The sequence below is a fragment of the Dermochelys coriacea genome, chromosome 11, assembly GCF_009764565.3.
Source record: "Dermochelys coriacea isolate rDerCor1 chromosome 11, rDerCor1.pri.v4, whole genome shotgun sequence".
NCBI lineage: Eukaryota > Metazoa > Chordata > Testudines > Dermochelyidae > Dermochelys > Dermochelys coriacea.
This window is the reverse complement of record NC_050078.2, coordinates 78,815,968-79,281,181: the sequence shown is the minus strand read 5'-3', so window position 1 is coordinate 79,281,181 and position 465,214 is coordinate 78,815,968. Positions and strand designations below refer to the sequence as shown.

General features: G+C 44.8%; 1 protein-coding gene and 1 long non-coding RNA gene across 10 annotated transcripts; one reads left to right on the top strand and one right to left on the bottom strand.

Annotated features, from left to right (window-relative positions):
* Window positions 1-94,893: 94,893 nt before the first annotated feature.
* Window positions 94,894-372,875, bottom strand: ADARB1 (adenosine deaminase RNA specific B1). Of its 9 annotated transcripts, none has more exons than XM_038421053.2 (13): window positions 372,728-372,875; window positions 269,288-269,324; window positions 240,697-240,755; window positions 235,693-235,879; window positions 184,537-184,611; window positions 174,926-175,857; window positions 156,912-157,026; window positions 136,882-137,050; window positions 134,409-134,557; window positions 133,463-133,631; window positions 122,839-123,020; window positions 100,682-100,860; window positions 94,894-97,061 (listed from the first exon to the last, which is right to left on the bottom strand). In XM_038421053.2, exons 5-13 carry the CDS (start codon window positions 184,562-184,564, stop codon window positions 96,885-96,887), a joined length of 2,100 nt encoding a protein of 699 aa, XP_038276981.1. In that variant the 5' UTR covers window positions 184,565-184,611; window positions 235,693-235,879; window positions 240,697-240,755; window positions 269,288-269,324; window positions 372,728-372,875; the 3' UTR covers window positions 94,894-96,884. The 9 variants fall into 9 exon arrangements, with proteins under 9 accessions (XP_038276981.1, XP_038276979.1, XP_043361769.1 ...); XM_038421051.2 differs by having other exon boundaries at window positions 240,733-240,755; XM_043505834.1 differs by lacking the exon at window positions 235,693-235,879.
* Window positions 187,324-214,239, top strand: LOC119863188. The gene is made up of 2 exons (XR_006278142.1): window positions 187,324-187,461; window positions 213,900-214,239. It is a non-coding gene; the product is annotated as an uncharacterized LOC119863188 (long non-coding RNA).
* Window positions 372,876-465,214: the final 92,339 nt, after the last annotated feature.

Genomic DNA, 465,214 nt, shown 5'->3' with positions numbered 1-465,214 from the left:
AATCATCCCACCACCCCCATGGCCATGATTCTGGGAGCCACGATTCTGGGAGCTGCCCCTCCCCCCAAGCAGGCAGGGCCACCCGGAATGCAGGGACTTTAGGGGCTTCAGGGCCATGGGCTAAGGGGGGCCCGGGGCCCTGGCCTGCAGTTCTAAAGCCCCACTCGGAATGCGGCCCTGCGAGCACGGGCCGGGGGACTCAGGAGGAGCAGGGGCAGCTGCGCAGCCAGCAGCCGGAGAGAAGCGGCGCCTTCCCCTTCAAAGCCCCATGTCTTTCTGGCCGCTGGCTGCGCGGCTGCCCCTGCTCCTCCACCGGCCAGAGGACTCAGGGCCGTCCCCGCCTTTCTTTCCCCCTCCGGCGGCGCTCCTCCTGCTGCGCTCCCCAATCGATCATCTTGCATGCACCCCACTTTGGAGACCACTGCTGTAGAGCATAAATCCAGCCAAACTTTAGAGTCTAGTCCAATTGGCCTCATCTGCCAAACAACACCTCTGACCGTGCCATGAGCCCTCCCCACATCCTCCAGCATCCACAATAAAGGGCCAGCTTCTAATGTTAGGCTCGAGCCCACAATGACCCAGATGTGATAGTGCCATGCCCTGAGCCACAATGACATAGGCATCCAAATACCTGGGCTTTCAAAAGGCACGCATCCTCCTCTGAAAGGGCACCACTGCTGCTCAAACACACCCAGTCAGAGGGTTTGAGCTAGCGCAGACAGATTGCATGGCAACCATCACATTCTGTCTACAGCTTCAAGAGAACACAATGTCTTACAATGCCGCTGCGTCCTACTGAAAGCTCTGCAGGGGTTGTGTTCTATTTAGGTGCTCCAAGCTGTCCCTCTCAGCTTTGTGGAGACCACAGCATCCTTAATTGGACACGTCAGCTTCTGATCTGATATTTTGACTTTTTTACCTGTCAAGAGCTGACTCCACATTTGGGGCAAGGATACAACGATCTGTCACCAAATCAAAACCAGGAGAAAAGCTCCAGATGCCCCCATACATAGAGGGTTCTTTCCTTGGGCTCTTCCTCCTTTTTAAAAAACCCATCTTCCTATTCATGTTGACAAGGTCAGGGCAGTGAACCGAGACTCCTGTCATCCGGATTGCTGTCAGCACATCAGACATCTCTTCCAATTACATCCAGGTCAGCATGAAGGAGAAGCAGGGTGAGGCACTGAGCGCTGTTCTTCAGAATGTGCTGTACAAAAACATTTTGTTTCAACTCAGTCAAACAACATGTTATAGATTTTGCCACCCGATAACACACAGGACCTGGGGTGAGAGACAGGAATTGGCTGCTGCACTGAACCAGAGATGGCTCACTATGCAGTGATGATCTTCCACTTCTGGGGGCCTGACTCTGATTAGAGTCTGGGTGTGAACAGAGCCTCATGCTGGACAAAGAGTGGGCCTCTTTAGTATGGGCTCCCAATGGCACTGAGCTAGGACCACTGCACCAAGAAGACAATAACCATTTTTTGTTACCCCCTCCATTTCAGGAGGGGAGGGAAAGAGAAGCTAATTACAGGGACATTGAAAGATTTTTCTTTTCCTTTTTCCATTGGTGTTAAACTCTTACTGGCTCTGGCTAAGTTTTTCAAAAGTGACTGGTGATTTGGGGGGGGGGGGGCTTAGTTTTGGGGTTGCCTGCTTGAGAGGCCTCAAAGGGGGCTGATTTTCAAAATGTTTTGAGCAGACACCTTCTGAATATCAGGTACCTTTAAGATTTCTGCAGTTGGACACCCAAAATCACCAGTCATATTTTAAATTCTTGGCCCTAAACCACAACAGTTACCAGAGTCTCAATTTGAGTTATAGATTCCTACATATTATGGCCAGAAGGGAACATTATGATCATAGACTAAGGCCAGAAGGGACCATTGTGATCATCTAGTCCTATCTCCTGCACCTTGCAGGCCACAGAACCTCGCCCATCCACTCCTGTAATAGACTTCTAACCTCTGGCTGAGTTACTGAAGTCCTCAAATCATGGTTTAAAGACTTCAAGTAGCAGAGAATCCACCATTTACACTAGTTTAAACCTGCAAGTGACCCATGCCGCATAGGAAGGGAAAAAAAAATCCAGGGTCTCTGCCAATCTGACCTGGGGGAAAATTCCTTCCCAACCCCAAATAGGGCCATCATTTAGACCCTGAGCATGTGGGCAAGACACAGCAGCCAGACGCCGGAGAAAGAATTCTCTGCAGGAACTCAGAGCTTTCCCAATCTAGTATTTCATCTCCGGCTCTAACAGTCGCAGAGGGGCCACATGCCATCTTAGGCCATCTCATCATACCTCCCCCTCTACAAACTTATCAAACTTAGACTTGAAGCCAGTTAGTTTTTAAACCCCAATGCTTCCCTTGGAAGATTTTTCCAGAACTTCACTGTTGTGATGGTTAGAAACAGTCATCTAATTTCAAGGATAATGTTGTTGTTGGCCAGTTTATATTCATTTGTTCTTGTGTCCACGTTTGCACTTAACTTAATTCCTCTCCCGCCCTGGTGTTTATCCCTCTGATGTATTTACAGAGAGCAATCATATCTCCCCTCAGCCTTCTTCTGGTTAGGTTAAACAAGCCATGCTCTTTGAGTGACCTCTCATAAATTAGTCTCTCCATTACTCTGATCATCCTAGTAGCTCTTCTCTGCACCTGTTCCAGTTTGAATTCATTGTTCTTAAACATGGGAGACCAGGATTGCACTCGGTACTTAAGATGAGGTCTCACCAGTGCCTTGTATAATGGTACTAACGCTTCCCTGTCTCTACTGGAAATACCTCGCCTGATGCATCCTAGTATTGCATTAGTCTTTTCATGGCAACATCACATTTCCAGCTCATAGTCTTCCTTTGATCAGCCAATACACCCAGGTGTTTCTCCTCCTCTGTCGCTTCCAACTCACACGTCCCAAGCTTACAGCAAAAATTCTTTCCATTTCCATTTCTTTCCATTTCTATTACTCCAGTTTTCAAAGTCATCCAAATCTTCTTGTATAATATTCTGGTCCTCCTCAGTATTGACAATACCTCCCAAATGTGTCATCTGCAAATTGTATTACCACACTCCCACTTTTTGTGCCAAGGTCATGAATGAAAATGTTAAACAAGATTGGTCCCAAGATTGATCCCTGAGGAACTCCACTAGTAACCTCCCCGCAGCTTGACAGTTCACTTTTCAGTATGACCCGTTGTAGTCACCCCTTTAACCAATCCCGTATCTGCCTTTCAAGTCTCATATTAATCCCCATCTTCTTCAGTTTAACTAATCATTTCCCCCGTGGAACTGTATCAAATGTCTTACTGAAATCCAAGTAGATTAGCTTTTCTGCATTTCCTTTGTGTAAAAAAATCATCTATCTTCTCAAAGAAAGAGATCAGGTTGGTCTAGCACAATCTACCTTTTCTAAAACCATGTTGTATTTTATCCCAATTATTATTTTTCTCTGTCTTTTAACTATATTCTTTCAAAATTTGTTCCAAGACCTTGCATAAAGTTGAGGTCAAACTAACAGGCCCTGTTTCCTGGGTCACTTTTTTCCCCATTCTTAAAAATAGCTACTTGTTATGCTGTCTGGAGTGTCTCACAATTGTGAGTGGATACCTCAGGGCAGATGGTCAAAAACAGGGCAGACACCCCAAACTGGTGGTATGTTCTATAATTTGATTTCCCCAAGCCAGTAACAAATGGGAACTCCTGGATCGCTATACCAGTCTTCCCATGGAATCACACACATTCCCCTCAGACTCTCCAGTCTATCTTGCCACCCAGGCAAACTGGACTTAGTGATGAATGGTCACTTACACCAAAAATCAAACCATATTCTAGTTGTTTCCAGTCCCAAGAAACCAGTAACTTACCCTCAATCAATTGGTATGCTAGATCTTACACCAAAGACAATAGCTGTAGCCAATCCTGTAATAAACTATTTGAAGGTTAATTAACTAGGAAAAAGAAATGAGAGTTATTTACAGGACAAAGCAAGTAAACATACACATACAAACGAGTTACCATCTGAATCGTAAGAATGACAAAGTTGTAGAGATCTGTCAATGAGATAACTCCTGGGGATCTCTGCCTTTCAGTTTGGTTTCTTTGGCCCCATGAGAGTTCAAACACAAAGAGATGACAAATCTTCATGTCAAGTGTTTATTTTCCTCTTCCAGCATTCAAAGCAATGGGACAAGGACTCCTTCATATACTTCTCCAGGGTGGATGGGGCAATTAACAAACCTTTTGTCTTATAATGGCCCACTTAAATGTTGATAGACCTCCTGGATGGGTGGGCGGGGGTCATTCCCATGCCTGGGTTCTCAAGTTCAGCACCAACATTTTTAAAGTTGTAAAGCAAAACTTGTGTTATTTTCTTATAGCCTGGAGTACAGATAATACCAGTGAGATTAATGCACGCAGCCACTTATAAGCATTTCACAGTGTCTAGACACTAATACATTCTTATAAAACTAATAGCTATTCTAAGAAAAACTAACATACAGGTGAACTAGTTTGGTGTCTTGCTATGAATCTGTCAGTTCTTAGCTAATGCCTGCAATCTTGGCAAGAGCTGGCACCTGGTCTGCCAGCATCACAGACTATATTAGCAATTCTCCAGTCACAGGGTCTGACCTCCAAGTTTACAGATTCATTAAAAATCCTTGCTATTGGGCTTATAATTTAATGTGCCAGTTCCTTTAATATTCTTGGATGCAGATTATCCGGGAGGCCCTGATTTGGTCCCATGAAGATGTTTGAGTTTGACTTCCACCTCGGGTGTGGTAATTTCTGCTTCCATATCCCCATTTCCATTAGCTACCCTGTCACTGTCCCTAAGATCCTCATTACCCTTACTAAAAACTGAGGCAAAGTATTTGTTTTGGTGTTGGGCCATGCCTAGATTATCTATAATCTTCCCCCATCCTCAATTTTTAGGGGTTCTACTTCTTCTATCCTTATTTTCCTTTATACAGCCTTAGAATCTTTTACTATTGGTTTTAATCTCCTTTGCAAAGTCCAACTCTGCTTGGCTTTCAGCAAGTCTCACTTTTCCCCTACACTTTCTGACTGCCAAGAGGTAGCTTTCCTTGCTGATCCTTCCCACCTTCCATCACTTTTAAGTTTTCTGCTTTCTCTTAAGCACTTGTTTTGAGATGCTTGCTCATCAGTTTGGTCTGCAACCCTTCCCTATGAATTTTTCCCCTTGCTTGGGATGCAGGCTTCAGATCATTTCTGCAACTTTGACTTAAAGTAATTCCAAGCCTCTTCACCATTCAGATCCTTGAGTTCTTCAGCCCAGTCCACTTCCCTGGCTCCTTAAATTGGTTAACATTTGCCCTTTTGAAATCAGGGACCCTAGTTGCAGACCTATTTTTCTTTCTCTTTCCACTCAATTTAATCGGAATTAACTCATGATCACTTGAACTGGTTGTATAGGACAACCTTGGTTCTTCTATGAGGCCCTCCCTACTTACCAATATTAAATCTAAAACAGCATCACCTCTTGTTGGTTTGGTGACTATTTGGTGAAGAAATCTGTCAGCTAACACATCCAGGGAATATCTGGGCCCGGCCAGCAGTAGTAGCACATGTTCTCCAGTCTATAGCTGGTAAATTCAAGCTCCTAGAATCACATGATTCCCAGTAGCTTTTTATTTAATTAAAAATATTAAAGAGGTCCCTATCCATATCCAAGTCAGATCCTGTTGGAGACTCTAAGCACTATCCCATTGTGTGATGGGGTGTACTCCACACACTGGTCCTGAGAGAGCATAGCACAGGACAGAGAACTGCACCCCCATAGTTCCTCATCAAATCCATAACTTGTGATTGAACTTGAGCATATCTTTTAGAAAGGCCCCCAGTCTTGATCTCAAGACTCCAGGTGATGGAGAATTCACTATGTCCTTAGGTAAACTGTTCCAGTGGTTAAACACCCTCCCTGTTAAAACAGATACCTTATTTCTTCTCTGAATTGGGCATTCCAGACACTGGATCTTGTTCTGCCTTTGTCTGCTAGCTTAAAGAGGCCACTAACAAGTGAGCACCTTCGTTACGGTCCCACCTAGAGCCTGGCACGGGAGACACAGCACATTCACTCAGCAGAAGTGTTTCCTACTCCTGTATGTGCATTATCCCCAGGAGCTGCATGTGAGTCCCATGGCCACTGCAGTTACCCTTCTCTCCGTGGCATGGAGGATGTCCTCACAGCAGATGGAGTCAGCAGAGTGTGAGATCCTGCTCATGTCCTCAGGGGCCAAAGCATTTTAAAGGACCTCTTTCCCTTCCCATGAGTCAAGTCCTGCACACCTCCCACCCACCCTCATGCCCCCAACCCAATCGTAAAAGCTGGCTTTGCCCATGTCAATCAAACCCACCACTACCAGGCATTCAGAGCATGTTCCTCAGCTGTACTTCCCCTGGCTCAGCCAGTCACCTGCTGGGAGCAAGGTGTGTTAGCTCGCACCTGGTGAGTCTGATTTGCCCCTGACACAGCACCTGGGAATGTGGGTTGGGTGAGCCCTGTGTGGGCCAGGCCATGCCCACACGACCCACTCAGCCCCCTGTGCTCAGAATATTGGTGCTGTGATAACCAGCCCAGTCTGGAAAGGAACAAAGCTGAACGTGGCTGGTTAGCTCCTGACGCTGTTAGCCTGTGTAGCCAGCCAAAGGTCCCGTGGAGAGGCTGGAGCAGAGAAGAGGAATTGAACTCAGCCCTCTGAAGTGAGGCTGGTTTCTGAACCACCAAACCAGTCTTCCTCAGGAGACCCTCACAGCCAGAGCACAATGGTGAATCTGCCCTTTGGCTGCTAATGAGACCAGGCTGAGGGTGAAGTCGACTAAAAGAAGTACATTTAACTGGCATTCCTGCAAAAGGAAAAGTTTGTCTGAGTCATTTTAAGTGAGAATGAGCCACTTGAGAGAATTCTTGACTTTAGCTTGATTGAATGTGCAGTGCAGTTTTCCACCAAATGCATCCGATGAAGTGAGCTGTAGCTCACGAAAGCTTATGCTCTAATAAATTTGTTAGTCTCTAAGGTGCCACGGGTACTCCTTTTCTTTTTGCGAATACAGACTAACACGGCTGCTACTCTGAAACCAGTGCAGGGAAGTTAGCTTAGGACAGAATTTAACCCTGGCTGTTGCTCTGACAAGCACAAAGAGCAGAGGAGGTTGGTTTCTCAGTTTTCTCATAGCTAAACTTCATGCAGCTCAGGTTTGTTGTGTGGGAGCCAGCTATCAAATGTGTCCCATGCAGTGTGAGGTCATGGCATGAAGCAAGCACTGGCGAGCTCCCAGGAACTCAGCAGGAATCGAGCACAGCAGCTGGGTATCCACGGAGGCCCTTTGTACCTGTTTAACGTTGACCGCAACGGCCTGGCAACAGGCTCCTAATCTGGGGCTGGGACTCAAACCATGAGTTCTCTGCTCCACTCTGGGCAGAAGGATTTGGTTCAAGAGGATAACCGCAGAGGGACTCAGCAGGGTGGATCCAGTGGTAGGCCTGGGAAACACAGCTCTTTGCAGCTTCCAACAGCTACAGCTGACTTGTTCCCATGTCAGAAATGTGCTCCTGAGCTCTAGCTTCAACTTCCAGCCATGGGATCTCCTCTTGCCTTTCCCTCGAAGCTGACAATGCATCGGATAAAGCGGCAGGCCAGCCAACCTACACTGGTCCAGTCATTTACTGTATACTAGATCATCCCCATCCCCAGCTGAATGCCCCCTACCACCACCACATAGTCTTACCTGAAAAACCTTGGGGCTCCTTCAGTGCTCCCTCCCGAAGCAGGGGACTCTCTATGGATCCCCAGGATCATATGCTCCAGGAGAAGAGCAGCTGCAGCAGGCTCTGCTGTTTGTGTCACCCTCGTTAGTTGTCTGATAGTCTCTCAATCTTTGGGTTCAGTCTATTGCAGGTAACTGCAAGGCATTCATCAGAAATTACTTTCTTTAGGCTCAGTTATGGCTTTGCCACAAGCTCTGAGCCAGGGTCAGACTGAACGTCTGCTGCTCTGGGAGCTGGCCAGGAGCCACATTGCGAGGTCGGGCCAGCTTCACACAGCCACGTATGCTCCGAATGGCCTCTTTAGGCTCCCAAGTCCAACGTTTCAGAACCACTGACATTCTCCAACTCACTCAGCTTCTATCTAACCCTAGGCAGGCATCTACATTTCCATCATAACAGGTTTCAGAGTAGCAGCTGTGTTAGTCTGGAAATGTAAAAAAGAAAAGGAGTACTTGTGACACCTTAGAGACTAACAAATTTATTAGAGCATAAGCTTTTGTGAGCTACAGCCCACTTCATCGGATGCATCACGAAAGCTTATGCTCAAATAAATTTGTTAGTCTCTAAGGTGCCACAAGTACTCCTTTTCTTTTTTACATTTCCATTGATTGCCATTTGCCTATGTACTGCTGCTGCCTCGCTGCAATGGAGCTGCTTGGAGCCCTAGCACAAGCCAATGCCCCAAAGAGAGCTTCTCAAACTGTGGGAGGGGGACACCTGGGCCCGATCCTGTAGGGGTGTGCTGAGCACGCGTACGACCGGATACAGGGCAGGCCCTGCAGCTGGAGCCCTGGATGCAGGCCGCCGAGGGCGGGGGGGGGGGGTGGCACAGCAGCCACACACGACAGTGTGCCTGCATCTCCAAGATGTCTTCTAGACAGGTGTGTAGGACATAAGCCACCTGCCTGCTAGTCCCTGCTCCAGACCAGCTCTCTGCATGTGTCTCCCACGTTCCAGCCTGGCCATGCTGGGGTCTCAATGTTCTCTTGCGAGAAAGGTCTGACCTGGCATAGGCACCCAACTCCAGGAGAGGGCTCGGGGGAGAAGCCTGAGTCAGGGCAGGCACTTCCCCATGGCCCATTAATCAGGCACCTACAGGTGCAGGTCATAGATACTAAGGTCAGAAGGGACCATTCTGATCATCTAGTCTGACCTCCTGCACAGCGCAGGCCACAGAATCTCACCCACCCACTCCTATGAAAAACCTCACCCATGTCTGAGCTATTGAAGTCCTCAAATCGTGGTTTAAAGACTTCAAGGAGCAGAGAAGCCTCCCTCAAGTGACCCGTGCCCCATGCTACAGGTCAATGGGAGTTAGGCACCTACATAACTTTCCCACCCCTTTCTGTGCATTTCACACAAGCTAGCTTAGGCAGCTCCCCGCTCAGCGTGCTAGCTTCTCTTTCTGAGGTGCTCACCTCTCCCTAGGCATGGGATGGGGAGCCTGGGCACCTCCCCTGGGGTGGTAGCTTGCACTGGTGCAGGGCACTGAGGTCGGGCACTGCAATGCTCAGAGCTAGGCAAGCACAGAAATAATCTGAGTCAGTTCTTTTCAGGCGTGCTGGCCAGTGCTTTGTGAGGCAGAAGGGAGTCAAGACTCTGCTCACTCCCTGCCAACCTCATGGGTTGGGGGCTGTGCCCCATGGACGCTTGTGACAAGTGCAGGAGAATATGAAGTTGCTTCACACCCCTGTACTCCGTGTGCAGGTGCCTCAGAGCAACAGGATCCATGCTGCCCTCCAAGGACTTCAAAGAGTCTCTTGGAGGATCCCTTCAGTGTGCCAGACCCCCCTCAAGGGCTCCCACTTCTCCTTAAGGGTAGGCCACACAGCTCAGCACCTCTGAACTGAGCCTCAGGGTGCCAGCCCTCCTGCTTCACCCAGCGAGCTCTGCCCCGCTGAGACAGATGCCTGGTCAGAGACTTTTACACTCGGCAGGGACCAAGGCACCTCAGCAAGGATTGGCAGGGACACCCAGCCGCCCTTTCAGAACAGAGCGGGGTTTATAGTCCCCTGGAACACAGCATCGGGAAGGCCTTGGGCTAGCAAGACGCGCAAAGGGTAAAGCCAGGCCCCCCTTGAGCCAGGCTGTTCTAGGAACCATCTTGGTTTCCTTTCACTCTCTGTGCCTTTGTCTGTCAGTCCCAGGTGAGCCCTGTGGCTGTGAGCTCAGCTCTGGACCCAACACCTGTCCATAGGCACCGACTCCGTGGGTGCTCCAGGGCTGGCGCACGCATGGGAAAAAAATAGTGGATGCTCAGCACCCACCGACAGCCCCACGGATCAGCTCCTCCCCCTCCCCTCCAGTGCTTCCTGCCCGCTAGTGATCAGCTGTTCAGCGGTGTGCGGGAGGCACTGGGGGACGGGTTGGAGTGGGGGTGGGAAGAGGCTGGGTGGGATTGGAGCCTTGAAGGAAGGGGTGGAGGTGGGCGGGGCCTGGGGCAGAGCGGGGGTTGAGCACCTCCCGGGAACTGAGGAAGTCGGTGCCTCTGCACCTGATACCTTTTTCCTTTGCTCTCCAGCTTGGGGCCTTGCTCTGCTTCCCTGCAGAGAGTTGGGGGAAAATCTCCTTCCTCTTGTCTCTCAGTCGCTAGATACGAATGTCCCGGCCGTGCGGGTTTCCATTGTCCATTCCTGATCCTCCATTCACAGGGGAGACTTTAGTCAGTTTGCTGATGGCTCTGGTCCCCAGCCAGGCTGCTTCGTGAATCAGACACCTCATCCTTCCCCTTTTAACTCAGTGCCCAGCGGTGCAAAGCACAGAGGGAAACGGAGGGCACACAGGAATCATAAAAACATTCCCAAAGTTCCCACATTTATCAGAGCAGGCATGAAGCAAAGGGGACAAGATGGCCTCATGTGGCTAGCAAATACTTGTTTGAATGCTAAAACTCAGCACCACTGTCACACCCCTCTACCCTAGAGTCTGAATACTGAAATTAATAAGAAGTAACCCTTTGCTATGGGAAAACCACTGCCATTTTTTTGTAACCAGGTTCTGGGTTTAGTCCCTCTCTAAACAGCCTTACCGCCAGGTCTAGAAGAGAGTCAAAGGCACAGAGCACTTCAGGACCCTTCAGGAGAAAAGAGCTCTGATTTTGAAATATGTGCCATTAGGCAGCTAACGTGTGCATTCAATTAATGTGGAATTGGAGAGATTGCATATATAAAAGAATTTGTGCCTAGAGTTTTGAAAACATTTTTCAGAATAAGCCATTAGAAATATATGGTGGTTATTACTGTAACTGAAGGATAGAAAACCTGGAGGAGAGACAAAGGGTGAAAAGAGAGTGTAGGCTCAATTCATGCTGGAACAACCAGGTGCAGCTGCAGTGAAGTCACTTGATTTGCAACCGGTTCTGCCAGCAGCGAGTTTGGCCTAGTGTGTATGAAGGTGAAGGAGGACAGGGAGAGAACAAGAAGAAGGATCCTGGAACCAGAAAGAGAGAGAGAGAGAGAGAGAGGCGAGCGTGGCATTCTCACCTCACTTCTCTTCCCTGTGCTCCGGATTTCATACAGTCAAGACATCCCCATCTTTCTGATTCATGCTCTCCTTAGCCGGGTGCCTGGGCACTTTTTCAGAGAAGGTGGAGAGCAGCACACGCCCTAGGTGAGCATCCGTATCTGCATCACTCCACTGCTACCAGCAGAAAGCGCATATGTTGTGCTAATAGGCACGTATCCAGTTGACGGTCATTGTTTGTTTTCATTTAAACAATAATTTTCCTGTAGTATTCTGGGGAACAACGAAAGCAAGAGGAGGGCTCTGAACTGGAGCTAGAAACACAGGGATGGGAATGGGGCGTATTAAGCAGCTGCAAACTGCACTGACATGCCAACAGGGGAAGAAGGTTTGTATAATTTTTGGTGGTGCCCAGAACGGGTCCAAGTCCCAGCCCCCCACACCTGCCTTGTAAGCCAATATATATATATATATATATATATATATATATATATATATATTTAAAATAATGTAGACATGTGAGGGCTCTGGGGTGGGGCTGGGAATGAGGAGTTTGGGAGGGGCTTAGGCAGAGGTTTGGGTGTGGGGGTGAGGGCTGCGGGGTGGGGCCAGGGATGAGGTATTCACAGTGCAGGAGGGGGTTCAGGGCTGAGGCGGAGGGTTGGGGTGGGGGGGGTGAGGGCTCTGGCTGGGGGTGCAGGCTTTGGTTGCCCTCGCCCCGTGCCCCCACCAGCAGCAGTGAGCTCTGGGGGAGGGGCCCCCCTTTCCCCCCGACAACACACTCACCTCACACCACTGTCACTGCATGTGCTCCTAGTGCCCCTCTCCGGTCCAGGAAGCTCCCTCGCCTCCCCTGTGGGGGGTGCCGGGGGGAGTTGCCATTATGTGTGACCCTGCTGCCCCTCACTGTAGCCTCACTGCGGGTGGGGCTGGGGCTGCCCCTTGCCCAGCGTGGGGCAGGAGCGGTGACTGTAGGCGGGGGGGGGCCCCTGTGCTGGTGGAGGGTCCCACCGGAAAAGGGAAGGGTCCGTCCATCTGAGGTGGAAGGGCAGGATCAGGGCCAGCCTGCCCTGGCTCTAGTGGTTGGGGGGCGCTAGGGCCCTTGGCAGCAGTTGATGCTGGGAGCCGGGAGAGTGCAGCACAGAGCTGCAGGCTGCAGCCACGCTCGGGGGAGGCGTGCGGGGGCAGCAGGCAGGGCCGGGGGAGAGACCCAGCTCTGAACATTGGTGGAGCTGGGCTTCCAGGCCCTGAATATTGCTGGAGCCTGGGCACCATGGGCCCCTGTAACTCACCACCCCTGCATCCCAATAGAACTACTCATTAGCTCCCATGTGGCCACGGTGGCCCTGGGAAAGGTCATGTTTCCCTGCGTGCCTTACAGACTAGACTGCCAGGGAGGTAGAAGAGTCTTGCAGATGCATATGTCCAAAGCCGTAAGAACTTCTGTCGAATTCTTAGGCTGTCTGACAATTCTGTCATCTCTGATCTCGCAAGTTAGCAGCGAAGGCTGATTCATGACCCTGGCTCAGTGATTGTCTCTTTCTAGTTTTGTTCCTCTGGGGTTTTGTTTACTCTGTGCACTTTGTGAATATTTTTTAAGCAATTGCTAAGAAAATAGTATGGTAACCTAGCAATGTTGCTGTTGCATTAATCAGTATCGCAGCTTACAGTGCAATCATCTCTTTGCGGAGTTAGTCACTGCAATCCAGGCAATCAAAGGCTTTTAAAATATATTTTTTAATTTGACCTTGCAAGATGCATTGGTGGGGAGCTGGATAGTTGGGGGAGTGCATCCATCAAATATCTTGGGTAATCCATGTTTTTGCCTAAGCAGGGTAATAGCTAACAGATTCCTGTTGACTTCAAAGGAAGTCGGATAGGTCCCAGTCTCTATCCAGTCTCAGCATCCTTATGTAACCCTTTTGCCCGTCAGAGTTGGCAGCAACAAGGGCCGGGTTCAGTATCTAGGGGTTCCATTCCAATAACACAATGCAAAACCAGCTCGAGCCCCCACCCAGTGACCTGGGACAAATATATACCACCCACGCTGGGCGCCTCTAAGAGGCAATACTTCCTCTCTCACAAGCACAGAGTCTGAGTGTAGCAAAAAACCTTTTAATAACAGAGAGAAACAATGTGGCATTATGTTGGGAAAACACCACCAACAGGATTCATAACACAACCCATGAGCAAAAAACCCACCCCAAGCAAATTGGGGCATGTCCTTTCCCTTTGGGTCTTGAGTCCAGCAACCCAAAATCACCCAAAGTCCAATGACCCAAAAGTCTCTGTCCCTGGTCAGGGCAGCCCCAGAGTTCAAAAGTTTATCTGCAGAGTTTTACCTCCCAACCTGGGTGGAGATGGGCGGGGGGGGGGGGTAAAAGGGTACCTTACGTGGTCCAAAGCTGATTGCCCCACCCCTCCATGGGGCTCTGCTCTGCTAGTTGCCCCCATGAGCTGCTCCAGGCATCCGACAAACTGCTCTGCTCCACCAGCTGCTCTGCTCGCCGTCCCGCAAACTGCTCCACCATATATCTTCAGGCTCCCCCACTACTTAACACAACACTCAGCAATTTCAGCTCTTAGTAAGTTTAGCTCTTTTATGATTTCAGCTTGTAGTAAGGGAGCCTCACTGCTGGTGCACTATTAGCCCAAAGTGAATTCAGCTCAGCAGCCTGTAACTAGACTAATAATGGAATCAAAATTAGCTCTGATATTCCACAGAGGAGAGAGAGGAGGAAGTGCAATTAGTATGTAAGGCCCTTACCCCCCCAAGTATTAATGCCTGTCTCCAGCCCCTCCCTCTCTAGTCACTGGGTTTTGGAACCCATGACCCTTGCTTAGCGAGTGCTGCTTAGTTGATGGTGAGTCCCTCCATCATAACAAAAGGCCGAGTACAGTTCCACTGTCCTTGATTCACATATCAGGATAATAACAGTTTATTCCTGCCCCAATAACAGAGAAACTGGGACTCCTACAGCAGCCAAAGTGACCATCTAGGCAAGGGGTGTGTGTCTATGCAAATGAGATCAGCCCCTGAAGTTCTTTTCCTCAACCCACCATGACTCGCCACCAGCTGTCTGGGAAGAGCTCATTCTGATTCTGCTTACACTTACAACCTGACTTATTTTCCAGGTCCCTCTCTCTCGTTTTTAGAAGATCCTCTGTTCCTGCTCACCTCTACTGCAGCTTCAATGCCAGCAACCGCTTCCTCGCCAGGGGCAGCTTCACCCGTTTCGCCGACTGGCGGTTCATCCACCGCGCCCGGCTCAACTGTATCCCGCTCAACGGAGCCGTCCGCCACAGGAACCGAGACAAGCGTTGCAGGAAGTGTGGCTACTCCAACGAGACCCTGTCCCACGTCCTGTGCAGCTGCAAGCCCCACTCCAGAGCCTGGCAGCTGCACCACAACGCCATCCAGAACCGCCTAGTGAAAGCCATTGCACCGCGCCTGTGGGAGGTTGCCATGAACTCCATCATCCCTGGGACGGACAGCCAGCTGCGACCTGACGTGGTAGTCATAGATTCATAGATACTAAGGTCAGAAGGGACCACTCTGATCATCTAGTCCGACCTCCTGCACAGCGCAGGCCACAGAATGTCACCCACCACTCCTATGAAAAACCTCACCCATGTCTGAGCTATTGAAGTCCTCAAATCATGGTTCAAAACTTCAAGGAGCAGAGAAGCCTCCCTCCAGTCAACCATGCCCCATGCTACAGAGGAAGGCAAAAAAACCTCCAGGGCCTCTCCAATCTGCCCTGGAGGAAAACTCCCTCCCGACCCCAAACATGGCAATCAGCTAAACCCTGAGCACATGGGCAAGATTCACCAGCCAGATACTATAGAAAACTCTTTCCTGGGTAAATCAGATCCCATCCATCTAATATCCCATCTCAGGGGATTTGGCCTATTTACCCTGACTATTTAAAGATCAATTACTTACCAAAATCCCATTATCCCATCATACCATCTCCTCCATAAACTTATCAAGTAGAATCTTAAAGCCAGATAGATCTTTTCCCCCACTGCTTCCCTTGGAAGGTTATTCCAAAACTTCACTCCTCTGATGGTTAAAAACCTTCGTCTGATTTCAAGTCTAAACTTCCTGGTGGCCAGTTTATACCCATTTGTTCTTGTGTCCACATTGGTGCTGAGCTTAAATAATTCCTCTCCCTCTCCTATATTTATCCCTCTGATATATTTATAGAGAGCAATCATATCTCCCCTCAACCTTCTTTTAGTTAGGCTAAACAAGCCAAGCTCCTTAAGTCTCCTTTCATAAGACAAGTTTTCCATTCCTCGGATCATCCTAGTAGCCCTTCTCTGTACCTGCTCCAGTTTGAATTCATCCTTTTTAAACATGGGAGACCAGAACTGCACACAGTATTCTAGGTGAGGTCTCACCAGTGCCTTGTATAACGGTACTAAAACCTCCTTATCCCTACTGGAAATGCCTCTCCTGATGCATCCCAAAACCGCATTAGCTTTTTTCACAGCCATATCACATTGGCAGCTCATAGTCATCCTATGATCAACCAATACTCCAAGGTCCTTCTCCTCTTTCGTTACTTCTAATTGATGCATCCCCAACTTATAACTAAAATTCTTGTTATTAATCCCTAAATGCATAACCTTACACTTCTCACTATTAAATTTCATCCTATTACTATTACTCCAGTTTACAAGGTCATCCAGATCCTCCTGTATAATATCCCGATCCTTCTCCGAATTGGCAATACCTCCCAGCTTTGTATCATCTGCAAACTTTATTAGCACACTCCCACTTTTTGTGCCAAGGTCAGTAACAAAAAGATTAAATAAGATTGGTCCCAAAACCAATCCCTGAGGAACTCCACTGGTAACCTCCCTCCAACCTGACAGTTCGCCTTTCAGTAGGACCCGTTGCAGTCTCCCCTTTAACCAATTCCTTATCCACCTTTTGATGTTCATATTGATCCCCATCTTCTCCAATTTAACTAATAATTCCCCATGTGGCACGGTATCAAATGCCTTACTGAAATCTAGGTAAATTAGATCCACTGCATTTCCTTTATCTAAAAGTCTGTTACTTTTTCAAAAAAGGAGATTAGGTTGGTTTGGCACGATCTACCTTTTGTAAAACCATGTTGTATTTTGTCCCATTCACCATTGACTTCAATGTCCTTAACTAATTTCTCCTTCAAAATTTTTCCAGGACCTTGCATACTACAGATGTCAAACTAACTGGCCTGTAGTTACCCGGATCACTTTTTTTCCTTTCTTAAAAATAGGAACTATATTAGCAATTCTCCAATCATTCGGTACTATTCCTGAGTTTACAGATTCATTAAAAATTCTTGCTAATGGGCTTGCAATTTCAGGTGCCAATTCCTTTAATATTCTTGGATGAAGATTATCTGGGCCCCCCGATTTAGTCCCATTAAGCTGTTTCAGTTTCGCTTCTACCTCTGATATGGTATATCTACCTCTATATCCTCCTTCCCATTTGTCATGCTACCATTATCCCCAAGATCTCTTTAGCCTTATTAAAGACTGAGGCAAAGTATTTGTTTAGATATTGGGCCATGCCTAGATTATCTTTAACCTCCGCTCCATCCTCAGTGTTAAGCGGCCCCACTTCTTCCTTCTTAGTTTTCTTCTTATTTATATGGCTATAGAACCTTTTACTATTGGTTTTAATTCCCTTTGCAAGGTCCAACTCTACTCGACTTTTAGCCTCTCTGACTTTATCCCTACATCTTCTGACCTCAATTAGGTAGCTTTCCTTGCTGATCCCTCCCATCTTCCACTCCCTGTATGCTTTCTGCTTCTTCATAATCACCTCTCTAAGATGCTTGCTCATCCAGCTTGGTCTACAACTCCTGCCTATGAATTTTTTCCCCTTTCTTGGGATACAGGCTTCCGATAGCTTCTGCAGTTTTGATTTAAAGTAATCCCAGGCCTCAACTACCTTTAGATCCATAAGTTCTTCAGTCCAATCCACTTCCCTAACTAATTGCCTTAATTTTTGAAAGTCAGCCCTTTTGAAATCAAAAACCCTAGTTGCAGATTTATTTTTGTTAATCCTTCCATTTAGTTTGAACTGAATTAGCTCATGATCACTTGAGCCAAGATTGTCCCCTACAATCATTTCTTCTATGAGGTCCTCGCTACTCACCAAAATTAAATCTAGAATGGCATCCCCTCTAGTCGGTTCAGCAACTACTTGATGAAGGAATCCATCAGCTATCGCATCTAGGAAAATCTGAGCCCTATTATTATTACTAGCACTGGTCCTCCAGTCTATATCTGGGAAGTTAAAGTCTCCCATGATCACGCAGTTTCCATTAGTATTTACTTTATTAAAGACATTAAAAAGGGCTCTATCCATATCCAAATTAGATCCCGGAGGTCTATAGCACACCCCAAGCACTATCGTAGGAAAGGCTTTACTAGTTTTCTTCCCCAATGTAATTTTTGCCCAGACAGACTCTGTCTTATCCATTGCATCGCTTCTTATTTCTTTACATTCTAACTCATCGTTGATATACAATGCTACTCCACCCCCTTTACCTTTGTTTCTGTCTTTCCTAAACAGCACATACCCTTCAATACCTGTAGTCCAGTCATGACTACTCTTCCACCATGTTTCTGTTATCCCTATAATATCTGGTTTCACTTCCTGCACCAGTAGCTCTAGTTCCTCCATTTTGTTACCTAGACTCCTCGCATTGGTGTACAAACATCTTAATTTTTGCTGTTTGGCCTCGCTCACATTTTGTACCCTATTAGGCACAGTCATTCTACAGCCAGTATAACTTATTAGACTAGTATCCACACCGCCCTCGCTCCTTATATACATTCTCCTACCCATGGCTGTATCCTTTCTTACTTCATCTTCTTCCCTCTCAATGCTAAAATCTGGCATGGAGATTTTCTGGACATCTCCCATCCATCTCCCCCCAGTTCCTAGTTTAAAGCTCTCTTTATCAGTTGTGCCAGCCTCGATCCTAGAAGTCTATTTCCTTCCCTACTCAGATGAAGTCCATCCCGAGAGAACTGACCTCTGTCCGTGAATGCCTCCCAGTGGCCATACATCCCAAAGCCCTCCTTATAGCACCACTGCCTAAGCCATCTGTTGACAGTCATAATCTTGTCACACCTTTGTTGCCCTTCTCTAGGAACAGGAAGGATCCCGCTAAAGATCACCTGAGCCTCAATTTCCTTAAGCGTCTTCCCCAGCCTAGCATAGTCTCCCTTGATACTTTCCAGCGAGAATCTGGCTGTATCATTTGTTCCCACATGAAGGATAATTAGGGGATTCTTTCCCGCTCCCTTGAGGATCCTTTTCAACCTCAGGTCTACATCCCGTATCTTAGCACCCGGAAGACAGCACACCCTTCTATTCTCACGATCAGCTCTAGTTACAGGCCTGTCTATTCTTCTCAATAAGAGTCCCCGATCACATAGACCTGCCTTTTCCTGGTGACAGTGCTATTCTCCAGTCTCTCCCCTGTTCCCTCTGGCTGCAAGTTCTTTCCATTCCTATTTTCCCTTACAATTCTCTTCAACCCATCCTGTATCCTCCTGGGGCTCATATTTGGTGTAGTCTCCCTTGACTCTTCCCCTTTTTCTATAGGGCTAGCCTCTCTTCTCTTCTTCCTTACCCTTCCACCTTCAGCAACTACCTGCTGAGCCCCTTCTTCATTTTCCAACTCTGCAAACCTGTTCCTAAGCTCTATTTCTCCTGCACTAGCCTGTCTTTTTCTCTGCCTGGTTCTTTGAGTCACATGTTTCCACTGACCACTTTCCTCATCCAGTCTCCCCTCAAAATTCCCCAGCCCTGCTTCCATCTGCGAGTCTGAGCTTTTCCCTTCAGATACCTCATATCTTTGCTCCATCATCTGCTCAAACCCCTTCCTAAACTCAACCAGACTTTCCACCTGCATCTCCAAACCTCGGATCTTTTCCTCCATCAGCTCTATCAGACGGCATTTCATGCAGACAAAACTCTTACCGGTTCCCCCCTCCAGGATCATGTACATACCACAGCTTCCACATCCTGTCATCCTCAATGTGTCTTTCACTGCAGGAGTCACTCCCACAGCTTCCTCTGTATCTGTCATCTCCTTCCCACCTAAATCCTGTTAATCTGGGAAACACAAGCCACACCAAAAAGACCACACACCCCCCAGCAAAAGCAAACCCCAAACAAGCACCACAATACAAACTCCCCTGTTTAGAGCTCTGTTTGCTAGCTCCTGTGCCGCTGCAGCTGTCTGTGCCGCTGCCTGACTGGCTGGCTACCTTTATAGGGCCCCTAGTCAGAAGCCCCACCCCCTAAGCACGACGAGGACCAGAAAAAGATCATCCTCACCGACATTACGGTCTCCTTCGAGAACAGGACCCCGGCCTTCCACGAATCCCGAGCTCATAAGCTGGAAAAATATGCCCCCCTGGCCGACACCCTGAGAGTGAAGGGCTAGGAGGTGCAGATGGATGCTCTGATTGTCGGAGCCCTGGGCGCTTGGGACCCCTGCAACAAGCGTGTGCTGCGGATCTGCGGGATTGGTCGATGGTACGCATGGCTCATGCGGCACCAAATGGTCTCGGACACAATCCGATGGTCCAGGAATGTCTACATCGAACACATCACTGGCCACCGACAATATCAGGAGATGTGAGCCGGTACGACATCGTGCATCAACTATGGGAAAGGGACTGAGAGACTTTTTCCATTGGACCATATGAGCTGGAACCTTAAATCCCTGAACATTAAATCCCACCAAATGAGGGTAGATCCATCCACATCATTGTATCCGCTCATTATACTCCACAATGAACATAGCCATTATATGGACAAAATACCCCCATATCTCAATGTCTGCACTTTGACCCGTTAAACTTTTACCCCCAATCGGCGAGATCGCAGATTATGTATTCCTTACGCCACCCGCTCCTAAACTGAATTTTATACCCCTTGATAATCTGTACCTTATTCCCTGATAACCAGAAACTTCTATGCCTAAACTCTGTACCGTTTTCTTTTTACTTCAACATTATCTTAATAAAATTATTAAATCTCGTTCCATGCTATCCTGATTCTGGCATAGGCTCTGTTCCCACCTCAATTACCTACCTTCCTCCTCTATGGCTTCACCAATCGAGATGGTCAAAATTTTTCTGTTGAAACTGTTTTTTGACCAAAAAAACATGGGTTTTGGTTAAATGTCACTTTTTGTGACATGTCTGCTTGCTGTGGAAAACTTTGACATCAAAAACCGAATGCCTGAAAACCAAAAAGCTTTTAGTTTGCAACTGAAACCCCCAAAATATTGTTCAACACCCCAAAATTCCATTCAGAAATGCCCCATGGGAATTGTAGTTTTCCCCATTCTCCTCTGTGAGCTGGGTTCCAAGAAGGACTACACCTCTCATGCGGAATGTGGCCAGAGCCTCCCATGATGCACCACAGAGGCTCAGCGAAGTATCACGAGCACCAGCATCTTGCCCACAGAGGAGAATGGGGACAAGAAGCTATAGCTCCCAGGAGGTAGTGCAGCTGCATCTCTGGATAGAAATATTTGGTCTTCAGAGGAAAGTTTTCAATTCTTGGCCAATTTTTTTCTGCTTTTTTTTTTTTTTTTTTTTTAAATTTCATTGAAAATTCAAAAAATTTGGTGAAAATTTCAACAAAATCAAAATTTTTTAAAATGTTCATTGAAATATTCTGCGCTCCCCAGTCCTACGCCTGTTAACCCGATCATCTCTCTTATTCCTCTAGCCCATCTAACACAGCTCTGCCAGGACCCTCTTCCCTTCTCAGGGCTCTGACAATGCCGTTCCACTGCCAAAAAAGTACAACCCCTCTCCTGCTTATGGCTTTAATGTCTGTAATGTTCTGCCTCCTTTCTATCTTCTTTGTGCTGGCCACTGCTTACAAGTGGATTTGTCTCTCATGTTTTTTTAATGTTAGGCCAATTTTTCAAGACATTGTATGTCAAAACCAGACTGGTCTTTAAATAAGAAACAGCCCACTGTGAAGAATCCTGCTCCTCTCCCACTCAGGCCATTGAACATCACAGCACTGCCTGGAAGTCTGTCTGAAAGCTTGATCTACCAGCTAAAAAGCAGACATGAATATTTTAACATTGGCACTTGTAAGAGCTGCTGCTTGTAATTCACACTCCAGGGATTGCATGGATTTTTACTCCTGGGGGATGTTGTGTTATCTGCCTGCTAGCTACTCTCATGCTGCTGTTGTGTATGTTTTTGAATTTATAATTCAGTTTGGAAGTTTGAATATTATTCAAGAAAAGCCTGTTCAAGTTCTGTTTTAAAAGCTCTTTAAGACCGAGGAAGTTATGTTAAAAAGGAAAAGGAAAGGGTTAATGCTATTTTGAAGAAATCACAGGTAATAATCAGCGATCCGAAAGGTATTTTACAGCAGTTTGTGCTATCACAGCTGCCTTTCTGCAGAAGTGATGCCAAAGCAAGAATCCCTTGGAAATCCTGTAAGGTAGCTCTACCAATGTATTTATCTGAGAAACAGCTTGAGAGAAGCTGCACTAATAAGCGGGGGCACCTGTCCCCCAGAAGAAAACAAAACCATAAATGGTGCTGACATAATTACTCAAACACATGCCTTTGCATATACAACTCCATATGGCAGCAATGATCTCCAGACAATGGCATTAATGAGAGAAAACAGGAATGAAAACACATGACAAGATGCTGACCATGTGACTGACTACAGATATGGTAAAGACAGACTGCTGGTGAGATCTCAGCTTTGATCATGAGCACATCTGAAATGTGAAGGTGAATGCCAGGCAAGCTCGCCTTTTGTAACACGTTTCTTTTTCCTTGACTGGCCTGGGGAAAGTTGCTGATGGTACCGAGAGGGCTTGGAAGCATCTCTCTGATTTTGCCTGAAGGACAGGGATTATCCACTTTCTCCCATATTGCTACCTGGCACAGACCTGTGGGTCCAAGAACATCACAGCCATGGGTCCCTCCATGTTGTGGAGGGCATGGAAGACCAACCTGTTCATGGCAGTGGGGTCAGTACCTCTTAGACACAAGCTCCATGACTGACTGCTGCCTGAAGATGAGGGGTCTCCTGGGCTGAACCACCAATGAGATTCCTGGTTCAAGGAGGCCAGTACAGTGGCACGTGGTGTCGCTAGTTATTGATAAGTGACCAGGATGCTGTAGCGATTCACTAACCCCTGCTTACCTGTTAGCCCGGTACTTTCCCATGGGTGTCTCAGGAGCAATAGGCCTTAAGAAAGGGTGTTGGGGCAGTGCCTAGGCTAAGGTGCTGACATCCCAGTACCAGACCCTGGATCCCAGCTCAGTAAGAGGTTTAGGGGCCAGGTGGTGGGACATACAGATCCCACTCAGCACACTGTGTAAATGAGTCTATTACGCTTGGAATGTCACTCAGAGACCCCCCTAACTCGCCTTCTGTTTGCAGTGGTGTGAGCCTGGAGGCCAGGACCTGGTTACAGGTGTAGGTAAGTAAAAAGGCTCTGCTGACCCCAAAATGCTCCAGCCATTTCTGGGCACACATGAGGGCTGGGTTTTCGAAGTGCTTATCAACATACTGTAGTATTAAGCTGTGTCTTTCCCCAAGACTTGTCCCACTGCTTTCAGGGAGGAGAGCACTCATGCTACCGACCATGAGTCCTAGTGCCATGGGACATACCGTGACCCCAGGCCAAGTGGAAATAATTGCTTTTTCAGTTGGTCTTTCTACTCCAGAAAATCCAAATCTTCATCAAACTCACTAGCAGGTCAAACAAGCGCAAAGGGCCTGCATTAAAATGTAAGGGACTCTCCAGTGAATTACTCCTAAAGTCTGTTTATTTGGCTGAACTAGCAGTGTGCTTGTCTAAAATGCCTGCAGTGTCAAAGGACCCCGTGCCTGAACTCTTCAAATTCCGATAAACTCTGAACATGTATAGAAATAGCCCTGGCCAGCTCTCTGCTGTGCTTACAGGGGGCAGCGGGATCTCCTGTTTAACGTTGCCCAGAGATCTCCACTCCCCAGCTCCTCGTGTTTATGGCTCTGAGTGTCGTGTCTGGGAGCAGTGGGTTCTGGCCCAGGTGATGGTACTGGAGCTCGAGATGCCCTCAGCAGGCAGAGACAACACCCGGCCTTGGAAGCCCACGCTGGATGGACATGCTCAGTGCTTGACAATAGAGTGCTTTACGGACACGTCCATTCCAGACTTGCCTTGCTGAGCAGGCAGAAAGGGCTGGATCTAAATCCTGACACAACAACAAGCTGAGCCAAGAAGAGGGACAAACAGAAAGAAAGCGGCTTGGTCAGATGGTACATTCGTGCATAGCAATAACACTGGCGTAATGTCACCTTGGATAGCCACTGCTTGTGCCCTGAGAGGGAGAAAAACACACAGGGTGTGGAATATCCTCATCAGTCTAGCTCTGTCAGGGAGGACGTGCTATGAGAGCAGTGGGGTGCAGTGAGGAGGGGTCCTTGCTTTCCAGGAGTTGTGAGGGAGATGTCCCACTAACCAGCTTGAACCCCTTTAACCAAAGGTTTGTGTATGGAATTTCCTGGGTGTTTCATGTGATGGGAGTTGAAGGGGGTGCAGGCCATGGAAAGTGGGGGCAGGGTTAATATCTGCCCTAGAAACAGATTGTGGCTTCAGTCTCAGTGGACACAAAGAAACCAAGAGATGGTTGTCTTGGCTGGGGCAGCCTCACTTTCACATGGCAAGCAAAGCTCTCTTATGCCATATTTCAACTGAACCAAGCTCCCAAAAGAGAGACGTAGGGCAAGAGCCCCATCAAAATACCCTTTAGTCTGGGGAGAGGGCACAGATCTGGGAGATCAGGAGTAAAAAACACACACCTTCCACTCACTGCTCTTCCAATGTGTATGCATCTCCCAGCTCTTCTTACTGAGGAGGGACTTGCACCCCGAGGTGTGAGGGAAGAATCAGTCATGCAATTTTGCAAATAAGTTAACTAAGAAATTGCACATGGCCATTTCTGGGAGGGCTGGGACTAGAACCCGGCACGCTAATAGGGCAGACCCCACTTTCAGTCACACGGCCTCTCAGGAAAAATCTGCCACAGTTACATGCTTGACTATGTATGTGATAACTGTTATTACCACACTCAACTTCCAAAGACAAGGCACAAAACAGCATTCCTGACTCTGTCGCCACTCCCCAGCCACCAGCCCATCCTCCCCTCCACTCACCCATCCAGCCAGGAGTAGAACCCTGGAGTCCCAGAATTCTGCTCCTGTCTAGAGAACGGTTGTGAAATCCCCTGGCACAGTGTGTGTGGCATCCCTCGCTAGTGGCTGCGTGGTAATTGCTGTAACTGAAGTAATAGAGGTTTGGCCTTTCGAGGGGTCCAGGTTCATGCTCTGCTGCTGACCCACGTGGGGGCCTTACAGCTACACATGAGAGAACTGCAGCTCTCTCTCTCTCTCTCCCCGTTTGGAAACTTGTTTGTTTAATTTACATACTGAGGAAATATCCTTAAAGCAGATTTTATAATAAAACATGGTAATCTGTGAATGGTGGTGTGATGTGCAACACAACACGGGTGTGCCCCATATCTGCCACAGCTGCAGAGTAATTGGTTTGCAATGTTTCCAAAACCCCCTCAGCTTCACTTTGTATCTACACACTGCAAATGAACCCCTGGAAATGTGTAATGGACCCCATTTTCTTCCGTGCACATTCACATTATCCCCATCTTTATTTCCATTTTTTATTCTGTGTATGCGGTCTTCAAACATCAAACTGTTTTACGAAGTAATAATAAATAACCCAATAAACAGCTGCCCTACATTAAAAGTCTATTACAAAACTCTGGGTGGGTTCAGTGACTTTTCTGAGTTAGGATTTAAAAAGGCCTAGGGGAGCAGAAATATAAGTCTCCTGGAGCGTATGACCCTGTAACAGTGCACTGATGTGGCTTTCTGCATGCAATTTTTATAGACACCAGGTTCCACTAAGAGCGTTAAGGACAGTTCAGTCCTTAGACTCTTGTAATTTTAACACCATAAGAATCTGGAGGAATCAACCTACGAGTGACTCTCCCTCCCTTATGTGGTCATTTATTATTATTTTATTTTATTAGTGCTGATTGGTTGATTCTCAGAACAAAAAGGTACCAATCCAAAGGGCTGGGCATTACTTAAATAGCACCTGAAGCATCATGCCTTGTAAAGCATGCTGTCAGTCTCACCCCCTCAACAATATCCAATAATCAAATCAATTACCCAAACTCCCCAGTGCCCCAGACTGAATGCATACCCTTGCTATTTAATAGACCCCCCATTGTGTGGTGGAGCATGTGAATGAGCAGTGTTGGTGTGATGAGAGAGTACCTTTATTAGCGTCATTTCAGGGTATTGCCTTTGTTTTATTTTTCATGAAAGTTCACAGACTTTATTGCATATTAAATATGTTTCCATGCCTGGAAACAAAGATTCAGCCACTGTATCTATTTAATGGTTGTAGATAAGAGAAGCTGATGACAAATGTTGCCAGTGCACAGACAGTCCACTGGCACAGCCTCAGAAGATTAAAAAATGAGTAGCTTTTGGAGGACACCTGCTAAAACACTCTGCCATGCTCAGAAGGGAGTGCATTAGGAATGTCAACACTCTTCACAGCTTCCCTTACTCCAGCTCCCTCCTGCCATGTTCTCATCAGCGTGTGCATTCAATGATGATAATATGAGTCCCTTATGGATGGACAGATCCACCCCTCCTAAATCAGGGTGCACTCCATACATACCAGTATGTTACTGATGCCAGCCGAATACTGTATAGGAGAAACCCTGAAAGCAAAAAGAAAAGGAGTACCGGTGGCACCTTAGAGACTAACAAATTTATTAGAGCATAAGCTTTCGTGAGCTACAGCTCACTTCATCGGATGCATTTGGTGGAAAAAACAGAGGAGAGATTTATATACACACACACAGAGAACATGAAACAATGGGTTTATCATTGTTTATCTGAAGAAAATACTCACCAGCAACCACACACCACACAACAGAACCACTAACCCAGGAACCTATCCTTGCAACAAAGCCCGTTGCCAACTCTGTCCACATATCTATTCAGGGGACACCATCATAGGGCCTAATCACATCAGCCACACTATCAGAGGCTCGTTCACCTGCGCATCTACCAATGTGATATATGCCATCATGTGCCAGCAATGCCCCTCTGCCATGTACATTGGCCAAACTGGACAGTCTCTACATAAAAGAATGAATGGACATAAATCAGACGTAAAGAATTATAACATTCAAAAACCAGTTGGAGAACACTTCAATCTCTCTGGTCACTCGATCACAGACCTAAGAGTGGCTATACTTCAACAAAAAAGCTTCAAAAACAGACTCCAACGAGAGACTGCTGAATTGGAATTAATTTGCAAACTGGATACAATTAACTTAGACTTGAATAGAGACTGGGAATGGATGAGTCATTACACAAAGTAAAACTATTTCCCCATGGTATTTCTCCCTCCCACCCCACCCCCCACTGTTCCTCTGATATTCTTGTTAACTGCTGGAATTAGCCTACCTGCTTGTCACCATGAAAGGTTTTCCTCCTCCCCCCCCCCCCCCCCCCCCCCGCTGCTGGTGATGGCTTATCTTAAGTGATCACTCTCCTTACAGTGTGTATGATAAACCCATTGTTTCATGTTCTCTGTGTGTGTGTATATAAATCTCTCCTCTGTTTTTTCCACCAAATGCATCCGATGAAGTGAGCTGTAGCTCACGAAAGCTTATGCTCTAATAAATTTGTTAGTCTCTAAGGTGCCACCGGTACTCCTTTTCTTTTTGCGAATACAGACTAACACGGCTGCTACTCTGAAACCTGAAAGCAAAGATGCCTCTAGACTGGACTTTCAAAGGGCTCTGTTGATGAAACAGTTCAGTTCTTAGCTCACACATGTTAATTGTTCTGCAAGACACCGTTCCATCCATAGCATCAGAGAAGTCTAAATGTGCTGATACAATTGTTCAGTGTTTCATTCATTCAGGCCCCTGTCTGACTTTGTCCCTTCCTCCTGTGCTATCACCCAAGTGTCTTCAAACAGGTGGCATTTTTGATGAGAGTTTATTGCAGGGTGGCTGTGAGGCTGTGAAGAGTGTGACACTTCCTCTCAAAGGCAGCGGAGAAGGGGGAAGAGCAGATTTCCTTTGGCTGCAGAACACTTCCGCTGGTGCTCCTGCTCCTGGAGTTCCTTGGTTTGAAAAGCTGATGAATCTGCTCAGTCAGAGCTCCAGAGCCAGCTCTAGAAGTGAGACAAAGGAAACACTTTCTCAGCGGCTGTACATTGGCTTCAGTGGAGCTAAAGTGATTTACAATGTACGAACGGCCAGACTGGGTCAGACCAATGGTCCAAGTAGCCCAAGATCCTGTCTCCCAACAGTGGACAGTGTGAGATGCTTCAGAGGCAATGCAAAGAACAGAGCAATGATCCAGTGAGCCATTCCCTGTGGTCTAGTCCCAGCTTCTGGCTATCAGAAGTTTAGGGAATCCCAGAGCATGGGGTTGCATCCATGACCACCTTGGCTAATAGCCATTGATAGACCTATTTTCCATGAACTGATCTAGTTCTTTTTTTAACCCAGTTACACTTTTGGCCTTCACAATATCCCCTGGCAACAAGTTCCACAGATTTACTGGGCGTAGTGTGAAGAAATATGTCCTTAGTTTATTTTATACCTTCTACCTATTAATTTCATTGGCTGAGCCCTGGTTTTTGTGTTATGTGAAAGGGTGATTCACACTTCCTTATTCACAAAAAGAACAGGAGCACTTGTGGCACCTTACAGACTAACATAAGCTTTTGAGCTGTAGCTCACGAAAGCTTATGCTCAAATAAATTTGTTAGTCTCTAAGGTGCCACAAGTCCTCCTTTTCTTTTTGCAGACACAGACTAACACGGCTGCTACTCTGAAACTTCCTTATTCACTGTCTCAACACCATTCATGATTTTAGAGACCTCTATCATAACCCCCCTTTAGTCATCTCTTTTCTAAACTGAACGGACACACTCTTTTTAATCTCTCCTCATATGGAACCTGTTCTATACCCTTAATCATTTTTGTTCGTCTTCTCTGTAATTTTTCTAATTCTAATATAGCTTTTTTGAGACGGGGCAACCAGAACTGAATGCAGTATTCAAGGTGTGGGCAGATTATGGATTTGGATAGTAGCATAATGATATCTTCTTTCTTATTATTTATCCCTCTCCGAATGGTTCCCACCATTTTGTTCGCTTTTTTGACTGCTGCTGCACAGAGTGGTTGTTATCAGAGAACTTATCCACTATGACTCCAAGATCTTTTTTAAGTGGTAACAGCTAATTTAGACCCCCATCATTTTATATGGATAGTTGGGATTATGTTTTCCAATTTGCATTACTTTGCATTTATCAACATTGAATTTCATCTGCCATTTTGTTGCCCAACCATTCAGTTTTGGGAGATCCCTTTGTAACTCTTCACAGTCAGCTTTGGACTTAACTATATTGAGTAATTTTGTATCATCTGCAAACTTTGCCACCTCATTGTTTACCCCCTTTTCCAGATTGTTTATGGATATGTCGAACAGCACTGGTCCCAGTACAGACTCCCGGGGGGACTGAGCTATTTACCTCTCTCCACTGAGAAAACTGATTATTTATTCCTAACTTTTGTTTCCTATCTTTTAACCAGTTACTGATCTATGAGAAGATCTTCCCTCTTATCCCATGACAGCTTACTCTGTTAAAGAGCCTTTAGTGACATATGTCTGATAATTTTGTTCTTTATTATAGCTTCAGTCAGTTTGCCTGGTAAAGAAGTCAGACTTACTGGCCTGTGCTTGCCAGGATCACCTCTGGAGCCTTTTTTAAAAATCGGCAATACAGTTGCTTTCCTCCAGGCATCTCGTACAGAGGCTGATTTAAGAGCTAGGTTATGTACCACAGTTAGTAGTTCTGCAATTTCATATTTGAGTTCCTTCAGAGCTCTTGGGTGAATGGTATCTGGTCCTAGTGACTTATTGCTGTTTAATTTATCTCTTTGTTCCAAAACCTCGTCTATTAAAACCTCAGTCTGGGACTGGTCTTCAGATTTGTCACCTAAAAAGTTGGCTCAGGTGTGGGAATCTCCTTCATATCTCAGCTGTGAAGTCTGATGCAAAGAATTCATTTAGCTCCCCACAATGGCCTCGTCTTCCTTGCATGCTCATTTAGGACCTTAATCATACAGTGGCCCCTCTGATTTCTTTGGCAGGTTTCCTGCTTCTAATGTACTTAACTTTTTTTGCTGTTTAGAATCATAGAATCATAGAAGATCAGGGTTGGAAGGGACCCAGGCGGTCATCTAGTCCCACCTCCTGCTCAAAGCAGGACCAATGCCCAACTAAATCATCATTTAGTTTTTGTGTCTTTTGTTAGTTGCTCTTCAAATTCTTTTTTGGCCTGGCTAATTATACATTTACATTTGGCTTTCCAGAGTTTATGCTTTTTTTACTTTCCTCAATAGGATTTGACTTCCAGTTTTTGAAAGATCTCTATTTGTTTCTAACGGCTCTGTCTCTGTTTAGTGATGGTGGCATTTTTATCTATTTATTTATTTTGTCCTCTCACTGTTGGGTTTTTTTGTTTGTTTGTTTCTTTGTTTGTTTTGGCATTTACTTTTAGTTTGCGCCTCTATTATGGTATTTTTAAAAAGTTTCCGTGCAGCTTGCAGCCATTTCTCATTTGTGACTGTTCCTTTTAATTTCCATTTAACTAGCTTCCTCATTTTTGTGAAGTTCCCTTTTCTGAAGTTAAATGCTACTGTGATGGGTTTTTTGGTATTTCCCCTCTACAAGAATGTTAAATTTAAATGTGGGTGCTATTACCAAGTGGTTCACCTATATTCACCTCTTGGACCAGATCCTGTGCAACACTTAGGACTAAATCAAGAATTGCCTCTCCCCTTCTGGGTTCCAGGACTAGCAACTCCAAGAAGGAATCATTAATATAATCTCTGCTTCCCGTCCTGAGGTGACATGTACCCACTCAATATGGAGATAGTTGAAATTCCCCATTATTACATAAAAACGGCCAGACTGGGTCAGACCAAAGGTCCATCTAGTCCAGTATCTGTCTTCCAACAGTGGCCAATGCCAGGTGCCCCAGAGGGATTGAACAGAACAGATAATCATCAAGTGATCCATTCCCTGTCGCTCATTCCCAGCTTCTGGCAAAGAGGGGCTAGGGACACCATCCCTGCCCATCCTGGCTAATAGCCATTGATGGACCTGTCCTCCATGAAACCTATCCATGGACCTAACCTCCATTACTGGGTTTTTCTCTTTTTGAAGCCTCTCTAAACTCCTGGAGTATTTCACAATCACCATCCTGGTCAGTGGTCACTAGTATATTCCTATGGCTATACTCAAGCATGGATTTTTTTTCCCTTAGAGATTTTGTGGTCCAATTTGGTTTATTCAAGATTGTTATTACATTTGGCTCTATGCTTTCTTTCACATACAGTGCCACTTCCGCACCAGCCTGACCTACTTGGTCATTCCTATATATTTTGTACCCTCATATTACCATGTCCCATTGATTATCATAGTTCCACTAAGTCTCTGTGGTGCCTATTATATCAAAATCTGCATTTATCCGATTTCACCAGATGGGGATGTGGCCATGGTGTCCATTTAAAAACATTGAACGAGAAATGTTCCCTGTGAGAGAGATGTGAAAAACACAGCTGAGTGAAGTCAAAATCCCCTTGCTTTGCCCACTGAATGGCTGTAGGTTTCACCTTTCTCCATATTTAGAATCAAACCCTTCCCCCTCCCCCGGCTCACTGCTCCTCCCACCGCTGTGCCGTGCACTGCGTTAAGTTGAGGCCTCTTGTATGCATCTCTAGGAAGTGAAACAATGACACACCCGCCTTGTACCGTGGATCCCACAGTGGTGCCATCCAACTCCTCCCATTTCTGCCTCCTCCCTGCCTGCCTCCTATGCTTGGAGCTCCTGGCCAATCCCCCACCTTCTCTTAGTGGGTCACTTTTGCCACAGTGAGTGCAAGAAAAGAAACATTTAACATCCCCGCCAACCTGCTACCTCCTGTAGGATGCCTCCAGTGCAGCCTGTCTTCTTTATCTGTCTTCTGGACTGGGGCATGTCGAGCAAGTCCGCTCCGCTCTGAGCATACTGCAACACCTGACAATGAAGACCAAGGAATGTCATGTTTGATTAAAACCAGTTGGGGGGGATGACCTGGGATGTTGAAAAGTCAGATTAGGAATTGACCACATGGTGGCGAACGCATGAAGAAAAGGGCTGAAGCGAGTGGGGTGGGGACAAAGCCCCATTTTAACAAAAATCTCTGTAATCATTGTTGCATCCAAGAATGTAAAAAGAGCTGGATGAAAAACTCACTGGCCCATTAATGTTGATTTTCTATAACTCGGGGACGCATGGGAAGAAAGCAGCTGATGTGTCAATATTTTGGATATTAATAAAATGGGAAGACCCAGGTAATTATATGCCTGACATCAATTCTGGGCAAAATAATGGAGTGACCGATATGGGACTCAGTAAAGAATTACAAGAGAGTAATATAATTGAGGCCAGTCAATATGGGTTCATGGAAAATCTATCCAAACTAACTTGATATCTTTTTTTTATTAGATGACAAGTTTGGTAAGGGTAACAATGTTGATGTAATATACTTAGACTCCTGTAAGTTGTTGACTTGGTACCACCCACATTTTGATTAAAGAGCTAGAATGAAACAAAATGAACATGTCACCCATTAAATGGGTTCAAAACTGGCTAAGTGACAAGTCTCAAAATGTAATTGTAACTGGGGAATCATCATCAAGTGGGTATGTTTCTATTGGGATCCAGCCAGGATCAGTTATTGTCTCTACACTACTTAACATTTGTAGTCAATGACCTGGAACAAAAAATGAAATAATCAGTGATAAAAGTTGCAGAGGACACAAGGATTGGGAGAGAGGTTTTATATGTAAATGTATCCATCTAGGAACAAAAAGTATAGGCCATACTTAGAGGGACTCATGGGTGGCACGTGACTCCTACATTTGGGGAGGCTGGGTGCCCTTGGACCTGGGCTATAGACGACAAAATGAAATTCAACAAAGACACATGTAAGGTGCTACTGTGACGTTATCTGATTAAAATATGACCATAATGATCATTGTTGCAACCACTGATGTATATTTGCAACAAATATTGTACAAAAGGTTGGCAAGTAAAGTGTCTATAGAAAACTTATGAGTCACTGAATGTGATTATGCTATTTGTATGCATGCATCATTTTTGTATTTGAAGTTATGAGTATTGGCTCTATACCTGAATTTCAAATGTTTGCTCCTGGGGTAATACCCACAATAGTTAGACAGCATGTCTTGGAGGGACTATTCAAATTGGGTGGCTCATCAAGAAACACCGACAATGGACTGTCCTGCAAACCTGCTGTTTGAGGTGTAGGTAACGGCTTCTACTGTGTCCAAACCTTCATGCATGGACATGTGACTTTTCCATTTGACTTCAGCCACTGTCTTCTTACTGTACTTTTCCACAGTGAGAACAATGGGTTTCCCTCCACATGGCAGAAGATATAAAAGGCTCTGGAAACCCTCCATTTGCCTCTATCCTGCTCTGGCCTCTATGCTGTGTCAGTCTCTTTCCTTCCCAAGCCTCTGGACTATGAATTTATACTAATGGGAGCATTCTAACCAATGGAATGAAGACCTTACAATGATTTGGAAGCAGCCAGAGACTTGACTTAAACCAGCAGTTTATTCCATCACTGCTACAAGCCTGAACCAAGAACTTTGCAATTATTGTATGGATTTGATTCCTTTAACCAATCTTCACTCTCACCTTTCTTTCTTTTTGTTTTGTTCAACATCTTCATTAAAGATCAGGAGGATGGCGTGGATTGCACCCTCAGCATGTTCGCAGATGACACTAAGCTGGTGGGAGAGGTAGATATGCTGGAGGGTAGGGATAGGGTCCAGAGTGACCTAGACAAATAGGAGGATTGGGCTAAAAGAAATCTGATGAGGTTCAACAAGAACAAGTGCAGAGTCCTGCACTTAGGACAGAAGAATCCCATGCGCTGCTACAGGCTAGGGACCGACTGACTAAGTGGCAGTTCTGCATAAACGGACCTGAGGATTACAGTGGATGAGAAGTTGGATATGAGTCAGCAGTGTGCCCTTGTTGCCAAGAAGGCTAATGGCATATTTGGCTGCATTAGTAGGAGCACTGCCAGCAGGTGGAGAGAAGTGATTATTCCCCTCTATTCAGCACTGGTGAAGCCAGATCTGGAGTATTGAGTCAAGTTTTGGCCTCCCCCCCACTATAGAAAAGATGTGGACAAACTGGAGAGTGTCCAGCGGAGGGCAATGAAAATGATTAGGGGGCTGGGGCACATGATTTATGAGGAGAGGCTGAGGGAACTGGGCTTATTTAGTCTGCAAAAGAGAAGAATGAGGAGGGATTTGATAGCAGCCTTCAACTATCTGAAGGGGGGTTCCAAAGAGGATGGACCTAGACTGTTCTCAATGGTGACAGATGACAGAGCAAGGAGCAATGGTCTCAAGTTGCAGTGGGGGAGGTCTAGGTTGGATATTAGGAAACACTATTTCACTAGGAGGGTGGTGAAGCGCTGGAATGGGTTCCCTAGGGAGGTGGTGGAATCTCCTTCCTTAGAGGTTTTGAAAGGCCCAGCTTGACAAAGCCCTGGCTGGGATGATTTAATTGGAGATTGGTCCTGCTTTGAGCAGGGGATTGGACTAGATGACCTCCTGAGGTCTCTTCCAACCATAATCTTTTATGATTCTTTCTTTTATGAATAAACCTTTAGATTTATTGGCATCAGCGTGATTTCTGGGTAAGATCTGAGTCATATTGACCTGGGTGTGTGGCTGGCCTTTGGGATCAGAAGAACTTTTTATTTGATGAGACTGGTTGTAAAGAACCACTCATCTCTAAATCTAGTGTTTATGGTCGTGATATAAGAACTGGAATGCCCAAGGAAACTGCTTCTATGACTTCTTGTTAGCCAGTGTGGTGAAACAGAAGTTTGCTGGTCTGGTATATCCTATGGGGGATTAGCTACCAGTCTTGGGTGTTTCCGCCCTTTTTCTCAGCAGTTTGTCCTGAATTTGGCATCCTCAGTTGCGACCCACCGAGGCACTGTTACAGCTACACTAAGGGAAGAAAAACCCTAAGCACAAATACAGAATGGGGAGTAACTGGCTTGGCAGCAGCACTGCTGAGAAGTATCTGGGAGTAGTGGTGGATCACAGCCTCGACATGAGTCAGCAATGTGGTGCCGCTACAAGAAAAGCAAATGCCATAGGCCTAGCGTGCAAGTCACAGGACGTGATAGTAACCCCTCTACTTGGTGCTGGTTAGGCCTCCACTGGAGTACTGATTCCAATTTTGTCACCAATGTAGAGAAAGGATGTAGAGATGCTGGAAAGGATCCAGAGGCAAGCAACAAAGATGATGGAAGCGATGGAACACAAGCCATATGAGCAACGGCTGAAGGAACTGGGTATGTTTAGTTTGGAAAAGAGGAGATAAGGGGGGACATGATCATAGTCTTCAGATACTTGAAAGGCTGCCATAAAAAAGATGGAGAAAAGTTGTTCTCTTTTGCCACTGAGGGCAGGACAAGAGGCAATGGATTCAAACTACAGCAAAACAGATTTTTGATTAAATCTTAGGAAAAACATCCTAATTGTAATAACAATAGGACAATGGAACAGATTGTTCCTAGGTAGGTTGTGGAAGCTCCTTCACTGGACTTTTGCAAAAGTAGGCTGGAGCCATCTATCTTGGATGGAAAATTAGACCCAACAAATCCTGCATCTCGGCAAGGGGGTTAGGCTAGATGACCCTTGCGGTCCCTCCTAACCCTATGATTCTATAATTTTTCTCATATAGATCCAACCTTGTGAATAAACAATGTCAGCATCTTTTCAGTCTACCAAAAGCACATTCGCCTGTCATTCTGCACCTGCTGAGCTGGTAGGTAAATCATAATTCCTTGGTGCTGTTGAGGTGGCCGGTGTACATTTGATGAGCTGGAGAGCAAGGGTCCCCCAGGGTCACTATTGGTATTTCAACATCCGCAATAGTAATCCATCAGTTGGGAAAGAAAGTCCCTGCTTGTAGCTTTCTGAACAGTTCTGTGTCCTTAAAAACGTGCATATCACGCCCCTTCTGCAGCCACCCTGTCGCAAAGTGGTCCCGTGTCAAAATAGGGATACGCTTGCTGCCTGCTGCTTCACTGCAGTGCAAGACCCTCATTGATGCAGATCCATCCACTATGACTGTGGTTTTCAAACGTTTTGTACTGGTGACCCCATTCACACAGCGGGCCTCTGAGTGTGACTCCCACTTACAAATTAAGATGGGGTGGGGGTAATTTAATTTAATGAGAGCTCAGAGCTGTCAGCCCCACAGAGCTGATAGTTCATGACCCCCATGTAAACCTGTGCGACCTGTGGTGCTGGAACAGTTTTGTTGTGGGGGTGCTGAGCTGCATCCCTCTTACCTCTGTCCATGTGGGGGTCGCAGACAGGGGTAAGGTGGCTGAGGCTGGGGCCACAGCTGGGGCGGGTGCAAAGCCCGGGGCATGGGGCCGGCAGCCGGCACCCTGAGGCAGGCAGTGGAGCCCCCCGAGGCTGGCAGTGGAGCCCCTGGGCAGCAGCGGGGCCAGTGGCTGGGACCCCAGGCAGCAGGGGCACGGGGCTGGCGGCCGGGACACTGGGCACAAAACATGGGGGTGCTGCAGCACCCTCCCTGCGTCCCTACTTCCCGTGCCTACGCTTGTGACCCACTGAGGGGTCACGACCCCAAGTTTGAGAACACCTGCATACTACCCAGAGTCACAGTCCTGCTTAACAGGAGGCAATTAATGGCCCTGCACGCTTGTTTGACAGTGGCCACTGCAGTGGATTTTCTGATTGCTGAATGATTTCCGAGTGACTGGGAGCAACCTGGCATGGTAAGTTTCCACAGTGCAATTACCACTCGCTTCCCCACTGTCAGTGCAGCTTGCATTCCCATGCGACTGTGCTGGAGGGCTGGAAGAAGTGTGGCACACAGAGCCAGGAAGGTGACCTTGTGCATCCAAAAGTTCTGCAGCCACTGGTCACTATCCCGTACTTGCATGACAATGCAATCCCACCAGTCAATGCTTGTTTCTCAGGCCCAGAAGAGGCACTCCATCATCTGCATACGCTCTGTAAATGCCTTGGATGGTTCTCACTATGCCACACAGCAACCTGTCCTCCAAGAAATCACCATGTTCCCACTGAATTAATGATTCTTGCAGTGCTGCAAATACCAGAGGATCACGTGTCCTGTGCTTGCAACACTTATGCCTAGGATACGATTCTGTCACAGAGGTCATGGATTCCGTGACTTCCCAGGACCTCCATGACTTCTTCTGGGACAGGGCTGGAGCAGGTGTCAGCCCCGGGACTGCTGGAGCAGAGGCGGCCAGAACAGTGGCCGCGATTAGCCCCAGGGCGGCTCTCCGGCAGCCCCGGAACAGTGGTCGCCAGCCTGCTGGAGCAGTGGCTGGGGGGCAGAGTGCGCCGGAACTGCTGACCAGTGCCAGCCCCGGGGCAGCAGAGTAGCGGCTGCTGGAACAGTCCGAGGGCCGCTGGAGCAGTGGCTGGGGACAGAGTCAGCCCTCCTGGAGCTGGAGCAGCAGCGCTGAGCCCCTATAGCAGAAGCAGCGGCAGGGCTGGAGCAGCTGCAAACCTGGGCAGCTGTTTGTCCTCCCCAGGGTATTTTTGGTCAAAGTTAGGGAGAGGTCATGAGCGTCCATTAATTTTTGTTTCCTGCCTGTGACCTGTCCCTGACTTTGACTAGAAACACCGGTGACAGAAACTTCATTTATGAGAGCAGTGCAGAGCTGGGCAGGCCCCATGCATCTGTCCGAGGTGGCAGACAGCTGGGAGGGCCAGGCAGGTTTGTGGGATTTTGCAAAAAGGTGCATAGATGATGGGAGAGAGCTAATATTAGGGGATGGAGACCGTTGGACACTGGGAAGTTGACCCCATGCTCCCAGTCATCCCTGTGTGGCTTGTTTCGGCCTTGCCACACATTGTCAAAACGTCCCCAAAGCCAGGGTGCTGAACGGTGGCAGGTTGCACACTGGGGGACCTACCATGGTGCCCTGCACTCCGCATGGACACAAGCATTCCTGGCGAGTACGTGCGCCACCGACACAAGCCGCCAAGTTCACATCCGCACAAGCGTTGTACTAACTGCGGCGGCTGTATGCCGACATAATGTGTTGACCAAAGTTTGTAGCGTAGACATGGCCTCAGACCCTACTTGAGATTCTTTCCTTACACCCCAGTACTGAACTGGACATACAAAGACCCTGCCATGCCCCAAACCCTCAGCTAATGCCACGGCCAGGAAAATTCCTAAAATACAACGTGAAAGAATTGGCCCATAAAAGAGCCCTAGAGAAAGGAAACCTGAGCTGGACCAGCCATAAAGTGATGCTAGTTCCTGCCTATAGCTGGGACAGAGCTGAGAAAAGAGCCCTGCTCCAGAGGGCAAGGAAGCTGGCCAAGGAGAAAGGACTGCTCTGTTTTATCATCTTCCTGGCTGCTGGGCAGCTCCCTCTCTGCTCCAGGCCAGGGGAAGCAGCAAACAACATTGCCTCCATAGATTAAAATAGACAAATGTACATTGCCGAGGATTGACAGTTGCTAGTCAATAGTCACTGGCTTGTTGTCATCAGCGGTAAAGGGATCCAGAGAAGCGCCCACCTCAGTGAGTGTGTCCTAGCTTCTCAGTGGGACATGGGGAGACTGATTTGCCTAACAAACTATATGTAAGCAGAGTCAGGATGAGCTCTACCCAGACAGCTGGTGGCGAGTCATGGTGGGTTGTGGAAAAGAACTTCAGGGGCTGATCTCATTTGCATAGGCACATCCACCCCGCCTAGATAGTCACTTTGGCTGCTGTAGGAGCCCCAGTTTCTCTGTTATTGGGGCAGAAATAAACTGTTATTATCCTGATTATGTGAATCAAGGCAGTGGAACTGTACTCGGCCTTTTGTTATGATGGAGGGACTCACCATCAACTAAGCAGCACTAACTAGGCAAGGGTCATGGGTTCCAACGCCTAGTGAATAGAGAGAGGCTGGGGACAGGTATTAGTCCTGGGCTCTCTGGTAAGGGCCTTACATGCTAATTGTACTTCTTCCTCTCTCTACGGTGGAATATCAGAGCTAATTTTGATTCCATTAGTAGTCTAGTTACAGGTTGCTGAGCTGAATTCGCTTTAGGCTAATGGTGCACCAGCACTAGAGGCTCCCTTACTACAAGCTGAAATCACAAAACAGCTAAACTTATTAAGAGCTGAAATTGCTGAGTGTTGCGTTAAGTAGTGGGGGAGCCTGAAGATATATGGTAGAGCAGTTTGCGGGACGGCGAGCAGAGCAGCTGGTGGAGCAGAGCAGTTTGTTGGATACCTCGAGCAGCTCATGGGGGCAGCTGGCAGAGCGGAGCCCCATGGAGAGGTGGGGCAATCAGCTTTGGACCACGTAAAGTGCCCCTTAACCCCCCCGCCCATCTCCACCCAGGTTGGGAGGTAAAACTCTGCAGATAAACTTCTGAACTCTGGGGCTGCCCTGATCAGGGACAGAGACTTTTGGGTCATGGGACTTTTGGGACTTTGGGTGATTTTGGGTTGCTGGACTCAAGAACCAAAGGGAAAAGGCATGCCCCAATTTGCTTGGGGTGGGTTTTTTTGCTCATGTATTATGAATCCTTTTGGTGGTGTTTCCCCAACATAATGCCACATTGTTTTTCTCTGTTATTAAAAGGCTTTCTGCTACACTCAGACTATGTGCTTGCGAGAGGGGAAGTATTGCCTCTTGGAGGTGCCCAGCGGGGGTGGTATATATTTGTCCCAGGTCACTGAGTGGGGGCTCGAGCTGGTTTTGCATTGTGTTATTGGAATGGAACCCCTAGATACTGAACCCGGCCCTTGTTGCTGCCAACTCTGATGGGCAGAAGAGTTACATATACAAACCGGAGTTGGTCTGCTGTTAATCCGGATCTAGTGGCTCCATATCTAATCATGGTTGTGCAGTTTTGTGGTAATTAATAAATCAAGGTGAGATGTGTTTCTAAAAGACATGCTCCAGTTCAGACCAGGATGTGTGGGGCAGGTCTCTGGCCTGTGTTATACAGGGGTTCAGGCTACATGATCGCAATGGCCCCCTTTGGCCTTGGAATCTCTGAATCACGAGCAAACATGTCAGAAGCTAGTCCTTGGCTCTCCTAGAGCACTTTTTATTCCCATATCACAAAACAAGTTGCAAAGGAAGGTCAGTATCATTATCCCCATTTTACAGATGGGGAAACTGAGGCACTGAGCAGTGAGGTGGCCTGCCCATGGGAAAACAGCCATGCAGTGTCACGAGAGGGCGCCTTACTCTAGCAGGGGTTGTTTGCCACTCAGGATGGAACGATCTGCTAAAATCCAGTCTACCTGGCTATTCAGACTCATCCATTCCCTATTGCTTTACCTGCTGTGTATTTGGTCCCACACTTCAGTGCAGTGTCACTGCCCTGCAGACAGCGTGTACACGCTTAGCCCTGCCCAGCGTGACTCACACTAGGTCTGCGCTTACCTTAGTGTGCAGCCCCAGTACGACAAATGCACTGTCATGCCCTTCATAATAACCTGCCTGTAGATGGCCATTGACTTTTCAGTAGGACGCTCTGAGTGGCCATGTTAATAGAGAATGTTATGTCACCTGTGATGCTCCAAATGGGCTGTGGGAGACTCTGTCCAGCTTTTCTGGGAGCTGGGTCACTTCAGGCAGCTAAAGGGGATTCATAGATTCATAGATACTAAGGTCAGAAGGGACCATTCTGATCATCTAGTCCGACCTCCTGCACAGCGCAGGCCACAGAATCTCACCCACCCACTCTTATGAAAAACCTCACCCATGTCTGAGCTATTGAAGTCCTTAAATCATGGTTCAAAGACTTCAAGGAGCAGAGAAGCCTCCCTCAAGTCAACCATGCCCCATGCTACAGAGGAAGGCGAAAAACCTCCAGGGCCTCTCCAATCTGCCCTGGAGGAAAATTCCTTCCCAACCCCAAATATGGAGATCAGCTAAACCCTGAGCATATGGGCAAGATTCACCAGCCAGATACCCAGGAAAGAATTTTCTATAGTAACTCAGATCCCATCCATCTAATATCCCATCTCAGGGGATTTGGCCTATTTACCCTGACTATTTAAAGATCAATTACTTACCAAAATCCCATTATCCCATCATACCATCTCCTCCATAAACTTATCGAGTAGAATCTTAAAGCCAGATAGATCTTTTGCCCCCACTGCTTCCCTTGGAAGGCTATTCCAAAACTTCACTCCTCTGATGGTTAAAAACCTTCATCTGATTTCAAGTCTAAACTTCCTGGTGGCCAGTTTATACCCATTTGTTCTTGTGTCCACATTGGTGCTGAGCTTAAATAATTCCTCTCCCTCTCTGGTATTTATCCCTCTGATATATTTATAGAGAGCAATCATCTCTCCCCTCAACCTTCTTTTAGTTAGGCTAAACAAGCCAAGCTCCTTAAGTCTCCTTTCATAAGACAAGTTTTCCATTCCTCGGATCATCCTAGTAGCCCTTCTCTGTACCTGCTCCAGTTTGAATTCATCCTTTTTCAACATGGGAGACCAGAACTGCACACAGTATTCTAGGTGAGGTCTCACCAGTGCCTTGTATAACGGTACTAAAACCTCCTTATCCCTACTGGAAATGCCTCTCCTGATGCATCCCAAAACCGCATTAGCTTTTTTCACAGCCATATCACATTGGCAGCTCATAGTCATCCTATGATCAACCAATACTCCAAGGTCCTTCTCCTCTTCCATTACTTCTAATTGATGCGTCCCCAACTTACAGCTAAAATTCTTGTTATTAATCCCTAAATGCATAAATTTACACTTCTCACTATTAAATTTCATCCTATTACTATTACTTCAGTTTACAAGGTAATCCAGATCCTCCTGTATAATATCCCGATCCTTCTCCGAATTGGCAATACCTCCCATCTTTGTATCATCTGCAAACTTTATTAGCACACTCCCACTTTTTGTGCCAAGGTCAGTAATAAAAAGATTAAATAAGATTGGTCCCAAAACCGATCCCTGAGGAACTCCACTGGTAACCTCCCTCCAACCTGACAGTTCGCCTTTCAGTAGGACCCGTTGCAGTCTCCCCTTTAACCAATTCCTTATCCACCTTTTGATGTTCATATTGATCCCCATCTTCTCCAATTTAACTAATAATTCCCCATGTGGCACGGTATCAAATGCCTTACTGAAATCTAGGTAAATTAGATCCACTGCATTTCCTTTATCTAAAAAGTCTGTTACTTTTTCAAAAAAGGAGATTAGGTTGGTTTGGCACGATCTACCTTTTGTAAAACCATGTTGTATTTTGTCCCATTTACCATTGACTTCAATGTCCTTAACTAATTTCTCCTTCAAAATTTTTTCCAGGACCTTGCATACTACAGATGTCAAACTAACTGGCCTGTAGTTACCCGGATCACTTTTTTTTCCTTTCTTAAAAATAGGAACTATATTAGCAATTCTCCAATCATTCGGTACTATTCCTGAGTTTACAGATTCATTAAAATTCTTGCTAATGGGCTTGCAATTTCAGGTGCCAATTCCTTTAATATTCTTGGATGAAGATTATCTGGGCCCCCCGATTTAGTCCCATTAAGCTGTTTCAGTTTCGCTTCTACCTCTGATATGGTAATATCTACCTCTATATCCTCCTTCCCATTTGTCATGCTACCATTATCCCCAAGATCCTCTTTAGCCTTATTAAAGACTGAGGCAAAGTATTTGTTTAGATATTGGGCCATGCCTAGATTATCTTTAACCTCCACTCCATCCTCAGTGTTAAGCGGCCCCACTTCTTCCTTTTTAGTTTTCTTCTTATTTATATGGCTATAGAACCTTTTACTATTGGTTTTAATTCCCTTTGCAAGGTCCAACTCTACTCGACTTTTAGCCTGTCTCACTTGATCCCTACATGTTCTGACCTCAATTAGGTAGCTTTCCTTGCTGATCCCTCCCATCTTCCACTCCCTGTATGCTTTCTGCTTCTTCTTAATCACCTCTCTAAGATACTTGCTCATCCAGGTTGGTCTACAACTCCTTCATCCGATGAAGTGAGCTGTAGCTCACGAAAGCTTATGCTCTAACAAATTTGTTAGTCTCTAAGGTGCCACAAGTACTCCTTTTCTTTTTGCGAATACAGATTAACACGGCTGCTACTCTGAAACTCCTTCCTATGAATTTTTTCCCCTTTCTTGGGATACAGGCTTCCGATAGCTTCTGCAGTTTTGATTTAAAGTAATCCCAGGCCTCCTCTACCTTTAGATCCATAAGTTCTTCAGTCCAATCCATTTCCCTAACTAATTTCCTTAATTTTTGAAAGTCAGCCCTTTTGAAATCAAAAACCCTAGTTGCAGATTTATTTTTGTTAATCCTTCCATTTAGTTTGAACTGAATTAGCTCATGATCACTTGAGCCAAAGATTGTCCCCTACAACCATTTCTTCTATGAGGTCCTCGCTACTCACCAAAATTAAATCTAAAATGGCATCCCCTCTAGTCGGTTCAGCAACTACTTGATGAAGGAATCCATCAGCTATCGCATCTAGGAAAATCTGAGCCCTATTATTATTACTAGCACTGGTCCTCCAGTCTATATCTGGGAAGTTAAAGTCTCCCATGATCATGCAGTTTCCATTAGTATTTACTTTATTAAAGACATTAGAAAGGGCTGTATCCATATCCAAATTAGATCCCGGAGGTCTATAGCACACCCCAAGCACTATCGTAGGAGAGGCTTTACTAGTTTTCTTCCCCAATGTAATTTTTGCCCAGACGGACTCTGTCTTATCCATTGCATCACTTCTTATTTCTTTACATTCTACCTCATCATTGATATACAATGCTACTCCACCCCCTTTACCTTTGTTTCTGTCTTTCCTAAACAACACATACCCTTCAATACCTGTAGTCCAGTCATGACTACTATTCCACCATGTTTCTGTTATCCCTATAATATCTGGTTTCACTTTCTGCACCAGTAGCTCTAGTTCCTCCATTTTGTTACCTAGACTCCTCGCATTGGTGTACAAACATCTTAATTTTTGCTGTTTGGACTCGCTCACATTTTGTACCCTATTAGGCACAGTCATTCTACAGCCAGTATAACCTATTAGACTAGTATCCACACTGCCCTCGCTCCTTATATACATTCTCCTACCCACGGCTGTATCCATTCTTACTTCATCTTCTTCCCTCTCAATGCTAAAATCTGGCGTGGAGATTTTCTGGACATCTCCCATCCATCTCCCCCCAATTCCTAGTTTAAAGCTCTCTTTATCAGTTGTGCCAGTCTCGATCCTAGAAGTCTATTTCCTTCCCTACTCAGGGATCTGCCTGGACTGGTCAGGACAGCAAAGCACAGGCCACCTTGCTAAATATTTTCATTGCTACAGGTGATGGAGCTGGCCAAGCATTCACTCAGTTAACAGAATGCTGCAGTTTGATGCCTGTTACATTAGGAACAGTGAGTTTTGGAGAACTGCTGACCCCAAGCTTCCGAGTCAGGCATCAAAAAAATGAGCTTTACTTAAAATTCATGAGATTTTAAAATCTATGTTGTGGATGCTGTTTCTTTGCCTTCTGGTTTGTGAGCCTTGGGGGGGTGACATTGTCCAGCTTTGCTCCACAAACACAAGGGCTAGACACTTTTTAAAAATAAATGACCATTGCAATTTTCACCTAATCACAGGCCTCTGGGAGCTGGGGCTTTAAGTAAAACACCTGCTACTGAGCTTAAACACAGAAAGGAAAAGAAGGGAAGATATTGCTGGGGGATGAGAGAGGAGGGTGGAGTTGCTCTCCCTAGATTGTGTGGCCAGGAGCAGAATGCTGATCCCAGTATGGTGTTCGCCACGGCACGTGGTGAGAGCGACAGTCTGACACAGCCATCACCAAAGAATCAGAGCAAGGAGCTGGGCTGCCTTTGGTGGGCTTCCTGCTGCTCTGCTGGGGGGGAACAGGGCATTAGGGAAGGTTCTGAGGTGTGAAATGCGGAGATTGGCAGCCCTAGAGAATTCTTCTCTTTTTCACAGCAAAGACCAAGCATGGCCTTCTCCCCACTGATCTGCCTTAGCCATGGCCTGGAGCAACCACCCTCTAGAGGTGAAAATGTGTAGCCGCATATTGTCAAATGATGGTCTAATCAATCCTGTACCCCTGTGTGGGGAGAGCCCGTCAGGCTCTGTGATAGGTCTCAAGTAAGCACCACTGGGACCCACTTTTAGCCATTGCCTAGCCAGCTGGGATTTGAACCAGTGACTGGCCACTGAACCAGGCTGCTGGGAGGATGGAATTTACATAATGAAGACAGAAAACAAAGCCACTGATAAGGGCTGCCTGAGGCTGAACCCGCTTATTCTGGACCGAATTCTTTATGAAAAACCAGCTAATCTCTCCTTTTTAACCTTTTTCATTTTCCATTGTCTCTTCCTGTGCTGACACATTTAAACTTCTCCCCCAGTTCTGGCTCTCCAATGCTAAGTGGGAAAGGGCAGCTTCACCAGAGCATCCAGAAGGTCATGATGCAAATTGGGCCGGTTTAATTTTTTGCCTCATGAATAGAGACAGCAGTTTGATGTTCTAATGAGTCTGTCAACTTCAAAGGCCATTGACAGGCTTCAGCGGCAGGAACAGAGGCCTGACCTCCAAGATAAAGGTTTCCATTTTACTATAGCTCCTGCAGAGAAATTTTTTCCTTTCAGCATGAGAGCAATCTAGATAATTAATTTGGGCCATTTGTTCAGGGATAGACTGACATAACCAATTAACTTACAATACACCAGCTTTAAAGGCAGTCGTATGAGAATACTATGGTAGCAGGTGACCAGAAAAGGCGGAAACTCCCTCTGCGTGCGTTGGTCCCAGTCCCGGCAACTCTGCCTGGCCAGCAGTGGCTTGAGTAGACCCAGCAGGTAGTGCCAAGAAGAGGCTAAATAGAGGGTTCAGCTCAGAGACAATGGGACACATCTTCCACCTCCCCCCAACCCTGGGTCACGGGTGGAAATGACAATACAGCCTGCAGAGCAGCGGCAGTGCGACCCACAGAGCCCATAGCGGGCGCTCGCTTTGCCAGCCGTCTAGTTGCCAGTGAGAAGCGTGACAATCCCCCCCCTTGTACGGCAGCATTCCCACGATAGAACCGTGCCATAAAAGCAGGCATGGGCTAAATCCCTGGGCACTGAGTTTGCTACAGCACTGGGACCGCTGCAGGCTTCTCTCAAGCTAATAAACCAGTGTCTGTTGGGGATCGCTGCTGGGTGGGTGCAGTTGCTGGGCTAATGAGGCCGTTGATTAAGTAATTGGGAGGCTGTATTTGGGAGGAACTGGGCCATAAGAAGCGGGCTCAGGGAGGATGCTGGGGAGCAGTGTGGAAGTCTGCTGCTGTGTCCCATCTAGTACGCTCTGGAACTGAAGGTTCAGGGCACACGGGGAAAGGGAAAGAACCTGGGTGTGCGTGTGGCGTAGACCATACGAACAAACCAGGCAGGGTGCTTACGGGGAGGTGCCGGTTTACGGGGAGGTGCCGGGTTATGGGGAGGTGCCGGGTACCTCTGACAGCAGCTAAGTACCAGGGAGGGCGAAGAGTTAGTGAAGCTAACGGACAATGTTAACACAAGAACAAATGCAATAGCTGGTCATGAACATATTCTGGCTAGAAATGAGAAGGGGGTGTCTAACCACCACGGGGAGGGGGAGGGGGGCTGCAGCAGCCTCCCAGTAGGTGTTAACAAGCGAGGTGGACAGAGTAGTGAATAGAAAAGGAGGACTTGTGGCACCTTAGGGACTAACAAATTTATTTGAGCATACACTCTATGATTCTAGAGCACCCCCTGGGGCTGCCCTAATGCATACCGGCAGCAAAGCTGGCCACCCAGTCATCCTACAACTGAGCGGAGAGGAAGCCACCTAGCCCCCCCGTCCAGCTATGCAGTGCTGGCAGACCTGAGGGTCTGACCCATAGCATCTGACCCTCCCCCTCATGCTGCCATTCGCCATGGTGCAGGGTGGTGGAACGTGCCCCTGTGGGTGTAGCTGGGGAATTTGGATTCATGCTTTATTCCCGAAGTGCCCAACTCTGAAAAGCTCACAGGGCAGTGGAATTTCAGGCTCATGCAGCTCTTTCAGGTCAAGTTGGTTAGCGAGAAAGCTGCTGGTGAGTGTTGTGACGGTGCCCCCCGTAAGGCTTTATGGAAATATGCTTATGACTGTAGATCTGACATAACTGGAACATGTTCTATGCTACATAGGCCATGTGACATATCTCTGTAAAGGTTATGATCTACTGAATATATTCCTCCTATTTGTATGCATGCGTCATTTTTGTACTTGAAGTTATGAATAGTGGCTGTATACTTGCTTGATTTCTAAGTAACCTTTGTAAGGCATGTGGTCAGCTTCTTTAGAGAGGAATTTGCAAAGTTAAGTGCCCAATCAAGAAGCCACTTAAGGAACAATGGATCTTGGAATGCTCCAATCCACATAAAAAGTCTACTTAAGGACGTTCAAGGTAGCATGTGAACCATGGCTGCTACCTGTAGTTCTGAGTCATGCAGAAACATGTGACTGGCCCATGTGACTCCAAAACTCCATATTGTAGCTGGGATTCTACACTGGGGGAGGGAGGGAGGGGGTCCACCCACAAGAGAAAGTCTACTTAACCCTGAGGAGACCCCTCCATTTTGTCTTCAGCTGGCTAAAGAGAGAGCTTCTCCACCCCCAGAGATACCTGAAAGAAACTGGAACAAAGGACACTAACTACAGGGGGTGTGAGTGATTGCTGGACCCAGACTAGAAGAAGACTAGTCTGTAAAAGGAAGCTTACTGGGTGAGGATTTTATCTGTATTCAGTTTTATTACTGTACTAGACTTAGACTTGCATGTTTTTTTTTATTTTGCTTGGTAATTCACTTTGTTCTGTCAGTTACTACTTGGAACCACTTAAATCCTACTTTCTGCATTTACTAAAATCACTTTTTACTTATTAATTAACCCAGAGTATGTATTCATACCGGGGGGGGGGCAAACAGCTGTGCATATCTCTCTATCAGTGTTATAGAGGGCGAAAAATGTATGAGTTTACCCTGTATAAGCTTTATACAGGGTAAAATGGATTTATTTGGGGTTTGGACCCCATTGGGAATTGGCCATGTCAGTGTTAAAGACAAGAACACTTCTAAGCTGCTGTCGGTTAAGTCTGCAGCTTTGGGGCAAGTGGTTTAGACCCTGGGTATGTGTTGGAGCAGACTGGCTTGTCTGCCTCAACAAGACAGGGTGCTGGAGTCCCAAGTTGACACGGCAGGAAAGCAGAAGCAAAAGTAGTCTTGGCACATCAGGTAGCAGTTCCCAGGGGGTTTCTGTGATCTAACCCATCACAAGTATCTCTCCCCCACTTCCCATTGCCCCTAAAGTCAGAGGCTGATCTGATGCAGCCAGTGCACTGATGCTGCAAAGGGACCTGCACATGCACTCAGCCCCAAAGCCCGTTTCTGTGCCCGGCACTGCTAGCTGGAGTCTGCATGCATGCCCAGAGGGCAAGTGAGTTATGCACATCCCCGCTGGGCACTCCCGCTGCCATATTTCACACTACAATGGCTGAAAGATTCGCCTCTTTCCCGTTTTGTGCGTGGGAAAGGGACACTGCACAAAGCCAAGTAGAGACACACGTGGCTCCAGAAATGTCCAGATGTGGCTACTGGTGGCTTTTCAGAAGCTATTATTTTAAAAACATCGTCTTCCCACCTGCCCTCAGGCTCCTGTCACCCCTGGTGTCAACAGCCCATCTGCTGCCTGTAAGTCTAAGCTGCCAGGAAGTGACATTGCCTCCATGGCAAAAGCTTTAAACTTTAGTTTAATTTTTACAAATTTCTTTTAAAAAAAACCCCTAGGAAATGACACACACATTTAAAATGCTGTTATTTATGTGGCAAAGTCAAGCACTCAGAAGTGACGAAATGCCAGCTTTAAGGTTGCTGGTGCAAGTTTAATTCACCCCTCTCTTGCACGTGTTTATTACAAGGCAGTGTCTAATCACATGATCATATACGAATTTTTCCACAGGCCCTGCCTCATATAAGTGCTCAGGAGGATGAACACACAAGGGGCCAGAATTCTAGTTGTGCAATCAGCTGTAAATCTGGCATTTCCTAATGTTTGCGTGCATGACTTTCCAGCCTAAATAGCATTCCTTAAACATAGCTGTTGTATTGTGTAAAGACAAATAGACCTAGGAGAAGGGAAAGCTGGCACGGTTGGAACATGGGGTGGGTGAGAAAAAGAAGTGTTTAAAGCAGGTCAGTACTAAGCTAAGGGCGGACATCAGAGCTTTACGCAGGGAATTAACCGCGTTTGCGGAGACTCCAGCCCCGTAGCCAGTTGGTACCTAAAGTGCAATGAGTCACTGTTGCACCTCCAGGGAGGCACCTTCTCACTGTTAGGTCTTGAGGTCTGCCTCCGCGTAGTGTATCTGCTCTGCGGCTTCTCAAAGAACGAGTGAGACAGCGAGCGAATAGCCTTGCGCTGCATGGCTTGTTTTGGCTTGCCCTGGCCTGGCTTCCCTTTCACTAACACCAACGCTGGAGTGTCCTGCTGTGTCATGCCTTCAGTTCTTGGCTGTCCTTGCACAATCCCCAGCCTGCAGCTGTCACCATGTAGCCCTTCCAGCCATTCATCAGGGTGAAATCAAAACACCCCAGTGTAAACTGTACCGGAACTAACTCAGACGTTCGGGTGAAATCAGTCTCGTGGGGAAGAGTGGGAATGGGCTTGGTGGCAAGGCTCTCTGGCTGGCGTTCACTGCTGCTAACATGCCCTGGAATTGCTGGGCTGGTCCTATGGGTAAGCTGGGCGCAAAGGAGACTGCAGCAGAATGGACTTCCTTTGGCATCCCTGCTCCGATGCTGGTGGGCCTCCCCCTGCATGGGAGAGAGCTGTCGAGGGGTCAAAGCATCACGGAGAGCAGTGCAGTCAGCATGAAGAATGAGTTCAGGAAACAGCTTTGTCCAGCCACGCAGCAGCCGTGCCAGAGAAAACAGCAGCTGGTCGCGCAGGCATGCTGCACTGGCAAGCCGGGGGCGGGAGAGAAATACAAAGTGCCAAATGCTCAAAACTTTCATGGGCACCAGGTCTGTATAATTTTTGGTGGTGCCCAGAATAGGTCCAAGCAGAGCCATCTCATCCATGGGACAGACCGGGGCAACCGCCCCGGGCCCTGTGCTTTGGGAAGCCCCGTGCTCCAGGGGGATGCTGGGTCCAGGGCGGCCTAGGAGGTTAGCGGGGGACCCGGTGTCAGCAGCAGCGAGCAACCCAGCCCTAGCCCACCTCCCGCTGGCTCCTGGCGTTGCTTGGGGGAGGGGGCAGAAGCCGGAAACAGGTGGAGCGGGAGCTTGGGGTAAGGGGGGCAGTGGGGGTGGGACAGGGTCAGAGCTGGAGTGGGAAGAGGCAGGGCGGGCTGGGTCTGGGTCACTCACTGCTGCTGTAGCCAGGCCCCCCACAACCCATCCCAGGCTGGCTTGGGCCCCGCATCCCCCTGAAGTGAGGGGCCCCCCAAAGCACGGGGCTTGGGGTGATTGCCCTGGTCCGTCCTATGGAAGGGACGGCTCTGAAAATATAAGCCCAAACATTGGTGGAGCCGGGCCCACGTTCCTGAATATTGGTGGAGTACGGGCACCACGGGCCCATATAACTCACCGCCTGTGAAAACGTTTGATCCGACTGTCCATGTAACTGCTGGAAACCAGCCCGGGTGACAATGGAACCCACTGCATAGCATGCATTTCGTGGCTGCGCTCACCAGACTGTGCATAAACCCACCCTCCATAAACCTCATACAGAGACTAACTAGTTAGCTCCTTTTCAAACGATGAGACCAAGGTTTCAGAGACCATTTTTCCACGCCTGGATGCACACGCCAAATGGCTGCGCTAGGGCCTGAGACCCTAGCAGGGACATTCTAAGTCAGTCGAGGTCCAGCGGACCAGTGGGGCAATTGTTCCCTTGCAGGTTAGGAAAGCGACGGGTCTGGGAGTGAGGCATGCAGGTCTTCAGGGGAAGGAGCGGGTGCCTTACAGAAATTTCCCTCTTTCTGCCCCGGGGCAATAGTAGTATAGAGCTGATTGAAAACTGGAACACAATTTTGCAAACTAATGTGACCTTGTTTTCATTGCTCAGCAGTCAGAGACAGCCATTTCCCACAAACTTTTCAATAATGCCAATTTTTCACAAAAAAGTTTTGGTTTTTGAACTAAAAGGCCATTTTTGGATGAAAAAAAATCATTTTTCATGTATAACATTTCAACAAGCTCTGTAGTCTTTCTACAGTTCTATGTGTCCTGGTTGTTATAGGAAAGCAGAAGAGACAGGGCTGCAAAGCGGTGACTCTGGAAAAAAATGAGGGATCTTTGCTGCCAACCACCAGCCTCTGAGCTCCAGGGCAATGCTGTGGCCATGAGGGCGAATGCAAGGCTCAGATGTACATGCAAGGGAATAACACGTAGCAGTGAGAAGGTGCTGTTAGCTCAGCTATGGCCTTGGTTTTCATGTCCAGGTCTGGGATCCACACTGAGGATGTTGAAAAAATGGCATGGGCTCAGAGAAGAGCTACAAGAATGATTCACTGTCTGAAAAACCTGCCTTATGGTGAAAGGCTCAAGGAGCTCAGTCCAGTTGGTTTCAGTTAAGAGATGACTTGACCATGATCTATAAGTACATAAACAGTGAAAGGACTCTTTGATCTAGCAAAGAAAGGTTTTACATGAGCCAATGGCTGGAAGCTGAAATGAGCAGAGTTCGAACTAGAAATTTAACAATTAACCCTTGGAACAGACCACAAAGGGAGGTGGTGGATTCACTATCACTGGATACCTTAAATGAGATTGGATGCTTGCTATATGCTGCACTCTAGTTCACACACAAGTTATAGGCTGGGTGGTTCTGTGGCATGTGTCATGCAGGTGTCTGGTCACAGTGGTCACGTCTAGCCTTAAAAAAGAATTAAAAGCCACTGACACTGTACAGAGGTGAGTGTAAAACCCTGTAGTTATGTGGTGCCCACACTACACCCAGGGGCATTGCGACGGATTCCCAGCTAGCAGAATTGGCATAGTTGCACTGACTTCGTAGTGCTACACCAGCGGGGAGCAGCCCAGAAGTCCCAGCATCCTTCCTAGCTGAGCACTGGGCTGAGAAATTGTGGCTTCCAGCTGGGGGCCTTTCCCCTGCTTTTTGCCTCCGAAAACCCCCCCATCATGGACATTTCAAATCAGTTTGTTCATACAAATGTATTTAAGCAAAAACATTGAGTCATTGACATCACTCTCACAGATCTTGGGAGACAGGCCAATCCTTGCTTACAGACAGCCCCCCAATCTGAAGCAAATACTCATCAGCAACCACACACCACACAACAGAACCACTAACGCAGGAACCTATCCTTGCAACAAAGCCCGTTGCCAACTCTGTCCACATATCTATTCAGGGGACACCATCATAGGGACTAATCACATCAGCCACACTATCAGAGGCTCGTTCACCTGCGCATCCACCAATGTGATATATGTCATCATGTGCCAGCAATGCCCCTCTGCCATGTACATTGGCCAAACTGGACAGTCTCTACGTAAAAGAATGAATGGACACAAATCAAATGTCAAGAATTATAACATTCAAAAACCAGTTGGAGAACACTTCAATCTCTCTGGTCACTCGATTACAGACCTAAAAGTGGCAATTCTTCAACAAAAAAGCTTCAAAAACAGACTCCAACGAGAGACTGCTGAATTGGAATTAATTTGCAAACTGGATACAATTAACTTAGGCTTGAATAAAGACTGGGAGTGGATGGGTCATTACACAAAGAAAACTTTTCCCCCATGTTTATTTCCCCCCCCCCCCCCCCCACCGTTCCTCACACGTTCTTCTCAACTGCTGGAAATGGCCCACCTTGATTATCACTACAAAAGGTGTCCCTCCCACCCCCCAGCTCTCCTGCTGGTAATAGCTCACCTTACCTGATCACTCTTTTTATAGTGTGTATGGTAGCACCCATTGTTTCATGTTCTCTGTGTATATAAATCTCCCCACTGTATTTTCCACTGAATGCGTCCGATGAAGTGAGCTGTAGCTCACGAAAGCTTATGCTCAAATAAATTTGTTAGTCTCTAAGGTGCAACAAGTACTCCTTTTCTTTTGACTATTCCCTGGGGACCTTGCTGGGTATCTCATGGCCTTAGGTGCAGCCATCTGCTCCTTAGTTGAAGCTGAAGTTGTCACGGCTACATATTCTCCAGGCTTTTAACTTCCCCGTGTAGCATTTCTCCATTTCCTTCAGCCCTCTGTGCCAGGCGTCTTTATAGCTGCAGCACCTGCTCGATCAGCCAGCACTGAGAGTTTGCTGGTTTGTCCAGAGGATGGCAGTTAGCTGGGCATTAGCTGTACTTGTAACTTTGGCAAACTTCTGCCTGGAAAAGTGTCAGCTGTTCAGAAAAGCATGAAGTCGGTCCTGGCTGGTCCTGCACCATACACCTTCCTGTGCAGGCTCCGGCATGGGGCAGGCAATTGTGCTGAGCCAGGATTTTAAAAGGGTCCCTGACATGTTTTACTCCTTCCTAAGGCTCTTGCTGATTTCGGGGGGCAGACGGTGACACAACCCCCAGTCAAAGGCAGCTGAAGATTAGCATCAAATCCAGCATTTTCTGCAAGACAGAAGGTAAGTGTTGGGACTGAGTGGAAGTATTTGAGTGAGAGACATAATCCCCAGCCATGCAGACTCCCTGTCACCTCATCCTAGGCACAAACATCCACCTCTTCCCTCTCTTATTCGAAGGACAAGGACTCCACACTTCAAAAGTTTGTCATGGCATTTCCCTCCCTTTCTACCTTCTCCCCTTTCCCTCCCCAACCCCCATATGTCTCAGATCAGTTTCTCCTCTGAGCCTGGGTGCTATGGTTCTCCACACACAAACCGATCTTCTTGGCCAGTGATTTATTCTAAATTAAGAACAAAAATAACACCTGCATTAGAAAGCAAATAGTGCATGTATCTCCTCTGACAGCTGCCCTGAACTGAACGAAAAATAGCTGCCTGCCTGTGCAACCAGCAGACTCCTAGATATTTAGAGGTGTGCGGTGTAGCAGATTAATGACATTACAGTTACAGAGCTACATATAGTACATTGCAACATGAGATAGGAGTTATCAAACCTACAGCCAGTATCTTCAGTTCCTAGCATATCAGGGTTGGAAGGGACCTCAGGAGTTCATCTAGTCCAACCCCCTGCTCAAAGCAGTACCAATCCCCAGTTTTTGCCCCAGATCCCTAAATGGCCCCTCAAGGATTGTACTCACAACCCTGGGCTTAGCAGGCCAAGGGTCAAACCACTGAGCTATCCCCCCCTCAGTTAACTGAGCTGTCTGTAGTTACTGTAGCAGACACCTTATCATGTGTTACAGCATCACTTTTGCACAATATATTTTTGGTAACAGCTGGATAACAAGTCCTGACAGAGGCTGGTGTGCTGTCAACTTGCACCGTGAGAGTGTTCATCAGCCATTGAAATTTCTTCTGTCATAACGTCTGGCCAAATCATAAGGGCATCGATCAGCTGAGCTTACCATGGTGGTGAAATACACCAAGGACTGTTTTCCCCAATGGGTTTGGAATCCAATTAAAGTTGTGCCCATCAAGCCATTAATTTGCCCTGACACAGACATGGTGTCAAGGTTCCTTCCCCACTCTGAACTCTAGGGTACAGATGTGGGGACCTGCATGAAAACCCCCTAAGCTTTTTTTTTACCAGCTTAGGTTAAAACTTCCACAAGGTACAAACTATTTTACCTTTTGCCTTTGGACTTTATCACTGCCACCACCAAGTGTCTAACAAATATATAGCAGGGAAAGAGCCCGCTTGGAGACATCTTCCCCCAAAATATCCCTCCAAGCCCTACACCCACTTTCCTGGGGAAGGCTTGATAAAAATCCTCATCAATTTGTACAGGTGAACACAGACCCAAACCCTTGGATCTTAAGAACAATGAAAAAGCAATCAGGTTTTTAAAAGAAGACTTTTAATTAAAGAAAAAGTAAAAGCATCACCTCTGTAAAAATCAGGATGGTAAATATCTTACAGGGTAATTAGATTCAAAACATAGAGACTCCCTCTAGGCAAAACCTTAAGTTACAAAAAGACACAAAAACAGGAATATCCATTCCATTCAGCACAACTTATTTTCTCAGCCATTTAAAGGAACCAGAATCTAACGCATATCGAGCTAGATACTTACTAAGTTCTAGGACTCCATTCCTGTTCTGTCCCCGGCAAAAGCATCACACAGACAGACCCAGACCCTTTGTTTCTCCCCCCCCAGCTTTGAAAGTATCTTGTCTCCTCATTGGTCATTTTGGTCAGGTGCCAGCGAGTTTATCCTAGCTTCTTACCCCTTCACAGGTGAAAGGGTTTTTCTCTGGCCAGGAGGGATTTAAAGGTGTTTGCCCTTCCCTTTATATTTATGACACATTGTCTGTAAGTCTAATAAGAAAAGGAGTACTTGTGGCACCTTAGAGACTAACAAATTTATTAGAGCATAAGCTTTCGTGAGCTACAGCTCACTTCATCGGATGTAAGTCTAATGTGTCAGTCATAAGCCCTGTGACATAGAGCTGGTCACATGATTTAGGCAAAGATTTTGGGCTTCAGATATGGGGTTTTTTTGGTAGGTTTGTTCATTATACGTCATTTTTCAGACTAACGGCAGCCTCCGGGTGGGATATAGACAGTGTTTACAAGTACATGTAGGGCCCTACCAATTTCACAGCTGTGAAAACCATGTCACAAACCATTAAATAAGCCCTGCTCCATGAAATCTGATCTCCCCGACGTCAGCGAGGCTGGGGAGGGACAGGACTTGGCAGCCCCCACTCCACAGGCCGCACAGCGGTGAGGGTGGTCACTCTCACTCCTGCATGGCCGCAGCCCCAGGGCTGGGCTCTGGACTGCCGTCCCCTCCCTGCAGCTCTTGCTGGGGCTGGGGCCGCCCGGGCTGTGGGTTGCGCCCCCCCCCACAACTCCTGCCCAGGCTCAGGGCGCCCTAGTTCCAGGGCTTCTGCCCCCGCCCACACACAGCTCCTGCCGGGGCTTGCTCCCTCTCCCCCATGGCTCCTGCCGGGGCTGCTGCTTCCCCCTGCACCCCACTGCAGCTCCTTCCGGGGCTGGGGGCTGTCCGGGGTCCTGCCTGGGCTTGGAACTTGGGCTGGGGACTGTCACCCCCCACAGCTCCAGCCCCCGCAGCTCGTGCCCGGCTTGAGACTGCCCACCCCGAGCTCCAGGGTCTACCCCCTCCCCACCCCATGGCTCCAGCCAGAGTTCGGGGTGCCTGGGCTCAGGGCTGCTGTTTCCTATGGCTCCTGCCTAGGCTCTGGGCCTCCCAGGCTTGGGGCATCCCCCACCCCACAGCTCCTGCTGGGGGTTGAGGCATTTCTTTTTCAAACTGTCCGGGAGCCCTGGGCACAGGCCCTATGGGCCCATGAGTTAATCCACCACTGGCCCTGACTAGCAGCTAGGAGCCCCCACCTGTGTCGCTCCCAGCAGCGCTGGGGAGATCGGACCTATCTCCACCCCTGGGAGCCTCCTCCAGCTGCAGAAAACTCTGCAACTGCTTCCTTCAGTGCTGGGCTCTGAAGGCAGCACAGAAGTGAGTATGGCAAATCCTGCAGCCCCCCTACAACAGCTTTAGACCCTCCCCATGATCCCCTTTTGGATCAGGACCCCACGGTTACAACTCGGTGACATTTCAGATGTAAACATCTGCAATCATGAAAGTGACCAATTTTAAGACCCTGTGGCCGTGAAATTGACCAAAGCGAACTGGGAATTTGGTAGGGCCCTAAGTATGAGAGTAGCGAGGCTACTCACATGGTATTGTTTCTGTTCCCTGACTGGATAATAGTAACCGTAATAAAGTGGAAGTGGACAAGCCACTCGACTTCTGAGTCTCTTACGGTGGGCCGGGCAGCACAGGTGCCACCCTCGCACCAGTGCTAGCTAGCGTGGCGGAACTGGCTGGCTCCTGTCTTTGTTGCACTAGAACCTGGGCCAGTTGTACCCGTCTGTATCTTTGGCTACACATCAGGTCTGCTCATGCGTTGGGAGATCAGCCTGCTTGCCAGTTGATTCACAGCTGCATTTGATGTTTCTGTCACTTGTCGCACATGCAAGATGTGGTGAGGAATGGCTGTGCAGACCCCTGGATCTGCTGATTCACCGAAAAGGCCTGGCCCCACTGGAATCGTGGCTATGGAGCGCCCGCTGTGGGGCAAGCCAATGGCTGTGCCATGCCGTGCACGTGAGGAGGACGCCTAGTTTCACACAGGGCTATGCTTTACTTGATGTGCCTGAGTTTAGCATTGACATTCAACTCTGCTGGCTCAATCGTCTGGTTTGCCACTCCCACTTCCAGCTGAAACCAGTCTAGTTCGTAGTCACGCATTACAAGCCACACACAGGTCTGCTTTTCCACAAAGCCCTGGGCAAACCAAACATGGCTGGTACATTTGTGCAAAAGAGTGACTAGCAAGAGCTTCAGAATATGTCACATCGGATTTAATTTTCCAATTTGTCAAAATGAGTGTGCCTTGTTTCCCACCACGCTACTGGGCTCCGGGATTTTAAACACTGGTTCTCCACTGGTAAGGTAACTCCCTTTTCTTCATGTGCTAGTATATTTATGCCTCTCTCTGTAATTCTCACTCCATGCATCTGATGGAGTGGGTTCTAACCCACGAAAGCTTATGCTCAAATAAATCTGTTAGTCTTTAAGGTGCCACCAGACTCCTCATTGTTTTTGAGGGATTTTAAATGTTTGAAACCTGTGTAAACACTTTCATTTCTTGTTATTGTATAGATATGTGAAACTGACACTAACACTCATTTGCACAATGTGTCTTACTGCAGACACAGTAATACTCACATACCCATTAACTCTGGGGTGGAAATATTTACACCTCCAACATCTTTGAGACATGTGGACTATCAGTTCACATTTCCACTAATTTGCCAATTGTCTGGAAACTTCTTTGTTTCATTCATTATTTGTCAGATTTGATACCACAGAGCAAAGTCAGCAAGACACTAATTTCTTTGGCCCAACCCCAGCCCCTCCCACGGCTGATGCCTTTTGGAAAGATGCCCTGCTGCATATATTTTGTGTTGTACCAGACATAATAAGGTGTTGGCATGGAGGAAGTTAGTTATTACATGTTTATCCAAAGAGTTTCACACAGGGTCCTTGAAAAGCTGACCCAGCATGACTGTCTCAGAGGCTTTTACTCCATGCTCAGTTCTGTGTGAGCAGCCAAGGGCTGAAAAGACGGTTTTGGGTTTGGAGGGGAACAGGGCATGGGAGGAGCCGTGGTCAGGGGGATGGGGAGCGGAGCTCCCCCAGACAGCAAGGGAACACAATGCAGGAGACCGACTGGCAGAGCTCCGGTGGCCACCTTCCCAGACGCGGCGTATTGCTGCCGAGCACGTTCCACTGCTCCTCGTATGAGGCAATTTTGTGCCTTTTGCTCATTATGCAAGAAGGACCCAGACCAGAACGGTGGCTTCCAAATAACCGTGGTTACTAAATGGACACAACTACAGCGACACCCTGCCGCGCTGCGACATGGGACCACAGGGAGCCCAGCTCGGGGGCTCAGACTATTTAAAGGGATACTCCCCTCTTCTCATACATGACCCTCCTCCCCCATGCCTGTAAAATGACATACAAAGGATTAAAATATACAACACGCTGCAAAGCCCGTCTGAGAGATGGAGCTCAGCTCTGCACTGAAAGAAAAGGAGTACTTGTGGCACCTTAGAGACTAACAAATTTATTAGAGAATAAGCTTTCGTGAGCTACAGCTCACTTCATCGGATGCATTTGGTGTTTTTTTTTTCCACCAAATGCATCCGATGAAGTGAGCTGTAGCTCACGAAAGCTTATGCTCTAATAAATTTGTTAGTCTCTAAGGTGCCACAAGTACTCCTTTTCTTTTTGCGAATACAGACTAACACGGCTGCTACTCTGAGCTCTGCACTGGTTGCTCTTAGGGAGGCTAATGAAACCACCGTGTTCATGGGAACTCACTGCTCTCACTTTGCCTGGTTCATCTGGCTCTGCAATTGGCCATCCAAGGTGCAATATCTGGATCTAGAGATGAAAGGACTCAAGGTTGCCGCTGTCCTCTGTGTTAGCCCCCAGCTCCAGCCTGCATTGTAAGTGCACGTTCTCCCCAGGCATTTGTAGGCTATAGCAGTGAGGAATCTCCCCCAGCCAAACTGGGCCCAGTGCTAATTGGGAAAGGGGTTAGAAAGGCATCAAGGGCTTGTTCCTGCAAGGTGCTGATCACTTGACCTGCTCCAACCACCACTTCAGCAGAGGAGCTTCGAGCGTGTGAGGCATCCGAGTGAAGTCAGGGGGCTCTTGGTGTGCTGAGGGTTAAGCGTGTGACGACGATGAGCTTTGCTGGCACAGCCCCCAGGCAATGAAGTGGAAGAAAAGGGGTTCACTTGCCCTGCTCTGCTCACACAAAGGTGATGCCTATGGCTGGATTTCCTCAGTTTCAGGGAGCATGGCAAAGGGGCGGGAAATGCTCGCATTGCTGCACACAAGAACTGCCCACAGGGCAGTTTTAACAAGGGAAAGAACGCTCTAAGCCTCCTTTATAGGGGTCAGAGTAGCAGTCGTGTTAGTCTGTATCTGCAAAAAGAACAGGAATGGAGAGGGAAACTGGCTTGACATTTATTTCTGCTTATTTTAAAGCAAATTAAGCGACTCTCCCCTGTGTACGTTTCTGTGACTGCTAGAAAAAAACCTGCCGTACAGAGAGGAGAGCGGCAAGGGGAGCATTAGGGAGGAGTGAGCCCCAACGTCCATAGAAACCCGGAGCAAATTGCCACTGTCCTCATAGCTCATTTAGATTTTTTAACCCAGACCCTCTTTCTAGCCTGGACGTGCTGCTGACAGTCTCAAGAGACTCTGCGGGGCTTCAGGCATGTGTTTATTCACTCTGCCAAGACCAGTCTGGCCAGTGTGGTGTCTGCCTGCAATGGAAAAGCAGCAGGGGCCAGAAAGATAAAATGACTGACCCAATTGTCAGAGGGAGCCGGTGGCTCAGAGCTCGTCCAGCTCCAGGGCTGGCTGGGGACCAGAGAGCCCCCTGCAAACATGCTCTCCCCTCCTGGCTGCTCCATGAGAACACCATGCAGGGGAGAGATGTGCCAAGCCACGTGAATGAAATATTCCAAGACTGGCCCTGAGCCCCAAGAACCCGACTCTGCGGCTGGTCAATGTTGGGGCTGTTTTCCTCAGCATCTTACAGTCAGATGGCACAGCCAGTTTCCGACACCTGATTCCCTTTTCCTGCCCGTATCCAAGGTGTATGCTTGGTGATTCCTCTCCCCCTGGATTCTTAGTGGTGTGTGCATGCAGGGCACAGGGGAAGGATTGAAACCTGACCTGGGTGCCGATGCTGGAGAACAGTTGTCATCTGTCACTCATGCAGATAACGTTGGGCTGTCTCCAGCTCTGATACATGGCAAAGTGTGATAAGGAGTAAAGTATCAGAAATGTCACACTCTCAGCCCTGAGGGGCTCCAAGATGGCTGCTTTACAGGCAACAATTACTTCAAATCTCTCCCAAGGAAATGAAGTGACAAGCACTAGCCACCACAAAAGCTTATGCTCAAATATATTTATTAGTCTCTAAGGTGCCACAAGTCCTCCTTTACTTTTTGTGAATACAGACTAACACGGCTGCTACTCTGACATCTTGTACCAGCAAATCCTGTTTTATTCAGGACAAACACAATGCACAGGCACCTAGCAAACACGGTGAGAGCTGTTCAGAGAAATGCCACAAGACACGTTAAACTTTCCTCACCCCAGAGCCAATGGCTGGCACAGTCCCAGAGTGTGCGAGTCTGCACCCACTAAAAGCAGAAAACCCAACCTGTCACAAACAGACATGAAACCGATTGTTGAAAGAGGGATCCATTGAGCTGTGTAATCCCAGTCTACGCTACGGCAGTGCGGCAGGTCTGGTGATTCCGTTTGGTCTCATGCACTAGTGCCTCCACTTTAGGTAACCATTCTTTGTACTGGCTTTAAAAGTTACACTTGATTTGCTGTGTGACCTTGGGAAGATCAATCCCGCTCTGTGCCTCAGTTTCCCTATCTATTAGAGAGATAATATTAGCCTACTTCCTTAGTAGGGGGTGTTGTGGGATTAACTGCTTACTGTTTGCAGAGTGCTTGGTCTTCATAAAGAGCCATGGGCCAGGTTCTGATACACTCCCACTGCGTTGTACCTTAGCGCTCCACTCAATCCCTTCATTCAGTGGGGCTGTTTAAGGCCACTGCTCCATGTGGCTCTCAGAAGCTGATCTGTATAAATGCTGTGGTTTGCCCTTTCTCAGTCCAGCACCCTTTAAATAAACTGTTCACAAGCCCCACAGATGGCATTTTAAAATTCAGTACCCCACGGCTGCCCTGTCTGCTCTGGAGAGTGCAGCCAGGAGAGGGAGCCACTGCTGTAAAACAGATCCTGCCACAGGTTCTAGGTGCCACCCTGCAGTGGAGACAGGCCCTTTGCCAGTTGTTAAGCTGAAGATTTATGCACAAAGCTGAGGTGTCAGCTGATCAGTTCCTTCAAGGAACCAGACAAAGGATCCCGTTACCTGCCAGCAGGAGCCTCGTTCAGGCCACCAGAACACACTCAATCATAGGTAAAGTCCAGCTTTGTGCTTCACCCCCTACCCCACCATTACTGCCCTACCTCTGAGCCCCGCCATGGCCTTGCAAAGTCCCACCTGGCTCCCTGTAAGGGGGGAACCTCCAGGCCGCAGGAGTGAAGGCGGCAAATTGAATTGGACAATAAAGGCCGATGGGAACCTGAACGTTTTATTCTAATGACAAAAAGCAGCCGGCTGGGCCATGCCAGGGCCAGGGAGTGGAGTCGTGGCAATGGGAGCATGGAGGCTGCTTGCCTGTGCTGCCATGCATGCCTGGGGCAGGGGGGGTGGCCAGTTAGCTGACCAGAGGGGGTGGCTCTGGTTTCTTCATTGTACATGCTCCATTGCCAAGAAGCCTGCCGGCACGGCTGCCGTGCAGCTCTCCAGCTGGATCAGGTCAAGCTGGTTCGGCCATGGAGAGCACAAACAGCTCACTAGCATGGAGTGTTACACTTGTTCTTTCTTGCTGGGTTGTTTCCCTTATGCTTAAAGTCTTGGAGTCTCTAATGAGGCTCTTAAAAACCTATTTCCAGGAAGCATTTCTGCAGTGGGAGGCAGCCTGGAGCCTGGGCATGGGGTTCGGCCTTTGGACATGATGGAGAGAGAGGAAGGAGTTTGAGTGCCTGCTTTGCATCACTGCACATGTGACACCAGGTCCCAGCGTGCTGTGTTGGCAGCTGAGATTGGTCTTGAAACCTTGGGATCTTCAAGCACAGGCTGAGCTCTGCCAGCCCCACTGTAGCAGGCTTAACCTCAGTGTGTCCACTGGAGGGGGACAGAGCACCACAAGGCGTGGGTGTGGGTTACACACATCAGTGTGTCCACTGGAGGGGGACAGAGCACCACAAGGCGTGGGTGTGGGTTACACACATCAGTGTGTCCACTGGAGGGGGACAGAGCACCACAAGGCGTGGGTGTGAGTTACAGACATTTACACACTGTAAGTGAGATCTTCCCAGACAATGGAGGCATAACATTGGCTGCTTTCCCTGTGTGGCATGGATGGGTCTCTAAAACCCAAAGGGTCCTGATTGGCAAGTTCAGAAGTTCAGTGTCTGCTGCAGGGTGTTATGTCACTTCCCAGGGTACACAGGTGTGTGTGTGGGATCTGGCTGGGGGGTGTAGGCTCTGGGGATGAGGGGTTGGGGGTGCTGGAGGGTGCTCCGGGCTGGGACCAAGGGGTTCAGTGGGCAGGAGGTGGATCAGGGCTGGGGCAGTGGGTTGGGGGTTGGGAGGGGGCTGGGGGGCAGGCTCCGAGTGGCACTTTCCTCAAGCAGCTCCCGGCAGCAGCGGCATGTCCCCCTTCTGGCTCCTACGTGGTTCCCAACCAGTGGGAGCTGCGGGGGTGGTGCTTGGGGCGGGAGCAGCATGCAAAGTCCCCTGGCTGCCCCTACATGTAGGAACCGGAGGGGGGACATGCAGCTGCTTCTGGGAGCTGCGTGGAGCCACAGCATACGCAGAGCAGGGCAAGCCCCCAACCTCGCTCCCCAGCTGGAGCACCGGAACAGGACAAGCCCCGGACCCTTCCCCCTGGTGGAAGCTCGAGGGCCGGATTAAAATGTCTGAAGGGCCGGATGCGTCCCCCGGGTCATAGTTTGCCCACCCGTGGGTTACCTATAAAATAAAATCTAACATGCATTCTATAGCCTAAACTTAACGAACTAGCTGCCTCACGTCTAGCAGAGAAATGTTTGTAATGGAGAGAGCCGGAGACGGAGGCCTGAGGCCTGAGCTAAAGTAGTGGGCAAGCTTTGCTGATATAAGTCAGGCTGTGAGCACCGGGCAGGCCCTGCTGTAAAACATGCCTGGAAGCTCACAGAACCTGGCAAGAGCAGGGCTGCTACTGCAAGCACACACGTTCCTGGGAAGTGCCCGGGACAGGACACTCGCGCAAACGCATTTCAGAAGGGTGGTACCAGAGCACCCCATACCAAGTATGGCACAAACTACCCCCTCCAAAGATAACAGGGACACACTGACCCCTCCTAAAGAGAACGTCAGGGTGACTGAGAGGTGGATAGAGATGTTTTGATCAAACCAGCTTGTACAAGGAATGGGTGGTAACTAACCACGTCAGAGAGGTGATATGTCACTTGTTTGTATAGGTCTATAAAGACGTATCTCAGAGGGAGCGTCTCTGCCCAGCCGAGGGGGCCGGGGAAAGTTCTGCCACTCACTGAGCTGCATCCATTGTCACAGGCACACGTGTATTAAGTGTACTTGTAGCAATTATAGGCACTAATATCATGCTTCGTCGACAATAAACTCAACCGAGTTCCTTCGCTACTAACGGCACTGGGGCTATTGGGCAGTTCGATCGGAGCCTGTTGTCCGGGTTATCTGGCCAGAGCCAGTGCAGCCCGCAGAGAGCTCACACGCACAGCCAACGTCTGACGACAGCACTCACCCAAAGCCCACGCAGGGCTTGATGGCCCAGCCGGCTGTGACCCTCCTTCCCTGAGACATGCGTGCTGTCAGCTTAGCTCCTTGGTGAAGGACCCAGTGCGTTCCTCTGCACTCCCAGATATACCAGACCCATCCTCTGTCTTTATTCATAATCCCCTGCTGCTTGTTTCAGCCTGTAGATTTCCTGGCTTGTAGATTTCAGTCTCTTATTTAGCCCTGGCTCAGGATGCAAATAGGCCGACAGTGTGAGGCACACAAAGTCCAATACCCAAGCGGCTGGAGAGGGAGAACCTTTCTGAAGCACAACATCTCTCTTGGGTGGAGACCTGCATATCTCTCTCTCTCCCTCCTGAATGGAGATTTTAAGGCTGCATAGCTCCCTGCCTACACTGTGAATTCCCCAGAGAGGCAGACTGCCTAAAAGGCCAGTGCCTGCACTTTGCTTTCTGACCACGGGCTACGACCTGTGTATTGCCGCAGTTATAAGTTCCCACACAGCTCCTAAGCATGCACATCAATTCTTAAGCTAAAAGCATTACACAGAAAAGCATTTACATCATAAACCATCCTACACACATGCTAGAGATTACCCCAACTCCAGCTAGGGCTCTGGTAGGTCCAGTCCTTCAAAACACACAGCTGGGTCTGGCCCATGGTTACATGTTCAATCAGCTTAGATCCAGAGCCAGAATTGAGACTGGACCGATCAGCCATTCCTTTATAGAGTCTGGGCCATTGAGTGTGGTCTCACGTAACAAGTGATCAGCAGACACCGGGCACTCCCCTTAGGGCAGGTCTTGGAATAACCAGGGATGGGGAATCTGCACTCACCTCTGCCGAGGGATTCCCCAGGAAATCCTCTGGTCCCCAAAGACCACCTGCTATGGCACATTCTCAATAGAGACTTTTGAACTCCCAGGTCTCGGAGCTGTCACACCTCCCCCGCCCCAGGAGGTTACATACAATCCCAGACCACTATAATACACACACACGCACACAACGCAGTAAGGTCTTCCGCGGAGACTGCTGTCTCTGTCACACTGAGCAACAGCTGCCATGGCCGATAGTGCCTGCAAGGCCCTGTGGGCACTAGCCCCTAACTCAGGGTGAATGTGTAGTGAAAGCCAAAGGTGGGGTTTCAAAGGGAAAATCGCACCTAGACTCCCTCGTCTGCAGAGCAGCAAAGAGACTTTCCTCGAACATTCGTGAAGAAAAGCTGCTGTTTCTGCACCAGGACTTATTTCAGCCTCGGCTATTTTCGTGCAAACAGTCGAGTAAACGACAAGCTGGCGGGGAACAGAAAACCCGGATTTGCCTGGGCTGTATTAATGTGAGACGGGATCTGCAAACCCCCACAGGTTGTAAGACATGCAGAGAGGAGCACGAGTGTTGTGTCTGCCCCGTAATTCTACCCCAGGATACTCCTGCCCTGGGGCTCAGGCCCTGCGTAGTCAACTAAAACGCAAAGGCTCCTTCCTGCCACCTACTGGACGAGCATTGAGCGGCCCGCACAGCCCACGTTTGTTGACCCAGAACAGATGTTAAGACGACAACTCCCACCACGCGCTGACATTCCCTCTAGCTTTGGCTGCTCCCCCTGGCAAAGGCTGGAGTCTGTGGTGTATGGGCTCTGAGTTGCTCATGCCTCTTTATAGGAGCCTTGGACAGCCAATACCAACCACTGTCTCCATGAGAAAGTAGAGACACGGCATTTAGCTAGGACGCCAGTCTCAGGTTTGCATCTGGTGTGTGCGAACCATTAAGCAGAGGAGCACTGAGGCCGGGGAAAGCAGGGGAAGAGAGCAGAGGGACCGTGACACAAATAACCTTTTCAGTCAAAGAGAACCCAGGAGTAAAAATGCCATTATACATTTGAATTATGGCTGCTGCCAAAATGGAATCGGTAAGGCTCAAAATCCCAGGCTGCCTGATCCCAGTGGGTGAGAGCCGTAGGAAGCCTGCCATTTAATCCATTGTGCCTGGCACAACACTGCAGGGAGTGGTGAAGACGCACACCCCAGAGCCCACCTCCTGCTCTAGTCTTGTGCAGAGATCAGACTGGAGAGAGAAGAGCTGGCTAGTTGCAGGCTCGGTCTAGCACTGCAGAAAGGAATAAAGGAATCACACCCCCAGGGACGGATGGGTTGGTCACCTCTGACCTACAGGGCAGGAAATCTTGGGTCCTTTCTCACACTGAGGAGTGAGGCACCAAATACTGTCCTCCCAATACAGTACAGTGTGAAGGAAGAGCTACCCCCTTGAGAGGGTCAACTGAGTTCCCTGCACCTGTCTCCTGATGATACATACAAGACCCCACAGCACTTTTTTGAAAATCACTTGAGTCAAACCTATCCAGGCCCCATTCTCTCTTTCCAGGGGACCAGCGTGGTGCTGAGCATGTACCGGCACTCCTCTAGCCAGAAGAGACACTGGGCTGCCCAGGCTATCCAGAGCAAGGCCCTCTATTTCAGTAGGGTAACTGGGATCAGAATTTGGTTGCCAGTGTTTAATCTGTGTGGCCTTGCACCAGCTTTATGCTCCTCATCTTGTCCCCCCCAGCATAAATTAGAGCAGCCTTGCAGCTGCTCTAATTTGCACTGGCTTGTAACAGACCCCTAGAGGCTAAAGCCGAGCTCCTACATCCCACTGCAGTCAGTCCCTCACCATTTCCTGTGGGAACATAACTGAAACTTGGACTCTGATCACTTTTGCAAGTGCAGCTGAGCAACAGAACTGAGTATGCCTAAAATAATCCCCCCTCTCCTCCCACACACACTCCCCATTCCCCAGGTACTGTGCCCTGGGAGCTTTAGAAAGGCCAGATAGCGGAAAGGAAACACAAAAAATGGTCAAGCTGCAATTGCCAAAGCAGCTAAATGAAAGTACCAGAACTCCAGCCTCACTCTGGAGTCAAGCTCTGCCCTCCAGCGCAGGTGCTGGGCTACAGCAGCCATTAATGCGGGTCCTACAGAATCTGCACCCAGGCCTAGAGCTGCTGGGAATTCTTGCCCTTATGGCATAACTGCCTAGTGCCCACTGCAGGCTTCGTAATGCTGATCGTGGCCTATCACTTTGAAGCCTGCCTGGCCATCACAGGGCTTTAGACACTTCCCTTATTGTACCCATGAGTGCATGGAAAGGATTTCAACCCTGCCCGAGGTAGCACCAAATCAATTTACCTTAGAGGCATTATATGACAAACCAGGGCTTTGTATTTAATCTGCTACCATTATTGTAATAAAGCCATTGATCAGAGGCCGGGGCTGGGTGGGAAGTTACAAAAGAAGATGCAGCAGGAACAAAACCTCCTTCTTGTCTTCAATATATGGAACGGACGAACAATGAAAGCTTCTCGTTTCAGCCTGACGATTCTCGCTACCATCATCATTACAGTTCTCCACAGAGAGGTGAGGAAATGGGCTAATTGATTTTTAAATTCTCTGTGATTTGCAAGCAACTGGACTCAACCCCTTCTTCAGTCAGCTTTCCTAGAGACGCACGTAAGCAGCACAATTGCCCCTATGAACCCCTGTAGCACATCCGGGCAGAGGAAGGTAGATCAGAGTGGCACAAAGCATTTTAAGCACACGGAGAAGAGATTCCTCAGGTTTTGGACACAGATTCCACTGGTTTGAAAGAGAAGTATGATTGGCTCAGAACCAGTCACCTGTCCCCACTGGAGCAGGGCTCAGCTCCTCCTTCGGGATGGCGTTCCCAGAGCTGGAAGCTCCCAGTGACCCCAGGGCCAGTTTCCAAGGCCATTCAGCACCCTGCGTGCCCCAAGCATGCTGAACAATTCTGGGCTTGAATGTGGGTGCCAAGCCTTGGGAAACCAGGGGCTTAGCAGACAATCAGCCTGACAAAAACCATCCAAGTTGCACAAAATGGACCAGACTAGAGCAAGGGCCCTCTTGTTACACTGGCACCTGTGACGGATCATGCCAGGGGCGTGTTTGCTCCTTTACGTTTGCACACCACACCTGCCAAAGCCGAGTCTGGAGTGATTTCACAATGGCAACAGCTAGGGTGACAGGGCAGGTTCTGACAATGCCTCATCTTGTCCTCAGGGACGTTGCTGGAATATACATTGTGCCAGCTTTGGCCTGCTTGTTCGTGGGGACCAAAGCACTTCACATCACATGCCCATAGCTCTGTCCATCTTCACGTACCAGCCCCGGAGCACAATCCAGCCAGCTGCATGTTACCACACTGGCTGTGGTGCCCGAGGGCTTGTTTACACTGCAACTTAGCACGCAGCAGCTGGGGTCTAAATCTGCAGTACGCCAGCCTGCCGTGCACTAAGTGGCCATGTGGACCCTGCTCCCATGCATTCAGTGTCCCCAGCATGCTTCCACATACTCCTGCTTCAAATGGCAGCTCATCAAGGCACATTGGGACCTTCCAGTGTGAGGTAGCAGGCACGAGCCCAGCATCCGAATGTGCTGTGGAATCACACCCCAGCGTGGCACGCGTTCAGGCATGGCAGAGACGAACCTTCGGAAAACCAAGGCCACTGTAGGCCAGGACTACACTCGTGAGCTTACAGCAGCACAGCTGTACAGATGCAGCTGTGCGAGCGCTGGTGTAGCCGTGTTGTGCCGATGGGAGAGAGCTCTCCCAGTGGCACAATAAAACCACCTCAATGAGCGGCCCTAGCTGTGTTGGAAGGAGAGTGTGTGTGCTATACACACGAGCACTTACACTGGCAACACATATGTCGCTCGGGGGTGTATTTTCATACCCCTGAGTGATGTAAGTTCTGCTGACATAAGTGAGAATGTAGACACATGGCCTTATTTACCCACCAAAGCTATTACTCACCTCCACCAAGGATGACTGTGCAAAGATCTTTGCAGCTGGTTCTAGTCATGCTGCCGAGAGTGCTTCACGATGGTGAGTGCCAGCTGCAGGGCAGACTGTCAAAAGCAGGGCAGAGCCCCCAAACTGATGGCGTGCTCTGCAATTACATTTCACCAGCTCAGTAACAACTGCAAATTCCTGAAGCTCTACAACAGTTGTATGATGGAGTCACAGACAGTCCCTTGGGGCACTCCAGTCTATCTTGACTTATTCAGGTTGCCTCTGAACCCAAGACACCAGTCATAGTATCATAGAATAGAAGATTAGGGTTGGAAGGGACCTCAGGCAGTCATCTAGTCCAAACCCCTGCTCAAAGCAGGACCAACCAAACTAAATCAACTAAATCATCCCAGCCAGGGCTTTGTCAAACTTGACCTTAAAAACCTCTAAGGATGGAGATTCTACCACCTCCCCAGGGAACCCATTCCAGTGCTTCACCACCCTCGTAGTGAAATAGTGTTTCCTAATATCCAACCTAGACCTCCCCCACTGCAACTTGACACCATTGCTCCTTGTTCTGTCAGCTGCCATCATTGAGAACAGCCGAGCTCCATCTTCTTTGGAGCCCCCCTTCAGGTAGTTGAAGGCTGCTATTAAATCCCCCCTCACTCTTCTCTTCTGCAGACTAAATAAGCCCAGTTCCCTCAGTCTCTCCTTGTAATTCATGTGCCCCAGCCCCCTAATAATTTTCGTTCCCCTCTGCTGGACTCTCTCCAATTTGTCCACATCCTTTCTGTAGTGGTGGACCAAAACTGGACACAGTACTCCAGATGTGGCCTCACCAATGCTGAATAGAGCGGAATGATCACATCCCTCGATCTGCTGGCAATGCCCCTACTTATACAGCCCAAAATGCCGTTAGCCTTCTTGGCAACAAGGGCACGCTGTTGACTCCTATCCAGCTTCTCGTCCACTGTAACCACTAGGTCCTTTTCTGCAGAACTGCTGCCAAGCCATTCGGTCCCTAGTCTGTAGCGGTGCATGGGATTCTTCCATCCTAAGTGCAGGACACTGCACTTGTCCTTGTTGAACTTCATCAGGTTTCTTTTGGCCCAATCCTCTAATTTGTCTAGGTCCCTCTGTATCCTTTCCCTACTCTCCAGCGTATCTACCTCTCCTCCCAGTTTAGTGTCATCTGCAAACTTGCTGAGGGTGCAATCCATGCCATCCTCCAGATCATTAATGAAGATATTGAACAAAACCGGCCCGAGGACTGACCCTTGGGGCACTCTGCTTGATACCGGCTGCCAACTAGACATGGAGCCATTGATCACTACCCGTTGAGCCCGACAATCTAGCCAGCTTTCTATCCACCTTATCGTCCATTCATCCAGCCCATACTTCTTTAACTTGGAAGGGCAGCTAGACCACACCAGCCATTAACCCAGCCCTGTGTCCAGCCCTGCAGAGGTCCAGCATCAGCCATGCAAGGCCTGAGGAAGGGCCAGGGAGCTCCCTGCCAAAGGAGAGCAGGTAGAGGAAGCGGGTTTGAGATGGCACATGAGGGAGAGCGAGGGGACTCTTGGAGCAGTAGGAGCCTCTCCCCTGGGTAGGGGGGCACAACAGAAGATGAAGGGATGCAGAAGCTCTGGAGGCCAGGGTCTGGGAGATGGAGACAAGTCCATGGAAAGGGTGTTTCCCGCAGCGCCAGAACTGCAGGAAAGAAGCCGCGCAGTTCGGGTGGGAATCCCGCAGCCCGGCCAACCCTGAGCCTTCGGGGGGGATTATCCAACGGTGAGTCACTTCATCTGCATGACCCTGCCCTGGCTGTTTGCGGCTGAGCAAGCAGCTGCTGTTCTGTAGCCCAGGAAAGGTGCTGAGTTGGTGAAGAGCTCGACTGAGGCCACTTTGAGATGGTGCTCTGAACTGACCCGCCAAGCCGATGGAGGGGCGCCTGTCACCCGCCCTGCAGATCTCACTGGTCGCCTGGAGCAGCTCACAGACTCGGAGACCCTCTACCTCTCTTAGCAGGCTGCTCAGACACGCGCCTCAAGCTGCTACTCGTACTTCCCCAAACTCTTCCATCTTTTTTACCCTTCTCCACAAAGGGGTTGGAGACCATGGAAACCTGGCATAAGTCTGGCCATGGGGCTGTAGTCCTGAGCCTCGCCATGCACATAGAATTCAGCTTCTTCTCCTAGTTACTGGCTTAGAAACAAATCTTAATATGACTCAATCAATGTAAAGACGGAGTTTCTGGCAGCCGTGTACGTGACAGGGGCTCTGGAAGGGCCCAGCTAGCTCTGAGTACTTGGCAATGGTGCACTCAGCCGTCACGGGTCACTGGCCGCACTCCAGTCCAGGTGCTACTGACTGGCTGTTTGCTCACCTGTGTGAACTGATTCAGAGAACTGAGCAAGTGGAGTGTGAGAAATAAGGCTAAGGATCGAATGTGTGGCCCAGTCGGAGCACCAGAAGACAGGAGCTCCCTTTGCATGGCGAGTGATTGTGTTTAAAGAACACGGACGAGACGTGCATAATTCAGTCAATGTGTGAGGTAACATGAGCGCGTTACTGCTCCCAGCTGGACATTAACACCACCCAGCTGGTTGGGAGCTCGGGGACATGTCCCACAAAGGAGGATAAAAGCAAGGAGAAAGGGACAATAATCCTAGGGACAAAGACAAAGGAAGGAACAGAGTCATATATTTGAAGGGTAGAAGGACCAGGTTGAACTCCTGCATAACCTAGGCCAGAGGGTGTCACCCAGTGATTCTTGCTTCCAGCCCATCGCGGCTGTTTCAGTGTGCAGGGGAGAAGTCAGCATGTGCTATTGGGGCAGTTCAGGGCCCCACACAGGCCTCTAGGCTGCTCCAGAAGGAGGTGGAGCATCTGAGCCAAATGGCAACAGGCTGGAGCTACAGGACTCTGGGTTGGCGGTGGCAGGGCCAAGGACACACAGCTGTATGATGATGTGTCACCTCTTCGCTAAACGCAAGCGATTCTGAAGGACTCAGAGTGGGCTAGCTTCTCACTGGCAGAAAAGTGAGTGGCACAGAGACCTCCAGAGCACAGCCCCATTTCCTGGACTAATGTAAAGTACAGGAGTCTTGATTCAGGCAAAAGAGCCAATTCAAGCCACACAGTCCCTGTGCTTGTTGCCACAATCTGGCTGCAGCTACTGGTTCATGGGCATTTGTTTGGGCAATGATTTGTTCGTTTAGCCTAGAGCTGGTTGAAATCTTTTGTTGAAAAAAAGAAAAACCTTTCCTCAAAGATAAGTGGGGTTGTGTTGAAAATTGGCTTCATCTGGGGAAAAAGTGTCATTTTCAATGAAATCTTTGAACAGAAATTTCATTTCAGAGTGTTTTGCATTGAGATCTTCATTTAGTTTCAAATTTGGACAACTGAGATGTGCTTGAAGTTTCAAACTTTTGGATTTCCCCATTTCTGCACTGAATGCAACAGAACCAAGGACATCCAAGGCTTGTGCCTTGTTGGTTTTGCTGCTCTGTAACCTGTTCAAAAGGAGAGAAGTTCTGAAGAGTTCCAGCAGGGGAAAAGGCAGAGGAAAACGTGCCTGTCCTCCCACACACAACCCGCGCCTTCGTCATTTGGTGGTACTCACAGGTAAAAAAGGAGGAGAAAAGGAATAAAAATGAAAAATCATTCCCTGGGAGCTGGGAACTGTGTCAACTTGGGACTTTTTCACAAAGGTGTTTTCCCTTTTCTGACCAGTTCTTGGTTCACTTGTGCCATAGCAATTCCTACCTTTTTAGATTGTTAATTTGTGGTTTCTTTTCTGGCTATGTGTGAAGTTGCTCCGCAGACAATGAAAACAAAACAAACAAAGCAGTAAAGGGGTCACCCCTTTCCCTCTGGCAACATTATGACTTTCCTCTTCCAGGACTCCCTGTGTTATCATTGCCAAAGTCCCTTCCATTCCAGTCTTGAGGTGCGATGGTGTGCATAGCGCGTGGGAGCGTTACATTCCACAGCAATCAGGGGCCCAAGGTGGGGGATCGCCTGGCAGGTCTGCTGCTCTGCACCTTTTAAGGGTAAGATCTCAGCAACTGCTTCTTCCAAAACATACCTGGGGAAATGAAAAGACAAATGTGAAAGCCACGGAGCATGGGAGCGAATGCATCAGTGGGCCAGGGTGCTTTTCTTTAGCAGAACATTGCTATGATTTGCACTAGAGTCTCAATAATGTGGAACAGGTGTGTTTGCTGAGGGCATTGGCTAGGATGTAGAGGAAAGAGTTACACTGAAAGCTAATAAAATCCATGTCTGAGAAATTTATTGACAGGCTAGTAAATCCAGTCTCCTGTCTGAAGAAATAGCCAGACAGCGCAATTGTGGAGCTGTCCTATGTCTGCACATTTCTGCTAGGGTAACAAAATGCCATCTGTTTTCACGCAGGCCAGTCCTGTACGCCTCGCCACCACATTAGCTAACTAATGAACTCTGGATACTTCAAGAAACTGCCTGTGACAAAGTAAATCTCCTGTTTCTACTCAGGGCTACTGCAGAATGAACCAGTGTGGCTCCATGGCCCATCTGTTTGCCAAGTCTCTCCAAAAACATGCTCCTGGATTGTTTTAAACAATGGTTTCCTATTCGTCCTGTGCAGAGACTCCATTACGGCATAAAACACAGGATATCTCCATGCTCAGGAATGTCAGTGGAAATAGCCTCAAAGTCCTTGCTTGTTTTATATGTACTAGAGGGGGACAAAGCAATTTAGAGGAAGTAACCAAGTCACTTCCCCGCTGTCTTTCCCCACCCTCCCCCCACCCCGATCACAAGGTTTGGAGAAAGTTTGGTTTACTTTTTTGTATCTTTCCGTGTATCTCACTTCCACACAGGACTAGACGTGTGGGCTACTCCTCAGCTGGTGTCAGTCTGCCTGGTTCCATCGATGCCAGTGGTGCGATGACAATTTACACCAGCCAAGGATCTGGCCTTGAGCTACTAAAATGACCAACAAGAGACGATTCTTGATTCAGCCAAAGTCAGATGTGCTGGAAATCTGACAGGAAACCCTGTTCTTGTATAGCTTTTAGTCCAAGGCATTGTAATCCAGGCCCCTCCAAAGTTTCGGAGCTTTACCCACAGAAAACACAAGTTTACATCATTTCAGTTTCTTTCATATTTTTCTTGGTTTTCAGTTTTTGTTATTTTGGGCCTCATCATGGATTCTGTCAGAACCTCCATTGATTAGGTGCAGTGTAATGGGGGGGGGGGGGAAACAATGTATTGGGAAATGTACACAACATGCCAAACAACTGCCACAAATTCTTTATACCACCCATGCCATACCTGTCTGTATGTTATCATAAGTGCCTATAGTTAACGGTTGCCAAACCCTTACCTCTTCTCAGTTAAGTACGACTTTGCCAAACTTCAGCTATGCAGGCTGACATTTGCCAGGCTTGTTCTCTGCCTCCAATTGGAATTTTCTTAAAGGTTGCACAAAAACCCCCTTTTAGCCTTTTCTGAGAGCGAGGCTAGTGAAAAATAGGAAGCAAATCATCTATCTTTTTGTGAATGCCTCAGGAGTTTGGAGCAGGAACTTGAAATCTGGCGGAGGATAGTCCTGGAGTCAAAGGGACGCCTTTTACTGGCCTTATGAAAACATGTTCAGGTTATGAGACACAGGGAACCACCCCCCCCCCCCCCACCATTTTCACACACTCAGTAAAACTTCTTGGACACATGCTCAAATGCTCTGAAAACTCCAGCTGCACTTTGTATGCTCTCAAGCCCAATGGCGCCTCCTGGCTTTGCCTCCAAACAGCTGCACAGAATGACAGCCCCAAAGGCGACACTGCTGCCACAGGTCATCAAAACACCTTTGGCCTATGGGAAAGGTCACTGAGCTGAGAGTCTGCTATGGGAAAAAGTGTCCAATAAACATTTAAATACAATTTAAAAACTTTTTTTTAAACCAGACCATTAGACCTAATGCACCCGGAGCAACCGGCTTGCGGCACTAACACAGTGTGATGGCTTTGCCGGTAGATCTTCTATCCTCCCCTTGAGGAATCCTCTGTGCACTAGCTAATTGCACAGAGTATCTATATTTGTGTTATTCCGAACTAGTGACATTGCCTACTGCAAATGCTCGATTCACTATTGTCAGATATGCCTCAACTGGTTAAATCCAATCCCCGATTTTTCTCCCCAAGCAGAGGAGCCTCTTCTTCCTGTGGGCTAGATTCTGGCTGAATTTCAAACTCCAACCAGTTTGGTGACAGCTGTTTCTAGACAAAAAAGCGTGTGCTTGGAAATGCTCCAAGCCTGAGAAGTGTATTTGTGTTTGTTCAATATCAGAGGGGGGGCCGTGTTGGTCCGTATCCACAATAACAACAAGGAGTCCGGTGGCACCTTAAAGACTGGCAGATTTATTTGGGCATAAGCCATCGGATGCAACCGATGAAGTGGGCTCTAGCCCACGAAAGCTGACGCCCACATAAATCTGTTAGTCTTTAAGGTACCACAAGGACTCCTTGTTGTTTGTGTTTGTTACTTTCCCCTAACAAACTACTGAGCAGCGTGTGCCCAAAAGTTCCAAAGGGACCCTCCCTCCATGCACAAGCTAAGCCTGGCAAAGGGCGCACGCTGCCACATTTCATGAGTGGTGAGACATTTTGCAACTGTAACTCTCCTGGCCATGGCTCAGCTGCATTAACCTTCCCCCAGCACCCCCGGACACTGCAATGGACAAGGGCAGCTGACACCAGAGCATGTCCTGACAATGCAGCCCCATGAAGCCATGCGGCCTGGGATCCAGAGGTTGGGCAGGCACTGGGGAGCCAGCTCAGAGGCCCAGGGCTTCCACACCAATTGGCCTGCTGGGCTGGGGAGACCCTGGGCAAAACACAGGCATTAGGTAGGGCCCGGAGCTTAATTTGTAAGGAAAGAGGTGCCAGGGCTCGAGAAATTTTTTACTTTCATAACTGATGCGACAAATCCAGAGGGGCCAGGGCTCTGACCTGCCAGGCCCTGAAGAGCCAGGGCTCATTCCTGGCACAAATTAAGCACTGGGGGCCCTTAGGCTAAGGGTCTGAACCCTCCATTTATTCCAAACAAATACCCCCGCCCCAGCCATTGAAGTGGGGGCAAACACCACGAGGGGCATCTCACCACGTTTTCCTCCCCAGCTCAGTACCTATCAGTACCACACAAGGGCAATCAGGCCCTAGGGTCAGAGCAGGGCCAACCCTGAGGCTGGAAGTAGCAGAGGAGTTCGTAGCCAGATTCCAGGCCAGGATCAACACCAGGGTTCAGAGTCCGACTCAGGTTTCAGCATGCAGCTCAGGTGGCAAAGTCCAAATCAAGCCTTATCAAAGCCAGGAGCTCCAGAGCAGGACTAGCCATAGCAACTACATGAGAACCACACTGTTGCCTGGACAGTTCCTAGAATGCCCCTTGGGTTTATATAGGGTGGTGAGCCAATCAGTAGCTAGGGGGCTGTTGTCAGACCCCTGAGGCAGGACTTCCCTTGGGGCCGCGTCTACAGCGGAGCACAAATTAATTACAGCTGCTGTGGGGTGGTAGCTTGGAGTTGTCTGCTGCCTGGCAACTCAACAGCCCCAGGTCCTCGATCTGCAGGGCGTTACATTGCCCCAGCTGTCTAGACCTAGCAGAAGGGCCTGGTCACACTAACGTCGCCATCTTGTCAGTTTTAGGGTACTCCCTTGCTAGGTAGTCTTCATGCTGGCCAACGGTGTGCCAATCCTGCAGCAAGAAGCCCCAGCCGGACATGTTATCAGCACAGGAGGGAATGGATCCATCTAGGGTGTTTAACACTGAAGGCCAGAGAAATATGCTAATACTGCACACTGGAGATTTGCAAAGTCTGGAAATGAAATTCATTGTCTAGCTCTGCAAATTATAGTTTGATTTTGAGAGACTCCATAGGAAAGTGTGTAGAAGAAATAAATTAAAAGTTCCTATTGCACCCATGGAAAGAGACTTCATACAATATTCGCCAGTACAATCGATCATTAGAATCTGTTCACCTGCCTTTCCCACCAGGAGATCTGAGTTGCACATTTTTGCATATTCCTCATTAGGGAATTCACAGCCCAGTTTCCAGGGTTGTGTAAAAACAGCTTTGACCTTGGGAAACAGTAACATCCCCCATCCCAGCAGGGAATTTCTACAAGATTTTTATGGCCCTTGATGGATCTGGCTGCCTGCTGCAGACAAATCCAGTGTCATTACTGACCAGCCTCCTGCCCTCACTCCAGCTGGGGCTAGGGGGACCCACATATTAAACAAAGAAGAGAAGGAAAGACTATCTATGGTCAACTGACCGCTAAGGAGGGAAGGGCAGCTATCTCCAACCAAGGCCTGCGGGAGAAGAGCCCAGGTAACTATAAATACTGTGATGAGACTGAACATGGGTGATGTAAATGGGCTCTCAGGCAATGCACCCTAGCACTGAGGGCTGCTCGAGCATGGAAGAGTCTCCCAAAGAAAGTGGTGAAGGGCCCAGTCCTTGTGAAATGTAGAACTGGAGACTAAAAAGGCCACGCGTACTTAGGATAGGCCCTGGGAACAGCCTGAACTGGCCAGCAAGGGAAGGAGACCTAGGATGGGTATCTGCTCCCTTGGAGCAGTGCGGAGCCTGGTAATAGATGAGATCAGCAGCCCAGGGCCAGTTCCACCCCTTGCCTCAGACAGGGCCAGAATGGGCACGGCCGTTTATTTTTCCATTGGCTGGCAGTGGCAGGTAGCTCGTCCGAAGGCCTGGGAAAACCTGCAGCAAGTTCTAAAGACAATAACAATTCTGGTGTTTGCAAACAACAGACCCACGTGTAGCTCTTTGATATTGTAAAATGCTCTTTGACCAGAGAGTTTTTGCTCTGTTTGTCCAGTACCTACCTCAATGAGGCCCTGGTTCCTGCCCAGGGCTCCTAGTTCTTTTAGCATTATAATAATATGATTAGAACGATACATCTAATAGGATGCCTCCTCCTACAATAATGATGATGAGAATGATGGCGCTAGTTTGGACCATCTTTGCACTGGAGTAAACTCTGCACAAGGGCAGGACAAAGCTGACCTGGGAACAAAAACATTGGCAAAAAAGGTGTCTAAACTTGTTTTTTTCTCTCCTTTTCCCTCTGGCTAAGAAGAGTCTGGCTGTGCCCTCCCCCTTCCCCCCCCATGCCACACTGTGTAAACCCGACCAGAAAGACAGCTAAAAGCAAGGAACAACACCCAGTGCTGGAGAAAGTATGACCCTGGGCTGGGTCTGTGTTTCCCAGCAGTTAAACTACTATTTCAACTAGACACAGAAAGATGCTGCATTCTTGATCGTAATCCTTTTTCTAACTCTTTGTGTGCGTTTTCTCACAACAGAAACGGGACTGAACTTCAACAGCAGCTCCAGCCCACCGAAAGTCGACTCTTCCCCCCACTACAAGTTCCCTCAAGAGTTTGCCATCTGATCTGAGGACACAAGCAGGCCAGTATGGGCGGGAAAGGTGAAGAGAACCAAAGATATGATCCCATGGTCGCATGTCGCAATGGTTGGCGATTGTGCAGCTGGGCATGTGCTGATGGTTTCAGAGCCCTAAGTACTGTGAGGGAGACTGGCATCACCATTCACTCCCAGCTGGCACTGGCTGGGCAGGTGGCGAGTTGGGGCTTTTCTGTTAAACTCTGTTTTGTTGTTACCGCAGCCTCCAGCACCTCCTACACTCCATTGGGCTCTTCCGTCCTCCTGTTGCAACTGGTCTGACAAGCAATATTTGAGCTCTCTGGGGCAGGGACTGTCTGTTTCTTGCCTGCACACCTCCTAGTCCAATGGGTCCTGATCCTTGACTGGGGCTCCAAGGTGCTGCTGGAATAAAAGTAACATATAATGGTCCCGGGCGAAAGTAAACCACCTCCCAAAACATCCCCATCCTGCTGAGAAATCCAACCTGAAATGCCCCGTTAAAGTGATTCGTCCTCTCGGGTTGACAGGAGCTGTCACCAGGGAATGGAAAGAAAATCTGAACAGCCTTTTGCTTTTTCCTTCTGGTTTAAGATTGCCTCGCACTGCACACAGCAGCCCTGCCTCCTCTAGCAGGCTTGCTCCTATCCACTCTTGTAGGTCAAAAATATGTCATCATTTTTGTCCTTAATCTGCAAAACGATTTCCATTCTCGATGAAATATAAACAAACTGTCAGTTTAAATGAATTCCAGCAGCAGAGGGGCTTAGTTAAATGATGTGTCCCAGCTAATCCAGTTTGCTCCACTCCCTGCACAATTCCTGTGAGCAATTTCAGGATGCTTCAGTTTTTTTAAAGGGGAGGGAAAAGGCAACAGACAGTACAAATATGGAGAAGAAAACTGAGACACAAAAAGAATTTTCTTAATGGGTTTCTTCTCCATAGACTCGTCTACTCACTATTGATCAGTACTATCTTAAATTATCTTCTTTGTCACCAAGAACAAGCGTTTATTCATGACATTTTTTGCTGGTCTCCAATATACATACAGACAGGTAATCCTGGCGAGATTACTTTCTGTCTCATTTACGTAGCACAGGTGCAGGATGCTGATATGACACAGAGTCATGTCCCCAATGTGCCAAGTTTTGATCACCAGGTGGATGGAGCAGATAAGAATTATTAAGGTGTTGGGGAGCATAATACTTGGCAGGTGACAACATCTAACTTCTAATCACCAGTTCTCCTCAGAAATATTCCAAATGCTCTAATTTTGATGGTGTTTGCTTTTGCATGGTTTGAAACCTGGCACGTGCCTGGCCTTTGATTTCCCTGTATTAATGCTGGCTGTTTGTGAGGAAGGCTCAGAGTAACAGATAAGTGCCTCTTACAAAAAGCCTATTTCTAAAGGTGCATTACCAATACAGAGATCCCCTATCTCTCTCCTTCACCCAACCAGGAGCTAAGCTGATTAGCTTCTAGGCAAGAGGAAAAACAACTCGTGAATTGAAGGTCATCCTTCTCCGGCTTTGGTTAAACATGTCTGTCAACTCTCGAAATGCAAGCGTCTCTTTCTGCTTTGAGCTAATCTTCACCTCTCTTATCATCACAATAAAATAAACATAAATAAAATATATGGGAGTCCATCAACTTCAGTTAAAATCCTGACCCTTTATGGAACGTGCCCCATTCAGGAGGGTGAAATGCATCTCTGCATTCCTAAAAACCAGCCCTGGCAACAGAGCACGCCCTTTTATAGCAAATCTTCTTCACTGAGAAGTGCTTCTGCAGACCCTGGCTCTTAGGACTGTGCACCTCAGCCCAGAGAGGCTCAGACCCAGCTAGAAAGCGTGAGCCTCAGTGCTGCAGGCACATCTCTTTTTACCCTATACTGTACAGTTTGCACAGGGGAGACCAGCGTTTCTCAAACTGGGGGTCCTGATCCAAAAGGGAGTTGTAGGGTGATCAAAAGGTTGTTTTAGGGAGGATCGGAGCATTGCCACCCTTACTTCTGCGCTGACTTCAGAGCTGTGCGGCCGGAGAGCGGCAGGTACTGACTGAGGGCCCAGCTCTGCAGGCTGCAGCACAGAAGTAAGGGTGGCAACACCATACCATGCCACCCTTACTCTGCACTGGTGCTGGTGGTGGCTCTGCCCTCAGAACGGGGCTCCTGGCCAGCAGCTGCCACCCTCCAGCTGCCCAGCCCTGAAGGCAGCACCACCGCCAGCAGCAGTGCAAAAGTAAGGGTAGCAGCACCGCAACCCCCCCTACACTAACCTTGCAACCCCTCCCTACCAACTCCTTTTTGGGTCAGGACCCTACAATTACAATACTGTGACATTTCAGATTTAAATAGCTAAAATCATAAAATTTACGATTTTTAAAATCCCCTGACCATGAAATTGACCAAAACGGACCGTGAATTTGGCTGGGCCCTAACCATAGTGTTTGTTTCTACTTCCAGGGGTGACCCAGCCCCCAGCCCCATTCTGTGACCTGCCCATACTTCACTCCACTAATCTGTCTCAATATAGGTTACCTCGTAGGTCTGATCAGGAACGTTAGACAATTGGTGTGGCATTGTAGAAGGTGGGATTTCCAAGTCACAGAACAACCAGAGAGGGTATCCAGGGTGGAAATCTGGCCTCTAGCTCTTCCCTGTTGGCTGTTTGGTAGCACCACCCCAGAGGCCCTCGAGGTACGTTTAAAGAGCACATTTTCAGAAACTGGGGAAATGCAGACGAAACACGGATCCCTCCGAACTTCTGGGAGAACTGCTCTGGAATTTGTTTGAGCTCTGATGGTGAATGGGAAAAGGCAAACATTTCCCAGCATTTAAGAAATACAGGAGGAAATTGCCTTATCTCAGGTGAACAAAATAATGAACCAATATAGAGTCTCCATGAGAAAGTGAACAGTGACTCATGCTGCCACACGTGCACCTGAAATGACGCCCAGGGTGGCTGCCAAGGGTTTTTATGAAGGGTTTTTACGTTTTTTCTCTTTTACGAAGCTAGATTTACAAAGCTGTCATCACATTGACACCTGGGAAGAGACAAGGGAGAGGCAGAGCTTGGTTATCCAACTGGCCTCCTTGCACCCACCTTGCTCCCCTCGCCCCCTTGCTTTGTCTCCTGCCGAGACGGCTGTGGGCAAGTGAATGATGCAGGGGAGTGTGACTCTGGACACAGGTGTTGTGCGGACACGGACTTTCACATACCTGACTCAAACCCTGCGATTGTTTACCTCCAGCTAGCGCCCTGGCTGCCCCCTCCTGGGCTGGTCTCCCCTGGCCTGGAGAGAGCAGGAACCTCTCTCAGCTAGGGGTATGGCGTAGAGGACAGGCATCTTCAGTTACAGAGGAAGACCAGCCTGCTCCTAAGCAACCAGAGGAGCTAGCGAACAGGAGGGGGAACCAGGGGAGTTTTCCAAGGGACTTCTCCAGGTGAAGGAGGAGCGATGACGTGACCCTTGGGGTAAGTTTGTTGTGTGTGTGTTTGTGTTTGTTGTGGAGTGCTTGCTGCTGGACTGAAATAGACCGTGTGGTCTGTTTGTTTGGGGGACCGTGTGCTGACCGTGTGGGTGCTGAGCCTAGCAGCCTGCTAGGCAAGGCTGAGAGCTGAGAGCTTCTTAACGAGGCTGTGACCCCGAAGCCCTTTAGTACCCATCAGCCCTTAACCAGGGGGCGGGGTTACTCAGAGAGACCAGGGCTTTAAAAAGCCTGCTCCTAAGCCACCGGAGGAGCTAGTGAGCAGGAGCGGCTAACAGGGAACTTTTGCATGGGTGTTTACAGGGGGAATGGGGGGGGGCTAGATACACAGAACATTCCTTAAACTTATGCCACAAAACCCCTGATAAAAACAAACTTCAACAAAGGAGCTAACTTCAGGAGTAAAAAGAGAATGCAGGCAGAAGACCAGCAACAGAGTGGGGACTACCCAGTTTATTGCATCCAATGCAGCATGTAGGATTACCTGCCCTACGGGCAGGTGGTGTATGTGTGCATTCAGTGCAAGGAGCTCCTGGCCCTCAGAGACCATGTATAGGCTTTGGAGACCAGAGTGGCTGAGCTGGAGGAGCTGAGGGAGACAGAGAGGTACATAGATGAGACTTTCCGGGACACAGTAGAACGGTCCCACCCCCCGGGCTGACAGTCTCTGTGCTGTTGAGCAAGATGATAGTTTCAGGGAAGGAGAACATCCAACTGGAGCAGAGGGAAATGATTCCATAGTTGGGATCTCCCTTCCCGATGATGTTGTGGTATCCTCTCGCACTGAGGATACCTCTCTGGAGGGGGGAACTCCAGTTATTAGGAAGAGACAGGTATTAGTAATGGGAGATTCAATCATTAGAAACACAGATTGCTGGGTTTGCAATGACTGGGAGAACCGCATGGTGACTTGCCTGCCTGGTGCGAAGGTTGCGGATTTCTCAAGACATCTAGACAGACTTATGTGTAGTGCTGGGGAGGAGCCGGTGGTCGTGGTACATGTAGGTACGAGTGACATAGGGAAGGATAGGAGAGAGGTCCTGGAGGCCAAATTTTGGCTGCTAGGTAAGAGATTGAAGTCCAGGATCTCCATGGTCGCATTCTCTGAAATGCTTCCAGTCCACGCACAGGGCCAGTTAGACAGGCAGAACCGCAGGGTCTCAATGCGTGGATGAGGCAATGATGTAGGCAGGAGGGGTTTAGATTAATTAGGAACTGGGGAAACTCTTGGGAAAGGGGGAGCCTATACAGGAAGGATGGGCTCCACCTAAACCAAAATGGAACCAGATTGCTGGTGCTTAACATTAAAAAGGTCGTAGAGCAGTTTTTAAACTAAGGGCTGAGGGAAAGCCAGTAGGTGCAGAGGAGCACGTCATTTGGACAGAGACATCCCTTAGGGGAGGGTCTATTAATGGAGATTCTCTATGTCCTAGTAAGGAGGAGAGGATGGAAGATGATAAAATACAGGTAGGATCTGATGAGAAACAGTCAAATGAAAAAAAGTCTCATTCAATTATATCATGTAATGGGAGACAGCTAAAAAGTGACAAGTTTTTAAAGTGCTTATATACAAATGCTAGGAGTCTAAATAATAAACTAGAGTGGCTCATATTAAATGAGGATATTGATATAATAGGCATCACAGAAACTTGGTGGAATGGGGATAATCAACGGGACACAAAAAGAAAAGGAGTACTTTTGGCACCTTAGAGACTAACAAATTTATTTGAGCATAAGCTTTAGTGAGCTACAGCTCACTTCATCGGATGCACAACTGTTACGGGACACAGTAATACCAGGGTACAAAATATATCGGAAGCACAGAACAGGTCATGCTGGTGGGGGAGTGTCATTATATGTGAAAGAAAGCGTAGAATCAAATGAAGTAAAAATCTTAAATGAACCAAACTGTACCATAGAATCTTTATGGATAGTAATTCCATGCTCAAGTAATAATATAGCAGTAGGGATATATTACCGACAACCTGACCAGGATGGTGATAGTGACGGTGAAATGCTCAGGGAGATTAGAGAGGCTATTAAAATAAAAAACTCAGTAATAATGGGGGATTTCAACTATCCCCATATTGACAGGGTACATATCACGTAAGGACAGGATGCAGATAAAGTTTCTTGACACCTCAAATGACTGCTTCGTGGAGCAGCTAGTCCTGGAACCCACAAGAGGAGAGGCGATTCTTGATTTAGTCCTAAGTGGGCACAGGATCAGGTCCAACAGGTGAATAAAGCTGGACAGCTTGGTAATAGTGACCATAATATAATTAAATTTAACATCTCTGTGGCGGGGAAAACACCACAGCAGGCCAACACTGTAGCATTTAATTTCAGAAAGGGGAACTACACAAAAATGAGGAGGTTAGTGAAACAGAAATTAAAAGGTACAGCACCAAAAGTGAAATCCCTGCAAGCAGCATGAAAACTTTTTAAAGACAACATAATAGAGGCCCAAATTGAATAACATAGTAAGAGAACCAAAAGAGCGCCACGGTGACTAAACAACAAAATAAAAGAAGCACTGAGAGGCAAAAAGGCATCCTTTAAAAAGTGGAAGTTAAATCCTAGTGAGGAAAATAGAAAGGAGCATAAACTCTGGCAAGTGAAGTGTAAAAATGTAATTAAGGAAGTCCAAAAAAGAATATGAAGAAGAGCTAGCCCAAGACTCAAAAGTAATAGCAAAAAATGTTTTAACTACATCAGAAGCAGGAAGCCTGCTAAACAACCAGTGGGGCCCCTGGATGACGGAGCTGCTAAAGAAGCACTCCAGGACGATAAGGTCATTGCGGAGAAACAAAATGAATTCTTTGCATCAGTCTCCACAACTGAGGATGTGAGGGAGATTCTCTAACCTGAGCCATTCTTTTTAGGTGACAAATCTGAGGAACTATCCCAGATTGAGGTGTCATTAGGGGAGGTTTTGAAACAAATTGATAAATTAAACAGTAATAAGTCACCAGGACCAGATGGGATTCACCCAAGAGTTCTGAAGGAACTCAAATGTGAAATTGTACCAAATGACTGGAGGATAGCTAATGTGATGCCAATTTTTAAAAAGGGCTCCAGAGGTGATCCCAGCAGTTACAGGTCAGTAAACCTGACTTCAGTACCAAGCAAACTGGTTGAAACGATAGTAAAGAACAAAATCGTCAGACACATAGATGAACATAATTTGTTGGGGAAGAGTCAAGATGGTTTTTGTAAATGGAAATCATGCCTCACCAATCTACTAGAATTCTTTTGGGGGCCAACAAGGGGGATCCAGTGGCTATAGTGTACTTAGATTTTCAGAAAGTCTTTGACAAGGTCCCTCACGAAAGGCTCTTACGCAACATAATCTGCTAAGGGATAAGAGGGAAGGTGCTCTCATGGATTGGTAACTTGTTGAAAGATAGGAAACAAAGGGGAATGGAGAGAGGTAAATAGTGGTGTCCTCCAGGATTCTGTATTGGGATTAGTCCTATTCACTGTTCCCTCTAAGCTGTGGGCATGTGCGCGCACACAGATCCTAAACCGCGCGCACATGATGAAACCCCGCGCGCACAACAATTTGCACAGAAGAAATTTTTTGCTCACACGGCCTGTCAAAAATTAAAGGGAACGTTGGTCCTATTCAACACATTCATAACTGGAAAAGGAGTAAACAGCGAGGCGGCAAAATTTGCACATGATACAAAACTGCTCAAGATAGTTAAGTCCCAGGTAGACTGCAAAGAGCTACAAAAGGATCTCTCAAAACTGGGTGACTGGTAGTTGCCAACTTTCACGCAGTAAATAAGCACCCCCACCTTCACAGTAAGACAAAAATCAAGCTAATCCCATTTCAAAACAAGGCCAAAACAAGTCAATCCCTAAGAACCCCAACACTCTATCTGACTAGATCCCCCTGGTGTGCAGTCTGGGACTGTGGTGGGCCCCCTGTGCACCCCCGACTCACTCCCCTCCTTGCCTCCCACTTGCCCCTGCTTGCTGGGAGCCGATCAAAAAAAAAAGAAGCAACAAGCTACAACAAGCAATAAGCCACAAGCCAAAAACTAGCCAACAAGCAACTCACAAGCCAATTAAGCCAAAAACAAGACTAATTTCTGCTTTTTTTCCATGGGTTTGGCATGTCTGGTGATTGGGCAACAAAATGGCAGAAGAAATTCAATGTTGATAAATGCAAAGTCATACACATTAGAAAACATAATCCCAACTATACATATAAAATGGTGGGGCCTAAATTAGCTGTTACCACTCAAGAAAGAGATCTTGGAGTCACTGTGGATAGTTCTCTGAAAACATTCACTCAGTGTGCTGTGGCAGACAAAAAAGCGAACAGAATGTTGGGCATCATTAAGAAAGGAATAGATAATAAGACAGAAAATACCACATTGCCTCTATATAAATCTTGAATACTGCATGCAGATGTGGTCGCCCCATCTCAAAAAAGATACATTGCAATTGGAAAAGGTTCAGAAAGGGGCAACAAAAATTATTAGGGGTATGAAACAGCTGCCATATGAGGAGAGATTAATAGGACTCAGACTTTTCATCTTGGAAAAGAGATGACTAAGGGGGGATATTATAGAGGTCTGTAAAATCATGACTGGTGTGGAGAAAGTAGATAAGGAAGTGTTATTTACTCCTTATCATAACACAAGAACTAGGGGCCACCAAATGAAATTAAGAAGCAGCAGGCTTAAAACAAACAAAAGGAAGTATTTTTTCACACAATGCACAGTCAGCCTGTGGAACTCCTTGCCAGAGGATGTTGTGAAGACCAAGATTATAAAAGGGTTCAAAAAAGAACTAGATAAATTCATGGAGGATAGTTCCATCAATGGCTATTAGTCAGGATGGGCAGGGATGGTGTCCCTAGCCTCTGTTTGCCAGAAGCTGGGAATGAGAAACAGGGGATGAATCACTGGATGATTCCCTGTTCTGTTCATTCCCTCTGGGGCACCTGGCATTGGCCACTGTCGGAAGACAGGATACTGGGCTGGATGGACCTTTGGTCTGACTCACTGCGGCCATTCTTATGTCCAGTTAAAATAATACAAGCCAACACCTCTAAGATATGGCTGAGGGAGTAAGTACATTGAAACACTGCCGGAACCCCAGATGTTTTACACACTGCTTCATGAAGAGCTACTCCTGCTATTCTGGGGTGTGAGGGTTCACTGCTAAGGTCTAGGAGGAAGTCAAGTCTAGAGCACTTAAGGGAAAAACTGGAAAGTCAGATAGGGATTGGGCAGTAGCAATGCTATGCCATGCTGTGTGGAGACTTGGCTTCCCCCATCTCCCTCCATGGGCTGTCAGTGGGGCAGAGGCTGTGAATCCAGCTTCCGGGGGAATGACTGGGTAAATGCTGGGAGCAATCACAAACAGAACTCAAGGGCTGTAAATCCAGCCTTGCCCAGTGCTGAGCAAAGAAAGCCCATTGGGCCCCCCACAGGGATATGAAGGCAGGGGCAGAGAGGGGCCTAAGCAAAGCAAGCACATCTCATACAACCTACAAAATTATGCCTCTGCTTACAGAAGAATGAGAAGAAAATGGAGTTCGAAGAGCAATAACCTGTCTGCTCATATTTGGGTTTTAAGAATCATTAGGAGAAAGCTGACTGGGCTCTATGCAGCTGGTTCACACACTTCACTCTCCAAGAGCAAAACAGCAGAGAGGTGGGGCCGTGAGGGGTCCAGGGCTGGGCCAAAGGAGAGGCAGTGAGAGCAGAAAACCCAGGAAATCCTACACTCAAAAGGCAGTGCCACAATTGTGTGCTATTTACACACTTGCTTTAAGCCCGTGGGGTAGGTCTGAGCAGGCCTCTCACACAGCTCCAGCAGGACGTCCGTGCGACAGGGAAAGCTCACACGGGTCCTGTGGAGACACAGAATGTGTGTCAGCACAGGCTGACTAGTGCTGCAGTTGCTGTACCTGGCTGGCCAGCTGACAAAGCCACAGTCCAAAAGAAGGAAGAAAAACAAGCAGAGAGAAGCTGCTCCCTATAAAAATGATGGTGGGGCGCATGGCCCTGCAGGACCAAACCCCTGCATGGGGATTGGTTCAATTCTGGTCTCTTAGTGGGTGAAAGATTCCTGGTCTCTTAGTCTGAAATATTCCTGTCATTTATTATTCACACTGCAGCAGTGCCCCAGCCAGGCACCAGGGCTGCCCTGAGCCAGGTTTGGTCCGGTCAGAGCACAAGGAGGCTGACTCCCCTTACTGTACAAGGAGAGAGAACAGACACGGGGCGCACACAGCTGTCTCATCAGGACTATATGAGGTGTCTGTGCCGGAAGCTGCAGGGCGATGGACCAGGGCAGTGTGCAGATTCACTATTTTTAAATTGGTAATAGTGTCTATGCTCTGAGATCTACCCATGGTTCCCAGCACTCAGGTCCCTATGTATGCCTCTCTGCTCAGCTTATCCCCGTGGAAACGGCAGGGAGACGGGAGAAGTCTGGGGACAGTGCAGGTGAGGGCTGCAGCGTATAGTTTAGTAGTCATTGGTGATAAAGCTTTTCTCTGGGACGAGGGGGTGGCTCTCTGGGCCCTGAGGTTTGCAGGGTGCTCTCTGGGAGTGGCTGTTTCTGGAACACCATTGTTCAGGGTGACCCCTTGTCAGACTCATTGAGACTCACAGCAAGGGCTAATATTGTCTGCAAAGATGCTCGGCCCCATCCAGGAAAGAGTAAACCTGCCCTGGTGCTAGGGAGCTGGCCAAGCCCCCCGCCAGCCAGCCTCACTGGTGTGCTTGAAAGACAAAGGAAATTCACATGCAAAGACCTGTGCACAGGTGGAATTGAGGTCACTGTTGCTGCCCACCAGGGCCCTGTGTACCTCTGGAACACCGGAGCAGCAGGGATCCTGTGGGTGGGAGCAGCAGCTTGAACTCTGCCCCCTGAACCCTATGCCCGGTGGTGCCAACCTCAACTCCCCATGTATGTTGACGAAGTAACCAGCAATAAGTCCCCAGGACCAGATAGTATATCACCCAAGAGTTCTGGAGGGACTCAAATATGGAACTGCAGAACTACTGACTCTGGTATGTAATCAATGGCTGAAATCAGCCTCTGTACCAGATGACTGGCAGATAGGTAATAAGACAGCAAATGTCATAATGTCATGATATAAATCCATGGTACACCCACAGCATGCAGTTCTGGTGGTGCCATCTTAAAAAACTATATTCAAATTGGAAAAATTACAGAGAAGGGCAAGAAAAATGATGAAGGGGATGGAACAACTTCCACATGAGGCAAGATTCAAAAGACTGGGACTGTTCATTTTAGAAAAGAAATGACTATGAGGGGAAATCTCCATCCTTAGAGGTTTTTAAGGACCGGCTTGACAAAGCCCTGGCTGGGATGATTTAGTTGGTGTTGGTCCTGCTTTGAGCAAGGGGTTGGACTAGATGACCTCCTTGAGGTCCCTTCCCACCCTGATTTTCTATGATTCTATGATATGATAGAGGTCTCTAAAATTGTGACTGGTGTAGAGAAAGTGAATAAGGAAGTATTATTTACTCTTTCTCATAACACAAGAACCAGGAGTCACCTAATAAGACTAACAGGCAGCAGGTTTAAAACAATCAAAAGGAAGTATTTCTTTCACACCATGCACAGTCAGTCTGTGGAGCTGGTTGCCAGAAGATGGTGTGAAGGCCAAAAGTATAACTGGGTTTAAAAAAGAATTAGATAAGTTCATGGAGAATAGGTCCATCAATAGCTATTTAAGATGGTCAGGGCTGTGTCTCCATGCTCTAGATGTCCCTAAATCTCTGACTGCTAGATGCTGGGACTGGATGACAGGGGATGGATCACTTGATTATTGCTTTGTTCTGTTCATTTCCTCTGCATCATCTGGCACTGGCCACTTGTCGGAAGACAGGATCCTGGGCTAGATTTGCAGATCTGTGTGTGAGTTTCTCCCCTCCTTTTCTCAGTAATGCTTATACTTAAATTATTGTAATTAGGGTCAGCATGCCATTGGGGCACAGGGACAGTTCACACTTCTTACAGCTATTGTTTTAGGTTCTCTACAGATTATGGTTGTACACATCAAGGATATTGGTATGTACTTCGCATTTTCTGGTTTTCCTTGCAATCAGGGTAAGAGACATAGGGTTTGTCTAGATCTGGAAATTAACTGCAATAGCCCTGGGTGGACACACTTATTTTGGACTAAGAGTGCCCATTTCTGATTTAGTTTAATCCACTTCCATAGTGGATTTGGACATGGATTAAGCTAAATCAGAAAAAAGGCACTCTTATTCCAGAATCAGGGGGCACTGCTCTGGCATAGACATTTTAGTAAATTTCTACCTGTAAATAAGCCCTATTTTTTTGATTTTTTGTTTTAAGTGAAAGCTGAGATTACAGAGAACAAGATGGTAGCCTCAAAAAAAGTACTGGAATTGTTCTAGAGTATTCTTCATGATGTAACGAAGATAATAACAAGGTGTTGGAAGGACTCACTCAACATTTTGTGCTGGGCATGTTGGATCTACAGCTTCTGATAAGTGACACAGCTCTCTGATTGGGGTACATTTTTCTGACATGGATGATACCGATGTACAAATAATAATTTTTAGTATTTTATAACTTTGTGTTTTCAACTCTCTGTACAAATATTAATGAATTAAACAAAGCAAGGTAGTATGCAAAAGAGAATAATTAATTAGGATAGTCAGTGGAGTGTGCTTCTGTAGCACTACGGGCCGGAGTGGGGAGTGTTTGTAGCCCAAGGAAAATAACATTTCTATAGATACTGCTAAGGTCTAAGGAGGGATTAGGAAGGATGGAGAGGACACCCAAAAATAAACATTGTCATGAAAGTATTTGACAGTGCTTTTTTAATATCCCTTTATCAGTTAGTAAAGGCAGGCGTGTTGCCTTCACAACATCACAAAGTCAGAAATAGGGCAAGAGTAACTGCTTCATGCAAATAATGTAGAGCAATTTCTGTACATTGTATTTTAATCTTCTAACCATTTATCTGCTGACTGCAACTAGACTGGTCTGTGCATGATAATATTGAAAACATTTTAAAAAGCAACATGATGACATTTTGGGCTTCCTAGGCTACAGACTCTGTCACTCAAAGGTAAAAAAATCTTTAAAATGTCACATCTGCTGTCTCCAAATGGGCTAGATTGTTATGCACATAAATTACATTTCTTATATCTGTTTTATAGTTTCAGTAAAGAAAACTAAAACAAAACATGACCACTCACAAAAGCCTTCTGCTACACTGTTGGCATGATTAGCAGCCAGAGTACAAAACTGTCAGTACAGGGATTTCAAAATCAGTGTTGCTTTTGATATTTATTTAAATGATTTTGTTTTGCTTCATTATTAAAGTCAACAATATTTAAATGTATAGGATGAAATCCTGGACGCATTGAACTCAATGGGAGCTCTGCCATTGACTTCAATGGAGCCGGGATAACACCCATAATTTTCTTCTAGTTCTGTTGTCAGTACAGCTTATTCCGTCATTACAGAAGTAGTGGAGGAAAAAAAAAATCTTTACACAGTTTATAAAAGAGACAGGGCCAGATTTTCAAAGGTATTTTTGTACACTAATAGCACTTACCTCCTTTGATACATTTTGGGAGCTGACAGAACATGTAGAAATGGAATGTCACATCCTACAAGGCCATTTGTGCTTTTGGAAGAAAAACAAGAACTTCCTTCTATTTTGTCTGTTTCAGTCAGAAACTGATTAGGCAACAAATCTAGTGTTTGAAATCGAACCACCTTCCTCTGCCAGTTTCTGTGCTTGTCATAAAAGACTTCTGCCCAGCACAAACAGTGACAATCTGGGCTACTGAAATGTCAATTTTATGCAGAAGATTCAAAAGAAAATTTATTTTAAAAATTAACATCCTTAAAAAGTATATGGCAGAACTGTATAATAAAATTGTTCAAAATAAGCCCACAGGACCATCTGAATATAAATGCTGCCAGGCACATAACTATGAGAGCAGCTCTGGTTCCTTTCTTGCTTGTTTATCAGAAGGTGGAAGCCTGCTGAGAAATGTGCTATAATGTAAAGATGAGTGACACTGCATGATGGGCCAGATGATATATAAGAAAGCTGAATTCCTAATTTGGACAAATGAATTCCAAAATCAAGTTCCAGAGTTCTAGTCTTTGTGTTGTGGCTTCTGAGCTCCCACCAGCACAGAACACAGGCATTACCAGGTTGGGCTAGACCCAAGGTCCATCCAGTCCAGTATCCTGTCTCTGACAATGGGGAATACCAGGAAGGTGTAAAAACCCTGAGTAGCACAGGTGGGGTAATCTGACCCCCAAACCCTTTAGGGCTCATCCTAATTTGTAATTGGTTTAAGCTTTGAAGTATGAGATTTAATATCCCTTCCAAAATTGCTTAATGAATTATGATAATTCTGGATATTCAACAAGGACAAGTGCAGAGGCCTGCACTTAGGATGGAAGAATCCCATGCACTGCTACAGGCTGGGGGACTGACTGGCTAAGCGGCAGTTCTGCAGAAAAGAACCTGTGGATTACAGTGGATGAGAAACTGGATATGAGTCAATAGTGTGCCCTTGTTGCCGGGAAGGCTAACGGCATATAGGGTTGCATTAGTGTATATATACATAGTTGCCAGCAGATCGAGGAAAGTGATTATTCCCTTCTATTCAGCATTGGTGAGGCCACATCTGGAGTATTGCATCCAGTTTTGGGCCCCCCACTACAGAAAGGATGTGGACAAATTGGAGAGAGTCCAGCGGAGGGCAACAAAAATGATTAGGGGGCTGGGGCACATGACGTATGAGGAGAGGCTGAGGGAACTGGGCTTATTTAGTCTGCAGAAGAGAAGAGCGAGGGGGGATTTGATAGCAGCTTTTAACTACCTGAAGGGGAGGGGGGTTCCAAAGAGGATGGAGCTCGGCTGTTCTCAGTGGTGGCAGATGACAGAGCAAGGAGCAATGGTCTCAAGTTGCAATGGGGGAGGTCTAGGTTGGATATTAGGAAAAACTATTTCACTAGGAGGGTGGTGAAGCACTGGAATGGGTTCCCTAGGAAGGTGGTGGAATCTCCATCCTTAGAGGTTTTTAAGGCTCGGCTTGACAAAGACCTGGCTGGGATGATTTAATTGGGATTGGTCCTGCTTTGAGCAGGGGGTTGGATTAGATGACCTCTGAAGTCTCTTCCAACCCTAATCTTCTATGATATTCTTAATATGCATATAAATAAATAAATAAAAATCATACCACACTTATGTAGCACTTTTCATCATGTCCAGTCTATATCTGATTGGGATTGTATCCAAGTATTACTGTAAATTGCACCAAAAAACTTTCAGTTCAGCTTATATCATATGTTATAACGCTGCCTGTCTTTAAAAAAACAAAACCAAAAACCACACAGCGATTCAGAGACAGGATAAAACATTTTATACATTTTGTTTACATTTTATTTCTGTGGGCTCACTTTTATGTTTTAAATAACTTTAAACATTTTGATTCCCATCACATATCTGAATCACAGCTCACCTTCCCATTCAAAAAACTTCAGGATGATTTTCATAACAGACATTCTATTAAGATAAAAATGCAAAAAGACTTGAAAGTATCCCCTCGGAGTGAAAAAGCTTGCTTTGGTGAAAGGCAAAAAGATAATTTTCAATGTATGGAGAAACTTCAGCATATTATTTAGAAAGAAAGAAAGAAAGAAAGAAAGAAAGAAAGAAAGAAAGAAAGAAAGAAAGAAAGAAAGTTCCACTTCAGTTATGTGGCAACCTCAACTCAAAATGTCCCAAATTTTCCCCTGGTAAAAAAAAAAAAAAATGTCTTTGGGAGAGATGGGAAGAAAACAGTTTCCATGATGTCACCTTTACTCTTTCATTACTAACACTGTTAGCTGGGATCAGCAGCCCACAACTAATAATTTTATTCCTTCACCAGCAGAAAGTATATTTTTAGGTGGATAAAATACTTAACTTCAGAGCTGCATACTGGTAAAACAAAACACCAGTGATGCAGCTCTAAGGTGCCTGAAATTTCAGTCGTGAGTTGTTTTAGGTTTTAATGAGGACACAGGAGTGGTACCATGTAAAGATCTGCTGCTCCTCTGAGGGTTTCCCCCCATTAATTATTTTCTACCCTACAATAGTGTGTTTTGTACTATCTAGCATGAGGAAGATACTAAAACTGTCACCTGTGCAGGGAGTCCATTGTTGTACGTGTGTAAGTTGCACACTATTTAACTATCATAATTTTTATCACTAACTACGTTAAAGGATTGGGAGCTTTGTGGGAGGATAGGAAAGAGCTAGCATATTAATGTGAAGACAGTTTCTAACTTAAGGAACGCTGTATAGTATGATTCATCATCAACAAGTGACAGGAAATGTTCTATGGGTATTAAATCCTGAGCACAGACATAACCAAATGCTTCAAGTTTCACCTCCAGGTCCAAGTTCTTTTCCATACCCCTACAGAATATTTTTTTAAAAAAATCCCTACATTTACAGTGTTCTATGTTACTAACCTATTATCTTTTATTATAGCTAGAATGCCATTTGGAAAAACATCTTAAATTATATTTCTTCAAGTATTTATTAACTTTAAAGTTATTACTCATTTAAATTTTGTGACGAACCTGAGATATACACTTATATCAACTTAAAAAAAAACAAGAATTCCCAGGATTGCATAACAAGTCCTTGCTAAGATTAGCCACCACCATCATGACATACTAAATCGCACAGTGAAGATATTCAAGAAGACCATCCAACCTTTCAAAATAAATGCCAAGCTAAATGCTTGATAGAGAAAGGTCAACCCCAAATTTCAACAGCTGTTGGCAGCCATGTTGCCTTTATCCTCTGCAATCATTTAAAATTAAATGCATAAAAAGCCATCCATGCTTGATGATGGTGATCTGTAAAGAATATAGGAGTATTACAAAGAATACAAAGGCCAAGAATAAAAAGGGGCACAGAATGACAAAAGAGGGACATGGCAGAATTTAGCGGAATATAACAATCTCAAATACATCTTTTAGAGGAACACTCCCCCCCTCCCACAACTTCTGATTTTCACATATTACTGAACAAAAATGAATAAGCAGGTATGTGGAAAGCCATTGGCTCCCAGATGACGGATATGGGTTGCACATGATCCTGGAAAACATTTTTGAGAACCCTAGAACTATAATGAATGAGAACTCATTCCTCATATCAATCAAATGCTGCTCTTTTATCAAAAAGAATTCTGCATGGAACTCTCACTTATAGTTTCCATATACTCATAGTAAATTTGAATGTCTTAAAATGTATGCCTACAATAATACTTAAATATATTACTCACATTCAGGACTTCATCAATAAAATAATAATCATAATAATAATAATAACTGCCTGAACATCAAAATAAAATTTGAAGAAAGCTCAACTTTTGAATGAGAAATTTAAAAAGATTGGTAAAAACAGATTAAGATTGTAAAGTGAAATCATCAGTAGACAGAGTCCCTTAAAACAGAGATTTCATTTAATAAGTAAGACTAATTCCAAGAAAATCCACATGATTAGACCAGCTAGAAAATTCATAAATTGCTCTAATTTACAGTTCTCCCTCCACATTTTGGCTTCAATCCTGCAAATTTATGCACACATTTAATTTTGAGCAAATGAGCAGTTCCGTGGGTCTACTTATGCTTAACTTTAAGCAATTGCAAAAGAGTTTGCAGGTTCAGGGCCAAAGACATTTGCAAAGACAGATACAATGTAAATCTTGTGTTTTGAAAGAGCATGTACATTACTTGCCTTCACACATTCTGAATGTTTTTCCCCTACAAGAGTTTATTTTACACATTAATGTCTTGCTACTAAGACTCTAATTAGGAGGTTTAATACAATACTTCAGGCGACTTTTACTTGGTAATTTTTTTCACTTTGATTCATAATTGAGCAACAATGATTGCAGGACAGGGCATTTCCAGCACAGTCGTAATTGGCTGGAAAGAGTTTTTGCATCACTTTCCACAACACCCAGGAAGCTGCTACTCCCCAGGAAATGCCCTGTACTGAGGTAGTTACTGCTATTATCAACTAATTATTTTAAAAATAGGACTTAAAAATACTCTGAGGTGTTTTTCAGAATGTGTACACACAATATCTTTGATACACACATGTCACATCATGTATTTAGACATATTGGACATAACTAGAGAATTATACCTGGTATGCTGAGAAAAAGAGGATTTTTTCAATCCATTGTCAGCCTTCCATTTCACTTACAAATTGTTCTAAAAGTGCTGTCTATGCACCCATTGACTTAACAGACCTGGCAGTATTTTCCCTGCTATTTTTCATTTTCACATGTAGCATATGTGAAAATTTTAACATAAAGGAGCTTTTATAAATAAAATATCATTCTAAATATATACTAGAGCAAACAAAACTTAGAAATAAGACTTTTATAGATCATCATGTATGTGAAGCTACAGGCAATAAATCTTCAGGGGACACAACAGTCCAGTTATTAAGTCTCTGAAGACCACAAGAAAGAAGTTTAACAATACTTTCATCTTCAGTAGGCCTCTCATTTCTTTGAGAAAAACTGTAATTAATATTCTACGAATGGGTTATTTTTGGCAAAGCAGAATTATTTCCCCAAAACGAGCAACTGTTTTTCTGAAGTTGCCACATTACTGTTAATGTTATGGTGGTGTTCGCATGAGTTCCTGGGATATACAAACTGCCTACTTCTAAACAGGTTTTGTACACTACAGACTAAATTTCTTAACTTACAAATACTTATTTTTTGTTTCCAGTTTACAGCGGTAAAAAATGATGACTTTACAATGCATGTAAATGGGAGGTAAAGGTATTTTAAAAAACAGAATAAAAAGCTGTATGTTAAAAACCAGGTCACAGACTAATAAATACGTACATCAAAGACATGACGTTTTCAGCAGCTGGTTTTAAAGAGCAAGGAAGAAGGGAAAAGCTAGCTGTCCAAAATCCATTCTGGCTTTGTCACCTATATGCTCTGCAATTAAACTCCTGCAATTAAAAGAAAAACCAAGCTAACAGAAGAGCAGAAATTTGTAGCTTTTTTTGATTAAATTAAGCTACAGACTAAAAAAATGCAGTGTAAAACCTAATGCAATCTACTACATGTTTCATGCACTTGCTTATATTGCATTAAAAAAAGGAATTATTTCTAACCCAGAAAAATATGAGTCATCTGGTACTGTTAAAGACAGCCTTACTGCATTTTTTTCTACAGTAAAAGGATTTTCTAGAGAAGTAAACCAAAATGATTTTATAACAAAATATAGAATTATTGTAGCAACTTATCATTGACTTTCAATATTTGAGCAAAACATAACATCAATTTGCTAGTTAGTTTCAAAGTATTAAAAAATGCTTTGACAGCTGATGCCAGAAAACGATGCTGGACGCCAGGATTTCCAGAATGACCCCCTGTTCCAAAGTGATGTGCAGTCCATGAATTAGACAGTGAGAGAAAACTGATCCTGCTCTATTGGTTTCTCTACCCAGGCTCCAAGCCCTGCCTTCAGGAACGCTTTAAACAAACATTCTTTGGCAGTTTGATACTTAGTGGCCACCTGCTTAGTGTCATGGTACAGGTTCGGTTTGAGGATCTTTGCACGGAGGCTAGAAGAAAGCTGCACAAATAGAAAAAGAAAGAAAAGAAACCATTACACAAAGCCATTCCAGGAACCAGAATCAAGAAAAACGAGAGAATGAGTGCGGCAATTTGAAAGAATGACAAACACTGTATAGATAGATAGACAGAACGTTACTGTTGATTTGTATCCAACTACATATCACTTCACAGCTCGTAGTAAAACTATTGGTCCAGTGGGAACCCTAAGGATCTACTCATTTCTATTAGCACCTTGAAGGTCCAATTGAAACCATCATCATATTGCTTGATAGCAACTGGCTGCAATTCTCTTTGAAACCCACCCCTTCTACTCTTCATGGGACAGTTCCCACCCACCTTTGTGCAGAGGCTCCCCTGACAGCAGGGCTGGGGGAGGAAAGCAGTATTCCAGGGCCCTAGGCAGGAGATACACATACCCTGTGCAGCAGGGTGGAAGGCCTATGTGTAACCTCCTGTCATCCTCCCTTCCCCATGAAAGGGGGGTGCATTACAGCAGTACCAGCTGAAGTGGCTCTGCAGCTTTACAGAATAGATTAATAAGCGAAATACTGCACAGAAGCGCGCCAGAGCCTGCGGTTCTGCTGCTGCAGAATGTAGAGACTCTGCAGGAGCGGAACTTCCGTTAGCGTCATCTCAGGGAATTTCACCAGTTTTTGGTGAACCTAGATACTGGTGAACTGTTGCTCAGCAAAATCAGGGCTGTATTAATAACGTTTAGAGTTTTAGGTCAGAAGGGACCAACAGATCATCTAGATCATCCTAATCTGCCAAGATCGTCTGAAACCTCTGTCATTTGCCCTTGTACACTGATGCCTCTCCGTAACTCTTCACTGTGTAAAATACACGCTGGCCTTGGACAAAGGCACTTCTTGTGCTCAGTTGAAGCTTCAACCTAGCTGGACACAAATGCAGACTTCCTGAGAATCTTCTCCTGGGGATGTTGGGGCACCAATCCTCCTCCTTCAAACAGATAACTATAAGGCTGATGATGGTTACAGGAGAATCCCTTCCATTCCCCTCTTTAGGATTATTCATTATTACTTCTTATTCAAAGAGGTGAAAATGGTGCTTTGAAAACTTGTGTCAGATACTGGGGATAACTGGACCCGAGAAAGTCTCTCATCTTTTTCATTTTATTTTTGTTGTGTGAGGCAGTGGCAACTCTTTTCTGTGCTACAGGATGATATCTTCAGCAATTTGGACACAGCATTCTGCATTTTTCCCCAGATGTAGAATAAATACCATTAAGTATGGATAGGAAAGCATTTTCCACTGAACTGATGCTTGAAGCTATCAGTTTGTTTCTCATGTTCAGCCAACTATCCCATCTTTCATTAATGACAATATAATTCCTTTTGTTTTCCTTTTACTTTTTCCTGTGTTTCTTCACTTGCAGCATGCAGAAGTGGATCTGTGAGAATTTGTATCTGTCTGGAAGAGAACATCCAGGGTGAAGTGCTTTAATTGTTTCTTAAATTGTTCATTTTCTGTTATGCTAAAGGTGAAATTGTTAGCATAAAAGAAGGTTGCAACTTTCTTATTGAGTCCAAATCTGCACTTTGTTCAGTTGCTGTATAGCATAATCACTGACTGGTCTACTTTGGGATGTCAAAGAAGGACAGAGATTACTGTTGAAGAAGGCTTATGTTAAAAAGCTGCTGGAAAGACTGGAACAGAGATTTAAATTATCAGTGAGAATATGTGTAGATGGTGATGATAGCATCACATTTTCTCACTTGCACAATCAGTAAACTCATCAATGTTTTGCTCTTGCATTCAATGTAGTTTCCTTCAATGGCACATTTAATCTTCAAGAATCCAGAGAAAAATATTTTTTTGCATTTTCTGAGATAAGCACATATCCTTTCTATCTTGCTATTTTATACATTCGGCAATGTTTACCTTTTACCTTGGAAGAATTATCTGTTTTCATTACTTTATTCAATTGCTTGTTTCCTACCACCTCCCTCAGCATCAGCCAGTTAAATTAATGCACTTATGTCTGCTGATCTCTAAAGACTAATCAGCCCTTTGCAGCACTGACATTTAGAGTTTTCACATTTACTACAGTGAGACTGAGAAACAGCCACCTAGCGAATTCAGCACAGTGAAGACTGAAAACTAAGATGAGCTGGCCCAATGCATGTTATTAGGGACCTCACCTACTCTCTAGAAGTTTCTAAATTCTAGTGAACTAATACCTCATAATGTTTCACAACTTCTCCCAGTCCTCTCTAACCAACACCGAGTCATAGTGGATTCCACCCACTAGGCAGCACCCCTTTGTCAAGCCATCACTTGTGACCCCACCCATTCCCTGGACTATTATACAGTTCTACAACTTTATTACTGTTTCTTAATAGGTATCAACAAAAACCTTGATGTTCTCGTATCCTTTTTCACTTTTTAGAACAGATAAAGTCATTCACAGATTGAAATTAGAAACAAATGTTTTTAGTATCAAAAACGTTCATATATGTTCTGAAAATATTTCAGAGTGACACGTTAACAAAGTTGGGAGGGGAGGAAAAAAAACATTTAAACCTAATGGGTTATTATTTTTCTGAATAAGCCTTGTTTTTTCCCCAATAATCCTGCCTGCTCTACTGCCCTTAAAAAGACAAATGTCTTCCTTCCACATATTCTTGTGAGAAGGATCTCTGAACAGTGACAGGGGACTAAGAAGATGGCATGGGGTGAAAGTGAATGACAAGCTTATGCCACAATCTCAGCACCCAGCTGTCTATATTTCAGTATTTCAGTGCCTTGCCGCACTACAATAAGAAATGACAGACTCTAAAGGACTGTTATAGGAATACTGATTCTGCTGAAATGACTGGCTCAAGGTGCTATTTGCTTCTATCAATACAGATGCTTTGAAGAGAGGACCGGGGGAATCCTAAGGATCATGGTCTACTGCTTGTATCTTTCCATTTTTATAGAGTTTATCAACTATCATGAGGCAAAGAAACCCAAACTTTCAAAAAACAATTCTTTGACTTTTACCTGCACCTCCTGGGGAAGGCCAGGGGAAAAAACCTGGTTCCACTGAAGCCACTACCTTTGACTTCAATGGGGCTAGGATTTTACCCCACATGTACTCAAACAGGAATGCCTCTTCACACTAAACTACAGACCCCGCAGATGACAGACCCCACCTCTTATGTCAGGATGGTCTCAGGGTATGATCTGGCAAATCTTAGCTCTACTGGTTTTTAACCTTAGTGTTCTGTGTGCTGGGATCCGGAAGAGCTACTAAAAGAGACTATCTTGTCCAGTACATTAAAATTATAAGCAAAGCTCAAAGGAGTCAACATTTTTACTTTACTTAGTTCTAGAGGCAGTTAATTAGATCCTCACTTATACCTTTACACTAGAAATGACCATATTAAAGAAAATATGGAACAAGACTTCTCTCTTCCCCATTTTTACCCATGGTTCAGTTACACATCAATTACTAACTTTGAAAATGTTTTAGAGAAGGTTTTTTATATTCACTTGCAATAGCTACAATACAAGAAGACAGCACATTACAACCTTTTATTAGAAAGGTGTTTATGAGACTGAGCAAAATTGAAACCCAGCAGTAAAAAAACACTCCTATCTTTGGACATGTACCTTTGCATGAATACGCATCCAGCGACTGTACAAAGCGTGCTTACAAAGACGAGATGCACGACCCATCTCATCCTTGCCAGTTGTGGCATTAACAACTTCAAGACCAGTGTCTCCTACTGTCCAGTTTACACTGAAATTAGGTGCTTTTCCTGGCTGGCGGGCTTCTGCATTGCTAATACCTGAAAGGGAAGAGGTACACAATCATGAAAATGTGAAAATTCCTGCTTAGTTGTTTATAGATGAAGGAGTGATTGGGTAGTGCTATATAGATCATATTGTTAGGCATTCTTATAGCTGTGGCTCTAAAATACCATGATTTTCAACAGCTATCTGAGAATTTAGCCATGCACATTCCATTACTATTTATGGGGAATGTGCAGCTAAGATGTCATCTCCTGCTACCATGCTCAGTTGTGCATGATTGCTTTCTCAGAAATCTGAAAATCCATGCATGCTTGTCCTGGTGATGGTAGGGAAGTAAAGAGACTGTAGAAAGATCTGTAACAAGATCACATCAGACAGTAATACTGGAGCATCACAATGGTGCTAGGAATATAGTGCTGTTGCAGCTATCATAGATTCCAAGGCCAGAAGAAGCCACTATGATCATCTAGTCTGACCTGCGGTACAGCACAGGCCAGAGAACTTCCCCAAAGTAATTCGTAGAGCAGATCTCCTACTAAAACATCCAATCTTGATTTAAACATTGTCAATGATGGAGAATCCACCACAACCCTTGGGAAATTGTCCCAATGGTTAAGTACTCTCGCTATTAAAAATTTACGCCTTATTTCCAGTCTGAATTTGTCTAGCTTTAACTTCCAGCCATTGTATCATGTTAGACCTTTCTCTGCTAGGCTGAAGATCCCATTATTAAATATTTGTTCCCCACGTAGGTGTTTATAGACTGTAATCAAGTCACCCCTTAACCTTGTCTGTGTTGAGCTAAATAGCTTGAGTTCTTTGAGTCAATAAGGAGAGGTTACTCACCTTGTGCAGTAACTGGGGTTATTCAAGATGTGTGTCCCTGTGAGTGCTCCACTTCAGCTGTGCCTGCACCCTGCGTCTTTGATCATAGCAATGCCTCTTCAGCCCACGCATGCATCCTACACATTCTTGTGCCCTGCACTGATGTTATATGGGGCTGTGTGGGCCAACTCCCCTCAGTTCCTTCTCCAATTCAAAGTCCCAAAAGGGAGACACCGAAGCACAGGAGGAGGGTGAGTAGCAGGTCACCCACAGGAGCACATATCTCAAAGAACTCCAGCTACTGCACAAGGTGATTATCCTCTCCTCCTTCTCTGAGTATCATCCCTGTGGGTGCTCTGCTTCAGGTGTCTCCTAAGCAGTACCCTGCTAAGGATGCAGGTGTTTTGGAACAGAGTCCAATACAGAGGAGAGAACTGCATTGTCCAGAGCAGTGTCATATCTTGCAGCAAGCACCAAGGCATAATGGCTAGAAAAAGTATGAACAGAGGATTAAGTTGCCGCTCTATGAATGTCTGCAGTTGGTACATCCTTAATCAGGCTAGAGATGCAGATAGTGTTCTTGAATGTGCAATCACTCTCAAAGGGGTTGAAAATGAATTCAATTAAATAGATCTTAATACATCCAGAGGTCTACTTTGATAATCTCTGTTTTGAAATAACAGAATGCTTGTTTTGGTCCACAAAGGATACAAATAGTCTTGGAGATCTTCTAAAAGGTTTGGTCCGATCTAAGTAAAAAGCTAATGCCCTCCTGACATGTAGGGTATGGAACATGGCTTCTTGACTAGTCTGATGTGGCTTTAGGGGAAAAATAGGAGATGAATGATTAATTCATTCTGAGGACACCCAAGGTAAAAATCTTGGATGGGCCCATAGCACAACCTTCTCTCTGATGACTACCATAAATGGGGTGTGTATATGTCCGTTCTTTTGTTAGGATGGGGTGAAGAGTTTGATCGGCATCATGAATCAGTAGGCAAGGAGTGAACGGAAGCTGCCATGTAGGGTGAGAGGTGAGTCTGATTAGACAGAGAGACCAAACTTTTCATCGCCACATTGGTGCAATCAGTATGACTTTGGCCCGATCTTGTTGAGAACTTCTAGTAGTAACGGTGTCAGTGGATATGCATAAAGAAACCCATTTGTCCAGAAGATGGGAAAAGTGTCTCCTAGGGATTGGGGTTCAAGATCCCTTCTGCAGCAATACCTGATGCATTTTGTGTTGGCTGCTGTGGCAAACAGATCAACCTCTTGGAACCTCCAAGCTAAGAATATCTTGTGGAGGACTCGGGAGTTCATTCCCATTCTTTGCTGAGGTCATCAGCCACGGTGTTCTGAATACTTGGGAAATATGAAACTGAGTGGACTATCTGGTTGGATATGCACCAATTCTAGGAGTTTTATCACTTTGGTTCAGACATATGGGGAATGTGCTCCTCCCTTATGGTTGACATAATAGATGAATGCCATATTGTCTGTCCTTATCTTTATTGATTTGGATCTGATTAGCGGTAGAAAGTATAGGAAAGCATTTTTCCCTGCTATCGTTGAGTGACTGTAGAATGCATTGGGGGACAGCTATCTGCCTAAGCTGTACTTTCTTGGTTTGTAAACTGTTCAAATCCACCCCTGGAGGCCTCTTAGATGTAAGCCAGGGTGTTGCATTATGAAAATACAAGCTGTGTCCTAGCAGTTGAAGACAATAGCATACTGTTACTTGAGGACTGCCCTGAATTCTTGAGATAAGATTCATTAGTGCAAGCAATCTTCTGGAAGGGAGGTATGCTCTGCCTGTCAATTCATCCAGGGAAGCGCCTATGAAATATAGACACTGTAGACTTTGAGGTTGATTTGAAGGCTCAGGCTGTGAAACAGAGAACATGTCATCTTTGGTGTTGTCAACACTTCCTGATATGACCTGCCCCTGATCATCTAGAATTGTTGAGAATACTTTTGGGGCAGAAGATAGGCCAAAAGGGAGCACTCTGTAGTGGTAGTGCTCATTGCTGATTAGAAAATGAAGAAATCTCATGTGAAGGGTGAATAGTGACATGAAAATGTGCATACTCCAGGTTGAGAATCATGAACCACTCTCCTAACTCTAGTGAGGGAATTATTGCTAAAATGGTCACCATCCTGAACTTCTGTTGTTTTACCTATCTGTTTAGATACCTGAGGTCCAAAATTTGTCTCCACTCTCCATTCTTTTTGGGTATCAGGAAGTATTTTGAATAGACTCCCTTTCCCCTATGCTGTACCGGAACAGGTTTTATTGCTCTTAAATGTACAAGAAAGGCAATCTCTTGCACTAGCAATTGATCATGAGAAGGGTCCTTAAATAGGCCTGTGGAGGGGGAATGGGTGGAGGGATATATTTGAAATGGATAGCGTAATTGGATGTTATGGCTTCCAAAACCCATTGTCCAATGTTATACAATCCCATGAAGCTTGAAAATGGGAGAGGTGGCATCCAAAGACGATGTTACAGCTGTAAAAACTTGTCGATTGGGTGGTTGAGACTAGGGCTGTTGATTAATTGCAGTTAACTCATGCGATTAACTAAAAAAATTAATTGCAGTTTTAATCAATAGAATACCAACTGAAATTTATTAAATATTTTTTCACCTCATACCAGTACTGTAGTGCAGTCTCTTTATCGTGAAAGTGCAACTTACAAATGTAGATTTTTTTTGTTACATAACTGCACTCAAAAGAAAACAATGTAAAACTTTAGAGCCTACAAGCCCATTCAGTACTACTTCTTGTTCAGCCAATTGCTAAGACAAACAAGTTTGCATACCTTTACGGGAAATTATGTTGCCCGCTTCTTATTTACATCACTAGAAAGTGAGAACGGGCATTCGCATGGCACTTTTCTAGCCAGCATTGCAAGGTATTTACATGCCAGATATGCTAAACATTCATATGCCCCTTCATGCGTTGGTCACCATTCCAGAGGACATGCTTCCATGTTGATGACACTTGTTAAAAAAATAAGGCATTAATTAAATTTGTAACTGAACTCCTTGGGGGAGAATTGTATGTCTCTTGCTCTGTTTTACCCACATTCTGCCATATAGTTCATATTAGAACAGTCTCTGATGATGCCCCAGACCATATTGTTCATTGTATGAACACTTTCACTGCAGATTTGACAAAATGCAAAGAAGGTACCAATGTGAGATTTCTAAAGATAGCTACAGCACTTGATCCAAGGTTTAAGAATCTGAAATGCCTTCCAAAATCTGAGAGGGACGAGGTGTAGAGCATGCTTTCAGAAGTCTTAAAAGAGTAACACTCCAATGTGGAAACTACAGAACCCAAACCACCAAAAAAAGAAAATCAACCTTCGGCTGGTGGCATATGACTCAGATGATGAAAATGAACATGTGTCGGTCTGCACTGCTTTGGATTGTTATTGAGAAGAACCCGTCATCAGCATGGACGCATGTCCTCTGATGGTGGCTGAAGAGTGAAGGGACATATGAATCTTTAGCGAATGTGGCACGTAAATATCTTGCAACGCTGGCTACACCAGTGCCATGCGAATGCCTGTTCTCTTTTTCAGGTGGCACTGTAAACAAGAAACGGACAACATTATCTCCTGCAAATGTAAACAAACTTGTTTGTCTGAGTGATGGCTGAACAAGTAGTAGTACTGAGTGGGCTTGTAGGCTCTAAAGCAGGGGTGGGCAAATATGGCCTGAGGGCCACATCTGGCCCTCCAGATGTTTTAATCGGCCCTCAAGCTCCTGCTGGGGAGCAGGGCTTGTCCCGCTCTGGCACTCCAGCCGAGGAGCGAGGTCGAGGGCTTGCCCCACTCTGGCTCCTACCCTTAGGGCAGCCAGGAGGCTCTGCAGGCTGCACCCACCCCAAGCATCGCCCCCACAGCTCCCATTGGCTGGGAACCACGGCCAATGGGAGCTGCAGGGGCAGTACCTGCAGATGGGGCAATGTGCAGAGCTGCTTGGCTGCGCCTCTGCATAGGAGCAGAGACGGGACAGGCTGATGCTTCTGGGAGCTGCTTGAGGTAAGTGCTGCTCAGAGCCTGCACCCTTGACTGCACCCACATCCCAAACTCCTGCCCCAGCCCTGATCCCCCCTCCCACCCTCGAACCCCTTGGTCCCAGCCCAGAGCACCCTCCTGCACCCCCAACCCCTCATCCCCAGCCCCACCCCACAGCCTGCACCCCGAGTTGTAGCCCTCACCCCCACCTGCACCCCAACCCCCAATTTTATTAGCATTCATGACCCGCCATACAATTTCCATACGCAGATGTGGCCCTCAGGCCAAAAAGTTTGCCCACCCCTACTCTAAACTTTTACATATTTTTTTCAAATGCAGGGGGTTTTTTGTACATAATTCTACATTTGTAAGTTAAACTTTCCTGATAAAGAGGTTGTACTACAGTACTTGTATTAGGTGAATTGAAAAATACTATTTATTTTATTTTCACAGTGCAAATATTTGTAATAAAAAATATAAAGTGAGCACTGTGCACTTTGTATTCTGTATTTTAACTGAAATCAATATATTTAAAAATGTAGAAAACATCCAAAAATATTTAAATAAATGGTATTTTATTGTTTAATAACACAATTAATTGTATTTATTTTTTTAAATCATGTGATTAATTTTTTAAATTACTTGACAGCCCTAGCTGAGACTCAATCCATCAAAACTGTTGCTTGGAGAATGCACATGGATGAAAAATATCTGTGGCTGAATGAGGTTTCTTTTTAGAGTATGTTGGCCTGTTGGACAGGGGCTCAGCTGGTCTATGACAAGTTGAATATGGGGCTGGTGTGCTCTCTGTGCCATCTGAGACCTACTAAATCTCCTCTGATTTACAAGAATACAAATCCCTAAGGATCACAGTGTGTCCGTTAAAGTGTGGAGATATGTAACCATCGAGTCTGCACAGAGCTTACAACCATCAAAATGAAAAGGAGTACATGTGGCACCTTAGAGACTAACAAATTTATTTGAGCATAAGCTTTCATGAGCTACAGCTCACTTCATCGGATGCATTTGGTGGAAAATACAGTGGGGAGATTTATATACACACACAGAGAACATGAAACAATGGGTTTTATCATACACATTGTAAGGAGAGTGATCACTTAAGATGAGCTATTACCAGCGGGGGGGGGGGGGGAGGAGAAAATCCTTTTATGGTGATAATCAAAGTGGGCCATTTCCAGCAGTTAACAAGAACTTATGCTCAAATAAATTTATGCTTAGTTAGTCTCTAAGATGCCACAAGTACTCCTTTTCTTTTTGCGAATACAGACTAACACGGCTGCTACTCTGAAATCAACCATCAAAATAGAAGTCTTCAATGGTGCGCTGAACCCCTCTTGGGAAGCCCAAGAGCTGCAACCAAGACACTCTTCTTATCACCACTGGAGTGGATATAGATTGTGCTGCAGTATCTGCAGCATCCAAGGAGGCCTGGAGGGATGTCTTTGCCAGGAACTGATCCTGTTGTATAATCACCTTAAATTGGTTACAATGTTCCTCCGGCAGGTGCTCAATAAAATAAATATTTTTTTTGTAATTCAAATAGTCATATTTGGCCATGAGCACCTGATGATTTGTTATTCTGAACTGAAGTGTAGCTGAAGAGTAAGACTCCTGTGTAAGGGGTGGACTTGGAGCTATACTGTCTGGCTTGTTCATAAATGGACTTCATTTCCAGGGAATTCAGAGCTGGGTGCAAAAATGGAAACTATGATTCTCTGGCAGGGACAGAATGCTTTTTGCAGGTAGGCAGTGCGGTAGATGGGGATTGCCAAACAGTTTTAGCAGGCTCCATAAGAGCTTCATGGACCAGAGTGATAATCTTCATGGATGAGGAGGTATGTAAAGTATATAGCAGTTTATGGTGGGACTCCTGAACTTGCTCTAAAGGAATCTGCTGAATGTCAGCAATTTGCTTCATGAGTTCCTGAAACTACTTGAAGTCATCCACCCTAGAAGGTGATGGAGGCATCACAGCTTCATTAGGTGAGGAGGAGGAGGAAATACTAGTAAGAAGTGTCATCTCTTTATCCGCTCTTGCTTCCCAAAGGTCTCCTCCTCTGGCACAGGTGGTGGTAGAGGATGTTGAGGAGAATGGGCCCTTCTCTGCTCCCTCAAGTGGTGTGAAGATTGTGTTGCAAACTGTTGATGACAAAACACCCAAAAGATCCCAGCAAGACCACTTGGGGGGCGTGGCGGGGGAATGGCATAGATGGAGGTATTCACGTTGATGCCATTTGAGGTCTATTCTCCTCTAATATAACAGCTTGGAGGGAGAGAGATGAATCCTAGAATAGACAGGGGATCCCTCAACCAATATGAGAGTCTGGGGTGTCCTCTTCCACATACTACAAGGCAGGTGCGAGGGCTGGGGGGGGGGAAGATAGCTGTTCCATTTGCAAAGTAGATGCGGGTGAGTATGGTACTCTAGGAGCCAGAGAGGTGAGAGAATCTTGATGCTGATAAACCCCCAGCACTTGTTAACAGAGAAGATTCTGGCTCAGATGATACCAGCAGGCTTTTAGGGTACCTAAATTCTTGCGGTACTGATGGTATCAAATATTGGGTCGAGCATGGACCTGTGGAGGATGTCTTCAGTTGTGATGCAGCTGGTACCAGGCGGTTGGCATGGGAGTGAGCCAGCTCCAATTCCACTGCTACCACGGGTAGCTGAGCAGTCTTTGGTACCTCTGACTTTCTAGTTATCGATACGGAGTGTTGTTCCGGGATGGACTCAGAACTCTTCTCAACCGTGTCTCTGCCACTCTGGGTATGGTTACCCAAGCTATATTTGCCTATTCCAGTCATCCAGGACCTCCCCTGATCGCCGTGAGTTTTCAAAGATAATGGCCAATGGCTCTGCAATCACATCAGCCAACTCCCTCCGCACACTCGGGTGAATTAGATCCAGCCCCATAGACTTGTGCATGTCCAGCTTTTCTAAATAGTCTTTAACCTGTTTTTCAACCAGTGAGGGCTGCTCACCTCCTCCCCATACTGTGTTGCCCAGTGCAGCAGTCTGGGAGCTGACCCTTGTCTGTGAAGACTGAAGCCAAAAAACAAAAAACAAAAACAAAAACAAAAAAACGCATCGAGTACTTCAGCTTTTTCCACATCATCTCTCACTAGGTTGCCTTCCCCATTCAAAAACGGTCCCACACTTTCTCAGACCTTCTTCTTGTTGCTAACATACCTGTAGAAACCCTTCTTGTTACCCTTCACATCCCTTGCTAGCTGCAACTTCAATTGTGCCTTGGCCTTCCTGATTACATCCTGCATGCTTGAGCAATATTGTTATACTCCTCCCGAGTCATCTGTCCAAGTTTTCACTTCTTGTAAGTTTCCTTTTTGTGTTTAAGCTCACCGAAGATTTCACTGTTAAGCCAAGCTGGTCACCTGTCATATTTGTTCTTCTTTCTGCACATCAGGATAGTTTGTTCCTGCACACTCAATAAGACTTCTTTAAACTATGTCCAGCTCTCCTGCACTCCTTTCCCCCTCATATTAGCTTCCCAGAGGATCCTGCCCATCAGTTCCCTGTGGGAGTCAAAGTCTGCTTTTCTGAAGTCCAAGGTCCATATTCTGCTGCTCTCCTTTCTTCCTTTTGTGAGGATTCTGAACTCGACCCTCTCAGGGTCACTGCTGCCCAAGTTGTCACCCACTTCTATTTCCTCTACCAATTCTTCCATTTGTGAGCAGTAGGTCAAGAGGAGCATGGCCCCTAGTTGGTTCCTCCAGCATTTGCACCAGGAAGTTGTCCCCAAAACTCTCTGAAAACTTCCTGAATTGTCTGTGCAGTGCTGTATTGCTCTCCCAGCAGATGTCACCAACTTGTCACGGATATTTTTTAGTAAAAGTCATGGACAGGTCACAGGAAATAAAGGAAAATTCACGGAAGCCTGTGACCTCTCCCTGATTTTTACTAAAAATATCCATGACAAAATGGGGAGCCACTAGAAAGCTGCGGGAGCTGGCTGGGAGCACCAGGGGCCACCACGACGCATGGAGGCTCAGAGCTTCAGGGTCTCCCCGCTCTCGGTGGCTCAGAGCTGGCTGACACAGGCGGCAGAACTACTCGGAGCAAACACCAGGCATTTGCTCAAACTTCCTGTGAGTAAGAGGACTTTTCACTCCCTCCATTTCCCCATAAAAGACTGCAACTTGGAGGCACACACTGAACATGACAACTTCTAAATAGCTACAGTAATATGCTTCAGGAGCATAATAGATACTAGCAATTAAATAACATATCTTCCATACACATATCAACAGAGAAGGCCTACTGTTTCTTATGCTGCAAAGAGTGTGTAAACAACCATGCATAAGAACTATTGACTACTGTTAATTTAGCTTGCAGACATTATAAAAGGTCCCCAAAACAAGGTCCCTGCTTCCACTGACTTTGATGAGACCAGGATTAGGCCCAGAAACTTTTATACAGATCACAAATTTGATTATAAACTTACCTTCTAGATGTATCCATTATCTCCTGTCTCATGTTGGATACAAATCAATGATTCTTTTAACAAAATATTAAAAATTGGATTTTTATGTAAATAATATTTTTATTTACATTAATGTGCTATTTTAAAGAAAATTAACCTATTTAAAATTAAATTTGAAATTATGACCACCTATGTTAAGGTCTAAACGTATTATTATCTAGTGAAATCATTCATTTTAATGAAATAAAATAATATTCAAGCCTTACATGTTTGCTGCCAAAGTTTTAAATAAAGTCAAACCACTGAACTTGTGGAAGTCTCTAGCTAAGCACCTGAAACCACAGTTTGTTAAGTGCTAACCCAGCTTTTGATAGTACTAGCCTCTTCTGCAGGTACAGAGATTATCTGTAATCTCTGCAAGAGATAATATTGTCTGCATTTCAGTTACTCAACCAGTTCAGTTCAATACCTAGTTCATTCAAAGTTGAGCAAACAATTGGGGGTTGAAAAAGGACAAATGTTTATTTTCCTCTTCCAAACTATGAACAAAAATGAGGTGTGAGGGGATGAGTTCTACTGGTTCTAAAACTTTGAAGGACACAGTGACTGGACACAATCAGTTCAATTCACTAATTACAGATACTACTTCCTGTGTTTAATAAATCAGTTAGTTTTAAATGCAAAACATGTTTAATAAAAAAGTAAGTTTATGTACCCAGCACACGTGAGTTAGTTTTATTTAACTAATAATCAGTTTTAAAATGCTGTTTTTGGACATTTTAACTGAATTCCAATTTCTATCCAAATGCAGCTTGATACAAGTTACTAGGAAAAAAGTAATCATCTAGTAAATAAGACTTGTCTGTCATTCACCATTTTCTAACATAATAAAAACTGTAACACACACACACACACACACACACACACACACACACACACACACAGGTTAGCAAAAAGTAGTACCAATTTATACCAATCAATCCGAATCAACCTTACTTTAGGAAAATAAATGTAATAGTATAAATGCAATACAAGATTAAAATCTATGGTTTAAATCAAGGTTTCCTGCTTGCTGATTTAAATCATGACTGTAATCGGTGATTCAGGTCACTTTGCTTTAAACCAATCCATCCTGTTCTGTCAGCATTTTCAAAGCTCATTTCCACCATGCAATTCCCATTTCAAAACCCCTGTGAATCTTGCACAAACGTACACCTAAACTATAATTGAGCTTGTTTGGTAGTTTCTCTCAAGTGAAAAAGTCTTCAGTTCTGGGTCAGGTTCTAAGGTTTGCAAGTTCTTCATGCAAAAAAAACTTTAAAGCTGCTGCTTTAAATGCACCAATTCCAGAGCTGCATGGCTTCCTGACAGAGTGGGGATGATCTGGTCTGTTAACATGATGCACAGCTGTGGTGTTGTCTGTCAGCACCTGTATTACGGAACCCAGAAGAGGAGGCAGAAATGCTTGGCATACCAGACAGATAGCTCTGAGCAACAGGACATTTATATGGAGGCAGGATTCTTGAGACAACCACAGGCTCTGAATTTAAGACAATCTAGATGAGCTCTCCATCCCCGAGTAGAGCCACCAGTGTCTTGCTAGGTAGAAGTGCAAAGAACAGGTACTCTGTTGCACACCTGATGAGGGTCTTTCCATCACTTTAACGAGAGGAGGACTTTTTGCAGGACTGTGACCATCAAGTCCACGCAGTGTTTGCTGAGTGGATACACCGATTTCAACCACCTTCACATGAAACATAGATGAAGCCTAGCAAATGGCACCACATAGGTGCATGAGGCCATGTATCCTAAAAGTTTGAGGCATGTTTTCACTGGTGTTGTTAGGTGAGCTTGAAGTTGGTTGATAAGATCTACTATTGTTTGGAATCTCTCCTGTGAAAGGTAAGATCACGCCGCCCGGCAGGTTCGCAGTGCCCCTAGGCACGCTGTGCTCTGGCTCAGAGTCGGAATGGACTTTTCTCTGTTGACTCTGAGGTTCTGTGAGGTAGAGAGCTTTAGAATTAATTAAACGGAGTCAGTCACTTGTTGGGGTGATCTTCCACGAACCAGCCAGTCGTCGAGGTAAGGATAGACTTGGATTCTTTGTTTCTTTGGTTGAGCTGCCATGATTGCCAAGCACTTGGTGAATATCCTGTGTCCTGAACAAAGACTTAAGGGCAGGAACTTGTACTGGTAGTGAGATGACCCCACAAGGAAGCTGAGGTATTCCCTATGGGCTGGATGGATTGATATATGGATATATGCATCTTGCAGGCAGACATCTGTGAAACAATCCTGAGAATCTGATGAGGGGATTAGGGAAGCTAGAATCACCATCCTGAATTTGAAATGGCAGATGAAGGTGTTGAGATGTTGAAGGTCTGGGATAGGCTTCCAACCACCTTTTGTCTCTGGGATGAGAAATTAATGGAAATAAAATCTCTGCCCCTGAACTAAAGGGCACGTCCCTCCTCCAGTTGTAGAAGGGAGTCTACTTCTTTTCTGAACAGTCTCTTGTGAGTAGAGTCTTTCGAAAAGGATGGAAAAGGGGGGGAGGTGGTGGAGTAGACTGGAACCAAACACAATTCCCCTTGCTTATGATCTCCAAGATCCACCAGTCCAAGGTAATCCCAACCCAAGCTTCTAAAAATGAGAGTTGCCAAAGAGGGAGTTGAATGGAAAAAAGTTTCTCAGGTGGCCCTATCAGGTGCTCAACATTGCTCTCAAACATGCTGCCTGTTGGAAGCCCCAAACTGTGGAGCAGCAGAAGAATAGGCAGTGGGTAATTTATGATGGAATCTGTCTCTTCCTTGGTGGCTCTGAGATTCTCTAAGGGTGACAGCAACTGCACGTATATTCCTCCTCCACTGTCCACCAAGGGTACCCAACTCTAGGCTTCCAAATCCTCAGCCATCACCTCTTTTGGGCAGAGACCCACGTCTCTCTCCCTTCTGTGTGGGGTTTTTCCAGCTGCACAGTTCCCTATGTGCGCTGTGTTATTCCCAAGAAGCCAGAGTGCCTAAACAAGCCAGCATCTTGCTTCGCTTTCTCTTTCCGATGTTTTATTAATAGTGATTGGCAGCAGTTATAAGTTACCACACAGCCCTTGCTAAGCAAACACACTTATTCTTAAGGTGAAAACATTACAGATAAAAGATATAAAAAACAATAAAAAGGACTGAGACCCATGTTTATAAACTTACCAGAGACCTTCCCCCAACTCTAACAAGGACACTCATAGGAGTCGCCCCTTCCAACCTCACAAAGGGGTTTTTCTGTGCAAACAAGTTCGTAACAGCCTTGGCTCAGAACAAGCACAATCATGAATAGTTCCATCTTTCTTTTATATAGCTTGGGCCTTTGATCTTTAGATTCTAGGAACAGGTAATCAGGAGACAATGGTCCCTTCCCCTCAGGGTGTAGCTTCAAAAGGCTGGGTTTTTGCATAACTAGAGGTGGGAAATTTGTATTAATCTCCTAGAGATTTCCCAGGAAATCCACTTCATGCATATTGTCCCAAAATACCATTCTTGTCAGCCAGATTGTTCAATATAATCCTTTGATCATCCATGCCCACAATAATACATTAAAATACAATGGTTGACAAAGATACTTAAACTTAATTCTATAAAGTGTTTCAAGGATATTACAGGAAATTGACATATCTGTCACAGTAATATTGGTAGGGCTCTACCAAATTCACGGTCCATTTTGGTCAATTTCATGGTCACAGGATTTTAAAAAATCATATATTTCATGACTTCAGCTATTTAAATCTGAAATTTCATGGTGTTGTAATTGTAGGGGTCCTGACCCAAAAAGGAGTGGCGGCTGCAGGCCGGGACTCCAGCTCTGAAGGCAGAGCCACTGCCAGCAGCAGTGCAGATGTAAGGATGGCATGGTGTGGTATTGTCACCCTTACTTCTGCACTGTTGCCTGCAGAACTGGGCCCTCAGTAAGCAGCCACCACTGTCCGGCCCCCCAGCTCTGAAGGCAGCAGTGCAGAAGTAAAGGTGGCATGGTATGGTATTGGAACATAAAAACATAAGAATGGCCATACTGGGTCAGACCAAAGGTCCATCTAGCTCAATATCCTGTCTGCCGACAGTGGCCAGTGCCAGGTGCCCCAGAGGGAGTGAACAGAACAGGGAATCATCTAGTGATCCATCCCCTGTCAAGTGATGCCATGCTTACTTTGGTGCTGCTGCTGGCAAGCCGCTGCCTTCAGAGCTGGGCTCCCGGCCAACAGCTGCCGTTCTCCAGCCGCCCCGCTCTGAAGTCAGTGCAGAAATAAGGGTGGCAATACCGCGACCCCCCCTAAAATAAACTACTCTGAAACCTAAAATAAACTTGTAACCCCTTCTGGGTCAGGACCCCCAATTTGAGAAACGCTGGTCTCCCCCCATGAAATCTGTACAGTATAGGGTAAAAAGCACACAAAAGACTGGATTTCACGAGGCGAGACCAGATTTCACAATTCGTGATGTGTTTTTCATGGTCATGAATTTGGTAGCGCCCTAAATATTGGACAGGAGAGCACTGTCTTAAAGGACAGCTGCTAGCATGACGATTTCCTCATTGGGGTTGGGACATAAAGACCCAAAGATCATAGAGTCGCATATGAGTCCTTCAAGGAGTGGAGGGTCTCATCCACTCAGTTGTAAAAAAGTTCACTATCTGAAGTGGGGAAATTCTTAATTTTTACTTGGACCTCCCTGGGAATCCCAGAGGACTGGAGCCATAACAGCCTCTTCATAGCTTTTGTAGTGGCCACAGCGCATGGTGCAATGTCATACATGTCCAGAGTAGCCTATAATGAAGTGCAGATAGTCAGCTACTTCTCAGCTGTGACAGACTTCATCTCCCCCTGAAATTCCTTTCAGAGCTTGTCTATAAACTGAGATAACATGTCCCAGTTTAAATAGCCATATCTTGAGAGGGCGTATAGTATTAGCCACCTTCATCTGACGAACACACAGGCTGAATCTCTTAGCAGAGACTTGATACCTCCTGTCAGCAATTTTCAGTAGGGCTGGGATGGATGAAAATGGATGCCAAATATTTTTGCAGATGCCAGTAGACCTTTGTTAATGGGCACGGCAAGTCTCCCTGGTGTAGAACATCCAAGTGTGTGAGTTGCTTCTGTTAGACTCCTTCCTGAGGTATATCCACGGCCTCTACCATGCACTTCATCATGTCATGGAATATCTTGAATTCCCATATTGAGTTAGCATGAGTGGATTTACTGCAAGCTTCCGGGAGAAAGGCTGCACACCCCAGGCCAGCCAGTAAGGTCGCAGTGGTCACAGATATGAGTATTGTGGTGGAGGGCACATGGGGGGGGTACAAGGAAGATTGATTCTTATGAACTACTACCTGCATGGATTGCTCCCTACTATCCCCATCTCACTCCCAATAAGCTACCCCGGGAGGGGAAGGTGGACAGGTAGGAGATGAGTCTCTACTATGCCCAGCAGAAGACGGGGAAAAGGAATATGTTTCCTCCAGGGGAATGGACAGTTTAGTCAGGTGTGCCCCGTCTTAGCATAGGAGAGGTCAGTACCATATCAGTGACTCAAAAGCTAGTGGTGTGGATACCATCACTCTCCATCTCTCAAGGAGAGGTGACTCTGGTGTAGGGCCCACCGACAGTCACTCACACCACTTATATCTCAGGGCTGAGATATCTGGTGTCGAGGTAATACGCACTGTCACCGTGCCTCCGTGGGTCACAAATGAGAATACCACATTCAGGAGAAGCTGCTGGGGAGAAAAAGGGCAGGCAACCAAACTGGTGGTTATTCTTCCATGAGATATACCAAACCAGCAACAAAAGTAAATTTCTGTCTCACCATACTGGCTAACAAGAAGTCAGAAATGCAGCCTCCTTAGGTATTCCAGTCCTGGATTCAACACCCAGACATTAGACTTAATGATATGCAGTTATTTAAAACAAATTTAATTAAAAATAAAGGGTTCTTCTGATCCCAGAGGACCAGCCACATGCCCAGGTCAATATATAACTCAGATCTTACCCAATAATCATGCTGTTGCCAATCCTTTAGTATCTAACATCTAAAGGTTTATTTATAAAAACAAAGAAAGGTGAGAGTTAAAATTGGTTAAAGAAATCAAATAATTACAACAATTGCAAAGTTCTTGGATCAGGCTTGTAGCAGTGATGAAATAAACTGTTCACTTGTTAAGTCTCTGGTTGCTTCCAAATCACTGGAAGGTCCTCAGTCCCTTGTTAGTACAAGTTCATCATAGTCCAGAGGTTTGAGCAGGAAAGAGACCAAATGGAGATGTTTCCAGGGCCTTTTATAGCTTCTGCTAAGTGAAGGGAAACCCATTGTTCTAGTTTGTGGAAAATTACAGGTAACCAGATGGAGTTTGGAGTACTCTAGTTAGAACATCCTCAGGAAAGTCCATTAAGTGTAGATAGGCATCTTCCATGGTCCATTGTGAGTTAAGTGTTCTTTGATGGGCCATTCAACTTGACTACTTCCTTCACAATGTGCTGGCTAAATACCTTGCAGGTGTTACCAGAAGCAAACAAACACACTTGAAATTCAGGTATAGAGCCAATACTCATAACTTCAGATATAAAAATGATACAAATAGGATAATCATATTCAGCAAATCATAACTTTTCATAGACACCTTACTTGACATACTTTGTATAAGATTTGTTGCGATTATATAACAGTGATAGCAACAATGATCTACATGCCCATATTTTAATCAGATAACGTCACAGGCACCACAGAAACAGTTTGTACTCAGGTGAAAGGAATGAGGGCTACTATCACAGAGGCACTCATTTCTGGGCTTCTGGGTAAAAAGGTACTCGGTGCTAGGGTTGGTGCTGAAGGATCAGTGCTGTGCAGAGATTTACACAGTACTGTATGTGCTGACTTGGAAATTGGTACTGGGGTACCAGAAGGGGCCTCTTCAGGCTTTGGGCACTTGTCAGGTGTCTGATGACCCTTTTATCTCAGTTTATCAGAAGCCTGGGATGGCTCACCTTTGGAGCAGTGCTTCCTTCTGTCCCTGGAAGACATCGATGCTGATGTAGTGGCAGATGAACAGGGCTTCTAAGTTGTTGTTGCCTGGTAGTGCGAGATGAAATCACAGCTCTCCAGGACAGTTACAGTGAGAGACTGAACCAATGGCTGAGTCCTGGTTGTAGAACCTCCCATAGATTCCAAGAGTTCTAGTCTGACCTCCTGTATAACACAGGCCATAGGACTTTCTGGAATTAGTTCCTGTTTAAACTAGAGCAGATCTGTTGGAAAAATATCCAATCTTGATTTTAAATTTGCCAGGGATGGAGAATCCTTCACAACTCTCAGTAATTTATTCCAATGGTAAATTACCTTCACTGTTACAAAATGATCACAACTTCCAGTTGGAATTTGTCTAGCCTCAACTTCCAGCCATTGAATCTTGTTATTCTATTGTCTGATGAAAAGCCCATTATCAATTTTTTGTTTTCAATGTAGGCATTTATAAATTGTGATCATGTTACCCCTTAAACTTCTGTAATGCAGTGGCACTCACTTCTCACAAGTGCCCCCTGGCCGAGTGCATGTGTCCGCACTCTCTCTCTAATTACGGTAAGTCTTCGTCAACTCAGCCTCTGGCTGAATCACATACAGTCTGTGCAAAATACAATTCAACCCCCTTCTGGGGTAAACAGTCCAACAGGGTACTCTTTCAGTACCCCTCAGTTGCAATGTCTCTGTAGCCCTCCTTGGGGTTGCCTCACAATCAGTCCAATAGTCCCTTGGGCCTGCTATGGGGCCGTGTCCCTGGAGCTTTCTCCCTGGAGACTCTTCAACTCTCTGGGCTTTTCTGGCCTCAGCTCTCCAGCCAGGCCACTAAACAATTCAGTTCCCCTTTCAGGGTTATAAGACAGTTTTCCTGGGCCACTTCCTCATGGCCCCTTCCCCTTCTTCACCCTTACCTTAGGGCTTACAACTACCAAGTCCCAGAGACCAGCGACGGGCTCCTTCTTTGCTCACCGGGTCCCTACCAGCAACTGCTCTGCCTGTAGTTCTGTGGCTCCTTCAGCCAGCCAGGAACACCATCTATGCTCCTCCAGCTCCAGGCAACAACTGCCCTCTGTTCTGCAGTGCAGCTCCTTTGATATGGGCTTGGTGGTCCCTGAAAGGATACTCCCTGCAGCCTCTCTGATTGGCTGCTTTTCCCGCAGACACTCTTGGCAGTCTGGAGGACTTCTCTACTGCTCCTTTCTGGGATGGGGTGTGGTAGGACAACGAGGCCTCCAGCAGGGGGCCTCAGGGCCTGATACAACCCATCACACCTTCTCTTTGTTAAACTGAACAGATTGAGCTCCTTGAGTATACCACTGTAAAGCACGTTTTCTAATCCTTTAATCATTCTCATGACTCTTCTCTGAACCCTCTTCAATTTATCAACATCCTTCTTCAACTGCGAACGCCAGAACTGGACATGGTATTCCATTAGCCAAATACAGAGGTAAAACAACCTCCTTACCAGGGTTTCCTCTAATTTTTCCCATGCATGTGCGGAAGGAATTTTGTTACGTGCACCAATATGGAAGTAATGTGTCACACATCATCTCCATATAGGTGCACATAACAAAATTCATGTGGTGGGGGGTGGGACCAAGGGGTTTGGAGTGTGGGAGAGAGCTCAGGGCTGGGTCAGAGGGTGGGAGTGTGCGGGGTGAGGGCTCCGGCTGGTGCGTTCTGGGGTAGGGCAGGTGATGAGGGGCTCAGGGTTGGGTCAGAAGGTTGGGGTGCAGGTGTGTGAGGGCTCCAGATGGGGGTGTGGATGAGGGGCTCAGGGTAGGGGCAGAGGGTTGAGGTGGGCGGGTGAGGGCTCTGACTGCGGGCTCTGGGGTGGGGCCAGGGATGAGGGGGGGTTTGGGGTGCATGCTGCCCTGGGGCTACAGTGGGGAGAGAGGACTCCAGCTCTCTCTCTCCGCAGCAGCACCTGGGCTGGGGGGAAGAGGAGCCTCTCTCTGCCACGGCAGGTCCAGGCTGGGCTGGGTTGGGGCTGCGAGATAGCTGCCTCTTCTCCGCCTGTGGCAGGTCCAGGCCAGGCTGGAGCCATGGGATAGGCATCTCTTCCCCATCTCACGGCAGGTCTGGCTGGGCTGGGTTTGGGCTGGGGGAGGGCTGCCTGTTCCTCAGCTGCGGCAGGTCCTGTGTTGGGGGAGAATCATCTCTCCCTACTGCAGCCCTGAGCGCCTGCACGGCGCTTAATAGACTGCTGCGTGACTGCGTAACTTAGAGGGAACTTACCTCTTACTCCTACTCGAGATTCCCACCTAGACATTCGGGGATTGTATTCGTCCTTTTGGCCACAGCTTCACACTGGGAGCTCATGTTCAGATGATTAGCTATCATGACACCTAAGCCTTTTTCAGACTCACTGCTTCCCAGAATAGAATCCCCATTTTAGTGCCTGAAGAGATTTGTATTAATCTTTTTAGGAGGAACAGCTTCGGGCAGGTTTTCCTTGCTCTCTGAGTGTGGTTGGAAAAAGAGCAATAGACAACACATTGCTCTGGGATGTGTTCTTCTCTCAGGCACAGCAGACACCAGGAGTGCCCATTATTAATACTAATAGAAGAATCACATGAGGACCAGGTTTCAAATGCTGATGATTTGACTTTTGCCATAATGCTAGTACCACTGCGCAGAGTGGGAAGTCCTAGGTCAAAAACCTTATTTACTAAAGATGAATATAGTTGTATATATACTATGTAAATATTATATACAAAGCTAAGGAAAAATAACACAATGCTCAGAAAAAGTGAACACTGCAGTATTCCATCTTGCAGTCATGTGTGGTAAGAAGGAACTGAGGGATGGTTAGGACTGCACTTCCACTTATGATCTCAGTTGGGGGCTGGGGCGAGGGCACCTAGGTTGCAGATGTGGCCCCCATGGAGGCTGCTGGCAAAAGATCACAGAACACATGCACATCAAGAATGGAATCATGTGAACAGTCACTCAAAGAAGTTTCTGTTGCCAGTGGTTGTGCTCCCTAGTGAAGAAGTGCCTCACCTTCACGTTTTGTCTGGATGCAAACACGTCCACCTGGGGTAGCTCAATGTCCTGGATATCAACTGGGTTCAGGGGCCATTCCAATTTGTCTATTTGCTGATAGCTTAGTCAGTCCACTGTCATGTTCAGTGTATCTTTTATGTTGATTGCCTTCATGGAGGCTAAGTGAGCTTTTGCCCACAAGAGAATCTGTGTTGATTTACTATTTAAATCTGAGCTTCTTGTGCCTGCTTGTTGATTTATAAATACAATGGTCATGTTGTCTGAACCACAATGTGCTCCTTTCTCAGCTGATACTGGAAGACCAGAAGAGCCAACCTGACTGCTCTCAGTTTTTGGATGCTGACTCTCTGTGACTGCCCATGTTCCCCTGTGCTACAGTTCTGCAGGCGTCTCCTACATCCTGAAAGGCTGGGATCTGCAGTCAGGATTTTAGGGGTCCTAGTGGTGGACACAGTATCCACTGCATGGGCCTCTTGTTCCTACCAACTGAAGAAAAGGCACTCGAGACAGTACATTCAGGTTTAACCTTTCTGCTCACTAAATTTTCACAGCAGGCTCCTATGGATAAAGAAAGATCTTTATTTTTGACAACAATGCTGATTTCTAATGGTACAGCAGACAATGCAACTCAGTTTGATTCCAGCGTTCTCCAGCTATCCCTGCTAGCATTAAGTGAGAGTTAATACAAACTGTGTTTACCAGAAAGGTAGGTCAGAGAGTGAGTGAGGAGAGAAAACTCTATCACTAAAGAGATCATTCTGCCTCTGAAACAAACCACTATATTCTAGCTATCCAAAATACAACTGCAACCTTCATCCAACTGAGCAGGGGGGAGGCAGGATTGGGGTGCCTAGGTTTGCACAGCCCTATTCATCTGCACCTCCGGAGAGGAGGTTATTGGGAAAGGTGTGGACTAGCCAGTGGATCTGTGACTAAATCGATACACCATCTGAATCCAACTGTGCTGGGCTCTGAACACTGCTGCTGCCCCAAACAAAAGAAAATCCATGAATCTATTTAACTCATTTTCTTTTTGTGGTTTCACATCCAGTCTGAAAGGTATTTCTCTGAAAATGCTGTTCAAACAGCCTAGAAGATTTCAGACTTCTATCTATGAATAATAATGATAAAGTTGTGATAGGAGTCTTAAAACAGATAGAACTATTTTATGTCAGATACATGAAGATTGCCCTTAATATCTTACAGCTGGAATATACAGAGCTGAAAATGCACTAAATATTCTACAGAGAATATGACAACAAGCATTCCATCTCAAAAAAACTACAATCTAAATATGGAATCTGGCAGCAACTACAATTGTCAGTTATTATGGTCAAAACAATTGACTGTTTAGGATTTAGTGTGCTGTAACCACTAGTTATTAGTACATACTAATGTTTTTGGCAAGTCCATCATTTGACATTCTACTGTATCCTAAGCTATGTGACCCTTATTAACAAACTTTCATTGTAGCTAAATGGATAGTGGTTAATTTGATGTACCTGTTCCCATCCCTTATGGCTGTATGCAAAATTCAAGTAATTTGTTAAACATGCTTTAAAAATTATGCTTTTTCTGAAAAATAAACGAACACAGGCTAGAAACCAAGTGCTATAAAACAAAGCAGTATGAATAGCACTGGGGAAACACCCATTTGTGAGGGAAACATTTCACTTTTAAACTTGTCATGGCATTATTGTAATGAATAGAGACCTTAATTTTTAAAAGGCTTAAAAAATACCTTAACAGTTTCCTTTTAAATAGAGATGAATGTAGAATTGAAATCCTGCCATTCCGCTTAATCCTACTCAACAAAATTCTAAACAAAAAACAATATTCATGGACTTAAACAATATCTGGAACAAACAACTGCAACATTAGCTAATTACGGTAGCTGGAGATTATGAAACAGATCTGAGGAACAGAAATATGACAATCTATATAAAGGTAATCCTAAGGATGTGGTGTTGGGCTCCAAATGCAGTGTCTGTGCACCAAGCTATGAGGTGGAAGTGATATTATTATGGTAATTGGGCCATGCAGGCAAGTGGAGTGCCATGCTAACTGAAACATATACTGCAGCTAGCAGAGCTTGATGACAGGAAGAAAATGCAACCAATGGCAGCTGGGAAGTTTTCTCTGTCCATTTTGAGTTGATTATTGATCTAGGAATTGAGAAACAAATGTTTGTGTATCTTGGCACACTGCTAGCATGATAGAGATGGCTCAACAAATAACTCCAATGGCAAGAGCAGAAACACTGAAACCTCACACTATTCTGTGGGTGGGAAAGGAAGAGAGATTTCACCAAACCCAGGCTTTCATCTTTTCTAATGTATTGCTGGGGGACCTGCATTCTCAAAATAGCAGATAAATACAGCCACAGTAAATGGCTCATATAGAAGAGTTCACAGAAACTCCTGTTAGGGTCTTGTAACACACAAAGGGGGTCCTGTAATAGGAATTCTAGCTGTTTATAGCTTAATTTCAGGTTTGGGTCATAACTTCCTTGCTGTAATCACAAAGCAACTTGCTCACAGCACATAATTTGCAAAGGTTTGAGAATTGCAAAATTATGTTACTGTTGGAACAGATTCAGTTACCGTACAGCCTTCTCCATTAGATACTTGCCACTAAGTAAAGGTCTGTTGAGCGTATACAGAGGTGGTAGATCTTCTATCTCTGCTATCCGCTGGTATACTGCTCTGGATAGATGGTCCCCATGATATAAACTCCCCAAGATGATGCTAGAGAAGTAAATTGGCTCCACAAAGAGGCTAAGTAAGGATCCTTGAATACCCAACACGTTCCACCTAAGGGGAAGGAAAAAAAACACTTTCTTTTTAACAGAACAAGTAATCTCTACTAGAAACAAAAGGAGACAATCTCAATGGACTAGACTTTCAGTCTCCCCTCTTGCCCAGAGCCTGACTTTGTTGTAGCTGTGTACCCAGCCAGAGTTCCACACATGCCTGTGGAGCACATACTGGAATCCTGAACATCAGCAGGTGCTGCAATTCTGCGATATGGCAGCCAAGGGCCAATTTCAGAGGCAGAGTCCATGACTCTGGTTCCCCACTGCCATAGCTGGTGGGGCCTCTCCAAACATCCTAGTGTAGGGAGAGGGACGAGATCTATCCAGCTGAGTGAACGTCAGTCACACAGGACAGGATGAGAGCTCTTAGCTTGAAGTGAGCACTCATGTCTTCAAAACAGATCCGTCAGTGGGGAAGTCCCCTTTCCTAGGGTTGGGATGCAGGAGAGACAGGACACTTCCCAAAGATTCTCTTCCTCCCCATAAGAGACAATTCTGTCCCCTTCACCCACAAGTTGCCTTTTCTCTATTGCTGCTTTGAATGGATAACTGCAACTCCACAACTGCTGTGGTGTCTATGGGCTCTGCAAAAGGATTCTCTAATTTAGGAGCTCATACGCACACAGTCTTTGCCCCTTTCAGCAGCTTCACAGATTTTGACTGTGGAAGCCTTGTCTGCATTGGTCTGACCATCCTCAGGGTAGGTCAGGTTGGTATGGAACCAATATGTGCAGGAGTAAACTACCTTTTACACCCTTGTTCAAATACATCAGGGTTTAGATGACTGCCAAGCATTTAAAAGACTTTAAAATCCTCAATCCCCATTCTGGGGTATCTGGATCAGTCTCTGTCTTGCAGTGCACCTGCAAAATACTTCTGCCAACTTTAACCCTAATGGCCCCCGGGTGGATGAAGAAGCAGGGGAGGTACAATTTGGTGCCCTTGCATAAGAACTAGCTACAATTGCAGTTCTTGGGCTCATCTAAGCATGGGGCTTGTGGCGTTAGCCACCCTTCGTAAGGAGCCAGGAACAGTTGGGGCAGCAGAGGGAAGCACACACTTGAGGCACAGTACTTCTTTGAGCTCCAGCTGGGATGGCACAGCTCCACCACATTCTCAGCCCAGGCCAGAGATTACAGGACACAACTGAGCACATTACTAAAAAGCGTCAATGAAATCCTAAACTTATAACCCTGCGTAAGAACCTTGTAACAGTATTAAAAAACGCTCAAGGCAACAATCTACTTGCATGCCATTACTATAGTGAGGATGAACATGAAAACACCATATACCAGTTTACTCACCTGTCATTAAAAATGTTTGTCCCAAGTTACTGGGAGAGCAAGTAGCATTTTGCAGTAATGCAAAATGTGTAAGGGAAAGATTAAGGCATATTTTATATTATTTTTACATTATATTTGCCAGCCAAATATTGGAAAATAAAAATAAAGGAGAAAATTATTTCAAATCTATTTCATTAGTTTTAAAGCTAAACAAGGTTTACAACAGAATAACACTTTACATACACATTATATATAAAAGACTACATTAATGATCATCTTTATATGTGAGAAGTCAGTCACAATTTTAGAATCAGATCCACTGAGAACATTTCCAGACTTTACCAGAATTAGAATTTTGCTGGCACAAGCAGATATTTAGATGACCAAATACCTCACAATGGTTCTCCTTACCAATATTCCAATTGCCAAGGTGTTGCCTCAATATTTGCAGTATTCCTTATACCAAGTATGAGGAAGCATATGGACTACTGCAAATACAGAGGTAGCACTATTTAATAAAAAACTGGAATGAATTCAAGGGCAAACGATGTAAATTTCAGTCTTATAATGGCACCTGTAATCTATGTGCACTCAAATTAAGAACAGCTTCCACAAGCCCAGCCTATTACATTTAAATTTCAAAAATACTACCCAGGAAGACCAGAATGCATAGTGTGATCCTAACCCAAACCTTCCTGTGCACACCTCTGTGACCCTAACCAAAACCTTCCCCATGCCGCCTTTCTCCCTGCCTTTGTTAAGTATCTATAGTTTTTCAACTACAGAATTCGGGGACCCTACTCAGTGCAGAAGATGAAAACTAACATCTGTGCTGGTTTAAAAATTATATTGATTAAAGCAAAACTAAATCTCTTAAATATGTTTGTGCCTAGAAAACTAGATTCAAATTTGATTTTGATCACAACTAAAAATGATCATACTAGCCCCATCAGAATCACTTGTGGATACTTTTCAATACCACAAAATAATTGAGCAATTTTCTATGATTCAGGCATGCCTGGCTGTTTTTCTATTTGAGAAAAACATGGGACTTGAATGGAAATACTGTAGGTCATAACCAAGACACAATGACAGGGCTACGTAGGGAACGTTTTTACAGCCGATTTCCACGTTATACTTGCTTTTGAAGTTAATACTATTTGTTTTCACTCTCATTAGCACAAACATGACCTCGCGTATTAACATTTTCTCATTTTCTAAGTATACTATAGTATTATTTTTTAAAAGGGTCACGAACATCTTCTCAATGTTGTTTCATGGACATATACATTTAGGGCCCAGTAGGGTGTTGTGCAACCTCCAAAATTTTTTTGAAGTTAACAGGCCAAAATTCTCCCCTCATCTACATCCATCTACCAACATCTTCACTGCAAACAATGAGGTTACAAAGGTGGGAGAGCAAAATTTAGCCACAGAGTTTAGTAACCTCACAGGATGCATCATGTCCCTGCAGTATTATGGGGTCTATGAAAAGTGTTCTCTTCAAATCAATGTATAAAATATTAAGAGAAAGTGGCTGCCTCCAAACCAAATATAGGTGGCCTTGCACCTGATTTACAAACCAAACACAAACCTACCCCTCTCCCACCTGGCTTAAGAATACGTTTATAATAATAGGTTTATAATAATTGATTAGTGTTTCAATATTACATATTGCAATACGGAAGACACAAGATCTGGCCCAAGGGCACAGTGCTATATCTAGGGGTACTAGATGGCTCATGAAACTCTCTGGACTGGGTTTTCCAGCTGGACTAGCGGTGGTGCGGCCACAGGGTTCATATTTGTCCTGCTTCTGAGATCCCTCCATACCCTCTGGAAATCAGTCTCATGTTCAAGGTGTGCAAAAGAGAGTGCTGGCTCTTTCCTGCTATAGAGTGCCCATCTCACTGCCTTTGAAAAAACCCTTCTATGTGTCAGTCATTTTCTCAGCCCAAAGGCCAACAATTTCCAGTACAAATCTCTACTTCATTTAATATATAATTAAACTCCTACCAGCTGACTGTTGCTGTCAATGCAGTTGTTTCAAGGATTCAATCAGACAAGCAGTTAATATATATACAGAAATATACAACTGCTGTTGTATCACTGATGTTACAAATTAATTGTTTAAAAATTCTAATATTTACTCAGTTTGAAGGATTTTCTCTCTATGGCATGAATTTTGCAGAATTACCATATACATTCCTTTACCCTTTATTCAGAATGCACCTTTTATCTGTGCTACTAACATTGCCTCAGCATTACACACACGTTTGTACTTCTTGATTTTTTCTATTTTCAGTTTTTTCACATTTAATATGAGAGAAGGGAAACCACAGGTTCACATCAGAATCTTTCAAATAAGGAGAATCGTGGTTTCCCTGCTATGCTGTCAAATTTCCGCCTCAAACTAATATATGCTCATAGCCAAGTGGGCTGCAAGCGCTTGACATTTCTGAATGTATTTATTTAAACCGATTTCATCTCTGAACAGATGAGAGAGATAAATATATGTCTAATTCTGCATCAATACATGAGCACAGACTCTGCCAATGTACTTCTTGCTGTAATAAGAGGATGGGAATTTATGCTGCAATTTTTAAAAACTGATTATATAGTACACTTGTTATTTATATTACTCTGGAGCAACAACAGGAATGAGGGCGCGTAACTGTAGCTGATGACAAAGTATAATGTTCACAACTCTCTTCCTAACATCCTGTTATTTCTACAGTAATAGAAGTACACAAGGAACTGCTTTACGCAATTAAAATGCATATCCTTTAGAATGCGCAGTATCAGAGTTTATCTCAGGCATTCATTGTTTACAGGACCTCAGTCTAATGCCAAAACAGCACTGGTTGAACAATAAAATTATATTTACCATGGAATGAAAAACTTGACAAAAAGTGGTATTTTCCACTTTTATGCCCAAAGTTATTCTTATTCATATCATTTGTGAGATCAACAAAGGTGATCTATAAATGTGATAAATCTTTTGAAGCACTTGGAGGAGAGGAAGGTGATCAGCAACAGTCAACATGGATTCACCAAGGGCAAGTCATGCCTGACCAACCTGATTGCCTTCTATGATGAGATAACTGGTTCTGTGGATATGGGGAAAGCAATGGATGTGTTATATCTTGACTTTAGCAAAGCTTTTGATACCGTCTCCCACAGTATTCTTGCCAGCAAGTTAAAGAAGTATGGATTGGATGAATGGACTATAAGGTAGATAGAAAGCTGGCTAGATCGTCGGGCTCAACAGGCAGTGATCAATGGTTCGATGTCTAGACGGTATTAAGCGGTGTCCCAGGTCCTGGGGCTGGTTATGTTCAACATCTTCATTAATGATCTGGATGATGGGATGGATTGCACCCTCAGCAAGTTCACAGACGACACTAAGCTGGGGGGAGAGATAGATACGCTGAAGGGTAGGTATAGGGTCCAGAGTGACCTAGACAAATTGGAGGATTGGGCCAAAAGAAATCTGATGAGGTTCAACGAGGACAAGTGCAGAGTCCTGCACTTAGGATGGAAGAATCCCAGGCACTGCTACAGGCTGGGGACCAACTGGCTAAGTGGCAGTTCCGCAGAAAAGGACCTGGGGATTACAGTGGATGAGAAGCTGGATATGAGTCAACAGTGTGCCATGGTTGCCAAGAAGGCTAATGGCATATTGGGTTGCATTAGTAGGAGCGCTGCCAGCAGATCGAGGGAAGTGATTATTCCGCTCTATTCGGCACTGGTGAGGCCACATCTGGAGTACTGTGTCCAGTTTTGGTCCCCCCACTACAGAAAGGATGTAGACAAATTGGAGAGAGTCCAGTGGAGGGCAACACAAATGATCAGGGGGCTGGGGCACATGACTTATGAGGAGAGGCTGAGGGAACTCGGCTTGTTTGGTCTGCAGAAGAGTGAGGGGGGATTTGATCATATCGTACAACTACCTGAAGGGGGATTCCAGAGAGGATGGAGCTTGGCTGTTCTCCGTGGTGGCAGATGACAGAGCAAGGAGCAATGGTCTCAAGTTGCAGTGGGGGAGGTCTAGGTTGGATATTAGGAAACACTATTTCAGTAGGAGGGTGGTGAAGCACTGGAATGGATTACCTAGGGAGGTGGTGGAATCTCCATCCTTAGAGGCCTGGCTTGACAAAGCCCTGGCTGGGATGATTTAGTTGGTGTTTGGACTGGATGACCTCCTGAGGTCTCTTCCAATCCTAATCTTCTATGATTCTATCATAAGGGAAAGAGCCTAAAAATTATTTACTAGTAATTCTGTTTGTGATAGATACCTCTAAGCCTTATGGTGCCACCAACTGGGAAGCAAGGAGGTAAAGTGTTGTGAGCCCCCTACTCCTGATTATATAGGCCTCAGCCAGTCCCCATCACTCCTGTTAAAGAGACCTGCAGACTAAGAACAGGTACTGAGACAAATAATTCACAAACAAGCAATGGCACCAACCTCTGACAGGGTAGGAGGGTGGGATGCAGAATGGGAGAGAAGAAGATGACAAACAGAATTAATAGGAAGTAATATCCCCTTGCCATAAGTATCTATTTTCTTCTATCCTATGGCAGTGGATTAAAACCTAGACTGCAGACATCACATGCAGTAACTTCAAAAGGCAGGCCTTCCTTACTGTGAGACTACAAGACCCTGTGGCTGCTGGAGGTATCCTGAGAGCAGAGAGTATGCAAAGACATTCTTGCAGCCATCCAGATATAGGGGGATCAAGGAGAAAAATTCCCAGAAATATAACGTGTGAAAAGAGGGGTACCCCGATAATTAGCCTGGCAGGTGACAGAAGTCATCACAGGTAGACTGTCACAGTGGAACAGGATATAATAATTCAAGTACCAGGGGCTCCGACGGCAGAAGAGCAACATGAAAGGTGTAGCTTGAGAAGACTGATACTCAACCTGCATTGCTCCATGGACCAGTGACTCTGGGCTGGCTATCTGTTCACTGCATCAGCCCATTCCAAGAGTCTCATATTGGTGGGGAATACAGAAATGAGGGATGAAGAGAAGGCAGAAAGAAAGGGTGGATGGAGAATCCCACCAGTCCAGAGAGACAAACTGTTAGTGTAAAAACAAGGGTTCCTCCAGGGAATAGAAGGAGTGCCATGTGGGCAACAGGGAAGTTACAAGAGAAATAGGTCCTGAACTTACTCCACCTCTCAGTGCTTAACTCTCGCCATCATCAAAAGAAAGACACAAATACTTCCCTAAAAGAAAAGGAGTACTTGTGGCACCTTAGATACTAACAAATATATTAGAGCATAAGCTTTCGTGAGCTACAGCTCACTTCATCGGATGCTTTTGGTGGAAAAAACAGAGGGGAGATTGATATACACACACAGTGTGTGTACACAATCTCCCCTCTGTTTTTTCCACCAAATGCATCCGATGAAGTGAGCTATAGCTCACGAAAGCTTATGCTCTAATATATTTGTTAGTCTCTAAGGTGCCACAAGTCCTCCTTTTCTTTTTGCGAATACAGACTAACACGGCTGCTACTCTGAAATACTTCCGTTTCAGTCAGATCGTGAGGCCTGTCTCATCAGTATCTGTAAAGTCCTATTAGAACCTATAAGTTGATATTTGCAGACAAAAAACCTACATGAATATGCAGTTAAGGTGCAATGTATATATCTGTATTGTAAGGGTAAAAAACACTACCGGAATGTTTTAGTTATCCCAAAAGAAGTATCACAAACCCAGGAAATTCAGTGTTAAGGTTTCACTTAAAAGAAATGTAAACGTGTTACTGTATGGAAATGCACAGCGAAGGCACCCAAGCAACCTTAACACTGCAGTACAGTGCACCATGCAATAACCACATGATTACGATCAATCCATTGTAGTGACTGAGATCCCAGACTACATTAACCTGATTTTTAAAGACTCAGTTTTTTCATATCTTTTCCTATCATGGTGTCACTACAGGGTAGCATTAAAGTTGAGTGTCTTGGGTCGGAGCTCTGCTCTTTCACCCTCTCCTTCCAGCCTGAAGGAGAGTTCTCAAGATTTCTTGCCTCCTTTTCTTCTTTAGTGACCCTGCAACAGGGAAATAGAGTGAAAGAGGCAGTGGAAAGGAAAGAATAGGAGACTCAGGAGGAAAGGCAAACAACATTGGTTAGAGGATGTTCTGGCTGAGGCTAAGTGATCAAGGGCAGAGCTTCACAACTCTTTGATTCACAGTAGTGGGCATCATCATGCTGTTTGTCTCTTAATCTACTGATGTAGGATGACAGAGGATTGATATAGAACAATATGATCTTGTGAGAAGCATTCAAATACAAAAGAGTCTTTGGATGTTCAGATCTCCTTGGGAGGATATCTGTATGGAGCAAAGAGTTATCGAGTTTGGGAATGGAATATCTGCAGCTTGAGAGACTTGGGCAGGTGTAAGTGAGGTGAGCTAATTTTGATGAGTGGTGAGCCTAGCTCCCCACCATCCTAGAAGATGGTCAATGATCTGCATTGAGTTTGCAGCACTGACCACTCCAGATTCTTCATTGTGAAGACCGGAGAGAAGACAAGAATGGAGAGGATAAAAGCATGAATGAATAGTGGCACTTCCTAGAGGACTGCAGCATTCTTAACAGGCTCATAGCTGAGCCAGCCCAGCAGCAAGCTGCTACTGAGGGACCAGAGACAGAGGACAGGGCTGTGACACTGTAGCTTAGCTTAGAATATATAGAGGAAGCTGTTCAGGAGCCAGAAAGTTTAATCAGTGAGTTGCCTGTATGACCTTTTATGGGCAGAGTTATCTCAATAGTCTTTGCCAGACTAGAGGATTTATTATGCAAGTAAACTTTATCTTTACCAAAATACAAAACGTTTGAACACAATGTTATTTTTGTATCATTACTGGACAGTTTTTATGCATTAAATTATTTCAATAATGCAAATGGTGTCATATCTTTTGTAAAATCCCAATAAAAACCCAATGGCATCTGAAATTGGTTAGTAATGGTATGGTACTGAATACTGGAAATTGCATAGTAATAAACCCATTAAAAGTGAAATTGGCAGAACATGACTATACATGTAAACACTGGGCCTCCTTACTCCTCATACAGCATCCCCTCTATGTGTCTCATCTGCTTTCTTTAGTGACACTCAAATTTTTACTCTGGTTACCCCCATGAATTACAACTAGCTATGACAGGTTTCAGAGTAGCAGCCATGTTAGTCTGTATTCGCAAAAAGAAAAGGAGGACTTGTGGCACCTTAGAGACTAACAAATTTATTTATTTATTCATCGGATGCATCCGATGAAGTGAGCTGTAGCTCACGAAAGCTTATGCTCAAATAAATTTGTTAGTCTCTAAGGTGCCATAAGTACTCCTTTTCTTTTTGCAAACTAGCTATGAGAGACTGACCTGGATTCTGTTTTGCGTCACACAGAATCAACAAAATAGTCAAATGAATTCTGGCTGAATAATCTGTTTTTTTTTAACTCATGATGAATACAATACAGTTTTCATGTCTCAGATGCAGTTTACAGAGTTGGCAGTTAGGTATGTCACCTTGAATTGTAAGCTAGGAAATTTGCTTGGCCAGTCATTGTAAAGAATAAATAAGGAATGCACATGTCATTCTTATAGAATGCTCACGAAAGCTTATGGTCAAATAAATTTGTTAGTCTCTAAGGTGCCACAAGTACTCCCTTTCTTTTTGCGAATTTTTAGTGTGTAACTGTATTTTAATCAGTGGATATTCTGGAACCAGTATGGAATGAAGGTTTGTAAGTAGAGTAACATTTTCAAAATGGAGCTTTTGCGATCTCCCAATAGGTCCTGACTTATTCATAGAAGTTTAACATATAAAAGCATACTTTTCTCACACACTATAGGAACCCTGATAGTTCTCCCACAAGAACAGAGAATGGAGAATCAAGCAAGTAGACCTCTCTCTCTGGTTTTAATTCTCATACAATGCTTATACAGCACAGTGAATAGGTTCAACCCACTTTGTATTTTACAAATGTATTTAACAATATTTTAATCAATTAATCCTGGTTTGATAAAATGCATAAACTATTTTTTATTAAAAAAAATAAAAGGACATACATACACAATATCCTCAACTAAGAAAAGTTGCCATTTCTTTTGTGTGATTTGTGGGACCCTATGGGGTACTATGAAAATGTAGAGCTGATTTGAAAAGCTAGCTTGTCATTTTCCTGAAATTTCCCTGAGGTTGCTACACTTTTCAGAGGATACAACTGTTTAATTTGGGGGGCAATGGGTTGGTTGAGCTTGTTTGTTTACCTTCTAACAAAGTCTTTAACTAATGAAAGAGCACAATAATGAAAAAAATAAAAATAAATCAGTGTCACATTTTCACAAATGAAAACACTACTTTTATTAAAAAGTTTTCCAGTCATTAATTTTTTTTAAAAAGGTCACATTTAACTGTATCAACCAAGTAATAGGTTCTTAACTAACGATGTTTTGCCATTTAAAGTGATATTGTACATTTACATATGAAGTATATAGACATATATCTACAACACATTGGAATAGTCTATATTTTGATAAAAGTTGTATAGAAGTATGATTTACACAACATACTAATTAATTTTATATTTTGCCAATACCATATTATGTCTGATGAAAACTACATGTTTTAATAATAATATTATTCAAGATATTAACAATACAAAATGGTGCAGATATAACAAAGTAGCAAATTTAGTAAATTAGACTATATGGCACTCTATCACCTTGAAGAGAGAAAATATGCTTGTGGGATAAGTTTTGGTTGGAATAAATGATTCCTATTCTTCTTGGGCTTGAGCCTCACCACTGAAGCCAATGGGAATTTTGTCACTGACTTCAATGGGAGCAGAATCAGAGCATCTAATCTCATGCTGGGGGTCTAGACAAAAAGCTGGATCTACAACCTCTACATTCACCTCCTGGGTCAACTAATGAGTGACTCAGACAAGACACTGTCAACATGACATCTGAAGACAATGTAGAATTTCCATCCATCCAGATGTTCAGGCTATGCGAAAAGCAGATATTAAGTACACCCTCTAGCAACCTATGTTTTAGGATGCAAGCTGTAACCAGGTCCCCATTTCAGAATAAAACCAGAATAATAGGGAAGAGAAACCAGACACTTAATATCTTACCTAGCTATCTTGTCACTGCAAGACATAGTAAGCAGTCTCTCTCCCTGTAATACTCCGTCCCATGTCTGTATGGTAGTAGTAGATCGGACTGGAATTGTCCCTTCTCCAGATTCAATTTTTGTCCGTAGCTGTCCTCTTGCTTTACGGTTTGGATGTCTGTCTCCCTGATCTAAATGACAAAAATTGTTTTAAGTCAATTAAGAAACAACTGTACAGAAGCAGTGGCCATGAAATGAGTGAAGGCAATATATTTTTATGCTGATAACCATCTTGGAAAAGGTCACAAAGTTTGGTACCAATTTCTATTACTAATTTTAATTTAGCTACAGTATCAAATATCTTTCTTGTATACAATATTCTCCAAAATACATTTTCTATTAAACCAAGCTGTTCAGGAAAGAACATCTCAGATATAGTATTTAGTTCTGAAGTTCAGTTCTGGGCATTTCAGTGCTAGAATGAAATTAACAAATCAGTGTAGTTTAGCCATGTCGGCCCCAGGATATTAGAAAGACAAGGTGGATGAGGTAATATCTATTATTGGACCAGCTCTCTCACTGACAGATGATGGTCCAATAAAAGATTTTACCTCACTCACTTTGTCTCATTAACAAATCAGGAAGTTCAGAGAAGAGCAACAAAAATTATTAAAAGGCAGCAATAATGAGGAAACCCAATGAGTTCCATAAAGACACAAAGTGAGTTATTGGCTTATCCTTAACTGAACCCAGGATCTTCCCAGCTCTAGCTTCTGGCCCAAATGGCCAGTTTGTTTGTTTATATTTAGTTTAAAGTAAATGGTCCAGATTTTCAAGAAGAGATCTTTCTTCCCCCCCAAAAAATCCATATACAAAAGGCCAGAATTAAAATGACTGCTTACTTCTAATGTTACCATTTGTCTGTAATCAAATATATTCTAAGCAATTCTTTATAGCTAGAATCATACCCTCTTGTGCTGCTTCATGTGGTGAGAAAATCCTAGCATCTCCACATGGAGAGGTGCTGATATAGAGATGAAATTGCACATTTTCTTTCAGTTTAAATCCGCCTCGTTCAGACTTGATAAAGATGGATTTTTGTTGATCTTCTTTATTACTGGAATATAAACAAAGACGAGAACTTTGTGGATGTGGAAAAAGCTAATGTACTCAATGCTTTTTTTGCCTCTGTTTTCACTAACAAGGTCAGCTCCCAGACTGCTGTGCTGGGCATCACAAAACGGGGAAGAGATGGCCAGCCCTCTGTAGAGATAGAGGTGGTTAGGGACTATTTAGAAAAGCTGGACGTGCACAAGTCCATGGGGCCGGACGAATTGCATCCGAGAGTGCTGAAGGAATTGGCGGCTGTGATTGCAGAGCCCTTGGCCATTATCTTTGAAAACTCGTGGCGAACGGGGGAAGTCCCGGATGACTGGAAAAAGGCTAATGTAGTGCCCATCTTTAAAAAAGGGAAGAAGGAGGATCCTGGGAAGTACAGGCCAGTCAGCCTCACCTCAGTCCCTGGAAAAATCATGGAGCAGGTCCTCAAAGAATCAATCCTGAAGCACTTAGAGGAGAGGAAAGTGATCAGGAACAGTCAGCATGGATTCACCAAGGGAAGGTCATGCCTGACTAATCTAATCGCCTTTTATGATGAGATTACTGGTTCTGTGGATGAAGGGAAAGCAGTGGATGTATTGTTTCTTGACTTTAGCAAAGCTTTTGACACGGTCTCCCACAGCATTCTTGTCAGCAAGTTAAGGAAGTATGGGCCGGATGAATGCACTATAAGGTGGGTAGAAAGCTGGCTAGATTGTCGGGCTCAACGGGTAGTGATCAATGGCTCCATGTCTAGTTGGCAGCCGGTGTCAAGTGGAGTGCCCCAGGGGTCGGTCCTGGGGCCCGTTTTGTTCAATATCTTCATAATGATCTGGAGGATGGTGTGGATTGCACTCTCAGCAAATTTGCGGATGATACTAAACTGGGAGGAGTGGTAGATACGCTGGAGGGGAGGGATAGGATACAGAAGGACCTAGACAAATTGGAGGATTGGGCCAAAAGAAATCTAATGAGGTTCAATAAGGATAAGTGCAGGGTCCTGCACTTAGGATGGAAGAATCCAATGCACCGCTACAGACTAGGGACCGAATGGCTCGGCAGCAGTTCTGCGGAAAAGGACCTAGGGGTGACAGTGGACGAGAAGCTGGATATGAGTCAGCAGTGTGCCCTTGTTGCCAAGAAGGCCAATGGCATTTTGGGATGTATAAGTAGGGGCATAGCGAGCAGATCGAGGGACGTGATCGTTCCCCTCTATTCGACACTGGTGAGGCCTCATCTGGAGTACTGTGTCCAGTTTTGGGCCCCACACTACAAGAAGGATGTGGATAAATTGGAAAGAGTACAGCGAAGGGCAACAAAAATGATTAGGGGTCTAGAGCACATGACTTATGAGGAGAGGCTGAGGGAGCTGGGATTGTTTAGTCTGCAGAAGAGAAGAATGAGGGGGGATTTGATAGCTGCTTTCAACTACCTGAAAGGGGGTTTCAAAGAGGATGGCTCTAGACTGTTCTCAATGGTAGCAGATGACAGAACGAGGAGTAATGGTCTCAAGTTGCAATGGGGGAGGTTTAGATTGGATATTAGGAAAAACTTTTTCACTAAGAGGGTGGTGAAACACTGGAATGCGCTACCTAGGGAGGTGGTAGAATCTCCTTCCTTAGAGGTTTTTAAGGTCAGGCTTGACAAAGCCATGGCTAGGATGATTTAACTGGGACTTGGTCCTGCTTTGAGCAGGGGGTTGGACTAGATGACCTTCTGGGGTCCCTTCCAACCCTGATATTCTATGATTCTATGATTCTATGAACTGTAGTCAAAAACTGAAGAGAAACAAATGCAGGAGATTAAGCCCAGTCTAACTTACTATACATTAAAATTATTAACATATGGCATCAAATGTGTCACCTAAGCGTTATTACAAACCATACAGAAAGAAAAGAAGTTAGAAACAAGAAATAAAGAGTACCTGACATTGCCCAGTGAACTTATAAAACACCATTAGTAAATGAAACAAAATTATACATCTGCTAGTCCATTTGATGGCATTTTAATTTTATTTCCACTAATTCAAAGAACAGTTGAATAACTAAAATCTGTTTACACTTTGAAGAACAACATGATTAATTCATAACTCACTATTTCTGAACCATAATAAAAATATCAGAGTTCAATATAGTTATAGATATGCCTCCTTAAATGAGTGTTTTTTTGTTAAGCTCACACTTTATGACAGGGACCAGAGTTTTCAATTTAAAATGTCAGTAACTTCCCCTATTTTATATGATATATTTTTCAATGGGACTCCGTAGCTTTGTGTTATGATTCAAGTAATCATCAGATAGACACATGATGTTCATAGCACAATCTCAGCTTCCTTAAACTTACCTTACAAACAGCTCAAGTTGTGTGTAAAGAAATTTAAGCAGGCACCTGCGAGATATAATTTCTGCATGGCAATCATTTAATGCAAGACCACGGTCACTCATGTATTCTCCATTTATGCATTTTGTCCCTGTGGAAACACTTATAACCTGGGCATCCTTCACATCTGTACCTGGGAAACAAATTTCAGGAACAAAATGTAATTAAATGCACACAAATTTAATAACTAACTTTTCTTTTGGAATTCAAACATGTTTTTAAGAAAGAAAGTATTTTTCTTCAAACATTTTCTTTACAAAAAAAGCTTCAATCTGAAAGCGGAGGTTACTTACCTGGAACTGGAGGTTCTTCGAGATGCGTGGTCCCTTTCTGTATTCCACTGAGGGTAAGGTGCAAGCGAAGTGCCCACAGCCAGAGCTTTTCAAAGTAGTAATGTCCGTGGGTCCGTGCATGTGCCCTTACATTGCCTCATGGTTTCGACTAAGGTGGTAAAGGTCAGCAGGGCTGGCCTTCGGGGTGGGTGACCGCCCAGGTGCCGTGGTCAGGGAGCGCCATGCGCAGTGCAGAGGTGTGTGCTGCTGGTGGGAAGGGTAACACCCGGAACAGCGAGTGACAGCAGGGAGTCCTGCACATGGGTGAACTTTCAGGAGGCACAGGAGCATTGCCCCCCCCCCCAAATTCACAGAGGCAATGCGTGGGGGGTGCCCAGATTTCTTCCTGCTTCTCCCCATGGAGGAATGTGTTCGGGGGTGAGTGGTGACACATGGAGCGCTTGGTGTTGCTGCTGGGCTCCCTCCCCCCCGAATGTTCCTCTGGGCTGGGAGGGGGGGATGAGCAGCAACACCAGACGCTCTGTGCGTCCAGATCACTTTTCCCACCGGGGCTGTATAGCATCAGAAGCTGCTGTCCTGCCCTCCCCTTATGAAGCCCACATGGGGGAAGTGATCTGGACACAAGGAGCACCTAGCGCTGGAGGGGGTGCAGGGGACTGGGGAGAAGGGGCACAGGAGGGGAGTGCAGGGGACTGGAGAGAAGGGGCACAGGAGGGGAGTACAGGGGACTGGGGAGTAGGGGCACAGGAGGGGAGTGCAGGAGACTGGGGAGAAGGGGCACAGGAGGGGGTCCAGGGGACTAGGGGAGAAGGGGCACAGGAGGGGTTAAGGGAGAAGGGGTGCAGAAGGGTTTGGGGGAGAAGAGGCACAGGAGGGGAGTGCAGGGGTTAAGAGAGAAGGGGGTGCAGGAGGGGCTAGGGGAGAAGGGGTTATTCATTATGATAGTTATTACTGTGTATTTTACAAATAATTTCAGACATACGTTTCAGATTAGGTGCCTGAAATCACACACATATCAGCAAAAACAATGAGGAGTCCTTGTGGTACCTTAGAGTCTAACACATTTATTTGGGCATAAGCTTTCGTGGGCTATAACCCACTTCATCAGGTGCATGGAGTGGAAAATACTGTCCGCAAATCTATTCAAGGGACACCATCATAGGACCTAACCACATCAGCCACACCATCAGGGACTCGTTCACCTGCACATCTACCATGTACCTTGGACAAACCAGACAGTCTCTATGCAAAAGAATAAATGGTCACAAATCAGACATCAAGAATTGTAACATTCAAAAACCAGTAGGAGAGTACTTCAATCTTCCTGGACACTCAATAACAGATTTAAAAGTGGCCATTCTTCAACAAAAAAAGTTCAAAACCAGACTTCAAAGAGAAACTGCAGAACTTGAGTTAATTTGCAAACTTGACACCATCAAATTAGGCATGAATAAAGCCTGGGAATGGCTGGGTCATTACAAAAATAATTTTCCCTTCTTGTCATCTGTTGAGAATGGGCCACTTCCACCCTGATTGAATTGGCCTCGTTAGCACTGACCTCCAACTTGGTAAGGCAACGCTCATCTTTTCATGTGCTGTATTTTTATACCTGCCTCATGTATTTTCCACTCCATGCATCTGATGAAGTGGGTTATAGCCCACGAAAGCTTATGCCCAAATAAATTTGTTAGTCTCTAAGGTGCCACAAGGACTCCTCGTTGTGTTTGCTGATACAGACTAACATGACTACCTCTCTGAAACTTGTCAGTTTTATCAGTGACTACCATCTCTCAGCTTCTCTGCACTAGCACAAGATGAGTTCATCTCCCCCTAGGTCTGCTTAGGTTCTCTCCTTCCCTTACTATCTTCTTGGGAGATTGCAGAAACCTGCCAGCAGGAGCCAAAGATTTGATCCTGAAACCTTTACGCTGTAAGGAGTCCTTATTCATACACTTAATCCCATTTAACTCAGGAAGGTTCCAAGATCTGTCCCCAGCTCCTGCTGCAGCCCAGCAGTTCAGAGTTTTGGAGCAGCACTATATTTGTGTTGATTTGTCTGCAAACATTTTAATGTTTTGCTGCTGTCATGAGGAATAAAGAACGACCCTATGCTCTGCCATACCGTTTTTTTATCCCAAAGTAAAATCACATATGGCAGACTCCTGTTGGCTATATACAGCACATGTTGTGAGAGATAAAGCATGTTTTCTTGCTGATTCTGAGACAGAAATTGTAGATGTGTAATGCTGTTAAAGTTAGAATGTTAGAGTTTGCACAGCAACTACCCTACAAATTAATTCCTAATAAAGATAATTTCTTCAGAATAAGCACTGGAATCATCTTTTATAATACTGATTAGCCTAATCAAATATTTTTGTAAAGACTGTTTAATAGCAGACAATATATGTCCATGTCCAAATTTTATATCCTTTATGCCATGGTTTTTGCACTTGTTTATATATTGCTTTTTATTTTTTAGCTAACATAGAAGTTGCTAGGTGGTTGCTATACAATTATAACAAGAGAACCCAGGCGAACCAAGCGCTGTACTCTGTTTGACTGGTTATTGTGAATATATTTTTTAAGCCTTAATCTCTTGAGACTCCAGTTCCACAGCTACGGATCGTGGAAATTCCTGTAGTAGGTGTTGGAGTGCTCACCCTGTTTTACTGGAATTTGTGAAAGAGTGCACTTCTGTTTTAGATTACTTACCTCCCACTTTTTTTAAAATTACAAATACAAAAACAAAACAGGTAAAATAAGTCTTTATCCTATTTGTTTGTTTTAAAATATTAACTCTGCAATTACAGACCAGCAAGAAGGAAAGCTGATCTATAAATGATCCTTTCTCATGGCATTGTATTAAACCATCTGGACAGATTAGATATAAGAGACAACCTCTAGGAAGTAACGTCTTTTATGATGTACTGAAAGATTTGTTGTTCTGTATAGTGTTTTAAAGTTGAAACTCCCCCCCCCCCATCACGTGGTGTGACAGTGTGACAAATTTCTTGTAACAGCAGTTCTCTGGTTTTTTGCCTTCAGAGTTGGGTGGCCAGAGAATGGCGGCTGCTGGTCAGGCACCCAACTCTGAAGGCAGCACCGCCACCACTAGCAGCACAGAAGTAAGGGGGGAAATACACCATATACCACACATTGTTCTTTGTTCGTAAAAGGCCAGGGGCCCTACGTACATCAATGGAGTGGAGCTGCCATTTCTCATTTGAGGCGTGTGGTTTGGGAAAGAAAGCAGGCACGTGTGTGGGTTGGTTGTGGTGGAAGCAGGAAACCACCTTTGGTTGAAATTTAGGATGCAGGTGTATTGAGACCTTGTCTTTATGGAATGTAGTAAAAGGGAGGGTTTCCATCATAGCTACCAGTTCACCAACCCTCCTTGCAGGGGTAATGGTGACCAGAAAAGCTACTTTCATAGAAAGAAGAGAAAGGGGGCAAGAGGCCAAAAGTTCAAAGCGGGAGTTCATTAATGATGTGAGGACTAAGTTGAGGTTCCATTGAGGAGCGATAGTCTGGATGGATGGGTATTTGTGTACAAGGACCTTCCAGAATGTGGTAGTCAAGAGGTGGGTGAAGATGAAGTGCCCCTCCACGGGAGGGTGGAAGGCACTAATGGCTGCTTTGATGGAGTTGAGAGTGAGCACTAAGGTCTTGAGAGAGAGAAAATAGTCTAATAGCATGTGGATGCCCATGGCCTCGGGGTCAAGACTTCTATGTAGGGCCCAGGTAGTGAAACAGGTCCATTTGGCCTAGCAGGATCACCTTGTGGACTCCTTTCTGCTATTAGAGAGGATGACTCAGATTGTCTGTGAGCGTTGTATGGGCTGGATGAATGGACTATAAGATGGATAGAAAGTTCGCTAGATTGTCGGGCTCAATGGGTAGTGATCAATGGCTCCATGTCTAGTTGGAAGCCAATATCAAGTGGAGTGCCCCAAGGGTCGGTCCTCGGGCCAGTTTTGTTCAATATCTTCATAAATGATCTGGAGGATGCACTCTCACCAAGTTTGCAGATGGCACTAAACTGGGAGGAGAGGTAGATACGATGGAGGGTAGGGATAGGATACAGAGGGACCTAGACAAATTAGAGGATTGGGCCAAAAGAAATCTGATGAGCTTCAACAAGGACAAGTGCAGAGTCCTGCACTTAGGATGGAAGAATCCCATGCACCGCTACAGACTAGGGACCGAATGGCTCGGCAGCAGTTCTGCAGAAAAGGACCTAGGGGTTACAGTGGATGAGAAGCTGGATATGAGTCAACAGTGTGCCCTTGTTGCCAAGAAAGCCAATGGCATTTTGGGCTGTATAAGTAGGGGCATTGCCAGCAGATCGAAGGACGTGATCGTTCCCCTCTATTCGACATTGGTGAGGCCTCATCTGGAGTACTGTGTCCAGTTTTGGGCCCCACACTACAAGAAGGATGTGGAAAAATTGGAAAGAGTCTAGCGGAGGGCAACAAAAATGATTAGGGGACTGGAACACATGACTTATGAGGAGAGGCTGAGGGAACTGGAATTGTTTAGTCTGCGGAAGAGAAGAATGAGGGGGGATTTGATAGCTGCTTTCAACTACCCGAAAGGGGGTTCCAAAGAGGATGGATCTAGACTGTTCTCAGTGGTAGCAGATGACAGAACAAGGAGTAATGGTCTCAAGTTGCAGTGGGGGAGGTTTAGGGTTGATATTAGGAAAAACTTTTTCACTACGAGGGTGGTGAAACACTGGAATGTGTTACCTCCCTTTACCTAGGGAGGTGGTGGAAGCTCCTTCCTTAGAAGTTTTTAAGGTCAAGCTTGAGAAAGCCCTGGCTGGGATGATTTAGTTGGGGATTGGTCCTGCTTTGAGCAGGGGGTTGGACTAGATGACCTCCTAAAGTCCCTTCCAACCTTGAGATTCTATGATTCTATGATTCCTGCGTTAGGAGAGGCATCCATCCAAATACCACACTGTGAGATGAAGTGCCCTTGGTGCGCCATTGTGTTGCATGAATAGCTGTGGGAATGTTGGGAGCAGGAGTGATGGACACTGACATGTGAAGAAGAAGAGGAAACCAGAACTGGGGAGGCCAATATGGAGTAAACAGGATGACCGTCGCTCTCGCCCGTCAGAGTTTGTGCAGAACATGTGGCAATAGAGGGCACTATATTAAACCATAGCTGATCCGGTCCGACCAGTTGATGATCAGGGCGTCCCCTTGCAAGTGGACATTGAGTCCTCCCCTCAAACAGTACTGAATGCACTTGGTGCTGGTGAGATGCAAAGAGGTCCCTGATCAGGGTTTCTCGGTGGCTGAAAATGTCCGCACCTACCACATCATGCAATTCCCACTTGTGGTGGGTTACAAAGTTTCTGCTGAGAGCATTGGCAAGTACATTCTGAGCTCCCAGTAGGCAGACTGCCGACAGGAGGATATGATGTGAAATGCACCATTTCCAGACATGTACCAGTTCCACACATAGTGCTTGCGTGCCCCCTTGCCTGTTTATGTAGTAAACCGTAGTAGTGTTGTCTGACATAATGAGGACATGATGAGAAAAGATAGTTATTAAGAACATGTGGCATGCCTTGCGTACCTCTCAAAGTTCCAGGTTTCAGAGTAGCAGCCGTGTTAGTCTGTATTCGCAAAAAAGAAAAGGAGTACTTGTGGCACCTTAGAGACTAACAAATTTATTTGAGCATAAGCTTTCGTGAGCTACAGCTTACTTCATCAGATGCATTCGGTGGAAAATACAGTGGGGAGATTTATATACACACACAGAGAACATGAAACAATGGGTTTTATCATATACACTGTAAGGAGAGTGATCACTTAAGATGAGCCATTACCAGCAGGAAGGGGGGGGGAAGGAGGAAAACCTTTTGTGGTGATAATCAAGGTGGGCCAGTTAACAAGAACGTCTGAGGAACAATGGGGGGTGGGGTGGGGGGGAGAAATAACATGGGGAAATAGTTTTACTTTATGTAATGACCCACCCACTGCCAGTCTCTATTCAAGCCTAAATTAATTGTATCCAGTTTGCAAATTAATTCCAATTCAGCAGTCTCTCATTGGAGTTTGTTTTTGAAGTTTTTTGTTGAAGGATAGCCACTCTCAGGTCTGTAATCGTGTGACCGGAGAGATTAAAGTGTTCTCCGACTGGTTTTTGAATGTTATAATTCTTGACGTCTGATTTGTGTCCATTTATTCTTTTACGTAGAGACTGTCCAGTTTGACTAATGTACATGGCAGAGGGGCATTGCTGGCACATATCACATTGGTAGATGCGCAGGTGAATGAGCCTCTGATAGTGTGGCTAATGTGATTAGGCCCTATGATCGTGTCCCCTGAATAGATATGTGGACAGAGTTGGCAACGGGCTTTGTTGCAAGGATAGGTTCCTGGGTTAGTGGTTCTGTTGTGTGGTGTGTGGTTGCTGGTGAGTATTTGCTTCAGATTGGGGAGCTGTCTGTAAGCAAGGACTGGCCTGTCTCCCAAGATCTGTGAGAGTGATGGGTCGTCCTTCAGGATAGGTTGTAGATCCTTGATTATGCGTTGGAGAGGTTTTAGTTGGGGGCTGAAGGGGATGGCTAGTGGCGTTCTGTTATTTTCTTTGTTGGGCCTGTCCTGTAGTAGGTGACTTCTGGGTACTCTTCTGGCTCTGTCAATCTGTTTCTTCACTTCAGCAGGTGGGTATTGTAGTTGTAAGAATGCATGATAGAGATCTTATAGGTGTTTGTCTCTGTCTGAGGGATTGGAACAAATGCGGTTATATCGTAGAGCTTGGCTGTACACAATGGATCATGTGGTGTGATCTGGATGAAAGCTAGAGGCATGTAGGTAGGAATAGCGGTCAGTAGGTTTCTGTTATAGGGTGGTGTTTATGTGACCATCGCTTATTAGCACCGTAGTGTCCAGGAAGTGGATCTCTTGTGTGGACTGGTCCAGGCTGAGGTTGATGGTGGGATGGAAATTGTTGAAATCATGGTGGAATTCCTCAAGGGCTTCTTTTCCACGGGTCCAGATGATGAAGATGTCATCAATGTAGCGCAAGTAGAGTAGGGGCATTAGGGGATGAGAGCTGAGGAAGCGTTGTTCTAAGTCAGCCATAAAAATGTTGGCATACTGTGGGGCCATGCGGGTACCCATTGCAGTGCTGCTGATTTGAAGGTATACATTGTCCCCATATGTGAAATAGTTATGGATGAGGACAAAGTCACAAAGTTCAGTCACCAGATTAGCCGTGACATTATCGGGGATACTGTTCCTGATGGCTTGTAGTCCATCTTTGTGTGGAATGTTGGTGTAGAGGCTTCTACATCCATAGTGGCTAGGATGGTGTTTTTAGAAAGATTACCGATGGATTGTAGTTTCCTCAGGAAGTCAGTGGTGTCTCGAAGATAGCTGGGAGTGCTGGTAGCATAGGGCCTGAGGAGGGAGTCTACATAGCCAGACAATCCTGCTGTCCAGGATGTTGATGTGCATCCTGGCTTCCCGAGTGGTCCAAGTGCCTTGCATCCTGTGGTCTCCCTTGTGGGCACCCCAGCCTTTGAGTGATGCATCCATTATAATTGTAACACTTGTGGAGCATGGGCATATTGGAGCAAATGTGGAGTGGGTTTGACCACCATCAGAGGGAAGAGAGGAATTCTGGTAGAACATTGAGAATGGTGTCCATGGACTGGTGCATGGGAGAGTAGACTCCCTGCAGCAAGAGCTGGCGACAGACGAATCTCAGGCGAGCGAAGTGCATGACGTAGGTGCATGCTGCCATGTGACCGAGGAGGGAAAGGCAAGTTCTTCTGGCTGATACCAAGGGGCTGGAAGTTACTAAGGAGATCAGGTTCAGTAAGCTCAGGAATCTGTCTTTTGGGAGACAAGCGTGTGTGGAGACCATGCTGATGCATGCTCCTATGAATTCTAAAGATAGTGTAGGGTGTAAAGTTGATTTTTTCTGTGTTGATGCTTACTCCTAGGTTGAGAGGAATAGAAGGAGCTGGGATGCCAATTCAAGAGCTTCTGCTCTGGACCATGTCACCAGCAATCAATCATCTAGATAAAGGAAGAGAAGGACTCCTTGTTGTGAGAGGTGAGTCACTAAAAGGTATGAATTGCCGCAGGCGTGACCATGCGGAACTTCGATTTTCAAATGAATTGGCTGAGGTGTCGGAGATCCAAGATTGGTCTCCTTCCTCCCTTCTTCTTGGGTATGAGGAATTAGTTGGAGTAGAATCGTGTGCCCTAAAGGTCTGCAGGGACTGGCTCCATTGCTCCTCTTTGCAGGAGGAGTCGACCTCTATGGCAAGAATACATAGAATCATAGTATCTGTGACGGGGCAAGGCCAGATGGCTATGGAAGAGTAGTGGGAGATAGATATATTAGCTCCAGGCTAAACAAATCCCTGGAACCAGGATAAGTTAAATGGCAGGTGCTCCAGGTCAATTAAGACACCTGGGGCCAATTAAGAACTTTCCAGAAGGCAGGGAGAAGGCTATGTTGATTGGGACACCTGAAGCCAATCAGGGGCTGGCTGAAACTAGTTAAAAGCCTCCCAGTTAGTCAGGTGGGGGTGTATGTCAGGAGCTGTGGGAGGAAGTTGTGCAGTTGGAGAGGCTGAGTAGTACACACCATATCAGGCACAAGGAAGGAGGCCCTGAGGTAAGGGTGAAGTGGAGCTTGAGGAAGTGAGGGCTGCTGTGGGGGAAGTAGCCCAGGGAATTGTTCATGTCATGTTTATAAAAGGTCAGCTACCATAGCTGATACTATTAGGGTCCCTGGGCTGGAGCCTGGAGTAGAGGGTGGGCCCGGGCTCCCCACCCACCTTTGCCCCCTGATTAATCACTGAGACTGAGAGACAACAGAGACTGTGCAAGGAAGGATAACTTCTCCTCACCTCCCTCGCTGGCTTATGATGAAAATGGCTCAGTAAACTGTGATCCTTGTCTCTAAAGAAAGAAGGGTTACCTGGAGGGTCACAGGGAGCCTCTGAGGCTAGCAAAATCCGCCAGGAAACGCAGGACCCACGGATGCAAGGACAGAGCTTTGTCACATATCATAGAAGATTAGGGCTGGAAGAGACCTCAGGAGCCAGGGCTTTGTCAAGCCAGGCCTTAAAAACCTCTAAGGATGGAGATTGCACCACCTCCCTAGGTAACCCATTCGAGTACTTCACCACCCTCCTAACAGTGTTTTCTAATATCCAATCTAGACTCCCCCACCGCAACTTGAGACCATTGCTTCTTGTTCTTTCATCTGCCACCACTGAGAACAGCCGAGCTCCATCCTCTTTGGAACCCCCCTTCAAGTAGTTGAAGGCTGCTATCAAATCCCCCGTCATCCTTCTCTTCTGCAGCCTAAATAAGCCCAGTTCCCTCAGTCTCTCCTCGTAAGTGATGTGCCCCAGCCCCCTAATCATTTTTGTTGCCGTCCACTGGACTCTCTCTAATTTGTGCACATCCTTTCTGTAGTGGGGGGTCCAAAACTGGACACAATACTCCAGATGTAGCCTCACCAGTGCCGAATAGAGGGGAATAATCACTTCCCTCAATCTGCTGGCAATGCTCCTACTAATACAGCCCCATATGCCGTTAGGCTTCTTGGCAACAAGGGCACACTATTGACTCATATCTAGGTTCTCATCCACTGTAATCCCCAGGTCCTTTTCTGCAGAACTGCTGCTTAGCCAGCTGGTCCCCAGCCTGTAGCAATGCATGGGATTCTTCTGTCCTAAGTGCAGGACTCTGCACTTGTCTTTTTTGAACCTCATCAGATTTCTTTTGGCCCAATCCTCCAATTTGTCTAGGTCACACTGGACCCCATCCCTACCCTCCAACTTATCTACCTCTCCCCCCAGCTTAGTGTCATCCGCGAAGTTACTGAGGGTGCAATCCATCCCATCATCCAGATCATTAATGAAGATGTTGAACAAAACCGGCCCCAAGACAGACCCCTGGGGCACTCCGCTTAATACCAGCTGCCAACTAGACATCGAGCTGTTGATCACTATCCGTTGAGCCAGATAAGCTAGCCAGCTTTCTATCCACCTTATAGTCCATTCATCCAATCCACACTTTTTTAACTTGCTGGCAAGAATACTGTGGGAGACCGTATCATTAGATGGTACACTTTCCTCAGTTAGTACTGAACTAATATTCCAGCACAATGATAGCAGGCATGATGTTCTTGGAAATGCAATTTTTTGGATGAGATATAAAGTCAAGGTAACTCTGGTAACTTACACTGATGGAAGATCCCATGGCACTTACTGCAGGAATAAGGTGATATTCCTAGTGTCTTGGGGAAATTCGCAGCTTTGGTAATTATCAGAGATTTTTTAAAGCCTTTTGGCATAGCTTTGCATGGATATAGTGAACTTGAAGAGGTGGAATTTGTTCACATAGATTCATAGGGGTCAGCTCTTTCAGATTTGCTTTAGGTTCAAACCACATTTGAAATTTGATCCCAATGTTCCACAGCCTCAACTATACCCCAAGTGAATTCTGGAACTCAACCCAAAAGACCCTTTCCAGAATTCAGGAGATAGTAGGTCTTGCGGAGTAATCCTTTGGTGCCTCTTGAAGATCCTGGAAAGAGTGGGTGGGGAAAAACCATGCCAACTGCAGAAAGTTCTTTAAAGTAAGGGGACAAACTAAGGTTTGATAGGACAAGAGAGATGGAAGTGAGATGAGGGAATGAATCTACGCTGAAATTCCAAAACTCAGTCCAGTTTCATGAATCTTCTGGTACAGCCGGGAAAAGTTTTCCTTACAAAGAAGAGTGTTACCTAGTTTCAAGTTTCAATACAAATAACATACTTAGCCCAAGTGATTTAAAGTCAACAATTTTAGATGCCAATCCAGCAAACCATTCAAACAAGTGCTCAACTTTAAGCATGTGAGTAGTTCCATTTAAGTCAGCAAGACTATTACATGCTTTGTAGTTTTCCTTTGTTCTGTTGATGGATCACCACTTCAATGGGATTTCATGCAGGTCCATGGCTTCACTGGGATAAACCTCATTCCAGAATCAGGGTGCCTGGGAATACTGAATTAATTTGGTCTGATACTAGCCACACATGTGCGTTTTCACAAAACTGCCAAACTATTTGCCAAGCTCTGTGAAACAGAAGCTCAGAATGGGTGGAATGATTGTGCAGATTAGGCTTGAAAGGTACAGCACTCGCGCACACTCCGCTTGGCTGTAACCAGTACTTTAAGTCTCTGGATTTCATACAATTCTATTCATTCAGAATTTTTATAACATATTTTAAAATTAACCATACAGGGGGAAAACTTAAAGAATAGGGTCTAATATCAAGTTATTCATATGGAGCAAAATTTTATTATAACCTATTTTAGAAAGTAACCTTCTGTGGTATTTAGAGTGACTTCTTAGTAAAAAAGGGAGATTTCCTCTGGGACAGAGTGATAGAAAGCTAAGTTCCAGTTTGTAGAACTTGGCCCCATGGAGATAGATAGTATCATTTCTTCTTAGCATATGGCAACATGCCTCAGGTGGCACATGACCAGGATTCATCACCAGACTTGGTCCATCGTTTGGATTATTAGCTTTCCTTGCCTGGGTGGGCTACTGACGGGGAGGGTGAGATGAGTGCTGATCCATGCCCCCAGGTAGCATTTAAGAAGATCATGTCTGGTTTATTAATTAGTCTTACTATAAGGCACTGACCCATTAAAAGAAACTAGAAAGCATGCCTGGGAAGTAAAATAGGAGGACCACAAGGAAAATATAATTAGATTTTTAAAAATGCAACCGGCAAACCAGGTTTTTGAACAGTTAATCATTTTGAATAGCAAAACAGAGCTGTATAGCACATCCAAAGACTTGATTTCGGTATAATAACTTTGCACACTACAACTTAATATGCAAATTTAGCAAAATATCTTGTGTATTGTCTCTTAGGATGACAGTCTATGCTTTGGAAGAAATAAAAGACAACTGCATGAAAAATACAGAGAAAGGACAAAACACTAAACTCCTTTACTTAAGGTAAAAAATCATGGGCCACATTTTCATTTGTGATTTGGTTCCTTTGTAATGCTTGATTTATTGTAAAGGAACAAGGAACTGACCACATCTGGCAAACGACACCTGCTATGTTCCCAGAAGAGAGGAATTCTCACATACAGCCAGCAGAGCCAACTTCTATGCCAGCTGCTTCCATCTCTCCTCCATGTAGGGCAGCAGTTCTCAAACTGTGGGTCAGGTCGCCTAAGTGGTGTGTGACCCCATTTTAATGGGGTAGCCAGGGCTGATTGAGACTTGCTGGGGCCTGGGACCAGAGCTAAAGCCTGAGCTCCTCCACCCAGGGCAGAAGCTGAAGCCTGAGGGCTTCAACCCTGGACAGCAGAGCTTAGGTTACAGGCCCCCTGCCTGGGGCTAAAGACCTTGGGCTTGGGCTTTGGCCTCCCTGCCCGAGGCGGTGGGACTTGGACTTCGGCTTTGGCCCCCCTCCCGGGGTCATGTAGTAATTTTTGTTGTCAGAAGGGGGTCACGGTGCAAAGTTTGAGAACCCCTGAAGAGGGTATACGTCAAGGACGGGGAGAGGGAGAGATGGAGCTCTGGCAATTCACAGGTATTTGGTTCCTTAATCATAGTTAGTTTCTGTATGAGGTTAGGGCTGGATCAGCTTGAGAATTAGGCAACCATAAACCAGCTCCTTGATGGTCTTCCTGCATCAACTATATATCTTGGTGCAGCAGAGAATCTGACCCCATACTGTGATACAAACATATACGGTGCTCTGCATGGTTATTGCCTGGGAACATAATTGCTACCTGACCAAATACTTCTTAGAAACTCCTTATTGGATAGGTTTTATGACATATTACAGAATGTCCTTTGACATTCAGGACAGGTAGTTCCCCTATTTTTCATACATTCTGTTGAGTCTACCCCAGTTAGATTTTGTATTTAAAACCAGCCCAAAATAAAATGTATGTGGGAAAGGAAACAAAAAATAGCCCAAGCCAACCATCTAAAAGCCTTTAAATCAATCAGTGTAGAGCAGATACTCTGTTTGTTTTACCTGTTGTGTAATACGTAGACACATTGGGATTTTGTATATTACAACATTCAGTTTTAGTTTTTCTCCTTTATGAGGCTTGACTCTTTACTAATAATTCATAAAACTGGCAATAAAATGAATTTCAAAAGTGATCAGGACTGCAAAGGACATCTCTCATTCAAACTGACTAGATCCTTATACTGATAAGATGAGCAGAAAACAGAAGCTCAGACACTGATGGTACTTTGTATATACTTGGCAATGTTCTTGTTAGCTGAATCAGGAGATTCAGTGGTTGCAATTAAAATCTGTTCAGCTGCTGTTTGCAAGTAAGTAATTTTACTGCAGTAATCTCTGTATTAAGTACAAGTATACTTAAGAATCAGGTATACCACAATAACAATAACTAAACAAAATGCAAACTTGAAAAGATTTAAAAGGCAAACTGTACATGACCTAGTTTATGTATGAAATGTATTGTAGTATAATAAAAACAACAAGGAGTCCAATGGCACCTTAAAGACTAACAGATTTATTTGGGCATAAGCTTTTGTGGGTAAAAACCCCATTTCTTCAGATGCAAGTCTAATGATATATATGAATTTACCATCCTGATAATTATTTTCAGAGTGCATTTTAAAAGGTTTGTGTATTTTATAGAATGTGGTTTGTCTCAGAAGACTCACTTAACTTATCTGGAGATGGTGAAACAGCTCAGTGAAAAAGAGAGGTGTTTGCAGGAATAAGGAGAGGTTACTCACCTTGTGTAGAAACTGGAATTCTTTAAGATATGTGTCTCTCTAGGTGCTCCACTTCAGATGCGCATGCACCTCCACCTCCAACTGGAGATTTTTGATAGCAGTGCCAATTCAAGCCTGTGCCTGTGATTTACACCCCCTCTTGTCCTGTACCAAGGATATACAGAGTTGCATGGGCAAATCACCCTCAGTTCTTTTTCTACTGCAAAGTTCTGCAGAGGAATCTCCGATTCAGAGGGGACGAATGGAAGCAGTACAGCATCCATTGGGACACACATCTCAAAGAATTCCAGTTACTGCACAAGGCAAGTACCTCTCCTCCTTTGGAGAAACGACCCTATGCGTGCTCCAATTCAGGTGACTCCCAAACACTATCCCCACAGGGAAGAGAGAGCATTGTAGCAGAGTCTAATACTGAGAACACAACTGCACTGCCAATCGACATATCTGATCTAGTGGAATGAACAAAAGAATAGTGCGTGGAGACAATAGGTATTGAAGTTCAGGTTGCAGCTCTGCAAATTTAGCAACTAGAACATCTTCCAGTTATGCCACAGAAGTAGATTGCGACCTTGTAGAATGGGCTTACAATCTAGGAGGCTGAATATTGGCAGAATCATAACGTGAGATAGTAAGCCAAGAGATCCACCTCAAATCTTTGAGTGGAGATTGTGGATCCTTTGGATCTGTCTGCAACTGAAACAAACAGTCTGAGAGACTTTCTGAATGGTTTGGCTCTGTTCAGATAGAAGGCTAATGCCCTTCTGAAATCCAAGGTATGGAAGGCAGCTTCCAGCCTAGCCTGATGCGGTTTAGGGGAAAAAACTAAAGGTGAATGGTCTGATTAATATGAAATTCAGAAGACGCTTTAGGTAGAAACTTAGAATGTGGTCGAAATGAGACTTCTTCCTTGTAATATATTGTAAAGTGATGGGAGGATCTGCCGTTAAAGCCCCCAGTTCTCTGATGCTCTGGGCAGAAGCGATGGTCACCAAGAAAGCTTTTTTCATGGATAGTTGAAGCCGCACACATGTAACTAATGGCTCAAAGGGGTGTTTCATAAGGGAACTAATGAGAAAGTTCAAGTCCCATATCAGGATAGGTTCCTTAAGCTATGGAAAAAGATTAATCAGTGACGTGAGGAATCTTGATGTTGTGGGGTGAGCAAAAATTGAAAAACCTTTCACAGAAGTATCAATGTTGTTTCAGCTACCAAGAGAACCTTGATAGACATCATAGTAAGACCTGACCTTTTACATTCCAACAGGTAGCCAAGGATGGTGGAAAGACAAGAGCGAACAGGAAAAACTTGTTGATGGGTACACAGTGGGGAAATATCTTCCATTTCTGACAATAAGTATATCACACAGATACTTTTCTACTGTTTAACAATACCTGCTGTACCTCTTTTGAACAGGAAGTCTCTATTCCTAAGAACCACCCAGGAGCCATGCCTGCAACTTCCTGTTGGGATGAAGTGTCTGACCAGCATCCTGAGACAACAGGAAGCAACTGGTTGGAGTTCTCAGCAGTGGATGAGAGGTCAAATCAGGTAAGGATACCACACTTGTCTTGGCCAAGTTGATGCAATTAAAATGATGTTAGCCTTGTCCTTTTTGATCTTGTTCAGTACTTTCAAAAGCAATGGTGTGGGTGGGTATGCATAAAGGCAGCCCTTCATCCCTGAAATAAGGAAGGCATCTTCTAGTGACAGCTTGTATCTTTGTAACCTAGCACACCTGATTACAACTTCAGTGTTTCTAGGGATGCTTCAATTGAGTCCCACCCTGCCATGAAGAATTTTTTGCACTTTGTGTTGATGGTGGCGGCAAAGAGATCCACTTCTGGAAGCCCCACCTGGTTAGAAATATGCTGTTGAGGACTCGTGAGTCCAGGAGAAGTGCCTGCAGAGATTGTTGGCCATGGTGTTCTGTATACCTGGGAGGTAAGAAGCACAAATTCTAGAGTTTTATTCCTTTGGCACAAAGCAAGGAAGAGCATGCCCCACTCTGTTAATTGACGTACAACATGCAGCCCATGTTGTCTGTCATGACCTTGATAAATTTGACTCTCATCATTGGAACGAAATGAGTGCAAGCATTTCTGACTGTTTTCAATTCTAGAAGGTTGAAAAGGACACTCTTGAGAAGAACATTTATCCTGAATGCTGTGATACCCTAGATATGCTCCCCATCCCAAAAGGGACATATCTAATGTTATAATGATGGTAGTAGGAGGTTGCATGAAAGGGGCTCTTGCACATACTTTAAAGGGGTCCTTCCACCAACTGACTGAGTCCAAAACACAACGGGGAACAGACATATGTTTGTCTTGACTGGTTGTATGGCATATAAACTGCCTTGAGCCATCCCTGGAAGCACTGAAGATGTATCCAGGAGCGTTGGGTGACGAAGGTACAAGCTGCCATAACCTCTAATAGTTGGAGACAATTTCTTGCTGAGCTTTAACGACTTACCTGAACCTTTGAAATTAGATTTTTTAGGGTTGCGAACCTGTCCATTGTAAAATGAAGAAACCTGCTGTGAGAGGGGTGAATTGTGACATGAAAATACATGTCAAGGGTCACAAACCAATCCTTGGAATCTGAAGAAGGAATTATAGCTGCAAGGGTCATCATCCTGAATGTTTGTGGTTTCACTTAGTTGTTTAGATGCTTTAGACTAGAGCTAATATTGGTCTCCTTCTCCATTCTTTTTGGGACCCAGTAAGTACTTGTAATAGAAACCCTTTCTCCTGTGCTGGACTGGAGCTAGTTCTGTGGGCCCTAAGCATAGAAGAGAGGCAACTTTCTATCGCAGCAATTGATCATGAGATTGATCCCTGAAAAGGGATGAGGAAGGAGGGTAGGAGGGAAGGATGGAGATGAACTGGATGGAATAATCAGGCACTGTGACCTCCAAAACCCATTTGTTGGATATTATTCTCTCCCATGTAGGTTGGAAATGGGAAACACGGTATCCAAAAGGGAGGTGGGAAAGGAGGGTGAGACTGTAGGCTCTAGTAGAGTAGGTGATTACGAGTTTAAATCAAACCTTTCAAAGTGTGAAGAAACTCATCAGCAGACTCAGAGAACAGCTTGACACCATCAAAAGGAAGGTCCTCAACAGTACTCTGTACTTCCATAGAAAAGTTAGCCAATTGGAGCCAAGATGCTTGTCGCATCACAGTTGTGGTGGAAATGAACCAGGCTGCAGTATCAGCTGCATCTAAGAAGGCCTGCAATGATGTTCTTGTTGAGAGCTGACCTTCATTTATGATGGTTTTAAATTGCTCGTGATGCTCCTTTGGTAAATGCTCAGTAAAGCTGTTGAATTTATTGTAATTAATGAAGTCATAATTTGACATCCACTTTTTGTGGTTAGCAATTCTGAACTGTAATGTTGCTGAGGATTAACTCTTGTGACCGAAGCGATAACATCACTTCTGGTCCTTGTTTTAAGGGATAGACTTTGCATGTCTACCATGTTCTTTCACTGCTTCTCTGACCAAAGAATTTGGTGACAAGTGTAAAAAAGTCCCTCAAAGTCCCTGGCTGGAACACAGTATTTTTTGTCATCACTTTTACAACTATAGGGTGCTGTAGCTTGAGTCTGCCAGATGGTCTTAGCAGGCTCTAATAAAGCCTCATTCAAAGGAAGGGCCACATGTGACAAAACTGAAGTATGTAAGATGTCCAGGAGCTTATGAGTGTCTTGGACCTCCTCTACACGAATTTGAAGCATATCTGCAATGTCCTTCATCAGCTCCTAAAACTGTCTAAAATCATTTGCAATGGAAGATGGTGGAGGCATTACAGCCTCATCTGGCAATGATGAAGAAATATTTTTGTGAAGTGTTACCTCCTTGTCAGCCCTTGCCTCCTGCTCCTCAAAGTTCTACTCTAATGGCTCAAGTTGATGAGGTGGTAGCAAAGATGCAGGAGAATGCCTCTACCTGTGCTCTCTCTGAGAGGGACTTGGGACCTTTAAGAACTGTTAGTGATATAGGGCCCAGGGATCCCAATAAGGTCACTGGGAGGGCTTCAGAGCATAAGAGAAGGCACCCATCATTGGTCACACCAACTAAATTGGGGTCAAGGATGTCTGTCCCCAACAGTCTCTAAGTAGCAGATAGTTACTTGTAGAGTAAAGAGGAGATCCCTGAAATGAAACCTGAGTCAGAAGAATCATCCTCAATATATTTCAGAGAAGGTGATAACTTTCAACCTAGATGGTTGATGCCTGTGAAGCAGGAGGTCTTGATGAAAAATGTGAAGTCTGTAACACAGAAGATCATGGTACAGATAACTTTACGGTACCAGTAGGTAATGGAGACCCCAACATAAAAAGATCCCTTGACTATCTAACTCCTGTGGCAGTGATGATATGTGAAGGGGAGTTGAGAAGGATCCTGTGGAGACTGACAATGGTACCAAGGCAGGGACTTGTCTAGATTGCATCGATGCTGTGGGAACTAAATGCTTCCACTGAGTATGTTCAGACTCAGGCAGTAGCAATAGAGCAGTCAGTGACAGTGTATAGATACCAAAGATACAGTAGCGTCTGATGGTGCAGACTTCCTTGAAGTTGAATGTCTACTAGACTGGACATGACCAGCTGATGCTGAACAAGTTTTCAGCACCAAATCCAGCTTATTGTTAGTTTTCAGAGTAGCAGCCGTGTTAGTCTGTATTCGCAAAAAGAAAAGGAGTACTTGTGGCACCTTAGAGACTAACAAATTTATTTGAGCATAAGCTTTCGCGAAAGCTTATGCTCAAATAAATTTGTTAGTCTCTAAGGTGCCACAAGTACTCCTTTTCTTATTGTTAGAGTGGCTTTTAGAGGAAGACTTAGATGATTTCACGGTACTGGAACCACTGAAATTCTCAACAGTACAGCTTTCGGGACCTGAGGTCTCCAGAACAATTTTTTCGATTGGTGAACGAAACTTCTTAGTAGGAGACCTAACATTCCTGCTCCTCTTGTCAGAACACACAGTCTTACTGCACAAGCCTCTTGGTACCACAGATGCAGAAGCAGGTGCTGTATCCATCGAGGGTCTTGGTGACCAGGATCCAGAGGTAGAGGGGCACTAAATATGCTTGGAGATTTGTGTACGGGGGATTCTCAGAGCCCGGGTTGGTGGCCAGTCTTGCTCCATCATTAACAATTTCAATTTTATTTCTCTATTTTTACAAGATCTGCTTTTGCAGGAGAAGCAGATCTTATATTTGACTCATATATGGATGTCTCCCAAACAACGGAGGTGCCGAGATTGTCTGTCACTGACTAGGATAGCTTCCCAGCAGGAAAGACAGTGCTCAAAGCCTGGAGATCCTGGCATACCCCATATTCCAGAACAACCTCTCAAGCGGGGAAAGAACAAATGGGGAAAAACCAACAACAGACTCCCTGAACTAAATACTATAACTAAACTAAGAAACAGAAAAAACTATGTTTAACTAACTACATGTAAGTGAAGCAGGCATGCTTGATGTTCCATCTCAGGCTGAAGACAATCAAGAAGGAACTGAGTGCAGTTTGCCTTTGCAGCTCTATATATCCTCAGTACAGACCATGAGGATGTGCACAGAGTGTGCGTGGGCAGAAGGGGCACTGCTATTGAAAATCTCTGATAGAAAGCGACCGGTGACACATGCGCACCGAAGTGGAGCTCCTAAAGGGATATTACTTGAAGAAGAACTTTGCTGCAGTGCCTACAATAAAGACCTTGCAAAGGCTTGACTTTAGTTATTCTATTATTTACTCCATCATTATGATTATGCATTAAAAAATGTCCCAGAGCAGTTTGAGAAAAGAAAAATTAAGCGTAAAGACAAACGTTTTCTAACTATCTAGATATTTATATTGTGTCCATCACCGTGGCATCTGAACACTTAAAAGTAGTACTGATTAGGTTTTTTACCTGTTGTCATGACAATTCCAGCAAGAACTTTTCTACGTGCATGGGGAGATGTGAAATTATCAGTCAGATCACTGAATTTATCCACAACCAAGCGTGCAACAGCATCAGCTAAAACCTGCAGAATCACAGAAATACATGTTAGAGAGAATCAAACAAGAAACAACCATTAAATGTTGGCATTTAATATGATGGATGAAAAAAAATCATCCACACTGTTAATTTTTTATCCTCCACTGATTAGGGCCAAGATTTCCCAGTGTCCACTAACTCTTGGTGCCCTGCTTGAGATATCTAGCATCTGATTTTCCAGCATGCTGAGCAGAACACCTCCTAAAGACTTCAACTGGAGCTTTGGTTCTTGGACCCAAAACTGAAAACCTAAAAACTGAAAGACCGAAAAGTAGTGACAATTTTGAAAAATTGGGCCTGGATGAACAAAGAAATGGCAGAAAGATTCAATGCTTTTATCTCATCATACATCATTTCAAAGTCCTAAACAAGAGTCCATGCTTTTATCCTTGTATCTCCAAAATACTTAATTTCAGTGACCTAAACACTGGGCCTGAAAATAAGACCAAAATACAACAAAAATCGGTCATCTTGACCAACATATAAAAATATTTTATTACACCAGAAATAGTTATTTATTTTTCACAATTATAAAAATGTGCCCTTCCCTCAGCTTTAGGTGAATATACATTATTTTATTTTTTGTTTTATTACAAAAACATACAATTTTTAAATCGACAATTTCAACATAAAATTCAACGACGGCCATCGAAAATAAAGAAGTATTATCCCTTTAATCCTCAGGAAAGCCTGGAATAATAGAGAAGGCTTTGCAATTTGCCCTGAGTGTCAACAAACTTATGGTCTGTCAGACTGCGAGTGAAGACTAGTTGCAGATTTAAGGAAAACTCCTTGAAAATGACCTACCACCAGCTTGTTTAAATCTCGAGATTGTTAGTTCCAGCACCACAGCTGATCTCAACATATCATCATGTGAGGAGAGAAGCTGTCTTTAAGGTATCCAGAAAACACAGAATTTAGAGGTTTGTAAGTCAAAATCAACATCTTGAATTTCACCTGGAAACAAATTGGAAGCTAACGCTGACTATGGAACAATGATGCTATTTGTGAAAAATATTGCTAAATAAGTATAGTACAGCTTTTGGAAGTAGCTGAATAGTTTTCATATGTACAGTAATTCCACAGAATACAGTGCAGTAATCCAATCTGGAGATGAAAATGGCATAGAAGATTATGGAAGTTCCATGTTCAAAGAGAGTGCTTGAAACCTTCTAGCCAACCATGCAGTGGCAAAAAGGCATTCTTGGCCACAGCTACCACTTAGACATCCAGAAGCAGTAGAGGATGTAACAGGACCCACAAATTGTGAATCTGACCATGCAATGGTGAGCATGCTCTCCCAATTGAGAGAATGGATATAACCTCCATAATTTCTCTCATAGTGTTCTCCAGCCTACTATCATCATCATCTTTTCTTATACAGACAGACTGGGCCTTGGGAAGCTACCTCACATCTAAGCTACATCTTGGCTCGACACTGGGAAAGCAGACAGACCACATCATCAAGATGTGACAGAACAGAGAGAGAGAGTTGTTTATTATGGGCATATTGAAGACAATGCAGTTCTACTTCCACCTTATCTCACATAATGATCACATATACCCAACACACAAGGGGAGAGGTGAAGTAATGGAACCCTGAGGTCCCATCCATAAGAGAGCTCATGGGACTAAGAAGCCTTTGTCCACAACTACCCTGTGAGTTCTCTCAGGGAAGTTCAAAACCACTCAAGAGTTGTTCTCTCTACCCTAGACAGGGCCATTGGCATGTCATGAATACTTTATGGTCAACAGTACCAAAAGTTGCTGACAGATCTAAAAGAAAAAACATGAACACCTGAACATAATCAGATCTAACACCAGATTGTCATAGGTCAAGGAAACCAAAGGGCTCCAGACATTGTCAGAGTTGACTCACCACAACCCTTCTCAACAATCTTCCTTGGAAACTGAGTGATGAGAAATAATGTGACAATTAGCAGAATTCTCAATGCCTGTTTTCCTCCTGGCTGACTTTACTGGCCAAGGAGGACATGAGTCCAGCTTGCAGGCCATAACCCTAAGCTCTTTGAACTTTTCCAGAGTCTTGCTGAGTGGCGCTGGCTAAAACTCACAGAAAACTGCATTTGTTGCTAGCTTTAGTCCTGGTTCTGTCGTTATAGAGACTGACAATAAAGTCTGAACACCAGTAGTCATATATGCAAAGCAGAGGACAGGGATATATCAAGCAAATTTAAGGCCTACTTGTTATTTGTCCTTTTTGAAAACTAAACTTTTTCATATTTTTCACTGGCTATCCATTGCACATAAGGATTCAGTTATGAAGAATAATGACAATAGATTAAAACAAGATATCTAATACAACTATGGCTTCTTTTATGAAGAACAGGATTTGCTATTGAGACAGCTGGGCACATGCACAACGGAACTCGTCTCTGATTTGTTGCAGATCCTGTTCTTTGCAAAACCATTCAGCCAGCCCAGGAACTCTACTACTGAATTTCCTGAACAATTTCACAAAGACCAGGACCTTCTTTAAAATGTTCAGCCAACTCAGGTGGGGAGGCTCTTGTGCCAGCAGAACAATTTCATGATGAACAGGATACTTGCCAAAAAAACTCACTGATCTGTCTAAGATCCAGGTCTTTGACTATGTAGGTGTTCTCTGTTGAAAATCATCTTTTCTGACAAAACACAGATGCCACTGGGCTAGCAAAATCCATTCCCTGTGCACCATAATAGCCACTACTTTCAATACAGGAAGCACTACTGTGTGCAAATGACAAAAGATGGTGGTGTATTAATCTCATTAACTATGCAAAAATATTTCTGCATACTGTACCAGAGAATGGCAGTAGGCAACAGAGAACACATTCTCCAATGATCTGATTATGATGAATAATGCTTCCAATTTTTTCCTACTTTTTGTTCGTTAACAAAATAATTACATGATGCCAGAAAGACCTCCAAATAAACTCTCACCATATAAAAATGTCTATTATCTCCAGTGTTCAGTTTTTAAGCTACAAAAATCACAAGCTGCGGAATGTGAATTTTTCTGACCCATGTTAAATGATTCAAATTCAGAAACTCATGAACAGATTTTATGGAAGTTCCTCAGAAAATTTAAGCTTTACTCGAGGCCCAGCATTGAATCCAGACCAGAGTCCCAGTTCAGTTCTTAACCTCAAGAATACTGCCAAGTCAACAAACTGGGTCTCCTAGCTACAAAGCTGGAGATCTAGTTTTTAACATTACCATACCTAACCACCCAACCTGTCCCAAACCACAACTTGATGGATCTTCCAGAAAAACTTGGCTTGCAGTTGGAAACCACCAGCCAAAGGCATTTCATATGTGACAGGGTCAGGCCAGACGGCTACAGGAGAGTGCTGGAAGGCAGATATATTCGCCCCCGGATAAGCAGGTTCTTTTTCCCTTGGTAGCTGAACAGGGGTTATTCTAGGTTAATTATGACACCTGGGGCCAATCAAGAGCCTGCCAGAACCTGTTAAAAGCCTCCCCTCCAGACAGATAGGGGTGTGCGATAGGAGCTGAGGGAGGAAGGCGACCTACTGGATAGCTAGGCAGTGATGACACTGACAAGCATTAGGAGAGAAGCCACGCAGGTACAGAGGCAAAGGACCGGAGATCCCTGCCCTACAGGGAGGACGGCCCTTCTGGGCCCAGGAGGTCTGAGGGAAGAGACCCTGCCAGAGGGGAGAGATTGAGCTGGGTGTCTGGTCTGTTGCCACCATGCTTGGAGGGGCAACCAGAGACTGAGAGGCTCCCTGCGACTCCCCCTGTCACGGAGGCTGGGAGGAACCCTGCTCCGGCAGGGTGAGGACAGTAAACCCAGGGGCGTGTGGAAGATCCTGAGAGAAAAGAGGAATACCCCAGCCTGCTAAATGGAAGTGCAGGACCCACTGTGGCGGAGAAGAAGCTCTGGCACTCATACAGATGTTACGACAGAGCACAATACTGCTGGATGGAACTGTGCAATGGACTCCCCAAATATGGGCACGTCTCAATTCCCACACAAAGAACTTAGGCTTTAGCCTAGCTGGCGGAGCAGTCCCTAATCGTTGTGAAATATCTGCAAATCACAAAGATTTGTCTCTCCCCATATTAACAACTCAGACAAGGAAAGACAGCTAAGGCTGATGAAAAAGGGCTGAGTAACACTGCTTGTTCTTCATGCATATCATCTCTTGTCACATTCTACACTTGAAAAACATGGCCACTGTCACACCCTCTAAAAGTATCTAAACAGCAACCTCATTTCCTACTTTTGGTGGTTGTCTCCTCACGTACCATTGCACGAACGTGTAAGAACATCCCAAAGCAGCAACACAGTAGCAGGGGATAAAAAACGGTAAGTGATGACCCAGATAAGCAGCTAAGAAGAGCAGCAAATGGTAACGTAGGAAAGAAGGTCTAATGCAAATAATGGCACTGAGGGAGAACAGAGCAGCTGACACTTTAAATGTCTGAATCATACATTGTAATCTCTGCCCCCATGTACAGTATCTGCTGGGTACAGATAGAGCAAGGCCGTAATGAATCCTCTGATGAGTTGCACCAGCACTCAGCCTCTGTGAGACTGCAAAATGACAGCTAGCCTGTCATTCAACAGATAACCAGATTGAATCACATCAGTTCTCTCAAAATGTGAAAGGGTATTCCTTCCACAAACACACTGGTACTTTGGGGCTCCCTGTTGAGAGCTGTTTACCCAGGAAGCACTTTGTTACATACAATAGTCTCATCATGAGCTTGTTGTGCACTGATGAACACTACATGATCGGCACACATGTAGGTGCTCAGATACAAGTCAGGGCAAACAACGTCCACATCTACTGCTCAGTACCCTCAGCTGCCATACAAAGCTGGGAACCTTTCAATACATGTGGAAGGGCCATGCCTTTTTGGAAAAAAATGGCTATACCTTAAGACAACAGTTAGAAAAACAAACAAACAAACAAACAAAAAAGATCTAACCAGTAGAAAGGAAGAGGAAACAAAACTGAACGGGTTACAACTGGAATGGGCACTAAAGATCCTGAAGTCCCACTACACCTTTGAGAAGCCATGAACCACACATGCCACTGGCTGGGTGGGGAGCTGCCAGAGTGGTGTGTCTAAATCCACTATAGGAAGTGATTTTCCCACTGCCTTCTCTGTTACCTTGTGGTCCTCTATCGTATAATGTCATACTGTAGAATTTTTTTGTTTGTTATTGTGTGTTGCAATATGAACTAGTAGTCTGTATTTTTCTAACAGTGTTTCATTCTGTTTTAGAATCTGGAAAGTATATGGAATGTATTTCTGAATGTCACTATTTTTTCCCCACCCAGGTTAAGTCACACAAAAAGTAGTAAATTTGAGAATGTGTAAAAGTTCTCAGTTGTCAAGGTATTGCAGAGATCATGATGGAAACTGAAGAATGCTGTTGTGCAGACAGTATACTGAACTGTAAATCAATGAATTACCAAATAAATGATTTTGGTGTAGATCCACAGGAGCAGAACACATACCTCAATGGAGGGGAGTGGTGACAAAAACATGACTTCAAATACACATTGTGGGTCACATACAAAGAAAACAGTCAGATGTAAGGTAAAAAGGACAAAACAAAGAATTTGGAAAAGGGGACTGAGCCAAGAACCCCAGAAAACAGCAGCCATATGCAGTCACAGAGTTCATCAAGGCTCATGGATGTGAATAGTTGGCCCTTTGTGAAACGTTTTTTAAATTGCAGCATAAGATGCAGGCACTGATGGCTAAAAAGTAGCTGTGTGAGGGTTACGAGCAGCAGTGGCAGAGTGCAAAGATCATACACAATACTTTTAGCTTTCTAGGACTCCCTGACTGAGCACCACCCACTGAGACACACAGGACCTGCTCAGGGTTTGCTCAGCAGGATTTCTAAGCATTTAATGACTTTGCTTCAGAGACACAGAGTTCAGGACCCCACTCTGCTAGGCACTGTACAGACTTCAGACTACAGCCCCACAACCAAAGAGCTCACGATTCAATTTACATGTCACAGAGGATGGAACAGGTAGACAAAAAGATAAATGGAGTGGGGATGAATTGAATGGATGAGATGAATAAAAATGAATACAGTTTATTAGCGAAGCAGAAGTCAAAAGTCACCACTTGCCTGACCAGTGCCAGCTGGCAGTGATTTGTAGCCATCACAGCAGAGGTAAGTTTTAATGAGCTATTTATGAAAAGATAAAGTGACAACTTTATGAATTTTGACAGAAAGTTTTCTGCACGCACAGGGAGCTGTATGGGAGAAAGCCTGGAAGTGTTTGAGGGACAAGGGAATAATTAGACAACTGAAGCTGGCATTTTAGCAAAGTGAAGGCTGGGGTCAACAGCTCAATAAACTAGTAGATCTGTTAGACAGAATGGTGTCTATCGGTCTTAAAGACAAACACTTGCATTTTATGTGGTGGAGAGAAGGAGCCAGTGGAGAGAAATGAAGAGCCAGTGATGTGATCAGGGACGAGCCAAAAAAATGAAGAGAAGAAATTATTTAATTGCCTAAGCAATAATGCTAGGAGCCTGGTAATAAACAAGAAGAATGAGAATTGCTCATTTATGAGCACAAATTTGATCTAGTTGCCATTATTGAAACCTGGTGGGATGATTTGCATGATTGGAATACTAAAATCAGTGGTTACAACCTGCTTAGGAAGGATCAAGTAGACAAAAGAGGAGGGGACTTGCACGCTAGATCAAAATGGCATTACCTGTTTGTGAGTCACTAATAACTAGCAAGAAAATGCTTTTGAATGCTTATGGATAAATATCCTAACAGATAAAGCACAAGATGGGCTATTAGTTGGTGTCTGCTACAGACCCCAAATCACACTAGAGAACAGGATGATCAGCTCCTTATGCACCTATCTACAACGTGTAGGAAAAAAAGCTGCGTGATCATGGGGGACTTCAATTTGAGTGACATACACTGGAGGTCTCATGCTGCCAATACTAAAACATCCTTAGAATTTTTAAGTATTATCTATGACACGGATGGCCAAACTTACTGATACTCCGAGCTGCATCCAACAATTTCCAGAAGTTCGAGAGCTAGGACACACCTGCCGGAGCCTGCAGCTTCATCCCTGTGGGAGGCACCTGCCAGGGCTTGGGGCTTCATCCCCACTCCTGCTGAAGCCCCAAGCCCCACAGGGCTGAAGCCCTGAGAGCCCCTTCCCTTCTGCAAAACAGAGGCAACATGTGGGGGAGGCACGTGGGGTCATGATTTTGGCCAGGGTTTGCTAGTCCCACTCAGAGGACACAAAAATTGGGGGAGTGGTAAATAATGAAGAGAACAGGTCATTAAAACACAGTGATCAGGATTGGTTCGTCAGCTGGGTCAAGCAAACAATATGCATTTTAGTAGGCTAAATGGAAATGTACAAATCTACAAACAAGGAACGTAGGCCATATTTACAGGACAGGGGATTCTATCCTGGAAACCATTGACTCTGAAAAAGATTTGGGGTTTGTGATGGATAATCAACTAAGCATGAGCTCCCAGGGCTAATGAAATCCTTGGATGCATAAACAGGGGAATTTTAAGTAAGAGGAGAGAGGTTATTTTATGTCTGGTGAAATCACTGCTGGAACAAAATGTCCACAATTCAAGAAGGATGTTGATAAATAGGAGAGGGTTCAGGGAAGACACACAAGAATGATTGAAGGGTTAGAAAACATTCCTTATAGTGATCGACTTAAGAGCAAAATCGGTTTAGCTTAACACAGAGAAGGGAAGGAGCAGAGAGAGAGAACGTGGGGAATGAGCCAGGGTATATTTTGTAGTGGGAGAAAAGTGTAAAGACACTGAAGGTAAAGGATTTGCCAAGTGCTCGTAACTCTAGCCAGCTTATACTCTTCCTGCCTTCCATTGAGGACTATTTTCCTTGGCAAGTAGGGGATCTCATGTATGCATCTAGTCAGTCAGTTACATGTCTATGGTGATCCTGACTATTAGAATTCTCATCAATGGCTTCCCTCTGGAAAGGACCAAGGACTGAAAGACAGCACTTGACAGAATGATTTGCTTGTGATGTCTCCAGTCAATGATTCCCCGCTGAGGGAAGAAATACCTGCAGATGTCTCATATGGAAGATAATCCAATGAACTATATCTGAACAATAAGAGACCTAGAAGCTTGAAGGACCTGCCAGAATATGGTGGTAGAGGGAGCCAAACTGGATTTGATCCAGATCCCTGATTTGAGGAAGGGCTGAACCCAAAAACTAACATTGTGACACTCAATCTTTAGAAAGACAGAGGTTTAAAAGTGAGGAAGCTACCTAGAAATATACCAAAGACAAAATATAAACTATTAACATCTTTATAATAAGCATGGTAGCTATTTAATCACAGCTAGAAGACATGCAATCTTGTAAACAAAACAGAAAAAGGAAGGCAAGGAGGAAAAAAGTATGGTTAAATGGCAAAGAGGTAGGTTCAAGAAATGCCAACCAAAGTGAAGAGAGCAGTAAGGAACATAAAAAAGGCCCTACCAAATTCACGGCCATGAAAAACGTATCACGGACTGTGAAATCTGGTCACTCCCTGCGAAATTTGGTCTTTTGTGGGCTTTTACCCTATACTATACAGATTTCACAGAGGAGACCAGCATTTCTCAAACTGGGGGTTCTGACCCAAAAGGGCATTGCGGAGGGGCATCACAAAGTTATAAAGTATGGGGGTCGCAGTATTGCTACCCTCACTTCTCTGCTGCCTTCAGAGCTGTGCAGCTGCAGAGCGTCAAGTGTTGGCCGGGTACCCAGCTCTGAAGTCAGCATCCACCAGCAGCAGTGCAGAAATAAGAGTGGCAATACCATACCACACCACCCTTACTTCTGCGCTGGTGCTGGAGGCGGCTCTGCTTTCAGAACGGGGCTCCAGCAGCAGTGCAGAACTAAGGGTAGCAGTACCGCCACCCCCCCACAATAACCATGCAACCCCCTCCTCCCATTCCTTTTTGGGTCAGGAACCCTATAATTACAACACTGTGAAATTTCAGATTTAAATAGTTCAAATCATGAAATTTTACAATTTTAAAAATCCTATGACTGTGAAATTGACCAAAATGGACTGTGAATTTGGTAGGGCCCTAAACATAAACTCTGGCAAATAAAATCTAAACAGGAATTTAGAAAATAAAAGAGGGAATTTAGAGCATAAAAAGACAAGCAGAGAAAAACAAACAAGAAATTCCATTTCCTCAGCTCTTGCTTTCATGAAGTAGGTCTTCTGTGATGGCAATCCTGGACCAGGCTGATTTCCACTGCTATGAACTTGTTCTCTCATCCTTCAGTTTTTCCAACTTCCTAGCCAAGCACACTTCTCCGCCTGAAACCTCAGCTACGTATTCACCACTTCTAATTCTCTCCTTAAGCCCTTCTCCCTTAACTTCCCTGTCTGCTCAAGATCATACTGATTTTCTCAAAGATATACTGAGAAGGTGTGACGTTATCTGATTAAAATATGACCATGTAGATCATCGTTGCTACCACTGTTATATAATTGCAACAAATCTTATACAAGTAAGGTGTCAATAGAAAGGTTATTATTTGCTGAATATGATTATACTATTTATATACATGTACCATTTTTGTACCTGAAGTTATGAATACTATGTACCTGGATTTCAAATGTTTGCTCATGTAGTAACACCCACAAGGTATTTAGCCTGCACATCTTGAAGGAACTATTCAAGTTGAATTGCCCATCAAAGAACACTTACCTCACATTGGAAGACGCCTATCTACACTTAACGGACTTTCCTGTGAACACTCTAACTGGAGTATGGGGAATGGCCTCTACTATGACTAAGCGAAGGATGCATGGACTTGTGACTTGCCCATGTGATTCCAAACACCATCTTGTTACCTGTAACGTTCCACAGTGAGAACAATGGGTTTCCCTTCACTTGGGAGAAGCTATAAAAGGCCCTGGAAAAATGTCCATTTTGTTTCTTTCCTGCTCAAAGCTCTGGATTATGGTGAACTTGTACTAATGGGAGCATTCTAACCCCAGGACTGAGGACCTTCCCATGATTTGGAAGCAACCAGAGACTTAACAAGCCTGTAGCTTATTCCATCACTGCTACAAGCCTGATCCAAGAACTTTGCAATTATTGTATGTATGTGATTCCTTTAACCAGTTTTAACTCTCATCTTTCTTTCTTTCTTTCTTTCTTTCTTTCTTTCTTTCTTTCTTTCTTTCTTTCTTTCTTTCTTTCTTTCTTTCTTTCTTTCTTTCTTTCTTTCTTTCTTTCTATAAATAAACCTTTAGATATTAGATATTAAATGATTGGCAACAGTGTGGTTATTGGGTAAGATCTGAGTTATATATTGACCTGGGTATGTGGCTGCTCCTCTGGGATCAGAAGAACCCTTTTGTTTGATGAAATTGGTTTTAAATAACCACTCATCATTACATCTAGTGTCTGGGTTTTGAATCCAGGACTGGAATACTTAAGGAGGCTGCATTTCTGACTTCTTGTTAGCCAGTGTGGCGAGACAGAAGTTTACTTTTGTTGCTGGTTTGGTATATCTCATGGAAGAATAACCACCAGTTTTGGGGTCTGTCTGCCCTTTTTTTCCACCGGCTTGTCTTGAATTTGGTATTCTCAGTCATGACCCACGGATGCACGGAGACAGAAGCTTTGAAATGGCTACCACTTTCCCTCTTTCATCACTCTCTACTACTTCTCCTGTGTCACAGAAACCAAAGTTTGTTATCCACTTTCCTCCTCTTGTCCCACCTGCTTCAGTGACCCTATCCCACCCCATCTCCTGACATGACACCAGTTCTCATTTTCTCCCTCACGGTTCTCCACTTCTCCCTCTTTCCTGGGTGATTCCACTCTAAATACAAGCATTCTTCATTGTTCCTCACCTTAAAAAACACTCACCCAAGACACTGTTTCTCTCTCCAATTACCATTCTGTCTCCCTTCTTCTCTTTATCTCTAAGCTCATTGAAAGTGTTATCTATAACTACTATCTGGAATTTCGTTGCTCCAATTCCATCCTAGATTCTTTCCAATTTGGCCTCCACTTTCTATGCTTCACTGAAACTGCTGTCAGCAAAGTTTATAACATCCTTTTCATGGCCATTTTTCAGAACTAATATTTCACTCTCATCCTCCTTGATTGTCAGATGCCTTTGACACAGCTGTGCTCATCTGCAGATCTTGTTCTACTTCAACTTTGGTGACTTAGTCTTCTCATTTTCCTCTTACCTCTCTAATCACTCCTTCACTGTTCGATCTGGAAGATCCTCGATATTCCCCCCTCCAACCTTCAGTGGGGAGCCTTCCTCTTCTCCCTCCACATCTTACATGCATGTGATTTTGTTTAAAAAAACACTTCAGCTATCATCTTTATGTTGATGAATCACAAATCTACCTGTTTACTCTGAACCTGTATCTTTTCATTCTAAGTAAAATCTCTGCCTGTTTTTCTCTGTGGATCTTCAGCTGTCAGCATAAGGTCAACAAATTCCAAACTGAGCTTGTGATTAGTTCCCTGCCAAGCCCTCCCCTTCATCTCTTCCTCAGTTACTGTGGAGAAAACCACCATCATAACATCACCATGCTACCTATCACTCAGACCCATAGCCTGGGCTTCAGCTTTGACTCAGTCACCTCTCTAAGTTTACAAATCCAGGCTGTTTCTAAATCATATAGCTTCTTACTACATAACTTCTCTAAGATGTGGGCTTTGCTCTCCATCCGCACAAAAATAAACCTGTATTTAAATAAAAAGCCTGATTTGAATAAATATTATTTATAAAAACTACAAGAATCTGATCAAATTTTATCTACCCTGCTCATTGCCCAAGGTTAAGATTCACTGCTTGAGGATTAGAAACTTCCCCAATAGGCATGTTATTTTACAGCAGTCCATTATGGGATTTTAGACCTTCTGAAGCTTCTGGTATTGATCACTGGTAAGAGTTAGGATACCAAACTAGATGGATCGCTGATCTGATCAGGTATGGCAATTCCTATGTTCCTAATCAGGAAACAGTTTTATGTTACAGGTATATTCCCAGAAACAAGATCTCCATTACAAACAGCTCTTTTAGGGCACTACCTGCCCATCCAAAGCTTTGAAATTATGGAAATACCAAGCAGAGAGGGATATTCCACACATTTTACCTCCCAGACATCATTTTATCTGCTGCCTATATAAAATACTCAGACCACAACAGAAAAATGACTTGTATTTCCAACAGGGGGAGAGACACTATACTGGCCATATTTACCTGACTTGCAGATTAAAGTTAATGGAACTGTACACAAGACTAGCATCTGCACTGGAGTATATGTTTGCTGGATCAGGCTCTTAGATACATCAAGCTGCTCACAAATTTTCCATCTCTCTCTTTTGATCTTCATCATTAATTATACAGAAAGCTCTGCTGAGAGACTTGATGAAAGGTGCTGCTGAGTAATGTCTAACAAACTGAAAACCATAGGTCAGATTCTCAGCTAGTGCAAACCGGCACAGCTCCACTGAAGCTTCCTATTTTAACAGTATATGGAAAAATAAATATCCCATTTACACCCATTGACATCAATGAGACTTAAGGATGTGGGTAAATTTAAGCAAGTGCTGGAGAGCTTTAATGAATAAAGGCCATAGGTAGGATATGCTCTTCTAGATTGAGATGTCTGTGATTTCTTTAGTTACTCTAGGCAGAGAAAATTTACCACCACTCTCTTGGCTGATTACTAAAAGCAGATTTTCAATAATAAATAATAAATCAGAGCTAAAATGAGAGAGAGAGGGAGAGAGAGAGGGAGAGAGAGACTATTCTAACTGCACTGAAAGATCAACAGCATAGTTTTTGTAATACAAACAGAAACATTGACCGTTCCCTCATGCCTGCTCTCCACACTATTTCTGACCAAATACTTTTACCGGCAAATTGAATAAATATCTCGACAACACTGAAGAAATTAGGTAATTAGGTAGCTGTTCTGTCCATCAACATTTTTTAACAATCAATTAGAAAAGCCTACATAATTTCAAGAAACAAATAAAAGGACACAAATTATAGAAGTGTTCAGCATGATGTGAACATCCACACTGCTCTCAATGTAAGAATATCTGAAGAATTATGATTTTTATTTCTGTGTACTGCAGAATAATAATGCATAAAAGAAAAAACATAATGAAAACTCTTATGGTTAGCTATTTATTAACTGAGGACATTTGGGGGGTTCAGATATTTTTTGCAACAGCAAAGTATTAACTACAATTGAAGGCCATCTGTGTGCTGAAACGCAACACTAGTCAGACAAACAATACTTTCCTCCTATCTGATCAAGCCTCTGAAATGTGGACAATTACAAACACAAAACTTTTCATTTCACTGCATCATGAAATGTTCAATTCCTATAAGCCTAGGTCTTGGTGCTTGAACACATTCATTTCTTCTAGTATCAGATACCAAAACATATGCTCACAATTTTCAAATATCTAATAATGTTAGCTCCTTCACTTTGACCACAAAGATTTGACATTTTTGCCTTTTCAGGTAATCTCAACATATTAATCGCACATCTTAGAACTGCTGAGTTCTCCTCCATTCAATTCTCGTCAGCTCCAGTTGCTTACCAGTTCTACGGATTTATGATAAGCCATGCACTTTAAAGTTTCAAAGCTACCTATATCAACCTAAAGAGGCTGAAACATGTGTATTTTCTGACATGGAAATAAAGGTAATTTGAACAGCAAAAGATTTACACATCCTTCAGATATTTCCCTTTAGTCACTGCTTAGCCAAACAATACACATTTAATGCTTAGTATTTCCTGATAATTAGCTCCTCCATCTCCCTAATCATTTTCTTCTCTTCTCTAGAGTCTCTCCACTGGGTCACCATTTTTCTTGCAATAAGGAAGCAGAAATTAACTGTAATATACTAGATGCAGATGCCGCAGACCTGTACAGAGTAGGGACTATAACTTCCCAGCTCCATGATGAAATGGTGTCTCAGCTTATGTAGCCCAAACTGCATTCTCTTTTTTTACCCTGCTATCCTTCAGTGAAAATTCATTTCCATCCTGCTGTCCAGTAGTACTTATAAGTGTTTTTTGGCATGCCTGCTTTCACCCTTTCCTTGAACATCTGGTATCTGGATTGTTTTCACTTAGATATATTAGTTTCCAATTTCCCAATTTGATCATTTTATTATTTTCTGGCTGTTTTCTAATGTGTCTTGGCCCCTATATGTATTTTCTCTATCCTCAATAAAGTTGGCAACTCCTCCCAATTTAGAGTCATCTCCAGATTTAACATGCTATTTACCTGCTCTTCTAGACCAGTGGTTTCCAACTTTTTTTCTGGCAACCCAGTTGAAGAAAACTGTTGATGCCCATGACCCAACGGAGCTGGGGATGAGGGGTTTGGCATGTGGGAGGGGGCTCAGGACAGAGGCTTGGAGTGTGGGGGTGAGAGCTGCAGGGTAGGGCTGGGAATGAGGGGTTCAGGGTGTGGAGGTGGCTCTGGGCTGGGGCAGGGAGAGGGGGTGCAGGCTCTGGGCTGGGGATGAGGGGTTTGGGGTGCAGGAGGGGGCTCTGGGTTAGGGGGGCTCAGGGTTGGGGCAGGGGATTGGGGCGCAGGGTTGGGACACGGGCTTACCTCTGGCAGCTCCTGGCCAGCAGCACAGCCGGGGTGCAGACTCAGGCTTCCCACCTGTCCTGGCACCACGGACCATGTTGCACCCTGGAAGTGGCCAGCAGCAGGTCCAGCTCCTAGGCAGAGGCACGCAAGCGGCTCTGTGCAGTTCTCACCCGCAGGCACAACCCCCCAAGTTCCCATTGGCCGGGAACTGGCCAATGGGAATGCGGAGCCAATGCTTGGGGTGGGGTCAGCACGAGAAGCCCCTTGACCCCCCTGCCTAGGAGCCAGACCTGTTGCTGGCCGCTTCAAGGGTGCAGTGCGGTGTCAGAACACGTAGGGATTACTAATTCTTACTGGCTGGCCGCCAGGTACCTTGGGTGCTGAGCAAGGCGACCCAGGGCCTTGAAATCCACAATCTAGTACTGGGTTGCAACCCAATGTTTGAAAATTATTGGTCTAGACTATAAGTGAAAAAGTTAAATAAAGCATGACATAATACCAACACCTTAAATACCCCACTAGACATCTCCCAACATCTCAATAAAATATAATGGGCCCTGATGTAACTCCTTTGATTTCATAGAATTTTAAAATTAAATTCAAAACATGTAAATATCATAATACGCTGCAAACAAACTCAAAAGTGAAGAAATGCAATAGAGCTCAGATCAAAAGTCCATTGAAAGACTCTGACTTCAGAGGGCTTTGGATTTGCTCTTTTGTGAGGTATTAACAGTAATAGTAACTTGCCTACTTTACCCATATGTGGCAACTACTAGTTAAGCTGTTAAGGATTCAATTGAGCATTATACCACACCGCCAAGTCAGGGTGTTGAGGAGTTGCACTGCAATGAGGAGCTATGGAAGAGATTGCGTGTCAACCTGTTTTAACACGGCACAACAAACTCCTTTTTCTCTGTTGCTGAGCAGCTATATTGATCAGTGTGGGGACAGGGGACAAGGCCATGACCCTGCCTGCCTTGCTCCTTTTGGGTGGCTTGCGCCTACAGGACATTAGAAGGGAATACAGTTGTGACTGGTCCTTGAATTGAGGTCTGGGTAGGAGGAAGGAGCTCCTTGTGCACCTATATCCAACCTGGTTCTAAATGTACTTCAATATATACAATATGCACCATATGATCATGTTAATGGCACTATGGGCGGGTGGTGAACACTTCTGATATCGCTAAAAAGGCACAGTGGGCAAAGCAAAACATGATTTGGACAACAACTGGCCCCAGCCTGACTCCAATAAATATAGACTCTTGTGGGAAGCAAAAAGAAGGGGAAGCATGATGGCAATCAGAATGCCTTGAATAAGAACCATTGATTAATTACACTGTGTTTCCAATATGTTTGTTACTGATTGTTCAGTATGTAAAGCTCCTCAGTAATCTCACAAAAAGTAACAATGAGCTAATGTCTGTCCCTTGCAGTGATTCAATTCCCCAGCAAAGGCTAAGAGACTACTTGTGTCCCCCATACATATGTCTAAATTCTGACAAGCTAATAAGCTACTACTGCACTATGAAAGTACAGAAAATAATGGACTGAGAGGGGAGATAACGAAGTATGATATTTTCTCTATTTAACTTCATTAAACCATTCTAGTTCCTCTTGACCTTGGAAACAGAAACTGCTTATTTCAGAAGGATGGGATTCAAATGCCTTTCAGAATTTGTTAGAAGGAATCATCTGAAGGACAAATATTAACCTCTTTGTGATATTATTAAAGTAACTGTTATGTAATTAACTTTTCACAACAATGAAAACACTGGAAATTCTAATTTATGACACACATAATCTGAAGTTCAATGTTAAGTGAATTGCCATGATGAACAGTGTAAATATTTTCAAGAACAGTATACATTTCTAAATTCTGGTCAACGAGATTACAATTCTTGAGTCCCAGCAAACTACTGGCCACTCACACCCAGCTCCCAGCAAAACCCTTTCAGCACAATATACCTGCATCCAGTAGCCACAATCATCAGCATTATGAGGGGAAGAGATATCTGGTGCTTGTAGCATACCAACCTGGTCTCTGACTCAGCCAAGACTGCTCTTGGAGAGCACTTAGGGAGACAAGGTGGGTGAGGTCATATCTTTTATTGGACCAGCTTCAGTTGGTGAGAGAGACAAGCTTACACAGAGATCTTTGGGAAGAAGCTTGCCTCTCTCACCAACCGAAGTTGGTCCAATAAAAGATATGATCTCACCCACCTTGCTTCCCTAATATTCTACAACTACAACAATATTGCATAAAACAACAGGCAGACCATTCAAGCTTCTTCCTTACACAATAAGCACCACTAAAAAGGAAAGCTAAAATCTGTTCATAAAACCTGTCCTTTGGAACTGTTGGTATCTATCGTTATATAGTTTTTAAATACTTAATTTCATCTGTCCTGAAGGAAGCAGCTTATTATTTTCAAAACCTTGCTGGCCTAGAGGAAATAAGTTGAACTTTTAATGTCCAGGACTGTAGACTCTCTTTTAGCTTTCTCATTGATAGCTCAATAAAGGTACCTTTGCAGCCACAAAATGTTACTGGACTACTTTTGGTATGCTCAATACTTAGGATATCCTATTAGTTATTTTGTTAAAAATATTTATTTTACACATATTTTCGAAGGCAATTGTAAACTTCATTGTAACTGCTATAGTAGATTATTGCAAAGTCCATTTATAGCATAAATATTTCAAGATTTCTTTGGTCTTGTGTGTTGAAATTTTATCTTTTAGTCAAATAATCAAAATAAGGGACTCCTGTATTAACCTTATTTTCCCTCGTATTTTAACCTCTCCTTGACAACCACTATTCAACACCCTTCACTCTGAGCATTTGTTGCAGCTGAAAGTGATTTTCCTCTTTGGTAAAAGTTGTTTTCAGGTAGTCAAACAATCTGGAGCAATAAATCCTGACTTCAACTCACAATCGAGGCTTTGCAGCAGAACAAGAGACAAAACAATTGTTCCAAGATTCCCTTAACACCAACCACCACTAAACTAGAACTTGAATTGTATTACACTCCATGCAATTAAGATCAACAAAATCAACAATGTGGCATTTTTTCTTTCTAATTGAATAAAATGATTCCACACTGGTAGATCACTAGTGGAGAAATCACATAACGAAACAAATAGCATTAACACCAGAAATATTCTTCGAAAGGTTTAAAAAATGAGCAGCTGATATATTCTGGGAAACTGCCTAAACATATTAAAGAAAAATGTATAGATTTCTCACCTGTGGTAAATGTAATTGGAGACCCTCGCTGGGAATGGGCTGGCGAGATGGTGTCTGATCCAGCTGCATGTTAAATAAGGATGCAAGAGCTGACTGAGCAGCCCGAGCCTTTGCAAGCTTTTTGTTCCTTCCTGATCCTTCAAAAGTTTGACCATCCACTGCCACTGCCATCACAAAGTTCTTAGCATGGCTTTCTCCACTTTCTGAGAGAAACTCATACTTCAACCCTGGCCGCAGCTCATTCAGAATCATCACAGGGTTCTTTCCACTGGTGGATGGATATGGTGATGGTGTGGGAAGAGGGGACTGGATAAGACTACCGGCCACAGTGGATGAGGACATACTGTAGTCTATACTGGAGCTATAAGATCCATCTCCATTGGACCCCAAATAAAAGGAATTGTCAGTCTGAATTGGTGTTTCAAAACCATTGAAAAGTGTGTCTGGGAAGTCTGCTTGGTCAGATGTAAAGTCTGTGTTTACAGAGAGTGTTCTCCCCATTGCTAGGTGTGCTTCAGATGCATTTGGAAACTGAACAAAAGATCTCAAAGCCTTTTCAGCAGCATGAAGCTTTGCCTTCTTTTTTGTAGGGCCAGATCCCTCAAACACCTGTCCATTAACTTCAACTGCCATCACAAAAATAGGGGCATGAACTGGTCCTGTTTGGGATAGAAGCTTGTACTGTAAACCAGGTTTAATTTCATTCAGTTGCATCAGGGCATTCTTTGGCAAAACAGGCCCTGGTGTTTTCTTCCTCTTCTTAGGGCGGAACTTGGAGTGTCCATTGCTGCCCTCTTCCAATGGGCGTTTTCTGCTGCTGCTACCACCACCATTGGAGAGTTGAGACCCCTCCCCGGTATTTTGCACACTGCCATCCTTAGGTGGAACGTTGTCCATGTTGCGGTTTTCTTTAACATCAGTGCTGCTTGAACCTGTGGTGCCCAGAAAGAGTAACTTACAATGCCTTCGTTGCAGGATCTTGTAAATGCAAAATTTATAGATTCCTTTATCTATCTTTGTAACTGGAAGTGATGTGTGCTTATAGGTTTATGTCTTTGCAGGACAAACAGAAAACCATAATTTTAATAACCCAAGAAATATCAGGTGCAAGTCTGAGTTACAAATTATGCATTTGACATTTTTATTAATACTGGGATTAAAAATTTGCACCATTTTTATTTTGCAGTCAGATTACCTTTGAGACAAAAGGTCTATTTTTAAATTACTTTTGTTCTGAAAAATGTTCTAAACCCAGAAAGATTATTTATAATTTTAATCAACATTTTTGATACCTATATTTCAAAATCCTTCCATTAACAACTAATAAAAGGAACATTTAAGATGAGTACTAGTGAGATATAAATTTTCATATTAATTCAAACAACTTCACTTTTATTTAAGCTCATGTCGTGGCTCAAGTATGGCATCTTACATGATTTTTATTTATTTTAAAAAGAGAAGTTATATAAAATCTGAGTAATTTAATTAATTTAATAAAAATAACAAGCTCCTTTTGTAGGTTCACTGGTTTAAGAGTGCATAAATATTGTATATACCTTTTTCTTTTCATTTGCTTGAAACAACCCAACTTATATATCACCTATACAGATATTCAACTGTGTCCATTTTAACAATATTGCTCATTTAAATGACTAACTTCTGGTAACTGGGCACTTATCTAGAATTTAAATTTTCATACGAGAAGATTCCAACAAAAAACTAGAGCTTTTCACCCAACCACACTGACTTGTTAACAGCCTGAACCAACTCCCACTGAAGCAGTCAGACTCTTTCTTTCTTTTGACTTCAAAGGTAGTTAGATTAAACTGTAAACATGCACTGCGGAGTCGAATGAGCCAAACTCAGTGTCCATATTTATTCTTCTGATGTCAATCCTCAAAACTTGGAAGTAAAGTCTGTAATAGACATACTTCATCTCTACTCAGAATTCTGTTAAAAAAATCATGCTTAAATTATGTTGTTCCAGAAGAATAATATATATGGGTTTTGTGCTATCATCTAGCAAGAAATTTTATATTTATGATAGTCATTTACACACAACTTTATAATTCTTTTCAAAGGAAAAGCAATTGCTTTTATTTTAGACAGAGTTCCTATTCCAAACATCCCCCTTAAGACACAGCAATCCTTTATTAAGATAGTATTAGAAAGCAAGAAGATTTGTAATACATGTTCAGGTTAAACCTGACAAATTAATCATGTTGTACACTGATAATTATTCATGGAACTGATTTGTTTATATAAAAACAAATTAAATTATTAAATTACTTTAACAAAATATTTTGAAATTAGGAACTTGGGTGCTGATATCATACCATGAATTAGTTCTAAGAACTGTTCCTGCTGCAGCTTTTAAAGCCTAATTTTTGTTAGGTGAAGAAACCGCTGCAAATAAAGAGTTTGAATTTATACTAGTCTATGTAAATTAAAATGAAATTTTAGTAGTTTAAGAGTTTCTAGCCTTTCAGTTTTAAAGATTTCAACTATCTAGCAATATAATACACCCACAATGATAACAGATTATACAAATTAATCCAGAATTTAAACAAAACAAAGTGGAAATTTTCTTGCACTTTGATGGATTTCAAACTTTGCTTAATTTTCCCAAATACTGGTGTACACACACCACTTCACCCAGTTTACAAAGCTGATGGAATGGTTACTAAATTTTCATTTATAACATCCTCCAGCAAAAGCTCGATAGGTTACTCCTTTCGGTGCTCGAAAAGAATAAAAGATCAAAAGAAAGAGCCAAAGTAGAAACATACATGTTGTTAACAAACAGGTATTGGACAATAAAAATTGAACTGGCAAATATTGGCAAATAGCAGTAAAATAAATCTTCTTGGGGAACACTCATATTCCCAAATTACTAATAGTTTGATCATTAGAAACATGCTCTGGCAATTCATTTTATCAGAAAAGGATTTCTGAAGTTGAACCTCAAATAGTATTGTACACAGTATATATACTAGTGGATTATAATAGTCAACACAACATGTTAATTCATGAAGTTTTGTTTCTTTTATAATACTGTAGTACTGCGTTGAGGGAATTTAAGTAACATAATTTAATAAAACTACTTAACGAACAGTGAATGTGGCATCAGAAGTTCACTATGAAATGGTATAATTTGTAAACTAAAGGGAAATTATTAGATATAAAATATCAATCATGGCCTCCATCTATAAATTTCTTTTAATTAAGGGTTCTAAACCAGTAACAATAAGAAAAGACCAACTCCTTGAGGAAGTTGTGAAGGAGAATGCGGATCTAACTGTCTTTAATATTACAGTAGAACCTAAGAGTTAGAGACACCTCAGGCTCCAGGGAGGGGGATCCAGGCTTCTACCCCAAGGAAGCACCAGAGCTCAGGGAGTTAAACCTGTGGGGGAGTGCTGGGGCTTCAACCCTGTGGCTCCGCTCCTGGCTTTTGACCTGCAGGGGGTGCTGGGGCTTGGGGCTCCCTAAAAACTCTGCTCCTGGTTTCAGCTGGGGGGTGTGTGTGCCAGGGTTCGGGGCTTTAGCTATGAGGGAATCGCTGGGCCTGAAACTGACACTCCCCTCTAGCTAAAGCCCCGAGCCCTGGAGCCTCCCGTGGGGCTGAAGCTGGGAACAGAGCCACGGGGCTGAAACCCCGAGCCTCGGCGCCCCCCATGGAGATGAAGCCCTGAGCCCCAGTACACTCCACGGGTCAGAAGCCCTGAGCCCCGGTGCCCCCGAGAGCAAGAAACCTTGAGCCTCCCCACCCCCACCTGGAGCCCTGACCCCCTCCTCCATCCTGTGGCTGCAGACCTAACCCCCCCACCCCCATGGCAGAAGCCCTGAGTCCCATGGCTAAAATCCCAAAGCAGTACAGTAGTTGCTGGTTTTAATCTGTCTCCCCTGCTGCCTGATTTATTACTTCCTGTTCCACAGGGTGTCCGGCTGACTGGTAAGTCCGTAACTCTGGTGTTTGTATCTTTGAGGTTCTACTGTAATTTATTCTGGAAACAAAACCTTTTATATTTAAGTATTAATATTTATTTAAAGATTATGGATCAGATTTTGAAAAGAGCTAGGCTCCCATTTAGACCACTATATGAAGTAGTAAGCATTTCAAAAGCTCTCAGCCCACAGCTGCTCCTGATGTCCTAAATAGGAGCTTTTGAAAAGATGGTGACTTCATAAAGGTGCATAAATGGCAGCTGAGATCCTCTGAAAATCTAGCTATAAATTAACTCATTTGAATGTGAAACTAGTACTAAAACATGATGAAAAGAAATTGGTTTATAACCTGACATTAGATCTTGTGCTGCTGGTATCACAGTTTTCAACAAAATATCCATTAGAACCAGCAGCATGTTCAGAAATATCAATATCAACAACTTTACACTGCACTGAGCAAAATGGATACAACTTCTTTAAATCTGCTTTTGTGTTGAACAGGTGAATAGATGTCTACTTGAACCTCTCCTTGGTGAAGATACACACTCTTCCAGTGGTCACTTAACCACTAGGGTCAAGATTTTCAAAAAGTTAGACTCTAAACATGTATTTAAGCATCTACCTGATTTTCAAAAGTGCTGCACACCTCACAGCTCCCATTATGGTCAATGAGAGCTGTTTTGTGCTCAGCACTTTTGCAAACTAGTCTAAATATGGATTTAGATATCTGACTGCAGGATCCAACTTTTGGAAATCTTGGCCCCAGATAACTTGAGAGTGAGTCATTTCTCAGACAAGCTAATTTGTTTTATGTACACTAAAAAATATTCCAGGGTGGACAGGAGATTTCAGGCATTTTTGCAGTATCTGAGTTGGCAAAAATCATGTTTGATAGGATCAGCCATTGACATTGTCAGCAGAAGAAGAAACAAGTTTTGCCACTGAAATGTTCTTTTCCTGGAGCTTTACTAAGTCTAAGGCACCAGAATAAGGAAGTAAGGTGTGCTACAAAGAAAACAGTTACCTCTTTGAAGAGAGGAGGCATCTGTTACAAGTGTGCTTGTTTATATTTGAGAGTTTCCTGGTCAAAGACATAGTTAACAAATACATGCAGGTAAGGTTGGCCATTGGGGCAGTCTCCTCATCTGATGAGAAAGAATGATCTCTGTGTTCACAGAATCTCAGGGTTGGAAGGGACCTCAGGAGATCATCTAGTCCAAGCCCCTGCTCAGTGCAGGACCAATCCCCAATTTTTGCCCCAGATCCCTAAATGGCGCCCTCAAGGATTGAACTCACAACCCTGGGTTTAGCAGGTCAAAGCTCAAACCATTGAGCTATCCCTCCCTTGCCTAAATTTCACCCGGTTGGTTAAGGCACAGCTAGCAAAAATGTTGGCATCCTCTTTATTGCTGTTCTCATTAACTTTCTTGCGGAACTCTTAGCAAGGGCAACTTCCCTTGCAACAGGCGTGTTGAGACCAATTACACATGTGTGAGCACTCTCTGGATGAGTTTTGTGGGAAGAAACTTGAAAAAATGGAAAGAGATCAGTACAGCTGCAAGGGGATTCATCAACCTTAATGGTTCAAATTCAGAGTGTGCTGCAAGGCCTGTCTCTTCTCTCTCGGACACATACTGATGGGTAGGTCTGGGCAATGGGATGGATTTTGTGGGAAGAAGGGATTTTGAGGGGAGGTCAAATTATTTTTGATATTTTGATACTGTTGCAGGGTTATCTGGTTTTATACTGAGCTAATTGATGGGTCTTTTTATTATTATGAACATTTTTAAAAGATTGCCAAGGACACTCAGAGCATTGGATGGACTTAATGTGGAGCCGTAAAAAATTCAACTCAATAAAAAAATTATAACTGTTTCCACTGCTTCTGTTGTTATACCAACTTCTCCACACCTTCAATGCATAAAAGAAAAAAAGGCATTATACCCACTTTCACCTGAAATTCCAACAAGTGTTTTTTCAATTTTTTCCCTATTTTAGAAAAAATATATAACCATTGCATTAAAATTTTGCACAACCAATTTTATGTGAGTTTTAGTCTCTGCAGGTAAAATAAAGATTATAGCTGAAGGCTATGATATTGCATATGTCCACCTTCCTCTCCTGTCAAGATTTCCCTAAAAAGTAGTTCCACAAAATAAGATAAGCTTTAATAGCTAACTTCTGATACTACATGCTGCAGCTCCATGTGATTTATAGTGCAGAAAGATAGCGAATACTAATATTTGTAGAATTCAATGATAGATGGGCTGATTTTTTCTTAATTTAAAAGGTTATATTATCAAATTTATTTAGAAGAATTTTACCCTGCTTAATAAAATCCCTTCCCCATACACGCACACACTAAGGAGACATACAAATGCACAAAGACTCCTCTGTATCATACAAGACATCATCATCCAACTGTAACTGGCTGTATTTAGTTTCCCTTAGACATCCCTTGATTATACCATATGCCTCGTGCATCATCCTTGGTGCAGTGACATTTTTATATGACAAGATGAAAAGCTTATTGCATTTAACTGACTTCTCATTTTAATTAAAAAAGTTGTAGACATATTAAATATTTTGAATAAGGAAATTTACAGGACATCAATATAAAAAATAACATTTTCCTCAAACTCTACAAGGCCATTTTTATTTGTATTCAGGCATATTCAGTTAGAACATGCCTATTTAATTATGTAGTATTTTCTTTAATTCACTTGAACTATCAAAATTACATCTCTGACTTCTTTTAGTCCTTATTATGGGAGTGTCTTTTGGAAATTGTTGATCTTGTTCTCTACATAGCTTCCAGAGCACAGGTGAGGCTTAAAAAAAATAAATAAAAAGACAAACCCAATAGGAATGTGTCATGGCCTCCCTAGTTGCAAGGTAATAGTAAGGGATAAGGGTACAGGAATATTTATCTCTACTTACTGAAACTATTTTCCAGGAAAGTTCACAAACTTCAGCACTATGGGCTTCTAGTAGTTCTTACATGAGTGGAAAGGCAAAGGCATTGCTGCCATTTCCTATTTGTGCTGTTTGAATGAATTTTGGCTAATTGATCATTTTGTTGTTTTTAAATGTCTAGTTGATTCAGTTGTCTTCTCTACATTAAAATCTTCTGAATATGCAAGAAAATTTATGTAACCGGCTGCAAACACAGGCCAACCCAAGCTAGTATTTTAATTAAAGAAACACTGCCCATAAGAATGAATTTTAATAAAATGAAGTCATTTTACAACAGCCCAGCTTCTTGATTTCCCAATAAAAATGAGTCCCATGTAAAATTGTATCTTTCCCATACAAGGCCTTGCTGTATTGTTAGGATGTCATTACCTTTGTCAAAGAAAGGGTATGATATTACTTAGCTTTACAATTCAGGGACAGAATAAACAAATGCTCATGTTTAAACAGCATCGAACAATTTACAGTAAAGCATAGGAGATTTTCATGCACAGTACTTCAAGAGCAACACATATACACTACTTCATTATCATTCACAAAAAATAAGGAAGGTTAAAAGACCAAATACCTTTAAAATGAGATAACTGCATAATAATGTGGTGGCAGTATTTCTTTCTGTAGGTAATTAGGGCTCAACCCTGCACGAGGCTGAGTACTTTCACACTAATCCAACAATGCATTTAGACATGTGCTTAACTTTAAGCCCTTGCGGAGTTCCACTGAAGCCAAGGGGCTACTCATATCTAAAGCTACACATTTGCTTAAATGCTTTGCTAAATCTGAGCCAGAGCAAGACTAAACCGTTAATGAGAACAATCTGTTACTCTAAATAGCTGGGGACCAGAGCACTGTACAATTTTCTTCCTTTTCTTTCCTCCATTACTTGATTTCTCGCCTTATACGTTCCCTCTTTTTTGTTTCACAAACCCTTATATTTGATCTCCTTTATCCTCCCTCCCTCCATTCTCCTGTACCCCATGTCCTCACAATTCCTATCCCTTTCCCAGGTTTCCCAAACTCTCTTTCTTGCCCAATTTACCTAGTTTTCCCTCCCCCAGGTACACCCCAAAAGCAATAATGATCTCTGTTCCCTTCAAATCTCATTCCAGCTATCATAGAATCATAGAATATCAGGGTTGGAAGGGACCTCAGGCGGTCATCTAGTCCAACCCCCTGCTCAAAGCAGAACTAATCCCCAACTAAATCATCCCAGCCAGGGCTTTGTCAAGCCTAAAAAACTTTGAAGGAAGCAGATTCCACCACCTCCCTAGGTAACACATTCCAGTGTTTCACCACCCTCCTAGTGAAAAAGTTTTTCCTAATATCCAACCTAAACCTCCCCCACTGCAACTTGAGACCATTACTTCTTGTTCTGTCATCTGCTACCACTGAGAACAGTCTAGATCCATCCTCTTTGGAACCCCCTTTCAGGTAGTTGAAAGCAGCTATCAAATCCCCCCTCATTCTTCTCTTCCGCAGACTAAACAATCCCAGTTCCCTCAGCCTCTCCTCATAAGTCATGTGTTCCAGCCCCCTAATCATTTTTGTTGCCCTCCGCTGGACGTTTTCCAATTTTTCCACATCCTTCTTGTAGTGTGGGCCCAAAACTGGACACAGTTCTCCAGATGAGGCCTCACCAATGTCGAATAGAGGGGAACGATCACGTCCCTCGATCTGCTGGCAATGCCCTACTTATACAGCCCAAAATGCCATTGGCCTTCTTGGCAACAAGGGACACTGTTGACTCATATCCAGCTTCTCGTCCACTGTAACCCCTAGATCCTTTTCTGCAGAACTGCTGCCTAGCCACTCGGTCCCTAGTCTGTAGCAGGGCATGGGATTCTTCCGTCCTAAGTGCAGGACTCTGCACTTGTCCTTGTTGAGCCTCATCAGATTTCTTTTGGCCCAATCCTCTAATTTGTCTAGGTCCCTCTGTATCCTATCCCTACCCTCCAGCGTATCTACCTCTCCTCCCGGTTTAGTGTCATCTATTGCCTATTGATTGACTGGCCGCTACAGGCACACTCCTGGCGCACAAAGGCTCCGATCTTTAGGGAAGATAAGATCTCTGTTCAGCCTGTAATCTAGCTGGAAGACTGTAAGAGGCAGGAGCTCCTCTCTTACACTAAGCCAGACCTCATATGAGTTTAGGATAGTCCTGTAATCTCTACTTCCAGTTCTTCTGCAGGGTGGCATTTGGGGATATTAGGTAGAAAGTACATAGAGCTAGGTGTGTTGGGACATCTAGAAATGTTTTTTGTAGGAGACAGTATGCTAAACAGGGTACATGTGTGCATGTTGTATCAATACAGTATATCACCCCATATTTCTTCAGTGCAAATCCTACATGTATTAATTAATCATCATTACTTCACTGCAGGTTCAAAGTAGGAGAAAACAGGCTAAGAGGGAGCATGCTGTTTTGAAATACAAATATCTTTGACTATTAGTGATCATGGTATGAAGATCAAGTGAAGGGTAACTGGATTATGTGTTAATCAGAATGTATTTGAAAGCTTTCCCAGTACGGAAATTCTTTTTTAATGAACACAAGTATAAAGTGAACTATACACACACAGAAATTTCCTTTCATTGTATTCATATCGTTTCTGTATGCCCACCCAGCTGCAAGGAAAATGGCTCTTGCAGAAAGGACAATATTGTTTATTATGTAAATATACACATCTTACTCATATTTTCTTCATCATCTATATCCATAGTGAAATACTTTTGCAGATTTCTTGACTGGCGTAGACTGTTTCTATCTGAAAAATAGAGAGTGGGTGTTTTAAGTTTATATCACGTAAATCGCAAGAGCCCACATGATGAAGGCCTGGGACTAGCAGTCAAGAGACCGGGGTTGTTTCCACGGCTCCCCCACAATCACGTGCAATCAGGAACAACTCATTCCCCCTGTGTGTCTTTCCCCCACAGAAGGGTAATGCTATTTCTTGAGCTCAAAGATATGGAGATGCTAAGAATCCATTAATGTTTACAAGCATTTTTACATTTTCAGATGGCAGACTGTCTAGAAGAGCATACTGTTTTTAATCTAAAAAGAAAAGGAGTACTTGTGGCACCTTAGAGACTAACAAATTTATTAGAGCATAAGCTTAAGGTGCCACAAGTACTCCTTTTCTTTTTGCGAATACAGACTAACACGGCTGCTACTCTGAAACCTGTTTTTAATCTGTTGTACTTTCCCTGGTTCATATACTTACAAGATATAAACTATGCACTCTCACTGGAAAATGTGGTCATTTCCTTGTCTATTGCACCAACAGACTATTTTAAGCAATGTGATGAGTTAAAAGGTCACACGTGACCGCACCTCTGGAACCGGTTCAGTGGAGAGATGCTTCCCCTCCAGCAAGCCAGAAAAAAAAAGGACAAAGTCAAAATACTGGCAACTTGATGTTGCAGGTAACATCAAGAAAATCCAGGCAATTCATATGAAGGGTAGAGCAGGTGCTACTAATTAAAAGGACAGATCCTGGAAAGAGGGGGTTTGTGGTAAAGACTGGGTTTGGTTAGCCATTTGTCTACTTAAAGCCAGCCTTTGCTCCGACATCCTTCCAGAAGCTGTGCTGCTGAATAGCGATGGTGAAGACCATATCTGCAGGAGAGAGAAACAGATGGTGCTGTCTCTTCCTTACATGTGGACTGCCTGAATATCTTGGTGTGACTTGCAATACCTGAGGTTATGTTACAAGAATAATGGTCTGGATTTTCAGAAGTGTTGAGCACCCATTCAATTTAACAGGAGCAATGGATGCTCGGTGTCTTTGAAAATCAGGGAAGTCTATAGACATCACATTACAACAAGAGACAAGACCATTATAATACTACTACTTTGCACCTTTCTATGCTTTCCAGACATTTAATTATGCTAAAAAATCAGCACAAGACTCCCTTCCTCAGCACATTTCCCACACACTCGGCCAGTCCCCGACAGCTGGGCCTGGGCAGGCAGAGGAGGGGGTGGGCTGCCGCCACCTCCCCAGCTGGGCTCACTCACAGAGACCCTGAGGGGAATCAGCTGGCATGAGAAGCATCTCTGTACCACTCCCTCAGCTGCGTGCCCAGGCCCGGCTTCCCGGGGGAGGGGCTGAGCAAGTTGGAAGTGCCGGGGGTGGGGGGAGGCGCAGCAGCAGCAGGACAGAGCACCCCTCCCCTGCCAGCAGGCCGAGCATTTGGCTCAGCTACGACTGCTAGTAGCAAATATCTCAAATGGCTGAAGATCGGACACTGGATGGGAAGGGGTCTCAGTTACTACCGTGAATTCTTTCCCTGGTGACTAGCTCAGGGTCTAACTGATCACCATATTTGGGGTTGGGAAGGAATTTCCCCTCAGGTCAGATTGGCAGAGATCCTATTTTTGTTTCGACTTCCTCTGCAGCATGGGGCATGGGTCACTTGCTGGTTTGAAATGGAGTAAATGGTGAATTCTGTGGAACTTGAATTCTTTAAATCATACCACACTGTAGTGTAGACTTGTCCTATGAGTCTATAAGTAACCACAATTAAATGAAAAATTTGATAAAAATGGATTTCCATTTTGAATTCATACATTTTGTTTATAGTTTCAGCATACATCTGGACTGCATATGATGACTGTAGAGAATCCTAAGTAAAACCCCTACTTTTGTTAAAGACCGTAACTAACCTCGTTAGTGAATTTTTGTTTTAGGTGTATAACACATTTCTTGCAAACATTGATACAGGCACCTACCAAATGCATGTATTGATCAAATCAAAGAGGACACACATTTTTTTATAAAGGCAGGAAATGGAAATGCATGAATAATAAATATGGTTCCTTGTACTTCATCTTGAAAAAAAATCATGTGAAGCTCTCCATACAATGTTCACAGCTTTAAAATAAAAACAGTACAGACCATTAGGGAAAGGAGAAGGAGGAGGTTGGGAAGAGAAGAAAGTGAGTTGGATTTGTGAAAGGGAGAAGAGACTGAGGAAATTAGTCTTGTATAGAGAGGAGACACTAGGCATAGTGAGGAGAATGAAGTGGTTTGGAAGGAGAGGAATGAGAGACTGGAGGATTTGGGGGAGAAGGAGGACTATCACATTGATTAATGCAGTGTAACAACAAACAATAAAATAGCAAAAAAATCAAAATGAAGAGTAAGGTGGTTTGGGATAAGAGAGAGGAAAGACTGGTGAATGGGGGGAAAGAGAAGATAAAGGGAGTATGGGGCAGGGAAAGAGGTTGGAAAATGAGGCATTTTGAAAGGAGAGATTGGCAGATTTGCAGAGAAGAGGACAGTATGAGGGGTTTTGGTGGGAAAAGGAGAGAATGAGGTAAGTATGAGAGAAAGGAGAAGAGACTAGGGGAGTTTTAGGTGTTCCAGGAGACTGGGATGTGGAAGGAAGGAAAGTTTATAAAGAGGTGGTGATAGAGAGAAGGAGGAGTCATTAGAGGAGAAAATGGGGGGGGGGCGGAGAATTTCACTTAGAGCGAAGGCTGGAGGGGAAAGATAAGAGACTAGCATTTAGAGGTAGAGTGGAAACTTGGCAAGCTTTCTAAAGGCTGCTGCAGCAGAGGAAAGGAGCCACACTGCAATGGCACATAGCAAGAGAAATGAGAGGAGGCCACAGTAAGTGCTGACGGTCTTTTTTATTTTTAAAATGGAAATGGGGACAAAGTAACTTGCAATATTGGAACCTTTTACAGGTGGCAGGAAGGGGGGGGCAGTGGTTTCACAGGGCCACGTCCTTTCCTTCCAGCATTTGGGGCAGAATTCCTCTTCTGGGTGTGTTTGTGATAGCGTCGTCCTCACTTACTTGAAGGATGCTTTCCCCCCACTCCAAAACTGTCATTACATGCCATAGTTGCTAAACAGGGTGCATTTATATTAGATGTAGTATTACCACCGTGTGTCAGGCAGCCCGGAAGCAGGTCTACTAAACATGGGAACAGAGAGTGCTAACCCTTAAGCATCATGCAGCTTTTTAAGTGCCATCTTTAGTTAGATCCATTAAGTCAATTTTGGCCTGCACACTGGATTGAAGTCTTAAGTGGAAAAAAGTAACCAAAGGCCATCTTACTCTATCAGCATGTTGGGCTAGATTCAAAGGTCTATAGGTATTCCAATGCTGAGCAGTGAAACACCCAACTCCCAGGCACCGTGCTGCCGACTGCAATTCTCTGCAATAAGTTGAGTGCACAGGCTCCCTATGCATTATATGGGGAAAGCTCGGCACCTAAGAAAGGGATTCTCAGAAGCCAGCAACTGAGCAGGGAGCCGCCTAAACAAATCAGGAGTGAAATGCAGAGAAAAGGGCTGGGGCTTAGACTCAGATCCTCAGAGATATTTTGGTGCCTATCTCCTACTGATCTGAGCCTTTATGCACCTGACTTATGGGCTGACAGGAAATGCCTATCTCTGCTCAGGATTCTACGCCTTGAATCCTCTCCTGGAGTTAGGCACTTAAGCCAGGTCAGTCCATTCTCACAAAGAGAAAAAAACCCCACCACACACCCCAAAGACAGGGGGAGACAGTGAAATCCTACTGTATTGTAGCCAACAGCTCAGTGGTTAGAGTACTCCTGTGGGATGTGGGAGACTAAGTTTGAATCCCCACTCTACCTGAGTTAGAGCAGGAACTTGAATCCAGATCTCCCACATCCCAAGTGACTGCCCTTATGCTTGGGTATTTTGGGATGGGGCTATCTCCTCTATCCTGTTGAAGCTTTTCCACTTGGTATAAATAACTAAATATTCATTGGGCCAGAGGGAGACTCTGTAACACAGTAGCTAGGACATTTAGCAGGGATGTAAGAGAGTCAGATTCAAGTCCCTGCTCCAGTTAAAAAGTGATTACTAACCTGTTTTATCACAGTTGCTCTTTGAGATGTGCTACACATGTCCATTCCACTTTAGAAGTGAATGTGCCCAGTGAACCAGTCAGATTTTTCCCATAGCAGAACCTGCCAGGGCAGCGTATGCTGCTGCATGATTGTATAAAGGGTGGAATTGCCCCCAACCTCCCTCAGTACCAGAAAGACTCCAATATAGAGGGGAAGGAGAGTTGGTCATGAAGTGGACATTTGCAACACATCTCAAAGCACAGATTTTTTTTTCTTCAAGTAATTACACATGCTCATTCTACTTTAGGTGACTCACAGGCACTTCATACGGAGGTGGGTTTCGAAGTCTACCTGAACAAGGACTGAAGAACTACTTGTCCAAACTTGGCATCATCTCTGGAATGTGGAGATACAGTGTAATGAGTAGTAAAAGTATGCACTGATGACGAAGTTGCAGCTCTACAAAAGTCTGCTATAAGTACTTGAGCCAAAAACGCTGTAGAATTTGAAGATCTTGTAGAATGAGCTACCGTGATGTGACAAAGAGTGAATCTTCTGTAATATTGTCATGAATGACAGTAACTTACTTGACTAAGAATTGCTACCCAGTGGACACAATAGGGTTAATGACATAATATGTTGGATCACCTGACTGTCTGGGGTGGAATGAATGGGTCGTTTAAGGATTGGGTGAAACCAATCATATCAATGGAGTATCTGGAAAGACAATGGGAAACCCAAGGGCTGATCAAATAAATCCAACAGTGGGAAACCTGTCCTTTCATCCTGTCCACACCTGAGACAAACAGCTGGGATGACCACCTAAAAGACCTAGTCCTGTCCAAGTAAAAAGTCAACACCTTTCTAACATCCAAAGTATGGAGCCTCTCCTTTTCCTTATGAGAATGGGGCTTAGGAAAGAATGTTGGTAAGTATATGGCTTGACTGAGGTGAAATTCCAGAACTACTTTAGCCAGGAATTTTGGATGCAGACGTAAGAATACCTTGACCTGGAAAAAAAAAAACCTGTCAGGAGGGTCAGTCATCGACACACAGATCTCCGCCACCCTTTTAATGGAGGTAAGAGCTACCAAAAATGATATTTTCATAGAGAGATGCAGCATAGATTATGTACCCACTGGTTCAAAGGGCAGACCCAGCATCTTGTTAGCAACAGATTTAAGTCCCAGGCAAGAATGGGATCCATGACATGGGGGTATAATCTGTCCAGATCTTTTAAGAGTCTGATATTGGATTGGAAAATACTGAGTGAGCTATGATAGGAGGGTGGAAAGCTGGAGACAGCAATAAGGTGAACCCTGATGGAATTAATTGATAAGCTTTGTTGCTCCAGGTGGAACAGGTGGTCCAAAACATGTTGGACAGGGTTCAGGACCTGCAAAACACCAATCTGTGATCACACTCGTGATCTCTGCTGACCGATCTGCATAGGTGAGCCACCAAGCTGTTCTGAAAACCAAGACGATGAGAGATTGAGATGTATTGCACTGGTGATACAAAACTCCCAAAGATGTGTCGCCTCTTGATAGAGACCATCTGATTTGGTCCCTCCCACTCTGTTTATAGCGTTGTCCATGAGGACTTTCAGAGACTCTCCCTTGATGTGAGGGAGAAAAGCACGACAAGATAGATGAATACCTTACAACTCCAGTATGTTTATGTGGAGACTCAAATCCACAGCCCAGAGTTTGTAGGTTTCCTAGATGAGCTCCCCAACCTACAGAAGAAGTGCCTGTAACCAGAGCCAATGTGGGCAAGGGAGGGGTGAAGGGACCTCCCATACACAAGTTGGCTGGATCCACCAGTCCAAGGAGACTAGTAATCCTGTAGATATCTGAATCAGCAAGTCCAAGAGCTGATGAGCCAGGGAGCACACTGACTTTAACCAGCTATGCAACTTTCTAAGAAGTCTGGCATGCCAAACAACATAAGTACAGGAAACCATGTGCCCCAGTAGTCTGAGGCAGAGTTTCGTACTGTCGTGATTGGATAGGCTTTGAAATGTATGGAAATGTTTAACATTGTCTGGAAGCTGGCTTGAGGTAGGAGCGTCCTGGCTCCTATAGAATCCAGGGGCGCCCCTATAAATGTTATGCTCTGACTGGGTAGAAGACTTGTCCTTGTTGATCACTGAAGAGGGATCAGATCCTGCATAGACTGAGTTCTGCTTGGAGCCTGGATTTTCCTCATAATCAGCGAGTCATCCAGGTAAGGAAATATTTGCACCACTGCTTTCCTTAAGAATGTAGCCACTACTGCCATGAATTTTGTAAATATTTGCGGTGCAGCGGACAGGCCAAAGAGCAGGACTGTAAACTGATAATGGGTGTTGTTAACCAGAAACCTTAGGAATCTCCCATGGCTTTGATGGATTGTCACATGGAAATATGCAGCTTTCAAGTCAAGGGCAACATACAAGGCACTGGGATCCAGAGAGGGGTTAATGGAGGCTAGAATGATCATGTGAAGCCTTATTTCAGTGGCTCTCAACCTTTCCATATGACTGTACGTCTTTCAAAAATCTCATTTGTCTTGCACACCCCCAAGTTTCACCTCACTAAAAAACTACTTGCTTACAAAATCAGACATAACAATACGAAAGTGTCACAGGGCACTATTACTGAAAAATTGCTTACTTTCTCATTTTTTCCATATAATTATGAAATAAATCAATTGGAATATAAATATTGTTCTTACATTTCAGTGTATAGTATATAAAACAGTATAAACAAGTCATTGTTTGTATGAAATTTGAGTTTGTCCTGACTTCGCTAGTGCTTTTTATGTAGCCTGTCGTAAAACTAGGCAAGTATCTAGGTGTGTTTATGTACCCCCTGGAAGACCTCTGCATACCCCCAGAGGTACACATACCCTTGGTTGAGAACCACTGCCTTATTTTCTTTATACATTTGTTCAAATTCCGCAGGTCTAGGATGTGTCTGAATCCTTCTTTTGCCTTTGGAATCAGGATGTAATATGAATAGAAAACCTTTTGCATGGTGGAGAGGGGGAACTTTATAGCTCTCAAATGGAGGAGAGACGAGACCTCCTGGAGGAGGACAGCCTTGTGAGAGTTGTCCCTGAAGAGGGACAGGTGGAAATAAAATGCAGCGTGTATCCCTGTTCCACAGTGCAGAGAACACATTGAGCCGTGGTAATATTGGATCAAGCACAGAGGAAGTTGGACAACCTGCTTGAAAACACAGGAGGAGAAGCTACTAGGTAACAATCTGATACTCTGTCCTCGACAAGGCAGTCAAACAGACTGCTTGAGATTTCCAGGCTGTCTTGAATGACCCAGTGTAGAAGCAAACTGAGGAGGTGGAGGTCTTCCCCCGCATTCTGATTTTCTGGAGTGGTAAGGCTACATAGGTGGGAAAAGTGGGTATGTTTGGAGACATTGAGGAAATAATTGCTTTATTTTAGGGAAAGGACTGTAAATTCCCAATGATTTCAGTATAGCCCATGAATCCTTGCGACTACAGTGCATCTCATCCATCTTCTGCAATAAGAGTGTAGGACCTTCAAAGGAAAGATCTTGGACAGTCTGCTGGTCCTCCTGCAGGAGGCCCTACAATTGAATCTCTTTTAGACACAAACAACATGCAAGACCTGAAGGAGAGGCCAACACAATCTTCACACTTCCCTGTACTAACACAATAAGAGGAAAAAATATAGAGAGCAACAATCAAATGTATCTTTAAATATCAGTTTAATCTAATCTCTGCCCACCAATACTAAAGTGCATGAATCACAGTTGCATAGTTACTACATGCTGTTCCTACAGGACAGTGTTATCATTGACATATGCCTTAAGTGTACATTTCCTCTCCCTAACATGTTTCCATTTCTCTTAAGTTTAACCTTAAGTGTGATTTTCTTAAATTTGTTATGCTATCTAATTATCCCAAAAATACATTCCTGTAACATTTATATCATTAAGTTACTGATATGTACTCATAAGCATAATTCCTTCAGTTTTTGTTTGGGAATAACTAAATATATTTTTGAAGAGTTTTGGAAAGGATAGTGTAGCGGGGTAGACACCTGCTCCTGCCCTCAGGGGCTTAGAACAGCCCTGGAGAGGGCTGTGGCTGGGGACAAGAAGCCTGGGCTGATTGGGGAAGGCAGCAACAGCTGGGGCCATGCCCCAATCAGGCCCAGCTGGCCCCTATAAGAGGCTGTGAGCCAGGAGTCCAGACTCTCTCTGCCTGTAGAGAGAGAGAAGGGCCTGGCTGCTGGGGAGCCTAACCAAGTGCCTAGAGTGGAGCAGGGCTGGGGCCTGGAAACCCCCCAGGCTGTGGACTAGTTGAAGGCCAGTTAGGTACTGGGGTTGCAGGGGGCAGCCCACGGGTAGTCAGAAGTAGCAGGTCCAAACCCCCTTGCCTGTGATGAGGCTTATATACTGCAGTCAGCCTCAGTGAATGGGGGCTAGATAGTGACTGGGCAGTAGCCAAAGACTGAGGTGAAGTGGGGGTGGGGGTTCCCCTGGGTGGGAAGTGAGGGGTTACTGCTAGGGGGCAGCACCCTGGTGTACAAGAGGAACCCGCTCTGGGAGGGACAAGGGGGCCTGGTGTAAATGGGACACTGGCCTGCAGAGGGTGCTCCAAGGCTGGAATTAGAGCTAATTCCCAGGACACCAGCAGGAGTTGCCCCAGGGGTGAGTCCCACATGCTTATAGATAGAAACTCTCATGCTTCAGCAATTGCTGTACTGGGTCAGAAGAGTTTTCCATCTAGACCAGTATTCTGTCTCTAGCTGCGGCCAGTACCAGATGCTTGAGAGGATTTTTAGTAGAGAGGCCTAAAGCCCAAGAATTCCCCAAGGCTATGCTAAAAGAATTGTCATGCAAGACTCCCATAAAGTTTGGCAAGTTATGCTAAGAGAAAGATGATGGAAATGTATCAATTAAGACTCTTTATAGAGTAAAAAAATTAGTATGATATACTTTCACAACCTATTGTAAATTGTTTTCTGCTATGCTAAGTTGTAATTGAAATCACATGAAAGGGTATAAGAAAACGGAAATGGTTGAGGGGAATTTTGCTCACAGCACAGGTATATGAAAGATTTGTTTTTCACTATCTAAGCTCTATTGTAAATTGGTTAAAGTTGTTATGGTGGAAATCTGGAACATAATGGAAGATATAAGCTGTACTGTCAACAAGTTGACATATGTCAATGACTGGATGGTACCAGTCATGCAGTTATACCACAAACTGTAATACAAGGTAAACAAGTTACACATAAAGATCTGTGAAAGCATGACCAAAGTTGGGTTAAATTGAGTTTGCAGACTGGAGTCCAGATTGGTGTGGTAAACATCACCCCCTTTCCATAATGGGCTGTTATATTCTTTAGTTAGAGTTATCTGGCTTAATAAATTCAGTTAATCTTACTATCTGATGTCTCACTAATCAGTACTTTAATAGAACTCATTTTTTACAAGAAGGTGCAAGAACTATTGCAATATTCCCCAATGGTAGGAGTCTGGCAATTACTATGTTCTGAGTAAAATATAACTAAATAAAATACAGCCAATTAACAAATGCAAATATCTAGAAATGTAGTAAAGCTTCTGTGGATAAATAAGACTTGTTTCTCAGATCCTTCTACAAGCATGAAATATTTTAAAATATAAAAATAAAATATCTAATGACCTTTTGCATTCTACTAAAATATACACCAGGGGTCTCAAACACATGGCCCGTGGAGTTATTTGCTGCAGCCTGCCAAGCTCCCCCAGCTTCTCACCTCCCAGAGTTATTTCCTGTGGCTGCCAAGCTCCTCTCACCCGCCGCCCCCGTGCGCTGTGTCCCTACTTCTCTGCCTACCTCCAGGCGCTTCTCGCCGCCAAACAGTTGTTTGGCAATGCTTAGCACTTTCCAGGAGGGAGTGGGAGCCACGCTCAGGGAAGGAGGTGGTGCTGTTATCCTCAGATGAAACTGTTTCCTGAATGAGCTTCCCTGCTGTTGAAGCTTGCGTAGATTGTCTACCTACCCTCTCTGACACTGACATACCCCAGCTCTCTGAGTATTTCCTTTCTTTTAGCTGCCAAGAGAAAGATACCAATATTGCTTTGGCACTGGGACTATGTAGGACAGGGATGATGGGTCTCGTGGGCTCAGGAAAATAAGAAAATGCTGGACAGAACATGTGAAACTTAACCTCACAACAGTTTGTTTTTGCAAGAGACCATCATCCTGATAAGAGACATCAGAGCCCTGTTAGATGTGAATGGAGAATGGATGATATTGTGGTCACCAGCATCTGAAAAACTCTTATAGAAATAATCTTGTGTGGCATTTGGTATCTATGACTCTCCCCAGAATAAATACAGACTTCTTGGAGTTATTCCGTTCATGTCAGAGTTGACCAATCCGTGTTGCTCCAGAAAAGAATCAACTGTGAAAGAGCTGTTTTGTGTGCCTTCTGCAGGAAGGGTGCTCTGATGGACTAGTCATCTTGGAATGTTTATATAAGAACCCTTTTCTGCTCAATGAAAGCCACAATATTAGCTGGCACTTTGGCTAGGGTTAGGGGCAGATAGGCCAAAAGATAAAGCAACATACTGAGAATGTTGTTTGTTACATGTGAAGCTGAGATATCTCCTATGGGAGGATCATATAATATGTAGATAGATGTTCAGTTCAGCTGACTATAGAAAAATCCCCTTGGGAAATTGCTGCTTTAGTGGAAATTAGCATCTCCATCCTGAACTGTGATATAGAAGGAATCTGTTCAAAAATGTCAGATTGGCACTCCTCTGTCTTTGGAATGCATGGGCACTAGGAAGAGGATGAATTATAGTGCCAAGCCTTTGTGTTCCCTAGGAATTCAATTACCTCAATTTGAAACAGTTGATATATTGCAGACTTCCAACTGTGGTATCAGTTGGAGGAAGAAGGGGATCTACGTGACCATGGATTGGAGTTGCGTTCAGTCTAAGGACTAACGCAGGCTGGAACATGTCTGTTTAAAATTTATTCTGTATTGATCCAACACTTTGAAATTTCCTCCCACTTTCACCCCATTGGGGGAACCATATCAGACTGGGTAAGCATGCCTCCATGCTGCTTGATGGATGCAAAAGGTCTTCTTAAAGTAGACAGGTCTTCTCTGTCTCTCATGCCTTTTGGTGTGTTATTCAATAAGCTAGCTGGATACATCAGATACTGAGAAGACCTTCAAAGATTTTTATTTTATTTAAAAAGAGGTTTCCATGGCAGCTCTTTCTACAGGATCAGTGAAGAGCCTTTCCTCTCAGATATTTAGTGATGATCAGTATCTGCTTTTGTTGGGGATCAGCTTTCCATGGACCTTAGCCAAAGCTGGTGATGAGACAGATTTGAGCTTATTGCTTTTGCTCTAAATCTCGTGTTGTCCAAAGCTGATCTACCATGACAGCCGTCACTATGGAAATCTCTATCAAAATGGCTCCTAGTCAAAAGGATTTTATAATCTTGAATGGCAGAGCTGGCAATAGGGAATCTGATGCATGAAGGGCTGCTGAGGTAGCTTTATATTTTTTTAAATAAAAATGACTATTTCTTTAACAACTCATGAGGGTTGCACCCATTTCTGGGAATATAGCAAGGTCCTATTTATTTGTGTTTGTCTCACTTCCCCCTTCTCTCCCACTTCCTCTTATGTTCTTCTGGAGGAATAAAGAGTCCACCTGCTTTTCCTAAGAATGACTTCAAAATATTTCTCAACCCCCCTTCCCCCCCGATTCTGAGAATCTTCATCTGTGGACTCTGGGCCCAATTCAAAAAGCTACCTGTCCTCAAAGGAATATGTATATGAAGAGCCCTCTCTGCAGTTCCAAGGCCATTTCTTGAAAAGTTTGTATTATGAAGAATTGGAGGAGGACTAGAGTTCCCACACTTCTTGGTCCTAGCTTTACTAGAAACCAGACTTCGAAATGTCCTTTGTGTAGAAGTGACCCCTGTGGCCAAAATCTGTAGTATCCTCTCCTGATGCAAGTTACTCTCCTTTCCCAAGTTCTCAGATTCATTGGGGGGTGCGGGGGAGGAGGAGAAATGTTTGGTGGAGATTGAAGAAGTGGTAGGACACTTCCAGCCTTTGATGGGAGCAGGATCTGGGTATTAGCCTAATCAGCTGGGCATGGTGAGCATGCAGCATCCAGGTAGCCCAGGCATTTTTGCATCCTTTTTTTGTCAGCCAGCCTATTTCCTTGGTTGCCTGAGAGGTGAAGCTGCCTGAGCAACTTGCCAAGACATGTTGCACTGGAAGATGCTGCAGCCAACTACCTCAGTATTGAGAGATGTGTTTCCAGCAGGTTTGCTGGAGAGCCTCAGAGGTTATATAATAGCCCAGTAACCCTTAGAATTCAATACACTGAATATTAAGAATAAATAGGATCCGTTTCATAGAATCATAGAATCATAGAATATCAGGGTTGGAAGGGACCCCAGAAGGTCATCTAGTCCAACCCCCTGCTCAAAGCAGGACCAAGTCCCAGTTAAATCATCCCAGCCAGGGCTTTGTCAAGCCTGACCTTAAAAACCTCTAAGGAAGGAGATTCTACCACCTCCCTAGGTAACGCATTCCAGTGTTTCACCACCCTCTTAGTGAAAAAGTTTTTCCTAATATCCAATCTAAACCTCCCCCATTGCAACTTGAGACCATTACTCCTCGTTCTGTCATCTGCTACCATTGAGAACAGTCTAGAGCCATCCTCTTTGAAACCCCCTTTCAGGTAGTTGAAAGCAGCTATCAAATCCCCCCTCATTCTTCTCTTCTGCAGACTAAACAATCCCAGCTCCCTCAGCCTCTCCTCATAAGTCATGTGCTCTAGACCCCTAATCATTTTTGTTGCCCTTCGTTGTACTCTTTCCAATTTATCCACATCCTTCCTGTAGTGTGGGGCCCAAAACTGGACACAGTACTCCAGATGAGGCCTCACCAGTGTCGAATAGAGGGGAACGATCACGTCCCTCGATCTGCTCGCTATGCCCCTACTTATACATCCCAAAATGCCATTGGCCTTCTTGGCAACAAGGGCACACTGCTGACTCATATCCAGCTTCTCGTCCACTGTCACCCCTAGGTCCTTTTCCGCAGAACTGCTGCCGAGCCATTCGGTCCCTAGTCTGTAGCGGTGCATTGGATTCTTCCATCCTAAGTGCAGGACCCTGCACTTATCCTTATTGAACCTCATTAGATTTCTTTTGGCCCAATCCTCCAATTTGTCTAGGTCCTTCTGTATCCTATCCCTCCCCTCCAGCGTATCTACCACTCCTCCCAGTTTAGTATCATCCGCAAATTTGCTGAGAGTGCAATCCACACCATCCTCCAGATCATTTATGAAGATATTGAACAAAACGGGCCCCAGGACCGACCCCTGGGGCACTCCACTTGACACCGGCTGCCAACTAGACATGGAGCCATTGATCACTACCCGTTGAGCCCGACAATCTAGCCAGCTTTCTACCCACCTTATAGTGCATTCATCCAGCCCATACTTCCTTAACTTGCTGACAAGAATGCTGTGGGAGACCGTGTCAAAAGCTTTGCTAAAGTCAAGAAACAATACATCCACTGCTTTCCCTTCATCCACAGAACCAGTAATCTCATCATAAAAGGCGATTAGATTAGTCAGGCATGACCTTCCCTTGGTGAATCCATGCTGACTGTTCCTGATCACTTTCCTCTCCTCTAAGTGCTTCAGGATTGATTCTTTGAGGACCTGCTCCATGATTTTTCCAGGGACTGAGGTGAGGCTGACCGGCCTGTAGTTCCCAGGATCCTCCTTCTTCCCTTTTTTAAAGATGGGCACTACATTAGCCTTTTTCCAGTCATCCGGGACTTCCCCCGTTCGCCACGAGTTTTCAAAGATAATGGCCAAGGGCTCTGCAATCACAGCCGCCAATTCCTTCAGCACTCTCGGATGCAATTCGTCCGGCCCCATGGACTTGTGCACGTCCAGCTTTTCTAAATAGTCCCTAACCACCTCTATCTCTACAGAGGGCTGGCCATCTCTTCCCCATTTTGTGTTGCCCAGCACAGCAGTCTGGGAGCTGACCTTGTTAGTGAAAACAGAGGCAAAAAAAGCATTGAGTACATTAGCTTTTTCCACATCCTCTGTCACTAGCTTGCCTCCCTCATTCAGTAAGGGGCCCACACTTCCTTTGGCTTTCTTCTTGTTGCCAACATACCTGAAGAAACCCTTCTTGTTACTCTTGACATCTCTTGCTAGCTGCAGCTCCAGGTGCGATTTGGCCCTCCTGATATCTTTCCTACATGCCCGAGCAATATTTTTATACTCTTCCCTGGTCATATGTCCAACCTTCCACTTCTTGTAAGCTTCTTTTTTATGTTTAAGATCCGCTAGGATTTCACCATTAAGCCAAGCTGGTCGCCTGCCATATTTACTATTCTTTCCATTTGTTCTGGATTGTTTTCTTGTTGCTCTGAACAGAAGGTCTGGTGAAGCCTACTTATAGATGCTGGAGTCAGAATGAACTGGGTGGTTAGGTTTTTGGAGTGTGGCTTATTCCGCTTCCACGGAGCTATAAGTAAGGGTAATGAATGTAATGGATCTACAGACTTTCCTGCAAAAAAAGAATGACAAGAGTGCAAAAGAATGACAGTACCTAAGCAAGCTTTAGGGCCAAAACAGTCCTTTCTTTTGGTATGTTTTTCGCTCAATGGCTGTTTTTTATTTTTCAAGTTCCTAGAAAGTGGGGAAATCATACAAAGGTCTCAAAGCAATAGAATAATTAATATTGTGCATCAAAATGTATTACAAATGAAGCATATCACATAAATATATCAATGAAGAGACAAATGCATTCCTTGGCAAGAGAGTTATTAAGCTTTTAAATCAAGAAGCTGATAGTTTAGATTTAAGGTGGGCAGAGGAATTTCCCTGAATTCTTCCCCTACAAATAAATTAATGTTCTCTGGCTTTAAAGTGTAGAACTACCCTTCAGACATATCCACTGAAATTGGAATATAAAAAAAAACTGTTAAACCCAATGGTAGGAGTTTTCTTTGCTTATTATGAACAGGGCAAATTTAGAATGTACAAGTCTGTTCCAAGCTCTCTGGCTTAAACTTTTCATTTAACACATACTGCTAAAATAAAGAGAGTCCATTTTCATTTCTTTTGGCATGTTTAATTTTAAACAAACACTATGGAGAGATACTTCAAACAACAGAAGAGAAATAAACCCTAAGTTTAAATTTCTTATACATTTAGGTTTATACTCCATTTCTCACCCTATGAGACAAAGCCAGTTTGTAGCAAAGTATTTTGGAGCTCTTTTCTCCCTAGCACCTGTTTGTGGAGCTCAATTTTATTTTTTCTAGAGCAGAAATCTTTCTAACCTCCTACCTTGGCTTAAACTGCTAGTATGATCAAAACACTGTGACCCAGGGACCCATTGGTGCCAACTGGCAGAGGACATGCGGGGTGACAGGGGTTTTACAGGAATCCCCTGAACCAAGTACATGTATAATAATTAACCAAAGGATGGCATGTAAGGTCTCTTTCAAGAGCCAGAAATTTACTGGTCATCATAGTCACTGCAAAATATATGTATGGATAATATTTAAGAAGTTAAGTATATATACTGGCAATTATGTTCTTAAAGCCTTGAAGTTAAAAGCAGGTCACCAGAAGGTGACAGGCCTTGGACATCTTCTGTTCAGGCAATGGGTAGGAAATGCTTATCTCTCTGACTTGACACATGTGTATTGTGCAGTGCCTAATTGCCTTCTATGATGAGAGAACTGACTCTGTGGATGAGGGGAAAGCAGTGGATGTGTTATTACTTGAAATTAACAAAGCTTTTCATACGGTCTCCCACAGTATTCTTGCCAGCAAGTTAAAGAAGTATGGGCTGGATGAATGGACTATATAAGATGGATAGAAAGCTAGCTAGATCATTGGGCTCAACGAGTAGTGATCAATGGCTCCATGTCTAGTTGGCAGCCAGTATCAAGCAGAGTGCCCCAAGGATCGGTCCTGGGGCTGGTTTTGTTCAATATCTTTATTAATGATCTGGAGGATAGCGTGGATTGCACCTCAGCAAGTTTGCAGATGACACTAAACTGTGAGGAGTGGTAGATACGCTGGAGGGTAGGAATAGGATACAGAGGGACCTAGACAAATTAGAGGATTGGGCCAAATGAAATCTGATGAGGTTCAACAAGGACAAGTGCAGAGTCCTGCACTTAGGAAGGAAGAAACCCATGCACTGCTACCGAGTGGCTAGGCAGCAGTTCTGCAGAAAAGAACCTAGGGGTTACAGTGGACGAGAAGCTGGATAGGAGTCAACAATGTGCCCTTGTTGCCAAGAAGGCTAATGGCATTGGGGCTGTATAAGTAGAAGCATTTCCAGCAGATCAAGGGACGTGATCATTCCCCTCTATTCAGCACTGGTGAGGCCTCATCTGGAGTACTGTGTCCAGTTTTGGGCCCCACACTACAAGAAGGATGTGGAAAAATTGGAAAGAGTCCAGCAGAGGGCAACAAAAGTGATTAGAGGGCTGGAGCACATAATTTATGAGGAGTGGCTGAAGGAACTGGGATTGTTTAGTCTGCAGAAGAGAAGAATGAGGGGGGATTTGATAGCTGCTTTCAACTATCTGAAAGGGGGTTCCAAAGAGGATGGATCTAGACTGTTCTCAGTGGTACCACATGATAGAAAAAAGGAGTAATGGTCTCAAGTTGCAGTGGGGGGGGGTTAGGTTGGATATTAGGAAAAACTTTTTCACTAGGAGGGTGGTGAAGCACTGGAATGGGTTACCTAGGGAGGTGGTAGAGTCTCCTTCCTTAGAGATTTTTAAGGTCAGGCTTGACAAAGCCCTGGCTGGGATGATTTAGTTGGGGATTAGGTCCTGTTTTGAGCAGGGGGTTGGATTACATGACCTCTTAGAGACTAACAAATTTATTTGAGCATAAGCTTTCATGAGCTACAGCTCACTTCATCGGATGCATTCAGTGGAAAATAAAGTGGGGAGATTTATATACACAGAGAACATGAAACAATGGGTGTTACCATACACACTGTAACCAGAGTGATCAGGTAAGGTGAGATATTACCAGCAGGAGAGCGGGGGGGAAAAACCTTTTGTAGTGATAATCAAGGTGGGCCATTTCCAGCAGTTGACAAGAACGTCTGAGGAACAGTGGGGAGAGGAATAAACATGGGGAAATAGTTTTACTTTGTGTAATGACCCATCCACTCCCAGTCTTTATTCAAGCCTAAGTTAATTGTATCCAGTTTGCAAATTAATTCCAATTCAGCAGTCTCTCATTGGAGTCTGTTTTTGAAGTCTTTTTGTTGAAGAATAGCCACTTTTAGGTCTGTAATCGAGTGACCAAAGAGATTGAAGTGTTCTCCCACTGGTTTTTGAATGTTATAATTCTTGACATCTGATTTGTATCCATTTATTCTTTTACGTAGAGACTGTCCAGTTTGTACAATGTACGTGGCATAGGTACATTGCTGGCACATGATGGCATAGATCACATTGGTAGATATGCAGGTGAACGAGCCTCTGATAGTGTGGCTGATGTGATTAGGCCTTACGATGGTGTCCTCTGAATAGATATATGGACACAGTTGGCAACGGGCTTTGTTGCAAGGATAGGTTCCTGGGTTAGTGGTTCTGTTGTGTGGTGTGTGGTTGCTGGTGAGTATTTGCTTCAGGTTGGGGGACTGTCTGTAAGCAAGGACTGGCCTGTCTCCCAAGATCTGTGAGAGTGATGGGTCGTCCTTCAGAATAGGTTGTAGATCCTTGATGATGCACTGGAGAGGTTTTAGTTGGGGGCTGAAGGTGATGGCTAGTGGCGTTCTGTTATTTCCTTTGTTGGGTGTGTCCTGGAGTAGGTAACTTCTGGGTACTCTTCTGGCTCTGTCAATCTGTTTCTTCACTTCAGCAGGTGGGTATTATAGTTGTAAGAATGCTTGATAGAGATCTTGTAGGTGTTTGTTTCTGTCTGAGGGATTGGAGCAAATGCGGTTGTATCGTACAGCTTGGCTGTAGACAATGGATCGTGTGGTATGGTCTGGATGAAAGCTGGAGGCATGTAGGTACCCATAGCGGTCAGTAGGTTTCCGGTATAGGGTGGTGTTTATGTGACCATCGCTTATTAGCACCAAAGTGTCCAGGAAGTGGATCTCTTGTGTGGATTGGTCCAGGCTGAGGTTGGTCCTTGAAGAGGGTCTGGATAGGGGAATGAGGTAAGGGTATGGACTGGAACTGAATGATGTAACCTTCTTGGATGATCTGAAGGATCATCTTTAAGGCCAGATTTTTATCCACCCTGATACTGTGTACCATTTTAGCACACTACTGGTAAACTATCATATTACATTTCCTTCCAGGTTGACAAAAAATAAAATCCTCCACAACCATATACTCTCAAAGATAATGCTTTCTGCTGTGAACAGACTCCCTTAGGTTAATTATCATAATAAGAGTACTCATACTACATGTTTCTCAGGTATGACTTAGAGTCTGATCAAAGTCCACTGAAGTCAATGGGAGTGGGCAGGGGGGGTTCCCATTGCCTTCGTTGCCTAATGCTACTTAATACGAACAAAAAAATGCTGTCATCTCATTCAAGCTAAACATTAATTTTGTTTTTGTCACCAGCCATAATTCTTCTTGCTATAACAGTGAGGTATTTTGAGGTATTTTCAATTTTATACTTGTCATTTTAATAAATTAAAAAAACTGTTGACAAAGCTAAAGTAAACAAAAACAAATTTGCTCTTAGTTATAAAGTTCAGTTCTGATTGTTTCCCTATTATATTAGACTTCTATCCAGGTTGTCAAGAAATAAAATCCTCCTATGCCAGAAAAAAGGAAAAAATAAACAGAGAAAGTCAATCTCTGTTTTAATTATAAGCAATCTTCTTATTTGCAATGTCACTTACTCCTAAAATTATTTTCAAAATAAAGGCTGTGACCTGTTATGTCCTAATTCAAGCAATCTCACACAGGAGATTTCAAATTATTACAGCTATCTGAATGAAACACTCCTCATTGAGAAATTTTGGATTAGCATATTGGGAGTCCTTATAAATTCCATTAAGATTGATATAAGATATAATATTTAATTTAAAGCAAAAAAAAATACAAAATTCATTATGCTAAGAAGCATTTTTGTAATCCTCAAGGTTTATATTTTTGCTATTAGCATGAATGCACACTTTGCAATGTATAGTAAAGTTTCTATTGCTACTGTCAGAAATTCTTTTGTGAGAATGGGGAGGGGAGAACACAAACCAAGAATATCGATATGGAAAAAAAAACAAAGGAAGGTTTTCAAACCAAAGGATTTCAAGCCAAGTCTGAACACTGTGGGCTTGATTTTGGCACTTAACCACAGCTCTAATGTTTGTTTATTGGTGCTACTCAAGAGGCTGCAGTGCCAAGGGCCAAAGTAAGGCATATGCATTATAGGACTGCACCGAGGGCCCCAGCTCCTGGAGATGTGTTTTTCAGAACCTCAGCTTTCATTACAAAAAGGTATATTTCTTGGCCTCCTGATTGCGAAGAAAAGCTTTACAGTGTAACCAGTGCTGTGACGACTGCCTGAGTCTGCAGGCAAGATGACACAATAGCTCTGAGAAAGCGAGGAACATCTCCATTCATATCTCTGGGATATAAACATCAAAACCTTCTCTTCTGAGGCATACAGAAGACTGTAAATGTGGCAGGAACTGAAAAGTATACCAGTCTTGGCTTATCTACCCACCCACCAAATACATTCTGGTCTGCAGAAGTACTGGGGTCCCCCTACTGTAGTCCAGATGTTCTTGTAGGTAGGGGAGCTGTTGTCACTCCAATAAAGAAGGGGGCCCCATACTATTGCATCTGCTTCTCTGGAAAAGGATGGATGGATCCCCGTCATTGCCACTTCAAATGTGATAGGGACAGGGTTATGACACACAGCTACAGTGCAGAGGTATGTCCATTTTGTATTGTGCCTAGTGCTTCAGAGCCTTCATGTTCTCCAAAGACAATGAAAATAGAAGTTTCTATCCGACACATTACTGGTGTGAAATCCCCAATGGTGACAAAGTGGAGAGGCCATGGCTTATGTACTCAAAAACCCAGAATGTTCCATACTGTTTTTCTTTCAAACTCTTCCAGTCTAATGTTCCAGCCACATTGGGTTCTACAGGAACAAAGGACTGGAAAAATCTGGCAAAAAATCTGGCTAGAAATCTGGCATGCCATGAGAAGGCAGCAAATCACCAGAGAGCATTCCATAGGTGGAAAGAGCTTGAGATGAGACTAAGGTTAAAGGCCACCACAGATGATCAGCATCAAGAGAAGATAGCATCAGAACTGGCAAAATGTTCTGAAAAGGCCATTGCCATTGTGAGAATGCTTGCTACCCAAAACCTAGCACTGTGTGGCACTTCAAATCAGCTATATGTGCCAAACAATGGAAACTTCTTTAAAATTGTGGAGCTGATGGCTGAGTTTGATGCTGTACTCCAGGAGCATCTAAGAAGAGTCACCACCCAAGAAATGCAGACACACCACTACCTTGGAAAACAAATCAAAATGAGATCATACAGTTACTGGCAACAAAAGTCAAACAGAAGATTGTGGCAGATCTGAAGTCAGCAAGATATTACTCTGTTATTCTGGACTGCACACCTGACATCAGCCATATGGAACAAATGACTTTAATGGTGCGTTTTGTAACAACAACAGAACCTAGTGAAAATGTCCCTGCAATGGTGACTGTCAGAGAGCATTTTCTAGAATTTATTGACATTGATGATTCTACACGAACTGGTATGACAAATGTGCTTCTTAAAAAGCTAGAAGATATGGAAATTGCAATAGCTGACATGAGAGGTCAGGGCTATGATAATAGTGCCAACATGAGAGGAAAGAACAGAGGAGTGCAGACACGGATCCAAGAGTTAAAGCCTCGAGGTTTTTTTGTCCCATGCAGTTCTCATTCATTGAACTTGGTGGTCAGTGACACAGCATCAGCTTCTAGTGAGGCTGCTGAATTTTTTAATGTAATTCAAAGCATCTATGTATTTTTCTCTGCATCAACTCATCGATGGCAAATTTTGAAGCAACATCTGGGAACATCCTCTCTGACACTGAAACTACTGAGTGCCACATGATGGGGAAGTCCGAGTGGAGGTGATAAAGCCTATCAAACACCAAATTGGGAAGATAGATGATGCCATAGTTACCATTATGGAGGATAATGCTATGACAGAAACTGTTCGTCGGAGAACAGAAGTAGAGGGAAACGGAATCACCAGAAACATAGATCACTTCAAATTTCTGTGTGGCTTAGTGTTATGGCATGACATAGTGTTTGAAATAAATGTTCTAAGCAAGAGACTCCAAGGTGTTGACCTTGATATATCTGGAGCAATGGAACAACTGGACAAAGCAAAGTCATACCTACAGTCTTACTGGTCAGATGAGGGATTTCAAAACGTTCTGAAGAGTGCACAGAAGCTGGAAGAGGAACTTCACACTGAAGCTATTTTTCCACCAATTCAAGAATACAAGTCACACCAAAGAAGAAGACATTTTGAATCCGAGGCATGGGATAATCCCATAAGAGACCCCAAACAACAATTCAAAGTTGAATTCTCTAACCATGTGCTAGATTGTGCAATACAGTCAGTTGAAGAATGTTTTTTGCAGCTCAAGGAACACAGCAGTATATTTGAGATGTTGTATGATATTCCAAAACTCCTCACTATACTTGAAGAAGACCTACACCAGCAATGTAGGGCACAAGAGACAGTGCTGACACATGATGACATGTGTGATATTGATGCGAGTGATTTAGATGATGAACTGAAAGGATCAACTCCAAAGGCTGTTCTGAAATATATGTGCACAAATAAGATGACCACCCTCTTTCCAAATGCTTTTGTTACTCTGTGCATACTTCTAACACTTCCTGTAACAGTTGCCAGTGAAGAACGCAACTTCTCCAAGCTGAAGTTAATAAAAACACATCTACACTCCACAATGACACAGGAGAGGCTGGTCAGCCTTGCAACCATCTCCATAGAGCATGAGCTGGCCCAGACTGTGAACCTTCAGGAAGCAGTTCAAATCTTTGCAACCAAGAAGGCATGGAAAGGACCACTTTGATTATTTAAACAGATAAAAATGCCAGTGTTTATTATGCAAACAAGAAAAGTTAAATTTGCTGTTCAGGCGTTTGAAAGTTAAGTGTTACTTAAAATTTTTGAACAAGGCATTTTAAGTTGTTAGTTCTCCTTTATTGGGGTAGGTAGCAGAGCAGTACCATGAGAGGAGTAGAACAGGAAGAAGGCAGAATTGAGACCTTTCAAAGTTTTGGCCCAAGTGAGGGGGCAGGGGGCGTCATTTAAGCTTTCCTCCTCAGGTGCCAAAATGTTGTGGGCCGGCCTGGGTGCGCTGTGGTGCCCTACTGAGTGCTGCACTAATGCGTCGGTATATTAGGTGCTGCAGTCCCTACATCCTCTCAGTTCCTTCTTGCCGGCAACTCTGAGAGAGGGACAGAAAGGCAGGTAATGGAATGGACATAAGCAACACATCTTGAAGAAAAACAGTTATGTAAGTTAGGTGACTGTTTTTCTTCTTCGAGTGCTTGCTCATGTCGATTCCATTCTAGGTGACTCAAAAGCAGAAACCATAGAGGTGGGCTCTACGTTCGCGGTCATGCAGCTTGCAACACTGCTCTACGGAAGTCAGCAATGTCTCAGGCTTGCTGGGTAAGTGCGTAATGAGTCATAAACGTGTGGATAGACAAACAGGTAGCAGCCCTGCAGATATCCTCAATCGGCACCTGGGCTGAAGCCTGCGCCCTAGTTAAGTGGGCAGTCACGGTCCCCAGTGGAGGCACTTTAGCCAGCTCATAGCAGTATCGGCAGCAGGCCATGATTCAGGATGAAATCCTCTGAGCGGACTTCTCTGACGCTGCAATGAACAACTGCATTGACTTGCGAAACGGCTTAGTCCTGTCGACGTACAAGGCAAGCACCCTCCTGATGTCCAGGGAGTGCAACTTGCGACCTAATCTCAGAGACACTGTGGGCAGAAGCGATCGCAACCAGGAACGAAACCTTCCAGGAGAGAAGAAGGGACCAGGAAGCCAGAGACTCAAAGGGGGAACCCATGAGCTGCGACAGCATGAGATCCGTCCTGGACGTGTGGATAGAGATGCTCCAGACCCTTCAAAAACTGAACTGTCATGTCATGAGCGAAGACCGACCTGCCCTGGAGTGGAGGGTGGAAGACAGAAATAGCAGCCAAGTGGACTTTGATTGAAGACAGAAACAACCCCTGCAGCTTGAGGTGCAGAAGATAGTCCAGGATCACCTGAAGCGAGGCCTGCTCAGCCCGGATATCCCAGTCCAAGGTCCAGCATGTGAACTTTTTCCACTTGGCCAGGTAGGTTGCTCTGGTGGAGGGAGAATTGCAGGGTGTAGTTCTAAGAGACAATCTCTAGCACCCAATGATCCGAGGTGACCCACAAACAGGCCAAATGGTAGGGATGAAGACAATTGAGGAAAGAATGAGGCGGATCTAGGGAGTTGACTGAGGAGTCGCTCTTGAACGCACCCTCAAAATGAGTGCTTCTGACCCCCGTGATGCTTTGCCAGACTGGGTTGCGCAGCTGAAAGGAAGGAAGAAGGGCAGAGACGACTAAAACTCACATCTCTATCCCTTCTCCTTGCAGGCCCTTGTTGAGGATGCCAAGGCCTTGGTGGCGGAGGTGGCTGGAACTGCTTCCTTGCCAACTGCGGTGAGCGAAGAGTAGTCCAGGTGTACTTCAGACCTTCACATGTGATTCCCCCAAGTACGTGAGGCAGCTGCTATGGGGATCACTAACATGCATAAGCCTGTTGCAGTCAGAGCAGGACTTAAAACCCAGAGACCAGGGCATGCCACGCCTAGGGCAAAGTCCCCACTGGAACTCTATCTCTAAATACACTACTTAACAACTACTTACCAAATAACTACTGTAAACAAACTATTTACAAGGCCAAAAGAAAAGGAGTACTTGTGGCACCTTAGAGACCAACAAATTTATTTGAGCATAAGCTTTCGTGAGCTGCAGCTTACTTCATTGGATGCATTCGGTGGAAAATATAGTGGGGAAATTTATATACACACCATACAAATACATAAAAATACATTTATATTTACAAGGCCCTAAGGCTCAAAGACCAAAGACGAAGAACCACTAACCCTTGCTAGGCAAGGGAAAGGTGCTCTGACTAATCAGCATGGGCGGTAAGAAGGAATTGAGAGGGCATAGGGCTGGCAGCACCTAATAAATATATGCATGAGCGTGGCACTCAAGCAGGTGCCACAGCTGACCCTATGGATACTGTTAAGGCAAAAATCTCCAATGGCCGCGCATATGGGCACGCATGCACCTAAAACGGAAACGACATGAGCAAGCACTCAAAGAAGAAAGAGGAAATACAAGGTGCAGACAAAAAGGAGCCAAAGCACCATGGTAAAATGTATGCCACTAAAGCCTAGGAACTGGCTTGAGGAATAAGTAATAAGATGATGGATTCAATATTCTAATAACCCACAGAAATCAGACATAGGAAAATATCAAACTGCTGCCAGTTTTTTCTCAGGCCTCACACAAATGAACTCCCACTGAAGTCAGTGAGAGTGTGCCAGAGTAAGGAATGAGTGTAACCTAAATAAACACTAAACAAAAAACTCAAGCTTTGGACTTATGATTATATGTAAATATAAAAACACTTCTATTTGGTTTTCCACCAAATGCATCCGATGAAGTGAGCTGTAGCTCACGAAAGCTTATGCTCTAATAAATTTGTTAGTCTCTAAGGTGCCACGGGTACTCCTTTTCTTTTTGCAAATACAGACTAACACGGCTGCTACTCTGAAACTTCTATTAAAGAGGACGATCTCAGTAGTGCAATCCTAAATTGTACTTATATCTATTTAGCTATACTAAGGTGACACAAGTTTCAGGTCGCAGGCTGTGTCTGAATATTTAAAATTAAATTAGCCAACAAAAGATATACCACATTGACTAATGCCATGACCAACCAGATTACCTGTTATCACATTGTGTAATGTAATTGTCTTCACAGTTAAGTAAATAGAAAATTAATTTCTCTAGACTGACAACAGGGCAACACTTTGATTTTGTATAATTAGAAGCAGAGATACCATATTCAAAGCATATTTAAAATTCAGTTACCTGGGAGAATGGAAATGGATAAACTACAAACAATTGTCAGATGTTCATAAAAGGGTGAAAGAGTATAATGGTAGCAATCTGAGTTATGAAGTCGAGTTTTGGAATTAGATTCAAATCCTAACTTCCCAAAGTTGACAGATGTTTGGTGCTCAGTGTTCCATTTAACAAGCATTCCACACAAAGCATTTAACAAATCCTGCATCTTGGCAGAGGGTTAGATTAGTTGACCTTCGTGGTCCCTTCTAACCCTATGGTTCTATGATTCTAATTTATTGTGTCCTTGATCAGCCCAATCCAAACTTCGTCACGAGTTCACAAAGATTCTCCAAACATCTTTGAGGTTGATAGCTTCCTTAGTTACATTACATTTAGATACTTTATCTGATAAGTTCACAAGCCTAGAGAAAGGGGATTAATAACCAGTGCATCACAAGGTCTACCTTTAGTCCTCCAAGGCCTGTTTCTTTCTTCTTTCCTTTGGCAGCAGCCTGCTAGAGTCTTAATATTCTGTCCCGACCTCCTGCTGTTTGGAGGAATGATAACACAAACCTCTGACCAGTGTAGCAGTAGTTCCGTAACAGAGAAGACTCACTTACAGTTTTCCGTTTAACAGGAGACTTAAAACTTTATTTTGTAAAAATCTCTTTGAAATGGAGAAAACCAGAATGCAGAATGTAAACTGTGAGCACTATTTGAATTTTTTAAGATGATTTCATGAAAAATGGAATAGTACAAAGAAAAAATAAGAGTTCAAAATAAATCCTTATGCCAATTTTTCATTAAATTGTCTCACTTTTTTGGGGTCCCTTTTGTGAGAAATCTAAATCACTTTGTGATCTGTCCTTTGTCCATAACGCTACTCCTCATGCCCCAATTCCAACAATATCAGTTATCCACCGGCAGTATGACAGCGCTTTATAATTTATTCGTAATAGCAATATGTGTGGCAACCAAACCCACTGCATTTGACAACAAATCTGCTGTAGTGCACAGTCACTGACTCAGTTCCTATGCAAGGGATATACATAAACAGATATGCCTTGAATGATTAATAACTACTGATTCCTCCTGGCCCTCAAAAATTAGAAGAGTTATCCATCTCTTTTTATACCAAAACAGAATTCACCTAGGAAGTAAAGACAGTAAGAAAATTGTTCACACCACATGAGACTCTGTCTACGTACTCACAGACCAGCCAAGGTCAGGAGTTCCTCTCCCCAAGAATACAAACGAAATGGCTTAGCTAAAATTATTAATCATTTAGGCAAAAATCTCTCATAATTTGCAGATAGTTAAAACCTCTTTCTCCTTGCCAACCTAGCTGGAAAGAACTCCAAGTTACCAAGCCAAGCAAACCAGAAATGATTGGCTATAATATTGACTGTCCACTTGGATGAGCTAGTTGTTACCCCAAGAAATCCAAACCACATGTTTTCACCACAAATGATAAACTATACATTGTTTTCCTTGTAAATCAAATAGACCATAGATCAATCAAATAGAGCTGTCTTTCACCCCAAATTAGAAGCTGCATATTTATTTGCATTGTGAGTCAGATCTACATCTTTCTCTATGTAGATAACATCTCTTGTAAGTCCTAAATAATGTAAAATGCTTATGTACAATCAAAGAATGTATGGAGTAGATCCTCCACATTTAAAAGATTATAAGTAAGGCTACGATTTTGTCAAGGACATTTTTAGCAAAAGTCACAGACAGGTCATACGCAATTAACAAAAATTCACAGAAGCCATGACTTGTCCCTGATTTTTACTAAAAATGTCCATGACAAAACAGGAAAGGAGGAGGGTCGAGCACCCTGCCCTGCTGTGGCTGGGAGCTGCGGTTCCTACCCCACGGCTGGGAGTTGGGAGGGACCCCCGCCTCTGGCAGCTGAAGAGCGGTGGAGAATCCCTCGCTACCCAGGGACTGGGAAGCTCTGGGGGATTCCCCCCAGGCGGGGGAGCTGCGAGGGTTCCCCTGATGCTTGCGATGGCTAGGGAGCTGTGGGGATCCCCTGCATCTGTGGGGATTTGGGAGCTCCAGGGGCTCCCTCATGCTGCCCGTCTTCTGGAATGGTGGTTGAAGCATGCAGGGACATATGAATCTTTAACACATCTAGCACGTAAATATCTTGTGATACTGGCTACATCAGTGCCATGTGACTGCCTGGTCTCACTTTCAGGTGACATTGTAAACAAGAAGCAGGAAGCATTATCTCCTGCAAATCATAGAATCATAGAGTATCAGGGTTGGAAGGGACCTCAAGGAGGTCATCTAGTCCAACCCCCTGCTCAAAGCAGGACCAATCCCTAACTAAATCATCCCACCCAGGGCTTTGTCAAGCCTGACCTTAAAAACCTCTAAGGAAAGAGATTCCATCGCCTCCCTAGTTAACACATTCCAGTGCTTCACCACCCTCCTAGTGAAAAAGTTTTTCCTAATATCCAACCTAGACCTCCCCCACTGCAACTTGAAACCATTACTCCTTGTTCTGTCATCTGCTACCACTGAGAACAGCCTAGCTCCATCCTCTCTGGAACCCCCCTTTCAAGTAGTTGAAAGCAGCTATCAAATCCACCCTCATTCTTTTCTTCTGAAACTAAACAATCCCAGTTCCCTCAGCCTCTCCTCATAAATCAAGTGTTCCAGTCCCCTAATAATTTTCGTTGCCCTCCACTGGATGCTTTCAAATTTTTTCAGATCCTTCTTGTAGTGTGAGGCTCAAAACTGGACACAGTACTCCAGATGAGGCCTCATCAATGTCGAATAAAGGAGAACGATCATGTCCCTCGATCTGCTGGCAATGCCCCTACTTATACAGCCCAAAATGCCATTGGCCTTCTTGGCAACAAGGGCACACGGTTGACTCATATCCAGCTTCTCATCCACTGTAACCCCTAGGTCCTTTTCTGCAGAACCGCTGCCAAGCCATTCGGTCCCTAGTCTGTAGCGGTGCATGGGATTCTTCCGTCCTAACTGCAGGATTCTGCACTTGTCCTTGTTGAGCCTCATCAGATTTCATTTGGCCAATCCTCTAATTTGTCTAGGTCCCTCTGTATCCTCTCCCTACGCTCCAGCGTATCTACCTCTCTTCCCAGTTTAGTGTCATCTGCAAACTTGCTGAGGGTGCAATCCATGCCATCCTCCAGATCACTAATGAAGATATTGAACAAAATCAGCCCCAGGACCAACCCTTGGGGCACTCCGCTTCATACTGGCTGCCAACTAGACATGGAGCCATTGATCACCACCCATTGAGTCCGACGATCTACCCAGCTTTCTATCCACCTTATAGTCCATTCATCCAGCCCTTGCTTCTTTAACTTGCTGGCAAGAATACCGTGGGAGACCATGTCAAAAGCTTTGCTAAAGTCAAGGAATAATATATCCACTGCTTTCCCCTCATCCACAGAGCCAGTTATCTCGTCATAGAGGCAATCAGATTAGTTAGGCATGACTTGCCCTTGGTGAATCCATGCTGACTGTTCCTGATCACGTTCCTCTTCTCTAAGTGCTTCAGAATTGATTCCTTGAGGACCTGCTCCATGATTTTTCCAGGGACTGAGGTGAGGCTGACTGTAAACAAAACTTGTTGTCTGAGCGATTGGCTGAACAAGAAGTAGGACTGAGTGGATTTGTAGACTCTAAAGTTTCATATTGTTTTGTTTTGTACATTTGTACATTTGCAGTTATTTTTTGAACATAATTCTACATTTGTAATTTAACTTTCATGATAAAGAGATTGCACTACAATACTTGTATTAGGTGAATTGAAATACTTTTTTTGTATTTACAGTGCAAATATTTGTAATAAAAATAAACATAAAGTGAGCACTGTACACTTTGTATTCTGTGTTGCAATTGAAATCAATATATTTGAAAATGTAGAAAACATCCAAAAATGTTTAAATAAATGGTATTCTATAATTGTTTAACAGCGCGATTAATCATGATTAATTTTTTTAATCACTTGACAGCCCTAATAAAAAGCCTCCGATAAGAAGAGTATTACAGACATTTGTTATACACCATCACCATCTACTGGAAAGGACTCTTCCCCATCCCAGTGTTATAAGGATAAGAAGTGGTGAGATTTAATTTCAAAGATTGCACTTCTACTTCTATTTCTGTAGTACAAATAAGTGTATTGCCTTATGTACACTTTCTAGTGAGATCTCAGCTAACTGTTGAGTATCTGTGATAACCATTTGAAGTGTGTGCAATACACACAATTGGTTGTGTCTGCACTTGAGTGAACTATTGATTTTATACTAATGCGGTTCTGAGTGAATTAATAAATTGATGATTGGTTAAGAATAATCTAGTGTCTGATTTGAGAAACACTGTTCAAGTTGTAAATTGACCTGAAAAGAACCCAGCATTAAAATTAGTAAACTAACACTCCTTGAACTCAATAAAAATAGGTTGTCCTATTAGATTCCATTCTATACTGGCTATAACACTTATTCAATTGGCAAACCTAGTTTGTGAGATTTTTGCTTTAAAATATAAACTGGCACCTCTGCAAATTCATAAAAACTGACCACTGTCGCTCCCCTGTTGAAAAGGTTACGATTGGCTGAAAGTCACTGTTCTATCTAAATATGTATATCTTTAGTGCATGTGAAGTTATGAGATTGTGTAGTATGGTTGTCCCTAAAACATGCTGTAAATTGGGGAATCAGCCAGATATTAGCTCCCCAGAGACAACAGCAAGGAAAGTAACCAACGCCCAGGCAGATGTCAAACAACCATCAACAGCCATTGTCCAGCAAGGGAGCTACAATTCAATGACTCACCTGCATGAGGCCACACCAGGGGGATTGCGCTACCGTGCCGGGGGACTCAGCAATGCCCAACAGACATGCCTTGACTTGTGTTCTCCAAGCACATGGGACTGAGGGTATAAAACAGAACACAGGACCCCATGCTTGGCCTTTCTCCTGCCCCTACATATGATGCAAGCATCAAAGACACTCAGAAGAAGACTGAAGACTCCAACAGAGGAGACTGGCCCAGGTTTAAGGGATAAACCTGTATATTCAGGACTGCAATATCCAGTGGGGTGAAAAAAAATGCTTAATCTAGATGTTGCCCAGTCTAATAGGGTTGAGAGTTTAGCCTGCATGTTTATATTTTATTTTGGTAACTGCTCTGACTTTTTGCCTATCACTTATAATCACTTAAAATCTATCTTTTGTAGTCAATACATTTGTTTAACTGGTTATCTTTACCAGTGAGTTACCCTGAAAATCTGCTCAGGTTTGCAAAGTCTGGTGTATATCCACTTTCCGTTGATGAAATGATGAACCAATTAATAAATTTGCACTGCTCGTCTTGAGCAGTGCAAGACAGTATATTCCTGAGGTATAGTGCAGGAAGTTGGGGGGATTTGGCTGGTGCCTTTCTCTGGGAGAATTCATGCGTGGCTCTGGGAGAATTCATGCAAACTAGCTGGGTGTGGGGCTCCACGTGTTGTTGTGCTGAGTGATAACAGGGCCTGGAGGGGTTTGCTGCTTTATGAGGGTTAGTAAAGAATTGCGAGAGCCAGCCCTGGCTGAAGAGTTAAGGGGGAACAGAGGTACCGTCACATCCTCTCTCATCCCATGCTTTCAAAATTTTTAATTCCCAATGTTGGCTCTCCATACCTACTTAATTTTCTTGGTTTGTCTGCTGTCTCAGATATGGTTGATCACTTTCCCATTGCAACTTCTCTTCTGTTTCCACAGCTATATTCTTCTGATTCTTTATCTTCCAGATCGTTCCTCCACCATCTCCTTTAATAGTTATTTATCTTCTCTTCATGTGTTATCCCCCAAAGTTTGGTTCTTAGTTCTTTAATTTTCTTTCTCTCCTCTCTCTATTGGTGTACACAGCCTCTTCCATTATTTCAACCACTAAATCTATGCTGATAGTTGTCAAATCTACCTCTCTATCTGACCTTTCTCCCTTTTGTTCAGTTTCACATTTCAAGCTGCTGCTCTGTCATCTCTACTTCAAACTCCAGACAATCTCAAACTGTATCTTTTCATCTATGAACTGCTCCTTTTTTCCTCATATCTCTCCTCCCACTCTTTTCTCTATTTCCACTCCCAATTTTACTATACTTCCTATCCCAGGTTCAAAGTCTCAATTACTGTATCTTCTCTCTTCTCCTCCTTACTATATACATTCCAGGGACAGACTTAAAGATAAGGAACCAATAAGTAAGTGAACCAGGGGGAACCAATGATGCAGCAGAGATGTGAGGTCTGGGGGGAATCATAGATTCCAAGGTCAGAAGGGACCATTGTGATCATCTAGAATGTTCTCCTGCCTAACACAGGCCATCGAACTTCCCTGAATTAATGCCTGTTTGAAGTAGATCAGATTTTTTACAAAAACATCTACTCTTTATTTAAATATTGCCACTAATGGTGAATCCACCACAACTCTTGGTAAGTTATTGCAATGGTTAATTACTCTCATGCAAAAATTTGCAACTTCTTTAATTTTTTAATTTGTCTAGCTTTAACTTCCAGCCTTTGGATTATGTTATACCTTTCTCTGCTAGATTGAAGAGGCCATTATCAAATATTTTGTTCCCAATGTAGGTACTTATAGTCTGATCAAGTCAGCCCTTCACTTTCTCTTTGTTAAACTCAATTGATTAAGCTCCTTGGGTCTAAAACTATAAGGCATGTTTTCCAATCTTTTGATCATTCTCATGTTTTTTCTCTGAACTTCTCCAATCTATTAACATCAAATACCAATTTATCAACACAGTGATGCCTGTGCTTAATGTGGTCCAGCACTTCCTATTATAACACCCATTTTTGGTTGCTAGGAACTTCGCCAAACTTTAACCATTCAGGTTCTTTTCATACTGCGTATCTGCTTTCTTTTCTAAAGTTTCAGATAAAACAGCTGAAGTACAGTTTCTGAGTAGAAGGTTAGAGAATAATCTCAGTTCATACATGTTCAGTAGAGACTTGTTAGAGTTTGGCAGCAAAATTAGCTGAAGATTTCAACTCCACTTAGCATGCTCCATTCCCTCACAGCTCCTATGTGGCAACTGGAAAGCATATGCATCATCCAAAGACTCAGCATATTCTATCCCAGGGCTACAGAAACTAAGAAGGAGTTTCTGAGCAACTGCTCCTCCTGGCTGCTGGGGACTGCTTTGGTACCAGATACAGAAATACTAAAAGCATGCTCTCAATTGCACCTTTCTGGAATACAGGGAGCAAGAAGGAAGCAGCTTAACTCAAATGCTGAAAGTTCAGGAATAGTAGGAAGCAGGGCCGTGTACAGAAATTTAACTTTGACCCCTTTTCGGGGGGCACATTTTGTGTTCACCAGCTCTGGCAGGAGCTTGCTCTTCCCTTCCTCCATTCCCCCACCCCGGCAGGAGCTTGCTCTTCCTTCCCTCCCTCCCCCCGTCCTGGTTCACTCTCCCTGCCATTGTCTCCCCAGGGCTGGAAGAGTTCTGTGCTTTCTCCCCTTGCGATGCCCCTGGTAGGAAGGGAGTGAGAAGAGAAAACCAGACAGGAAAAGGAGGAAGGTGAGGCAGGCATTTCGAGTAGGGGAAACAATAGGGGGCAATAATCAGGTGGAACAGGAGGAGCAACAGGAGATGGGGAGTGAGGCGGTAGGAGTATAAAGGGACAGGGAGAGGCTGAGCAGGGACAGAAAAGTTTATAATTACTAGAGAATTCCTTACAGAGCCTGGAATTGACCCCAGGTATCTCAAATTTCAAAATTCATCTGGTGTCTGGGAAAGACCGTGATGAAACCCACTGGCAAAGTGCACATCTCCATCCTCCTCTAGTAAGGTGCTTCACGTAGAAGATAGTAGTAGAAGGCTGTTATCAGTTACTCGATTAGCTCAAGTGGCAGAGGACTGTTGTGAATCTAAAGCTTCCAGCACTGCTGTTGACCCATGTGGGGAGATCAATATGGATCCATATTTTGTTTTTTCCCTATTAAATTTTTTAAAAGCTTAGAAAATTACATAAAAATACACTAAAAGAAATAGAAAAATAATTGTGGGAAAATACGTAATGAAAGATTGTATCACAGTGCATATCTACAAGAGGGCTGAATCAAGTATGTACAGGAAACCTTAATTTTGGCATTGCCTGTGCTTTGATTGCTTGATTTCGCAATCAATATTCTTTCACATAGTTTTTTTGGATGCAGTTTATATATATGGTGTTGAGTCATCAGCATAGGGAATACCACTCTTGTATTGTCTATATTACAATTACACACCTATTTGAGACCCCAGTCACAACACTGTTTCATCCTAAACAAGTCAGAACACATTTTTGTTGCATCTTTATGGACCAGACCAAATCATGTTACAACCATGGGAAATAAGGGAAATAAACCTTAATGATTCCATTAACATGGTAATAACATGATTTGGTCTGATCTACATAAGCACAACCAAACTGTGTAGTAATAAGTTTATGACATAATCATGTAACAGTAGTATAGACCAGTGTTTCCCAACCAGTGTGCCATGGGGCCCGAACAAGTATTGCTTGGAATTTTTTGAAAAGCTCCACGTGAAAACAAAAAAGACTTTCCTTGTATTTTAGTGTTAGAGCTGGATCACATTCTGTACTTTTGCTCTCCAGGATGAGGCCCAGTGATGAGCCGCCAAAACCTTAATAACTGGTTCCCTCCTCACCCCACGAGGGGGTCGTTGCCCAACCCTGCCCCCCGGGACTCCTGCCCCATCCACCCTCCCACGTTCCTTGATGCCCCCCCGGAACCCCTGCCCCATCCACCCCCGTCCCGTCCCCAAAACTGGGCAGAAGGGTCTCGTGGGCCACCCTAGGGGGTGCCCACCCCACCACTAAAAGCCAGAGGGACCTGCCGGGGGGCGAGGTGGGGAGTCCCGGCAATGCTTACCTGGGGTAGCTCCTAGGGGCGGGGTAGCATAGCTGGAGCAGGGGGAGCAGCTGCTCCTCCCACTGATCACATCAAAAGTGGCCCCTTAGGTGCCGACTCTGTGGGTGCTCTGCGGCTGGAGCACCCACTGGCAGCTCCCCGCCCCAGCTCACCTCACCTCCGCCTCCTCCCCTGAAGGCCCCCCTGGCTTCCCGCGAATCAGCTGTTCAGCAGGAAGCCTGGGAGGGCTGAGAAGCAAGCAGTGGCTTCGCACTCAGGCCCAGGGTGGCAGAGGTGAGACGGGGTGGGGAGTGGTTCCCCTGCACCCCCCGGGTTACCTGCTGCAGCACGGGCAGCCCTCCTCACGTTCCCCCACCCCAGCTCACCTCCGCTCCACCTCCCTAGGCCTGAGCGCGAAGCTGATGCTTGCTTCTCAGCCCTCCCAGGCTTCCCGCACGAACAGCTGATTCGCGGGAAGCCTGGGGAGCGCGGAGAAGCAGAGTGAGGCGGCGCGTTCAGGGGAGGATGCAGAGGCAGAGTGGAGATGAGCTGGGGCTGGGGGCGGGATGCTGCCGGTGGGTGCTCTGCACCCACCAAATTTTCCCCTTGGGTGCACCAGCCCTGGCTCACTCATGCAGTCGGTGCCTAAAGCGCCACTTTTGCCTGGTTGTTAAATTTAGAAGCCCTTTTAGAGTCGGTTGTCCCTCGCGTTCTAAAAGGGCTTCTAAATTTAACAACTGGTTCCAGTGAACCGGCTCCAGCTCACCACTGATGAGGCCCCTTTCGAATACTATGTATGCGTGTTACATTCCATTCCACAAAGCCAGGTTAAGAGCAAATCTGACTCCTGCGGGAAGCGAGAAGGGGAGGGGGAAGCCATCTTCTGTTGGCTGTCTGCCTCACTGCCCCACCTCCTCCAGGGACAGAGCAACCAATCAGAGCTCAATCTCTGTCTTCTCCCTCCTGTGAGCAACTGATCAGCTCCTCTGCCCCTCCCTGTTGCAGCCACTGGCAGGGCACGGGGAAGAGCCCCTGGAGCTGCTCTCCTCAGCCTGGAAAGGGAGCAGGGACCCCACTGCAGCCCCCAGGGTTGGAAGGTGCAAAGAACCCCAGGAGAAACAGAAGTGAGGTAAAGGGGGGTGGAGGCTGGGGGTGAGTTGGAGAAACTAAGAGGGGAAGAACTGGTGAGAGAACTAGGGGGGCAAAACTGGGTGGGGGCTGGGGATTGAACTAGTGTGAGGTTAGACTATAATATTGTTAACTGTATTGTACAGACTGTGAATAGCAAAAATAGTAAACAGCTTAAATCGAGGTGATAAGAGGGCAAGTTCATTTGGAGACAATATGGTGGTATACCTCAAAATAAATAAAGGTATCAAGGTGTCCCCTGGCAAAGAAAAGATTGGGAACTACTGGTGTAGACAAGGGCTGTTCAGGGAAAGCATGAAACTATATATGCACCTTATGATGTCAGTAAATAACTGTTAATCATGCCTGTGTATCTCTAAAGCAAAATACATTCAAGTTCTTAGAAAATTATGTATGTAGAGGAGTTTGATTTCATTCAGTATGGAATATAATAGTACGATGTGTTGAATGGGAAAGAGGGATAAACTCAAAGATATTGAAACTGATGGTATTATTTGTTCTGATTACTTATGCAGATAACTTCATGGCTAAAATGGTAATGGAGATGGTAACATAAGAACAGCCATACAGGGTCAGATCAAAGGTCCATCTAGCCCAGTATCCTGTCTTCCGACAGTGGCCAATAGCAGGCGTCCCACAGGGAATGAACAGAACAGGTAATCATCAAGTGATCCATTCCCTGTCACTCATTCCCAGCTTCTGGCAAACAGAGACTAAGGACACCATCCCTGCCCATCTTGGCTAATAGCCATTGGGCGACCTATCCTCCATGAACTTATCTAGTTCTTTTTTGAACTCTGTTATAGACTTGGCCTTCACAACCTCCTCTGGCAAAGAGCTCCACAGGTTGACTGTGCAGTGTGTGAAAAAATACTTCATTTTGTTTTAAACCTGCTGCCTATTAATTTCATTTGGTGATCCCAAGCTCTTGTGTTATGACAAGGAGTAAATAACACTTCCTTATTTACTTTCTCCACATCAGTCATGATTTTATAGACCTCTATCATCTTCCCCCTTAGTCATCTCTTTTCCAAGATGAAAAGTCCCAGTTTTATTAATTTCTCCTCATACAGAAGCAGTTCCATACCCCTAATCGTTGTTGCCCTTTTCTGAACCTTTTCCAATTCCAATATAACGTTTTTGAGATGGGGCGACCACATCTGCAGGCAGTATTCAAGATGTGGGCATACCATGGACTTACATAGAGGCAATATGATATTTTCTGTCTTATGATCTATCCCTTTCTTAACAATGCCTAACATTCTGTTCACTTTTTTGACTGTCGCTGCACATTGAGTGAATGTTTTCAGAGAACTATCCAAAATTATTCCAAGATCTTTTTCTTGAGTGGTAACAGCTAATTTAGACCCCATCATTTTATATGTATAGTTGGGATTATGTTTTCCAATGTGCATCACTTTCCATTTGTCAACATTAAATTTAAACATTAAACATTAAATTTCATCTGCCATTTTGTTGCCAAGTCACCCAGTTTTCTGAGATCCTTTTCGCAGTCTGCCTGGGACATAACTATCTTGAGTAGTTTTGGATCATCTGCAAATTTTGCCACCTCAACATGCACCCCCCTTTTCCAGATCATTTCTGAATATGTTGAATAGGACTGGGCCCAGTACAGACCCCTGGGGGACAGCACTGTTTACCTCTCTCCATTCTGAAAACTGACCATTTCTTCCTACCCTTTGGTTCCTATCTTTTAAGCAGTTACCAATCCACGAGAGGACCTTCCCTCTTATCCCATGACAGCTTACTTTGCTTAAGAGCCTTTGGTGAGGGACCTTGTCAAAGGCTTTTTGAAAATCTAAGTATGCTATATCCACTGGATCCCCCTCAACGAATTCTAGTAGATTGGTCAGGCATGATTTCCCTTTACAAAATTCATGTTGACTCTTCCCCAACAAATTATATTTATCTACGTGTCTGACAATTTTGTTCTTTACTATAGTTTCAACCAGTTTGCCTGGTACTGAAGTTAGGCTTACCGGCTTGTAATAGCTGGGATCACTTCCGGAGCCCTTTTTAAAAATTGACATCACATTAGCTATCCTCCAGTCATTTGGTACAGAAGCCGATTTAAATGATAGGCTACAGACTACGGTTAGTAGTTCTGCAATTTCACATTTGAGTTCCTTCAGAACTCTTGGGTGAATCCCATCTGATCCTGGTGACTTATTACTGTTTAGATTATCAATTTGTTCCAAAACCTCCTCTAATGACACCTCAATCTGGGACAGTTCCTCAGATCTGTCATCTAAAAAGAATGGCTCAGGTTTGGGAATCTCCCTCACATCCTCAGCAGTGAAGACCAATGCTAAGAATTAATTTAGTTTCTCAGCAATGGCCTTATCGTCCTTGAGTGCTCCTTTAGCATCTCAATTGTCCAGTGGCCCCACTGGTTGTTTAGCAGGCTTCCTACTTCTGATGTACTTAAAAAAATGTTGCTATTACTTTTTGAGTCTCTGGCTAGCTGTTCCTCAATTTCTTTTTTGGCTTTCCTAATTATATTTTTTCCACTTCATTTGCCAGAGTTTATGCTCCTTTCTATTTTCCTCACTAGGATTTAATGGCCACTTTTTAAAGGATGCCTTTTTGCCTCTGTCTGCTTCTTTTAGTTGGTTGTTTAGCCACAGTGGCACTTCTTTGGTTCTCTATGTTTTTTTTTAATTTGGGGTATACATGTAAGTTGAGTGTCGATTATGGTGTCTTTAAAAAGTTTCTATGCAGTTTGCAGAGATTTCACTTTTGACACTGTACCTTTTAATTTCTGTTTCACTAACTTCCTCATTTTTGTGTAGTCCCCCTTTCTGAAATTAAATGCTAAAGTGTTGGGCTCCTGTGGTGTTTTCCACAGGGAAAACATCCAATCTTCAAAGAGAAATGACAGCATATAGGAGGTAGGTACACCTTTGGTACCTGCTGCAGTTCAAGACATTGTTTCCTGGAACCTCAGTTTGGTGTTGGCTGCTCTGATGGATCCTCCCTTTTTGGGTTATTAGCTACTTTTTCTCTTTACCAGCTATGGATGAAGACAGGCTTTTTGGTGGTCATGCTATCAGTTAGGATACGAGAGACTCAGGGCCTTATGGCAGGCCCCCCATGTAGGGTCTTACACCCAGTTGCTCTCAGGCCTCACCTGACATTTCTGGATGGTTAGGACTCCCACATCAGTCTATTCGCCATCCCCCACCACTTTTCTTCCCTAACGCACATTCCTTCCCACCCCCCAAGCAAAATGAGACTTCAAGCATTGGATGTTATGAGAGCTTCATTTGGACAGGACCAAGTTATCCATGTGTACACCTAGACTCTTCATGGCATTTGCTGAAAGGGTAAAGGGACAGCCAGAGTCATTAGGTCTCACACTGTATCAGAACTTTCCAGCTTTTGCAAAAATACCCATCTGGATAGGTTGAACTCATTCTGCTAGGGCCCAGGCAGCCCCTGTGGCCTGCTTAGGTAACATTCTGTATCAGAAATATGCAAAGCAGCAGCAAGGTGTTTGATTCACATTATTACCATGCGTTATTCCTTGATGCAAGCTGCCAGGTCAAATGTTTGTTTTCACAGGGTAGTCCTATATTCATTCTACAAGAAGGCCTCTGATCACTCACCTCCTGGCACTGGGGTAACTACTTGTTAGTCACGCAGAGTGGAATATGTGTGAACAATCATTTGAAGGAAGAACAGTTATTTTAAGTAACTGGTTCTTTGAGATGTGTTGTGTGCATGGACTTCAGAGTCCTACCCCTGGGGGATTCTTAGTGAAGGAACTGACTGCAGGTTGTGCCTGCCCTGTGTTTATGCCCTCAGCTGTCAGGACTGAATAGGCACTTGGAGCACAGGTGCAGCCCCACAACTATTCAAAAGAATCTGATTTCATACACATAATGACTTCCAGTTATTAGGAAGAGACAAGTAATAGTTATGGGCAATTTGATCATTAAAAACATAGATAGCTGGGTTTGCGATAACTGGAAGAACCACATGGTGCCCTGCCTGCCTGGTGCTAAGGTCGCAGATCTCTTGAGACATCTAAATAGACTTATGTGTAGTGCTAGAGAGAAGATGGTGGTCCTGATACATATAGGTACCAATTATATAGGGAAGGATAGGAGAAAGGTCTTGGAGGCCAAATTTAAATCCAGGACCTGCATGGCAGCATTCTCTGAAATGCTTCCAGTTCCATGCACAGGGCCAGTTAAACAGGCAGAACTGCAGGGTCTCAATGCGTGGATGAGGCAATGATGGAGGGAGGAGGGGTTTAGATTTATTAGGAACTGGGAGCCTATACAGGAAAGATGGGCTCTACCTAAACCAAAATGGAACCAGATTGCTGGTGCTTAACATTAAAAAGGACATAGAACAGTTTTTAAACTAAGGGCTGAGGGAAAGCCAACAGGTGTGGAGGAGCACGTAGTTCGGACAGAGACATCCCTTAGGAGAGGGTCTATTAATGGCGATTCTCTATGTCCTAATAAAGAGGAGAAAATGGAAGATGATAAAAATACAAGTAACATTTGATGAGAAACAGTCAAATGAAAGAGAGTCTCATTCAATTACATCATGTAAAGGCAGACGGCTAAAACGTGACAATTTTTTAAAGTGCTTGAAGTCTAAATAATAAGATGCTAATGCTAGAAGTCTAAATTCATTCATACCAATGCTAGAAGTCTAAATAATAAGATGGGTGAACTAGAGTGCCTTGTATTAAATGAGGATATTGATATAATAGGCATCACAGAAACTTGGTGGAATGGGGATAATCAACGGGACACAGTAATAACAGGGTACAAAATATACTGGAAGGACAAAACAGGTTGTGCTGGTGGGGGAGTGTTACTATATGTGAAAGAAAGCTTAAAATCAAATGAAGTAAAAATCTTAAATGAACCAAACTGTACCACAGAATCTCTATGGATAGTAATTCTATTCTCTAGTAATAAGAGCATAGCAGTAGGTATATATACACATCAACAAAAGCTGCATTTTCCTCATCTTTTCGATCCCCTCTCCTCCACCATGTGTCTGTGTTTGTTAGAAACAGGAGAAGTGAATGCACTTTACATATCAGGACTAAAAGTAGAATTAATCTTTTCCTTTTCATCAAAGACAGATTGTTCTGAAAATGACACGCTGATATTTTGCCTCCAAAAAAGGAGAGAGATTTTAAAGGTTATAATCATTTGTTTTCCATAATCACTCAATTTCCCCATTTCAATATACACGCTTGTTTTAATTGCTTATTCTTTCTTGTGTTTGATCAATAAAATTTCAACTTTAGAATTAATGCTTTTGGGTGTTTGCCAAGGAACCAAGTGAAACCAAGGCCTCTGTAGAAAAAAAAAAATTCCAAACCTTTGTAACGCTGTTTCATGTTGGACCATGACAGATTTTACAACACCATTTAACGCTTGATCTCTGAAATTAATACAACAGGACTGTAAAGATTATGGTTTAGGAAAGTATGTACGCCAATGGGTCTAATTTTGCTTTCCGGTTCCCAACAAAGTCAATGGGAGTTTTTCTACTGGCCTCAGTTGAAACAGGATTGGGCCATACGGGATAGATTTTCATGATGGCTCAGTACTCAACAGATCCCATTGAGAACAGTAGCTAGTGGGTGCTACAGAAATTGGAAAATCTGGATTATAGGTTTTAGAAACAGAAGCCTAAAATTAAGCCATCCATCATCCCAAATCAGCTCCCCCTTTGAACAAACCCAAACTTGATCAATTTTCAAACCACAAGCAGATCTGATTCAGATTACATTCTGAAGAACGTTTTGATTTATCATGTCTTCTAATCAGTCACATTACTTAAAATAATTAACTATTTTGTAACAATTTCCTAAAATATAAAAATGTTTTGGTAGATTAATTTGGCATTTAAAAGACTGAAGAATCTAAATTTCTGTTTATTAATTATATAAGATCAAAAACCAGCCACCTTGTAAAATTCACATTTCCACTTCAGTGGTGTCAAAAGTAAACAAATGTTCAAGAACAGAATAAAAACATTAACAACTACTGGCATATGAAGAATTACATGCAGAACTAAAGAGCACATTTAGACAAATCCGAGCCCCACTGAAGTTAATGACCAAACATCCATTCAATTCACTGGGACCAAGATTTGGTTCTTTAGAAATCCCTAACATTATTTGAAAAAACACTGTACAATAAATCTAGTCTTGTTCGCAGGTCTCTAAAGGGATTTAGAAATCTCCAGCTTTGTTTGTTTGTTTTTTTTTAAAGTGAAGTGTGTGTTGATTTGGTAAAAAGTTTTTGTTGAATCCTTAATTAGTCTATCTTCTATAGCACTTTATACACTGAAGCTTTATTCTTTTAACTGTTTTATTTCTTCATCCCTATACAGTTATTCACAGAGCTTAAATATTCCTTCCATACACTTCTAGTTTGACTAAAACAGTTATATTATTTTACAAGATTCTTGGATCATGTCACCAGTCTACTTTGATAAACAATTTTTTCTAAATACATCTAAAAGATGGGACATAAGAGAGAAAGAACTAACATAGCTTGATTGGACTTTCCAATACAAAGTTTACATTTTATTTTAAGGATCTTAATAAAAAAAACATTGCACAATCAATTTGAATGCATGTACAATAGGGAATATGCACTTCATGCACTACTACTAATCCACTACTAACCGAGAGAGCTTTCAGAACCTGAAAAATGAGTAATGCTTGCAAGCACTAGGATCAAAACTAAAAATTATCTATTTTATCAGTCAGTGATTTTTAGTGAAATTTGTCCAGTGACAGAATGCACAGAGTTCTACACAGATTCAAGTTGTCTTGTCAGATCATCATTATCTTCTCACTATAGGCACGATCCAAAGTCCATTTAAGTTGTCTGGATGCGGCCCTTAGCCTGCCACTTAATTTTTCCTCTACTGCCTGTTCTAAAATATGATCCATAATATTTGAATACTAAATTTTGAAAGCACTGTGAAGAAATGTATTTTCAAACAAAAGAGAAGAGTCAAGAAAAAATTTAAATATTTGCTTAGCAGGGAATTGCAGTAGGGGAAAGGTACCATAAGATATAGCCAACATGCCAGCTCTTGGTATACTCAACTTTGTTAGTGATTTGGGTTGAGTTACTCAGTTTTTACATAAATTAATTACCACTTATGGAATGTAAATAATGAAAAACCAAATTCCAGTTTGCAAAGCCATTATTTTTCCCTAGAGATATTGCTTCAGTTAGTACAGTCTTCTGCTATATTTTTCAGATATATGATCACTGTATTAGAGTTATTTCATATATTTAATCAAAAACCAAAATAGATATGGTAACTAAATACAGTTACTGTAGTTAATGTCATCTGTATAGGGCTGTATCTACTGCCATATTCTAAAATACAAAGAGCAGCATTTAACAAGAATGCTTGTAATTCTAAATACATTACATGCCAGCCATATCAATCAACCAGATACAAAAATGACATCCAGAAGAATTACAGATATTCACAGATACAAATGGAATCAGAAAAATAACATTTACAGCAGCAGAATTACACCTTTCTATAAGGTTTATGTATTTTTATGAAGTGTCATATATGAAATGTTCTGTTTTTCTAGATATCATATTATTCTCCAGAGACAATTCAGTATTTTCTAATTGTACAAAGATACAAATAGTATAAAATACTTCAAGAAATTATAACGAGCCTATACCAGGGTTCTCATTAATGCACTTTGTTTTCAAGAGACATGTAGCTAGTTGGCAGATTTTAAGGAATAAAAGAATTCCTTCTTTACCTAATCTAAATGTGTTAAACAGCAAAGGTGTAGCTCGATGAATAGCAATGCAATCTAAATGAGATTTTAATAGTTTGGATACTTTACAGATTTCTTACAAATTAAGTTAAAAGACAAAGGAGACTTTTAGTAGCTCTCAATTTATACTTGCTGTTCAAGACAGGCTAATTTTAAAGACAGAAAAAGCACATTTTATGAGCTGATTAATGAATATCCAGTGACAAGACAGACAGCTTACAATCTGACACATGAAACAATTCATTAGGGATAAAATAAGCAATAAAATACAAAAAGCTGTGCAACTTTAAGGCTTCCACATGTTTGTCTAAAAATAAATATTTTGAATTTTGAAAACCTGGAAGCAAAGTGAAATATATTGGAAAATTGATTTCCATTTGAAGCTTATTGCTTTTGGTGTTCAATACTCAAATATAATAAAAAAAGTGTTACAGAATTTATTTTTTTAAAGATATGTATGGAAAAAATTATATTTAGTATTTACATTTCAGTATAATCTGAAAACATTTCTACAATGCATTTTTCTATTTGTAAAAGCTCACCAATATTTTGTTTTGACAGTACAAAAATTAATATATTACCTTTCCTCTCAGAACGTTTCTTACGCCTCCTTTTATAGCGACGCCTCACAATGCTGAAGAAGGTCCCCATGTTCAAAGTCCCAGTTAGCAGAGATGCCATGCAGACTAAGTGCTACAGTCCAGTCAGCTCAGGTTGCCAGAGTGCTAAATCTCGCTCTGTCTCAATAATTCACTGTACTACTATAGTGATTTATTTCATTAAGTCATAGAAGCACTCAGAACAGTTAACTCTTGTTTAACATGTCAGGATTACAAACTCTCCTTGTCTATTCAAGGTCCATTCATCAAACTGCAGGATTAACTGCACAGTACACTAAACACTGCAGTTCATTCCTACTATCCGCAAGAGGCACATGTGACAATTAACCCTTACATATTGTTTTGAAAATGAGAGAGCAAGGAGGGACAGGTTTATGAAACTGAACATATATTTCCAGAGATGAGGCCACCAACACCACACCAACTAGTTACAGTCTGTCTTTTCCTTTCACTGTTATAAAATGGAAATAACCTGTATCACTGTTACAGTAAAATTAAGCAAGAAAACCCAAAAGATAAGGTTCCAACAGCAAGGCTAACTCAGATTATACCTCTTCCTTTATATTTTGTAGCAATTATCTGAACAACATATTAAAGGTATAATGTGGCAAGAAAAACAAAAATACTACACAATAGGCACAAGCAACATATTAAGGTTCCTGCATGAATCTTCATTTTGACTTTTGTTGACTCATTTTAACTGTTCCAACTTAATGTAGCACTCGTGTAGTTTTAGCTTTCCACTTTATATACCACACACAGATATGTATATGCTTATATTTTACACAGGTAAATATGCATATATTATATGTATATATGGATAGCTGTAAAAAAACTGGTTACCTACCTTTAGTAACTGTTGTTCTTCAAGATGTAAAAAGAAAAGGAGTGCATCGGATGCATCCGATGAAGTGAGCTGTAGCTCACGAAAGCTTATGCTCAAATAAATTTGTTAGTCTAAGGTGCCACAAGTACTTCTTTTCTTTTTGCGAATACAGACTAACATCGCTACTACTCTGAAACCTCTTCAAGATGTGTTGCTCGTGTCCATTCCAAGTAGGTGTCTGTCCGCCGTGTGCACAGTCACCAGAAGGTTTTTCCATAGCGGTCAGCTGTGGAGCCCCCTGGAGTTGAACCTTCATGGAGGTGCGTATAGGACTCTTTGCTTAGGGGTCGGCCCCAGCTGTCCCTGTCTTTCTTTCTGGTTGGCCATCTCCACCACCAGAGTACCTGGTGAGGATGGGTAAACAAGTACTCATACTCCTTGGAGGGCACAAAATATTTCCTCTCTACCCCTTTCGCCATGGAGGGAATTGAGACTGGTGTTTGCCGCAACACCTTGGTGGTTATGGATAGTCTAAATATGAGGGGCAAAGCCACCTTTGAAGGACCTTCAGGGACAGAATATCCACCATAGGGTCAGTCTTCTCTGAGACCTCCTCCACATGCATGCTTAAGTTTTGAGCTACCCTCCTGAGCAACTCTTGGTGTGCCCTGATGTCCATGGCAGACAGCGTGGTGGTACCCATCACCGCTTCATCTGGGGAGGATGAAGAGAATGCCCGCGGGGGCAATGAGTCTTCCTGCCCCTCTGGTTCGTGGGGATCCCCTTCTGTTGAAACACCCTGTGTGGTGCAGGGGGTGGTGCTGGTTCCCGGGCCTGATTCTGGTGCCAGGTCCCGCAGTGGTCTCAGTGCCAACCTGCGTGCCCATCTCCTGCCCTTGCGGAGGTTTCCAGGCTACTGAAGTCGATGATTGAGGGACCCATGCCTCTGAAGGCACTGACAAGGATCTGGACCCTGGCCCTTGGTGGTAGGCCCATGGGGCCCACTAGGGCCATTGAGCCAGCGCCTGCCACCGTGGAAGCCAGGACATCATGGGTAGCAGCTGCCCTTCCTCTTGCCTCGAGTGGTACCAGAAACAGTGTCGGCTTCGCCTACAGGCGACTACACCTCCAAGTCCGATGAGGACTCCGACCTTGGCGACCAAGCTGGTGCAGAGCGAGACAGTGCCAGGGAATGGTGCCGAGGCGAGGATGAGCAGTGCCTCATCATCATCAGCTTGCCCCACGGTAGCCCGGTGCCTCTTTGTGGCACCAGTGCCAGTGACTGCACAGTCATTGGAATGAGCTCCCTAGCTGCCCCAAAAGTGTCTGGTATAGAAGGAAGGTCTATGTCCCTCTTCTGACTCTCCTGAACCAGGGAGTCTACTAAAACCAGACGCAACAGACCTTCCTGTGAGGCTGGAATCAACGTGCTGGCTGAGTCAGAGCTGGAGCAGGGTGTCCCAGCATGGGACACATGCCTCCTCCCTCCACTACTTTAGTGAGAGAGCGACCTCTCTCCATTTTCTTCTTTTTGTGCAGCACCAGTGAATGGGAGTGGTGCCAGGCACTTGCACTGGAAGAGGTCTTTGGTGCTGGGGAATGGCGGTGAAGAAGGTCCCTGGAGCCAGAGTCCATTCTCGGCACAATGATTTCTCTTACTGAGGCTGGCGTGCTCCACACCAAAGTACTGGACTTGGGGTCAGATACCACCTGGGGAAGAAACTAACTAGACTATTTGAACTAACTCTAAGATTTTAACTATTTACAGATAACAATGAGAAAAAAGTCCACTAGGGGATCACTTGCTGTTAAGAGGGGGAGAAGCTGCTCCAAGGACCATCACTGGCAGTAAGAAAGAACTGAAGAGGCAGTGGGTCGGCACAGACCTATATACACCTCCAGGAAGACGCGACTCCAGCGGGCTTCACAGCTGATCCACTGGGTAACACTAGGGGAAAAATCTTCCAGCGACTGTGCACGCGGCGTGCACATACCTACTTGGAATCAACATGAGCAATCACTCGAAGAACATAATATAAACATGACTATGTATACAGACACTTTGTTTTACATAGATGGATTAACACTACACACAGATTCTAACTTTTGAGTGCTGGACATTGCAACATTAACATTGTTTATAAAAAGGGTAGAAAATTACATACACTGAAGAAAACAGGGTTTATAGCATGTGAAACTATACTGAACCCCCATGCCTGGTAATTCAACAAGGTTTGACAACAGGCCCTATATCCACATTAGACTAAAGGAATAACTAGTAGCAACAGTAAACTATCATCCTCTACATAGACCAAAGACTACAGGGGCAGATAACATGCTATCAGAGGGATTATATAGGACCCCTTGTATTCTACCACACAGTGAGACTAAATTCTGCAGCGTCTGCCCTACATTTTCCTGTCACATTATTCTGTCACTATGAAATACATGTCATTCCCATCCTTCTCGCCGACACACACACACAATTACAGATCATAGTTTTCTGATAAGGTAAACTTTGGCCAACTGGTAGCCAACATGTTACCAAAAATGAGCACAAAAATGAACAGATGACTTAAATAACTGAAAAACTGTATTTTGATAGCTAGTCGGGCAAGCACTTTCAAATGAAGTTTTCTTTTACGGTGCCTTCTCTCGCTGGCATCTTCAAATTTTCCTAAAACTTTGATAAAAATTATTCGGGCTCGAGTTGAGTGGGTAAACAATCATGCAATTCCCCCCCCAAGGCTGCAATCTTGTTCTCCAGAATCTCAGATTTTTTATTATTAATCATGAAGTCTCTAACCCTTATGGTTGAGAAGGAAACTTTCAAACTAAGTGAATGTAACTAACATAGTGATGTCTGCCTGGGTCTGCAGAAAGCCGAAAACCAGTACTAAGAGAAGTGTGAACTTTCCCATTTCTCTCAATGGAGCATTAACTTGCATGCCCAGTGATGACTATTTAAATATGAGCACTTCACTATTTCACTGCTGATCAAAGACTGTAAGATATGACAGGTTTCAGAGTAGCAGCTGTGTTAGTCTGTATCCGCAAAAAGAAAAGGAGTACTTGTGGCACCTTAGAGACTAACAAATTTATTTGAGCATAAGCTTTCGTGAGCTACAGCTCACTTCATCGGATGTATTCAGTGGAAAATGCAGTAGGGAGATTTTATATACACACACAGAGAACATGAAACAATGGGTGTTACCATACACACTGTAACAAGAGTGATCAGGTAAGGTGAGCTATTACCAGCAGGAGAGCAGAGGGAGGAGGGAAACCTTTTGTAGCGATAATCAAGCTGGGCCATTTCCAGCAGTTGATAAGAACATCTGAGGAACAGTGCTGGGGGGCGGGGAATAAGCATGGGGAAATAGTTTTACTTTGTGTAATGACCCATCCACTCCCAGACTTTATTCAAGCCTAAGTTAATTGTATCCAGTTTGCAAATTAATTCCAATTCAGCAGTCTCTCGTTGGAGTCTGTTTTTGAAGTCTTTTTTGTTGAAGACATGCCATTTTAGGTCTGTAATCAAGTGACCAAAGAGATTGAAGTGTTCTCCCACTGGTTTTTGAATGTTATAATTCTTGAAGTCTGATTTGTGTCCATTTATTCTTTTATGTAGAGACTGTCCAGTTTGGCCAATGTATATGGCAGAGGGGCATTGCTGGCACATGATGGCATAGATCACATTGGTAGATGTACAGGTGAACGAGCCTCTGATAAGCGTGGCTGATGTGATTAGGCCCTATGATGGTGTCCCCTCAATAGATATGTGAACACAGTTGGCAACCGGCTTTGTTGCAAGGATAGGTTCCTGGGTTAGCGGTTCTGTTGTGTGGTGTGTGGTTGCTGGTTAGTATTTGCTTCAGGCTGGGGGGCTGTCTGTAAGCAAGGACTGGCCTGTCTCCCAAGATTTGTGAGAGTGATGGGTCGTCCTTCAGGATAGGTTGTAGATCCTTGATGATGCGTTGGAGAGGTTTTAGTTGGGGGCTGAAGGGGATGGCTAGTGGCGTTCTGTTATTTTCTTTGTTGGGCCTATCCTGGAGTAGGTAATTTCTGGGTACTCTTCTGGCTCTGTCAATCTGTTTCTTCACTTCAGCAGGTGGGTATTGTAGTTGTAAGAATACTTGATAGAGATCTTGTAGGTGTTTGTGTCTGTTTGAGGGGTTGGAGCAAATGTGGTTGTATCATCAAGCTTGGCTGTAGACAATGGACAATACTACAACCCCCTCCTCCCTCCCCCCGTTCCTCAGACGTTCTTGTCAATGGCTGGAAATTGCCCACCTTGATTATCACTACAAAAGGTTCCCCCCCCCCCCCGCTCTCCTGCTGGTAATAGCTCACCTTACCTGATCACTCTCGTTACAGTGTAAACACCCATTGTTTCATGTTTTCTGTGTATATAAAATCTCCCCACTGTATTTTCCACTGAATGCATCCAATGAAGTGAGCTGTAGCTCATGAAAGCTTATGCTCAAATAAATTTGTTTGTCTCTAAGGTGCCACTTTTCTTTTTGTAAGAAATGAGAGGAACAATCTATTCTAAGAGTTCTCATTTCGGGGCAACACACGGATGATGGATGCATGGGAAGCAACCACCACACTTCCCCACCACACTCCCAACTAAATCCTACAGCCAAAAGGCCAGAGGAGCCCAGAAGGGCATCTGAGTCCCATCAAGGAGAAGTCAAGTCACAGAACCCAGAAAGATATCCAAGACACCCTCCAAAATGACCAGGTCCATTCCGGTACAAAGTCAGTAGTCAGAGTAGTTATCAATGGTTTACTGTCAAACTGCAAGAGCGCAGCTACTGTCGTCCTGCAGAGGTCAGTCCTGGGTCCAGTACTAGACAATATTTTCATTAATTACTTGGATAATGGAGCAGAGAGTATGCTTATAAAATGTGCAGATGACACCACGCTGAGAGGGGATGCACGCATTTTGGAGGACAGGATTAGAATTCAAAATGACCTTGACAAATAAGAGAATTAATCTCAAATCAACATGATGAAATTCAATAGCAATAAGTGCAAAGTACTACACTTAGAAAGGAAAAAATCAAATGCACAACTACAAAATGGGGACTAACTGCTAGGTGCTGCTGAAAGAGATCTGAGCTTTATGGTGCATCACAAATTGAATATGAGCCAACAATATACTGCAGTTGAGAAAAGGCTAATATTCTGAGGTGTATTAATGGAATTGTTGTATGTAAGACATGGGGGGGGGTCCTGCTCTACTTGGCAATGGTGAGGCCTCAGCTGGAGTACTGTGTCCAATTCTGGATGCCACACTTTAGCAAACATGAGGACAAGCTGAAGAGAGTCCAGAGGAGAGCAACAAAATGGTAAGAGATTTAGAAAACCTGATTTATGAGCAAAGGTGAAAAAAAACTGAGCATGTTAAGTCCTGAGAAAAGATGACAGAGGAGGGACTTGATAAGTCTTCAGCTACGTTGAAACCCATTATAAAAAGGATGGTGATCAATCGTTCTTGTCTATCTTTAATGGACATGGAGAAGTAATAGGCTTAATCTGCAGTAAGATTTAGGGTAGATATTAGGCAAAAGCTTCCCAACTATAAGGGCAGTTAAGCACAGGAATAGGTTTCCAAGGGAGGTTGTAGAATTCCCATCATTGGAGGCTTTTAAGAACAGGTTGGACAAACACCTGTCAGGCATGGTCTAGGTTTACTAGGTCCTTACTCAGTGCAGGGGGCTGGACTTGATGACTTCTCAAGGTCCCTCCCAGCCCTACATTTCTATGATTGTAGAGCAGCAGAGGCCTGGTCTTCTCTGGTGGTAAGACAGGGACGAATAGTTTTCTTTCTGACTGCAGGGGCTGCTGCTTCCCCCTCTGCTAAATGCTGCCTGCAGGCTCAGGCAGACATCATGAATTGGTTATATTCCATTTACATTCTCAAGTTTTTTCCTGCACAGTCATGAGGACTAGAAACACTCCCATGTCCCTTATTTAAAAAAAAAGAAAAAGAAAAAAAAGAAAAAGCTCAGATTCTGCCATCACATGACTGACAACTGGGGTTCTAGTCATGTGTCTTTTGTGCTTATTATTTAATCCAGCTCTGCTCATGGGTGAATCAGACTGAAGCAGTCTACATGACCACATTTTCAACCTATGTACAGTCCACCATAAATTGTGTTTTGAGAGAATGGAGTCTGGTTTCCTGCCAGAGTTTAGGACTACCAGTAAACCTTCCCACCTTCCCCACCCAAATCAAACTTAAGACAGTACTTTTTATTGGTGAATTATTCCAGGCTAAATTTGAATGATCAGAATTCACAATAAGTGATACATAGGGGGAGCGGGAAAGAAAGTAGGGGGATGTGTTACTCAGAATAGGAAAAATATATTTACTGTCTTATAACTCAAAAGGGTTAACTTAATTTTCTCATACACTGAACAGCAACAATCAATTTAAAAGTATGTCAGAAGTTGCTTACCTGGAGAGCAAGGAAGATAGCTAAAGTCTGTATGGGCCTGAGGAGGATTAAACCATTCAGAAATGCAGAAGAGGAAAAACTATTTAGGAGAAAGGGAATTCCTGCTTCAATTCACAGAAGATGGATACTATTTGTTAACAGTGTTTGGGAGATCCACTTCTCCTAAAATGATCACAGCAGTGGGAATCTGGAAAAGAAAAGAAGAAGTTATTCACCTTGTGCAGTAACAATGGTTCTTTGAGATGTGTGTCCACTGTTGGTGTATCTGCACCCCTGCTCCTCTAATTGGAGATTTTAGATTGCAGTGTCCGTTTGGCCCGCGCATGTGCCCTCATGGTTTCCTTCGAGGCGATCTAGCATGGGTGAACCTCAGTTCCTTCTCTACCGCAGAGACCCTTAACGGGAACTTCGAAGTAGAGGGGAGGAGGGAGGGCTGTGGAGCACCCATAGGGACACATCTCGTAGAACAATCATTACTGCATAAGTGAGTAACTTCTTCAAGTAGTGTTCCTATGGTTGCTTCACTGTAGGTGACTTCACAGCAGCATCCCCTATGGAGGACTGCGGCTTCGGAGTGGGGTCTATTATTGAAGACAGTACTATGGAGCCGAAGATGGCATTAGAGGCTGCGTCTCCAGTGATCTCATGGGCAGAGGCCCAGGTCGCTGCTCTGCAAATTTCCAAGATGGGAACATTTTTAAGAAACATCACTAAGGTAGAAACTGATCTCGTGGAGTGCGTGCAGGTTCCTAACAGGAGCAGCAGATTGTGCACCTGGTAACGGTGATTAATACTACCAGAGACCCATTTGGAGAGTTTTTGAGCCAACATTGCAGAATCTTTGGAACTTTCTGCGAATGAAAGGAAGGGTTTAGGAGACTTCCAAAGTCCTTAGTCTTGTCCAAATAAAATGCTAGGGTTCTTCTTACATCTAGCGTATATAGAATTGCCTCCCTGTTGTTACGATGAGGTTTTTGGAAAAAATGGGAAGATGGATTAGTTGATTCATATGAAAGGTGGGGAGCCTACTTTATGGAGAAACATGGGATTTGGCCTCAATGTGACTCTGTCTTTAAAAAAGACCATGAAGGGCAGGTATGCCATCAGGCATTTCTCATATCCTTCAACCTGAGGTAATGGCAACTAGAAATGCTTTCCTGGGCTCTGAGCTTACAAGCTTGTCCCCCTCCCAGCCACGGGGGGGGGGAGGAAAAGGGGAAACCAGTATTCACTCACCACCTCCTTCCTGTAAGTGGCTGCCCCACACCATGGGGAGTAGAGGGTGAGGGTGGGGACAGGCAGCCCAGATGTGCCTACATTTAAGGTGCAATATAGGCACAGCACAGTACAGTATTTGCTGGTTTGTTTTGTTGGTGGGGGGGTTTTGGTCTCCGCTGCTGCATGACAGCTTACTTCCAATTCCCCATGGTGTCCAGTTGGCCAGTCAATCCATAACTCTGGTGTTCGTATCTTTGAGGTTCTATTGCATAATTATTCTTATGACACAGAAAAAGGAAGAGAAGTACCTACTCCATTCGAGGCCAAAGGCAGTTGAGAAGGAACTGAGGGCAATTCACCTGCACAGCACTAGATAACCTCGAGGCAAACCATGCGGGAGGGAGGGCGCATGCACGGGCCGAATGGATGCTGCTACCTAAGATTTCCAATTAGAGGAGCAGGAGCACAGATGCACCTACAGTGCAGCAACCATCGGGACACTACATGAAGAACAAAAACTTATCAGAAAGAGGACCCAGCCCTTTTGTCCACACGAGAAAACGGTACCATTTTATTTGGGAGAGATGAGAGCCCCCTTTCTTCTTAGCTCCTGCATTTTCTTTTCCCTTCTCCACTCTGCTCTCAGTGATATGAACTGCAGACAAAGTCTCTGAGAGCTCAAGACTAGGTCAAGCTGGCTCCACCCCAGCCTCAGGCCTCCCTCCCTCCTGAAGGTTCAGCCCTACCTTGGAGAGACAACTCAGTACGATCCACAGCTTTCAGGCTTGTCTCTGCACATATGACAGTGAAACATTAGCAGAAAGTTTGAATTTCTCTAAAATCTCTGAAAAGGTGATTTTACCATTCTACATAGAAAAAGGGCAACTTCACATGAAAGCTGAGAGGCCCATAAAGATAATATAGCCTTATACATCACCACTAATAATAGAGACTCTGGAAATCTGTTGATAAATCTGTTGTTTCATGAACCAAAATATAATCTTACTGCCCCACAACCATATTCGCTCTGCAACACTAAATGGAATAAACAGCCATGATTTATTTTAGTCGGTAAATATAAAACTGATTATTTATTTGTAGTGGCAGTCACACACAGAGGCCCCATTGTGTAAATTACTGTAAAAACATAAAGTAATACACAGTTGTATCCTAAACATCTTCTCAGGCAGTTTGAGCTAAACCCACAGACGACTTCAAATACCACAAGAGAGATACTAAATATTCCTGTATTCAATGAGGAGCTAGTACAAAGAGGGAGATACATTGCATGATCTGCTGCAATCTGTCCCAACTGGCACGTTTGCAGGGCTGTTGGCTTCATTTTTAAGTAGGAGTCACAAAACCATAATCTTTAGTAACATTTACCAGATTGGGTATCCTTATTAACTTTTTCTTTGGTTAGTAAATATATATATTGTACAGTCTTGAAAAAAACTACTGTAATCTTGCATATTTATTGTTTGACTTGCCCCTAAGTTCAAGGAGTTAGATTGCCCAATGCTCCAACCAAAATCAGACCAGAACAAGGCAAATATAGAGTGCTCAATTTGAATGCACCTTGCAAACAGTTAAAGCCTCTAGCACATCTCTCTGCTTCTCAGCTGCAGACTTGAAGCCCACACAATCAGAGCACTCAGCTAGGAAATTGGGGAATGCCCTTACTCCACACAATGGCAGCAAGCATGGTGTTCTGTTACACAATGTACACAACCCTCCCATCTTGTAAGCATGAGCCATGGCAAATCAGCAGAAAAAGGTCAAACAGCTAAGGCAGTCACACCCCAGGGCTAAAGTTTTGATCTGCTAAGGAACCACAATAGTCCAGATAATAAACACAAACAATTAACTCTTACCCAATCAGAAAAAAGTAAAATACCTAACTAGGGAAAAAACAAACTGATTAAAAAATAGACAATAAAACTGTCAAGACACACATTTAACTGTGGTAAGGCAGCCCTCTTTCTCTTCTTGCTATGCGTCTCAGAAAAGGGTCTCCCATCTCTTGGGGACCTTCCCACGGACCTTAACAATGCCACCACTGATTTTGTTGCTTTCTTCCGTGTAGCCAGTTCAGAACCCACCTACAGGATTACTCCCATTCAACCCCTTTTGCCTTTATTTATAAGCAAATTTAGTGAACCCAAGCCACTGCCTCTTCCACCCTTAGACAAACTGCCACCAGACAGTGGCCTCCTTCTCTATTCTGTAGAAATGTAGGCTTGAACTCTCAACTTTCTGGTGCAAGAGGTGGTTTCTTGAATTCTCAATAGTGTTTCTCCTGGGTTCTCATCCCTTAGGTTTCCATCCCATCCTTTAGCACAGTGATCCCAATAAGCCCTCTGCCCTCCAGATCAGACTTCTTGGTGCTTTTCAAACAAATCAACCTGCCTATTCCTTCTCAAAAATGGGACTAGGTGTTCTCCTGGTATGTCCACATCCAAAACCGGACAGGTGAGTTATATCCTGTCCTATACCTGCACTGCCCAGCCAAGTTGATCCTAAGGAAGAAATTCTGTATCAAAACTTCCAGATCCGTCTTCCAGTACTTTCAGCAGGGCATCTTTCCTGAAGAATGCTTACCCTCATCGCAATACTTGCATTTTACACTGGGAGGTTCTCATTTTTATTCTGAAACCCCCACCGCCCTACCCCTTGACCTGTCTTAAGCCCCTCAAGCTTTTACCTAAAACTGGGAGCCAAAATTGGGTTACTGCTCCACAGCCATCCTCTTCTGAATCTGGTTCTTGGACATCACAGAACTAGCAAAATATAAAACCTTGATTTCTGCCAAGATCCCTACCCCATTCTCCTAGGATCCAGGGCCAAATACTCACACAAATCTGCTCAACCTAAAAGGCTGGAAATTGAGTAAAGTTTCTTCATAGCGGAGAATCTTCTCCTATGAGGCTGAATGTTTCCTGCTTAAGCATACAGATAACAGAGTTTGCTCTCATTTGCTTTATAGTAGCACCAATCTAGATCCTTTGCACAAGGCACTGAAAGTACAAGTGGTAAGAGACAGTTCCTACTCCGATGAGTTCACAGACTAACACACAAGACAGACAAAAGGCAGGAAGTAATATCCCCATATTATAGATGGAAACTGAGAGACACAGTAAATGACTTGTCCAAGGTCATATAGAAAATCTAAACACAGATTCAGAAATTTAGTCCAAGTCTTGTAGGTCCCATTCCAGGGCCTTAATCTTATACTTAGTGAGGTTGGTTTTTCTTCCCCACAACAGAAGATTTCATTAGACGGCGGTAGTGACCATAAAGGAACTGATACAGGAAAATATGTCGTAAATCACCCTTTGCCCAAAATTGAATGATTTATATTTAATAGCTGCTCTCTTCTAGCACAAGAATAATTTTTTTCACTCAAGTTGTCAATTACTCAATTTCAACATTATACTTCTCTTACTCATATCACTTACAAGACAGTCTTACATCAAGATCTGTAGCTACTACTGAAGGCATGTACTGTACTCATAAAAAGAAAACTTTGAATATGTTACTGTTGTTACCCATTGTTGAAAAAAGTTTTTATATATAAGATTCTTCTGCCCTGTGTCTTCAGGTGCAACTGCAATTGTTCTCCTCAGTAACAGATTGTTTGTAAAAGTCGTACTTCTTGAATAAAAAAATAAAACTGAAAACTAGACTAAAAATCCTCTTTATGCAAAGCAGTAATAAGTTTAGAAAAAAAGGAATATTGAATCTATATTTAATACTAATCTTATGGTAAAGTACTAGAATACTCACTTTTACCATCTGTAAAATAGGGATAATATTACTGACCTCTTTGTAAAGCGCACTGAGATCTATGAAAGAAAAGCAAAAAAGAAAAGGTGGTGTTATTCAAGCAAGAACATAGGGGGGCATGGATCAGCATCTCCCCATCAGTACCCAGCACGCACCGGGGAAGCTAATGATGCAACCAGCGGACCAAATTCGGTGATTAATCCTGATCATGTACCACCTGAGGCATGTTGTGCATACTCTAATAAGCAGCAAGAACATACATTACAATCCTTGGTTCTAAATCGGGTTTCATTTTACTGTCAGTATCAAGATGTATTGGGTTAGATTCTTACATCATTTACAGTAACACTGAAGTTAGTCTGGATTTACACAAGTGTAACTAAGATCAGAATATGGCCTACTGAATTTTCTTCCCTAACACAACAATGTATATGTTGGGCCGGAGTCTCAATAGGTGTAAATTGACATCGATCCATTGGCTTCCCCAACTGACAACCCGGCCCGTTATTGACCTGCATTATTTGAGGAGGAAGAACACACAGTAAATCTTCCCAACATAAATGCCATATTTGTTTTCCTTTATCGAAAGTCTGAGTAATTTAAAAATCTATCAGTATGGCAAAGCAAACAGTACCCTAATTATGTTAAATTTGTGTGCCATGAACTGCAGATTACATCTACTGGTTCATCAGCTCTCTTGTTGTGTGTTAATTTATTTCAGATCCATTTCTCAGAAGAGTTCCCATAATTTAGGTTATTTCCTAAATTTGTATCTTTATTACAACCTGGCTCCTAGGTACATTTACATTGCCTCATTTTGGCATAGGAGAAGGTGGGGGGGAAAAAACAGATACTCACCTTCTCGTAACTGTTGTTCTTCGAAATGTGTTGCTCATGTCCATTCCAATTAGGTATGTGCATGCTGCATGCACAGTCACTGAAAGGTTTTTCCCCTAGCAGCACCCGTTGGGTCAGCTGTGGAGCCCCCTGGAGTGGCGTCTTCATGGCGGTGAAGATAGGACCCTGCCAACCCACTGCCTTTTCAGTTTCTTCTTGCCAGCTACTCCGACAGAGAGGAAGGCAGGTGTGTCTTGGAATGGACATGAGAAACATCTCGAAGAGCAACAGTTACGGGAAGGTGAGTAACCATTTTTTCTTCTTCGAGTGCTTGTTCATGTCCATTCCAATCAGGTGACTCCCAAGCCCTAACTAGGAGGTGTGGTCGGAATTTATGGAATTACAGACTGAAGCACCACTCTGCCGAATACCACATCGTCCCTGGCATGCTGGGTAACAGCATAGTGAGAGGTGAAAGAGAGAACCATCCTGCAAATCTTGTGAATCAGTACTGGGACCAGGAACGCTACCAAGGAGGCCTGCACTCTTGTGGAATATGCAGTTAGTACAGGGGCCAGTACTTTTGCCTGATCGTAGCATGATCGGATACAGGACGTGAGCCACGATGAAATTCTCTGTGACAACACCAGGAAGCCTTTCATTCTATCTGCAACTGCCACAAACAACTGGTTCGACTTACGGAACGGCTTCATGCATTCAATGTAATAGACCAGTGCTCGTCAAACATCCAAGGAGTGTAGTTTTTGTTTCCAACTATCTGCGTGAGGCTTAGGGTAAAAGACGAGTCGAAAAATGTCCTAATTGGCATGGAATTGGGAGACAACCTTTGGAAGGAAGATCGGATGAGGCCTAAGTTGCACCTTGTCCTTATAAAAAAAGTATAAGGAGGGTTGGGGCCCTAAGCTTAGTCACTCTCCTTGCTGATGTTATGGAGACCAGAAATGCCACCTTCCATGATAGGTAGAGCAATGAACAAGTCACTAGGCGTTTGAAGGGCAGGGGGAGGGCATTCATCTGGACAGGACCAGATTACGGTCCCGAGTTGGGATTGGTTGTCTAACCTGCGGGTATAGTCTGTCAAGATCCTTCAGAAAACGACTGACCATGAGGTTGGCAAAGACTGAATGGCCAGCCGCTCACGGATGAAATGCCAGAATGGCCACCAAGTAGACCTTGAGAGATGATACCAAGAGGCCCTACTGTTTCAAATGTAGTAGGTAGTCTAAGATGAAAGGTATAGGTGCCAGCATCAGGAGAGCGTGAACTTGAGAACACCAGGTTGAGAATCTTTTCCATTTGGCTAGGTAGGTGGCCTTGGTGGAGGGTTTCCTACTGCCAGGTAGGACCTCCCTAACGGCCTCAGAGCACATTAGCTCTGTCGGGATTAACCAAGAAATTTGTAAGCGGTGAGGTGAAGAGACTTGAGGCTGGGATGATAGAGGCGGCCGTGGTCTGGGGTGATCAGGTGTAGAAGCAGGGGCAATGAGATTGGGATGTCCACCAATAGCTCCAGGAGCATGGCATTCCAGTGCTGGTGAGGCCAGGCTGGTGCTATCAGAATGACCACAGCCCTTTCCCTGCAGATCTTGAGCAGAACCTTGTGGATGAATGGAAACGTCAGGAAGGGAGGAGGAACGTATCCACAAGGGAGCCCAGACTATCATTCTGGAAGGAACAGAACTGGAGGCATTTTCTGTTGCTCTTTGTGGCGAACAAGTCGATTCGGGGAACGCCCCAACTTTGAAAAATACTGTTCACTAAGTCCAGGCAAATAGACCACTCGTGATTGTGAAAGGATCTGCTGAGATAGTCCGCCAACTCGTTCTGAGAACCTGGGAGATAGGATGCTTCCAGGTGAATTGAATGGGCTATGCAAAAGTCCCATAGCTTGAGGGCTTCCCAACATAGGGGGGAGGAATGAGTTCTACCCTGCTTGTTTATATAAAACATTGCAATTGTGTTGTCTGTCATCACCTCTGCGCATTTCCCTTAGAAGTGGGCCTGGAATGTCTGGCATGCCAGGCGGACTGCTCTCAGCTCCTTGACATTGATGTGGAGTGAGAGTTCATCTTGGGACCAGAAACCTTGAGTCTGAAGGTCTCCCAGGTGAGCACCCCACCCCAACGCTTACGCATGTGTCACCAGAGACAGGGAGGGCTGGGGCTTGGCAAAGGGGACTCCCACGCTTACCTTCTATGGGTTGAGCCACCAGTGGAAAGATTCAAGAACTGACACTGGGATGGTGACCATCTTGTCCAAACTGTCACACCCTGGCCAATAGGCTGATGCCAGCCAGGCCTGGAGAGATCTGAGCCTCAGCCTTGCATGCTGTACCACATACGTACACGCTGCCATGTGACCAAGGAGTTTCGAGCAATTCCTCGCTGTGGTGGTGGGGTACTGCTTGAAGCTTTGTATGTTGTCTGTCATTTTGACCCAAGTCTCACACTGCTCCAATAAACTCTATCCTCTGCATAGGGGATAGGGTTGATTTGTACTCGTTGAGAAGGAGACCCAGCCTGTTGAAGATAGATCTTACCAAACGGACATGGAGTTCCACTTGATCGGCCCCTGAGCAGCCAGTTGCCGAGGTACAGAAATACCTGCACCTGTCTTCATCGCAGGAAGGCGGCTACAATTGCCATGTGTTTGGTAAACACTTGAGGGGCCGTTGACAGACCAAAAGAGCACTGTAAATTGGTAATGGTTGTGGTTGACCACGAACCTGAGAAAACGTCTGTGGGCTGCAATTAGAGAGATGTGGAAGTACGCATCCTTGAGGTCGAGGATGGGTATCAGTCTCCCAGATCCAGAGGTGGAATGATTGCATTTAGAGAGACCATGTGGAATCTCAACTTCTTCATGAATCTGTTGAGACCTTCCAAACAGAGGATGGGTCTGAGAGCCGCTTTGGCTTTGGGGATTAGGAGAGGGGAACTGGTAGAGAAGAGGTGGGCAAGAGGTGGAGCAGGGACAGGAAGAGGCAGGGCGGGGGTGGGGCCTTGGGGGAAGGGGTGAAGTGGGGACAGAGCCTGGGGTTGAATACCCCCCGGCACTTTGGAAAGTCGGCGCCTGTGCCTGGTGTGCTCACTATTGATAGGGGGTGGCCCAGAGGATGAAGACCCCGCTACTGCTTCATCCAGTGAGGACAACAAAGCAGCCAGAGGCGATACCGGGCCCTCTTGGCCTCCGGCTCCCTGGACTCGTCCTGCTTGGTGCTGTGCTTCTTGGTGCTGACTGGGCCTCGGTGCCAGTCGTGGACCCAGGATCTGGACAAGGCTCTGTATCGTTCATTTAAACTGTTTCAGAGCCCTGAGGGGTGGGATGGTTCGTGGCTGGCAGGGACACACGTCCTTCCGATACCTCAAACTGGGAACCCCTAGAGTGTGACCTGGACCGATGGTAGGCCCATGGGGGGCCAGAATGGTCATTGTGTGGGCCACTGCCACGGCACCATCCTCACATCCTGCCTGTGTCTGCGGCGGTCTGATCAGTGCCGGCTGCGCCACGAATAGTAAGACTCCATCTCTAAGTCCGATGACTGGAACACAGAGCGCGAAGACTAGGGTGACCAGATATCCCGATTTCATAGGGACGGTCCTGATATTTGGGGCTTTTTCTTATACAGAGGCCTATTACCCCCAATCCCTATCCCGATTTTTCACACTTGCTATCTGGTCACCCTAGCAAAGACCACAGCGGTGCTGAGTGGGACGGTGCCAGAGAACACTGCCATGGGGAGTGGTGCTGCAAGGGCGGTGTTGGGGAATGATGCTGCAGGGATTGATGCCATGGGGACGGCGAGCAGCGCCTCATCATTGCGGTCTTGCCTCTGGACGGTGCTGCGCATTGCAGTGCTAGAGGTTTTCCCAGCTGACGGGACTGTGAAGCCATCATTGCAATCAAGTCCCTGGCCACTTCAAATGTGTCTGGGGTGGAAGGCAGCTCCAGCTTCTCTCCTGACACTCTCAAGCAGGGGAGTCCAACAGCACTGGACTCGACAGACCCCCTTGTGTGTCCAAAGTCGATGGTGCTGGCTCCTGCAAGACCAGCGCTGAGTGCCCGTGCATGGGACGCACCCTGGTGGCACTATCCAACCTGGCCGCTCTAGATGTTGGCGAACGCCCTCTGTCCACCTTTTCGTGCCACCTATGTGGCACCAGAGAATGTGAGCAGTGCCGTGCTGTCTACGCGTGCTTCAGCGCCAGGGAGTGTTGGTGCTGAGGATCCCTATGGCCAGAGTCCTTCATAGAATCATAGAATATCAGGGTTGGAAGGGACCTCAAGGAGGTATCTAGTCCAACCCTGTGCTCAAAGCAGGACCAATCCCCAACTAAATCATCCCAGCCAGGGCTTTCTCAAGCCTGACCTTAAAAACCTCTAAGGAAGGAGATTCACCACCTCCCTAGGTAACACATTCCAGTGCTTCACCACCCTCCTAGTGAAAAAGTTTTTCCTAATATCCAACCTAAACCTCTCTGCAACTTGAGACCATTACTCCTTGTTCTGTCATCTGCTACTACTGAGAACAGTCTAGATCCATCCTCTTTGGAACCCCCTTTCAGGTAGTTGAAAGCAGCTATCAAATCCCTCCTCATTCTTCTCTTCCGCAGACTAAACAATCCCAGTTCCCTCAGCCTCTCCTCATAAATCATGTGTTCCAGGCCCCTAAATCATTTTTGTTGCCCTCTGCTGGAACGGAGGCCAGAGCACTCTGCACGGAGGTGCTTGGTGCTGGCTCCTGCCAGCCCGGAGCCATCTGGGGATGGAGGGCTGCTTCCATCAGGATCTGCTTCAGCCTGAAGTCCCATTCTTTTTTCGTCCATGGGTGGAACCCTTTACAAATCTTGCACCAATCTGTTTGATGCACCTCCCCCAGGCACTTGAGGCAAGAGTCGTGGGGGTCACCCACTGGCATGGGCTTGTGGCAAGTTCCTCAGGGTTTAAACCTTTGGAATTGAGGCATGCCCCGAACTCCAAGAGGGGAGACAAACTGGGGTGGGGGAAGGCCTCCCACTCCTAGCTAACTAACTAAGTAACTTACACTAACTAAACTATTTACAGAAAGCTCAATTACAATCCTAGGGGAAGCATTTGCTAAGGCAAGTGACCACAGTTCCAGCAACTGTCACTGGCGGTAAGAAGGAACTGAAGAGACGGCAGGTCAGCAGGGTCCTATATTCACCGCCATGAAGGCGTCACTCTAGGGGGCTCCACAGCTGACCCGATGAGGGCTGCTAGGGGTACAACCTTCCAATGACTGTGCGCACACACCTAATTGGAATTGACATGAGCAAGCACTCTAAGAAGAATAAGAACAGGCCCTATGTACAGTTTTCACAAGATCAAGAGATCTGTAATAAGATACACAAGATTTACTGCTTGAGATGTCACTTTATACAAAGACTAACTTAACTTCAGTTTAAATATTAAGTACATAACATAAATTAAGCTCTATTTGTTTTGCTTAACAGTATACATCAAGTTTCTAAATTCCAGTGAAAGTACTTGTACAACATTTTCTTATCTCCAGTTTCCAGTTAGACAAAAGTTTTATTGTTGCTTATGCCATTACATAAGGTAAATTAAGCTTTTATCACAGTTACCATTATAAGCTTTATTGTTCACACTTTCTCAAATATTCAAATAAGTTCTTTTGGGGCTGAAATTTGGTAGGGTGCCTCTGGGGCCAAAGCCGAATGTGTAAAACTTCCGTGATATCAAATAGAATAGGAGGTGCTAGAGCAGTGGTTCTCAACTTTGGTCCACCGCTTGTTCAGGAAAAGAACGGTGGCGAGTTGGGCCGGTTTGTTTACCTGCCATGTCCGCAGGTTCGGCCGATGGCGGCTCCCACTGGCCACAGTTTGCTGTTCCAGGCCAATGGGGGATGCGGGAAGTGGCGCGGGCCAAGGGATGTGCTGGCCGCCCTTCCTGCAGCCCCCGTTGGCCTGGAGCGGCGAACCGTGGCCAGTGGGAGCCGCGATCAGCCGAACCTGCATTCGCAGCAGGTAAACAAACAAGGCCAGCGCACCAGGGGCTTTCCCTGAACAAGCGGTGGACCAGAGTTGAGAACCACTGTGCTAGAGCTACGGTTCCACTACGGTTCCACAGTATTTCAGCAGGTATTGTTTGAAAAATATGAATTTGTTTTACTTAAGCTTAACACAGTATTTGGAGTGCAGACTTGAAACATAGATAAGTAGAGAACCCTGACCCCACAGTAGTGCCATTCATTGATTTTAGGTGCAACTCAAGAATGGGGGGAATAGTTGGGGAGCAGGTTGGAATGACAGCTATGCTTGACAGCCGAAGTTTTGCCTGGCTTGTGAGAGGTCCTCAAGCTTCTCAGAGACCACTAGCTAAGCATGTCACCTAAAAAGAATGACAAATACCTCAGGACAGAAGGATTTAAAGCCAGCCAGCTCTTTGTGTTATAGCATTAATGAGAAGTTTCAGAGTAGCAGCCGTGTTAGTCTGTATTTGCAAAAAGAAAAGGAGTACTTGTGGCACCTTAGAGACTAACAAATTTATTAGAGCATAAGCTTTCGTGAGCTAAGTGAGCTGTAGCTCACGAAAGCTTATGCTCTAATAAATTTGTTAGTCTCTAAGGTGCCACAAGTACTCCTTTTCTTTTAGCATTAATGAGGTTTATATAGTCCTATATCATCCAGGTTACTTCTCTCTTCTTGACTTTAGCAAAGCTTTTGACACGGTCTCCCACAGCATTCTTGTCAGCAAGTTAAGGAAGTATGGGCTGGATGAATGCACTATAAGGTGGGTAGAAAGCTGGCTAGATTGTCGGGCTCAACGGGTAGTGATCAATGGCTCCATGTCTAGTTGGCAGCCGGTGTCAAGTGGAGTGCCCCAGGGGTCGGTCCTGGGGCCCGTTTTGTTCAATATCTTCATAAATGATCTGGAGGATGGTGTGGATTGCACTCTCAGCAAATTTGCGGATGATACTAAACTGGGAGGAGTGGTAGATACGCTGGAGGGGAGGGATAGGATACAGAAGGACCTAGACAAATTGGAGGATTGGGCCAAAAGAAATCTAATGAGGTTCAATAAGGATAAGTGCAGGGTCCTGCACTTAGGATGGAAGAATCCAATGCACCGCTACAGACTAGGGACCGAATGGCTCGGCAGCAGTTCTGCGGAAAAGGACCTAGGGGTGACAGTGGACGAGAAGCTGGATATGAGTCAGCAGTGTGCCCTTGTTGCCAAGAAGGCCAATGGCATTTTGGGATGTATAAGTAGGGGCATAGCGAGCAGATCGAGGGACGTGATCGTTCCCCCTCTATTCGACACTGGTGAGGCCTCATCTGGAGTACCTGTGTCCAGTTTTGGGCCCGCACCACTACAGGAAGGATGGGATAAATTGGAAGAGTACAACGAAGGGCAACAAAATGATTAGGGGTCTAGAACACATGACTTATGAGGAGAGCTGAGGGAGCTGGGATTGTGTAGTCTGCAGAGAGAAGAATGAGGGGGGATTTGATAGCTGCTTCAACTACCTGAAAGGGGGTTTCAAAGAGGAGGCTCTCGACTGTTCTCAATGTAGCAGATGACAGAACGAGGAGTAATGGTCTTCAAGTTGCAATGGGGGAGGTTTAGATTGGATATTAGGAAAAACTTTTTCACTAAGAGGGTGGTGAAACACTGGAATGCGTTACCTAGGGAGGTGGTAGAATCTCCTTCCTTAGAGGTTTTTAAGGTCAGGCTTGACAAAGCCCTGGCTGGGATGATTTAACTGGGACTTGGTCCTGCTTTGAGCAGGGGGTTGGACTAGATGACCTTCTGGGGTCCCTTCCAACCCTGATATTCTATGATTCTATGATTCTATGATTCTCTTTCCTGGATTGGAAATTACACATACAGCATAAACAAGGCCTGTGGGTTGGTATGCAGAAGAGCAGGGAATGACAAAACACACAAATAATCAGGATGGGGTCAAATACTGATATTGATAAAGACCTGACTACAGAATCCTCTTAAATGCATGTCAAATAATCCCTCCTATTAGACCTGTCTCCCCTTCTCTATCAGTTTTCCTAGATCTCGTCCCATCCTCTCTCATTACTTCCCCTTATCTATTTTTTTACAGTAGCATCTCAAGGTCCCAACTGAGACAAGACAACGGCTGGGATGGAAAAAAGAACCACAGACTGGTAAAGTAACTTGTGTAAATTCACACAGCAGGTCAGTGACCGAGCTAGAAGTAGAATCCAGGTCCCCCAAATCCCAGTCCAGTGTCCAATCCACTAAATCACCCTCACTTTTCCCCTAGTTCACTACCCAGATTTCATTGCCCGTCCCCCCCCCCCCCCCCCCCGCATCCATACATAGCTGGCAACACATGGAAGTTTGTCAGGGCAGTTATCTTAATAAGGGACTGACTTGGGTCCCTTGACAATTGACTGTTCTATGTGCATTCTGGCAGTTTCTGAATTACATTCTTCTTAGGTGAGGAAAACCACCCAGAACTCACCTTGCTGACTACTGTTTTTCAGGTAGAGTTTAGGTCCTTTCACTTATAAAACCCTAAATGGCTTGGAATCTACCTAACACAGACTGCCTCTCTCCATTGCTGCAACATTGTTGCAGTTAGCTTTAGTATGGGTGTTCAAGCTCCTACAGTTTAGGAGAGAGATGCTGGCAGGTCATTCTCTTTGGGACCTGAATATTGGAATTCATTCCACATTCTCCTTGTCCAAAACAGTCCAAATCCACTGACCTTGGGGAAACATTCTATGACAGGTTGTGGGTTATGACTGTCACAAACTGAATTCCATTTTGTTTGGTGAATGCCATTTTCAATTATACCCTTCACCTTGCACTGTAACCTCCATCTTGGGTTAAGACATCCAGGTGGTGTTGAAAGCCAGTCAAATCTTGACAGAGTCTATTCTGGATGTTGTGTGCTCAAGGTAGGGGATGGGACACTTGACGAGTACCAACAATGAGATAGCTAACAAGGACCATCAACAATGAATGACTCTTTTCTACTGGAACACTGGGTGTTCTCCTAGCAATGCCATTGCCTTTGAATGGCTCAACGACCAATGCAATTCCTTGGGACAATGAACTCTACACAGAAGCTGAAGGAGGCGCACCTGGAGCACACCCCAACTCTAGCCAAAGCACATAAACAATAATTGGGGATGAAACACAGAATGCCAACTCCACAGGGAGCACAGATGCTAAATTGATGCCCCAATTTAAGGAAGGAGGGTATTAAAACCCATTGCTTCACCTTTAATAAGAGGCTTGAGAAGGCTTTTCACTCAAATCAGAATTTCTTTGCAGATTGGCTCCCTCTTCCAATCCCATTACTGGTACGAAAAACCACAGGGGCCTATAGCCAAATGGAAGATACAGGGGATTATGAGCAATATAGATTTTATTCATAGATTTTAAGGCCAAAATGGGCCACTGAAGTCATCTAGTCTAACTTCCTGCATAACATAGGCTGTAGGACATCCCTGAATTAATTCCTGTTTGAACTAGAGCATATCTTTTAGAAAAAAAAATCCAATCTTGATTTTGAAACTACAAGTGATGGAGATTCCACCACAACTCTAGGTAATTAATTCCAGTGTTTAACTCACTGTTAAAAATGTCCACGTTATTTCCAGTCTGAATTTTCCCTGCTTCTACTTCCCACCACTGGACCTTGTTATACCTTTGTCTACTAGACCAGTGGCTTTCAACCTGTGGTCCACAGACCTCTGAGGGCCTGCAGACTATGTCTATGGGGCCCATGGAAGGTTGTTGTTACCACAGAACAGTCATTTTGAACCTGTGGGCTGTGGAACCCTGGGGTCCTCAGACAATGCCTAAGATTTTCAAAGGGATTCGCACTTTCATTTGAAATGTGTTGGGGTCCACAAATGAAGAAATGTTGAAAACCACTGTGCTAGGCTGAAGACAGTCATCACATTTCTGGCACTCATGTAGATACATCTACACTATAATCAAGTCACACCTTAATCTTCTCTTTGATAAGATAAGTAAATTGAGCTCCTGGAATCTCTCACTGTAGGACATTTTTTTCCTTTTCTTTGATCTTTCTTGTGGCTATTCTCTGGACGTTCTCCAGTTTTTGAACATCCTTCTTGAATTGAGATCATACTGAACACAGTATTCCAGTAGCGGTCAAACCAGTGCAAAATAGAGATAATAAATCCTCCTTACTCCTACTCAATATTCCCTGAAAATGGAGCTGATCTGCAGAGAAAACCTGATTCAAGTCAAAGCCTTCTCAAATGCAGTGAGATATCAATGTCTATCTCCCCCTCCACCCCACATATACATCCAAAGTGACTGCACCTCACCTTAAGCCGACAGGCCCTTGTCTGGCTTACTAGGGGAAGGGATATACTTCTTTAGGGTGGGGAGTGGGATAGAGAGACACGGACACTGCTGCAAAAGCAGATAGGATCAGCATGGCGATGCTGTCTCCTCCCCCAGGGACCGGAAGGGACCGGAGCTGATAAAGGACAAGGCCAGTAGGAGAAGTCCCCTTTTCCCCAAACCAGGCAGAACAGCATCCATCCTCCCACCCTTGAAAATGGCAAAATACCAGATTTGGTCAGGACCCACTGTGGGCATTCTATAAGCTGCTCCTTTCTCGAGGAGGCTGGGAAGGAATTTTCCCCTCACCACCAGATTGGCCAAGGGAGACTTAGGGCGGTTTTAGCCTTTTCTGCAGCAGGATGGAGTGGGAGGGCTTTGTTAGGGTGAGTAGGGAATAGCAGTTAGGCTATGATATCACAACTCATTGTGTAATTGTCGGATGGATGTCCTGTGCAGGTACTCCATAGGGAGGGGATACAGTAATCAGACAAATGCTTTGGTAAAGGATTTAAATGAGGTATATGTTAAAGGAGCAGAACAAGGGAGTTTAGGGCGCCTATGACTGGCACAGCAGGGAGCAGACTACCGCCTCCTTTATAGGCCACCTCAACCCTCATTCAAGGGAGTGGAGAGATGGTAAGGTCCCAGCGGCAGGTTGGCTGGGGGAGGGGGAACTGACAGAAGCCCCTAGGTCAATTTTGAAATAATGGAGTTACCTGTACTGTACACTTTTATCTGCCGAGTAGTCCCAGACTACTATCTAATAATAAAGGTGCAGCCGAATTAAATTATATCCAACCTGTCCTGTCTTTCTTCCAGTATAGCCAGATAAATCCCACCAGCCCTTTTAGCCACATCATCATTTTGCAAGCTCATGTTCAGCTGATTATCCAGTATGAGTCCCGTGCTTTTTCATACTCACTGATTTCCAGGATATAATCCCCTATCCTATAAGTATGGTTGACATTTTATTTTGTTATATAGTACCTTACATTTGGCCAAACTGAAATGCATACTGCACCCAGTTTACCAAGCAAACCAAATCACTATCAGTGACTTGTTATCTTCATTGCTGACCACTCCCCAATCTATGTCATCTGCAGACTATCAAAAACAATTTCATGTTTTCCTCCATATATTAACAAAAATATTGAATGGCATAGGGCCAAGAACCAGACCCTGTAGGACCTCATTAGAAACATTTCGCTCAGTGATGTTTCCCCATTTACAATTACACTGTCAGACGTACCAGTTAAACAGTTTTCAATCAATTTAATATGTGCCAATATAAAATAGCCTTGCCCCTTAAATTTTAACTCCAGAGGCTTAAAGAAAGAGAGGCTTTTTGAGGGGGGGAGAGGTTCAGAAGAATAAGAGGATGATTTATATCTAGATTTGATTTTGACAAATAGGGAAGAACTGGTTGAGAATCTGAAAGTGGAAGGCAGCTTGGGTGCAAGTGATCATGAAATGGTAAAGTACATGATTCTAAGGAATGTTAGGAAAGAAAACAGCACAATAAAGATAATGGATTTCAAAAAGACAGACTTTAGCAAATTCACGGAATTGGTAGGTAAGATCTCCTGGGAAGAAAGTCTAACGGGAAAAACAGTTCAAGAGAGTGGGAAGTTTTTCAAAGAGACATTATTAAGTTTGCTCTTGTGCTCTATCTCAATGTGAAGGAGACCACCCTTGCTTAAACAGAAAATCTTCAATGATCTGAAACTCAAAAGAGAGTCTTATAGAAAGTGGAAACCAGGTCAAATTACAAAGGATGAATATAAACAAATAACACAAGTATGTAGGGACAAAATTAGAAAGGTCAAGGCACAAAACGATATTAAACTAGCTGGAGACATAAAAAGTAAGAAAAAAACATTCTACAAAAACACTAGAAGCAAGATGAAGACCAATGACAAGGTAGGCCCGTTACTCAATGGGGGGGAGGGGGGAGAGAAATAATAACAGAAAATGTGAAAATGGCAGAAGCATTAAATTATTTTTTTGTTTCAGTTTTCACCAAAAAGGTTAGCAGCAACTGGACGTCTAACAAAGTGAATGCCAATGAAAATGAGGTAGGATCAGAGACTAAAATAGGGAAAGAACAAGTTAAAAATTACTTAGAGAAGTTAGATGTTTTCAAGTCACCAAGGCCTGATGAAATACATCCTAGAATACTCAAGGAGCTGACTGAGGAGATATCTGAGTAATTAGCAATAATCTTTGAAAAGTCATGGAAGACAGGAGAGATATAGTGCCCATCTATAAAGAGGGAAATAAGGATAACCTGGGGAATTACAAACCAGTCAACTTAATTTCAGAAATCGGGAAAGATAATGGAGGAAATAATTAACCGATCAATTTGCGAACACCTTGAAAATAAGAAGAAGATAAGTAACAGTCGGCATGGATCTGTCAAGAACAAATCAAGTCAAACCAACCTAGTAGCTTTCTTTGACAAGCCTTGGGGGGGGGGAGGTGGAGGGGTGGACATATCTTGACTTTAGTAAGGCTTTTGATACTGTCTTGCATGACCTCCTCATAAACAAACTAGGGAAATACAACATAGATGGCGCTACTATAAGATGGGCGCACAACTGGTTGGAAAACTGTTCCCCAAGAGTAGTTATCAGTAGTTCACAGTCAAGCTGGAAGAGCATATCGAGTGGGGTCCCACAGAGATCAGTTCTGGTTCCAGTTCTGTTCAATATCTTCATCAATGATCGAGACAATGGCATAGACAGTACATGTATAAAATTTGCAGATGATACCAAGCTGGAGAGGTTGCAAGTGCTTTGGAGGATAGGATTAAAATTCAAAATGATCCAGACAAACTGGAGAAATGGTCTGAAATAAGTCTAATGAAATTCAGTAAGGACAAATGCAAAGTATTCCACTTAGGAAGGAACAATCAGTTGCACACATACAAAATGGAAAATGACTGCTTAGGAAGGAGTACTGCAGCAATGGACCTGGGGGTCATAGTGGATCACAAGCTAAATATGAATCAATAGTGTAACACTATTTCAAAAAAAAGCAAAATATCATTCTGGGTTGTATTAGCAGGAGTGCTGTAAGCAAGACACGAGAAGTAGTTCTTCCACTCTACTCTGTGCTGATTGTGTCCAGTTCTGGGCACCACATTTCAGGAAAGATGTGGACAAATTGGAGAAAGTCCAGAGAAGAGCAACAAAAATGATGAAAGGTCTAGAAAACATGACCTATGAGAGAAGATTGAAAAAATTGGGTTTGTTTAGTCTGGAGAAGAGAAGGCTGAGAGGGGACACAATAACAGTTTCCAAGTACATAAAAGGGTTGTTAAAAGGAGGATGGAGATAAATTGTTCTTATTAACCTCTGAGGATAGGACAAGAAGCAATGGGCTTAAATTGCAGCAAGGGCAATTTAGGTTGGACAATAGGAAAAACTTCCTGTAAGGGTGCGTAAGCCCTGGAATAAATTGCCCAGGGAAGTTGTGGAATCTCCATCATTGGTGGTTTTAAGAGCAGATTAGACAAACATCTGTCAGGGATGGTCTAGATAATACTTAGTCCTGCCATGAGTGCAGGGGACTGGACTAGGTGACCTCTTGAGATCCCTTCCAGTTCTACGATTCTATATGGAGATGGAAACTCAGTTGTGGACTACCTCCACAAATGAGGCAAAAGTAGAAAGTCACTACCTTAGATAGGTTGTATGAAATGGTCGTGTTGTAAGAGTTTTATCATCTGTGTTCCCATGACTTTAAAATGTGGGCTGTGGACCACAAACTGCCTGGCAGACAAGTATGGGGACAGTAGGTTGGGTTCTGGACAGAAGCCCAAGAGAAAAGTGGTCAAGTATGGGACCCAGGAGGGGGATATGCAGGTGCATCCCAGTAATGGAAAGTGATTAATCCCAAGATGGAAGCAGTTACCACTCCAAGCTAACCCCCTCAGAGAAATCCCAGAGATCTGAGGTGTTTTAACCATCAAGGAACAAAGAACAAGTGAGCTAACTGCTCAGAAACCACATATTAGGCGGCTGACAGTGCACTACAATGGACTAACCTATTAGCAATCCAGGCTACACCTCGAATTTATGGAGTTAACTGTGTGACTTAGTCAGCTCATCTGGGGCATACTACATACATGGTGCTGAGTTCACTCCTCAGACACTCTAATGGGAACAAACACCAGATGCCCAATGGGGGCAAAATGTGAAAGTTAATGGGGAGACATTCTAGGAACGGAGAGACACAGGCACTGCTCATACCCTAGTCAAGCCCCATGTGGTGAAATCAAATGAGGTTCTGGAAGGTAGCCAGATATCGATAAGAGTTCCAAGGGTAAAGTTATTTGCCTTGCCTTTTGCCATGATCCCTGTAAAGACCCAGGAAGGCTTGAGAATGATGGTTGGGGAAACATTAAAGGATATTCCATTTAATATTTTATTGGGGAATGACATTGAAAGTCTGAGCCAGGGTCCAGTCCTGCTACTGGAACAAGCTCAGGCAATTCTGTTCACACACAGCAGCTGAAGAGTGTAAGAATACAAATGAATTAGCTGGGAAAAGTAGGTTGGAGATATCTTCCCTCTTCCAGTGACAAGGAGGTGACCTTAGGACACTGCCCAGGTGTGTGTGAGAATACAAATGGACCCGTATTGGGAGGGGAAGCAGGGAGAAAATCTGCCCACTCCCCTACAGGTTGAGAGCACCAAACTGGCCTAAGTGCAAACACACAGAGGCAAGAGTCAGTGGCTATGGAAGCAAATCCACTGCCTCCCCCTACTGTGGAAACTGGAGTACTGCCCCAGGGGACCCTGACTCTCGACCCTTGCAGAGGTGGGACAGAAAGAGGAAACAACCCCTTGGGTAGGGAACAACAGATTGTTCCTGGGGAGGAAAATCACTGTGATACACTGCAAAACCCATCTCTTTTCTCAGTGTTCTCGCAAGGGAAGGGTGTGTTGAAGACTGGTGTTTGCACACAGAGGGGGTCCCTCTTTTCTTTCTTGTTCTGAGCAGGCTGAAGAATTGATTCTTTTTTGTATTAAATCTGAGTATATGGCAAAGGCGGACAGAGCCCTTAAGAGGTACTTGTTTATGTTTTACATACATTTAAATAAAATAAATGAAAACCTGATTTTAAAAAGTTACCCCTTTAATATTGCTCCCCTTTCTGATGTTCTGACTTCCCATTAGACCTCTGTCCTCCACGATGATGAGTGTGCAGTGGAAGCACTAGCTAACAGAAGAGAAGATGAGGAAGAGGACAAGGAATTGAAGAAAAATGAGATGGATAGGGACCCCCTTCAATGGTGAGTGGGCCGTTAAAAGAGATTGGATGGTCATAAAGAGGGTATTTGATTATGAAAAGTTCAGAGAAGGTTCAGTGCTCACTGAGTGGGAAAACAGACCTAGGGCTGAAGATCAAACAAGAAAATGAATGCAGGAAGCTAGAACACTGGCTAGAACCTAATCCTCAGTAACTTCAATTTTCACAATGAAGGTGAGAGTAGAGAGAATGACGGAAAGATAAATATTGAAATCGGTGGGAAGATTAGAGGTATGAAATTAGTGGATGTTTCCTACAGTCACATGGAATGATTTAATTTTGGGGCAGGTTGGGTTCAAATTTTATATCCTGATAATTCTCAAGACTGATAAACACTAATTTTCTCAACTAAGCTACGGAACCACTAGATCAAAAAAGAGAATTAGGTGCAATGTCAAGATAGAATTGGAAACTTATGTAGCAAAAGGATATCACTTCACGTTTGATTGAGCTCATATGTAATATATCTCCACAAATCAGTAAAATGATAGTCTAAGTTTCACTCTCACTTGCATGTTCAGCCACTACTATCTTGCTTTTACTCATTCCCACCCAAGTTAAACCAACTATGATAATGGTAATACCATCAAAGGGACCATTTTATTCCAAGACTAAGTGATTCAGCCAAGTGTTCCACCCCTTTTGCACAATGGAATAAAGGAAAATGGTTTCATATGTTTCATTACAGTACATCAGGACCAACCTTCCTGCTATTCTAAATAGTCAGCCAGCTCACTTGACTCCAGATCTATGCAGGCTTACTACATTAAGTTAGTACAATTGCTAAACATTGTAATAGGCCAAATAAAGAGTTGCACAGTAAAACAAATTCTCATGTCACTAATCTAAAATGCCTGAACTGTACAGTAAAACCACTGATTTAGTACTGTAAACAATAGACTACAGAGCATGTTTTGTTAAAATCCTGCAATACAGAAATGCAATCCAACAGCACCCTCTAATGTTACAGACTATGTACACAACTGTATTTCAGTTGTAATGTTCCAATGAGTGAAAAAAGCTCTAAAATTTTATTTTTTCCCAAAAAATGTCAAACTTATTTCTATAGTAATATGTTCAAAAAAACCTTAATCTGAAAAGAGTGCTTCTAGCTAAATTGGCTCTTAAAGGGAAGGTAAAAATATATATCATTAAAAAAAGACAATTAACACAATCACATTGCATAAAATTAACACCACTGACAGGATTCCACTTTAAAAAACTATGTTAAAGCATTAAAATTACAAAATTAAGCACACAGAAGTCAGGAAATGCTAAAGTTAAGGTTGCATACAAATCTTTGCATATTACAACACAGCCTTTAATTACATAGTAACGTAACATTTCTGAAAGACTTCTGCCAAATTCTTGATCCTCAATATACTGCCAGATGAAAAAAATAGAGATGTAGGGCTTGGTACCAAGAAAACAACATTTTGAAAGTGAAAAGGATGACATACCATTTCAGCCAGAAAACCAGAATATTCTGGATCTTTTGGTGAGTATTGTTAGCATTTTATTGTACTTTGGGAAAAAATATAAACTAGCTACAACCAAGTATTGCTGTGTAAAGAAGGGTAGTTTATGTATTTGAGTTGAATTAATATCTAAGGCCCTACTTGAATCACAGGACAATTGTCAAATAATTGCGGCTGAGTTGCAGGCCAGACATGGCAAACTGCAGAAAAATAATAATGGCTCTTATTATTTGCAATAATTTGGAAAAGCTGACAGTGGGAACTCCCGCTGTTGGCCGCCCGGAGCTGATAGCTGGGACTCCTGCTGTCAAAATTGCAGTTGAAACCTAATATTGCGAGATTCGCAATTTCTACAATATCACAAATTGAATAGGACCTTATTAATATCTATGTAAGTGGTTTTGAAGGTTAGAGGCTTGCTATTAAAAGAACAGCAAAAAGGACAGAATGGGGGAAGGATGGTTAATTGAAAGAGTATTTGGTCTATTCTTCCATACCAGAAGAACTGCTAATGGGATTTTTCTCAAACACTAATGAAAATATTCAGCTTCAATGTAGTGGGGCAGTTACCCCACTTCTGGGGGAAAGGAAGGCTGACTGGAGAAGCAGCCACAGCTGGGGCCACACCCAATCAGGCCACAGCTGGCCCTGATGTAAAGGATAAGGGAGGAGCCATGTCAGTCTCACTCCAACCTTGGAGTGGGAAGGACCTGGCTGCCTGGGAAACAGGGTATCGGAAGCAGAGCGGTGCTGGGGGAGGGCAAGAGGAGCTGGGGAGCTCCAGCCTGTCAACTCCCCAGGCTGTGGCCCTGTTAAAGGCCTAAGGAGGTACTGGGGCAGCAGAAGTGCAGCCCGGGGATAGGCAGAGGCAGCTGGTCCAACCCCCTTGCTGGTGATGAGTGGCCATTAAGGACTGCAGTCTGCCCTAGAGAAAGGGGGCTAGATGATGACTGGCAGTAGCCACTGAGGCAAGGTGGGCATAGACAGTGGGGGGTGCCCCTAGGAGGGGAGACCCAGAGTGTGGGGGTATTGCTGGGAGCAGAACCCCAAAGTAAAGGGCACTAAGGTCCGGGAGGGACTCGGGGGCCTGAGGCAGGAGAGACACTGGCCAAAAGGAGGCACTCTGAGCCTGGAAAGAGCTAATTCCTGGACAACCAGCAGGAGGCGCCGAGGGGAGGAGTGCTTGATCTGCTACATTCAGTCACAGACCTTGCTTAGAAAATTTCAGTCTGAAAGGTGAATGTTTTTTAACAACAAAAAAATATTCAAACAAGTCACTAGAATGCTAACTGGCTTAAAACATTACTACAGTGAGTACAATTAGCACCCACTATAGTAGGCTAACATGTCTTATTTTTATGAGGAAAAAGTTGCAAGATGGGACCTCTAGTTCATAAACAAAACAAAAACCATTCATTATGTCACCAGTTTACCACTAAATCTTCCAAAATAATTTACACTGACCATACTGATGCTAATTGCTACAATATACTGTACCAAACTAGATACAATATACTGTACCAAATCTTTCAAACCTGTCTTACACAAGAAGTCCTTGCTCTCACAAGTAATTTCATTATAGTCAGTGTGCAAATAAGAGTTATTTATGAGATAAATACTGATTTGCAGAATCAGGACTAAGTGAAATAGTAAATTTTTAAAATGCAGTTTCACTTGATAGAGATCAGATATTTCAGGATCACATGTTTCTTATTTTCAGTCCTGATTCAGGATTTTATTGTACTGGAACATTGGTTTTGGTTTTATAAAGTTTTAAAACTTTATAAACTTTTAAAAGTTGTACCTTTTAATTCTTGAATGAATTTATAAACAAGTGTTTTAAATGTTGATTTTTAATACTTTTTTTTAAAACAGAAGAATTCATTGTGTATACACAAATTTTCTTCCATAAAAAACTTGAATGAATATCAATTAGAAACCACACAACCTCTCAGTAATAATTTTTGTGACAGGGCAAGGCCAGAGAAGTAGAATAGAAAAGTAGTCTTATTGGGATCCGGGAAGTGGGCGGGCGAAGCCCGTCCACCGCTAAAGGATCCCCCCCAGCCTAAAAGGGGGATCCACAGGACCTAGATACCCAAAAAATTCTGGGGGACAACTAATGAAATAACAGGGGCAGGAGTGTGGTCAAAGGGTCAAACGAAGGGAACCAGATGGGGACACCGAGCAGAGGACCCCGGACAGCGCCCACTGCTCCTCAAAGGCGTCAAGGGAGTCAGAGGACGCCGCCCAGAGGAACTTTGCCCGGATGCGTGAACGGACCGAGGATTGGAAATAGGCCCCACAGTCACAGGAGACTCCATCGACCAACCTCCTCACTCTGGTTTTATAGATGGCCATTTTTGCTAGGGCCAGGAGGAGGTTGACCAGGAGATCCCGTGACTTTGTGGGGCCACGGATAGGGAGTGCATAAATAAGAAGGTGAGGGGAGAAGTGCAACCAAAAATGTAATAAAATATTGGTGAGGAGCCAGAATAGGGGCTGCAGCCTGGCACACTCCAAGTATATATGTGCCAGGGTATCCCTCACGCCGCAAAAGGGGCAGGTGTCTGGGATTGAGGTGAACTGCGCCAAGTACACGCTCGTGCTCACGGTTCTGTGAAGGAGCCGCCAACTGACATCCCCAGCGGGCCTCAGGACTAAGGTGGAATATAGGCTGGCCCACCGGGGCTCCTCACCCTCCAAAGGTGGCAGGAGGTCCCGCCATTTTGTATCGGGGCGGGACACAAGGGTGAGGGCATGAAGGGTGTGAAGCACGAGCGTATATAGATGTATTCTTGGCGCGGTTTGAAAGCAGACTGGCTGCATTTCGTGCAGCTGACTTCCAGTGAAGGGGTGAAGGGGTCAGTTGGGTCCACAGGGCAGGGGTCCAATTAAAAGGTCCGGCGGGTCTGGGGTAGGGCATGGGCGGGGCATGCCCTCGTGCAGGACCCAGTCGAGATAAACCCGAGCAGCGGGCGGCAAAGCGGCCTTTACCTCCTGAAGTATGCGCCAGGGAGTACAAGGTCTGGAAAGCCCCATGCGCTGAGTGAGCGTCAGGGGATCCAGCCAGTCTCCCTGGTCATAGTCCAGGAGGACTCCGACTCTTGTGACCTCTGCCAGGACCAACCTCTGGCACACCGAGCGGGACTCCGCCACCTGCACACGGAGCTGGGGGTCGTGTAGCAGAGGCTCCGCGAGGAGATCTGCCCCCTCAGTGGCCGCCACAGACCTGGTCGTAGAAAAGAGTTTCCAGGTCCGGAGGAGGTCCTGGTAGAAGACCGGCAGCCCAGAGAGGTCTCGCGGAAGACCTCTTGGATGGAGATACAGGAGCTGCCGGTCGTATCGGAGCCCTCGGAAGCGGCGCAGGAAGGCATGTGCCAGTATGCTCCACGCCGGACTACCTGCACCATAAAGGAGCCTCTGCAGGGCCCGGAGGTGGAAGACATGGACCTGAGTAAGAAGACATTTCAGGCCCTACCCTCCCTCCTCCAGAGGTAGATGGAGAACCCCTGCAGGGACCCAGTGCAGTCCTGACCAAAAGAACTCCAGAATCGATGTCCGGAGGTTGGCCAGGAAACCCGGGGCCGGGACCAGGGTGTTGAGCCGGTATCAGAGCATGAACAGGACTAGCTGATTAAGCACCAGCGCTCTCCCTCGAAGGGAGAGGCACCGGAGTAGTCCTGTCCATTTCCGGAGCCGCTCTATCACCCCACCCTCTAAATTCTGTCAGTTCTCCGGCAGAGAGGGATGCGTGGCAGAAAGGTAAACGCCCAGATAGAGCAGCGGACCCGTGCTCCACCGGATGGCCTGACTCGCCTACCGCCAGTCCCCTACCACCAAGCCAGAGCTCTTGACTCAGTTGACCCGTGCGGATGAGGCTGCCGAATAGATGGCCTGGCAAGCCTCCACCCGCGCCAAGTCACCCGAGTCCTGGACCACGAGGAGCACGTCATCAGCGTACGCTGACAGGACCAGCAGCAGCTCCGGCTCCCGCAGCACCAACCCTGTCAACCTCCTTCGGAGGAGACAGGAAGGGCTCGATCGCCAGAGCGTACAGCTGGCCCGAGAGGGGGCACCCCTGATGTACTCCTCGCCCGAAGCTGACCGGTTCAGTCAGGGTCCAGTTGAGCCTGACCAAACACTCTGCGGAGGCGTACAGCGCCTGGAGAAAACCCACAAACTGGGGTCCGAAGCCAAATGCTTGCAGAGTGCTCAGGAGATACCCGTGATCCACCCTGTCGAACACCTTCTCCTGATCTAAGGACAGGAGGACAAACGATAGACCATCCCTACACCCGAGTTCCAAAAGGTCCCGGACCAGATATAGGTTGTCAAAGATGCTGTGGCCTGGGATGGTGTAGGTCTGGTCTGGGTGGACCACGTCCGCTAGCACGGACCCTAGCCGCAGCGAGATTGCTTTTGCCATGACTTTGTAGTCCGTGCTGAGGAGCGAGACGGGACGCCAATTTCGTAAATCGCGGAGGTCCCCCTTCTTCGGCAATAAGGCGAGCACGGCTCGCCTGCACGAAAGAGGGAGGACCCCGCTCTGCAAAGACTCGGCCCAGACGGTGACTAGGTCTGGGCCCAGGACGTCCCAGAACACGCGGTAGAACTCCACGGTCAGCCCGTCCTTGCCTGGAGATTTATTGATGGGCATGCGACGGAGGGCTTCCGAGAACTCGGCCAGAGTGAGAGGCAGCTCTAGCCAGCCTCGGTCGCCCACGCTGACTGTCGGGAGCTCCTCCCAGAGCACTCTGCAAGTGTTAGGATTGGTCGGATCCGGGGAGAAAAGGCTTCCGTAGAAGGCTCTCGCCCTCCTGCACATCTCCACCGGATCCGTGAGGGGGGTGCCATCTTCTGCCACTAGGCAGATGACATGTTTTCTAGCCCCCCTCTTTTTCTCCAGGGCGTAGAAGAAGCGGGAGCCGCGATCCACCTCCTGAAGGAGATGGATGCGGGATCGAACAAAGGCACCCCGGGCCCGATGGTCCTCGAGGGTCCGGAGCTCCTCCCGGCACGCTCCACAGAGGGGTGGATCCTTGGGGCTGGCGGCCAGACGCCTCTCCAGCTCTAAAGACCTCCCGTTCCAACTGCTCTATTGCCGCATCCCTCCATCGGCTGGCGCATCGGGTGTAGTCACAGCAGAAGAGCCGGGCGCGCACCTTCCCTAGGTCCCACCACCGCCACACTGAGGGAAAGGCACGCCACTGCCCTCGCCAAGCCAGCCAGAACTCCCGGAAGGACGCCACAAAGCCCACATCCTCCAGCAAGCTGTTGTTAAAATGCCAATAGGCCGGCCCCGGCCTCTCCGTGCAGAGGAAGGCTGTGACGGTGGCTAAATGATGGTCAGAAAATGGGGCCGGCCGGATGCTGGAGGAGTGGGCTTGTGAAAGATGAAAGCATGATAAATAAATGCGGTCCTACTGGGAGTGGCGCGACCAATGGGCCTCCACCCGGACAAAGGTGAACGTGGAAGTGTCACCCGGGTGCTGGTCACGCCAGACGTCCACCAGGAAGTGGTGTTCGACTATCTCCTGGAGGACGGCGATGGCGGCTGGGCTCTGCTCGGTCCCCGAGCGGTCCCGTTCCTCAAGGGTGATGTTAAAGGCCCCTCCCAGGACCAGGCACTCATGAGGATCCAGGGTGCCGAGGAAGGCGGACGCCTGCTGATAGAATTGCAGCCGCTCCGGGCTCGCTGCTGGGGCATAGATGTTAACGAGGTTGACTATGAGCCCCTCCATGCGGACCCGGAGGTGCAGCAGGCGGCCTGGCACAGCCTCGGCGACCCCCAGCACCTCGGGCCGTAGGTCGGGGGAGAACAGGGTCGCCACTCCAGCTGTACGAACTGTGAGATGGCTAAAGTAGACCCTGTCCCCCCAATCCAGCCGCCAGCTGTCTTCGGCGGTCGGATCCATATGGGTCTCCTGCAGGAAAACCACAGAGTACCTCCCCTCTCGAAGGAAGGAGAGCACCTGGGACCTGCAGAGACCCATCCTACAGCCGCAGGTGTTCAATGTTGCGATGGTAAGAGGTGCCATGAGGAGGGGTGGGGGGGATCCTCGCCGGCAGGGACGGCCGCGGCTCCCGACGGGCCGCGCAGTAGTCCGTGACCTACCCCGTAGGTAAGGAGTCACGGAAGAGGCGGACCCGCTGGTAGGCCGCGGCGCCCTGCCTCCCGGTCCTTTTACCCTCCCCCATGAGGGTCCTTGCGGCCCGGAGGATTTGATTAAAGTCCCCCCATCGCTGGAGAGCAAGCTGTACTTTGTTGCGGGAGCCACGGACGTCTTCTAGAAACTCCCGCAACTCCTCTTGCAGCGCATGGAGGGCTGGGGTTACGGTCTCCTGGTTACTCCCCAACTGGGCGCTTGGTACAGCCCCCTGGCCCGCCGAGACGGGCAGACAGGGTGCGGACCCCCGACAGGGCTCCTGATAGGTTGGTGCCTTGAACGCTGGGGCGTTAGGGGGCGGCGGAGGGAATATAGCAGCCCCTAGTGGGTCGGGACGGGGAAACACAAAGGCCGCTCCCTGGGGGTCATCTGTTGGAAAGGGGAAGGAGACAGCCCCAGGGGCGGCAATAACATCTCGGGAAGTGGACGGGATAGGGACAGGGGTAGGGGCAGGGTTAGAAGTGAGATTCTGGGCGGGGAGAGGGCTCTCAGTGATGCCTGGCACAGGCTCTATGGTGGATTTGGCAGCCATGGCATCAGGAGGTAGATTCTCTTCTGTAGGGCCCCCTCCTGGGAAGGAGATGGAATGCTCCTCACCAACGAGGAGTGCCCCTGGTGGCTTGGGTCCCGGCCGCGTGGCACCAGCCGTCGCCTCAACAGGCTCGGTTTCCCTCAGCTGGATGCCATCTGCAGCTGGGTTGATGGAGAAGTCTAGGGGCTCCTCGGAGGTGGGAGCGGAAGCAACGGTTAAGGGGAGGGAGCATGGGGAAAGGGGGGCTGGAATGAAGTCGCCCAGATCGAGGCCCGCTGGCATAGGGTCATCCTCCCCCTGGGTGACCGGGGTCAGACCCAGGGCCTCAATCTCCTCATAAATGGACGGGAAATTATTTTCTGCCACCCCGGGATTCTCCCTGCCGGCACCTGATGCAACGGTTGCCTTGGGGCACACTGAGGTTTCAGATGGCGCCTTGGGGACTTCGGAGGGGAGGGACTCCCGTGGAGGGGAGATACTGCCTTCAAGTGCTGCCACGTCATCCCTAGCTGGCTCCAGTGGATGGAGCACACCTGTGGGTAGAGCGGAAGGCTCGGCATCGGTGCCCCCCTTCCTGGTCTTCTGTGGGGGCCTCCGCATCAGATGGAAGGAGCGGAGCTCGAGCCTTCCGCTTGACCCGCTTCCCCTGGACTAGGGCCCAGCCCTCCATGGCATCATCCGGGGGCTGGCTAGCAGGGGTTGTGTCGGGGGCAGAGGCGATGGCTCAGGGACTCGAGGGGATAATGGTGGGGCAGCACAAGGGAGGGAAGATTCCCCTTGGGGTGGGCCCTCTCCCATGCCCGGCGGTGTCCCTGCCGCACCCTCCTCCACAGGCCCCACCAGATTGCAAGCAGCGGAGGCGGGGCTCTCCCGCTCGTCTGGGCATAGTTGGGGAGGTGCCCCTTGGGCCTGAGCGGGAGCAATGGTGGACTGGGAAGGAGGAGGGGCGGTTTCGGGCGCCGGGCAGCCTGGGGCACCGGCGATGACGGGGCCGGTGCCCTGCCGGGGCTCGGGGGTCCCGGATGCCCCTCCTTGCTGGGCCAAGGGGCAGTCCCTCCGGACGTGCCCCATCGCCCGGCAGAGGTAGCACCGGGCCTCCCCTGTGGAATAATGCACCCGGTAACGGGCCCCCTGGTAGGGGACTAGGAAAGACCCCTCCAGTGCCTCTCCGTCACGCGCCGCCGGCGGCGGTTGAAGCTGCACTTGCCGGCGGAATGAGAGGACGTGACGGAGGGCGGGGTCTTTGCAGCCCAACGGGAGAGGGCTGATGACAGAGATGGGCTTCCCCAGGGTAGAGAGGGTGGATAACAGGGCGGCATTGGGAAGAAAGGGAGGGACGGAGGTCAGGACCAGGCGGACGCCCAGGTCCTCTAGCGGCTCTAAGGGGACAAACACGCCCCCTACGGCCAGGCCCTTCTCCACTGCCTCCTGGGTGGCGGCCTCCGATGTTAAGAAGAAGACGACCTTGTCATACATTTTGGAGGCCGCCACAATGGCTGTGGGCCCCACCACCCTCGCCAACGCCTGCACATAGGTCTCCACATGGGGCGAGGTGGGCACCAGGAGGCAACGGACGCCGTGCTTCCTGGTCATGGTGGGAAAGGGGCCCCAGCCGCTACAGATGGTAGTGGAGGCGGTGGGCGGGAGAGATGACGAAGTGGCAGGCGGGGGGGCTGCCGCCACCTGGGCGTACGCCCTGGGGGCTGGGGGAGGGACACCTGCAGAGCTGGTGAAGGGAACAGAGGGGAGGGATGCCCCAGCTAGTGGTGGGGCGGGGTATTGGGGGCAGCCCCTGCCATGGAGGGCCTCGTCTTTTTAGCGGGGCCCTTCCCCTTCTTCTTACCCTGGCCCTTCCCGCTGGCTGGGGGGGCTCCCCCTGAAAATGAGGGGGTGAGAGATGTGGCAGCAGTGGAGGTCACCCCGGTGACCGGTCGACCACTCCTCCCCGCTAGGCTGCAGGCAGGGGAGGAGGGCGCCAAAAGGGGTGGGCTGGATGGGGGGGTAATCAGGGGTTAGGGTTCAGTTGCCGACACAGGGTGGAATTCCGGCTCCTCTAGCTGCACTGGGGGGGATACAACAATATTGGGGGGGGGGTGCAGTGAAGAGGGTTGAAACTAAAACGGGGAGTGGCACAAGCGCATGGGAGAGGGCATGGGCGCACGGAGCGAGGGCTAAGCAGGCTGGAGGTAGGGCAGGGAAACCAAGGGGCTAGCCTTAGAGCTGGGGCAGGGCAAACAAACAGAGGCTGCAGGAGGAAATGGGCGGGGCAGGCAAACAAACTGAAGCTAGTAAGGGGGCCTGGGGCAAAAAGGGGGGGGGAAAGCTGCAAGTAGCAAATGGGTCAGGTAGTAAAGGGTAAAGCTGTGGGGTGGGCAGTCCGGAGGGGAGGGGCACATGCACCCACGTGCGCTTGCACAAGTCTTTTTAGGCTGGCTACTGCTTCTGGCCCAAAGGGTAGAAATAGGGCGTGGCAAGCCAAGCAAGCAGCTGAGTCCAGAGGCAGGAACTGAGACAGATGGTATGCAGCCAGTGGGGGTGGTGGAGGGGGCAGCGGTGATGGTAGTAGTGGTGGGGGTTGAGGGGACACACAGATGGATTGGGGGGAAGCTCCACGCCACACCCCCTGTGTCCCTACAAACACAGTCAAAACCCCTACCACAAGAGCACAGTTCGAAAGTTACGCAGTCTTAAGGCCCCCTCCACGGTGGTCTGCAAAGTCTCTAGGTGCTCCCCCACAGGTAGATGGTCCTCTTCTTCTCCTCCTCGGGGCTTCAGCAGCTCCAGGCAGCAGACTCCACAGCAGCAGCAGCAGCTCCAGGAAGTCCAGGTGGTGGTCCAGGCAGGCAGAAGGGACCCCTCTCAGGTGGTGGTTGTATCCACAACAGCGGTGGCTGGGGTCCCTCACTCCTCCTCTCTGCGGAGTGGGCTAGCAACCCCCACCCCCTGTGGCTGCAGTTGGAGTAGTAGCAGCACCCGAGAGTGGGGGGGTCCAGCAACCAGGTAGCAGAGAACAGGGGGGCGGGGTGTCTGGTGTAGCTAGGGGAGCAGCTGGAGCAGCAGCTTAGGGGCTAGCAGCAGGAGTAGCAGCTTCCCACCTCCTTCCAAGCTAGAAGGCTATGGAAGAGGAGTGGGAGAGAGAGAGAGATTCGCTCCAGGCTAAACAAATCCCTGGTACCAGGATAAGTGAAATGGCAGGTGCCCCAGGTCAATTAAGACACCTGGGGCCAATTAAGAACTTTCCAGAAGGCAGGAAGAAGGCTAGGTTGATTGGGACACCGGAAGCCAATCAGGGGCTGGCTGAAACTAGTTAAAAGCCTCCCAGTTAGTCAGGTGGGAGGGCATGTCAGGAGCTGTGAGAAGAAGTTGTGCGGTTGGAGAGGCTGAGTAGTACACACCATATCAGGCACAAGGAAGGAGGCCCTGAGGTAAGGGTGAAGTGGAGCTTGAGGAAGTGAGGACTGCTGTGGGGGAAGTAGCCCAGGGAATTCTACATGTCATGTTTCTAAAAGGTCAGCTACCATAGCTGATACTATTAGGGTCCCTGGGCTGGAGCCTGGAGTAGAGAGTAGGCCTGGGCTCCCCCCCTCACCTTTGCCCCCTGTTTAATCACTGAGACTGGGAGACAACAGAGACTGTGCAAGGAAGGATAACTTCTCCTCACCTCCCTCGCTGGCTTATGATGAAAACGGCTCAGTAGACTGTGACCCTTGTCTCTAGAGAGAGAAGGATTACATACAGGGTCAAAGTGAGCCTCTGAGGCTAGCGAAATCCACCAGGAAACATGGGACCCACTGAGGCAAGGACAGAGCTTTGTCACATTTTGTAAACATAAGTATTTTTTTTCTTAATTAAAGGCCATTAAATTGGCTCATTTACTGCTTACCTCTTCAACTCTTAGAAGCACGTGCTGGCCCTGCAACCTACAAAACAAAAAACAACCACACTTAGATTCATCCAAGAAAAAACACATTCCATTTAGTAAATGGCAACTTTTTGTCCATAAAGGGACAAAGCTGCTTTGGTGGTGATTCGGCCCATAATCACTGATTACTGTCGATGTGGCAACATACAATTATTAGCAGGAGATTATCCTCCCTGTTTGCTCTATTCAGGCTACACAAAGGGAGTGGATACCTGCCACAAGCCGCCAGCTAAGGAGTACGCACAGCAGACACAAAACTACCAGAGCCAACTACTACGCAGCCCTCAGGCACAAGGAGAGGACCTGGAACAGCACCAGTAGGGGCACAGTTTGCTCTGGAAATCCCCAGATGGTGGAGAACCTCTTGGGAATCCTATCAGCTGGCACAGTTTAGAGCAGCCCCTGAGGTTGCTGTAACCTGCAGCCAGGGCTGGGCAGAGCACAGATCCACTCATTCTCTCCTGTATCTAACATAAGGGTGCAGAAAAGAATCGCGCCCACTATGGCACACAACCGCAAGCTGTATTTAAAATACTCTAAAGATACCCTAGAGAAACGAAGCCAGCAGGGCTGTCATCTATACAGAATAAAAAACTAGTTGGATCTTAATACTTGCATCTGTGCCTAAAAATATTTTTTCTGTTTATAATGACAAATTCCAAAATGGCTGTGGGGATCGCCAAGCTGGAGTTGGTCCTGTTTTGAGCAGGGGTTGGACTACATGACTTCCTGAGGTCTCTTCCAACCGTAATCTTCTATATTTCTATAAGCCATAGAAACTATTTCCACAGTAATATTTGTGGTTAAACAGCTGTGCAATCAAAAATTCAGAAAAGATGTATTGCTGCAGAAGTACAATTTGAACATAAACAGACACCACCTCTACAGTATTTGGATAAATGTTTTTTTAATAAGCAAGTTTAATTTCTTTTTTCTTATTCATAAACTAGAATATTTTAAATGTTAGTTTTGTCCATGAGAGGAAGATGCTGCACTACATAAGATCACTTAAAATAAATTAAAGTCAAGAGCCATTTTTTAAAATATTGCATTAACTCAGGGCTTGTCTCTATGAGGACACTTGGGGAAAATTAATCTGAATTAATGAAAGGTTTGAATTTAAAGTGAATTAGTTAAACCACATAAAAATCCTGTGTGGATACTCTTACTCAGAATTCAAGTGGCCTTAATTTGGTTTAGTTTTAATTCAGTCCATTAAACGAAACCAAATTAAGGGCATTTTAATTCCAAATAAGAGTATCCACACTGCGGTTTAATGACTCCACTTTAAAAATTAATCTGGGTTAATTTTCCTGAGTGTTCCCAAGTAGACAAACCCACATTCTGGTTAATTCACATCAGATTTTTTTAAAAACACTTCATGATGTTCAGAATCATTGGAAGACACAAGCACAGTTGAAGTGACAGACTATTTTAAGGATATTGCCTAGAGGATGATGCAAGGAAGGAAGTGACATTGAGACACGGCCCAGTCTAATCTTCACTGAAGTCAGAGAGATTTCCATTTACTTCAGTGGACCCTGGATTAGATTTAGCATGCTGTAAGCACCATATCCCGTGCCCCTTCATCAACCCCCCCAACCCCCACCCCGAAATAGTCCCATAGACATGAAGCTCAGTTGATTTTTGCACACAAACATTTGATTCTTGTGTCTTTAGTGCACAGAAAATACTTTATCTTGAATTCAAATATCTTAATTGAACCCTGCTTTTAACCAAACATTTTTTCCTCTGACAGTTCTGATTGTTATCTAAAATTATATTAACACTGGGTAGCCCCATATTTCTGGTGTCCTTTCTTAAGAAAATGTTATTTTTTTATAATGATAGTAGCAAAGAACGGGAGGCTTTTTATTTAGAAAAATATTCCATATTTTCAGCTGTTGTCATTTAACGTAGCTTCCTTTGATATCAATAGAGCTAACCTGATATATAGTTGCTAAGAATCTGGTCTAAATTTAAAACAATTTGACATTTATAAAGTGTAGAAGTTACTTACCGCCATATATGCTTACATAATTATATAGGACCAGAATCAGGCAATAGGCATTTCATGCCTGGAACTGTTTCATAATATCCTTCATGTTTTTAATTTTATGTACATTTTAAACTTTTAAAAGTATTTAATTCTAATTTTTCAAAAAAAAATGCGTGCCACACTCTGGCATCTCAATTCCATGCCAAAAAAGGCAGAGTGGGACAGGAAGCTTGACCACAAATAATTCTCTGTTGTCCCACAGACAGTTACTCCCAAAAACAAACATAGATGCTTGTCTGACTTATTAATTTTTTCTTTATAATCTGTTTTTGCCTCACAATCATTCAAAGGACATAAAAGATATTAAGAAGAGGTTCTTTAAACACATTCGGAGTAAGAGAAAGATAAAGGAAAGCATAGATCCTCTACTTAGCAGATAAGGAAGCTAATAACTGATGACATTAAGAAAGCCAAAGTGTTTAATGCCTATTTTGCTTTAGTGTTCACTGAAAATGTTAATGGTGACCAGATACTTAACACAATTAATATTAACAACAAGGGGAAAGGATGTAACGATGCTGCCTTTGGTGGGACACTTCTGAGAGTATCAATTCAGGACAAATTGCTTAGAGCAGGGCAGTTACAGCCCAGGGCTGGGGTTTTCTCACTTCTAAGGCACACCAAAACTAGCCAGACAGAGAAGACTTCGATTTTACCCAATTGACTAACCATAAGCCACACAAGCAATTCCCTTAGACACTCCAGTTTCCCAGTATCACCACTAGTGCCACTCGTTACGGGGACAAATGGTTATGAAAAACAATGCCCTAATAAAAGAAAAAGTTTTTGTTTTTTTTTGTTTTTTTTTTTTTTTTTACCAGACCCAGGTCAATATACAAGTCAGATCTTGTATATCATGCTGTACATTTGTATACCACAAATCACGCTGTTGCCAATCCTTTAGAATCTGAAATCTAAAGGTTTATTCATAAAAGGAAAAAGATACAGATGAGAGGTAGAATTGGTTAAATGGAATCAATTACATACAGTAATGGCAAAGTTCTTGGTTCAGTCTTGTAGCAGTGATGGAATAAACTGCAGGTTCAAATCAAGTCTCTGGAGTACCTCCACAACTGGGATGGGTCATTCAGTACTTTGTTTGGAGCTTCAGTTTGCAGCAAGGTTCCTCCAGAAGTAAGAAGCAGGACTGAAGACAAAATGGAGGAGTTTTCAAGGGCCTTTTATATTCTCTCCTCGTGGAAGGACACCCCTTGGTTCTCATTGTGGAAAAACACAGCAGCAAAATGGAGCCTGGAGTCACCTGGGCAAGTCACATGTCCATGCATGACTCAGTCTGCAGACCTATGCCATTGTTTACATGTTAGTTTGAACATTTCCAGGAAAGCTCAGATGTGGATTGGCGTCTCCCAAAGTTCATTGTCAGTTAAGTGTTTCTTGATTGGGCACTTAATCTGCAGATTGCTTTCTCAAGAAACTATCCAAATGCTTTAATGAGGCTATTTAGAATCAAACACACTAAGATACAAGTACATAACTAATATTCATAATTTCAACTACAAAAATAATACACACATACAGATAGCATAATAACCAGCAAAACATGTGAGGTGTCTATAAAAAGGTTATGACAACCTTTCTGCAAAATTTGGTGCCACTACAGGACCTTGGTTGCAACAATGATCTATATGGTCACAGTTTGCCAATAACGTCAAAAAGGAACACAAGCCAAAACAGGGAAAGAACAGATTAAAGAATATTAGATAAGTGAGATGTGTTGAAGTCTGAAGCAATCTCAGAACCATTAGTAAAAAGAAAAGGAGTACTTGTGGCACCTTAGAGACTAACAAATTTATTTGAGCATAAGCTTTCGTGAGCTACAGCTCACTTCATCGGATGCATTTGTGATGAAGTGAGCTGTAGCTCACGAAAGCTTATGCTCAAATAAATTTGTTAGTCTCTAAGGTGCCACAAGTACTCCTTTTCTTTTTGCGAATACAGACTAACACGGCTGCTACTCTAGAACCATTAGTAATTATCTTTGAGAACTCCTGGAGGTCCTAGAACAATGGAGACGACCTAACACAGTACTTATCTTTAAAAAGGGGGAACAAAGAGAACCCAGGAAATTATAGACCAGTGTTATGTTATCTAATTAAAATATGACCACATAGATCATTGCCATCACTGTTATATAATTGCAACAAAACTTGTACAAAGTATGTCAAATAAGGTATCTATAGAAAGGTTATGATTTCCTGAATATGATTATGCTATATGTATGCATGTATCATTTTTGTATCTCAGGTTATAAATATTAACTATGTACCTGTATTTCAAATGTTTGCTCATGTGGTAATAAGGTATTTAGCCAGCACCTTGTGAAGGAAATAGTCAAGTTGAATGGCTCATCAAGGTACACTTAACTCACAATGGACCATGAAAGACGCCCATCTACGCTTAATGGACTTTCCTTCAACATTCTAAAGTATGGGTGATGGCTTCTACTATGACTAAGCGATGCATGCATGGACTTGAGACTTGCCCATGTGAGACCAAACACCATCTTGTTATCTCAAAAAGAAAAGGAGGACTTGTGGCACCTTAGAAACTTTATTTGAGCATACAGACTACCACGGCTGCTACTCTGAAACCTGTCTTTAGATTTTAGATACTAAAGGACTGGCAACAGCGTGATTATTGGGTAAGATATGAGTTGTATATTGACCTGGGTACGTGGCTGGTCCTTGGGGATGAGAAGAAACTTTTGTTTGATGAAATTGGTTTTAAATAACCACTCATCATTAAGTCTCGTGTCTGGGTGCTGAATCCAGGACTGGAATACCTAAGGAGGCTGCATTTCTGACTTCTTGTTAGCCAGTGTGGTGAGACAAAAGTTAACTTTTATTGCTGGTTTGGTACATCTTATGGAAGAAAAACCACCAGTTTTTGGATGCATCTGCCCTTTTTCCCAGCAGCTTGTTCTGAATTTGGTATTCTCAGTTGTGACCCACAGAGGCACAGTGACAACCAGTCAGCCTAACTTCAATACCTGGAAAGTTACTGGAACAAATTAATTAATTTGTAAGCACCTGGAGGATAACAAGGTTATAAGGAATTGCCAGCATGGATTCCCAGGAACAAATCATGCCATGCCAGCCTCATTTCCTTCTTTTACACGGTTACTGGCCTAGTAAATGGGAGAACCAATGGATGTGATGTATTGATTTTAATAAGGCTTTTAACACAGTTCTACATGATATTCTCATAAGCAAACTAGGGAAATGTGCTCTAGATAAAATTAGTATAAGATGGGTGCACAATTGGTTGAAAGATGGTAGTCAAAGAGTAGTTATCAATGGTTCACTGTCAAACAGAGTATGTATCTTGTGAGGACCCAGAGGAGTCAGTCCAGGGTCCACTATTCTTCACTAATGACTTAGACAATGGAACGGAGAGTATGCTTATGAAGTTTACAAAGGGCACCAAACTAGGAGGGGTTAAAAGTACTTAGGAGGACAGGATTAGAATTCAAAATTTGGTCTGAAATCAACATGAAATTCAATAAAGAAAAGTGCAAATTATTACACTTATGAGGGAAAAATCAAATGCGCAGGTACAAAATGGGGGGGGGGGGTAGCTACCTTCATGGTTGTACTGCTGAAATGGATCTGGAGGTTATAATGGATCTCAAATTGAATATAAGTAAACAATGTAATTCAGAAGCAAAAAGGCTAATATTCTGGGGTGTGTTAACAGGTGTTGTATTTAAGACACAGGAAGTAATTGCTTACTCACTATTGGTGAGGCCTCCTAAGGCTGGGCACCACACTTTAGGAAAGATTCATAGATACTAAGGTCAGAAGGGACCATTCTGATCATCTAGTCTGACCTCCTGCACAGCGCAGGCCACAGAATCTCACCCACCAACTCCTACGAAAAACCTCACCCATGTCTGAGCTATTGAAGTCCTCAAATCATGGTTTAAAGATTTCAAGGAGCAGAGAAGCCTCCCTCAAGTCAACCATGCCCCATACTACAGAGGAAGGCGAAAAACCTCCAGGGCCTCTCCAATCTGCCCTGGAGGAAAATTCCTTCCCGACCCCAAATATGGTGATCAGCTGAACCCTGAGCATATGGGCAAGATTCACCAGCCAGATACTACAGAAAATTCTTTCCTGGGTAACTCAGATCCCATCCATCTAATATCCCATCTCAGGGGATTTGGCCTATTTACCCTGACTATTTAAAGATCAATTACTTACCAAAATCCCATTATCCCATCATACCATCTCCTCCATAAACTTATCAAGTAGAATCTTAAAGCCAGATAGATCTTTTGCCCCCACTGCTTCCCTTGGAAGGCTATTCCAAAACTTCACTCCTCTGATGGGTAAAAACCTTCGGCTGATTTCAAGTCTAAACTTCCTGGTGGCCAGTTTATACCCATTTGTTCTTGTGTCCACATTGGTGCTGAGCTGAAATAATTCCTCTCCCTCTCCTGTATTTATCCCTCTGATATATTTATAGAGAGCAATCATATCTCCCCTCAACCTTCTTTTAGTTAGGCTAAACAAGCCCAGCTCCTTAAGTCTCCTTTCATAAGACAAGTTTTCCATTCCTCGGATCATCCTAGTAGCCCTTCTCTGTACCTGCTCCAGTTTGAATTCATCCTTTTTAAACATGGGAGACCAGAACTGCACACAGTATTCTAGGAGAGGTCTCACCAGTGCCTTGTATAACGGTACTAAAACCTCCTTATCCCTACTGGAAATGCCTCTCCTGATGCATCCCAAAACCGCATTAGCTTTTTTCACAGCCATATCACATTGGCAGCTCATAGTCATCCTATGATCAACCAATACTCCAAGGTCCTTCTCCTTTTCTGTTACTTCTAATTGATGCGTCCCCAATTTATAACTAAAATTCTTGTTATTAATCCCTAAATGCATAACCTTACACTTCTCACTATTAAATTTCATCCTATTATTATTACTCCAGTGGACAAGGTCATCCAGATCCTCCTGTATAATATCCCGATCCTTCTCCGAATTGGCAATACCTCCCAGCTTTGTATCATCTGCAAACTTTATTAGCACGCTCCCACTTTTTGTGCCAAGGTCAGTAATAAAAAGATTAAATAAGATTGGTCCCAAAACCGATCCCTGAGGAACTCCACTGGTAACCTCCCTCCAGCCTGACAGTTCGCCTTTCAGTGGGACCCGTTGCAGTCTCCCCTTTAACCAATTCCTTATCCACCTTTTGATGTTCATATTGATCGCCATCTTCTCCAATTTAACTAATAATTCCCCATGTGGCACGGTATCAAATGCCTTACTGAAATCTAGGTAAATTAGATCCACTGCATTTCCTTTATCTACAAAATCTGTTACCTTTTCAAAAAAGGAGATTAAGTTGGTTTGGTACGATCTACCTTTTGTAAAACCATGTTGTATTTTGTCCCATTTACCATTGACTTCAATGTCCTTAACTAATTTCTCCTTCAAAATTTTTTCCAGGACCTTGCATACTACAGATGTCAAGTTTCAGAGTAGCAGCCGTGTTAGTCTGTATTCGCAAAAAGAAAAGGAGTACTTGTGGCACCTTAGAGACTAACAAATTTATTAGAGCATAAGCTTTCGTGAGCTACAGCTCACTTCATCGGATGCTTTTGGTGGAAAAAACAGAGGAGAGATTTATATACACACACACAGAGAACATGAAACAATGGGTTTATCATACACACTGTAAGGAGAGTGATCACTTAAGATAAGCCATCACCCACAGCAGGGGGGGGAAAGGAGGAAAACCTTCCATGGTGACAAGCAGGTAGGCTAATTCCAGCAGTTAACAAGAATATCAGAGGAACAGTGGGGGGTGGGGTGGGGGGGAGAAATACCATGGGGAAATATGCATCCGATGAAGTGAGCTGTAGCTCACGAAAGCTTATGCTCTAATAAATTTGTTAGTCTCTAAGGTGCCACAAGTACTCCTTTTCTTCATGGGGAAATAGTTTTACTTTGTGTAATGACTCATCCATTCCCAGTCTCTATTCAAGCCTAAGTTAATTGTATCCAGTTTGCAAATTAATTCCAATTCAGCAGTCTCTCGTTGGAGTCTGTTTTTGAAGCTTTTTTGTTGAAGTATAGCCACTCTTAGGTCTGTGATCGAGTGACCAGAGAGATTGAAGTGTTCTCCAACTGGTTTTTGAATGTTATAATTCTTGACGTCTGATTTGTGTCCATTCATTCTTTTACGTAGAGACTGTCCAGTTTGGCCAATGTACATGGCAGAGGGGCATTGCTGGCACATGATGGCATATATCACATTGGTAGATGCGCAGGTGAACGAGCCTCTGATAGTGTGGCTGATGTGATTAGGCCCTATGATGGTATCCCCTGAATAGATATGTGGACAGAGTTGGCAACAGGCTTTGTTGCAAGGATAGGTTCCTGGGTTAGTGCTTCTGTTGTGTGGTGTGTGGTTGCTGGTGAGTATTTGCTTCAGATTGGGGGGCTGTCTGTAAGCAAGGACTGGTCTGTCTCCCAAGATCTGAGAGAGCGATGGCTCGTCCTTCAGGATAGGTTGTAGGTCCTTGATGATGCGTTGGAGAGGTTTTAGTTGGGGGCTGAAGGTGATGGCTAGTGGCGTTCTGTTGTTTTCTTTGTTGGGCCTGTCCTGTAGTAGGTGACTTCTGGGTACTCTTCTGGCTCTGTCAATCTGTTTCTTCACTTCAGCAGGTGGGTATTGTAGTTGTAGGAATGCGTGATAGAGATCTTGTAGGTGTTTGTCTTTGTCTGAGGGGTTGGAGCAAATGCGGTTATATCGTAGCGCTTGGCTGTAGACAATGGATCGAGTGGTATGATCTGGATGAAAGCTAGAGGCATGTAGGTAGGAATAGCGGTCAGTAGGTTTCCGATATAGGGTGGTGTTTATGTGACCATCGCTTATTAGCACCGTAGTGTCCAGGAAGTGGATCTCTTGTGTGGACTGGTCCAGGCTGAGGTTGATGGTGGGATGGAAATTGTTGAAATCATGGTGGAATTCCTCAAGAGCTTCTTTTCCATGGGTCCAGATGATGAAGATGTCATCAATGCAGCGCAAGTAGAGTAGGGGCATTAGGGGACGAGAGCTGAGGAAGCGTTGTTCTAAGTCAGCCATAAAAATGTTGGCATACTGTGGGGCCATGCGGGTACCCATCGCAGTGCCGCTGATTTGAAGGTATACATTGTCACCAAATGTGAAATAGTTATGGGTCAGGACAAAGTCACAAAGTTCTGCCACCAGGTTAGCCGTGACAGTATCGGGGATACTGTTCCTGACGGCTTGTAGTCCATCTTTGTGTGGAATGTTGGTGTAGAGGGCTTCTACATCCATAGTGGCTAGGATGGTGTTTTTAGGAAGATCACCAATGGACTGTAGTTTCCTCAGGAAATCGGTGGTGTCTCGAAGATAGCTGGGAGTGCTGGTAACGAAGGGCCTGAGGAGGGAGTCTACATAGCCAGACAATCCTGCTGTCAGGGTGCCAATGCCTGAGATGATGGGGCGTCCAGGATTTCCAGGTTTATGGATCTTGGGTAGCAGATAGAATACCCCAGGTCGGGGCTCCAGGGGTGTGTCTGTGCGGATTTGTTCTTGTGCTTTTTCAGGGAGTTTCTTGAGCAAATGCTGTAGTTTCTTTTGGTAACTCTCAGTGGGATCAGAGGGTAATGGCTTGTAGAAAGTGGTGTTGGAGAGCTGCCTAGTAGCCTCTTGTTCATACTCCGACCTATTCATGATGACGACAGCACCTCCTTTGTCAGCCTTTTTGATTATGATGTCAGAGTTGTTTCTGAGGCTGTGGATGGCACTGTGTTCTGCATGGCTGAGGTTAAGGGGTAAGCGATGCTGCTTTTCCACAATTTCAGCTCGTGCACGTCGGCGGAAGCAGTCTATGTAGAAATCCAGGCTGCTGTTTCCATCCCACCATCAACCTCAGCCTGGACCAGTCCACACAAGAGATCCACTTCCTGGACACTACGGTGCTAATAAGCGATGGTCACATAAACACCACCCTATATCGGAAACCTACTGACCGCTATTCCTACCTACATGCCTCTAGCTTTCATCCAGATCATACCACTCGATCCATTGTCTACAGCCAAGCTCTACGATATAACCGCATTTGCTCCAACCCCTCAGACAGAGACAAACACCTACAAGATCTCTATCATGCATTCCTACAACTACAATACCCACCTGCTGAAGTGAAGAAACAGATTGACAGAGCCAGAAGAGTACCCAGAAGTCACCTACTACAGGACAGGCCCAACAAAGAAAACAACAGAACGCCACTAGCCATCACCTTCAACCCCCAACTAAAACCTCTCCAACGCATCATCAAGGATCTACAACCTATCCTGAAGGACGAGCCATCGCTCTCTCAGATCTTGGGAGATAGACCAGTCCTTGCTTACAGACAGCCCCCCAATCTGAAGCAAATACTCACCAGCAACCACACACCACACAACAGAACCACTAACCCAGGAACCTATCCTTGCAACAAAGCCCGTTGCCAAGTCTGTCCACATATCTATTCAGGGGATACCATCATAGGGCCTAATCACATCAGCCACACTATCAGAGGCTCGTTCACCTGCGCATCTACCAATGTGATATATGCCATCATGTGCCAGCAATGCCCCTCTGCCATGTACATTGGCCAAACTGGACAGTCTCTACGTAAAAGAATGAATGGACACAAATCAGACGTCAAGAATTATAACATTCAAAAACCAGTTGGAGAACACTTCAATCTCTCTGGTCACTCGATCACAGACCTAAGAATGGCTATACTTCAACAAAAAAGCTTCAAAAACAGACTCCAATGAGAGACTGCTGAATTGGAATTAATTTGCAAACTGGATACAATTAACTTAGGCTTGAATAGAGACTGGGAATGGATGAGTCATTACACAAAGTAAAACTATTTCCCCATGGTATTTCTCCCCCCCACCCCACCCCCCACTGTTCCTCTTATATTCTTGTTAACTGCTGGAATTAGCCTACCTGCTTGTCACCATGGAAGGTTTTCCTCCTTTCCCCCCCCTGCTGCTGGTGATGGCTTATCTTAAGTGATCACTCTCCTTACAGTGTGTATGATAAACCCATTGTTTCATGTTCTCTGTGTGTGTGTATATAAATCTCTCCTCTGTTTTTTCCACCAAATGCATCCGATGAAGTGAGCTGTAGCTCACGAAAGCTTATGCTCTAATAAATTTGTTAGTCTCTAAGGTGCCACAAGTACTCCTTTTCTTTTTACAGATGTCAAACTAACTGGCCTGTAGTTACCCGGATCACTTTTTTTTCCTTTCTTAAAAATAGGAACTATATTAGCAATTCTCCAATCATTCGGTACTACTCCTGAGTTTACAGATTCATTAAAAATTCTTGCTAATGGGCTTGCAATTTCAGGTGCCAATTCCTTTAATATTCTTGGATGAAGATTATCTGGGCCCCCCGATTTAGTCCCATTAAGCTGTTTCAGTTTCGATTCTACCTCAGATATGGTAATATCTACCTCTATATCCTCATTCCCATTTGTCATGCTACCATTATCCCTAAGATCCTCTTTAGCCTTATTAAAGACTGAGGCAAAGTATTTGATTAGATATGGGGCCATGCCTAGATTATCTTTAGCCTCCACTCCATCCTCAGTGTTTAGCGGCCCCACTTCTTCTTTCTTAGTTTTCTTCTTATTTATATGGCTATAGAACCTTTTACTATTGGTTTTAATTCCCTTTGCAAGGTCCAACTTTACTTGACTTTTAGCCCGTCTCACTTTATCCCTACATGTTCTGACCTCAATTAGGTAACTTTCCTTGCTGATCCCTCCCATCTTCCACTCCCTGTATGCTTTCTGCTTCTTCTTAATCACCTCTCTAAGATGCCTGCTCATCCAGCTTGATCTACAACTCCTTCCTATGAATTTTTTCCCCTTTCTTGGGATACAGGCTTCCGATAGCTTCTGCAGCTTTGATTTAAAGTAATCCCAGGCCTCTTCTACCTTTAGATCCATAAATTCTTCAGTCCAATCCACTTCCCTAACTAATTTCCTTAATTTTTGAAAGTCAGCCCTTTTGAAATCAAAAATCTTAGTTGCAGATTTATTTTTGTTAATCCTTCCATTTAGTTTGAACTGAATTAGCTCATGATCACTTGAGCCAAGATTGTCCCCTACAACCATTTCTTCTATGAGGTCCTCGCTACTCACCAAAATTAAATCTAAAATGGCATCCCCTCTAGTCGGTTCAGCAACTACTTGATGAAGGAATCCATCAGCTATCGCATCTAGGAAAATCTGAGCCCTATTATTATTACTAGCACTGGTCCTCCAATCTGTATCTGGGAAGTTAAAATCTCCCATGATCACGCAGTTTCCATTAGTATTTACTTTATTAAAGACATTAAAAAGGGCTCTATCCATAACCAAATTAGATCCCGGAGGTCTATAGCACACCCCAAGCACTATCGTAGGAGAGGCTTTACTAGTTTTCTTCCCCAATGTAATTTTTGCCCAGACGGACTCTGTCTTATCCATTGCATCGTTTCTTATTTCTTTACATTCTACCTCATCATTGATATACAATGCTACTCCACCACCTTTACCTTTGTTTCTGTCTTTCCTAAACAGCACATACCCTTCAATACCTGTAGTCCAGTCATGACTACTATTCCACCATGTTTCTGTTATCCCTATAATACCTGGTTTCACTTTCTGCACCAGTAGCTCTAGTTCCTCCATTTTGTTACCTAGGCTCCTCGCATTGGTGTAGAAACATCTTAATTTTTGCTGTTTGGCCTCGCTCACATTTTGTACCCTATTAGGCACAGTCATTCTACAGCCAATATAACCTATTAGACTAGTATCCACATCGCCCTCGCTCCTTATATACATTTTCCTACCCACAGCTGTATCCTTTCTTACTTCGTCTTTTTCCCTCTCAATGCTAAAATCTGGCGTGGAGATTTCCTGGACATCTCCCATCCATCTCCCCCTAATTCCTAGTTTAAAGCTCTCTTTATCAGTTGTGCCAGCCTCGATCCTAGAAGTCTATTTCCTTCCCTACTCAGATGAAGTCCATCCCGAGAGAACTGTCCTCTGTCTGTGAATGCCTCCCAGTGGCCATACATCCCAAATAGCTCCTTATAGCACCACTGCCTAAGCCATCTGTTGACAGTCATAATCTTGTCACACCTTTGTTGCCCTTCTCTAGGAACAGGAAGGAGCCCGCTAAAGATCACCTGAGCCTCAATTTCCTTAAGCATCTTCCCCAGCCTAGCATAGTCTCCCTTAATACTTTCCAGCGAGAATCTAGCCGTATCATTTGTTCCCACATGTAGGATAATTAGGGGATTCTTTCCCGCTCCCTTTAGGATCCTTTTCAACCTCAGGTCTACATCCCGTATCTTAGCACCCGGAAGACAGCACACCCTTCTATTCTCTGGATCAGCTCTAGTTACAGGCCTGTCTATTCTTCTCAATGAAGAGTCCCCGATCACATAGACCTGCCTTTTCCTGGTGACAGTGCTATTCTCCAGTCTCTCCCCTGTTCCCTCTGGTTGCAAGTTCTTTCCATTCCTATTTCCCCTTATAATCTTCTTCAACCCATCCTGTATCCTCCTGGGGCTCATATTTGGTCTAGTCTCCCTTGACTCTTCCGCTTTTCTTATAGGACTAGCCTCTCTTCTCTTCTTCCTTTCCCTTCCACCTTCAACAAGTACCTGCTGAGCCCCTTCTTCATTTTCCAACTCTGCAAACCTGTTCTTAAGCTCTATTTCTCCTTCACTAGCCCGTCTTTTCCTCTGCCTGGTTCTTTGAGTCACGTGTTTCCACTGACCACTTTCCTCACCCAGTCTCCCCTCAAAATTCCCCAGCCCTGCTTCCATCCGTGAGTCTGAGTTTTTCCCTTCAGATACCTCATATCTTTGCTCCATCATCTGCTCAAACCCCTTCCTAAACTCAACCAGACTTTCCACCTGCATCTCCAAACCTCGGATCTTTTCCTCCATCAGCTCTATCAGACGACATTTCATGCAGAAAAAACTCTTACCGGGTCCCCCCTCCAGGATCATGTACATACCACAGCTTCCACATCCAGCCATCCTCAATGTGTCTTCCACTACAGGAGTCACTCCCACAGCTGCCTCTGTATCTGTCATCGCCTTCCCACCTAAATCCTGTTAATCTGGGAAACACAAGCCACTCCAAAAAGACCACCCCTCCAGCAAAAGCAAACCCCAAACACGCACCACAATACAAACTCCCACTCAAACTCCCCTGTTTAGAGCTCTGTTTGCTAGCTCCTGTGCCGCTGCAGCTGTCTGATGTGGACAAACTGGAGAGAGCCCAGAGAAGAGCAACAAAAATGATAAAAAGTTTAGAAAACCTGATCTGTAAGGAAAGGCCAAAAAATCTGGGTATGTTTAGTCTTGAGAAAAGAAGACTGAGGAGGAATCGGATAGCAGTCTGCAAATATGTGAGGAGCTGTTATAAAGAGGACAGTGATCTATTGTCCACTATGTCCAGTGAAGGTAGGTCAAGAAATAATAGGCTTAATCTCCAGCAAGGAAGATTTAGGTTAGATATTAGGAAAAGCTTTCTTACTATATCGGTAATTAAGCTCTGGGAGATGCTTCCAAGGAAGGTGGCGGAATCCCCATCCCTGGAAGTTTTAAAAAGAGAGAGGACGTTTCACAAATAACAAAAATTGAATTTTGTTATTCATATGTAAATATATGCACAATATGGAAATACCATGTTTTGTTTCATTATGTGTTTATATTTTATATAAAAACAAAAATAAAGTTTAAAAAACAGGGATAATCGAGGTTTACTTGGTCCTGCCACAGTGCAAGAGGCTTGATTTGATTACTTCAAGGTCCCTTCCAGCCCTACATTTCTATGATACTATGTTAACCCAACTTCACTGAGCTAACATGATTGGGGGGGGGGAAATCATCTTTTTTGCTTGTCAAGATGGGGCTCGTGGAATGCTGCAGTGAGGTACTGGGGAACGGTGCATGTACTGAGCTCTAGAACTGAATGGATTTACCTGCAATTAGCAAAAGCCATATCCCTAGCCGCTCCTCCCTCACCACCCCCCCATTCCCCACCCCTGCGCAAATTTCAAAGGCTTGTTGCAAACAATGGAGGTGTTAGAGTTATTGAAAAGAAAAGTCATAAGAAATTTTCATGATGAAAAGGGTTAGGAGGAGGCGGGGGGGGGGGGCTTTAGTTGACTTAAGTTGGCATCTGTCCCTTTTCTTATTTTCCATCGATGTTGCAAATCTAAAGGGTGTCAAGTCACCTGAGCCTCAGACCATGGTGTCCATTGGGCTTTGACAATGTGCCCTAGCAATCTTGGAAGCATCTTTGCCACTATCTAAACCAGGGATCTCAAACTCAAATCACCACGAGGGCCACATTAGGACTAGTACATTGGCCTGAGGACCGCATCACTGAAACCTTTTCATACAACGATACAAAAGTATCAAAAATGAAAAAAATGAAGAGTAATATAGTATGCTATTAAAACTGTAATGCAAAGTAGGGTTTTAATAAAATATAAACACCTGTAACTATTCCTTATGTGGTCAGTAACACTGATGATGATCTACACTAACAGTCTATCAACATAGCTGTAATGGTAAGAACTTTTGAAAGTAACTATTCATACAAAATACATTGCCACTTTTAACATTCTTCCCAGCTACTCACAGCAAAGAATCAGACACGCTGAACTTCATACCTCAGACTGCTTGTCTAGACATGAGGCCCCGTCCCTGCCCCACCTCTTCCCACCCCTTCCCCGTCCCCATTCCAACCCCTTCCCCAAAGTCTCCGCCCCAACTCTGCCCCCTTCCTGTCCCTATTCCAACCTCTTCCCCAAATCACGGCCCTGCCTTTTCTCCACCTCCCACCCTGAGCATGCCGCATCCCCGCTCCTCCCCCTCCCTCCTGGAAAATCTTAAGCACTGGGAGGTAGGCGGAGGAGTGGGTAGGTGGTGTGCTTGGGGGGGAGGAAAGGAGAGGAGGGGAGGGAAGCTTGGCTGCCAGTCGAGTCGATGCCTATGGTGGGCAGCAGGAAATAACTACGCGGGCCACATGTCGTTCACAGGCCGCGTGTTTGAGACCCCTGATCTAAATATTACTTTGGTTGACCCTGCAGCTGGGAGAGTGAGGGAAACCTCACCTGTCAAACTGATGTCATCTCCTGTTCTATGAACAAGGATATCCGATTCCTCCCTGTCCAAGAGAGGGGTAAAATCTTTAATCTGATGTAAGCTTCAGTCTCATGTAACTAACAGAGCATACTTATTTCTTTCTATCTTTAATTTCTGTTTTGTTGGGGGGGAGACTGATTTAATAAAATTACAAGTTTGTATGTGAGCTGAAAATTTTTGGATTGCAATCTACTTAACTGTCATCCCAATCTTGTTGACACTGTAATCAAACTTTATACTACCATCGTAATTTAAAGGTGTAGAAAACAAAATTGATTTTGTAAGTTAACTATGTACTACACAGAGAAGTTAATAAAGTATAGAAGGTTTACATCACAAATGGTTATGATAGATACCCTAAAATATAGGTTTCAGAGTAGCAGCCGTGTTAGTCTGTATTCGCAAAAAGAAAAGGAGTACTTGTGGCACCTTAGAGACTAACAAATTTATTAGAGCATAAGCTTTCGTGAGCTACAGCTCACTTCATCAGATGCATTTAAGTGAGCTGTAGCTCACGAAAGCTTATGCTCAAATAAATTCGTTAGTCTCTAAGGTGCCACAAGTACTCCTTTTCTTTTTCCTAAAATATAGCTCAGCCTGGAAGGTTTAGATTTTTATCTATAGATGTTTACTAACATTTATTTCCCCATATACACACAAATCAATGAAACAATATTTCCATCTATTATAAAGAAAAATGATGTTTGATAATTTCGAGTTTGATTTAAGGATATTTACCTTGTATATTTTGACATCTGATGTTGATAATTTGTGTTTTGACAGTTATAAATCTTTAACTTTTTGAACCTCAACATCTACTACCATTAAATTTCCCACAACTGTAAATGTTTTGATAAAAATAGAATACTTAAAAATAAACACCAATATTATCTGTTGAAATTATAAAAAAAAAATTGAATTCTGCCAAGCCTAAATATAGCACTAGCTGTAGAGTGCAAAGTAAGAAAAGTTAATCCTACAACCATGACAGGGTTATGTTAGTCATATAAAGACTGACCATATTACTCAACCCTGCAGACTTTAGGGTGTGCCTACACAGTGAAATTTAAAGGCATAACTGCACTCATATAATTATATACTACAGTTATACCAGCATAACTATCCATGTGAACACACTTCTTACGGAGTAAGAATACCTTTTTTCCAGACTAATTTATAGTGCTTTTAAAGTAACAAATGAAATGAGAAAATGGCACTCCACTCTGGAATAAGAGTGTCCACACTGGTAGTTACAGAAGCATAATTATATCAGACAAGTTCACTGATGTAAACAAAGAATGGGGCCCCATTGTATTTGGTACTGTACAAAGTGACAGACAGCGCCTGCCCCAAAGAGCTTACAGTCTAAACAAACATGACAAACAGAGGGTGGGCAAAGGGGTAAAACACAGGCAGTGTAAATAATATGATGGCTAACGTCATGCTAGTTCCACAATTTATTTTTGGAGGAGAGGGGGATAGTTAGAAAGGGGTAGCTGAAATGGAAAGAAAGGGAAGAAACAGTAGAGCTCTGCACAACCTGACCTGAATCCGATGGGACCCAACTACAAGTGCTGGATCCAGGCCGGGTCAGAAAACAACCTTCCCCTCCTGGGTCCAGGCTGGATCCGCTTTCCTCTTCCTGTCTATGGGAAGTGCGGCAGCAGCTGTGTGCTCCACTTCTGCTGGCCACTGCACCTCACTGTGCTGTGCAGGGAGTATTCGGAGGAGTCACAGCCCCTCTGACTCCGCAGCGCACACAGCACAGCAGGAGGTGGCAGTTGGCAGGGGCAGGACATGACAGACAGCAGCTGCCACCCACAGGCAATGGGGTGGTGGGGCCATGACTGGCTAGCCCAGCTGTAGAACTACTCCTGCTGCTGTGCGTGCTGATGCAGGAGCAACTCAGCTAAGGGGTGCAGGAACAGGGGCGGGGGAGGCAGGTGGCCATGGCCGCATCACTTTTAAAAGTGGGGGCACATAGCCCTTCCAATTTTTTCCTGCCTTAAGGGTGAGTGATGGAGAGGGCACAGAGGAGCGAGCGGTGGGTGGGGCCTCAGAGGGGAAGAGGCTGAGTGGGGGCAGGGCCTTGGGGCAGAGCTATGGTCCAGGTGATGGTGCCCCTCCCCCATGACACTGCACCCCATATTCATCTTAGTGGTATGAGTATGATATCATTAACCCATAATTATGATACATTTTGTACAAGATATGTTTTGTCAGGTTTTTATGGAAAAGTTATGATTTGCTGAATACAATTATCCTATTCATAAGCATGTATTTTTTTTTAATTTGAACTTACTATGTATCTGTATTTCAAATGTAGTTACACCTGGGTGACACCCACTAGGCAAGATACTTCCAGTCTAGACAGCTGGTTTTGAAGGGTAAAGAGCCATTAGGGGAAACAACAGACCTTAGGAGAAGCTTCCGGGGAACACTCCAGGCAGCCTATGGATAATGGCTGCTATGACTGAGCAAGGCGTGCAAGGGCATCTGACCTGACCACGACACTGAACTCCATTTTGGTACTTGTATTTTTGCACAAACTGGACTGGGAACTCAATTTGGAATAAAGAGTTACCGCCATATGGAAAAGCTATATAAGGCGGGGAGTGATATCATCTCTTGGCCTCACTCCCTACACAAGAGAACTCCTGGAAACACCTGAAGAACAAAGACTGAACTGGGGGAAGTGCTGGTCCCAGGCTAAAGGGATTTCTAGCCTGTGTATGTAAACTTGGTGGACTGCTTGTATCATCAGTCAGGGTGAGAGATTATGGATTCAAATCCTATTTGGTATTTTAGGCTTAGCTTGTGGTTTTGTTTATTACTCGGTAATCTGTTTTGATCTGTTTATTATCACTTAAAATCTGTCCTTCTGTAGTCAATAAACTTGTTTTATGTTTCATCTTTACCACTGTGTTTTGAGTGAAGTGTCTGGGGGAAAAAAATCTCAGTTTGGTTCACACAAGCTTGTTGTGCATATCTTTCCCACACTGAGGGGAAACAGAACTATATTAAGGAGCTTATTTTGTACAGATCCTTGTGCAGTGTAAAAGGGTATAATTCTGGGTTTATACTCAAGCAGGGATGCAAGGCGAGGTAGCTGGAAAATTCACTATATATCCTTGAGAGGCTTAGTTAAAGCACTTCAGGTAACTCAGTTGGGTGTGTGGTGCCACCTGGTGTCATGTTGGGTAATAATAGAGTCTGGTGAGGCTGGCTGAATCTCCAGCAAAGCAGTGTGAGAGAAGCCTGCCCAGCTGGGGGATTAGAGGGTACAGCAGTTCCCAGGGCTCCCAGACTGAACCCTGGGAGTGACAACCCATCACACCCCCCACTTCAAGGGAGCTTCTGGTGCTCGCATAAGCCTCCCCAAACAAAAGAGTCACATACCGTCTATGATTAAAGTACCAATCATAGAAGTGTGGGACTATAAGGGACCTTGAGAGGTCTTCTAGTCCAGTCCCCTGCGTTCACAGCAGGATTATGTATTATTTAGACCATCCCTGACAGGTGTTTAATCTAAACTGCTCTTAAAATCCTGGAATGATGAAGGTTCCACAAGTTCCCTAGGAAATTTATTCCAGTGCTTAACTACCCTGACAGTTAGGAAGTTTTTCCTAATGTCCAACCTAAACTGCCCTTGCTGCAATTTAAACCATTGCTTCTTGTCCTATCCTCAGAGGTTAATAAGAACAATTTATCTCCATCCTCCTTTTAACAGCCTTTTATGTACTTGAAAACTTATGTCCCATCTCAGTCTTCTCTTCTCCAGACTAAACAAACCCAATTTTTTCAATCTTCTTTCATAGGTCATGTTTTCTAGACCTTTCATCATTTTTGTTGCTCTTCTCTGGACTTTCTCCAATTTCTCCACATCTTTCCTGAAATTTGGCAACCAGAATTGGATACAATACTCCAGCTGAGGCCTCATCAGCATGGAGTAGAGCAGAAAAATTATTTGTTGTGTCTTGCTTACAACACTCCTGCTAATGCATCCCACTATTATGTTTGCTTATTTTTTACAACAGTGTTATACTCTTGACTAATATTTAGCTCGTGATCCACTATAACCCCCAGATTTATTTCCGCAGTACTCCTTCCTAGGTCGTCATTTCCCATTTTGTATGTGTGCAATTGATTGTTCCTTTCTAAGGGGAGTACTTTGCATTTGTCCTTTTTGAATTTCATCCTATTTATTTCAGATAATTTCTCCAGCTTGTCCAGATCATTTGGAATTTTAATCGTTTCCTCCAAAGCACTTTCAATCCCACCCAGCTTGGTATTGTCGGCAAACTTTATAAGTTTACTCTCTAGGTCATTATCTAAATCAATGATGAAGATACTGAAGAGAACCAGACCCAGGATCGATCCCTGCAGGACCCTGCTCAATGTACCCTTCCAGCTTGACTGTGAACCACTGATAACTACTCTCGGGGAACAGTTTTCCAACTACAGGGGGCAGGGAGGGATGCAGCCCCTGCCCCACAGCCATGGCTCCACCCCCCAGCCTCGATACAGCTCTCCATCCAGCCCTGGGTCTGGCTGCCAGCCCCCACCATGGGCTGACTGCGGCTCCAGTACCACCCCCAGCCTCAGCCCCTGGCCACAGCTCCATCCATGTCCCGCTCCCAGCCCCCTTATCCCTGTCTGCATTTCCCCCACCCCCACCCCAGATGCAACCCCACTCCCAGCTCCAGGAGGGTGCGGACAGCGGTAAGGAGGAGGCGCAACCCTCAAAATTTTGGGGACCACTGATCTAGGTTATGTTTCAGAGTAGCAGCCGTGTTAGTCTGTATTCGCAAAAAGAAAAGGAGTACTTGTGGCACCTTAGAGACTAACAAATTTATTAGAGCATAAGCTTTCGTGAGCTACAGCTCTTAGCTGTAGCTCACGAAAGCTTATGCTCTAATAAATTTGTTAGTCTCTAAGGTGCCACAAGTACTCCTTTTCTTTTTGATCTAGGTTATATTTCCCTAGTTTGTTTATGAGACGGTCATGCAAAATAGTATCAAAAAAGTCTTACTAAAGTTAAGATATACCACTTCTACTGCTTCCCCGCATCCACTAGGCTTGTCAGTCCATCAAAGAAAGCTATGTGGTTGGTTTGACATGATTTGTTCTTGACAAATTCATGCTGACTGTTACTCATTACCTTATCTTCTAGGTGTTTGCAAACTGATTGCTTAATTATTTGTTCCATTCTCTTTCCCAGTACTGAAGTTAAGCGGACTGGTCTGTAATTCCCCAGGTTGTCCTCATTCCCCTTTTTATAGATTGGCATTATATTCACCCTCTTCCAGTCCTCTGGAATCTCCCCCATCTTCCATGAGTTTTCAAACATAATTGCTAATGGCTCAGATAGCTCCTCAGTAAGCTGTCCAATATCTGTACATTTTTGCAAGCAACATTTAAGTGAAAAAGAATATGAAATGCTGTGGTGCATATTATAACCTCATATACAAGCATGCTATAAAAGGTCTCAGAGCAGCAGCCGTGTTAGTCTGTATTCGCAAAAAGAAAAGGAGTACTTGTGGCACCTTAGAGACTAACAAATTTATTAGAGCATAAGCTTTCGTGAGCTACAGCTCACTTCATCGGATGCATTTGGTGGAAAAAACAGAGGGCTTTGCATCCGATGAAGTGAGCTGTAGCTCACGAAAGCTTATGCTCTAATAAATTTTGTTAGTCTCTAAGGTGCCACAAGTACTCCATGCTATAAAAATAGACTACCAAAGTTTACAGAGTAGCAGCCGTGTTAGTCTGTATTCACAAAAAGAAAAGGAGTACTTGTGGCACCTGTAGCTCATGAAAGCTTATGCTAAAATAAATTTGTTAGTCTCTAAGTTGCCACAAGTACTCCTTTTCTTTTTACCAAAGTTTACACACACTTCAACAGGTGCTAAATGAAAGGTAACCACTTGAGGGCACTGAAGACCAAGCAGAATGTCTGCTAGCTTCATAAATAATTTCAATATAAAGGTAACATGGTTTATAGTTTGAATTTAAAAAAATCCATGAAATTTTGAACTAAAATTGTATCCACCATGTATAGATATTTTAGTTTAATTTGGAATCAAGTTTGAGAGGCACATAATTTCTAAGTTTTTAATTGCTCAGATATTAATTTACAACAATCTCAAATCACTACTTCTCAAAAGGTTTGAGACTTAAGTTATTAAAGTTGCCAACCTTTTTTCAAATGGTATACGATACACTATTTCAAATCAAATTAGTCTTTCTGCTTCATTAACTTTATCACACAAACTTATATAGGCCTTTCATTCAGAATAAAAATACTTCACAGACACATACGCACACGCATACAGGGAATCACTTCACCCCAAATTACAGCCAACTGATGTCAAATTCTGTAAATATTTAATGTGTGATTCCTATCTGGATTCCAAACATGGGTACACATGCGTGCCATGAGCCAGAGTCGGAACTATTCATAGTGTGTCTACTGACCCGCACATGTGTCAACCACGTCCAAGGCTTTAAGACACTGTGCAGGTCGACAATGCTCCAGTTCCCTCATACCAGGAAGCAGAGGAGCCTGAATCAGAGGGGATGGAGGGCAGGATTGGAATCCAGACAGGGATCACACATCTCGAAGAACCTCCAGTTACAGTAACAGCCGTGTTAGGCTGTATTCGCAAAAAGAAAAGGAGTACTTGTGGCACCTTAGAGACTAACAAATTTATTAGAGCATAAGCTTTCGTGAGCTACAGCTCACTTCATCGGATGAGTAACCTTCTCTTCTTCTTCGAATGATGATCCCTATGTGGATTTCAAACATGGGAGAGTAGCAAGCAGTGTTCAGCGTGGAGGCAGGCACAAGGGCTCACCAGAAGACACAGTCTTAAGGCCCAACAGCAGCATCCAACGCCGAGGCTGGGCAATGGCATAATGGGTGGAAAAGGTGCGAGGTGGCAGCCCTACAAATGTAATTCCAGGGAACATCCACAAGGAAGTTAATATAACAGCATATGCCCAGGTAGAGTGTGCTGTGACTTCAGGGAGCGGGGAAAGACATGGAAGAGTGTATAGCAGTCCACAATGCAGCAAGAGATCCACTTGGAGAGTCACTGTGAAGAGAGAGTGCGACTCCGGCAGCCCTCTAAATGGCGAAGAAGAGTCAAGGGGACACTTGGAAGGCATGTGTGTGTTGGAAATAAAAGGCTTTCAGTTTAGAGTAAAAGACTGAGATGCATGCACTGGTTGAAGTGAAGTGGGGAGGCCACCTTGGGAAGGAACTTGGGATGGAGCTGGAGGGAGACCTTGTCTTTGTGGAAGATGGTGAATGGCGGGTCCACAGTTCATTAACTTACCTCATGGATGTGATGTCCATCAAGAAGATCACTTTCATGGAAAAAGTGGGCAAGGCAGCAGATTGTGAGTGTTCAAAGGGTGGCCCAGTGAGGGCGGGCAGAATGAGGTTAAGGTCCTAAGAGGGGGTAGGTTTATACACGGTGGGGAAAGCACTGAGAAGGCCACGACGGAAGCAGAAGGTGGTCGGGTGAGTGAAGACAGAGAACCCATCCACAGTGGGGAAGAAAGGCACTAAGCGCTGCCAGGTGGAGGCAGATGGAGGAGTTGGTGAGGCTCGACTGGCATAGGTGAAGGAGGTAGTCAACGAGAAAAGGAATAGAGGCAGAGTCAATGGGGTGATGGTGACGGCGCACCCATGAAATAAAACACCACCACTTGGCCTGGTAGCAGGCCTGAGTGAGCGAGCGTGGCCTGTGCATAAGGATATCACAGAGGGGGGCAGAGCAGAACTTGTTCATGCATGAGCTCCATCCAAATACCAGGCTGTGAGATGGAGAGGGCCTGGGTTTGGATGATGCAGGTGACCGTGAGCTAGCATGAGAAGATCCAAGAGGATTGAAAGACGGATCAAAGGGCGAGTGGAAAGGTGAAGGAGATCCAAGTAACATTACTGGTGAGGCCGGGAAGGAGCAATAAGAATAACCATTGCCTGGTCACGAAGTACCTAGAGCAGGACTTGGGGAAGCAAGAGGATGGGGGGAAAGGCATAGTGGAGGTCAGTGGTCCATGGGATAAGAAGGGTTTTACCCTGGGAACCCAGTCCAAGGGTGCCCCTAGAGCAAAAGTGGGAAAGCTTGTGGTTCTCCGGTGTTGCGAAGAGATCCCAGAACGCCATGCTCCAGAGATGAAACAGGAAGTGGAGAGTGGGGTCATGGAGGTGTTGAGAGGATGCGTAGGGTCCAGATTATGATAAAGAGGTGGGCCCAGCATGCTGCCACGAGAAGCCAATCATCTAGCTGGCAGGCTCAATGGGTAGTGATCAATGGCTCCATGTCTAGCTGGCAGCCGGTATCAGGTGGAGTGCCCCAAGGGTCAGTCCTCGGGCCAGTTTTGTTCAATATCTTCATAAATGATCTGGAGGATGGTGTGGATTGCACCCTTAGCAAGTTTGCAGATGACACTAAACTGGGAGGAGAGGTAGATACGCTGGAGGATAGGGAAAGGATACAGAAGGACCTAGACAAATTAGAGGATTGGGCCAAAAGAAATCTGATGAGGTTCAACAAGGACAAGTACAGAGTCCTGCACTTAGGATGGAAGAATCCCATGCACCACTACAGATTTCGGATCGAATGGCTAAGCAGCAGTTCTGCAGAAAAGGACCTAGGGGTTACAGTGGACAAGAAGCTGGATATGAGTCAACAGTGCGCTCTTGTTGCCAAGAAGGCCAATGGCATTTTGGGATGTATAAGTAGGGGCATTGCCAGCAGATCGAGGGACGTGATCATTCCCCTCTATTCGACATTGGTGAGGCCTCATCTGGAGTACTGTGTCCAGTTTTGGGCCACACACTAAAAGAAGGATGTGGAAAAATTGGAAAGAGTCCAGCGGAGGGCAACAAAAATGATTAGGGGACTGGAACTCATGACTTATGAGGAGAGGCTGAGGGAACTGGGATTGTTTAGTCTGTGGAAGAGAAGAATGAGGGGGGATTTGATAGCTGCTTTCAACTACCTGAAAGGGGGTTCCAAATAGGATGGATCTAGACTGCTCTCAGTGGTAGCGGATGACAGAACAAGAAGTAATGGTCTCAAGTTGCAGTGTGGGAGGTTTAGGTTGGATATTAGGAAAAACTTTTTCATTAGGAGGGTGGTGAAGCATTGGAATGTGTTACCTAGGGAGGTGGTGAATCTCCTTCCTTAGAGGTTTTTAAGGTCAGGCTTGACAAAGTCCTGGCTGGGATGATATAGTTGGGGATTGGTCCTGCTTTGAGCAGAGGTTGGACTAGATGACCTCCTGAGGTCCCTTCCAACCCTGATATTCTATGAAATATAGAGTGACCCAGGAGATGCATGTGGGCGAAAACCTTTGTAAATATGCAGGGGGCAGTAGCAATCCCAAAGGGAAGGACCTGAAATCGGTAGTAGGAATGCCCCACCATGAAGCGGAGGAATTTGCAATGAGCGGGGTGGATGTCTATATGGAAATATGCATCCTTCATATTGAGAGCCGTGAACAAGGCACAAGGGGGAAGAGAAGGTATGATGAGTGGGTATGTGACCATTCGAAAATGGAATCCATGGATAAATTTATTGAACAACCAGAGGTCCAAAATGGGACGGAGACCACCTCCCTTCTTCAGGACGAGAAAGTAAGGGGAGCAGAAACCATGGCGGTGGTAGCGCTGTGGAACACGTTCTATGGCTCCCTTCCAGAGGAGGGCACCCGCTTCCTCTTGGACAAGATGGTACTGGGAAGTATTTCCCAGAGCTTCCCAGGGTTGGTGACAGGGTGGAAAGGAGAGGAATTCTAAGGTACCCCAAACAAACAAACATTGCCCAGCAGCCAGAAATTGGTGGTAATCAAATCCCAGTTGTAACTGAAGAGAGCAAAATGACCCCAAAACAACCTGGGGGGTGACTGGAAGGGTGGAGGGAGATTCACACTTCTCAGGGAAGGAGTCTTGGAGGAACATTGCAGGAAGGCAGAAGTAGCAGGAGCAGTGGGAGTGGTATAGCAGGGTCACTGTGAGCACAGGCAATGCAGACACAGTTCCAATGGACACTGAGGTTAGGACTGGTAAGCGGTATAAGGGTAGGGTATGAAGGTCAACTTCTGTTGCCTGTGGGTTGGGGCTGAGGTATGTATACCCAAAGACCGGAGGGTAGCACAAGAGTCCTTAAAGGAATGCAGGGATTCATCGGTTTTGTCACTAAATACTTTGTTGTCATCATAGGGAAGTTGACATACTTGAGTATAGTCTGGACCTCCTTTGGAAACCCGCTACATTGCAGCCAGGAATCACAGTGGAGGACAAACCCCAAGTCCAGAGAGGGACGCAGTATCAGCAGCATCAACTGCTGTCTGGAGAGCCTCCTTGGCGACCAACTTGCTTTTGTCCAGAAAGTGTTGGAAGTCCTGCTGCTTTCTCTGGAAGGAGGCAGGCTTGGAATTCTACAAGCTTCAAATATGAGAGGAAGTCATACTTGGCCAGGATGGTCTGGTAGCTGGCAATGCAGAATTGGAGACCCACAGAAAAGCAGACCTTGCAGCCCAGCAGGTCCAGCTTTTTGGCGGTGTGATTGGGGTGAGGGGGATAGATTTAAAATGCTGTTGTGGGCTGTGCTCAGTCACCGTGTGGATTATAAGTGAGTTCGGTGGCGGGTGAGTAAACAGAAAGCCTGTTCCTTTGAAAGGCATGAAATAACGACGCTCTACCCACTTGAGAATAGGGGCACAAGAGGCCAGGGTGTGCCAGACCATCTAAGCCAGTTATAAAATGGCCTTGTGAATAAGCAGGGAGGTAAGGAAGGGCCTGGGGGGTTGCTATATGCTCAGAAACTGGCTCTAAGGGTCCTGTACGGCTTCTACGGGCAGGTTGAGGGCCTTAGCCATCCATCAAAGCAGATCCTGGTATTGCAGTGGTCATCAGGGGAAGAGAGAGAGAGGATGGAATAAGTGCATTGTCCAGGGAGGAAGAGACGCAAGTAGGGACTGATGGTACCGCCTGTACCATATGTGCCGGCAGGGCCAGAACGTCCTGGGATCCTCATAGACAGAGGGAGGGATGGTGTGCATCGGGGATGGATGATGATGAGGGTATGGTTGCCCTCCCTGGTCATGGTAGGGGTCCTAAGTGGCCCAGTATGGCCAGGCATAGGGGTCGCCAGGCATCGGCCATGCCTGCAGATAGTGGAAGCACAGGTCGACCAGCAAAGCATACGTTGGATGGTATGGATGGCACTGTGGATCCAGACTATATGACCATGTGGGCAAGAAGGCGGAGTCTGGCTCGGAGGACCACTCAGAAGCTGAAGACAGGTCCAGTAGGGGCAGAACCATCAGTCTCAGACAAGACAAGGGTAGACAGTCCAAGAGCAAAAGGTCCCTCTCTGGAAGGGCCCGGCAGAGAGAGACAGAGTGGAGCAGAATGCTGGAAAAGAAGCAGCTCATCTGCGGGAGACGGCAGTCTGGAAGTGACGAGGCCCAGAGCCTGGAGGGGAGCTGGCATATGGCAACATCAGTTCAACCACCAGCATGAGAGGGGACAAGTGCCCCGATGTACATGGGACCAGGCATGCAAGTCCAGACAGTTTCAGTGGAGTGGATGGGACAAGAGGTGATGGCGGCAGGGCCAATGGAGCGCAGTGCTTCGACTTATGCTCTGACCTGAACTTCTTCGGTGCTAGAGCATCCTGGTTAACGCACAACTTCTCATCCGACCTAGCACAGCTTGGGGAGACAATGCTGCATTTAGAGGCAGTCCCCACTGGGCAGCCACCTTTTTGCCCAAGGCTGTGCTTCCTGTGAGCACAGCGGGTCTTGGACAGTTGCAGTCATGCCACTGGTGCTGGCTGGGAAGGGCCCAGAGCGGTGCACGCTACTGGTACGAGTGGCACTCCGCCGGATCCATCGATGCTGGATCCGATTGTACATGTGGGCACATTGCCTCCTGCGTAAGGAACTTGTGGAGGTGAAGTTCCCTAGCCTCTCAAGTCCAAGCTGAGAAAGAGTGGCAGATGGAGCACAGGGTAGCAATATGAGCTTCGCCCAAACAGTAGAGATAATGTTGGTACTCACCACTCACAGAGAAGGAGCATGGGCAAAAAGCATAATATTGAAACCTGGCTTGCCAGGGCATAGTCCCTGGGCTGGGGAGGAGCCCCGCAAGAGGAGAAGTCCAACAAAGGAGACTTAGCGAAGTAACGAACTAACAGACAACTATATACAACTAGAAAAACTATCTAAAGACAACAATCGAAGAACAGTTCTCTTAGCAAGCTAAAAGCAGCAAAGAATAGGGGTTATGATTGTGGCCATGCAGTGGTAAGAAGGAACTGCAGCAGCACTGACCAGCAGAGCCTCTTAAAGCCTTGGACGCGCCACGCAGTCGATGCACGTATGAGTCAATGGACACTACTATGAACAGTTCCTGCTCCAGCGCATGGTGCACATGCATATCCACGTTTGGAATCTACATAGGGAGCTCACTGGAAGAACTTCCAGAAAGGTATCCACTAATGACCTGAACACACAAAGAGATGGAAAATCCACCATTTCTATTTGTTTGCTCCAATAGTTAGTCACCCTCTCTGCTAAAAATCTGTGCCTCATTTCCAACTTAAATTTGTCTGGCTTCAGCTTCCAGACAGTGGTTCTTGAGCCATGCCTTTCTCTGTTAGCTTAAAGAGCCCTTTAATACTCAGTATTTTCTCCCCGTAAAGGTATTTAAATGCTAATCAAGTCATCTCTCAATATTTTGATAAGCTAAAAGCAGACTGAACTCTTAAATATCTCACTGTAAGGCATTTTCTCTAACACTGAAATCATTTTTGCAGCTCTTTTCTGCACCCTCTCCAATTTTTCAACATCCTTTTTAAAATGTGGAAACCAGAACTGTACACAGTAGACCAGTATCTATCTCACAAATGCCTTGTTCAGAGATAAAATCACCTCCCTACTCCTGCTCGTGGTTCCACTATTTAAACATCCAAGGACCACATTTGCCCTTTTCTCCACAACTTTGCACGAGGAGCTCATGTTCAGCTATTTGTCCAGTATGACCCACTGCTTTCCAGAATACAGTCCCCACATTCTGTAAATATAGTCTCCATTCTTAGTTCCTAGATGTATGTCCTTTCACGTGGCTATATTAAAATGCCTTTTGTTTTAATGGGCTCAGTTTACCAAGCAATCCAGATGGATCTGTGTGAATGCCTGGTCATCATTTATCACTCCGCCAATCTGTGCATCATCCACAAATTTTTATCAGCAATGGTTATGCCACTCTGCAGTTGCCCAAAGCTTTGCTATCTTTGCTCTTCTCTTCTCTCCCACTCTGTGTTTGCACCTTATAGGAAATAGGGATGGACTTCAGCAACAGTAACAACAGCTCCGTCTGAACTAATATTTTTTCTTCCCCCATTCCCTCCCCCTCCCGTCAAAGGACAGTTTTTACCATTAATCCCATCAAAGACAGATTTTCACAAGAGGAGGAGAGTTCTTCTAAAATCTCTCTACAACTAAAGGGAATATGGAATATTGTTAAAACAAAAGGCTTCTTTTGTACTTTACATTTCAAATGTTTTAACAGTTTCTCCTTTCCAAATCTTTTAACCTTTTATTAATAGTGTGTGTGTGTGTCATAAGATTAAGCAAGCCAAGGTCTCTGTATCCCAGGCTTTGTAAAACTGTTTAATATTGTACACTGACAGGGTCATGTGAATACCATTAACACTCTGGGCCTGTTTATTTCATTGAAATTAACACAACAGGCCTCTTGTGCTCTGAGGACGTGGAAGAGAGCATTGTGACAATAAGATGAATGGAAGCAGGGATTATTTTTTCTAAGTGTGGCCTCAGTATTATCGACAGTGATAGGAGATGTCAGCCATCTTGAAAATGGACAGTTTTTATAGAATTTTTTCAAGCAGAACTTTTTTCTTGAGCTCTGCTGAAGGAGAAACTGTCAGTTATGAAAAATAATGGACAAAACTGACCATTAATTCAAAAAGCAGTTCTTCAAATGTAGCCTACCCACAAGGTTTCAGTGGGTTTTAACTACATGGGAAGGGTGTAAAATCTGCACTACTCCATTAAGTTAGCATTAGGACAAAAAGGCATTACACAGAGTACCAAATCTCTTAAAGGAGTCACTTATTTATTTTTTAAATTCATAGAATTAAAGAATCATAGAAGATTAGGGTTGGAAGAGACCTCAGGCAGTCATCTAATCCAACCCCCTGCTCAAAGCAGGACCAACCCTAGCTAAATCATCCCAGCCAGGGCTTTGTCAAGCCAGGCCTTAAAAACCTCTAAGGATGGAGGTTCCACCACCTCCCTAGGTAACCCATTCCAGTGTTTCACCACTCTCCTAGTGAAATACTTTTTCCTAAATATCCAACCTAGACCTCTCCCACTGCAACTTGAGACCATTGCTTGTGTCATTTACCACCACTGAGAACAGCCGAGCTCCATCCTCTTTGGAATTCAAACTAGTCAATTTGTAAATCTTTAGAAAATGCATTCTGTACTCATAAAGTAGCATAATTTACAGGAGGATACGCTGTGTTTTTCATCCATGAAGTTAGAGTTGCTGAATTCCTTCTTTAAGTCAAAACTCAACTAAGCCTTGATTATGGAGTTACAACTTTTTCTCTAGAATTATTCAGTTGTTTTTCATTAAACAATTCAGTGTCTATTAAAGCATTTGTAACTATACTTATGGCTGAAATTTTGAAAGTGTTTCCATTCCAACCCTCTTTGCCCCCCACTGAGTTACTCATATAACTTTCTCAAATTATTAGGTTGAAACTTTCCTCACTTTTTTATAGTTAAGTGGGTTTTTTAATGTATGTACATATTGAATACTGAAATATTTAAATATTTTGCCCACATTTTAAAAAAAATTCGCTTAGATATAAACTTTCATATGGCAGAAATTATAAACTTTAAACTTTAGTTGTTTACAATATTCATAAAATAAAAGAAATATTCCAAATTTGGAGAAAATTGGTTAAGTTTATTTATGATATCAAGATTTAAAGATGTGTATGTGAACACAAGATAGTTCTCTCTAGGTTAACTCAAAACTAAAATCAGTAAGAAGGTTGTGGGCGTTTGTAACTTCTTTAGCTTTGGGGCGCCTTCACTGCTTAAACTGTCTTCAGGATAAAAGTTGGCAAAGCACTTACAGGAAGGTAAGTGCTTAAGGACAAATTCTTATGGAAGCTTAAAATTTCAAACCACCTTAAATTCTAAAGAATGAACTACAAAGCTATAATAACGTTTACGCCCTTTCTTGTTTATAAAGACAGCTTCAGCAAGGGTTGGGTTTTGGAGGCCTTTTTTGTTTTTTTTAAGACCTAAGCCCTGACTTCCCTCCAATAAAATTAATGAAGGGAGACTAATCAGAAACCTGGGCTGCAATTATCCCAATTCTAAATTAAGAGGGAACTGCATTCAAATAATTCACACTAAATTTGACTACCTAGCACTCAACGTTCTCTCCCCCTAGACAACAAGAGACCTGCGAACCAGCTGAGCAGTGAACAACGGAAAGGCTAACAGAGGGAGTTTGCCTGGGAGTTCGCCTGGGGAGAGCCCACTGAGGCTTACATCTCGCTGGCTTCTGCTATAGACCACCGGACCAGGGGGATGAGGTGCACAAGGCTTTCTTCCGGCAACTCATGGAAGTTACTAGATCACAGGCCCTGGTTCTCATGGGAGACTTCAAATCACCCTGATATCTGCTGGAAGAGCAATGCAGCGGTACACAGACAATCCAGGAAGTTTTTGGAAAGCGTAGGGGACAATTTCCTGGTGCAAGTGCTGGAGGAACCAACTAGGGGCAGAGCTCTTCTTGACCTGCTGCTCACAAACTGGGAAGAATTAGTAGAGGAAGCAAAAGTGGATGGGAACCTGGGAGGCAGTGACCATGAGATGGTCGAGTTCAGGATCCTCACACAAGGAAGAAAGGAGAGCAGCAGAGTACGGACCCTGGACTTCAGAAAAGCAGACTTTGACTCCCTCAGGGAACTGATGGGCAGGATCCCCTGGGAGAACAACATGAGGGGGAAAGCAGTCCAGGAGAGCTGGCTGTATTTTCAAGAATCCTTATTGAGGTTACAGGGACAAAGCATCCCGATGTGTAGAAAGAATAGTAAATATGGCAGGCGACCAGCTTGGCTTAACAGTGAAATCCTTGCTGATCTTAAACACAAAAAAGTAGCTTACAAGAAGTGGAAGATTGGACAAATGACCAGGGAAGAGTACAAAAATATTGCTCGGGCATGCAGGAGTGAAATCAGGAAGGCCAAATCACACCTGGAGTTGCAGCTAGCAAGAGATGTTAAGAGTAACAAGAAGGGTTTCTTTAGGTATGTTAGCCTCAAGAAGAAAGTCAAGGAAAGTGTGGGCCCCTTACTGAATGAGGGAGGCAACATAGTGACAGAGGATGTGGAAAAAGCTAATGTACTCAATGCTTTTTTTGCCTCTGCCTTCACGAACTAGGTCAGCTCGCAGACTACTGCACTGGGCAGCACAGCATGGGGAGGAGGTGACCAGCCCTCTGTGGAGACAGAAGTGGTTCAGGACTATTTGGAAAAGCTGGACGAGCACAAGTCCATGGGGTCAGATGCACTGCATCCAAGAGTGCTAAAGGAGTTGGCGGATGTGACTGCAGAGCCATTGGCCATTATCTTTGAAAACTCACGGCGAACGGCGGAAGTCCCGCACGACTGGAAAAAGGCTAATGTAGTGCCCATCTTTAAAAAAGGGAAGAAGGAGGATCCAGGGAACTACAGGCCAGTCAGCCTCACCTCAGTCCCTGGAAAAATCATGGAGCAGGTCCTCAAGGAATCAATTCTGAAGCACTTAGAGGAGATGAAAGTGACCAGGAACAGTCAGCATGGATTCACCAAGGGCAAGTCTCACCTGACTAATCTAATTGCCTTCTATGATGAGATAATTGGCTCTGTGGATGAGGGGACAGCAGTGGACGTGTTGTTCCTTGACTTTAGCAAAGCTTTTGACACGGTCTCCCACAGTATTCTTGCCAGCAAGTTAAAAAAGTATGGGCTGGATGAATGGACTATAAGGTTAATAGAAAGTTGGCTAGACTGTCGGGCTCAACAGGTAGTGATCAATGGCTCCATGTCTAGTTGGCAGCCGGTATCAAGTGGAGTGGACCTCGGGTTGGTTTTGTTCAATATCTTCATAAATGATCTGGAGGATGGTGTGGATTGCACCCTCAACAAGATTGCAGATGACCGTAAACTGGGAGGAGAGGTAGATATGCTGGAGGGTGGGGAGAGGATACAGAGGGACCTAGACAAATTAGAGGATTGGGCCAAAAGAAATCTGATGAGGTTCAACAAGGACAAGTGCAGAGTCCTGCAGTTAGGACGGAAGAATCCCATGCACCACTACAGATTAGGGATCGAATGGCTAAGAAGCAGTTCTGCAGAAAAGGACCTAGGGGTTACAGTGGACGAGAAGCTGGACAGGAGTCAACAGTGTGCCCTTGTTGCCAAGAAGGCCAATGGCATTTTGGGATGTATAAGTAGGGGCATTGCCAGCAGATCGACGGATGTGATCGTTCCCCTCTATTCGACATTGGTGAGGCCTCATCTGGAGTACTGTGTCCAGTTTTGGGCCCCACACTACAAGAAGGATGTGGAAAAACTGGAAAGAGTCCAGCGGAGGGCAACAAAAATGATTAGAGGACTGGAACACATGACTTATGAGGAGAGGCTGAGGGAACTGGGATTATTTAGTCTGCGGAAGAGAAGAATGAGGGGGGATTTGATAGCTGCTTTCAACTACCTGAAAGGGGGTTCCAAAGAGGATGGATCTAGACTGTTCTCAGTGGTAGCGGATGACAGAACAAGGAGTAATGGTCTCAAGTTGCAGTGGCGGATGTTTAGGTTGGATATTAGGAAAAACTTTTTCACTAGGAGGGTGGTGAAGCACTGGAATGGGTTACCTAAGGAGATGGTAGAATCTCCTTCCTTAGAAGTTTTTAAGGTCAGGTTTGACAAAGCCCTGGCTTAGTTGTGGATTGGTCCTGCTTTGAGCAGGGGGTTGGACTAGATGACCTCGTGAGGTCCCTTCCAACCCTGATATTCTATGATTCTATGATCTGCATTCATGCTTCAGTTTATCCTGATGCTACTGCTCTAGTCCTCCAAACTTTGCCGGAGTTCACAACGAAGATAGAAAGTCAAAACATTTTCAAAAAGAAAAGGAGTACTTGTGGCACCTTAGAGACTAACAAATTTATTGGAGCATAGGCTTTCGTGAGCTACAGCTCACTTCATCGGATGCATCTAATAAATTTGTTAGTCTCTAAGGTGCCACAAGTGTTCCTTTTCTTTTTGCGAATACAGACTAACACGGCTGCTACTCTGAAAACATTTTCAGAAATACATAAAACAAATTTTGACCCCATTCTATATATTAAAAGAGTAGTAAAAGGGTATAAGACAATTTGGTCCTTACCTGTGAATTTGCCTTCTCAGATCAGAAAATCCACCTTATCAGTCTGGATGAGACTGTTGGGTAAGCTCATCTACAAGCAGTTAGGCGGCAGCTCAATTTATAGAAGGTCTGGCACCCAAGTGCTCCCCCTGTACAAACCAAATCAGCACCACAGGCCCAGTAGATAGCTTCGAATGCTTGAAGTTCTATAATAAAACTAAAATATATTGTCACAAGTAGGGAGGGGGGAATAAAAACAGATGAATTTCCTCATTCAGAGAAGACAAATGTACAAGTAAGGACAAAGTCATACTGTCATACACAGGCAATCCATCAGTCTGGAATGGACTACTGGGAATTAGCAAGCAGCCCAATCCAGAAATGGAGCAGGTGAAGTAGCAACAAAGGTCAAGGATAGCATGCTGCAGAACCCGATGACCAAGTGCCATATCTGAGGATGATGACACATCTACGCTGTAATGATTTATGAAAGAGCAGAGGTATCCCTAATACATATACAACATTTACAAATGTTGGAATTATTTTGGTATTTGGAATACTTGCAAACAAACAAAACTATTAGGCAGTAAACCTATTTGTGTTCTTTATACATTACTCAATCTTGTTGCTGTTACATAAATTTCAATGCAAGGTTTCAACAGAACATGTACACTTTTATACTGTAGTTCATACTGTAGATATATTCCCCTCTGATCTTCTCACAGAGACAATTTCTGTATTTATAGCAGGGATAGTCTATTTTTTCTCAGATCCAAATTTCTTGATCAAGGTATAGTCAAGGTCCAGACTCCAGAGAAACACTTTTCACACCACAATAACAATAATGATAATAATAAGTAAATAAGATTTTGCAGTTCAAAAGCATCTGATGGTATGGATTTGGCTTGTGGTCCACCTATTGACTACCTCTGGTCTATAGCATCGCCTCAAAACCCGTATCTCTCCTGAATTCCCCACAGGGCCTCAGGAGAATGGATCCTGGCTCCCCTCCAAACACTTCAGAATCTCAAACAAAACAATCCAAAGATTCTTTCAGCCAAATTTCAATCCCTCAGCTAATAGCTAATTATCTTTAGGACACATATAAAGTAGTCGAGTACCGGGATGCAGTCTGCACAGAAGACATCTCTTGGTTTTGCAGTAAACAGGTGCTGAGTCCCTAGGGCTAGCTCCAACTCCTAAATGCATAACCTTTTCCCCTGAACTCTCACTGCCTCATTTCTCAGATGGTCAATGTATGAAACCTGCAAGACTGCTTGCCCTTAGTGGAATCTATCTGTACAACTTCAGAAACAGTTATTGAGCATGTCCAGTAACTACACCTCTCCTCTAGATGCCTCTGGGCCTCTTCTAACCAGGTTGCTCTGCCCTGCTCTTTGCACAGGTGCAGAAAAAAAGGATTCAATTAAATTCCATGTTCCTCCCCCCCCCCACCGCTTCACACCCACTTTTTTAGCTAAAAAAAATATCAAATTCTGCAGCATAAATATGTAGATTACAACCGCTTTTCTAGTTCCCTCTCACGAATCTGAGTCTCTGTTCATGAAGTGGAATATATCTTGTAGAATGAAAAGGAGTATTTGTGGCACCGTAGAGACTAACAAATTTATTTGAGTATAAGCTTTTGTGAGCTACAGCTCACTTATGCATCCGATGAAGTGAGCTGTAGATCACGAAAGCTTATGCTCAAATACATTTGTTAGTCTCTAAGGTGCCACAAGTACTCCTTTTCTTTTTCTGGATACAGACTAACATGGCTGCTACTCTGAATCTTGTAGAATGTGTTCTAAGGCTAGATGGTGAAATTTTCCAGAATTCTTAAATCTCAACTGCTACACAAGATTACTAAAAAACTGCATGTTGCTTTCAAATCTTAGAAGGCCTTTATTCTTGCCAGAGAATTAAACTGAGAAACGATTTTTCCAGAAAACGTTGTTGGGTTCAAATGAAATTTAATGGCCCAAGAAATCCAGGTGGGGCTATTGCTCCATAGGATTGTAAGGTGGACTATGACAAAATGAAGGTCGCATAATATCCTGATTTAAACAATAAGGTGAAATAAATATAAATATAATAGGGCTATTAAGGGATTAAAAAAATTAATCACGATTAATTGCACTGTTAAACAATAATAGAATGTCATTCATTTAAATATTTTAGATGTTTTCTACATTTTCAAATATATTGATTTCAATTACCACACAGAATACAAAGTGCTCACTGTATTTTTGTTACAAATATTTGCACTGTAAAAAAGAAACAAAAGAAATAGTATTTCAATTCATCTATACAAGTACTGTAGTGCAATCTCTTTATCATGAGTTGAACTTACAAATGCAGAATTATGTACAAAAAATAACTGCACTCAAAAATAAAACAAAGTCCCCTCAGTCCTACTTCTTATTCAATCAATCACTCAGACAACAAGTTTGTTTACATTTGCGGGAAATAATGCTGCTTACTTCTTGTTTACAATGTCACCTGAAAGTGAAAACAGGCATTCACATGGCACTGTTGCAGTCAGCATCACAAGATATTTACGTGCCAGATGTGCTCAAGATTCATATGACCCTTCAAGCTTCAACCACCACTCCAGAGGACATGCGGACATGCTGATGACGGATTCTGCTCGATAATGATCCAAAGCAGTGAGGACTGATGCATGTTCTGCCACCAGCAAAAGGCAATTTTCTTTTTTGGTGATTCGGGTTCTGTAGTTTCCATGTTGGAGTGTTGTTCTTTTAAGCATGTTCCACACCTAGTCCCTCTCAGATTTTGGAAGACACTTCAAATTCTTAAACCTTGGGTCAAGTGGTGTAGCTATCTTTAGAAATCTCACATTGGTACCTTCTTTGCATTTTGTCAAATCTGCAGTGAAAGAGTTCTTAAAACGAACAACATATGCTGGGTCACCATCCAAGACTGATAACATGAAATATATGGCAGAATGCAGGTGTGATGTTACACCCCATATTCTTCATAGAAATGTTATTATATGAATATGACATAACTAAGATATGTTTTATGCAAGATGGGTCATGTGAGGTATAACTGAAAAGGTTATGATCTACTAAATGGGATTATCCAATTTGTATACATATTTCATTTCTATATCTGAAGTTAGGAATATTGATTATGTAACAATTACAACTGTGTGTGTACTTGGGGGAATGCCCACCAGACAGTAGGCAATCAGCCTGAATGGGACATTTAAGAAGGACAATAGAACTGTGAATATACTGATCTCCCACCATCCTGAGAAGCTTCCTGGGATGTTGCTTTGACACTGCAGGGTCATCTGAGGGATGTCACCTGGTACGGAGTACCACTTTGGACACTGCTGGCATTTTTCCACTGAAAACAAAGGGTTCCCACTTTATGTAAATTCTAGTTAAGGCTGGGAAGTAAATCAATCAGGACCCTTCTCCACTGCCTCCCTGTCCAAGAAGGGAGATTGCTAAAAGCACCTGAAGGGAAAGGCAGGGGCTAAGAGTCCAGGCTTAGATGGGGTCCAGTCTGTAAAGAGAAATAAGTGGAACTCTACGCTACAAAAACTCTGCAGCCTGCCTAAAACAACATTTAGGGTGAGAAATTATATTTTGTAACCTGTTTCTTGTGTGTTTTAAGCTTAGTTTGCGTGATTTGTTTTATTTGCTCAGTAATCTGCTTTTTTCTGTTTGCTCTCCCTTTAATCACTTAAAATTTACATTTTGTAGTTGTTAAACTTCTTTTTTGTTTATTACAAATCCCAGTTTGTACAATTCACATCTTGGGGGAAGGGGGAGCAAAAAGCTGTGCATATCTCTCTCTCCACATTCAGGGAGGGGGTGATTTTTATGAGTTTGTGCTGTACAGATCTCTCTTGCATGTCAGTGCTGAGTAAATCCCCAAGCTGAATCTTCCCATACAGAGCTGATTTCAGTCTGTGTCTGCAGTTAGGTGTGGCCTTACCTGTGTATGTGCTAGGGAAGGCTTGAGGGCCTGGCACAGCTATAACAGGGTGAGGAAACCCAGACTGGTGGAATGGGCGGAACCAGTGGGACCCCAGCACATCAGGTGATCCAACCCATCACAGCAAGTAAAACATAGAGCAGGAGACATACAATTATCCCGCAGGAGTTCAGTCACAAATTTAATTTTTTTTAACAAGCGTCATCAGCATGGTAGCATAATCTCTGGAATTGTATCTGAAGCATAAAAGGGCATACGAATATTTAGCATATCTCGCATGTAAATAACTTGCAACGCCGGCTACAAACGTGCTATATGAAAACTTGTTCTCACTTTGAAGTGACACTGCAAATAAGAATCGGGGGCCCATAAATGTAAACAAACTTGTTTTGTTAGCGACTGGCTGAACAAGAAGTAGAACTGAGATACTCCTGAGGGAATTCTGCATTACTGTGCGCGCACATAATTAACGAGTCATGCATACTTTAAATTTTTTGCACAGAAAAAAGCTTCTGCCAAAATGTTACTGTGATTCCACCTTTTGCCCACCAGAGGGTGCTGTGGTGACAGAACATAGCAGCAGCTCCCAGCCAGCGAGGAAAGAGAAAGAGCCTGCCTTTTTTGCAGCACATGTCAGGCCAGGCCAGGAGACAGGGTGCTGGGGGGGAGGGGTCGTCACACAGGAGCTCATAAGGGCTAGTGGGGGAGGAAAGACTAGGGCAGGGGCTGAATGGGATTGGTGGCACAGGGCCACAGCGGGGAAGGAGGTGTAGGGCCACATGATGATGGGGAGTATGTGCAGAGCTACACAGGGATAGGGGAGTGGGGTGGGGTCACAGAGACATATGGGGACAGGGGGAGGGGGACCAGGGACACAAAGGGACAGGGGAGTGGCTGGGTGGGGGTACAGAGCCAGATGGGGGAGGGCATACAGAGCCACATGGGTCCAGGGGGAGGGGTGCAGGCCCATATGGTGATGGGGGGAGTGGGTGAGTGGGGGTGGAGGGACTCATGCGGACAGGGGGTGCAAGAACAAATGGAGGTGCAGGAACACATGGGGACAGGGACAGATGTGCCTGACAGAATGGGAGAGACTAGGGTTTAGCCAGGGTCTGCATGGGGGAAGCTCCCTAATCCCTCCCCACCCCACCCCAAAAAAACTGTTCCATACTTTTCCCACCCATACCCAACAACCCTCCAAGTTCACACCCAGGCTACTTCCCAGCAATTTATTTCCCTCTCCCTAAGCTCCTCTGTTACCCCTGACTCCCCCAAGCCTTTCAACTGCTTCTGAGGGGTGTGGGAAATACAACTCTATATTGTAGTTTAAAGGAATTATTATTCAGAATTCTGTATTAATATGCCTAATAAGGAATCTATTTGTCAAAAAAACAATTTTTATTGTTGCCTGTATTGTTACAGACATACTTGCTAACAGGTATTTTGAAATAAATGACCAAAAATAATTGAAGCTGGCGTGATAATATTGTGTTACTCTGACAAATAAAATATGCAGAATTTTGCAGAATTTTAAAATATTGTGCAGAGAAATTTTTAATTTTTTGGCACCGAATTCCCCCAGGAGTACTGAGTGAACTTGTAGGCACTAAAGTTTTGCATTGTTTCGGTTTTGAGTGAAGTTATGTAACAAAAAAAAAAATCTACATTTGTAAGTTGCACTTTTACGACAAAGAGATTGCATTACAGTACTTGTATGAAGTGAACTGAAAAATACTATTTCTTTTATCATTTTACAGTGCAAATATTTGTAATCAAAAGTAATAATATAAAGTGAGCACTGTATACTTTGTATTCTGTGTTGCAATTGAAATCAATAGGGTTAGGGGATGGGAGGGGAGCTGGGTGGGGGTCTGGATCTTGAATATACCTTGACAAAAAATAATTGATTACCCCTGCTCTAGATGCAAAATGCTTTCCGGAGTGTAGGATATCAAGTAGCTGTTTGAAGTACCTGAAATCTAGAAGATTCATACTCAAGTTCCTGGATATAGCTTGAACTTGTCCAGAGATTCACAATATACTGGTTTCTTTTTCAGGTCTTTGAAGAAAGTTAATTTCCAAGGAGCACAAAATGACATCTCAAGGTCTACAAGGCCAATATATTGTTATAAGAGGAAACAAACCCAGTCCTTCCTTACTTTCCTGGCCATCCAAGCTGGATGGGTGAAAGAGGATGGAAGGGAAAGTTTCTTACATTAATTTCCTTGTTAGTAGCTTCTCCGCTAATTCTGTATGTACGAATGGACTGTGCCTCTTCCCTGTGGAAATCAAAGGCAGTCAGATGCTATTTGGGGCCCTACAACTAGCTCCTGCCCCATATTTTTAGCCACCAGCTAAGTTCTTTCAATGCTGGAGAAACAAATGTGGGTGGCTGTTTTTTTACCATTGAGAGAACTTGAAATTATATTCTCTTTAAAGTGCACGTGTATATGTATACATCTCCCTTTAGAAGAAAAAATTAAGTTTGTTACTAACTATATTCCAGTAGCTGCCAAATTCAAACAGGATAAATGTCATACATTTGTCATGCCTCGAGAAATGAAGTGGAATATTTTAGCATATATACCGTCTGAAAGTAAATTTCAAAGTGGCCCAAATTAAATGGTAAAAAAAAAAGTGGTCTGAGGAGATTTTCTACAGAATTGGTCTAAATATTAAAACTGGTAGCAATGGCACTATATTATGTGTATAGGAATTCTTGTTCAGTTCTGAAAATGAAGTGTTCAAGAAGACTGAGAAACTTTTACTAAACGGCATTTAGATAATGGCAGTGTGTATGTGTGTTCTGAAAATTACCATCAGGCTTTAGCACCATGTCATTTTCTAGCATATAATTAATCCCATGTGTGCCTGTTTCTACTTGCAAGAGAATCAACACATACTTTTGAAGTATGAGGAAGAGGTTTTATGTAGAAATGGATTTCTGCCAACAGTCATTTGACTGAAGGTAAAAAATCCATTGCAAACGACATACTACACTGACTATGGTGAGAGACTGTGCCACACACTCTCAAAGAAACTGAGGAACCACCTGATCAGCATCCTGTACAGCAAACAGGAAAAGATCAAGAATGAGCTCTCAAAACTGGAGACTCTGATACAAAACCACACAAACTTTGTAAAGTGGCTGGACTTTACAAAAACAAGACAAGCCATTTACAACACACACTTCGCTTCACTACAGAGGAAAAAGGACAGTAAACTATCTAAACTCCTACATGCCACCGGGGGCTACAACAGTGATACCCTTAACTCACCCAAAGATATTGTTAATCTATCCAACCACACACTTAGTCTGTCCTATCTCGGGGACTCTTTTTCTGCCCCACCAGCCCCATGCACATAATACAGTACTGCTGTGATCTGGAAGTCTACTTTTGCCGTCTCCGACTCAAGGAATATTTTCAACACACCACTGAACAGTGCACTGACCCACAGAAACCCTCAAACCAACATTACAAGAAGAATTCTGCGTGGACTCCTCCTGACCGTCAAAATGACAGACTGGACTTCTATATAATGTGCTTCCGCACACATACACAGGCTGAAATTGTGAACAAATAGCATCACTTGCCCCATAACCTCAGCTGTACAGGATTATCTGGCTATTTGGACTCTCTCCTCAGACCCTCCGCTACCAGCACTCCTAGCTATCTCCGAGACCCCACCGACTTCCTGCGGAAACTACAATGCATTGGTGATCTTCCTGAAAACACCATCCTGGCCACAATGGATGTAGAAGGTCTTTACACCAATATTCCACATGAGGATGGACTACAACCTGTCAGGAAAAGTATCCCTGATGAGGCCACTGCACACCTGGTGGCTGAGCTTTGCAACTTTGTCCTCACCCACAACCATTTCAGATTTGGGGACAACGTATACCTTCAAGTCAACCGCACTGCTACTGGTACCTGCATGGCCCGACAGTATGCCAACATTTTTATGGTTGACTTAGAACAACGCTTCCTCAGCTCTTGTCCCCTAGCGCCCCTCCTCTACTTACACTACATTGGTAACATCTTCATCATATGGACCCACGGGAAGGAAGCCCTTGAAGAATTCCACCTGGATTTCAACAATTTCCACCCCACCATCAACCTCAGTCTGGACCAGTCCACACAAGAGATCCACTTCCTGGACACTACAGTGCAAATAAGTGATGGTCACATAAGCTCCACCCTATACCAGAAACCTACATGCCTCCAGCTTCAAGCGAAGACACATCACATGATCCATTGTCTATAGCCAAGCTCTAAGATACAACCGCTTTTGCTCCAAACCCGCAGACAGAGACAAACACCTACAAAATCTTTATCAAGCATTCCGAAAACTACAATACCCACCTGGGGAAGTGAGGAAACAGATTGACAGAGCGAAACGGGTATCCAGAAGTCATCTACTACATGACAGGCCTAACAAAGAAAGTAACAGAACACTACTGGCCATCACGTACAGCCCCAAGCTAAAACCTCTCCAGCACATCGTCAACGATCTACAAGCTATCCTGGAAAATGATCCCTCACTCTCAAAGACCTTGGGAGGCACCCAGTCCTCCCTTACAGACAGACCCCCAACCTGAAGCAAATACTCACCAGCTATTACACACCACACCACAGAAACACTAACCCAGGAACCAATCCCTGTAACAAACCCCGTTGCCTTCTCTGTCTCCATATCTACCCTAGCGACACCATCATAGGACCTAACCGCACCATCAAGGGCTCATTCACCTGCACATCTACTAATGTGATATATGCCATCAATACCCCTCTGCCATGTATATTGGCCAAACTGGACAGTCTCTACATAAAAGAATAAATGGACACAAATCAGATGTCAAGAATTATAACATTCAAAAACCAGTCGGAGAACACTTCAATCTCTCCGGTCACACGATTACAGACCTGAGAGTGGCTATCCTTTAACAAAAAAAACTTCAAAAACAGACTCCAAGGAGAGACTGCTGAATTGGAATTAATTTGCAAACTGGAAACAATTAACTTAGGCTTCAATAGAGACTGGAAGTGGATGGGTCATTACATAAAGTAAAACTATTTCCCCATGTTATTTCTCCTCCCACCCCACCCCGCACTGTTCCTCAGATGTTCTTGTTAACTGCTGGAAATGGCTCACTTTGATTATCACCACAAAAGGTTTTCCTCCTTTCCCCTCCTCCTTTCTGCTGGTAATAGCTCATCTTAAGTGATCACTCTCCTTACAGTGTGCGTGATAAAACCCATTGTTTCATGTTCTCTGTGTGTGTATATATAAATATCCCCACTGTATTTTCCACCGAATGCATCCGATGAAGTGAGCTGTAGCTCACGAAAGCTTAATGCTCAAATAAATTTGTTAGTCTCTAAGGTGCCACAAGTACTCCTTTTCTTTTTTGCGAATACAGACTAACACGGTTGCTACTCTGAAACATACAAAAGCCAGAAAGAGAACACTTCAATCTCCCTGGACATTCAATAACAGATTTAAAAGCAGCCATCCTTCAACAGAAAAACTTCAAAAACAGACTTCAAAGAGAAACTGAATGAAACAATTCATTTGCAAACATAACACCATTAATTTGGGCTTCAATAGGGACTGAGAGCGACTGAATTGGCCTTGTCAACACTGGTTCTCCACTTAGAACCATAGAATCATAGAATATCAGGCTTGGAAGGGACCTCAGGAGATCATCTAGTTCAACCCCCTGCTCAAAGCAGGACCAATCCCCAACTAAATCATCCCAGCCAGGGCTTTGTCAAGCCTGACCACTTGTAAGGTAACTCCCTTCTCTTCATGTGCCAGTATATTTATGCCTGTATCTGTAATTTTCACTTCATGCACCTGAAGAAGTGGAGTTTTTTTGCCCATGAAAGCTTATGCCCAAATAAATCTGTTAGTCTTTAAGGTGCCACCAGACTCCTAGTCATTTGACTGCAAGCCAAGTCTCCTGCACTTCAAAAGTCATGTTCTCCAATGAAATACTGAAAAATACAAGAGTTATTCAGAGGCTAAAATCAAGTAAATACTCCAGAAGAAAGCAAGGATGCAGTTCATTAAAGTAACATCTCATCAGTTAACTGCTTTGGCTTCTTCTACAGGTGCCCAATGAGTACATTCATCATTAGGCCTGGGGCTGCCAAAGATTAGAAACTTCATGAAAACAGATCATGCTTCAAAGTCGGTTTTCCTTTTCAAGAATTCTTATTTTGATTGACTTAAAAGCACCCTCAATGAAATTTAACTGACTCCGTTCTAATTGATTTGTGATTTTGACCAAGATTCCAATTACGTTTAACAGGCTGCATTATGAAAATATTTAGTAACATCTGACATTGTGTGTATGAAAAATTTCACAAGTCTCAGTTTTCATTTGTTAATGTTGAAGTAATTTTGTTTTGTAGTCAAAGATTTTATGCCACTTTGCTGTTATAAAGAGAAAGTTCTGATCCTGCAAATACGTATGCATGTGCTTAAAGTTAAGCACAAGCAGTGTCACTGAGGTCACTGGGACAATTTATGCAAGTAAAGTTATTTTGTGCGTAAGTGTTTTCACAGGATCAAGGCCTAAATTTTCCAATATTTTGTTCACTGCAATTTTGTAAGACTCAAATGAGATACCCCCACTCTTGTTGATGTTTAAAAATAGCATTGATAATTTAGTTTGTTATGAATGTTAGTCTTCCAACGGAGTAGCATGAGTTTTCAAATTAGGTTGAGGCTTTGAGGATTTTTAAAGTGATTTAAAACTGAATTTAAAATCGTTCCATTGTTCAAAACCAGGATTTTGAAGATAGCCTCTAGAAAAGCAGAATTTAATCTATAGATAGTATGAAGTAACTGCCAGAGTTTAGATACCTAGAAACATATGATTTTAGGAAATAGGATTTGCACACAGTCTTTTCGCTCTGGCCTTTTTAAGGAGTCTTGTGGATGTTCAGTTAAGGATACTGATGTGCTTGTATAAGAATGCTTCTGAGGGATGTTTTTTTTTTCTTGCTCCATATTGCTTGTTTACAGGAGTCTGCCAAAATCATCCTGAAGAAACTCTCATCAGTCAGGATGTCCAGACCTTTGAGATTCTTGTTCCTCTCATACCAAAAGTAAAAGCTGACCAAAACAATACATAGGCTTTCATAGTCGAGTCCCATCTGGATACTAAAAGCATATCAATGACCCTAACCGAGAACCACTGGTGAATTACACTTTTCTTCTATAACCCAGGCTGTCAATTGCAAATACTCTAGAGATCAGGATGAAGATAGGACCCTTGATTTAGGAGGTCTGGGTCTTTTTTGCATGTGCAAATGAGGTTCCTTATCTGGTTCTGTAAAGTCTGAAAACAATGCCTTCTGGGACAGCAGTAAACTAGGATTAAGATCAAAGCAGAGGGGAAAAAAAAGCAGCAGCTGAGGGGTATCCTTTATATAACCTCCTTGAAAGAAACTGCATTTCTCTCTGCCCAGGACATTATTTCTATTAGTTCTGATAAGAGGTTTGACAGTCCCTCTGGTTTTGCTTCTGAAAAAAATCAGACCCCAAATGTCTCAAATTGGGCACCCGAACATGAAGATCACACAATCAGTGCATTTAGCAACTTGCTCAGTAACACACAGCAAGTCTGTGGCAAACTCTGGGACAGAGTCTAGTTCTCGCGAGTGAGTCACCACCTTAACAACAAGACCATCTTCTTACTTCTCGCCATTTCCTGCCTCATTCAATACACACTATCCAGCTTTTGCAGAAAATGTCGCAAGTGTCCTAATACTTCAGTCTCATTCACTACACCACCCTGATCAGTCCATCCTAGACATAGAATGAGGCAGGGTTTTATGTTAAAAATAGTTTTTAAAGACATGATAACATATCATCATAATGCATATATACACACAGGGAAAAAGAATTAAGGAAACCTTAACTTTTTAAATTTCCTAACTTTTCAGTTTGTGATTTTGAAAACTTTACATTATTTTAACGTAGCATATTTTAAGATACAAATTCCGAGGTGTGGATGTGCTGGTGGTTTTTTGTTTTGTTTTAAAGAAAAATGTAAGTTCATATGCTCCTCTCACGATCATCAGCAGCATTTGAACCCAAGACTATTAGTAATGCAGCCCAGACGCCTGAGCCAACATCCTTAGCGGACACCAGAAGGAGGCTGTTATTCTCTTTGGACCAACTACAGCAGGGGACTCAAAATACTAAAAGGTTGTAGTGAATAGGTCCATTTCACACAGTATAGCCAAGCACAAAATATTTAACATTCATTCTTAGAGGCAGTATGCATGAGCAGATCAGTTTGGGTCCGCCATATTAGAGGCCTGTGCTGAGTGTGCTCTATGCCCAACTAGGATAGAAGTGAACTTCTTTACCAGAGTAAATAAGAAACTGTATATTTCTGTAAAATGGGATGGTTTGGACAGTTAACATTTGCCTCCCTTTAGAGAAAGGGATATGTTGCCTTTATCACTGAGCAAGGCCTCAAAGTGCACCATCCTTTACACAACTAAGCAGAAGAGGTGAGATTAAAACTCATGAACTCCTCACTCCCATGGCAGTGCATTTTGGCAGCCACGGTGGCAGTGAGAAGAACATGATGAGAAAGATTTGTTATCTGTGTCCCATCAAGAGCCAGTTCTGTCTGCATGGCAGATTCAGGAGAGTCACTGGTCTGGGGAACATTCTTCAGTGTACAAGGAATCTTCTGAGAATTTAGGAGCATTCCTCTAACAAGCTTTATTGTGCATGTGCAAATGGTGATTTTTTATTGCTTACTTTAGTCATTTTTTTTCAAAGGAATAGCAAAATAGCATCCCTGTGACCACAGGACTAAACCCCTGACAAATTTCAAGTGCTTGCTGCAAACCTCTGAGATATTAGTGATATTTTAACAGTCTGACAAACTATTTAACATTGCCAACACTACTTATTTTTCTCTAATCACTTCCTTGAAAATGGTTGAACTATTTTTGCTCAAACTTCCCAACAATTCAAAATGAGTCAAAACACAAACATGGAAAATTTCACCCCAAAAACAGCTAGAGTTCATCAAAGTTATCAGCAGTTGAAAACAGTGGGTGTTTAGCACCCTTAAATGCATGAATTTTCAGACAAAAACTGTATTAAAAATGGAGTTACAGTTGAGAATGCCTATCAGTATACTACATTACAGGAGTGTTAATGTTATCCCAAACCAAGCATTAACCCAGTAAATTTGGAGGTTATGCACTTAAGAAATCTAAACTTATTAAGATATGGAAATGTACATTAGAGGCACCTAAACAGCCCTAACTCTTCCTTACAGTGACATAATGCAACAGTACAATTATAATCAAGGTATTAGAAGAAACTGATTTTTAAAGATTTTTTGCCCATTCTCATTGTGTCACTACAGGGAAGAGTTAAGATCTGGGTGCTCTAAACGTGTATTTCACATTTAATAAATGTTTTAAAGATGTATCATCTTTATAAAAATATATCAGAACACAATAACATTTAATTCAAAAAAAAACACGAGGCGCTACCTAAATATACTAAGAGTATTTCCTCTCTCTCCAACAAAAAACCAAAACATAACTTTAGTCCTCAAATCCAGTCATCCGAGTCCTAAAGAAAGTAAGTAAAAATCTAGAAAGCCACTCAGCTGAGTTCAGTCTCTCTGCACCCTTAAAGAGAATATTTCATCCTCTCTCTTTTAAAGCATTCTGAACTTCACCAGGGGTGCTGAAATTAGTCACCTCTTTTCTGAGTCCCTCCCATTACACTTAAGGGCCACACCACACCATTACACTCAGATGGAAGTTATGTGTTCATATTACACAACAGTCCACTGAAACGTTTCAATAGCACGCTAGGTCACCATTCTGTAGCTAAAGATATTACCTGCCTCTGGGAAGGCGTGTTTTTTCCATACCTGACAATTCTGTGCTGCCCTACATTTTTCTTCACACAGCCTCCCTTCCCACAGGGAAGGTAAAGTACACTGCCAATATACTTCTTGAATTGACAATGTAAATGACCACCAGGCCATAGACTCATAGGAGATTAGGGTTGGAAGAGACCTCAGGAGGTCATCTAGTCCAACCCCCTGCTCTAAGCAGGACCAACCCCAACAAAATCATCCCACAAAGTTAAAGTGTTATTTTAATATTCTCTCAAATTATATTTTTAATCCATGATCTAGAACAGTCATTACTGATAAAGTTGGCAATAATGAAAACAGATTGAAGTTTGCATTTTAATATCATCAAATACAAAATCAAACATTTAGGAACACAGAATGCAAGCCCATATTTCTAGGATTGAGAAGGATATATTGGAAAGCACTGACTCCTACATGGACTTCAGGGTTATGATGGATAACCAAAAGAACAAGCTCCCAGTGCAGCTAAGAGGGTTAATACTATTGCAGAACAACATTAAGGAGGAAAAGGTATTGGTATAACCTCTATCTATGGCATTAGCAAGACCACTACTGGAATAGTGTCGCCAGTTCTGGTATCCACAACACTTCAAAAACGATGAATAACTAAAGAGGATGTTTACAAAAGAACCACAAGAATGAGCCAATAATTGGAAAACAGCAAGAGAGATAAAGGAGTTCAGTCTCCTTAGTTCATCGAAGAGAAGGTTAATAGGTGACTTGATCAAGATCCAGTATTGGCTTGGGGAGATGATGAGAGCAGAGGGCTCTTTACTGCCACCAAAAATGTCATCACAAGATTCAATGTCTATAAGTAGAAGCTAGAAAAATTCAGATTGGAAATTAGGCACACATTTTAAACATAAAGGGTAATTAACTGTTCAAAAAAGTACATCAAAAAGCGATATGCTGGACTCTCCATCACTTAACCTTTAAATCAAGACTGCATGTCTTCTTGAAAGATATGCAAAGTTCAACAGCAAGCTGTTGGGTAGTTGAAGGAATTACTGCATGGAATTTTAAGGCCTGTGTTATGCAGGAGGCCATATTAGAAGATCATTAGTTCCTTTAGGCCTTAAAAAACTATGACTTTTAATCAGTAAGGGAATGAGTTTCCTGCTCTCAGCTTATCTTTGGAGTAAGTTGACTCTTAGCCAGCCATGGCAATATTCAACCTGTCTGCACGACTGAGCATGTTGCAGTGATAAACACTGACAGACATAATATTAGCACAATCCACAATGTCAATGCTTTAAAACAGTAATATTTAGAGCACCTTGCTTCTATAAAGAAAAGGAAAACTAAGCTTCCCTCTTCTTGTCCTCCCAAACAATATTCCAACAATCACTTTTTCTTACTTCTCAGATATAGAAGCTGCTTTCTATTTTTAGTCAGACTTCTCTGACAGTACCATTTATACATATCAAGAGTGAAGTCCTTAATATTAATTCCTTTAAGTTCAACTGCTTGCAGGATCCTATATAAGACTGGGGAAAATTAATCAGAAACCTAAAGGACCAAATACTAGCAAGGCTGATACAAAAGATAGACCTCATTGCCTGATCTACAAATATCTAGAGTTACCTAAGCAACTAGTATCTCGCCTCTCAAATAACATTACCTTAGTTTTGAGTCAGTCCTGACAAGTAGCTGTTAGGAGCAAGAGAAAGGAAGGGACCTTCCCCTTCTCCTCACTCCTGCCTCTCCTCCTTGCTGCTGAGGTTCTCTTTGGGGGAATGTGAAGAGTTTAGATTCAATGTCTTACCAGGCAACAAATGTAGGTCATTTATTTGACATCTAGTATACTGCCCCCGGTGGAGAAGAGCTGTTGTAACTCCTTGTGAAACAAAGTGCTGTGAGAAAGCACTTTTAGTACTTCTACAGATGCCTCATTGGATCTCCCTCAGATCAGAGGGAAAAGAGCATCAAAAGCTATATAAGTGTTTTTTCATGGAAAAAAATAACCCCAACTATACATACAATATGATGGGGGCTAATTTAGCTACAACTTATCAGGAGAAAGATCTTGGAGTCATCATGGATAGTTCTCTGAAGACGTCCACGCAGTGTGCAGCAGCAGTCAAAAAAGCAAACGAGATGTGAGGAATTATTAAAAAAGGGATAGAGAATAAGATGGAGAATATCTTATTGCCCTGATATAAATCCATGGTACACCCACATCTTGAATACTGTGTACAGATGTGGTCCTCTCATCTCAAAAAAGATATACTGGCATTAGAAAAGGGCAACTAAAATGATTAGGGGTTTGGAACAGGTCCCATTGAGGAGAGATTGAAGAGGCTAGGATTTTTCATCTTGGAAAAGAGGAGACTAAGGGGGGATATGATAGAGGTCTACAAAATCATGAGTGGTGTGGAGAAAGTGAATAAGGAAAAGTTATTTACTTGTTCCCATAATACAAGAACTAGGGGCCACCAAATGAAATTAATGGGTAGCAGGTTTAAAACAAATAAAAGGAAGTTCTTCTTCACTCAACGCACAGTCAACCTGTGGAACTCCTTGCCTGAGGAGGTTGTGAAGGCTAGGACTATAACAGGGTTTAAAAGAGAACTGGATAAATTAATGGAGGTTAAGTCCATTAATGGCTATTAGCCAGGATGGATAAGAAATGGTGTCCCTAGCCTCTGTTTGTCAGAGGGTGGAGATGGATGGCAGGGAGAGATCACTTGATCATTACCTGTTATGTTCACTCCCTCTGGGGCACCTGGAATTGGCCACTGTTGGTAGACAGGATACTGGGCTGGATGAACCTTTGGTCTCACCCAGTATTGCCATTCTTATGTTCTTGATGACTTTTATTGGACCAACTTCTATTGGCAAGAAAGAAGCTTTCAAACCACACAGAGCTCTTCTTCAGGTCTGGGAAATGTACTCAGAGCTTCAAGGCTAAGTGCAAAGTGGAAAGGATTCAGAGTAGCAGCCGTGTTAGTCTGTATCCGCAAAAAGAACAGGATTACTTGTGGCACCTTAGAGGCTAACAAATTTATTTGAGCATAAGCTTTTGTGGGCTACAGCCCACTTCATCAGATGCATAGAATGGAACATATAGTAAGAAGATGTATATATACACATACAGATAAGTTGGAAGTTGCCATACAAACTGGAGAGGTTAGTTAGTTAAGATGAGCTATCATCAGCAGGAGAAAAAAATTTCTGTAGTGATAATCAAGATGGTCCATTTAGACAGTTGACAAGGTGTGAGGATACTTAACTTTAGGGAAATAGATTCAATATGTGTAATGACCCAGCCACTCCCAGTCTCTATTCAAAACCAAGTTAATGGTATCTAGTTTGCATATTAATTCAAGCTCAGCAGTTTCTCGTTGGAGTCTGTTTTTGAAGCTTTTCTGTTGCAAAATTGCCACCCTTAAATCTTTTATTGAGTGGCCAGAGAGGCTGAAGTGTTCTCCTACCAGTTTTTGAATGTTATGATTCCTGATGTCAGATTTGTGTCTATTTATTCTTTTGCGTAGAGACCGTTCGGTTTGGCCAATGTACGCAGCAGAGGGGCATTGCTGGCACATGATGGCATAGATCACATTGGTAGATGTGCAAGTGAACGAGCCCCTGATGGCATGGCTAATGTGATTATGGCTAATGTCCTATGATGGTGTCACTTGAATAAATATGTGGACAGAGGTGGCATCGGGCTTTGTTGCAAGGATAGGTTCCTGGGTTAATATTTTTGTTATGTGGTTGCTGAAGAGTATTTGCTTCAGGTTGTGGGGGCTGTCTGTAAGTGAGGACTGTCGTGATCTTCAAAGACCCTGTGCCGTAGCACATAAATACCTTGCAATGCTGGCTACAAAAGTGCAATGCAAACACCTGTTCTCACTTTCTGGTGACATTGTAAGTTAAAAGTGGGCAGCATTATCTCCCGTGAATGTAAGCAAACTTGTTTGTCTTAAAGATTGGCTGAACAAGAAGTAGGACTGTAAGCTCTAAAGTTTTGCACTCTATTATTTTTGAATGCAGTTATGTAACAAAAAAAATCTACTTTGTAAGTTGCATTTTCATAATAAAGAGATTGCACTACAGTACTTGTATGAGGTGAACTGAAAAATATTATTCTTTTGTTTATCATTTTTACAGTGCAAATATTTGTAATAAAAAATAATATAAGTGAGCAGTGTACACTTTGTATTGTGTTGTAACTGAAATCAATATATATGAAAATGTAGAAAAACATCCAAAAATATTTAATAAATTTCAATTTGTATTCTATTATTTAACAGTGTGATTAAAGCTACGATTAATCATGATTAATTTTTGAGTTAATCGCGTGAGTTAATTGTGCTTAATCAACAGCCCTAATAAATATCCTATTGTGTCCTACAATATACCAGGAAAGAAAAAGTGGCATTAGATATTGCTGGTATGAAGATGGTTGTGACAAAACAATCCCCTTAGATCACTTGGGGGGATGGAGAATGGCTGGTTCCCTCCTCCCAACATCCAGGCTCACAGAGAGGGAGGGGAAAGGCTCAGTATACTCATCCCTGCCAATCCCAAAGTGTAGGGACACACCAGGGGCAGAGAGAGGGGCTCAGACCCAAGCTAACATTTGGGGGGCAGGGAGAGAGGCTCAGACCTCCCAAAAAGGCAGTCTCTTCCAAATCCTGGCTCATACATGGCTATCAGAAACCCCATGACCAAGGATTCAGTGACTTGCTTTCCTTTGATTATACTCAGTTCCATTGTTCAGAAAACGGGTGAAGTCATGATTCAAGCACCCTATCTAGCGTAGTCTCATCTTAAACCAGAAATGCTGGTCTCAGGCCAATATTCCCAAAGGAGCCCTTTCAAAATGCAGTCAGAGAGCAAGGAACATGCACATTCTATGAAAACTGCAGGGTTCTAGCTCTCAGTTCACAGGTGTTCAGATTGAGTGATTACAGTATGTCATCTTGAGCCACTCAATTATTGTGACAAACTTCCTGGAAACCCTGTGGCTATTAATAGAGCCCTAATCTTGCTGCAATTCAATCTCTTTGGCTCGTCATCTTAGCCCAGAGGTCTCAAACACGCAGCCCGTGGGGTTATTTCCTGTGGCCCACCAAGCTCCCCTCCCACCACTCTCCCTCCCCCTAGCGTGCCATGTCCCTGCTCCTCTGTCTACCTCCAGGCCCTTCCCGCTGCCAAACAGCTGTTTGGCAGCGCTTAGCGCTTTCCAGGAGGGAGGGGGAGGAGCAGGGAGCCATGCGCTCAGGGGAAGAGGCAGAGAAGAGGTGGGGCAGGGGTGGGGATTTGGGGAAGAGGTTGGAATGGGAGCAGGGAAAGGGTGGAAGAGGCGGGGCCTCATGGAAGGGGAGGAGTGGGGGCAGGGCTGGGGCAGCTGGGGGGGGTGTGTGTATCAGTGATGCATCCCTCAGGCCAATGTACTAGTCATCATGTGGCCCTTCTGGTGATTCCAGTCTGAGATCGTTGGCTTAGCCCATGCTGACCTAGAGTTCCAAAGTAAGGTTAACAATTTTTCCAACATTGCTCCCCAAAAAAGGCCTGGGTGCCTTTCACTAGCTGAGATAAATACCAAGCAACACAGATCTCGAGGCATTGATTAAAGCCATCGTCTGAGCCCCAGGTATGTGAGGAAAAAGTTAAAAGAACCACGTAAAAAGCTGTTTTAGGAAGGCTGTATTTTACTAATCCTTTGCTCAAATAGCCCCAAATTTGGACCACCGACCCTATCTCTCAAACCCACAAGGGATGGCAAATTTTGAGACAATCCAAGCAAGCATACAGAATTTAGAGCACTTACAATAGTGGACCTTTATACGGAAGGGGGTGCTTGCTTCATTAGAACATTAGGCAGCAAAGATTAGGATTAATGTAATTTGTTTCTTCTTGGGCTACACTTTAAATTGACCAGAAACTACAACAAATTTATTTTTTATTCATATTTATCTTACACATAAGGGCACCCATGCCTTATCAAATTATTAAAAATACATCCCATAAAACAAAAGAGCAATTACCTGTTAACACCATTCCAGCAACAACAAAGATTTAATAGCTCCCCCTCTAACAACTTCCCAATCCTATCTGTCTCATAACTCCCTACAGGCCAAGTGGAAAGATGAGCCTTGCAATGTGCTTTAAATTACAGACCAGGTGGGATGTGGGAGGATGGAGGTGGAGATCAAACAGGACAGAGAGTTGTAGAATATAGGAAGGCAAGTGCCAAAGAGTCTAGTACATAATCTCCATGGCCTTCATTGCAGCAAACTTCAAAGCCTTACTGATAATGCCCTTCATCTATACCATCTTCCACCTTCTGTCCAACCTCTCCCTACCCTCAGAATGAGCCATAATCCCTAGGACTGAGCTCAGTCAGGGGGCCAGGATGTATAAGATAGAGGCAGTACAGTGCTCAGCTACCTACTGGGATGGGCTTTGCCTGACTGTGTTATCCCATTTAAGATGGGAGTTTTAACAAATATGACAGGTTTCAGAGTAGCAGCCGTGTTAGTCTGTATTCGCAAAAAGAAAAGGAGTACTTGTGGCACCTTAGAGACTAACAAATTTATTAGAGCGTAAGCTTTCGTGAGCTACAGCTCACTTGCTCAGTTGCATCCGATGAAGTGAGCTGTAGCTCATGAAAGCTTATGCTCTAATAAATTTGTTAGTCTCTAAGGTGCCACAAGTACTCCTTTTCTTTTAACAAATATGAAAGGTGCCCTTTTCAAGCATCTTACAGCATACCTTCTACCTTACTGTCAGATGCTTTAGATTTTCTCAAATCTTAGACATATTTAAGTATATTACCCTTCATAAAAAGAGTAGGTTTCCTACCTGGGAGACGGTGAATTTTTTTTTTAGATTTTTGCTTTTTGCGCTGCAAATTCCATCCTTGCCTTCCTAATTTTAACTTATGTATTGCTTGGGTTGGGTTTGGGGCGGGGGCTTTAGGATAAAAGGAACATGGCATGTTTGACAGTAGAATAGAAGGAGAGGATTAATAGATAGAGGCTACAGTTAAGTGCCAATTTTATTCTCTAAAGAAACTGTAAGGATCCTGAGAAAGACAGCAAGAAGGAAGAGCATTATGGTTCGAGAAGAGATAGCAGGGATTACATGAGCAAAACTACTAGGGAGGAAAAGCCGCATTGTTTAGTTAGGAGGCTGCCTAAATTGAAAAAGAAAGAGGACAAAACTGATGTCAAAGAACATGCTGACATTCTTCAGGTTTCTCCAGACACATTCAGCAGCACAAGAACAAAAGCAAGTGAAATGGAAACAAGGCATGAGGCAAGTCAAGGGAACAAGAGGATAAATAAAACAGAGAAGGGAAAGAACTAATCATAGAAAAGCACAGTTGTAGGTGTAGACCAGTGGTTCAGCTTAGGAAGGCTAAGGAAAGAGCACATGAGAATTTAGATGTTGCTATCTTGGATGTCTACAGAGCATTAGAGCAGGCTCAGGGAAGGTGAGGAGCTATTGAAGATTAGGAGATCATCAAGAGGTAATTCAGCACAGGAGAGATCAGTGAGAAATGTTCTATGTGAATACCAAGCTACAGCTCTGGATTAGCTCTTTCAAATCAAATGAAGTTTGGAAGAGAAAGTGAAAGGCAGAAGAATCAAGGGGATTGTCAACATGAAAAGTGACTTTGCCTAGGATACAGGAAGGGAATTAGAGGTTTCAGAGTAGCAGCCGTGTTAGTCTGTATTCGCAAAAAGAAAAGGAGTACTTGTGGCACCTTAGAGACTAACAAATTTATTAGAGCATAAGCTTTCGTGAGCTACAGCTCACTTCATCGGATGCATTTGGTGGAAAAAAAACCAGATTTTCCACCAAATGCATCCGATGAAGTGAGCTGTAGCTCACGAAAGCTTATGCTCTAATAAATTTGTTAGTCTCTAGGAAGGGAATTGGAAAGAAAAGATAGGGCTGAGTCAATCAGCATCTGAGTGGAAGAAGAGGAGTGAGGGGAGACAACTGTAGGAAGGACAGCAGTAGGGACAGAGGAGGAGAGTCAGTAAGTAGAGGAAGAGTAATTGAAGAAATTATGAATTATGGACAGTTTGTTCAAGATGGGAGAGGAATTCCAAAGTGAACAAGAGAAGAGATGTGAAAGTTAAAGCGTGAGGCAGACTGCTTAGGCAGATGCTGTGGAACAAGCAGGAATAAAGGAGGGAAGTTTGGATCTTCCTCAATGTTACTTGACTTAATGAGTGAATTCTGACTTAGATATTCATAGAAAGTGTCAAAGTGTCAATATTTTGCCTGACAGCTTTCATTCTTGGGTTTCTCAGTTATCCACTGAATCATTTATAGGTAGCACAAACACTACCATCCAATATATCTATATATAGTGCAGCTGTTTGTTTTACAGTACGTCTCTTTTATATGCAACAGTTTACTGTATTATACAATATTATTATACAATAATACTGTATTATCTAAAAATGTGTTTAGTACCTAAATTTTAAAAAATACTGCATTCACACAAAGGAATCAGACATGGCAAATTTGTAGTCACCAAGTGCTATTAATGCATTACATGGTATACATAATGAAGTTGCCTGTGGAACAATTATAAGATAGTCTCTTAAACAGCATGCTAATTTTTATTTTGTTTTTTCTTTTAAAGAGTAATCTCAAATAATTAAAAATTGTATTTATAACTGGATGTAGTTCAAGCACCATAAAACCAAAGCCAGACAAGCAACTGGTTGGATGTTTCCTACACATAAGAGATCAGCATGGTATAAAAATAAAATAATTCCACATGTAGTATTCTACATGTTAACGTTTATTAAAAGAATATACCATAGCATTCTAGGTTATTATGGTAAGTCAAATAAATTTAAGACCAATTATGATAGCTTTTCACAAGAGCTCTACATCCTCCATCTCCAATTCACTCATGTTGTGAAGAAGGAGTCAGTCACTCAACTCAACAGCTGGTTCCTTGGTCTGCAAATCTGCCCAGTCACCTAAGACACCCTCCAGTCTTTGAGCATTCCTGCCTACTTTGTCTGATCAACATGTGTACTGACTAGTTTATGATATTCTTAAATACTTTTTTTTAAATCTAGCCCAAGTGCAGCCAATAGCCACCTAGAAGGAGGACCATCTTCATATCTTACTGGGTTTCTTTTAAGGATCAAGTGCAACTCCCACCCCCACCCCATTTAATGGATTCTGCCTTAACCTCAGCTCATCCAGTCCTTCAGCCCATTCCTAAATTCCCTCAGATACCATCATCTTTCTGTACCCTTGTCCCTCAACTATAAGTATCTCTCCAATACTGCTGCACCACCTGGAACAAATTCTCCTTCTGAGCCTACGTCCATGGTACCTTTCAGGTCAATACTCATCTTTTTCACTTAGCATCTGACCTGAATAGCACAAATTAATCAAATCCCCAAGCTTCAATACATTCCAAAACACAGCCTACTTCCATCATACCTATAGATATTGTTTGTATACTTCCTCTATAACTAAGATGATGAACTTGTGTAGACTAATAAGCACTGTTAGTTTTCTACAGCTTCTCAAAAATATTATGCTTTTACAATGCAATGCCACTATGTAGCAAGAATTATGCTTCCAGTCATAATTCCTCAGGCATGTCCACTAGAGGGCAGCAATTGAATATTTTTCTGAAGGCTACTGTAACAGCAACTACTGGACTGTCCTATTTCAGACTCATGATGAATATTAAACACCAATATAAACTGCCCCTATTGCAAGAGATTTGCACACTGGGAAAGCTAAAAAACAGGGAAGCAGATCATTCAGGGAAGCTAGCCAAGTTCTCATGAGGGCTACAGTTTCTGGTGGATGAGGATACAAAAAGCGTGTGAAACATGGGAGCTCCGCAGTGGAGGGAATTCTGGGGAGCTTAGAATATCTGTAGGGTTGACAAAGTCTCCAAGGACACAGAAAGTCAGTCCAGCTGTCTGTGTTGGGCTATGCTGCACAGCTGCTGTGGCAACAGCCTCTCCCACAACTAAACCGTAGACTTGGTGACATAAAGTAATGATGGCCTTGGAAGTCATGAATTCCATGACTCTCCACCTCTCTCTCTTCAGCCCTTTCAGTTTCCACTTCTATTCCACTTCGGTCAAAAAATTCTATTACCTTGGGGGAAGATACCAGCAGAAGCACCTCTGTGATGCAATTATTCTGCCACCTACCCCTTCTTCACAGGGATTGCGGAGACGCTGCTTCCACTTCCCTCTTCTCACATCACAAATTACACCACTAGATACTGGAAGATGAAGATTTGAAGACCGTTAATAAAGGACAGCTTCTGCTGTACTTCTCTCCTGTCTCTAAGGGGATAGTTCTCCCTGGTTCTCTATGCCACAGGCTCAGAGGCAATCTAGCGTTCTGTTTGTTAACAGATGATCAAGTAGTCTGCCAGTGAAAACTCTTGACACTTGTACAGGTCTCCTCAGACTCACTTCAGCCAACATAACCACAGTATGAAAACTGAAAGGAAAAAGTAATTTGGTTGTGTTACCTCTAACGTCACAATGATACTACTCGAGACCTGAGTTATTGACATGGATACAATTGCTTAAACTTCTTTAGCACAACTTAATTTCCTTAAATATAGCCTATGCATCAGCTTCCAGTGATTGTACTATTGTACTGAAAGATAGGACAGTGCTTTTTTCTATTACTGAGATCATCCAAGTCAAATGTATATCAACTGGCTATCAAAGGAGATGGTAGCTGACATAACCTGAAGTGGAGTGGGAAGGAGAGATCTATAAAAACATGCCATATTGCCATGTTTTCCGGCAGCCTGGTAGAGAGGGGATGGAACTACTGGAGGCAGCGTCCACTCCCTGTACAGAAGTGGGATGTCTGGTATCTCCAGTATCAAATCACAGAGAGAAGGGTAATGACACTGACTCTCAAATGAAAACCTGTCTTCCGTTTTCCCTTTCTGCTTAAGTTCCCCCAACTCGAAGAGATGTATGGAGTGCAAGAGATCTGATAGACAAATATGTGACAATCTTCTTAGTAAAGGATGAATGAAGAGATATGAGTGAACAGAAACAGGCAGAGTAAGAAAAAAATAGCAAAGGTAGCAAAAGAACTGGGAAGAAGAGACTGGGGGACAATGAAATTGTCCATTCTTTTCCTCCTTGCTTCTTAGTAGAAGGAGCTATCACGCTAACTCTTCCATCTTTCATTCTAAAAAAAGTGACTGGCAGTCAGGAAGATCATATAACAATTCTTATATTTGCTTCAACAGATTATTTGCAGCACATTTGCAAATATAGGAAAATAAACATTGCAAATTATACACAACTGAGGTTTTGCTTTTCAACATTCACATTCCATATATGTATTTTCACCAAAAACATAATAAATGTGAAAATTTACATTAACTCAATATTGAGGTTAAGAAATTAAACACAAAAATTAAAAAGCAGACTTCTTCAGCAATATTAATGGTTACATTGCATATACTATCTTCTCTCTGCCTAAGCAGGTATATTTTTAAGAGAATACTCAATGTGATTGAGTTAGAGGAATTGCAAGACCTTTAACTTTTGAATGTATTGATTCTGTTTTAATTTTTCATCCTTAAGGATTCATTAATGTAGCCTTTTACATTTAATAAAGACTGAGGAAAATCCAGGAATGTGTGTCTATCAACGCCTCTCACCTTTTCAACAACATTTCACCAAGTAGTAAAATAAAATTTTAAAAACTTATTTAAGCATCTGTGTCCTGAAAATATTGAAGTGTTTAATGTCAATGATATTGTAAAGATTAAAACAAGTGGACTGGGAACCATGAATGATATTTAAGTTGACTGTTTTGAATGCTTACTGTTTTCTAACTGCCCATTTATTGTTAGAGAATATGAGAAAATATTATAAAGCAAACCAAGCTACTCAGAATGTGACTCATGCCATCAAGGATAATTCTTTAAAAAGGCTTACCACCAAGAGTTCATCCCTTTCTGAAGGATGAGAAGGCTCTTAGAAAGACAAGCAGCACACCATCCAGAATGAAAAGAATGAAATAATCATCTAAAAGCCAAGCTAAGTTCTAATTTGCTCAAAGGACTTATTTCTAGTGTACAATTATTAATACTTATGAGTCACAATAACTAAGCAGCACTGCTGTGAATATAACAGGCTATTATACGCTGTTGCACAAAAGAGTAAGATAAGTTCATTTCCTATTCCTTCCTCTTGCATTTCTGTTCAATTACCAAAAAAGTCTTTGCAGGAAGAAGAGGTGCTCTGCTATGCCTTAAATGATTATATAAGTGAGTGCCCTGCATATCTCACAATATGTAATTATGAATTAACAGTCAACTGGATTTCAGGACTATAATTTGATCAAAGGATTTGAGAGCAAAGTTAGAGTTCTCTACATATTTGCCTTTATGAAAATTGGACTTTATTTTCATTTTAAGGTTTGCCAGTTTTTAATTTTATAATACTAGGATTCAAATCCCATTTCAAGAATACTGTGCAGAATATCTACCTCTTCCCAGGGTACCATGGAGAGCTCCTACAGCCATTACTCTATCTCCTTTGCTTTTTCCTTTCTTCCCCTCAGACTCCACAGTCTGTCACTCCTCCTGCCACCATCAGAAGGCCTGATCTATTTAAACAGCTTTGCCCTAGCTACCACAGATATTCTGGCACCCTCTGGCTGGTCTTTTTTATAATCGCTATTATCACTCTTCCAATTGCTTACCAAGTTATTTTCAATTTGAACAATGCCTGAGCATTCTAACTGGATGCCAACTAAATGTCCTCTTGGCTGTATCATGTAATTAGTGGGTGCAATATTGCGTAATTAACATTTAATTCCTTATTGTTATTTCAGACAGCTATATTAAGATGTCACAGGTATGTTTTCCAAAAAAGTCAGGACATTAAGTTGCAGATTCACAGTCCAGACAGCAGACCCAAACATGAACATAAAAATGGCCATACTGGGTTAGACCAAAGGTCCATCCAGCCCAGTATCCTGTCTACCGACAGTGGCCAATTCCAGGTGCCCCAGAGGGAGTGAACGTAACAGGTAATGATCAAGTGATCTCTCTCCTGCCATCCATCTCCACCCTCTGACAAACAGAGGCTAGGGACATGATTCCTCACCTATCCTGGCTAATAGCCATTAATGGACTTAATCTCCATTAATTTATCCAGTTCTCTTTTAAACCCTGTTATAGTCCTAGCCTTCACAACCTCCTCAGGCAAGGAGTTCCACAGGTTGACTGTGTGCTGTGTGAAGAAGAACTTCCTTTTATTTGTTTTAAACCTGCTACCCATTAATTTCATTTGGTGGCCCCTAGTTCTTATATTATGGGAACAAGTAAATAACTTTTCCTTATTCACTTTCTCCACACCATTCATGATTATATAGTCCTCTACCATATCCCCCCTTAGTCTCCTCTTTTCCAAGCTGAAGAGTCCTAGCTTCTTTAATCTCTCCTCATATGGGACCCATTCCAAACCCCTAATCATTTTAGTTGCCCTTTTCTAATGCCAATATATATTTTTTGAGATGAGGGGACCACATCTGTATGCAGTATTTAAGATGTGGGTGTACCATGGATTTATATCAGGGCAATAAGATATTCTCCATCTTATTCTCTATCCCTTTTTTAATGATTCCTCACAACTTGCTTGCTTCTTTGACTGCCGCTGTCCACTGCGTGGACATCTTCAGAGAACTATCCAAGATGATTCCAAGATCTTTCTCCTGATAAGTTGTAGCTAAATTAGCCCCCATCATATTGTATGTATAGTTGGGGTTACTTTTTCCAGTGTGCATTACTTTACATTTATCCACATTAAATTTCATTTGCCATTTGCCACTGAACAATTGTCAGCATACTTCACTGATAAAATCAACCAACAAATCTATCCCACCATCCTGACTGATTTTGACACCATCACACGTAATGAATATAATTTATCGAGTCAGAACCCTTGATACTTGTTCAAGCCAGTGAAGAACAAATATACCCATTACTAATGGAAATAATCAATGTTGCCTTCAGAGAAGGACTCCTACCAAACTCCTCAAAAATGCAATCTTCAAGAAGCCAACTCTCCAACTACCGTCCCATCTCCAGAGTTCTGTTCCTGGATAAACTGACAAACTAATTTAAACAAAGACCCAACGTGTGACATCATTCAAGATCCTTGATGCCTTACAATCAGGGTTCAGACTGGGTCACAGCACAGAGACAGCTTTAAGTGGCAATTAAATGTTCTTGGACACAATTAAGACTACAATTCTCATACTGCAGAACTGAAGCCTTTGACACAGGGGACGCACAAGGTACTACTGACACCTACATGACATCACAGGGGTTGATGGCCCAGCACTGCAGTGGCTCCAATTGTTCCTCTCCAGCAGAAATTAGACTGGTGATGGTAACTGCTCCTTCCTCAGGTCCGTCATGTGCAGTGTCCCACAGGGATCCATACTATCCCTGCTTCTCTTCAATATCTACATGCTGGCACTGGGTAAGACAGCGGGACACCAAGGGCTTTGCAACAAATGACACTCAACTCCATATCTTATTCTCAATGGATACAACCACTGCCATTTCTTTCAATGTCAGAATGCCAACAGGAAATTAGGTGTTGGATAAAAAACAACTAGCTGAACATGCATACCAGCAAGATGGAAGTGATGCTGGTCAGAAACAGGAAACACTTTGAGAAGAGCTAGCCAAAGATGTTTCCGCCTTCCACTGAATTCGTCAAAGAAACCTTGGGGTTCTGTTTAACTCATTGCTAAGCTTGGATGATCAGGTTGCATCAGTTTGCAAATACATCTGTGATGCTGTCTAGCAGATTGCCAGCTCAGACAAAAGCAGCAGGCTAATCATTTGCATGCTAACAGGAATCTACCAAGTGTTAAAAAGCACTATAATGCGATCAGGCCAATTCACTTGTTGGTATAGTTCAAAGGAATATATTTGAGCATAAGCTTTCGTGAGCTACAGCTCACTTCATTGGATGCATCTGATGAAGTGAGCTGTAGCTCATGAAAGCTTATGCTCAAATAAATTTGTTAGTCTCTAAGGTGCCACAAGTCCTCCTTTTCTTTTTGCGAATACAGACTAACACGGCTGCTACTCTGAAACCTTTCAAAGGAATAGTTCACTTACCTATAACTTCTTGTTTACGATCGCATTACCTTATGTATAGCCTGTAATTAGATGACCCTAGATCAAAAGTATTTATTAACATTAGAATGAGAATTGACTTAATGTGTAAAGCTTCATAAAAACTAATGAAGGATTGGTTTCAGAGTAGCAGCCGTGTTAGTCTGTATTCGCAAAAAGAAAAGGAGTACTTGTGGCACCTTAGAGACTAACAAATTTATTAGAGCATAAGCTTTCGTGAGCTACAGCTCACTTCACCGGATTGTTTCTGACTATCACATTGTGTTTACTTGACATTTGCCCATCAAACAGGACTGGAGTCTTAGAATCCTAAATGAAGAAACATGCTAACTTCAAAGCATGGGTCAGTGTGTTTAACAATGGAAAATCCACAGACTTAGCCTACAAATAGCCAACAAAGGAAGACCCATGCTGTGATAGGAACACTTGCCAGACTGCTTTCTGGGGAAAACAGCTATAAAAATGAACCATGGGAGCAATCCTGTATCTCTGGACTGATGGTTTCTGACAGGATGAAATTCTGAGCGATTGGACAGAGATCCCCAAAGCCAAAGCCTGAGAGACTTATGGGAAACTAGCAGATACTACATCTCTGCTATCATTTGGATTTGCAAACTCTAACTCAATTGTTAATATATTTTACCCATGTTAACCTCTCAATAACTCATTTCTATTTCTTACCTAATAAATCTATAGCCTGTTTACTAGAGAAACGGGCTGCAGCATTGTCTTTGGTGAGATCTGGAGTATCCACTGACCCGGGGTGATTGACTGACCCTTTGGGGTTGGAAGAAACACAGTGAGAGGTGATTTTTGGTTTTAATAACCTTTCATCACAGAAGTCCAGTTTGACCATTTATTCTTTTACGTAGAAACCGTCCAGTTTGACCAATGGACACAAATCAGACGTCAAGAATTATAACATTCAAAAACCAGTTGGAGAACACTTCAATCTCTCTGGTCACTCGATTACAGACCTAAGAGTGGCTATTCTTCAACAAAAAAACCTCAAAAACAGACTCCAACGAGAGACTGCTGAATCGGAATTAATTTGCAAACTGGATACAATTAACTTAGGCTTGAATAGAGACTGGGAGTGGATGGGTCATTACACAAAGTAAAACTATTTCCCCATGTTTATTCCCCGCCCCCAACCCTCACTATTCGTCAGACGTTCTCGTCAACTGCTGGAAATGGCCCACCTTGATCATCACTACAAAAGGTTTTCTTCCTCCTGCCCCCCACCCCACTCTCCTGCTGGTAATAGCTCAACTTAAGTGATCACTCTCCTTACAGTGTGTATGGTAACTCCCATTGTTTCATGTTCTCTGTATATATAAATCTCCCCACTGTATTTTCCACCGAATGCATCTGATGAAGTAAGCTGTAGCTCACGAAAGATTATGCTCAAATAAATTTGTTAGTCTCTAAGGTGCCACAAGTACTCCTTTTCTTTTTGCAAATTTCTACTGAGTTATCTTATAAAGGACAATTTAGTCAAATTTGCTCCCACTATAGTACACAGTGAAATTTTCTTGACAGCATTCAAACTAAAATAGTTAACTTTAAAATAAACAGGGAGAGCATAGTTATATGTGTGAAGAAATCTGCTATTTTCTACTAGATCCTGAAAATAAAATTTAAATACAAATGAAATATATGAAGGTTGACATTTCAGTATTAAATTTGAACCAAAACCCAGCAAGTCTCTCTGCTTCACATCAAGGCAGCTACATTCATAGATTCAAAAATCTGGCTGACAGTAAATTACTTGGGGAACACAGGAAAGGCAGAATGCAAAGAGTATAATATGGTCTAGATAGGAGGGCCATTCTTAAGTGAACTTAAAATACGCAGTATTATGAAGCACCAAGGAAGGTGAATGCAATACTGATAGTGTTTACTCATTTCTACACCTTAAATTCAAAACAGCTACTGCCTTTCAAACTTCCATGTTGAAGATTGGTTTGTGTCTGGGACCAATTTTCTGGAAATGAGAGAAGAGGGGCTAGGTAGTATGCAGATAAATAGTTAGATGCATTTAACATAGTGGTCTCCAAGCCTGGATCTCTTGCACACCACTTATCAGACCAAATGAAAACTAGTAAAACTTTAAGGGGAAATTTGTCTTGATAATTCTTATAGCTGCTTTTACAAAAGCTTAGGGAGGATCTTTAGCCAAGCATCTAATGAGTTGTTGCAGCAGCATCACTCCCCTGTAAATTGCCAGTGGAAAACAGCAAAATTGAGAGATTAATGTAATTTCCAAAATGATTAACACTGAAACATACATCAGAAAGCAGACTTCATACTCAGTACAGTGAAACCGTATCAGTTTACTGATAAAGAGATATAGGATGTGCATATGAAAATACATTGAGGGTACGATCTTGGACCAGGCTGTTGCTGATCCTAATGTCCATATAGGAGAGTTGGGACTTTATTCTATAATTTGGTAGTTCTTCAGTCAGAGACTTTGCAAAGTTGAATCTGGAAGTGGAACATACTTACACTAGTTCTTGAGCTGGAAGAGCATGCCCTGGTTTATGACTCAGGTCATACTTTTCCAGTAGCAGACTTACCATATTACTAATGTGGCAGAGTTCCAACTCAGCTCTGATTAGCCAGTAGTTAAGGTACAGGGAGACAACCTTACCCGATCTAAAAGCTGCTGCTGAACCACCATTATGTTTTAGTGAGTTTTCTGAAAGCTGTGTCTAGGTTACCTTCCATGATATTAGAACACTTGGCAGGGCACCAAAGATGCTTTATCAACACCAAGCTGAAAAACATTGTGTGGCATTGGTAAGATGCCCCAGAAAGGAAAATAAAGGGAATCTGTAAAAGCATTATATTAAGAGCAAATCTGCATATTGTACATGATGATATATTCCCTTGCAATTTACCACCTGGTGATTGACTTCAATGACCCCATGAAAATGCTTGTCTCTGATGAAGGAGTCTCACGTCAACAGCAGGCATCAAACCCTGTTATTTTGAGAATGAGGAAGTAGAGATCAGCAGAAAGCTATTTTGGAGACACCAAAGGAAAAAATATTTGAAGCAAGTTCTATTGAGCATTCCTTTAGTACTGGAGAAGGACCCATTGATATGTGGTGCTATTTGCACATAGTGAGAAATAGCACGTATTTTATACATTACTGTAGTGCCTAAGAGAACCTAGTAATGGTCCAGGTCCCCATGGTACTGGGCATTGTATATACACAGAACAAAAAGATAATGCCTGGCCCAAGAAGCTTACAAAAAAAGATGAGAGATGCAGACAGATGGGGGAATACAAGGAAACGTTGAGACTTAGTTTCTGCTCTCAATGTGTTCTTTCTGAGCTTCATACAGCACTGCTTGGTGTAGTCTGCTTGAAAGTAGTAGATGAATCCCAAAAAAAAGGCTACCATCGAAGCCAGTATTTTTTTTAAACAATGCTCCTAATATATTCCCTCTTGAAAGGAAATTATGACTTATTTACATCTCTGAAGTGCATCCGATGAAGTGAGCTGTAGCTCACGAAAGCTTATGCTCTAATAAATTTGTTAGTCTCTAAGGTACCACAAGTACTCCTTTTCTTTTTATATCTATTCCCTTCAGTCAGAAGAGTATGAATGGTGTGGTAGTCTCCTGAACCATTCTTGAAGAACTGTTGGTTTGGGGGGGGGTTTTGTTTTGTTTGTTTTTAATCAGAATGCACATTAACACTGCACCCGCCTCCCTCCACAAACCAGTGAATCTGGAATATCTTGACTGTCCTCCAGAATGTTGTCCTCCTGCAGCTTTCCTTCTTACAATTCAACTATCACCAGTGAAAATTAACTTTTAAAAGCGAAAGACAACCTCTGTCTTCCACATAGAGGTACGCCCCCTTGAAATTGGAAAGCTTTCTAGATCCTTGTTTCTGCTCTGAAAATGATGGTTCTGTGTTAGTTATTTGTGGTGCACTAACAGTGTACTTAGGATCATAGTAACATGGAGTAGAAGTCCTTACACTGAGGAGTATACAAGCTAAGACAAACCTAGACAACCATTAAACAGAGTGCTGTGCACACATATTGGAGATGCACAGCAGAACAGTAGGTGATTTGTTTTTAAGTTTTTGTTTAGTAAAACATCAGTTCAACTGACTGTGGGTTATTTCCAATGGTAATGCGGAATTAGTGCACATTATGAAGAGATGTGAAGGAGAGTTATGCAATGAGTAGATGCTGAGGTTGTGGAGGGAATTAATAGTCCAGCTACATCATCTACTGATAACAGGCTTTTGATTTGTCCTTCAGAAGACAGATCTATGACCGTCTCTTGGCTGAGGAGCATTTAGGACCACTAAGCTAATGTCCTTGTTATCAGATATGAGGCCAGCAGGGGAACAGTGAGCCAACCACACAGTAAGCATGCCTGAACAGCTGAGCCCCACAAGCAAGACACTTCTTGCTTCTCTTCACTAGCTTTTTCCATTATTAATGGATCTCTTTATTTGAAGTAGCATCATGCTGTTGAGACCTCTGAGGCTCAGTGAGGAAAGAGAATCCTCGGTGCCAATTTTCAGCAGTGCTGTTTCTAGTTAGGAAGATCTGCTATATGTCTGGATGTATGCAGCAGTGTTGTAGTCCTGTTGGCCCCAAGGTATTAGAGAGACAACACAGGTGAGATAATATTAGCTGGTCCAATATAGTATATTACTTCACCCACCTTGTCTCCAAGAAGTCTGGATGGACATTTCTGAACGTGCATAAAGATATCATTGATTTGATTTGAGTGAATTTACCGACAGCAAAAAGATTAATAGATAGCCCATGAGAATAGTCAGTTTTTCACAGAACACCAGCTCTGGCAATGCAAGATTCCCTATATTGCCCTGACAATGCACCACTAAGCCCTGTTCTAGAAGGATCACCTCTAGAGGTAAGGCTAGCGAAGGCCTCCATGACCATTTCAATCTTTTGCTTCTGCAATTATCACACTGTGAAACCAACTAATGAGATTGAGATCAAGAACTACCCTTCATCCTTTGCGACATCCAGTCCTCCAGGAACAAAAAGTTTGTTATCCAAGTACACAAACAGGAAGTGTTTTAGCTACAAGAAGATTCGGGTAATTTGCTATGCAAGTTTTAGAGTCTTTTCTCTAATTCTAGACAGAAAAAAAATTCACACTCTTGTTCAGTCTACCAACCAATGTCACCAATTTCTGAAATGTAAAACTGTCATGTGAAAGCATTTCTTACTTGTATAATACTGAGCAGTTATCTATTCATATGTTGTATGCTGAATTTTTAGATATTAAACACAGCTCTTTTTATAGATGTTTAAATTAAGGAATTCCTGTCCAGCTCACAATTTAATCAAAGTAAACTATTTTGACAATTTTCTAAAGATGCAAAGTATTTTGAAGATTCATTTACCATAAAAAAAATCAATTATTTTGGCAGCACTCTAACTAGATATTTATTCTGTCATACTGATTTTTATTGATTCATAAATTTATAAAGCACAACCACTCATGCCACAATTTCCTAGACACAAGATGTGCTGCAGAGCTCTCTAAAATGTGCATCAAAGGGTCAAAATGTAGCATGGACGTGCTAAACAGTGAGTGGAAGGGAAATAGACAGTGAGGGTTATGGGGATGAAGGGCCCTACTACACATTCTACATGGAGGAAGCAGACAGGTATGCAGATAGGAAGGGCCTATTTGGTGGGTCCCTGCCTTTGCCCAGTTTGGGGGAAATGGAGAGGAAGAGTGGACAAGGAACAGTGTGCTCCTATCCTGGCCCCTCAGCAGGCAATGGAAGGGAGTGAGTACTTGGAGCAGCCAACCGCTAAGGAAGTAGCTGGGAGGAATCCCTGCAGGTTCCCACCCCCACCCCCAAATCCTTCCCAACACACCCTTCTCTCTCTCTCTCTCTGATTTATCTGAGTTTTCCCCTGCAGCCCAGCTCCCTCACTTCTCTCCTGTCTTCAGGTTCAGAAATAGGAGTTAAGAAGGACACAGCTCAAAAAGGGAGAGAGACAAACCACTCTTTTAGCCACTTTAAGTCAGAAACATGCAGAATTTATATAAGTGCTAAACACAGGCACGCTCTACAGAATTGGAAGTGGTTGAGAGATCTGTAGGCAACGCAACATCTCCCAGTGACAGAACTAGATCTTTCATGATCTGATCCATTTCTGTTCCAAGGTCAATAGTAAAGAGGAAAGAGCAACAACTTCATACCAGGGAATTTTTCCCCAGACAAAATAATGGGATGTGTTAACTTCACCACACTCATCTTTGACAATGCTCTTTTTGCCTAAACAGTGTACCTTTTGTGGCAAATGGCTGATGCTACTATGGTGGGTACCGTGTTTTTCCTTAGTATGATGGGTCCGGGTGCCTCCCCTTGCCCCTTTTCTTGGGCATTGTGGGCTCTGTTCATGCCCCCATGGAGGCGAGCGAGAGAAGCGGGGAAGGGACCCAGGTCCTCCCCCTACTCCAGATTCCAGCCCCTTCAGCTTTGCGGGCTGCTTACCCACACGCTGGTCTTCTGGTTAACAACAGTATTCCTCCAGCTCTAGTCAACTCTCCTTCCCCTCCCTGTCTGACTGAAGTAGGGGGTTTTATTAGGTCTGGGGCAGGGCCTTAATTGGCTCCAGGTGCTCCAATTAACCTGTCATAACCTTTCCCCAGTCCACAGGGAATAAGGCTCTGATCATCCTACGGCTTATATATCTCCCATCGACCACTCTCCTGCTGCATCACACTTTTTACAATGACAGGTTATACAGTACACATTTTACACATAAAACATTGACTAAAACCATGCAGAACCATCCTAACACCATTCAAACACATAGAACATTTAATACAGTACAGTAATACAGTATGAAACAGTGTCAATTATGCTGAACATAGGTAGGGGTGGCGGTTGGCTTTTCTTGGGCTGGCTTTTCCATGGCTAGCTCTTTGGTGGGAGAAGTCTTTAAAAAGGATTGTATTGATGTCTGCTCTCCTGCATGAATCTTTGAACAATAAATCTCCCTGTAGCAGGCCACTAAATCATTGAGAGCCCTGGAGACTTTGGCAGACCATTCACAAAAAGAATCACAGCTCGGTAGGATTTCCATCATCTCATCCAGCAATTCAAAGAAATGGGAGAGATTCTTTGTTGTCAGACTTCTGTCTCCCTCCCCTACATCATCATCAATCATCATCATCATCATCCTTGCTTTTTTCATTGTTGGTCCAGCTCAATCAGTTCCTCGTTTGTCAGTTGCTCGGCGTGAGACTCCAACATCTCCTGTACATCCTACTCCTCCACCTTCTCGAAGCCGACATCCTTCGCCAACTTCACAATTGTTTCCTCGACAGCAGGAATGGCATCAAATCCCACAAAACTGTGGACAGCATCTGGCACAGCACCAAACGCCTTTCATACATTGTGAAGTGACCTCTTCCAATGACGTGTCAATGTTTTCCACTCCGTTCAAGATATTGTTGGACTTCCACAACTCCTTTAAACTGAGCTTTCCTTCACCTGCCATTTCCTTAATCAGCATGGAGAACGCCCTCCGTAGGTAGTAAGCCCTAAACGTGGCCGGTGGACACAAGTACAGTACTGTACTGTACAATAGGGAAACATGTTCCAATTCATGTCAGTCCCAATCCGTGCAAACAACGGATATGCAGATCAGGACCAACATAGATCAGACCATGTTCCCTTATTGATGAGCGATGGATAACTGAAACAACAGATAAGGGGAAGATGTATACCAGGGACCCCCTGTATATCTACATATTGAAGTGGTCACAACTCACCACTTGTCTAACCACTAAATGTTCTGTAGACACCAGTGTAATATGCTTTAAGAACGATTTAAAAAAGATAATGTGGTGACCATGGATATTTATGAGGAGCTTCTTTCATCCCTATGGGGCAGTATGAGGTAAAGCAAAGAGGTGCTTCTGCTGTTTTTGCCATTAGAAAAATTCATTTCCTCCTCCACATTCTTTTGTTAAGGAGGTAAAATAAATTCTCCACTCCAAATCAATATTCCCCTTATTTCTGCATTCAGGATGGTGTTATCCCTTTTGGCCACAGCATCACACTGGGAGCTCATATTCAGTTAATTATCCACCCCCACCCCCAAATCTTTTTCAGTCACTGTTTCCCAGGATAAGGTCCCCCATCCTCTAAGGCAGGGATCTCAAACTCAAAACACCAAGAGAGCCACATGAGGACTAGTACATTGGCCCGAGAGCTGCATCACTGACACTTTTTCATATAAAGATACAAAAGCCCTCCCCTCCGACCCAGCCCCGCCCCCACTCCATCCCTTCTATGAGGCCCCGCCCCAACCCCACCTCTTCCCACTCCTTCCCCGCCCCATTACAACCCCTTCCCCAAATCCCCACCTCCTCCCCTGAGCATGCAGCTCCCCGCTCCTCCCCCATTCCTCCTGGAAAGTGCTAAGCACCGCCAAACAGCTATTTGGTGGCGGAAAGCTCCTGGAGGTAGGTAGAGGATCGGGGACATGGCGCACTGGGGGGCGAGGGGGGCAGTGGGTGAGGGGAGCTTGGCGGCCACAGGAAATAACTCAGCGGGCTGCCACATGTTTAAGACCCTGCTCTAAGGGCTTGTCTACTCTTAACAGGGGATCAACGAGCAATGCATCGGCGGTCGATTTAGCGGTCTAGTGAAGACTCACTAAATCACCTGCAGATCAATCTCCCATCAACTCCTGTACTCCACCGGATCGAGAAGAGTAGGGAATCTAGGGGATCAGAATTCTTGGTACTCACCCACATGGTCCCCAGCTCCTTTTACCTATGATGCCTTAACTTGGCCATATTTGGCCCCATGGGGACTACAACTCACAAAGCTCATTTTGACTGCCCCCCTTGAGCACCTGGTCTACATCTCCTGGTACCTGAGGGTGTAGCAACATCATCTGATCCAAGAGTCACACACTGAGCCTCATCAGCAGCCATCTGATGAGAAGCACCAAAAAGACAGCAACTAGAATGAGTTCTGCAATTTCCTCTTCATCGTCAGATGAAGTCATAGTCTTTCTGCACGATTCCATCCTGATGATTACAGGACTTTTCTAGATCAACTCCCTAGGTTGGCTGATACTTTAGAAATCCTTACTGAGGTAGTACAGAAGAAGCCCCATAAGCTTCTAGAAATTCTCCACTCTTCAGTACCAGAGAGAACGGCCATCCCACTCAACAAGGGCCTGCTGGAGCCAGTATAACCCCCAGGGCAGACAACAGCATTGATTCCACCTAAGCCAAAGCAAGCTGGTGATAACAGATGCCTCTGTTTGGTTTTGAGTATTTCCACACACCTGATTCCTGGCCCTCTAGTTGTGACAACTGCCTCCAAAGATCAAGACTATACCCAAGGAGAGAGCCTAAACTCCTGGACTTGTTTGGAAGCTTTACTCCTCTGCTAGCTTCAGCTCAGAGCTGTCAACTATCAGGTGGTGTAATCCAAGTATAATTATCTTGTCATAAGGCAACTGAGTTTGTAAAGAAGCTCCTACAAGAATCCAGGGATGAGTTTAAATCTTTCATATAAGAAGGATAACTGATGGCATTTACCCCCCTTCCAGCAGCAATACCAAGTCATTAATAAAAATATTGAATAGTACCAGACTCAGGACTGACCCCTGCAGGACCCATTAGATATGCCCTCCCAGTCTGACAGGAACCATTGATAACTACTCTTTGAATACCATCTTTCAACCAGTTGTGCACCTGCTTTATAGTAAGTTTATCAAGACCATATTGCCCTAGTTTATGAGAATGTCATGCGGAACCGTGTCAAAAGCCTGACTAAAATCAAGATATATATTACATCTACTGCTTCCCACCTATCTATTAAGTCAGTAAACCTGTCAGAGAAGGAAATGAGTTTGATTTGGCACGATTTGCTCTTGACAAATCCATGTTGGCAATTCCTCCAGGTACTTAATGATTAAACAGAAAGGATTAATACCTGTAATTTGTTCCGGTATTTTTCTAGTTATCAAAGTTAGGCTGACAGGTCTCTAATTCCCCAGGTCCCCTTTGTTCCCCTGATTAAAGACCTTTAAAGATTAAAGGTACTACATTTTCCCTTCTCCAGTCTCCTAGGACTTCACCTGTCCTGCATGAGTTCTCAAAGATAATTTCTAACGGTTCTAAGATTGCTTCAGCTAGTTTCTTAAATACTCTAGGATGAATTTTATCAGGCCCAAATGATTTTAACACATCTAAGTTATCTAAATATTCTATAGCCTGTTCTTTCCCTACATTGGCTTGTATTCCTTCCCCCTTATTGTTAATATTAATTCTGGTGAGTATCTGGTCACCATTAACTTTTTTAGCAAAGACTGCAGCAAAATAGGCATTTAACACCTCAGCTTTCTTGATATCGGTTATTAACTCTTCTCCACTGAAGGCCTGTACCATGTCATCTCATCATGGGAACAATCTTCAAGGATTACCTAGAAGATACAAATGACAACAGAAGGTTTCCCTAGGAAGGTGCTGATCTTTTCAGAAGTGAAACTGAGGAGGCCCTGCATTTCTTGAGAGGTCCTCAAGTGTATATACATCCATCCTTGATGAAAGAAGACAAGACTGCAAGTGTACTCTAGGCAGGCTTTCAAACAGATGGAACCGTACAAGAAAGGTTTCACAAGTGAAGGCCCTCTGCTTCTTCATTGGTGTCAGCACATTTGGTGCCTACCAAGAGACAGCTGGTTTGATAGTGCAGTCCAGAGCCATTTGGACTCATTCTTGATAGATTGTGATGGGTTACCCTCCCACTCCGGGGTGCCATCTGATGTACTGAGGTCCCACTAAGCATGCCCATTCCACCAGCCTGAGCTCGCTCACCCTGTCCTTGCAGTGCCAGACCCTCAAGCCTCCTCTAGCACACACACACAGGTAGGACCACACCCAGCTGCAAAAGGACACAGACACTGAGATCAGCTCTGTGAGAGAAGACAGCTCAGGGATTGCCCAGCACTCAACTGCACGCTCACTCTGGAACGTAAACCCAAAATTGTATTGTCTTGCGCTGCGCAGAAATCTGTACAGCATAAGCTCATGAATATCGCCCCTTCCCTCAATGTGGAGGAAGATATGCACAGCTTTTTGCGCACACACACACACACACACACACACACACACGGTTATGAATTGCACAAATTAGGTTTATAGAAAACAAAAACAAGTTTATTAATTACAAAGAATTGATTTTAAGTGATTATAAGAGATGCAACAAATCAAAGTAGATTACTGAGCAAATAAAGCAAACACACAAACTAAGCTTAATACACTAAAGAAACTGGCTACAAGTAATAATTTCAAACCCTAAATGTGGTTTTAAGCAGGTTGCAGAGATTCTTGAAGACAAACTTCTTCTGCTTGCAGCTTAGAATTTCAGATATTCTTTTCACAGGTCAGACACCTTCTAGCCTGGGTCTAGTTCTTCCCCACTTTAGTCTCATGTTTTTAGCAATCATCTTGGACAGGGATCCAGTAAAGAAGTGACCTTGATTAATTCAGTCCCTAGCCTTAAATAGGTGGGAATATGGTGGGAATCCTTTGTTTCCCAGTTTGACTTCCACCCCTTTTGTGGAAAAATTCTAGCAGGCCAAGATGGGGTCCAGTATCAGGTGACATGATCACATAACCCTGCAGTGTCAAAGCAGCATCCCAGAAAGCTTCTCAGGAAGGTCTTCAAAGACCTATTGTTCTCGCTAATCGTTTACTGACTAACCAGCCAGACTGACTGCATTTTGTCTGGTGGGTGTTCCCCAGGTTCAAACACTTTTGCAATTGATATATACTCAATATTCCTAACTTCAGATACAGAAATTATATGTGCATACAAACAGGATAATCATTCAATAAATCATAACCTTTCCAATTATATCTCACATGATCCATCTTGCACAAAACATCTTAGTTATGCCATATTCATATCATAACAATATCTATGAAGAATATGTGGTGTAGTGTCACATAGATCATGACTCATTTTCTACCCCATTTGGAGACTGATTATTTGCTGGAGGTCTGGAAACTCATCACTTTGGACCATAAGATCCTGAAAAATCATCAAGATGGGATATTTGATACAGTTCCAGAACCTTCCTTTTCTCCTTCACCACTCCTGTTCAGGGACCTCTCCAATGAGAATCTGTTAAAGCAGGAGATGGTCTCACTTCTGATTCTCAGACCAATAGAAGAAGCTCCACTTCAGTGCAGGGGGAAGGATTTCTATTGCCATTTTCTCATTGCCAGAAGAAAGGAGAATTGTGCCCAATTGTGGACTTGAGAAGTGCCTTCATTCACTGATTCTAGTTCAGGATGGTAACTGTCAAGGTTTCTTCCCCAATCTGAACTCTAGGGTACAGATGTGGGGACCTGCATGAAAACCTCTAAGCTTACTTTTACAGCTTAGGTTAAAACTTCCCTAAGGTACAAACTATTTTACCCTTTACCCTTGGATTTTATCGCTGCCACTACCAAACGTCTACCTGGTATATTATTGGGAAAAAGACCATTTGGAAAAGTCTTTCCCCCCAAAATCCTCCCAAACCTTACACCCTCTTTCCTGGGGAAGGTTTGATAAAAATCCTCACCAATTTGCATAGGTGAACACAGACCCAAACCCTTAGATCTTAAGAACAATGAAAAAGCAATCAGAGTCTTAAAAGAAGAATTTTAATGAAGAAAAAAGAATCACCTTTGTAAAATCAGGATGGTAAATACCTTACAGGGTCATCAGATTCAAAACATAGAGAATCCCTCTAGGCAAAACTTTAAATTACAAAAAGACATAAAAACAGGAATCTACATCCCATTCAGCACAGCTTATTTTCTCAGCCATTTAAAGGGATCAGAATCTAACACATATCTAGCTAGATACTTACTAGATTCTAAGACTCCATTCCTGTTCTGTCCCCGGCAAAAGCATCACACAGAGAGAGAGGCTATGTTTCACCCTCCCCCCAGCTTTTGAAAGTATCTTGTCTCCTCATTGGTCATTTTGGAGAGGTGCCAGCGAGGTTATCCTAACTTCTTAACCCTTTACAGGTGAAAGGGTTTTTCCTCTGGCCAGGAGGGATTTGAAAGGTGTTTACCCTTCCCTTTATATTTATGACAGTAACTATAGCTGCCTCCTAGGTCTATGGGACAGGCTTGTGGCTCTTAACCTTTAGGATGTATTTTTTTCATATGATCACACATCTGCTCAAAGGAAATACCTAAGATTCCAGGTGGGGAGCTCCCATTTTCAGCAGAGTCCTATTAGGTCATTTGACAACCTGAACAAGAGTCTTCAGAAAATGTCTGTCATTAGTGGCTGCACAGCTAAGAAGAAAGGGAGTTCAAGTTTATCTGTACCTTGACAGTTTGTCATTCAGGGAACCTCATTTTGGCAGCTTCCAAATTCCATTCATCCAGCTCTTCACCATTAGGAGTAAGACTCAACAAAAGAGAAATCTTCCCTAATGTCAACCCACAGCATAGAATCTATGGGAGCAGTCCTAGACTTGACCCAAATGAAAGCATGCCTCCCTCAAAGCAGATTTGAACTCATGGCATATCTCAAATATCAATTTTAAAACCATCCTCAAGCATCCAAAAGAAAGCATCTGAATGCTCAGTTACATGGCCTTCTGAATATACATCAGAGGGGGGCTAACTACGGCCCACGGGAACGTCCTGCCCAGCCCTGGAGCTCCCATCTAGGGAGGTTCGCCACTTGTGCCCACCCACCTCCCAGGCTTTCCAAATAAGCCTGTCCTGCCGCTCTGAGCGGCATGGTAAGGGGGCGGGGGGAAGTCAGGAGACAGGGAGCAGGGGGGGTTGGATAGGGGATGGGGTCCCGGGGGGGCAATTAGGGATGGGGGTCCTGGGAGGGGATGATCAGGGGACAAGAAATGGGGGAGGGAGGGAGGTGTTTCAGGGGGCCTGTCAGTGGTGTGGATGGGGTCGGGGGGGGGTTGGATGGGGGTGGGGTCCCGGGGGGGTGGTTGGGGCAGGGGGGGTTGGAAAAGTTGGGAGTTCTGAGGGGGACAGTCAGGGGGCGGGAAGAGGAAGGGGCCAGGCAGTTTGGAGAGGCACAGCCTTCCCTACCCGGCCCTCCATACCGTTTTGCAACGCCGATGTAGCCCTCGGGCCAAAAAATTTGCCCACCCCGATGTACATAATTCAGCATGCCAGATTTCACTTTTGTTGCATGCCAGAATGGTTGCAATATCTGCCTTCCAAACAGGCACCACTTAGACATGATAGTACAAATTCCTCGAATGATCCTCTTATTAAATTGTTGGAATGACACTGATCACAGGGGCAAGGAAGTACCATTTGTACCACCTCTGCCCATGAAAACTCCAGTAACAGATTCTTCCAACCTTGGGTGGGCAGCACACTTAAACCATCAAATTCAAGGATGTTGGTCTCTCAAAAGTATTTACATATAATTAAATTTTGATCCAATTTTGTCATGGAGGTCATGGATTCCGTGATTTTAACAGACCTCCATGACTATTTTGGCTGTCAGCCCATCCTGCAGCAGGCAGTGGGGCTTCTGTGAATTTTTCTTTATTGCCTGTGACCTGTCCGTGACTTTATCACAGTTATTTTTAGTAAATCTTAACATTACATATAATACATTAGAGCTAAGATGATTCAATTACTCTGTATAGCATTTTCCCTATGATTCGGGATATGGCAATTCACATTGAGAAACAATACCATCATGACTGTGATGGTTCTTGGGATATCCAAGACTGAGTCATCTTGTTATCCCTTGCCTCCAGCATGAGAGATTCTTGTGTATGCTTAGCTGGGCATCACCTTTCTCACACCACCAACCTGTTAGCCACATAAGCACTTTGCCTTGGCTATGCTGGCCCTTTTCTTACCTTGCAATTTAGCAATAAGTGTACCACAGTGCCAAGTCCCTTTGAAGTATTCCTTTGTGATATCCAGCCCTTGACATTGGCTGCTTACAGAACTACCAGGTCCACTGTTTCCAAATGAACAGAACATACCAGCTTGTAATAGTCAGCTCAGAACCAGCTCTTTACTTAACACACCACTTTGCTATATGTATAGCAAAAACAATAAGTTTATCATCACTTGAATCTTTGATAGTGAATAAGACTGGAAACAAATGATTACATATAAAATAAAATCATAACATGCTAGTGAATGTAAACATGGTATGTGTTTACTTCCTAGGTGCAGGAAGAGGTGGTGTCTTTTTTGCCTCCTAGATATACTCCCTAAGTTAATTATCTTTGCTCATAAAAATGATAACCCACCCATGGCTTGTTTTTTCCTGCGTGCTGCTTCCCTATTGACTTCACATTTCTAACATTTGACTTAGTATGTAAATAGCCATCCGTTGTGTTAGTTTACAATGTATAATTTACATTGACAGAGGTTCACATTTTTTAACTTCCATCTAGATGAAAGCTTGTTTTATATCTTTGCTGGTAACTAATACTTTGATATACAAACATATTTTTAGTATGTATAAACATTAACTCCGTACATAGCATCTGTGCATACATTTAACAATGATAGCGATGACCAGTATGACATCAGCTTTCATTTGAGACCTTACATGAAATTCTTCGTTGAATGAGAACGTATGTAACAGAATCAGACTCTTGTAACCTCTGTACCCCTGATCAGTTGGTGTTATGAGGTTCTTGGATCACAGCAACATTCTGCATGAACAGATAACTCGGAGCTCAATCATCCACCCTGTGTCAGGAAATATTTTGCCTTTGGTGTTGATGCATCAGTCATTGGGTCACAATAGCAACCCAGAAGGTGCAGGGCTATTTGCACATCCTAGTAGACTACCTGAGCAGGCAGCCATAGGTAAGCTTTTTCGCAGGAGTGGGTGGGTGAGATTCTGTGGCCTGTGTTGTGCAGGAGGTCAGACTAGATGATCAGAATGGTCCCTTCTGACCTTAATATCTATGAATCTAAGTGATCACTAGTGGTCAGTCAAAGACATCATCATTTAGGACTTTTTGATAAAGGGATCACCTAGTCATGAACTTGTTTGCCATAGAAACAAACAAAGGAGCAGAATTTCTGCTTCAGGGTGTGCAAATTGTACTATGCATAAGAGAATAAAATATTTTGTCAGCCATAGGACGAGTCCTGAATTTTATTCACTGGTAGCTTCTGTTATGAATATTCATAACTTGTTATCTTTTGAAAATATTACAATCTCTGTAGAACAATACCTGATGGAGCAATATGTTTCCTTTAAGAAGAAAAGGAGTACTTGTGGCACCTTAGAGACTAACAAATTTATTTGAGCATAAGTTTTCGTCAGCTACAGTTCACTTCATCGGACGCATTCAGTGGAAAATACAGTGGGCAGATGATTTATATACACAGAGAACATGAAACAATGGGTGTTATCATACACACTGTAAAGAGAGTGATCACTTAAGATGAGCTATTACCAGTGGGGGGAGGGGGGGGGGAGAGGAAGAAAACCTTTTGTAGTGATAATCAAGGTGGGCCATTTCCAGCAGTTAACAAGAACGTCTGAGGAACAGTAGGGAGTGGGGGGAGGGGAAAATAACATGGGGAAATAGTTTTACTTTCTGTAATGACCCATCCACTCCCAGTCTCTATTCAAGCCTAAGTTAATTGTATCCAGTTTGCAAATTAATTCCAATTCAGCAGTCTCTCGGAGTCTGTTTTTGAAGTTTTTTTGTTGAAGAATAGCCACTCTTAGGTCTGTAATCGAGTGACCAGAGAGATTGAAGTGTTCTCCAACTGGTTTTTGAATGTTATAATTCTTGATGTCTGATTTGTGTCCATTCATTCTTTTACGTAGAGACTGTCCAGTTTGACCAATGTACATGGCAGAGGGGCATTGCTGGCACATATCACATTGGTAGATGCGCAGGTGAACGAGCCTCTGATAGTGTGACTGATGTGATTAGTCCCTATGATGGTGTCCCCTGAATAGATATGTGGACAGAGTTGGCAACGGGCTTTGTTGCAAGGATAGGTTCCTGGGTTAGTGGTTCTGTTGTGTGGTGTGTGGTTGCTGGTGAGTATTTGCTTCAGGTTGGGGGGCAGTCTGTAAGCAAGGACTGGTCTGTCTCCCAAGATCCTTTAGTTAGCGTTAAAGTTTGCAATAGTGCCTGACATTAAAATCTATAGCAGTGGCCCCAACGCGGTGCCCGCGGGCGCCATGGCGCCCCCTAGGGCATTTTTGTGCAGCCGCCGGACACCACGCCACCACAATGCCACCGCTGAGTGGAGCCACCTGAGACCCGCCCGCCGCAATGCCACTGAGATGCATTGCCATTTTTCGGCAGCAATTCTACTTGCTGCTGCCACTTCTCGGTGGCATTTCGGCAGCGGAGTGTCCAGCGCCCGCCACCGTCTTCTGGGAATAGCAATACGCTATTCCTACAGAAAGGTTGGGGACCACTGATTTATAGTATTTCTACATCATTACTGGAGTTGGGCCACTAATGGATTATTTTGGTTCACTGGAAATTCCAAAAAATAAATTAAAAAAAATGTTTTGGTTTGAGTTGACTGTAAAACGAAATTTCTCAATTTTCAAAATTGGAAAAAAATTCAACCAGACTCAGGTTTTTTTTTTATTTTGACTATTTTAACAAAAACAAAGGAGAACTAAATTCACAGACTGGCATGAGGAAGTGGTTGGGGTGGTGTCTCCCTTAGAAGGTTTAGCCCAGTGGTTCAGTTGCCCCCACTGCCTGCTGTGGAGAAGGTATTGAACTTGTGTCTCCCACATTGCAGGAGTCCTTTATCCATGGGGTTATGGGATATTACAATGTGGATCTCAATCTCTCCTGTTTGACATCTGTTCTATTTTTTATAAATAGTCAATGGAGCAGGGCCTTGAACTTATGTCTCCCACATCCAAGATGAGTGTCCTGACCACCAGGCTCATTTGGCAAATTGGCCATTCATAGTCATTCACAATTCAGCTTATAAGGGAGACACCATCAACTCATGCTTCCCCTGGCCATTTTTTAACTCCCACCCGAAAATATTGCAGTGTTTTTGCCATGTCAGAACTGTCTCTGTTCAACATTTCCAAGATATTTTGATTATTTTTTGGTTTGGTCAAATTATTCATAAACTCAACATGAATTTGCAAATAGTTTCTGGTTTGCCAAAATATGCATTTTTTTGGTTAATAAAATATTCACCACAAAAATGTTGCCTAACTCTGATCATTATGCCAGCGGGGGCCACCACTCTGCCCCACTATCATCATCACTTGGCAGTGTGGCTCTTTGTGCTATAGGGCCTTTTCTATTCTTAGCGCTCCAAATCTCTACTTAGATGTTAGGAAGCCTGGAGCATGTATTAGGTTTACTTGGGCAGAAAATTAACATAGCCAGTTTTTAATCCATTTAATCTGTGCCAACTGCTACGTCTCAAAATGTAATTGTAAACAGGGCATTGTCATCATACGGGTTTGTTTCCAGTGAGTCCCACCGGGATCAGTTCTTGGCCCTATGCTATTTAACATTTTTCTCAATGATCTGGGAGTAAACAAAAAATCATCACTTATAAAGTTTACAGATGACACACAAATTGGTGTACTAGTAAATAATGCAGAAAACAGTGATTCAGAATGATCTGGATCTGCTACTCTGAAACCTGGATCATTTGGTAAACTGGGAGCAAGCAAATAATTGCATTTTGATATGGCTACCTGCAAATGCATACATCTAGGAACAAAGAATATAGGCCAGACTGAGGCCTTGTCTACACTACAGGGGAAATTCTATCTAAGCTACGCAGTTTGAGTTACATGAATAGTGTAACTTAAATCGACGTAGCTTAGACCCGCTTACCGCGGGGTCCCTTTTTTCAGATCATTTATGTATATGTGGAACAGCACTGGACCCACTACAGAGTCTTGGGGGACGCCACTATTTATCTCTCTCCATTCTGAAAACTGACCACTTATTCCTACCCTCTCTTTCCCATCTTTTAACCAGTTACCAATCCATGAGAGGACCTTCCCATGACAGCTTACTTGGCTTAAGAGCCTTTGGGGAGGGACCTTGTCAAAGGCTCTCTCAAAATCTAAGTACTAAGTACACGATATCCATTTGATCACCCTTTGTAACATTCTATACCTAGAGGGAGCGTGGTGTAACCCCCATATTCCTCATTTTCATATAATCATGATCTTGCATATAAAGCATACCTTGTAAGGTATCAAGGGAAAGGTTATGATCTGCTGAAAGTCATTTCTCTATCCATATATGTATATCATTAATGCATATGAAGTTATCAGAATTGTGTAGTATGGCTGTCACTAAAACATGCTGTAAGTTGGGGGAATCCACCAGATATTAGCTCCCCAGAGGCAACAGCAAGGAAAGTAACCAACACCCGGTGGGATGTCAAACAACCCATCAACAGTCATTGTCCAGCAAGGGAGCTACGATGCAATGACTCACCTGCCTGAGGCCACACCAGGGGAATTGCTCAACCTTGCTTGGAGAGACTCAGTAATGCTCACCTGACTCTGAAGTGGAGTGGGGGAAAGCCAAGAGGGAGGAACGGACATGATAAAAGGAAGAGACATTTGCCATGCTCTTCCTATCTCTTCCACCTACATCTACAGACACCACCAAACGACTGAAGTGCTGATTAAAGGGAAGAGCCTGGCCAAAGAGCAACCAGCCACCCTGTGGTGAGAAGCATCTAAATTTGTAAGGGCACTGAAACTGTTAAGATCAGCTTAGAATGCGTTTTGATTTTATTACATCTGACCAAATCTGACTTGTTATGCTTTGATCTATAATCACTTAAAATCTATCTTTATAGTTAATAAATCTGTTTTTTTATTCTACCTAAAGCAGTGTGTTTGGTTTGAAGTGTGTCAGAGACTCCACTTGGTATAACAAGCATGGTACATATCAATTTCTTCGTTAAATTGACGAACTCATATAAGCTTGCAGCTTCCAGCGGGCATAACCGGACACTGCAAGACAGAGGTTCCTAGGGTTGTGTCTGGGACTGGAGATATTGGCTAGTGTCATTCAGTTGCAAGTAGCTTGCATGTTAGAGGCTGTGCATGAACAGCCCAGAAATGGGGGTTCTCACAGCAGAGCAGTGTAAGCCTGGCTCCCAGAGTCAAGGATTGGGGTGACCTAGCAGATCACCAGTCCAGATAACACTGGAGGGAAACATCACACCCTTATCTACATTTGTTGAGCACCTCAAAGAATTCTAGTAGACTGGTGAGGCATGACTTCCTTTCACAAAAAAAAAAAACATGTTGACTGTTCCCCAACAAATCATGTCCAACTATGTGAATGATAATTCTGTTCTTTACTATAGTTTCCACCAATTTGTCCAGTACTGAAGTTAGGCTTTATGGCCTGTAATTTCCAGGACTGCCTCTGGAGCCCTTTTTTAAAAATTGGTGTCACATTAGCTATTCTCCAGCCATCTAGTACAGAAGCCAATTTAAATGACACGTTACATACCAGTTAGTAGTTCTGCAATTTCACATTTGCGTTCTTTCAGAACTCTTGGGTGAATGGCACCTGGTGACTTATTACTGTTTAGTTTATCTATTTGTTCCAAAACCACCTCTAATGACACCTCAATCTGGAACAGTTCCTCGTGGAGTAAAACCACCTTCCCGAACAGCATGGAGTCTTGGTCAACCTACTGAGGTTGACAGTGCAAGTGAAGACACTGTATGACCTGTATCAATCTTAACAATCCTCTAGCAGCTGTCCCACAATACCTCTCTCCTTGCAGCAGTGACCACTCTGGTCACAATTGTAAACTCCACTGCCCAAGAGTCACAGAGACCAGAAGCCACCACCTCCTTTAAAGTCCTCTGTGTGCTTTTGAAATGCCTTTTCCTGATTATCTGCCTTAGTGAGCACACCTAGCAGTTCACCCTTGTGTGCAACTGCACAACTGACCGTGCCAGCTCCATACACTAGACATGTTTCTGCCTCGGGCAAAGAGAAGATATTGGATCTCCTAGGCTTGTGGGGTGAAGAGGTTGTGGAAGCACAGCTACAGACCAGCCGTAGAAACACTGACATCTATGAGCAGATTGTATGGGGAATGCAGTCAAACGGGTATGACAGGGATCAGCAGCAGTGCCACTTGAAAGTGGTGGAACTTCACCAAGGATACCGTAAGGCCAGAGAGCCAACTGTAAATCAGGTGCTGTTCCATAGACCTCCTGCTTTTACAATGAACTGCATGCCATTCTTGTCAAAGTCCTCATCAGCTTCCCACAGGCCACTGTGGATACCTCAGAAAAGCCAGAGACAAAGACCACTGCCATGAACAGTGAGGAGGATGCAGAGAGAGGCTCTAGTAATACGGTGAACCAGGACCTGTTTGAGACTACATCACACTCTAGCCAGCCCTTCCAGGTGAGCATGGATAAGCTTGATAAAGGGGAAGTGAACTCTGATAAGTATGTGCACACATTTTCTCTTAAAATGTTTAAGTTTAAAGGTGGTACCCATCCCATCCCCAAGATAAGAAAAGTATCTAGTTTTCCTTGTTTTACTTTATGAGAAGAAGAGAGGTACAATAAACAGAGGTAGAGTTGTCATCCTCTTTTCATCTCCCTGTTGGATTAGGTGGTGAGGAAGGGCCATGCAGAGCACTTTGTTTATGTACGCAGGAAGGTCCCTTTTATCCTCCTGAGAGCCTCTAAAAAGCAATACTACTCTACTTACAAGCACGGAGTCTGTGTATAACAAAAGAAAATTTTTATTAAAAAGAAAAGGGAACCCAGAATTCATTTGAGAAGATACCACAACCACAATTCAAAAGCATGTAACCATAAGCATTTGAAATACCCACAGCACAGTACATTGGGCAATGTCCTTTGTCTCAGTTTCCCTCTTTGCTTTGTAAAAGTCTGATGGACAAATGTCTCTTTACCATGACACTCCCCTTTTCCTACACTGAACCCCAAGCATTGTCAGTCAGCGAAGACCTTGATTTCAGAGGTTCAGTTACCTAGCTCCCATCCCTGAAAAGTGGGTAGGGAGCTGTATCAAGCAATGCCTTCCACTGTTGCCACTGTTACGTTTGCAAAGCACTGCAAAGTAAGGCTCAATATGGTATCTCTTAAAAGGGATTAGAGGACATCAGCACTAATCTTAGGGGTTTTTTAAAAGAAATGAATGGTGCAAGGTAATCTTCATTACTGCACAAAATGGAAAAGTGCAAGTATTTAGGGACCATTCTCCGATACACAGAATACTTTGTAAAAACAGCTACTGTAGTTGTTTTTAACAGCTATATTCTATTATATACAGAAGATATGTCGGAACATACATTCTTTCCCACTCATCCCTGCCTCTGTTATCACTGCTGCTGCTTGCTGCGATACTGTGTTCTGAGGGTCCCCCACTTAGTCCAGCTCTTCGTGATTTCACTGGGTAGCAGGGAAACTGTGCTGCTGTCTCTTTGGAGCTCAATCAATAAAAATATTCAGGAATGCACTTATTACCAAGTCTCATACTGCACATGGATTAAAAGGACAATGTCAGGTTTAAAAGCTTTTTATTTACTTACCTATTTTACTAATAATTTTAACCTGTGCAACATTAAATCACAGTTTTATGACTTCTCACTACTGATAGTATTTACTTTTGCATTTCTATTAGCTTGCACAATGGAAACAAACTAATCGATTTCACTTTTGTTCACTTGTTGCCTCACACACACTAGTCATGAGATCTTTTTAAACAAATAACTTCCCTTATGGTTTTGCAAAAGACATTTTCCCAATGCAATTTTAATCATGAAAACAGTGCAGTTTTGTAAAAGCTTGTTCTTACTTAGCTTAAATGTGGACCCAATATTATTTTTAAATACGATTCCAGAAAATCCTAATGAAAAATATTCATCCTACGTGCTCCAGTTAATCTTTGTGTGAACAGCTTCTGAATGAGCAGACCTGGCTGAACAGCCTTTTGAGTTAAAGGTTATACAAGATCCAATCAGTGGTGTAGCAGAAAGATTGTCTTTCATATTAACTCTACACACTCAATACTTTAGATAGAAGAAAAGTTTCATTAGAGAAAAATGCAAAGTAAACAGACTTTACAAAAAACTACATTTTAAGCCAAACAAAAAGCTTTTACAAAACTAACCGAAATGTCACTGATTTCAAAAAAATTCATGAAAAGTTGTCTTCAATAATCATTTCCTTTCAATCTACAACCCAAACACTGCAGCATTATGCCAGTAGAGAGAACCAATAAATAAAGTTTACTAGAAACTGACCAAAGTTTTCAAGTGTAAAGTTAAGACTCTGAATATTTGATACAGTAGAACTTCAAAGATACGAACACCAGCGTTACAGACTTACCAGTCTACCCGACACCCTAGATCAGACAGCAGCATAGACCCCCCCCCCCCAAAAAAAAAAAGAAAATACTGTACTGCCTTGGGGCTTCAGCCACTGCGGCAGGGGAGGGAGGTGTCAGGGTTCTGGGCAGAGGCAGGGGAGCTCGGGATCTCTGGGGTTCAGGGCTTTAGACCAGGGAGGAGCACTCGGGCTCAGGGCTTCAGCCTGACAGTTCCACTCCCAGTTTTAGCCCGGGGGAGGGCGCACCAGGGCTTTAGCTAGGAGAGGAGCATCTGTTTCAACCCCAGCACTCCCCCATAGCTAAAGCTCCGATCCCAGCACCCCTCCGCCCAGCTGAAACCGGGAGCGGAGCTGAAGCCCCAAGCCCCAGCGTTGCCCCCAGGTCTAAAGCCCCGAGCCCTGGCGGCCCTTGGGTCAGAAGCCCTGAGCCCCTCCCACCCTGAGCCCTGACATCACTGTTCCCTCTAAGCTGTGTGCATGTGCGCATGCACATAGATCCTAAACACTGCGCGCACAAAAATTTGCACAGAAGAAATTTTTTTGCGCACACGGCCTGTCAAAAATTAGAGGGAACATTGCCCGACACCCATCCCAACCCTGCAGCTGCAGCCCCAACTCCCCTGCGGCTGAAGCCCATAACATCTAGTTCAGAGTTACGGACCATTGCAGAGTTACAGACAACCGCCATTCCCCAAGGTGTCCAACTCTGAGATTCTACTGTACCTGAAAGTGGCCCCATTTTGAGATGCTAAGCATCTGCAGCTCCGACTGAATTCAACAGGAATGGGAGCTGCAGGCTCTCAGCAACCACGCACTTAAATAAGAGCCTACGTTGTAAGCAGAGCCACAATAATGCGTTATTAAGGTTGCATATAAAACTTTCTATTTTAAACCCCATTTTCAGTTGCTTATAACCAAGGTTGTGAGTTTGTCATGGATTCTGTGACTTTCTGCGACTTCTGCAGCGGCCAGTGTGGCTGGCCTGTGGGCCACCTGAGCAGCCCCCAGGCTAGCCACACCAGCTGCTGCTGGGGCAGTCTCAGGCCACCACGCTTCCCGCCCCCAACAGCGGCAGGAGTTTGAGTGTGGGAGGGGGCTCAAGGCTGGAGCGTGGGAGAGGGTGAAGGCTCTGGGCAGCGCTTACCTTGGGGGTGCTCCCCAGAAGCGGCAACATCCCTTGGCTCCAAGCGGAGGCATGGCCAGGGGACTCTGTGCACTGCCTCCACCTGCAGGCACTGCCCTTGCAGCTCCCACTTGCTGCAATTCCTGGCCAATGGGAACTGCGGAGCCGGAACTCGGGGCAGAGGCAGCACACAGAGCTGCCTAGCCATGTCTCCACCAGGGAGCAGAGGGAGGGGAATGATGCCACTGCTGGGGAGGCATGTAGCCAGGCAGGGAGCCTGCCAATCCCGCCCCCTTGCCCCCAGCACGAGCAGAGGTCCTGGGCCACCACCCCCATCCCCCTCCCCCAAGATGTAGTAAGGGGCATATAGTACTAATCATGGATAGGTCATGGGCCATGAACTTTTGTTTATTGCCTGTAACCTGTCCATGACTTTTACTAAAAATACCTGTGACTAAAACATATAACTGTCAAACGGCATGGGCAGAAGTTTTCCATGCCAGGTGTCTGCCTCAGATTAGATTTTTTTTCCCCTCCCTTTTGCTCCATCTTAAATCAGATCAGCCCTTTGCAAAAATGAGGTTGGAAAAACTACATTAATATAGTGAAAAATAAAAATCAGATAGAAAAGTTAACAGCTTTAGTGTATCTGTGGTTTTGAGTAAGTAGCTGAAATTTGGCAGAAGGATTGTCCTAAAATCAGAGATGCCATTTACTTTCCCTGCGAAAGTCTATTCAGATTTGACCTAGTTACAAACCACAGAAAATTGTTCTCACAATTTTAAGACTTCCAAAACAAAAAGCACAAACCTGTGTGAAATTCTGAGTAAGGCATTGCAACTGGTCCCCAAACTCATCACCTATTTTCCACTCACTCTTAAAGCATTCAGATTCTGATTATTCATGCTATCCCTTCCTGAAATGAGTGCACTGAGGACATACCTGGATTTTATCAATGTCCCTAAAAATAACACATCCAACTCTCAGCTCATTCCAACCTACATCCCTTTAGAGAGATGAAAGGACAAAGCTGACTGTTGTATTGAAAAATCCCTTGAAAAGAATGACCTTAGAATGGACCACTCCAGAAGGAAGAAAGGCATAAACATAATCTCCTTAAAACTATATCTGGTTCAACAGGAAAAAAAAATGGTTACATGATTGTCAATCCCCGAAATACATTCAACTTTTTTACCAAAGCCCCTCAGCACAGAAAAATCATGACTCAAGAAGCAGAAGCAGGATCTCTGAAGGAATTTTTGTAGACCAGATCATAAAGTTCTCTAAAGTGGAACTTCAAATCCTCATCCATCTTTCTTCAAACAGCTCTAATCCATAGTATCTCCACTCCAAGCCTTAGCTCTCACTCTTTCCCTGTTTCTTCTAAGGAAGTAAAGGTCCACAATAGTCTGGAAAGATATTAAAAAACAATAGATCCATCAAATCAGCTCCTGGCTTTCTCTGACATCACACCTCTGATTCTACTAGGTTCTCTTCCAGATCAATGCTCTTCAGCATAGCTTCCTAGAGTGGCATATTTGGCCCAGCCACCCCTCTTTCTCAACAGAGGAGTGGGAGGGCCAAATTTGAGTGCGGCTGCAACCAGATCGCAATGCCACTCATTCTAATTTGGTCCAGCCTTCCCTCCAGCAGCCAGGCAAAATATGTCACCCTAGGTCAATGGAAAGGGGGGCAGCAGATTACTGTGAGCAACCTCTGGCACCAGTATCTTTCACTGCTCTCAAGATGGGAAGCAGCTACTGTATCAACCTGGGCCAGAGCTGAGCACAAAGCGAGCTGGGCCTCAATCCCTGCCCCAGGCCTGCTGCTGTTGAGATGGCCAGCCTTGAGTGAGACACCCCCACACTCCCTGGAATAGGACTGTCATGTCACATCCCTGCCCACTCTGGGATAGGACCAGCCCACTAACCTTCCACAAGCAGTCATCAACTCAGCAAGGAGGTGAAAGCCAAAATGCTGACAACTCCCCCCACATTTTTCTGAAATGATGCCAGGATCCTACAGGAGTCTCCATGGGTTGTCTTCAAAAAGGCTTGTTGGAACTCTCCACTCTTCTCAAATACTTGAGATCCTACTGTAAACATATCTGGCACCCCATATGTTACAGTTGACTGAGGTATTTCTACCACTGCATGGCTTGTTTTCGACAAGGTCATAGTTGCTGATACCATTGTAACAAAATTATCCCAGAAAATTAAACAAAATAGCAGTTCCATGTGGCACTGTAGATTTTAGATCCTTCTCTAAAAACTGGACTCCAGAACGCCTTGTTCTTGTCCGTTATTGGGTTTGAGACTCAGAGCTGGCTCCTGCAAACTACAAAAGCTTCAAACCTGCACACAAACCTCTTTTACTGATTAAAAAACTAAAATCATGAAACTAAATATTGATTAATATTTTCATCATCTTCTGAAATGAATGTAATTAGTTTCTGATTTCCAAATATTCAAGTCCATCATTTGTATAAAATCCTTAAAATGCAAAAGAATATAAACAATATATTCTAACAGAAGGGAAAAAAATGCATTCTTTGTTGTTAAAAGATAGGTAACAGCCAAGAAATAGCCACATTCAATGTAGGTACAAAAGAAACTGTGGTTTTAAAAAGTAATTTATCCTTCCTCATGTGATCATTTTTTAAAAGGTCCTTTACAATATGCTATAAATTTCAATTTCACATTGAAAAGGGCCTCTACAACCAAATATAAACTAAAACCAAATGTAACATTGGTACCTAACCTTAAGCACCAAAATCCGTATTTCGGCTCCATTCATCCACTGGCTTCAGTAGAAGTTGTGGAAACAACACCTGTGAATATCAAGCCATCTATTTGTGTGCCCAAGATAAAGGTTTTGGTCTAGAACTTTTTCTTTAGCTCATTACTATTGGCACCAAATGCCTTGGGACATCATATACAGATGTGCTTATAGTATATAGCCTCATTGGTACACACTCAGTATTACAATTCCAAAACTTCCAAAATCAGGTCAGATACCTAAAATATGAGATTTTAAAAAAAATCGTATGACTTTTTTGGAAAAAAAAACCTAAATGTTTAACTTCGTACATTAACCATGTTTAACTTTCAGAGTAGCATGTTTAACTTTGACTCCTTTGCAGGAGCTCTCGCTAGTTGTTGTGAAGGCTGGATCTCTTGATGATTACCTATTCTGTTCATGCCCTCTGGGGTACCTGGCGTTTGCCACTGTCAGAAGACATAAGAACAGCCATACTGGGTCAGACCAAAGGTCCATCTAGCCCAGTATCCTGTCTTCTGACAGTGGCCAAAGACAAGATACTGGGCTAGATGGACCTTTGGTCTGACTCAGTATAGCCGTTCTTATGTAGAATACTCTGGCCAGCTTACGGATCTCGTAGTGCTAGGCACTGTACAAACGCATAGTACTAGACAGTTCCTGCTCTGAAGAGCTTAGAATCTAGTGCAAAGTGTAGTTAGTTATGTGGGAGTTGGACACAGAAAACACAAACTCATTTCATACATGGGCTACCAAAATTCCATTAGATAAGGACAATTCATCCTGATTGAACTCAGCAGATTCAAAACTGGTGACATACAGGCAAAAGCCTGTACAGTTCATTAGCAAAGCTTTAAGACATCCACTCCCCATAATTGTTAATGTTACATCTTTGAGAATGACACTTGTTATTGAAAGATAAACTTACCAAATCAATTTCTCAGCCTGCTCCAGAAGCAGACTGTGGTCTTGTAGTTACAGATAGCGTGACTAAATGCAACAATGCCCCTATTTTGGTAATCTCTGGGGAACAAACTCAGGACCTATAGAGGTAAAAGCATGAACCTCTACCACTTGACCTGAAGAATCTGATCTCTTGTCTTAGATAACATGTAAAGGTTTATCTGGTAAAGGCACAGTGCCACACTATGTTAGCATGTGCTACAGATTCACCCAGTCTCAAAGACTGTGTGGTAAAGTAGATAAAAATTTACTCTGTTACATTAGAAACTGGGGTTCTATTCCCAACTGTGTCTGTAGTGACCTTGTGCAATCTCTCAGCTATCTTATCTCTGAAATAGGCAAATTACAGTTACACCCTCAAGACAGCAGTTTGAGCCATATTCTCATAAGGGTATATAAAAATATTAACATCAGCCAAAGGAAGAACTAGGACTAGAACTCATGATGTCTGGGCTTGCAGGGAACCGTTGAAGAAGTCTCTCACTGCCCGGTTTTGTTTCCCAAAATTGTGAGGCCAGAGCTTCTCATCATGGCAAGACCCTTTACAGCAGAGGCTACATCACATTACTCATCATAAAAATCACAAAAGTTTGCAACAGTGCGTAAGTAACATTCCAAAAGTATCAACTGTCATTCAAGACATGACTGTTTATGTAAAAGATTTATTACACAGGAGGCCTGCATATTTTTAGATGTAGCTAGCGCTACAAGTGAGCATTAGATAAACAATTAGTTTTAAAAAGTTATTTCATCATTAATTATTCTAAACATGTCCTGCTTCCCAAACATTGGCCTGCTTCCATCCCCAGAAGCGTAGCCAGCTCCCATATTGACACTACAGCCTGGCACATGACACATTTTAACATCTACAGTAGAACCTCAGAGTTATAAACACCTCAGGAATGGAGGTGGTTAGTTATGAACATTTCAGAGTTACACAGTCTAAACAAAATGTCACGGTTGTTCTTTCAAAAGTTTATCACTGAACAAGGACTTAATACAGCTTTGAAACTTTACTACGCAGAAGAAAAATGCAGCTTTTAACCATCTTAATTGAAAGGAAACAAGCACAGAAAAACTTTCCTTACTTTATCAAATCTTCCGCTTATTTTTAGTATTTTATGTTTAACACAGTACTGTACTGCAGTGGTGAGCTGGAGCCGGTTCGCGCAAACCGGTTGTTAAATTTTGAAGCACTTTTAAAACCGGTTGTTAAAAATTGTTACGAAAACAAATGTTATAAAATGATTTTAAAACCGAATAATCTTAATCTTATAACACTGTGTCGAAAATAATACAACAGGGGTCAGCAACTGGCAGCATGCAAGCTGATTTTTACTGACACACTGCTGCCAGCTGGGCTCCCAGCCGCTGACCCCACTCAGCCTGCTGCCTGCCTGGGTGAATGGAACTGAGCGGAGCCGGCGGCCGGGACCCCGGCTTGCAGGAGCCAGCAGACGGAACCCCACACCGGCGGCGGGTGAGTCACTCAGCCCGCCGCCAGCCCCGCGCAGCCTGCTGCTGGTCTGGAGTTACAGCCACTGGCCCCTTCCCAGCTGGGGTCCCAGCCATTGGCCCCGCTCATCCCGCTGCTGGCCTGGGTGAACGGAGTCCCCAGCCAGCAGTAGGCTGAGCGGGACCAGCACCCTGGCTGGCAGGAACCGGCGGACGGAACCCCAGACCGGCGGCTGGTGAGCCACTGCCAGTCTGGAGTTCCGTCTGCCACCCCACTCCGCCCACTGATGGTCTGGGGTTCTGGCCGCCAGCCCCTTGCCAGCTGGGGTCCCAGCTATTGGCCCCGCTCAGCCTGTCGCCGGCCCCGTCCCACCTAGACCGCTGCCAGTCTGGGGTTCCATCGGGGGCTCCTGTCAATGTAAAATTTATAACTGGCATGGGAAACCTTACATTAATGAAGACTTGGCATGCCACTTCTCAAAGGTTGCCGACCCCTGTAATACGGTATACAAAATAAACTTCAAATGCAAAGGGATGCGGAATTCTAGCCGTTAAAGAGCCGTTTCTACAACAGATAGGTCAAGATTTATGTTGCTATGTGCACGCGCATGTAATGTCATCATAGGCTGCGACTCGACGCATCCTGACGCGAGACAAAAGTCTAGTTTATTATTTTATTAACAGGGGTCGCACTTGCCTCCTTCGTGCACTTGCTCAACTGTTTTCTATACAATTCAACATAGCCAGCGAGTCATAGTCGGTCTGTTTGTTTCTAGTAAATTGCACGTGATATTTCAGTGTGTAATAGTAACTGGACTGTTATTCGAAGATTAAAGGTTTCTATTCAATATTACTTACCCTTCATAATGAAACGCCAGAACAGCATCAGTGATTGCTTTTCCAATAAAATGACAAAATCAATTAGTCAGTAGTTCTAGAAGTGAAAATAATTATTTAAATACTGAAAATGCCAATGACAATTTTGGTGATGAAAATATCTTAAAATGTTGAATCATCTGAAAATATGTCCGCAATGGAAGAGGATATGCATGATTGTGAAAATGTAGTACCCAATTGTTGGACTTTCAAGCAGGCACAATATTTTTTAAAGAAATATAATGGCTTGATAGTTGAAGGCAAAAAAACTTGGCTGTTTCCACTGTGCAAATACATCACATTTGGGGGTCCTTGGAGGAAAATCTTTACACATTTCTTCAGAATGGCAAAAGTGTACTATTAAAGCATCTGGAACTGATAAAAAAAAGTTCAGCAAGCTTCATTAGGAAAAAAAAAAGAAGGAACATTTTGAATCAAGCTCTCATTTGAGAGTTATAAATATTTTCAATGAATCTAAAAAAAAGAACTCTCGCTACAGTAATTGATAAACTTACTGAACAAAATATTGCAATAACCAGCAAAAATTTCAACATAGTTTACAGCTTAGTAAAAAGAAACCAACCAATGTCAGATATGGAGGATGAAGTAGAGCTACAAATTAAGAATGAAACCGATTTAGGGAACTGCCTACATTCTCGATTTTCGGCCATCAGAATAGTAGAGAATATTGCTGAATAAGAAAACAAATTTGTAGTAAAATCATCTAAAACAATTTAAAGATTTGTATTATTATTGATGAAACTTCTACAATTTCAAGTAAAACTGTGCTTGTAATTCTTATAAAATGTGAACTACAAAATTCTTCAAAAGCAGAAAATATTTATAATGTTTTGAGAAATACATTAACTGATACAGGACTTGACACAGAATATTTAAAGAAAAATGTAATCGTATTTTGTTCTGATGGCACGAGCACCATGCTTGGACATAAATCTGGAGTTGCTACAAGACTGCTTCAAGATTTTTCCAAACATCATAATTTGGCATTGTTTGAATCATCGGCTACAACTGGCTTTAGATGATATCAATGAAATAAGCCATTTCAAGATTTTTTTGGACAAGATTTAGGCAATTTTTCATCAGTCAAAATAAAAGTCAGTTTGAACTTAAACAAGTTTTTGAAGAACTATATATTGAAATCATCAAAATAGACCGTGTTTTTGGTCCACGATGGGCTTCTTGTAGCCTTTGACAACTCTAAGTGGTCTGGAGAGCTTATCCAGCTCTTTATATTTATTTTTCAAAAAAATAAGACATTTTCTGGCATGAAAAAAAGATTGAAAAACAAAATTTTTAAAAGACTTGGCATTAGTGATTGACATTTTGGATGAACTTGCATGATCATCAAATGCACTGCAGGCGAGACAATTGAGTTTGACAAAGGCAGATAAGCTAATCAAACGAACAATTGATTTTTTCATACAATTAAAAGATAGTTTTAGTATATAAGAAAATAAAATTAATGAAATGATAGAAAGTGATGCTATTAAATGCATGAGTTTGAAGATAATGTAAGGTTTAAATCACTATCATGAGACAAAATAATAGAGTGCATTATTGAAAAAATTAAGGCGAGATTTGTAAACGAAAATCACATTAAATATAAAGAAGATATTTTAGGTCATTCTAGTAATACACCTAAAAAAGTTGAATTATTCAATGTTATGGATCCCACTTCATGGAATATTGAAGAAGTCAGGTTACTTTAGAAATCAGGAGAAGAAAAAGTGCATGAATTAAATAAATTCATAAAATTTGTAGTCTATTTAAATGATTTAAAAAAAAACTTCCTGATCCGGAAACAATAAGGAAAGCAAAGCAAATTATGAACACAATTACAATTAGTTCTGCAGAAGCAGAAAGAGCTTTTTCGTTGATTAATATTATTTGTAGTAATAAAAGGGTGAATTTAACAATTAAACATATCTCAAGCTTTATGACCATCAATCTGTGGGGAAAACCACTAAGTTCCTGGAACCCAATACCATATGTTAAAGCACGGATGAGAAGTCATCGATCCACATTAGATACCAGAGTTTGTGTATCCAACACCAAAGATTATGGAGAAGATCAAGAAGCAATTTGAAAATTACTACCTAATTAGTAATAAATAATGTACTTCAATATTCTTTAAAATATTGCTTGTTGCATTGTATACTTCAACATGAATATATTGCACTTTTTATTTTTAATAACTTAAGTAGTTCACAGGTAATATTTTAAAAATACAAGAATAAGATATTTCATTCTTAAATATTATCATTGTTTGCTTACTCACACATCTTTACATTTTCTTCTTTTCAAATGTATTTTAAATTTGTTTAAGAAAGCAATACTTTGTTTCTATTGTAATAACAATAAAAAAACATTTTTACATGTTTAAGTATGACATAATACATTGCCATTTCTTATGGAAAAAGGTACAAAAAATACATACTGGGGCACATCCCATAAATCAGAACTTTTTATAGGGAACCGGTTGTTAAGATTTGGGCAGCTCATCACTGCTGTACTGTATTTGTGCTTTTGGGGGGGTGGGGATAGAGGGGGTGGTTCTCTGCTGCTGCCGGATTGCATACTTTTGGTTCCAAATAAGGTGTGTGGCTGACTGATCAGTTTGTAACTCTGGTGTTTGTAACTCTGAGGTTCTATTGTAGAACAGTCTCCTGATGGAAGAAGCAGCAAGGTTTTATAGGGAGTCAAACAGCATGGCAAATGTGTTACTGTGTTTTCAAGTAAGCAAAATTGTACCACATACTTAACTCAAACCAATAGGTCCTGTTTACACTAAGAAAAATGGGGTCTACGCTACCCGCCGGATTGGCGGGCAGCGATCGATCCAGTGGGAGTCGATTTATCACGTCTAGTATAGATGCGATAAATCGACTGTTGAGCGCTCTCCCGTTGACTCCAGTACTCCACCAGAATGAAGAGTGCAAGCGGAGTCAACAGGAAGCTTCAGATGTCGACTTACCGCTGTGAAGTTGCGTATCTTATATTGACCTCGTGCAGTAGTGCAGACAAGCCCTCAATCAGGGGTAGAAGTAGACATTGGTCAGGCATTTTTACCACTATGTCATCTACCCCCTGCTCGGAGCCCCCCAAGCCTCACGTCTGTGCTTCTTCAGTAGCCTCAAAGCTAATAGGGAAATTCCAACATGGTGCATGCTAGGTGCATCATATTGGGTCTGGTGCTAGTTGAGTCTTCAAAGTTGCTAGCAGAAAAATAAAAAGCCTAGTTTAGAATCGTGCGTGGAATGTCTCTTATCTTTGCTATTTAGCACTTAGCTGAAGAGCTAATGGAAAGCACAGCTCAAACAACAGTTTAGCTTTTAAAGACTTCATCCAACTTTATGACCGACACTACTCAAAACGATACATACCTATTTAATGTTTTTGACAAGTTTGAAATGACAAGGTTCCTTCGCTTATAGAACTCAGCTGAATGAAAAATTCTTAAGAGGTGTTCTGTCCAGAATTCAAAGGGGTCAAGTAGGAATGCACAAAAAGGGAAGAGCTACAGCAAGCAGCAGCCACTCTTCTACCACCACCCAAGCCCACAACAATCTTCCTCAATCGCTGGAAAAATATATTCAATTAAATGTGCAAAAATTAGCGGCAGCAATCTACAAGAGAGTGTAGGATGAATGCAGCTACAAAGCACTGTGGGATTAGGAACCTGGAAACAAACAGCAGCTCTTTTTGGGACTATACATGGGGAAAAAAGGTTGAAAAACCCTGATATATTTTATATAATTTGTCATGTAATTTAAAAAAAAAAAATCAAGAAATGCTCAGGGATGGAAATAAAAGTAGTTCAAATATGGGCAAAAATGATGAAGTGTTAATATGACACTCTGACCTCACTACTACATGCCCCAATGGAAAGCTATTTGTTTCTAATTACATACATTTAAACACCACTTACAGCAACACTGTGAGGAAAGCCACAAAAAATACTGTTTTCATTCAGGATCTGATGCCATCGCAATGGCAGTTTTGACTTCAAACCTTTAAAACATTTCCTATGATCTAAAACTAGTCTGAAGAAAAAGCAGCAGCAAACAAATTAGTTTTTATCTGCAACAATAATTAAGTTGACAAATGGGTATACTGCTTATGTTAACTCACTTTAGCTATATTCAAAGAATTTTAAAATACACAAAAAGAAAAGGAGTACTTGTGGCACCTTAGAGACTAACAAATTTATTAGAGCATAAGCTTTCGTGAGCTACAGCTCACTTAAAATACAAAAACCCTTTAACAAACAGATTTTACTCAAATTAAAATGTAACAGCTTGGCCTGCCCAAAAAAAAAAAAAAAAGCGTGAAGCCAATTTAAAATCCAACTAGACCCAACCAAATACTCCAGAAATAATGAAACTTAAGTGTACACAGGCCAGCGAAACAGATGGCAAAGCCATGCTAGGAAAATCGATGTAGCTTGTTTTAACCAATCAGGGAACAAAGCAAGATGCCATTCCACCTCAAAGAGCAGCCATGGTGCTCTTTATTCTATAGTAATTAATCTATACACACATACAGTTCTCCTCTTCAAAAGAAAACAATATCAAACAGGAGTCCAAAATATTAAAAATGAAATTCTGAAGAGTGGCTAGAAATTATTAGAAATGGATACAGCAATTCAGAACCTGTCTGAAAAACTAACAAGGAATAGATCTCAGCTAGTCGCACAGCAACTAACTCCAAGAAGTTATTAAAATATACCTACTATGAAGTGAATGGTTCAAGGATCAGCAACAGTTCATAGAACTTTGCACCTCTAGGTCAGCAGTTCAAATCCAGACGAGACCAGTACTTAAGAGTTATCTAATGATCACTTTTTTTTTTAAATCATTGATTTAATTGAGGCTGAAACTTTTTTAAAATAATTTATAATTAACTAAGCATATAAAGACATACTACTAAAAGAGTCTCTTATTTGAATTTATTGAGCTGCTACAAGAAAAAAAATGAAATACTTACAACCGAAGCCCTGACCCTGCAAACATTTAAAAAGATATGTAATTTTACACACATGATTAGCCCCACTGAAATCAGTGGGGCTAATCAATGTGCTTAAAGTTAAATATCTGTATCTGCATAACATTCAGTGCATAACAGGCTAAAATTGTATTTTTATTAAAAACTTCTTAGTGGCGTAGAATCTGTGTCACATCATGAAGAACTAGCACTAGTAGCACAAGGCCCACTGACTTCAAACTCAGATGAAGCATAGCCTGAATGATGCAATTCAACTTTCTTGATTTGTAGAAGCCTGATATATCAGCAGGCGATGCTGACTGAAAATACAGCATGGGCTATTTTCTTATCTATTTTGCAATTGTACTCATAATAACTATGTTAATGAGGCTCTGGACTTTCTTTTCCAGCATAATGAATATTTTAAATGTGATACTTCTTGTAGAAAATACCTCCATGGAAAATATGAAATTCTAGGGAACTAATGTACAAAGCCCACTTTAGCAATTTAAGAAAGTAAAGAACTGGCAACATGCACATAAAAATCTGCTTTAATTTAAAAACTGAAGTAAACAATTTTTAAATTAAAAGTGGGATGTTTTTAAAATCTTTTTTATCCGCCCAGATTGGTATTTATTAAACATTTTGTGTCAGGCCCCTTGCGGATGTCTAAGGGCTTGTCTACACCTACCAGAGGATCCACGAGCAGTGATCGATGCATTGGCGGTCAATTTAGCGGGTCTAGTGAAGACCTACTAAATCAACTGCAGATCGCTCTCCCATCGACTTCTGTACTCCACTGGATTGAGAAGAGTAGGGGGAGTCAACGGGAGAGCATCTCCTGTCAACATCACGTAGTGTGGACCCCACAGTAAGTAGATCTAAGCTACATCAATTTGAGTTACGCTATTGACGTAACTAAAATTGCATAGCTTAAATCGAATTTCCCCTGTAGTGTAGACAAGGCCTAAGAGGGCAATCAATGAATGTCCAAGACGACTAATTTGCCCTCTGCACCGTAAGCGTTCCTAGAAATCTCTAGAACAGAATTACAATGTAAATTGGATAGAATGGGAAAGTTTGTTTTGCATCTGCCATACTTATTCTCAAAGAAACAGAACACTTTGTCTAGTAATAGCTGATATTTGTTAAGTGTTACAGCCAGCTCCATACATTTCACTCTCCCTGTCCAAAAAAGCTTACAAGCTAATCTTTTCAAGAACACTATATTTACTTTGAAAACATGCTAGTTCAGAACTTTACACCCTTACAGAAGAGTTTTATGAAGAGCAATTACATTAAGCAAATAATAATTCTAGAATAATACCATGTATAATAGGTAGGACTATAAATATACCTCAGTGTAAACTTCTTTCATAACTGAGCATTTAAAAAAAAGTATCACTAACATGTTAACATACCAGCATAATTCATTTCTTTAACCACAATCTTTCAGAAATCAAATGAAAAAATTAATAAGCTGATGCTAGTTAGAATAGACTTTATTCCCTTTTTTTAGTAAGGAGTGTCCTTAAGGTTTGTGGACTATCATTTGTAATATATAAAGCAAATCTATGCAGCTGGAAGTCAACACGCAGCAGCCTGCTGGTGGCACACTTCAGTTATCCTGAGACATCACAAATTCAGAGCACTCAGTGTGACAATGAATTCCTAATGTTGGTGAAGTTAGTTCTAAAAAACATACTTAACAGTAATAAAAAAAAGCAGGATATGGTGGACTTATAATAAAAAGACTTCCTTTTCCTCCTTCGCCATGGTACTTTGTTGGGTTATTTAATTTTCTCCAAAGATTTTAGAAATATAGTTTCTTACATCAGCTGACATTCAAACCACACAGTAAACTGTGAATTTGCAGCACTAAACTATTTTAGAATTTTAAGATTCTAGAACTGGAAAAGCAGAAACTTAAGGGTTCTTTGACCATTAGCTATGCACAAGTGTAATTAAGCATTTAGGTACAACTATCTTAGCCACTAGGAGCACATATATTTTTAAATAACTAAAATGTTGTGATGCTCTCACCCCTTGTGGGCCACTCCAAAAGAAACATTCTATACCCCAATGAAATTCTGAAATTACAAGTAATTTATTTCATTTAGCCAGGTGCTCAAATACCTTAATCGCATTTCAAATTGCATAGCATAAATCCTTCTTGGTGGTCCGGGCTGTCAGTTCTGTAATTAGTTAAACCACATGCCCCCCATCACCAACTACTCTACAGGGAATCGTGCTTCTCTTTACATCACTATTGTCTGCTGGTTGAGATGTATGTGTGTGCCTGCATCTTCTTCGGTCAGCCCCCAATCCCGTTCTAATTGTTACTCTTTACAGACAGGACCCCTCAATTCTATTAGTTTCTTGAACTTGAGTTTGTTAGAGTAATACCACTCTGAGGGCTGTGTCAACACATCTTTGTTGCTAAACGTCAGCGTGCATAAATGCTCTTTTCGGTACTTTGTCAGCACTTTTGCCGACAAAATACTTCCAGCCCCACGAGCGGCATTAGCTTTGTCGGCAGGAGAGCACTCCAGCTGACAAAGCCCCGTTCACACTGCCTCTTGCATCGACAAAACTTTTGTCTTTCGTGGGGGCACTTTTTAAGTACCCCTGAAAGACAAAAGTTTTGTTGACGGTGCCTATGCATAAACAACTCTAAATAAATCTACAGCTAGGAAATGCAAGAGCAAACTACTGAAAAAAAATACATTTTAAAGTGGAATCCCCTCACCTTGCCCACTCCCTAAGACCATTGCACCATGGAAGATTAAGCATGAAAATATTGTACTCACACATCAATGAACTACATTTAAAGATCAGATGATCCTGGTCAGCTTTGATAGTGTTTCATCAACTTTTTTAAAGGATAAATTTTAAAGGGCAATTTTAGTGAACATGGAATGCTTTAAACCCATTTTGATCCTTTGCATTTGAATCAGTGTTATAAAATGTGACTGAACGATACTATTTTCTAATCCCAAAACAGAGCCATTGGTATGTTTGCAGGTTGGGTTCCTAAACTGCATTTTAGTTAAGTATCAAGAAACCAAAACCAAAACCAAACTGTAGCTTTAGCTATCAATATGTTGAGTGGAGAGAAGTGAAGAGACTTGCAGAATTGATTTTAAAGGCAATTACCTACGATATAAATTGCCGGAACAACATACACGTTGAGTTTAACTAGCCCAGCACAAAAAGAGACGCGAGGAACTTTAGGCAGATAGAAATGGACACTATTGAACAGTCCTCAGAGCATCTGCCTACAGTCACAGTACAGCTGGCCAGCGAGCCCTCACACATATTGACTGACATCAGCATCAGCGGTCTTTAGGCCTAAGCTCGTCTGAACGCCCTGCAGAGAGAGGCGCCCGAAGCAGACTCCATCGCCCAGCGCCATATCCCAGCAGGCTCGCGCTCCGGCTTGAGCAATTCGCAGCCTCTCCCTCCCCAAATATTCCAGGGATGCAGGCGGCTCCCCAGCGCCTTTGCACCCAGACGGCCCCGCTCTCCGCGCGCCACGCCCGGGCGACGGGAGCAAGGGGCAGCCACGGGGCGAGCGGCCAGCAGCAGCCGCCAGCCCCGAGTCCCCCGCCCCGGCGGGGCCGCAAGCGCCGGCCGCGGGGTCCCGCCACCCGTTGCGGGGTCAAGCGAAACCAAACCTCGCCCTGCCCCGGGGCCGGCCCCGGCCGCGGCGCCCCGCACCTGCCGCCGCGCGGCTCCCCGCGCCGGCTCCAGCCACAGGCCCGCCGCAGCCCCGAGCGCTCCGCAGCCTCCGCCTCTCAGCGCCCGCCAGGGCGGGCGGGCGCAGCCCGGGGACGGAGCGTCAGGACCTGGACAGGTCCCGGCGGGGCGGGGCGGTCCTCCCGGCGCGGGTTCAGGGGGTGCCGGGAGAGCAGCAGCAGCAGCAGCAGCAGCAGCGAGCCCCGCCAGGGCCGCCCCTCACCTGGCCGCGGGTCCTACGGCTCCGCCACGGGCCAGCGGGCGGCGGCCGCCTCGCGCTCCCCTCAGCCGACAGAGCGCGGGCGGCGGCGGGCAACGGCGCTGCTCGGCTCCGGCCGACCGGCCCCGCGCGCACGCGCGCTGCTCCACAGCCCTGCCGGCGCGAGCCCGCCGACGCGTGCATGCGCCTCTCCCGCCAGCCGGGGCCGCGGGCTAATTGGGCCGCGGGAGGCGAGGGGCGGGCCTTGGCGCGCGTGCCGAGGACCGTGCGGCCCCGAGGGGGAGGAGTCCGAGGAACGAGCCCGGCCGCTGATTGGTGGGGAGGTGCGGAGCCGGGCACGCGCCTCGGCTCCCCCGGCTGCCAGGAGCTGCAGAGTGGCGCGGGAGCGCGGGGCGCGTGCCCGGGCGCGAGGGGGCGGCAGGTGCAGGGGCCGCCCGCGGCTCCGGGCCCCCTGGCGGGCGGGGGGCGGGGCTCGCTCGTGTCTTGCGCGGTTCCCACCGGACCCGGGGCCGCCCCGTGCGGGCGGCTGCCGCGGCGCCCCGGGCTTGCCAGGGGGCCTCTGCTGCCCCCCCCCGGTTCTGGGGCGGCTCTGGCCTTTACGGGCCGGGCTGTCACGAGTCCCACCGATAGTCATGGCGTTTCAGGCCCGCAGAGACCCCAGAATCCTCCGCTCCGAGCACCTGCGTGGCCGGTCGGGGACCCCCCGGCACCTGCTCGCGGAGGGAAACGGAGACAAAGAACAACAGGCCGCCGGCGGCTACAGACTGGCGTGCGGGGAGAGACCCCGGCCCCGCCCCGCCCCGCCCCGGCGGGGAAAGGGTTAAGTGAGAGACGCCCACCTAAACCTGGCAAGTGACCCCCCCCCCCGCTGCAGAGGAAGTTGAAACCCCCCCGGCTCACCAACCAGACCAACTGGAAGGGAGCTCGGGGCCTGCTAAGCCCTGCTGAGACTGATCATTGCAAGCAAGCGCAGCATAGGGTCCCACTCGTAAATGTGTCACCCTCGCTCCCCCTCAAACTCTTTACCCTCTCTCTTAAAACTAATGAAGTTGTTTGCCCCCCTGAGGGGAGTGAAGCCCTCATCCCACACCATCTGGGTAAAAGAAAAGGGTCCAGGCATCTTTCTTGGGAGCAATTGGGAGAGGCTGTTCCCCCAAATAGGGGGAGGCCTCCAGCCGAAATACGGGGCATGTAACTTTCATCAGCAAGTATTTTAGTCATTGTTCTTTCCAAAATCAGGACCCTTGCTTGCAATAACTTTGCTTTGACCTTGCTCTGTTATACCATAAATAATTGACTCTCCAGGTCATTGCACCAGTTAACCGTTCAGATCCACCCGGTTCAGGCCAGGTCTATACTGTGAGTGCTATGCTGTACCAGCTAGACCAGTATACTGCACTGCTCCTACTGCGGATGCAGTTTAGCTGGTATCCATACTACAGGCTCTTGCTGGCACAGCTACACTGATCACGTAAATCACAACTCATTATACCCCTGACCAATATAGCTATGTGAGCAAGAATTTCTAGTGTAGACCTGGCCTTAGCTTTATTATGTCGGTCTGTAGCATAATGGTCCGTGGTCTCAGAGGGCAGCTAGTTTCTTGTAAAGAAAATGAGCCTTCCCCAAGTGCCATTCTTGTATGGATCATCATACCCTTGAGATTTCTGAGTGACTTTGTCTAGTCATTTCCAGTCTCTTTCATGCTCCCATAGGAATATATTACAGACTGCTAATATTCCTAGCCCTGCACACATGGAAGGATTTCACTCTCTAAGGGCTTGTCTGAACAAAAGTGTATCCTTTAACAATAATTAAAGGATACAACTCCCAGTGTGGAGTTATACTGGGATAACCGAGTGTTCTCTTGGTATAGCTCTTCCCATATGGGAAGGGAAATAAACTATACTGATCTAACTGTGTCTAATTAGGGATTGTACAGGTATAACTCTTGGGGTTAAAAAAAAAATCACACCTTGAACCCAAATAGTTGTATCAATACAAGAACTGTGTAGCCTTGACTTGAGGGCTTGTTTTCACCAGTTTTTAACTGCAAATTAACTGATTGCAGTTACCCTGAAGTAATTCGTACTAGATCTGGTCATGAATTTTCTAGTAAAATATAACTCTGCTAGCCCCCAAATATCATGGACTTAATAAAGACACTGGACTTATGACTCATTGCAACAATCTGTAAACTACTAGCCCTCCTTCATCCTATGACTGTAGTGTTATAACTGCCCACTTCACCCTGAATGATCTCTTGCAACATGTGGTAACTCCTTCTCCGTTCCATCTTGTGTTTAGCTGTCACACTTGAAGAACCTTTCCCAGACCCGAAGGAGAGCTCTGTGTAACCTCGAAAGCTTGTTGCTTTTACCAATAGAAGTTGGTTCAATACAAGATATTACCTCCCCCACCTTGTCTCTCTAATATGCTGAGACCAACACAGCTTCAACAACACTGCAAACAGTGAAATATAAAAGCACCCTTTGTTTTCCATCATACTCCCTTATCCTTGCTGGAACATTTATAAAGGGATTCTCACACATCTTCCTTCTAAAACTGACTCAGATGAAACCTCAAGAAAATGTAAAAGATTTCTTTTTTAGATGATCCACTTATGGAAATTAATTCTGTTTTTAGCAATGAATACAAATTTGCCATTTCGATGCCACTATATATGCAGTTGCTTGCTAATGAAGCTTTTGGATAATACCAAGTTTGTTGATATCTATCAACTCTCGGACTCCTTCCTTTCTGATTTTGACATCTGGCTCTTCCTCTCTTCAAAATCTACCTTGGCGACTTCACCTTTTGAGCTCACAACCTGTCCAACCTTTTAGCCTTCCATTTTCTTGCCTTCACCTTCTTGTTTGACCATCAAGTCTCCCATACACCAATGAGACCATTTCCTTATCTTCACTGAGCTCTACTTATTCTCAAACCTCTTACTAACTAGTTTCCAGTCACCGTCTAATTACCTGTAACAGTCTGCCAGGCCCTGCATTTCTGCCTTTCACCTGGCCTTTCCATGCCCTCCAATTCACTACCATCCCCAATCTCTTTCACTTTTAAGCACCCTCCTTTCCTTCCCCTTTCATTGATTCTGAAGTCAAATTCCTCAACTTTACCCCCCTGCAACCCTATATTTCTCTGACCCCCTTTCTCACGGCAGTGCTGTTCCAGACCCCCCTCACATCACATATTCCTGTTCCCCTTCATCTCTATGTTTCTTGCAAAAAAACTACAGCTTCCGTCCTTGAGTCCTATGCCTACAATTCACATCACCTATTTATCATCCTTGACTACCTTCTCAAGCCTTTTCTTGTAGTTCGATCCTTCTCTCTCTCCACCCAGGGCCTCGTGATATTTTCCCAAGAAATTTGACAAGATCCCTCCATTTTCAGCTCTTTTCAATCCTCATTTCCACCTCTTTCACTACCCTTTCCCATCACTTCTGTTATCCCAGTCACCAGCTCTGTGTAACTCATTTACTCTCCAGTTTCAATCCCTCAGCCTGTTCCCCTTGCCCAACCCCCCTCAGATGTTGATCTCCCTGGCCCAGATTCTCAGTTATTCTGTAACTACCATTGAAATCAGTGGGAATCAAGCAGCTAAATACCTTTGGAGATCAGATGTATTGTCACGTCCCTAAACCTCTCCTCTGCCTTCTTTTCTGTCACATGCAAACATGCAGCAGCATCCTCATCTGAAAACACTATCCTTTACCGCACCCTGTCTGTCAACCTCAGATCTGTCAGTGTGTCACCCACAATCAAAATGTGTGAAAAATTATCAAAACATGGAACACCTGTATTTTGTTACATCACCATAATTGATAGTTTATAGAGATTTTAACAAGAAAGCCTGCTTTAAGGGATGTTTTCTCATGGTGTGAATTAAATAAACCATTAAAATAAACCAACAACTGGGAAAAACAAACTATTTCATGCAGCCACAAGGATCTCCTCCCACGTGGCTCATCAACATGGATTGACAACTGGTTCTTCAGATAGCTAACATAGACCTCTGTCACTTGAGTTGCTATTCTTTATGTCAACCAGCCACAAGAGAGGGACTTAACCCAGTGGGTCACATAACTATTAGACAATCAGAGAATATTGGAAATCAGGAATCGTGGGTTTTATCCCTGGGTCTGGGAGGGGAATATGGAAGGAGGAGACCAGGCAAGAATGCTCAGTGTCAGTGACAGGCGAGGAGGAGTGCAAAGAATCATAGAATATCAGGGTTGGAAGGGACCTCAGGAGATCATCTAGTCCAACCCCCTGCTCAAAGCAGGACCAATCCCCAATTTTTGCCCCAAATGGCCCCCTCAGGGATTGAACTCACAACCCTGGGTTTAGCAAGCTAATGCTCAAACCACTGAGCATGTTGAGGGGTAGCAGGGAGTGGGAGGTCATGTTGGATTAAGTCAACTTCTGAAGATGTTGGCAAGATTCCATGTAAAGAGGAATGAGAGGTTAGGGGAAGGGTTTAAGGAGGGAGACAAAGGTGGCTGCAGATTCAAGTGTGGGATTCAGTGAGGGAGGAGCAGAGCTGTTTGACAAGATGGGGGGCCTGTTAGAGAGATCAGCAAGGGAGTAATGTTTGGATAAGACCAGATCAAGAGTGGCCATTATGGTGAGTAATTAACCCTTCTGTAAGCTCCTGTAATTTACAGTGCAGTCAAGTCTAGTATCTATTTTGAGATTACTTTTTGTTCATTTACTTCTACTATCACCAACCAGATATTTGCTTTGTATATTTATTAAGAGCCTCAGCCAAGAGCTCTTCCTGCATCATCATCAGCATAGATTTGTCCTTTAGTTGTATGTTCAAGAATGTATTTTGCTTTAGTATTTTTTTGCAGTATGTGCCAAGAGTGACATATGCTTGTAAAGTGGTTCCTTTATTGAATGCATTACACTGCACCCCACGGCATCATGTGATTGCTTTGACCTGGTTATATTACAAGTAATTCTGTCTCTAATTGGTCCATTAATTTACTGTTCAGATTCACATGACTTAGTGTTGTCGTGTAGGTCTGTAACATGATACTCAATTGTCTGATCTGGTGGCAAGTTTTGTGCCTTTCCCAACTGGCCTTTCCCTTATGTTCTGCCTTTCCCTTATGTTGACCACAGTATTCTTAGAATTACTGGATTTCTTTGCCAATCAAGGTGTTCCCGTCATGTTCCCACAGCACTGGACTGCAGCTCTCCCATGCCCCTGCCACATGCGGATTGAAGGATTTCACTCCCTCTGGTTTCTCTGTCATGTCACCTGCTTTCAGGGGAATGAGGAAGTGCTGCTGCCCTCTCCGCATGCTTTCTGAGTCCCTCAGTTCGAAGGGGGACCTGGCAGGCAGCATGCAGAGGGGGCAGCAGCTGGCAAGAAACCGAAATTTTACAGCCTAGCCCCAGTCACGTGATCTGGATTAGGGTTACCAAAGGTTATACCCTTGTCCCATGGCAGAGGTCAGTTGCTGCTCACTCCAGTGGTTACTGTTAGAGAGCTTTTTTGATAGTAAAGTGTCCCTTCCTCACCCTGCCTTTCTACAGGTAAACCCACAAAAATCCACCACCGTGGAGAGCATTTCCCAGGTGTGAGGAAGAGGCTGGCTGGGAACAAGCATGGGCTATCACCCTGCTCTTATCTCCCTGAGGGATGAGGAATTCCATCCCTCCCAAACCCCACAACGTCTTTCTTGGGACTCTCAAAGTGGGGACAGCACGAGGGGCTTCTATCCTAGAATCATACTACTTCTGTGACACTATTTCCTCCTCTATAAGGCAGCTTTCTAATCCTTTAATTATTCTCGTGGCTCTTCTCTGAACCCTCTCCAATTTATCAACATCCTTCTTGAACTGTGGACCTCAGAAATGGACACAGTATTCCTGGAGTGGTTACCTCAGTGCCAAAGACAGATAAAATAACCTCTCTACATCTAGTCGAGATTCTCTTGTTTCTGTAACCAGAGATTGCATTATTCTTTTGGGTCACAACATTTTCATAGAATCAGGAATATCAGGGTTGGAAGGGACCTTAGGAGGTCATCAAGTCCAACCCCCTGCTCAAAGCAGGACCAATCCCCAACCAAATCATCCCAGCAGAGCTTTGTCAAGCCTGACCTTAAAAACTTTGAAGGAAGGAGATTCCACCACCTCCCTAGATAAGGCATTCCAGTGCTTCACCACCCTCTGAGTGAAAAAGTTTTTAATATCCAACCTAAACCTCCCCCACTGCAACTTGAGACCATTACTCCTTGTTCTATCATCTGCTACCATTGAAAACAGTCTAGATCCATCCTCTTTGGACCCCCTTTCCAGTAGTTGAAAGCAGCTATCAAATCCCCTCTCACTCTTCTCTTCTGTAAACTAAACAATCCCAGTGCCCTCAGCCTGTCCTCATAAGTCATGTGTTCCAGCTCCCTAATCATTTTTGTTGCCCTCCGCTGGATGCTTTCCAGTTTTTCCACATCCTTCTTGTAGCGTGGGGCCCAAAACTGGACACAGTATTCCAGATGAGGCCTCACCAATGTCGAATAGTGGGGAACGATCACGTCCCTCGATCTGCTGGCAATGCCCCTACTTATACAGCCCCAAATGCCATTAGACTTCTTGGCAACAAGGGCACACTGTTGACTCATATCCAGCTTCTCGTCTCCTGTAACCACTAGGTCCTTTTCTGCAGAACTGCTGCCTAGCCACTCGGTAGCAGTGCATGGATTTCTTCCTTCCTAAGTGCAGGACTCTGCACTTGTCCTTGTTGAACCTCATCAGATTTCTCTTGGCCCAATCCTCTAATTTGTCTAGGTCCCTCTGTATCCTATCCCTACCCTCCAGCTTTCAGAGTAGCAGCCGTGTTAGTCTGTATTCGCAAAAAGAAAAGGAGTACTTGTGGCACCTTAGAGACTAACAAATTTATTAGAGCATAAGCTTTCGTGAGCTACAGCTCACTTCATTGGATGCATTCCAGCGTATCTACCACTCCTCCTTCTTGAACCAACAGTAGGAAAAAAATACATTTTGGCTGCATGTGATTAAAGTTGGCAGTGCCCCTTTTGCGACCACAAAAACTTTATCTTTTCAATAGTTAAACAGAATGGTTATATAGCAAATATTTCTGTTTTTTACTTAATATTATGGAAACTGTTTACAGTAGCATCTAGGGCCAGATCCATAAATATATGTAGGCACCTACAGATGCGGGCAGGGACCTACAGGGATTGTCAGAAGCACCTAAGCTGGTCAACAAAGGAATCAAAGGGATTTAGGTGCCTAAAGGCCACCTTAGCCACCCAAGACCAAAGTTTAGATCCTCAAAGCCCCTGCTCAGCTGCATCCTAACCCTGTAAGCATTTCAACCAGTAAAGTCCCCTAAATTTGAGTGGGCATGCTCACAACCACCTACGTCCTGATGCTGCTGAGCTGCTCAGCACCAAGTCCCCAGCTGGAGCCCCTACTTCGCCTGTATGGCCTGAACCAGTAGCTGGGCTCTGAACTAATATGACCACCTTTTCAAAAGAAAAAAGCAGGACACATGCAAGAGCCCCTCAGTGTCCCCATCCCCTGCCCCTCCTCTTCCCCCCAACTCCTGCCGCCTGCCCTCCTCTTTCCCCATGGCCCTGGCTCCTGCTATACCTCTTTCCCCCAAGGCCCTGCCCCCTGGCCAGGCCAGAAGTCAGAGCCAGGCTGTGGTAAGAGCCACCCAGCAAGCCTAGGGTGACCAGGTGTCCAGTTTTTGACTGGAACACCCGGTCGAAAACGGATCCTGGTGGTTCCAGTCAGCACCACTGACTGGGCCTTTGAATGTCCGGTTGGTGGCGCCGTGCCTGAGAAGCAGACGGCATGTCCAGCTCCCAGGCTTAGGGGTGACCGGGGGCTCCATGTCCTGCCCCTGCCCACAGGTGCAGCTCCCATTGACTGGGCCAGATCAGGGAAGGGGATGAACTAGTGCAACTCGCGAGTGCTCAGCAGCAGGTGGCTCTTGAAGGGTCGTGGCACGCACCTTTCCCTCTGCTGCCAGCCCTCTTCTCTTCCTCCTCGTGCTTCTCCTCTGGCTGGGCTTGAGCGGCGGGGCATGCCCCTGCAGCGACTCACGGCCTGTCACCCCATCGCCTGCACCCAGGAGTTCGAGGTATCCCCATCTCCGAGTGCTGGGAATGGTGCTGCTGGAGGGGAGGGGAGGAGAATGAGACCAGGGCCGACCTTGTGCATGGGGAGCTGGGGAGGGACCTGAGCTGCTGGGAGCAGTGAGCCAGGTGACTTCTCTGGAGCAGGGGTGCCCCTCCTCCCCCCTGCTCCACTGTCCTGTGCAGCCACCGCTGCTCCTGTCCCCTCTACCCCCATTTCTCCTTGGAGCCCCTGGCTACTCCTGACTGGGAGTGTCCTCCTGTCTGCTGTGCGGTGGAGGGGGGAGGCTGATGGTGGGGTGTCCCCCTGCCCGTGTACCCAGTCTCCACTGAGCTGGGGTGACAGGACGGGGGAATCTGTGTGTGCTGCTGTCTCTCTGGGTCCTGAGTTGCCAACACTGTGGCTGCTGGTGTCTGAACAGGCCTTCAGGCACTGCCCCTGCATGCTTTCTTAAAGAGACTGCGCCCTCATACACTCACTCAGCCACACACAAACTCCCCTCAACACATACACACAGTCTCCTTCACATAGTCCCCCCAACACACACACAAGGGCTCCCTACATCCGGGTCACTTCCCCTACCGGGGCAGTGCTGTGAGGTATACTCCTTGTAGTATAGGAAACTGCTCCCTGTAGGAATGTGCTACCTGTAGCAGTTACTCATAGCTAATGGATTGTAAAAAACTGCTATCAGCTGTAGCAAATGCCTACAGATTACAGTTTGTCCCCTGAACTCTTGTTGTCCCCTGCATTCATGTCAGGACTAAGTATTATCTAGACCATTCCTGACCAGTTTTTCCTAATGTTCAACCTAAATCTCCTTTGCTGCAATTTAAGCCCATTGCTTCTTGTCCTATCCTCAGAGGTTAAGAAGAACAATTCTTCTCCCTCCTCCTTGTAACAACCTTTTATGTACTTGAAAAGTGTTATCATGTCCCCACTCAGTCTTCTCGTTTCAAGACTAAACAAACCCAATTTTTTCAATCTTCTCTCACAGGTCATGTTTTCTAGACCTTTCATCATTTTTGTTGCTCTTCTCTGGACTTTCTCCAATTTGTCCACATCTTTACTGAAATGTGGCGCCCAGAACTGGGCACAATACTCCAGCTGAAGCCTAATCAGCACGGAGTAGCGCGAAAGAATTACTTCTCGTGTCTTGCTTACAACACTCTTGCTAATACAACCCAGATTGATGTTAGCTTTTTTTGCATCAGCTTTACACTGTTGACTCATATTTAGCTTGAGATGAACTATGACCCCCAAATCCCTTTCCACAGTACTCCTTCCTAGGCAGTCATTTCCCATTTTGTATGTGTGCAAATGATGGTTCCTTTCTAAATGGAGTACTTTGCTAATAAATTTGTTAGTCTCTAAGGTGCCACAAGTACTCCTTTTCTTTTTACGAATACAGACTAACACGGCTGCTACTCTGAAACTTTTCTCTGAGCAAAGCTTGCACTCCACTATGTCTTCCAGAGAAGTTTGCAGCTCCATCAAATGCACAAGCAGCCATCTGTTTGGAATTCAACTGACATGCATTTAACTCTTCTAAGATGTGGGTTGTCAGAGATGCAATCGATGTGTCTTCTATAAACTGAACATCTAGAAATTAATCTACTGACCTACCACTGATATCAAGATAACATACGCAGTGACTTAATACTTGATACTCATTTCCATCGTGCATTCATCAGTCATGTATGCACATTTTCTTGAATGTGCTGAGAGAGTCCTTCACTTTTTCAACTGCTGAGTCTTTCACTGTTGCACTGCATCCTTCTAGCCAGTCAGTTGAGTTTATTGCAGAAATCATAAAATCATACAAGATTAGGTTTGGAAGAGATCTCAGGAGGGCATCTAGTCCAACCCCCTGCTCCAAAGAGAACCAACGCCAACTAAATCATCCCAGCCAGGGCTTTGTTAAGCCAGGCCTTAAAAACTTCTAAGGATGGAGATTCCACCACCTCCCTAGGTAACCCATTCCAGTGCTTCACCACCCTCTTAGTGAAATAGTTTTTCCTAATATCCAACTTAGACCTCCCCCACTGCAGCTTGAGACCATTGCTCCTTGTTCTGTCATCTGCCACCACTGAGAACAGCTGAGCTCCATCCTCTTTGGAACCCCCCTTCAGGTACTTGAAGGTTGCTATCAAATCCCCCCCCCCCTCACTCTTCTCTTCTGCAGGCTAAATATGGCCACTTCCCTCAGCCTCTCTTTGTAAGTCATGTGCCCCAGCCCCCCTAATCATTTTCATTGCCCTCCGCTGGACTCTCTCCAATTTGTCCACATCCTTTCTTTAGTGGAGGGCCCAAACCTGAACGCAATACTCCAGATGCGGCCTCACCAGTGCCGAATAAAGAAGGCCATAAACAGCATGAGCATGTACAACAGTTAGGGCACTCACCGGGGAGACCCACATTCAGGTTTCACTGGCTACGTATTTTATGCTAAGGGAAACAGCCTCAACAGGCACCTAACTCCCTCCCTGCATTTAATCCTGGCTAGCTTAGTAGCTCTCCGCTCAGCATGCTGGTTTCTGTGACTCTCACTGTTAGGCTCCTAACTCTGCCCAGGCACTGTTACAGGGAGCCTAGGCACCTAACTATAAGGTGGATAGAAAGCCGGCTAGATCGTCAGGCTCAATGGGTAGTGATCAATGGCTCCATGTCGAGATGGCAGCCAGTATCAAGCAGAGTGCCCCAGGGATCGGTCCTGGAGCTGGTTTTGTTCAATATCTTCATTAATGATCTGGATGATGGGATGGATTGCACCCTCAGCAAGTTCATGGATGACACTAAGCTGGGGGGAGAGGTAAATATGCTGGAGGGTAGGTATAGGGTCCAGAGTGACCTAGACAAATTGGAGGATTGGGCCAAAAGAAATCTGATGAGGTTCAACAAGGACAAGTGCAGAGTCCTGCACTTAGGACAGAAGAATCCCATGCACCGATACAGGCTGGGGACCGACTGGCTACGCGGCAGTTCTGCAGAAAATGACCTAGGGATTACAGTGGACGAGAAGCTGGATATGAGTCAGCAGTGTGCCCTTGTTGCCAAGATGGCTAACGGCTGCATTATTGGGCTGCATTACTAGGAGCATTGCCAGCAGATCGAGGGAAGTGAATATTCCCCTCTATTCAGCACAAGTTGCAGTGGGGGAGGTCTAGGTTGGATATTAAGAAACACTATTTCACTAGGAGCGTGGTGAAGCCATGGAATGGGTTACCTAGGGAGGTGGTGGAATCTCCATCCTTAGGGCCCAGCATGACAAAGCCCTGGCTGGGATGATTTAGTTGGGGTTGGTCCTGCTTTGAGCAGGGGGTTGGACTAGATGACCTCCTGAGATCTCTTCCAGCCTGAATCTCCTATGATTCTAACTTGCAGCTATGGTTTCTACTAAGCGGCAGGGCATCTACCCACTAAGCATTGCAACTCTGAGCCTAAGTCCCCTTTGTTGATCCAGTGGTAGGTGCCATTCTGCATCATTAGGCCCCTAAATACAATCTAGGTCCTAATCTTAACCAATGTCATTTTTCAGCAAGAGGGTCAGAAATGCCACTGCTAGTGAAAGACATTGGGCCTAATCCTACAGACCCTACATGGAATTCTCAATTGACTTCAATACTTGTACTTTAATTTTTAAACCATTTCAGAATTGAGGCCTGATGACAAATGCTTCTCCTTATGCAAACTTCCCAGGTGCTGTACTAAGTGAGTTCCATTTTCCTTTAAAGCATCTGTATTAGTGTTGCCACGTGTCTGGTTTTCACCCGGAACACTCGGTCCAAAGTACAGTCAGCGGTTTGAACCGTGGTGCCTGGGGTAGCCCACACTAGAAATGCCAAGGTCAGGGCAAGCTGCAAAAGGGAGAGCAGATACTTCCAAGACTGGTGGGTAACACTGAAGTTAAACTTCCCAACCAGTCTCAAACTGTGCTTCTGATCCCCCACACTGGTTATCAAGATGCAAAAAAAGAAATCACACAGCCCCCTTTATTGCATTCCAGTTCTCGGGCTCCCAGTAAACATGTAGGTCCGGTACAGTGAGAAGTTATTTTAAAAACTCTGCTCACATATACAAAATATACTTCTGACCCCAAAGGGTCAGCCACATTACCAGGTCAGTATAGGTTTGGAGCTTACTCAAAATACCACACTACCAGCCAATCCTTTAGTGTCTAAAATTAAAGGTTTATTATAAAGAAAAAAGGAAGAACAAGAAGAGAAATGTTACATGGTAAAGCAGTCACATACATACAAAGCCTTCACACCCCATATATCAGGTTCCTAGCAGTGTTGGTGAGTTTGCTGGTTTGAAAGTCCCTCTGGACACATCCACACCTTGGAGGGGTCATTCAGTCCTTCGTTCAGAGCTTTGGTTCCTCCAGAGGTCAGAAGCAGGAACAATGACAAAACTTAGCAGATGCAGCTGCCTTTTATAGTCTTTTGCCATGCGGCCCGTGCTTCCTTTGTCCTAAACACAAGCTGCCCAGCACATGGCTTGGAAGCCTCAGAGTTCTGTCCATAGGCAGGTCCCTGCGTGCCTTGCGGAGTCATGTGTCCCTTACCTTTTCTCAATGGGTCAGTTGTAGAGCTGACGGTCCTTAATGGGCCATCAAGCAGGCTAGGCAGGGCTGATGCCAAACTGTCTGGGGGTGTCACCCAGAAGCAGAGCACACGTTTGGAAATACAGATATACCCCACATATCTATAACCCATAATACAAAGGTGATACAAACATATAAACAAGATTATCATATTTGGCAAATCATAACATTTCTGCAGATACCTTACATGGTATATATGGCATAACTCATTGCAATTGTACAATATTGCTGTTCATATTATCCTAAAGTGCCCCCCAAATTCCATACAGCATTACAGGCAGTGCAGCGGGGGCCCGGGACTAAGGCTCCCTGCCTGTCCTAGCACTGCGCAGCTCCTGGAAACAGACCATAGACCAGGGAGGCTCCAGCCACTGCCCACGCCCCAAGGGCCAGCTCTGCAGCTCCCATTGGCCAGGAACCATGACCAATGGGAGCTGTGGGGGTGGCTCCTGTGGGCACAAGGGCAGCGCGCAAAGTCTCCCTGGCCACCTATGCATCTAGGGGCTGCAGGGACCTGGCGGCTGCTTCCTGGGAGCCACGGTAAGCACCGCAGAGACCCCGAGACCCCTGCCCCAAGCCCCTCCCACACCCAGACTCCCTCTCCGAGCCCACACTCCCCCAACCCCCTACCCCAGCCTCCTCCTACACCCCAAACCTCTCATCCCTGGCCCCACCCCAGAGCCTGCACCCCCAGCTGGAGCCCTTGCCCCTCTCCTGCCCCTCAATCCCTTGCCCCAGCTCAGTGAAAGTGAGTGAGGGTGGGGGAGAGCATGAGACGGAGGGAGGGGGATGAAGTGAGCAGGGGCGGGGCCTCAGGGAAGGGGCAGGGCAGGGTAAGGTGTTCAGTTTTGTGTGATTAGAAGTAGGCAAACCTAATCTCCATCCAAATGGCAGCAATTGTGCAAGCAAAGTTTGCAACATACGTATTTTGCACGGTGACTGTTTGAGCTCGTGGGGAGCGTTGCCTAGTGGCAGGGGGGTTGTCCCTTGGAAGTGCGGAGGGGTGGTTTGGTAAGGGAGCCAGGGCCCTCCCCCTCCAGCAGGCTCCAGCCCAGGGCCCTGCGAGGGCTATCAAAGTCTGACACCCAGGAGCCCCTTAAGGCTGCCCTCGCTGGGCCACTTCCCACCCCGCTGTTGCTCATGGTCTGTAGCAAGGTGGAGTGAAGGGGGTCAGCTCACCACTGGGCACCTCCTTGTGGCCAGGTGTGGCCGTTCTCTCTCTCAGGGCCGCAGCTGCCTGCCCCTGTACCTTGGCCCTGCGGCCAGGTGAGGGCCGCCAAGTCTCTCCCCTGCTGGGGCAGTCCCTAGACCAAACCAGGGAATTAACACAAACAGATGGAGTTCGTATGAGAGGGAGGGTGCCTCCCTTCCCTCATGGAGGGACCTTCCGGCAGTTCCTGTTGAGAGATCCTGCCTGCCCCCAGGAGCTGCCCTGTAAAGGTCCTTCCTCTTCCCTGGCCTGCCCCCCAGCGGCTGAGTCTGCTCCTTTTAACTGCTCCCACAGCCTGTGCATCTCTCACATGTGGGGTGGATTTACCTGCCCATAAGTAGGTCGTGATGGTTTCAGACTGTACCCTTGCAGGCTGACCTGTGAGCTCCTCCACAGACAACTGTCTTAATTAAGGCAGTGCTTGGCTCCAGCTGTATTTTTAGTTTAACTGTTACTGGACAAAGGATGATTGAAATAAAGTTCAGCTGCAGAAGACTACACCAAGCACTGGTGCATATATTTACATAGACTCACTTTTCCCAAGCTTTCAGTATTGACTAATTGGGGATATTAACGGCTCTGTGAGGTCATTGCCTACTCTGGAGTAGTGTGACCTGATTCTCTGCTGCCTTGCACATTGCATACTCATCTATACCTGCACACCGCGCCCTCTGTGTATCTGTCTGCATTCTGCCTTGCTGCATAATGACAGGGTGAGCTTGTGGTGAGGGTGCTGCCTTGTGGAGTAGGAGGCCGGGTTCCATGCCTGGCTATGCTACTGAGCCTCAGCCAGTCAGTTCACTCCTCAATGTCTCACGTATCCATTTAGACTCTAATTGTGTTGGGGGCAAAGACTCTCCTGCCTTGTGTGTATAGTGCCTAGTGCAATGGGGCTCCAAGTTCAGCTGGGCCTTTTAAGAGTTACTGTAAAGCTCCTGGTCTTCGGGGGGAAGTGAGCTGTTAGAGATAGCAGAACAGTCTGGTGGATGTCTTATTGCATCAGACATGGGTATATTGGCAGAGCCTAGCACAGGCACTCTAGGGCACAGTCATGCGGCGGCCGGGAGGTGGACTGCAGCACCTAGTGGTCTTTTCCATTTCTAAATGTGGTGATTCTGTGAGACGTGCTCTCCAGAAGTGCCACTTCCATTGATTTTGCAGGGCTTTGGATCCAACACAATGGGCACATCCCCTCCAGCAGCACATGCCAAGCAGCTTTTGCCTAGCCTGCCTCGGAGGAACTCAGGCAATGAGGAGCTCCAGCTACTCATTCCCATCTGGTGTGGAGCTGACAGTTTGAAGTGGCCCTGCACAGCTCCAAGCAGCCACTCTCCATCTCTCATCCGGAGGCAGCTGCTGCAGCAGGATGTCGGGAGCTGTTCCTCTGTCTGTGTCTCTGCTTTCTGAAGTGGCTCAGTGAGTGAATGCCTTTGTCTTTCCTTTCCAGCCAGGATAAGGCGGCTCTGCTCTCTTCCCCTCCGCAGGAAGCCAGGCCGCACCACAGGAGTCATTCCAGCCTCATTCCCACAGCCCCCACCATTCCCATTACTTCCTGGGAATCCATATCCAAGACACGGATTTGGGAAGGCGAGGGTCCCCTAGGGATTCCTGCTCACACACCTGGAGGAGGGAAGTTCTACAAGCAAAGCTGACATACCTGCCGGTCTAGGAACTGCTGATGTGGTCGTCTCCACTATGTAGCCTGCAAGATTTTCCCTGTGTCTCCCTCGCAGACATCAAGCCAAAGGCCTAGTCCTGTGGAAAAGATGAAAGAGTGTAGGGACTTTAGAATTTAAAGGTAAACTGCAAGCCAAAAAATATCCTTGTGTCCTTTGCTCCTCCTTTATGATGTGTCCGTGGTCTCAGAAATGTGATTCCCCACCTGAGCAAAAAATAAAGTGAGAATGGAGCGTTTTAATATTAGAAAGATCAAGGGCCAACATCCTTCTTTTTGCTGGAGGCCACTTTGTTGGGCTGGTGACATTTTAAAAAAAGGCTGAACCTTGAACTGTTGCTTTCCTGACCATGAGCTGAGAGTGCAGAAGATGTTAAGTCTTAGATAGTTTTGGGAGCCATCTACATCAGCAGTAAATAAATAGTAACATTTTGCTGTTTAATGACAGTCTCACCAAGGTTCCTTACAACAATGGTTGTCCCCTGATCTAACTGCAGCATGGACACGGTTCCACTGTTTACTGCAGACAGAATCTTGACCACATTCCCTAACGGTGCTGAAGCCTGAATATGGTTCTGGTATGGCTAGGTCCCATCTACCCCATACAATGGAACAGTGTTGTAATGGGTTAAGAAAAGACACGCCTGTTGTCTCATTGTAGTGCAGATAGGCTCTAAGACTCAACAGCTTCTCTCCCTCGTTTTCATGCTAGGAAAGGTAAAACTCAGTTTTCAGCCCCTTGTGATAACCTCATTCCATCCCATTCAAAGTGTCTGCCAGCAAAAGAAAGATGACTCCAGGACCAAATCTCCTTGATATTTAATTGTAATGTAAGAAACTAGCAGCTCTTCTCCCACCCCAGATGCACATAACCCCTCACACTTCGCTACAGGAGGGAGACATCGTAGGCCTTGTTTGTACACGAGACAGGGACACAAACAATTATTTTTGCTTTTCATTGCCTTTGAAGAGAATTGTCCCATAGGGTCTCTAGAAGAGTACAGCGATGGGCAGTATGTTGGTGCAATGAAGTGTTAGAGACATGTCTAGACTTGGTAGGAATCTGCACACTGAATTCACCACTGCTACTGCCTTAAGCCAGCCCGCTTCTCTTTATGAGGTGCAAGGGCAACGTGCACATGCACTAGTGTAACTATTTACACCACTAGTGTGCATGATTCTCTGTATTTAGATAACTGAACTGACCACAAACATTTTCTACAGAATTCTTTTTGCAAAAAAGGTGTGAAGAACACGGAAATATTCCCAGACAGGAGAAGAGATGAGACTTGACTTCATTGGCTCCTGTCTCACAGTCCAGTGCAAATCAGCTTAGGGCTCCAGGCCAAAGGGTATTTTGATAGAGAAAATAGCGGCCCTGCCCAGAGCGTCTGTCCTAGGTAGAGCTGGCCCGAAAACAAGAGTTCCATTGTGTGAAAAATATTGATATTTCAGAATTTGTTTTTCATCAGAACCTTTTTTTTTTCATGCGAGAGGTGCTACACCACCCCCAAACTCCTGCATAGCCTAGTGGTGAGGGTACTCCTCTAGGCGGTAGGAGAGCCAGGTTTAAGTCCTTCCTTTGGAGTAGGGGCTTGAATCTGGGTCTCCCAAGATGAGTGCCCTAGTTAATATTTAGTTATTTATACCCAGTGGACCAGCTCCAACAGGAGAGACAGAGAGGATTTACAGTTGCACAAAATGAAATTTATCTTTGCATTTTCACAACAACCTAGGAAATAACATTTTCAAAACCCTGCTTTGAAAGAATGTTATCAAGGTTGCAAAGGCAAGCATTCAAATGTTAGGAACCACTGGCATTAAAGTTGACTGAGTGCTTTTTATCTAAGTCTCTAATGGTCTCTTCCTCTCCCAGACCTTCAATGAGAATTCAAAAGAAATGAGAAACCTAAATAAAAACCCTGGCAACTATCTCCAGTAAACATCACCCTGATCACACCTGCCTTGCTAGGCTCTTAACTCACTTTTCCCAGCTAGAACAGCTAACAGGCAGAGACAGAACCCCTGTCAGCCAGCTCAGCAGTTCCTCTTTCAGAAAACCATGGGTCAGTTGAGTGAAGCAGGCTGAGCTTGCAAATGGGACGAGGCTGTTCTGCTGGGTATGGCAGTGGACAGGGAAGGCTTTTATGTTTCTATTTAAAACTGTGTCCACTGACCTTTGCACTCCTGATGGCACTGAAGAATCAATAGCATTTGCTAGACTCAGGCAAGTAAGTGCACATACATTTTCCTTCTCCATACAGCTTTGGAAGTACACTGCAATCCTGACCCATGGCACACCCTGTTAGTCTAGTCCTCAGCGCCTCGCTAGCTCTGCTGTGGTATTTTAGCCTTAACCTGCAGAGCCTCTTGCTCCTCCCGTCCTGGCTCTCGTTCGGGCAGATTGCCAGTCAAGCGGAAGTGTGTGTTGGTTTTCTGACATGTACAAATTGGGGACTGAGAGACAAAGGAACACATTTTCATTTGCAACCTGGGAAGGATTCAAACATAAATCCCAGAGACGAGGGCATGGTGCCACTAGCCCTAGGGGAAGAACAGGCGAGATAGGAAATACGGATTGAGGAGCAGAGGGTAAAGAAGAAATGTGGACGAAGACGGGGTGGAGGAAGGGAGTGACTGAATAGGTGGGAAAAGAGGAAAAGGTAAACTGACAAAGGGAAAAAGAGAAGCAGTGGTCTCGGCCCGCTTGCGGCCAAATCAGCACACAGCTGCGGTCCATGTGACATCCTCAGGGCCATACAGGTAGCATATATATTGTGTGGCAGCAGCCCACATAACACAGAGAGCTGCATATGTGGATCACAGTGGTAGCTAGGTTGAGAATCACTGGGTTCGGCATTAGTGTAGAGAACGAGATAGCAGGACCGGGGGATGGACAGTCTGAGCACAGGGACATGGGGGGGGGAGGAGGAGGAGGGAATAAAATGGAATTATGGGTTTCACCTCATCTGGCGAATGTTGTTCCCTGTGTACTTTTCACTGAGTCCTGCTGCTGCCCAGCCTGGGTTTCTGAGTGTATCCATTGTTCTGATTGTGCCTGATGTGGATTCCCAGAGATCAGTTCTGCCAAAATATCAGCGAAGTTACGTTCAGTGGGATCAATGCAAAAATTCCTCTGCCCCATGATTTCAGCCTGCGTTGCTGTTTCAGTTCTGCTGCTGCTGTGGATGGCCACGTGGAGACGACAATCAGCCTCCTGGGACTCTCCAGCATCCCTATGAGTTTCTGTTCTCACTCTCAGTCCCCTCTTCTTCCAGCACTGTGGGCGTGCGCTCTGGTGAGGTGCGGGGTGGCCTGGCATCAGCACCCTTGCACAGCGAGTGAGTCCACAGGCCCCATTCCCCAGCAAAACCTCAGGCTCCTACTTGCCCCCAGGAGCATTGTCCGCTCATTATTGCGGCCTGTTGTCTATTTGTGACGCAAAGGAGAATGGCTACTGGCGGGGGGAGGTGGACTAGCTCTGTTGCATTTGAACTGCCAGACACAAGGGGTGTTAGAAGAGTCAACCATGGAGCGATGCCATTGACTTAACATATCACTTGAACAGTCAGCCATAGTCCTGTTGCGTGATGCATGTGTGCCCTGTGCGGCCAGCTGTACAGATCTTAGCTATGGGGGTGGGGTTATTGATGCCCATCAGGAACTTCGAGGATGGGGTGGTGCTTTATAATGTGGCATGGCTGCTTGGTGCAAACTAAGACACAAATATGCTCTAATTCTCAAAAAATAAAACTCATGTGGAGTGATAGGGTAAGGGCTCATGCCAGGCTGCCATCTGTTATGCTGGGGGGTATAGGGAACAGCGATCAGAAGGTTTTCCATGGATGGGAAAAGCTGCGGTGTATGGGGATTTAGCTCAGTAATGTTCTGCACCATCTGTGTGTGTTGCCATTGTGTCCTGGCGCAGCTCTCGCCCTTTGCTTCTCTTCTAGCATCCGATATCTCCACTCCTGATCCTTCATCCTGCTCTTGGCCATTCGGCCCCTCCAATCTCTGTGTTCACAGTCAGCAGCTAGAGAGAACTGGATGCTCTTGGAGAACATATCCTCCCTGGTCCACTTCCTTCTTCACTTGATTTGGGTCAGGCATTCACCTGGTGTGTGAAGGGGGCATGTCTCAAGGCCACCAAGTCAGAGGATGCTGATAAAACAGACAAACACACTGTTAGATTTACAGTCACAACCGAAAGGAAAAGAAAAGTCTCAAGCTCCCTCACATTGTTTCCATAAAGATCTTTCGTAAAAAACGCTAACTGGCAGTTCCAGTTGGGAGCCCCGCAGGATGCACAAGCCATGGTGAGTATGGAGCAGCATAGGGATTGGGGGATTGTTGCATGGGAGGGTGTGACATTCCCCTGGGGTTATCTGGACCGGTGATCTGCTCAGTCACCCCAATCCTTGACTCTGGGAGCCAGCCTGACCCTGCTCTGCTGTGAGAACCCCTACTCCCAGGTTGTTCCTGCACAGCCTCTGGCATGTCAGCTGCTCCTTGGATTGTGCAACCGAATGACACTAGCCAATATCTCCAGTCCCAGACACAACCCTAGGAACCTCCATCTTGCAGTGTTCAGTTATGCCCATTGGACACTGCAGACTTATACGAGTTTGTCAATTTAACAAAGAAATTGATATGCACCAGGCTTATTATCCCAAGTGGAATCTCTGACATGCTTCAAACCAAACGCACAAAAATTTATTTATTTATTTATATAGAACAAACACATTTATTATCTACAAAAAAGACTGACTTATAATCACTTAAAATCTAAGCACAAGTCGGATTTGGTCAAATGAAATAAAAGCAAAACGCAGTCTAAGCTGATCTTAACACTTCCAATGCTCTTACAAACTTAGATGCTTCTCACCACAGGCTGGCTGGTTGCCCTTCAGCCAGGCTCTCCCCTTTGATCAGCACTTCAGTCGCTTGGTGGTGATGTCTGTGGATGTCGATGGAAGAGAGAGAGCATGGCAAATGTCTCTCCTTTTTATCGTGTTCTTTCTTCCCTCTTGGCTTTGCCCTCTCCCCTTCAGAGTCAGGTGAGCAATACCTCATCATAGTCCCAAACTGGCCAAGGGAAGAGGGGTGGCTCACTTCAGAGTCTAACAGATTCTTTTGTTGCTGCCTAGGCCAGTGTCCTTTGTTCCTGTGAGGCTGGGCTGGGTTTGTCCCATACATGTCCTGATGAGGTGTGAACTGCCCCTCTGTTCCTGAAGAGTTTTGCCTGGGCTTGTTTTAAGCCATGAGGACACATTTTCAGCCTCATATCTATATACATGAAATTACAGCCTGTAACAACAGTGCTCAGTGCATCATGAGCCTTCCAAAAACACCCGACATGACAAACTTTGCATTGGATACCACACAATCATATTATAAGGATGAACACGGAGGTGCAAAGTGATCCCCTGCGATGCAGAGTGTCACAGAGGTTTAGATGCTGGATGCTTCTAGATCTGGATATAAGGGAAGTGCAGTGCATATCGGCAATAGTTTTACTGGCAGCAGTGATTTGAGGTGCACTCCTCAGTGCAACAAAGGCCCAGAGACCTCTGCGGCTCCTGATGCCACAAAGCTGTCCTGGCCGATATGCTGCTAGCCTGGTTCCTGTGATAGTGCCAGCAGAACTCATCATGGAGTGGTGTGGAAATGTCTCCCATTGCAGAGGAAGAACCAAGGCTGTTATTCCTAGAAATGTTTGGGAGAGAGTTGCAGAGTATCTCCATGAGCATTTAATCAAGATCGTTCAAGAGGACAAAAGGGACCTCCCTGTTCAGATAAACACGATACCCCACAGAGGGAGAACTGTAGCACCCATCCTAGCACAGCGAGCCAAAGAATAGAAAAGCAAACCTCACCTCTCCCTCTTTCTTCTGCCTCTCTCCAAGCACAGGATACTGATCTGGTTCTAAAAGTAAAGTGAAGAATCAAGAGTCCATGCCTTTATTCTGTAAGCACATGGATGGGCTGGGCGCCGTTTCTAAATAAGGAAGAGGGGGAAACAGAGGGAGGGAGGGGACATTTGGGGCACAAAACAGGCAAGCAAAAATGCTTATAAGAAATAATGTATCTACACACTTACCCGAGCTTCCTTCCCCTTCATCACACTGGACATGCCTGTGCTCACCTGGCAGGACAGGCTGGACTCTAGCAGAGTTTTGAGCAGCTCCAGGGTCACCGCACGGTTTGCGACACCTCCGCTCCTCACCCTTCCCCTCACTGTGCCCAACAGGGGTTTTCACACTCAGCTTTCACAAAGTGTCCAGAGTCCCATTTGTGGCGCTGGTGGGGTCTCCCCAACTACAGCATGCAGTTCATTGTAGAAGTGGCAGGTCTGTGAGGCAGCTCCAGATTGCGGTTGCCTTCCCTTGCTGTCTGGCATGCCTGCTGAAGTTCCTTGGCTTTCACCCACCACGGCTGCTCATCCCTGTTGTGTCACAGGCTTAACATCCCCGGTACAACCTACATCTATATTTCTTCAGTTGATTCTCCGCGGGGCTTACACAGCCTCTTCTCCCCACACATCAGGGAGATCCAGACTTCTGCCCTTCTCCAGGAAGGAGCACATCTAGGTGTAGTGCTCTGTGTGTGCTAAGCTGATATGGTCAGCTGCTTGCCAAAGAGGGCTAGTAGGTGTGTGTGACATACCAGGGTATAATCCAGACTAATAAGTAGCTGTGGTACCCTTGCCCTCTAAACAGGGGTGGCTCTTTGAAATGTTTGTGGCTGTAGCCTGCAGCCTGGACTGCTCACAAACAGCCTCCAGCATGTAAGTCACTGCCAGCGAGGTCTGTGTGTGCTGCAGCCAGGCAGCCATCTCTTGGCTCTTATCAGCTTTGGTTATGCGTAGGGCCCTATCAAATTCACAGACCATGAAATCTGGTCTATTGTGGGCTTTTACGCTGTACTATACAGATTTCAAGGGGGAGACCAGCGTTTCTCAAATTGGGGGTCCTGACCCAAAAGGGAGTTGCAGGGGGGTCACAAGGTTATTTCAGGGGGGTCATGGTATTGCCACCCTGACTTCTGCGCTGCTGCCTTCAGAGCTGGGCAGCCAGAGAGCGGCAGCTGCTCACAGAGGGCCCAGCTCTGCAGGCAGCAGCGCAGAAGTCAGGGTGGCACCATCATAGTGCTGGCAGCGGTTCTGCCTTCAGAGCTGGGCTCCCACTGTGAGCGGCAGCATAGAGGTAAGGGTAGCAGGACTGCAACCCCCCCCCCGCCTTCCCCCCCACACACAATAACCTTGCAACCCCTCCCACAAATCTGTTTGGGTCAGACCCCTACAATCACCCCAACGTGACATTTCAGATTTAAACAGCTGAAATCATGAAATATATTATTTTTAAAATCTTATGACTGTGAAATTGACCAAAATGGACCGTGAATTTGGTTAGTTATGCTGCAGGGTGACCTAAACACACTCCCAGTCTTAGATTTTCCCCCAGAAATGTGGGTCCTGCCCCACACAGCCCTCTCCTGACAAAACAAGTCTATATAAAGCCTGTTATTGCTTTAATAGAAACAATACACACATAACTTGCCACCCCAAATGGAGTTTCCCAGACACTTCAATTTAAACACACTGGATTAGATAAAAAACACAGTAAAACAAGTTGTGAAGGGGCGGACTAGACCCGGAGGCCCCATGCTGCCCAAAGTGGCTGTGGAGGAAGCAGCCAATCTGGGCCCAGTAGGCCATATAAAAGGAGCTGCAGAGCCAGAGTGAATTCAGTCTGCTAGCAGGACCTGGGAGAGCAAGAGGTGCTCCTGGCTGGCTGCAAGGGTCAAGGCAGGTAGTTCCTGGCAGGGGCCAGGGGAGCGAGGAAGGCGCTTCTGGCTGGCTGCTGCTGGGACTCAAGTGCCAAGATGGGTTATGGGGAAGTGGCCCAAGGAAAGGTAGAGCAGCAATTTGTAATGGGATGCAGCATGAGGCTGCTATACTTAAAGGGTCCCCTGGAGCAGTGGGTGGGACTGGGTTTCCCCCACGAGCCACTGGGTGAAGTGACTATGCTCTGAGTCCTGGTCTACACTAGGCGTTGAGGTCGAATTTAGCAGCGTTAAATTGATGTAACCCTGCACCTGTCCACATGACGAAGCCCTTTTTTTCGACTTAAAGGGCTCTTAAAATAGATTTCCTTACTCCACCCCCGACAAGGGGATTAGTGCTGAAATCGGCCTTGCTGGGTCAAATTTGGGGTACTGTGGACGCAATTAGATGGTATTGGCCTCTGGGAGCTATCCCAGAGTGCTCCATTGTGACCGCTCTGGACAGCACTCTCAACTCCAATGCACTGACCAGGTTGACAGGGAAAGGCCTGCGAACTTTTGAATTTCAGTTTCCTGTTTGGCCAGTGTGGCAAGCTGCAGGTGACCATGCAGAGCTCATCATCAGAGGTGACCATGATGGAGTCCCAGAATCACAAAAGAGCTCCAGCATGGACCGAATGGGAGGTAGGGGATCTGATTACTGTATGGGGAGAGTGCTATCAGAACTACCTTCCAATTTTCGAAATGCCAAAACATTTGTGAAAATCTCCCAGGGCATGAAGGACAGAGGCCATAACAGGGACCCGAAGCAGTGCCGCATGAAACTTAAGGAGCTGAGGCAAGCCTACCAGAAAGGCGAAAGGCCACTCCGGGTCAGAGCCCCAAACATGCCGCTTCTATGATGAGCTGCATGCCATTTTAGGGGGTTTAGCCACCACTACCCCAGCCGTGTTGTTTGACTCCTTCAATGGAGATGGAGGCAACACGGAAGCAGGTTTTGGGAATGAGGAAGACGATGATGAGGAGGTTGTAGATAGCTCACAGCAAACAAGCAGAGAAACCGGTTTTCCCGACAGCCAGGAACTGTTTCTCGCCCTGGACCTGGAGCCAGTACCCCCTGAACCCACCCAAGGCTGCCTCCCGGACCCGCCAGGTGGAGAAGGGACCTCTGGCGAGTGTACCTTTTAAAATGCTATACAAGGTTTAAAAGCCAGCATGTTTAATGATCAATTTGCCCTGGCATTCGTGGCTCTCCTGGATATACTCCCAAAGCCTTTGCAAAAGGTTTCTGGGAAGGGCAGTCTTATTCCATCCACCATGGTAGGACACTTTACCACTCCAGGCCAGTAGCACATACTCGGGAATCATTGTAGAACAAAGCATTGCAGTGTATGTTTGCTGGCGTTCAAACAACATCCGTTCTTTATCTCTCTGTGTTATCCTCAGGAGAGTGATATCATTCATGGTCACCTGCTTGCAATAGGGTGCTTTTCTTAAGGGGACATTCAGAGGTGCCCGTTCCTGCTGGGCTGTTTGCCTATAGCTGAAAAAGAAATGTTCCCCGCTGTTAGCCACGCGGTGGAGGGAGGCAAAATGCGACCTTGTAATGAAAGCACACGTGCTTTGTATGTAATGTTAACAGCAAGGTTTACCGTGAAAGAGTGTACCCATTGTTCTATAAAATGTGTCTTTTCAAATACCACTGTCCCTTTTTTTTTCTCCACCAGCTGCATGTGTTTCAAGGATCACAGGATCTTCTCCTTCCCAGAGGCTAGTGAAGATTAGAAGGCGAAAAAAACACACTCGCGATGAAATGTTCTCTGAGCTCATGCTGTCCTCCCACACTGACAGAGCACAGACGAATGCCTGGAGGCAGACAATGTCAGAGTGCAGGAAAGCACAAAATGACTGGGAGGAGAGGTGGCGAGCTGAAGAGAGTAAGTGGCGGGCTGAAGAGAGGGCTGAAGCTGAAAGGTGGTGGCAGCATGATGAGAGGAGGCAGGATTCAATGCTGAGGCTGCTGGAGGATCAAACTAATATGCTCCAGCGTGTGGTTGAGCTGCAGGAAAGACAGCAGGAGCACAGACCACCGCTACAGCCCCTGTGTAACCAACCGCCCTCCTCCCCAAATTCCATAGCCTCCTCACCCAGACACGCAAGAACACGGTGGAGGGGCCTCCGGCCACCCAGCCACTCCACCCCAGAGGATTGCCCAAGTAACAGAAGACTGGCATTCAATAAGTTTTAAACTTTTAAAGTGCTGTGTGGCCTTGTCCTTCCCTCCTCCACCACCCCTCCTGGGCTACCTTGGTAATTATCCCCCATTTGTGTGATGAATTAATAAAGAATGCAAGAATGTGAAGCAACAATGACTTTATTGCCTCTGCAAGCAGTGATCGAAGGGAGATGGGGAAGGCGGTTGGCTTACAGGGAAGTAGAGTGAACCAAGGGGCAGGGGGTTTCATCAAGGAGAAACAAACAGAACTTTCACGCCGTAGCCTGGCCAGTCATGAAACTGGTTTTCAAAGCTTCTCTGATGTGCACCGCACCCTCCTGTGCTCTTCTAACCGCCCTGGTGTCTGGCTGTGCGTAACCAGCAGCCAGGTGATTTGCCTCAACCTCCCACCCCGCCATAAACGTCTTCCCCCTTACTCTCACAGATATTGTGGAGCGCACAGCAAGCAGTAATAATATTGGGAATATTGGTTTCACTGAGGTCTAACCGAGTCAGTAAACTGCGCCAGCGTGCTTTTAAACATCCAAATGCACATTCTACCACCATTCTGCACTTGCTCAGCCTGTAGTTGAACACCTCCTGACTACTGTCCGGGGTGCCTGTGTACGGCTTCATGAGCCATGGCATTAAGGGGTAGGCTGGGTCCCCAAGGATAACTATAGGCATTTCAACATCCCCAACAGTTATTTTCTGGTCTGGGAAGAAAGTCCCTTCCTGCAGCTTTTGAAACAGACCAGAGTTCCTGAAGATGTGAGTGTCATGTACCTTTCCCGGCCATCCCACATTGATGTTGGTGAAACGTCCCTTGTGATCCACCAGTGCTTGCAGCACTATTGAAAAGTACCCCTTGCGGTTTATGTACTCGCTGGCTTGGTGCTCCGGTGCCAAGATAGGGATATGGGTTCCGTCTATGGCCCCACCACAGTTAGGGAATCCCATTGCAGCAAAGCCATCCACTATGACCTGCACATTTCCCAGGGTCACTACCCTTGATATCAGCAGATCTTTGATTTGCGTTGGCTACTTGCATCACAGCAGCCCCCACAGTAGATTTGCCCACTCCAAATTGATTCCCGACTGACCGGTAGCTGTCTGGCATTGCCAGCTTCCACAGGACTATTGCCACTCGCTTCTCAAGTGTGAGGGCTGCTCTCATCTTGGTATGGGGAAAGCAAGTCACAAAGTTCCATGAAAGTGCCCTTACGCATGTGAAAGTTTCACAGCCACTGGGAATCTTTTCAGACCTGCAACACTGTGTGGTCCCACCAGTCTGTGCTTGTTTCCCAAGCCCAGAATTGGCATTCCACCGCATGAACCTGCCCCATTAGCACCTTGATGCCCACATTGGCAGGGCCCGTGCATTGAGAGAAGTCTGTGTCCATGTCCTCATCACTCTCGTCACCGCGCTGACGTCGCCTACTCGCCCAGTTTCGCTTTGCCAGGTTCTGGTGCTGCATATACTGCTGGATAATGCGTGTGGTGTTTAATGTGCTCCTAATTGCCAGAGTGATCTGAGCGGGCTCCATGCTTGCCGTGGTATGGAGTCTGCACAGAAAAAAGGCCAGAATGATTGTCTGCTGTTGCCCTGACGGAGGGAGGGGCAACTGACGACATGGCTTACAGGGTTGGCTTACAGGGAATTAAAATCAACAAAGGGGGTGGTTTTGCGAGAAACTGAATGGCCGCCTCAAGGATAGAACTCAAAACCTCAAGGATAGAACTCAAAACTGGGTTTAGCAGGCCGTTGATTTCACAGAGGGAGGGAGGAGAAAATGAATACAAAACAAATCTGGTCTATTTCTTGTTTTGATCCTCTTCATCTAACTTTATACATCTTGCTGGCAGCAGACTGTGCAGTACGACCGCTAGCCATCGTCACCTCCTGGGTGCTCGGCAGAAGACGGTGCAGTATGACTGCTGGCCATCATCTTCTGCTGGCTGCAAATTAAAAGACAGTGCACTGCCGGTAGGACTCAATCGCCATGAGACGAAACAAGTCACTCCCATGTTTGCCCAGGCGCCCGGTTAAAAGAGCACCCAGAACTACGTCGACGACGGCTACCAGTCATACTGCACTGTCTGCTGCCAAAAGGCAATAAACTGCTGCTGTGTAGCAATGCAGTACCACGTCTGCCAGCACCCAGGAGACATACGGTGATGGTTAGCTGAGCGGGCTCCATGCTTGCCGTAGTATGGTGTCTGCACAAGTAACTCAAGAAAAAAGGCACAAAACGATTGTCTGCCCTTGCTTTTACAGAGGGAGGGAGGGAACGGGAGCCTGACGATATGTACCCAGAACCACCCGTGACAATGTTTTAGCCCCATCAGGCACTGGGATTTCTACCCAGAATTCAAACGGGTGGTGGAGACTGCGGGAACTGTGGGATAGCTACCCACAGTGCAAAGCTCCGGAAGTCGACGGTTGCCTCGGTACTGTGGACACAGTCCACTGACTACATGCACTTAGAGCATTTGTGTGGGGACACACACACTCGACTGTATAAAAACGCTTTCTACAAAACCGACTTCTATAAATTCAACCTAATTTCGTAGTGTAGACATACCCTAAGGAAGGGAATTAGAACTGTGGCACCCCAGGGAAGGTGGCTGCACTGGGACTGACTCAGCGGAGAACTGTGGTCAGCAAACTGAGTCCAAGAGGGACTCGGCAGGAAGGCTGGGGTCACTGAGATCTCAAGTAAAGGCAAGGAGTCCTCAGGGAAGATGACAGGGAAGATGACTGCTCAGTTCAGGAGAAGGAGCCTTGCAACCTAGCTGGACCAAACAAGGGTACCATGATGGGCCTGTTGGACTATTTTAGAAGACTGGGTCCAGGGAGAGCTGCAGGATATTGAGGACATTTTGTACTGTGTGCCCCAGAAGGGTTTTTGTTTGTTTCACACATGGACTGAGTGTGATTCAGTTGGAGGGCTGAGTCACCAAAGACCCATCGGGGGCGCTCGCAAGAGGGTGTGGGCAAGAGGTGATTGAAGGGGAAACAGGGATGTGTGAAGGGGCAGGAGGCAGGTGAAGGGAGATGCAGGGGGTAGGATGGGATGGAAGCCGGAGCAATGAGTGCGCTGCATGGAGAATGGAGCAGTACAGGGGAATCGGGAGCAGGGGGAGAATTGTGGCGCTCTGGTGGGAGAAGGGATGCGGGGGGACGTGAGCAGAGAGGGGGAAGGAGAGGAAAGATATGGTGAGTAGGCATGGTGGAAGAGGCGGGAGTGGGAGCTAGCCTTCCCAAGGGGAAGCATCACCCACCACTCATGAGGACAATACTGACCAGCACATTATTAGTTTTCAGATGATACCTCACCAAACAGACTTTGTAGAAAGGTTATTACAATAGTGTGTAGAGCAGGGGTTCTCAAACTGGGGGTCGGGACCCCTCAGGTGGTGACGAGGTTATTACATGGGGGGTTGCGAGCTGTCAGCCTCCACCCCAAACTCTGCTTTGTCTCCAGCATTTACAAATGATGTTAAATATGTAAAAAAGTGTTTTTAATCTATAAGGGGGAGTCGCACACAGAGGCTTGCTATGTGAAAGGGGTCACCAGTACAAAAGTTTGAGAATCACTGGTGTAGAGTATGAACACAGGGATTTGTTCCATCATAGTGTGCTCGCCAGTGTGAGCAGCCAGGAAAAGCCATTTCATCCTTGGGTTACTGAAGGAATGCGGGGGCAATATCTGTGACCCCTGAGCAGTGGAGTTAAAATTCGTGAGTGGAGTGGCTACTATCTCAGGGACAGAGACATTGTGAGTCAGCAGCTGGAGGACTTTTAGGGTCCACACAAGTAATACCACGTCTACACTAATACTACACTGAGAGAAGTAGGTGACTTTAACATTACCTCTCCAAACTACGCAGAGCCAATGTGTCAATGTAACAGGTTGCCCACGTTGGCAGGAGACAAATTTAGGTGTTAATTATGCAAAACTAAAGGAAAACAAGTCAACTGAGGTGGATGTAACTTTGTAGTATAGACCAGGCCACAGACTCTAATTTTCCATATAGTTAAAGCTCACTGAAAATTCATGCATATATCTCATTTTGAAGAAATTAGATTTTGAGTAAGCCAAGTAATAACCGACTGATATCCAAATCTTACATATAGATACTTACACTTACAGAAATCTAAGTATATTATGTCAACAGCTTTATCAGACAGACTTGTAATCTTATAGATTACAACCATGTTTAATAAAGATAACTGAGCTAACATAATACACATAGACTTCTTTAAGGCATTTGACTTGTGCCACAGAACATTCTAACTACAGAATGAGCACTTGTCAAAATCAATGTGGCACATAACAAAAGAATTAAAAATTGTTTGATTATCTAAAAATATGGTGATGGGATCCCTCCGGGGTGCCACCTGGAACTGGGGTGCCATTGAGCCCCCCGACACACCACCCTGGGCTCCCTTTACACTGTACTGCTGTGACCAGCATGCCAAGCCCTCTCCTAGACTCCAGCTTGCTCTTTACCAGCACACATACAGGTAGGGACACACCCAGCTGCAGTTACTTTCAGAGGCTGTGATCAGCTCTGCATGGGTAGGCTTCAGCTAGGGAACATCCAGCTACTCAGGCATGCACCCCCCTCTGGAGTGTAAACCCAGAATTATACCATCTTGTGCTGCACAGAGATCTGTACAGCATAAACTCATGAAATTTGCCCCCTCCCTCAATGTGGAGAGGAAATACACAACAGCTTTCTGCCCTGAGCTATGATTTCCCCACACACTGGTTTTAGACAAAGCAAACACAAATTTATTAACTACAAAAGATAGATTTTAAGTGATTATAAGGGATAACAAACTGATCAAAGCAGACTACCTAGCAAATAAACAAAACACACAAACTAAGCTTAATATACTACATATATTGGATATGAATAGCAAATTCTCACCCTAAATGATGATTCAAGCAGGCTGCAGGCTCTTAAGGGGCAAGTTGCACTAACTTATACCTTGGAATGCCCAGGTGTTTCATTCACAGGCTGGAAATCCCTTTAGCCTGGGTCCAGCTGTTACCCCCAGTTCAGTCTTTGTTCCTTAGGTATATCCAGGAGTCTCTTTGGATGGGGAGTCAGTGAAGAACCACAATGATGTCACTCCCCTGCCTTAAATATCTTTTGCATATGGCAGGAACCCTTTGTCTCAAAGCTTGATTCCAATGCCAGTCAATGGGAAAACACTGATATCCCAAGATGGAGTACAGCACCATGTGACCTGATCACATGTCCCTGTAGTGTTATAGCAGCCATAACTCAGAGGCTGTTTATATCGTCCTCAGGAAGGCACCCCAGTGGGAAACAAGCTTATTCTAAGGCCTATTGTTTTCCTAATGGCTCATTAACCTGAATGGGTCCTTCTCAGCCAGCCATCTAGACTGAGTGTCTTTTGCCTGGTAGGCATTCCCCAGGTGTAATACATTTGTAATACAGTTACCTAGTCAGTATTCCTAACTTCAGATACAGAAATGATGCATACAAATAGGATTATCACATTCAGTAAATCAGAACCTTCCCAAGGATCTCTCACAGGACCTATCTTGCATGAAATACATCAGTTATGCCATAACCCTATCATAACAATATCTCTATGAAGAATATGGGGTGTCGTGCCACAATATTGTGGTTAGAGAATCATCAGTGGAAGAAAGTGCTTCCAGTGCAGGGATCAGTTCCCAGCCCAATTTTCTTCAACACCGTTAGCAGAGATCTGGAAGAAAATATAAATGAATTGCTGGTGACCTTTCCAGAAAGCACAAATTTGGTGGGGTGGCAAGTAACAATGAGGTGAGGTTGTGGATACAGAGCAAACAGGACTGCTTGGTAAAGAGCTCATCCCTGCAACGTGTGTTTTAACACAGGCAGAAGCAAGGTCCTACATCAAGGAAGAAAGACAGGAGGTCACAGTTAGCTGATGGGGGGACTTCATCCTGGCAAGCGTGTAGATGGGGCGCAGTTGGTAGCAGGCATATGCATGGACCTGGAGGAAAGGAGAGATGTGTGTGTGTGGACAGGAGTTGTATTAGGGAGACCAGTGCTATGTGATGGAGGGCGGGAGTAAAGAGACCAGTCCCTGAGTCCCAGTGTCTCTGCATTTCATGGGCTGCCCCTGTGATCCTGCCACAGATCCCCCAGCTGTGAATGCCCCTGTGTGCAGCAGTGCCAGGGGGAGCCTTTCAGGCACTCATTCCCTGGCACAGAGGGATGGAGTTTCCCACTCCAGAACTCTGCCTGGACCCTCCAACATAGCCCCCCAAATATAGCCCTCTCCGCAGAACAGGCTGTCACCCGCCCCCCGCTATCCAGGCACTGAATCTCCCCCTTGCCCCTCTCCAGCCCCAATTCAACCACACTCACCTTTTCAGAGCAACCTCTTCTCCCTACTGCCTGTCAACCCTAGTCACCCCACCTCCTTGCTCCTTCTACCACCCTGCTCTCAGTCTGCAGCAGGCTTTCAGAGGGAATGAAAATCAAAACCGTGAATAATATCTATTGCCTTTCATTTAGGACAGTCAGATTCCACAGTGCCATGTCCTGCATTTTCCACTGAATGCATCTGATGAACTGAGCTGTAGCTGACAAAAGCTTATGCTCAAATAAATGTGTTAGTCTCTAAGGTGCCACAAGTACTCCTTTTTTCTTATGTCTTGCACACTTGCCTATAGATTTGTTTTTTTAAATTAATGATTTTTTTAAATTCCTTAGTATCCCAGATAATGAAACCATTATATCAATTGCAGCTTAAGAGAAGGCTATCTAAGTAGAGCTGGTCAAAACATTTCCAACAGAACATTTTCATGAGAAAATAATGATTTGAAAAAATGTGCACCTGTTTTTTGTAATGATGGGAGCTGTTTAGTACATCACGTCCCTGGAGCACCGGTAGCATACCAGGTGTATCACGACTTGGAAGCAAGCACTGTAGGTGCTTCAGCAGCTAGACCTTGGAGGCACTAGCCCTGGTGGGCTCAATAACCACTCAGACATGTGGCCACGGGAAAGGGTATTTTACTAGGGCTGGCCAGAAAAGGAAAGGTTGCAAATACAATAGATACAGAGGCTTTAATAGTTACAGTTCAAAGTGACAGGTTTCAGAGTAGCAGCCGTGTTAGTCTGTATTCGCAAAAAGAAAAGGAGTACTTGTGGCACCTTAGAGACTAACAAATTTATTAGAGCATAAGCTTTCGTGAGCTACAGCTCACTTCATCGGATGCATTTGGTGGAAAAAACAGAGGAGAGATTTATATACACACACACAGAGAACATGAAACAATGGGTTTATCATACACACTGTAAGGAGAGTGATCACTTAAGATAAGCCATCACCAGCAGCGGGGGGGGGGGGAGGAAAGGAGGAAAATCTTTCATGGTGACAAGCAAGGTAGGCTATTTCCAGCAGTTAACAAGAATATCAGAGGAACAGTGGGGGGTGGGGTGGGAGGGAGAAATACCATGGGGAAATAGTTTTACTTTGTGTAATGACTCATCCATTCCCAGTCTCTATTCAAGCCTAAGTTAATTGTATCCAGTTTGCAAATTAATTCCAATTCAGCAGTCTCTCGTTGGAGTCTGTTTTTGAAGCTTTTTTGTTGAAGGATAGCCACTCTTAGGTCTGTGATCGAGTGACCAGAGAGATTGAAGTGTTCTCCAACTGGTTTTTGAATGTTATAATTCTTGACGTCTGATTTGTGTCCATTCATTCTTTTGCGTAGAGACTGTCCAGTTTGGCCAATGTACATGGCAAACATATATATTCATTCTATACATATCTATTCATTCTATACATATCTATTCCGGGGATACCATCATAGGGCCTAATCACATCAGCCACACAATCAGAGGCTCATTCACCTGCGCATCTACCAATGTGATATATGCCATCATGTGCCAGCAATGCCCCTCTGCCATGTACATTGGCCAAACTGGACAGTCTCTACGCAAAAGAATGAATGGACACAAATCAGACGTCAAGAATTATAACGTTCAAAAGCCAATTGGAGAACACTTCAATCTCTCTGGTCACTCGATCACAGACCTAAGAGTGGCTATCCTTCAACAAAAAAGCTTCAAAAACAGACTCCAACGAGAGACTGCTGAATTGGAATTAATTTGCAAACTGGATACAATTAACTTAGGCTTGAATAGAGACTGGGAATGGATGAGTCATTACACAAAGTAAAACTATTTCCCCATGGTATTTCTCCCTCCAACCCCACCCCCCACTGTTCCTCTGATATTCTTGTTAACTGCTGGAATTAGCCTACCTTGCTTGTCACCATGAAAGGTTTTCCTCCTTTCCCCCCCCCTGCTGCTGGTGATGGCTTATCTTAAGTGATCACTCTCCTTACAGTGTGTATGATAAACCCATTGTTTCATGTTCTCTGTGTGTGTGTATATAAATCTCTCCTCTGTTTTTTCCACCAAATGCATCCGATGAAGTGAGCTGTAGCTCACGAAAGCTTATGCTCTAATAAATTTGTTAGTCTCTAAGGTGCCACAAGTACTCCTTTTCTTTTAGTTCAAAGTGAGAAAGAGCAGTTTTTGTTTGGGTCCCTCGGGCAGTCCGATCAAGAGTCAGGACTCTTCAGACCTAGTGCCTGGGTCATTCTCTCCAATCAAGTCTCTATTCAAGCAAATAAGATGTTAGGGGTTTCCAAGCCAGGTTCAGTGTTTCCCCTGGGGACCCTTTGCACTGGCTCCCTGCCCAGGCACTGCTACTCCCCCAAGATCCATTTGGACCTGCACCCAGCTGTAACGTCTAACGGTCACAGCCTGTCCACATACAGCTCTGCCTACAGTTCCTGAGGATTTTGCTCTGAAATCAGCTTCTCTCCAGTTCCCGGCTAGCCATGCAGGCATTGTCCCCAAACAGAGCCTGGCCACTTGCTGATTCAGGTCCTTTGCCCTTTCCTGGCCAGTAGGATGGGGATGTGCAGTGGGGAGAGATTGATGAGAGTTGTATTTCTCTGCTTAGAAGACCTATCACACTTCACCACAAAGGATGTTGGGGAAATCCTACCCTGGGCCTGCTCTTTTCTGGTAACAAAGATGCGATACTGACACTGATGGTCCAGCCAGAGTTCTGAAGGAGCTTAAAAACATAATGGCAGAGCTTTTAGGAAAAATGTGCCATCTTTTGTTAAAAGCTATACCAGAGAATTAGTTGGTATTAAATTTTGTAGCTATCCTAAAAAGGCTTTAGGTTGTTCCAGGCAAATATATACTAGTAAGCTTACCTCTGTCCTGGATAGACTGGTTGAACAAATAAATAAAAATAAAATTATAAAACACCTGGAAGATCATGCTATTTTTCTGCAAAGTAAAATCAGATCTCATTAACTATTAGAATTTTTGACAATGTGAATAAATTCATATATATAGGAAAACCAGTTGATAATTTATTTAAACTTTCAAGAGGCCCTTTGGCAAAGTCCCTCACAAGAGGCTACTAAAGCAGCTAAGCCTTGGGGTGAGAGGTGAAGCGTTGTCATGGATCACAAGCTGGCTAAGAGGCAAGAAACAAAGAGTAGGACTAAATGGTCAGTTTTCATCATGGCGAAAGGTTAACAGCTGGGTGTCACAAGGACCTGTGCTGTTTAATATATATATATATTAGCAGTCTGGGAAAGGGCAGTGAGGGGCCAGATTTGCAGATGGCACAAAATTATTCTGGTGAGTCAAATCCAGAGAAGACTCTGAAGAACTTCAGAGGAACCTAACCAAGCTTGGTGAATAGGCAACACATTTGCAGATGAAATTCAGTGAGGACAAATGTAAAGTAATGCAAGTTTGAGGGGAAAACTTTAACTCATACATCTGAAAGGGTTCTAAATTAAGAATATAAACCAGGAAAAGGACCTGGGCATCATTGTAGATAGTTTAATGAAAACCAGGGCTCAATTTCAGCTATAGTCAAAGAAAACAAAAAACACAGTAGGATGTGTAAGGAATGGGATGCAGAATAATACAGAAAATACTATACTTCCATTGTATAAACCACAGGTTTGCTCTCATCTGGAATAACGAGTGCTGTACTCATCACCCCATCTATCAAAGGGTATTGCAGAATTAGAGGTGGTTCAGGTACAGATGATGAGAATGATTAGAGTCCTGGAAAAACTCATATGAAAAGAGATTGAAAAGATTGTTACCTTAGAGAAGAGACAAACAAGAGGAGTCATGATAAAAGTATACAAAGGAATGAATGGTCTAGAGAAGGTAGATTGGGAACTTCCATTCACCTTGTCTCAGCACAAAAACAAAGGGACAGTGTGTGACACTGAAACGTGGCAAATGCGAAAGTGATCAAACAAAATACTTTTTCCACACAACACATAATTCAGCTGTGGAACTCAACGCCACATGATGTTGTTGAAGCCAGAAATTAACAAGATTGAAAGAGCTGTTGGATGTTTATATAGATAATAAGAATATCCTGAGTTTTAGAAGGGAGATAAAACCTCCTTCTTCATGACTTAAACAAATCTCTAGTGGTTAGGATGAGATTTTTCTATGGGGCAGATTAACCCACATCTGCTGAGTGCAGGGTTCTTACACATTCCTCTGAAGCATCTGGCACTGGCCACTGTCGGCCTAGCTAGACCTTGGGCCTGATCCAGTCTGGCAATTCCTAGGTTTCTGTGTTTTCTGACTGTGATCTCTCTTCTAAATGACCACAGAGGAATGTGAATATGAAGTGACTATGATGGCCCATGATGTCAGTATGAAGTGACTGCAGAGCTCTGTTCCTTTGATGTGACTACAGTGTCACACCAAATCTGATGTTTGCCAGTCATTCATAAATGGACACACACAAAAAGAAAAAGAGTGTGTGTTAGGCAAAATATGTTAGCCTGAATAGTAATCTATGTGACTTAGTACATTCCTTACTCTATCAAAAAAGCTTGTGCTTTAACTTCTGAATGTGCTTCATTCTTCTTAGCCAAAGTGTCTTATGGAAGTACCTCCGATATTTACATAAGCCTAGGCAATATACTTAGATTTCTTAATCCCTGAATTTTCCACTGAATGCATCCGATGAAGAGAGTTGTAGCTCATGAAAGCTTATGCTCAAATAAATTTGTTAGTCTCTAAGGTGCCACAAGTCCTCCTTTTCTTTTTGCGAATACAGACTAACATGGCTGCTACTCTGAAACCTGTCATTAATCCCTGATATTATTGTTCTTGAGACAGTCCTGTTATATGTTTTTTTCATTATGGTTTCTCTGACTTGTAGGAATTGCAATACATGATTTTTTTTTAGGGTTGAATTTTCACACAGCAACAGCACACAGTAATGAGCCTGCAGATTCAGTAGTCACTGAACTCTAGGGTACAGATGTGGGGACCTGCATGAAAGACCCCCTTACGCTTATTCTTACCAGTTTAGGTTAAAAACTTCCTCAAGGTACAAACTTTGCCTTTTCCTTGAACCCTATGCTGCCACCACCATGCGTGTTAAAAAAAGAACAGGGAAAGAGCCCACTTGGAGACATCTTTCCCCAAAATATCCCTCCAAGCCCTACACCCCCTTTCTTGGGGAAGGCTTGATAAAAATCCTCATCAATTTGTACAGGTGAACACAGACCCAAACCCTTGGATCTTAAGAACAATGAAAAAGCAATCAGGTTCTTAAAAGAAGACTTTTAATTAAAGAAAAAGTAAAAGAATCACCTCTGTAAAAATCAAGATGGTAAATACCTTACAGGGTAATCAGATTCAAAACATAGAGAATCCCTCTAGGCAAAACCTTAAGTTACAAAAAGACACAAAAACAGGAATATTCATTCCATCCAGCACAGCTATTTTACCAGCCATTAAACAAAACAAATCTAATGCATTTCTAGCTAGATTACTTACTAACTTTTTACAGGAGTTCTGAGCTGTATTCCTGATCTGTTCCCGGCAAAAGCATCACACAACAGACAGACCCTTTGTTCCCCCCAGAAGTTACCTACTACGGGACAGGCCCAACAAAAAAAATAACAGAACGCCACTAGCCATCCCCTTCAGCCCCCAACTAAAACCTCTCCAACGCATCATCAAGGATCTACAACCTATCCTGAAGGACGATCCCTCAGTCTCACAGAACTTGGGAGACAGGCCAGTCCTTGCTTACAGACAGCCCCCCAACCTGAAGCAAATACTCACCAGCAACCACACACCACACAACAAAAACACTAACCCAGGAACCTATCTTTGCAACAAAGCCCGTTGCCAACTGTGTCTACATATCTATTCAGGGGACACCATCATAGGGCCTAATCACATCAGCCACACTATCAGAGGCTCATTCACCTGCGTATCTACTAATGTGATATATGCCATCATGTGCCAGCAATGCCCCTCTGCCATGTACATTGGTCAAACTGGACAGTCTCTACGTAAAAGAATAAATGGACACAAATCAGACGTCAAGAATTATAATGTTCAAAAACCAGTGGGAGAACACTTCAATCTCTTTGGTCACTCGATTACAGACCTAAAAGTGGCAATTCTTCAACAAAAAAGCTTCAAAAACAGACTCCAACGAGAGACTGCTGAATTGGAATTAATTTGCAAACTGGATACAATTAACTTAGGCTTGAATAAAGACTGGGAGTGGATGGGTCATTACACAAAGTAAAACTATTTCCCCTTGTTTATTTCCCCTCCTACTGTTTTTGTAAACTGCTGGAAATGGCCTACCTTGATTATCACTACAAAAGGTTTCCCCTCCCCCACCCCCACACTCCTGCTGGTAATAGCTCACCTTTCCTGATCACTCTTGTTACAGTCTGTATGGTAACACTCATTGTTTTATGTTCTCTTTGTATATAAAATCTCCCCACTATATTTTCCACTGTATGCGTCCGATGAAGTGAGCTGTAGCTCATGAAAGCTCATGCTCTAATAAATTTGTTAGTCTCTAAGGTGCCACAAGTACTCCTTTTCTTTTTGCTGTTCCATTGTAATTCTGATTTGCTTTCCTTTTGTCCCATTTGTCCATTGTCTGCGGGCCCTGATAGTCTTAGCATTGGATACTTTTATTCCTTCCAATTTTCCCCTTTGTTCACTGGAATTTTTCATCATCATGATTTCCTTATAACCAGAGTGCTCCTTTTTTTAAAAACAAACGTCCCCAATTTTTTGAAAACATGGAAGCAAGTAAAAGCCTAGAAAATACTGATTACTGCATTATGCTTCTGTTGTTTCCATCTAATGCAGGAGCATTTCCCAATCCTGGCTGAAATGTGAGAATTTGAGATTGTCTACATGGTGCATTAGTCTGCACTAGAGGGTGTAAATTCTAGTGTGCACTAGGATGTTATGCACTAACTGGCCCAGGTGGACTCTGGGGGCATGCACTAAAAGTTCCCTAGTGTGTGTTAATGTAGTCCAATTTCAAACATTAGTGTGCACTAGGGAACTTTTCGTGCACACCAGCAGGGTCCACTTGGGCCAGCTAGTGCGTGTCATCCTAGAATGTATATACCCCTCTAGTGCAGACTAATGAACAGTGAAGACAAGCCTTAGTGAACTCACTCATCTTGGTTCCTTTTCGCTACCTCCAACTATTTGTCTTCACTTTTACGGTACTTCATGGCCCATTCCGACACCCTACCCATCAACTCTCATAAAATTAGTTTCCAACCTGGTTTAATGCTGGCTGAAAATCTGTTCAGCCAGGGCGACAACTCATGCACTAAAGGCAGGCATGTGTTGCAGTGTTTTGCTGCACTCTATCGTGTCATATTGGAAAACTAAACATTTTGTTTGGTTTTCAGTCAAACCACTACAAAAGCAGATTGACAAGAGACTCACACTCTCTTCTCGTGAGGTCTCACTCTGCCTGTGTCACAGAGGAGGTTACTCTTCAGCAGAGAAGCCTTTTCTAAAACCCTGCATCATAACCACTTGCAGACTTTGGTGTGATTGAGAAAGATATACACATGGATACAACAGCCCTAAATATTGCAGCTGGAGCTCATCCCTGCTTTTCGGGAAGATGGCACTAGACTTGGAAATACCAACTGTAATTAAAAAAACCTTGAATACACACGTCTCAGTACCTTCCTGGTGCCAAATGCTTCTTACCTTGTGAGGGCTCATTCTGGGCCTTTGAACAAAGCTGTTGCAGTTTTCATTTGTTATTAAGCCCAACATGTGCCATGCTAGGGCACTAAGGATGTGAGCTTCTAAAGACATCTCTAGAAGGAGATATCCAGCCTGCACAGCACTGGAGAGAGCTGTTAATTAAATCAACTAATATCAAAGGGAGGGGGTATTTCAATTAAAGGAGAGTGTTTAGCTCTACTGTATTAAGTTCAGTTCTGGTTTTAAGAGGATGCTTAATTGTGGCCTTTTTACCCCCTGCAGTTAACTCGTCCTGATCATTACTCATCGTTCTTGCATTGCCTAAATGCCTGCCACATCTCATCACGCTTGATGGCTGCGCTTTCCATGGACAAACAGGAAGGAAAGAAAATTGCTTTTTAATTATCATTGTTTCAAAACAAGTCGGCCCTGTGCTATCGTATGCCCACAGCACATTCATCCCCAGGACCAATCAGATCCTGAAGTTACCCTGGCCTGAGAGCCTGCCAAGTTTGAGAGTTAAGAAGCTGCAACGTGGCAGGCAAAGTCACTGCCGGTAGCCCAGGCTGTCAATCTTCAGCTGGCCGTTGGCAAAGGGAACAAAAGGAGGGGGAAGGGCAGATTAGCAAAACCACTCAAGTCAGAATAGTGTTTAGAGCAGCTTTCGCGATCCTTTATTTTGAGTTTATAAGGAGGGGAGCCGTGTGATGTTCAGCCTTTCACCTGTAAAAAGTGTATTGATATAGGGGTTGGGACAATAATTTACAGTCAGACAGACATTTAAAAAGTCATAATCCATCATTCGCACTTCAGAATACCCGGATCTGCCAGTCCAATATCTGTGGATCATAAATCCTCTAACGCTGGAAGGACTGAATGATGGAATGGGGCATTTCAAAGGTTTTCAGCTATTGTAAATATGGGCACTGAAAAGCTCCACTCAGAAAACCTCACACCCCGCCGGCAGCAAATTCTCTGTGTGTGTGTGTGTGTGTGTGTGTGTGTGTACACTCATGGGCAGCATTAGAAGTATTTAATCAAAATCCCATCATTAGAACATCTCGTAAAAAGCCTGACTTTGGCTCCAGCCCATTAATGGCCCTGTTTGACAGGACGATGATTAAACACTTTCAGTTCAGTTATTTTCTCAACACTGAAATCTGATAGCTAGTCTATTGTTATCGACTCTGCTGAGAAGCTGGCACCCGGGACAGAGCTCTAGCACTGACAGCTGCAGGGAGAGGTAACTACCATCTGCTCAGCTCCCAGTTACCAGGGCTACCGAAGGGGCAAACCCCTCCACAAACCTTCTCAGTCTCTCCCTGGAGCCACTGCTTCTGCCTCACCAGGTACCCACTGTGACCTTGGCAGCCAGATCTTAAAGGGCCCGTACCTCTGTAACTGCCTCTTCTTCGTCTGCTAACTTAGAACATACACCTCAGGGACCTACCATAGCATGAGGGTTATTTAATTCCACCTTCTATATAGCAAACAGCCAGATCTTGTCTCTCCTATAGACTGAAGCTCTGCAAAGTGGTAGGCCCCACTCCTGCAGTTGGATCCATACAGGTGTTCCTCTGCATCTGAATGGACTTCAATCCAGGTGGGTGCAAGGGTTTGCTTATGTTTGTTAGATCTCAGGACCTGGGCCTTTGTTTGCCTGTGTGCTGTGGGGCAGCAGGCCACCTGAAACCAGGCTAACGCTGACAGTAATTGACTACAGAAACAAGTGACATTATTATCAAGGATGCATTTGAACAATTAGTCAAATTACCTTTCAGATTAAAAAGTAATATGAATAACTTTCATGCATGCATGAGTGATAATGTCATGGCATGCAGTTTGACCACATTTGCCATATGTGCTACTCATATGCAAGTCAAAAAATACTGTCATCTAACTGCCAGTGTAATCTCTTATCTCTATGAGCAAGGTACTAGTTATATACACATATTATCCTTCAGTTCCATTATCAGCATTTTGTAATCGTTTGTCAGCCCCAGAGAGTTATGCCTGGTATGGGGGCATTAATAACATAGGGCAACTTCATCCCTGAGATAACTGCATTGGGATCATATTCTATATTTCAGTTTAAGTGGGAAAATGCCCTGCCACTTAATGCCAATTGAGTTCCCATTGCTCAGAATACTTTGCATACAAGTGCCCATGGCTGCACAGTGCAGTCCTGTGTCAGGAATTAAAGGAAAATGCCGTGCAATGCATCAGATCTGCTGTCTCTCCAGGGCTGGATTCGCTGGTCTGCTAAGTCTGCTCGGCACTGGGGCGAGTGTCCGGAGATGGCAAAGGGCTAAACCACAGAAACCCTCCACAGAACTTCACCCTTCAGCAGAGACTAGCAATGGAAAACTTTGCCCCTGAAGTGAAAGTTTGGAGAAGTCATCACTGAACAAAGAGTTTATATAATAGAAACACTTAGGCAACATTAACTCCAGCTGTTGCTGCCCATTTCAGCTTCACTGTTAATTTATTGTCTGGGATTCTCCAAAGAAGAATGGCAGGTTTCAGAGTAGCAACCCTGTTAGTCTGTATCCGCAAAAGGAAAAGGAATACTTGTGGCACTTTAGTCTCTAAGGTGCCACAAGTACTCCTTTTCTTTTTCCAAAGAAGAAAAAGAAGTTCTTTTCCGAGACACTAACAAACAATATTTTTTTGGTGAGGTCAAGGCTGGAGCTGAATGAATTTTTTTCAGATAACAGTAAATTTACAGGTTTCAGAGTAGCAGCCGTGTTAGTCTGTATTCGCAAAAAGAAAAGGAGTACTTGTGGCACCTTAGAGACTAACAAATTTATTAGAGCATAAGCTTTCGTGAGCTACAGCTCACTTCATCGGATGCATTTGGTGGAAAAAACAGAGGAGAGATTTATATACACACACACAGAGAACATGAAACAATGGGTTTATCATACACACTGTAAGGAGAGTGATCACTTAAGATAAGCCATCACCCACAGCAGGGGGGGGAAAGGAGGAAAACCTTCCATGGTGACAAGCAAGGTAGGCTAATTCCAGCAGTTAACAAGAATATCAGAGGAACAGTGGGGGGTGGGGTGGGGGGGAGAAATACCATGGGGAAATAGTTTTACTTTGTGTAATGACTCATCCATTCCCAGTCTCTATTCAAGCCTAAGTTAATTGTATCCAGTTTGCAAATTAATTCCAATTCAGCAGTCTCTCGTTGGAGTCTGTTTTTGAAGCTTTTTTGTTGAAGTATAGCCACTCTTAGGTCTGTGATCGAGTGACCAGAGAGATTGAAGTGTTCTCCAACTGGTTTTTGAATGTTATAATTCTTGACGTCTGATTTGTGTCCATTCATTCTTTTACGTAGAGACTGTCCAGTTTGGCCAATGTACATGGCAGAGGGGCATTGCTGGCACATGATGGCATATATCACATTGGTAGATGCGCAGGTGAACGAGCCTCTGATAGTGTGGCTGATGTGATTAGGCCCTATGATGGTATCCCCTGAATAGATATGTGGACAGAGTTGGCAACGGGCTTTGTTGCAAGGATAGGTTCCTGGGTTAGTGGTTCTGTTGTGTGGTGTGTGCTTGCTGGTGAGTATTTGCTTCAGATTGGGGGGCTGTCTGTAAGCAAGGACTGGTCTATCTCCCAAGATCTGAGAGAGCGATGGCTCGTCCTTCAGGATAGGTTGTAGATCCTTGATGATGCGTTGGAGAGGTTTTAGTTGGGGGCTGAAGGTGATGGCTAGTGGCGTTCTGTTGTTTTCTTTGTTGGGCCTGTCCTGTAGTAAACTATTTCCCCATGGTATTTCTCCCCCCCACCCCACCCCCCACTGTTCCTCTGATATTCTTGTTAACTGCTGGAATTAGCCTACCTGCTTGTCACCATGGAAGGTTTTCCTCCTTTCCCCCCCCTGCTGTGGGTGATGGCTTATCTTAAGTGATCACTCTCCTTACAGTGTGTATGATAAACCCATTGTTTCATGTTCTCTGTGTGTGTGTATATAAATCTCTCCTCTGTTTTTTCCACCAAATGCATCCGATGAAGTGAGCTGTAGCTCACGAAAGCTTATGCTCTAATAAATTTGTTAGTCTCTAAGGTGCCACAAGTACTCCTTTTCTTTTTTAGTAAATTTACAACAACAACAAAAAGCATTTTGGGGACATCAAAACTATTCACAAGTTGTACATGAATTCACCAACTAGTTCTGGCAAAAAACAGTTGGGGGACTGAGACACCATGCACACAAATGGCCAAAGGAGTTGTCATCTCCTTCCAAGCTTTAGCTCGGTGGGGAAGGCACTGATCTGGGAGGTGGGAGACCCACATCTGAGTCCCCCCTTGCCTGATGTGGAGAAGGGATTTGAAGTTGGGCTCCTATATTGAAGAAGAGCTCCCTAGCCAGGCAGCAGTGTCAGTCTGAGTCCATCTGTCCTGCCGCTGCCTCTCAGCCCAGGGAGACAGGCTTGTGAGAGGGGGCTTGAGGTAGCACACTGACATTACTGTGGGCATTGCGGTTTGGGCTCAAGAGCCCAGGCTGCAGGCAGCCCCAGCCTCGTCATCCACATGGCTCTTCTGAGATCACTAGCATGAGTCTATCTAACCAGGCCAGGCCAGGCTAGGGTCGCTCCCTATATCTGTTCACTTCTGCTCTCCGGCCCGTGACTGCTTAATTATTTATACACAGTGGAAGAGTGGAGATGCCCATCTCAGAATGGTCCATAGCCAGGTAGTCAAGGTGCTCTCCATCTGCTCAATCCCTTCTCCACAGCAGACAGCAGGGGCGAGTGAATTCAGGTCTCCCACCTCCCCCTGGAGTGCCCTAACCCCTGAGCTAATGCTTACAAGGGAGCGTTCCCTCCTTCTCCAGACCTCTAAAAAACACCTGGAAACAAAGCGTTTCAGGTTCAGGGAAACGGTTTGTTTGACCCAAATTGGACTTTTTATTTTACATAATCTTTCAAATTCAGTTAGACTCTAACAAGTTTTGTTTTTAGGAACTGCCCACAAACCAAAAAAAAAAAAATCAGCTGATTCATCCAGCTGTTGTCAAGACCCCATTGAGTGAGGCAGCCTCTTAGGGACGTCCTCTGGGGCACAGGGACGTGCTCTGGGGCAGAGGGACGCAGTTGCCTCACTTATTCCTTATACATCATGCTGAATATTTACCACATCAGGTCAAGTGAATCAGAATGTGATGAATAATAGTTACAGACACCTAACTAATGTTTAGCTCATCCATTTGCAATCTAGCCCATAGTTAGGGACTGTCCATTGCTAATTGATGATGGGACAGTGATTCTAAATAGGCATTCATTAAAAAAATAGTAAATATAAGTTGATGATGTTCCTTTTAGTGCCAGTTACTGTAATCGAATAATTGGCAGCAGTTCCTCATGTCAATTTCTGCAACGTGCCCATGTACCATGATGAGAAGTATGATATAAAAATCAAATCAAGATTATAAATACTACTGTATCAGATCTGTTGCCTAGATATTGCTAAAATAAACATTTTTGCTTGGAGTTTACCTTTTCCTACCTATTTTTGTAGATTAGCAACTCCTTTAAGTTGCTATCAGATATCCTATTATTTCATTCTATTTTGTTTCTTTCTTGCCATACTTACTGTATTCTATACAGAATACAGGTTCAGCTGGAGTCTAAAGCTGGGGCATGCAAAGGATTCACCTACTGCCCTGTCTATTCATTGGTTGCTCTTAGTTCGGTTCTTTTACCCGGTTTGCTCCTCATGCTACAATACACACACACATAGATTATATAGATATATAATAAAGTAAATAAAAATTGAATGCGATGAAAGCCTGCGTTAGCATCAACAATCTATTTTTACATTTCCTCTTGTAGAAGGATAATCATCTCTTTTTCTGTCCTGTTTTGGAGATGGTTTGTCATTGGGCTGTACTCATGCAAACTCTTGGCTGGTATAATTTTGCCTTTGGGAATGTCTGTCTGCATTTTCTTATCTTATCCCAGCTACAAGAATTTAACACTAGATATTTGGGATTTTAGAGTCAACTGCAAAATTGGCAAGTCTAAAACTACATTCCTTAATTCCACCTCAGTGACATAAACCAAATGATGGATGTCTTGCTAGGGGAAAAAAAAAACCCACTGGGAAATTCAGAGGAAAGTCTACCAGACCCCGTTAACCCTAAAATTAACATACAAACAAAACCATGGGTGGTCGGGGCTGTACGGCTGAACCCCGTGGAGATCCAGCTGGGTGCAGACCAGGATGCCTGCTGCAGGGACTGAGCCTTTTGAGCCTATGTATTAAAAGGCATAGGAGAAATAGCACTTTGGCATTAAGAAAGCCACTTCCCAAGCATGGAAGAGGGGAAAGCAGGCCTCAGAATTAATTATCTTGGCTTGTAATAGTAATAATGATCATTGTAACCGTCCATCACAGAAGCACATATGCTGCTGAGTGAGGAGCAAGGCAGATATCCCCCCAGTGGGGCTCTCAGTGGGGCCCAGAGGAAGGAGTGAAAGATCCTGGGGACCCGCAGGTTCCAGCATGGGGAGATCCAGGTGCCTGCAGGCTCTAACGCTCGAGCAGGAAAGCCAGAGGAAAGGCAGCAATGTACCTTGGAGGAAAGTCAGTGGCACCAGGATTCCACCCTTGTGTGCCAATTAAAAACATGAACAACAGAGAATGACGGGATGTGGACTCCTGAGGAAGAGCAGAAATGGACGTGCTGCCCCTCTGCCCGTGGCTGATTGGAGACCCCAGCGCTGGTGGGGAAGGAGCAGCCTGTCATGCTCATTAGCACAAGGAGAGAAGGGAGATGCAGGCTGGAACTAGTGGGCAGTGAGTGTGGGGCTGCAAACTGGGAATGGCCGACAGGCAGGTGCTGAGAGCATGCAGCAGTGGAGCCAGCTTTGGCAACGGCAGTGCACCCCAGACACACAAAGAGGAGGTGCTTGTTTGGGGAAGGTTTGAGTGTCGACCCACGACTCGACATGTAACAGAACCAGTATCTGTGCAGCCAAGGCTTTAAAACTGCCAGCTGGAAAGGGTGGACCAGAGAAGAGAGAGCAATAGATGTTGGAGACCCCGAAGACACAGGCAGCTCCTGGGGAATTTGTGAGTGAAACACATGAGTTCTGCCAGTGGAATGCAGCACATGTGGCTCGGCATTCACGCTGCCCCAAGGGATGTAGTGTTCCAGAGGGCTGGCTGCCAGGCAGGGAATGTAGAAATCAGAAGGGGCTTCTTTGCTCTTGAGAGGCATTCAGGTCTAATAGGTACAGGACTGGGCCAGGCTCTGCCAATAACCTGCTCTGTGACCTGGGGCTAGTCCCTTCCACTCTCTGTCCTTCTGCGTCCCCTTGCACCCTTTGTCTTGTCCAAACTGTAAGCTCTTGTGGGCAGGGACTGTCTCTCATGTTAATTTCCATGGACAATATGGGCCCAAAGAGACAAAGGTATTAACATGATCCTGCCACTTGCCAACATGAAACAGTATTAAAGAGGGTTTGTGCACAGAGCTCTTGGCCTGCCTAGCATCATGGCAAACGCACCATAAAAAACCCTGGCAACCTTGTATTAAAGATACAGCAAAGAAGAAAAAACAGTTACAGCCTTGGAAATGTAAAGTGTTAAGTGAGGATTTCATTGTAACAGCTTCCCTTCTTCCCTTTCCCTTGCACTGGAGAGAGTTCTTAAAAGGAAAAAAACCCTTGTCTGGTAGCCTCTGAGTTGGGGGGTTGGAGCAAACAGCCAGTCAGCACAGGATGGACAGTCCAGTCGGACTGCAGTAAGGTCTCCCCTGCTGCTGCTCCAGTTCAGCTGCTGCTGCTCCAGGCTGGAGTCTGGCTGGCTCCACCTGCAGTATGTCCCCAAGGCCACATGGTGGGGGCAGAGAAGGCACCACCTGGTCCTACTGGCCTGCACAGTCCTGGGTTCAGGGGGATGCTGGGGGACGGGTGGCCTCAGTTGGGCCCAGTTTTGTCCCATTCCCCAGTGCAGTTGCCCCTGCTTTGCCTGCTTCTGCCCCTAGTAGCTGGAGTCACTGGTGTGTGTATGCGATGCACGTGGGGTATGGAGTGCTCCATGCGGATACGATGGAGTGCTACAGTCAAGATGTAGCCATTCCAAGAGCCAGTCATTTATGGTTTCTCTGAACCATGTCCCATTGCAGGTTTTGACAAGTTTATACGTGTGTAGCTGAAGTCTCCCATGATTATTGTCTTGTTAGACTTTTCTGCTGCTTTGATTGCCATCAGCATTGTGCATCCACTGTCCTTTGCCGGATCTGGAAGTGAGCAGTCTAACCAAGGAGAATATTTCTCTTCTTACAGGTTGGGATTTGGATTTATACAGTCAATTATGTGGTCCTTTCCATTAAATATTTTTAATCTCACTAGAGTCTATGGAAGCTTTTCGATACAGTGCTACTTCCCCATCCCCATTCTTTCAACTCACTCTGTCCATCCTATGCACTTCATAGCCAGGTAATGTGGCATCCCACCATATTTTTGGCATTCCACCATGTTTCAGTAATACCCATTATGTCATGGTCCTCTTCCATTACCAGGCATTCTAGTTCCCCTACCTTTACTTTTATATTTCTCACATTTATATGTAGACATTGGTAGTCTTTATTTTTGACTATGTGCCTGCTTTAATTAGCCCTGTAGTCTGTCACCTTATTGGCTTAACAGAAATTCCCTTTGTGATCTTGACCTGTTCAGTGTACCCTTTACAGGATACAGAGTATACATCTACGCTGCAAAAAATAACCCACAGCTGAGAGTCTCAGACCCTGGCCAACTGACGCAGGTGCATGGGGCTCCCAGTATGGAGTTAAAAGTAGCAGTACAGATGTTCCCGCTCAGGCTGGATCCAGGCTCAGAGGCTCTCCACCCATCGCTGGTCTCCAGCTTGAGCAGGACTGTCTACACGGCTCTCTTAGCCTCATAGTGCAAGCCCCATGAGCCCAAGAGACTTGAGACTTGCTGTTGTGGGTTTGTTTGTTTTTTTGCAGTGTAACATACCCAAAGGTACCTAGCTATCACTGACAGCCCTAGCAGGTCTCTTTGTGCCAACATCTGGTTCTCACTTCCCCAAAACGCTTCTCACTGCCTTCTTTTTACAACAGCTTGTCAACCATGCACTGTAGCCTTGAAGTTTCCCTTGCCACATTGACCCCAGCATGGAACAAGCAGCATTTCAGAGGAGGATACCATGCAGGACCTGGACCCAAGCTTCTTTCCTACAATCTACAGTTAGCTTCTAGGCTCTCTTTCCTACAACTCCCTGCACCCTGGGACCTACATGTAGCATGCCCATGGCTCCTCCCCAGCACACACTAGAAGTGCACAGCAGAAGGACAGCCTCCACCTGGCTCCTTTTCCCTTTCATTCACTCATAGAAAGGAATGGAGTCCCACTGTCCAATTTCAAGCCACCTTTGGGCATAGGCTAGTCATGGAAACATGCACTGGTTAATATTTCTATTAATGGCTTGGAGTGAAGAGGGTGATTCTAAAATCTGCATCTAACCCCAAACTGGAAGGGGTTGTGAGCACTTTGGCAGCAGGACTAAAATTCAAAAGGACCATGACAAAGAGGAGAACTGGTCTGAAATCAGTAAGTTGAAATTCAGTACTGACAAGTGGAAAGTACTGCACTTAGGAAAAAAGAAAAGGAATACTCGTGGCACCTTAGAGACTAACATATTTATTTGAGCATAAGCTTTTGTGAGCTACAGCTCACTTCATCGGATTCATTCGGTGGAAAATACAGTGGGGAGCTCCCCACTGTATTTTCCACCGAATGCATCCGATGAAGTGAGCTGTAGCTCACGAAAGCTTATGCTCAAATAAATTTGTTAGTCTCTAAGGTGCCACAAGTACTCCTTTTCTTTTTTGCAAATACAGATTAAAACGGCTGCTACTCTGAAACCAGCACTTAGGAAAGAAAAACTCAAATGCATGACTACAGAATGGAGAATAACTGGATAGGCAGTACTACTGCTGAAACAGATCCAGTAGATCAAATACTGAATATAAGCCAACAATGTGAAGCAGTTGCAAAAAAGGCTAATTTCATTCTGGGGTGTATAACAGGGATGTTGTATGTAAGCCATTGAAGGTAACTGTCCTGCTGTACTCAGCACTGGTGAGACCTCAGCTGGAGTTCTGTATCCAATTCTGGGAATTTAGAAGAGAGAGGGAACAAAATGGAGAGAATCCAGAGGAGAGCAACAAAAATGAGAAAAGGTTTAGAAAACCTGCCCTGTAAGGAAAGGTTAATAAACCTGGGCATGTCCAGTCTTGAGAAAAGAAAGTTAAGGAGGGCCTGATAACAGTCTTCAAATACGTTAAGGGCTGCCACAGAGAGCACAGTGATCAATTGTTCTCCGTGTCCACCGAGAACAGGGCAAGCACTGATGGGCTTAAACTGCAGTAAGGCAGATTTAGGTTAGTACTAGGAAAAACTTTCTAACTCTGAGGATAATTAAGTATTGGAATAGGTTTCCAAGAGAGGTTTTCAAGAACAGGTCAGATAAACATTGTCAGGGATGGTCTAGGTTCACTTGGTCTTGCCTCACTACCTCTCGAGGTTCCTGCCAGCCTTACACTGATATGATGCTATGAAATAGTCCACCGAACCCTTGTGATAAAACCATCCTTGCAAAAGCCCAGCAGAGTGCAACAGGTGCAGTCACAGCTGTTCTCTACCTTCCCGCAGACATTGCATCCAGGCTGCCCACTCAAAAGTTAGTTTCCATTTCACCTGTTCCTGGGCTCCACTCTCCAGGCCATCCACCTGAGAGTTCCCAGGTTCACTTCCTTCCCATAATTCTTCTCCAGGAGCCCCAAGTCAGGTCTATTAAACTCTGCCATGATCTTAACTCTTAGGCCACGTCTACACTGGCAGAGTTTTTTCGCCAAAAGTTTTGTTGATGATCAAAAAGCGCTAGAAGAAAATTGTTGTTGCATGTTCAGACTGTCATCCTCTGTTGGCAGAGCGCATTCACTTTGGGGGCAGTAGCGTCAACAGCAATGCATTATGGGGAGCTATCCCACAGGCCAGCCTCTCACCGTCTGCTGCTGGGTCTTGTGGGAAGGAGGAGTGGATCGCAGCGCATCATGGGTCCAGGCTCCAAGTCCCAGGATGCATTGCTTTCTCTCCCAGCATTCCATGTGCTTTCATCTTTGGCTCATGGCATTTTTCAATGTCCCTTGTTTGGTGCTCACCCTGCCATCTGTGTCTGAAAGAATATATCCTGCACTGCTCTCCCGTGCTCTGCTAGCTGTCAGTAACACATCATGAATGGCAGTGCAGTTTATCGTGAAATTCCTATCTCAGTAGGATTCACAGTTGCGTGACGCGCTGTCCGATATGGAAAGCAGTCACATTAGATTACTTTTGGCATTCACAGAACAGCTGAACACAGGGGACTGTTGCTTTTGGGCTCAGGAAACTAGCACTGAATGGTGGGATCAGACCGTTATGCAGCTCTGGGATGAGGAGAGATGGCTACAGAACTTTCAGATGAGGAAAGCCACCTTCCTGGAACTGCATGCTGAGCTTACCCCAGCCCTGTGGTGCAAGGACACCAGAATGAGAGCTGCCCTCTTGGTGGAGAAGTGCATGGCACTTGCTGGTAACTCCAGACTGCTACTGACTGGTCACAAATCAGTTTGGAGTCGGGAAGTTGACCGTTGGGGCTGAGTTAACACAAGTGTGCAGGGCCATTAATTGCATCCTGCTGTAAAGGACCGTGAGTCTTGGCAATGTGCGTGAAATAGTGGATCGCTTTCCAGAAATGGGTTTCCCTAACTGTGGAGGGACTATAGATGGCACGCATATTCAGATTTTGGAACCGGATCACCTTGCAATGGTTGGAGTACATCAATAGGAAGGGGTACTTCTCCATGGTGTTGCAGGCGCTTGTGGATCACCATGGACATTTCACTGACATCAGTGCAGGCTGGTCCGGAAAGATATATGACGCATGTATCTTCAAGAACACGTATCTTCAGGAACAGAAAGCTGCAAGTAGGGGTTTTCTTTCCAGACCACAAGTTTACACCATAGTGATCCTGGGAGACCCAACATACCCCTTAATGCCATGGCTCATGAAGTGTTACACAGGAAACCTGTGTTAAGGATAAGTAAGGAGTGGTTCAACAATAAGCTGAGTAGGTGTAGGATGACAGTGGAATATGTGTTTGGCAGATTAAAGGTGCACTGGTGCTGCATTTATGACAGTTTAGACCTCAATGAGGATAATATTTCCATGGCCATAGCTGTGTGGTGTAGGTTGCACAATATTTGTGAAGAAAAGGGTGAAAAGTTTGCACAGGACTGGATTGCTGAGGCAGATTGCCTGCCTGCTGATTTTGAGCAGCCAGATACCACGGCTATTAGAAGGGCACAATGGGGGGCAAATCGAATCAGGGAGGCTTGAAGAAACACTTTGAAGATGAGAACCAGTAATATATGTTGCTATGCTCTGGACTACAATGCTTAATGAAATCGAGTTTTGCAAGGAAGCACTTGTGATTTTTGTGGCCCAAGTGTAACCGTACCTTTGTGGGTCACAACTGAGAATACCAATTTTAGGACAAACTGCTGAGAAATAGGGCAGACACACCCCAAAACTTGTGGGTATTCTTCCATAAGATATACCAAACAAGCAACAAAAGTAAACTTCTGTATCATCACACTGGTTAACAAGATGTCAGAAAAGCAGTTTCCTTAGGTATTCCAGTCCTTGTATCACCACCAAAAACACTAGACTTAAAAATGAGTGGTTCTTTAAAACCAATTTAATCAAATAAAAGATTCTTCTGATCCCAAAGGACCAGTCACCCACCCCGGTCAATATACAACTCAGATCTTACCCAATAATCACACTGTTGCCAATCTTTTAGTATCTAAAATCAAAGGTTTATTAAGAAAGAAAGAAAGAAAGAAAGAAAGAAAGAAAGAAAGAAAGAAAGAAAGAAAGAAAGAAAGAAAGAAAGAAAGAAAGAAAGAAAGAAAGAAAGATGAGAGTTAAAATTGGTTAAAGGAATCAAATACATACAATAATTGCAAAGTTCTTGGTTCAGACTTGTAGCAGTGATGGAATAAATTGCTGGCTTAAGTCAAGTCTCTGGTTGCTTCCAAATCATTGGAAGGACCTCAGTCCCTTGGTTAGAATGCTCCCATTGGTGTAATTCCATAGTCCTGAGGTTTGAGCAGGAAAGAGGCAAAGTGGAGATGTTTCCAGGGCCTTTCATAGCTTCTGCCATGTGGAGGAAAACCCATTGTTTCAAACAAAGCCTTCAGCACAGCTATTGGAAAATTACAGGTAAAAGATGGAGTTTGGAATCACATGTCCCTGCATCAATCCACTTACAGAAGAAGCCATTACCTATACCCCAGACAGAAAGTTCAAAGGACAGTCCGTTCAGTGTAGATGGGCGTCTTTCATTGTGAGTTAAGTGTCCTTTTGATGAGGCATTTAAGTTAGAATCATAGAATATCACGGTTGGAAGGGACCTCAGGAGATCATCTAGTCCAAACCCCTGCTCAAAGCAGGACCAGTCCCCAATTTTTGCCCCAGATCCCTAAATGGCCCCCTCAAGGACTGAACTCACAACGCTGGGTTTAGCAGGCCAATGCTCAAACCACTGAGCTATCCCTCCTCCCTGAATAGTTCCTTCACAGTTTGCAGGCTAAATATCTTGCTGGTGTTTCCCAGAAGCAAACACATTAGAAATACAGGTATAGAGTCAATATTCATAATGTCAGATACAAATATGATACATGCATACAAATAGCATAATCATATTCAGCAAATCATAACCTTTCCATAGACATCTTACATGCCACATTTTGTACAAGATTTGTTGCAATTATATAACAGTGGCTGCAACAATGATCTACATAGTCATAGTTTAATCAGATAACGTCACACTAGGATTCAATGTAAGCAAAAATATGAGAGATTTTGATCCTCCAACTAAAGAGGACCCAGGCAAAAAGCAGGAAAATAAATCTAGAGGTTCTTACTAAGGTTTACACTCAACCCAGTCCCAAAATTCCCCCTCTTCACAGTCAAGGAAAACAGAGCCCCTACAATATAATCAACTTCGTGGTATGTAACTCTGGGTAGTTAATTCAGTTATAGCCAACATGAGATAGTCAACAAACTCAGCCTCTAAATCTCTAAATCCTCCTTTTCCATTGACAAGCCTCCTTAGTGAGCGAGTCAAATTTTGATACATCTCCTCGGAAGGAAAAGGGCTAGAAACATTTTTTTCAAAGAAAATTTCGTCTCCTGCAGTCATTTGGCTCCCTAGGCACTCTATATTATGCTCCTCTGAACCGCTTACCCATGCTGACATTATTTAAAATTATACTCACTTTTAAAGTTAGAGTATATTCTTTGTTCCCTGTGCACTAGATTTCAGATGAGTTCAGCAAATCTTTCTTTCATTCTTTTTGTTTGTTTGTTTTCCCCCCCTGCAACGTGGCAAAAAAAGTTAGAAGACCTTTGGATTTCTGGTATTTTTAGGATGTTACAATTCAGGCCCCCCATGTCCAAATTACTTCAAAATTATCAAAAACTATTACTACTTTGGCCCCAGGCCTAACCTACCAACTCTGAAGCTTGTATTCCTTTGTTTGTGGATTTTGGGAGGGGGATTGCCTGTATTCCTTAACTTCTGTTTTATACTCATTGCCATTTACCTCTGTAACACATGGCCAGAAAGGGTTAAGCAGCTAGCAGGCTAATTGACCCAGATTCAATCTTTAGGGACATATTGGTAGATAATGTTTGTATTTTTGTGTGTTTACATATATATTGTTAGAGGTTAACAATGTAATCCAGCAGTCCCTGTCTATCCTGTATTCTGTTAATTCAGAGATCAAAAGGACATCTTAACATTTAAATGAACTGTAAACACAGTGACAGGTTTCAGAGTAGCAGCCATGTTAGTTTGTATTCGCAAAAAGAAAAGGAGTACTTGTGGCACCTTAGCGACTAACAAATTATTTGAGCATAAGCTTTCGTGAGCTACAGCATCCGATGCATCCGATGAAGTGAGCTGTAGCTCACAAAAGCTTATGCTCAAATAATTTGTTAGTCTCTAAAGTGCCACAAGTACTCCTTTTCTTTTTGTAAACGTAGTGATATCACTGTATTCATCTCTCTTTGAAATGTACAGCAAATCACCTACGAATGGCGGAAAACAGGCAATTGCCTTGTGTTAATCTGTGTAGCTAATTTCCAGTGATGCTTAGGAAATCAGTCTACTTCAAAGTCTCCATGATTGTCTATTGTTCGCCTAAGGACTCAGAGCTGGCAAGAGAAGGCCTGGAATTGTATAAAAGACTCTTGGGACCTGATCCTTTCTCTCAGATCTGCTTCATACTTCATGCAGGGGAAGCTTAAATCACAAGACTGAGATCTCCAGTCCTAATCTGGATCACCCTGAATATGAACATTGGACTATAAACTATGAGCTAGTTCTGAAAGAACTCTTTGCAACTATAAAGCTCACCATCTCTGCTATGAATCTGATCTCAGAACTGTACTCATGTCTGTATGGATACTGATCTTTTAACCAATACTCTCTCTCTCTTTCTTTTTTAATAAATTTTAGTTTAGTTAATAAGAATTGGCTGTAAGTGTGTATTTGGGTAAGATCAGAATTATTCATTAACCGGGAGGTAATGTGTCTGATCCTTTGGGATTGGTAGAACTTTCTTCTATGATGAATAAGATTTTCCATAATCCTCATCACATTTGACTTGGATGTCTGGGTGGAGGCCTGAGGCTGGGTTGCTTTAAGGGAACAGTGTTGTTGGCTTCCAGGGAACCAGGGAGGTATCACAGAAGCTGTCTTGGTGAATCTAAGTTTTGGAATATCCACCAGCGTTTGGGGATTGTCTGCCCCATTCCTTGCAGTTCACCCTAATTGAGTGACCTCAGCGTCGCTACCTGGGACCCCGGTCACACCCTCCCTTTTTTCCGTTGTTATTATGATATTTTCTTTTTCATTCTTGTTGCTTTTACACCTTCTCTTAACCAAGATTTTTTTTAACCAAAGTAGACTTTTTTCCATCACTGAAGAATTGTGGCTTTTGGGGCATCTAGTAAAAATGTTTTTTAAAGCTGTTTAAAGTCTCACTTTTTGTTCTCACTTCTCTGTTTAAATTTTTCTTCCTGTGCAATTTTGCTCATAATTATTTTTAGCTTTAGGAAATGGCCCTTTTAAAGTTCCAAGGATAAAGCTCACTGGTTGGGATTGTATTCTGTTTGCATAAAACAAATGTAATGAGGTCAAAATAACTTGCAGCTAAGCAACGTGTAATGTTTAGCTCATTGATCAATTCATTACTCCCTGTCAGCATCAGGTCTAATACCGAATAATCCCATATGCAATAAATGTGCAATATTAATGATGTTAGAAAATTATTACACATAATTTGCAGAAACTCCCAGGATATTTTACTATGGACACCATGAAAAGTCCATCATGCAGCCTTCTGATTAAAGTCCCATATGATGATGCCATTTTTTCCCCTACACTTTCAGCTGCTGCTCCATAAATACAGAGGTTTTATAAGTAAGATAAGGAGGGGGAGATAATATCTTTTATTGGACCAACTTGTTTTGGTGAGAGAGAGAGAAGCTTTCAAGCCACACAGAGCTCTTCTTCAGATCTGGGAAACTAACCCAAAGTGTCACAGCTAAAGACAAGGCAAAACAAATTGTTTAGCATAAGTAAACACATAATTCAAGGGACTGTTCCAGGGGAAGTCACCCCTTAGCACCCCTCCAGTCAGAGGGAGGAAAAGAAGGCAGGGAGCAGCTTGGGGAGGTGTTGTTAGTGGGTTACAGATTGTTGTAATAAGCCATAAATCCAGTGTCTCTATTCAGTCTATGATTTTTAGTGTCTGGCAGACTTTGCTAGACTAGGCCAAGATTTCAGCCTGGTTTTAAAAGTTCTCCTCAGGAACATTAGTTGCTGTCCATCCTCTTTTTATTTCTGTACTATTTTTTTAGTTAGTTTTGTGGTGCTCAACCACTAATTTTCCTGCAGTGCCCAGTGAGCTCAGTAATGGGCTTTACTTTCACTACTGCACGTTAGGAAACGAAAACTCCTGCGCGGGTTTTCCCCTTGTTCAGACATTCCCCCACCCCCTACCCCCGGTGCCACAGAACCACCTCTTCATTCTGCTCCAGAATCGGGGGCTGGCCTGGCCAGGGGCTGAGGGAGTGAACCCAGAGACCCTCAGGAGCAAAGCTTAGAGCAGACGCTAGGCTCCAGGTAACAGAAGACAGCTGGGGTCTGGGCTGCGTGAGTCCTCCCAGAAATGCCTTCTGGAGGCTCCATGTTTTTGTTCACACGTTCATAGAAATCAGATGGGTTTTCATGGAATCCGGCCTTAAAACTGCTGCCTGAGACTGCACAGGAACCCACTTGCCAGTGGTTAGGGCCATGAACCCAGGGCCCAGTGGTGGAGTCAGGGCCTCAGATGGTCACAATTCGGTGCCTGGCTCCCCCTTGCCCCTGGGGGCAGGCCAGGCCTTTCCATCTCAGCGGTGATGGCCAGAAGGGGGAGGGGAGCCGTGCCAAGGATCTGCTCATTCCCCACCCACCTGCTAGGAAGGCTGCTCTCCCACCTGGGCTGGGGCCTGCAGTTTGGGCAAGGCAGAGCGAGGCACTTGACAGTCGCTTGCTCCCCTGTGCCGGCGAGTCCTGCAAGCCATGCTTCACCCCGTGAGGGCTACTGTCCAGCCATTCTCTGCCCTTTGCTGGGCTGGCGCACAAGGGTGGGAAAGGCCTATAGTGCCCCTCCCCTCCCTCCGGCCACACAGGATCGCTCCAGAGTGCACCGCGGCATGCTGGGATGCACGTGGAGGGCATGTATTGCCCTGCTTTGCTTGTCTGCCTCCTAACAAACACCAGCTAGCAGTTGTTAGGGTGGGCTCACCTCTCCTGCTGCTCCATGTGCAGTGCCAGTCACTGTGAGAAATCCTGCCCTGCCCTGGCACATGGCCTCAGTGCTGGCTGCAGGGTCGCGGCAAACTGGACAATACAAAGGGGCAGGTATGAGCGTAGGGGCAGGGCTCAGCTCATTTCGATGGCTGCCAATGGCTAGCTGTGCATCCACCGCTCTTCTGCTGGGGGCTTGCTCTCCCTCTCCAGCCCAGCTTTAGCGACTCAGATCAATACAGATTAAACCTCCAATGACAGGCTCCTCCCAAGCAGCTTGTGGGACATAAAGCACCACCTCTCTAGCCGAACCCCAGAGGAAGGGTGCCAATGGAAACACTGCCTCCCTTTCTCCAGCTGGCAATCCCCCAACATGCAGGATCCTCCTGACAAATGGGGGTGAAGGGAGGATGCAATTTGTGCTGTTGAGCTGTCTTCGTTTTCCAAATCTGGGCTATAACGTGAAACATTAGGCGACCTTCACAATAGGCATCATCACTACAGCTCTGCCTGTGTTTAGCCGATGTGCAGCAGCGAGTGCTGCTAATTCCATATGAGACACACTTCGGAGAAGTGCAATACTCCCCAGGCACAGCATCATGCGGCGGCTCGGCCGGTAAGGCTGGATCCAGCCCAAGGCTCCAGAGGTCAATCGCTATGCCAAGGGATATTTGTTCCTTTTTTTCATTGGCATTTGACACTTTAACACTATTTTTCAGTCATGTTTTGAAATTTGATTTTTTAGCCATCTATATAGCTGATTAAAAATGGTATGGATTTTTCATGAAAATGTTTGAAAAATGTATGCCTTTTTGGGGAGTCAAAATTCAAAATTTTGACCCAAAAAATTACATTAAGAAACAGAATTCAGAAAACTTCAGCCAGCTCTGCTTATAAATGTGCCAAACGGCAATGATCAGTGCTGAGATAATCCATGTTCCTGTCAGCCTCAGACTCAATTTAGGGTTCTAATTTTGGGCAAAACTAGTGCAGCTGCTCCCAAGAATAAGATTAGTGAAAAAATAAGTAAAAGCATTCAGAGGCCAGCAAGTGTCATCCCTCCCCTCTCGCCGGGGGGACGTGAGAGGTTACACAAGGTCACTTCTGGCAAAACTGGGACTAGAAGTCAGGCCTCTAACGCAGCAGAGCTCAGTCCTGTCCACTTAATCACAGCAATGCCCAGAAGGAAAGGCCACATCTAGGTGCTTTGCGATGCAACCTATAAAACGGTGTTAGTCCGGCATGTCCATCTTCGCAAGCTGCTTCAAAACCCACAGACGGGTGAGCAATGGGGACATACAAAGCATCAAGGAACAAACACCAGCCAGGAGTTCTACTTCTCAGGTTACTGCTCTAGCCAGTAGACCCCACACCACCTCCCTGAGCCAGGAACGGAGCCCAGGATTCCCTATCCCCAACATTCAACCTCATGTGTTATGCCCTTTGTGCTGGCTGGTGCAGGGTGAGAATAACAGCCTGCCAATGCCATCACTTGCTTGAATGCCTCTGATGGCTCGTTTGGTAAGGCTCTGGCTCTAAGTGCTCAGTTCAAATGCTGCTGCTGATCTATGGAGGGCTGCGGTAAGTGCACATGATGGAATAGCTTCATCTTTTCCATGTAACTACAGCAAGATAGATGTTAAGTGATTATAAGTAATGAGGCATAAGAGTCAGAATTGGTGATGAAAAGATAAAATGCAAAATACCTAACTTAGCAAGCTAAATGGATTCCTGGCCAATGGGAGCTGTGAAGCTGGCACTCGGGGAAGGGTCAGTGTGCGGAGACCCCATGGCTGCCCCTATGCCTAGGAGCAAGAGGGCCATGTTGGCCACTCCCGGGAGCCACGCAGAGCCAGATAGGGAGCCTGCCGGCCTCGCACCAACTGGGCTTTTAACGTCCTGGTCAGTGGTGCTGACCAGAGCCACCAGGGTCCCTTTTTGATGGGGTGTTCCAGGTGAAAACCAGACACCTGGCGACCCTATCTAAGAGATGGGGCTCCACCAATTCTAGTGCATTGGTTCCTAACCATGCTAGAAAGTCAGCTGCTGGGCAATATGGGTGGAATCCTCACAAGGCCTTTGGCATGGTCATGCAACTCTTACCTTTTAACCTAGAAAAATCACAGGACCACCCCTGCAATCCACAAAGCCTGAGTCAGGCACCTGGGCTCCCTACACAATGCATAAGAGAGCTGGCACCTTACCATGCGATCCACAAATGCCAGCAGACTAGACGGGGAGCTGCCTAACCTAGCCAATGGGAGCTGCTGAGGCACGGGCTGTGTGGTAAGCCCTGCCCCTCTCTTGGAGACAGATGCCTCGGTGCAGGCTGCAGGGATGTTTGGTAGAGGGCCCCTGAGCATGCCTACCAGCCTGTGGCAGCCAAACGCCTGTCGTCCCTCAGTTTGTGAATGGCTCTGGGGCGTAGGTAGGAGATGGGCACCAGGTTCCTGGAGGGAGGCAGCAGAGTGTATGCTCAGAGGCAGAAACATGGGCACCGAGGGAATTTAGACACCTACAAGGAGTTTTGGGGATCCCAGTGGAGCCAAAAGTGGGATATAGGCACCAAAACCTGAGATTTAGGGGCCTCAGTCTGGGGCTTAGGTTATGAAGAACCTGCCTGGATCCCACCCTCTGTGTTGCTCTCTGCTGACTGAGAGCACTGTGCTCATAAACTCGGCCTACTGGGATGGAGCTAGCAGGCTGGCAGGGGCACAACACGGGCCTGTATCCAACAGGACACCTCCATCTGCTATTTCCCAAGGTCCTGCACTAACCTCCCCTACAGTATTTGCCGCTCCCCCCAAGGCCCTCCAGCTGTGAAGGCAAAGGCGCTCGGACTGGAGTGTGCAAAAAAGGACACAAACGTACCTTGAGTCTCACTGAAGAGCTTCTCAGGCAACCCCAGCTTAATTTTGGGTGGCCCTACTTACACTGTGCCTCCTGCAGGCTGGGGCGAGGCTCGGAGGGGTGAGCCAGTCCTCTGTGAATACCTTTACAGGGCAGATGTGTGCAGTACTGCATTGCTGAGTTCTAGTGCTGTGATTTGCTTGGTTTTCACTATTTTTTCACTATCCACATGATGTAGCTGGGCAATGAGGAATCCCAGTTCTGGAGTATGCCCTACACCTCTCCATTGAGGGGAGCTGTACGTCCCTCTGCCGACAATCTGGTGGCATCAGGGCACTTTAATCTGACCTTTCTTGTTCCCACTTGTTTCTCAGGCCTGGGAGCCACAAGTGCAGTTGATGTCAGTTCCTAATGTTACAGGTCCTGGCATACCTCGAGGCAATGACCTACTTAGGAGTAAGTCACATGACGCTTATGAGTAATTGTGTTTTGAGTTCAGAGAAGGAAACTCTTGGAAGAATTGATTCAACTTTCAGAATATTTTTGAATAACTAGCTGATGGCTATTTTTGTTTCTTTAGTCACTCAGTTTATAGAACTAGTAATATACTTTCTCATATATTCACTGACCATGCTATTTGATGGATTTTGTGACATCTTAAGTGTTTGACAGATAATTGTTGTCATTATATCCCCAGCTCTAATATTAATCGATACCCGCTTGTACTATTATCATACCATGCTGCTGACACTGTTGTTACAGTACCATAGTTATAGCATTTAACACTGGGGTGCTTGCTTGTGCATGTAACAAAGCTTGTAGGACAGTGGGCAGATTGCTCTCTCAGCTATTCCATCAGATTCCCTCAAGGCATAGAAAAGCATATCCTGAGGAGGTTTGAACAGCCAGGATATTATAACTAACATTTCTCTCCCATGTTCAGGCGATATCATTATCATATAATAAAAGTCTAACAACATCTGACTGGTTACTTTCACATACTGAACATAGCTGGAGCAATGACAGAGTGCTCAGACATCACTTAACAAGGAAAGTTGCTGTTCCACACATGTATTCATCTCATATTGTTGAATGTGGTGCAGCACTCGTGAAGGTGTGCTTTGGGACTGTGCTAACTAACACATTTCCAAACCCTAGTGAGGCTGGCTTTTAGCACAAGTTTGTTGTGTCTTTTGCTCTTCACACAGCATACCAGGAAGGTACCACACAGGCAGAGGGATGTCCAGCCATGTTAGTCTGTATTCGCAAAAAGAAAAGGAGTACTTGTGACACCTTAGAGACTAACAAATTTATTTGAGCATAAGCTTTTGTGAGCTACAGCTCTGATGAAGTGAGCTGTAGCTCAAGAAAGCTTATGCTCAAATAAATTTGTTAGTCTCTAAGGTGCCACAAGTCCTCCTTTTCTTTTTGTCCAAATAACTGTGTTCTAACAATATGCAAGGCCTAGCTATGTAGACACACCACTGTTCTGCCTGGCTTCTAAAACACAGTGAGCCCCTTGAGAGACTTTGTAACTATATAAAGGGTACTGCACAATTCCTACACACTGCAAAGGGGAACCCCAGGGCAGAGGCTAGGTTTGACTTTGACCAGCTAACATACGTTAAAATCCAACTCTCCCTTTGTAGTGGAATAAGCTGTGCCCTTTAGGAATGGGCACCATTAGTTTGGGGCTCACTTGGGTCAGTTTTTTAAAGCCAGGGAATTATGGGAGATGTGATCCCAGGGTCATATGACACAGAGAACGGTTGTATAAGAAGAGATGCTTGTACTTGCTATGGAAAAGAAGCTGATGGTTGGGAAGGACCTGTGGGACCTGAGGAGATGAGGAAAGGAAGTGAAAGTGTAGCACAGGAAAGGCAGCTGAGGAAGAGCCTAGAGCTGGGGCTACACAAACCTTGCAGAGAGCTAGTATGATTGGGAAGCTGGAAAAGCTTTGTAAGAAATGGCCCTGAGGACAGAGCATCAGGACAGTGCTGTCTGAAGATGCACAGCCCACTATAGGACTGGAGCTTCAAGTCGAGGAAGGGTGAGGGAGCAGCTCTGGGGGTGGTGCAGACTCGTTTACTAATGGGGTGAAAGCTGTGGCCTGGGGCAGACTGAGAACTACCAAGCCTGAAGAGAGACTGAAGAAACCGCTAACCTAGAGCCGGGGTGGAGTCTTCCCTGCATCAGTAGGGTTAACGTGAAACTGATGCCTGGCCCTGCACCAACAGGGAAGGAGGGCTGTATTTTTGGGGACTGTCTTTGTTTAATTTGTCGTCAGAAGAGGGAGGACACTAGTGTGAGGCAGAAAGCAAACCCTAAGCTCTTCACCAGATGAGATGGCAGGCTGTCACCTGGAAGAGGGGAAACTGAGGCAGACATGTGGCTAGATGATGGAGAGGTGAGAGATTTATTTACTCCTGGTCTATACTAAGGTTTTGAAACACGTTGTCTAGTTTTCATCTCAGTGAGTCCCTATGCTGCTTGGTCTGGTGGTGACTCCATCTCTTCAGAAAGCTCTGAGATGCATGATGTTGTCTTCTTCATCTTTTCCACAAGTGCAAGATGGTAATGGCTTCTGATCCTTTCTTAAGGCTGAACGTGCCAGCATCACTCTTTGTACATATGGATCATGTTATCATCTTGAGTTACAAGATCACATCATATCTGTAAAAAAAATCCCCAAACAATGTAAAGTTATGTTCTTCCCGCCACTTTAGATTCACCCAGGTAACACTACCACCCATATTGTAACGAGTTCAGTTTGCTTTACACGATCCATGGGCCTTGTGTGTGCACTTTCTGAATTTGACCCACAATTAACAGTTTTTTGCCATGTCTGAGTTAGCAAACATCACTTGCTACTCACAGGCACCTATCATCTCTTAAAAGCAGGGGAGGGATACTATATGATGGAGATGCAGTGGTGCTTATATTAAAGCTGGATTTCATTTTTAAACATAGAGGTAGGACACTTGTTTTAAATTAAATACTGAAACCCATCCTAATGTGGAAGTGCTACCACACCTCTATAAAAAGAATTAAAGGATGTCCATGTGGTTTTATGGAAAATAGGTCTTGTCAAATCAACTTGACTCTGTTTCTCGGTGAGATTACAAGTTTGGTTCATAAAGGCAAATGTGTGATTTAACATAATTTGATATCTCTGAGGCACTTGACTTCAGACTGCGCAACATTCTGGTTAAAAATTAGCACCACACAAAATAAGCATGGTACATATTAAGTAGTTTAAAAACTAGCTAACTGATAGAGCTCAAAACAAAATTGTTAATGAGGAATCAACAGTGGGTTGAGGGTGTTTCTAGTGAGTCTCCCAGGGACTGCTTCTCAACTCAATATCATTCAATATTTTTATTGATAATCTGAAAGAGAACAAAGTCATTGCTGATAAAGTTTGCAGATGACACAAAAATTGGTGAAGTGGTAAATAATGACAAGGACCTGTCCCTTGAGTGATCTGAACTGGTTGGTAAGCTGAGTGCAATCAACATGCATTTTAACACAGCTAACTACAAGGTCCTACATCTAGAAACAAAGGCTCTGGATCACACATACAGGATTGGGAATTGTATCCTGAAAAGCAGGGATACTAAAATGGATTTAGAGGATTGTTGTGCAAAATCAACTGAACATGAGCTCTTAGGGCACCATTGTAGAAAGAAAGTGATAACATGATCCTTGGATGTCTAAACAGAAGAGTCCTGAGGCAGAGGAGAAAGGCCGATGAGGTGACAGCATGCTAGCAGCAGCACGCTGACCACGGACGTGGCTGCAGGCTCAGCTGGGAGCAATTAAACACTTTCTGTTGGAGGATTATGAGAACCTGGGTGGTAGCTCCTAGGCTATTGATACAATTGGCCATAACTGGGAGGAACAGGAAGCAGGGGGAGGAGCTCAGAGGGTGAGCTGAGTGGAAGGCTCCTGCTGCGGTGGTATACCTGTGTCATGTTGTGTTTGCTGGAGAACTGAGGAATAACGGTTCATGTGTTGAGAGGGAAAACAACCTGGATGTGAGAGGCCAGAGAAACAGGCTAGGCAGCGAGGCACCCTGTGACATATTGCATTGGTGAGACCAGACCGGGACATTATGTTCTGTTCTGGTGTCTACACTTCTCAACGGATGTTGCAAAATTGGGAGGAGTCCAGAATGATTCAGGGTCTGAAAAACCTTCTTTACTCTGAGACTGAAGGAGCTCAGCCTATTTGGTTTATCAAAGAGAAGTTCACGAGGTGACTTGATCATGGTTTAGAAGTACTTTCCTGGGGAGAAGATTTCTAATAGAGAGGGCTCCTAAATCTAGCAGCCAAGGGCGGAATAAGATCAGTGGCTGGAAGTTGTAACTTGACAGCTTTAAATTGGAAATCTGAACAGCGATGGTAATTACCCATTAGACCGGATCACTGAGGGATCCATCTCTGGAAGCCTTTAAATCCAGGCTGGATGTCCTTCTAAAATACTGTCTAGCTCAGCCGCAGGTTCTGGGCCCAAGGCAGGAGCCCCTGGGTGACATTCTCGGGCCTGTGCTATGCAGGAGGTCGGACTAGCCCAGTGCTTCTAAAGCTATCGGAGGTGGGGGGCCGGCAATTTTTTTTTCCTCCAATGTGTGTGCAGACCGGCAGCCGATGGCTCGTGGACCGGCACCGATCCACGGACCACCACTTTGAGTAGCATGGGACTAGAGGACACCATGGCGTTTGCATGCCTCAGAATGTCTGAATTGCGGAGCTGCAGTTCTGGGAACCATGCTGATGGGGTACGGGAGGAAAGCTCCTCACTCCCCCACCACCGCAGAGCTGCCTGAAGACTTGGGTGCAGCACAGTCAAACCCAAGATCAGATACCCTGTCAGGAAACGTCCCAGGCTCCGCTCTTCCCAATCTTATACAGACCTGACGCACTCCATCTTTCTATGCTCAGTGTACCAAAGGAATGGCCTGACTGGCTCCTGTTCTGAACCACCGATGCAGTGAGGTTCAGACCAGGACAGCATTTCTGAAGGGAATCCAAACGCAATCAAAAAATTCTACAGATGCACCAGACAGGCTTCAGGCACAACAATAGCTCTGCTGATCAAACACGATGCATTCCAGACAGCGGAGAGGGGAATGAGATGTTTCTGATGAGCTCCCATCCTCTGTGTGTACTATCGTTGCAGATTTCAGGAAGAGAACAGACGCTGTGGAAAAAAGTCACCTATTTACTATGCGTTTGAATAACTGAGTGCTAGGGAGCAGCGTGGTGCCAATGCCAAGGCACTGCTTGATCTCCCCTCCCATGAGGTTTCATTTTATTTATTCAGATTTAAAATGCAATAAAAAGATGCCCTGCAAGGGCTCTAGGTCTCTAACATCACGAACTCTGTGGCGCTGAAGCAATCACGCCAGCAGGATCTCAGCCAGCCAGCCACCTATAGAAACTCCTTTTACCTCTTCATTATTATGGGAAGCGGAAAAAAAAAACTTGATCCCAGTTAGCAAAAAGAAAAGGAATACTTGTGGCACCTTAGAGACTAACAGATTTGGTGCCACAAGTACTCCTTTTCTTTTTGCGAATACAGACTAACACGGCTGCTACTCTGATCCCAGTTAGGCTGCTGCGCCGAGAACACTGCCCGTCGTGCTGAGCAGTGTTGTCCCTTTGTAGCCCCCTTCAGCAGTCTGTCTGTCTCCGCCTGTGGGATCCGGTCCTGTACTGTAAGCTCTTTGGGCAGAGCATCTTTCTGCTCAGTGTTTGTGCAGCAGTTAGCACCATGGGGTCTGGGTCCATGACCAGGGCTCCAAGACGCTACAATAATACAGGTTTCAGAGTAGCAGCCGTGTTAGTCTGTATTCGCAAAAAGAAAAGGAGTACTTGTGGCACCTTAGAGACTAACAAATTTATTAGAGCATAAGCTTTCGTGAGCTACAGCTCACTTCATCGGATGCATCCGATGAAGTGAGCTGTAGCTCACGAAAGCTTATGCTCTAATAAATTTGTTAGTCTCTAAGGTGCCACAAGTACTCCTTTTCTTTTTACAATAATACAATCACTCACTCAGCCCCCTCCGAGCACCACGGCGGGGGGCGAATATCCCAGTCTCACACCCCTCGCAGAGAGGGCCCTGCCATCTGCCCCTCATTGAGAAGGAGTGGGAGCTGGCTCAGGTGCCCCTGCTACGGCAATGTGGCCTGGGCAGAGAGGGGGACCCTCAGAGAGGCCAGCCCCAGGCGGGTTAGGGTTCCCCAGGCCGGCTAGGGCTTTATGGACCATAACAGCCACTGTGAACCCCCCGCCAGAGATCAGGGAGCAGCCAGTGTGGATCCTGAAGCACGGGGGTTCTGCGCCCCGCGAGACGCCCCCCTCAGTCTGCAGACACTGTGTTCAGCACCGCGCCCGCCTCTGACTGGTTCTAAGGGGAAGCCCCACATAGAGCAGGCCACAATAGTCTGGCCTTGAGGTGGCAAAGGCCTGGAGAGCGGTGGAAAGGGCACAACGCCGAGCCAGACGCAGATGGCAGGGTGCCAACTCGGTAGGGCACTTGCCTGAGCTGTAGGACCAGGGTTCAAGTCCTCGGTCTGCCTCAGCCAGCCGCCGTCAGGCGGAGACCCATTGACCAGCGCAATCTCGATGCCAAATCCAGGCCTGTCTCCACATTGCCCAGGGGTCTTGCGGTGCTGGCAGCCGGCCTTGTTGTCCTTTCCCGTGGGGACTCCAGCCAAGGAGAGCTGATGGCATTGGCCCGCTGTGGCGATGGGATGACTCACCGGCGTGGCGCCTCCTGCGGGTGATCCTGGGAATTAGCTCGATTCCCGCCCGGAGCGCCCTCTGCCTGCCAGTGGCTCACCTGCCGCTGGCCCCTGTGTCCCTCCTGGACCCTGGTGCCTCTTACTTTGAGGTTCTGCCCGGGGGAATCCCCAACCCGCTCAACTCCATCTTGCCTCAGTGGCTACTGCCAGTCATCATCTAGCCCCCGCTCACCAGGGCAGACTGCAGTCTGGAATGGCCACTCATCACTGGCAAGGGGGGTTTGGACCAGCTGCCTCTTCCTAACCCCGGACTGTATCTCTGCAGCCCCACTACCTTTTTTTAGGCCTTGCACAAGGCCTGCAGCCTGGGAGTTACCAGGCAGGAGCTCCCTAGCTTCCCTTGCCTTTTCCCAGCACTGCTCTGCCTCAGCTACCCTTCTCTCTCCAGAGCTAGAGAGAGACGGACTCGGCTCTTGGCTCACAGCCCTTTGACAGGGCCAGCTGTGGCCACTTCCCCAGTCAGCCTAGCCTTTCACAGGAGCGGGGCAACGGCCCTGCTACAGCCACACCACGGGGTCGCTGTCGACGTAGATCGTAACGCGTCACGGGTCACGTTGTGGTCTCTCTAATGGTCGCGCTGCTCCTGAACAGCTGTGACTCTGAGCTCCAGGGCCAGTAGTTCTTAAAGAACTGGAACCTCTGCTCACGGGCACAGGAGAAGGGAAGAGAGATGCTTAATTTTAAATGTTAAAACCCTGGTTTGAGCTGTCAGCTCCCAGTGGCCTTCTCATTCCTCTCAGCCAGTGTGGCTTCATTTTTAAATGTTTCTTCCTTCATTTGCTTCCTTAAGGGTGGTTTCTCCTCTCACCCTTTCTGCCCCTTCCCCCACCGCTACTTTGTTTCATCCTACTATTAGGACAGGTGCTCCTAGGTGGAACTTTATTACATGTTCTCTTCCACGTCCTTTTGCTTAGTGTGAGCAAGTTTAGACTCTTGGAAAGACGTGATGCGTTACTGTTACTTTGGGCTATACAAGGTATGGAGGTTCGGGGGGGGGGTCAGCTTGGAGTGAGAGGGACTTGTGGGAGCATCTGAAGGTCTGCAAATTCTTGAGGCAGAACCGAGCCCTGGGTACCAGGTACTGGTGTTGGGCCGCGACTCCTGGAAGAGGCAATTGCACTGCATGCTGTTTGACCAGCTTATTCCAGGACCCGGGGGAGTTGGGGGGGAATAAAGCCTGTTACACTTAGAACAGACTGAGGCTGCATGTTACTGATTTCAAATCCACTGTGAAGCTGAGCTGTGAGGCTTGTGACAGTCCCTGGGGGAACAATGGCCAAAGGCAAATGGACACGGAAAAGGGTGTCAGACCCATGGGGAACCCCCCCGTGCTGCCTCCTCCTGAACATGCATTCGACAGGTGAGCCCCACTTGGGCACAGCAGAGCCCTGACAGGTATGGGGTAAGCCTTTTCCCTGTGTGCCGCAGCAGTTGTGACCAGACGCATGCTCGGGCAGGGCAGAGGTGGCCTCTAATGATGCAGCTGGTTCTGGCCAGCAGCGGCGTGGCAGGGATCTGAGAGTTCACAGAAAAGCCATGCATTGTCCTGGCAGAGAACAGCAATCCACTGTCAAGAGGCTGCCGTGGCCACTGAGGTATGGGGACTAGGTCATAGGAGCTGCCCCGGCAGCCCAGCGGGTCCAGACTGGCGGACAGATATATGGTCAATCAGCTAGGAAAGGGGCTACACACATGGGAGAGCGGCCTCAGGCACTGGCGTGTTGCTGGTTTCTTGCTGTCTGTGCTGTTTCGTCACTACAGCGGCTCTGGATGGGGTAAATGCACCAGTGATGAGACTGGCTGGTGGCCACGTGCTGGTGGCATGTCAGCAGGGCTTAATTTGTAAGGAAAGAGGTGCCGGGGCTCAAGCAATGTTTCTACTTTCATAACTGATGCAGCGAGCCAAGAGATGCCAGGGCTCTGACCTGCCAGGACCCGAGGTGCCTGAACTGTGTGTCAGGGAGCGGATTGTGCCCAGGATTAGCCCACATACACCTTGCGTCTAGCTGTGCCCGTGCATGTTCCCTTGCTGTCTGCTTCCCCTCCCCATGCTGGCCTTCGTGGAGTGCTGCGTGTGCACCTTCTGCACCCTGCGCGTTTGCTCTTGCTGGTGCCAGGCAGCGTCTCTGTTCCCATGCACCTGGTTGCTACCGGGGGGCTGCTGGCACAGCCACCAAGAGAAGCAGGTAGGGGATGGGCGTTGCTCTGCTCTCCACCTCCCATGCCTCCACTCACCCATCTCTGCTTCTGTGCTGTGGCCCTCAGCATTTCTCCCCCATGCCCTTACACCTGTCCCCTTCTGCTCACACATCTGCTGGCCCCATCTCCCCCTGTGCTGCCCTGTCAGCCTGCTGCTCTGTTAGGGGAATCACCGCAGCTATAAGTGCACGGTAGCCCAGTGGGCTCCTGCCGCTTCCCATTTCTGCCTGAGCACAGCCCCCTGGGGCCAGCTGGCTGTGCCGCCCAGGCCTGGCTGGTGTGCGCTCCACCTGGATGATCTGAGGGTCCAGCCTGTCAGTGGAAGGTAGAAGCTTTGGAGCTAGCCAGAGATTCCTTGCCCAGAGCTGAGGAAGGGCTTTGTACCTTCCACCACCAGAGGTTGGTCCATGACCTCACTCACCTGGGCTCTCTCCTAGCCTGCGCCCAACATAGCTACAAACAACACTGCAATCAACTCAGGGTACAATCAGTCTCCACATGTTCGGCTGTCTTCCCTTCTTTCATTCTCTCCTGCTACCCCGGCCCACCTCTCGCATAGTGTGGGGCCCCTCGTGTCTGTCCAGCATGCTAATCCTTCCCTCCTTCCTTCTCTCTATGTGTTTATTATTGTCCTCCTAGCCTCTGCTAGCTCCCCCATCCCTCAGCTCCCATCTTTCTCTGGCTGACTCCTCTTCTCGTATCTCTGCTAGTCTCCTTCGGGGATGTATCACTATCCTAGGAGGGCTTCCCTTTTCACTTGTGACCAGGCGGAGGCACCGAATGCTGTACCAGCGTGGGGCTGCTCTCCAGGGCCTCTGAGAGGGGCAGGGGAAATGGGGCAGGATGGCTGTCATACCGATTGGTGCCATTCAGACCAAGCCTAAGCCTTCATTTCCCCTGGTGGTTCTTTGAGAAACCTAGCAGAGAAGTGTTGAATCTGGGTCCCTTTGGGAAAGCAGGGATGTCTGGGCAATGCAGTGCTCCTTTCATAGAATCAAAGAATATTAGGGTTGGACGGGACCTCAGGAGGTCATCTAGTCCACCCCCCTGCTCAAAGTAGGACCAATCCCCAACTAAATCATCCCAGCCAGGGCTTTGTCAAGCCTGACCTTAAAAACCTCTAAGGAAGGAGATTCCACCACCTCCCTAGGGAACCCATTCCAGCGCTTCACCACCCTCCGTGTTTCCCTTAGGTGCCAGGCTGAAGCAGCAAGCAGTGAGGGCTTAAGTGAGCTGATCTTAGCACTCAGCAGCTCCCTACCGCAGGGTCTGAGTCAGTGCCATGGAAGGCTCTGGAAGTTTCTCATCTCCTCTGGCAGGAGAAGATAGTCCTGAGCAGGCAGGAACTGAGGAGCAGATCAAACTGAAAGAGCCTTTGCCCTCCCGTCACCTCTCCCACCAGGAGGACTCTCCCCACGTGGTCTGAAAGGCTGGGAAGCCAGTCCCTGAGCTCTGGCACCACCCTTTGCAGACACAATCTAGCACACCCTTGTCTCCTACCACTCTAATGCATCTCTGACCCCTCCTATGGCTGGGTAGATGTATGGGTGTAGTACACCCTATTGCTCTGCCATGCTTTTACCTTGGCGGAGAGAACTCTCCACAATGAATACAACCCAGGATGGGTACCAGGAGCACAGCAGTTTCCCTTCGCAGTGATACACTGTGGGCAAGAGTCACTGGGGCCAGGCTAGTTGGTCTCATTCCCAGAAGTCCATGGGTAAGGGTCATTATCTGTTATATGTAGCCATACTGCCAGGGCCATGGCTTTGCACTCTGCTGCAGAAGGTTGTTTTGAGGTGGGTAAGTCTAGCTGGTCAATTTATTTTTTATACCTTATGTTGGGGGGGGACAGGACTGGAGAGAACGTCCACACTACACTGTCTCCTGCAAACCTAGCTTCTGATCAAGTGCCCCATTCTGTCTTAAAGGGACAGCTCTCATCAACCAAAATACAGGCCATAAAGCAGATCCACTTCTTGGAATCTATAATTAGTTCTACAATTATTCGAGGGTCTTCATACTAACTTGAGAGGGGCCCCTCCAATGCTATTGCATATGGAACACTACATTAAAAGACCATTAAGGGTGTGAAGTCAATCTCTACAAATTAGGAAATCCAGGAATTAAGGTAATTTGTGTAACCTTAATTCTGCACCCCCACAAGCCTGGATTATGGTACAGTCTGTAGTTACATCATCACGTACAATTTTTGTCCTGCATAGTTTGAACCCAAGATCTTCAGCATAGACTTCTTCCCCTGGAGTTAAAGGAACAAGGGGTAGTAGAAATAGGTGGTTATCATCTGTATGGCCCAGCCCCTGGAGGGGAACTCAATATGTGCTTTGCCAGTGGGTTGCACAACTGTTTGGGACACAGCAGTGAATGCTGGGTATCAGGATGACAAGGCTCTGGTCCTGGTCTGGGAGCAATGTGGGCTGATGGTCAGAGCAGTGGTTACATGCAGGTTAGCCAAGCCTTGGGTAAACTCCCTCTGAAAGGCAGAGTGGGTGAGTCTCTGGTCTGCCACAAGAGCAGGTTCTGTTCCCCACACTGCCTGCAGTGACCTTGTGCCAGCTGGGGTGCGTCACTCCTATCTAACGTCCCCATTCCATCTGCCCCAGTGACCAGTGATTACATAGTTAATGTGAGCTCTGAAGATGTTAAAGGTGATCCCTCAATCAGATGAGTCGGGGTGAGTTCACCCTTGCGACAGACATCACCACATCTGCCCCACTGGGGCAGCTCTGCTAGAGACACACTAAAATGACAGAGTCGATTCTGGGGAATTGGCCGTGCCAGGCACCTACGTACACCCCATGGGCCAGAGCCAGCCTGTACTCTTGTGGAAAAGGCCCTCAACTAGGCCCCAAATGCCCAGCAGTAAATTCTGGCCTCTGTACAGTTGCCAACCCTCCCAGTTTCATTGGGCATCTCCGGAAATCAGGCCCAATCTCCCAGAGGCTACCACAGCCAAACTGGGAGATTTTGGCCTGTAACAGTCTGGCAGCGCTGCGGGGCTAAGGCAGGCTTCTTCCTGCCTGCCCTTGCTCTGTGCCGCTCCTGGAAGCGACCGGCACCGTCCCTGTGGCCCCTGGAGGGGTGGCGGGCAGGGGTCTCCGCATGCTGCCCACACTCAAACACCAACTCCGTAGCTCCCATTGGCTGGGAACTGCGGCCAATGGGAGCTGCAGGGGCAGTGCACAGAGCTCCCTGCCCCTCCCCCCCACCTAGGAACCACTGCCAGAGGGATGTGCCAATCACTTTCGGGAGCTGCCGAAAGTGTGCCAATCACTTTCAGTAAGCACCGCCGCCCTCACCTACTCCTGCACCCCAAACCCCTGCCCCAGCCTAGAGCCCATACCCCTCACCCAAACTCCCTCCCAGAGCCTGACCTCACACTCCTTCCTGCACCCCTTCCTCAACCCCCTGCCCTAGCCTAGAGCCCGCACTCAAACTCCCTCCCAGAGCCTGCACCCCTCACCCACTCCTGCCCCCAAACTCCCTCCCAGAGCCTACACCCCCTTCCACACCCAAACTCTCTCCCTAAGCCTGCACCCCCTGCTGTACCCCAAATTCCTGCCCCAGCCCAGAGCCCAACCCCTCACCCAAACTCCCTCCCAGAGCCTGCACCCCCTCCCGCATCCCAATCCCCTGCCCCAGGCTCAGCATGGAACCACCTCCTACCCCTCAAACTCCGAACCCCTCAAACCCCTGCCCCAGCCTGGGAAAGTGAGTGAGGAAGAGGGCTGGAATGAGTGGGGGTAGGGCCTTGGAGAATGGGAGGGGTCTTGGGGAAGTGGGTGAGGCAAGGGTGTTTGGGTTTGTGCCATTAGACAGTTGGCAACCCTATCTACCAGTCTCATCTCCCAGTGTGACCTTGGGCACGTCACTTAATCAACCCTGTGCCTCTGTTCTCCATCTGTCAAAGGGGCCTGGCTCTTCCCTTCCGCCCACGAGTGCTGGGAGGACAAAGCCCATTCCTGACTGTGTAGAGTTTAGGTGTTATGGCAAAGAGGGCCAGATAAGCACAGCTACAGATGGGAATCCATTGCTTCTCCCTCTCTCCTGGGCTCTATGCTGCTCTGCTGGAGTGGCAGGCTGCTGGGGGAGAGGGGTGTGTAGGAGTGCCTGACACGGGAGTGGGAGGGGAGCAGGGGCACTGACTGGTGCCACTGGGAGGGGAACAGTTTCATTTGGTCACGTCCTCTAGCCTGTGCCACAGGCCTGGCGAGCATCCATGCATGCACCCCGCTCTCATACTAACCTGCACGGACTCTTCCCAATCCACATTAAAGGCAGATCTGGGGAACTTCTGGCCCAACCCAGAATCCACCCCCCAGCCCAGAGCCCATAACCCCCCCTCACCCAACTCCCTGCCCCAGCCCAGAGCCCTCTTGCATACCCCTAACCCCTCATCCCCAGCCCCACCGCAGAGCCAGCATCCCCAGCTGGAGCCCTCACCAGCACCCCAATCCCCTGCCCCAGCCCAGTGAAAGTGAGCAAGGGTAGGGGGGAGAGTGAGAGGGGCGGGGCCTTGGAGAAGGGGTGGGGCAGGGGCGGGGCCTCAGGGCAGGGGGGTTCGATATTGTGCAATTAGAATGTTGGCAACCCTAGCTCACCCCCTGCTCTGTAACCCTTCCCCTCTGACTGCATCAAACCCACGCCGCTCACCCTCCCTTACCAGGCCCCCCTTTCCCTTGCCCCTGCCTACAACTCTGCTTCCATTCCCTCTGCTCTCCCCAGGCTTCTGCTGCCTTGCTCCCATTCCCATCAGGCTCTGTGCTTCCCATCCTGCCAGAGCAGCCTCGCAGTGCTCACCAGCTAAGTGCCCGCTCTCTCCTGCTCCAGAGCCCTTCTTAAACTCGCATCCTCCAGCAACGTGTCTTCTCCTCAGCAAGAACACCCCACTCCTGCCTGTGAGCTGTTCTCCCGAGACTTTCTCTCTGGCCTGCTGTCAAGGCGGATTCCCCACTCCGGCACTTCAAGTGCAGAAGGTGGGGGCCCCGCAAGGATTTAAAAAATTAATACTGCCCACTCCAGGCTTGTATGAAGCTCCCAAGGTTAGAGCTTCTCTCTGACCTTGGCTTGGTAAACGCTGCCACCACCCAAGTGCAAACCCCACCCCTTTTGAGAACCCAGTAAGGAACACTTGGGAATTCCTTCCTGTGGGGTACCCTCAAGCCCTTTCACCCCCCTTCCCGGGAAGAGCCAAGAAAGAAAACAAAGAAAATTAGCTGTTGCCACCAGCTAATTAAACAACAGTTTAGAACACAAAAACCCAGTTCTAGCCTTAAAAAAAATAAATGTTTTTAAAACCAAAAAAGAAAATACATCTGGAACTAAGGGTTTTGCTAGATTTAAAAAACCCACTGACACAACTTAAACATCAAGAATAACCTTCTTGAGTTCAAGCTTAAAGGTTACAAGCAAAACAAAAGCATTTGGGGTTAGCACAGAGGAGTCCACAAGTCTTACAGAAAATAAAAGAAATAAATCTGATCACATCTCTCTAGACATTTCCTAATCTACTGACATATTTGGGTAGTTCTGGGTATAATCTGATGATTTCCATACCGGGCAAAAAGCTTTTTACAGCATAGTCGTAGCCCTGACATTGCTCTGTTCCCCTCTCTCCAGAGAACACCCAGGGAAAGCTTTTTCCCCAATTTTAAAAAGTTCTAGCCTTCCCATTGGCTCTTTTGGTCAGGTGCCCCTCCCTTTCCTTAACCTGGGGGATTTTTTTAACCCTTTACAGGTACAGCAAGCAGCCACCAAGAGGGACTTTATAGCTAACTGACTGGCTGGGTGTCCATAAAAGGGAAAATTCCCACCCCCTTCACTTATCACACCTGCTCTAGAGGAGGAGGGCTTCTGAGCAGGGAACATGTATAATCTTTGTTTCGCATGGCACTGATTACATTTAGGTACTACATGATTTTTTAGAAATGCAATAATTAATGCTGTGTGTTATAGCAAAGGGCAATTAGCAGGGAGTGCAGAGCTATATTTAGAGAGGAGTGAATAGTCTGCAGCCAATGATTTATTCAGCAAACCTTGCCTCCTTTTCTGTTCATGAATTTCCCATAAGCAGCTTATGAGGGTCTTGACTGTAGCATTAACTGAAATGATTCTCCAAATAACTGGTACTGATCATTCTTGGTTTGGAGGTTTGTGTGCAAGCAGTTCATTGCAAGTATCCGAAATTTCATGCCTTGGTTAGCTGTCTTTGGACACATAGGTCAAGGAGTATGTTCCTGGTCTTGATTGTGTGCAAATATTCACACACACTTTGCACGATGTAATTAACGCATACAGAAAACTCTGTTCTAACAGCATTATTAAAGTTGAAGTCAGGCACTTCAGCCTGGGGAAAAGCCAGAAGAAAGGGCCATCCTGTGCACTGAATGGGGCGGGTGGGAGCGGTCAGAAAGCTAGCATGTGATCATGTAATTAACGACTGCCTCATAATGCAGATACACAAGGGGACAGATTGCACAGCCAGGCTTAAATCTGGCATTTCCTAACTTGTCATGACCCCGGCCTGGGCTAGCAACACAAGTAAATGCCCAGCAAGCTTGTTCAGCCTGTGGCAGGGTCCGTACTGCCGCATCTTCATTGATATTTTTAGCCAGGCCGGTTAGATTAAAGCTGACATGTGTGTGACTACATGAGCGGAACTCTCACGTCTGACTGCAGCGTAGATGTACCCTTTGAGTGTCCCTATCCCTACCCACTTTCTCCCACTGCCCCATGTGACCACTCCCACCTGGCATCCGTTCCCCAGACCTCGCTGCCTCTGCCGGCTGCTACACCGACCCTCGCAGTTCCCCAGGTGGCTGGGGGGGGGCTAGGTCTGAGCAGCAGGGAATGCTGCTCCACCCTGCCCACCACACCTTCCATGGTGGCACTTTTAAAATCCCAGGCATTGCTTCTGGAGGCCTCGGGGGAAACTGCAGGAGAAAGTTCCCTGCCCATCTCCCCCTGGCCTTTCCCTCACTCCCCTGGGTTCTCTTCCCACCACCAAGAGGGGGTGGGGGCGAAGGTCATGCAATGCTTCTGCTGCCAATCCTACCACCTCCCACCCATCGCTCGTCTTTGCCATTGCTCGTGCTGCTAGCGGCAATGTCATGTTCTGCAGCTCCACCGTTTAGCCCAGGCATGGGGCTTCCACTGGGTAGCCAGGGACCTCCCGGCAGCTGCACCCTCTGCACTGTCTCTTAGCACATCAGTGTCCCCACACCCACTCTCAGCGGCTTGTGCTCTGGTGCCCACAAGGGCATGCAGTTGTGTCTGATCAGCTCTGTCTTTACCTAAATGCCACCCATGACTCACACCACCAGACAGGAACATCTACTCCCCGCTGCCCTGTAGTTGGACTTGGCATTGCTCGCCCGGCTCAGAGAGCAAGGTAGAAGCCCATTAGCTATCCAGTAAGGAGAGCCATCTTTCACTACCTGCGTCCTAGATCAAGTGAATTTGAACCCGCGTCCCGCAGCCAGAACTGATCACGTTGGCAAAGCAGCCCTGCCTGCTGACCACCTAAGGCAGGTAGGTGGGTCTGTTCAATGAGAGCCTGCTCCTGCAGGCATTCCCCCAGTTCATCAACAGAGGGCAGGGGAGCTCATTCAGTCCCTGTCTGCACATGGCACAAAAAACCATTTGGGAGCTGGTCGGTGCCCTCCGTCAGTCACTTCTTAGCACAGCTCATCGGCTCCCTGGGCCAGGGCTTTGCTCTCAAACCTCTCCCAGGCTTTGGTTTGGCCTTCTGGCGCTTTTCCAGCATACCGGTAAAAGGGAAAGCCCCCTGCCCTGCTGCAGAGCCCGTTCTCCTTGCACCTCTGCTAGCCCATATCTCCCTGCCAGAGCAGTGCTGCTGGTCTGCCTGTTAGGGGCCACAGAGCATTTAGGTGGTTTGCAGACTTTACACATATAAAATGACAAATTCTCCCCCAGTTCCTCCCGGGTAACTGTGCCGAAGTCAGTGGGGTCCCCGGCATGTGTCAGTCAACGCAGAATTTGATCCAGTATGTGAAGAATTGCACAATGAGAGGCAAAAAGAAACACCTGGCTTCTAAGAATTCCCAATAGGCTCCCTCCTATGCTTTCTCTATGACAATAACAGGGATCAAAGAGCACAGTGTTCAGATTACAGTATTACAGGCAATACACTTTCTTCCCAAACCACTTCTAACACAGCCTTAAAGGACAGAGTATCTTAATTTTTCCTTGAGGCAGAGTTTGATCTCCTAATTATGGATTAACAAAATACCACTTGGTAGTTGCTATGGACATTTTTGTCACCATAAAATTGTAGAAATGTAGGACTGGATAGGATCTTTATAGATCATCTAGTCCAGTCCCCTGCACTCAAGGCAGGACTAAGTAATAACTAGACCATCCCTGACAGGTGTTTGTCCAACCTGTTCTTAAAAATCTCCAATGATGGAGATTCCACAACCTCCCTGGGCAATTTGTCCTAGTGCTTAATCACACTGATAGAAAGTTTTTCCGAATGTCCAACCTAAACCTCCCCGGCTGCAGTTTAAGTCCATTGCTTCTTGTCTTATCATCAGAGGTGAAGGAGAAAAAATTTTTCTCCCTCCTCCTTGTAACAACCTTTTATGTACTTGAAAACTGTTATGTCCCTTTCAGTCTTTTCTTCTCCAGACTAAACAAACCCAATTTTTTCAATCTTCCCTCATAGGTCATGTTTTCGAGACCTTTCATCATTTTTGTTGTTCTCCTCTGGACTTTCTCCAATTTGTCCACATCCTTCCTGAAATGTGGCGCCCAGAACAGGACAATACTCCAGTTGAGGCCTAATCAGTGCAGAGTAGAGTGAAAGAATTATTTCTCGTGCCATGCTTACAGCACTCCTGCTAATACAACTGTAAGGGGTGCCATTCACCTCACGCAGGTGCCCCTGGCTGGGTGTCCATGTGCCTTCACTCGTCTCAGCTTGAGCTGTTTGCTGTGGTCCCTGTGGGCAGTGTCTTGGGTGGATTTCACTGACTCAGACCTCTGGCCGAATCACCCACAATCTGTATCTGCACAAACACCATGGACCCCTTCCGGGGTTAGGCCTTTCTCAATAATGTCTTTATCTGCAGCCCTCTGCCTGGGCTCCGTCTTTAATTAATGCAATGGGGCCTGTCACCGGACCCTTAATTACTAACGTCTGCAGTCTCATCCAGGCTAGCCTTCAACTGACTCTCAACCTTGGTAAGGGGCTGCACCACCAGGACTTCCTAGCTGGGGACTCTTTGCCTGTGGTGGCCTCTCTTTGACCGGGAGCCGCCCGAGGTAAGCATGCACCCCGAGCCCCAACCCTCTGCCCCAGCCCTGAGCCCCCCCCGAACCCATACCCTCCTCCTGCACCCCAAAACCCTCATCCCTAGCCCCAACCCAGAGCTCACACCCCCAGCCCAGAGCCCAGAGCCCATACCCCCTCCTTCACCCCAACCCCCTGATTCAACTCACAGCCCCCTCCCACACTCTGAATCCCTCACCCCCACCCCCTCCCAGCCTGGAGCCCCTTCCTGCACCCCAAGCCCCTCATTCCCGCCCCACCCCAGAGCCTGCACTCCCAGCCAGAGTCCTATCCCCCTCCTGTACCCCAATTTCCTGCCCCAGCCGGAGCTCACCCTGAACCCCTCATTTCTGGCCCCAGCATGGTGCCTGCACCCTCAGTTAGAGCCCTCACCCCCTCCCGTGCCCCAACCCCCTGCCCCAGCCCAGCAAAAGTAACTGAGGGTTGGGGAGAGCGAGCCACGAAGGGAAGGGAATGTAGTAACCGGGAGATGGGCCTCAGGGAAGACTCAGGGCAGGGGTAGGGCCTCAGGGAAGGGGCGAGGCTAGGGTGTTTGATTTTGTGACATTAGGAAGTTGGCAACCCTATCTTCAGCTGAGTCACTCTTCACACTGGTCACCTTCTGGGGGGACAGGCTCAAAGTCCAACCAGCGCTGACCCTTAAGTGCTATCTGGAATAGGGATGCTTTCTTGAATCAGGGCCTACATCTAGCGTAACTTCACTGAATTCAAGGAGCGATTACTGCAGAATTACAGGGGTGTAACGGATCAAAACTGGAAAAGTTTGTTAGTTGGCATCTGTCGCTAATGCAGCTATGCTCAGTGTCATCTAAAGATGTGCAGCCACTGTCCTTGTCCAACAACTTGTCCACCAGTTTGGTTTCCAGAACTGATAAAGGTTCCCATGTCATTCTTAGCTTTGCAGGATATTTCATGACTGCCTGTGGCTCTCTCTGTAAAGGCCCTCCCATGTCTCCCTCATGCACATCTTGTTACCTGCATGGATGGTCCAGAGAAAATGCAATGCACTTATTTTTGTGCATGCATTCTTTGCTGCTGTCTCTCTGCAAAGAGTCCTTGCTCCTTCCTCCTCAGGGTTTCAGCAGTTATAACCACTCCTGCATAGCTTTGAAATGACTCAGCCACCCTAATGGTATTTGTATCTGTGCCATAGCATTTCCCTCGCCCTTCTGGTCATGTGTCTCTTTCCATTGCCAGCTTCTTGGGCAGGGACTGTGGCTTCTCTTCTGTTTGGGAAGCATTCAGCACATTTTGGGCTCTCCCAGAAATAAATGGATTGATGAGAAACATTCAATATAGAGTAACCCTGGATAACTGTGTTCCAGAAAACATTCTTCCTCACCCTCTCTACCTGCTGGGATTTCCCAGATCTGCACTTCATTGGAGAGTAGATCTGACTCGCCAACAACTCTGACTGAGTATTTAACACCTCTTTTCACAAAGCATTGCAGAAGCTAAGGGCTCCTGTCCTCACCATTTGAATGAGTCACAGTCTATAACTAGAGCATATATATTTGTCCTGCTAGACTGTTATTGTGAAACATCAATTCCTCACTCTTCCCATCCATTAGATTGGGCATTTCTCACCTCTATTGTGTCCCTCATGAGTCTCTGAATGCATTTGTTAGAATGCTGCCATTAACACAGGTTTCAGAGTAGCAGCCATGTTAGTCTGTATTCGCAAAAAGAATAGGAGGACTTGTGGCACTTTAGAGACTAACAAATTTATCTGAGCATAAGCTTTCATGAGCTACAGCTCACTTCGTCGGATGCATTGTCCTGTTTTTCCACCGAACGCATCCGATGAAGTGAGCTGTAGCTCATGAAAGCTTATGCTCAAATAAATTTGTTAGTCTCTAAGGTGCCACAAGTCCTCCTTTTCTTTTTGCCATTAACACAGCTTCTCTGCATCAGCCCAGCATAGAATCATAGGACTGGAAGGGACCTTGTGAGGCCATCCAGTCCAGTCCCCTGCACTCACTGATATTATCTAGATCAGTGGTTCTCAAACTTTTTTTTTTTTTTTGTGGACCACTTGAAAATTGCTGAGGGTCTCGGCCGACCACTTAATGATCTTTCCAAATGTTGTTTGTACGGTTAGCTAACTATTGTAGAGCGCTTTGGATAAAAACGCTATATAAAAAAACTTAATAATAATTAACATTTTATTGTTCTACAAATAAAAGCACACAACTCATATTTTAATATCAGTAGTCTTACCTTTCTAATGTGATGGATGTGCCTTCTCTCCCCTGCCGTGGCAGCCCCTGAGCTGGGCCTGGAAAGCAGGGGGGTCTCTCCCCGCCACAGCAGCCACAGAGCTGGGGCTGGGAAGGACGGCCATCCCTCCCCGGCAGCCACAGCCCTGGAGCTGAGGAAAGTCACCTCTTTCTCTGGCCGCCGCAGCCCTGCATGTCCCAAATTCCCCCCACCCCCTCTTCTCATCCCAGTTCCCCTTCCCACCTCCCCCTATTTCTCCCAAGGCCACTATCTCACCTTACATATATGTCTTCTCCAGGCACCTAATTAGTGGAGCCACTCCTGCATGGCTCCACTAATTAGGTGGGTGGCCCTTGATGCTCTTGTGTACGGCCGCCCAGGTGCACACCTTAGAGGGAACTATCCACAGACCACCTGAATGGAGCTCGCAGACCACTGGTGGGCCATGGACCACAGTTTGAGAACCTCTGATCTAGACCATCCCTGACAGGTGTTTGTCTAACCTGCTCTTAAAAATCTCCAATGATGGAGATTCTACAACCTCCCTGGGCAATTTATTCCAGTGCTTAACCACCCTGAAGTTTTTCCTAATGTCCAACCTAAACCTCCCTTGCTGCAATTTAAGCCCATTGCTTCTTGTCCTGTCCTCAGAGGTTAAGAACAATTTTTCTCTCTTCTTGTAACGATCTTTTATGTACCTGAAAACTGTTATCATGTCCCCCTCAGTCTTCTCTTCTCCAGACTAAACAAACCAGTTTTTTCAGTCTTCCCTCACAGGTCATGTTTTCTTAAACCTTTAATCATTTTTGTTGCTCTTCTCTGGACTTTCTCCGATTTGTCCACATCTTTCCTGAAATGTGGCATCCAGAACTGGACACAATACTCCAGTTGAAGCCTAATCAGCATGGAGTAGAGCGGAAGAATTACTTCTCGTGTCTTGCTTACAACACTCCTGCTATTACATGCCAGAATGATGTTCGCTTTTTTTGTAACTGTCACATTGTTGACTCATATTTAGCTTGTGGTCCACTATGACCCCCAGATCCCTTTCTGCAGTACTCCTTCCTAGGCAGTCATTTCCCATTTTGTATCTGTGCAACTGATTGTTCCTTCCTAAGTGGAGTACTTTGCATTTGTTCTTATTGAAATTCATCCTATTTACTTCAGACCATTTCTCCAGTTTGTCCAGATCATTATGAATTTTAATCCTATCCTCCAAAGCACTTGCAGCCCCTCCAAGCTTGGTATTATGCCATTATCTAAATCATTGAAGATATTGAACAGAACCAGACCAAAAACGGATCCCTGTGGGACCCCACTCCATATGCTCTTCCAGCTTGACTATGAACCACTCATAACTGCTCTCTGGGAATGGTTATCCAACCAGTTATTCACCCACCTTATAGTAGCTCCATCTAGGTTGTAATTCCCTAGTTCATTTATGAGAAGGTCATGTGAGACAGTATTAAAAGCCTAACCATAGTCAAGATACACCACACCTTCCTCTCTGTTGTGGAATACATGAATATATGTTCACCTGGGGGCATGTTTGTCTTGTTATTTTCCAGGGTTATAACCTCAACAAAGAAAGAAAAGAGAACTAGAAAACAGGCAGGACATGGGAGTCGAAGGGAGCTGCTGGGTGCTCAGCACTTGAGAATCAAGCCATTTATTTGGGATCCTCAACAGTGACATCTGCACCGCAAGCAGAAACCCATGGCTGTGAGTCGCAGTGCCTGGATTCATGCTATGGGGCTAAAGTTAGCTGTGTAGACAGTTGGGCTCTGGCTGGAGCATGGGCTCTGAAGCTTAGGACGGGGGGTCAGGTTTCAGAGCCTTGGCTCCAGTCCAAGCCTAAATGTTTACACAGGTGTTCCCAGTGCCATAGCATGAGCCCCACGAGAGCCAAGCCTGTAGACCTGGGCGCCAAGGCTTGCTGCTGTGGGTTCTGCTCGCCATGTAGACGTACCCAATGTGAAGTTAGGAGCTCAGCATTAGGCAACCAGTTGTGAAATGGTGGTGGTAGCGAAGGCTTAAGTGTCCATCACAGAGAAGCTGGAAAGTACTTTTCCTGCTTACTCTAGGTCATCTTGTCAATCCGTGAGGTATTTACCCATGCTCTTCGGTGTCGTACACCTGTTTGATGAAGCAGTGACTGTTCCAGCAGCTGGTTCTCTTGAATGGACGGAAGCAGCCAGCAGCGCCTTTCACACAACTTGGAATTTATTCCTTGACAATCTGAATGACTGGCCCTTCTGCTGTGTGAGACCTGAGCAGCTCTCTGCTCCCAGTGCTGGGGCTCTCCTGTTTCCAAAGTGAGACATGGCCCTTTTCATAGCGGTATTGACCCTCTTCTCCCTGGCACATGTGCATCCGGTAGGACTAGATGACTCTAGGGGATGGGATGGACTCTGCAGCTACCACTGCTAGGTCATGGATTCCAAACCATCCTGCACCAGTATAAAGCAGTTCTGAAGCTGGCGTAAATTATGCCAGAGGCCAAAACAGCCATTGGCTGCTCTAAGGAGTGGGATGTTCTCCTGTGACTCCCTGGCTGGTCACAGGAAGGACTGAGTCTTCTGTACCCGAGGAGGATATGGATCTCTGGAATACGATCAGTGTGTGTGCATTCGTTTATAGGGAAAGAGACTTCAGTGCACCAAACCTGGCAGGAATATTACATTAAATATTTGTTTTTAAAACATGCAGCAATTCTGCATACGACTGCCGTTCTTGGCTGAGAAGGCATCTAATGACCATGCTGACGTGTAAATAGATACATGGCCTGCAGGCTCTGCCTGCCCTTCCCTTTGTTTCACCAGCAGTAGGAAAATTCTCAGATTTGAACTTGAAGCCATTGACTGACACATTCCAGATGCAAGGTCATGTTTGTTCATCACCTGGAGTCCCTCAGAAGTTCTCTGGGAGGTTATAGGATAGGCCCATGGGTTTCACGTGGTGAAACAGATATCGGGGTTGGCCCTGGAGGAGGAGAATTGGGTCGAGGGAGGTGATAATGGCCCAATATCTAAACAAATACTTTGCCTCAGTCTTTAATAAGGCTAAAGAGGATCTTGGGGATAATGGTAGCATGACAAATGGGAAGGAGGATATAGAGGTAGATATTACCATATCAGAGGTAGAAGCGAAACTGAAACAGCTTAATGGGACTAAATCGGGGGGCCCAGATAATCTTCATCCAAGAATATTAAAGGAATTGGCACCTGAAATTGCAAGCCCATTAGCAAGAATTTTTAATGAATCTGTAAACTCAGGAATAGTACCGAATGATTGGAGAATTGCTAATATAGTTCCTATTTTTAAGAAAGGAAAAAAAAGTGATCCAGGTAACTACAGGCCAGTTAGTTTGACATCTGTAGTATGCAAGGTCCTGGAAAAAATTTTGAAGGAGAAATTAGTTAAGGACATTGAAGTCAATGGTAAATGGGACAAAATACAACATGGTTTTACAAAAGGTAGATCGTGCCAAACCAACCTAATCTCCTTTTTTGAAAAAGTAACAGATTTTTTAGATAAAGGAAATGCAGTGGATCTAATTTACCTAGATTTCAGTAAGGCATTTGATACCGTGCCACATGGGGAATTATTAGTTAAATTGGAGAAGATGGGGATCAATATGAACATCAGAAGGTGGATAAGGAATTGGTTAAAGGGGAGACTGCAACGGGTCCTACTGAAAGGCGAACTGTCAGGTTGGAGGGAGGTTACCAGTGGAGTTCCTCAGGGATCGGTTTTGGGACCAATCTTATTTAATCTTTTTGTTACTGACCTTGGCACAAAAAGTGGGAGTGTGCTAATAAAGTTTGCAGATGATACAAAGCTGGGAGGTATTGCCAATTCGGAGAAGGATCGGGATATTATACAGGAGGATCTGGATGACCTTGTAAACTGGAGTAATAGTAATAGGATGAAATTTAATAGTGAGAAGTGTAAGGTTATGCATTTAGGGATTAATAACAAGAATTTTAGTTATAAGTTGGGGACGCATCAATTAGAAGTAACGGAAGAGGAGAAGGACCTTGGAGTATTGGTTGATCATAGGATGACTATGAGCTGCCAATGTGATATGGCTGTGAAAAAAGCTAATGCGGTTTTGGGATGCATCAGGAGAGGCATTTCCAGTAGGGATAAGGAGGTTTTAGTACCGTTATACAAGGCACTGGTGAGACCTCACCTAGAATACTGTGTGCAGTTCTGGTCTCCCATGTTTAAAAAGGATGAATTCAAACTGGAGCAGGTACAGAGAAGGGCTACTAGGATGATCCGAGGAATGGAAAACTTGTCTTATGAAAGGAGACTTAAGGAGCTTGGCTTGTTTAGCCTAACTAAAAGAAGGCTGAGGGGAGATACGATTGCTCTCTATAAATATATCAGAGGGATAAATATAGGAGAGGGAGAGGAATTATTTCAGCTCAGCACCAATGTGGACACAAGAACAAATGGGTATAAACTGGCCACCAGGAAGTTTAGACTTGAAATCAGACGAAGGTTTTTAACCATCAGAGGAGTGAAGTTTTGGAATAACCTTCCAAGGGAAGCAGTGGGGGCAAAAGATCTATCTGGTTTTAAGATTCTACTCGATAAGTTTATGGAGGAGATGGTATGATGGGATAATGGGATTTTGGTAAGTAATTGATCTTTAAATATTCAGGGTAAATAGGCCAAATCCCCTGAGATGGGATATTAGATGGATGGGATCTGAGTTACTATAGAAAATTCTTTCCTGGGTATCTGGCTGGTGAATCTTGCCCATGTGCTCAGGGTTTGGCTGATTGCCATGTTTGGGGTCGGGAGGGAGTTTTCCTCCAGGGCAGATTGGAGAGGCCCTGGAGGTTTTTTTGCCTTCCTCTGTAGCATGGGGCATGGTTGACTGGAGGGAGGCTTCTCTGCTCCTTGAAGTTTTGAACCATGATTTGAGGACTTCAATAGCTCAGACATGGGTGAGGTTTTTCATAGGAGTGGTGGGTGACATTCTGTGGCCTGCGCTGTGCAGGAGGTCGGACTAGATGATCAGAGTGGTCCCTTCTGACCTTAGTATCTATGAATCTATGAATCTATAATAGCTATAATTGTTCGGTTTGTAAGCAAATGCATCACACTTGGTTTGGGGGACAGATATTCTGCTTTTCTTGATTGAGAACACAGTGCTTGCGATATATGAACATAGCAGAAAACCTGCCTCAAATGACAGTATCGTAAGTCTGCAGAACCAAATCCCTACATGCCTGGTTTTACTGTACCTGAGCCTGCCACAAGCAGCTGGACCAGAACGTTGGAGCTCAGAATGACATGGCCGGAGTGACCATGTGCAGTGCAACTCTGCTCTCCAGCCTGCACTAACTGGGAGCCAAAACACCTACTAAGGACGGCTAGTCAGCAGCTCTTACAAAGTCCTGGAAGTGCAAGGCTGAGCTGATGCTAAGTTGTCACCAAACAGGTGAGGAAGCATCAAGCTAAAACCAGATATTTCTAGCTAAGGTCATTATGAAGCATGAATTTCACTCTTATAAAAAAAAAAGTCAGTACTTTAATTATTCAGCATCCTCCCACAGCTGCTCACACTTGCATGCCACTGTTTCCATGTTATTATTGGGTATCAAGTGTTTGCCATCTAAATGATGTTGATTGCAAGGACAGACATGGAAAATATATGCCATAATTTCTAGCAAGTGACTTGCTGGCTTCTTTAAAGGAGCTTGATACTCTATTTAGTACACACAAACTGACTATACTACAGTAGAATACCATCAGACACACATTTGTGTTCTGTAATGCTCAGATATTGTATACACACCTACTTACACATTTGTCCATGTGTAGACTTAATAAAATGCTTTTACGTTTGCACATCTGCCGCAATACAGTACGGTACACAGGCAGGGCAATGAGTATAACAATGCTCTTCTCTAGTGACACACAAACATGCATGCAGTAATGCACCTGCATAAACATGTCCATACTCTTGTACCATGCCTGCAGGAACAAACTTACATAAGCCATTAAATATTTTCTAACCTGAGGCTGATGTAATTTTGCATTCCCTAGAAGCTTTGTATGGACACCATGCTGCATTATGTGTATTAATCATTTCAATAATGCAGCATTTAGATATTTGATGTGTAAAATAACAAATATCACTGTAATCTAGCATAGCTGTTATTCACACTCAGTGCCTGGATGGTAACCTCTCCAAAGGGCTCTCCATTTACTTACTGCTAGAATGGCCGATGCCTATTGGCTGTGAAAGCCCTTGTATGAACCTTGGATACAATGTTATTACAAACACGGGCCCAGCACATCCACACATGACCGTGCTGAAGCCTGGAGTTGAGGCAAAAGGAATTAATTCCTTTCATGGGCGAGCTCTGCTCACGGTATCTGGGGCTGATCAGCAGATGCAAAGTGATAAACTTTTGCTGAAGAAATGTGAAACTTCAAGAAGCAATGGCTGTATGTTCCTCTGGCGCCCCTCTAATGTGAAACGCCTGAGTATGTCTAAACTGCTGTACTGTAGCTCTCACTGATCGATCTGGGGAGTACGATCTTCAGGGGTGTGCCGCACTAGTGACTAGCTAGCACCATTGCTCTGTTGTGCTGAATCACACTGAATCCTGCCAGTGAAGGCTGGTGACTGGGAGGGAAACACCCGAAGGTGGTGAGATGGGCACTCTGGGGAGGAGTGGGCGGATTCTCGGAGTAGGAGGTGACTGTTCAGAGGGCAGCCAGGGCATTGGGAGAGGGGTGCAATGCCAGTGAACAGAGTGAGCAGTGCAGGCTGGCTGCCAAGGGAGGTGTGAGGCTGCTTGCCACAGAGAACCCCCGATGTCAGAGCTAGTTACCCCTGGGCCAGGCCTCAGGCCCCAGCCTCCTACCTGGCTGGGGTGCTGGCATCGTTCGGATGTTGCTTTGCACCCCGAGGCTAGGCTTGTTTTAGGGCTTTTTTACAATGGTTTTAGGCTATAACGTCAGTAGCCCTGTTCAATGCTGACCGCCAGCGACGTGCTGGAAGGGATGTTGAATGGCTCACTCGGAGCGCTGACTCCTTTGTGGGGCTCTGAGGGAATGACTGATAAGTTAATTACAATGTTAGTGACGAGGTCTGAGCCAGGCTGTCCTCAGCTCCCTCTACGCTCCTGTGGTTTGTTCAATTGACCAGCCAGCAGGGTGACCAGACAGCAAGTGTGAAAAATCGGGATGGGGGTGGGGGGTAATAGAAGCCTATATAAGACAAAGACCCAAAAATCAGGACTGTCCCTATAAAATCGGGACATCTGGTCACCCTACCAGCCAGACACCAAGAAGGAAGTTTAGACTTGAAATTAGATGAAGGTTTCTAACCATCAGAGGAGTGAAGTTTTGGAATAGCCTTCCAAGGGAAGCGGTGGAGGCAAAAGATCTATCTGGCTTTAAGATTCTACTCGATAAGTTTATGGAGGAGATGGTATGATGGGATAATGTGATTTTGGTAAGTAATTGATCTTTAAATATTCAGGGTAAATAGGACTAATCCCCTGAGATGGGATATTAGATGGATGGGATCTGAGTTACCCAGGAAAGAATTTTCTGTAGTATCTGGCTGGTGAATCTTGCCCATATGCTCAGGGTTCAGCTGATCGCCATATTTGAGGTCGGGAAGGAATTTTCCTCCAGGGCAGATTGGAGAGGCCCTGGAGGTTTTTCACCTTCCTCTGTAGCATGGGGCATGGGTCACTTGAGGGAGGCTTCTCTGCTCCTTGAAGTCTTTGAACCATGATTTAAGGACTTCAGTAGCTCAGACATAGGTGAGGTTTTTCGTAGGAGTGGGTGGGTGAGATTCTGTGGCCTGCGTTGTGCAGGAGGTCGGACTAGATGATCAGAATGGTCCCTTCTGACCTTAGTATCTATGAATCTAAAAGAGACAAGAGAAGCGAGGCGATGACTGTTAGGTAGAGCAGCCCCAGTCCCACCCACTGCAGCCATCAGGGCAAGGCTGGCCCAGCCTCGGGCCGAGGAACACCCTGACCCATGGAGGCTCGGCTAAGCCTGCAGGTGAAGGCAGGTTTACAGGCAAAGTTCCTCTGGCCCAGCAGCAGGGACCGCGTTCACTATGTAGACAGGGATGTCGGGAGCACATTCACACCCATAAAAACAACGAGGAGTCCAGTGTCACCTTAAAGACTAACACGGCTACCTCTCTGATAGTTCACACCCATGTTAACACCCCACCTGAAACGCATTAGACCTCACACCCAGAATGTTAGAATAGAAAACAAGGAACGGATAGTTTTCAGAGTAGCAGCCGTGTTAGTCTGTATTTGCAAAAAGAAAAGGAGGACTTGTGGCACCTTAGACACTAACAAATTTATTTGAGCATAAGCTTTCATGAGCTACAGCTCACTTCATCAGATGCATGCACGAAAGCTTATGCTCAAATTTGCTAGTCTCTAAGGTGCCACAGGTACGCCTTTTCTTTTTAAGGAACGGCTAGATGCCCAAACGCCCACAAGCCAGCTGAGACAAGCTGGCCCCAGCCCTTGGAGTTCTTGGGGGTTTATGTATCTAATATAAATGTGTTCATAGGTTTTTACCAGCTGTCATGGGAGGCGCCAGAAATCCTACTTCACAAGACCCCCCATGGCCTTTCACAGAACACTTTGACTTCTCTAACCATGCCCCTCTTCTCGGCAATGCCCCGGCGCCTGTCCACAGAAGGCCTGATTCCCGAGCCAGGCCAAACAGATGTCAGGGGCTTTAGAACAGGACTTGGGTCCCATGGGGGGGAGGAGAGATAGGTCAGTGGCTTGAGCATTGGCCTGCTAAACCCAGGGTTGTGAGTTCAATCCTTGAGGGGGCCATATAGGGATCTGGGGCAAATATTGGGGATTGGCCCTGCTTTGAGTAGGGGGTTGGCCTAGATGACCTCCTGAGGTCCCTTCCAACCCTGAGATTCTATGATTCTATGGTTTCTTAGGCCTTCCCACAGTTCCAGGGAAGGCTCAGCCTCTCTCCGGGTTCCTGGAGGTGGCCAGGAGCAATGTGTGACTTCAACTGTGGGGAGAACTAGAGGTAGGACTGAGGTGAAGTCTGTGGGGTTTGTTGTGCTGCTCCCCCAGTATGATAGGAAGGTCAGGTGTTAAATGTGCTAACTGGCAATTTGTGTGTGTAGCTGGAACGAGCCTGATTGCATATGCCCGCTAGCACCCCAGCCCTGGGATGGTGCTCCTGGTGATGCAGGACAACATCACAGACAATTCAAGATGGGGGTTACCTGAAAAGGGTCCTTAGTTGTACCAGAGGCACGTGCATGGTCTAATACTGACTGGCAGGGCACAGCGGGGGTGCTGGGCACAGAGATACAGAGGGACCGCAGGTACAGAGACAGAGCCAAACACATTGGGCACAGGGCAGCTCTCGGCAGGCCAGGCAGTCTGTGGGCATAGGACACCCGCGCTGACAGCCCTGCCCATGGCAGGTTTGCTCTGCTGGGACGGAGTGGCCGCTTGGTCACTCACATGGGGCTCACTGGGAAACCAATGGCAGCCAGGCACTTACCTGCATTTCTGAAAATTGCACTAGGCGCCTAGCTACACCTCTCCCCTTAGAGCAGCTGGCTATCGGTGCTGGCTTCCTCTGTTCCCAGGGGGTGCTTGACCCCCCGCTCTGCCCCAGGCTCTGCCCCCACTCCACCCCTTCTCCCAACCCCCCACCCTGCCTCTTTCTGCCCCTGCTCTTCCCCCTCCCGCCCACCGCGGAACAGCTGAGCCACAGTGCGCGGGAGGCCTGGGGAGCGAGGGGGAGGAGCTGATCAGCAGGCCGCCAGCATGTGGGAGCGGGGGAGGGAGGCGCTGATCCGTGGGGCAGCTGGTGGGTGCTGAGCATCCATTATTTTTTTCCCTGTGGGTGCTCCAGCCCCGGAACACTCACAGAGTTGGTGCCTATGCAGCTGGCCCCAGCGCTGGGCTGACAGATGCTCTGGGCTCAGGGAACAGGTGTGACTGAACTGGGATCAGCCACTCACTGGGGACACTGCAGCCCCAGTCGTCCTACTGCCTTGCCTTTGGTCTGCTACGCAGTCAGACCGAGGCCCGGGGACAATGTGCGCGGAGCAGCGTCTCTGGGAAGGTCCTTCGGGGCTTTCCCCCAAACTGAATGGGGCAGGTTTAGTATGGAGCAAATGTCCATGTGTTGATGCATCCTAGCTAAAGCCACACTCAGCCCGTGACCCTAGCTTCTACCTGCAGCCCCACAGTACCTGGACATTTTCGCTAAGATGACAACAGCAAAGTGTGTTGCTGCTACAAATGTTGTCACTAGCAGCAGCACTAGTGGGGAGGAGGGTAGCTCCTCCCCCCAGGGAGTGGGTCTTTCATGTTGGCACCCAGGGGCTCGGGACGCGAACCCGGCATTTTGTCGTATGCAGAACATTCTCTTCACAACTACAAGACCCTGGGGGCTTGGCATTGGGGTTCACATGTCACAGAAGCTGCTTCCAGAGGTGCCCCAGCACAGCTCAGTCCTACCTCTAGTTCTCCCCGCAGCTGAAGTCACACATTGCTCCTGGCCACCTCCAGGAACCCGCTTCAAACCAGCGTGAAGCAGGGCCGTGTACCAAGAGCCCACAGTAAGCCTGGGTCTTTTCTCCTGATCTTTCACACCAGCATCAGGGTGGATTGAACTGCAAAGGTGAGTCCAGCATTACCCCACTCAGATGGGAAGGGGAGCGGAGGTAAATGCGCCCTTCAGGAGCTATCTGCACAGTTTTTCTCTGTCAAACCCAGCCGTGTTCAGGGCATACGTGTCTCCTTTGATGTAGAGGAATACCCAGCCCATTCCACAGACACTTGTCTGAAAATAGTATCTGTGACGTTCCTTTGCTTGGCCATTAGCTTCTCCCTCCACATGGACAGAAGCACCTGTGCAGTGCCCCCCCACATCCTCCCCCCAACCACTGGCTTCCTGCTGCAGTGATGCCAGGTGTCCAGAGAGGAGCAAGTGCTCTGGGTGCAGCCAGAGCTTGTTTCGACCAACACAGGCAGCTGAAATCTGCAGAGCCCCCCAGGAGTCTCTGGCACACACTGACTGATTTATGAGCCGGGGACATCCAATCCCTGGCTAATGTAAACAGGGGAAGACAGAGGTTTATGCCCTGGGACCGTGGGAGGAAACAGCAGGGCATGCTTGTCACGGTCACAGCTCGCGGTCAGCTGGCTTTCAGAAGAGGGAGGAATCTGTCAGCACCATTTCAGGCCAGCAGCGAGATTTCTGCCTGCTCGCCTTGTCGCTGCAGCTCCCTTCTGGAGGAGGGAAGGTTTCTCTTGCGAGGCCTGTCTGTGCCCACTGGAGAACTCTGGCCCCAGTGCTAATCG

Bases quoted from the DNA above. Each gene is read 5' to 3' on its own strand.
- ADARB1 (XM_043505831.1), bottom strand. From the start codon at position 228,457: ATGGCATCTCTGCTAACTGGGACTTTGAACATGGGGACCTTCTTCAGC. The intron at 157,027-174,925 runs GTGAGAAATCTA...GTGATTCTGCAG, and splicing joins TCCAATTACATTTACCACAG to GTTTTAGCTGATGCTGTTGC. The intron at 123,021-133,462 runs GTAAGATATTAA...CCTTCCCCTTAG, and splicing joins TGCAGTGACAAGATAGCTAG to GTGGAACGTGTTGGGTATTC.